A 568,013-nucleotide genomic window follows, 5' to 3' on the forward strand; every position below is an offset into this window, starting at 1 on the left:
GTTAAAAAAAAAAAAAAAATTAAAAAAATAAAAAAAATAAAAAAAAAGAATATATTTTGAAAGAAGAGCAAAGGGGAAATAAGAGATTGTTAACACTTTAATTATTCAATTCATAAAAATGTTCCAGTTATAAAATTAAACCTTAAATATATGGCTATACTCCCTTTTGACCACCATATTCAATCCTACCCACCCACCCCCCAACTCCTTAGAGGAAATGAATTCAGTTATCTTATTGATATGCACTAGCCAATTATTGTATGTTTGTGTATGTGTGTATATATATAATATATGACATATATAAAGCATACGTATCATTTTTTACTAAATTGTATCACTATATGTATGATTCACTGCTTACATTTTTTCAGTCAAGTAAATTAAAACTGACTTCTTTAAGGGGGACAAGACCCATTTACATATTTAAGTGCCGGTTCACTTCCTTTGAAAATAAGCTCTTGATGTCATAGGACTCCCATAGCCCGTCCATGGCATTTGGGAGAATTTAGAGGAGCCAGAGAAGCCAGCAGATGCACAGAAGAACTTCCCCACGGGCTAGCCCTCGAATTTATCAGCGCAGCACCTCACATGTGACAGTGGCACTGAGGAATGTGGTGGATAACATGAACTGATGTCAAACTCCAGGATTAGACATCTCCTAAGAGATTCCCTTTATCCTTCATGACCCATGATGCATCTGTCCTCCACAAAGGTATCTGGCTCCTTGAGAACATATTTCTGTTTCCAGCTTGTACCACCTTTAGGGGCTAATGAATTCAATAAATTATATCTGCATTGAGAAAGAGGTTTGCATCCCTACCATTGTCATCTGAACTAAACAGCTGGACTTTGTCTCTTCGCATATTTTCGTGGACGGCAAAAGAGGATTTTGCTTCAGGGAAATGTGGACTGAGATTCTCGTATTCCCTCTATCTAGCACAAACAGTAGAGGGTGAAATGGAAGCTGGGAGCCAGGAATAGAGTCATTATAACTCAGCTGGCTGGCATCTAGATAGACAGATCCAGTGGTTTTTCTCCAACCTCTTCCCAAGGCAGATGTCACACGTCTCAGCTAGCATCTGTAGCAGCCCCACAGTTTGGGGAGGAACAAGGAACAGAGCTGGAAATGAAATGGCTCCTGTAAGAAAAGCCTCCCTTGGGTGGTATTTTAGGACATGAGCTCAGGCTGCCTTGTCCTCAGTCATCTTGCTAGCATTTAAGCAGCCCCTTGGGTCACAGATCATGGCAGGTGCTGGGAAGGAAAGAAGGCCATGCTAAAAATAACCAGCCTCTTCTGGAACTCTGCCTGCTGCTGGGAGCTCCCTCCTCAAGCGGCAGCACCTCAGAAAAAGAGCAGAGTTTCCTCCACCTCAAGCAATAGGAAAGGCCTGGCTCTTTCCTCCTCTGCAGTCATTGATGTGGAAATGGTCCTCTGGAGAAAATACTCTCAAAGAAGCATTTCTACTGAGAAATAGCAATTTCGATTAAAGCAAGAAAACGGGCTCTCTTAAGGAGAAGCCAGGGTCCCAGTAGAAAGTGCTGACGGAGAAGGGTTTTGCTAGACCGCCAAGAAAGGGTCTTTACGAAAACAAGGACGTCCACTGCTTATTTTCAGTAACCTGGGCCCACCCATAGGCCTCCAACCCAAATAATCGCCACTGAAAATTGAGCTGTTGGCAGTGGTCTGGCAAAGTCGCAGGAACAAAGTTCTAGAAATCCCAGGTTTGCGCATGCCGAACACAGCGGTCCTCCGAGAGCCTGGATGGGTGGTAGCTAGATGTCAGCTAGAGCGTGAGGCTCAGGCTAGCCCACGTCCACGGGCATTTCTGTGTCAGGTTTCACATCTGCAGAGCAAGAGTGGGGTTCTGCCTGCCACTCAGGAGGCTTCAAAGGTCACTTTCACATATGTTCCTGTTAAGGACATCAGTGGAAACTTGAGAACCAAGTATAAAAATATAAAAATGAACAGGTGGCATCCAATGCGAAAAGAATGCGGGGTTTGCCGGGAAGTAATGATTAAAACCATTCCAAAGCTTAAATGTGGCCCCTGAGGCTGGCTCAAGTCTCTGGGCTGCAAAGTCTGTGGACGTTTTCATTTCTGCACAGTCTGGGCCTTGAGGAAGCTGCTATGCTGGCCTCATATCTTGTCTTCGTTTTCCCCCAAACATACTACCTGGATTGATTGGTGGCTCATTCTTTCGCCAACCCGACGGTTTTAGCAGGTGTAGATTTCTTTTTTTTTTTTTTTTTTTTTTTTTTTTAGCAGGTGTAGATTTCTAACATTTGCCTCAAACTCTCCCTTGAAGCTACTAGGAACAAAATTAATGTGCCTGCCTTTGTCTCTTCATGAAGATGTCCTTCTTTTCCCATCTTGAGCCATAAACATAGAGAAAGGTCTCATTGGTCCAAACATGCTTTCTCACCAGGTTATCCCAATAGCCGAGGGCGGTGGGGTTTAGGAACCAGGGTGGTAGTACAGAGATGGCCTGTACAAGGTAAGACACCCTTTCAGTCCCAGCCTCATTACTGCCACTTTTTCACCATGTTCGTATGGATAAATGACTTCTGGTGGTCCTGAGTTCTCTTCTCCTCACCTTATAATGTGTTACTTTTCAATATGAAATCAAATATTGATATAAACACGACTGCAGAAGGGTTAATGGAAAGAACACCGTTGCTGGGAGCTGGGACATCCACATTCCTATCCTTGCACTCCCACCTCCCAGCTAGGTGATCTGGAGCCAGCCACTGCCCTTGGCATTCTAATCTTGAGAGGGGGAATAACAGTCCTCATCCTGATGCTGTCACAAGTTGTAAGGAGGAGGTAATAAACTTGAAAGTGCTTTTTAAACCGTACGTCCTTAGGGACTATGGCCACTCTTGAGGCTGCTAAATTCCACAAGTCAGGCTTGATTAAACCTATATGTAGCTGCTGCTGTCGTAAGAAGAGATTTGTCAGGCAGGAAAAGCCATATGCCTCTTTTCATACTGGGAGAACCATTTTGCCCGTGCCAACCCTCCAGGTCGCAAGCACACTCGGGTGACTCGCAGCAGGATATGGGACCGGCCGTGTGTCGCTGAACAATGGAGGAAGGCATCCACATAGCCGCAAGACTTTTCTCAAGGCTCTGAACCCTTCCTGGAAACAGAGCCTATTTTCGTTGGGCCCTTGGTGGTAGCATCACAAGCCCTTGAGAAAGAAAACTCCCTTGTGTACGAGGAGAACATGCTGTATCTTGTTCCGTGAGACAGTGAGCCATGAGCATAATAACACGCTGCATTCCAAAACCCAGTGGAAGAAGCAATTGTCTCTAGGTTTAATTATAGATTCTTCACTTTCCCTTAATTGCTTGAGTCAGCACTGTTGACTCCGGGGCAGTCACCATACACAGGTAGAGCTATTGCTGTCGAACAAGGTGCGACTATCAGGTAATGAGGTTTTCGGTTGGTTTGGTTTTTTAAACAAACAAACCCTCACGTACATATTCAGGTAAGTGCTCCTGTTAAAGGTGTCACTGATGTAACATAAGCTTTGCTTATGTTAACTCTCTTTTCTAACCAAATATTGGGAAATGTAGTGTGGCCGGTATGGGTGCTCTTGTGGGAGTAAAGGGACAGTATTTTTAATACTAGAGCTCTCCTAGAAAACCTGAGATATGTGATCCTCATAGCTATAGGAGGCACAGACAGCATCTGGGACAATGATAGTAACACTGTTGGAAATACACATTAAGTGACCCCTAGAGAGAGGGTTTTATCCTCAACATACAGATTTTCCTGGAGGAAAAGATCCACGTCTCCTATTCACCATCCGTGATCCCATAAACTCTAGTTAAATGCCTTGCATACCACAAGCATTCAGTATATATTTGAAGGACGTCTGTCCTACCCTGTCACAATACTTACATTTATTCTTCAGAAAATAAACCATCGAGCCCATGTTTTCAATAGAAATAAATCTTTGGAGACTAGTTTTGATATCTTCCCTTCCCAGTCCTGTTTCTCCTGCTTACCTGTAGCCATTGAATAGTCATTCAACAAACATTGATTGAGAAATGACTGAATACTAAGCACTGGAGAAATCTGGAAATTCCACAGACATTCTTAGTGTTCACAGAGAACCTCAGGGCCAAGGTGTTGTGCAGGCTTCTGCAACGCCATGATTTGGTCAGCTTTTTACTTTCAAAGAACACAGACTCTCTCATGTTACCCCAGGAAAGAAAGGGAGTTATTATAAGGACACTCGGAACTGAAATATGATCATATTCTCCCAGTCTCTCTCTCTCAATGGTGCTGCTGTTTATCTTGATATGTCTACTCCATTCCTTCTCCATAACCAGACTTCTCTGCTTCCTCAAAATTTAGATGATGCATGACCTATTGTAGTATATTAGTCAAGAGAAGCTAGTTATGCTTCAGTAAAAACAGCCCCCATCTCAGTGACCTAAAATAGCAAAGGTTTAAGTCTCACTCGAGCACTTGCTCACCAAGGGTTAGTTGGGAGAGGGGGGAGCTCCTCTTATCACAGCCACTTGGGAACCTAGAATGACAGAGCAGCAATAATCTTGAAAAGGGAACATGAGGAGGCACGTGCTCTTAAAGTGTCCACCATACATCACTTCCACTCACATTTCCTTGGCCAAAGCAAGTCAATGACCACAACTAACTTAATTGAGTGGGGATGTGCAATCCTACCGAGGCCCTGATTGGAGAGAAAGCCAAAATATGTATAAATACCCTTAATCACCCTCGTACAAGGCGTCTTCAGCCCAAGACTGCAAACCCCTTTTGTTTCAGCAGCCACAGCTAATGATTCATCTTTTCCATGTTCCTTCATTCAAACTGCAGTGAGAGAAAAGCTGAGTGGCCCAGTCCGTCTTGGCCTGACAGGCTGCAACCTATGTCCCTGGTTAGCCCATGGATCTGTCCTTAAGTTATGGCCAATCATCTGGGGACAGGTGTATGCACTGTCTGTCCAGCCCATGCCCATGGCTGTCCAGCCCACACCTCTTAATCCTCTCCAGCCACCAGAAGATCTGTCCAGTGTGGAAGAAATTGTTGTTTGAGTTAAGTCATGATGTTTGCTTGTCCTAGCCCTTGGTGGCAGGTCATAGACGGTGCGGTCCATCAAGCTAGGTGGGGTCTGGCCATGAGGCTATTTATGGGACAAACACTCAACAGTGGTGAGATGGAAATGAGGGAGCCCAGGGACCTGCTACGTTAACCCATCGGTGTAGGATCAATGATGACGCACTAAAGGATTTAAAAAATTGGCTCTATGCAGCTCTTTTTCCACCCTTGAACACCACGATCTTCCTCCTCTGAATATGGACCTAGGTGGGAGGAGCAGAGAGGGTAACAGAACTGGATGACTTCAACCCACATGAGAAGACCTGAATGTGCGAACCTGAAATTCAAGTCCCATATTCCCCCATCTATCTTTCCAGTCTCATGTCGCAGTCTCGTGTTCACCCCCAAATAAGCCTACTATCCAACCACCATCAAACATTCCTTTTTCTTCCCTTGGCTTCTCCAATACCCTCCTCTCTGACTGCTACCCTTCCTCTAAAATCAGTCTAAAAATCACCACTTTCCAGAAAAGTGTTTTTTCTGTCTGCCATGACCTGGTCACTTCTAGGTCTTCCTCCTCTGAATTCTAAAACCTCTGCTCATGCTGAACACCCGGAGGACACGGACAGGCCGGATTCACTTTGGAATCCCAGAGCTTAGTGCCTGCCTAGTATGTAGCAGTTGCTCACCGATGGGGTGTTTAATGAACGGTCTGTAGCATTGGACATTTAAGGAAACTTTAACAAGTTCCTCTGCTATATTAGGCACAGTGGAGAAAAGTTAGTAATATATGATCTCTCCAGGAGTTTCTCTAGTTCAGTTGCCTAGTTTCACAGATGAGAACATTGAGGCCAAGAGAGGAGGAATGATTTGCCCTTTGTCACCCAAGCAGCCACTATCTACTGAGCTCTTTGCTATGTGCTAGAAAAAAAAAAAAATGCTTTTCACTCTTTATCTCATTTTCACCCTTGGAACAACCCTAGGAAGACTTTTTATACCTACTTTCCAGAAGAGAAAACTGAGGCTCAAAGAGATTGTAACCTGGCTAAGGCCACATTGCAAGAAGGTAGCCAGGCCGGGTTTGGATCCTAGAGTCTGACTCCCGAGACTCTTGCCTCCTATGCAGAGCTCCAAGGTAGGGAGTCAGCTCCTTATGGTCCATGCATCTGTATATTGCCCAGAGGCCTTGAACTTTTCTGTGTTCCAGTGGCTGGGTTGACACATGGTGATTTAAGGGTTCTGGTGCATTTCTGTGCCACACAGCTCCTATGTACACAGGTCTAACATTCTGACCATTAGGTCAGGGTATTTTTTCCTGCCTGGGCAGTTGGGCTAGTGGAAGAAACCTGATAAAATCCTGGAGAGGAACTTGATCATTCTCTGAAAGACTTACAAGTTGTTTGGCCTGCCTAATCTGCTCAGGCACTGTCTGGGGAATATTCGGTATCCATGTAGTACAGGTTGTGAATTGCTCCATGGGGACTGTTAACAAGACCCTCACCAACTCCATCACAGCCAGTCTCAGACAGGGCCCTGGGGCAGCCCCCTTTCCTCCTCACCCACCAAAGCTCTGAAAAGAACAGGCTTTTCCCCCTTGGGAGCCGGGAGGTGTAGGAGATGGAGAGGAAATCCTCCTGCCTCCAAGCAGAGATCACTCTACAGAGCTGGATCTGGTCCCTCCTCAGGGATATGGCTGTGGGTACAAGGACTTCGCTATGACACTCAGCCCACGTGTCGGCAACCTGGTGTCTGAGCACCTAAACATGGAAAGAGGCTGACACCCTAAAATCAGTGCAAGAAGAATGACAAAAAGCTAGATCTGGAGGCATCTCAGGGATCTTCTCCCCCACCCTGGATATGAAAAGATGAGGAAACTGCAGCACTGAAGCTACTTGTCAAGGTCACACAGCTGCTGGTGATGGAGAACCAAGACCAAGGTGCCCGAGTCTAAACTCAATGTTCTTTCCGCTTAAACTCCCAACCACCCACCTACACACCGACTCACGCCTTCCTACCCTTGGCCATAGCACCGCACACAGGCGCACGCACAACTAAGCCAACTGAGTCCTGTGTCCCTGAAGTCTTTGACTGCCCCTCCCCTGGGAAGAAGGACACACAGAAGACAGATTCGCAGACACCCTGACCCGCACCAGCAGGAAGTCTCGGGAGCGGCCCCCGGGCCTTCCTCTCCACTCTCCTTTTCTGTGCACCAGTTGAGTTTCCGAGAAAGGGAGCGTCCAGATAACACCTGGCGAGCTGAGAGCCGCCAGGGAAGCACGGGGCCGGCGCGGGTGCGGGGAACTCGCAGGCGGGGCCCCGCGCGGCCGCTGCTCCGGGGGCTCCCGGGGCTGGATGCTGAGAGCGCCGGGGTCTGGCGTCTCCCCGGGGCCACGCGCGCCCACTACCTGACCCACGCTCCCCCGGCCTCCTGGGGCTCTGGCGGGCCCGGCTCGGGACCCCGACGGCAGGGCACGGGCTCCGGGAGGAGGGGGCGCGGAGAGCACAGGGCACAGGTCAGGGCCCCGGCCCGGCTCGGCCCCAGCGAGGCCTGGACGCCCTCTCCCTGGCGCGCAGGTTTGGGAACAGGGCGGCCTCGCCCGGCCGCCGCCTCGGCGGCTCCGGTCCCCATATATAGTCATATCCACCGTCAACTGGGAGGCCGGCAGGCGGCAGCGAATGGGCGCGCGGCCCCCGCGGGAAGGAGCGGGGCGGGGGCAGGGGGCGGAGGGAGGAGAGGGGGAAAGGGGGCAGGAGAAAAAAGCTTTCCCAAAAAAGTATTGGCTGTCTCGAGGAATGCGGTCGCCCCCTTGGGAAAGTACATATCTGGGAGCAGCAGGCGGCTCCGCGCTCGCACTTCGGCTCGGCCGCCCCACCGCGCACTCGCCTCTCCACTCCCGCCGCAGCCCCAGGGCCCCTCGCCGCCGCCACCATGGACGCCATCAAGAAGAAGATGCAGATGCTGAAGCTCGACAAGGAGAACGCCTTGGATCGAGCGGAGCAGGCGGAGGCCGATAAGAAGGCGGCGGAGGACAGGAGCAAGCAGGTCTGCGCCTCCCTGGCCCTGCGCTGCCCCCGCCCTTCACGGCGCCCCCGGGCCCTGAGCGCCTGGCACCCCTTCCCGGCCGCTCACCCCGAGGACAAGGGGAGCCACTCCCCACCACGCCACTCCTGGGAGGCCGGGGACGCGCAGCTGAGAAGGGGGAGGGGAAGAGCAAGACTCAGGCTTACGCTAACTTTTTGGTCTCGTCCGGGGACGTTTATTTCCCTCCTCGGCTTCCCAGAGCCCGCGAGGTCTTCTCAACCCCTAGAGACACTTGACTCTCAGGATCGGGGATCAATGTTGGACCGGAGTGGGGGGACGAGTAGGTTAGGGTGAATCGAGTCCAGAAAGTGTTAGAAGTTCTTCTGGACTTTTGACTGGAAAGAATAAAACCTTCAACTGGGGTAGAGCCTGAGCAGGGGGAAGGGGCAGGGAGGTGGAGGTGGGGGCGGGGGGGGGGGGTCGAGTCATGAAGTTTTTTCCTAAGAACAAAGATGGAACAGAATGGAGAGTACGGCCCGAAAGCCAGGGAGACTGGGGCGTTTTTCTGCACCCCCAGTGGTGGACTTGAGCGCGCTGGGACCTTGGCAGGATTCTCGTCCCGCGGGAGGTGGGGGTGCAGGGTGGGCCACAGTGCGGTTCCATATTCAGGAGAGAAGAGGTTACTTAGAGACCCTTGAACCCCGAGTCGGCAGCGCCCCAAGCCGAGGGGCCGCAGCCAACCAGGCGCTCGTGTGTTGTGTGTGTCTAACACCCGGTCCGTGCCGGCCGCCCGCGCCCGCCCGCCGCTGCCCCCCAGCTGGAGGACGACATCGCGGCGAAGGAGAAGCTGCTGCGGGCGTCGGAGGACGAGCGGGACCGGGTGCTGGAGGAGCTGCACAAGGCGGAGGACAGCCTCCTGGCCGCGGATGAGGCCGCCGCCAAGGTACCCGGGGCGCGCGGCGCAGCACGGCGCACGAATGGCTAACTCTGTCTCTCTCTTTCTCTCTCCCTCCCTGTCTTTCCCTCTCTCTCTCTGCTGTCCCTGTCCTTCTGGTTCTGTGCACCCACACCCCTCCCCCGCGGGATCACGCTGCCTGCTGCACCCCACCCCCACCCCTCCCCGTCCCTCACGGCCAACTCCCAGCTGGAAGATGAGCTGGTGTCGCTGCAAAAGAAACTCAAGGGCACCGAAGATGAACTGGACAAATACTCCGAGGCTCTCAAAGATGCCCAGGAGAAGTTGGAGCTGGCGGAGAAAAAGGCCACTGACGTAAGTGCACGCACACAGTATCTCCCTCAACTCCTGCCCAGTGGCCACTCTGAGGGTCACCACAATGGCCAAGGGGCAATGGAGGAGGGTCACCTCTTCCTGCTGGACACCCGCACACAGCCCTGACATGGCCCAGAGCACTGGATGCTGCCTCAGACTTCTATTGCACACGTTCATTTATACTTCATCCACTCCTCTCTCTTTTTCTCCTTCTTTCCCCCACTCCTGGGGGTGGAGGTGGGTGGGTGAGAAGCTGGGAGTGGAGTGGCTGAAATTGGATGCTGGAGGTGAACCTTGCCTCCCTGGTGGCAGAAAACCTCTGCGGTGTCATCACCAAGGTTTGTGCAAACAGAATGCCTAGTTTACTTTCTTTCCTTTGCAGCCTCTGGTGGGTGGGAATGCCTGGTTTTCAATGGTGAGTCTAGTCAGGGTACAGAGGGCCTGGTCTCTAAATTGAAGGAATGACATGGTGCTACTTTTACTTAGAAGGCCGAGCTTGATGTTGGGGTGCAGAGACACTTGAGGCCTCCTTGCTCACTAGGGAAGCCTTAATCCAGCCCTTAAGATCTGCCTGGGAAGATGATACTTGCTTGGGTCTGCAGTCTGACAGCACTAGATCCTGAAAGTACCCTGGGAGTTATATATAGCTCAGTGCTTTATATGGTATAGTGAGCTAACTGCCCCCTGCCCCTCCTGCTTGCCCCACCCCCACCTGTCAGCCTTCTGACAACCACCACATAGTTTCAGGGGTGATGCACACACTGCAAAAACTCTACCAGCACTTTGTCCATTGCCCTTTGGAATCTTTTTAGCTGAAGAGCTTGTCTCTTCTGCTCCATAAGTCAAGCCAAGCATTAGATTTCCAAAGGAACGACTTCTTTTCACACTGTTGGATTCCATTGTAGAAGCTCATTAAGGCTAGAGGCCCAATTAGGAAAGAATTCCTTGCGAAGTTAGTAACAATTCCAAGAATGTATGAGCACCGGGGAAAGCTGTGCCCAGAAGTTGAACTACCAAGCACAATGGCAGAATTTTTTGTATGAGAGTAAAATGCAAATTGCTGGAGGGTCTTGGGCCTTGAAACCAGTAATGGCTTTTTGTGGCGTGAAAGGCTTAAAATGTAATCTCCAAGCATGCTTTGCAAATGGGAAATCCAGACATAGCACATTTAGAATCGACCAAAAAAAAAAATTCTTTTTTCAATGAACATCAAGATTACTGGAAACGGCGTTCACAGAAGCACTGACTTAGCTAAAACATTAAAGCTACAAACTACCTGGCTTTAGAAAAAGAGCCAAAAAACACATATAACTCTGTGTCTGCTTTGTATAATGTAGATCATATGTCTGCTTCGTGTAAGGCTAAATGGAGGATGTCTGTCTCCCCCAAATTCTCCAGCAGGACGTTTATTTAGCTTTTTCAAAAGAGCCGCTGATAGATCAAGGAGAGATATTCCTTATAAGGAAAAGAATGCAGAGAATTTGAAAATAGCCTAGTAAGACTGAAGGAGAAAAAAGCGACTACAATTCTTAAAGGGAAAAAAAAGATCATAATTATTGTAACTATGTAGTGCTATCATGTCTTTATTGAAAAGTCTTGTTTAAGGGAGCTTTGGAATGAAGTGGGGCAGAAGTGGATGAGGATATTTAAAGCCACCTTGGTGGAGGCGGGGTTAGCAAGGGAGGGAGCTTTTTGAAACTGTGTTTTGGTTTCCTACTGGAAAACTGTCCCTAATATGGTACTTTTTTTTTTAATAGTAGATTGATCATTGAACTTTTAAGATATTGTAGATTGTTTGGAATGTGTAGGGATGTTGAAGAAGAACATTTGCAAAGAAATGCTATATTTAAAGTGATTTCCTAACAAAAATAATCAAGAGTTAAGGAGGAAGAGACCGATATCACTAAAGAAAGCGGGAGATAGGAGGTCAGCTTCCTGAGGTAGAATCATATTACATTTGGAATTAGGACATTTCACTGTCATTACTCACCAATTTAAAAACATTTTTACATTTTCCTACTACTTAAAACCTTTTTCTACATATTTACCAATACTTTACAAATTTTATTCCAAAAGAAGGGTCTTCCTAGCTTAAAAGATTGTAATTCACAAGGTAGCAAGCATCCTGATGCTTTTCTTTTGAAACTTTTGGTGTTCCACCTAAATGAGGCTGAATGGGATCAAGGGCTCCATTTTTTCTCTGGCCCCCAACCCCTTCGCCAATATTGTGATGTATCTGATATTTGCAGCATGTGAGTCTTTATTCCTTGCAGGTCTTTGCTTCCTAAATCAGTGATTCTCAACCTTATGTAAACAGAATCTCCTAGGGAGGTTTTAAAAGCCCAAATCCAGACTGCACCCCAGGCCAATTAAATCAGAATCTCTAAATCAGAATCTCTGGGAGTGGAACCCACGCATTAGTATTTTTTAAATGTGCACCCAAGGTTGAGAACTGTCCTAAACTCTTGTATAATGACATCAGCATTAACATGAACTCACCTAAAACTGTCTTTCCCAGGTATTTGAAAAGCAGGACATTAAGTCATTAGTTGGCTGCTTTAGAGCACTTGCAAGTGTCCAGTAGTTTCCCTGGCGCCCCCTTCCTCCACCTTCAAAGTTGGAGCCCACTGTCCGGACTCCTCTGGGGGAGGCGTTGTAACCTCCCGCATGACCAGATGAACTGTGTGGAAACAAAGCGAGAGGCTCCACCTACAGGGCGTGAGGGCACATGCTGAGGTTTGTGAGAGTCTCAGCGGAGACTGTGACAAAGTCCATAGAAAATGAATCAGGAAAGCAAAGGAGGTTCCCTGTTAGGGCTTTGGAGAAGGAGGACGGGGTTGTCAAGTATGTCTTTGTTCTTCATTATTCCCACACTTAAATACATCAGGAATTGACTTGAAGGGCCTCCTGTGAGAAAGGTGAGGAAGAAAGCCATGAGATTTGGAAGGCATTTAAAAACGCAGCCCAAATGGGAGAATTGGCAGAGGACGGTTCCCAGAGACTGGGTTTTCATCCAGCTGTAGCCAAAGGCTCTCATAGTGTTCTATAGCCTTCATGGCTGTGCCTTTTAAAGGCATCTCAGTCCAGCCCAGAATTGGTCAGATTCCAGAAGATCTCTGAGGCTGATCTAAAACCAGAGAAGCTTGTAAGTTATAAGGGACCCGTGAGATGATTGTTTTTATGGAAAGGGAAGTGAGCCCCAAAGAGGTTCGTGGCCCTGAGAACACAGCCCGTGATGGACCCCCACCTGACTCTTAAGGCAGTGCCTGCATATTTATTCACTAAAGCTATCATTTGAGTTAACTATGTACAATGTGTTGTGCTAGGCACTTTGTTTTATTTCATAATCCTCACCACAGCCCCATGAGGGAAGTACTGCTATTCATTCCACTTTTATAGATGAAGCCCAGAAGAGTCAAGTTACTCGGCCAAAGTCAACAGCCAGGAGAGATTCTAGGAGCCGGATTCTAACCTACCTAGGAACGCTGCATTTAGAAAGGTTTAATCAATATGTTAGGTTTAATCGAGGTTAATGCAATATGTTAGTGGTTTTCACTTAGTGAGTTTAGTGAAAGAGGAAGGTTGTTGTGATTAGGATCTTGTGTGATGTAGTTCTTTATAACGAGGAAAGGTCCTGGGGACACACTCAGGCCCCAAACTCCTCCACTCAGCTTCTCTCTTGGGCTTGGGAATTCTGTACTCCCGAGTGCGAACTCCCGCCGCCAGTAGGCGGCACCACCGCCCTTAGCAACCAGGTCCGTTACCCGGGGTCACCACGGAGCCAAGGAGGGGCGCTAGGAATCGCAGTAAAATCCCTGGCGCGCTGGCCTCCCTCCCGGCCGGGCCCATCTCTCCAGGTGTCCCAAAGCGAGTCCACCACCTCCGACAGCCCCGGTGCCGCGAGCATGCGCAGTGTCTCACGCGGGTTGCATATTCCCGGGGTCCGCGGCGCGCGCCCCGCCCTCTGTGCCCGCCCCCGGCGCTCGCGCACCCGCCTGCGGTTCGCCTGCGCCGCCCGGGAGACCGCCACTTCCGGGCTGGTCCTGGGCCGCTGGGGGCGCCGCCGTTGCGCGGCGCGGCCTGGGCGGGGCGGCCGGGCGCTCAGGAGTGCGGCTGCGGCAGCGGTGGCTGGAGCGCAGCAGCCGGTCTCTCTCACCGCAGTCCGCCGGCCAGCCCGCCGCCGCCCCGCGCGATGGCCGGGAGCAGCTCGCTGGAGGCGGTGCGGAGGAAAATCCGAAGCCTGCAGGAGCAGGCGGACGCCGCGGAGGAGCGCGCGGGCAGCCTGCAGCGCGAGCTGGACTACGAGAGGAAGCTGAGGGAGACCGTAAGGGACCCACCCATTGCCCACCCACCCCCACCCAGAGGCGCCTCCGCCCCAGTTGGGCCCACAGAGCGGTGCAGGGCCCTCCAGAGCCCACCTACCCCTGCCCCCACGCCTCCAGGGGCGCACCTGGCGCACCTGGGGCAGCTGGCGTCGGACTCTAGGGAGGGGCCCTGCCTGTTCCTTTCAGCCTTTCCTTTCCATCTTCGCTGGTTTAAAGTAAAAGCCCCGAGGGGAAGCAGGAGTGGTGTTGAGAAGGTTCTGGAAGCAGCGCTTTCCCAGAAAGGGCTCTATTTTGGGGTTATTTGCGTTCGGCCCGGGTGTCTCGGGTCCCTCGGGATGTGCACTTTGCGCTGCTGGCATTATTTACTCGAAGGGTGGGGAGGGAAGAGGGAAATCCTTTTGGAAATCCGTTCCTTTGGAAAGGGGCGCTGACAGGGAAAGTCTGGGGCACTGCCAGACTTTAGGGCCGGGGGATGCTAAACTCCACCATCCCCGTTGACCATTGGTTTTCTTTGTGGTGGTTGAGACATTGACAGCGCCGGGCTCTGACATACATATGACATGCATAGTATGAGACCCGCTTACCTTTCCCTTTGTATTAACCATCTCTCCTCCCTAGCGGTCTTATACAGATATTCCTTTGTTATCGAGTATTGAGAAGAGTTGGCTACATGTCAACGATCATTGGGTGTATTCTCTTGCCGGCTTCCCCCTCCCCCATGTTGAATGTAATACCTGGTTTCCTTCCTTTCTCCTAAGGCAAATGTATCCAACATACAGGAACAGGATTTCAGAGGTAGCTCAGGCATTTGCTATTTGTTGATTTTTGAGTGTGTGTTTTAAATCAGGATACTCAAACACCTTGGGAGATTTATGACAAGCATAATATGGTGTCCAGCTGTGCTTAATACGGACCATTCTTCTGAGTTGAGTAAATCCTACCGGTTAGGTGTTTGTAATGGCAATATGGCTGGCTGCAGAAACTTCAATACCTGTTTTGCATAAAATACATAGAAACAAATGGGTCCTCTTAGGAGGAAGGCCTAACTAGAGGAAATTTGGTGGAAAATACAGACAGGAATCAGGAAATTAATAAGAAAGACAGTTTTCTTGAGAACAAGTCAGCAAAGATCCCATTGATGTGTCTGAATTTGACAGGGCAATCAAATGATTCCAGTTCTCTCTCTGCCTGGCTAACAGCTGTCCTTGAACCATTAGAACTAATAGAACATGATGGATAAGAATGAGAACTCTGGACCCAGACTGCCAGGATCTGAATTCTGGCTTCTGCTACTTACTCCCTGTGAGATGCTGGGCAGAATAACTTCTCGTTCTTTCAGATCCCTAACTCTAAAATGTGGATAATAATAATGCCTACCTGTTGAGGTGGCCAAAGGAGTTAGTATGTGTAAAGAAATTACAGCAGTGTTTGACACAACAGAGTAAGTGCTAAATGTCAGCTGGTATTAAAACTGCACAGCACTTGGCTTTGTTCTTTGCTCCTTTGCCTTCAGTTCACCACCTATTCAAAGGGTCTTGAAAATGGCCTACTCTTTTCACTACATGTCAAAGCACTGCATATAAACGCTTTAACCGATATTTTTTTTTGTCTTTTGGGAATTTGATGGAGAGAGGATGTGGGCAGACTGGAGGAAATGTTTGGTTGAGGTGGCATGAGTGGTGGAAGTGAGTAGATAGAACTCCCCTCACCCTCCTCAGAAAGGGAACATGTAGTCCTCTGCAGGAGAGCCTTCTATAGACTCCTGTCTTAGTGTTTGATGTTAGACACAGAAGATTAATTTTATGAAGGGCATATTGTTACTTTTATACATGTCTTCTCTTTTGTACGTCATTTTTCTAACGGTAGTCTTCCTGGGCCTGCTGGCTAAAGATGATGCTTTCATTCTTTTCAAAGCTTTGTGTTTAACGTGGTTTAAATAGTTTGAATTTTTTGGAAGTAATTTTGAAAACACTCTATCCAGGTTGATTGGACACAGAACTTTATTTATTTATTTATTTATTTTTTTGAGAGGGAGGGAGAGAAAGAGAAAGAAAGAATCTTAAGCAGACTCCACGCCCGGGGCAGAGTCTGGTGACACAAGAACTCGATCTCACAACCATGAGATCATGACCTGAGCTGAAATTAAGAGTCGGGTGCCTAATTGACTGAGCCACCCAGGCACCCCAGAACCTTTTAAGATAGCAGTTTGAGGACTGAGTCAGAAGAGACCATTGCAGATTGAGAGTTGTTCCTAACTTCTGCAACTGTAATTTAGAGGGAGTTAATTTAAGGTGGTCTCTTGGTAGTTGTCAGACATAGCTGTGAGTTAAGCTAGCAGTCAGTTTCTCTTAGCTACAAGGATACAGGTTTAGTGACAAAATCATGAGCCGCTGCAAGAAATACTTGACTGGAGAGTTGGCCCTAAGTTCTGATTCTGAAAAGTTCAGACGTACTGTAGTTAATAGGCCCTCTTAGGCTAGCACTACCTTGGAAAACTTGGTTATCCCTTATTTCCTACTGGTTTGTTTTTCCAAAGTGTGTGGGCCCTTCAAAATGTTGGAATGAGGATACTTTGCTTGATATAATGATTGACTCTAGGTCTTGTGACACACTAGGGTTTTGTGTGTTTTTGTTATTATCAAAGGAAAGAGTAGCAAGAAGGAGCCAGTCTTTCCTCCTTTCTGGGTGGTATCCAGCAAACAACGAGACTTAAAGATGTATCCTGTAGGTTCTCAACTAGTAATTTTATTAAATCGTGGGAAATAACCAATTAACAGAAATCCCCTACCCTCTCCCACTTTCAAGTTGGTAAATAGCTCTGAGACCAGGAAACTCAAGAGTGCGCTTTGTGTTCACATTGGCAACCCCAGGCTGGCAATGACTGTAATATACACTCAGGATTTCTGTCTTCATATGTAGGCAAGGCAAGGGCACTACAATGCCCTGTTCATGTCCGTTCTCCCTCATTATACAAATATGCCTCATAAATTATAGGCCTTGGCACAGATAGAGGAGGTTGTGTTTATCTATTATCCATGGGAGTGCCCCTTAATGTCATCAGTGGTTTTTTCCCCTTTCCTTACCATATAAGGGCAGAAGTTTAACTTGGCTGTAGTCACTTGGTCTTACACAGCAAGTTGGGTGAAACCTTCGCCGTATAACTACAGTTTGCATGAAATAAAAATGCCTGACCTTTGGTCATCCCACGTTCCCCTCTGGTTCAGGCAGGACTTTGAAAACATATTCCAGAGGATCATTTTTTAGGATATAATGTTACTCTCCTAGTTACTATTTTCTTGACTGTTTTAACAAGAATACTTTTTTAAAGTAAAAACCATTGCTATATATATATATATATATATACACACACATATATGTATATATATTTATTTAGTTATATTGGCCAAAACATCTGGATTTCATGAAAATGTAGGCATCATAAAAGTTTGCTGTCAAATCTGATTTGGAGTAATAGTTTGCTATGTTGAAGTGGCCCTGCTACCCTTGATTCTGTATAGTACCTTGTTGAGGTTGGGAGAGCGGTGTGCCTACCCTTGTTTTCCGTGTAGGTAGCTGGTACCTTTGGGTTGGGTGCAGGGACAGGCCAGGCCCAACTGCAAAGTGCCTGCTGGCTGTTTAACAACAGATCTGCAGGAAGATAATTGGTAGCCTTTACTAATATAGCAGTCTCTTTTCTGAGTAGCTCATTACATGTTGGGACACAATAGCACTTTTGAAGTAAAAGAAACTAGCATCCCAAACTGAAAGACTCCACCAGCAGTTATCAACACATTTTTAGAAGAAGCCAACCCAGCGCACTAAGGGTGATTTCCATGCCTGGAAATGATTTGCGTCTGGAGTCTTGACCCTTCCCACACTCCTTGTTGTTTATATGTGCTTTTTAAATAACAGATACTCATGTGGCTGGGGACTTGTACTGGCAGAGGTAACCGAAGGTTAAATCTTAAGTAGACTACCCAGGTTCTGTGATGAAGGAACCTTAGAGAATACCTAAATAAACTTCAGAACTTAGAAAACACATACCAGAAATAAAAGGCTAGTGAAGGTAAGAGCTAGAGGCCTTTTGAACAGAGCGTAATCCAAAGCACACACATATATTCATTCAATCATTCATATTCTCTCTCTCTCTCTCTCTCTCTCTCTCTCTCTCTCTCTCTCTCTCTCATATACACACACACAAGTAAAAATAAGAGTAAGAAGTTTCCTTAATTAATTTATGGACTTAAACTTGAGTTGCAGGGACCGAAACAAAATTGCGGCCATCCCAGTGTGGAACGGCCTGAGAAGCCAGTGGGAGTCCAGGTTTTTCCCAGGGAAAGCTTACGTGCAGATAGACGTACCCCAGACACTGCTCCCAGGTCCCAGCTGTAGCCTACAAGCACCTTTGCCCGTGCTGCTGTGAAAGCTCAGGGGCAGCGGGTGTTGGCTTCCCAGCTTGAGGGCAGATGCTCTGTGTCTACCTGTGAGGTGTCACCCATGAGTGCTACTTGGTGAAGTTTTCAGTGGAATACCATACCTTATCTCTGAAGGGACGGAGAGAGCTTGTTTAGTGGATGCTATGCAGTACAGTAACTGTTCTCCTAGGCCTGTCATCAAAGCCTCTCTGTCACATGGGGAGTTGTGTTGAGAGAGGCTATAGGGGACTTGCCACTCTAACATAGGAAGAGAGAAGTAAGAGGTAAGAACCACCAATTCCAGGGCTGCTGTGAGATCCCTGGAGGCAATGAGAAGTGGCCGAGCCCACACACGAGGACCCAGGCAACTGGGGTTTTAGTCTTGTCTCCCACTGATGTCTGTATGGCCCGAGCAGGGTCAGCACTGTGGGTCAAAGCTCCCTCTCTCCTTTCTTTTGAAAGGAGAGCTGGAAGAGTGGTTCCCACAGGACTTGCCAGCTTCTTTGGATGGTGGGGCCGGGAAGGTGGAGGGATGGAACATGTTGCGTATTTATGTTGCAGATGTCTGCCCTCCCCTCTGACCTCCTGAATCAGAATTTCTGGAGATGGGGCCTGGAAGTTTGCATTATTAATACGCCTCTTCTAGGGGATTCTGACAGCCAGTTGTGGGAACTGCTGGATGATGCCTAGAGACTCTTCCAGATAAACAGTTGAGACCCCATTTTGTGAACCAGCCACAGGTCTGCTGTGTGCACGGTCCTGGCTCCTAGAATGGACCTCCGTTCCCAGTTGTTGCTTGGGGGCCCTGTATGAGGCCCTATATAGTGCCAAGAAGTCGAAGGTTCTACGACACGCTCCTAGGAAAGAGTTAGTGACATTTACATATCAGGGTCCAGAGCTAAAGGAAGGAGTGGTTAGAGTGAGGGGCAATAAGAAGGAAGCTACAGATTGGCGGGGGCCGCTTAGGCAGGGAGATCTTGTGTACAGAGCAGGAATGAGCGTGGGGGCGTGGTCTCCTTACTCTCCATGCCCTGGCCACATGACAAGCTGGGGACCTAGACTGCCCTGCCACCCGGAAGGTCCTTTCCTCAGAGCATAAACCCTGTTCTTTCTGTGAGTACAAAGTCCTCAGGGTTGGGGTCCAGGTGAAACACAGAGCAGAACCTTAGAGTGTGGTGGCTACAAGAAAACATTTTGAAAATCGTGTTGACATTTCTCTGGCCATAGCACCTGTAACGAAGATACTTGCCTTCATATTCAAAATAATAACGAAAGGTGAGGAATACGTTCAAGTGTATGACCTAGACATTCTACTAAGGTATTTTTGTTTTTGCTCTTCGTTTTTGTTTTCGGCTTTCGGAGTTGCTTGTTTCCTGACAACCCCCCACCACCATGCCCCATTCATAAAAGGAATAGAATTGTGTTAGAAATGGAAAATACAAAAAAAGTGAACAAAGCTGACCTGACCTTAATGTATAGTTCCTTCCCATTTTTAAGAAATAGGGCTAGAACGACAGTTCCTTTCATGTAAGAAATGCATTGTCCCTATTACCCTCTCTCCTCCTCTAGAAAAAAAACATACTTATTAGCCGGTCAGACTTAGCAGAACCCATTACTAGCTGTGCACCCCTAAGGATTTACTTTGTGGGCCTATGTGGATGCAAATTGTCCTCCTCAGAGTCATTTCCCATTTCTCCTATTCCCTGTCTCTGTCAGCCTGTTACTACTACATAGTTAATTTTTGTTGAGATAAAAGTGTATTTGAATTTTTTATAAAGAGTCCTTCACCGTGGTTGGAGATGCCCTAATGACTTCTCTTCCCCAGACAAAACTTGGCATTTAAAATTTTACAAATCCAGAGGAGCAAAGAGCTGAACGTTCTCGTATTCATTTCATTCAAGGCCATAATCACAGCCTCTCACTACATGTGCCTTTCAGACTGTGTACATCAGGAGTCCATGAGCTAAGAAAGTTGCTTTTGTTTAAATTATGTCGGTCTTATTTATTTTATTCAGTAGACATTTACTGAGCCCATATTCTTTCTGTGCAGAGAACTATGATTCCTTACATGTAGGAAGCTTCCAACTGAGTAAAGCACACAGAAATATGGATAGAACTGGCATGCCTTAAGTATGTATGGTAATTTTTAGAAAACTCTAAAGTGGTGTCCTGAAAACCTTCTCTCTCACCCCATGATAAGCACACATTCACAGTGGCTGCAGATGAGGAAATGGTACCTGATTAGTAAGTTCTCTCTTTGACTTCCAGGCATAATATTGAAACAAACACCAATGCAAGTGTATGTAACGGATCATCATAGACTTGCAAGTGTTCTGAGGCTCACGGTAAAAAGTGCTTATGATAGCAGCTAATCATTGCATCCCCGAAAAGTAACATCTCTAATTTAGATACAGATACTAAATAAAAATAGTATCTGTACCGCTTTCTCCTAAGGAGTTTGAAACTTTTCTTGTAACAACCTTGCAAGAAATGCCAGTAAGCTTATCTCAAGAACACTTGGGAAATTTGTCTTGGCCCTGTTCCAGCATATGACCGAGTTCTCCTAAAGGGGTTACTGAAACGGGAGTGGGGGAGGGGCGGTTGTGTCTGTATGGCATATATTTTAGAACGGCTGACTTTTTAAATACTTTAGTTCCTTTTAAGACTCCTTTGAGAAAGTAGCCAGGAGGAAGGAGAATGCAGACTCCTGAGTCTGGTTTCCGGCTGGACTGCTCTTGTCCTATGTGGCGGACCCTGGGTGGGTCTTGTCTCTGCCCAGTTCTTGAGCCCCCGTGAGTGAGGTGGCCGTAATGAAGCGCCCCTTTAGCAGTCAGGGGGACCCACTGTGGAGTTCTGTGGAAGAAAGGAACCAAGTGAGAGAGCACTTGGTAACGGTCCCTCTCTCCACTGAGAATGGTGCGTGTGGACTTAACACACGCAAGTGTGGACGTTCACTATATAAATCAATGTAGCAGTGTCTTCGAGAACTCTGGACTTGACCAGGGTGTGTAATGCACTTAGAGGTAGCTCACCACACGGCCAGGCTTCCTGTCAGAAATCGGTGTTTCTGACTCAGCCACTTCCTGTAGGCAGTGCCCTCACTTTCTCTCCCAGTCTGAAATGCCTTTCACTGTCTCTGCCTAGGCTGAAGCCGATGTAGCTTCTCTGAACAGACGCATCCAGCTGGTTGAGGAAGAGTTGGATCGTGCCCAGGAGCGACTGGCAACAGCTTTGCAGAAGCTGGAGGAGGCCGAGAAGGCAGCAGATGAGAGTGAGAGGTGAGGGTGCCTCTCCCAGCCCACCTTTCTGCACAGGCCTCTCCTCCGGGTGGAACAGGAGGGCTTCTCTGATCTTTGGGGCTTCACAATTTTACAGTGCCTTGGTGGGATCATCTCCTCAGTTGATCCCAGGTATAACTTTACTAGGTTTGTTCCTTTAACGTTAGTGGAGCCCCTGTGTACAAAGCACTGTTTGAAATCCCAAGGTTACAAAGAAGAAAGAGCTCCTATTCCTGCCTTCATAGAGCTCATCGTCCAGAGAGGGAGATGGACCTTTAAATGAGAAATTCTAGGGATGACTATTGGTTCTTTCATTCTTGCTGACCGCAGAGCAGTTAGACATTTCCAAAAGATAAACTTTATTTAAAATACGCCAAGGAGACTGGGCCCAGATAAATGAACCATGGACTATCAGTTGTCAAGTAACCCAGCAAATTGGTGGAAGAGGAAGCACAGATAAAACAGAAATATTATCTGCAAAAGTAAATTGTTTTGGACTTAGTAATGTTGGTAAGATACTGGTGCACATGTAAATATAGTCGGATACTCGTGTATTCAGAACCCACTCCCTGTAACCTGGCTCCACCTGATTATTACTCCAAGATTCAGTTTTGTGGTAGTAAAGGAATACCATGGCCATATAGCCCAGCACAACTCCGTGTATTCTAGAAGTTGTTCAACTGCTCAAGTTAATGTATTCATATTGCATAGAAGCGTTCCAAGAAAGACTGAACTGGAGAGTTCTCCTGCTTGGAAGCATGACAGAGTAATGTGGTGGCTCAGAACACTGGGAGTGTGCATCGGTGCTGTGGCCTGGGCAGGTGAAGGCAATCCGTCATTCTTTCCATTTCTCCTTCTCCGATAGAAGTGAGTTTCTGTCCACTCACTCTGATAGAAGTGAGCACCCTACCACCATGGGTAAAGAGTGATTTCAGCCTTGAAGATTAAAGAAGCATTTAAGTTGAAGTTTCCAGCTCCTTGTTCACTGCTGCTTATTGTTTCTTCCCTAACCAAGAGTTTTGGAATTCCTTAAGATGACTCATCATCTTTTACCATGCACACATGCCAGTGGTTTTGTGGCTGATTCTTCCTAAAATATACTTGCCAGTAAACGTAAAAAGCAATCTGGCAATGTTAGACTTTGTAGGAAAAAAAGGAATTCAGAGATCACTTACCCACTCCCCTCTTTTTACAAATGAGAAGACGAGGGCTCAGAAGTTGATGTGGCCTGCCCAAAGTCTCACGGCGGATTTATAGACAAGCCAAGAATTTTAGTCTTCTGATACATACTGTAGTACTTCATCATCTGAACTGCCTACTTAGATTTTGGTAAACGAATCCCATTTTATTTTATTTTATTTTATTTTTATTTTTTTTAATGAATCCCATTTTAAAATGACTTATTCCATAAAACTGTAATACATCCCACAACAGTTTACATTTTCGAAAACTTAACACTGTGAGATCCAGAGACAGCACAGACGATGGCATCAATCTCTCTGTCAACACCTCTATTATGTAAGAATTCTCTTAAAGGCAAAACTCACAGTTTTTCATCTAAAGTATTAGGTCGACCCATATGAAGTTGTCATTTTTGTAGGTCTGACATAGTCAAGTGTCAGCAGCATCACATGGTTCGGTCTAATGTTTACGTTTGTGACTGATGGGGTGAGAACAGCTACCTTCTTTGTAGGAAGAAGTACGCGAAGACAGATTTGTTTTTGTTCTAACTAGGAAGAAATCTCATTATTTATATAGCAAGTAAAGCATGTTGGCTTTTCCTGTTTCCATGCTTCCCAGTTTCAAGCAGGATCCTGACGTGGTACCTTTCATTTAACGTTAGATCCCTGGATAGCTTCACCAGTATCGAAAGTGTGAGGTTTCGTTCACAACAAACAGAGAAGTGTATGTCTTTTCCTTCCTTCAGCTCTGGAAACTCTTGCTTCGTGGTTTGGAAAATAAAAGCTGCCCTGTGCTCTATTTTGGTCTGCCAGTTACACCAAGCCTCACAGACCAGTGCAGCGCAGTGTGGGTTCACGGAGGTCTCCTCTAAACCTTGGGTCTTCTGCTTGTCTTCCTTTTCAGAGGCATGAAAGTCATTGAAAGTCGAGCCCAAAAGGATGAGGAGAAAATGGAAATTCAGGAGATCCAACTGAAAGAGGCCAAGCACATTGCTGAAGATGCCGACCGCAAGTATGAAGAGGTCAGATCTTGGGGCCCAAAGCCTCACAGACTCCCCTGCATTGGCCTTGGTGGGGGCCAGGAAGCAGTGCTTACAGCCTTGCGTTCTTCAGTGAAACGATCTGCTTCCTTGGTGGACATGGGTGGTTTTGAGAAGCAGATTCCCTTTGTCTCCAGAAAACAGTTCTTATTTGATCCTGCTAAGGCATCCCAGTCTTTATCATGAAGCCGGGCTGAGAAAGCACTGAGAAAGACCAAAGCTTCCCCTGTGATATCCCAGCTGTGCAGCCCCCAGACGAGGACAAAAGACCTTTGGCCAGGAGAGAGGAGAGTTGGGCCTCACTTGTGGAAAGAACCTCTCATACTGTCACCGTGCAGGCAGCTCTTCCTGGTGTGATTCACCTAACATGATCCAGTTCAGGCAGCATAGGGACACAGTCCATGCACTAAAGTCCGCGTAGATTCAAGAGGCCCTTTTCAATGTGTCCTCTCTTTTCAAGGTGGTAGAATCCTGTTATCAAGATAGGTTCACAGGTGAATCAGATTCTGGTCATGTCTCCATGAGAACAACTTCCTGTGATAACAGAGCTAACATGACTGTTGCCTTAGTTTTATCTTAATGTGTCACGGCTGTCTTGAAATGGCATTGACACTCCTTTTTTCTATTATTGTTATTTACCACCATCGTTATTACTATTATTACTTCCAAGTTACACTATGCCTGCTACTTTTGAAATGCTTCAAAGGATCCCTTTGAAGCTCTCAGGTCCTTTCCTCTGCTAAATACAGAGTTGACTCCATTAGTCATCTTACCAGCTCATCTCAAGTTAGCTTCTCTTGGTATCCTGTTGTCATTTTTAACCTCCTCCACAAAGAGGAGGTTGAGGTACAGAGCTCTAAATTGATAGAGTTCTCAGGATTATTTTCAGTGGTTTTTGGCAGCCCCCACCTTCACAGCATCGGATGCATCTCGTCTCACCATTCTGCTATTTTCAAGATGGTGAATTTCCTCTCTCTCCCTTCCTCCACACTTGGGCTGGCTGCCCTGTAATTAAATGGACTTCACCTGAGTCAGACTTAAAATCAGACTGCCTCCCCCAAACGAGCGACTCTGAGTCTTTGTGAGCAGAAGCCTCTGGTCTGCTCTCCCCTGGCCCTCCGGGTAGCGAGTTGCTTCTCTCCCATCCACAGGAAAGAGGGTCATCTCATTTGTCGATAAGAACTTGTAGGGGCCGGTGGGGCCAGTACCCACCTCCGTGTCCTGCCCCCATACTCAAAGCTTGCTGGCCCCATGGTATGTGTGTGTGTGTGTGTGTTGTGTTTGTCCTGCTACAGGTGGCCCGTAAGCTGGTCATCATTGAGAGTGACCTGGAACGTGCGGAGGAGCGGGCTGAGCTCTCAGAAAGGTAAGCGGGCCCGGTGCCGGTCTGCTGTGTGTGGGGTGCTACAGAGCAGTGACTAAACAGCATGACCTTCTGGCAGCTGCACATTGACCTGTTTCAGCTCCAGGCTCCTCCTGTGCTCATCTGACATGGATGAGCTGTGAGCACGGAACACGGAGGACTTGTGTGGGGTGTCTGTATGAATGCGTGTATCACTGCATGCCTTACCTGCACACTGATTTTGAGAATGGCCTTGTGCATTTCCTGTGTCCACTAACAGCCAAGTTCGACAGCTGGAAGAACAATTAAGAATAATGGATCAGACCTTGAAAGCATTAATGGCTGCAGAGGATAAGGTACTGATGGCTCATGTGTGGTTTTAGGTTTAACTGCAACCCAGACGCCTTTCAGCTTCCAGTGTCTACTGGTTCGTTCGGTATAACGACACCCTCTGCTGTCTTCTGTCTTGCTTTAAGTGCTTTCTTTGGGTCCTTTAAACTCCTTTGTTTTTCCTTCAAAATGCTCTTTGGTGCAGCCAAAAAGAAGCCAAATTATCATACTCCAAAATTACTGGATTTTTGTCACCCTGCCTTTCTGCTGGTGCAAGTTTAAGGAGGCAGTGTCCTCAGCACAATTGAGTTCCTTAATACCTAATGATTTGGCTACTTTAAGGCAGCCCTTTGTTCTCTGGGACTCGGTTTTCATTTTTTCCCATCCCTCTCCTTTTTCTCTCCTCCTTCCTTGGGCTTGTCTCCCACCCTTTCTGCCTCTGATCGAAAACATTAGCAAATGTGCCGAGCTTGAAGAAGAATTGAAAACTGTGACGAACAACTTGAAGTCACTGGAGGCTCAGGCTGAGAAGGTAGGCCAGGAGCATGGTGTGGGGGAGAAGCATCTTTTAAGAGCTGCTCGAAAGACCCAAACTTTTTCTCTTCTGAGGCCCTGCTGACGAAAGCATACTGTTTAGCAAATGGCATGATTTTGAGGTGATTTCCTGATGGTTATTGGATAACAGATTCTCATTTTTAATAGAGAACATCTTTTATGTTGAGTATGTGACTCGTCTATAACAATTCAATTTAAACCAAGTGCCACATGGCTAAGTTATCTTGTTCTTATCCCATGTAAAACAATAGGCAAGAAAACAGAGAATGTATTGTAGTGTGCCATTTGATACCAGAGGCTCCGTTACCTCCTAAGGGATCCTCAACATCTGTTGGCTGGGCTGGCGCTTTCTTTGTATTAGAAGACCTGAGTATAGAGTGAGCTGTAGCCTGACATCTGGAACGCTCTTTCTAATTACAGTACTCGCAGAAGGAAGACAAATACGAGGAAGAGATCAAGGTCCTTTCTGACAAGCTGAAGGAGGTAATACTATGAGTGTTTTAGATGAAGCCAACTGGATTTTAAATGAGTCCATTTGTATAAAGCTGGTCAGGGCTTCTTCATTTCAAAAGTATGGTGATCCAAGTCAGGAATATTCAAAGGTGGTGTTGGAGTTAGTGCGCTGTGCTAGTGACTGACTGAAGTGTTCAGACCCGTTTTATGGGTGCTATGCTTGATTTTGATTCTCTAGTTTTCCCTGTATTTGTAGCTCCCAGAAATGTAAAGCCTCCCGATTTTGACTAAAATAAATGGAATCATTACAGGCTGAGACTCGGGCTGAGTTTGCGGAGAGGTCAGTAACTAAATTGGAGAAAAGCATTGATGACTTAGAAGGTAAGATCTTAAGTTTTGTTTTTAATTTAGTCCTTATGGTTGAAAACTGAGCTGGAGGAACACTTCGCCAATCCAAGTGCATCCTCCTGGATATACTTCTTTGCTCTTGCACATTCTTCCTGCCTGTCCTTTGGGGTTTCCATTCTGTGGCTCTTAAACTCTTGGACCTGAGTCCTCTGCTCTCCAGATGACTGTTAGCCACCAGATGAGGCACGTCTCTTTGTAAGGGCAGATGCCATCCAGCTTTCCTTCACACTGTGCAGAAGTGGGGCAGGTTTATTTGTTGTTGTTAGGTGAGAATGACTTAGTGTATTCTCTGCTTATTGATACCTCCTAATTGTCAGAGTGGCATGGATTCGTTTTTAGACACAACTCGTCTTCCAAGTGTGAACTCAATGTAACAGTTGGGTTCTTGTGGTTTTAAGTCCTTAATATCTTGGTAAATGCTCTATATTCTGAAAGGGGGGGTGGGGGTAATAGGACATTGTTTTTTGAGATTATGTTCAAGCCTTTCTCTCCTAAGATATTTAGGTTTTTGTTTTAGTAACACCTGCCTTTGTCTCACGGAAATCCTAAATGTTGAACTCTGAGGCTCGTGAAAGGTCAGCTATGAAAAGGAAAGAAAGGAGAATGCATAGAATATACAAGAAAGGCAGAAGGGGCTGGCGAAGGCATCCAAGCTAGTGGAGAAGAGAGAATGACAGGTGGTTGTAAAACAGTCTGCCAAAGTACAGCAAAGTGTGAAACCTTCATCACTACAAAAACTAAATTGCAGACTTGGCAAGAGCCCCACCATAAACGTGTGGCTGTCCTCGCTTTTCAAACCTCGTGGGCCAGTAACAGGGTAGCTTAGTGAGAAGACCAAAGGAGTAGCTCACAGGACACTAAGAAACCGACATCCCAGTGGTCTGATTTGGTCAGGAAGTCAGTGGCTTGAAGGCGGAGCCAGATAAGGATTACAGAGTCACAAATTGTTCTTCCAAAACACTGCCCTTGGGAATTTTTTCCACTGTTGAGAGTTGCAGATGGTTGACTACTCCAGTGGAATTAAAATATAGCTATAGAAAGGAAAGCTATTCTATTACCTACCCAGGAGACGGCCTTCTGTGGTTGTATTCAGGGTATAACATGGTTTACTGAGAAACCAATCCTGTTTGTTATGATTTTTCGTATTGAGTCTTTCTTGTTTTATTTTCTAATGGGTTTTGTTCTTTTTGTTTTTGTTTCAATTCATTTAAAAACAAAACGCACGCCTCCTGCATTGGCCACCTGCTGCGGCATCAATTCCTTCATGCATTGCCCTTTTCTTGCTGCTGTGTGGGGATGGTGTCCATGCCACCCTCGCTCACCCTCCATCTCTTGATCACTCTCCATGCCCTTGCACCTCTGCCTTCCACTTCCTGGTCATAGACGAGCTGTACGCTCAGAAACTGAAGTACAAAGCCATCAGCGAGGAGCTGGACCACGCTCTCAACGATATGACTTCCATGTAAATGTTGATCCACCCTGCCTGCTCACATCCGTGCCCTCGCGCTAATATGATAAACTCACCACTGCTGCCTTCTGTACCTCCAGAATCTCCATCTTCACACCTTTCTGTTTGCTCTCTCTGCATAATCTAGGATAGTTATTGTCTGCTCACATTCTACTAATAGAAGAGCCGAGTAGATTAAGTCAGTCTATACACATCATTTTCCCTTCAGAATGTGTTTATTTCATGATCTCTGAGCTAGATTGTCCCCACCAAGCAGTGAACTGAAATACGAATGGCTTGAGCACTACCCTTTTAGGAAATTAAACTAGGCTCAAGTAAAACTAGAAGGCTACGCAGTGGTGCAGGAGCTTCTCCGGAAATATCAAAGATCGGTTTCCCGAGATTCGATTAAATACAATAGGATCATTTTTGGTAAAAGAAATGTACACTTAAGGAACCCTCAAGTGTCTGGTTACTGAGGATCTGAGAGGAGATTGATCCAGTACAGCCTAGGGAATGGTTGAGAGATGATCTCTTCCTCACCTGTAAGAATTCTGGAGAGAAATGGTTCATCTGCTGAATAACCGAGGCTTTAATTTTCTGTGTTTAAATAAAAGGCATTGAAATATTCACAGTGAACACCACAGCTGGTGTCAAAGAATTGGGATACAAGCCACCAATTACACAGTATGAGTTAAGCAGTTAATGGCTCACCTTTAACTGTGTGAGGCAGTGAGAGAGTAGATACCTTGTTCACATGCGAACTTCGATCATACACAACTAATCCACGTATTGCTAACCCAACCTAAGCGTTACACTTCTTCTGCTTCTCTAAATTCTAACTTGGAGTGTTCCACAGAGCGTTCTCTTCGTTCTAATAATATAGCGCTGAATTCCACATGAGCTGGAAATTTCAGACCCACCCGTGTACGAACATGGTAGCGTAAAGAGTGTGGCATGTGCCTGCTGCCTTACAGGCTATAGAATTTCCACATCACCGTTAGAGACGTGACTGTCACCGTGGAAAGTAGAGAGAATTCCATCCTCTCTTCCTTCGTTTGTAAATGTGGGGGTGAATCAGAACATCTGTCTCGAGGTCTTTTCTGGTGCTAAAATGTGGTGATTCTATAGGTAAAATTTGTGGCATCAAGAATGCTCAAATATTCTGAAAGGTGAGTTAGCTTAAAACCTGTTTTTGAATTCTACGCATGGGCCTTCTTGACGATGGACCGTCACCCAGAGGGGCCTGTGCTGGCCTTGGGTCTAGACACGGGTGGGCGAGGAGGGACATCCTCCTGCAGGTGCGGCTGGCAGTGGGTTTTGCATGTCTGCTTCCTGCCTGGGTTTCAAGTGCTGCTCTCATCTGTTAGTTTGCTTTTCCTTTTTTCCATTGTGCCACTTTTTTTCTTTTTCTCCCACCTTTTCTCCTCATGCAGATAAGTTTCTTTGCTTCACTTCTCCTGAGACCCCTTCATCAAGCTGGCTGTCCCACCTCTCTGAGCTCTGCGGTTTGTCTGTTCTCCATCTGACCTGGCTCATTCTTTTAGCATCCTGCCTGAGAGCCAGGCACACTGCTTTCCATTGTACAGAAGCTCCTCATTTCAGTGTAAAATAAACACTGTGTAAGCTATTTCTGTTTGCTATTCTTTTTACTTCTTATTTATTGACATTTCAGTTTCAACAAAACTAAATAATAAATAAAACTACAAATCTGCTTCACACATAGGAGGCTTAGTTTTGGCTGCTACCCTTTTTTTTTTTTTTTCATTCTGAACATGAATGTTAAAAGTTGGTAAAGCACTAGTTCCTCACTGGACTTTTAAAAAATGCTCAAGCGTGGGTCCCTCTCAGAGTTTTGGTTTCCAAAGATTAAAGAGTGGGGTGTTTTGTTTTGTTGAGATTGTGATGGTGCTGGTGTATAGTCCTCACTGAGAACCCACACAGGGCACATTGCTTGTTGGAGTGGCAGGTGTGCCTTGAGCAGTGCCTTCCTCTGCCAGAGGTGTAGTTAGATGTGTCAGTGCTGAGTTGGCCCTGTTCGTGGGGCTGCAGCTAACTAACACAAGGCTCTGCCGAAGGCTCCACAGCCGTCCCACACTGCTGGGACTTCACATACTGGAACTTGGAGCCAATGTTATTGAGATTATTGTTGATCCTCCTTTACAGCACAAAGAACAGTTAAAGATTTTAAAAAGTATATTCATTACTTAGCCACCTTCATTTAGATCACGAGATGACATCTTAAGTTTTCTACATATGGTTACATTTAAGTCAAGATTCATTTTTGTGCCCGTAAGGACCTCTTGTATTCTTTAGGAGGTGTAGTGCATACATAATCTTTGTGATAATAGCAGTTTTTTTTTTCATTTGTAGTTGTTATTAAAGTATAACCATTAGGGTTGGTTCTTTTTTTGCCAGTGTAGTTAGTGGAAATTGTTCAGAATACAGTTTTCTTTTTTTTTTTTTAAGTTTATTTATTTTGAGAGAGTGTGAGTGGGGAATGGGGAGAGAGAGAGAGAGAGAATATCCCAAGCAGGCTCCATGCTGTTAGCACAGAGCCCAGCGCAGGGCTGGGACTCACGAACGGTGAGATCATAACCTGCGCTGAAATCAAGAGGCGCTTAACTGACTGAGCCACCCAGGTGCCCCAGAATACAGTTATATTTTATTTAGGCTTCGCTATTTTTACTTTAAAAACAATGGTTAAGTGATTAAAGTTTTTTTTTAACGTTTATTTATTATTGAGAGACAGACAAAGAGCGTGAGCAGGGGAGGCATAGAGAGAGGGGGAGAGACAGAATCTGAAGCAGGCTCCAGGCCCTGAGCTGTCAGCACAAAGCCAACACGTGGCTCAAACTCAAAAACTGAGAGATCATGACCTTAGCTGAAGTCGGTGGCCCAACCAACTGAGCCACCCAGGCGCGCCAATGGTTAAGTGATTTTAAAAGAAATTGCAAAATTAGGACTTTAAAATGATGTGGATTTTTGTTTCTTAATTCCCAACATTTCTGCAGCTCAGCAGTCTGGCTCTATTTCTCCTATGTTTTAAACGTGAGTGATCTTGATCTGTTTTTGTTAGCCTGAGAGTGTTGACATATACCACTGTACTCAAATGTAGACAAACTGAAAATATTGTCAATTGCTCCACAAAGACTTCAGAGTAGAGAAAAAATACTCTTTAAGAGGGCCATAAATTAAAGCATTTTAATACTGGTGTAGTAGACTTTTTAAAATTTGGAATCTGGAAGTCAGTGTCTCTCCCTTGAGAGTGTAAAAAAGCCTTCTATAATTTTGTGGATTTTTCCCCCCTAAAGCTCCTTGGGTCTGCTTTTGACCGTGATTGCTGTCATATATTTTTTTAACTTCCTAGTAATAGAAGGGGGCCCTTCTCTGAGTGCCCCTACTCCCTGCTATAGACAAAATGACAGGTCTCCAAGTTCTGCTGAGCAGATGTGTAGTTAATTCTGGAGGCACATCTGTTTTGGGGGGGGGGGGGACTTTGCAGAGACTTTCATACTTTGTGTAAGCACATTCTACAAGGAGAAACGGGAAAATGATGCATTGGGAAGGCAAATCTGGAGTAGCCCCAGGAGGTAGGGGTGCACGAAAGGATAAATAGCACCTTGATTCTGTCAAGAAATTGCCGGCGTCCAGGTTTCTAGTTCAAAGAGTCAGGCCATAGCTGCAGCTGCTTCAAGAGCCTGGTTGGACCAAACAGAAAGCATTCCTGAGTCTGGGCACTAGAGGCTCCAGACATCTGGGAGGTAGGACAGGAGCAGAAAATACTTGCGAATGTAAAACCACTTCTGGTTCCTGCCCCCAGTCTACCCAGGCATGGCAGCTCCATGACAGCTGAAGTGGAGCAGGCCCAGAGGGGGATGTGGAGGGACAGCTGTCATTTAAGCTGAATTTACATTGACCTTCTGGATTCTCTAGGGTTTCTCCAAAGTTCTTTTATTCCAGCTTGGCCAAACCTGCCTGCCCGTGGCGATCGCCCCCCTGCATTAGCGGTAATATTGCCAGTGGGGTTTAAATTTGCAACCCCCAAGCATGTGTCCTTTGCAGGACACTGTGGAAGGCAGCGGAGAGGTGGTGAAGAGCCGAGCCCAAAATGTTCTTTGCCCTCGATGAGCTGGCCATTTTGCTGGAAGGTAGAGGAGTGAAGAGAGCCCAAACTCCTAGATGGTGTATGTTTGGAGCTACCTGGAGGAGGTGACATTTGACCGGGGTTTTGAATATCCAGAAAATGAGGATGAGCAAAGAGGACAAAGTAGCAGACACTCTAAGCTAGAAAGCATAGTGCAACCTAGCATCTTCCCCATCTTCTGTCACTTCTCAGAGAAAGCTGATATGAGAACTGATTAATTTCCCGACACCCCTGGGGTCCAGAGGCTGGATGGGTTCATTCTCCCTGGGGTTAGGATTGTCAGCTTTTCGAGATCGGTCGGTAGAATTTCTGGGTCCAGGTTGTCACTGTCATTCGAACCAGTCGTATCTCCTCCAACTTTTCATGGTAAATGCCAGGTTCTTGTCATTTTGGGGGCATCCCCTGGGCCATCAGATACAGACTGACACCTGTAGTTGGCCTCCCTAGCGCGTGAGCAGATTAGACGCCAGTGTGTAAAACTGATGCTGTGCCGGTGGCCTGGTGGATGTTTGAGGTCTTGTCCGTGCTGTACGCCTCCATCTCGCGCCACACACGAACGCCATTCTCTTCAAGAAGTCGGCAAATGAATTTTACGTCACTTGTGCGTGGAGACACGGGTTTGTTGTTGTGCTGTTTGAGTAGTGTAGCACCCTGTGTCAAAACGACGAGAGGTCAGAGTGCACCCTGTATGGTGGTGATTGGGGGACCGACAGGGAGCTTAGTTCTGCATTTTTTTTTTTCAAACGTTTATTTATTTTTGGGACAGAGACAGAGCATGAACGGGGGAGGGGCAGAGAGAGAGGGAGACACAGAATCGGAAACCGGCTCCAGGCTCTGAGCCATCAGCCCAGAGCCTGACGCGGGGCTCGAACTCACGGACCGCGAGATCGTGACCTGGTTGAAGTCGGACGCTTAACCGACTGCGCCACCCAGGCGCCCCAAGTTCTGCATTTTAAGAGCTGAGTGCACAGGCAGCGGGGAGGGGGGAGGGCGGCCCTCCTGGTTCTGCCTGAAAGGAGAGCCAGTCCCTGGAGCGCAAGTGAAAGGGGTTCCGGAAAGAGGTGGGCAAAATGGGTGGGTTCAAGTTTCACTGTAAGATCTCCACCATGACCCCCTGCCTTGGCTCCTCAGGCTGTTGCCAGGAACTGCATTCGGCTCCGTTCACCTAGGGGTTTTAGTAAGGTGCAAGAGGAACATTCCCCCTCTCTCTTTCTTGCCCCTGTCACTCCCTTTCCCTCCCTGGCCACCAAGAGAGAAATCCTGGCTCGTCCTGAGTCTATCAGGCCTTTCCCACCCATCCTTCCTGAGCACGGGACAGACGACCACCGGGTAAGGGTGAGCTGCTCGGCAGGTGACCTGAGGGATCTCTGTTAACTCTTTCACCACGTCTGGCTAACCTGTCTTCCTTCTGCCTCTTCTCTTCTGCTAACCTGCTTGCTGACCTGTACAGATCAACTCTACCAGCAACTTGAGCAAAACCGCCGCCTAACTAACCAACTAAAGCTGGCCCTGAATGAGGATTAAACTTAAGTGGGAAAGAACTTGGGCTGAATTCTAGGAATGGAGCCCATGGGCAGGAAGTCCAGGACTGCCATGCCTTCAACTAATAGGGCCGACAGCACTTGCTCTCTGCAGAATCGTACATGGAGGGAGTTAACAGAAAGGCTGGCTTCATCTGCGTCTTTCTTCCTCTTATAATCTGGAATAATTAAGTTCTCTTTAGACCCAAAACTGCTTTTATGGTAAAGTTATGTGTATGTATATGGATCAAATATTTATAACAATCAATTCAGCAATCGCAGTTCTTCTTGTTTGAACTGATACAGAATGGGGACCAAAAATTGTTTTCTGTTTCCCACAGAGAATGAGTTCTGCCTAAGTTAGAAAGCCAAAGCCAAGGAGTGTGTAACTATATACGTATACATATTATATATGATGCAATATATAATATATATATATTGCTATTACATATTCATATTCCTAACTTCTTAATATCTGGTATAGCGTTTGATTAAATGTACCTATGCTTGGGCAAAATAGCTTTTGAAAACAGGAGCTCATGTCAGAAGTCCCTGATTGTCTAAAAGGTATGCTTTTATTCCGTCTAATGGTGTTGTTGGAATCTGGTGAGAATGTCATGCTAATAATAAATATAAGAATAGTAAGAGAATGTCCTACTGAAGTGTGCATGAAACTTGGATATTTTTTTTTAATGAGCAACAGAAATAAATCATTTTAAAAGTTGTCAGAATATCTACTTATATCATCTCTGTCTTCTGTGTTAAACACAGCTCCCAGATCTTTAACTGCCTGTAACTCAGAAATGTCTGCCATAAGTAACTTGAGTGCTGCAAGCACCGTCGCTGTCCCCGTGGCATACGGCCGGGGGACCTTCACCAAGCCCCACCCGTGCTCTGTTCAGAGTGGCCTGTTGGTGGAGGTTCCCCTGACTGCTCTGTGAGAACCTGCTGTGCCTCTAGTCCCTTTCGGTCAGAGATGTCTTCTCCCTTTGTAGGTCCTTGTCTGGAAATGAGCAGTATCTTACAAGCATGCCTTGTCCTAATCATCTCATCTTTGTTTGTGACTGATGTTTGCCTGCCTAAATGTACAAACCGCCTCTGTGTCCAAAGTGCAACTATTCATGACTTAATTTTCTAATCCCATCACAGAGAAAGTGGCTCATGCCAAAGAAGAAAACCTTAGTATGCACCAGATGCTGGATCAGACTTTACTGGAGTTAAACAACATGTGAACCCTCCTTAGCTGCGACCACACTCTTTCATGTCGTTTTGTTGTTGTTTTGTTTTGTTTTGTTTTGTTTTGAAACACCACGCTTACCATGAAACCCCTTAAACGCATTTTTATTTACTTTTACACTGTCACAGAAACATCCACAAGATACCAGCTAGGTCAGGGGGTGGGGAAAACACACACACATACACACAGACAAGGCGAGCCCATGGCAGGGCCGTAATGACTTAAATGTGCCATTTCCCTGGTTGACGTTGCCACACTTATTAGAGAGTTTTGCAACACAGTATACTCAGCCAGTCTAGGAATCCTCACTAAAGCAGAAAGATTTCCACTCAAAGTGCCAACGATGTATCAACAGGAAGGTTAATGTTGAAAACGCAATCAGGTGTGGATTGGTGCTACTTTAAACAAAAGGTCCCACTGTGGTCTTTCGTTCAATATTGTACAATTTAGAATCCTGTCCGACACTAATTTATTTTGTCTTGAGTTTTATTATGAGATGAGACTGCGGATCCGGTATGCCTGAATTCACTAACGCCAAGGGTTTGTAAGGCACGCTGCTCTTTTAAGACTTCTAGGGCCTTTTCATTGGCACACCTGCGGCTCATTACAACTTGTAGGATAGCATTCGATGTGGACTTCCACTCTCCATTTCTCCATGTTCAAGTGAAAGATTTAGGCACTACGTACAATTGGTAAAGAAAAATCATTTTCTTAAGAGTTATAACTATATGTAAACATTGTATAATGGTATGGAATAAAATGCACATTGTAGGACATTTTCTAAATTTGGTGGTCCTGTCATTTGTATGTTTTTACTTGGTGAACTTTAGATGGTGTGGTCGACCTACCTTCCCTCATGAACGGTTTCGTAAAACAGTATCCCAGAGATTGGGGGAAACCAAATTCTGAGTGTTACCCTTCCAGAAGCTCTCGAGGCAGCATCCTTTTGGTCTGTTAGAGTTAGAACCCAGCAGGAAAGACCCCATCCAGAAAAGGCTTCCTCCATGATGTGGTCATATATCTGCACATACATAAAGGCTTTTGCAGTGACTGTAGTGGTTCGGGGGGTTTTCCTCAAGTCTTAGCTAAGTCCCTAGCGATGGCACATACACCAACACATAGTGAGTGAATGCACCAAGTGTGCCCTTGTCCCCCAGCAGTGTGACTCGAAAAAGTATTGCTGTAAAGGGTCTTTGTGATTTTCTGCTTTCCCACTTGTCTTGAGCTCTAAACTCCAATACATCTTCGTCATTTTGGACTTGGAAACTGAAAATATCACAGGTTGCTCCTGAAGACTCACAGCAAACGAAAGATTACGAACACTATTAGTTGGCCAAACTTGTGCTGCAGGGCGGAAAAGGACGTTCTCTTGGAAAGCAAACATGGGAGGATGGAAATAAACGGAAACGGATTTGGATGACAGATTATATTTTCATTGAAAAGTATGAAGTGTATCTGTAGCTCTTCTTTCAAGTCCTTTGATCAGGTATTTTCTCTCCACAGAAAGGGTGTGTAAGGCAAAGAAACTCTTTGGGTCTCAAATTCCCCTCGTCTTCACCGCCCCTAGGCTCACCCCTGCCCATCCTCAGCAAGACCAAGAAGGCCTCTCTGCCTCACTGTAGTCCCAGCGGCCTTTCCTGAACCCAGCACCCTTTCACTTTGGGAGCCAGGTCTGGCTTGACCTTTCCTAGCTGCCTAGCCTCGTCAAGTCCCTAAATCTGAGATTCTTCATCAATCAAGTGGAGACGAGAGTCTCACCTAGCTCCTACGATATTACATGGGACTGGAATGCATCACCTTTGTAGTAAAGTACGTAACACAGAACGCAGGACATGCTTGATAACCATTAGCCGCTGCCGCCCTCGTCATGCCACATGTGCTCCAGGGACCACAGCAGAGCAGATTTGATACCGGACTTGGTAAGGCTGGGGCAATGCTAAACTTTGCTCCAGATGGTGATGGTTATTAATTCCTTTCTGAGATACCGCTTGCCAGAACCTGTACTAACATGCCTTCCGAGTGTTACTTCAGCTTCGCATCGGTCCCTGCTTTATTTACACAAAACCCGAGGCTCAGAGAATCCATGAAACTACACACGGTCCCATAGCTCACAAGGAGGGGGTCCTGGCTTCAGATTCGGGCCTGTGTGACTCCAGAGCCCTGTTTGGATTCTTCCACTTGTTTTAGATGCTTTAGGGCAGAAGAAGATCAGCTGCCAGACGTAGCTAGAAACAGACGAAGCCGCAAATACGGTTGGGGAAGGAGGAGACGGGGAAGGTGTATGCGGGGTCAGCTCTCTGGCCGACACGACCCCTAGTGAGTGGTTTACTGCCTAACTTCCTGGTTTTCAGGGATCAGCTGAAATAATTAATGAGGCATTAATTATTCAACTTATTCACCAATTCAAAGAATTATCACCCGATCTTTCTGATAGCGGGGAACACCCTGTCTCCACATGGCACTCACCTTGGGTCTGTTCCAATGTGATAATCCCGGAACACGCCACCCCTGTGAGGTCAGGAGAAAAATGAGGGCTCTTCAGTGTGGACACACCGAGGCTGAAAGCCAGTATGGTCACTGCTTAGAAAACCACGAAGTACAGAGAAATAGTTCAAGATTCATACCCTAAATTCCATTAACAGGCCCGGATTTCAGAATGAGAAGTTGGAAAATGTGCCTTGTTCAGGTAAAGCAAGGTGGCTCTCCACAGAAAAAGGGCTACAAGTAAGAAATAAGCATCTCCCAAAAATGTTTAAAGTTACGGTGAGAGTTGTGCAAACCGTTGCTTTCTGGACACAGTCTGAGCTTTTTGAGGCTGGCATTGAAGAGAACAATTCCTCTACTTATTACTGCTCCTGGAGATGTCCTTAGCAGAAAGAAAATCTAATTTTTGAGTATGCTGGTATGTATCCTCCAGAGTTTAATACTTTGGGCCTGATTTTTTTTTTCCCCCTCCAGGGGGGAAAAAAAGGTTTTTTAATTGAACAAACATTTGCGTGCATGTTAGCCATTTTTTCGACTTGTCAACACTATTTGTAGATGTGATTTTGTTTTAAAATCTGCAGTCAGATGTACATACAGGGGGAGGAAAAAAGTCTGAATTCTCCAATCAAAACAAAAAGTCCCGGGGTGTTCAGGGAGCCATCATTTCCAGAATTGGAGACGGGGGGTTTTGGGAAAATATTCGAGATGTCAGGCAGTGCAAGAAGTGTACCTTCCATTATGTATACTTTTTGACATTGAGGGTTTTCAGAGCTCTGTTCCTCCAACAGATGTCATAAATTTTGTGTGTCAAACAATGAATGAAGCTATGTTGAGGGCCCGCTAATAGGAATGCAACTTTTGCGGAATTTTTGACAAATGGGCATCGACCTGGAGGATAAGACCGGTGCCTGCCGCCTGTGAGAGTTTTATTTCCATCTGTTATCAAGGCCGTGGAGAACAAAGAGTCAAGTCACAGCCTTATCAGGGCCTGCCAAGGCTGATGCCCTAACCGCAATGCTGATTCAGAGCCGGAAGGAGGCCTAGAGAGGTTCATTGGCTTGGTCAAGGCCGCTCAGCTGCTTGAGTTCAATCCCATGGAGTTCAGCTCTCCCGCAGCGCCTGGAAAGCAAATGGGCAAAGCTCTGAAACCCGCCCCACCGCTCACTGTGTGAGCTCGGTTAATTTCACCATTTGAGCAGTCGTTTCTTCATCCTTAAGGGAGAGGGTTTGTTCCTTCACATGCTTCTGCACTTCCCCAGGAGCCTGGGAACTAACCAAGGTGGATTGTGATGATGCTCCCGCCACCTCCAGTCCCATCTCTGCTCCTCAGCTGGAGCCCCTTTCCTCCTTCCTTGGGGTCCTTAGGAAAACGGAAAATACCTTCTTTCCTTTTGGAGTGAAAACCTCCAGGACCATTCCCCTGGAGGCCACTCGTTGCAGTGAATCAGCACCTCACACCGAAGAGCCATTCAAAATGCGTTTCTTGACTGGACAAATGGCCAGACACAAACGCTCAAGTAACAGTTACAGAGTCATTAACCATCTATGCACAGAAGGTTAAGAATGTTTTGGTTTTTTTTAATTTTTTTGATGTTTATTTTTGGGAGAAAGAGATGCAAAGCGCTAGCACGGGAGGGGCAGAGAGACAGAAAGGGAGACACAGAATCTGAAGCAGGCTTCAGGCTCTGAGTTGTCAGCACAGAGCCTCACACAGGGCTCGAACTCAAGAGCTGTGAGACCATGACCTGAGCCGAAGTTGGACACTTAACTGACTGAGCCACCCAGGCACCCCGGTAAAAAATGCTTCAAAGCAATAAATTGAGATTTCATTTTTTAAGCAAAAACACTGGCCTTTGAAAGTCAGTTTTTTGTTGCTGGCTTCTCAAACTGCATTTGGATGTGCTAGTGAGTAGGAAAGCAGTGGGAATACTGCCCCTGGTTCGTTCTTGAGGAGCCGCTGGGCAGGACCGCTTGGGAATCCACATCTCCAGAGGAAAGCTGGTGATGGCAAAACAAGTGGTGTGTGGTGGGCGGGGCAGGGGGGGTTGCAGAGCAGGATTGTCGGTCCTGTCTCCCAAGGGGCCTCCTGGGTCTGTCTGAGCCAAAGTTCCTCTGGGTGTATGTTGCATGGGGTTGGGGGGGGGGGGGGATGGGGGGGGAAGAAGGAAGCACACTGCATCCTGGTGAGTCCTGATCTGTTTTCAACTCTGGAGGTACTCTGGATTTGCAATGCTGCCTTTCCACTGGAATTCTTATTTCTTAGACTCCTAAATCGGATATTAAACTCTCGGGTACATGCAGTAGAATAGTATAGCCCTGTGGCCTTCCAATGAGCCAGGTTTGATCGGCTGACTACATTCTGCATCAGCAGCCCCACACTCTACCCTGCCCCATGCCCACTTGCTCTGTGAAAACCATGTTTCACACTAAAACAGTTTGCCAAAGAACTGCTTGAATCATGTTGTGGTCAAGGACACCATTATCTGAAGCGAGCCCTGTCACTATCCCAAAAGGGTTTAGTACCGGTGCTAAAAAGCCCAGAGAGTGTGTTAGAAATGTGAGCCAGCACATGGGCAGTAGGGTTTTTCATTTTTGTTCTTAATTAAGGTGGGTGATGGTTTCATAGGGACTCCTATGTCGTACCTCTCAGAACCCAGCTGAGAAGTGATGAATTAGTGGTTTATTCAGCTTGAAGACTGCCTTTCCCATGATTTGTCTTCTTCCTGTTTTCACCAAGTACTCCTTTCCAGAGTACTCCAGAATTGTCTGGCTTAGCACCTTCCCAAGAAATTAAAAACGAAAAAGAACAATTTGTCTAGGAATAGAAATATAAGAAACGTAAAGAAAATGTGCCTCAGTGAAGTGTTTCTAGACTCAAATCCTGGCAAAACTGTTCAGGCAAAACATCTCTTCAGTTACTAATTCCATACTTGAAAGCTTCTGTCTGTTTCTGGCTTGTGATCTCTCTTCCCTCTCCGGTTACAATTTTTTACTACTCCAATCTCTTGTTTTGTTCACTTTCCCTTAAACACAGAAAGGACTTCCATATTGTCCTCTAGTATCTAGAGAATATATGGAAATTAAGATTATACATGATTTAGCCTATAGAACGAAGAAATTCCATTTTCACCTAAGAAGCATGCACATTATTTTAGGAACTATATAGGTTGGGGTTTGTAGGACGATAAGGAAAAAGCATAAAATAGACTTCTTGCCCTCAGTGTCTACAGAAGAAGTGCACAGACTTGGAAAAATGGGAGGATATGGGGGCACCTGGGTGGCTCAGTTGGTTAAGTGTCCGACTCTTGATTTCAGCTCAGGTCGTGGTCTCGCAGTTCCTGAGATAGAGCCCCATTCGATCTCTCTCTCTCTCTCTCTCTCTCTCTCTCACACACACACACACACACACACACACACAAACATTTAAAAATAAATAATGGGCACCTGGGTGGCTCAATTAAGCATCCAACTTCAGCTCGGGTCATGATGTCATGGTTTGTACACTTTGTGAGTTCGAGCCCTGTCAGTGCAGAACCTGCTCGTCTCCCTCCCTCTCTCTCTGCCCCTCCCCCACATGCCCACACGCGCTCTCTCTCTCTCTCTCTCAAAAATAAATAAACATTAAAAAATAAATAAAAACAGTAGGATTTGGTTGCATGGAAAATTGAGAGTAAATGTTATAGGAGTGCATTGAAAACACAGGCATCATGCCTCCTTCCTGAAAGATTGCTAACCACCTGAAACCGGTGGAAAAGGCCCTCCTGGGCGTGCTGCATCGTTTTCTCAGAAGTACTCCAGTTACAGGCAGTTCACGATTCACCCTTACCTTTCAAACCTTAGAAACGAGACCTCTGCTCCTTTATAAAATGCTTTGGTTTTGCTCTTTACTCAGGCCACCAAGTTTTTTTTCATTGTAGTTTTGTTCTGCCAGATTTTAACTGAAAAATTCTCCCTTCTTACCCACCTTCTTATTCTTTGTCTTAGGCTATTTTAACTCGTTTTAAATTATTACATTTTTGGGGTCTTACCACAGCTTTGCTTTTATCCTAGAGCATCTCTCAATCTTTGCATAGACTCTTAGAGACTATAAACTCAGCTTTCTATGCCAGTAAGGAAATTTGCAGGGAGCCTTTGATTTGTGGATAAGCAAATGGATGGGAGATGCCATGAACACTCCATTCTCCCCTGGGACCATTCCCCAGTGCTCTTTCTTGTGGCCTTTAGAGAAGATAGCAACCTGACCTGCTGGGGTTGCCAGACTTCAGCCTTCCTAATAGGTTAGGGGCCCTGGGGGTCTCCGGATAATTCATTTTCCAGCTTTCATGCAAAGATGAAAAGTGAGGTGGTGTATGTGAGAAATTTGAGTTTCACTGTGTATTGATAGGAACTCTTCTTTTGCTTTTCTAGTTTTGGTTCCTACCCCCAAACGATAAGCACTATGGATAAATATGGCATAATTAAATTTGGATGACAAAGACTCTAACCTGAAGAATTAGCCCCAATTTGTATAACAGGGATAGATACTTACTATGTAGTTAAAGGAATATGTAAATTTCATGCAGCAATTTGCAAGTTCAAATGAAAAGCTCTGCCGGATTTGGAGACCAGGTTGTGAAGTAAATAAGCCAAAATGTATTCATAAGGTCCAAACCACAATATAATTGTATACCCTGTGAGTTTTTCATTTGTTACATGTTATTAAAACTATAGAAAAAATCAGCAAAGGAAAAGTCACTCATAATCTCACCTCCATTTTTAAAAATAATATTTTCGTATGTTTTACCTGTGTATATATTTAGGGCTTTTTCTTCAAAACTTTATATTATTTATTCAAAAAATGTTGCATAGGTATCTTTCTATGTTGCTAACCTAGCCTTTATGATATTACTAATATGATTTTCCATCTGGTTAGTGTGCCATGATGTATTATTCTCCTATTTTTGATCATTTGGAATGTTTTTGATTTTTTTTTTTTTTTTTTTTTTTGCTTTCATAACTAGAACTGGTAGAGATTCATTGTGATTTGGATATTTCCCATTATCCCATTGTGATAGGATATTTCCCATATATAGGACGTGGAAACAGACACTTAAAAAAAACAACAACAAACAAAGCTATTTCTTTTTAAGTGCAGGCATACCCTAAATATAATGTTAAGCTGTTTGTTTTTTTAACTATGTAGTGATTCCTGCTCTAGCCAGGACTAGACAGCCCTTTTGAGTTCCAGCCTTTGGGTTCTTAAAAAAGAAACAAAACAAACGCTTCCCAAACTGGTTAAAATAGAGGTTTTTAAGAAATCCAGCTCTACATGTTATCTCTGTTTCTCCCCAATCTCCACAGACCAACAAAAACACAGAAACTTGGATTTTAAGCAGTGCTTTTACAGCACTTACCCTCTCCTATACCCCGGTCTAGACCCAGAATTGATAAAAGTGAATAATGGGTGTGTGGGCCCAGAGGCCCTGTCCAGGGCCATTCTTGCCTCAGTTTTAGGAAGACCCTTCATCACTGGTAATGAACAGTGACAGAGGGTAGCAGCAGCAAGAAGTTAACTTAAGCTACACTACAGAGAACCCAGCCTAGGACAGCAGTTACAATCTCAGGCTTTGGAGTTAGAGCAGAATTTGAAAGCCATCTCGGGTTGTGTGACTTTGAGTAAGCTACTTAACATCTCTATCTGCAAAATGGGGGTGACACTAACAGTAACTGCATTAAGGTGATGACTAAATATGATAATGCATGTCAAGTTTTCAGTAGAGTGCCTGATACCAAAAAACTCCATGATGGACAACTTCTTTTGTTGTATTAGTATCTCTTAAATACACCTGAGTCTTGTGTCCTTGTGGTCAGCCCTTATAGCCATTCTCCTCAGGCTTCAAAGAAAAGGCTGCCCTTGTCCCTTCCATACTTACCTATGAGGCGCCTCTGATGTTCATCAGGATGGTACAGGGCCAGATAGTTCAGTGGGATCTTCCCTCTGACATCACAAGGAGGCAAGGATTCACGTCCCTTCAGGACTCAAAGCCAGGGTTGGTAAATAGTGTAAAGAGCCCCTCTCCAGTGAGGAGGAGAAGGGCCTGAGTAGACCCTCAGTGACCAAGGGAATGACCAACCATCGCCAGCTTTCCAGGGAGTCACCTCTTCCGTGGCATCCAAAATTGTGTACCCGGTTCCTGTGTCTTCACCAGAGCATGATGGGGGTTTGCCTGCAGGGTTTGGTTTCCTGGGGACTTCCCAATAACACTGTGAAAACCCAGCTTGCCTCGTTGCTGATCTTATTCCCCCGAACACTGGAAGGTTACCTAGGCCACACGAAAGTTTTCTTCAGACCATAAAGTACTCTCATCCTCCTCTGGTGGATGTAAGGTCCACCTACATCCATGTAAGGTCCTGCTTCTTGGTGTCCTCTGTTGGGTTGTGGCTCCTGCCTTCTGTGTCTTTAGCCTTGAAAGAATGGGTTGGCAGGAGGAATAGGCTATTCTCAGTTGGAGCAGATCCTAGATACGCTGGAGGAGGCAGGAGCCCATGCTTCTTAACTGTGACTTTTGTCTAGAGAGGTGTGGGGTGTGGGGCAGGGTGCAGGGACCCAGCCAGCACCAGGAACTAAAGCCAAGCACCTGTTCTGTGCTTTTGGGTCCGGTTGGCTAGGGTATCTGACACTAGGGAACATCTTTTCTTTCACACTCCATTGTCTGGGGCTTCAGTTACATTCTTGACTCAGAGCCCAGGAATGGGGAGAACAAGTACTCCAAAATCCTTAGAGCAGTGACTCACTAAAGTTTTCGGCCTCCCCACCTCCCTAACAATGAGGCATACCACTGGTCTTCCAAGTGAAGGGTGTTACCACCACTTCCAAATAGCTGGGGGAGTGTCTCTTGGCTTCAGAGCTGGTGTTAAGATGGGTCCTATAAGCATGGGCACTGAGGGCATCAGCAAAAGAAGCGCACCCAAAAGAAAGGAAAAAAAAGGTAGAATTTAATATTTTATATCTCTCCCAAAAAAGCATTGATGCAGTCATCATTGGAAAAATTTGAATATCCTTGGTCTATTGCCACTTATTTTATTTTTAAAAAAAAATTTTTTTTCAACGTTTATTTATTTTTGGGACAGAGAGAGACAGAGCATGAACGGGGGAGGGGCAGAGAGAGAGGGAGACACAGAATCAGAAACAGGCTCCAGGCTCTGAGCCATCAGCCCAGAGCCCGACGCGGGGCTCGAACTCACAGACGGTGAGATCGTGACCTGGCTGAAGTCGGACGCTTAACCGACTGTGCCACCCAGGCGCCCCATATTGCCACTTATTTTATAGTGATATTTTATTTTGAATTATAAATGTGTGAACGGTATCTGAAGCCAACTACGTATCTCACCAATGCCATGGCCCACCATCACGAGGAGCTGGGTTCCTCTCCAAGCTTCTCACCTGTGCCTTTGACTCTCCTGAGGACCCCATCCCACCTTCCCCCAATGCACGTTCACACACACCCATACCCAGAGTCGTCATCACTACCCACATGGGGCAAATGCCAACCACAGTTACATCTTATGTGTTATGTTTCACGTGTTTTTGTGAGTCTGCACCACTGATAAAACCTGTTCTATCCCTGGAGTTCTCCCCAGCTAACAACTGGGAAATTTGAGGCAAGTTACTTGGGCTCTGTGAATTTCACTTTCCTCTTCTGTGAAAGCCTGTCCTTTGTGGTTGTGTTAAAGAATGAAAGGTCAAATTTGTCCAGGCCTGGTCCATGGCAGGCTATCAGGAAATAGTAGGGTTGTTAATGCCCTTTCTTCACCCCTGGCCCATTCTGAAAGGAAGACAGAGCAGGCCCCTTCTCTAAGAGAACCAACACCATCCACCATCCTGTGTCAGTCTCAGGGACCTTATAGGGAAACTTCACCCTTTGAAGTAGCTTCCTGAGTCTCCTGCACCCACCACCCCAAATCTTTTTTTTTAATGTTTATTTATTTTTGAGAGAGAGACAGAGTGTGGATCGGGTAGGGGCAGAGAGAGAGGGAGACACAGAATCCAAAGCAGGCTCCAGACTCTGTCAGTACGGAACCCAATGCGGGGCTCGAACTCACGAACCGTTGAGATCATGACCTGAGCCGAAGTTGGACGCTTAACCAACTGAGCCACCAAAGCCCCCCTCACCACCCCAAACTTTTAAAGGGGCAGAGCATCTCTGGAGAGAGGCTGATTCAAAGGGTGGTACTGTCACCATTTTCTGAAGTCAATGCCTATATTTTTATTTTAGTGTCAACCATCCAGTGGAGACCAGATGAGTGGGTCTAAGGAGCCCTAGGCTGAGGATTCCTCAGAGAGCAAGCCCATCTAGGAAGGGGAGAGCCAGCACTGAGCCTTCGTGAGTTTCAGCAAGCTGTGCACTTCCCAGGAAGGCCCTTTCCCAGGCCCCTGTGGCTGTGAAACCCAAGGGGAGGAAGGTGGGGGAAAGTTATACAATAGATTTCCCACTTTTAAATGAGCACAGGAATCACCTGGAATCTTGTCAAAGTGCAGATTCTGACTGTGGTCTGGGGCAGGCTAGAGGATCTGTATTTCTCACCAGCTCCAGGTGATGCCAGCATGGCTGGTCTGTGGACCACAGTTGGAAGAGCAGGGCTCCGAGGTGTGGCTTGGAATGTGACATTGGCATCACTCAGAAAGGCTGTAGATGTCATGTGGGTGGTGAGAAGAAAACAGAAAACAACTCATTCAGCTCAGAAGTCACAGTCCGGGAAGGGAGGATGCGATGCCCACACCATGCTCAGACCCTCACACCAGCCTAGGCCCCGAAGGTGAGGCTGGGGCGCAGGGTGGCGGGGGGAGGCTTCCACAAGACTACCTTGAAAAAGAAGGATTTCCTCGTGAGGAGATTGGGACATCTTAGGAAGGGGACGTGAACATGAGGTAGCCCAAACCCACCAAGGCCTATATTCCAGCCCTCCCAGGACCACAGCAGGGCTTTGAGGGAGCTAAAGCACAAGCCGGGACTAGGGTGAGGCAACTGAGAGGCCCTGGGTGCAAGATATAAGGAGGTGCTCATTCTCAAGGTCATGCAGCACTTGAGTGTGAGGCTGCCTTGACCTTTATACCCTCGAGGTCTCACTCACCTCACGCTAGTCCCAGCCCTGCTAAGGCAGGTACTAGTCACGCTCTGGTTTCCCACTTTGATATTCCATCTGGGACAGCCAGCTAGACCCTCCATGCCTCCTGCCTCTGGTTTTCCTCAAGAAAATAAGATAAGAACTAAGTGAAGTGAGGAAGAAAGTCACTTGCAATAAACATCTTTGGAATTTATTTATCTTGGAATTTCTGGCACCTAACCCAAGACCTAGCACGAAGTAGGTGTTCAACACGTGCTTTGTTCAATGAATGGTTGGATACTATTACTAAATAGAAAGGACTTATTTGATTATTTACTAGCAGTTGCCCCTTGATTATTTACTTGATTTTCTTGATTATTTATTTGATTATTTACTAGCAGTTGCCCCTTGTCAAAAGCAGGAACTGTTTTTTTCATTGTCTTTATCTGAAATATAATAGCGGTCAATCAAAGTCTATTTAACTTGATAGAGGTGAAATCCATCCTGTCTGAAGGAAAAGTCAATACTTGTTTTACAAAGTGTCAAATGAGGAACCTTCTTGAAAATACTTTTCTTCTTGAAATTCCTGTATTAATAATTTATTCCTTTAACTTTCTTTTTGCTTACCACTTGTCTTATTTTAAAATACCAGAACCATAGGGAACAGATTACATTAACCAAAAACAAAACATTACCTTCATTATATTTGTGTCCTGGGAATTTTATAAACAAGGCATAGTATCACCTATGGGCCAAATTCAACCCACCACCTATTTCTGTACAACCTGAGAACTGAGAATGTTTTTTAAATTTTTTAATGGCTGAAAAAAATTCACAGGAAGAATGATAGTTCATGATATGTGAAAAGTATATGAGATTCACATGTCGGTGTTTATAGTTTTACTGGAACACTCACATCCCTTCATTGATGTGATGTCTGGGGCCGCTTTTGTGCTACAGCTATGGAGTTGAGTAGTTGTAACAGAGACTCATGTTCCAAAAGTCTAAAATATTTACTATCTGGCTTTTTACAGGACAAGTTTGCTGCCTGTCTGCTCTAAAGGAAGGCTCTTATCCTTATCCCATCAGCTTGTTCCAATAGTTTTTATAAAAATCACTGGATATAATCTAATTTTAGTGAGGAAATGACACTCGTGTGATACGTAGATTCCTAGAAAGTTTTCTGTAAATAGAAATCTTATAAATAAAATCATATTTTTAAAGTTTATTTATTTTTGAGAGAGAGCAAGCAGGGAAGGGGCAGAGAGAGAGAGAATCGCAAGCAGGCTCTGTGCTTTCAGTGCAAAGCCCGATCCGGGGCTCGATCCCACGAATCATGAGATCATGACCTGAGCCAAAATCCAGAGCCGGACACTTAACCAACTGAGCCACCCAGGTGCCCCATAAAATCATATTTTAAAATATTTTTTTATATTTCTACTTAAAATAATTATTTAGGTTTAGAGAAGTGAAAACGTTCTCTCTCTCAGTTTTGATGGTCAGGTTTGTCTGAAGCAGGCATTGCATTACCCCAAAGGCACCTTCTCTTTATCTTGTCTTGTTCCTAATTCTTGGAGCTCAGGCAGTTGGTGCTGGTGCACTTTATCTCAGTCTCAGCTCACTGGAGGCAGACTGTTTGAATTATGATTCAAGCAAGAGAGAGACCTTTCCCGGGGATAGAGAAGGAAGTGATTTACTCCAGGTACTCCCAACAGTATGCCTGGGAAGTCATCTGTCTGCGGCTAAATGGTTTCCATGCTGCAAGGAGTGTGTGTGTGTGTGTGTGTGTGTGTGTGTGTGTGTGTGTGTGTGTGTGTGTTGGAAGGAGGAGGGAGGTGGGGAGGACAGGACAGGAACAAACAAGAATAGGAATTCTAGAATGGGTATTTCTCTCATTGTCTCCCAACCACCCCCCCTTCAAGCTTACCAGAAGAGATGGGATTGTTATTCTGGCCCCCACATCCCCACATGTACTCTCTCCCCATACTTCTATTTTGCAGCCGGTCAACCTCACGGAAAGTGAACTTGGCTTCATTTGGCAGCACAGCGATTTGCAAGTTAGACATCATCTCCCAGTTATGAAAGTTGATGAAGTTTGATCCCAGTCTGAAAGTTGTGATTTCCCCCTGGCCCTCTGGAATTCTAGATTTTCCTGGATTTGCCAGAGGGATTTCGTTGGTCTCACCAGTATGAGCCTTGAAGCTCCATTCTCCCTTCTTACCTTAGAGTGTCACAGCCAAGTACCGTATGAGAACCCACAGGGCGGTAGCAGCATGGGCGCCTTCCAGCCACACTCCGCATTGCTGGTGGGCAAGTTTAAAAGTCAGCTCCACCTTCAGGATGCGAACTGAAGAGACTTAATGGGAAACGGCTTGTTTTCATTCTGCCTGCCTCGGTAAACTTTTCCATCTCCCTGTTTTCATAGTGTAATGTGTTATATGTCGTGAAATACCCTTACACAAAGAATCCCCAATCTTTTCCTGATGTGAAGAAACTTTGAATCTGCCCAGAATCATAAAATCATCGCACTACCATGCTTGCAACACTTCTGACACAAGACGTGTGGGTTTTCCACACTTCAGGCAATTCTCCGACGCTGGCCGGGTGTCCTACAATTCAGTTCAGTTCTGACATTATCTACCTGGAGTTGGCATCAGCTCCCATAGGTGAAGGGCTCAATCCCGCGAGACTGAGCCCACTTAAAGTGCCAATCCTAAGTCCTAGGCTGTTATCTGTACTTCTGACCAACTGGCTAGAAATAGAGCTCCCATGAAAGACCCTCCCATGAAAGAGCTCCCATGAAGAGCTCACAGAAATCAGGGAAGGAGTTAGGTTTTACCAGTTTATGATAAACGACATAGTAAAGGTAATGAGTGAAGAGGCAGAGGAAGAGATGCATAAGACAAGATCCAGAGGGCTCCTGAGGAGGAAGGAGGTGGAGTAGGGCACCATCTCAGCATGTAGGTGTGTTCAACAACACAGAAGTCCCCCAAACCCCAAACCTGGTATTATAGGAATTTTTATGGAGGCTTCATCATGTAGGCATGGTTGATTATTAACTCCATTTCCAGCCCCCTGCCCTCTTCAGAGAAAGGGCTTTGAGGCTGAACGATCCAAGCTTCAGATTATCCTCAGTCTTTCTGGTGACCAGCCCTGATCCAGGATTCCACCAAGAGGTGAATACCGAATACCAAAAAATGCCAAGAGGTATTTTATAGGAGACATTGAAGGAGCTTTGTGACCGGTTTTGGTACCAGCCGAAACCAAAGCATGAGCAGCTATACAGGAGAAAGGAATCAGAAGGGTGCTAGAAATGAGGTGAGGGGCAGGCCAAAATCTTGGGAAGGCTTTTAGCAACCTCCAGCAAGGCCACCTGGTCTGCAGCCCCCATTGGTAGAGGGCCTCTGGCAGATGTACGGTTTTCAAAGGCCCGTGAAAACATATGAGAAAAACAATGAACGGGTCTAAACACAGGAGAAAAGTATAAAATTGAAAGTAAAGCATTTTATTTAAACATCTATAAAACATGTAATTATGTCAACTGCAGTTTTAAATTTCGTATTTATAAATCCTTTGTATTTGAAAGTAATACTATGGTTTGATATTCTCACCCTATAAAATTTCCTGTGCATGTCTGATGACAGCCTAGATATCATAATCATATAGTAAATGAATGACTAGTAGCTAAATAATTTCGAAACCAAAACTCATTTTGATTTTTTTTTTTTTTTTGCCTAGCAAACATTTTGTGTTTAATGTGAAATATGGATATATTCTAACGTGTTTGCTATGATGTGGAATGTGAATTCCAAAATTAATTGAAAGGGCCTGGGGCCTGTTATAGTCGAAAACTCACGCTGGTCACAGGCCTTGGAACTGGGGTTCAGGACAAGTCGAACCAGATCTCCAAGGGGTAAGATGGAGGTCCCAGCTGATACGAGATAATCACTGCAGTGAGTAACCTCAGAACCTTTCATCTGTACCGAAGTGCTTTAAACCCTGTGACCTCCAGTGTATGAGCTTTCAGATGGTGTGTGTGACGCTTTCTGGAAAGAAGTACCTTACACATATAGTGAACTGCTACATTGAGCCTATGCTAGGGCTGATACAAGTCAGGAAAGAGAAAGTAAACCAGAATGAGTGGGTGATACGTTACTGGTTGGCTGCTGGCAAGAGGCCTGCGCAAGTCAGCCGGACTGGCTGTGAGGCGAGAAGCTGCTGGAGGGCCTCTGGCCTGAACCGGCCAGCCCGCAGCCTCACTGAACGATGGTAGGTCTCCTGATGGTAGTGCCTGTGTACTGTCACCCATGCAAGCACTGAAAGCCGACCCTGGTTGCTTTTTCCCTTTGAAGAATGCCCTTCCTCTCCTTTTTCACTCTTACACTTGAGAAAAGGGAGGAGACAAGAAAACAGTGCTTTCTAGACTTCTCCCCCCACACCACCCCACTACCATTCTTTTGTCTTTGGTGTTCCCAGGCTCTCTTGGCACACCCAGCTGTGTTCTGTCCCTTCCTCGGCACTCCCCAGTGAGGTGTCCTTGACTGCAGGTTTCTTTCTGTGAGTCAGCAAAGGTGGCCGGTGGACATTAGCTCGGAACACTGACAGGCTGGCTTCAGCGCTGTGGTGAGAGGGAAAGGCCAGACCAGGGGGGCAACAGCAGCCCTTGCGGGCCCAGGAGTGACTGTGGGAGAGGCCAGGCTGCTCTCCTTACCCCTCCTGCAGTGGCTCTGCACAGACAACCTCAGCCTGAAGTGTCCAGGGGAGAGGCGCTGGTATGAGGTCGCTGCTGTCTGTCTGCTCTTCACAGGCAGGTGACCTGTGGGGGGCCGTTTAATAGGTCTATGCATCTCTCTGTCCCGGGTGTCAGTGACCAGAAGGGCAAGGCCAAAGAGCAAAGGAGAGAGCAGGCCAGGCCCTCCTTCCCCAGGAAGATCCTACCCCTTCCTCACCACACCAGTGCACTTTGGACCCTGAGGTCTAATTGCTTCACAATAACGAACTCACATCCACCTAGCACTTCCCTGCTCCCAGAGAACATTTAAATATTTCATTTGATTTTGACAGTCATGCCAGGAACAAGGGAAGGGTGCAGGCTTCAGAACTATGCCCATTTTACAGATGAGGAAACAGTTCAAGGATGAGCTGGCTGGCCAGTGTTCTGGGGCTGGCTCTGGGTGAGCCGAATGAGGTCGGAACCTGGTTCCTCTGACTCCAAGCCCACAGTGTGTGGGCTTCTACCCTGAACCACCGGGAAACACTGGTGGATGCTGAGCAACCAACCAAGGCCATCGGCATGGATTTGGAGCAGAAGTGCACACAACATGATTCTAGAACCAGAATTTCTGTCTCAGGAAACTTTCAAGGCTCTTAAAATGCTGACATCATGTAAACTCATTGAATGTGTGTGTGTGTGTGTGTGTGTGTGTGTGTGTGTGTGTGTGTGCCATTTTATTATTTTTTTATTTTCCACTTTTATTGAGAAATAATTGACATACGTCACCGTGTAAGTCTAACATGTATAGCATGTTGATTTGATTCACATGTATTGTGAAATGATCACCATAGTAGGTTCAGCTAGTGTCCATCTTCTCATATCAATACAATAAGAAAAAAAGACGAAAGGAAAAAATTTCCCCCTTGTGACAAGAACTCTTAGGCTTTATTCTCTTAACAACTTTCCTGTACATCATACAGCACTGTTAGCTCTAGTCATCGTTTTGTACGTTACGTCTCCCGTACTTGCTTATCCGATTACTGGGAGTTTGGACCTTCTGACCACCATCCTATTGTCTCTCTCCTTCTTCCACCTCTGGTGACCACAAATCTGATCTCTCTCTCTCTCTCTCTCTCTCTCTCTCTTCTAATATGAGAATAGTTGACACATAATGTTACATTAGTTTCACGTGTACAGCTTAGTGATTTGACAAATATATACATGATGCTATGTTCACCCCAAGTATAGCTACCATCTGTCCCATTACGTCACTTTTACAAGATCACTGACCATATTCCTTATGCTGTGCTTTTATTCCCAAGACGTAGTCATTCAGTAAATGGAGGCCTGTATCTCCCTCTCCCCTTTACCCATTTGGCCCAACCCCCCCAAACCCTACCCTCTAGGAACCATTAGTTTGTTATGATCCTGCTTTTTGTTTATTCATTAGGCTTTCTTTTTTACATTCCACTTATGAGTGGAATCATATGATATTTGTCTTTCTCCGTCTTACTTATTTTACTTTCTATAATACCCACTAGGTCCCTCCATATTGTCTCAGATGGCATGCTCTCATCCTCTGTATGGCTGTGTAATATTACATTGTGTGTGTGTGTGTGTGTGTGTGTGTGTCACATTTTCCCTGTCCATTCATCTGTTCATGGACTCTTCCACGTCTTGGCTATTGTAAATAATGCTGCAATAAACATAGGGGTGCATATTATCTTTTCAAGTTACTGTTTTTGTTTTCCCTGGGTAAATACCCAATAATGGAATTACTGGATCATATGGTATTCCTATTTTTAATTTTTTCAAGAACCTCCATACTGTTTTCCACAGTGACTGTACCAATTTATGTTCCTACCAACCTTTCACAAGGGTTCCTTTTTCTCCACATCTTTGCCAACATGTTATTTCTTGCCTTTTTATTGTAGCATTTTAACTGATGTAAAGTGATCTCTCATTGTGGCTTTGATTTGTATTTCCCTGATGATTAGTGATGTCGAGCATCTTTTCATGTGTCTACTGGCCACCTGTATGTCTTCTTTGGAAAAATGTCTATTCAGGTCCTCTGCTCTTTTTCATTGGATTGTTTTTTTTTTCTGTGTGTGTGTGTGCTGAGTTGTGTAAGTTCCTTATATATTTTGGATATTAACGCCTTATCATAAATATCACTAGCAAATATCTTCTCCCATTCAGTAGGTTGTCTTTTGGCTTTGTTGATGATTTCCTTTGCTGTGCAAAAGCTTTTGGTTTTGATATAGCCCCAATAGTTTATTTTAGCTTCTATTTCCTTTGCCTTAGGAGAGATATCTAGAAAAATTGCTATGGCCAGTGTCAGAGAAATTACTCCCTGTGTTCTCTTCTCTTCTAGGATTTTTACAGTATCAGGTCTCATATTTAGGTCTCTAATTCATTTTGAGTTTGTTTTTTGTGTATGGTGTTAGAAAATGGCTCAGTTTCATTCTTTTGCATGTAGGTATCCACTTTCCCCAGCACCATTTATTGAAAAGACTGTCTTTTCCCCATTGTATATTCCCCATGTATATTCTTGCCTCCTTTGTCATAGATTAACTGACTATACAGTCGTGGGTTTATTTCTGGGGTCTCTCTGTTCCATTGATCTATGTGTCTATTTTTTGTGCTAGTATCGTACTATTTTGATTACTACAGCTCTGTAGTTTATCTTGAAATCTGGGATCGTGATACCTCCAGCTTTGTTCTTCTTTCTCAAGACTGCTTTGGCTGTTCAGGATCTTTTGTGGTTCCATACAAATTTTAGTATTATTTGTTCTAGTTTTGTGAAAAATGTCATTGGTATTTTGAGAGGGATTGTATGGAATCTGTGCACTGAAAAGTCACTGCGTTTTAGAAGGGAAGATCATTTCGTTTATAGCAAGATTCAGTGCATTCATTCATTCATTCAGATGTTCGTTACTCAACAATACTACTCCATGACCGATAGATGCAAGCCAATTTGCCAAAAGTCAGTGTACCCCAAAACTCAATCTGTTGAATGATCAATTCACTCAACTTGTCAGTTTAATCAGTGTTGTCAAATGACTGCTTTATTAGTTTTACCAAATTTACTCATTGTAATTGTAACGACACAGCAGTAATATTTTAACAACATGTTGGCTAAACAGAAATATGCAGACGTTAATTTTTTTCCACATCAAACACAACTTTTCCGGGCAAAATTCTAGCCTTTAATCATATGATAGGACTGTTTTGGCTACTTCTGGCTTCTTTACGTGCTTTTGAATCTAAGTGTGTACTTTCAAACTTAAAACATTTAAACATTTTTTCATCAGTTTCTCCAAAGCCACGTAATAAGCCTTAACATCAGAGAGGCAGTGTAGAGCAGTGATTACACAGGACAGCTTGGACCTGGAGCCAGCCCAGCTCTGCCACTTGCTTAGGGACAGGTTGCATCTCCATACGTGATGTGATCTCAGCCATGTTACATATAAGCACTGAGGGGAAAAACAGCACACCGCAATAATAACAGAGTTAATTCTGGGTGATGGGATTGTGAGGGGTGCCTTCTGTATGTTTGACCCTAAGGCATAGTTCTAATAATTTTAAGTGTTCCTTATGTAAGAGGAACTACACTGGAGAACTTCACATATGTTATTTTATTTAACCCTCATAACAAACACAGAAGATAGATGATATTATCACCATTATACAGACAAAGAAACCGAGGCTCTGAAGCATTCATTAACTTGCATGTGTTCCCACACTTCAGAGGAATCTGACTTCCTCTGTCTGACTTCAAAGTTCATGCTAACTTTTACTTCCTCTGACTCAACCTGAGTCCTTCTCTGTTAAACGGACATGATATCTGCATCTCAGAGTATGGAGGGAGGATGGAATGGAATGATAAGTACGAAAGCCCTTGCAAATGAGAAAGCCATCTACAAAGAATAGTACTAATGAGCAGCATGTGTTGTATGCACTGTACTGTTCGAAAGATTTCCACATATCATATTTCTTCAATCAATGACCCTGTGAGACAGGTGGCCATTATTATCCCCATTTTTCGAACAGGATGTCAAGGATCAGAGAGGGCAACATGCCGCCATCATACAACTGTACATGACATTAATTATCTGGATGAAGCCTTTCCATTACAAATGACTTCTGGGTCATTTTCCCCAGTCTTCCTCCCCTGGTTCCTCAGGGATACACTGCAGAGAAAGGGAAACACCTTAATAGGTGTCAGACAGTCCGCTTGGCTCAGCAGGAGGTGGATGAAGGATGGGAGACAGATCAGAGAGAAGAGGTCAGGCATTAGATCCATGCCTTCCATGGTGTGCATTGACCTTGCTTTCCAAGGACTCAGAGAATAACCACAACTCCAAGGACGCTGCTGCCACCTGCTGTTCACACATTCTCCACCCGAGGGCTTCTCCCCACCTTCGTGCAGTTTCTCAGGATCTTCATTGCTGTCTTTCCCAGACCTCCTTTATAACCTGGGTAGAAGAACATCAGCCTTTGCTCAATTTCAAATGCAGGGAGAGCAAACCCTCAGCTGAAGCAGAAGGGCTCGAATAGGAGAGTAGAGGCACACTCTGAGCTGTGTGACCTCGGAGGCAAGGCCCTGCTCTTCTGTGCATCCGTGTCCTCATCTATAAAATGAAGACAATACCTGCTTCACACAGTTGTTTTTAAGGTGAAATAAGATTTTTTTCCCTCTACAATCTACCTGATGAGAAAAAAAATTAAATATGTAAAGGGCAAACCAGGGAAAAGGAAACACCTCTACATGCATGAAATCACCTCTGCTTACCTTAACATTTTTAACAATTAAAAGAATTTTTTTTTAGTAAAGTGTTCCCCTTTATATTTTGCTACTGCTTTTGAATTTATCGAAATTAAGGCTCAAGTCATTTTTTGTGTGTTTTGTGAAGAATATCTGAACCAGATGGGCACCTGGGTGGCTCAGTTCGTTAAGCATCTGACTCTTGGTTTCGGCTTAGGTCTCATGGTTCATGAGTTTGAGCCCCTCATTGGGCTCTGCACTGATGGCACGGAACCTCCTTGAGATTCTCTGTCTCTCTCTCTCTCTCTCTCTCTCTCTTTCACTTTCTGCCCTTCCCCTACTTCCTCTCTATTTCTCTCTCAAAATAAATAAAAATAAACTTAAAAAAAGAATATCTCAGCCAGCATATGAAATAGTAAAAAGGTATCTGATTTTTCTTTAATGGAGCAAGCTTTCATAATTAAAATTGTCACTTCTATCTGAGACCGTCAGAGTTATTTCCAAGATTCCATTTCACATGTTTCATAGCACTTCTCTCAAGCAATGCATTTAGCAAATGGGCAAAGTGAAACTGAGAAAACTACAGTAGGCTTTTGCCACCCCCAAGTTCTCTTGGGAATTTGTGCAAGTAGCAAAGCTAGGAGGCCTGGCTCCCTCTAAGCAGCAATAAACATCACACCAGATTCTGTTTGCCTGAAAATTCCTTCTGACTAGGTCTAGATGCCAGTATTTGGGTGATAATCAACTTTCACATTGCCAAACCTATATCCCTTCCTGGAATATTTGTAACTTGTATTTGCTGGTTTTGAAGTTCCAGGAAACTGAAACCCTCTGTTGGTGAGTTCCAGCAAGTATGTAAACTATTGCAGGACTGTTCCTTTATGACATACCGGAAGCCCAAATGTGATGTGGGTTCCAGGGCAGGCCCGGCTGTTCTCATCCTCTGAAGCAGAGGTTGGGAACCAGCTCATTTTCTCACCTTCTTGGGGTGGGCAAAGTGTTAAAGAAAGGTACTGTCTGCTTCCTGGATTTCTCTTCTTGGTACCCAAATTTTCTCCTCTAAAAAGTAGTCCTTTAATGGTGCCTAGGTGGCTCAGTCGGTTAAGCGCCTGACTTCCCCTCAGGTCATTATCTCATGGTTCATGAGTTCATGCTCCGCGTCGGGCTCTGTGCTGACAGCTCAGAGCCTGGAGCCTGCTTCTGATTCTGTGTCTCCCTCTCTCTCTGCGCCTCCCCTGTTTGTGCTCTGTCTCTCAAAAATAAATAAATGTTAAAAAAATTAAAAAGCAGTCCTTGAAAATTGTCTTTCCTTTAAATACCATGTGATTTCACTCATATGTGGAATTTAAGAAACAAAACAGATGAACATATGGGGGAGGTGAGAAAAAAGGGAAGCAAACCACAAGAGACTCTTAAAGATAGAGAAGAAACTGAAGGTTGATGGAAGGAGGTGGGTGGGAGATGGGCTAGATGGGTGATGGGTACTAAGGAGGGTACTTATGATGCGCACTGGGTGTTGTATGCAAGTGATGAATCACTGAATTCTACTCTTGAAGCCAATATTGCACTGTATGTTAACTAAAAATTTTTTTTAATTGATAAAAGTAAATCAACTCTAAGAGAGCATTTTATACCTCTTAAATTGGTAAAATTTTATAATAAATTGCTCAATCCTGAAATGTTTGCAATGAAATCAAATACATCTATTGTCATTATAAATAGGGAAATCCTTTTGGAAAGCAATAAAAATATATTTGCAAGAATCCTAAAGATTTTTCATACCCTTTGAGGAAATAGTTCTACCCGTGAGAATTTATTTTTCAATTAGGCAAAAAGCTATGTTTAAGAAGCTCTCCATTGCAGCATTATTAACAGTAGCAAAAGAAAAACCTGGAGACAATGTAAATTCTGACCCAAAGGGGATTATGATTAACTAATTTCATGGGATATTATTTTGCCATTACAGTGATAAACATGGAGGCTATGTAGAAACATGGACAAATGTTTGCTATAATGTTAAATGAAAAAGGGTAGAATACCAAATGGTGTGTACATTATAATTACAGCTATCTTAAGCTATCTGTGTTTCAGGATGACAACTGGACAGTAATGGGCAAATACACAAAAAGTTGTATTCAGATAGTAGGATTCTGGATTATTTTTATTTATTTCCAAGTTGTCTTAAATATGGTTACATTATAAGAAGAAGCCTGGCCTTTCAGGGTGCAGATGTTCTATTTTTTTTTTTTTTAACATTTATTTATTTTTGAGACAGAGAGAGACAGAGCATGAATGGGGGAGGGTCAGAGAGAGAGGGAGACACAGAATCCGAAACAGGCTCCAGGCTCTGAGCAGTCAGCACAGAGCCCGAGGCGGGGCTCGAACTCACGGACCTCGAGATCATGACCTGAGCTGAAGTTGGACGCTTAACCGACTGAGCCACCCAGGTGCCCCCAGATGTTCTATTTTTAAGTTGAAACTATTTACTCTACAGAGCACCTCTTTTTGGAACAAGGAGGCAGTTATGATCTACTTGGAGAGGCAAGTGATTTCTCATTTCCATCAGTCACAGGTTGCCAAAAAATTTCATCAAGCACCACAACATTCAAACATGATATACTGCAACTAGAAGAAGCAAACATCTTGCAGGGAAAAAAAAAAATCCTGTCTTTAAGAATCTTGTGTTCCTACATCCTCAGTATGTTAATTGGGCTGAGATGACACGCTTGTCCAGCCTCAATGGGAGGAATCATAAAGTGGCTATTAAATATGTCAATATTGGTCTTACTACCAACTTGCCTTTGTTTTATTTGTTTATTATTTAATTTACATTTATTATTTACAATTATTTAATTTACATCCAAGTTAGTTAGCAAATAGTGCAACGATGACTTCAGGAGTAGATTCCTTAATGCCCCTTACCCATTTAGCCCATCCCCCCTCCCACAACCCCTCCAGCATCCCTCTGTTTGTTCTCTGTATTTAAGAGTCTTTTATGTTTTGTCCTTATGTTTGAACGTTCCCTTGTGTTCATCTGTTCTGTGTCTTAAAGTCCTCATATGAGTGAAGTCATATGATATATGTCTTTCTCTGACTAATTTCACTTAGCATAATACCCTCCAGTTCCATCCACGTAGTTGCAAATGGCAAGATTTCATTCTTTTTGATTGCCGAGTCATACTACATTGTATATACCACATCTTCTTTATCCATTTATCTGTCGATGGACATTTGGGCTCTTTCCATACTTTGACTATTGTTGATAGCACTGCTATAAACATCGGGGTGCATGAACCCCTTTGAAACAGCACACTTGTATTCCTTGGATAAATACCTAGTAGTGCAATTGCTGGGTCCTAGGGTAGTTCTATTTTTAATTTTTTGAGGAACCTCCATACTGTTTTCCAGAGTGGCTGCACCAGCCTGCATTCCCACCAGCATGCAAAAGAGATCCTCTTTCTCTGCATCCTCACCAACATCTGTTGTTGCCTGAGTTGTTCATGTTAGCCATTCTGACAGGTGTGAGGTGGTATCTGATTGTGATTTTCCCTGATGATGAGTGATGTTGAGCATTTTTTCATGTGTTAGGTGGCCATCTGGATGTCTTCTTTGGAGAAATGTCTGTTCATGTCTTTTGCCCATTTCTTCACTGGATTATTTGTTTTTTGGGTGTTGAGTTTGGTAAATTCTCTATAGATTTTGGATACTAACCCTTTATCTGATATGTCATTTGCAAATATTTTCTCCCATTCCATCAGTTGCCTTTTAGTTTTGCTGATTGTTTCCTTCGCTGTGCAGAAGTTTTTATTTTGATGAGGTCCCAATAGTTCGTTTTTGCTTTTGTTTCTCTTGCTGCCAGAGATGTGTTGAGTAAGAAGTTGCTGCAGCCAAGGTCAAAGAGGTTTTTGCCTGCCTTCTCCTCGAGGATTTTGATGGCTTCCTGTCTTACATTGAGGTCTTTCATCCATTTTGAGTTTATTTTTGTGTATGGTGTAAGAAAGTGGTCCAGGTTCATTCTTCTGCATGTCGCTGTCCAGTTTTCCCAGCACCACTTGCTGAAGAGACTGTCTTTATTCCATTGGATATTCTTTCCTGCTTTGTCAAAGATTAGTTGGCCATACGTTTGTGGGTCCATTTCCAGGTTCTCTATTCTGTTCCATTGATCTGGGTGTCTGTTTTTGTGCCAGTACCATACTACCTTGATGATTACAGCTTTGTAATACATCTTGAAGTCCAGAATTGTGATGCCTCCAAACTAGGTTTTCTTTTTCAGGATTGCTTTGGCTATTTGGGGTCTTTTCTGGTTCCGTACAGATTTTAGGATGGTTTGTTCTAGTTCTGTGAAGAATGCTGGTGTTATTTTGATAAGGATTGCATTGAATATGTAGATTGCTTTGGGTAGTATCAACATTTTAACACTGTTCTTCCAATCCAGGAGCATGGAATATTTTTCCATTTGTGTGTGTGTGTGTGTCTTCAGTTTCTTTCATAAGCTTTCTATAGTTTTCAGTGTATAGATTTTTCACCTCTTTGTTATGTTTATTTCTAGGTATTTTATGGGTTTTGGTGCAACTGTAAATGGGAGCGATTCCTTGGTTTCTCTCTCTGTTGCTTCATTATTGGTGTATAGGAATGCAACCGATTTCTGTGCATTGATTTTATATCCTGTGACTTTGCTGACATGGATCAGTTCTTCAGCTTGCCTTTGACTAGCACTTTACAATTTTCAAAATACTTTCACATCCTTCATTATCAAAACTCCACACAACAGGCAGTGTATGGCTTATCATTACCACTTTGTGGTTGAGGACACCGAGGGTCAGAAGGTTAAGTGATTTGTCCAGTTCACACAGTTAGTAAGTGGAAGAGTGGGAACTAAATACAGAAAAACCTTGCACTGCGAGTAACTTTTTCTGCGAGGGTTCCGCAGGACCAGCAAACATTTCTAATAAATTCTAACTTGATAAATAAGTGATGTCTTGCAATACAAGTAGTACGTGATGCCAAACATCACATGATCACAACTGAGCCAAAGGTTCTCACTCTCTCCCACTGCAGAATCGTGGGTGATCGTCTCCCATGCTCAGATGTTCAGTCTCAGGCCACGGTATTTGGCAGAAATCAGTGATTTTTCAGAATGTTTGAAGGTGCCCACAATGGGCACTAGTGTATTTTTTGTCACTTCAAAGCACCTATGGACAGTCCTTTGCTTTTCCACACAAAAAGCTTAGGAATGCTTTGTTTCATCCTACGTCAGTCTGCCTGCAGATATAGACCCTTTCCTCTGCTGCCTTATTGCCAGTTTTTAATTAAATATATTATTTAAATATAGTATCTGACAAGAGTTTAATACTATTCTGCAGTTAACACCCATAGGAGCATATAAAATGGCCCGTAGCACATTTTGTGCTTAGTGCTTAGTGTGCCTGGGAAATATGCACAATGGCCTGTAGGAGAGCTTCATAGCAAAGTGGGGGAGCCAGAGCATGGAGCTGTGGAAGGAAGGTGACTCAGGACCTCTGTACCCACAACAAGGAGGCATGTGTGAGAGGGAGACAAGGCATATGACATGTCTGATGGGAACTTTAGGAGGAAGAACTAAGGGTGTACCTGGACATAGATTTTTGGTCTGTGGGTAATCAACAAGCTAAGAGGAAAACATTTCGAACTGAGTTCTGGGGCATAGAAATAAGAAGAACAACTCTTCAAATGGCATTTAGAGATAGCTTTTAAGAAACTGCTAAGTAACTATGTAATTGGTGCTGAGAACAGCAGCATTTCCAGTGTCTCTGAGGTTCATTCAACTGGCTCGGGCTTCTCGAGCCGGGAGCCGTACACTCACCTTCAGGCATCTGTGAATGCTCCATGAGGACTTTCAGGTCTTGTCATTTGATGCCTATTTAAAAATTTTTTTTTTCAACATTTATTTATTTTTTGGACAGAGAGAGAGACAGAGCATGAACGGGGGAGGGGCAGAGAGAGAGGGAGACACAGAATCGGAAACAGGCTCCAGGCTCTGAGCCATCAGCCCAGAGCCTGACGCGGGGCTCGAACCCACGGACCACGAGATCGTGACCTGGCTGAAGTCGGACGCTCAACCGACTGCGCCACCCAGGCGCCCCTTGATGCCTATTTAAAATAATACTAATGTTTGCAGATTCTGGGTCATCTAGACAGCCACTGAATACCATAACATGACTTCAGTATCTACATGGGCACTGTGTAAGATAGTATTGGGGCCAAAAAATGCTATGAGAATTGTCATAACTGGAGGAAGAAAAGAATAGAGATCTACATAACATCTAAACAACTAGAGGCCAAGGACATCACAGAACATTGTATGAAGAAAACTTGCCCAGCGGCATCTGGATTGGCTCAGTCGGTTAAATGTCCAACTTCAGCTCAGGTCATGATATCACACTTGGTGATTTTGAGCCTGCTTCGGATTCTGTGTCTCCCTCTCTCTCTCTACCCCTCCCCTGCCGGCACACTGTCTCACTCAAAAATCAAACAATCAAAAATAAAATAAAAACATTTTTTAAAATTTAAAAAAAAAGAAAAGAAAACTTTCCCAGTTGTTCAACCTGAAAACTGGTGGGTATGCCAAGTTATCACACAACTCGTTATGTATAGCCACACCAAATACATAAGAACTCTGTCAAGAGAAGATACCCAAAAAAGGTGGGCAACACGTTCCTTCCAGAGCATACAGGACTGAAGGCCTGCCCAAGGATGTTCTTTCAGGTTTCAGGATCCATTTATAATCTTCAAAATTATTGAGAATCCCATAAATCCTTTTTTTTTTTTTTAAGTTTATTTATTTTGAGAGAGAGAAAGAAAGTAAGCTGGGAAGGAGCAGAGAGAGGGGGCAGGAGAGACAGAGAATCCCAAGCAACCTCCACACTGTCAGTGCAGAGCCCAACACAGTGGGCTTAAACTCGTGAACTGTGAGATCGTGACCTGACTCAATGTCAAGAGTCAGACACTTAACTGCTGAGCCACCCAGGCTCCCCAAAAGCTTTTGTTTATATGAGTTGTATCTATCAATGTTTATGTATTAGAAATTAAAAACTGAGATTTGTTTACTAATTTATTTTTAAATGATAATAAAAAACCCATTATAGATTAACATCTAACATTATCAATGAAAATATATCTTGCAAAATAAAATTATAGCGAGAAGAGTAGCATTATTTTACATTTTTGCAAATCCATTTAATGTCTGGCTAAACAGAAGACAGCTGGATTCTCATACTTGCTTATGTATTTAGCCCATTTTGATATATTGGTTGACAGATGTGAACAAAATATGACCTCACACATATATTTTGTTGGAAAGGGAAGAGTATTTTAATAGACTTTCAGGTGGTTGTGGACATTTTCTTTGATAATACATCAAAATTGAACAAGTGGTAGTTTCTTAAACATTAACTGCAAGGTAGAATCTGGAACCATAGCAATGAACTTTTCATATTTGGTTATATTAAAATCCACTGGTTCGTGTTGCATTTTGAATTTCCTAACATCATGTTTGTATAGATCTTCCAAATGTCAGCGTATTTCATTATACGATACCAACTTCATTAATGTCTCAATGAATCTCAGGGTACTAGAAAGCTGTCAAGCTTGTGGTGTCAGATATAAGCCTACCAAAATTCTAATTTTCACTTGAAAACTCAAGATTTACCATTGGCAACAAATACTGTTATAGGATTTCTTTGAAGCGACAGGCTTACCTGGCTCATTTTTAAGAAAATGTCTGCCAAACTCCCAAGTTAGAAGAAGTTGTCCACCATCCTTTTAGGTAAAAATGGTATTTCATTAAAAAGTGACTAATTCAGCTCACAGTTCACCTCTACGAGTTTCTCTCCTCAAGGCAACTGATCATACTTCATGAACACTTCCCGTTTTGTCACACCAAATATTAAAATTGAGTTCTACTCAGTGGGCAAGGCTTAATAGAAGAAATTTCTATGGCTTCACTGAGGACATTCTTTTTTTAAAAAAATGTTTTTCAACGTTTATTTATTTTGGGGACAGAGAGAGACAGAGCATGAACGGGGGAGGGGCAGAGAGAGAGGGAGACACAGAATCGGAAACAGGCTCCAGGCTCCGAGCCATCAGCCCAGAGCCCGACGCGGGGCTCGAACTCACGGACCGCGAGATCGTGACCTGGCTGAAGTCAGACGCTTAACCGACTGCGTCACCCAGGCGCCCCATGAGGACATTCTTAAGTGAAACACTTTCTTTTCTCTAGGAGTGCGTGGTGAAGAATACACCAACTAGTTCAGTTCACTGCCACTGCCTTGATCTGTGTGACAGTGACAGCAGTGTCAGCCACCATTTCTCCTGCCCCATCAATAAAACTGTTAACACCATGAGAAAGATATATAATGTTATGATGATGATGATGATGATGATGATGAAAATAATTTTGAACACATAGATCCCTAAAAGCTTCTCTCAGACCTGGGCAGGTGGAGTCTCATGGACCAGATTTGAGAACCACTGAACTAGAGTAGTGTACTTAATTGGACTCAGTTTTTAATAAAGTTCCCAGACGGAGGGGCACCTGACTGGCTTAGTCAGCGGAGCATGTGACTCTTGATCCCTTGTACTCATGTTCAAGCCCCACATTGGGTCTAGAGGTTACTAAAAATAAAGTAAAATAATGTTCCCAGACTTTGAAAAATTACATGTTAGCTTACAGATTTTTTTTCCTAGGAGAGATGCAAATGATTTTTGCTTAGTAGAAAAGGGAACTCCAAGTGTTGTAATTTATTGCCATATGGGACATTAACCAGTCCTGTATCTAACCTAGCAATTATATCCTAACATTCTTTTATTAAATTACTGATAAATACATAGCTTCTCAAACACGTTCTAGACTGGTCTTTACATCTTCCTGTTTCCCTCATTAATTGATGAATTCAGTAAAATCTTTGACATATGTTTATTTATATTTGCATGAGTCATGATTTTAACTTTTTTCAAAATTGTCCTTTAGCAAACTCAACTTTTACCATCATCAGCATCATTATCACATTCATGTTACTAGTAGCAAATCACTTGTTTAGCAAAACATCTTTAAATTAATGTCAGGGCATGTGGGTGGCTTAGTCGGTTGAGCGTCTGACTCATGATTTCAGTTCAGGTCATGATCTTGTAATCATGAGATCAAGCGCTGAGTCCGGCTCCATACTGGGAGTGATGCTTACTTAAGATTCTCTCTCTCTCTGTCTCTCTCTGTTCTCTCCCCCTCCCTCTCCCCCATTGAATTATTTGGGGTTCAATGTTACATACATTGCAAGGGAAATATCTTGTAGACCTCTAGGCTTACCAAAATTAATTTTATTTGAATGCTACTTACATATATACTAGCATGGAATTATGTATAAACTCCTTATGCTATTACACAGCTATAAATACAAAACATATCGAATATGTACAGAGCCACAAAACCAAGATAATACATACCTGCATCTACAGCACCATGAAGAATTCCTGACCCAAGAAAGACAAGTATGAGCAGAAAATTAGCACTTACTTGTGGCTGAGAGTGGTATAATATTCACGAACCCACAGACCCCGACAATGCCATTGTTATCAGTGGAAAACCCACATGGACATGTGGCCACCTGCTGAGAAATTTTAGGTGCCTCTAGACAAGAAATTTACTTCTCTGAGCTCCTCTGCAAAATAAGAGTGTGCCTACCTATCTAATACAGATGTTCACTTGGAGAAGAATGCATGCAGCCATTTTTGATTCCTAAAAGAAGATTTTAAAAAAGCATGTCACTCTTTTCGTTCTTCTCTCTCCCCTTTCAAGAACTGTCTCATTCCCTAATTTTGTTCTCAGGGTTGGCCCTGGAGCCAAACTCTTAGTTCTACCCTTGCCTACAGATTTGACCTTAAACAAATCTTTTACTCTCTCACTTCAGAGTCCTCATCTGTAAACTGGAGGTGATTATAATCTCTACCTCATAAGAGTATTGAATGGGCAGTTTAGAATATGGGATATAAAGCACTTGAAAGTAATCAGTAAATTATTATTACTAGCATAATGCTCGGCGCCTAAGAGCTAAATAAATGTTGGTTATCATTAGTCAGATTTTAGGTGATAAGTAAGGGTATATAGTCCCTTCTACAATGATATTTTTAGAAGGAGGACAAGAAAAAAACTGGCAGTTAGTGAATGGACACCTTGTGCCAGGTACTTTTCATGCAATCCGTAATTTCATCTTCACAAAGCCCTGTGAGGCAGATATGATCATCCAGGGTGGGACTAGGGTGAGGGGAGTGAGGCATTTAAGGTTCAAAATTAAGGAAGCACATAGAACACAAAATTAAGGAGGCACTCCCTCTTAGTCTTATGCTCAGGAAAAATGAGACCCACACACGGAACTTGGCAACAAAATGGTAAGCGACAGAGAGGGGATTTACCCTCTGGTCTGCCAGCTGAAGCTGAAGTGGATCCTCTGAAAAAGAGGGACCATGGGTGGGTCTTCTCTCCTATGGGTTCTTACCCCTTTACTGCATTCAGATAGTATAGGTCTCTGAGAGATTTCCCAACCTGTTCTAGAAATTTCCCAACTGATTTTCCTAACTGTGATTGAAGTCCCTGACATACTAAAATGTTCTAACTTTTCTTTCACAGGAGTGCCCTGTTAGAGCTTCACTTAAACTTCTGGTTAAGTATCACAGCAAGGGCCTCTTAAGATTTTCTCAGTGAGTCCAGATTCTAACAGCTTCTAACAACTTAATAAGAAAAAGCCTCAGGAGAAAAATGGGAAGTTAAGATCTTTCCGAGAGAAGCTTGTCTTTGTAACCTGGAGGATGCTTTTGGAAGTCTTAACTGTCATTAGGATGAGTCCTTCAAGCCTACCCTAGGTATTGTTTTCTAACATCCTCTTTTACCTAAAAGGTTAAAATGACTCTGGAAATAAGAAAATCTGCCCTACAGTTTAGTTTTTCCCTTTCCTTAAAATAGAAAGATTGGCTGAGTGAACTTTGGAACAAAACATTGAATCCAGGTAGAAACCAGCTTCTTAGAATTTGGGGGCTTTCTCTAGGAATCCCTGATGTATTTATGTGACTAAGCAACCCAAGGGCAGGAAAAACCTTCAAAAGAAACAATTAAAGTCTGTTTGGATAACCTTTCCTGGAGCCTGAGGGTAGAATATAGACGGAAAGGTGCCCCTCCCTCCACCCTACCTCAGGAAAGGAGGCTGGGCGGAGCAATGAGTTTCGGGGAAGGAATGTGCCGGAAAAGAATGACTGTGTGTTATTTCCAAGATTTAGTGATTCCTTTAGGAGCATGCTATGAACTAAATTATTTCCCCCAAAATTTGTAAGTTGAGGCTCAAATCCCAGTGTGACTGTATTTTATGGAAGGGCCTGTAATTAAGATTAACTGAGGTCACAAGAGTAAGGATCTGATACCATGGGATTGGTGTCTTTATAAGAAGAGACACAAGAGGTCCACCATGTATGTGATCGAGCCAAGAAGAGGGTCGTCACCAGATCCTGACCTTGCTGGCACCCTGATCTCAGACTTCCAACTCCAGAATCGTGAAAAAACAAATTTCTATTGTTTAAGCCACCCAGTCTATGATATTCTGTTATGAAAGCCAGAGCTGACTAATACAAAATACTTGGGGTAATGTTTCATGCCCAGAGTTTCTTCAGTTGGTTTCCAATGACTCCAGCCGTATTTATGCTGGTTTCACTAATTTTACATCTCTATCTCTTTAATGCTTGCCACCCAATATGTGGCTAATAATTTTTTTCTGTTTTCCAGCTGAAACTTAGAATAATAGATTATTTGGCTTATAGAATCAAAAACAGTAAGGTCCAGAGCTGGGTGGTCTTATTTGGATCACTTAACCTTTCTGGGCATTAATTTCTCCAGCTGTAAAATGGGGAATATTTCTACTTCATAGATTGCTTATGAGGATCTAAGTATCTGCCCCACAATCCCCAATGGCCGCTGTAGGCACTGACCAAGCAGGTCAGAGCCAAGATCTGGTTCCTAGAAGCCAGAATTAGAGGAGGCCAGAAAGGAGAGAACCAGAGGGGTGAGTGAGTGTTCATGTTCTTAAACATGTTCTTAAACACTACAAGGTTTCAGTGCTAAGAGAGGGTATAGGGACTGGGCTCAAATAGGAAACATGTGTGTGTGCCTTACTGGGGGAAAGAGTGTCCTGGACAGGCAGAACAGATGACGGAACAGAAGTGGCCACAGCTTGCCCTATTGGCCATCAGATAAGGCGGAGGCCACAAATAGAGTGAGTTGGGATGACTTACATATTGTGTGGTAATGAATGAAATCATTACCAAAGGCATTAATTTGTTTTTTAACACCCTCATCCCACACCCCTCAACCCAACCCCCCGTGATTCAAGTACCAGTGAGAGTCACAGATGTTAATGATGAAGTATGGGGTTTGGTAGGAGTCAGGGCTCAGGTGTGCATAGATCTCAACTATGAGATTTTAGAGCCTTAGTTATGTGTTGGATGCAATAGTTACTGAGTTTTAATTTGCTTCCCTCATTTCTTACCCTTTTCGTAATGCGTAATTGGCCCTGTTTGGAGCCCACTGGCCATGTTCCCTGTTTGGGAGCCTTCAGTGTTCATGCCAGGGTGCACTCTCCCCTCCCCCACTGCCTCTCTGCTGAGCCGGGAGGCCAGGGCTCTGACCCTTAGATAGCAGAACCCGAGAGGATGTTTGTTCCAAAAGCGCCTGCTCCCTTTAACAAGTGACTTTAACTGGGACCTCCAAGTAGTGCCACCAGGATACTTAGGACCAGACACTCACATTTGAAATCTTGGAAATTCTCTCCCAATGAAGCAACCAAATGCTTTGTTATAGAAAAGCATATTGAGAAAAAAAAATGTTATGCAAATTCTCATTGCACCAGAAAATATGCTGTATTTGAAGAGGGAGAAGGGCGAGGATTCTGAGATATTTAATCTGAAACAATGAGGCAGAGATTGTTCTGGACTCCGTTGCCTTTTGCACCCCAGAGTTATTTGGTTTGAACGACTGCCAAATCCTAAAGTTCGAAAGAGAGTCACAAGTGGGGAAGGGGGCCAGAATTCTTGGGGTTGGTTTCCCAGAATGCTCCGATTTATTGTAAGCTTCTCCCTCTGAGGTCAGCCTGCTCTGTCTGGTGGTTCTGTTTTAGAGACAGCCTCTCCCGCTAGAGTGGGTCTGACAGGAAAAGCATCAACTATGTTGGCCACCCAAGGACTTGAACTTGGATATGTAAACTTCCGGAAGCCACCACCATGGTCATGTCTGAGGTTCATAAGGATGTGCAACCCTCTCACATGCAAGGCAGCTGTTCTCATCAGGCCTGTCATAAAGTACACAAGAGTGGGCATTTTGTCCTTTTAACAGTGTTTCATTGCAATTGAATGTAAACATCAGTTCAGTTAATAGGAGTTTATGTAAGCCATTAGGCTTGGTTTCACCTTTACAATCTTCCCCTCTGTGCCCTCATCTTCAAACTTCCACCATGCCCTGGTGGATTTTACCTCCAAATTTCCACACCAATCACTTTTCTCCTCCACTGCCACCCCGGTGGCCAGGTCACACTCATGGTTTGCCTTTGTTACCTTGAGAGCCTCCTAACTGTTCTGTCTGCACCAATTCTGCCCTCTCCTCACCCAGAGTCTGTTCTCCACGCTCTAACTAAATCGATGGTTTCAGCACCCAAGTCTGACCTTTTGCTCTTAGGCTGAAACTCAAAACCCTTCCCTTGGCCCCTGGCCACCTCTGCGGCCTCATCCTGACCTTCCTCCTGTCTATCCCCTTCGGCCTGAAGCCACGTTAACCTCACAGCATCTTCCTTCCCTCCCCTCACCCGCCTGATGAGCAAAGTTCAAATGGCACTTCCTGGGAAAGTTTCCCTTGAGGACCCCAATCTAGAACAAGTCTCTTTGTTTTAAGTTTTCATTAGCCATGTTTCTTTCCTTAAGAGCAATTACCTTCATTTTTAATTACACATTGATGAGTGTGATTATTTGATGAAGATCCATCTTCCCTATGGGTCTCTAGGTTTCATGAGAGCTGGGGCAAGTCTGCTCAGTGCTGTGCAGCTAGGTCCTTCCAAGGTGCCTGGCACACAAACAGCTTCTCATGGAACATTTCTGAATGAATTTCAGAGAGGTAGACACTTGAGTGGGAAACACAGACAACTGACCTCAGCTTCCCTAAGGCCCTTTCCACTGGGGAGCCCGGCCTGGCCTGCGGAACCGCTGGCTCTTCTTTGTAAAGACCACACTGGTCACTGATAGTTGCTAGTTATGTGTGGGCTATTCGGTGAGCTCTGGGAAATAGAGCAGAGACACTGGCACCAGAGAGGCCGAAGTTCAAATCCCTTCTCTACGCCACTCGATGGTCACGTGATTGTAAACAAGTTACTTAACTTCCTTCAATCATCATTTCCTAACCTGTAAAATGGAGGTGACAGCTTCCTAGTTCATAGTGTTGTTGGACAGATTGATAGAGACAATGTATGTCTAACGCTGAACCCAGAGTCAGGGCCAGAGTAGACATCCCATCAAGGTTGCTCTCTCCCACCTTCTTGCTCCCCACCACCCTGCTGTCCATGCACTTCCCCTGTGCTCACCTCTTTTCATGTGGGACTCTTCAGCTACTTTCTCTAGGGCTGTGTAAGCCATGTGGTGGCCCTGTGTTTTGTTAGCCCCAGGGCTACAAATCAATGGCCTCAGTGATCACACTTCCAGCCAGTGGCCTGATGTCTTAGTTGGGTTCCCCCAGAACTGGCACCTGAGACAAGGATTCCAGTGTAGGTGGTTTGTCTGGGAGATGATTCTAGAAGCCACAGTAGAGAAGGGAGACAGGGCGAGGAATGGCATGTGATCATGCAGGTCACCACTGTGCCCATCTGGAGCTTAACCCTCAGGGAACTCTAGAAGACAATTATTCTATCCAAGGAGCAAGGGAATTAAGGCATACAACCTGGCCCCAACAGTCTGTCTTTTCACAGGGGTGAGGGTGGCATGGCAATGACCCTCTGACACCTCCTGTGTGCCACATTCATGTGCAGGACTGAGAATGTGTGGCACCAGAGAAGCCTCACGGGCACAGAGCTGCAGGTGCTGGCATGGAAGGGGTGACATGGAAATATGGGCAAGACACCAACAGCTTCTGCCTCAACTGGTGAACAGCTCCTAAATTCATGCCTTCCTGGTCACAGCTTCCACGTTTCCTTGACCAAAGTGAGTGTAACATGCCTACTGCCTTGTTCTAGACATAACTACATTCTAGCCATAGACTCTTCCAGTTTGCAAACTGATAAATGAAGGAACTTCAGGGGCGCCTGGGTGGCCCAGTCGGTTGAGGATTCAACTCTTAACTTAATTTCAGCTCAGTTCATGATCTCACCATTCATGAGTTCAAGCCCCACGACTGGCTCTGCACTGACCGTGTCGAGCCTGCTGGAATTCTCTCTCCCTGTCTCTCTGCCCCTCTCCCCCCAAAATAAATAAATAAACATTTTTTTTTTTTTTTTTAGTGAAGGAACTTTATACCTGTCTTTTGATTTGGGACAGGAAGGAACATCATTTCCTAAACCAAAGGCTGCTTTCTCTGCTTTCTATTATACTCTCAAATATCCCACATAACTACCTTCATTTGGCAAGTTTTAAAGACACAGTCTGCATATTTAAAGCCTGTGTAAGTCCAAGAGAAAGTTTTCATCACCTTTAAAATTTCTAATTCTTTCCCCCCACCCAATCACATATGGATAGCTCAGGTTTATTGTTAACATTACCTGAGGATATTTTAAAACCTCCAGATAATCGAGAACCCTAATTAATGAATGTCTGGATAATAGGAGGGTCACTACATTAAATGCCCGTTGATAATATAGGCCAGATAAAGCACAGGGGAGGAGTTTCAGATGTGACCTGTCCTGATGAGCCAACTCTGACCCTCTGGATGCTATTCATTATTAAGCAATATGTACTAAGTTCCTACAAGGTGCAGAGTGCTGTGCTAGGCGCACAGAGAGGCTTGAGAAGGTTTCAGAAAGAAAGAACTTCCCTTCCTCAAAACAACTCTGAGCCTATTCTAATTTCCGCTATTAGAGATTTTTTTTTCTTTTTTTTTTTTTTTTTTTTTTTTAATTTTTTTTTCAACGTTTATTTATTTTGGGGACAGAGAGAGACAGAGCATGAACGGGGGAGGGTCAGAGAGAGAGGGACACACAGAATCGGAAACAGGCTCCAGGCTCTGAGCCATCAGCCCAGAGCCCGACGCGGGGCTCGAACTCACGGACCGCGAGATCGTGACCTGGCTGAAGTCGGACGCTTAACCGACTGCGCCACCCAGGCGCCCCGAGATTTTTTTTTTTTCTTTTCCAGCATCCTTTTATACAATGAATTCTCACTAGGAGGGATCAAAGTCCCAGATGATACAGCCAAGAGGGGCCTCAGTGTTCCTACTGCTGTACAGATAGAGACCCAGAAGGGAAATGATTAGTCTGAAGTGACCCAACCCACAGTGGGTAGAGCTGGGCCTGAAGTCCGTGCCTCTGTCCCTACTGTCTGCTTTCTTCACATTTTAAAACTGTTATCTGACCTTCGCATTTGAGGGTGGATTAATTAAGGGCTGGTCTCCGAGATAGCTTTCTTTCCTTTTTTTTTTTTTTTTTTAAATTTTTTATTGTTTATTATTTTTGAGAAAGCAAGCACGGAAGGGGCAGAGAGAGGGAGACACAGAATCGGAAGCAGGCTCCAGGCTCTGAGCTCTCAGAACAGAGCCCGATGCGGGGCTGGAAGTCACAGACCGCAAGATCATAACCTGAGCTATAGTCGGTTGCCCAACCGACTGAGCCACCCAGGTGCCCCTCTGAGATGGAGCATGTACTGGCAAAGTGGGTTTCACCACCTGCCCCCACTCTCAACTTTGCAGCTGATGGTCGTTTTCTCTGGCAGACCCTTTGTTGGCTAAACTCCTTTGAACACCCTTCTAGCTCACCGCTGTTTCTCCTCTGACCACTGGATCAAAATCCAATGGGAAAATCATTTTAAGTGTTCACTCTTTTTTTTTTAATGTTTATGTATTTTTGAGAGAGAGAGAGAGAGAGAGAGCAAGCACAAGCAGGGGAGGGGCAGAGAGGGGGGGACAGAGGATCCAAAGTGGGTTCCGCACTGACAGCAGAGAGCCCGATGCGGAACTCGAACTCATGAACCGTGAGATCATGACCTGAACTGAAGACAGACGTTCGACCAACTGAGGCACCCAGGTGCCCCAAGTGTTCACTCTTAAGAGCCCCCGTACTCCAGACCTACTGAGTCAGAACTCATCTCAGGGGCTTGGGCCAAGGAAACTACACTTGTAATAAGCCTTTCATGTGTCACACCAAAGTTTGAGAACCATCAGCCTACTGGCTGATGCCCAGCATCTTCAATGTGGCTTAGAAGACCTGCCTACCTTCTGGCCTCACCTCCATCAGCCAGGCTGAACCATCCTCTGTTCCAGAAACAGGCCTCAATATTGTCAAGTCCCTGCACCTTTGCTCACTCTGTTTCCCCTGCCTTGTTTGCCTTTCTTTCATCAATTCTACAGGGTGAATTCCTGTTCCTCCTGTTCTCCTCCAAGCCCCTCCTGAAATGTCCCTTCCTCTCTGTCACTCTTCTTGACTCCTTCCCTGTTTCTCCTTCCTTCTCATAGTTATCGATACCTGTATCTATTACAGCACTTATGTTCCTGTAGGAATGAGTTCTAGGCCTCTACCTCGATCCAGGGCCCCTGGGAACACACATTGCTCCTTTGTGTGTATTAGAAAAAGGCACCCCTTCCTCCAGAGCCAGACACGTGGCTTGGCAATAAGAGTAGAGGCTGGATTTCAGCCCAGGCCCCCTCCCCAGGCACCCTCGTGCAGGCCAGAGGCTGCTCAACCACGTGCAGGGGCCCTCCACCTGCCTTCTCGGCTGTGAGCTCCTGAGGGTCTCCTGGAACTTGTTCATCATTGTACATCCCCAGCCTGGAAGTGTGGCCCTGCAGTGACTGTCTATAAAAGGTTTTATGAGCTGAAGTGAACGGTACGCGGGCTGGGAGCATAGGCAGTGTTACTCCTCACATGAGTCATCAAATGCTGTGAATTGCAGGAGGCCCCCAGAGCAGCATAGGCGGGATGAATAATGTCATCTGTTCTGTTCTCCATGGATTTTGGATATTTTAACATCTGCAGCTGGAAATTGTTCAGAGCTGTGAGACTAAAATAGATGCCTGCAGCAATCTGTTAACTCATTCTTTGCCTTTTGGACCTAAAAAAAAAAAAAAAAATCCTTTCTACTTTCCCCAGACTTAATCTATCTGAGGCTAGTTGTTATTAAGGCCATGGGAGAAATCGCCTTCCTGAAAGACCCTCCACAAGATCCCTTCTGCCGCACAACTCGCCCATCAGTCAAGTGCGGTTGCCCGTCAGGCCCCCGCGGCTGAGTAGCTAAGTCGGGAAACACAGTCAGCCACAGTAACAGAACGACAGAGCGCAGCGTCAGACTCCCTGCTGCTCTGTAGAGAGGGGACATGGGTGGCAGTGCAGGGTTTGGTTCCAGTTCCCGGGCGTTTAACATTCTCATTACTCCAGTGAGAATGCATTCCCGTGTGACTTGATTCCTTTCCTTAAAAAGGTCATTATGACATTTCACGACAGGGTTGTTCGTTCGTTAACCTTCTGTCAGTACCAATCCAGGAGAGGCATAGGAATTGAATTCCTATTTTGTCTTTAATCACTGAGGCAGTGACCAAACAATGAAGTCGACAAGTGGAGGAAAAGAGATGTGAGAGCAAGACAAACCATGTAAGAATAAACTGGAAGGTTAGTTCACATGCAGCAGGAAAAGAACTGGTGACTTTAGTAGTTGACATCTTGGGTGTTTGTTTGTTTTAATTTTCACTAAAAATAATATTAGGGGCAGAATAAACAGTTCTAATTTGTACTCTTCATCATCTGGCCTCCTCACTAAAGTTTATATTTCATCATTTTTACAGGTCCAAGCACACTTAATTGTCACAACAAACAATCAGTGTCGTTATGATGAGTCCTACCTTACAGATGAAAAAACTGAAATTCAGGACTCATCACCCAAATTCAGACCCAACAGGTCATAAAACAGGTGCTGAGCTTTGTATATGAGGAACACAAACATATGTAAGACAAAGTCATGCCTTCAATGGTTTGCAAACTAAATCAGAATAAACAACATGGCCAGTGATTGGAAGACAAAAGATCAAGGTAAAAGACAGAACATTTAGCTCGGATATTAACCAGAGAAGTCTACATGCAGGAGACAGAAATCGGAAGTTGTGCAATCATCACATTCAGGAAAAGACATGAAAACATTCTGAGGGTCCTGAGGTTTGGATTTTTTTTATTATAATATACAGTTAGTACCAGAGCAGGGATTTGAACCCGCTTCAGAACTCATCACAATTTCATTTGCACCCTACATTTTCTAAAAGAGACCATTTTTCGAGCAGATTTAGGATAACAACAATATTGAGCAGAATATTCCAGAGATTTCCCATATATCTCCTGCCTCCACGCATGCATAGCCTCTCCCATTATCAACATCCTCCACCAGAGCAGTATGTATGTTACAAATGACGAACCTACCTTGACACATCATTATCATCCAAGGTCCACAGTTTATATTAGTATTCACTCTTGGTGTTGTACATTCTATAGGTTTGACCAAATTTTAATGACTTTATAGTATCAAACAGAATAGTTTCATTGTCCTAGAAATCCTCTGTTCTCCACCTTTGTATGCCTCCCTCCCCACTAATCCCTGCACTGATCTTTTCACTCTCTATAGTTTTGCCTTTCCCAGAATGTCGTGTAGTTGGATTCATACCTTATGTAGACTTTTCAAACTGGCTTCTTTCACTTAAGAATATGCATGTGAGTTTCCTCCATATCTTTTCATGGCTTAATAGCTCATTTCTTTCTTTTACTGCTGAACAATAGTCCCTTGTCTGGATGTGCTACAGTTTATTTATCCATTCACCTACTGAATAACATTTTAATTGCTTCCTAGTTGTGACCATTATGAATAAAGCTTCTATAAGTATCCATGTGCAGGTTTTTGTGTGAACATAAATTTTCAATTCCTTTGGCTAAACACCAAGGAGAGAGACTGCTGGATTATGATAAAATATGTTTAGTCTTGTAAGAAATTGTTAAACTGCCTTCCAAAGCAGCTATACTGTTATGCATGCCCACCAGCAATGAATGAGAGTTGCTCCATATCCTTGTCAACATTTGGTGTTGTCAGTTAGATCTTGACCATTCTAATAGGTGTGTAGTTGTATCTCACTGTTGTTTTACTTTGCATTTTCTTGATGATATATGATGTGGAACCCTCTTTCATATGCTTATCTGTCATCTGTGTGAGGGGTCTGCTGAGATCCTTGGCACATTTTTAATTCAGTTGTTTGTTTTCTTATTGTTGAATTCTAAGAGTTTTTTGTATATTTTTGGCTAACAATCTTTTTCAGCTTGGGGTTTGTAGGTTTTGTTTTTTGGATAACGGTCTTTTATCAGATATGTTTTTTGCAAATATTTCTCCTCCTTTGTGACTTCTCATTCTCTTGATGGTGTATTTTGCAGAGCAGAAATTTTTAATTTCAGCGAAGTCAAACTTATCCACTTTTTTCATGAATCATGCATGTCTTTAGTGTTGTATTTATGAAGTCATGGCCAGACCAAAAGTTATCTAAATTTTCTCCAATATTATTCTCTAGAAGTTATATAGTTTTGCATTCTTAATTTGTTTTTGTGATGATTTTAAGTTAATTATTGGAAGAGTGTAAGGTCTGTATCTAGATTTTTTTTTTTTTTTGCATGTAAACATCCAGTTGTTCCAGCACCATTTGTTGAAAGGCTATCTTTTCTCCATTGTATTGCCTTTGCTCCTCTGTCAAAGACCAGTTTACCATAATTATGTGGGTCTATTTATGAACTTTCTATTCTGTTCCAGTGATCTATTTGTCTGTTATTTTGCCAGTACTTGATTACTGAAGCTTTAAAGGAAGTCTTGAAATTGAGTGATGTCAATACTCCAACTTTGTTCTTCTCCTTCAATATTGTGTTGGCTATTATGGATCTTTTGCCTGTCTATATAAACTTTAGAATCAGTGTATTGGTATCCACAAAATAAATTGCCAGGATTTTAATTGGGATGGCAATTAACCTATATATCAGGTTGTGAAGAACTGACATCTTGACAATATTGAGTCCTCCTTGCCACAAACATGGAATATCTCTCTACTTATTTAGTTACTTTGATTTTATTCATCAGAGTTTTGTAGTTTTCCTCATATAGGTCTTGTACATATTTTTCCAGATTATTCCTAAGTATTTTTTTGGGGGGTGCTAATGTGAATGGTATTGTCTTTAATTTCAAATTCCACCTGTTCATTGTTAGTATATTAGGGAAGAAATTAGCTTTTATATATTAACCTTGTATCCTGAAACCTTGCTATAATGGCTGATTAGTTCCAAGAGCTTTTGGTCAATTCTTATGGATTTTCTACATAGATGATCATTTCATCAACAGACAAAAGTTTTATTTCTTCCTTTCCAGTCTGTAAATCTTTTATATGCTTTCTTGTCTTATTCCACTAGTTAGGACTTCAGTATAATGTGGAAAAGCTGTGCTGAGAGGGGACATCTTTGCCTTGCTCCTGATATTAGTGGGAAAGTTTTTCACCATCAATTATGATGTTAGATGTAGGGTTTTTTATAGATATGCTTTATCAAGTTGAGGAAATTCTCTAGTCCTCCTTAACTGAGAGGGTTTTTTTTAATCATGAATGGAAATTGATATTATCAGATATATTTTTTTGCATCTATCCATATGATCATATGATTTTTCTTCTTTAACCTGTTGATGTGATGGATTACATTAATTGATATTTGAATGTTGAACCATCCTTGCATACCTGGGATAAATCCCACTTGGCCATGGTATAAAATTCTTTTTATACATTGTTGGACTCAATTTGCTGGTATTTTGTTGAAGATTTTTGTATCTTTGCTCATGAGAGGTATTGGTCTATAGTTTCTTTTCTTGTAATAACTTTGGTTTTAGTATTAGGGTAATGCTGGCCTTATAGAATGAGTTTACAAGTATTCCCTCTTCTCTGCTTCTAATCTCTGAAAGAGATTGTAGAGAATTGGTTTAATTTCTTCCTTAAATATTTATTAGAATCCACCAGTGAACCCTTCTGAGCCTGGTGCTTTCTGTTTTAGGAAGTTATTAATTATTGATTCGGTTTCTTTAATATATAGAGGCCTACTCAGATTGTCCATTTCTTCTATGTGCATTTTAGCAGACTGTCTTTCAGGCAGTTGGTCCATTTCATCTAGGTTATCAAATTTGTAGACATAGACTTGTTCATAGTACTCCTTGATTATTCTTTTAATGTCTGTAGGATTTGTGGTGATGTTCCTCTTTCATTTCTAATATGAGTAATTAGCATCTTCTCTCTTCTCTTCTTTTCTCTTTTCTTCTCTTCTCTTCTCTTCTCATCCTAGGTAGAGACTCAACAATTTTATTGATCTTCTAATCAAAGAACTAGCTTTTAGTTTCATTGATTTTCCCTATTGATTTTCTGTTTTCAGTTTTATTGATTTCTGCTCTGACTTTCATTTCTTTTCTTCTGCTTACTTTGTATATTTAATTTGCTCTTCTTATTCTAATTTCCTAAGATTGAAATTTACATGACTGATTTTAGATTCTTTTTCTTATTTAATATATGCATTTAGTGGTATAAGTTTCCCTTTAAGCACTGCTTTTGCTGCATCCCACAAACTTTGAGAAGTTATGTTTTCATTGTCATTTAGTTCAATAGTTTCTGTGGGGATTTTTTAATGTTTATTTATTTATTTTGAGAGACAGAGCACAAGCAGAGAGGGGCAGAGAGAAAGGGAGAGAGAGAATCCCAAACATGCTCCATGCTGCCAGCACAGAGCCCGACGGGGGCATGCAATCTCATAAACCGTGAGATCATGACCTGAGCCGAAATCAAGAGTCAGTCGCTGACTTAACCAACTGAGCCACCCAGTCACCGCAACTTCAACAGTTTTTTAGTTAATTTCCCTGAGGTTCTTCATTGATCTATGTGTTATTTAGAAGTGTGTTATTTGGGGGTGCCTGGGTGGCTCAGTTGGTTAAGCATCTGACTCTGGCTCAGGTCATGATCTCGCAGTTTATGGGTTTGAGTCCCATGTCAGGCTCTGTGCTGACAGCTCAGAGCCTGGAGCTGCTTCAGATTCTGTCTCCCTCTCTCTCTGCCCCTCCCCAGCTCATGCTCTGTCTCTCTCTGTCTCTCAAAAGTGAATAAAGGTTTTTAAAAAACATTTCTTAAAGAAAATTGTGTTGTTTAGTCTCCAGATATTTTGAGATTTTTCTAGCTATTCTCTATTATTAATTTCTTAAAATTTTTTTTAATTTTTAAAATTTTTGTTCTGTTACTAATTTCTATTTTAATTCTATTAGAGTCTGAGAGCAGATGTATGATTTCTATTCTTTTAAATTTGTTGAGGTAGGGGCACCTAGGTGGCTCATTCGGTTAGACATCTGGCTCTTGATTTCAGCTCAGGTCATGATCTCTCAATTCATCGGGCTCTGCACTGACAGAATGGAGATTGCTTGGGATTCTCTCTCTCTCTCTCTCTCTCTCTCTCTGCCCCTCCCCAGCTTGTGCATGCACTCTCTCTCTCAAAATAAATGAATAAACTTTAAAGAAAAGCTTGTTGAGGTGTGTTTTGTGTTTTATGGCCAAGAATGGGGTCTGCCTTGGTGAATGTTCCATATGGGCCTGAGAAAAATATGTATTCTGCTCTTACTGGATAAAATGAACTGTAGATGTCCATTATATCCAATTTATTAATAGTGTTATTGACTTCGGCAGTGTCATCCCCAATTTTCTGCCTGCAGGATCTGTCTGTCCATTTCTGATGGAGGGGAGTTGAAGTCTCTAACTATGACAGTGGATTCATCTATTTCTCCTTGCAGTTCTGTCAGTTTCTGCCTCACATCGTTTGACTCTCTGTTGTCGGGTGCGTACATATTAAGAATTGTTATGTTTTGTTGAAGAATGAATCATGAGGATTCTTTTTAATTGCATTTTTTAAATTAAACATTTTATTTTCTGAGATAGGTGTAGATCACATGCCCTGATAAAGAATCCAGAGAAATCCCATGTGCCCTTTACCCAATTTCCCCCAATGGCAACATCTTGCAAAACCATAGAATTAATATCACAACCAGGACAAATTGATATAACTGCAATCCATCAATACAAATCAGGTTTCCCAGTTTTACTCATACTCATTTGTGCATGTCTGTGTATTTAGTTCTGTGTAATTTAATCACACACGTAGGTTCATGTGTCCACCGCAGTCAAGATAAAGAACAGTTCCATCACCACCAATATGCTTCAGGTTGCTTTTTATAAATGCTCCAACTCCCTTCTCTCCTCCTCCTGCCCCAGTCCCTAACCGCTTGTAACCACTACTCTGTTATCCATTTCCATAATTTTGTCACTTCAAGAATGTTATATAAATGGGAAAAGGATCCAAATAGACGTTTCTCCAAAGAAGAAGTACAAATGACAGATAAACTCAACATCATTAGCCTTCAGAGAAATGCAAAGCGAAGCCACATCAGATAGCACTTCACACCTGCAAGGATGGCTGTTATCAAAAAGACAGCATTGGCAGGGATATGGAGAAATTGGGACTCTCATCCAACGCTGGAGGGAAAGTAAAATGATGCAGCTGCTTTGAAAACAATCTGGCAGGTTCTCAAAAGATTAAACATAGAGTTATCATATGCCCTAGCAATTCCAGTCCTAGGTCTATGCACAATGAAAACCTATGTGCACACAAAAACTTGTATATGAAGTTTCATTGCAGCTTTACTGGTAGTAATCACAAATTGGAAATAGCTCTAATGTCCATCAACCAATAATACATAAACAAATTGTGGTATAGCCATATAATGCAATGCCACCCACCAGTAAAAGGGAATGAACTATTAATACATGAGTTGGCATGTATTAATTTCAAAATATTATGCTGAGTAAAAGAAGATATACAAAAAAAAAGAGCATATACATGCCATATTTTTTCACATACATAATATTCTAAAAAATGCAACCTAATCTCCAGTGCCAAAAAACTGTTGCTTAGGGAATGGATAGGGAAACAACTAGCAAGGCAGGAAAGGATTGTAAAGAAGATGATGGAGGGATGCCTGGTGGCTCAGTCAGTTGAGCATCCAACTTCAGCTCAAGTCATGATCCCACAGTTCATGGGTTTGGGCCCCACGTCAGGTTCTGTGCTGACAGCTCAGAGACTGGAGCCCGCTTCAGATTCTGTCTCCCTTTCTCTCTCTGCCCCTCCCTGCTCACTCTATCTCTGTCTCAAAAATAAATAAACACTTTAAAATAATTTATAAAAAATTTTTAAAAAGAGGATGATGGATATGTTCATTGTCTTGATTGTGATTGATGGTTTCACACTTAATCAAACTGTACACTTTAAATACATACAGCTTATTATATTTTAATTATATTTCAATAAAGTTTGTTTTAAGTACACCATTAAATAACATACTTCTAAAAAACACACGTAATCCTACAAATTCCTCCTCCTCTACGTTCTCATGTCTTTATACGTGTTTGTGTTTTTACTACTGCAAAGCAGAATGTCTTACTTTTTCCACTTAACACTGTTTCAATGATTATTTCTTAAATTATGATTTATTATCATTTTTTCAAGTTTTTCCTTTTTCTTCAATTTTTTTTTTTAGTGTTTATTTTTGAGAGAGAGAGACAGAGCATGAGCAGGGAAAGGCCAGGAGAAGTGAGGGAGACACAGAACCTGAAGCAGGCTCCAGGCTCTGAGCTGTTAGCACCACGTGGGGCTGGAACTCATGAACCACGAGGTCATGACCTGAGCCGAAGTCAGAGGCTTAACTGACTGAGTCACCCAGGCACCCCTCATTTTTTCAAGTTCTTATTTTGTTATACATGAACTTTTACATTAAAATATAAAATACAGGGGTACCTGGGTGGCTCAGTCGCTTAAGCATCCGACTTCAGCTCAGGTCATGATCTCACAGTTTGTGAGTTTGAGCCCAGTGTCAGGCTCTCAGCTGCCAGCACAGGGGCTGCTTCAGATACTCTTACTCCCAATCTCTCTGCCCCTCCCCCGCTCATTGCATGTTCTCTCACTCTCTCTCTCTCATAAATACACACACACATATATATAATACAGAGAGAAAAATGCGCAAATTATAAGTATACATCTCAATGAATTATCACTAAGTGAACACATCTATAGGATCTCGCTTTGAAAACAAGGATCTCTGGGGCACCTGGGTGGCTCAGTCACTTAAGCAGCCAACTTCCGCTCAGGTCCTGATCTTATGGTTCTTGGGTTCGAGTCCCACATCTGCCTCTGTGCTGACAGCTCAGAGTCTGGAGCCTGCTTCAGATTTTGTGTTTCCATCTCTTTCTGCCCCTCCCCTGCTCATGCTCTGTCTCTCTCTCTCTGTGAAAAATAAACTTTAAAAAAACATTTTAAAAAATGTATTTTTGAAAACAAGGATCTCTTTTTGAAGGATAGTATTTGGGGCTGAACAATTCACAGTGCACCGTCAAAGATAAACACGGTAGGGCATTAGTTCAAGTGGTGAAAACAGATTTTCTTCAGGAACCACTGACAGTAGAGGAAAGAGCAGAGGGCCATTCAGATTTGTACAGAGGTGCTGGAGTATTTTAAAGGAAAAATGAGGGTATAGGGAGGGGGCAGAATGAACAGGATCAGAGAAGTGAAAAATTACAAAAAGCTGAGAGAGTTTGTTTGTGTAAAAGGCATCTGAATTAACCTGCTAGTTAACCTGTTAATAACCTGCTAGTTATTGAAGTTAGGTTCCTACCCACCCATAGAAACTGGGAGACAGATGGCCTATCTTCAGGTGTTGACTGACACAAACAGTAAATGCTTTTGGCAGCCCTGATTTTTGTCAGGCAAGCACCTTAGAGGGGAGGGTCGGCCTAGAGATATGGCCTTGAGCTGTTAGAAACTGTTAGTGTCGGTTTATGGGTTTTTTTTTATAGCCAAGGTTGAGGCCTAGTCGAGAGGAGGGCTCAAAGGAGTCTGGCCAGAGTTTGGTCACGGAGAAAATCTTTGCCAGCACAACTCTCCCACAAATTGAAGGGCTTTCAAAATCATCCTGGGCCCCTTTCCACTAAATGTCAGGGGCCCCCCTCCTCCCTCCCCCAATTATGATAAGCAAAAAAAGAAAAAGACAAAATAGCTCAGTGCCTTCCTAAATGCCCCATCCCACTAAAACCACCACACTATATAATGTCTGATGTGCCTTCCAGCTTTGCAATCCTCAAGTAATACCACTGGCTATTTTGTCTCCATTTGAAGATAGAGTCAGGGGCGCCTGGGTGGCTCAGTCAGTTAAGCTTCTGACTTCGGCTCAGGTCATGATCTCTCGGTCCGTGAGTTCGAGCCCGTGCCAGGCTCTGTGCTGACAGCTAGGAGCCTGGAGCCTGCTTCGGATTCTGTGTCTCCCTCTCTCTCTGCCCCTCCCCCACTTGTGCTCTGTCTCTCTCTATCAAAAATAAATAAATCTAAACAATAAAAATAAAATAAAAAAAGAAGATAGAGTCAAAGAAGCAGGCAGAAAAGACAGTATGCAGAAATGGCAGGCAGGGAATGGAGGGTGGAGGCAGCTATCGCGGCCCTGCCTCCTCTGTAAATCTACATGGTAAATGCATACACACTCCCTTGTCTGAATCACTTTGTACAAATCCCCAGGCAGCAAAGCAAGGAAATGCGCAGACCCTGGAGCAAACCCTAATTCTAATTCCAATTCTTCCATTTGACTTTATTTCTTTGAGCAACTTAGCCTCTCTTAGCCTCTGTTCTCTTACTTGTCAGGGAGATAATACCTACTGCTCAATGTACACATGCATATCAAGTAGCCAGCACATAATAAAGTCCAATGATGGTGAGCTCTCCTCCCTCAGGGGGTGAGATGGCCCAGTGCTAGTAAGGTCTTCTCCCCGGGTAAATTCCATTTTCTAGTCCTCCAGTAGGATTCTCTCAAGCTAAAAAACAAAACCAGCAAATGAAAACCTTAGGAGATGGAACTTGAGTAGCAGACTGCAACTATTTTTCTATAAAAAGTACAATTTTACACTCATTCATATAGAGTCTTCAATATATGCTTGTTGAAAGCTCACCATGTGCCAGGCACTAGGGCTAAACCCAGATGAAATAGTCTCTGCTCTGAAGGAATTCACGGACCATTGGCAAATCCAAAAAGTTAGGTAAAAAAACAAATCCAAAGAGTTAGGTCAAATTGTACCACAGGGCTAAGTGCCGCAATGGAGGAATGTAGGGCAAGATGGAGGCAGGAAGGGAGCGTCCCACACCCTCCAGGGTGGGGTTGGCTGGGTAAACCCCAGATGTTGATGAGAACTTTCCAGGAAGAAACAAAAGCTTGTGCAAAGGCCTGGAGGCAGCCAGCAGCCTGTTCTCTGAGAACTCGAGATAAGAGCCCTGATGAGAAGTGGGAGGTGAGGGCGGGGGGGAAACTTGGGAGCATACTGTCTGCTGCAGATTACAAAGACCACTATAGCCAGGTCAAGTAGAAAAGGAGTTTATTGAAACATATTGGGTGGGATGACCATATATTTTCTCACCCCATTTGAGAGGGAAAGGGCACTATTTTTAATTATGCCTGACGGCAGATGTACAGGAAACACGCATGGAGTTGTTAATATTAGGGCACTCCCCAAAGCTGGAAAATTGAGAGCAGTGTGCAGCCTGGAACACTGCCCAGGCCTGCAGTGGGGCGGCCCTGCCGCCCAGACAGGCACTGGACGCTGGACAAGCACCCTTGATGGCATTACCAGCTTCCAAATACGGGCACCTCTGATTGGTGGAGCCTACTTCACACACCTGCCACCAAGTGAAGGAAGACTGAGAAGATAAATTCCTGACACCACCACCTACCGGCTGGGAGGCTTTGGGCCAATTACTTCACTTCCCTGTACCTCTATTTCCTCATGGAGGAAATGGCAAGGATAATAACACTAGCTGCCTTTAGAGTTGGCACGCTGCTAAAATGAAATATGTGTCAAGAGCTTAGACCTGTGCCTGGCACAGAATAGCGCTATGTAAGCATTTGCTATGATTGTCGTTTATTCCCCAAGGAGGCAGAATTCAGAAGAGAGGAAATTCTTTCAAAGAAAGGAAAAGTGTTTTTGCAGGGGCCCAACGGAATGACACATATCCACTACACCTTGATTCAGTGCTGAAATTGTAACAGAAATGAATTATTCCACTCATTTATTTACTCAATAAAAATGGCAGTGTCCATGGGGCTGAGGGTACAAATAATGCCTTATCTTTTCATTTGCATAAATCAAATCAAACATAGCAAAAGCTCCACCCATCAAGGTTGGTAAAAAGCACTAGATGGATCTTCTTTGTGGGGGTGAGACTCCTTACACCACCTTAGTATTAAACAAGAGCCCCAGAAAGTTGTGGGATTGTGTTGCTGGACCCCTGTCTATGGTTGTTGTTGCTGTGGTGCTGTGCCAGGGGCGAGGAGTCCCCAGGTCTGTGGAGGCTATTGTAGGTGGGATTCTTCTCTGGACACTTAACCTTGTCAGCCTCCAACTTAGTCTGGGAGACCTTCGCTGAGCTCTGCAAAGCCATGGGTTTTGGAAGTTCCCGCTCAATGTACACAGGCAACCGTGCCTTCTAGGGGCAGGCTCTCTAAGGCTCCGCCAGCTGCATGGCCCAGACCCAGGGCCACACCAGCCACCATTCTTACACCAACCACCATTCTCTCGTCAGCCCCCTGACTCCACAACTGCTCCTGGTGGTGAGTGTAGGCGTGAGGGACTGGAAGGAGGGGAGAGGGCGATGAAAGCAAGCAAGCCAAAGCCCCCCTTCAACCTCTGCCAGGGGCCTCCGTGCAAGAGGCAGCCTGCCCAGCTCCTGGAGAGAGGGTGTTGAACTGCACTTGGCAAAGGAAATAGTACCTAGAGCAACTGAATATTCCCTTGAAATTACACTACTTTAATAGCTAGATGTGACTGAAAACGTTTGGGACCAAACAGGGATGTCACTAAAGTTCCTTTCTACCCAGTTGGAAAGAGATTTAGCCAAGCAAAGTAGATAGCTGGGAAAAAACAAAACCTTCTCTGTTTATACTTTGGTGGGTTGAGATCTCTCAAACAACCAGTTACAGTTGTTAACTGCCCCCTGGGGGATAAGGAAAGCCTAGACCTTCAGGTTGCAGAGGCCTGGCTACCCTCTTGGCAGAGAAGGAAATGTCGTTCATTCCTTTGTGGTAAATCCAATTCTGAAAAGAAAAAAAAAAAAAAAAGTTTCTCAATAGGTTATCCTACCACGTGACGAACCACAGGAGTCTGGACTTTTCCTGTTGAGAAATAGCACTTTAAAGCATTTAAGTAGGGGATATGCATGATTACATTTCAGTTTTGGCGTATTCATCCTGGTTCACACTACATCTTGTATTTTTAAAAAAGCTTTTTAAAATTTTGGGATAATTGTAGATTCACATGCAGTTCTAGGAAATGAGACTGATCTCACATACCCTTTCCCAGTTTCCCCGTGGTAACATCTTGCAAAACTATAGGGCAGTATCCCAACCAGGATACTGACAGTTGATGCAGTCAAGATAGAGAAAAGTTCCATCACCACAAGGATCTCTTATGTTGCCCCTTATAGGATCTCTATGTAGATCCTCACCACAAGGATCTCTTATATTGCCCAACCCCCTCCTTAATCCCTGGCAACACTAATCTGTTTTTTATTTCTGCAATTTTGTCAGTTTCAGAATGTTATATGAATAGAATCATACAGATACATATATATGTTTAGACATGTACATATATATGTATGCAGATATATACGTATATGTACAGACATATACAGATACAGATATATAAGTATTATATATACTGTATTCTCACAATAAAGTAAGCTATAGAAAAGAAAATGTTAAAATCATGAGAAAGGGGCACCTGGATGGCTCAGTCAGTTAAGCGTCTTACTCTTGATTTCGGCTCAGGTCATGATTTCATGGTCCATGGATCTGAGCCCCGAGTCATGGGTTTGAGCTGTGCCGACAACACACAGCCCGCTTGGGATTCTCCCTCTCCCTCTCGTCTGCCCCTCCCCCACTCATATATGTGCACGCACTCTCTTTCTCTCTCTCAAAAGAAATAAACATTTAAAAAAGGAAATTATAAGGAAGAGAAAAATGCATTTACAGTATTGAACTCTATTTATCAAAACAAATCCACATATAAGTGGACCCATGCTATTCAAACCTGTGTTGTTTAAGGGTTAATTGTATATACTTTTAAACCTAAAAAACTTTCAAAAACATAGATGTGTACCCATCAAAAATACGTAATATTGTTTGTGTAGGTTTTAAAAATGTATACATGGTATTATTATATACAATTCGCTCGCTTCTCAGTTTTCTTTTTTCATTAAAAAAGGGGGGTTTGTCTTACATTTCTTATCGGCGACCTAGAGAGAGACCTAGCCCATTCCTTTCAATGAATACAGAGTATCCACGTGGTATGTATGTGCCACAACTTACCCATCCTTCACTGAAGGATATTTAGGTTGTTTCCAATGTTTTGCTATTACTAAAAATGCTACAGTAAACACCCTTGCATTGTTTCTGTATGCGCGTGTGTGAAAGATTGCAAAAACGGGCCATCTTCTCTGTATCCATTGTAATTTTTCACCCTCCCTGAATCCACTGCAATATGACTTTGAGGCTCTGCCCATCAGCAGTTAACGTCTGTTTCTCCTCCCTTTGAATCTAGGATGACCTTGGGCTTATTTGGCTAAGAGAATGCAGCAGACAAGACAGCATGCCAGTTCCAAGCCTAGGCCTCATGAGGCCTTGAATTCTTCTCCTTTTCTCTCTTGGGTCTTTATCCGCCACCACGTGAACAAGCTGAGGCCAACCTGTTGGTTGGAGAAAGACCACACTGAAGAGAGCTAAGCTGTCTTCTGAGGGCATCCTGTACCAACCAGACCCAGCTAACCCAGCACGAACTGCTGACAACGACTGAGGCCAGAGGAAATCAAAACTGCCTACCTGAGTCCCGACCACCTGCCAGTCTGAAGAACTGTGAGCCAAGTCATTGTTTTAACAGCAAAAGTTATCAGATACACTTGTGCAGGTATTTCTTTAGAGTGGTTTTCAAACTGTAGCATGTATCAGAATCAGCTGGTGGGCTTTTAAAATCACAGATAGCTGGGCACCCCTGTTGGAGTGTCTGATTGAGTAGGTCGATCTGGGTGAAACCTGAACATATGTGTTTCTAATGACTCGGGTCATGCTAATGATGGTCCAAGTGCCATACTTTGTAAATCATAGCTCTAGAGTGTACAACCTAAAATGGTGTTGCTGGGTGATGAGTTACAAGCATTTTTTTAAACAGCTAATAGACACTCCCAAGCTGCCATCCGAAGTCAAGTTACCCTCAACTAAATTTTAAGGGATGAAAGAACAAACTACTGAAAGAACACATTAAAACCAGATAGTATGGTACAACAAGTGTAACAAAGGAAACAGCAGCATGAAAGAGGAAATGCTCTGAAATTCTTGTGGTTGGAAGGTTGGGCAGAAAGCTGATTAACTAATAGTTATGACCCCTGATATCTACACACCAAAGCACAGAGTATGAGTGATGAAGTAATTTCGAAAGTCTCCCTAGAAAACAGATAGTATTGCGTAATACTAGATATTATAGTATAGCTTATACTGCACTGAGATACGGTGGAATAGGACTTGTGGCAAGAAGCAGCTCTAGAAGAAAATTCTTTCTTCCAAAGAATCAAAGGGGAGATAAGATCTTGAATGTCGGTGCTCAGCCTCATTTCTCACTTCTTTCCCCTTTGTTTTCCATGGCCACTTTTAATTTCTTGAATGAACCCTCCTCCCTCCTACCACAGGGTCTTTGCTGTTGCTGATTCCTCTACATGGGACACTTCCTCCTCTTTCTGTCCATGCTTGGACCAAGTTAATTCCCATTTATCCTTAAGATCTTAGATCTCATTTTGCCTCATTAGAAAAACCTTCCCTAATCTTCCAATACTAGATCAAATCTCACCATTATAACCTCTCAACACACTATGCACCCCTCCTTCACAGCTCTTGTTACAGTTGGAATTTTACATTTATTTGTGTGTTTATATGATTCATGAATATCTTACCCTCCCGCCTGTGATCTCTAGGGGGGCTGGGTATGTGTCTGTTTTGAGTAACCATTGTAACCTTAGCACCAACTTTGTCTGGTAAAGAGCAGATACCCATAAATATGTGTTGGATGATTAAGAGTAGGGTTCTGTGAAAGCCTTCAATGAACCTTAGATCAAAAGTGCAATGGGAAACATTCTGAAGAGGAAAATAGGAGAGGAAACAGAAGTACTTTCAGGACATCACACACTAGCAGGTCACAAATAGCAATGACGGGCTGCCAGCCGTTTAAACAACCACATCAAAAGTACTGGCTACTAGATCTCTGATCTCCTGGAGAAAAGTTTCTATTGGTGGACTAGTGGGTTCTGTATGAGGTCCAGTCATATTCAATATTTGAACAAGATGGAAGGCTTACCTATCTTGTTTGCAGATGATATGAAAGCCAAAAGGTTATTATAACATAGACAGTGACAGAATTTAGGTTAAAAATAATGCCAATGGAAATACTAAGCCAGGGGCGCCTGGGTGGCTCAGTCAGTTAAGCATCCAACTTCAGCTCATGTCATGATCTCATGGTTCATGGCCCTGCATCAGGTTCTGTGCTGACATCTCAGAGCCTGGAGCCTGCTTCGGATTCTGTGTCTCCCTCTCTCTCTACCCCTCTCCTGCTTGCACTCTCTCTCACAAAAATAAATAAACATTAAAAAATTACAACAACAAAAAGAAATACTAAACCAAAACAGGTAAGATAAAGGTTAATCAATCTTGCAAGTACATGCTAAAGAAGGGAAGCTAGGTTTGACTATATTGTTTATATAAATAAAACAAAACAAAACAAAAAGACTTGATTGCTGACCACATATTCATTATGAACCAGTCTTGCAATTCAACTGGTGAAAATGCCAACTGTCCAGAAGAGGGAAGATGATGGGCTCACTTTACCGTGGACCCTGAAGCACAGTGTCTGCTGGTTCTTAGAACTGGTTTGGGGCCCGGAAACCTTAAGATATGAAGAACGATTAGAGCAGCTGGAGAAGGTTAGCCTGCAAAAGTAAACATTGAGGGAAAACAAAAACTGACCTCACGTAAAGGCAGCCCACCAAATTTATACTTCCAACTTCAGAAAAGATGCTCTTTTTAAATCTCTCATGATTTTTTATTTCCACAATTTCTGATAAATTCTTTTTAATATCTTTGTTGTTTCACTTATTCCTATTTTTTCATAATTCCTTACTTGTTTTGTGAATATTAGGCATTCACTTCTCTCTTCGAGGATTCTTTGGGAAACAAACATACTTTGTTTTCTATCAACCTTTTTTTTTTTTTTTTTAACCAGGGAATGGCTTCTTTTTTCTCTTTTCCTATAGATTGTCCTACTGCTTTCATTTGTTTGAGCTATTTCACTTTTTGATTATTGCCAGTGTTTCTTAGAAATATTTTCCTTCATATGTTTAGGAAATTTGGTTTGCCGGTTTATACTTAAAGGAAATTTTCTTTCCTTCTTACTTTTCCTTCCTTTCCTTTTTCTCTATTCCTATCTTTCCCCTCCTCTTTCTGTCTTTACTTTTTAAAGTAAAAGTTTACTTTTCTTCTGTCTGGTTTCTGTGGCTCCCAGTCCAGAGCAAGCTAAAATATTGCCGTTCTGGGCTCTTGCCCCATGGTGATAGTAAAGAGGCAGCCAACACTTCTGCCAGCTGTTTGGTTAGGTTGCCTCCTAGGTACTTGGCTCTCATGGAGAACATTTATTCTCTGTTACCTTCACAGAAGCTATACTATGGGTGGCCTCGACCTGCTTCTGAACTGCTGGAAGTTCACCAGGAACTTGCTTTTTGCTCTCTGCATGGCTCTGTGCTTCTATTCCATTTTTGATCCAAGGAGAAGTACAGAAGAGTACATAAAATATATGTACAAATTTAAAAAGAATACTAAAATGAGAGCTCATTGTGACCACCACTAGCTATGTCTTTTACATTTTTGTCTTTGTATTTTTGTTCTCTTGTTGTCATGTGCTTGGAGTAGTGGGGCTTCCAGCAATACCATCTGATAGAATGCACCTGTCCATTCTAACTGCAGGTGGTGCTCTAGAGACCTCTGTGAGTTTCAGTGCCAAACCCCTGAGTCCTAGGATACCCTGATCTCTTGCTGGTAGTGGCTTTGTTAGCAGCCCCAGTGCTTTATAATTATTTAGCCCCAGTGTCTCCCTAATAAATACATATATTGAAAAGTAAATATGCATAATTGTAAAATTGAAATGGATAAATGTTTAATTATCTTTAAAATTAACATCGCCATTACTTGTTCAGCAATAATTATACACCTTTTACATGTAGCAATTAAAAAATGTTTTAATGTTTATTTATTTTTGAGAGGGAGAGAGACAGAGACAGAGACAGAGTGTGAGCAGGGGAGGGGCAGAGAGAGAGCGGGACACAGAATCCGAAGCAGGCTCCAGGCTCTGAGCTGTCAGCACAGAGTCCCATGTGGGACTGGAACTCACAGAGGGCGAGATCATGACTTGAGCCCAAGTCGGTGGCTTAACCGACTGAGCCACCGAGGCGCCCCTTTTTGTAGCAATTTGATGTTAGATTTCTTATTTCACAGTAATCTCTGATCATCTACAGATGTCAGAAATGATAGCTAATTGTAAATTATTTCAAGTGCAAAAAAACGTTTAAATGTTTGCAGCAAAAAGAAAAATTGTTTTTAATATGGGCCTGCATATAACTTAACGCTTGATGTGGTGTAACGCTGGACCTCCAAAAGTAGATTTTAAAAAGGACTCAAGTAAATGGAAGGAGCTGAAATGAGGCATAAAGAAAGGACATGGCAAGAGAGAGAGTTGGGGGGTTGGGCGCGGTGGAAGGAGGTGCCTGCAGAGTGGCTGCTGTGTACGTGGCGCTGTTCCAAGCGCTGAGAATCCAAAAGTAAAAGTCACAGCTCTCCAAAGAGGTCATAGCCTGTCTGGTAAGCAATCAGGTAAGTTCAATGAAAGCGTTAAGTATTATTAAGGAGGTGTGAGCACTGGGGGGTCAAAAACGTGTGGCGAGTACTTCCGCTGGGATGGCAACTAGGAAGGCTTCCCTGAGGAGGTGACACTTGATCTGAGGAGAGGCAGAGAAGAGAAAACTGGTGCGGGGAAAGAAGAAACATCAACAAAGAGACCAGGCAAGGAGATAAAGGGAAAAGAGGAAAGGCTCGATGCTATCGACGCTCCCGAATCCGGCGTCGACTGCTAAGGTCTGCGCGCGGTCACCGCCTCCTCATTTCCATCCAGTCCCCTCCCCTCCCCGCGCCTCTGCCGCCCGCCCGGCCTGTGCGAGCTCCGAGGCTTCGGTCTCGCAGCGGACGCCATGTACCGGCTCCTGTCAGCCGTGACGGCCCGGGCCGCGACCCCCGGAGGCTGGGCCTGGGGCCGCGGGCGGCGCGCGGCCCACCACCGCGCTGGCCTGCCGCCCCTCGGCCCCGGCTGGGTCGGGGGGCTGGGGCTGGGGCTGGGGCTAGCGCTCGGGGTGAAGCTGGCGGGCGGGCTGAGGGGCGCCGCCCCCACGCAGTCTCCAGGGGCCCCCGACCCCGAGGTGTCGCCCCAGGCGGAGCCGCTGCCGCCGCAGGAGCAGCCCTTCGCTCCGTGGTCTGCACAGACCCCGATGCTGCCCCCTACCCGGCGCTTCGCCAGAGCCATCGACAGCAGCCGCGACCTGCTGCACCGGATCAAGGTGCGGAGACGGGGGCGTAGGCTGCCGAGAACCCGGCGCCCCGCCACCGGCGTCACCCCGGAATGGGGCGTCTTGGTGGTCATCTCCCGGGCCCGAGCGGACCCCTCCCCAGGCGGTGGGATGCCTGCGGTCGGCTTCCGAGAAGGACTTCCCGTTCCCCGGCCGCCCGGCCACGGTTAGACGTTCTTGGGGGTTGCCCAAGTGGGGGCGGAGGTCACCTCGCCCGCCTCGGGGACCGCCCCTTCGCCCTCAGTGCAGACCAGGCACGCCCCTCACCGTTAGCGCCGGGCTTGGCCGAGCCGGGGTGGGCGGGGCCCGGGCGGAGGGGCGGGGCCCGGGCGGGGCCTCGGGAAGGCCCTAGAGGTGGGCGCTGGCTGGCGTGCGAGGTGTTTCCGCCTGTCTTTGAACTGTCTGTTCTTTCCCCTTCGCTCTTAGGATGAGGTGGGCGCCCCTGGCATAGTGGTTGGAGTCTCTGTAGATGGAAAAGAAGTCTGGTCAGAAGGTGGGCTCAGAAAAGTGTTATTTAGTGGTTTGTTTTGTGCCAGTTGGCGAATGAAGTTTTGATGTTTTACCGCGTGGAGTGAATCCCATGAAATGTTCAGTTTTCCTAAGACCATACGTGTTGTAGAGAAAACAGTTCTAACGGAATAAAGAATGGGGCCTTCTGTAAACAGCAAAGTTTAAACGTGATTCTTGAAGTCATAAAGACGGCTTGTGTCTAAGGACTAGATTTACCGTCCTGAAAGTTGTATATAGAACAATCTGTTACCTCCTGCATATTTGTAGATAACACTTAATGCTAGTTAAATTTTAGTTAACAGTTTATCGAGCCCCCTGTTCTGTAAAATGCACTAAGAACTAGGGGTATGCATAATTCTCTTAGTGGGTTTTACAATCTACTTTATTACTTTTGTTTTTCCAAACAAAAACTAGAGACTTTGGGAGAGAGATTTCTAATCATTTTATGATACTTTTATCAAAGCATATTTTATAATTTGATTTACTTACCCATTGCACACGAATTGGTCCAACTGGTCATTCCAGGTTTTTAAGAACCCTACTTTTAGGAAATGTGTCAGATATCATTTAAAGGAATGAGTACTTGTGGGGCGACTGGGTGGCTCAGTCAATTAATTCCTATTTTGGCTCAGGTCGTGATTTCCGGATTGATGGGCTCCGTGCTGGCAGTGCAGAGGGATTCCCTCTCTTTCTCTCTCTTCTCTCTCTCTCCTCTCTCTCTCCTCTCTCTCTCCTCTCTCTCTCCTCTCTCTCTCCTCTCTCTCTCCTCTCTCTAACATTTTTTTAAAAATAAAGGGCTGAGTGCTTTTTTAATGTTTATTTATTTTTGAGAGAGTGAGTTGGGAGGGGCAGAGAAAGACAGAGAAAGAGAGAGAATCCCAAACAGGCTTCATGCTGTCACTGCAGAGCCCAATGCTGGGGCTTGAATTCAGGAACTGTGAGATCATGACCTGAGCCAAAATCAAAAGTCCGACACAATCCACTGAGCCATCAAAAATTATGTAAATGTCAGCTTTATGGGTGAGGGCTTTATTTTTATGTAAATATTTTTCAGCATAATCTCCATTTACAATTTTAAAACAATCATTGTATCCTTTTTGTTCTTTTCAGATTTCAGTTCTTATCGCTTAGATTTTCACACTTTCAGCCTCCAGAAGATAAAAACAAACTTAAAAATTTCTCTAGGACTTTTTTCTTCTGGTTTGCAGCTGAGGTAAACTGATGGTTACCTACATTGGGTTTGCAGGACACCTTTTCATGTTTACTTTTTTTTTTAAGTTTATTTATTTATTTTGAGAGAGACTGAGTGCAAGCAGGGGAGGGGCAGAGAGAGAGGGAGAATCTCAAGCAGGCTCTGGGCTGCTGGTGCAGGGAAAGTCAGGAAACTGTGAGATCATGACCTGAGCCAAAATCAAGAGTTGGTTGCTTAACCCACTGAGCCACCCAGGTGCCCCTCACGTTTACTTTTCCTGCGTGGCTATTTTAAGGAATTTAGTGGAAACTCAAGAATCAAAAATAAATATAATCAGAGAACAAAGATGTTTTCTTTAAAGAATATAGAATAACTTATGTGAAATGTGGAATAACTGAATTGTTGAGATAAACTAAGAATAATTAGGATCTGAAGCAGATAGAAAATTGCTATCGTGCACAGTGTGTAATTTTGGCTCAGTTAGAAGATTCTTAGCCTTACTGTTGGCAGTGTTACTGAGGTTCTCTTCCCTTAAGTGTTGACTTTTTTATGAAAGTGTAATATCAGGGTGCCTGGGTGGCTCAGTCGGTTGAGCCTCCTACTTCGGCTCAGGTCATGATCTTGAGGTTCATGAATTCAAGCCCTGAGTCGGGCTCTGTGCTGACAGCTCGGAGCCTGGAGTCTGCTTCAGATTCTGTGTTTCCCTCTCTCTGTTCCTCCCCGACTCGCAGTGTCTCTCTCTCTCAAAAAATAAATAAACGTTAAAAAAAAAAATTTTTTTAATGGAATATCTTTTCCTTTAGATAAATACATGGGATGTTTTAAGATAGTATTGCGTCAGTTTCTGAAGATTCTTTTGACCATGAAGCCTGTTAATAGTGACTTTTTGCTTTTCTTTTTCTAAAGGTTTAGGTTATGCTGATGTTGAGAACCGAGTACCCTGCAAGCCAGAGACTGTTATGAGAATTGCCAGTATCAGCAAAAGCCTCACCATGGTTGCTCTTGCCAAATTGTGGGAAGCTGGGAAACTGGATCTTGATATTCCAGTACAACATTATGTTCCTGAATTCCCAGAAAAAGAATACGAAGGTGAAAAGGTGATGAAACTCATAGTTCATTTTACTGACGGCATGTTAAATGATTTAAAAGGTTTCACAAGATTCTTCAGTTTGTTTTTAATGATTGTTAATGGATTAAAGTTTTTTTTTAATGCAGATGATAAGTGATTGTGTATTTTTCTGAAACTTAAGGCTGAAGATGTGAACATGACATGTTTTTCCAGCAGCAGTTTAAAATGGAAAACAGTACTGAGGCATTATTCTAAGGCTACTAACTTTTTATTATGCAGTTTAATATTATAATTGAATTTCCATGTTTTTACAATTAGGTTTCTGTCACAACAAGATTGTTGATCTCCCATTTAAGTGGAATTCGTCATTATGAAAAGGACATGAAAAAGGTGAAAGAAGAGAAAGCTTACAAAGCCTCGAAGATGATGAAAGGGACGATGGAATCTGACCAAGAAAAAGAGTTCAAAGAAAAAGGAGGCAAAAGTAACGAAAAGAGTGACTTTGCTAAAGCTAAGATAGAGCAAGATAATGATGCCAAAGGCCGGAATTTAAAACCTGGCAAGAAAAAGAATGATTTTGAACAAGGCGAATTATATTTGAAAGAAAAGTTTGAAAATTCAATCGAATCACTAAGATTATTTAAAAATGACCCTTTGTTCTTTAAACCTGGTGAGTGTTAATTCCCTCTCTTAACAAAGTCATCATTATTGAAGTATTAATTTTCAGAAAATCTAAGATGATCTCACCCCGAGAGCACTGGATGTGGTTGATGATTGCGGCATGGGTTTCGCTGTTAGACAAGTGTGTGCCTTTTAGTCTGTAGTTCTTGACACAGCCTACCCTCCAGGTAGCGAGTTGTTTAGATTTAGCCTTATCAGTCATTTAGTGGATTTTCTGTATCAAGAGATTTTTGAAAAATTAGGGAGAAATGTTACAATGTTCTCCAAATAAACTCTGGACCAAAGAGGGCATGATAAAATATTGCCAATATGTCAGTATTTAGTGTCTAATTTAGTGTTTAAATTGCTCCACTTATTTTCTGCTTTCACTCCTTAAAGAAAATAGTTTTCAGCAACTTAATTTTATTTCCCAAAAAGCTGACTACAAAAAATTTTTGTGAACATGTTTTTTGGTATGATGCCTACCAAAACCACTTAATATCTTTGAATTTACCATAAGCGTATGTACTTCTATTCCATTTCTATTTTAAAAGTTGTTTTCTACCATGAAGACATATTATATAGGTATAATTAATAAGGACAAAGGAATAGAATTCTGGATTTTGTCTTAAAAAATCAGGTTACAATTATTAGCACAGATCATACAATCTGTGTTTCCAGAATCCCAAATGACATAAAGGTATGTATTTGAAATGTATCTGTATTTGAATATATATTTGTATTTTAATGTATATTTGAAACAAAGTCTTTCTACCTACATATGCTTTATTAAAATAAGAAAGTACACAACTAATTCATGCCTTAAACAATGAGTATTAGATATACTAAGAACAAGACCGTTAACTCAAGAAACCAAATTTGCTTTTCTTCCCCTTTCTGTTTTGTTACCAGTTTGAAGGATTTGAATTTAATTTTGAGGAAGGATAAGTTTGCTTATTCATTATCGCAGAAGGAGTAGATTCATGTGAAATGTTAAGTATTCTGATCTTCATTGAATCATGGAGTAAGCAGGGCCATTGCAAAGTTGACAAAATTTATTAACATATCACCCATTATCTTTTTCTAAATGCTGAAGTAAAATATTCCAGTTGTAAAGGTATGCCAGTTTTCAGTGGGAAACGTTTTATGATTGTAAATAATAATGAAGCATTTTCTTTTCTTCCCTCCCCCTTGCAATGATGTCTCAAGGTAGTCAGTTTTTGTATTCAACTTTTGGCTATACCCTACTGGCAGCCATAGTAGAAAGAGCTTCAGGATATAAATATTTGGACTATATGCAGAAAATATTCCATGACTTGGATATGCTGACAACTGTGCAGGAAGAAAATGAGCCAGTGATTTACAATAGAGCAAGGTAAATGATACCGTCTGGTGCGTCTAGCTGTATCACATCTTAACGTTGTGTTGTTCATTAAAAGTCAGACTTTCCTTGTCTCCGTTCCAAAATCACATGTGCCACATTTTAGAGCTTTTCCGCATGTCTGTTTTTCCATCTATAAAGTAAGAGAAATTGAATGTATTTGCAAAGTACCCCAAGTTCCTCAGATGAAAGACAGCAATAATAATTTCAACTCATTATTAATTGAACCACAATTGCACCTATCATGGGCATCTATAATATGCTCTTCCATCATCTCTTTTCTTATGTTGTAGCTAATACTTTACCTTTTATTATTTTTTAATGGTTTTTCAATTTTGAAATGATTTAATACTTAATAGAAAAGTTACAAGATGAAGTACAAAGAATTCCCATATACCTTTCACCTGGATTCCCCAAATGTTGTCTTTTTACCACATTTGCTTTATTCATTCTTTTTTTCTCAACCATTTGGAAATAAGTTGCAGACATGGTGCCCCTTTACCCGTAAATACTTAAATATATATTTTCTAAAAATAAGGACATTCAGGAAATGAATATCAACACAATACTTCTATCAGATCTACCGACCTTATTCAAATTTTGCCAGTTCTTCCAGTAATGTCCTTTATAGCAAAAGAAAAGGAAAAAATACTATTTTCTGGTTCAGGATCTAGTCTAGGTTCATACATTACATTTAGTTGTCATGTCTCTCAGAAGTCACATGAGGTCAGTCCATCCCATTGTTGGTGATAGTGACTTAATTGCTTTTTGAGGTGGCACTGATAGGTTTGTCCCCTGTAGAAGTTTGAGTCATTTAATTGAAATGTATCAAACTAAAATTTTATCATAATTTTTACTAGTGATTTGTAAAAGGGTTATTGGGAGAGAATTTTTGAGACTAATGACTATGATGAGTTGTATGGTTGTGTTTTCTTTTGCATTTCACTCATTACTATTTGGTTTGTTAGAAAGGTAACACGTTTAACAAAGCAACTGTTACTTTTATTTTGTATATTTTTCTTAGTTCATGCTTTGCAAATGGCTTAATGGTACTTTCATAGTGGGATTATTTTAGCTTTATCTTCTTATCCCTTTATTGGTTTTGTTCAGTCTTCTGTTATAGTTAAATTGCCATTTTAAAATTACCAGTTTATTGAAAAGGATTAAATGTACATTGCAAATCAGCCTAAGAGAGGTTTTTTTGGATCTAAAAGAAATTAGGTTAGCAGCAAACAATGAATTTTAATTTTAAAATGGCCTATGGTTCTCAACCTCTTCAAACAATTAGTGTATTATTTTTAGATCCCACATTACATTCTCCTGGAAAGCATAAGAAAATGCCAGAGTTTGTCAATTGAATCTAAAATGATTCTCTAGTAAAGATGGCATAGATGCATGACCTTATTTTGTTTTAGATCTAGGCATTTGATAATGCTTATACTTATATGTAAGGGGGAGAGAACATTAGGTGTAATCACTCAGCTTCTTTTCTAAACTGAAAATGAAGACTCTATGAAGGTACAGACTGCAGGGCAGTTATTTGCTGTTCGTGACTTGCACGAAAATCAAAATATGGCATATGATGCTGAGTTAATTTCAGCTTATCTCCCATTCTTAAAAAAAGAAAGAAAAGAAAAGGCCATGGGTTTCCATTTCTTTTGTTAAAGGCTCCTGTCAGCTCTGATTTGTTAGATTTTGATAGTACCCAGTGGAACTAAAGGGGTAGTTGATTCATTTTAGTTCTATTAAATGGGCTGCTGAAAAAGGGCACTAGAAGAAGGGAATATTGTTACCTGTGAAAATGGTCTGTCTGTTTGCTTTGCCTTTGTTTTACTTACTACAGTATCTATTTGGGCCTCTAAAACTCAACTCTGATTATTTTTTTGGTAATAATTATTTTAAAAGAGCTTAAAAGCACTAGCTTTTTAAGTGAATTCAGGGAGTATAAGGAAATTTCAGAGATACGGTTTTTTAAAGACAAAAAAATCTTAAAGTAAAACTTGGTAAATGCGTATGTTTCTATTTGTTTATGTTAAACAAGTTCACTGCTTTGTTAGTCTCCTGACTTCTTGATCATAATCATAAATTTAAGCATATTTATATTATCATAACAGGCTTGTTAGAGTTATTATAACCCAAGAGTAAATACGTATCATCTTTATCACTTCTCTGTGTGTATATCTGTGTGTTTAAAATAATACCTCCCAGTGTCTGTCACCTGTTTAGGGTATTTCCCTGGAATCCCATCCCAAAATACTACTTATATTTCTTTGGCCACAATTTTAGCAACAGGCCACACTTAGCTGTAAGAGATGCAGAGAAATTAGTTTTTAGCTGGATACATTGATGTCTTGAATAAAACTGGGATTTTCTTAAATGGAAGATGAGGAACATTGACTTAGTATACACAAATAGATATATTAATTCTGTATAACAAGTATATTCTGTATAGGCAAGTAAACTAAATAACCCTTTAAGCAAATACCCATGGGGGGAGTGGACTGAATATTCTTATACTGAAATACACTCAGTTTATTGATAGGGGAATCCCTAGTCAGTACATTAGCTTATTTTCATTTTATTTTTTTAAAGAATATGAAAAAAATTTTTTTAATGTTTATTTATTTTTGAGGGAGAGAGAGAGACAAACAGAATCTGAAACAGGCTTCGGGCTCTGAGCTGTCAGCACAGAGCCCTACATGGGGCTTGAATTCACAGACTGCGAGATCATGACCTGAGCCAAAATTAGATGCTTAACCCACTGAGCCACCCAGGTGCTCCGCCCTTTTTTTTTTTTTTTAAGATGTTTATTTTTAGACTCTGTTCATATTTTCTGAGTTTGGCATAATAGTTGGCAACAAAAATCTCTTTTATAATGGATGGGACCGAAAGCTAATACAATGGATGCTTTCCAAAGTGTTTGCTATAGTTTGACAGTGTAGATATGGTCTGTACCTCCAGTTATTATCTTTATGATTATTACTTATTAGCTTTGTTTGCTACAGTATCTTCCATAATTAAGCATTGTTACTTAGGTAGCTCTTTTCTGTGCCATTAGCTGATAGGCTCTCAAGTAATAGGTTCAATCCAAATGTTAATGCTAAATGTCAAAGTGTGGGATTGGTTTTTATAATATGCATTTTAAATTCTGTGGGTTTTTAAACTTCTCATAACAATATAACATGAACTGGTGCATATTGATTTCTAAAGGGATTTAAGAAGCATTGTAAAAATAAAAATATTTTCAATTTCTAAGTTGATATAGATTTCTATAGTTATATAATGCTGTTGTGCAGAATCTAGAGATTCTTAAATAAGTAGGAAGAGGCTGTTTGTCATCTGGCATTATTCCATCAGTTACTCAGTTACAAAGATGTCTCAGTAACTTACTCAAGAACTTGTGTCTATATTCCATTCTTTTTAGAGCAGAAATTCCTTAAGAATTTGAAATGGTAAACATATCTTTTAGCTGAACAAAATTATTTTCACGAAAAGTCATTAACTTGTTCTCTGTGAAAAGGAATCAAGAGATTAAAGCCTAGAATTTGTTTATTTAAAATTTGGAATTCTTGATTGGAGTCTGAAATTGTCCATATTTTTATATTTTAAAAGAGGAATGCCTGAGGAGTACTAATTTCCAGCTTTGATATAAGCAGTTTGGAATGCTTTACTGTTAAAAGAAAGTTACTCACAGCTGATTATCAGCCAAAATATACTGGTAGTTCTCCCCTAGTTTACAAATTTGTAGTTCACTGTAAAACATACATTACCCAATGAGAAAATGTATTTCTATTATGTGGTTTCATTTCGATTTCACTGGCTGGAATTAGAAGTGTTATCAGAGTTCAGGAAGAAAGTAAGGAGGCCCTAAAATATTGGAGAAGCCATAGGAATGAAGGAAGGGAAAAGGGTAAGTCACAAAGCAGAAGTTGAATCATAGAATTTAGCATCTTGATGGATGTGAGAGTTGAGGGCAAGAGAGTCAACCAGAGTTTTAATGGAGATGAGAAATATGAGAAGAAGTTTTGGAAGAGATTAATTTAATTTTGGACATGTTCATTATGAGAAATGAGAAGACCACACACATATCAAGTCATTGGTTCTCAAGAGAGCATATTAAGATTCTCTGTAGGCTTCCCCCCCCCCCCCCCCCCCCCCCCGCCACCTTCAAAGCAAATACCTTTGGCCACCCCTGCTTCTCCCAGTGTTATGCCTCAGACTTTTAGGGGACATATAAGATTCTTGAAGGAAGGCAGAAAGGAGTGATTTTTCAAATTATGTATGCCCACATATCCTCCAAAGTTATGGATTTTGAGGGAAGGGTACAATTTTGAGAGAGGGGAGGCCCACAGGTGATTCTGATAAACAACTTCCCTGCCTTTCCCCAAAACCAGATTTGAGAATTATTAATGCTAGTAGAAAATCTGATTGTAATTTGGAACAGGGGCTGTGGAACTGATGGAGATTTATAGTTACCTCTGTAGAAGAGAAGACTTGGGAAAGCGGGGCCACAGTGATTGAAGGAGATGTAGGGAATCGGGATTGAGATCTAGAAGCGGAGAGCAGACTGGCCCGAGGGGGAGTCTGGAGGAAAATCTGGTTAACATTGCTGCGGGGGCAAATAGGATACAGCCTGGATGAGGGAATTAGGAGAGCCTTGAAAACCCACAAGAGAGCTGTTGAGTGACTAAAGACCAGAAGCCAGGTTTTAAGGAGTTGAATGACTAGAGAGGGTGAGTGCGTGGAAACAGAAGGTATGGGCTGCTCTGTGTGGTTGGGAAGTAAATGAGAAGAGAGAAAGGACTGACAACTGGAAGCTGTAACGAGGATAAAAAGATAAAAGGCTTTTCCCCCCCTTAGGATACAGAAAACCAGAGCATTTTGTGAACTAAAGTGAAGGAGTCAAGGCTCCTAGCGTGACATAGAAAGTTCTTTGTGACCTGTCCCCTGGCCCATGTCTTGTCTTCCAGCATCACCTTCTGCCACTTATCCCCTCAAACTCTCTGCCTCAGCCAAAAGAACGACTTTGCTCCCCAGCCTGGCCTCTATAATCGGCCATTTCAACAAGGCTCACTCTCACTAGTGCTCAGGAGTCCTCACATCCATCTTGCTAATCACCCCACAACCTGTTTCTCAGAGTGTGGTCCAGGATCCAACAATATTGGCATCACCTGAGAGCTTGTTAGACTTGCAGAATGTTACCCCCTCCCCAGACCCACTGAAGAATCTGCATTTTAACAAAATCCCCAGGTGATTCATATAGTGCTTTGAAATTTATCCAACAAGACTGTTAGCACCTTGAAAGCAGCCGGTGTATGGTTTAACCTGTCTCTCCAGTGCCTTCCAAGGTGTCTCCATTAAATATTTGGCCAACAAGTGATGTTTTCATGTATTGAAAACTTTTTTTTTAATGTTTATTTACTTTTTTTTGAGAGAGAGAGACAGAGACAGAGGCATGAGCAAGGGAGGGGCAAAGAGAGGGAGACATAGAATCCGAAGCAGGCTCCTGGCATTGAGCTGTCAGCACAGAGCCCGACACAGGGCTCGAAGTCATGAATGGTGAGATCATGACCTGAGCTGAAGTCAGACACTTAACCGACTGAGCCACTCTATATTGAACACGTTTAATGAGCACTCAGTGGATGGCAAATACTGTTCTACATAGGGGAATCATCAAGGAGCAAGATAGGTAAGGTTCCTGCTTTTATGGGAAAAAGACAAACAGGCTAAGAATTTCAGATACTGATAGGAAGAAAATAAAAGAGAACATGGGATAAAAAGTAACATGGAGAGAGGTAGGGGATCCATTTAAAATACATTGGTTTTTTTGGGGCACCTGGGTGGCTTGGTCGGTTAAGCGTCCGACTTCGGCTCAGGTCATGATCTCACGGCCCCTGAGTTCGAGCCCCGCGTCGGGCTCTGTGCTGACCACTCAGAGCCTGGAGCCTGTTTCAGATTCTGTGTCTCCCTCTCTCTCTGCCCCTCCCCTGTTCATGCTCTGTCTCTCTCTGTCTCAAAAATAAATAAACGTTGAAGAAAAAAGTTTTTTTTAAATAAAAAAATAAAATACATTGGTTTTAGACATGACTGATAAGGAAGGCTAAATTGCCTTGTTGCAAATACAGAAATAAGTCTGGCACAAAAGAAGCAACAGAAGATGTTCTAAGTGATGAGATCAAAGAAGGAGGGACAAAATCATATTGGATGGTGAGTCTCAATGCCATTAGACCTCTGCCCCTTAATTTCACAAATATTTTATAATACTTCTTTTAATATCTTGAAATGAAAGTTGTAGATCATATTACCTATACTCACTACTCTAAAATAAAAGAAGAGAGGCACTTGGGTGGCTCAGTCAGTTGAGCATCCGACTTCAGCTCAGGTCATGATCTCAAGATTTGTGAGCTTGAGCCCCATGCCAGGCTCTGTGCTGACAGCTCAGAGCCTGGAGCCTGCTTCAGATTCTGTGTCTCCCTCTCCCTCTGTCCCTCCTCTGCTCGCACTCAGTCACCCTCTCTCCCAAAATAAATAAACATTAAATAAAGAAAAAATAAAAGAAATGTAATTTATAATACATAGTAGATATTTCAATATGTTTGTTTATTCAGAACATTAGAAGACATGATGAAGTCAGATGCAAGTTAATACATAAAAACATCGTAAATGTAACAACTGTAAATGCAGACCACCACAGGTATATTGTATTGGTGCTTCAACTCATGCCTCTGTTGGCCGCCTCTGGCTAAAGGTTTGAGCAAAATAAAGTGCAGTCTTTCTTCAGTTTTCACAATAGTTACTTTCAAGAAAAAGGCATCGTAGAATAAATACATGCAAAAAGTACTTTGTGTTTATGTACCAAATGGAGAGGTTTGAGGCTCAGCCCACTATAAATAGATTTTTTTTAATTTTTTTTATGTTTGTTTATTTTTGAGACAGAGAGAGACAGAGCATGAACAGGGGAGGGTCAGAGAGAGAGGGAGACACAGAATCCGAAATGGGCACCAGGCTCTGAGCTGTCAGCACAGAGCCCGACGCGGGGCTCGAACTCACAGACCGCGAGATCATGACCTGGGCTGAAGTCGGACGCTCAACCGACTGAGCCACCTAGGCACCCCTAAATAGATTTTTTACTTCCATGAGTGTCTGGTGGGATAGTGGAAGGTCTTACACGGTATGGGAGAATACCACTTTGTGGGACTTTTCCATACATCATAAGACGTTTAGGACGCTTGAGCCTTTATCCACTAAATGTCAGAGCCCTCTAATAATTGTGCCACCTAAACAAATGCCTCCAAAAATTTCCCTTAAGGACTTAGTACTGCCTCTGTTAAGGACCATCAATTGTGTTATAGTCCATCATAAGAAACTTGGGTTTTGTCCTCAAAGTGGTAACCATTGGAAGGTTTCAAGTGGATGGAAGAAGGGGGAGACGCAGTCTCAGGCTTCTGCATGGAGAATAGACTGCAAGGAGATAAAATGATCTCGGAAGTAGAACTGGTGGAACGAGGGTGTAGAGGCAAAAAGGCAGAGATGCAGGTAGTAGAATTAGTCTTAAAAATAATAAGACATTTTCATAAGTAACTGGAAAGGAGACAGTAACGCATGATAATGTAAATGCACTTTAAGATAAAGATGGCAGTTTGAGGCCATCTAAAGCACCTAGAGTAGGCTGGAATTTTCTCAGTAAAACAAAGGATATAGTTGTCTGCTCACTGGCCAGGGGTGGATGACCAAGGGTGGAAGAGATTGGAAGTAGCTCTTGTGAAGAACATACCAGATAATAACCAGGAAAAGAAGGAGATTTGGTAACAGCAGTGACAACCCTTAGCAAGAGTATGACTTGAGACCAGTCAGCTTTGCTGTGTATCTGCAGCCTTCCTTGGCAGATAAGGATCCAAAGAAAGGGGTGCCTAAATTTATTCAGGATTGGCGGATTGGTGAGTGAGGAACCCAAAGGTGCTGCTAGTAAGACCACAGCTGAAACAGTAGTTCAGGCTAAAACAGAAAGTCAGGTGAGATCAAGAGGAACTCCAAGACCTGGGGAGATGGGGAAGAGTACAGGGGGAATAGATGGGAGTCCAGGGGGAATAGTCACAATGAGGGCAGAGAGCAGGTTCAGTTGGAGAGTTTGGCAGGACTGGAAATCACAGTCCCAGGAAGAAATTCCCGAGTTCGAGACCTTGCTGATAAAGCAGCTGAAAGTAATGGTGAGCTTGAGTCTGACAGTGTTAGGAATAGCCAAGGTGGGAAGAAGATGAAGGTCATCACAGATGGACAGCACACTGCAAACCTGAGAGCACATTTTGTTATGCATCTTGAAAGAACGGATTCTCCTGAACCACGTTTCATTTTATGTCTAATTATTGTGTGATTTCATTCCATTTACCTAATAGGGATGGTGCAGTGTCCTCCTATTAGGGTAGAAAGCTCATGAGGTCAGGCGCTTGGTCTCTTTTGTTTAACATTTCATTCCAGCATCTAAGCAGCGCCACATGCATAGTAAGTGCTCCACCAGTAATTGTTGAGTGTGTGAGTAAATGAAAGCTAACGTTTATTAGGTAGCTACCAGAAATGTGTAAAGGGATTCATGCACGCATTCCTAACTCTGCAAAGCAGGTATTTTTGTCACCACTTCACAGATTAGGATGCTGAAGCAGAGAGGCAACAGACAGCCTGGGTTTGAATCCAACTCTGCCACTTACAAGCTTTGTGACCTGGGACCAGTAAATTTATACCGTCTGTGCCTCAGTTTTCTATCTGTAAAATAGGAATTATAGTGGTACCTACCTCCAACTGTCATTAGTTCATACTTACATAGTTCTTAGAACAATGCCTGGCACAAAATAAGAGCTGTGTAAGTGTTAGTCAAATAAAATAAGCATATTTCACTAGCTAGGAAGGGTGAGTTGGGATTCAAACAGGTTTGCAAACTCCACTTTCACTACACCAAGAAAGTACTATGTGACATCGCTACACATAGTATTCCCATGGCATTTTTAACCAGGAGATGTAGTATCCTTACAAATATTAATTTTATTCTTAAATATCCTGATGTATACACTTGTAGTTATAAAAGTTACATGTGGCACATGATTCATTGACCCCAAGGACTGGGAATATCTACCAAACAAGAAGTGTTTTTGCATATGCACAGGGTAAATGTATCATGTATAACAACCAGTACATTTTTACCAGTGTTAAAAGTATAATACACTCAGAATGGGCAAGCCATGCCAATAGGGGGGAAAAAGACACACATTCTATGCTTTAATTACTCAATTATTTATGTTTTTATCAGAATCTGAATCATACTGAAAATCAATGATTTCTGAGAATGATCGCTCCATGAAAACACATTCTGTCTCATGTACATATTTTCCTATTCATTTTCATATGTAAAGTCAGTAGTAGACTATTAAATTTTTAATGACCATTCTTATTTCATTTTAGATTTTACGTTTACAATAAAAAGAGACGTCTTGTCAACACACCTTACGTGGATAACTCCTATAAATGGGCTGGTGGTGGATTTCTGTCTACAGTGGGTGACCTTCTGAAATTTGGGAATGCAATGCTGTATGGTTACCAAGTCGGGCTGTTTAAGAACTCACATGAAAATCTTTTACCTGGATATCTCAAACCAGAAACGATGGTTATGATTTGGACACCAGTCCCTAACACAGAGATGTCTTGGGATAAAGAGGGTAAATACGCGATGGCATGGGGTGTCGTGGAAAAGAAGCAAACATATGGTTCTTGTAGGAAGCAACGGCATTATGCCTCACATACTGGAGGTGCGGTGGGTGCCAGCAGTGTCCTGCTGGTCCTTCCTGAAGAACTGGATGCGGAAGCTATAAATAACAAGGTTCCCCCAAGAGGAATAGTTGTTTCTATCATATGTAACATGCAATCGGTTGGCCTCAACAGCACTGCTTTAAAGATTGCTCTGGAATTTGATAAGGACAGATCTGACATATCTTAACATCACAGGTACAAAATGAGCTGTTTTATTCTTGTTGTTGTCTTTGGAAACATGAATCCCAAAATACATGAGGTTTTTTAAAAATAGATTTGTAATAGAGTATAATTGAATGCAGAGAATTATGTACCTCTAATTGCTTACTTTTGTAATTGTCTTTTATTGTAGGATTAGTTCTTTATACTCAGGGAAGTAACTATTATTTTTACTTTTTGAAAAAAACGTGTTAATTCTTGAATAAAATATTCTGATAAAAAATATATTTTTGAACGTGTAATATAAAGCAAATATTCTACAGGAAAGTTCAAATACTGTCATTTTAATATGACAGCAGAAACAAATTTATGAGAAACTGTATATTATCTATTGCAGTTTAAAAGAACAAAAAATTAACTCATGGTTTCTGAGGCTTAAGAATTCAGTAGCCGGGGCGCCTGGGTGGCGCAGTCGGTTAAGCGTCTGACTTCAGCCAGGTCACGATCTCTCGCTCCGTGAGTTCGAGCCCCGCGTCGGGCTCTGGGCTGATGGCTCAGAGCCTGGAGCCTGTTTCCGATTCTGTGTCTCCCTCTCTCTCTGCCCCTCCCCTGTTCATGCTCTGTCTCTCTCTGTCCCAAAAATAAATAAAAAAACGTTGAAAAAAAAAAATAAAAAATAAAATAAAAAAATAAAATAAAAAAAAAAAAAAGAATTCAGTAGCCTGGCTGGGTGAGTCTGGCACCAGTCTCTAATGAGGTTGCAGACAAGATGTAGTCATCTCAAGGCTTCTCCGGAGCTGGAGGAAATTGTTCTAAAATGGCTTACTCACTTGACTGGTGGTAAGAGGTCTCAGTTTCTCACCATGTGGGCCTCTCCGTAGGACTGCCTAAGTATCTTAGTCTCATGTTAATTGGCTTTTCCCAGAGCAAGTGATTCGAGGGACATTGAGAGAGAGGGACAGAGAAAGAGGGAGGGAAAGAGGAAGAGCCATAAGCCAGGCAGAAGTCAGTGTCTTTTATAGCCTAGCCTCAGAAATCATACCCCATCACAGATGCTATATTCTCTAGATTACACAGACCAGCCGTGATACAATCTTGGAGGGATTACACAAGGTATGAATATTAGGAAGTGGATGGAGATCATGGGGGGTCATCTACCACGGTCTGACCTCTGCTCTAAAAATCATAAGATTTTTAATGTTCTCAACCTAACAACCAACTGAGAAAAAGGCACTGATGTCTTCATACTTCTCTCATTTTGAAAAAGGCAATTCCTGTGAGCAATGAATCAGATCCTGCTTGATGCTGTGGTCCTATCCGTTCCAGCTCTAACTGTTCAGCAACTTCCTGTAAACCACCTTTGAGATTTTTGCAGCTCTTCATGAGGCACTTCACATCATATATGACAGGAAAAAATAATCAAAGGATCTCCAAGAAGTCAAGTTCTTCAGGCAAGTTAGAGTTGGTCAGGATTTTCATTAAATAGCCAAGGTCATAACCACTATGAAATGATAACCATTTGACCCCTTCACAGAGGACCACTCCTGATGTCATAAGAAGTTCTGCAAAGTACTGGGTCTCAATTCCTTCCTCCTCATGTTTTTTAAACTGGATGCCAGATGTTGTTAGTAGCTCTATAGAGTCCTGGGCATACATGTCCTTTGTCAAATTAAATTTAAAATTAAACTGCCAAGTTGAAGTTCCTGGAGGGTATTCTCCTTGCTCATTCACAAATGTCAGTCCTAGCTGAATTATCTTTAACAAGTCTACATTAATGTCCTTTCTACATACAAAATACGCTTACATCCTCCCAAGTTTTCCAGAAATTTCTTTCCATTATAGTATCCGCTCATAGCCCAGTATCTATCGTGTAAATCCGGTCTAGGTATGGGTAAGGTTCCTTGGGGGTAGTTCCTGAAGTATAGTTCCTCTGTATCTGAGATCTGTGAACTAAAGACAAGTTATTTGCTCCCCACATGTGGAACATGCAATGGCACAACATATGTACAGTTATTGCTATAGACCCTCCTCTTCAGAAAGTGGGGAAACGGAAGACATACATGAGTTCTAGCAATTCTGAAATCCAACCAGACACAGGTTGGCAGCTCCTTGATTAGTACTCAAGGCCTGGGGATAATTCTTTGTTCTTGGCTATATTCTCCAGGCCACTGGTTCTGCCCACTGAGTTATAATTTGTTCATGAAAGGTAGCATGTGTTGGTAGCTGAGTGGCTTTCTCAGCCTGCTTTCTGCTCATACAAGTTTGAGGCCCAAAGGCCTCTTTTGTGCTCTGTCCTTTCAGTCTAAGTAGTGTGCCTGCCAATGTAATTTGTTTCAACCTGGCAAGTTTCCTACAAATCTCACGGGGAGGTGGGGGGGGGGGGGCGCGGGTTCATGTTAGTAAACATTAGAAACACTTGTTTCTAATAAACCCTGTTGTTTATATAGCCCTCTGAGGCACCATCTTGGTTCTTCCAGCAGTGAAAGGATTTTATAGTCAGGACCTCAGCTTCATCTTTAGACTGTGTTTTCCAGGAAGTGCCCTAAATTTTATCTTTGCCTTGAAGCCATTTCTTAATTTTAGCTTCATTTGCCATCTGGAGAGTCTGGGAATTTTCCAAACCATCCATTATTGATTCTTTTTATCAAGTAGTCCTTCCTTTAGCTTATGTCTCTCGTGCCTTTAGTATAAGCAGCAGGAAGAAGGCAGGAGGCACATTGAACACGGGACATCTCAGCTGGATTCCCCTGTTTATTGGGCACATTTTCTACTTTCTGTGTTCCTTCAGGCCAAAAGTGTTTCTGCCACTGCAAAATTAGAATTCCTTTCCTCCGATTTCCAATAAGATTTTCCTCACTGTCCTTTAAGGCCACAGCTTCAGCCTCAAAGGCCATCATACTTCCGAAGGGTTTCTTCGAGGCTCCTGAGGTTTTCACTAACACCCTCTTCAAAGTCCATCCAACTTCCAGCCCCTGCTCTGTTCTAAATCCACTCCCACATTTTGGGTTTCTGTTATAGCCACACTCTATTTCCAGGTCACAAATCTGTAATGTGAAAAAACACATACTTCAGATACAATTCACAATTCATATACCTTAAAATTCACCCTTTTAAGGAGGTACAATTCATTGGTTTCTAGTGTATTCACAAGGGGTACACCCATTCAATTCCAGAACATCTTCACCCCAAAAAAGAAATACTCATTACCAATTGCTCCCCATTCCTTTCTCATCCGAGACCCTGGAAACCACCAACCTACTTTCTGTCTCTTTGGATTTGCCTATTATGGACATTTCACATCACTAGGATCATCCAATATGTGGCCTATTTTGTCTGCCTTCTTTCATTTTGTACAATGTGCATTAGTTATCTATTGCATTAACAAATTATCCCATCTCACAATTTCTGTGTTTCATAAATGTGGGTGCAGCTAAACTGAATGGTTGTAGCTCAGGGTCTGTCCTGTGGTTGCAGACACTATGTGAGCAAAACCTTCAGTCATCTGAAGGCTTGCCTGGGACCAGAGGATCTTATGTTAACGTGGCTTCCCCATGTGGCTATAAGCAAGAGGCCTCCATTACTTGCTACTGGCTTAAGGCAAGAGATCTCAGTTTCTCACCACATGGACCTAGCCATAGATCTGCTTGATTGTCCTATAGCATCCCCAAAGTTGAGTAATTGAAGAGAGGACGAGGTAAATGCCACAATGTCTGCTATAATCTAGCCTTGGAAGTCCTTTACCATCGCTTACGACAAATTCTTCTGATCACACAGACCAACCCTGATTCAGTGTGGGAGACTGGCTCCGCAGATGGTTTCTTAGAGCGTTGACATATTAGGAAATTTTATTGTAACAGCCATAGACGAATATATTGGGGATACACTCAATTCAGGAAAATTCAAAAAGATAGCAAAGTTTTCCTACACTCTAATAAAAGAGGGGTTTTCTATACTTCTGAGCCCTAAGCCTGTTTCTTCACTTTCCACTTTGATCTGTAAAGGTAAATACATGGATGTTTCTGAGTTGGTTGAAGTATAGAGAAAGCAGCTCTCTCTCTATAACTGATCTGTTTGATCTCCTTATTCCTTTCTGGCTTCTGATCTCTAAGTCTTGTATTCATATTTGTCAAAGTTTTCAATCCATGCTGCTTTTGATAAATGTGAAAAGGTCATGCCTTCCTTTAGTTTATTAAATTTAACGTTTAAATTTTAAAATATGTTGTGACTAAAAGCAATAAAATTATGGCAACTTATTTATTTTTAATGTTTATTTAATTTTGAGAGAGAGAGAAAGAGAGCACAAGTGGTTGAGGGTCAGAGAGACAGAGACAGAGACAGACAGAGACAGAATACACTGTCAGTGCAGAGAGCCCACTGTGGGACTCTGACTCACCAACCATCAGATGGTGACCCAACCCAAAATCAAGAGTCGGAAGCTTAACCAACGGAGCCACCCAGGCACCCCAAAATTATGGTAATTTAAGAAAATGGGGGTGCCTGGATGGCTCATTCAGTTGACTATCAGACTTTAGCTCAGGTCATGATCCCATGGTTGTTGAGTTCTAGGCCCACATCAGGCTCACTGCTGTCAGCGCAGAGTCTGCTTTGGATCCTCTGTCCCCCTCTCTCTGCCCCTCCCCTGCTTGCGTGCGCGTGCTCTCTCCCTCTCTCAAAAGTAAATAGACATTTAAAAAATAAAAATAAATCAATGTTTCTGATACTGAAAGTTACATACGCTTGCAACCTGATCATGCGATGTTATTGTATGCTTCAAACTTGTGTACAGACTGCAGAGTGAACTGCTCAGAGGCTCCAAAGTGCGGACATTTGAATTAGGGGAAAAGGATGAGGAAAGGACGTTATCTGGGCTTTGGGGAGAAGTGCCCTGTGACTGAACTATAGGTGCAGGAGGATCCACAAAGCGTGAAGAGCCTGCAAATTTAGTGAGTGTGTATTATGAACAAGGCACTTGCTTTAGATGTTTTTCATCTTCTTTAGGATTCTTAAAGCTCTGAGAAGAGCTGTGAACTTGCTCAGAAAATGAGGTGCTATGCAAATATCAGGGCTTTGCAGACCCTAGATTAAGAATTCCTGTTTTAGAAAAAGAAAAAGAAAAAGAAAGAATTCCTGTTTTAGATATTTTTGCCATGATAACTTCTTTTCTCAATATTGTTAGAAACAGTCTTGATAAATGTACATATCTCCCGGAGTGCTATCTCTGGTGTGGCGGATCCTTAATATTAGGGAAAAGAACTAAAGAGAACTTGACACAAGTTTCTTGTATTTGGGGTTGTTTTTTTTTTTTTTTTTTCCTGCAATTTACAAGTTGTCAAGGTGATCATTAGCTACAAATTGTTTTCCTTACCTTCCTGTATTAAACTGATCTTTTATTTTTATTAAACTTTTATTTTGTGAAGTCAGAAAAAAAAAGCAGAAAGCACACAAGAGTCATATGGCAATCCCAATACCCAGAATTTAAAATGTTAACATTTCATTAAATTTTCTTCATTAAAAAAAATAGTATCATAAGAGATAAAGCTGAAGACCCCTTCATGCCAAACCCAAAGTTCCAGCCCTTTTGCCCTACAGGCTACAGCTATTAGGAATTGGTATATACCCTTCCAGTTCCTTGTTTAATTCTTTCACAGCCATGTATGTATCCATATCTAATAACAGTATTAACTTGTACTATTTACATTTATATAAATAGCATCATTGTATACATGTTTTATACATTCCCTTTTTAAATTTAACATTGTTTGGTGATCTGGCCAGTTTATTTTAACTGCTGTAAAATACTACATTGCTTAACTATATCGCATAATGTTTTCTCATTGACAGATTTTTTTTTTTTAGTGGGCAGTGCTGTAAGGAACATCTTTTTCTTGGTTGGACCATATGAAATTGCTGTTTTTGTAGGTCAAAAATATTTGAATAGGGAGTTTTTTATGATTAACCATTAGCCATTTGGATTTCCTCTAATGTAAATTTCCCACTTACATTCTGTGCTATCTGGAATAAGATAAATGAATGAAGTATTTCAAGAATTTACTGTGGGGGTGCCGGAGTGGCTCAGTCGGTTAAGTGCCAACTCTTGATTTTGGCTCAGGTCATGATATCACAGTTTGTGGGATCAAGCCTGGCATCCAGCTGTATCTGATACCATGGAGCCTGCTTGGGATTCTCTCCCTCCCTCCCTCTCTGCCCCTCCCCTGTGCTTGCACACATGTGTGCACACCCTCTCTCTCAAAAATAAATAAATAAACTTTTTTAAAAATCTTAAAATAGTTAACTATACTCTAGTACGGTAATGAGGTAGGTAAATAATTTAGAGAAAAATAGAACTTGAAAGTACGTGATTTTTAATAGGATCCTTTTTAATTAAAAACATACCATTAACAAAGTGCTTATTATGTGTTAGGCATTGTGCTAAGCACTTTGTATATGTTACTTCGTTTGATCTTCAAAACAACTCTATTAAGTAGAAATTATTCTTATTTTGCCTAAGGTCACACAACCATTAGCCATTGGAACTCATTGCAAACCCAGGTATATCTGGCTGTAAAGCCTGTTCTAATCATTATCTTGCCTTCCCATAAAAAAAAAAAGTCTCTAAAAATTTACAGATCCAATAAAAGTCACACTTAGTGGCATGCAATTTTATAGATAGTAAAAATAGATAAGTAAAAACTATATTTTAGATATTTATAGTTTATAAAAAATAAATAGTAAGTTCTTAAGGTACATAAAATGAATAAAAATAAGTATATATTTGGATTTTAATTAGTAAATCTGGCTGCAAATAAAGAAAAGTACACAACTTTTACATTACTGCACAGATTAATATAAAGACAAGACAAAGGTGGCACAGTAGAGTCATGTTCTTACATTCCACCTCCTAAATACAGAGCATGACATAAAATGGGAAGTGGGAAAATGAGAAAGACATTCACGGACTGAAGAACACAAACACAAAACACTGAGCAGAGCTGGAGCTAATGTCTGGTGAACTCTGGGTCCAGAAGGCAGTGACAGCTTAAATTTCTGTTCATGTGGAATAATCAAAACTAAAACTGCTTCCATAAGGCAAGATTTGAAGGTAGGCTTTTAACTAAATCTGACAGGACTATTTTCCCTAATTCTCATTCTAAGGTGAGGTTTTGCTAAGCAAGAAAATAACAATAGACTTGGTATAGCAATGAGGGAACTGAGCTAGGATAGGTAGAAGAGATAAACTGAGAAAATTATTCCGGCCTTCCCTTAGAAACAAGATTCAAAGGCTATCTGAGCCTGGGTTTAACTTGATGTGATTATTTATGCCTATAGTTAAGAAAATGTAGCATTAAACTCCTAAGAGGTTATAAGGTAAGGTCATTATTCTATAAAAGGAATTGTTTTTCTCTATAAAATGCGGTTATAAATTCTAACCCTTCCAGACGAAGATTTAAGGTTTTTTTATATGTTTCTTTTTTTTAATGTTTATATATTTATTTTGAAGGAGAGAGAGAGAGCAAGCGTGCATGCATGCACACAGGCACCTAAGCAGAGGATGGGCAGAGAGGGAGGGAGGAGAGAATACCAAGCAGGGTCATGCTGTGAGCTCAGACCCCGACTTGGGTCTTTATCCCACAAACTGTGAGATCATGACCTGAGCCAAAACCAAGAGTCAGATCCTTAATTGACTAAGCCACCCAGGTGCCCAGATTTAAGTTTTTTTCCACTGAGAATTACAAAGACACATTTCCAGAATCTCAGTTTCCAATTCTGGGATAGAATTTTAAAGCTTTGTATTCTGTGATAGGCAGAATACGGATGCCCTAATCCCCAGAACCTGTGAATAAGTTACCTTATACAGCAAAAGGGACATTGCAGATGTTATTAAATCAAGGATCCTGGACAGGGAGATTGTCCTGGATTATCTGGGTGAGCCCAATGTAATCACAAATGTCGTTATAAGAGGAAGGTAGGAAGTAAAGGCCAGAGGAGATGTGATGACATAAGCAGAGGTAGGAAGATGTGGGGTCAGGGACCAAGGAATGCAGGCAGCCTCTGGAAGCTGGAACAGACAAGGAAACATCTCCCCCCAGAGCCTCCAGAAGGAACATGGCCCCACCAACACCTTGATTTTTGCCATTTTGGATTTCTGATCTCCAGAACTGTAAGATAATAAGTTTATGTTTTCCTTGTTTCCCTCTCTCTCCCTCTCCCTGTCTCTGGTGTGTGTGTGTGTGTGTGTGTGTGTGTGTGTGTGTGTGTGTGTGTGTGTGTTTTGTTTTATTTTTAGAGACATGGATGATCCATTAAGTTTGATGATCCATTTAAGTTTGTGCTGTTTTAAGCCACTAAATTTGTGCTAATTTGTTACAGCAGCAACAGGAAACTGCATTCCAACTCTTTTTAGACATATTTCTAATATGGAGAATTTGTTGTTGTTGTTGTTGCTGGTGTTATTAAGAAAAGGCAAGTGAGAAGGAATTCTAGGAAGATAGCAGCTTATTTTGCCTTTTTTACATTCCCACACTCCTCAGTAAGCAGATATACAAATTAGAGTAACAATGATGTATATGTAACCTTATGGTCATCAAAATGTCAAAAAATTTAGATTCCATTTATTAGTGGAAGAGATGGAGAAGGAGGAGAATGTTTTCATATATTGCTGGCGAAAAGCAATTGGTATTACCTATTAAAATGAAAAATACATTTATCTTTCTAACCAACAATCCCACTCCCAGAAATCTAACCCACAGAAATAAAAGCACCTTTACTAAAGACATATTTAAATATATTTATGGCATTTGATTACAGTGGAACAAACTAGAAACAAAGTGCCCATCAACAGGATAATACTTAATAAATTATGGCACTTCCATACCATAGAATGATATGCAACCATTAAAAAGAATTAGAGAATAAAGTTGAACCCCTGTCTCACACCATATGTAACAATTAATTCAAGTTAATTCACAATGGATCAAATCTAAATGTAAGAACTAAAACTAGAAAGTTCTTAGAAGAAAACAGGCATGAATCTCCATAACCTTGAATTAGGCAATGATTTCTTAGATATGACACCAAAAGCACAAGAAACAGCAAAAAAAAAATAGGTAAATTAGGCTTCATAAGAATTTAAGATGTTTGTATTTCTAAGGACAAAGTTGAAGACAACCCACAGAATGGGAGAAAATTGTTTATATGTGCAATATCTACAGTATATAAGAATTCTTACAATTCAACAATAAAACACAACCCAATTAAAAATGGGTAAAGGATCTGAACAGACACTTCTCCAAAGAAGAAAAACAACAAGCCAATAAGCACATGAAAAGATGGTCAACATAATTAACCATCAGGGAAATGCAAATCGAAACCACAGTGAGATAATTCTTCACACATAGTAAGATGGCCACGATCAAAAAGGCTGATAAAAACAAGTGTCGGTGAGGATGTAGAGAAATTGTAACTCTTGTACGTTACTAGTCAGAATGTAAGATGGTACAGCCTTTTTGCAACATAGGCATTTCCTCAAAAAACTAAACACAGAATTACTATAACCTAGCAATTTTCCTAGGTATATTACCCAAGAGAATCTAACTTATGTCTACACAAAAACTTGTACACACATGTTCATAGTACAATTATTCATAGTAGCAAAAAGTGAAAACAACCCACTGTCCATCAACTGATGAATAAACAGAAGGTATATTCTTACAACAGAGTATTATTCAGTCACAGAAAGGAATGATGTACTAATACATGCTACAGTGTGGATGGCCGTCTTAAACATTATGCTAAGCCAAAGAAGCCAGACACAAAAGGTCACATATTATGTGACCCCATGTACATAAAGTGTCCAGAATAGGCAAAATCATGGAGATAGAAAATATATTAGTGTTTGCAGGAACTGGGAGAAGGAAGGAATGGGGAGTGAATGCTAATGAATATGGAGTTTCTTCATGAACTAAGGAAATAGTCTGGGATTAGACTATGTGATGGCTGCACAACTTGTGGATATACTAAAAAACACTGCGTTTCATGTTGAATGAAATGTTCACTGTTCAACGTTGAGTTCTATATACATCGTATGAAGAAGAACAAGGACAAGAACAAGGATAAGAACCAGAACTTTTTTGGATGATTTGCAGGCGCCACCAGGTAAGAAACCATTTGTCATCTGATCAGGTCAGAGCCAAGAATCCATTTTATTTTGTTACCGTTCTGTAACTGGATTTTATATTTAGAGAAGAGAGGAAAGTTTTCCTTTAAAAATCTGTTTACATCTGGGGTACCTGGCTGGCTCAGGCCTTAGAGCATGTGACTCTTGATCTCAGGGTTTTAAGTTTGAGCCCCATATTCGGTGTAGATTACTTAAAACCTTTTTTAAAAAGTTTACATTTTTAAAAAATGAAGTCAATGTAAGTAAGAGTATTAAAGAAAAGCATTCAGTAAATAACAAGGTATATTGGCAGACTCTGACATTTGTAAAAGTCCTAGTGTTCTATTGCATATTTTTCAAACCCAGGAATACCGTTTGGATTAATAATGAAGTAAAAGTCAATACATCATTCACTTCCCAGTGCCAAGTATCTCCATAACTTGATCCTTGGATATGTTTTTCGAAGCACAAACCCTTTCTTTCAGTACCATTTCCAAGGAAATTTTCAGGGATTTGCCCTCTAGATTAGATATCACAGGTTTTGCTCCTTTCCATTTCAATAGGCTGCCATCCCTACTGGCTCTCCATGGGGCCAAGTTTCCTGAACTGTGCAAACTGAGGTGAGTTGAGGCACAAGAAAAGCTTTGATACTGGGTATCTTTTGGATACCATGCCAACTTGTAGTTCCAGGTAGTTAATATGTGACACCACATTCCTTTCGATGTATCAGATCTTTTTTTTTTCCATGTTTACTTTCAGAGAGAGCTGAGCATCGGAGGGACAGAGAAAGGGAGACAGAACCCCAAGCAGGCTCCACGCTGTCAGTGCAGAGCCTAACGCCCAATGTAGGGCTCGATCTCAAGAACCATGAGATCATGACCCCAGCCAAAATCAAGAGTCAGATGCTTAACCAACTGAGGTACTCAGGCACCCCTGATGATGTCATATCTTTGCGAAGCTGGGTTTTGGGTCATTGCTGTGATAAAAAGCAAGTACTACGCAAAAATCAGTGTGGAAGAAAGGAGATGGCAGTTGTCTAGTCTGATCCCAATTTTGAGAAACCGTGCAGTGCCCAAAAGGGACACCCATTCGATTACTAATGTGGTCATTTAAGAATGAGATAAAAAATACCACTTTTGTTTTTAATTTACATTAGAACCTAACTACTTAATGTTAACTGTTAGGTTTTGTTTTGTTTTGTTTTGGCCAAGGAACTCTGAAAAAATTACTGAGACTCTAAAGATACCATAAACCAAGCAAGTTTGGAAACGTTTGGGTTATTTACTTCTCCATATATTAAATACATTCCAAACTTTGGATAGTTCTTCAGTTTGTTTTTTGTTTTTTGAGAGAGAGAGAGAGAGAGGGCAAGCAGGGGAGAGCAAGCAGAGGGAGAGAAAGAGAATCTCAAGCAGGCTCCACACTCAGCATGGAGCCTAATGCAGAGGGCACTGCAGTGCTCAATCCCAAGACCCTGAGATCGTGACCTGAGCAGAAATCAAGAGTCGGACACTCAGCAGGTTGAGCCACCCAGGTGCCCCAAGTTTTTCAGTTCTTGTTCCAAATTCCTCTTGTATATGAATATGTTTAAGGATCAGCCTTCCAGATTGGGGGTGAATATATAGAAACATCTCTTGATAGCAAAGGCCCATCTTAAGTGCCTACTTTAAAGGTAACAAGTCAAATACAAGCAGTCCAATGTGGCTAGAGGGAGATACACTCCACTTTCTAGCTCCCTAGGATCACTCCATAAACAATCAAAATGACAAGGAGACACCAGAGCCACTCAACACGCATCTGTAATCAGGTGTGCTCATGTGTCTGGATCAGAGAATTCCATGCCATCTACCATTCCCAACCAGGACATCCTGGGGTAAATCATGCTACTCCTGATGTCTCCTCTCAAATTTCCTACCCCAAAAGGAGCTTCCTATAACTCAGACCCCAGCTGCAGTTATTCTACTAAATTATACAGCATGTTAGGGTCACAAAAACGCAAACCATTACATTATAATTACTCTGTAATTATACTGATTGTTACAGCATTAAATATGTACTTCTGTAAATGTGTTTCCATAGTTACAATAGCAAACTATTTTTAGAATTAACAAATAATGGACTTCTTTCCATTTTTTAATTGTTTAGCCCACTCACAGCAATTTGGAAAAGGGCTGAAAATCAAATATTTAGGGTTTCCAGTCCTGAAATGAGACAAACTAATCAGAATACACTTCTTAAAATGTTTATACCAAATTCACACAGTATACATATAAACACATAGCATATTCACACATACTTTAAAAAAAATAAAAAGGGGAATTTGCCCATAATCAAAACTTTATTGAAAAACTGACACCAAAATAGGAGATGACTGTTGTATACCTTACAAAATTAAACATAATTACATTATCTTGGTAGATTAACCGGAATTATTGAACTGATAAGGCTTTCTGCGATAGAACACAAATTCAAGAGGTTGTGTGATCATTAGTGTTGCTTTCTTCTAAATGAACACCCTGCAAAGGAATCACAAGAGCACATTAAACAAGTGTACTCTATCTCTAGTATAGTTTTAATGACAAAAAGTACTTTTTAAGTTAAAAAAAACAAAGTTTTAGGAATATTAGATTAACATTCATATATACGTTATTTATCCTTTTATACTAGAACTTTATTATAATAAATCTTGTACATTTGAATTTATTCTGATGTGACTATAACTATTATTCCTGTTTCTCAAATGCTATGTTGGAGTCTACATAAGACCATGAGCCTAAATTCAACAGTTAAAACTTTAACGCCAGCTATCAGAAAATGCAATCTTAGTTTTTAGGAATTATTTTGAATCACTTCCCAAGAAACTAATTTTGATGAGGATGCTCTTCAAGTCTGCTAGGAAAACTCTAATACCCTATTAATCATCCATCAGCACATGGGCACAAAACTCCAAGATCATGGCATGATATAAAGGTTTAAAAACTCTTTTGCAAGTATACTTTTGAGAGCAACACTACACTTAAATATTGTATGCTGACCTCATACTTAGATCTCACCAGCTCACACAAAATAGATTTTAGATTAGTTCCCAAACCACTTATAACTCTTCTGGTGAGAACAATATGGAATTCACAACTCCCCAAAATATCACAAGCAAATTTCAAATATAATTATGGAACTATAAATCTATAAGTACTACTATGGAAAACAATATTCATAATTACTCTTTTTTTTCTTGGTGCACAAAAGTGAAAGAGCAACTCAAACGGGATTTTTAGGGGCACCCAGCTGCCTCAGTCAGTAGAGCATGTGACTTGATCTCAGGGCTGTTAAGTTTGAGCCTCACACTGGAGGTAGAGATTACTTAAAAATAAAGTCTTTAAATAAGTAGATGAATAAATAAATAAAAATTTTTAAATGAGATGTTTAATTAAGCAGGTACTCACAAATCAAAACCTCTGGCATTTTAATTTATACGTTAGTTTTCTGTTGCTTAGCCAGCAACGATAAAAACTGTCTTCAGTCAAATGCGTCAACTATATATGAAACAAAATATTTATGATGGAATTTTTAAAATTCTATGGTTTTAAAAATCTGTATGTCCTATTGTATGTAGTTATTGTTTGGCTCCATTTTGACTTATGTTTAATATTCCACGTTAAACAAACTAAATGACTAACTGTAACAGAATTAGGTGTTCCAAAGTAAGAAAAATAATAGTTACATGAGTTCTTTACAAAGTCAAGAATATAAACTTAGCCATCTGAGCAGGGTACTCTTTACTGAAAGAGCATACGATGAAAGATACAACTATTTTGGTAATAATGAATTTAAGATTTCTTTTAAACTGGTTTTTAGCAAAGGAAGACATTTATAATCATAAAATCTCATCACTGGGTTAGAAACGGCCAAATGACATACCTTCTGTGAGTCTGGCCTTTCCTCCCGTTGGCTGGCACAACACTGTTGAACAGCCTACACAAAGAACCACCGTCTGAGCATGGCTGAAAACCGTGGTAATCTTGTAGCAACCTAGAAAAAGGGCAAATTGAAAGCGAAAAGCAGAAGAAAATAAAGCATATTGTTCAACATATTTCTAGCAAAGACTTCGTAAAAGATTAAGACTTTAATGTTTGCAACAGCAAGCCACATATTTAACGTCACATAAAAAATGTTTTTAAAAGCCAACAGGTGAAGTTAGTAATATATTTTATTGAACTATTTCCAAAATATTATTACCATTGCAACATGTAATCAATATGGTTTTTGTGTGTGTATGTGCTACATCTTAAAAATCAGGTGTACATTTTACACTTAAGGACTATTTCCCATTTTGGCCACATTTCCAGTGCTCAGTAGCTGCCTATGGCTAATGGCCACCGCAGTGGGCAGCACAGCTTTACACTGAAGAATCAACATACTTTTCATGATTAGTTTCAAGAAAACTAACCATCTGCATAGCTTCACACTTAGTAAGTCAAATGTCATATCCCCTTTGGAGTCTCCTCTTCACCACCCCCGCCCCCAAATCTTTCTCCTGTGGTTTGAATAGTTTACTAGGAAACTGTCCCTTTTGACATTCCAATTCTGTAATCCCACTGCTAGTCAACAAAGGGTCCTAAGGGATCTAAACATACACACCACATTAGCAATCCCTTCAGAAATTTTCCTTGAGAAAGGAATTAAGATCTGAAATTTTACCTGGGCATTTTACATCCATAAAATAAGAATTTGGGCTTTGAACTAGACGTTTCTTCTTATGTTTTTTCTTTTCCTCTTCCAAGGACGGGTGGAGTAAATCTCTAGCCAACTGAATAAAAAAAACGTATTATTATTCCCAGAATGAATCCACAATGGTGGCAGATTTAACCAGACTTAAAATACACACGCAAAAAAGAGAATAAAGTCATACTCAGCCGACGCAACATGTCAGATACTTGTTATTTTTTTAGCCTGTTAACTTTAATCCATACTTTTTATAATGCTTGTGTTCTCTACGTCCCGGTCAAGGAACTCTAGGACGATCAAGAAGCATATGGTAAGGTTAATCTCGTTCTTCTTTAGTCCGCTGAGTAAGTCTCCGATAAAAACAACACTGTGGTGCTAAGTAAGAACTTGACCCCAACCGTGCACCCGCTGAAAGTAGAAATCGCTGAGGTAGACCGGAGAGTGCCAACACGGGGGTGACTTCTGCCCCCGGGGTTCAACATCTGATCTGACAGGAACTCTGAGCGGCTGAAGCCTGACTGTCCTTGATGCAGTTAACAAGTAAGGTAACTGCGAAGACAGTTTTGAAAAAGGAAACCAGCATAAAATCGCTTCCGAGACGAGGAGAGAACCACCAAGCACAAGGAGAGCAAAAAGACTCCAAAGACTACAGTCTCGCGAGCGCCCACCCAAACACAAGAAGGCTGAGTGTTACCGAGAAGCTGTGTTCCCCTAGCTAGGGACTCGAGACCTAAGCACTGGGCGGCCCCGGGTCCACCCCGCTCCACGCCCATGCAGGGCCCGACACGCCGCGCCGTCCAGACAAGTCCCAACAAGTCCGCCACGCGCGGAGGAGCTGCGCGATCCGCGCCCCTGAAATGCGTTAGGCAGGGACCCCCGGGCCCGCGAAGCGTCGGGCTAACCCGCCCCCAGGACCCCTAGACAGAGAAGCCCGAAATAAACGGAAAGCCAGAAAGTAAACAACTCACAGGCATGTTGATCCTTTCGCAATCCTAGCCAGTCCCGATCTCTAAGGCGACACCCCTAACGAGCAGCACGCGATCTGGCGAGCTGCATCAACTTCCGGGATAGAGGCGGCTGGGCGGAGCGGAGCGTCGGGACCGGCGGGCCGGTCCGCTCTAGGCGCTCCTCTCGGTGGTGGGGGTCGGCTTCGGCCGGGTCAGCCGATCAGGGGCTGCGGGAGAGGCCCTGAGGTTCCCCTTGTGCCGAAAGCCCGAACCGCACCAGCCAGGTGCCTGGGCCAGGGCCGCCGGCCGTAGGGCTGCGCGTCGAGCCAGCGGTGCCCGGAGTGAGGCTCAGGCGGTGTGTCCGGCTGGGAAGCCTCCTGGGGCTTAGGCCGCGGAGGGGGAACGCTGACGGCCGCCTGAGCCCCGCGGCATAGGGGAACCCGGCGGGCGCGGTGGGTGGCCCCCGCCACGGTCCTGGTCGCCAGGCCCCCGGCTCTCGCCGCCGTTCTCTGTTCGTTTTTTAAAAAATAGTAGCGTCAATCGAAACCGTTAACCCGTGTTGGAGAAATTATGAAGGGTTCCTATACTTGAGCATCCACCTTCCAAGGTACCCGTTAAGTTCTTTGTGGGATGCGGCTGTGCCTTGGGTTAGCTTCGCCCTGAAGTTTTTAAGAAGCAGGATTCGCTGCCGGGCTTAGTTCACCGCATGGTTCCTTCCTGCCTCCGCGGACAACTGGGGCCTGAAAAAAATGGTGTCACTGAGAGCCAGACTTGAAATGTGGTGTGTGTTTTTTTTTTCTTTTTATTTATATTTAAGTTAGTTAATGTACAGTGTAGTCTTGGCTTCAGGAGTAGAACCAAGTGATTCATCTTTTCCATATGACACTCAGTGCTCATCCACGAAAGTGCCTGCCTTTTTTTCTTTAATTTTTTTTAGGTTTATTTATTTTGAGAGAGAGATAGTGCAGGTGGGGGAGGGGCAGAGAGAAAGGGAGACAGAGAATACCAGGCAGGCTCTGCACTGTTAGCATGGAGCCCAGCATGGGGCTTGAACTCACCAAACCTTGAGATCGTGACCAGAGCCAAAACCAAGGGTCGGATGTTTGACTGAGCCACCCAGGTGTCTCCCCACCTCCCCAGCGAAAAGTGCCCTCCTTAATGCCCATCACCCATTTAACCTCCCCCCCCGCCCCCCCCCCCCCCCCCCCCCCGCCAAACCCTCAGTTTGTTCTCAGTATTTAAAAGCCTCTTATGGTTTGCCTCCCTCTCTGTTCATCTGTTGAGTTTTTCAAAGTCCGCATATGAGGGAAATCAGGTATCTGCCTCTGTTTGACTTACCTCACTTAGCATAATACCGTCTAGTTCCATCCACTTGTTACAAATGGCAAGGTTTCATTCTTTTTCATCGCTGAGTGGTATTCCATTGTATGTATATACCACATCTTCTTTATCCATTCATCAGTCATGGACATTTGGGCTTTTTCCATATTTTGGCTATTGTTCATAGCGCTGCCATAAACATTGGGGTGCATGTGCCCCTTTGAACTGAAGTATTTTTGATGAGGATGAACTTGAGGGATGGATGTGAGCAAGTGTAATTAAAAGGATACCAAGGAGAAAAATGTGCTAGATAACATTGTCAGTCACCTTTTATTTCACACATTTTGGCAAATGGAGAAAAATTGAAGAAAATTAAAATGACCATCCAGAGATAAACACTATTGACATTTTGACCTTCCTAACATTTTTTATTTACTTGCATAGTAAATAGTAATATACTTGGGGTTTGGGTTTTACATAAATGTTATCTTGTGCATATTCTTTTGTAGACTTTATTTTCCCCCATTCATTACATAATGAACATTGCTCCGTGTTACATGTCTTCCGACAGTATGACTTTTTTTTTTAATGTTTTTATTTATTTTTGAGACAGAGAGAGACAGATCATGAGCGGGGAAGGGGCAGAGAGAGAGGGAGACACAGAATCGGAAGCAGGCTCCAGGCTCTGAGCTGTCAGTACAGAGCCTGACGCGGGGCTCGAATTTACAGACTGTGAGATCATGACCTGAGCTGAAGTCGGACACTTAACCAACTGAGCCACCCAGGCGCCCCCACATTATGACTGTTAATGCACACACAGCATTCATACTATCAATATATAGCCTCCTTTCATCCATACACTAAAGTGGACGTTGAATTTAGGTTTTTTAAATATTACAAAATACCATTTTATGAAGATAAGTATATGGAACTATAATACAGTAGTGTAGGCAGAATAATGACCCCCAAAGACTTCAGCATTAATCCCAAGGACCTATGGTTACATGACAACTGGAATTAAGCTTGCTAATTAGCTAACTAGGAGCATTGTCTGTGTAGGCCCGATGTGATCACAAGGGTCCTTAAAAGTGGAAGAGGAACACAGACGAAGAGTCAGGGAAAGAGATGCGGTGATGAAAGAAAGGTCTGAGGGATGCTGTGTTGCTGGATTTGAAGATGGAAGAAGGGGAGCCTGAGCCAAGGAATGCGGGCAGCCTCTAGAAGCTGGAAATGGACACTGCCCTGGAGTCTCCAGAAGGAACACGGTCCTGCCAGCACCTCAGTTTTAACCCAGTGAGACCCAGGTCGGACTTTGAACTACAGAACTGTGACTTAAAAAATGTACATTGTTTTAAGCCACTAACTTTACGGTTTTTTGTTCCAGTAGGAAACTAATACAATAATGAAGACCCATGTAGCTACTTCCCAGTTCTGTCAAATCTTAACATTCAGTACTCCCTCCCCAGAATTTGTCATTGTTAAAATAACACTGTCGTAAACATTCTTGTAGGTAAGTCTCTGTGCACGTCCTAGATTATCTCCTTAAGATAAATTCCTAGAGGACAAACTGCTGAGTCAAAAGTTATGCACATTTTGGGGAGCCTGGGTGGCTCACTCGGTTAAGCATCCAGCTTCAGCTCAGGTCACGATCTCACGGATCTTGAGTTCAAGCCCCCCATCAGGCTCTGTGCTGACAGCTCAGAGCCTGGAGCCTACTTCGGATTCTGTGTCTCCCTCTCTCTCTCTGCCCCTCCCCCATTCTCACTCTGTGTCTTTCCCTCTCTCTCATAAATAAATAAACATTTTTTTTTTAATTTTTTTTTCAACGTTTATTTATTTTTGGGACAGAGAGAGACAGAGCATGAACGGGGGAGGGGCAGAGAGAGAGGGAGACACAGAATCGGAAACAGGCTCCAGGCTCTGAGCCATCAGCCCAGAGCCTGACGCGGGGCTCGAACTCCTGGACCGCGAGATTGTGACCTGGCTGAAGTCGGACGCTTAACCGACTGCGCCACCCAGGCGCCCCTAAATAAACATTTAAAATAATTTTTTTAAGTTATGCACATTGTAAGGTTTACAATATAAACTACCGGGGCCCCTGAGTGCTCAGTCAACTGAGCATCCGACTTTGGCTCAGGTCATGATCTTGCAGTTCATGACTTCATGAGCCCACTTGGGGCTCAGTGCTGTCAGCACCTAAAGTGTCATCAGCACAGAGCCCGCTTGGGATCCTCTATCCCCCTGTCTCTTTGCCCCTCCCCCACTTGTGTGCACATGCTCTCTCTCTCTCAAAAGTAAATAAACATTAAAAAAAAAATAATATAAACTATCAATTACCCTCCAGAAAAATCAAACCAATTTACATTCCAGTTATAAATATTTGAGATGCCCCTTTCTTTTACCCTTGACAATACTATTATATTTTTCCCTATCTCAGTCAATCCTGAAGAACTGTATGGTATTTTATCATATTTCACTGTTATTTAATTCATATTTTCCAGTGCTTGTTGGCAGTTCACATATTTCCATTGAGGTGATCACCCATTTCTTCCTTTCTGTGTTAATGACATTAACCAGTAATCACATATGCTGCAAGTGTTTTCCCAACTCATTAGTTCCTGTTAACTTTATCCTGTTTAATTTTTTTTTTTTGGTGATTTGAAAACTATACAGAAATTTTTAATTTTGCGTGTATATGTTTATTTCAAACTATTGGTTTTTCCTTTTTTTTTTTTTTTTTTTTTTTTGCTTTTGTGTTTTCACGGGCCTTGGCCATGTTAGGATCAGCTAAACTTTCTTCTAATTCTTTTGTTGTGGTATTCATTCTTTAACTTTTTAATTAACCTGGAATTGATTTTGGCACTTGATATGCAGTAGGCCTCAGAACACTTTTTTTTTTAAGTTTATTTATTTATTTTGTGAGAGAGAGAGGGAGGGAGAGAGAGAGAACCAGCAGGGGAGGGCCAGAGAGAGGGGGACAGAGGATCTGAAATTGGCACCAGAGAGCCCGATGTGGGGCTCCTCCAACCATGAGATCATGACCTGAGCCGAAGTCAAACACTTAACCGACTGAGCCAGGAGGCGCCCCCCTCAGAACACTTTCTAATGACCACTCCTAGTTATTGCTTCCATTCCTTACTAATGCCCCGTACAGTGTCAAAACCCTCAACTTCTGAGACACAGTAATTGCATGGGAAATAAAACTCAAGGTCAGAAAGACCTGGATGCCATAACTCTGCCTCCTCCTCCAAAGCTAAGCGTCTCCTAAAATGTCCCGCTGTCTTTGCACTGCTGGCAGATTAAGGGACCCAGAGCCCCTTTGCCTTGGCAGTCTGCTCTCAGGGATCCGGCGCAAGGAGCCCCCACCTGGCTTCCCAAAGTGCCAGTTGGAATTCTGTGTACTGCTGAGAACTCCCCAGCGGTTCTACCTGGCCACGTCTGAGAAAGTGCTTCTGTTATCTCCTGTTCAGTACCAGCCTAACAAGTGCGCAGCCATCTCCGCTCCCTTCCCCCTTTGTCAACTTCAGACACTGGGAAAGCGCACAGGTGTTCCAATTAAGCCAGGAACTTAACCGGTGCTAAATTTCAGGCTAGCCAAGACCAGTTCTAAATAGGTCAGATCCCTACTTGCCCCGGAGTCGGGGCGTGCCTCTGGCTCGTGCCCTTCTTTTCCCAGAAAGATGGTGGGAGATTCATTTTGTCTTAAGAAATTCGGGGTACGAGGTGGGGCCCAAAGATAACTCTTCACACTCCTGCCTTCCTAAGTATTTTTCTGAGAAAGAGAAATCTGTGTCATCAGCAAACTGTCACAAGGTTGTATTCTTTTTCTCTTCCTCTGTGCTCCACCTGTTGTCAGGATTCAAAGCTTGAGTGGCTTACTCTCAACACATTCCTGAAATCAACAGCAACTTCTGAAAGCTCGCCTCTTCTCTGCTCACCAGTTCTCCAACAGGATCACGATCATTGTCCCAAAAGCTCCGCTGTGGGGGTTGAAGTTCACCTGTCATTCATGAGGATGTTTGACACTCTCAGGTAAGCTCCCGTCTAGAAGGGGTAAGAGTCTCAGGTGCAAACTCTGTTGTCATCTTCTCTTCCATGCCAGCTGAATTTCTGACAGAAGCTGAGCCCCACTGGGCTGTACTACGGGCTGAATGTTTGTGTCCCCCTGAAATTCATAGGTTGAATCCTAACTTCCCAGTGTGGTGGTACTGAGAGGTGAGGACTCTGAGAGGTGGTTAGGTCATCAGGATGGAGCCCTCATGAATGGAATTAGTGCCATTATTAAAGAAGCCTGAGAAAGCTCCCTCACTCCTTCTACCATGTAAGGACATAGTGAGAACACTGCCATCTATGAACTAGGAAGTGGGCTCCAAATCTGCCCACACCATTGATCTTGGACTTGCCAGCCTCCAGAATTGTGAGAAATAAATGTCTGTTATTTAAGCCACCCACTCTAGAGTATATTGTTATAGCAGCCTAAACAGGCTAAGTAGTCTGGCCTGGCAGAACATTTCACCTCATTCTTGGAGATTGTGCTAGGTTTTCCCTGAGCTGATCTGCTCTCCATCCTTCACCCTTCTCTGTGCCCAGGAAGCTGACTTTGATGGACTGTGTCTGCTGAGTTCTCTTGTCCTCTGGTTTCTACCTGAGTTGGGCCAATGGGAGGTATTAGTAGGAAATCACAAGGTGGGTGAAGAGAAATATTGGGGTATTTGCTCCCCTGGATCTATCCATGGTGGGCTATTTTCTTCATGTGGCTGTGCTTCTCGAAATTAAACAGTTGTGGGGCACCTAGGGCTCAGTGAGTTAAGTGTCTGACTCTTGATCTCAGCTCAGGTCTTTTATTTTTTTGATGTTTATTTTTGAGAGAGAAGGAGAGAGAGAGTGTGAGCAGGAGAGGGGCAGAGAGAGAGGGAGACAGAGGATTTGAAGTGGGTTCTCCACCTTCAGTGCTTTCAATGCAGGGCTCGAACTCACTAACCATATGATCATGACCTAAGCTGAAGTCAGACACTTAACCAACTGAGCCACACAGGTGTCCCTCAGCTCAGGTCTTAATCTCATGATCCTGAATTCAGGTGCCTCATTAGGCTCCGTGCTGGTGTGAGGCCTCTTAAAAAATAAAAATAAAGGGACACCTGCGTGGCTCAGTTGGTTAAGCATCCAACTCTTGATTTCAGCTCAAGTCACGATCTCATGGTTTGTGAGAAGGAGCCTGTGTCGTGCTCTGTGCTGACAGTGTGGGGACTGCTTGAGATTCTCTCTCTCCCTCTCTCTCTCTGCCCCTCCCCTAGTAAATAAATAAATAAACAAATAAAAATAAAAGAAACAGTTGTTTCAGGTGTCCCTTTCCTACAGCTTTTATGGGATTCCAGTCAATACATCCTCCTCTTTTGGTTCTTCTGCCTGAGGGATGGTATCTCACCATCTTTTGTTCATTTCTGTTAACCCTGCCTCATCCTTGTAAATAATACCTACCTGAAGCTATCTTCAGTCATCTCTTCTGAGTGGGCCATTTGTACTCTACCAGGACCCTGACATGGGGATCCCCTGCCAGGATATGCTCCTCTTTAGCCTGCCAGGCTTTGGAGATCTGTAGATGGGACTGTCTGCCCTTCAGCTCTCAATCAGACCAGGTCACAGAAGGATGTCCTTTGCCCCTGACTGTGGAACACTTCACGTTTAGCAGGTTGTGGCTTCAGATGGAAATGGGAATCTTAAGAGAGACAGCCTAGAGTCCTAGCCATGAAGATCTTTGACATGTTATGGGCAGCACTGGGATCACCTAAGAACTTTCTGGAAATGGAGACTCAGGCCCCACCCCCTACCTCTTAAGTCAGAATCTGCATTTTAACAAGATGGCCTGGCAATTTGCATGCAGATCCCAGACCTAGAAACACCGCCCTAGATTTACCAACTGGCATTCTCTCTGGAGCCTTCCTACCTCCTCTGTGGGACTCTACGAAAACCAGAACCCAGATTCCCACTACTCCAGACAACAAATCAAGGCTATTTCTCTAGATTGCAACACGGAAGTTCCCCTCTTCCCTCCTTTTCCAAGATGCTTTGTCCATTTTAGTAGATCTTATTCTCTCTTACTATGTCCAGGAACCTTTTAAGTCACTGGGACTCAAACTTGGTTGCACATTAGAATCACCAGAGGAGCATCCCAGGTCAGTTTAAGAGCATATGGGGGTGGGACCCAGGCGACAGTGTTTTTTATAACTCCCCAGGTAATTCCAGGAGGAGTCAAGGTTGAGAACTACTACTCTCCATTCTCCAGAGGGCTCAACATTTTCAAAAGCAAAGCCCAGAAGAACTACAGGCTACTCCTGCTAAAAGGTAGAAAGAAGGACAAATACAGAGGGGGAAAAAAAATCATTAATATTTGGTACATCAAGACTCGGTAGCCAGGTGAGACCTGCCAGCACCGTCTTGCCTGCCTTGATGGCCAGGTGCTTGGTCTCCATGTCTCTCCAGCTGTTGCTTCCTGCAAACCCTCTCATCGCCTGCCTGAGTCTCCAGGGGAGAAGTGAGCTACTGCGAGGCCAGGTGTTCTCTCATACTTCACTGTCTCCCCACAGCTCACAGTGAAGATATTTCATGAAGATGCTGGGGTCAGCAAAAATGTATGCAAATGTAACCTTTCCCTTTTCTGCAGCACTTACTGCCTACATTAATCCTTTCTCAATGACCGCTGCTGTCTTGTGTGGTTTTTCTCTGCAAGTTCTTGTACTGCAGGTTCACGCTCCTCATGTTCCTCTGAGTGTGTTCTCTTCCTTAGAAGTCCATAGGCTTCTTAAGATCAGGATGTGCTGTCATTCCCCCACTTGTCTAGTAGCATGACAGGCACAGGAATATGTCCAGAGTGCCATCTACTCAATGTAACTGGCTTGATCGTCTTTCTTTGAGAACTAACTCTTCTCCCTCTGGTTTATCCATAACCCTTCTTTTTCTCTCATAACTTTATAGGTCCTTCTTGATGCATGCCTTTGGTATTTCCTCTGCCTCAACTTGGTGTGATGAGAAGACCGAACGACCACAGAATTCTGGCCAAGCCCAAGTTAACTTGTTTTCTGAAACTGAAAAAGTAAGTGTGGGTCATTATAAGGTTAATGAGGTATTATAGTGATATAGTGATATGGAGATAGTATAGCCTTCCCTTGGAAGGCATGTTCAAGCAAAAATAAATGAAAATCATTTATTTAGCCATTTATAAAAGGCTAATGGGTCAGCAGGCTCAGAGTATTAAGAAGAATGGTCCTCTGTTTATTCACATTTAAAAACTTACTCAACTATTTGCAGAATGTCTATATACAGAACGGGCAGGCAATGCAGAAACTTTTTAAGCCTAATAGCCACTTAACTGTGTTGTTTCCCTATCTGTAAAATGAAAATATTTATGTCTGCTTCATAAGGTTATATGAAGACAGAATGAGGTAATGCTTGTAAAGTGCACAGTATACTAAGTGCTCAGTCAATGCCAACTGTAATTCCTAGAACTTGTTGATTACAAAGGAATCAGTTGGCTCTGTGAATCTCGGGCTGATGATGATTTCCCTCTTAGTGACTTGTAAAATTCTAGCTTTTTAGAATAGTTCTGACTTACGGAAGACCATGAATTTGTTCCAGCTGCGGAAAATCCTTGCTGGTGTCTTACCTTTCAATCAAAACCTGAGAGACTGTTCTTTCAAAGTCCAATAGGTGGCACAAGGAGCCACTTGTCATGCAGGACAAGCACTGGCCAGCAGAGAGCCTTATCTTCCCAGCTCCAGAGGGCCTTAGTCCTGGCTCTGTCTCCCTATAGACTCTTTAAATATATAGACTGGGTTATTACAAGTTTTAGGAAAAATAGATGTGACTTAGAAGGCAGTTGAGAATGAGTCTAATCTTCCCCAAATATTTCCCCCTAAATATTCCACTCATCTGAAACTAGTTAACTCTGTTAAACTACTTAAATTCCAAATCACCCTTAGGTGAAAGTTAAATACCATTGGCCCTAAGTATATCTTTCACAGAGACACATAGTCCAAAAATGTAGTAGAAGGTCTGTCGTCATTGTGAATTGTGCCAGCTCTGCAGTCACTGTGTAGCATAGACTCGAAGCAGTGGGACCCTGGAAGATGGGGGAGAGTTATGTTGCTGATCTGTAGTGTTTGCTGATTTCCCTAAATGTTTCCACAGTGGTCAATTTCAAGAACTAAAATGAAGTCACTTTACACAGAGCCGGGAAGAGGAGAGCATAATCCTCCTGACCAGGTAATGCCAAAGTCTTATTCTAGGAATATTTCTACCATCATCCAAACTGCTAATAAAATATCCATATCGACACTTTGGGGCATCCTTTTCTCTTACATCAAAAGCAGGAATCAAAAATAGGAGAAAGAATGAACTACTAGACTAACCCGCAAACTGTATGGTTGGCTTTAAATGAAGAAGGGCTGACTTGCTGGATCATTTTATCACCTGAGCACAGCATATTACACAGAGTAGGAGCTCTATAAGCCATTGCTCTCGGACTTGCTAATGATGTAGCAACGTATTAAATATGGAATTTCAGGTTAGGAAGGGCCAACCCATTCCTATTTTCAAGAGGAAATCCTTTAATGTCGAAGTTTGCTTGCTTTTAAATTCCCCTATTGATGGGGCGCCTGGTTGGCTCAGTCGGTTGTGTCTGACTTCAGCTCAGGTCATGATCTCGTGGTTTGTGGGTTCAAGCCCCATGTAGGGCTCTCTGCTGACAGCTCAGCGCCTGGAGCCTGCTTCCAATTCTGTGTCTCCCTCTCTCTCTGCCCTCCCCCACTCATGCTTTGTCTGTCTCTCTCTCAAAAATAAATAAACATAAAAAAATAAAATAAAATAAATTCACCTCTTGACTTTCAGGCCTAGGAAGGGAACACAGGAAACACATGTCATTCATTTTCCAACTGAATGCCCTGAGCTAATTAAGGACAGGGTCGCCTCCTCTTAGAATCTACTTCTCCAGGATGAATATCAGAGTATTTGCCGTTTCTCATCACCTTTTTCATGTTTCTTTGGTCATGCTCCAATTTGCCCACATCCCTCTTAAAGCGGGCCCAATGACTGAACATATTGTCAGCTCTGAATCACAGGGAACCATTGCTTGTCTTGTTCTGATCATCACATGTGTACCGACACAGTCCAATATCACATAAGCTCTCTTGGCAGCATAATAGCATTGCACCATTTATTTACCTAACCGTATAGCTGACTAACATCCTAAGTCTTTTTAAGTGTTATTAAGCCTCATATTTCTCATGCTTTAATTGCATTTTAAGAAATCTAAGTCTAGGGGCACTTGGGTGGCTCAGTCGGTTAAGCAACCAACTCTTGTTTTCAGCTCAGGTCATGATCTCATGGTTGTGAGATCGAGCCCCACGCGTTGGGGTCCGTGCTGGCCGTGGAACCTGCTTAAGATTCTCTCTCTCTGTCTCTCTCTCTCCCTCTCTCCCTCCTCCCCCTCTTTCCCCCTCTCCCCTCCCCTCAAGAAAAAAAAAAAAAGAACAACAACAACCCTAAGTCTAGCGAATATAATAAAAACCGTTGCACTGCAGTCTGTCAGTGGGTTGTATGACATGTGACTATCAATAAGGCTGTTAAAAAATATAAGTTCAGGAAAGAAAAGCAGATGTATCTTATCACATAACTACGGGATCTTGCCAGACACATTATCTCATATAATCCTCTCAACAATTCTTTTGTGTTCTAGAGGAATTAAGAACCTTGTGTAAGTGAAGGAGCGGGGATTTGAACCTAAGTGTGCTCGAGATGCCCATGCTCATTCCACCACATTGCTTCCCTGTCGCCCTGTTAAGTGCTAGGCATTGTGACCGGTGCCCAGTTGAAGTGACAGGGAGGAGGTCTTCCAGGCAAGCAGAGCTGCAGGACCATGGACCCTCAGAGAAATAACAAGCGATGTGGCAATTTAGAGAGATTCAGGTACCAAAAGAAGGTGTCCCATAAGTGAAGCCAATGTGACTATTGGCAGCGGTGAAAGTGGGGGGGGCAGATGTTGGAAAAAACAGTGTGAGTGACCCCGAGTGGCAGTGGGGGAGGGTCACACAGGATGAAGGGCAGGTAGCAAGGTCCCCAGCTTGGTCTGCATTTCGGGTGTGTTACCTACAAAGAATAGGTGTATGCAAATTACAGTCCTGATTTTGGAGGGGCCACAGTCCTGGTTTTATGGTGGCAGGGGCTGAAGCCTGAGGAATCAAGGAGTCAGGTCCTGTGACAGGGAATCTAACCAACTCAATCCCAGGGTCAAGGCTGAAGCCCAGAGGCCAGAACCAGAGAGTTTGATGAGAGAACAAGTCACAGGGTAACCTAACAGTGTCTCCTGAACTCCTGAGACAGGGCTCCTTGAAACCTTCCCTAGGGATAGGATTTGCCCCTGAATCTGGGGCAGAGCCAAAGCTGAGTGTCAAGTGGCCAGAATGGGGACAGACAGATCGTTAAAGCGACCAGTGCCCATCTGGTTTTTATTTTTCCCCTGCAAAATTCCTGACCGGTGACAGCTGCAGTTACATATACCCCTGTACAAGTATTCGGGGTTAGACGAAATTCTGGGTGTGCCATCCATAATGCCACTTTCTTCCCTATTACACAAGAAAGTACATCAGGAAGTGACTAAGAACGTTGTTTCAAGAATAGCCATGAATATGTTCCATTCAGTTTTATCGTCAGCAAAAATGATTTGTGTGCATGTCCGATTTGGGCAGGCGGTTGTGATGGGATCGCCAGGGTGGGCATCACCAGGCAGACCCTGCCTGTGCAACCAGAATCCCTGGCTGAGCCTCTCTCTCTCTCTGCCAGACCACTCCCTCAGCCAAGAGTCCTTGGGTTTCACGTAACAGATACATCTTAAGCTTGCCTGAGCTAAGGTGGAGAGTGTGTTGGACATGGGCCAGGGCAGGAAGGGCAGCTGGGCCTCAGGGGGGGTCAGAACAAAGCCCTGAGAGGCCTTGGGAATGGAGACAGCTCTTCTCTTGCCACCTCCCTTTTTCTCTCAGGAGCGACCTGGTTTCTCATCTCTACTTCTCCCTGACACTCTTTCAGCCTCCTCTCCCTACATCCCAGCTTTTCTGCCTCTCAGGGCACATCACGACAGTGGCTATGCCAGCCCCTTGTTATATGCTGTCCTACTTCCAGGGCCAATAGTGACTGACCCGAAGGCCTGTGTCCCAATTCCAGATGCCCTGGCAAGAGAATCTGGTTGTCTCAGCTTGGGTCAGGAGCGTGGACTCCAACAGTCTGTGAGCATTTGCAGTGATAGTGACTCTTGGGGCCCACCCCTGTGCAAGAGGGTCAGGGAAGCTCTGAGAAAAGGAGGCTTGGGCTGGAGAGAGACCCCAAAAGGTGCCTGTTCCCTCCAAACATTGTCGCGACTGCCTTTGGTGAGGCAGCGGATAGTCTAAATCCTCCCCTCAGGCTGCCTCGGTGTTGTTCTGTCTTTTCCCTGAAACATCGAGTATTCACTGGACATATTTGTTAACTGAAAACACCTTCTCCACAAACTTCAGCAAAGTGATAATAAATGTATGCAACAACTTTTTTTTGTTCACGGAGAACAATCAGATCTAGAGACCACATGTTGAGGAGAGATGCCATTTTCTTTTCTTTTTTTTTTTTTAATTTTTTTTTTTTTTTAACGTTTATTTATTTTTTGGGACAGAGAGAGACAGAGCATGAACGGGGGAGGGGCAGAGAGAGAGGGAGACACAGAATCGGAAACAGGCTCCAGGCTCCGAGCCATCAGCCCAGAGCCCGACGCGGGGCTCGAACTCACGGACCGCGAGATCGTGACCTGGCTGAAGTCGGACGCTTAACCGACTGCGCCACCCAGGCGCCGCTGAGATGCCATTTTCAACTAAACACTTACCAAGTGCATTGGAGCTAAGCCCATTTCCAAGGGCCCACATTGCCTAGCAATATATTTTACAACCAACAAAATGCCTTTTAAATAGCCCTTACGTTATGTCTGAATGAGAACTATCTTACTCATACTTAAAGTATCTAAAGAGTAAAATCTGAAATCAGGAGCTAGAAGCAGAAAACTTGGAATTTCTAACCTATGTGGTTTCCTATTTCATTTTTATAAGGCATATTAAGGGAACTATGGGGTAGGCTGTGAAATCTGGAGGCGATACTCTAAGGCTCTGAGAGCACCCAAGACTCCTTCTCCTCCCATTTCTCATGGTGATGACAGTGATATCATCTGAATGTTACTTCTTGCTTATTTCGTGTCAGGCATGGCACTAAGCACTTTACATGGATAATCTCATTTAATCTTTACACCATCTCCATGAGATGTTATCTGCATGTTACAGATGAGGAAACTAAGGCACAGAGCTTGTTAAGTACCATTCCCAAGAACTCATAAATGGTAATTTGAACTAAGATGTAAGCCTAGGTCTGGCTGTAGCAGAAGAATTTTTATCTTAACCAATATAATATACTTAGAGATTCCAACAAGAAATTTTTAGAAAAGATATTTGCAAATGACATATCAGACAAAGGGCTAGTATCAAAAATCTATAAAGAACTCACCAAACTCCACACCCGAAAAACAAATAATCCGGTGAAGAAATGGGCAGAAGACATGAATAGACACTTTTCCAAAGAAGACATCCAAATGGCCAACAGACACATGAAATGATACTCAAAGGCACTCCTCATCAGGGAAATACAAATCAAAATCACACTGAGATATCACCTCACACCGGTCAGAGTGGCTAAAATAAACAAATCAGGAAACCGTAGATTCTGGAGAGGATGTGGAGAAACGGGAACCCTTTCTCACTGTTGGTGGGAATGCAAACTGGGACAGCCGCTCTGGAAAACAGTGTGGAAGTTCCTCAAAAAATTAAAAATAGATCTACCCTATGACCCAGCAATAGTACTGCTAGGAATTTACCCAAGGGATACAGGAGTGCTGACACATAGGGGCACTTGTACCCCAATGTTTATAGCAGCACTTTCAATGATAGCCAAATTATGGAAAGAGCCTAAATGTCCATCAACTGATGAATGGATAAATAAATTGTGGTTTATGTACACAATGGAATACTACTTGGCAATGAGGAAGGATGAAATATGGCCTTTTGTAGCAACGTGGATGGAACTGGAGAGTGTTATGCTAAGTGAAATAAGTCATACAGAGAAAGACAGATAACACATGTTTTCACTTATGTGGATCCTGAGAAACTTAACAGAAAACCATGGGGGAGGGGAATGGAAAAAAAAAAAAGTTAGGGAGAGAGCCAAACCATAAGAGACTCTTAAAAACTGAGAATAAACTAAGTGTTGATGGGGAGTGGGAGGGAAGGGAAAGTGGGTGATGGGCATTGAGGAGGGCACTTGTTGGGAGGAGCACTGGGTGTTGTATGGAAACCAACCTGACAGTAAATTATATTAAAAATAAATTAAATTAAAAATTATTTGAAAGTGAAGCTCCCCAGACAGAATGAATGAATGAATGAATGAATGAATGAAAGAGAGAAATAGAGAAAGAAACTCTCTATGAACATTAGGCTTTCCTATCATTTTCATCACCCATTAGGTCTTTTCATTTTCAATGTATTTGATTAAGTGTATTTTTGTGTCTCCTATAAAGAAGACACTGATGTAAAGGGCAATGTAACAATGATTAAGACCCTTTTGGGGTTTTAAAGGAGCTCCAGATTATCTAATAATAAGAAGAGGCTGTATAAACATAATTACAACATACGATACACCGTCCTAGAAGCATAAAGTCTTGCAGAGATTAAGAGAAAGAGCAATCATGTTCACTTACTACGTAAAAGTTAGGATTTGTTGCATATGAATGTTGTTAGATGAGCAGTGTAAGAGACACAGCAATCCCATATTAGCCAGCGTAATCAACCATTCCAAAGTGGAATGCTTAGCAAGGCCAGTATGACTTCTGGTAAATCATATAGCCATGTGTTTAAGTGAACCATGGAATGTGACCCCTATAAATAAGACATATGACTTTAAAGGAAGAAATGCATCCTCAATAGGCTTGATTCTTGTTGCATATTTTCAGTAAACACCCTCCCTGAAGAAAATACCTCTAGTGTGAGCTGTCAGCCAGCAAACTGAGGCAGAGACAATAGGAAGAAGTGCAAGGGAGACCTTTGGGAAGAGTTCTCTACTCGATGTGATGCTTGATCGCTCAAGAATCTTTCCAGAATGGTTCCAGGAATAAGTGGATACACCTGTTTTTGAACTTTGCTTGCAGAAACCAGTCCATCATCTGCCACCAGCTAGACCCAGTGGATATTGGTGCCACCGGCCATCCAGGAATCTGAGATGGGCACTGATTACTTGCCCCAGTTCTCCCCCCAAATTACTGACCCTGCTTTCTGCCTCAGGTAATGGGAGCCCAGCTGTGCTTTTCCGCACTCTTGAAGTCTGCAGCAGTCTGTGATCAGTACTTAGAGGCTTAACTGTGGCAATGGAAAGCAGGACGAGCTCCAGACTTGGCAAAAAATAGTTGTAGTGCCCCTTTCATTTATGTATAACTTTACATTACAAAGCCCATTCACAGTCATCATTAATTAAACCTGCCACTCAATGTCCTCGGAGGTACGACTGAATTAGTCTACTCACTTGACCCCCTACAAAACAGATAGAAAGGCTTAGGGATTTGCCGAAGTGAAGTGGTTCAGTCAAGGAAGCTTGGCCCAGTTCTTTTTTTCTCATTCATTCTTTTTTGCCTGGAAGAGGCATTCAGGGCGCCCAGCTCTTAACTCCAAGCAGGTTAAAGAAGTCAACTGGGAAGAGCGTTTTGGCAGGGATACGGCAGCAGCCTAGAGCAGAGCAGCAGTGTGGGCTTGAATTATTTGAAAACAGCCAAGTCATATTCTTCTGATTCCCAGTGGATGTTAGACGTGCACACACACACACAATTTCCCCTATCAGGCCAGGGAGCAGGACCAGGACATTGGGACGTAGTTGGAACATGGCTTATGAGCATGCTACATTTGACCTGGTGACCAAGCTGCCCACCCACCACCCACATTTCAACCCTCTGTTACCAGATCCTTTGTATCCAGTTTTTTTTTTTTAATTTTTTATTTAAAAAAATTTTTTTTAATGTTTATTTAATTTTGAGAGACAGAGCACAAGCAGGGGAGGGGAAGAGAGAGGGAGACACAGAATGTGAGGCAGGCTCCAGGCTCTGAGCTGTCAGCACAGAGTCCGATGTGGGACTCGAACTCACCAACTGTGAGATCATGACCTGACCTAAAATTGGACACTCAACCAACTGAGCCACCCAGACGCCCCTGTATTAAGATTTTAAACAAACCCAAAATCAAACCTATTCTAAGAGAGGTCCTAGTCCCATAATTTGTGGGGCTTAGGGTGCAAAAAAGTGGGGAAAAAAACAACTACAACAAACAACAAAAACAAAGAAAAGAGTGAAAACAGAGGCCCATAAATCTTATGTCTAAATATTTAACAATTATAGATGAAGATAACAAGCAAGTTTCCTACCTTAACAGATGTATATTTATAATGACCTAAAAAATCGATAATGAAATTTAGAATATTTTAGCTCCACAGAGCTCCACACCAGAATGTGGTGGTTTAGGGAGAGCAGTCCTGGCCTGGACCGACGCCCCTCCTTCCCCCATCCCCAACCGCCCCAGGCAGGGCCCATATCATGAAGGCATCAAACACATGCGATGAGGATCCCAGACCATGTGTTCAAGCTCTGTCCATGTTAGCACCCCCTTTTGGCCATTGCGTATGCCTGTGGTGCCACACCAATGAAACAGTGCACCCTCAGAAGGATAGATCCGGAGATGAGGTCCATACCATTCCTGGAAGCAGGGCATTCGGCTGAGAATTCTGGGGTGTGGGTACCTGGAGTGTATTCTGAAAAGGGAGCATGACTCTGAATGAATACATCTCCTGGCCTATGGATTCCCTGCCCAATTTGGAATAGTGACCAAAAGAGGGCAAGGGTAGGGTTCTCTAAAGAGTGGGCCCCAGGGGAAGGGACCCTCTTGCTAAGACTTAAGAACAAATGCTATCTGGCCATATAACAAATAAGTCAAAAGTCTGAGTTAATACTGGAGTCTGCACAAATCTGGATACCATAAGTAATTGCTACCTTAACTATAAAACACAAAAGGCATGAGCTGTTTCAAGTGTTTTGACTGTTTGCCTCCCACAGATAATTTATTCTGGGCAGTAGGCATGGTCTCCGGCAGGTATAAGGGCCAGGAATCAAACGAATAAACTCCATAATTAAATACTTTACCAGAGAGGTTGAGCTCCCATAAAAAGCTAGATACCAAAGCTCTAGGTGGTGATCCTAGCATAGATGACCCTTTTGTTGCCTCCCCAAAATGGACCAAGTGGAAGGAAGAAGAGAAGCATGAATCCCTGGGACCCTGGGTGTGTGCTGCCCTGCTCTTTGGTCAGCCAAACTTGCAAGGAGCTGGGGGACAAAACCAATCCCTCTGTCCTCATCATGCCCCTCAGAATCAGAGTCATGATCCCAGTCCTGGCCTGACATACAAAAAAGTTAAAATTATGAGTTTCCTTGCTAACTCATATCTGTTTCATTTAATGATTTATAATATTTAATTAAAAAAAAACTATGTCCATACATGAAAAGTATTTTTAATCATCAATTTTGAAGGCAAAAGATATATATAAGGAAATGTATAAGTGTATACTTTGATGTTAATTTGTTGTATATTTAAATGATGACAGTATTGGGGTGCCTGGGTGGCTCAGTTAAGCGTCTGACTCTTGATTTCAGCTCAGGTCATGATCTTGAGGTTCATGATTTCGAGCCCTGCATCAGGCTCTGTACTGACAGCACAGAGCCTGCTTGGGAGGCTCTCTTCCCTCTCTCTCTGCCCCTCCACCCCTCATGTATGCATTTTCTCTCCCTCTCTCTCACAAATAAATAAATAAAACTTAAAAAAAAATAAGTGATTACCGTATTAAATTCTGGATTCTTGGCTCAGAGAAAGGCTTTAGACCAACTTTCTCTGACAGCATCGTTCCTAATGTATGAAAGATGTGTTTCCATAATGATCTTGGGATGTTGGATGTATAAATGAATTCCTTACCTTTTTTGCTTTTAAAATGGAGATAAAGGGGCACCTGAGTGACTCAATCGGTTGAGCGACTGACTTCGGCTCAGGTCATGATATCACGATTCGTGAGTTCAAGCCCCAAGTCGGGCTCTGTGCCTACTGGTCAGAGCCTGGAGCCTGCTTCAGATTCTGTGCCTCCCTCTCTCTGTGCCCCTCCCCCACTCATGGTCTATCTCTCTCTGTCTCAGAAATAAGTAAACATTAAAAAAATTTTTTTAAATGGAGATAAAAATATATCTCAAATCAGAAAAAAAGAGTCAACTCACATCATCAGGTAGTGGTCGCTTCTGGGGTGTGGACCGATAAATCCTCCTACTGCCCCCACAACCTTCTCCCCCACAGACCCACTCTCTGTTCAGAGGGAGCTACTTGGCGAGCCAAGGACAATTTGTGTGCCTATGTTGACCCCGTTTCTGGCTGTCACTTAACAACTTGACCCCTGTATTACTATGTTGCTACCCAAAGTACCCACCTTCCTGTCATTGTGATTCATCCTCCTCACCCATCCAGTTCAAGTGAATTGTATGTCCCAACGTCAGGGACTTAGTGCTGGTCAATAAGACCTTCCTGGGATGGCCCTGTCCTGCTATATAACAAGAAGCATGGCTCCCAGACAATGCAGATCACTGCAAATAAAACTTGATGTCACAGATGCTGCTTATCCAGAATAGTCAGGAGATGGGACATTCTAATTCACAGGGGAATCTGCTTACCTACAGACTACCAGTTTTGAAAGAAAAATAAGCTAATTTTGAAAGAACTGTAAATTAACACAACAGCACATTACCAGCATGTCATAATTTTACCCAGCATTGTGATTACTTATGTGTGTGCCCCACCTCTCCTCTAAGACCACAGGCTTCTTAAGGGATGGTCTGTATCAGTTTCTTTACTCCCCTTACAGTACCTAGTGAGTTGCTTTATATATTGTAGGGGCTAAAAAATTTGTTTTTATTAAGTGAATGAATATACAGAAAAACTGTAATTTACCAACATGACTTAATCCTTCTTTGATGACTCAGTAGGCCCTCCAGGGTCACACATTGTTTCAGGATTATTATTATGTGTGTTATCTCTGGGGATGTTTAATACAGGCCAACTGGCTGACAGGGGAATTCTACAATGACTGGAAGATAGGAGTCGGTATCTATGGACTCATTCCCCATCTAAGTCTATGTGCATGTATTCAAAAGTCAAACACGGAAGTGATCCCACTTATTATTTCCTGAAAGAAATACCGCATCACAGTACAACGTTTGTGAAATAGAAGGTTACAAATAAGGAGTGTTAACTAGCTTCTGCTTTTAAACCTTAACCAGGTCAAGGAATTTATCTTTGGGATTTTTGGAAAGATAGGATGTCCTTAGTACCATTAATGTATTATTATCATTATTAAAGTCTAATCATCAGATTGTAGTTTACTAATGAATGCAAACATATTTATTACTGTGTGCCTAATGTATGCCAAGCCCTGTGGTGGTCATTAGGGATACAATATGAATATAATTCATGCCCTCAAGAAATTTAAATAATCTATTTTTAAAAACATTTTATTATACAGACCATTTTACAGAACTTTATTTATTTATTTTTTTTTCAACGTTTATTTATTTTTGGGACAGAGAGAGACAGAGCATGAACGGGGGAGGGGCAGAGAGAGAGGGAGACACAGAATCGGAAACAGGCTCCAGGCTCTGAGCCATCAGCCCAGAGCCTGACGCGGGGCTCGAACTCACGGACCGTGAGATCGTGACCTGGCTGAAGTCGGACGCTTAACCAACTGCGCCACCCAGGCGCCCCTACAGAACTTTAGATGTCAATGTAGAAAATTAGTCTGGGTGTGATGTGACCCTTAACACATCCTATAACTCACTCAAAATAGAGAATAATACAAAAGAGAAAACCACAAATGTTAGCTTAATTACTTGGCATTAACCTTTAAAAAAAATTTTTTTAAGTCCGTTTGTTTATTTATTTAGAGCACATGCAGGGAAAGGCCAGAGAGAGAGAAAGAATCCCAAGCAGGCTCCATGCTGTCACTATGGAGCCCGAATTGGGGCTCAAACTCATGAACCGTGAGATCATGACCTGAGCCAAAATGAAGAGTCAGACGCTTAACTGACTGAGCCACCCAGGACCGCTGGCATTAGCCTTATTTCCTGAAGAAACTCAGCCTCAAGAATGTTCATTTAAGAATCTAGTTTTTTGGAGGTGCCTGGGTGGCTCAGTTGGTTAAGCGTCCGGCTTCGGCTCAGGTCATGATCTCATGGTTCATGAATTCAAGCCCAGCATCAGGCTCTGTGCTGACAGGTTGGAGCCTGGAGCCTGCTTCGGATTCTGTGCCTTCCTCTCTCTGTGCCTCTCCCCCACTCACACTGTGTGTGTCTCTCTCTCTCAAAAATAAACATTAAAAAAAAAAAAGAATCTAGTTTTTTGCACTTTTAGAATGCTGGGTAAATTTCCTTCTGCACATAAGGTGATTTTCATTTCAGTTCAGTACAATGTCCGTCCCCCAGGACTTGGGGGCAAGTCACCTGCCCCAGGTCAGGAGGAAGCAGCCATCACAGTACCCTAGACCCCTTGGCTAATCTTTCCATGGGTGTGACTGTAACAGAGGCAGCATGAGGGAGCCATGCCCTGGGATTCAGGAGAATCCTGAACAGGGACAGATGTTCTCAGTCCAGCAGGAACTCTGATAAATGGATGTTGCCTCCCTTCCTGACACCTTCCTATAAACATGCTGATTTTCTTCATGACAGTAGGACTTTACAGCTCAATCTTCATATCTAAAACTAGGGTTCAGATGAAATCACTTTCCTGACATGTATACTGAACATAGGTCCCATAAGATGCTCCATCAAAAAGGTGCCTCGGAGCACAAGTGTGGGGAAAGCCGCACTCAGCACCAGACTATGAAGAGTCACAAAGCACATCAGCATATTAAGTGTTCGGAGAAGCCCTATCATCAAAACACTGTGAAGCAGAATTTGTCAAAAGGGTTTGGCCATGAAACCCATTCTTCTAGTTTCACCTACTGATTCACTTCCTATTCTGAGATACAAACTTTGGAAACAATAAACAATCTCTATACTCATTGGTTCTATACCACCTTCAAGCAGAAAATAGTCTTAGAAAACAGAAGTCCATGAGGTTAGGATCTCATAGTCAGTAGCCAAACTAGGTCCCTTTGATTTGTCAATTTCTTACGTTCTATATATTCCAGTAATCCCAGTGAATGAAATTTACTGTGAGGGCTCCAAAGAGCATCAGTAATTGAGATCTATAGATTTCTCTAAGCTCCAGGGTTTCCACGTTGGGTTAAATTCTCAGTTGAAGTTACTCCTGATTAAGCAAAACTAATGGTGTGTATCCATTGGCTAGGAAGGTGTTACTGAGCAGAGAATTATCCACAACTCGAGAAAGTAATGAGAAAGAGGGAAAGGCAAAATGAACAGCACAGAGTCCAAAGCCCAAGTAATTATCTCCTGGGTGACCAAGAGTAAATTCCTTCTTTTTTTTTTTTTTTTATACTGAGTTCCGGGAGATCCTTTGATTTTTTTTTTTTTTTTTAAGTATTGAGTCATATATTCCTTTGGTGTCAAGATTAAGAAAAGAGAACTGATGCTTGCTATAACAACCTCAAAGTCCAGTGTCCCTAGATAGTGTCTCCTTAATGCCAACTTATAAAAGTCTCACACATCACTTCACAAGGGACTTTGCCTTGAGTTTAAAGGACAAAGATAGTTTTAGGCTTCAATTTCTTTTCATGCCGTTTGCTTGTAAAGAACTCTTTAAGTTTGGTGGCTAAGTAAACAACCGTATGCTCCTTTCAGTGAATTGGCCGTCCCACAGTCCCAGCTATAGTACAGCCTAACCCCAAAGTAATTAAAGAACCAAGCGATTTGCATTCTTTTCCTACAAAAACTACTCTTGAGTAGCAGATGGCAAACACAAATGTTTTGCTCTAGAGACATATGGAAACCTCTCTGTTTCATAAAAGCCTCAATGAATATTAAATGCTGAATGATGCCATTCATGGCAGAAATAAGATGTTGTGATAATCTCCCAAACAGGCCTAATTAGGCCATATAGCTACTTGAGTTTCAGAAAGCAGTACGTGGGAAATTACTATGTGATTGGGATTTCATTAGCAGTTTTTCTTAATCTGAATATTCATCTTGGCCCCAAAGAATCACCTCTTCAGCCTTATTTCTTTAGCATCCTATTATGTTGTCACCATCACTTATAATTGTAAATCTTAAAAATGAGTAATCAAAGAGTTCTACTTGATTTCATACTAACTGCTTCAGTTCTGTCTGGAGAGTGAGAGGCAAGGAATTTAAAGAGATAGGGTGTTTTATCCTAGGTTCTGGAACATTCAACATGCACCCTGATTAAGGGTGCCTTGCTGCTGTTAAATTAGGTGTGGGGGGGGGGAAGCCTATGTTTAAGGTTATTTGGGAAATGATTATCCATATTAAATAGGAATTGGAAGCAGGAATATAACTGGATATGGCTCAAAATACAAAGCAGAATCTCATTTTTCTCTTAACCTTCTAGATTGGCAACCTAATAAATTGCTGTTGCCATCACAGAGAGGACTGAAACTTTGCACTCCTTGGAAAGAGAGAAGTACGATAACTGAGTCATAGGGTGAATTGAATGCTGTTTGGAACAAGGAACTAGGTGTCTTGGGCTCCTTTCCCAGCACCACACCCTGACTGGCCTCCAAGACCCGCTAGGCCTTGGGGCTGTTGATAAATCCCCTTGATTCAACAGGGTGTTTGGTTGGCCTGGAAGACCAATGTCTGTAAAACCAGAATCCCCAAGGCAGGTCTTGGGTCACCTGTTACGGGGGTTTGGATTTAAGAGCTAAAGGATTTTATAGACAAAGAGGAATCATCTAAACAAACTCCCCTCATTTTACAGACGAGGAAACTGAGACACAGAAAGGTTGTTGTCCTTGTTTAAGGTCACAGAGTTAGTTAGTGGCAGAGCTGGGAACAGAACCCCAGTCACCTGATGCTTAGTCTGCTCCTCTTTCCATCACAAAACCCCAGAACTTAGAAAGTTCAAGGCTGCTAAAGTGTTTAACCTTAGCTGCTTGCTGAAGTAGGGTAGAAAGGGACCAGGTGTGTAAGTGCCGATGTTAATTCTAGCTTTGGATCACCTATCCCTTTTTTCTTAAGCAAAGTTATTTCCTTCTTGCCTCTTCTTCCCAGTTCAACATCAATCCGTTTGTATAAGAGAACAAGTCAGAATTTTCCTGGATTCAGCTCCATGACTTCTGCAGAAATTCCAACATAACTAACCACTTAGAGGTACTCAGTACAAAAACCAATATGCACTTGACACTGAAACAGGTGGTAGTATTCCTTTGTTGCTTCTGTCTCCTTGTCTCCTCTTCTTTTCTCTGTTTCTAACAGAACCCCATGATTTAGGTTGAGCTTGACCCTACACTCAGCCTTACTCCAGTTAGTGTAGGCCAGAATCTTAGACTCTAGGGATTGATTCATGGAAGGGCAATCCAGTCCCGTGGAACTCAATTTTAGGGTATTCACTTAAACTTTTGAGGAAGAGGACTGTCTACATCCTGCTTTGTTGAATCTGGAAGCAAGGAGTCTCAGGAGTTTCAGGAAGACATTTTGCAACCACATTGGGCTGGCCTGTTGAAATAAGTGTTACTTAGGAAACATTACTAAGAAAATGACAGAGAGAAAAACCAGGTACCAGGCATGTCATTTGAGCTGCTGAACTACTCACCTGTCATTAGTTTTATATCTGATTGTTTTAGTGTGTGATTAAATGTTTTTTTCTTATTCAAGCTATCTAGTGTTCTATTATTTACTGCCATAAGCATCTCAATACCTATTAGGATGCTGATTGTGAGTTTCAGCATATCTTGACTTTGCCATTGGATCAAAGTCCATTTTAAAGTTGGTACCAAAACTTTCTTTAATCACCCACGCTTATAAGAAACCCAAAAATACATAGTATTTAGTGCATATGCCTTATTTGACACAAAATCCTACATAGCAATGTCTAGGTTACTTTATTATCAGAAAAAGAAATAATATAAGAGGTAGTGGAATGGGTTCCTTCCAGTCCATCCTTTAGTAGAGTAAAATATTGATCTCAACTCTCTATGCAGGCTAAGGTTGACCTCCCCTTTCTGTGGGCTGGACAGTGCCCAGAAATGGAGCCACTCAAAATTGTTGCAACTTGGGTGGCTTCTTCTGCATTGTAGATGACTAGGTATTCACTCCTGACACCCAGGAGAGGAGTTTTGCCTTCATCTGGGCGTTGGCTGTGGTCCTTTCCCATATTCTAAGGGCCCATGCTATAGATGGCCTCCCTTTCAGTCACATTCATTAACTCAGGCCTGAACGATGCAGACTATCTTCTCATCCCCTCTACACCTTTGTTATACACCTACTGACTCTGTTCTAAAAAGCTAGGTTTATAGAAATTTGTTAATCAAGCAGATACTGTAATTTCATGCAGCAATTTTTTGTACCATATCATTTTTATTTAACTTTTGCATCTAGTTGAGATATGCAACATATTTAACCATCTGTTTGGCAAGAGCATTTGATCCATCACATTGGAAGCCTGACCAATCAGAATGTATGCCCAAATAATCAAAATGGACACCCAACCAGTCAAATGGATGCCTGACCAATCTGAATTAAAAGCCAACCAATCAGGGGCGCCTGGGTGGCGCAGTCGGTTAAGCGTCCGACTTCAGCCAGGTCACGATCTCGCGGTCCGTGAGTTCGGTCCGTGAGTTCGAGCCCCGCGTCGGGCTCTGGGCTGATGGCTCAGAGCCTGGAGCCTGTTTCCGATTCTGTGTCTCCCTCTCTCTCTGCCCCTCCCCCGTTCATGCTCTGTCTCTCTCTGTCCCAAAAAATAAATAAATGTTGAAAAAAAAAAAATTTAAAAGCCAACCAATCAGAATGAACACCTGACCCATCATAATAAATGAAGAGTATACAGCCAAATACTGGTCTCCCATTTATTATTGAACTTGTCACTTGTGGATTCTCCCCTCAATTAGATGGGAAGCAAACTGAGGGAAGGGATCATATAATAGATCCCTTTGTATTCTCCAAGTGGCCTTGCTGAGCTGGTTTCGTAGAGTGAGCTTAATGGATATTTGTTTGAATGGACATTATTCACCCTGTGATTGCTCAGGAAACATCAGTGGGTGGAAAAGGTACAGTTTGTCTCTCTGATGAAGATAATTATAGAATTGTCCCACTGGAATATCACTAAACAAATAGCATGTTTTTGGCTGACACACAGGCGATAGGAGAAATTGGTATTTTTGAGAGATTATCATTCAATATGATCTTGACAAGCTAGAGAAGTAAGATATAATCATACTGATTTCTTAAACACAACAATGAACAGTATACTTACAGAATGAATAACATATAAATATACTATAGAGTGCAACCAGAAAGGTATTTGTGAGGCCAAAAATACCCAAGCAAATAATAAACTGAAGGTGAACCAGCTGTTTGAAAAGCTAGAAAACTGGCATGATAATCAGGTGTTCATTCATTTATTTGACAGCTTAATTGAGTACCTACTGGGGTACACAGTGAGAAATTAGAAATGTTCTTTTCCTCAAAGAGCTCAAGTTGTAAGGGAGAAGACAAAGAAGTACACAAACTATTAGATAACAGAGAGAGAACTTATTCAATGGCTGAGTCATCAGCCAGTGAAAATAATCACCATGAAGGACATCTTTGTAGCCCACCGGGACAGCTGTGCTCAACAGATGGCAGAGGACCAGAACCCAAGAGTGCTTGGACAGAAACGTCAACACTGCTGGGTGCAGACAGATGATCAGAAGCTGCTTTGCCCCTAGTGTTTCAGGACCGTGTAAGCTCCTGGATTCCTATAGGATATAATTAAGAGGAGGAAAATCCTATAGGATATAATTAAGAGGAGGAAAAGCCCCAATAATGATAGATACCAGTTTTTCCAGCCCTTGACAGGTAGGGTCTCAGCGAAATTTAATTTCACTTAGGCAGTTAAGAAAGGTAACTCTTCTTACACTCAAGTGCTATAGAGCAATTCAAAACAGTTAAAGAGTGCTTGAATAAATTTGAAAATTTGCCTAGAGAACACACAGACCCTCAAGAATATGTGTAGATTCTTGGGAGCCTTTGATCCCCCATATGAATAAACTGTGACATGTGAATAATGCCCTTGGAATTGTGCAACATGGCGGTCCTGAGGAAAGCCAGTCCAAGGACATGGTGAACACGTAGAGGAGGGCAGCAACAAGAAAATACAGGAAAACGAACTAAAGCTCTGTTCAAAACCAGCCTGAAGCTCACACAGACCTCCCACCATTCAGACCTCCTTTCAGTATCATTGCCCCACCTCATCAGGAGATTCACAGGAAAGAACTCAGGTTCACCCAGCTCGGCCTTACGTCCACCTCTTTGGCTGGAGGAGTAGAGTACCCTGATTCACAGCCATCAGTGGGGGAGGAGCACTTACCAAAAGCAGGAAGAAAGAATGCTGGCCTCACAAAAACCACAGAGAGTAAACTCCTTGGACATCGAGATTTCTGTAAGTCAAGCTGCCATGTAGATGTTAACCTTATCAAAGGCTTCAGTAAATATTTACAGAATCAGATTGAATGTGCTGGTCTTCCTAGTGCTCTGCAGTGATGTAGCATTTCAAAGATGGGTCTGGGCAACTGGCAAAAAATACTGATGTGGTTTCCTCAGAGCACAGTAGCATGGGCTTTTTGAAAGGGGTCACCAATGCCACTGGGAGAAAGAAAGCAAGGTGGCAATCAGTGATCGGTTACACGTGGTACTCTCAGCTCTATAAATAAACTTATTGTCCAGTCCTTTGAGCAAAGTACCCTGATTTAAAAAAAATTTTTTTTAATGTTTATTTATTTTTGAGAGAGAGAGACAGAGTGTGAGTAGGGAGGGACAAAGAGAGAGAGGGAGACACAGAATCCAAAGCAGGCTCCAGGCTTATGAGCTGTTAAGCACAGAGTCCGACACGGAACTCAACCCCACGAACTGTGAGATCATGACCTGAGCCGAAGTTGGACGCTTAACTGACTGAACCACCCAGGTGCCTCTTGATATAATAGTACTGTGCCTATCACCAAATCTGTTCTCTAAGTAACATTGTTGTACAAATTTAAAAATTAATAATGCATCAAGAGAAAAATTTGAATTCTTCTTGAAATAGGGCCCACATATCAAAATTTGTGAATGGTTCAACAGTGATGCACAGACTAACCACCTAGAAAGTCCCAATATTATATACTTGGTAATAGAGAAAAACCAGGGAAGTGAAAATAAGACAGATTTTTTTTTTTTAATTCCCTTCAATTAAAAAAATTCCCCTAAGGAAATTTAGGGACTTTAAAACTCCTAACTCTAACTTTTTTTTCTTTTTTTTCTTTTTTCTTTTTTTTCTTTAGAGAGAGAGAGAGCAAGCAGGAGAGGGGCAGGAGAGGGAGAGGGAGAGAGAGAATCTTAAGCAGGCTCCATGGCCAGTGCAGAACTTGATCTCACCACTGTGAGATCATGACCTGAGTCAAAAATCAAGAGGCAGATGCTTTCCTAACTGAGACACCCAGGTGCCCCAACTTCTTTTCCGAACTTAAGTTCTATACCACATCTGTATGTTCTTATTCATACGGAAAAAGAATGGCAACAGTTGCATGCAGATAGTAGAACTAAAATTTATTTTAAATCAATACACATTTTATAAAAGAAAGATTTCACTGGTCTTTGAAGATTTTTTTCCTACTTCTTTCTCAGAATGAAGGTGCAGGTATAGAACTGAGCTGTTCACACTTGTTCAGCCCTGGTTGAGGCCAAATTCACAGACTTGGGCAAGAACTGACTGGGGCAAGGAGGCTCAGCCTGTGCCAGAGGACAGAGCCCTTCCCTTAACGGGGCAGAAACTGACACTGACCTCCTTAGACCTTTGTTTCCATCAGGCAGGCTCTAGGAACTAGACACTTTATTAGCAGCAACTCTCTGGGTACTGTAAATAAGTGTGAGTTAATGACACATTTCATCTTTTTTCTACATGGAAGGTGAAGGCCAATACTAAGGCCAACCAAATCTTCTGCCACAAGACTTAGAGTATCACTGACACTGTATATAAAGTCACAAGCCACTCGAGGTGTTTTAGAAAAGCCTGCTGTCGGGGAGCCTGGGTGGCTCAATCAGCTGAGCGTCCAACTTCAGCTTAGGTCATGATCTCACAGTTTGTGGGTTGGACCCCCACATCAGGCTTTGCACTGACAACTCAGAGCCTTCTTTGGATTCTCTGTCTCCCTCTCTCTCTGCCTTTCCTCCTCACCCCCCTCAAAAATAAACATTAAAAGAAAGGAAGGAAGGAAGGAAGGAAGGAAGGAAGGAAGGAAGGAAGGAAGGAAGGAAGAAAGAAAAGTCTGACATCTTGTTTACTGTCCCAAGTGTTTTCCTTATTCCACTAATGGTTGAGTCCACTGGTTTCCTTAATAACCTCCTCTAACCTTCCATAAGGTGTTTCCTTAGATCTAAGGTAAATGCCTAGGCCAGTTGTTCTCCAATATTTTGGCCTCAGGACCCCTTTATCCTCTTAAGAATTATTGAGGTGGGGGTGCCTAGGGGCTCAGTCAGTTGAGCCACCAACTCATGATTTCTGCTCAGATCATGATCCCAAGGTCATGGGATCAAGCCCTGCATCTCTCTGGGCTCCTTGCTGAGCGTGGAGCCTGCTTAAGATTGTCTCTCTCTCCCTCTGTCCCTCTCCCCGCTCTCTTTCTCTAAAATAAAAAAAAATTATTGAGTACTCTGAAGAGCTTTTGTTCATGTGGGTTTTATCTGTAGGTATTTGACATATTAGAAGTTAAAACTGGGAAGAGAGAAGAGATGGGAGATTGAACCCTGACTGGATGAAGCCTCTGGTCCTAGACCTCCTTAGCCATTCCTTGCCCTGTGGCTTTACTTGAGCCAGGAAACTTCCCTTCCAGGAGAACTTGTTCTGGTTGGGTTTCTGCCAGTAGCAAATGAAAGAGGCCTTAATGATACATCCACAAAACAATTACAGAATAGTCTAAAACAGTAAATAAAGGATTACATTGAGTATGACAATGCTGCCCCCCCCCCCTTCATTTGTCATCCATGGAGAGAGAGGGCTTAAGAAGGTAACTATCACCACAAACATTTATGTTAGGTATTTCATTTAATTTTCTTTACAACCCTATGAAATGCTTGTTTTATGCCCATTTTACAGATGAGAAAACTGGGGCGCAGAAATTGAACAGCTGAGTCGCTGAGCCAAGACAAAATCCGATTCTCATTCCCAACGTCATAGTTCGGGCCTCGCATAATGATTTTCATTTTATAGGACATAGACCTGTAGCACAAGCCTTAATATTTTCAATTTCCAGATTTTTTTTATCCATCCTCTTGCCTTGGGAGGGGAGCGGTCTGCACAACAGATCTCTAAAATACCAATTGTATTTGGCTCTGGTCTGTGTGCCGTGAAGAGAACACAGCTGAGGTTCAAGTTAGAACGGCAATCATCCTTTTGGAGATCTGTAACTGAGGAGCTGCGGGAGGGGGCTTGGGGTGGTGCTGATAAGGAACTGCAGGAGAAGCCAGATAAAGCACTCTGCAGATAATCCACAGGCTGCGCCACAGCAGCATGAAGCGAAGAAAGCATCTCTGCTCCGGGTCCGGACCGGAGACATACGGGAGTCGTGGGACTCAGATTCCGAGGTCTGGATTTGAAAGGCGCCCACACACAAAGAAAACGGTGAACTTGAGTTCCAGCGACACTACGCGCAGAGTTCGAAAGGGGACCCTCCTTCCCGGCAGGGGTGGAAACGTCTAATCCGCCAGGTCACCGAGCCCCGAGCAGATTCTCTTTTATCCCTTGGGGCTGCTCGGACAGCCCGCGCTGGGCACGCCCGAGACTCCTCAAAGGAACTACAAATCCCATCAAGCCTTGGGACGCGGGCGGTGATGACGAAGCCCCCTCGGATTGGCCGCGTGGGGCGGGGCGCGCAGGCCTTCTCCAAGGGAAGGGGCGGGTCTCAGGGCGGGGCGAGCGGTGGCGGCTCGGCGGACACGCCCCCTCGCCCGCGGCCCCCTCCCCGCCTCTCTCCGCCGCTTCTCTAGCTCCCCGGTCAGAGGGCCGGAGCGAGAAGATGGCGAAGACATACGATTATCTGTTCAAGCTGCTGCTGATCGGCGACTCGGGGGTGGGCAAGACTTGCCTCCTATTCCGCTTCTCCGAGGACGCCTTCAACACCACCTTCATCTCCACCATCGGTGAGGGAGGGGCCGCGGCCGGGGACAGGGAGTGAGATGTGGGGGGCGGGTGCAAGGCGGCGGGGGAGAGGGCTGGAGGAGGACTTGGGAGCCCCAGGGAGGGGACCCCGGGGACGGCAGGGTGGCGAGGGCAGTGGGAGAGGGTGAAGGCGTGAGGGAGAGGGGCGGGCGGGGACGTGAGGCTGGGGAGGGGGGAGGTGAAGAGGGAACTTGGGGGCAAAGGAAGGGGAACCAGAGGAACAAGGACTGGGGGTATTGGGGGAAATTAGAGGGTTGGGGGAGTGACAGGGAAGGGTCTTAGCAGGACAAAGTGATTGGAGCGGGGGGGGGGGGGGACACACGAAATCTCATGGAGAAAGAGAAGGGGATAGTGGGTGTGAAATGGATTAAAAGACAGGAAAGAGGAAGGAAATGTGAAGGGGGAAATGAAGCTTTGGGGGGAGTAGGAGGGACGTGAAGTAAAAGAAGAGAGGACATCAGGGACAAGAGAGGTGAGAACCCGACAATCGGAAGGGAATTCAGGGGAATGAGTGATGAGGAGGTGAGGGATTGGGGGCACTGGCCGCAAGAGGTCTGGATCCCTCCTCCTGGGAGGGGCAGAACAAAATTGCAGGATGGGGAGCACAGTTCAGGGGGCCAGAGTGAGGATAGGTGGTGGAGAAAGTAAAAGAGAGCTGGGTGTGAGACAGGAGGCAAAAGGGGAAGCGGAATATACAGTTGAGAGGGTGTACAGAGAAGACGGAGAAAATGGGAAAGGGAGGGGAAATGGAAAGTGTGGGGCACAGGACTTTCTGCAGTAACCGAAAACACTGCTTACCATTTTCTCCCTCTTCTTCCTTCGGATCAAGTGCCAGAGAAAGAGCAAAAAGTGACTAAGGGTGGAATAATGTCTACAGGATATTAAATTGTTGTGTGAGTGTTAACGGGTGTTAAGAGAATTGGTGACTCTTGGGAATGGTGTGGTCAGGAAAATATGGTTCACTCCTTTACTACCATCGCCTAAGAAGCAACACTTCCCAACTTTTTAAATTCTTGGGCTTGAATGTTTAATAACTTCTCAGCAGAGGAATTGATCTTACATTCTGCCTGCCTCCCTATGCATTTTGCTTTGGTTTTAATTGTTACTTGCTAAATGAATCACAACATGCACTGTGCCCCCCCCCCCCCCCCCCCCCCACAGTTGCTTTCAATTGATTCAGTTTTTCCTGATCTTGGCTGGGAGCTGTCCTTTCTACTTTTGTACTGGCAAGACTTTGTGTTCAGGTAAAGAGATCTCTAACTTACCATAAGCTGAAGAGCAAATCAAACTGGTGTTTTTTCTTTTTTAAATTTTATTTATGTATTTTGAGAGAAAGAGCACAGGAGTGGCAGACAGAGAGGGAGAGAGAATCTCAAGCAGGCTCCGCACTGTCGTGTGCAGCCCAGTGTGGGGCTTAAAACCCATCACCCATGAGATTATGACCCGAGCCAAAATCAAGAGTCACACGCTTAACTGACTGAGCTACCCAGGCGCCCCAAAACTGGTTGTAAGCTGCCTATACAAGTGACCTTAACACCATTTCCTTTATTAAATAGCTGCAGTTAATTAAGTACCTTAAGAATCTTAGCTTTTGGTTGGGTGATGTCTGTGGTTTCTAATAGTAGCTCACTTAAGCACCTTTCACATGGTTCTTACAGCATATTTTGAACTTCTGGGGTTATTACGGGGCTAGTGCTATGGTAATAATTGTATGTGAGTATTGTATGTTTTAAGGATTATTTACCATTAAAAAAAGAATATTTAGATATAGAGTGCTCTTAAAATTAAGAGCTGGAAAATTCTTTGGTTTGTTTGTTTGTTTGTTTGTTCTGGCCTCTTTCATATGGATTGAGTGCTCTGATTCCGCCCCCCCCCCCCCCCCCCCCCCCCCCCCCCCCCGCCCCGATGTTATGATGTCTGGGCTTAGGGAAGTTTGAGTTGCAAGTTCTTGGCAGTCATTCTTGAGTGGGACTTTTTCTTTTCTGAGGAAGCAGATTTTAAATGTCATGTCTCAAGTATATTCCCAAGAGATTTGGTGGGAGCTGTCACAGCAACCAAAGGACAGTAGTTTTTGATGCTGGTACTAATTTCAAAACCCCAGATAAACCTTTTTCACTGTTGAATGCATATTGCAGTCCAGATGGTAAAGGACAATTTCTAACAAGTGGAGTGGGTAGCCTTTTGTCCATTCTCTATGGGACCCTCCCAGAAGCATTCTCTGTGTCGAAAGTGAATGAGTCTCGCTGATGCTGTTTCTGGTAAGCTCCTTGGATGACTTTTGCTCATTTGTAATAGCTTTATTAGTAACCCCCCCTTTTTTTTTTTGCCCTAATTTTCATTGCACATTTCCTCTAAGAGTATCTGCTTCCTTTTGTGATAGTAGCTTTTAAAAATTACTTTTCATGTTGTGGCTTAGAATCTTTCTTGTGTGGATTTTTTTTTTTTTATTATTGCAATTGTTTCGGTGAAGGGTTGCAGCCATGAAGGCAGGAATACCAGTATGCTGAAACTGTGTAGAACAGAAGGGAGACGTTAAATGGGGTGAGTCTCATATGTGATCTTGCTCTTTATATTTTCTGTGGGGTGGATGTGGTTAAAAGAGGCTCTGAGCTGTGTCTTCAGTTGACGTGGAGGAGGGGAAATCCATGCCTCTTACTTAGCCCCAGAACCCGACAGGAAGTGGTATCACACTGCCTTCAAACAGCAGGAAAACTTGTATACCTGAAACCTAATGCTTTGCACTTGAAATTAAGCTGGGAAAAGAAGGTGAATGTTAACACCATTCTAGTGAAAAAAGTTCCACACATTCTTCACTAACCACAAACGTAGGCTTGGAGTGTCCACATCTCTAACAGCCATATCCACTCCCCCTCCCCACCTCCTCCCCCATCCCCAGGTGATCTGAAGTTGTTGAGGTAAGAGTTGGTGGTCTATCTCCTTCCAGTCATAATTGTTTTTTGAGGTACCCAATTGTGTAAGTTCCTGGGTTTCTCCTAGGTTCTGCTACAGCCTTGCTGACAAAACTTGATAAGGTCAACGTCACAGGAAAGAGTCATTTCTTAATGCCTGAGGGGTGTGTGTGCGCGTATGTGCGCGCGCTCGTGCTTTGGTACCTACGTATGTGTGCTTGTTTCTCCCCATGAGGATACACATTAAGTCTTAATTTTGCTCTGTCAAAGTGGAAGTCATTTTTTAAAAAAGGCATCTGCCATCCGTAGACCCTGTTTGATAGTGGTTTGGCCATCACGACAGGAAGGAGACAGTCATTTTGATTACAGATACTGTTGTCTCACACACACAAGAACTTTCTTCTTACTTCTCTAAGGTCCTGCTACCTTCTCTGATACCCTGGCTTCCCTCATTTCCTTTCTGCTCTTGGGGGTAGTGGAGGGTACATTTTCTCTCACCTGACCTATTGGGGATCTTTCAGTGTATCAGTCAGATAATATTTGTTGACTATTGAGTAGGGATGTTTTATCCGCTTGAAATTATAGGCCCGGTGCCTAGGACCAAGCAGCCTTTCAGTTCAGATGTTTGAGAACTGAACAAAGTTTTTCGATTAGCTCCCCCAAACCTCTTATGTAATCATAATTAATGTTTAATTAAATGTCTGTAAAATGTGACATTGAGACACTTAGGAAACAGTAGTACGGCTCTGCATCCTGATTCCTATGGGATGTGGGTGCAGTTTATTATCCGTATGAGGCCATACTGACACCTTGGAAAGGCCTGTCCTGAGCAAGGTACTGATGGAACAGAAAGAGAAAACCTAGCCCTGTCCTTTGACTGGACAGCGTGAGCGTCTTCCCCTGGCTGTCTCTCCCCTGCCCTCCCCCCTTCTTCCTGTTAGGGTATTTCCTGAGTGGTTTCGTTATTTAGTTTAGTCATAGTTTGACAGCAGAAAGAGTTAGAAATTATCTACTTTATACCCTTGCCCCAATCTTGTAAATAGGAGCACGAAGGTGAAGTTGACAGCGTCAAGATCACGCAGCCGGGAGCAGCAGAGCTTCTGGTGAAGCCCCGAGTTCAAGTCTGTGTCACTTTTCACAGTTGAGCTGCTGCTAGTTTTGATCAGTCTGATCATCTCCATAAATCCAAGTCACTGCCTTTCCCAGGGAGGAATTAGATTTTGCACATGCGTTTTTCTGTGAGGAATTTCTGCTGGGATAACTCAGCACATTATAGCTGTCCTTTGCCCTTTCTTTTGTGTCCATAGTTTCAGATTGGGAGATCAAAGTGCATCCTGTCATTAAAGTTCCTTCCATGTGCAAAATAACTAATGAAATCATGTTAATGGCAGTGTGCTGGTTAATTGTCGCTGCCTGGTCTCATCAGAGCACTTTTCCATGTTTTATTCTGTAACAGTGCATTTTTTTTTCTTGGATTTGCTTTTCCTAAAATCAGGGCTTGGCAAACTGTGGCCCCCAGGCCAAATGTGGCTTGCAGATTTTGTGCCATCAGTAAGCAAAGAATGCTTGTTAACGTTTCTAAAGAGTTATTAAAAAATAAAACAAAGAAGAATATGCAACAGAGACCATATGTGTTCTACAAAGCTTAAAAATATTTACTCACTGTTCCTTTATAGAAAAAGTGTGTCGACCCCAGCTTCAAATTAAAAACTGTTTTTGGTTGGTAGCAATTCAAGGCTTTTATCAAGACTTATTGACTGAAAAACAAACTTTGTCATATTTACATTTTTATCCAAGATGTTATCAACATTTGGCCGAGCATAATCCAGATATGTAGAGCAAGTTGATTTTAATTTTCATAGTTGTTTTCCTTGGTTTCAGACTCTCAAACAAAACTATGCAAGGAACATGCAACTTCAAATTGAACATTTTGTACATAAAGCTTTATTTTAATGTCATTGTGTTCTTTCAAAGCTGTCAGTAGGTTTTCCATCTAAGTGATAGTTTTGATAACCATACTATTTCAGAAAAAGTAGAACTTAATGCTTGATAATAAAGGGTTAAATTTACCTCCTCAATCAGTGTTTTAGTGCATGAGAAAAGCCATCCAACATATTAAGAATGGGTGTGGGGAAACTGAGTCTTGGATACAATATGGATATGTCCTAAGAATAAGTGTACTTTAAAAAGAGTTTTGCCAACTGTTCTATGTGGCTGCAAATCAGGGAGGAGGTTCTCTGGGCAACAGCACTGGCATTGTCTGGACCCACTGAGAAAGCTGGAGGGAAACAGGTTTGGATATTGTCTTAGGGGGAAATAAGTCTAGCCTTTGAAGACCAGGACAAATTTAGCAGTTGATCTGTGAATTAAATCCCATAACTGAATCTGAAAAGAACCATGGAGCCAGAAGTGGAAGACCAGGGGGCTGCTGGCGTGGCCTGAGGCTGGCTCTAGTCTCGGTCTGCCTGCCTGCACACACAGCCATCTGGGGCCCAGCTCTCTTGGGTGTAGTAGAATTGGGAATATTTTGCGGGAAAGAGATTTCATACAGGATGAGGGGAGGGTTGGAGTGGGGATGGAGAAGTAGATTTTCAGGGGTGAGTAATATTGTGGAACATAACATAATAGGGAGTTTGTGAAATGCAAGTAGCCGATCAAGTGGACTGGTTCATGTTTGGTGTTAGGGAGATATACGGCGAATTAGGAGGAGCAGTGGGGTCTGCAATCCGTTCGTGTCCTGGCATCTGCCGTTCCTAGTGTTCTGGCCTTGGTGAGTCACTTGTCCTTCTAGGCCTTAGTTCTTTCATCTCTAATAGAGTCTAATAATATTATACCAACTTTTCAGGGTTGCTGTGAATTGCCTAGGGGCAGGAATCAAGCCTTTATTCACCTTTTAAATCTCCAAGGCCTGTCTGTATTAAATGACTCATCAACTGAACGAATGAATGGCTGGATGGATGAATTGTGAAAGCACTGTGTGAGCTCTACAGCATTGCTTGAGTTTTGGTTATTATTCCCTTCCATAGTATTATAATTACAGTATGTCTGAGATAAGATCAAAAGGGCTTAATCTGAATTCTTAACTCAAGAATGCCAGTAGAAAACGTAAAGAGACGTTTTAGACTAGGTACGATATCACTTATCTTTCAGTCTCCATCATAAGCTGTTTAACACCCCGCTTCCCACCCCCCACTGACATAAATACCAAATGGAAAATGAGTGGCATCACTGGGTTTGCTTCAGAAGAGCTTTCAGCTTTGTCTCTGCCCATTAGCTTCACACAATGCAACAGATGCCTGTTAACAGTTTCATGCCCAGTCTTAATTAGCAGATGGAGCTCTGTTTGTGTCTGTATCCTGCCTAGCGCTTGTTTGAATGACAAGGTAGCGAGTGGATTGGAACCAGGCTGGGCATTTGGGTTGAATAAAGCCAAATTCTGTTTTGCAAAAGATGAATATAAATATTTATTGTATAGAACTTCTTGTGTATCTCACCAGAGTGGCATAGCGTCTAGAGTAAAACTAATGTTTGCAGTTACGTTTTCCGCTCTTATTGCCACTTTAAAATGACATCAGGTAGAAAAAAATTACCATTTTTACGGCTTCAGTGAAGGCTTTACTGTCATCAAGTGGCTTTCTTTGAAGACCCATTTCAATATCTTGGCATGGTGTGTTGAGGCATATGCAGAGCCGGGCTGAAATAGACTTCAGCACAAATGCCAGGGCTGGCTGGTTGGTAGTGGCCCCCCGGCATGCTGCCGGGTGTGGAGTTCTGAGCTCCTCACTAAGCTCACCAAGACCAAGGGCCCGATGGATTCCTGACCTCTGCGGTGGTGACTAAGGGAGAGAATGGGTGGCGTTGCCCTACACATTTGCCGTCTCTGTTCTCAAGTGAATAGGTAGCTATTTGTGGTCCATCCTGTTAGGGCTAAATTTCAGTAGTGAAAATGTTATCCTGGAATGATAATTGGATATACTGTATGTAGAAATGTGTCCTTTTCCTCTGCTCGGTTTTGTGTTTGGGGATTTGTCTCATTTTGAGTTGAATTAATAAGAACCTGAATGGAAGGTGCCTGATTGTCTTTAGAGGAAGAAGTGTTGCAAAGCAACGTAAAGCGGTGGAAACAATTGGAAACTGTTCTCTGCAGCCGACCTGTTACTTGGCTGCAATGAAACACCTATTTTCTTGCTGTGTTGACTGTAGCATTCTGCATCACTTTAATTAGGCACTCTGGTACTTACCTGTAGCTGAACCTTGGGACATTTTCCAAGTAGCTCTCCTTCCTCAGCCCAGAATTTTAATTCTTCGTACCCAGGAAAAAATGCTAAAGCTGTCTATGTCCTCATGTCCATCAAATTTAGTCTTGCTATCATTAAGAGACAGGCTATGGCAGTGCTAGTCGCAGCCCTGTGACAGCATTACAGGACTGAAGAGCACTTTGCAAATGCCGGGTTAGGTATGAAATCCCGCCTCATCACGATAAACACAACCACAAAGCAGTTAAGCAACGTGTAGTGTTGCATAGCTTTCTGCTGGCAGAGCTGAGACTGGCATGACTTCCCCACATTTTGCATATTTTGGCAAAGAACTTGGCAGTAATTATTTTAATAACTTATAGATGTTTTCCTGATATATAATGTAGAGGGACAATCTCTAAAATATAATATCAAGTTTTGACGTGAGATTTAGGATGATCTATTTAAAAGTTGAATTATAAGGGGTGCCTGGGTGGCTCAATCAGTTGAGCGTCCGACTTCGGCTCAGGTCATGATCTCACGATTTGTGGGCTTAAGCCCCACACTGGGCTCCGTGCTGACACCTTAGAGCCTGGAGCCTGCTTTGGATTCTGTGTCTTTCTCTCTCTTTGCCCCTCCCCCCCACTTGTACTCTGTCGCGCGCTCTCTCTCTCTCAATATAAATCAACATAATAAAAAATAAATAAATAAATAAATAAAGGTTGAATGATAAGAGTTTGTTTCTTACGGCCTTGTGCAAAATTTGTCTGGAATAGGTATTACACAATATTGTAATCTCATATACACAAAAACACAAAGTCCATCACAAAAAAGAAAAAAAAAAGTTTGCATTGTGAGCTCTCTGTGACTAACTCTACTGTAATTTGTTTGCTGCCTATGAATTTGGATGGGGTAGCTGTTTATGGTTTTCAACAAAGAATTTTTTACTTTTTCTTTTCTAAAGGTCTCTGAATAAAATCTTCAGATGGCATGGAAAATAATTTTTTATTGAGAGTCAACTCTTTCAGTTTTGGAATGATTCAGACCACTGTCTCAGTACAGTCTCCGTTAACACCTCACCCTTACCAGGGTTTGGGGACAGGGGTTGGATTGGGAGAGGGAAGAGAATGAAAACAACCTTCTACCCTCCTCCCTCTGTCAGTTTCTCTGGCTACTCCTTTAGTCTCCTTTGGTTTTGTTAGTAGTTGGAGAAACTATTGGGTAAGGAGTTAGAAACTTCTGCCGGTAAGAGTGTGAGGACTGGGGGGTTCCTGGGTGGCCCGGTAGATTGAGCGTCCGACTTTGGCTCAGGACCTGATCGCGTGGTTCGTTAGTTCCAGTTGCGCGTCCAGCTCTGCCCTGACAGTGCGGAGCCTGCTTGAGATTCGCTCTCTCGGCCCCTCTTCTGCTAACTTTCTTTCTTTCTCTCTCTCTCAAGATAAACTTTAAAAAAGAAAGTGTGAGGATTGGGGCGCCTGGCTGGGTTGTTGGTTAAGTGTGCGACTCTTGATCCTGGGGTTGTAAGCTCGAGCCCCACGTTGAGTGTAGATTATTTAAAAATAAAATCTTTAAAAAAGGAAATAGAGGCGCTTGGATGGCTCAGTTGGTTGCGTATCTGACTCTTGATTTCAGCTCAGGTCATGATCTCATGGTTGCTGAGTTCGAGCCCCATGTTGGGCTCTGCCCTGACAGCACAGCCTGCTTGGTATTCTCTCTTCCCCTCTCTCTTTTCCCCATTGCTCGCATTCTGTCTCTCCCTCTAAATAAGTAAATAAACTCTGAAAAAAACAAATAAAAGAGTGTGAGGATTAATAGTGACTTTTGACTTCATTGCTCCCTTACATTGTTTCGAACTCATTAGTAAAAAATTGGTGCTTGTCTCAGTCATAGCCGGTAACGAACAGTGACAGATGAGGTGTCATCCACAAACAAAATAATTTGAGCGAGTGTGTTTCCCATTTTGTCTACTTACTTTTGTTTTGAAAATTTCAAATCATACAAAAGCATGAAAAATTGGTGGGACAAGCAAAATAATTTCTTTCACTTCCAGAAAATTCTATTATAATCAAATTTTAAGACATGCATGTATATAATATCAGAGGGGTGTCTCTATCTTGGCCCTTCAGCCTTCAACTTTGATAAATACCATTACATTTTAAATTTGTTTTTTTTTTTTTCAGTACACGAAATTTATTGTCAGATTGGTTTCCATACAACACCCAGTGCTCATCCCAAAAGGTGCCCTCCTCAATACATTTTAAATTTGTGTTGCGATCTCAGTATATGATTTATCACAGTTTTTATTCCAATTATCTGTTATTGCAGAATGTATAGTACTCTGAAAAACAATTGGTGCATGTTTCCAATCAGCCCTGCTTAAGCCCCTCCCCAAGGACAGTTAGACTGGGCCTGTTTTCTCATTGTGAAAGGCAGATACAGGCTTCGATGGTTTTCATAGTCTCTTCTGGCTGCATCATCCTGTGAGTCTATGAAATCAAGTAGTGTCTGTAAAGAAAAAAGGGTTTGTCCTTTCAGTGAATGACTGTGGACGAGGGTTCTTCTTGCAGGTGGACACTAGTGTCTTGATGACTTGAAGACAGAAGGAAGAAATAATGGCACTAGTTAATTCAAGCCACGCCTGTGTTGATGTTGTAAATCGGTTAAACTTGTTGTAGTCCTAAGGAGACTGCTGAAAGAATTTGAACCCTGTCTTTAAAAAATGCTTTTGCTTTGAATAATAAAGCTAAATGTCACCAGAAAAATAACCATGTGAAGGTTGTAAAGAATATTTCTGTGAGAAGAGACGCATAAAGTATTCAAATTCTCTCATTTTCTTCACATAAAACTTGGTCAAGTAGGTGAAAAATAATCTAAAAAGGTAGGAAGCTTTTTGCTGCTTAGGTATGTTGGTGCTAAATTTCCATTTGACGCTTGGGGGGCCTGAGGCCGTGGGCGTGGGGATGGCTCCAGGTCACCCAGAGCCAGGCCTTGGGTATCAGTTTTCTGACGTCAAGTCTCTTTTCTCTTGCATATCATCTGCCTTCAGTTCCCTTGCTATGAAAAGACACCAGTGGTATAGCATAACATTTGGACATTGTCAACATTCTGTAGTAAAAAATTCAGTGTTTGAACCAGGAGATGTAGGGGCCAAACACATCTCTGCCCTTGATTAGCCATTTGCTTTTGGTCAAGTCTTTTAACTTCTTCTCATGATCTTTGCTTTCTCGCCAGTAAAAAGGAGAGACCGCGGGTGGGGAGGTTGCTTACAAAGCTTAGGGTGAGAACTGCAGAGATTTTGTTAGTCATTTACTACTGTCAGAAACGAAGTCATTTTCATTTTCACTACATTCACTCCTTCAGCAACTTTATTTAGTCCCCCAATTTTGAGAGGGGGAAAGAGTAACAAGTATTCGGGCAGTTTAACACAATGATGAAGACGGCTCCAAAGTAAACATAAGAGGTTGTGAAAGCGCAGAAGAGAAAGCTTCTAGGAGGAAATGGCATCTAAGCTAAAATCAGAACCCGAAGGAGTACTTAGTTGGGTAGAATGGGAGAGTGTTGGGAAGGAGGGCTCCCCCGCTGCAGGTGTACCAGACAACTTCTGGAAGAACTCAGGACATCCGGTCTGGCTGAAGCCTCAAGTGAGGTGGGAGGTAAAGTTGAACAGAAATTAGAGGACATGTTGTGATGGGCCTTTAAACCCGCTCAAGGGTCTGTCCTGAGAACAGCGGGGGGTCCCTGAGGGTTTTATGCAAGAGACCAGTTAGATTAGCAGACAGTATCAGTTGCCTGTACCTCACTGGGACCCTCATGTTCAACTCCTCAATAATCACCTCTATGGACAGAAATTGCTATCTCCCTGTTCTAGACAAGGAAGCTAAAGTTCTGAGACAGTAATTGACTTGATCAATCACATGAGTCTTAGACGGGCCATGAGCACACTCTGTCCACAACAACCTGCTCTTCTCAGAAAGGGTCCCGGAGTTTTCCATGGGGCCAAGTGTGTTGGCACTTAGGCTGGAGTAGCAGGGCCTTTCAACGGTCTGTCACAACTGTGTAAACTGACTTGAGAAGTTTATTGCACGGAAAGACGAAATCAGCCTCTCCCTCGACAAGCTCCCACGCGGCTAACGCAGACATGCGTTGCATTGCCTCTTGGCCCTGGGAGGTCAGTGGACTTGCGGTTTTGGGTTGTCTCCTGGCCTCTAACCCAATCCCTTAGGAAGCAGGCAAACATGTGCACAGCAGAACGGGGGCAGGAAGGGACAGAGTTTAATTATGAATCCAACTCTCTTGTGAAAAGGGAACTAATTATACCAGCATCTCAGCACTGTCTCTCCACATGGGGCCGTTGGTTGTTATGCTTGTATGTTGTTGGCCTTAGATAGATGGCGATGTGCTAGGAAGAGCTGCTTTCATTGTGAGCTTCTTTCCTTTGACAAATTAAGTTTAGACTTCGTGCTAGCCTGTCCCTTTCTTTTTTTCAGGGTGAAATCGTCTCTGCTTTGGGTTCTGTTTGTAAAGCCCTGCTTGGCAGCTTTCCTCAGAATCACGGTGACATTGTAGGCCAGACTAACACCTGATTTGTTTGCTAGCCCTCAGTCTGCAGCATGCTGCTGTGGGCCAAAAAGCAGAAAGGCCCAAGCAGCTAAACTTGATAAAGTCCATTTGCTAAAACCCATAAGTTGCCTGCTGGGGAGTCCCTAGGTCTCTCATTTAGCCTTTGCATTCTTGATTTTTACAGTGGTCCTTTGTTTCTCTGAGCCCTTAAAAGCTCAGGAGCAGAGCTGAGATCCTCCTAGAGGCAGGCCACCAACATCAGAGAGAAAAAAGTGGCCTTGTGCTACTGTAGCAGTGGCTTTCAGTATATGACTGTGGGCAAGTCAGTAGTCAACTTCCTTGGCCTTCCCATTTCTTCAGAAGCAAAAAGGGCGTGTTGTGTTCAGTACACTCAAACGACTCTTCCAAAACTCTGATCCTAAGTGATAACCAAAGGATTCACTGACAAAGGGGAAAAATAGACTTAAGAACACGAAATAACATTGTGTAGATAAAAGAACTTGGGCTGCTGAGACAAACTCTCAAGTGAAGTCCTGTTTGAGAGCCTTGGGCAAATTATTTAAGCATTTTCTTTATTGATCAAGGAAGGATGGGAACGCCCTTTTAGGTTTTTTGTTTCATTTTTTATTTTGAGAATGAAATGCATTATAGTGTGTATATTATCTTTGGTACATGGGACACACACAAAAGAGGAGTGCGTGTGAGGGAACTCAGTCCCAGTTCACTGAGGGTAGACCCAGACAGCTGTGAGGGAGGACGCTGGCAATCCCTCAGGCTTCCTTGTTATAGCACTTGCTTTCAATAAGAGCGAACATTTATTGAGTGTCTGCTGTATACTAGGCACAGTTCTAGGCATTTTACGTGGATTAACATTTTTCATGATCGATCCATGTAATTCTCAAAACAACCTCTTAGATGCGTTCTGTTATTATTTCCATTTTCTAAAAGAGGTAGTGGAGAAACAAAATAGTTGAATAACTTCTCTGGGGCACATAGGCCGGTTAGTAGTAAAACTGACCCAGATTTGAATCCAGGCAGTCTGGTTCCAGAGTCTGTGTTTTTAACCACTGTGCCTTTCTGTGCCACCAGCAACTCAGAAATATTAAAAAAAAAAAAAAAAAGGTTAGTTATCTTCAAGGAAGCGGTGTCAACGTGGCACCACTTCTGACCAGTGACCAAGTGGTGACATCACCAAGTCTTTTGACCTCCTTGGTATCAGTTTTCCTTTGTTGCAGAGGATTGTTGCGAGGTGGTTTAATGACGGTACTATAGTAAAGCAGTTAGCATAGGGTCTAGCATGCAGTCAGTCTCAGTAATTACTGAAGGGTTTTGTTTTTTTCCAGGTAATTTAGGAAGCCCTTGTTGGAATGAGTTCCATAAAAATTATGAACGGGAACATTTTGGTTACTTAATGAGGTGTGCTTCAGTTTTCTAGAGAATTAGTTCTTACGGTTGAGGCCCACATGCATTTTATGAAGCTAGAATTAGAAATATTTGTCTTTAGCCTCATAGTCACAGTGGAGGTGATTGTCCCTGGCCTTAGCTGGCGTTAAAGGAGTTGTCCAAGAACAGCCCCTGACCCCAGGGGCAGCATGTCAGTGTAATGTAAGGAGCAAATTCTCTGCAGCCTCTGGCTGCTGCAGACTCCCAGGGCATCTTGAATTCTTCCTTTGGGTGAGAACAAAAACAAAAACAAAAAACAGTGCAAAATACCCTGTCTCGGAGGGACAAATGTTTCAATTTAAATATTCCAGCTCAGTGTCCTCTGTTAGGGCCCTGAATTTTAAGTGGAGCGAGTTTCTGAGTGAAGTCTCCTGAATTTTAATGAGTTTGTTTGCATACATGAATTTGAACAACACATTAAATCTTGAAACACCCTCGCTGATTCTAATGGAGTAAATTACCCAACTTGAAAGTTAGTTGATAGGTTTTTCTTTACCAAATAATCAAGATGATGATGCTTTAATCTGAAAAAAGTCATTAATCACATTTTTACAATATCGATACATGCTATTAATTTCTTTTTAATCATTAAACTGTCTTATCAAGAGAACTAGGGGAGTAAATGTGTCAGTATGAGCGTGAAGCACAATTTTCCCCCTTGTGATATTTAGTACTTAATGAATGATAACATGAACATGGTAAGCATAAAACTGAAATTGGGTTTGGTTTTGTACAGTACTTGCTTTGGACCACGAGGATGAGGTGAGATGCTCTTCACTTGTTTCAGTTTTTTTAAACATTAAAAAAATATGTATAAGAGGTGACAGGGACCAGGTCATGAAGGGCCTCGAGGGCCAGTGTAAGGAGGATAGATTTTATTGTGACTCTAGTTGAAATAACATATGCAGAGTTATGTGTAGGGAAGGGACACATACATGATTTGTAATTTTATTTTGTTTTTTTCTTAATGTTTATTTTATTTTTGAGAGAGAGAATGCAAGCTTGAGCGGGGGAGGGGCAGAGAGAAAGGGGGACAGAGGATCCTAAGCAGGTTCTGCACTGACAGCAGAGAGCCCGACGCAGGACTCAAACGCAGGAGCCTCAAGATCATGACCTGAGCCGAAGTCAGATGCTCAACTGACTGAACCACCTAGGCGCCTCTATGATTTGTAATTTTAAAAGCTGCAGTGGTTTTAAGAAAGTTCATTTTGGGGCACCTTGCTGGCTCAGTTGTAGAGTGTGTGACTCTTGATCTTGGGGTTGTGAGCTTGAGCCCCACATTGGGTTTATTAGAGATTACTTAAAATCTTTTTTTTTTTTTTTTAAGTTCATTTTGAGGTTTAATGGCACTGAAAAACCGTGCCATGGAACTCTCTGGTCCAGTCCATTCCCCAAAGTTATGTTGCATCCAGAAAAGTATCTTGTTAACAACCTTCAGGTGGCCAGAGTCTTCCCTTCTAATAAAACATAAAGATTGTGATGGTGGGTTCAGTTAATGCTCCAAACAGTGAAATATGCCAAAATGGGGGAAAGAGCAGAAGCTTTCAGAACATCACTTCTGATTGTGACCTTCTGGCGGACAGGAACCATGACTCGTCTCTTCAGAGGTGGTTTATGTGATGCTCAGGCCCACGGTATCTGTGGGATAAGTAAACTAACACCATCTATTTCCTTCTGAGGAATGGATCTTGGGCTCCTGAGTAGTGACACCTCATCCATTAGCACATACGTAAGCTTCAAAGGATGTGTAAGTATCACCTGTTATTGCTTATGGTCTTTTTCTAGATGCAAGAGCGACAAAATCAGTCTGTTTCTTTTTTTACCCAGAGAACAAATGCCTGCTAACTTCATTTATGCTCAGCCATAAATGCACAGTTTGTGGAACATGGAAGGCCCTCAGTGAATGTTTGTTGAATGGATAGAGTTGGCAGCAGATGCCATCTTCTCAAGTCCCAGCTGTACGTGTGGCTCACTCACATCTCTTCCCAATCGTTTCCAAAAAAGACCCCACGACCTCCTGACCAGAGCTTCCTCAACGTTTTTTCTTACCATCTCTGATTTCTTTCCCAACTTTCCTTTCCCCTTCTCTCCAAGGAGGCAGGTGCTGACCTGTTGGTTGATGTTCCTGTGAACACCTTCCCTTTCTCTTGCGACGGGGCCCTGGCTGTCGTCCCCTTCTCTCTTGCATCTTCTGTTTTTTTCTTTCTCTTCCTCTGCTGGCCCTTTCTGCTCTGCTTTCAATCCTGTTGAAATTATCCCCAGTCTAACAGGGAGACCCCATAAATGTATTGTTTCCTCAATCCCCCCCCCATCTCTCCCTTTCCTTTCCTTTGTTGTTTTAGTCCCTGAAAGAGAAGTCTTGTCACCTGCACTTTTCTGTGTCTTCACGCCTTAACCCCTTGAAATCCTGCTCCACCTGCTTCACCGCTGCGTCCAGGTCATCCTGTCCTCCTCACTGAACAGGCCAGCGGCCCTTTCTCCGTCCTTGTCCCCCTTGGCCTCTCAGCAGCGTTTGGCACTGTCCACCCCTTGCTTCTTGAAACTCATTCTCCTGCCAGCTTCCAGGAATTGTCTGCTCCAATTTGCTTCCTACTCTTCTAACTGTGCCTTCTGTCTCCATTGGTAGCCTCATTTCACCTTTTAATTGAAGTCATTTTCCAAGTGTCTATTCTCGATTTTTTCCTTTTTTCTCTCTTGGAAACTAGACACTCTACTACACTTTGTAATCACATTCATCTGTGTCATTACTGCGTGAAGGTCTGTCTCCCGTCTAGGTTGGCGCTCTGGGAGCACAGGTGCCGGATCTGTTGTGCTTCGTCGTATCCCTAGCACCTAGTCCAGTGCTTGCAGTGTAGAAAGGATTAGAAAATCCCCAAGTGATGAAGAAGGTAGGCTTGCCCCCTTCCAAGGCCTTCCATGTGGGACTCCCCAGCTTTCTATCTCATTATATCCCCAGCCTTTCCCAAACTCCTGCCCTGCATGTCCCACCCCCAAATGAGTTCATTTCCTCTCTTATCTCATACCCTTTCATGAATTTTCGTGTATCTTTTAATACTATCGTCAGCTTCGTTTTGTTTACTTTTTCATTTATCTAGGCTTAAGACCTGGAAGTCATCTTAGGCTCCTTCCTTTTCCTCAAATTCTGCATATGATTCGTTGCTGAGTCCCTTCCTTTCTGTCTTCCACCGCCCTGATACAGGCCCTGCACACCTTTCACCTGGACTTCGCAGCGTCCCCTAGGTGGCCTAGGCACTTCCGTCATCACTTAGGCAACACCCCTGCCCCCATTCCTTTCTGTCCACTTTGCTCAAATTCACAATAGAGCATAGCTCTAGGTAGTAATCATGTCAACTCCTTACCCCTCCTCTTAAAAGGCTTATTTTTTACTTTGCCTAGTTGAGTATAATTTTCTCAGTGTATCCTTCCAAACTCCCTACAGTGAGGCATCAGCTGTATTTCCTACTGTTTCTTAAAGGAGTCCTACATCCAAACCCAGGGCCTTCTAAACAGGTGTACCCAGCAGGCTGTGGCCACGCTTTTGCCTGACCAGTGTAAGGTTACTAGCTGCCCTTTTGTGAGAAGAAATGCCATTTTTAAGTTCCCGAGTTTATGTGCTTCCTACATTTTTGGAATTCAAATGCTGTTTTATTTGTAAAATGATGGTGATGATAGATGGCCATTATAGATCTGACTAACATCTGAAAAATTAAAAAATAAATTGCAATAGAATTCTTGCTGTTTTGCTTCTCTGGGGGAGAAAAGCCTATTTCCAGCCCAGCAAATTTTATGGAATAACAGTTCCTAGGTTAGAATATTCCTTCTTTCAACTTCTTCCCTTCTCCCTACCACTATCTTCCCCCCCCACCCCCCCACCCCCCCGCCCCGGAAACTTTACCAGTTCACAAAATTAAACTTTCTAGGAATCACTGCTCTACCCAGAATGGGTGGTTTCATGAACACACTTCGTATCTGCCTATAGACATCCTACCTTTCATTCCTGATGCTCCTCGGATGTTCCTTTTTTGTGTCACCATGTCACAGCCTTTTCCCAGCCCTCCACCACTGGAAGGTGCTTCCTGTTTCTTCAGTGGTACTTGGTACCCTGTAGTACTTTGGACTTGTGCACGACATCTCCCATGTTCTTCCTGTGTTCAAGTAGAATGGGCTTCCTTCTCTGCGTCCCCACCTCCCCACCCCCATGATAACTTTCTTTAGGACAGAAGCTTGTTTCTTCTTTGTGTTCTTTGCATTACCAGACATTGTACTTGGCACTATAATTGTTGCTCAAAAAAATTGTCATGGAACTGAAATCTTCGCCTGGTGCTGATGAAGTAGTTAGGTAAAGCTCTCATCTTTGGAGGAAAGGGTCTTTTAAAAGTATTCGTTTAGACTCTTTTTTTTTTTTTTTTTTGATGATTCTGAAAGTAAAATTACAGTTGCTTATTAAAATGTGCTGAGAATAATCGCCCATTTATCTTTTAAAGACACACTCATCTTAGACTGTAGCAGCTCCAGATATCTGAGTCTTGGATTAAGGTCTGCTGTGTTTGCGATGTCATTTGACATCTTTTGTGAAACCTGTGAAATCGTTGTTGGCACGTTGATTTTGATTTCATTTCGACAGAGGAGGCCCTGAAAATGTTCTTTCCCCCAGGTGGTCGGTTACGATTTCTTTGCTTCTGGCCTTCTCTAGCGTTGTCAGCACCCTGTGAACATTGGCCTGATCAAGACCATGAGGCTTTTCTCTGTGTCTATATACAGGCCTATCACTTCTTCCCACTTTGTCTATTTCTACTGTCTCTCCCCACTCCTCCCCCCCCAAATCTTTGGTTACTGCGTTTGAATTCTGCAAAAGTACACCCGGATGAGAAATACATATAAAACAGCTCAGCCTCCTAGGATATGTTTGAGGCACTCTTCAGTGCCAAATACCTTCTTCTCTGGGTTCCTGACCATCCGCAGTGGGGCCATGTTTCCCCATTTCCCACTGAAGTGCCGAGATCATTTTAGACATGGAGAAAATGGCAGGGTTTCTGACACGGAAGCCCCTGGCAGGAGAAGGAAGGGTGTGCTACGCCTTCTTCCGTCCTGCCTTTCCTCCTCAAAAAAGGATGGGGAAGTGAGTGGCACTGGCCATGGTGGCAGCCACAGCTGTGGGCACTGACCACTGGGCCAGCTCTTGGCCTCCTTTTTTTAAACTGTAGACTTGTTTTCTATTACGAGTGACAGGTATGTAAATAAAAGATGAGAAATTGAGTTGTCTCTCGGGGAGAATGAACGTTTAGCATCATACCACAGGCATTTTCTAGCAGCATACTGACAAGATATGTGGTATGGTTCTAATTAACTTTGAAGAGCCAGGCCTTAACTCAACCTAGAGAAACTTCTTTTGCCAAAAGATACTACTGCGCGGTGACCCATGGGAGCCCTTGCCGTATTGAAGGATAAAAGCAAGGCTAGAGTTTGGGGGAGGATTCTTTGGTGTGTTGGGGATGTGGAGGGCTTATCTGCAAAAGCCCAAGTAAAAATGAATGATCAACTCTGCTTTCATTGGCTTAAGTGTTTTTGCATTAAAATCTCTTTTGACTTCTCTGGCCTTACTTTTCTTTTTTAACAGGGGAACAAATAATAGAACATCCTTTGTACATCAGAAGTATAGAAATTGCTGAGATTATGGGGAAATTCAGGAACAGATGTTCCTGAAACTCTAGCAAAATTCTTGCCTCTTTACACGTTGGGAGGTTGGGAGATTATTGTCTCACTGGGATGTTATAACTGTCCTCTGTTCTAGGCTGTATACACTCGGTATATCTCTTATTGACTGGCTTATTTAATCTTATCGTATTTTAACTATGTTGGTCATTCGAACAAAAAAGAATATGTAAGACCTTAGAGAGAGCCTGAATTTGAAATTTGCTTTAAAGCTTCTTGGTAATGGGGAGCCTGGGTGGCTCAGTCAGTTAAGCATCCAACTTTGGCTCAGGCCATGATCTCTCCACCTGTGAGTTCGAACCCCACGTTGGGCTCTGTGCTGACAGCTCAGAGCCTGGAGCCTGCTACAGATTCTGTCTCTCCCTCTCTCTCTCTGCCTCTCCCCTGCTCATGCTCTGTCTCTCTCTCTCTCTCTCTCTCAAAATAATAAACATTAAAAAAAATTTTTTAAAGGCTTCTTGGTACTGCATTTGGCAAATACTTCCTTTAAATATATCTTGTTAAAAGTAAAAGTAAGTGTGGTAGAATTCAAAATTAGCCCCCAGTTAAATCCAGTTATGGTTTTGGTGGATTTTTGTTTTTGTTTTTGTTTTTGCCAAGCACCACGTTTTCCTTCATATTGTCCCATATTGACTGACCAGTATCTCTCATATGTATCCTATCTGAAGGTGAAATGCCCCTAATTAATTGTTCAACATCACTAGGAGCCCCGTCTTCCCAGCACAATGCATTGTGGTCCTGCCTGAGTTGGTATAAAAGCATCCTTGGTGCATAACAAACGAAGCATGCAAAACTAGTTCACAGCAAAAAACAAAATAAAACAAAACCAAAAAACAAAAAGCAACAAAAACTTGATACCTAAGTTGCTGTTGGATAGGTCACCGTGTTTGTCATTTTTAAACCACTGGCATTGTGAGATAAAGTTGTTAAGGGAGGGATTTTCATCAGCACCTTTTCTGTTTCGGTTTATGTTCACCTGTGACTCATATTTATTCTAGTCTAACCCCATTTTGCTTGGAAATTTTTTGTATTAGAAAATGTCACTTTCAACTAGGGGAAGGGAAATTCTGCTGGAGTCTCAGAAGAGTCAAGATATTGTAGTGATAATTTGGCATTGCTTTTGACTCAAGGGAAAAAAAAAAGAATCCTCACAAAGAAAAGTGTTGTAAAGTACAAAGTGATTCTTATACATAGACACGGAAAGGAAATGTCATCTCTGAGCTTTACTGTGGGAAGGAGGAGGGTGGAGATCAGGGAAATTATTATAAAAATTTTATACATGGTGGGGAGATCGCCTCTGGACTTCCTCACGTTTCCCTATTCACTAAAACCGCTCTAGTGAATTGCCTCCCGATTGGTATATGAATAGGAAGAAAGACACTAGAACTCTTAAACTTGATCTTGAAAGGCCCGTCTTCGCATATAATCATCCACAGATGTCTGTATGTGATTATATATTCCCGTAGAGAGGGAATGATAAATGTAAATGAGAACCATGATACAATTTTGCCTTGCTTGCTTGCACATTTTCAGAATATAATTAAAAGCACATGCCACTGTCAGTAGTTAACTATGAGGTTTGTGTTAGGTTTTTGTAAGACTCTGGCAGAAACCTAAAGCATGTTTTAGTATCTAAGTCTTCCCTCTCTCCTGCTTGCCTCCCTCCCCACTCTTCCTGTGTCCCTTCCTTTTTCTTCCCATTCTCCCCTTTGAAATCAAAAGGAAACTCTCTAGGTTCTAACTAATATCTCTTCAGAACTAGGGATAATTTAACCTTTAATACACAGATTAAAATAATTTTCAGTTTTCTACTTCCTAGCTGGTACCTGCAATTGTAACTAAGTTTTACAAGATAGTTGCTTTCTGACTTCTTTCTTCAAATAAAATCCAGTGAGAATAAATGTCTTCCAGGCACTATTTCACTACCCAGAACAAGTGAATGTGTAGGGAGGTGGCATGTGGGAAGGGAGGCAGAGGTTAGATTAGGGGAGCAATTGTAGATTGGGTCAGTGGATTGGTGTTTGGTAAATCATGGTCCTCCAAATAGTGCCAAATGCCCAGAAAAGCCCCGGTACTGCCTAAGGAATTTATTCACTTGGTCACTCAATCTATGCTCAAAACTGTAATGTGTGCCTCTTCTGAATTCAGCAGGCTGTGCATTTATGACTTTAGATGATGCAGCTTTCATTTAAAAAATAATAATGGGGCGCCTGGGTGGCTCAGTCAGTTAAACATCTGACTTCGGTTCAGGCCATGGTCTCACCATTCCTGAGTTCGACCCCCTGTGTAGGGTTTGCTGCTGTAGGCACGGAGCTTGCATCAGATCCTCTGTCCCCATCTCGCTCTCTGCCCCTCCCCCGCTCACTCTCCCTCCCTCTCTCTCTCTCAAAAATTAACATTTAAAAATGATAAAAGCTTAAGTTGTGAATTTAAATTGTAATATGGACACTAAAAAAAAAAACATGAAAAGATAAAACAGCCCTCCTCTGGTTAAGGGCAATTCTTACATGAGTTCTTTCCACCTGCTTTGTTTTGAGTGTTGAAACTTAAAATGAGTAAATTTGGGTAACTTTCTACGGTTTCCACTTATTCTTATATGTCTGTCATATCTGCTCTTGAGAACAAAACAAAAGTGGCCTCCTTCTCTGCACCAACTTTATAAAATGTAGAAATTTCCAGTGCTGAAAAATCCAAACTGGTCATTCTTCTCAAGGTATTACAGCGTGGGAGATAAAGAGTCTGTCTAATGTAACTATCCAAGAGCTTGATTTCAGTTTGAGAAAAGAATTCTGCAGTGGTGTTGAATTCCTTAGAAATGGGTGTGCTCCACTTGTGACTTCATCCAGAGCTTGCACATCTGACAATGGATGTGACCAGGGCGGGCTCTCTTGCCTCCGATTTCAGTTCAACAGTTCATTTCTCTTTTCTTGTGTAACCCTTGTGATTCGAGTTTCTGCTTTTGAGAATTCACATTTCTGGTTTTTCCCTTCTAACTTAACCACATGTAGTGGTGTATTTTTTTTTTTCCTAAAGAAAAAATATTTTCTATGGAATATAAATATAGTATTTATATTACTTTTCTTGTTTAATAATTAAGGTCTTTAAAATTGAACAGGATATCTAAAGCTCGTCTGTCCTTGTGACTTCTATCTCTTGTCAGATGTCTGCATTCTCTACAGGATTCTTGGCTGCTTCCCGATTCCAAACAGGGCAGGTACCTACTGTTGGTGGTTATGACCAAATACCACGTTTGCCCCAAACCACCAGCCAGGGCCCAGGAATCTGGACGTTGAAGACTGGTGTCTGCATAACTTAGTTCCAGGACCTTCCTCTCTCATACACTTCCCTCTTCCACGCTGTGATTTGGACTTTTGCCTTTCTCCACCTGGACCTCAGTTTCTACTTGTGTGAAAGGGGCTTAATAGCCCCTGTGCAGGTTTGTTATGAGAATAGTGATAAAGTATAGTAAGTACCTAGCACAGTGCCTGGCACTCAGTGGGCCCTTGAGAAGTGATAGCTATTTCTATTAATGATGGTCTGTGTCATAGCTGTCAGCATCGTTCTGTGCTGAGTGGGTGAGCCATCGTCTCAGGAGAGTATCTCGAAGGATTTTATCTGATTCCATTATACAGAATTATCTGACGCTCATTGTGATTTACTGCCTCTTGTTCTTTGGTACAGTTTGCGCTGTAGCCATTCTGGATTCATTTAAATGGGGATCCTTGATTTTTCAGGCAATCATTTCCTCATTTAAAAGGTATAGTCCTGGGGCGCCTGGGTGGCGCAGTCGGTTGAGCGTCCGACTTCAGCCAGGTCACGATCTCGCGGTCCGTGAGTTCGAGCCCCGCGTCAGGCTCTGGGCTGATGGCTCAGAGCCTGGAGCCTGTTTCCGATTCTGTGTCTCCCTCTCTCTCTGCCCCTCCCCCGTTCATGCTCTGTCTCTCTCTGTCCCAAAAATAAATAAACGTTGAAAAAAAAAATTAAAAAAAATAAATAAATAAAAGGTATAGTCCTATTTCATTCGTTTGGAGTATGGTCAGTTACCAAACCATGCTGACCCCTTCTGCCTTTTTGTGATGGGCCTTTCTCTCTTTTTCTTCTTGGCCTTAGGCCGATGGATCAAAGCATCTCAGGTGATACAGGAAGCAAAACCTCTGGCAATGTTATGCTCAAAAAAAATTGGGCATGTTGCCCAGGCAGTATTTCCATTATTAGAATTCTCCTTTTTCTCCTTTAAGACTTAGTTCCCTGCTCCTTTCTATGTTACTTTAACCACAAAACAGAAACAACAGCAACACACACACTATCTTTTTAATGGCTTATTAAATTTAACAAATATTTTAGTGCTTGCTAGGCCCTGAAGTTGTCTTTGTTTTTTCTTTCTTTGTCATTAAAAAGTGAAGCTAGAGGGGCCTCTTCTTATCAGCAATGGATTTTCTAAAAAGAAAGAGCATATGACCTTTGGTTGACTTCCACCATGTTCTTTAAGCCAATGTTTTTCAGTATGGGTTGCAACCTATTATTGAGTCATGAAGTCAATTTAGAGTGTCCAGACCAACTTTTTTTTTTTAGTGGAGGGAGAGAGAATAGACTAGCACATAAGAGAATAGAAAAGAAAACAGAGTCCATTGCATGTAGAAAAGTAACAAGGGGGAAAAGTCAACTGCTATTTTGTGAAACTTTTGTTTCAGTTATATAACATGTATAACATGCACACATATGTGTATGTGTGTAATGTGGTGTGATATAAAAAGTATTTCTTAGCTGTGGGTCACAAAAGCTGGGAAGTCACTTCTGTGGCTGCATTTGGCCATGAAGAGTTAAAAAACAATTTTTTTTTTTAAAGCAATTATCTGGAGGCTGTATTTAATCGGATAAAACCCTTTTTTCCCCCTGAAAGAAAACTGGGCCTTTTAACTGTCGAGCCTTTTATTGATGGAGGGCTTCGGCTGCTGGTTTGACTTGCTCTGTTTTTGTTAGGGTCTTTTGGGTAATGAGCCCATTGTCTCTCTCCTTTTTTCGTTTCCTGCTTTCTCTTCTCTAAGTGGGGGCCCTGGAAGCCACTCTGGCTGTTGGAGCATTGGCAGCAGTTTTTATGCAGCAGAGACATCTGCAACATATGGTTGTGATTGTTGCCAGAGTTTTAAGAAAACTGTGGTTTGGGAAGAAAGTAAAACTCTCTAACCAACACGAAATACCCAATTCTTTTTCCCCCCTAGTGGTAGCACTTATGTTATTGGTCCTCCTGATATAATTACCGAAGTGGTATTTATTTACTCGTGTGTAGATTTTTCTTGTTTTTAATTTTTAAAGTTTATTTATTTATTTGGTGAGAGAGACAGAGCGAGTGAGAGAGGGGTAGAGAGAGAAGGAGAAAAAGAATTCCAAGCAAGCTCCACCCTGTCAGCACAGAGCCTAACGCTGGGCTCGAACTCACAAACTGCAAGTTCATGACCTGAGCCGAAATCAAGAGTCAGACAGTTAACCAACTGAGTCACCCAGGTGCCCCAAGATTTTTAAAAATCACTTCCACTCCTAAGCCTATCTAAATTAACAGGTTACTATTTAAGGATTGGAGTTGAGACAATGGTAACAGAACCTTTCATTCAATCCCTTATCTCTAGAAGAGACTGCACTGTTGTCTTTTTTCCATTCTAAAATAAAAAGACGTCTATTTTATGTGTGCTTAATACTGTCTTTTGTGATTTGCTCTGTTCTCAATTATGTAAATGTTTTAGTGTTCGTGTATCTGTGTGTTTGTTTCTTTTTATCACCTAAAATTATCCAAATTTGTAACGTAATTTGTCAGTCATTAAGATGCATTCCAGTAGGATCAATTTGGAGATATGTGAACCTGGTTGTATCCAGAAGTAATTAATCAATGTCAAGAAGTATTTATTGAGTGCCTGTGATGTGCTTAGCAAACAAGAAGGAGTTTCCAAGGCTCCTGCTTCTAAAGGACTTCTCTTTCATTCATCCCCGTAAACATTAATTGAGTACCTACTCATTCACCTGCATACTGTGCTAGGTTGTCTGCCTAAATCTAATTGGGAAGGCAAAACTTATCATATGAAATAACAAGCATAATTAAATGCCATCTCTAATGATACTTATTCTAAATTTTGTAGAAATTTAGGGTAGAGAGTGAGCAGAATCGGCTAGGATATCTGGAAGAAAGAGGAGGTGGAGTTACTGAGTCTTGAGTTATTGTCAGCATTCCAGTGGGAAGGATGGAGAATATTCCCGACAGTGGAGGAATCCTGACAAATGCTCAGAGGCAGGGAATATCAGAGTGGAGCATGAAGGAGACATTGCTGAGGGTGTGTTCTGAGGAATTGTGAAAGGTAAGGCTGGCTTTGTTGGGTGGGACCATGTATTTTAAGATGTATGGATAATTGTAGAGTTTCATAAACTGAGAGGGTACCCCACATGCTGCGTGTGCTTACAGTCTACTTTGGGAGAAGGGAGGGATCATAAATAACTGTGAGACTGCCCTGTAAAGACTGTGCTGGAAGCCAGTCGTATGATGGAAGTATTATAAGCAAAAAGCTTGGAGTCACCATTGTCAGTGGTTACCCTTGAGCTATATTGGGACTGCTTGGGCTCAGGGCTTGGCAACATCGCTGACTCAGTGACAGACTTCCTTTTTGGAAGGCCTGGCTCCTGACTTGCCAGCATATGACACTCCCAGTTCACCAGGTCATCCTGTCCCAAACTGCCCAGTTGATTGTGAAGCTGCAAGATCATAATGGCCAGGGCTGATCATAATGGCCTCGCACCTCCAGCTGGGGGTTCTGCTGCATTCCTACACAGGTTCCCCAAGTGCTTCTCTTTCAGCACCAGGGCACAGTTGGAGAGCTGTACGGGTGCTTGCCCTCTGCCCCAGGCTCACAAATTAATGGTGGAAAAGTTTTCTTCAAAGCAGTTGTTGAAAATAACTATTAATATCATTTCATGTTTTTAAAAAAGTGTTGTAAATGTTTATTTATATCTGAGACAGAGCGAGAGACAACGCAGGCAGCGGAGGGGCAGACAGAGGGAGACACAGAATCTGAAGTGGGCTCCAGGCTCTGAGCTGTCGGCACAGAGCCCGACGCAGGGCTCGAACTCACGAACCGTGAGATCATGACCTGAGCTGAAGTCGGACACTTAACCGACTGAGCCACTCGGGCACCCCAATATTATTTCATGTTAATGGAGAACCGTGTTTGCTTATCATTCAGCTTTTGTTGTTACACAGCCCCAGATCTCTGGCTTACAACAGTAATACACATTTCATTCTTGCAGCGAAGGGTTAACCGTATTCTTGGTTAGTTTTCCCTCATCTATATTCCTCCCTCTTTTTCTGCCCAGGCTCCTGGGTTAGCTGACGGGTCAGACAGAGACACTGGCAGGTGATTTGAAGGGAGGAGAAAAAGAGACACCAGGGTATTTCTCCTTTTCCCTTTCTGCTGTGGGTAGCTTCTTCAAAGAGGTTTTTTTTCTCTGGGACCACAGTTTTCACCTCTTACTGGGTGACTCTGAACCTTCAGCTCTAGTAACACCATCTCCTCCTTTTGTCTCTCTAGCTTAGGGGTGGTCGTGGCTTCCTGCTGTTGCCAAACTATTCATCATCTCTTAGTTGGCTCTCAGCAACTTCATGGCTTAAGTGATCATTTCCCTGTATTAAATTCCTTCTGTTACAGATACTTGCAGGAGGTTCTTTTTCCCACAATCAGACTCTGACTGATATACTTTGCTAAAAGAAAAGTTTTTCTTTTGTCTTTTATGGTGTTTTTTCCCTGTGGTGCAGCCTAAGAAATAGGTATAAAATAGCCCGTATGATTATCCTATTAAATGTCTCCTAATGAAGCAATGAGATGTAGTGAAAAGAGGACTGGTTTTGGAGCTTCAGAACAGTCTACCAGCTGGTCATATTTGAATTTTTTTTATGAGCATTTGTAGTTATTTCCAACATAGTTTCTTTCTCATTATAAACTCAGAATTAGAAGATGCAACTACAATTAGCTAGAGGCAAGTTATGTAAAGCATTCATCTCATGTTGGGAGAAATTAATGTGCATTTCAAAGTTACCCTCCAAGTGGCTAAGAAGTACATATGACCACTGATGATCCCCAGTATCCCACACTTTTTTGGTTCTTCCTTGCTTTCCTACAGAACCAAGAGCATGTTCCCTGGGGCAGCATAAGTGTCCCAATCCCTGTTTTGTAGACTAACATGAAATGGATTTCAGTCATAAGAATAGACAATTGCCTCTTCTCCCTTCTCCTGAACTTCCTTTATTTGGGGCCTTGCCTTGGAGGAGAGATTCACTTTGATTCAAAATAAACTTGCAATGATAGAGTCTTTTCCAGTTTGAAAGATGTCAGGATGATCTGATCTATTTCAGATTAATCCAGAAAAAGAATTCTTTATGCAGTGGTTATACGAAGCATACTCAAAGGACTCAAAGAATGAATACCTAATATTCAGGTCCATTCAGAGCAGACCTATTCTTTTGTGACACAGAGATGATCTGGAACTAGGTTCAGCTTCCAGTGCTGCGTTGGAAGCTGGCTCCTCCCCAATATTTTGCAATGTGAGTTAGTACCACGTGGTGGGGAAGGGCTCTGAAAGGGATTCCCCTCTTAGTACCATGTGAGTCACAGAATTCTCATCCTTAGCATAGTGGACAGCCCAAGGAAGGGAGCTAGGCAGACTTAGCTGAGCACATAGCCCAGCTCTGCCAGCCACCAGCTTGTCGTCTTAGACACCTCATTGGGCCTCAGCTTCTTTGTTGGTGAAATGGGGGAGAATGTTAGCTATTTCCTTGGGGTATACCTGGCATGTAGTTAGTTCATAGTAAATGGTAACTCTTCAGTATAATTTCATCATGCTTATCAGATGAAGGACTTTGGAGTCAGGAACTCAAGATTGCAGCTGAGCTGCAGAGGTTTGCCGAGCCCCTTTGCCTTTGCCAATATAGGTTTAAACTGACCGAGTTTTTAATACATCATTCCTTGTGAATATTGTATTTGCTCATTTTGATTTTCAGCTAGTCACCAAAGTTCTTAGAATACGGAGAAAATTTCAAATTTGACCAAGACTGTAGTAGGATCACTGGAGGAGGGAATGTGAAGGTGATAGTATAGTACCTTTTTGTTTCTTTTAAAGTTTACGTACTTATTTTTTTTTAAGTAATCTCTGTTACTTAAAACACAACCCCAAGATCAAGAGTAGCATGCTCTTCTGACTGAGCCAGTCAGTTGCCTCCCCTTCCTTTTTTTTTTTTTTTTTTTAACTGCCCTAAACCTTCAGTCAAATTGGTTTCTAAACAACAGTGAAAAATTGCTATTACCATGTTTGCCGTTTGTGATAGACAAATGCCACTTGTTTACTTTCAGCCTTTGGGGAGATAATTACACGCTTGCTGGTGGAAATGACAGAATTAAAGCAGCCAGTTTCGCATCTTAGGAAATCATGTTTTCTGTTGGTTCATCATCTGTCATTAGTTCCTGCTCCTGAGGCGCAGACCTTAGAATATTATCTTTAACAAAAGACACAAGTGAGGCATAGGATTTTCACAGTAAGACATTTTACTGATCGGTCGTAGCCCAGGAGCTCCTTGGGGCCCGTAACGTTTCGTCTTTGTGTTCCTCGGTGCCTAGCACAGAGTCAGGCTCAGGTCAGGCTCAAGACTTCCTATCAAATTAAATACTAAAATTTGCCCTTTCATTAGTTGATTTGATTTACATTTGACTAAGCTGAACCTTGCTGTGCGTGTCGTATGTGGTTGAGCGCTCCTTAGCAGATCTCCTATGTGGCCAGTCAGGCAGTGTATAATTCGTCGCAGGTCGGCTGGGGAATTGGTTACAGAGTTGAAAAAGGTCCGAGTCTGCTCCTTCTTTGCCCTCAGTAATCTCCAAATGTGGACTGCAGCCTTGAGGCCCACAGTGGTTGGTCTGAAGTCGATTAAATACCAGTTTTTTCTGAACGTGCAGTTGTCTTGCTTTCTTCTTTTACTTTCAGAAATTCATGCAAAGAACTGCAGTCCAGTGGTGATGATCTCTTCTTTTCCCAGAATGGCCAGTGACATTTTCCTTCAGGTTCCTCATTCTGCTGACAGCCCATTTGGGTTAGAAATACACAGTCATTGTGTATCGTGTTTCTTAAGCCCTTTGCCTCGCTGTCGTACGCATTTCCTGACCTAATGGCAGCGCTGTCCAAACTGGGAGCGCTAACACTGTGACCACCAGATGTGGAAATCCTGCCCCAGGCTTGCCTGAGGACATCCTCGAAATGACGCTGTGTCTGTAAAGTGATCATGTGAGTGGATAGTTCTGTTTTTGCTGTTCATGTTAATAACTGAGGGTTCCACACTTAACAGGGCTGCCAGTGTTCGTTTGGATCAGCCAAAAACTGGGTAGATGAATTTGACATTGTAAAATACCATCTTTTCAATTGCAGAGGTAGAATTTTTACCTCAATGGTCAAGTTCGTTTTGTTTAATTTTTCTCAACTCTTTATATATGGTAACACTCTGACTTGATCCACCTGCTGCACACCAAAGGCCAGATTTCTCTACCCTCTGTACCCCTGAGTTGACTTTAAAATAATCTGGATAGACCTCCTGTTTCTTTTTTCTAAACCATATTGTAATATGGGTCCTTATGAGTAGAAAAATGAGTTGAAAATGTATAAAGCAGATGGTTCACCAAGGCCAATTTTGCCCTTTGTATGTGTGGGATTTCACCATGAGCCTCAGCTGAGCGGCTTTTGAAGTCCAGTGAGCTCAGTTTATTAGAGCTTGCTCTGTTGCCCTCTCCTGTTTTACAGCTGATTAGATTAATTGAATATGATTAATAAATTATAGTATGGCGAACTCAGAATTATCTGTGTTAATTAGGGGCAGGGAGAGCATGGAAAAAATGAAATCTTCAGATGTTGTCTTTCCTCTTGGGTTTGTTTCTGCAGAAGCCACAAAGATGCATCATGTTAAAAGTAAGCCTCCATTTCTTTATCCCTTTCTTTGTCTTCCATACATTCTGTTGCAGGTGATAGCAAGTAAACTGGAACTGAAGGAATTAGGGAAAGAGGGATAGATTTGTCTAGTCTGTTTGGTAGGTGATGGTTGCAGTCTTAAGACCCTTTCAGATGGAGTGTGTGAATTGGTTATTTTGTGTGCTTTTTAAATGCTTGCCCAACTCCCCCTCCCCAAAAAAAGAAATGACATTATACTCAATGGTAAGATTTTGTAAGGGCAGCCCCTGAAAGCTTCTTTAATCTAGAATTTGAAGTTTAGTTGTAGTGAGTACTGCTTCAACTATATATAGCATGTATAATATTTTTTCAATGTTAAAGACATAGTGCATTTTATATTTTGCTCCTTTTATAATACATACAAGTTTATGTATAATCTTTTTTTTTTTTTTTTACATTTATTTATTTTTGAGAGACAGAGACAGAGCGCGAGTTGGAGAGGGACAGAGAGAGAATGAGACACAGAATCTGAAGCAAGTGCCAGGCTCTGAGCTGTCAGCACAGAGCCCATCACAGGGCTCGAACCCACAAACCATGAGATCATGACCTGAGCCAAAGTCAGACGCTTAACCGACCCAGCCACCCAGGTGCCCCTAGTCTCTGTATAACCTTGATAATCACCAAGGATTGCTTTTAATAGCTTCAGAATATTCCTTCATGGTGAAAAAGACACAAAGCCTTCAGTGGCTACTCTAGCATTGGGAAGTCAAGGGTGGGGATGTTGAAGGGGTGTGTGTTATTTTCAAGGAAGTGTGTGCGTACCTGCCTAAAAGAAGACGTAGCTCACTGCTAGGTATTCTGTTGTGGGAAATACAGGTCATTGCCCTCCAGGACCCAAGATCAGACTAGAGACCTCCAAATGAGTCCTTTGTATCTTACATGCTTGTCATTTGGAGCAACCTCCTGCTTGTGACCTGTTTAAAAAACATACTTTATATTTACAACTTTGAAAACCTTACCTGAGAAAGACAAGTGCTAACATTCAGTGATCCTTAATGCATTTCTCCAGGATTTGGGAAGAACGGTCTATTTTGAAAGAAGTGGGTAAAGGGAAACATAAAGTGAATAATTCTTTTATCCAAGATTGAGGACCAGTCATTGGAAACTGTGCAGTTAGTTTTCTTGCTCTGATGCCTGAGGGTCAGATGGGGAGGGTGGGGATGGGGAGCCTTGAATGGGGTGTTCCACTTTGATGTTGGTTTAATAAAAACAAGTTGATAAAATATAATTTGAAATGTGTTTTGTCAATTTTAGAAAAATTATGTTATGTGCTGCTGGATGATTCTCTGAGCCATTCAAATATCAGGATGGCTTTTTAGAAATGGTCTCTTGTCAATATTGTTCAGGTTTTCTTTCCTCCTAACCCCAAACACTTTCCTCCTAACCCCAAGTCCCCAAACACTGGGATTTGGAAGTAGGGAGCATAATGATCAAACGTAAACTCTGAAGTAGCATGTTTTGGCAACTCACTCATTTTATGCTTTGCCTGAGTTATTATTCATTCCTTGTATTTGAAGATTAAAGTGGCAATTAGCTGGGGACAAGGGGTACAAAAGGAAATGGGAATCATTCTAGTCCTTTGTTAGTCCAGACTGCATCTGTAGATCTGAAATGTGAGTGAGAGAAGATCTTGGATTTACCAACTCAGTTGGTATTGGGTATTGGCCTCACTGTGTTCGGTTAAAAGTCAAGCCAAAGAAGTAGTAGGTGACAGAATCCTTTATCACCCTCTGAAGTTAGTAAAATGAAGTACGTAGAGGTGGATGGCCATATATATTTATATGTACACACACGCACACACACACACACACACACACACACACACACACGATAGCCCCATGGAAGTGTTTCCTTCCTCTGCATGAAGCTCATGGTGCTGTTAATTGTTTACTTTTATATCACGAGGGAGTATATTTACAAATCAGGATGATGTAATCATCTGCAGAAGCTTTTCATTCTGATTGGGAAAAACTCTACTCTGTTCACGCCATTTGTATTGATCTTCGTGTCATCCTTTTACTTGCATATACTCCATCTGTTTGTTTTAACCTTACTCATTAGCAATAGCTTATTATAATTACCCATCTGTCACCCTGGCTACCGTGAGCTGTAAATGCTGCTTAATTTTACTCCACTTCTGTGGCATTGATGTTGGTTTTGATCAAGAAAAGCCTTTTTTTGCTAACTAGATTCAGAGCACTGTGAGTTTGCAGTTATGTTTGTTGATTTTATAATCTCTGATCACTTTCCTTTTATCCAGTGAAAAATCAGTGGGAGAAGATGGGAAGGGGTGAGGTAGGTATTACAGGAAAGAGATGATGACTTTTGATGATTCTTCTCTTCAGCTTGAAGTTATTTGGTACAGACCCCTACCCCTTTCCCTCCATAAAAAAAAAAAAAAAAAAAAAAAAAAAAAAAAAAGTTGATTTGTATTAACTTGGTGAGGGAGATGACTAAATTTTGCCTTTTATACCAATATAAGCTGAAATCTTTCTTAAACAAGTGATTTGGAAATTTTCCTGAAAAATGCTAACATTATAGCCAAACTTTATTTCAGTCCTAGTTGCTAACTGATATATTACATCTATAACAATCTTTTTTGTGTTTACTCTTTTAAGAACTCAGTTCCCAAAGGGGAAAAAAATACATCATTTGTTTCTAGATAGTTGCACCATGGCATGTTGTTACTTAGTTATATTATTTTATATGTATTTTTTCTTTTTAGCTTTCATTTGCCTCCAAATGAATGGAAAATATGATACATGGTCAATACTTAAATCTAAAGGATCAGTTTTACTGCATTTTTGGTGCAACATCATTGGAATGTAGTTGTAATTTTTTCCAGTGATAATTCCAGTGATTTGGCAGAAGGTTTTCCCATAGCAACAGTGTGTCAAATCAGGGAATTGCTTTTTTATTTTCATTTTCTGAATAACCACTGTATTCCCTTCACCCTTAAATGAAATGGACCTGACCCTGAGTTGTCAAAATACAAACAAGGAAATTCCAGGTTTAGGAAAGTGATAGTGACTCATACTGGGGGGTGGGTGGGGGGAAGGGTGGGGGGTTGTGTTTGCCTACTGCAAAGGGACACTTTCTCAGAAACGGTGGATGGAGCAGAGGTGATGCAGGTGGTTTCATTTGAGAGCAGTATGGTTCTTGACATGGTCATGAATTAATAATGGGGAAAGGGGTGGAAATCTCAGACATTCTGCACTTGTATTCTTCAAGAAAAGTTTAATTCATATATTTGGCTCTTTCTGAAAAAAGATTTTATTGAAGGTAAAACATCTGTTCATTCAAAACTTTTAAAGTTTACATTTTAACTACTTCAAGCACGTAGCTACTTCCAGATTGAGTAATACTTAAAACACATTTCCTTTCGAAAACGCAAGATTTGCAAAAGAGACTTGTCACGTATTCATTTGGCCATTCTCAAATGCTGATAATGCTGGATAATCTCTGCTGGCCCCTTAATCAGATTTAAAATTCTCAATCTTGTCTAGGTGTTTCTGCCTACTTTTTCTGAGTTGTAGCTGTGTTATTGCACCTTATTTGCTATTTTTGTTGTGTTTTTCCCCCTCTTATGTGATTCAACACACAGCTCGTTTAGCAGTTATCACTTGGTATATATAATAATTTGTTATTTTGCCCTATAATTTCCCAAAGACATGTTAAGAGTTAATTAAATCATTATAATTTAATCTATGAAGCCCTTTGAGACTCTCAAATACAGACCTTACATAAAACTATTCCTATCTGCACAATTTTTGTATCTGTTGCACATATGTATATGGCTCAAAAAAGTAAATTCTTCCTAATTTCTAGAATTAGTTTACGAGTTTATCTTTTGTTGGTATGATCAAATTGTATGGGTACAGCTGTCTTATGCCAAGAATGCCAAGAGTTGAGTTTAATTCAGTAACAAGTAGAAAATTTTAAAACAGTGTAAAGATGTGCATGCACCTTTTTCAGCAAAAAGGAGTAATATGTGTCACTATTTACACCATAAAAGAGTTTTACTTTACTGCTTCCTATTCACAGAATAGAAGAACCAAAGAAATCTGAACACCTCTGTCTTCTTTTGGCATATTAGTTGTCTTTTCTAAGAGCAGATTATATTTGCAGACCCCTGTAAGTCCATGTTTGAAAAAAAAAAATCCTCTTTTTCCTATGTTGGATATAACAAAGGTAACATATTTGGCTGCCAGTGATCATTTGAAACTGTTGTTAAATGCCTTCTCAGCTTACTTTTCAATGTTTTTTTTTCCTCCTAAATTTTAGACTTTCTGATTTTCAAAAAAGAAACCAGATTGTAAATTTGAATATAAACAAAATAAAAAATTAAATGATTCTGGGGCGCCTGGGTGGCGCAGTCGGTTAAGCGTCCGACTTCAGCCAGGTCACGATCTTGCGGTCCGTGCATTCGAGCCCCGCGTCGGGCTCTGGGCTGATGGCTCGGAGCCTGGAGCCTGTTTCCGATTCTGTGTCTCCCTCTCTCTCTGCCCCTCCCCCGTTCATGCTCTGTCTCTCTCTGTCCCAAAAATAAATAAAAAACGTTGAAAAAAAAAAAGTTTAAAAAAAATTAAAAAAAAAATTAAATGATTCTAAATATATGCAGCAAAATTGGTCCTTGGTGAAAATACTTCTGTGAACTTACAGAATGTGTATTTAGAAAAAACAATGCCTTGAACTCCTCTCGTTCCATCTAAGTAACATTCTTAACTTCATTTTTACTTTTACTCATTTTCTCCAAGTCCTTTTTATTTTGGAAAAAAAAGTATCTTAAAGCTTCCATCTATGACTCTTATTTTTTCCTATTTCAGTAATCTATTTTCCTAATTAGAGATTTTAGCTATTTGTCCTAAAGTCAGCTACTCTAAAATCTCATTAATCTCCATGTTTGAAAGTCCACACAAAAAAAGCATAAGCAAAATGAGGTTGTCAAAGTTTCAAAACTGGCACTATCTGTCTACACTGCATCTTTATCATTAATAATAACAATCTCAAGTGAGGAAGTGGATGTAGCCTTTCTTTAAAGTGGATTTCAATATTTGGGAAACTTTCTTCTATTTCTGGAATATCTCTGAAATGTAAATAGACCAACCACATAACCCATATTCCGGTAGCCTGGGATCACAGATGTTTCCAGATGTACTTTTGAAACAAAGTACTTTTTTCCCCCGTTTCATTGTGAAAGTGCAGTATTGGACTTCTGCTTCTTAAAGTGGGCCAAAGGGGATAGATACCCCGTTGTTTTTTGGCTGTTGATATATGTATGTATGTGTGGCGCTGTGAGTAAACTCAGCTTTGGAATCTTGCGTTGCTGTCATTCATTGAAAGACTCAATGTCCCAGAAATAGGACTTCTGTTTTTTCATGGATCTCTTGGCTGCAGCCAGAGTGGACTTTTTATAAAAGAACTTGAGTGGGAACCGGGTGTGGAACACATCAGTTGAAGGTCCCTGCTGCTTCTCCATCCCTGATTTTCCTGGGTGAGCTGACTTCCCCAAGTAACCCAAGACGGTTCCAAGGTAGAAGAGAGAGCTATGTGTGTACTTCTTTTTTCTTTTTTTTTTTTTCTTTAACAAATTACTCCAGGTTTCTGCCCCCCAGAATTTCAGATTGCATGGGTTGGGGGAATTTGCATTTTTTTTAATGTTTATTTATTTTTGAGAGAGAGAGAGAGAGAGAGAGAGGTAGGGAGGAGCAGAGAAAGAGGGAGACACAGATTCTGAAGCAGGCTCCAGACTCTGAGCTGTCAGCACAGAGCCCAACGTGGGGCTGGAACTCATGGACCGTGAGATCATGACCTGAGCTGAAGTCGGTCACTCAATCAGCTGAGCCACCCAGGTGCCCCTAGAGCTTATTTATCAGCACAGAGCCTGACACGGGGCTGGAAGTCACAGACCGCAAGATCATGACCTGAGCCCAAGTCGGAGGTTTAACCGACTGAACCACCCAGGCACCCCTAGCTGTGTGTGTTCTAAGCTACAGTACCCACAGGGCAAAAATGCATCCGATCACAGCGATGCTGAGGGTCAGGACAACTGGCTGGCCCTGGCGTTCCAAAGGCCAGGAATGGTCCTTCTTCATACCCTTTCCACACCCCAGCATAGGGTGTCCTTCCACCCTTTCACAAACCCAGGGCAACCTCCCTGTTCTCTTCAAGCAGAAAAAGGTTATGATAGTAAATAAAACATCTGTTGGCTGACTAGTTTGACATTGTGTAAAATAATTTTGTCAATCTGTTCCTCTCCATGTTAAATTAGACCTAATTCGTGGAATGAAGGGTGGCCTAGGACTGCTCATTCCAAGCTCCTTGCCCTGCTAGGTCTATTAACTGCGGGCTTGGGTCGAGTTCAAAGGTTCCTTCCCTCTGTTCTGCTGGCCAGGCCCTCCCTCCAACTGCCTCCAACTGTACTACTGGTTTCTGAGAAATATCTGATAAGCAGTGCTTTAGGCCAGGTGCTCACACCATATCCCTACCTAGAGCCTCACTGCCAGGTCTCTGCCAGCTCTTATTCCTGTGGGTCGCCCTGGACAATGCAGAGACCTCAAGTACAACTTTATCTTCTCTTCAGAGGTGCAGGGCATAGCCCCTTCCCCCATCCTGAGCCGGGAGGGAGGCTGTCCTCTTCCTTCTCCCACTGGAATGGAAACTCAGAACTCCTTCCTTTGTCCCTCTCCTGGAGTGCCACTCCCAACAGAGACCAAATGTGTATTCTTTCATTATTCTTAGCCGAAAGAGAATCTTTTTTTTTCCCCTCCAGGCAGGGAAGGAAATGCTCCTGAACCCCTGCCTGAAATCTGAGTGGCTAGCACTCCTTGCTGCCCCAAGGCCCTGATCTGCCCCCTCACTTTCTGACCGTGGTCTAATCTTGCTATCACTCGCGTTTGGTCACCAAGGGCTCCCAGGCCCTCTGTATATTGAGCAGTGTGGGGTGGGGTAACACCTGCTTCCCCCACACCCCTGCCACCTCCCACGAAGATTTTTAAGTTGCCTTTCATCTCTAAATTTGGCTTGATTTTTCTGCTATTATTAATGAATGAGAGTCTCCAGATGTCATTTTTTTAAATAACTACTCCTTATTAAAAATTATGAACAATTTCAGGCATACAAAAGTACCCCTAATATAAAACACTTCCGCATCCAGGTAGCACTACTGAGTTTTAGAAATAATAAATGACAGAGTTGAAGTCCCTCTGAACCTCTCCTTAATCCCTCCTCTTCCATTTCTCTCCAGAGGTAACAGCGATACTGATTTTGTTGATAGTCATTCTCATGTATGTGTTTTATACTTTAATTACACATAGATGTGTATACAAATGATACATAGTACAGTTTTTGGTGTTTTTGAAATTTTGTAGGCATCGTTTGACTGTGAGAAATTTCTGCAGTCGCTTTTTTCACTTCATATTATGTTTTTAGATTCACTCATGTTGATTCGTGTGACTCTTGTTTACTGCTCCTGGATGGCCCTTCTGTACCAAGGGATTCTCCCCCTGCTGGACACCGCCGTTGTCACTAGTGTTATGCCATAGACCCTTAAAGAGCAGGCCTCCCCAGGGAGACATGGCCATTCTCGTACACATCTCTTTGGGAAGGCCTGATCTTTAAATGCCAGGTTTGATTTTAACCCCTTTTCAATTAGTCTTTGCCAATCTGGATAAGTTGCTATATCTCCCTGGGCCTCAGTTTTCTTAGGCACACAGGGAGGACTGACTAATCCATCTCTGAGATTCTTTCCAAGCCTAGAATTCTATGGTTCCTTTCATGCTAGTTTTCCTGGTTCCTTATAATGTATATATCAGTTATGAGTAACTGTTTAGCATGAGAATCAATTCAGAAAAAAAAAATGTGTGTGTGTGTGTTTGTGTGTGTGTGAATTCAAAACAAAGGGGCGCCTGGGTGACTCAGTCGTTTGAGCATCTGACTTTGGCTCAGCTCGTGAGTTCAAGCCCCATGTGCAGCTCTGTGCTGACAGCTCGGAACCTGCAGCCCTGCTTCGGATTCTGTGCCTCTGTCTCTGCCCCAACCCAGTCGCATTCTGTCTCTGTCCCTCTCAAAAATAAACAAACATCAAAAAAAAAAAAAAAAAAAAATTAAATAAATAAATAAATAAATAAATTCAAAATAAAAATGGCTTTGAGTCCTTTGGGAATGTTTTCTTATAATGTAGATTTCCTATTTTATTGACTAGATAAATATTAATGACAAAAACTGGCACTGCTTTAAAGCCATCAGAAAATTACTGTTGGGGCATATTCTAGTACACGTGGAGATAGTGTTGGAGTCTTGTCTCCTGAACGTAGGTGTTGGGCTGTGTGGCCAGCTGGGCAGGCTGCACGAAGCCTGGTGGCTGATGGATTGCTCATGAGTTGGGATGACTCAGGGTCATCATTTTGAACATGAGTTATCGTATTATGTACTGCCAAGAAATGATGCTTTCTAAAAGGCTATTGAAATGTGAAGGGCTTTTTTTTACCCTAAACATAATGCTCTTCAGAAGCTATGTTTTTTAGATTGTATAGTTCTTTAAAAAAAAAAAAAAAGTTGCTCCCTTCCTGCCAGAATGAGCTGTGGTGGTTATTGCTACTGTTGATATGACAGACAGCCCCCTCCTTCTTTGTGGTCTCGAATCATCTGGGCCTGGTGCACAGGCCAGTCCTTTGGAGCTGGGACTCGCGGATGGCGAAGCTCATGGTCTAGTGCAGAGAGGTCATAGCAGCTGCTTGGTTTGCTCATTGTATTTTTATTTCCTTCATATTTTCTGCTTGTGGCTGAACACCGGATGAAGTCCTAGACTTATCATTAATCTTAATAACATTCATGACAGGGTTGTAGTGATAGTGATATTCATATAGCTATGAATATAAAGTTCTACTGATTGGTAGATCTGAGTATTATTCTGACAGATACAATGACCAATCAACAGCTTTTCCACTCTCTCCTGTTTTCAGCAGTCTTGTGGGTCAAAGAAGTGACCAGCTCCAGGGATGGGTTTTGATTAGTCTAAATTTAGGGATGAGTTTAGATTAATTCAATCTTGGTAACTGCCCATGGCAGTGATTGGTTTCTGAACTCAGCATTAGTCCCGAGAACATGACATTCTCATGGTTGTAATTCCAGAAGTGAAACATGACGGAAAGGTCGCTGGAGGCTTTGGGAAAACATTTCCTCACTTGGAAGTGAGAGGCACAAGATGATCTCTTTTCTTCTCAGTATTGCTGTGGTGGTCAGGAACGGTTATCAGTCAGGGGATGAAACTGATACTCCCAGGAGGGCAGAGCCCAAGGAGGTACAGAGAAATGAGCCGGAACTACTGAATTGAGTCATCCCTGAACCCCAACTCATCGCTGGGCTTGTTATATGAGTCAACAAATTACTTTAAGCTAGTTTGATTTGGGCTTTCTGTTATTTGCAGCCAAAGCATCCTGATTGATATAATTGTATCCCTGTATTATGACTGGTTATTCTAATTCTGGAGTAGTCTCAGGAACTTATCTTTCCTTTAAATGTCAAAGTGAGTGTTAATCCACCATATAGTCTACTGATGTTATTATCAAACTAATTGTAATGTAAAGACCTTGATTTTCATATTGTAATAGATTTCTTAGCATCCTTACTATTGTTACTATGGCATGCTAAGAAAACTTGGAACTTCCAAGGTTTTCTTAATTCTCTTCACACTTAGCAGAATGTAACCTTTCCTCTCATAAGAGTATTTAACCTTTTATTATCTATGCTTGTTTCTGCATGCAACCTAACTAGCAAAGAGAGGCTGGAGCCCTTGTTTGATTTGAGAGCAGTTCAGAGGAGTGTGTTAACAAAACCAAATAACACAGGATTAAGCCAGGACTTGCTATGTAAGGGATGGACATGGCCAAGTAGAGAGCTGAGGGGGGAAGGAGGGGAAGGACCCACAGGTGGCATCCTCAGGGAAGGCTGCGGGCATGAGGTGGCCCTGCACGTGCGGAGGGGAGGAGGTGTGGGGCGGAGAGATAGAAGGCGGCAGGTGGAGGGAGGCTCTGAGGGTTGTCGAGTCAGGGGAGCAGTGCCTCTGGTGGCAAAGGCCGTATTGCCAGGCAGAGGGAGTTGGGCCCATAGCTTCTTAAAGATTGAGGTGACATTACCACGGAGATTGTTGACAGTTATTCTTGCAGTGGCATGCAGGGGAGATAGAACCAGGAGAGATGTTGGCACAGAGTCCTGGGACGCTTTTACCGTAATTCACATGTGAAGCGACAAGATCTGTAGGATCATAGCATCTGAGTATGTAATATTGTACATTTATCTGGAATTTCAGAGTTTCTAAATCACATTCAGACACATTATCTAGTTTATCTAATTAGGTCCCCTCACCTTTTCCTACCTCCAGTCTAGGTCTTTTGGCTTTCAGGGCCAGTGCTTTCCAATAATAATATAAACGACATTTTGCATCTTTAGTGAAATTCAAGTTGAGCTAATTTGACCGTGTTCTATGCACGTGTCTCTCAGCTGGCTCCTGACAGCGGCGTGAACAAAAGCTAACCCCCACAGCTCACGACTCTTCCAAACGCTGAAAACCTCTGAATTGTGAAAAGCTGGTTAAGTTTCACAGATAATGTTAGAACCGCCTCAAATAACAGAAAGATAGTCCTTCTACAGAAAACAAAAGGCGGAGTCCATAGAAAACTCCCTAAATGTTTTAAATGACTGGAGAGTGACTGAGACTTTAATGAGCCTCAAAATGGCAGCCTTTTTGTGTGTTCTCAACGTTTATATGTAGAAACATTGTAGTAATTTAGCCGTTGAAGACTCTTCTCCCGGCAAATAACTGCATTTGATGGTTAAGTCAATATAGTGGATAATTGACATATTTTCTTGAAATGTCTTGGAGGCTGCTTCTAAGGGATTCTGTACAGGATGCAAAAGAATAGGGAAATCTAAAAGCTCAGTGGCCAGATGAAGGATTTAGCAAATTGCGTTCGAATTGTTTTCATTAACTTGTCCTGTCAGAGGGTAGCAGCTTATTTCTGGTAAAAGGATAGAGCATTCTGATATTTGCCAAAGACTTTGTGGTTCTTTGTAGTTGAAATTGCTAAATAAGTTTTGAGCTACATAGTGGGGGGGAAATGGGTGAGGGTGGCGTTGAACGTTTAAGTGCCAGAGCCCCAAATGACTTTCGCAAACTACCTCACAGTCCCGCTTGAGTGCTATTTACAGGTTAGAATCACCTGGAGAGCTTTTAAAATTACTAGTGCACAGATCCCACCCTTACCAACTAAGTCAGAATCTCAGAATTTGGGGAAAGGAGCAGACCTAGCCATTAGTAGTTTTTTAAAGTTCTCTGGGTAATTTCTAAAGTTCAGTCAGGGCTAAAAACCATTCTAGCTATGTCAGGCCCAGTCAGTAAGATGCGAGAAACATTTATTAAAATGTGCATAAGATACTTGCCAGCCATGTAAAATAAATATGCGAGCTTTTCCATCTCTGAGCTCAAACAGGCAGGTTTGGGAGCCTGGGGTTTTGTTTTTTCCCTTAGCCAGTGGCCGATCCCAAAGAACAAATGGAAGGAGACGGAGGAAGACATTGTAAAGAGGTCCCACGGTGTTTCTTAGGGAAAGATGGGCCAGAGGGGTAGGAATCATTGTTTATATGTATATCAGGAAGTGGAAAATATGGCATATTCTCAGTCTATCTAAATTATATAACTTTGAGGGATGTGATCCATTTGTATCAAAATAATGAGGCATATAATACGTTCCATTTAACATGTGTGGGAATTCTTTGCAGAGTAATTAGCATTCCTTTCTTCAGCCTGCATTCAGAGGAAACATACCATTCACACCCTCTCTGTGTTCACATTTTCCAGTGCGTTGGAGAGACTTTTTTTTTTTTCTTTTCAATAGAAATCTTTGTCCTTTTCCTAATAAGACTTGGATTATATTTGGAGAAATTTAGCGTTTCTTTCTTTCTTTTTCTGGCAGGAATTGATTTTAAAATCAGAACGATAGAACTAGATGGAAAGAAAATTAAGCTTCAGATATGGTAAGTAAAACAAAAATTATATACACAGTTTCTACCTTAAGTGGGAATTGAAAGTGGGAATTGAAATGTGAAAAATGTGAATTGTGGTAAGTTAGAGGTAACTTGTGATCACTAAAACGTCTTTTCTTTATCAGAACCAAGGGGAAGTGGGTAAATATTCAAAGGTGTCGCCACTGAGAATGAGAAGGTAAAGAATGAAGCCACTAACCCTTACAGCCGGAGGAGATCTGAGAACTCATTCTACACAAACACTAATTTTGTAGGGAAGAAAACTAAAATCTAAAGAGCGCATACACTTTATCATTGTAGTTGTTGCAGCTTTGAAATCAGATAAGGCAAAAGTATTCAGGCGGTAAGAAGCCTTAATGGCTTCTTCTGTGGGAAGTACAGATCTAGGTTCTAGGTTCTGCCTCTAATCTGAGGATTTGGACCTGTGCCTTCCCTTCTTAGGGCCTGTTTTTCATCATTTATAAATCGTTTGGTTGGACTGAAGACATTGGAGTTCCCCTCCCGATCTGATACTTTATAATCTGTTTTCATATTTCTCCTCTTTAAATAAAAAAATGAGGAACACTGGACTGATCTAATGTGTGATGATGACAAGAGTAGACAAAGCTTAGAAATTTAGAGCAGTATAGATTAAGAAGGAGGCAGGGCAAAATAGTCAAGTAATATGTATCAGCTTTTTCCTTAGGCTGTTTTTCTTCCTTGAATCTCAGAACAAGACTAGAACTAGAGCATCATGTTGAAACCCACTAGTCCTTCTTTTACAGAGGAGGAACCTAGGACTTCGAGCAGTTAAGTCCATCTGAGGGCATTTGTCTGGGTTAATGTTAAAGCTGGGACAGCTACCCAAATCTGAAGCAGGATGTTAAGCTTCATATATTAGCCTAGTATAGTGAGTGGTTCCCAGTATATTTGTTGGGAAACATTGTGAAGGTTGCCACAGGTTGCCCTTTTCATCTATTGATGTTTAGTAGGCCAAATATTTTAAAGATAGTTTTAAAAATTTTAGGGGGGGGGGGCGCCTGGGTGGCGCAGTCGGTTAAGCGTCCGACTTCAGCCAGGTCACGATCTCACCGTCTGTGAGTTCGAGCCCCGCGTCGGGCTCTGGGCTGATGGCTCAGAGCCTGGAGCCTGTTTCTGATTCTGTGTCTCCCTCTCTCTCTGCCCCTCCCCCGTTCATGCTCTGTCTCTCTCTGTCCCAAAAATAAATAAACGTTGAAAAAAAAAAAAAAAAAATTTTAGGGGGAAGCCAAGAGAATTTCTGACTCTGTGCCGAACAGTCCTGACCATAGCAATAAGAAGCCTTTCTAGGAGCCTGCAGTCCGTCAGCTAATTAGAACATCATGTAACATCATAGCACTATTTATCAATACTCTCAGCAGCAAAATAGTCTCCATTCAGTCTTCACAACCAACATTGAGTATGGCAGGGCTTCTCCTCCGTCCTCACGGCAGAGCTGGTTCCAAATGCAGCGGTGTGTTAGATCAAAATACGGTTAGTTGGCTCAAAGGTGCTTGGCTTGTTTTCCCCCTGATTTCTTTGCCATATACCAAACCAGTGCCGTGTGTATCTAGGCCTGATCAGTGAGAGAACAGCAGGATAAGGGGACTGTGGTGTGATGCCTGGCCCTGCACTAAACAACTGAGACCTGGATGCTCCAGTGTCATTCAAGGCGACGAGCTGCTTAGTGGCTTAGTGGTAGACCCTAGCCTACCTGAGCCTGTTGCCTCTCGTGCACAGTGAGGATGGTGGTCGTCCTACCACTGCACTGGGTGGTGGGGGGCATCATGGGAGCACCAGAGGAAAGTATTTGGAAAGGTGTGTATAAATGTTAAGGTATTTATTGTTTCTAATTTATGGTATTTCCCTCGGGCCTTCGTCTCTTGTTTGGGTTTGGTATGCATTCGATTTCTAGTATATTTCCACAAATGCCTCGCTCTCCCCTGCAATTAAATTCTACAATTTAACTTGCCTTAGTCGCACAGGGAGTGAATTAGTTCTGGGGCTCATGGCAAATTTAGAAATACTGATTTTCCCAGATATCAAGTCAATGTGACTCCCTTTGTAGGGATTGCTTCAATAAGCATAATGAGAAATTTGAAAAAAATTTTTCAGGATGTGTTTTCATAGAATGCCATCAGCTAAAAAGCAAGAATATATTCAAGTTTATGTAATTTTGAAGCGTTGTCCATATTTTCAAGTCTTTGGAAGCATCGTCACCCGCTATGTGTTAAACTCCAGGCACCCATTTAATCTCAGGCTCTATAGCTGAAAAAGTGCTCGAGGAGATCCATTTTAGTGTGTTCCGCTGAGCAGAATTTCCACAGTAGTAAGTCTAGCCCAATTGCTTGCGTTGTACGGAAATCAGACTTTCGGTCAAGAGAGCTAGATGCCTTAGTCATTAGGCGTTTATAGAAAGGATTATAACTACCTCCAGGGGTCCCAGAATTTAGAACCATTCTCTGTTCTCTCCCATGTGTGTTTGACTAACATGCCAGTTCCTAGCCGGGCCGTGTATTTTCCTTTTGCTGCTTTTATCATCAAGGACCAAGTTTCCCACCAAAGTCATTGTGAGCTCCTGACAGGCTCCCGTGGCCACCACCGCCTCCAGCTCACAGGCAGCAGGCTCCCGCTGCGTCTCGTTCCCCTTTCCCTTGAAACCACTGCCTTTGTGAGCAGACCAGAATTATACCCACAGCTTAAGGTCTCTCCTCGGTGATGCCGGCGATAACTTTTAAAACCTCTCTCTCCTTTGTTTCAAATTTTAGGGACACAGCGGGTCAGGAAAGATTTCGAACCATCACAACCGCATACTATAGAGGAGCCATGGTGAGTGTGTTTTAGGGTTTTGTAACTGTTCCGGTGAAAGTAAAACATGAATATTCATTTGTCAAGTTGAGAGGATCCAAGCTAGAGTCTAGTACAATGGGGGAGATACATTTTTGGATGTAAAAACAAGACATTTAAAGGTTTTGTTTTTGTTTTTGTTTTTGTTTTTTATGTTCTGTGTTTAGTAACTGCATGCTTTGCCGTTGGTCTTCATAATATTAATCAGGTCAATAGCCTGTAGATGTTTAAGAACTCCTCCACACATTCTGAGCAATTGTAGATTTTTGTGAAAGCTGGGAGACCAGTTAAAGACAAGGCCAGCGATTCAGGTAAAGCCTAATAGATGAGAATATGAATAAGGCCGTGCGTGCGAGTCAGGGGTCAGAATCGGGAGATATTGCGGTTGTTGGGCCTATAGGATTTAGTGACTGACTGGCTGTGAGGAGGTTACTCGCAGGGGTCTGCTTGGGCGGCCTGGCAGGGTTATATTGCTCTTTATCAAAACGAGTACAAAGAGGAAGAGAAGATTTGGAGGGGACAAAGACAACCTGGTGGTTCACTTGTTGGTTTTTGGTGATGACAGGGGATATTTGGGAGCTGATATCCAGTCGTTGGTCTCCAAAGCATGCCTGACCCTGTCTGTCGCTTTGGCCTCCCATTGGATCTGTTCACTCTTACCAAGATGGCTTTCTTTTAGTCAGTCCATTGGGTTCTGGGCCTTTCTGGTCAGCAAGATATTTATAATGTTTCTACTGTGTGTTGGGCACTGTGGGTTTTTTCTCCACCCCTGCCTCAACCCCATTGCCCAATTCAAGTTTGATACTCAGTCCTCAGGTCTTGGCTTTAATGTCATTCTCTCCGGGAAGCCTTCTCTGACCACCCCTATCTCCTCAGCCAGATTAGATTAGCATTTATATTCAAAACTCTCCATGGTGGGGAGCCTGGGTGGCTCCTTCCGTTCAGCCTCCGACTTTGGCTGGGCTCATGATCTCGTGGTTTGTGGGTTCGAGCCCCATGTTGAGCTCTGTGCTGGCAGCTCAGAGCCTGGAGCCTGCTTCGAATTCTGTGTCTCCCTCTCTCTCTGCCCCTCTCCCTGCTCCCGCTCTGTCATTCTCTCAAAATAAATAAACATTAAAAAGTATATATATATATTAAATATTAATATATATATTAAATATATATATATATATAAAACTCCGCATGCTTCTTCATAGCAATGGTGAGTTATAATTACTAGTATAATTATTGTTTATTGTTTTCTTTGCTAGCCGTGCTTGAAAGGAAGGGGCCTTGTCTATCTTGTTCACTGCTGGTAGCACTAAGTATGTTATCATACACATAGTGGGTGCTTGCTAAATATTTGTTGAATGGATGGATAGATGGGTAGATCTAGCACTTAGTATAGGAGTGTGGTCTGGTGATACAGATTTTACAAGCGTCGGTTGATACATTTAGAAGATAAGCCTTTTAGAAATACCAGATGTGAGGGTCTTTAAAGATACGATGACATTGCCTTTCATTAAACCTGTATAACAAATGTATTCTGTTTTAAGTGTCTGTGATTGACGTAGTGATAGTGACATTTTGATTAGCTCATATAAAAAGAAATAATTTTATTGTATTTATTTATTGTCAAAGATTTTATTTTTAAGTAATCTCTACATCCAGCGTGGGCCTCAAACTCACAATCCCGAGATCAAGAGTCTTTACCAATTGAGCCAGCCAGGTGCCCCTAAAAATTATCTTTTTGGGGCACCTGGCTAGCTCAGTGAGTTAAGCGTCTGGCTTTTGGCCCAGGTCGTGATCTCGTGGTTCTCAAGTTTGAGCCCTGTACCAGGCTTTGTGCTGACAGTGCGGAGCCTGCTTGGGCCTCTCTCTCTCTCCTGCTCTCTCCGTTCCCCCCTCCCCCTACCCCCAAATAAATAAATAAATAAACTTTAAAAAAAAAGAAATAATTTTATTTTTATTTACTTTTTAAATTTTTTTTAACTGTTCATTTTTGAGAGAGAGAGAGAGAAACAGAGCACGAGCAAGGGAGGGGCAAGAGAGAGGGAGACACAGAATCTGAAGCAAGCTCCAGGCTCTGAGCTGTCAGCACAGAGGCTGATGTGGAGCTCAAACTCATGAACTGTGAGATTATGACATGAGCTGAAGTAGGATGCTTAACTGACTGAGCCACCCAGACGTCCCAGGAAATAATTTGAAAGTAGTATGGTTACAATCTTAGTACAGGGGTAAGAAGCAAGACATTTCTACTTGTAATAAACAAATAGACAACAGAAATGATTATCTCTTTCTTTCACTGCTATTATCTCTGTTTTAACTTAAATACTCTTTTAGCTCCAGTTAGTGCTGATTCTTATCACATGAAGTCTGGTAGAAAGGGTGTATCACCTTTACTGCAATCACTAATTCATTAAAGGTTAAGAGTAAAAATGTTTACAGACTATCTATTTACATGGTGAGACAATGGAAGTATTTATTTATTTATTTTTGCTTCTCTGTACTTTAAATTTTTTATTGTATTTCATTAAAAAGGACACAGGACAAAAAATGGTTTCTGGAGGGTAGGGGTACACTGCCATTATATTCTATTACTTTAAGTATATGAAGTACTAAATAAAGATGTTATTTTCTTGTCACAGGGAATTATGCTGGTCTATGACATCACAAATGAAAAGTCCTTCGACAATATTAAAAACTGGATAAGAAACATTGAAGAGGTATGTATGGAAAGAGAATGGTGATGCTATGGAGGAGCCCTGCTGAGTACTTTAAAGGGCTCCTTCTGTTTCTGGAAGAGGCGGCTGAGCTGCCACGAAGTAGGGCACGGCCAGGTCAGGCCCCCTCACTCTGAGGAGCACCACAGAGGGAGAGATCTCTGGTGCTGCCAACCTGGTGACCCTGTCAGACGGCGGGGGGGGGGGGGGGGGGGGGGGTAACAGCCAGGACAGCAGTTTCACAGAATTCTAAACCTGGGCCGGATCTTGAAAATAATTTCATCCGGGGCGCCTGGGTGGCGCAGTCGGTTGGGCGTCCGACGTCAGCCAGGTCACGATCTCACGGTCCGTGAGTTCGAGCCCCGCGTCGGGCTCTGGGCTGATGGCTCAGAGCCTGGAGCCTGTTTCAGATTCTGTGTCTCCCTCTCTCTCTGCCCCTCCCCCGTTCACGCTCTGTCTCTCTCTGTCCCAAAAATAAATAAACGTTGAAAAAAAAAATTAAAAAAAAAAAAAAAAGAAAATAATTTCATCCAAGTCTCCCGTTTCACACATGAGAAAACAGAAGAGACTTGCTTGCGCTCCTTCCGAGAGCTTTAACATCTGACCCCCAGGTTCTTGCCGTTGGACTGGCAAAGATACCTCTCTATTCCAACATCTTATCAGTTTTCCCTTCTAACATTTTCTCCATCTTAACGTATTTGAAATCTGGTTTAATTCCAGATTGACTGGTATTAAGATGTGTTTTTATGTCTTTGACATTTCAGAAAGCAATCTGACTTTGAAATCATTTTGTACACATTTATATTAACCTACGTGAATTTATATTTTAAGTATTTCAGAAGCCAGAGTCCCTTCCTCATTGGCCCACTCAGTACTGGGTTTTTTTTTCCCCCCTACTTTACTAATATTTGGTAATCCTTCTAAATCCTTTAGTTTCCTTCTAAACTAATATTTGGAAGTTTTGTTGTTGGACTAACCGTCCGTTTTATTTCTGTTCATGTACAAAAAAAAAAGGCATGAGAATGACCGCAAGCCTTTGAGGGAAAAGTTAGCACGGACTCTTAAGCTGTAGTTCTTCCCTCCTCCCATCTTTTACATTTTCCTCTGAATCAGACCCTGTGTTGAGTAAAAGCTTGTCTTATTATTAAATTTATGGATATGTTTCTGACAGGTTAGGATTTGTCTATTGAATACCTGTGTTTTTCTCAGGCTGTTTTTATAACGTACTATTTTCTCCCTGCAGCATGCCTCTTCAGACGTTGAAAGAATGATCCTGGGTAACAAGTGTGATATGAATGACAAAAGACAAGTGTCAAAAGAAAGAGGAGAGAAGGTAAATTTGAACTGAATGCATCAAGATTGGAATCTATTCACACTAAGCGTTTATTTTCTTAGTATTATTTAATTATTGGTTTCAGTTTGAAAAGTATCTGTGATTTTAATCCTTTAAAAAACAACAAAGAGATGTAATCCATACTTGAATGTTGTGAATTAGTATTCGAGATCCATCCCCATATAATGTGTAGTCGTGACTCATTCCTGAAGAATTTGCTGTTTTCTGGGAGATACAAATTGGTCCTTTTTCAGATTCCTACAGCTTCGAGTTCAGCTATTTCTTCCATATCTGTGTGAAAATGCAGTTTTAAAGGTCAAGTAAATCATTCTCTTCAAGTAAAAGTAATAGAATAAGTGTAGTTTAAATAGTAATCATAGTCCAGTTCCTTTTTTTTTCCTAAGAATATTTTACTTTACTACACATTAGGTTTAGGTCATTATGAATAAACTGCTTGTAACTCATCAAAGCTATGGATCTCATTTACAGGGATTTCTCTATTTTGCATCCTGCAAAAAAAGCAAAAACGTTTATTATATGTACATATTTACTTCTAAATTTTCTAAATTAACATTTTCTAAATTAACTTAGAGGCTTCAATTTTTAAGTCTTGGAATTTTGCTGTGCCTTTTTTTAGTGATACGTACAAAATACATTTTGTTTTTAAATCTGACTGCAAACTTTTCCCCTATGAACATTCATTTATTCTTTGTATTTTAAATGAACTGGGAGCTTTTTGGGAGTAGATGGAAATAGAAACCAAATAAAAACGAAAGCATTGAGTACCTCGTATTTTAAACTTTCATTATCTCATGCACCAATTTATTAAAAAAAATGAAAAGTCCGTATAGTGACTGTTGGGAGAGTTGTACTTTGGGAGCAGATAAAAGACGTCAATGAATCCCAAATTAATGGTAGGAGCGAGTGTCTGTTTCATAGTTTTTCTTTTCTTCTTCTTCGTCTTCTTCTTCCTCTTCTTCCTCTTCTTTTATTCATTCATTCATTCATTCATTCTGAGAGAGAGAGAGAGAGAGTGTATGCATGCATAGGGGAGGGGCAGAGAGAGAGGGAGAGGGAGAGAGAGAGAATCCCAGGCAGGCTCCATGCTATCAGTGCAGAGCTCTATGCAGGGCTTGATCTCACAAACCATGAGATCATGACCTGGGCTGAAACCAAGAGTCGGACGCTTAACTGACTGAGCCACCCAGTTGCCCATCACAGTTTTTCTTGTAACTATATTAGAGAACTGAAGTATAATAGAAAAAAAGAAGTACTCAAATGGTGTTTTGAGTGGAAGCAGTGCCATTTTACTTATGATGAATGAGTTAGATGTCTACATTTCAAAAAATAGAAGAAAGCAAAGAAATTTGAGAACCACAAGAGTTCTCAACTATATACTGTACCTTTGGGACTTTGAGAAACCTAGAAAATGGAAATGCTTTATATGTTGAAGCAAATTGAACTGAATTTAAATGTTTCTGTTTGCCTTTCAGTTAGCAATTGACTATGGGATTAAATTCTTGGAGACAAGTGCAAAATCCAGTACAAATGTAGAAGAGGTAAGAAAGAAATGTTTGATGACTTCTCTGGGGTAGCATTAGAGCTTAGGTACCTGTGTTCAAACAACTCTCCAAGACTTGTTATTTTCTTTTTTTTTTTCTTTTTAATTTTGTTAAATGTTTTATTATTTATTTTTGAGAGAGAGAGAGAGAGAGAGAGAGAGAGAGAGAGTATGAGCAGGGGAGGGGCAGAGAGAGAGAGGAGACACAGAATCTGAAGCAGGCTCCAGGCTCTGAGCTGTCAGCACAGAGCTGGATGTGGGGCTTTAACACCTAAACTGTGAGATCGTGACCTGAGGTGAAGTCAGACGCTTAACCGACTGAGCCACCCAGGCACGCCGTCTTGTCATTTTCTTAGTAAATGTCTTGTGGGAACTCCACCTCCATCTTGTGAACTTCTGTGCTTCTCACTTTATGCGGACTCAGGTTGTTAAATGCACCCAGCCTCCACGTGGGCTATAATGAGATTGCTCAGTTAAGATTCACCGAACAGAAGGTAAAAGTTCCGTTTAAGTGCACCTTTGCCCTTTGTTTGGGAAGCTGGAAATCCTGCACTCGCTGACCAAGCATAGTGTCCTCTGCTCATTTGTCATGGTTCCTGTCATACTATGGTAGCCTGTAGCAGGAGAGTCTTAATTACTTTCATGTCGGTACTCTCTCAAGAGATGAAACCGTATATTGAACAGGTTCCCTTAGATTAAGCATGATACATTGTAACACAGCAGTATTTAGTAGAAATGAGTGTGTCTATCAGAGAGTAGTTTTAATACATTTTCAGTAAGTTAACTGTTAAAGACAACCAAATCATCTAAAGACTTCTAAGAATAGATTTTATTTATCACCGGCAGAGTTGTTGATAATATTTTCTTTTTTAAAAGCATTGTTTAAACTGATCACAAAAATGATATATGTGCGTTAATACATGTAACTCAATAAACAATAATGTTGATGGTTTTGTAGACATTTAATTTCTTAGGCTACTCGCCACTCACCATAACATTATGGCTAAAAATCGAGATTGAAATGACTTTATTGGCTAGTGAACACTGATCAGAACTTTTTCTTTGTTTTCAATAAAACTAATTTTTTTCCGGGTTGGCTAATGGGTGTTAGGAAACAGGAAGCTTCTTTTGATTTATTTACATAAGCATAGATAAGCAGAAAAATGCTTCTGTCCGCTTGCCACAAAAAAGCAGAAAAAGGGGAGCCTCTTTGGTAGAGACAGGAGAAAATGTGTTCACTGAGATGGCCCAGATAGGATTGCTCTCACAGAATGAACTCCATACCCTGGCTTACTGGAGCAGGTGTAGGTCTCTTTTTGTGCACCCTACTCACACCTGTGGCTTAGAGCAAGCTTTGAGTTATGGAAACACAGAGCTGGGGAGTTGCCTGAGCTGCTTATTCTGACCAGGTGTTCTACAGAAATTAGCAGTTTGCCCAGAGCTTTAACTTAGTGCGGTTGGCTTGTCATAAGAACTAGGATGGGCTTCTTTAGAAACTTAGACCCACAGGTGACCAGTGTGACAGTGCCACACTGATAATGAGTGATGATAGCGGTTATCACGTTGTTTCTATTTGGCTTGATTGGGCATAATCCTGCTGAACATCTTTGGGGGTATCAGGAGTTGTTTGGGAACAAAGAAAGTGACAACAGTGGGTTTAGCATGGAGACAACTGAAGGTGCTTTAAGAGTCTTGGCTCTGTAGAGGGGTGCCTGGCTGGCTTAGTCAGTGGAGCGTGCGAAATCTTGATCTCAGGGTTGTTTGTAAGTTCAAGCCCCACATTGGGTGTGGAGATTACTTAAAAATAAAATCTTAAAAAAGAAAAAGTCCTGGCTCTGTAGAAACAAAGTAGAGATGATAGAGTTAAAAAATGTGTGGTTTGGGTCAAGAGACACTAGGCACAAAGTGAGATTAGTCAGATTCGTCCTGCTTCCATTTGAACTGATTTCCATGGTGGGGAATTTAGCTGAGATAAGACATGGAAGATGATATATTCTCGGTACAAGAGTGAAAGTAGTTTGAAAGGGAGGAGATTGGAGATAAAAGGTAGAGGTTTTTGGGAAAACAGATTCTAGAGCTCTAGGTATTCATTCAGTGATTAAACAGATATTCAGCATCTCCTAAACCAGGTGCTGTGTCCCTCTCTGAGGATGTGGCGGGACTTAGAGCCTCCACCCCACTAGGTGCTCTTGCTGCACCGAGAAAGCTACCCATAACTCAGCCAGTGTCACATTAGAAACTTGTGCCGGATATTATGTGCAGAAAATATTTGGTGAGTGAATGCATGACGGTTTTATAACACTGGAAAGTGTTTACGATATCATTGAAAAATAAGAGGCTATTCAAGTGTGTGCTATGATTGTAGTTATGTCCTTTTCTCGATTAAAAGGTGTCAAATAATATATTTCATAATGAATTAATGAAAATTCCACATTTCTATTTTAAAATATGCTATAAACATATAATAATAAAATGTTTGGTTTACCTTTAGGCATTTTTTACACTTGCACGGGATATAATGACAAAACTCAACAGAAAAATGGTTTGTATCACTTATCATTTTTATTTTCCTTATGCTATTTGTTAAATTTGTGGTCTTATTCATGCTGTTTAATTTGATTCGTGCTTTTATTTGATTAAAAGGATAGGCCTGATTATGATATATTCACGTTGACTCCTTTTTTTCTGGACTCACGTATTCACCTGGTTGAGCTTTGATTCTTATTTCTGTTTCTTCACGTTTCTTACTTCTGAACCACAGCTGCCTCAGTTCTTTCATCTGACTCTTAAAGGTGGTCTTTAATGGAATTTTGACCAGAATAATTAAAATATTAATGACACAAATTAAATTTTTGCCATAAAATTATGTAGCTTAGTTTTCATGTGACAGATACTTATATGTAATTATGATCTTAAAGTTGTTAACGTTTGCTTAAATTAGACATGATCTCAGTGATGAATCATTAGGACCACATTGGAGGTTTGTTTTAACCTGAAGCCTGAATATAATTGTATACCTTATGTCACCAACTCTTCCTACATCTAACAAGAGGATTGCCTATACCAATATCTGAACATCGTTTCCCTCATTACCCTTGAAATTTTACAGTCCTTTGGCTATAATTTCTCTGAACTGGAAATAGGAGCTTCCTGTCTAATATATTGTTAACATAAAAGGTGCTATCCTAAAGATATTTTCCCCGTTTGAATCCACCATTTCCAAAGAAACAATGTCAGAGCCTAACGAGTTACTTTCTAATAAAAAAACTCTACTGAATACACATTTATGGTTTTATTTGATATTTGTGTTTTTTAGATAATTGGATCCAAACCATGAAACTTCAATTTGCATGGTAACTTTATTATCTTCCCTTTTTTAGAATGACAGCAATTCATCAGGGGCAGGTGGACCAGTGAAAATAACAGAAAACCGATCAAAGAAGACCAGTTTCTTCCGTTGCTCGCTACTTTGATGAACTCTTTCTGAGAGACTGCAGCACACCTAAAGGACCCTTTCCGGCTTCTCTGAAAGCACAGGTCAGCCAGCCTCAGAACCACACCGCCCGGCTGCTGCGGAGAACACCACTGAACCTAGACTTCTCGACACAGAACGCCACGTGGGTTCCAGCCTCGTGGCCTAGAAAGATAACAGGCTCCTTTTTTCAAACATGGAAGCAATGAAGTGGAGACATACGCAGGACTTAACTTGTTTTTTCTTTGGTTTGTCCCAGAAGCTGCTATCTTTCTTTTTCACTTTGCACATCAGTGTTAGCCTGTCCCTGCTACAGCACAGTCTCAGACTTGTATCTGCACACTTTTGCCTTGTGAAGTTCTAGACAAACTTGTGCACTTGGGGGTGTTTGAAAAAAGTAAAACATTTAACGCAGAGATTAATATGCTAAAACTAAAAGATGTTGGGTCTGGTTCATGTGGCCAAATGTTATTGCATTGATAGAATTTCTTTAAGGGCTCTAGTTTGTGATTTCCTTCAATAAGAATCATTAAATTCTGCTAAAATTCATCTTAAAAGTTCATAAAAATGTCCATCTATTCATCAGAGGCCGCAATTTATTTCTCCAGATTGTTGAGAATTTTGCTTCATTCCTGGCCTTTTGGTCAGAGAGTTTGGGTAGCTGAAGAAATCACTTTTTCAGTTGATTACCTCTGCCTCATCTGTAGAAGCTACATTTGGAAATCACCTTAAGCTCACTTTTCCTGGGGTTTGTATTCACTGTTCTTTCCTATTTTTGACCTGTTGTAACTGCTCAGTTATCTAAAACATAACATATTTGAACATTGTTGTCTGTTTCTAATTGTGAACTTCTTGAGCTGAATTTTGTACAGGCAGAGAGACGTACCATTTGGGTTTTATTTCAGCGTCCTATTGTTCTGTCACATCAGCATATGTGATATATTTTTTTCTTAGGTTCACTCCCTTGCTTGCTGGTTTCGTTTGTAATACCCAGTTCCTACTGTAATCCCTGTCTGCAAAGAGTTAACAAGAATTGTATTTAGACCTTTGTTCGTAGAAAGCTTACCTACAGGGAGAGAGATTAACTTGTTGATATAAATTTAATAGAGATAGCTCTTGGTGATGGTAAACATAATGATTTTTTATTCTGGTTTTATTTGGGCTTCTTTTTTTTTTTTCTTTTAAATAAAGATAATTAGACCTAGACCTAGTGCAGCCTCTAGGAAAAGTCTTGCCCTTTTGTTAGAGAAAATATGAGTAAGGTTTCCATTCTAAAACAGCTGTTGTTGAATGCGTAGAACCCAGTTCCATCTGTTCAGGTTCATTGTTACAGAACTTGGTCCAGTCATTTGGGTCAACGCCAACCAAGAGCTTAGCTGCCTTTCTCACCAAACACTGGTACTGATATACCTTTTGTAGATGAAACCTTCACTTAAGAAAAAAAAAAGTATTTAGTGTTAACTTATGTGCCAAATTCAGATAATTTTGACATTGCTTTTATCCTAGCCTTCAGTGACAAAACACAGAAGGGAGTAATAAATCGGTGATTAGGGAAATGAACTCTCTTAATAATCACTCTTCCTGTTAGGTCCTTTTTGTTTCATGGAGGGTACCACCATGCTTGATAGTTTAGAGTGGAGGGGAAAATGGGAATGGATTGCTTGTTACCACAGAGCATTGTGCTTCAAATTAAGACCTAGCATTAGAATGCTTGGACCAGTCAACCTTTATTTAGTACTTGTTTGAAAACTTACGTCCAGTTTAGCAGCAGCAAATATACCAGAGCTATTTTTGATGGATACGCTAAACTTAATGTTGACAAATTTCAGCCTTCTTGATTTTTTTTTTTTTTTTATTTACCTATCGGTTTAGAGGCACCTGCTGGTGTCCCAGCATAATCACTAATTGCTCGATTGAAAGCTGATTGTACATCTTCCGTCTTAAAATTAGATACATTTTTGGAAAGAAAAAATAATTTCTTAGAAACATCTTGTCTTTGCTAATTTTCTGAAAAAATATCCAAGCAGTTAAGCTTTCTGAATGGTAACAAAGTACTTTCTAAAAGGCAAGTGCTATGACACCATGTATGAATGTAATTCTAGTAATTTACCTCTGACTATTTGGTGTCTTAACACTTTGGTTTATATCTCAGGGGTTGTCTGCAAACCAAAACTGACATTTTCTGTGGTTAGACTTTTTTTTTTTTTTAACAGAATGCTTTGCTTCTGATTTATTCCTTCTCTCTTCTTTTGTCTTATATGGGTTAATAATTAGTCTCCATGAATTTCCCTTTGAAAGAGCCTGTAAAAGTGATGAGTCTAAAAGTGCTCTTTGAAGTAGCAGCAATTTGGGGATATATGCTCTGTTATATAGAAATAAATTGTCCTTGCTATTTTCTTACATGTAGCTTTGCTGAATTGTATATAATTTGAGCTAAGACCATAGGAAATTCCCTTTCTGCATGGTAAAATGCCCCAATAAATACTCCACTTTGCTTCATAATGTACCTACAGTGCATTATTTTTTCTATTTGTAGATGAATTTAGTGACAGATAATTGTCTGTTCCCTGCTGAAACTGAAGAAATCTAGTTTTGCGTGAACATGTTTGTGGTCTTAGGGGAAAGGTACACGCAGACTTTGGCAGCAGTTAGTGGTTCGGTGGCTGCACTTTATTGTCATTGTGCGAATTTTTGACAATGATTGGACTAGACCTTTTCAAATAGAGTCTGAGGATGTCAGACCATGAAAATGTGCTGTAACTAAGTTAGCATGTAAACCAGTTGATTGTAAGACGTTTCGCTGGGAATTTATTTTCGCTATGTTTTACTTCATACAGATTATGAGAAAATAACCACCTGTGCGTCGGTTAGGAGGCGCCACAGGGTTTCTTACTATTTACGTGAGCATTTTGTGCAGTCTTTGTTATAAATGTTCCGAAGAATATACTCTTTACTCTGAAGGACTATTTTTTAATTATACCTCATTTAGCTAACTAGTATTCTAATACCTGGTAGAAAAACAGTGAGCCAGCCTTTAAGCATCCGGCACCATTTAGATTTTATGTTTTGTTTTGGACTAAAGACATCATTGGAAGAGGTAGGAGATAGTTTACTTTAGAATAGAACATACATGTCATATCCACTTAGTGCAAAAAAAGGTATTCTCGCCCTGTCTACATTAAGAAATTTAGCTGTGCAATATAGATAAATGTTTGCAGAAATTTCTAAGTAAGAGATTATAACTCCATTTTACGGATTCTGAATGCTGAGAATCTGTATTAAGACTTATAAAGTTTTTCCTGTGAACAGTAAGTGATACATTTAAGGAGACTTTCTTTTCTAGTTCATGACTTAGATTTCTTTATAAATTTAGTACTTAATCTTTAAAGATGGACTTCTGAGCTTCAAATTTTAAAACAGCATTTCATTACGTTGATTTACTTAGCTCAGATTTTAAGCACTCATTTCTGCTGTCGGGTTTTTAGAATTTTTCTTTTAACAGAAAGGACCATTCCTTTTCCTTCTTGTGATATCCAAAGAAGGGAGGAAAAAGGAATGTCTAAAAATGAAATTCCTTGTCCTAGAGGTACAGGATATGCTAATAAAAATTTAAATCCCAGCACAATTTTACAGGAGAATCAGTGTTTTTTTTTTTTTTTTTTTTTAGACTAATAATATTAATGGGAGTCATGGTCAATATGAAAAAATTCTAAATGACTGAAATTTACAGAAGTGAAAATTAGCAAACAGTTATTTTAGGGATATTTTCAAATTTTCCTTTGTTTTTTGCAATGCTTGTGCCATATGCAATTGCATTTCTTATTGCCAAGAACTAATAGAAACTTCTTGTTTCATTTTCTTACCTTTTTTAAAATGTGAATTTAATTATTATAATTCATTCCTATGGCCTTACAGATGGGTTTTATTTTGTTTGTTTGCAGCTGACACTGTAGTTCCTTTAATGCAAAACGCCATAAACGATTTGACTAAAATCATGCCCTTAGTGGGAAATATCTAGTCTTTCCATAGAATTGTCCTACTGTGTATTTTTCGGCATTTTTTTTTTTTTTTTTTTTTTTTTTGCTTCAACGGCTTATTGTGAAAAGCTTCTGCAGATAAAGTGAACCTGTCATGTGGTTAATCTTGTTTAAGCCAATTCATTAACTGTATACTGATAACTGATGCTGTGTTTTTTTTTTAATGGACTTTATTCCAGGTGAACTTTTTTTTACAATAACGTTCGTCTAAAATAAAAACTACATAATGAAAACACCCCCGACTCTGAAGTGGACTGCACGTTTAAAAAATGTTTCTTCAAATTTGCTAAGCGTGTGTGATTCAAACCGTGGTAGACTTAAGATACGTTAGCAAACATATCTGGCTTGAAGTTGTTTAAAACTTAGAAAAATGGCCACATCTGCTCATACCTACATCAGCATACATTGAGGTTGTTCTATTCTAGAACTGTAGCCTTCCCTTCTTAGTCCTCACTCACAAGTGTAGTTTCTGTTGTTTTGTGTGCTTGTGCACATTCCTGGCCATAGCCTTTTGCATTCAGCCCCACCACCATTTTGAACGTTCACGGTTCTCGAGCTTCCTACTTCTCTCCCTTCACTCATAGTAGATAGGTCTTCCACCTCCTGCCTCACAGAGAAAAGCATCAATCAAACACGAGGTTCTTAGCCACCTCTTCCTCCCCGACCGATAGCTTCCTATGGGCTGGCTGCCCATCGCCAACCCTCATCCCCACTCCTTCCTTTTGGAATAGAGGCAGCTTTTCCATTCTGTGCACTTTGCACCACTGTCTCTTCTCTGAACTCTTCCTCCCCCCCACCCTTCAGAGAACTCGCAGCTCTTTCTCTTCTACCTTTGCACCCTTCTCCTGTGTCACCCCTGTCCCTTCAGCATCTAAGCAGCCCTGATGTTTGATGTACCTGCAGCAGATCCCAGGGGAGATGTCTAGTAGGCAGATCAACTTGGAAGTTGATCCAGCCTTTGGCCTCGTCTCTGTCTCACCTATTGCCCTTTTTCCTCTTCTGTTGTAGCTAAGCTTCTTCAAAGAGTCGACTACAGTTACTGTCTTCAGTTTTTCAGTTTTCATTTATCCCTCAGCTCTCCTCCAGTTTGGCTTCCACCCCTGCCACTTCACTGACATTGTATTTACAGTTGCCTAGTTGCTAAAGTAGCTGACAATTTTCAGTCCTTATCTGGGTTAACCTCTTGGCAGCATTTGAGCAGTATATCTCTTCTTCCTAGAATTGTTCTCGTGACGGCTTCTGTGACAGTGTTCTCCTGGTTTTCCACGTTTTCCAAAAATAATTTCATCCCTTTTCATGGCTTTTAAATGTTCATAACTTCTGTGGTCAGCTGAATAATGGCCCCCAAGGATGTTCATGTCCTAATCTCTGAAACCTGTGATTGTTACTCTATACAGGGAAAGGGACTTCGCAGATATGATCAAGTTAAGGATCTTGAAATGGGGGGTTGTCCTGCATTATTGGAGGGTGGGGAGCATGTAATCTCAAGAGTCTTTATGGGAGGGACACAGGAAGAGTTGGAATCAAACAGAAACTATGTGATGACAGAAACAGAGGGAGAAAAGGTGTGATCGTGAAGGGCTGTGAGCCAAGGAATGTAGGTAGCCTCCGGGGTCGGGAAAAGGTGAGGGAAGAGATTTTCTCCTAAAGTCTCCAAAAGGAACCAACCTGGCCCTAACAGGTTGGTAAGGTGTATTTCATAATTCTGCCCTCCAGAACTCTTAAGAGAATAGATTTGTGTTGCTTTAAAGCCACTAAATTGTGATTATTTGTCACAGCAATGATAGGAAACTAATACAGCTTTCAAGTTTATATCTCTAGCCCCAACCTCTTTGCAGATGGGCAGACTTCCAAGTCGATCTGCCCACCGGACATCTCTCCTGGGATCTGCTACAGGTACCTCAAACATCAAATACAGTCTGAAACTCATACTCAGCTCTCCATCTTTCCTCCTCCCCAGCAGTTCCCACCAACAGCCCTTAAACCTAAGAGGAAAAAGCTCTTCTGTCTCCTTTTTTTCTTCCTTGTGATAGATAGCATCATCACCTACCTAGATCTGTACACAGGTCACTAGCCTCCAAGTCTTGTTTATTTATTTATTTTAATTTTAACTAAGTAGGCTTCACGCCCAACGTGAAGCTTAAACTCACAACCCTGACATCAAGAGTTGCGCGCTCTGCTGACTGAGCCAGCCAGGTTCCCCTTTGGAGCATTCTTTTTTTTTTTAAAGATTTTATTTTTAAGTAATCTCTCTGCCCAACACGGGTCCCAAATTTATGACCCCGCGATCAAGAGTTGCATGCTCAGTAGCCTCCAAGTCTTATAGATCAAACACCTTAATCTCTTTCTAATCTGTCCACTTGTTCATTGTTTCTGCCTCTGTCTTTGTTCAGGCCTCGTCATCTTTCGCCTAGATGTCTGCAACCTCTCCCAACCAGTCGCCCAGTGTCGAATCTTCTTTTCCTCCAAGCCGGTTTTCACAGTGCCAACAGGCTTTTAAAACTGTAATCTTCAGGGGCGCCTGGGTGGCTCAGTCAGTTAAGCCTTTGACTTTGGCTCAGGTCATGACCTCCCGGCTCGTGAGTGTGAGCCCCGCGTCAGGCTCTGTGCTGAGATCTCAGAGCCTGGAGCCTGCTTTGGATTCTGTGTCTCCCTCTCTCTGCCCCTTCCCCCACTCTCTCTCTTTCTCTCTCTCTCTTTCTCTAAAAAATAAATAAGAATTAAAAAAAAAAAAAACTGGAATCTTCTATCACTGCCAAATTTAATCCTTCAGTGATACCTCATACCTTGGGGTATAAAAAGCTAAACTCTTTAGCCTGGCAAACAAAGCCATTTACCACCCCCACATCTTTCTCTCCAGCCTTGGATCTTGTCATACCCTAACTCATACCCGTTTTAAATGTCACCAGTAATACACCACGTTTTGTCATTCCTTTTCTTATGGTACTCCTTCTGCTGACTCCCTACCCCTTTTCTGGCTAACTCTTCCTTATCTTTCAAGACTTACTAAGGGTTTTTCTGGGAAGACTTCCTGCACAACCCATCCAGGTTAGGAGCCCCCTCCTCTGTAGGCCCAGAGTGTCACTGTACCGGATTCAAATTGTCTGCTTATTTCCTTCCCACTAGACTCTAAGCTCCCAGGAGCTTGAATCTACGGTATCCAGTAAGGAGCCTGGCACATAGTAGGTGTTTAATAAGCGTTGAAGGAATCAGTGAACTTCATCAAAATTAACATGTTGTTGAAGAAAGCTAAGTAATTTAGGAGTTTTTTTCCCCCATTTACTTCTTAGAGAAAAATTTAAAGTAAATTCATCAATGCCTCAGTAAGTATAGCAAGAAAAAGAGGAGCTTCATTATCTGGTTTTTATTCTAGCCCTTACCTTACATTATTTTAGTCTTTATTAAATACAGAAGAATTTCCTTTTAATAAAATAAATCACCCAGAATGCTACCTATGTATTGATAAATTGAGTAAACTTTTTCTCTCCTTTTCTTCATGTGTCCTACCTTCAAAATTTGGGTTTTCCAATATTGGTTCCGGGAATATATAAGAATTCCCCCATAGCAAATAAAATTAATATCTGTCCTTCAGAAATGCCCTGCTTTCTTTCACTTTGAGGCCTTTCCACTTGTCCATCCATTTCTCCCCTGCTTCTCATCTTTGCTAACTCCTAAACAGAGACCTGAGTGAGTGCATGTTCTTTTTATTTATTTATTTTTTTCAACGTTTATTTATTTTTGGGACAGAGAGAGACAGAGCATGAACAGGGGAGGGGCAGAGAGAGAGGGAGACACAGAATCGGAAACAGGCTCCCGGCTCTGAGCCATCAGCCCAGAGCCCGACGCGGGGCTCGAACTCACGGACCGCGAGATCGTGACCTGATTGAAGTCGGACGCTTAACCGACTGCGCCACCCAGGCGCCCCGTGCATGTTCTCTTTAGCAAAACCTCACACATCTGGACTGGGTGCCCTTCCCTCTTCCTATACATTCTCACAGCACCCTATACCTGCCTATCCGGCTTCCCACTAGACTGTAATCTTCACGGAGACAGGAGCACATCTGGCTCCTGGTGGATTCCCTTTGCCCAGCCTTGTGCCTGATAACTTCATCGCTATTCAGCATGCATTTTGAATGAATGAATAGATGGTTGAGTAACTGAATCTCTCAGCACTACCAGAAACAAAGCTCAAGTGAGTTCATTAGTATCTTGTGAGTTACAGTAGGTATCTCAAAGCCTTATCTGATAAATTGCTAAAATGTGGTATTACTTTTGTACCCCCCCCCCCACAACCTCCCTGCCCACACCCAGCTTCCCACATGCACCCAATTCTGAGGAATTCCCAGCAGTCTATATCCAGAGCCATACCATGTGCCAGCCTCTTTCTGCCAGTCACCTCTTAGGGATTTAACCATCATCACTTAGTACCTTATGTTTTCAAGTTTTCAGGGGACGTTGATAGTGCATAAAAGCTTGAGGAGTCAATAGCACTGCTACTTAGCCTCAAACTCCTCTCTTGTAAACAGAATTGTTGAAGTCAGTGTAAAAGTGTTCTTCAAATAACAATGCATTATATAAATGTAAGGTGCTATTATTCAGAGAAAACTTGAAATCAGTTTTTCCAGTAAATAACCGTGAATGCTGAAGATGACTATTTTCTTGGTGATTTTTCCAATTTGGTCTCGTTGCTTTCTTTTCTCTTCCAAAAGACATCAGTTAAAGATGTCTTTACTGATGGGGGGGGGAGGGGGCAGACCCATTACATTTTACATTACCTTCCCGTTGTTTTTAAGTGGATTTGAGGACTAAGATTGAACTGAAATATGGTCAAGACACTATGAATACAAATTGCCCCAACTTACAGTTCTGCCTGTTGAGTTGCCTACTACAAGATATTTGAGGCAGCTTTAACCAAGACACAAGATCTTAGTTACAATTAGGGTAATCAAATCATTAAAATAGGGATAAAAGAATACGTCGTTTTCTGAGGTCATGGCAGTAATTATAATGCTAAAAAAAACCAGAATAGTTGCTATAACCGACTATTAAATTTAGCTCGAAGCTTCCTGAAAGTGCAATGAAGCCTGAATATGATGAGTTAGCTCTCAAAGCTGAGCATGTGTATCTATTGGGAGAAACAAAACTTTTTTCTAGCCCTGAACTCAAGTAGTAAAGTAGGGATCTACTAAAGATATTGAACAATGATAAAGTTTTATAAAATATGCAGGAAAAATGTAGATGGCCATTTGTGGTATAAAAATCTTAATTTATGCTAAGGACATGAGTCCATTATGCTTCGTGAAGACATTTCTGCATGGAGCTGAAGTAATGGAATTGCATCTGATAACTTTGATTCAGGATAGAACTAAAAGAATATGTAATGGTGAGTCACTCCATCATTTTGAACTGTGGTCTCAACCTGAGTTTCAGTAGGTACTATATAAGACATTTCAAAATGAACTATATTGTGGAGTAAATGGAAAGTATATATGTCTGTTTTCAGTGAGCAAAGGTGACGTTTTATCATAATTAAATACTTGTAGGGATGCCCAGGTGTCTCAGTCTGTTAAGCTTTTGACTCTTGATTTCAGCTCAGGTCATGGTCTCACATTTTGTGATATCTAGCCCTGCATCAGACTTTGTACTGCATCAGACTTTGCATCAGACAGTGTGGAGTCTGCTTAAGATTCTCTCTCTCTCTCTCTCTCTCTCTCTCTCTCTCTCTCTCTCCCTCTGCCCTTACCTCTCTCTTTCTCTGTCAAGATAAAGAAAATAAACTTTAAAAAAAGGAAGTAAATACTTGTAGTTGTATTATTTGAAAGCCCATTATCAGAGACGAGATGCAAAATATTTTCAGTCGGGTCCTGGCTACCAGTGTTTCTCTTTTCAGTGTTCATTTCCAAGAGCTTTATTCATGATATTAAAGAATGAGTAGGAATGGCTAACACTTATATACCACTTACTGTGCAGGCACAATCCTCAAAATAACACATAAGGTATTATTATCATTATTATTCCCTTTAAACATGGAGAAAAATCTTAGATGTGAAATCCAGGAACTTAACCTTCTGATTTTAATTCTTAAACCTCTCAGAAGTTGTTCCATTAATATAAAGTAGCAAATGTTTATAAGTTCCATCTTTTAAATTGTTTAGTTCACTTAGCAGATATTTAGTCAGCACCTTCTAGGTGTGTGGAAACAGCAAAACAAAACAAAACAAAGCCCCTACCCCCTAAAAATTTACATTTTAATCGGGGACACAAAGGAGTAAGTGAAAACAGAGCAGGGAGATTTTACTGTTCGTATAGAGTCGGGGGTAACCGGAGAATGTCTTCAAAAACATCTTTTCGAAGACCTGGGAGTGAGGGGACAACATAAATAGAAACAACCCTGAGGACAGCTTCGTCCACCACTATTTCGTATGTGTGAGTTATCACCTAGGTTACCGCTATTCCGGCTTGGGTTTTATATACGATGGGGCACGAAGTTCCCGCAACTGTGCAAATGGCAAAATGTGCTTTAAAAAGACACATTTAACTTTTACTTAAAAAGTTAAAATTCACAACTTTATTTAGAAATGGAATCCTGCTTCTGTCCGGCGCTATATTTCTTTAGGGGATCTGGAATCTTCCCCCGTTCAGGCTCCAAAGCGGGAGCGGCACCGGCGGCCTGATGTAAGTGTAGGAGTGGTGATGGTGGTTTCGGGGGCTCAGGGCCCCAGGCTAACGTCGCCAGGTACCCAGGGAACGGTACCTCGGAATCCGGTCGGCCCTAAACGCCCAATTCGGGGGGTGGGGCGGGAGCTTGGCGATGAGGCCCGGCCTCCGCCCCGCGTTCCAGCATCAGCGCTTCACCCCCTTCGGCCCGCCCCAACATCCCTCCGGCCCGCCCCAACATCCCTCCGCCCCGCTCCAACCTGCCACCAACCCTCTATGCTAAAACCCGTCCCGCCGGCCCCAGTTCCCTCCGCCGGCCCCAGTTCCCTCCGCCGGCCCCAGTTCCCTCCGCCGCACCCAAACACCCTCCGCCCCGCCCCCAGCTCCCCCGCACCGCCCTCTCTCTCCGCCGCGCTCCGCCCCTCCCCCTTCTCCGTGTCCCGCCTCATCCCCCCTGCTGCGCCCCGCCCCCGCCCCGTCTCCAGCCCCCTCCGCCGAGCCCCGCCCCACCACCCACCCCGCTTCCAGCCCCCTCCGCTGCACCCCGCCCCCTTCCAGCCCCCTCCGCCGCTCCCCGCCCCGCCTCCACTCCCCTCCGCCACGCCACGCCCCGCCTCCAGCCCCCTCCGTCGCGTCCCGCCCCTCCGCCCCGCCTCCAGCCCCCGCCGTCGCGCCCTGCTCCCGCCCCGCCTCCAGCCCCTTCCGCCGCGCCCCACCTCCAGCCCCTCCGCCGCGCCCCGCCCCCGTCCCGCCTCCAGCCCCCCTCCGTTGCGCCCTGCTCCCGCCCCTCCTCCAGCCCCCTCCGCCGCACCCCGCCTCGAGCCCCCGCGGTCTCGCCTTGCTCCCGCCCCGCCTCCAGCCCCCTCCGCCGCGCCTCGCCTCGAGCCCCCTCCGTCGCGCCCTGCTCCCGCCCCGCCTCCAGCCCCCCTCCGCCGCGCCCCGCCCCCGTCCCGCCTCCAGCCCCCCTCCGCCGCGCCCCGCCCCCGTCCCGCCTCCAGCCCCCTCCGCCGCGCCCCGCTCCCTCCCCGCCTCCAGCCCCCTCCGCAGCGCCCCGCCTCCGTCCCGCCTCCAGCCCCCTCGGCCGCGCCCCGCCTCCAGCCCCCGCCGTCGCGCCCTGCTCCCGCCCCCGCGCGGCGCTGAGCTCTGTCGGCGCCTGGCGTACTTCGAGTCCCCGCCAGGCCTCCGGGCCGGCTTCCGCGGTCGCCATGACGGCGGCCGTGTTCTTCGGCTGCGCCTTCATTGCCTTCGGGCCTGCGCTGGCCCTCTACATCTTCACCATCGCCACTGAGCCGTTGCGCGTCATCTTCCTCATCATCGGGTGAGGCGGTTGCGCCGGGAAACCCAGGCCCGGGGCTCCCCTCCCCCGCCGGAGATACCGGCGACCCCCGGCGTCCGCACCAAACGGCTCGATCTTGTTGGGCTTGGAAGGGAGAAAGGTTGGGAGGGTTGAGCCGGGACCCCGGTCCCCTAGTACTCCTCGTCCTCCGAGGGTCGGCGGGAAAAGAACAGGAGCCCCGGGACCCCACAGTGGGGGCTCTGGGGAAGGAGCTCACACTGGGTCTCAGAAAACCCTGATGCTTGGCTCCTGAGTTTTTGCCGAGGGTCCATGGGTGGGCTTTAGTGAGTCGTGAACCCATTAAAATTGCATGAAAAAATTGTGGGTAAGTTCACATATTCACCTTTTATATTTCTTGAGGGGGGGGTCTCTAGTTTCCCTCAGATTCTCACAGGCATCTGTAATCCCGAAGGGGTTAAGAGCACATTAGCACCTGGGGCTTAGGTGCTTTTAAAACATACGCATGCCTACCCCCTACCCCGGATCAGCCACTTCGGAATGTCTTGGCGGGGGGGGGGGGGGGGGGGGGGGGAATTCGGGCTACGGATTTTCTTCCTTAATGCTCCCCAGAAGGACAGCCAAAGGCTGGAAACCTGTGAAAACACCGACGCACCTGTCAGTGCATCTCCTGGCAGGAGCTTGGTAAATACTGAACTCTGGTGGCGAAGGTGGTCATAATCCCGGTTCTCACCTGTCCTGCAGCCTTCCCGGGGCTCCCCACGTCCCCCTCCTCCCTTGAGTCTCAGTACCAGGAGAAACAGCCTTGGTAGGCCAGTGATTCCCACCTTCTCTGAGCTGTTTCACCTCTCGCAGCTGTAGTGAAAGTGCTGCATCACAGGTGTCATTTTAAACACAATAGACATTTGGGCAAAAGGTTTGTAAAGCTGGTTATAATCATTTAAAATCCACAGGTATGTTGCAAAAGCGGGACTGGAAAACTGATTTAGATTTTCAACCATCAGCGATTTCCAACCTCTGAATTTTATACTAATCACTGTGTTAATAGAGATGTAGACGTTTTTCTCGAAAAGGCTCATACTTACACATCACTGGGCAAAGCCTTAATTAGGAAGAGTAGCAAATAACCAAGTTTCTAGCTAAACGGCCCTTGGCAGGTAGTCTGCAGATGTACTTAGAAATAGCAGAGTCACTGAAAAAAAAAATGTTAGGAAAAATCTCACATTCCTCTTGGAGGGCATGTTCGTCTCCCTGGGGAAAACGAACCAGTGATGAAGAACAGTTGATCCAAGCATCACTTTATGAGGACTCCCCCCGCCTCCTTGTTAAGGAGTCAGGAAATCTGTTCCTTTTCAAGTAGGGTTTTTTTTTTTTTCACTTTTAAGTCTTTATTAATCCTGTTCACTTAACCTTTTTCCCCCCTCTAATTTTCAGAGCTTTTTTCTGGTTGGTATCTCTGCTGTTTTCGTCCCTTTTTTGGTTCATGGCGAGAACCATAACTGACAACAAAGATGGACCAATACAGAAATATCTGCTGATCTTGGGAGTGTTAGTCTCCGTCCTTGTCCAAGAAATGTTTCGATTTGCATATTATAAACTTTTGAAGTAAGTTAAATGTTTGTTTTACCTTTCTTTGCATTTATACTTGAATTATGATTTAGTAGTTTGAAAATGTTAATATAGTGTGGTGTTTGAGGGTCCGTGTCTTCCTAACAGAGTTGAAAGTCAAGGAATTGTACATGTTCAGCCTGAAAATACTGAGTATTTTAACTGAGTATTTTAACTCTCTTCATTCATTCACTCATTCCAAAAATACTTCTTCAGAATTTACTTACTGCCAGGCACTATCCTGTGCACTGGGAATGATACATCCTGATTAAAAGACAGTTTCTGTCTTCACAGAGGTTATTTTATAGTGGAAAGAGATGACAAATGAATGAACAGGAAGATACATTGTATGTTAGAAGATAATAAGTGTCTTAGAGAAAAATAAGCCAGAGAAAGAGTTATTGAAACAACAAGAAAAACTGTTCCAGGTTAGAATTTCTGTGTGCTTCTTTTTGCTGCCACTTAAAATAAATAATTCTTGTGGAGATTATGCCTACCACTGTTTTAAATGCATTAGGGGAAAACTGGGGTTTATTTTGTGATATTTCATGGCATTTCATATCTATAATAGAAAAATAGATTTAAAAAGAAGCTATTGTCTTGAGTTTCATTTTTTGGTCATAGGTTGTCTGTAGGACCCATGAAGACCTCACATGAAACCACTGATTTGAAACACAGCTTGATCTTGGGACCATGTTTTCTTTCAGGCAGTCATGAGGTTGACTTTGATTATGTAGTAAGAATTAATAAAGTGATGTGTGCTCTTTTTATTTCTGCAAATGAGATGATTAAGGCATTCCACGAATTTCATAGATGAAACCAAGACAGAGCCTCAACGACATCTCTTGTAATAGGCTTCTGATAATTTGTTCTTGCCACTATGCCAGGCCTTCTCTATTTTTTTTACTTGTTGCTTTTAATAACAGATATTGAAATTTAACACTGAAGCTGTTTTAATTACAAATAACAAACCCAGGAAGCTACTGCTTAAAAGCAAAAGTTCTATCTTAGAACAGGTTTAAAAATGATATTTCCCCTAGTTTCTGGAAATATTAAAGAGCAAAAACAAAATACCGACAATTACTTTTCAGTTTCCACAGGAGTACAGTACCCTTAACAGATGGACCATCTATTCACCTGTGGATGTTTCTGGTATGCAGCAGTTACTTTCATTCAAAAATTTAATTTTAACTTTAGAATATATTAAGGTAGACAAAGTCTCCCTCTTTCTGACCTCTGCCCCACATGGCCAAATGAAATCTTTGTTACATGGTTGTCGTCTTGTCTCTTACAAGGCTACCCATACCTCATTTCTTCACCTGGCCCTCAGAAGACGTAGATATGGCTTCCAAACCTATTCCATCTCTGTTCTTTACGTCACTAGACACCCCCGTTTTTAGTGCCTGGAATTTACCTGTGCTTAAGACCAGCACAGCACTCTGCTGTGGTCGAAGTGGTACCGAGCAGTGGCCCTTCCCACCCTTGACTGGGCACTGTCCTCTGAACAACTCAGCCTCAGATTGCACTGTTTTTTTCCTGTCAGCAACATCATTGGCTCATGTTAGTTTTACATTCTCCACATGATGATCCTGATTTTGAAATAGGTTAATTTTGAACGATTTTACAGTGTAGGGATATGGGCTTAATAACCCCTTAGGGCTTTAGGTCTGTAACCCAACTTGCCTGGAGTGGCTAAATCTGCCGTTCGTTACCACCTTCGTTCTTCATGGTGTCTACCTGGAATGCAACCTTTTATTTTGCACTGTCCTATGTTTCTAAAGGACCGCAGGCTGAACATTACCATTTTTAATAAGGGTAGTGAGGGAGTGGGGCCATATGTGGAAGGAATTACAGGTCAGTCTGATGGCTCTCAGGCCCCCAAGTTCAGTAAAGCCTCTTTGGCTTTCTGGGGAAACCATGTTTACTCCTCTGAAAGGGCCTTTGAAAATTAGCAACCAGGTAACACGGCAAACCTGTATTAATAGGTTCCTTTAAGGACACCTGAGTGGCTCAGTTGGTTGAATTAGGCTCAGGTCATGATCTCACGGTTCTTGGGTTCGAGTCCCATGTTGGGCTCTATGCTGACAGCTCAGAGCCTGGGGCCTGCTTCAGATTCTCTGTCTCCTTCTCTCTTTGCCCCTCTCCCACTCACACTCTGTCTCTCAAAAATGAATAAACGTTTAAAAAATAATAGGTGGCTTTATTTGCCATTGCAAAATGCATCTTTGCTGAAACTTTGGATTATTGTACCATATCTTCCTAGCACATTTTAGACATATTGGCTGTCATGTAGTTATGTGTTAAAACAAGTTTGAGAATGATTATGATACTTTATTCATGACTAACATATAAATACATTTAAGTTGTTGTCTTATGCTATGCTGTATTTAAATATAGGAACTTTGGTTCAGTCGATATTTTAACTATCTTCACTGTTAAAGTGGGTTGTCAACTTTAAAGTACTGCCTTAATCACATATTTGCTATCGGAATTTGGTGCCAAGATTAAAATGTGAACATTTTGCACTGTTTTTTTTTTACATATGTGAAATTGAATCAAAATAATTATTGTAATCTCATAGTTTTATTTCATGGGTCAGGCTTTAGGAAAAGTACTTCATCTTGAATAATGAATAATAACTTTCACCCTAGCAAAGAGTTGTACCCTGAGAAACTGGCATGTGGCCACAAGTGATAGCTCTTCCTATATTAATTTTTTAAAAAATCCAAATTATGGGCCTATACATTACCTAAAATATACATTTAAAAAATGTTGGCTTGGGTTAACCTTTTGCAATTTAATCCAATTCTGTCTTACAGTGCTGATACCATAAATATTTCCTAATTTTAGAAAATCTTCTATTTATAGAAAAGAGATAATCTTTATTATAGTTTCTTAAAAGGCATAATCTATTTTTAAAAATTTCTAAAATGGAATGTTTATATGCATATTTTTTGATACTGTTTGTCTCTTACTACACATACACAAAAGAAGACAAAGAAAACATGATTTATCAGTAGTTTTTCAAAGTTTGTATTTTAAAAATTGGACTTTTTCTTTTATGTTCTTGAAAATAGTAATAAATGCAAACAAAGAATTTTCCACTTCAGTAAAACTGTCGAAAACGCTGTCCATCAGGAATATGGAAACTACTTTTTCATTTCCTAATGTTAGCATTGAGAACTGTTAATGCCATTGACCTTTCCTCTCACAAATTTGTAATGTGGAATGAGGAAGTTTATTAAACTTTTGAAATTATATATTTAATATATTTGTGATAGCAGTACTTTGCTATACCAGATAGCAAAAATCTTTTATTCATTATTGAGCAATTTAAACAGATCCTCCAAAATTTAATGATACTGTTGTATTCTTACGTCCATTTGTTGATAGAGATTATTACTATCATATATGTCTCTAAACATTTTTTTCTAAGCTTTATTATTTTTTTAAGTTTATTTATTTATTTTGAGAGAGAGAAAGCATGAGTCAGGGAGGGACAGAAAGGGGGAGAGAGAGAATGAATGCCAGGCAGGCTCCATGCAATCAGCACAGAACCCAACTCAGGGCTCAAACCCATGAACTGTTGAGATCATGACCTGAGCTGAAGTCAGATGCTTAACCTACTGAGCCACCCAGGTGCCCCTTTTTCTAAGCTTTAATTAGCCTTTAATAACATTCTTGTGACAGGTTATTTTATTTTATTTAAAAAAATTTTTTTTTAACATTTATTTATTTTTGAGACAGAGAGAGACAGAGCATGAATGGGGGGAGGGCCAGAGAGAGAGGGAGACACAGAATCTGAAGCAGGCTCCAGGCTCTGAGCTGTCGGCACAGAGCCCGATGCGGGGTTCGAACTCACGGACCGTGAGATCATGACCTGAGCGAAGTCGGAGGCTCAACCGACTGAGCCACCCAGGCGCCCCTATTTTATTTAGAAAAATTGAACATTTTAGTTGGTTACTGCTCCAGAGAAAGATGATGACAGGCACTTAATGTCAATGTCCTTGCTACCAACTAATGCTTCTAAATGGAGTACCCTGAAATCGCATATTGTTTGTCTTGAGTCTGGAAAAGCAAAAGGCCTTTTTCATTATGCTTATTGCTATTTTGGTTGAATTCTGCATTGCCTTAATTTACTTTTTTTTAAAAATTTTTTTTTATGTTTATTTATATTAGAGAGAGAAACAGAGTGTGAGCAGGCAAGGGGCAGAGAGAGAGGGAGACACAGAATTGAAGCAGGCTCCAGGCTCTGAGGCTGTCCGCAAAAGAGCCCAACGCGGGGCTTGAACTCACAATCCGTGAGATCATGACCTGAGCTGAAGTCAGACGCTTAATCGACTGAGCCACCCAGGCGTCCCTGCATTGCCTTAATTTAAAGAAATCCGTGATATTTATATTTATGTAATGAATAAGCCAGCTGTACTGAATATGTGTACCTTGAAATTTAAATTAACACAATGCCCAGAATATAAGTATGTTTTGGTTAATTTAAATTTTCTATTTTTAGAGTTAACCCAACTCATTTTGTTTCCGCATTTGCTAAGAAATCAGTCTAAAACGTTGTTTCTTTATTGCTTTAACAAATATACTTTATAGTAAATATAATGTAGATATCCTTGGAGTCAGGATCATTGTTGCAGAGTTTCTAGCCAACAAATGTTAGTAATAGTGACAGTAGTGGAACAGACCAGCCACATCTTGCATTCCTACATACATCTGCATGGGAGCAGGGACTCATGGTAAGTTTCTGAATTGTTCACAGCACAGATATGATCACTCTGAATATCATTTCTCATTGAGCAGTATTTTAATGTTTCGTTTAGGTATTCATTTATCTCCTTTTCTGAGGGCAGCATTTTATTCTCCTCTGATTATTTCTTATCTGAAGCCTGATTGGGATATGAAACAAATATGTTCAATACTTTTATCATCCGAAGACCAGGTTAAGTACTCATATAAGAGTTCAGACCATGGGTATTCTAGGATTTAAGAATAAGAAACTAGAGCACCTTAGGGACCCAGATCCCTTACTCAGTGGCTCAGTGAGTGGAGTGTCTAACTTTGGCTCAAGGCATTATCTCACGGTTCGTGAGTTCAAACCCCATGTAGGGCTTTGTGCTGACAGCTGGACCCTGCTTCAGATTATCTGTCTTCCTCTCTGCCCCTCCCCCACTCACACTGTCTCTCAAAAATAAGCACTAAAAAAAGGGAGTAAGGAGATAATAGCAATTACCAGTCACTGGCAAAGGTGGTTTCTTTTAGACACTGCTGAGTAAGTGAGACTTTGGAGGATGAGTATAATTTAGGTCCTATGAAGTGGAAGGTAGAAGGGAGGGTAGCAACATAACTATAACCCAGGCAGGAGATAGTATAAAGTACCACTAAACTGGGATTGAAGATACAGTACTTTTGAAAGAGAAAACAATTCAGAGTGATAGATGCCATAGGATATTGAATTAAATATTTACTGAGCTCAGAAAGTAGAACCATACTTTTTTTCTTACTAAACCCAATCCTTGATGGCTTGTTTACTTACATTTTTCTTATTTTTTTCTCTTCTACATGAAAGTCAGATAAAAGGCAAAATGTTGGTTGTAAATTTCGATTGATTTAAGTTAATTGAAAATTTTCTGAGTTTTGTTTAAATGGATTTTAGACTTAGAGTACAACCTGATTAGAAACCTCAATAAGCATCTAGATTTTGAAATATCTTGTGTATTTTCCTGATATACTATTTTCCTTTTAAAAAATTGTATGGTTTTATTTTAGAAAAGCCAATGAGGGTTTGAGGAGTATAAACCCAGATGAGACAGCACCCTCTATGCGATTGCTGGCCTATGGTAAGTTGGGACTGCATGTTGTCATTAAGAGAAAAAACCAGGGGCGCCTGGGTGGCGCAGTCGGTTAAGCGTCCGACTTCAGCCAGGTCACGATCTCGCGGTCCGTGAGTTCGAGCCCCGCGTCAGGCTCTGGGCTGATGGCTCAGAGCCTGGAGCCTGTTTCCGATTCTGTGTCTCCCTCTCTCTCTGCCCCTCCCCCATTCATGCTCTGTCTCCCTCTGTCCCACAAATAAATAAACGTTGAAAAAAAAAAATTAAAAAAAAGAGAAAAAACCATACCTGGCATAAGAGCCATCTTTACTTTTATGTCTTTGTAGATTTTAAATAGTATTTTATTACTGCCTTGGCCTGTTGGTGTACATTGTGTCTTTTTCTAGCTTTTCAGGACCATTATATAAAGAGAAATAATTAGGGGCGCCTGGGTGGCGCAGTCGGTTAAGCGTCCGACTTCAGCCAGGTCACGATCTGCGGTCCGTGAGTTCGAGCCCCGCGTCAGGCTCTGGGCTGATGGCTCAGAGCCTGGAGCCTGTTTCCGATTCTGTGTCTCCCTCTCTCTCTGCCCCTCCCCCATTCATGCTCTGTCTCTCTCTGTCCCAAAAATAAATAAACGTTGAAAAAAAAAAAATAAAGAGAAATAATTACAGGTGATCTGTGTGTCCATTAAATATTAACTAGATTTGAAACTTGGGTTTCTAATATGTATACACTCTAACAGTTTTTAAGTGATGTTTCTCTTCTCTGGATGGTTACCGTGACTTTGGCTATAGTAGGAGGACTTTGCATATTAAATAATTAATACCCTTGTATAGTCTTCTTTCAGAATTATGTTTTAAAGACTGGATCTAGGTCCCTAAGTTGAATCACCTTTGTTTGACCCAGGAATTACTTTCTATAATCCAGTCATCCCTCAAGATCAGTTCCAGTTTTGAACCCTCAGACTTCTTTTTTTTTTTTTTTCATTTTATTTAGCTTTATTTAATTTTACCTTATTAATTTTTGGAGAGCTGACTATATACATTATGACGTAGGTGTGCAAAGATGAATACAGTTATAGACTTTAAGATGTGAAACATTAACCAAAACAAGAGAAGTATTAACTCCCTTACTCTATGCCTGGCAGACCAAATCTAGACACTGTTTCATTCCAGGCATCCCGTTTTAAAAATGATATTGTTGGGGCGCCTGGGTGGCGCAGTCGGTTAAGCGTCCGACTTCAGCCAGGTCACGATCTCGCGGTCCGTGAGTTCGAGCCCCGCGTCAGGCTCTGGGCTGATGGCTCGGAGCCTGGAGCCTGTTTCCGATTCTGTGTCTCCCTCTCTCTCTGCCCCTCCCCCATTCATGCTCTGTCTCTCTCTGTCCCCCCCAAAAAAAAAAAAGTTGAAAAAAAAAAATAAAAATGATATTGATAAAGTAATGACAGCGCAACATTTTGACCTCTTAGTTTTTGACCTTTTCATCTTCAAAGACCTACCTCCACCTTTCCTTAGCCTCCCCCTCCCACGAATGGTAGGAGGCAGAGTTAGGAGGAATCTGTACATAGTTTATCCGTGTTGATTCCCTTGTCCCAAGCTCCCAGTTCCCAACCCTGACTGCACATTAGTGTTACTGGGGAGGCATTAAAATATATTCATGTTTAAAACCCACTCTGGAATAATTAAACAGAATTGGCATGAGGAAAGGGAAGAAATCTGTTCAATTTTAAAAGTTGCACAGGTGTTTGTAATGTGTGGTCAAGGTTGAGAATTAGTTCTACAGACTGTTAACATAAACCAAAGCCAGAACTTCAGCATAGTGTCTTTCTCTGTCTTGCCTATTGTTTCTGTGCCTTTCTAGATCTTTTTCTCTCCTTTTCATATCTCTGCTACATTCCACTGTTTATTTCCCTTCCTTTTACACCATTCTTGCTCTATTTATCATTTAGCCAAGCACTCATCTTTTCTGAGCCAGCTTTCTCCACAGCTTCTCCAATAGCATGTGTCCTTTTTCTCCTTTAAAAAATAATATTCTCTAATCCTTGGAAAGTTGATTTGAAGAGAAATCATAACATAAAAAGGGTCTAACAGTGTGTTTCTTCCTCTTTAGTTTCTGGCTTGGGTTTTGGAATCATGAGTGGAGTATTTTCCTTTGTAAATACCCTTTCTGACTCCTTGGGACCAGGCACAGTGGGCATTCATGGAGACTCTCCTCAGTTCTTCCTAAATTCAGGTATGTGCCTACCAGTTGTGAATGTCAAGTCTTCTGGTCTAAATGATCATCCTTATTGAAGTTACCTGGCTTAGGAATTCAAGTGAATATAAATTTATGTGATACCTTTTAAAGGCAAAATACTGTTAGACATCAGAAGGAAAGGACCTAGGAGGGGCGCCTGGGTGGCTCAGCCAGTTAAGTGTCTGACTTTGGCTTAGATCATGATTTCACAGTTGGTGGGTTCTGCCCTGCGTCGGGCTCTGTGTTGATAGCACAGGAGCCTGGAGCCTGCTTCACATTCTGTGTCTCCCTCTCTCTTTGCCCCTCCTCCACTCATATGTGTGTGTGCTCTCTCTTTCTCTCAAAAATAAACAAACATTAAAAAAAAAGAAGTAAAGGACCTAGGAAAATAAAAATTTGGTTAGGGTATTTAGGATTTTAGGGTGGAATTTAGCATACATAAAATTTTTTTTTATTTTTGTGTACTAATAATGTTGCTGTGTAGTTGATATATTGTAAGTGAATTTTTATAGGATATATGCTTTTTGATTTTTATTAGTTTGTATTTATTTTCAGTATAAGCAGTAGTCTTTAATTAGTCATCCTGGCCCCTTTTTGGAATAGGCAGTATAACTGGATTTTGAAATTGAGAGGGGAAAATGGTTGTTTAATGTGATGTTTATGCGTCTACAATGTATATTTAAACATACCTGTATCATTTAGAGATTAACAACACATCTTCCCTTTTCCTTAAGAACTAGAACACTAATAGGACCTTACAATCCCTTGTTTTTCATTGTTTCTTCCCCACAGGTAACTATTGCCTTGACTTTGTGTTATTAATTCCCTAGGTTAACCGGGTTTGAAAGCTAGGGTTTTGTTTTTTTTTTTAACTTATATACGTATTTTGTTTTGAAGGTAAAACATGAAAGTTTTACCTTCATGTATGTATCTGAAAAGAAATTAATCGTTTTCCTGCTTCTGAATATTTAAAAATAAATCATGTGACATTCTTTGAAAAAAGAAATTGAGAGGAAAAAATGATAGTAGAGAAGTTCTTTTTTTTTTTTTTATTGCTTTTCAGATTTTTATTTAAATTTCAGTTAACATAAAGTGCAGTATTGGTTCCAAGTGCAATATTGGTTCAGTGATTCACCACTTACATACAACACCCAGTGCTCATCACAGCAAGTGCCCTCCTTAGTTCCAGTCAACCATCTAGCTCATCCCTCACCCACCTCCATCCATCAACCCTCAATTTGTTCTCTATCATTAAGAGTCTCTTATGGTTTGTTCCCATCTCTCTTTTTTCTTTTATTTTTCCCCCTTCCATTTGTTCATCTGTTTTTTTCTTAAATTCCACATATGAGCGAGCTAATTGTCCTTCTCTTTTTTCGCTAAGCATAATACATTCTAGCTCCATCCGTATTGTTGCAAATGGCAAGATTTCATTCCTTCCGGTGGTTCAGTTATATTCCATTGTATATACATACCACATTTTCTTTATCCATTTATCAGCCGATGAACATTTGGCCTGTTTACACAGTTTGGCTGTTGTTGATAGCGCTGCTATGAACATTGGGGTGCATGTGTGCTTTTGAATCAGAATTTTTTTTTTATGAAATTTATTGTTAGCTTGGTTTCCGTACAACACCCAGTGCTCATCCCAAAAGGTGCCCTCCTCAATGCCCATCACCCACTTTCCCTTCCCTCCCACTCCCCATCAACGCTTAGTTCATTCTCAGTTTTTTTTTTTTTTTTTTTTTTTTTTTTTTTTTATTCTCAGTTTTTAAGAGTCTCTTATGGTTTGGCTCTCTCCCTCTCTGACTTTTTTTTTCCCTTCCCCTCCCCCATGGTCTTCTGTCAAGTTTCTCAGGATCCACATAAGAGTGAAAACATGTGTTATCTGTCTTTCTCTGTGTGACTTATTTCACTTAGCATAACACTCTCCATTTCCATCCACATTGCTACAAAAGGCCATATTTCATCCTTTCTCATTGCCAAGTAGTATTCCATTATGTATATAAACCACAATTTCTTTGTCCATTCATCAGTTGATGGACATTTAGGCTCTTTCCATAATTTGGCTGTTGTTGAAAGTGCTGCTATAAACATTGGGGTACAAGTGCCCCTATGCATCAGCACTCCTGTATCCCTTGGGTAAATTCCTAGCAGTGCTATTGCTGGGTCATAGGGTAGATCTATTGCTAATTTTTTGAGGAACCTCCACACTGTTTTCCAGAGTGGCTGCAACAGTTTGCATTCCTACCAACGGTGCTGGAATGTTCGTTCCCCTTTCTCCACATCCTCGTCAATATCTGTTGTTTCTTGTATTGTTAATTTTAGCCATTCTCACGAGTGGGAGGTGGTATCATCACGGTTTTGATTTGTATTTCCCTGATGATGAGTAATGTTGAGCATCTTTTCATGTGTCTTTTAGCCATCTGGCTGCCTTCTTTGGAAAAATGTCTATTCATGTCTTCTGCCCATTTCTTAACTGGATTATTTGTTTTTTGAATATTGAGTTTGATAAGTTCTTTATAGATTTTGGATACTAACCCTTCATCAGATATGTCATTTGCAAATATCTATCCTTTCCTATTGCGTTGGTTGCCTTTTAGTTTTGATTGTTTCCTTGGCTGTGCAGAAGCTTTTTATCTTGATGAGGTCCCAATAGTTCATTTTTGCTTTTGTTTCCCTTGCCTCGGATGACATGTCTCATAAAAAGTGGGTCAGAGGGGTTGCTGCCTGTGTTCTCCTCTAGGGTTTTGATGGTTTCCTGTCTTACATGTAGGTCTTTTATCCATTTTGAATTTTTGTGTATGGTATAAGAAATTGGTCCAGTTTCATTCTTCATGTTGCTGTCTAGTTTTTGCAACATCATTTGTTGAAGAGACTGTCTTTTCTCCATTGGATATTATTTCCTGCTTTGTTGAAGATTAATTGCCCATATAGTTTTGGTCCATTTCTGGGTTTTCTATTCTGTTCCATTGATCTGTGTGTGTTTTTGTGCCAGAACCATGCTGTCTTGATGACTACAGCTTTGTAGCATAGCTTGAAGTCCAAAATCGTGATGCCTCCAGCTTTGCTTTTCTTTTTCAGGATTACTTTAGCTATTCAGGGTGTTTGTGGTTCCATACAAATTTGAGGATTGTTTGTTCTAGCTCTGTGAAAAATGCTTGTGGTATTTTGATAGGGATTGCATTTAATGTGTAGATTGCTTTGGGGTAGTATAGACGTTTTAAAAATGTTTGTTCTTCCGATCCATAAGCATGGAATGTTTTTCCATTTCTTTGTGTTCTCTTCAGTTTCTTTCATAAGTGTTCTATAGTTTACAGAGTACAGATCCTTTACCTCTTTGGTTAGTTTATTCTTAGTTATCTTATGGTTTTTGGTGCAACTGCAAATGGGATTGTTTCTTTGATATCTTTTTCTGCTGCTTCATTGTTGGTGTATAGAAATGCAACAGATTTCTGTACGTGGATGTTATATCTGCAACTTTGCTGAATTCATTTATTAGTTGTAGCAGTTTTTTGGTAGGATCTTTCAGGATTTCTACAGAGTATGAAGTCATCTGCAGGTTTGGCTTCTTCCTTGCCAATTTGGATGTCTTTCATTTCTTTTGGCTGAGGCTAAGACTTCCAATACTTTGTTAAATAGTGTTGGTGAAAGTGGACATCCCTGTCTTATTCATGACCATAGAGGAAAAACTCTCAGTTTTTCCCCATTGAGGATATTAGCTGTGGGTTTTTTGTATATGACCTTATGATGTTGACATATGTTCTGTATATCCCTACCTTGTTGAGGGTTTTTATCAAGAATGGATGCTATATTTTGTCACATGCTTTTTCTGCATCTGTTGAGAAGATAGATCATATGGTTCTTATCCTTTTATTAATGTGATGTATCACATTGATTGGTTTGCAAATATTGAGCCACCCTTGCAGCCCAGGAATAAATCCCAGTTGATTGTGGTGAATAAATCTTTTAATGTACTACTTGATTTGATTTCCTAGTATCTTGTTGAGGTGAGTTGACCTTTTTATTCAAAGATACAGTATAAAAGGACCACCTCATTTCAAATTGCTTTTTCATCCACCAGGTAAAAATTGTCATGCTGCCATGATCATAAATTTAGAGTTGATAATGTACATAATATAAAATTTATCTTAAATGTTCAAGAAGAATCTTTTAAAAATAGTTTTAAGAAAATTCCATTGTATTTTTTTCTCCACAAGTTATATCATTAAAATAAGTGTCCCCCATAAACATGTTCTATTAATTAAAAATTATTTAACATCTAATGGGGTTCCTGGATGGCTCTGTTGGTTAAGTGTTGAATTCTTGGTTTCAGCTCAGGTCATGATCTCATGGTTCGTGGAATGAGCCCCGTATTGGCCTTTGCATTGACAGCACAGAGCCTGTTTGGGATTCTCTCTCTCCTCTTTCTGCCCCTCCCCCCTCAAAATAAATAAACATTAAAAAAAATATTTAACATCTTATACTAAAGGAATTTCTGTCCTCAAGGATCTTACCCTCTGGCAGGGAAAATGAGACTAAAAAAAAAAAAAAAAAAAAAGGAATAACTGTTTTGATATAATTTAAGGTAGCAGTAGAACCAGATATTGGAAGGTATGCCCAAATTTTAAAAACTGCCACAGGTATGGAGGTTCCTCAAAAAAACTAAAAATAGAACTACCCTACAATCCAGCAATCACACTACTAGGTATTTACCCAAAGGATATAAAAATACAGATTCAATGTAGCACATGCACCCCAGTGTTATAGCAGCATTAACAACAATAGCCAAACTATGGAGAGAGCCCACATTCCTTACACAGAGGAATATTACTCAGCCATCAAAAAGAATGAAATCTTGCCATTTGCAGCAATGTGGATGGAGCTAGAATGTATTGTGCTAAGCGAAACAAGTTAGAGAAAGACAAATACCATATATTTCACTCATGTGGAATTTAAGAAACAAAACAGATGAACATATGGGAAGGAGGAAAAGAGAGGAGAGAGGGAAACAAACCACAAGGGACTCTTAACAATAGAGAACAAACTGAGGGTTGCCTGAGGGAGGTGGATATGAGATGGGCTAGATGGGTGATGGGTACTAAGGAGGGCACTTGTGATGAGCACTGGGTGTTGTATGTAAGTGATGAATCCCTGAATTCTCCTGAAACTATGATTGCACTGTATGTTAACTGAAATTTAAATAAAAACAAGCTGCTGAGGTAATTTAGTCATCCTGACTATTTTAGTGATCCCCAAACCCGGTAGACTCTTGTTCTTCATTTTAGTCCAGGCCTTGGTATCTCCTGTCTAGATTACTACCATCAACTCCCAACTGCTTAGTCTTTCCTCAGCACACATTTCATATGAATCTGTCTTTTATGCAGGCAGCCACCAAACTGATCTTCCTTATACAAACATGTATGACTTGCTAGGGTCTCTTCTTTCCAGGGATTAAGTCAGGGCCCATTACATCTGGCTACAAGTTCATGGGTTGGACTTATTTAGAGGCACCTCCACCAAATCTAATTTTCTTCATCGTAAGCATTCCATAATTACAGCATTTCTGGCAGTTTTTGAAAGGAATTATAATGAACATTAGGTTTTTAGAATAAATGTAATGTTAATAGCTAAAGTCTGTTAGAGTCTAGTATAAATGAACAAAACATAATCAGGAGGGAGTATTACTGCTACACTTTTCTGTATTTTCTGAAATTGGCCTATTATACTGCTACCTAAGCAGTTTTCTTTTGGTTCACGTAGCATTCTCCTAATGGAGTTTCTTTTTCTGCCAGCTTCTTTCACTAGATGGTGCTAATTCCCTTTCATAAGACTAGCTGAAGATGATTCTTTTGGAAGAAAGTGAAAGAAAGATGTGCTAGCTGTTTGGGGATTGTATTTGCAATTTCTATAAATGCAAGAGAAAATGCAATATTCCAAAGAAAATAAAGTATTTTAATGTCTCTGGCTGTTAGGATGGCAGGTTGACCATGCTGTGAATATGACCTATAGAAATAAAGAGCAGCTGTCATTTTATTATATGCAAGAGTTTCTTATTTGTTACAGCATCATTATTTGGAACATAAACTCTGAATTATGCATTGAAGACATTTTCATTGCATTTTTTTTTCAATATATGAAGTTTATTGTCAAATTGGTTTCCATACAATACCCAGTGCTCATCCCAAAAGATGCCCTCCTCAATACCCATCACCCACCCTCCCCTCCCTCCCACCCCCCCATCAACCCTCAGTTTGTTCTCAGTTTTTAAGAGTCTGTTATGCTTTGGTTCTCTTCCACTCTAACCTCTTTTTTTTTTTTTCCTTTCCCCTCCCCCATGGGTTTCTGTTAAGTTTCTCAGGATCCACATAAGAGTGAAACCATATGGTATCTGTCTTTCTCTGTATGGCTTATTTCACTTAGCATAATAACACTTTCCAGTTCCATCCATGTTGCTACAAGGGGCCATATTTCATTCTTTCTCGTTGCCATGTAGTACTCCATTGTGTATATAAACCACAATTTTTTTTATCCATTCATCAGCTGATGGACATTTAGGCTCTTTCCATAATTTGGCTATTGTTGAGAGTGCTGCTATAAACATTGGGGTACAAGTGCCCCTATGCATCAGTACTCCTGTATCCCTTGGGTAAATTCCTAGCAGTGCTATTGCTGGGTCATAGGGTAGGTCTGTTTTTAATTTTCTGAGGAACCTCCACACTGTTTTCCAGATAGACTCCACCAGAAGTCTGCTAGAACTGATACATGAATTTAGCAAAGTTGCAGGATACAAAATCAATGTACAGAAATCAGTTGCATTCTTATACACTAATAATGAAGCAACAGAAAGACAAATAAAGAAACTGATCCCGTTCACAATTGCACCAAGAAGCATAAAATACCTAGGGATAATTTATTGCATTTTAAAATAATAACCTCAAGTTTGTATATATTTTGTGTTTGTTGTATATGTTATTTATAATTGCTATCATAACCACTTATTTAGGCATAAGCTCATTTTTTTTAAGTTTATTTATTTTTGAAAGAGAGTGAAAACATGTGCGAGCGGGAGATGGGCAGAAACAGAGGGAGAGAGAGAATCCCCAACGGGCTCCGCGCTGAGCATGGAGCTCAGTCCCACGAACATGAGATCATGACCTGAGCGAAAACCAAGAGTCAGTTTTTTAACTGACTGAGCCACGCAGGCACCCTGCCATGAGCTCATTTTTAATTTGTTAGTTAAATCTGTAAGTTTATATGTTAGTTTAACATATGTCATTACACATGCCTAAGTAGTAATCAGAATAGGGCCTATGGGGTCACTATGTTAGTGTCAGAGATACACTGTATAATACCTGTCTGTACATAAATTTTTGTATTACAAGTAGGCATAGTTTATAAATGATATGTATTTCTAAGTTAATTATTTTTATTTATAGTTGTGTAGCAGGCGAGCATTAAATTTCATTAGAGTCATTACCATCTTAGTAACGCTGTATAGAGGCAAAAATATGGAAATTGGAGTCCTAAGTTCAAGTCTTTTTCTGGCTCATTAATTTAGTATTTTGGGCAAGTCCATTTGATCATTTAATCACTCATTCCACACAGGAATATTAAGTATTTTTATCAAACAGAAGTTATACCAAGCTATGAAAATACAGCTTAATTGGTGTCTGTGCCTTCCACTCTTAGTGGGGGATGAAGACAAACAGCTGATTATAGTAAAGTGTGATAAATGTTACGATGAGGAAGAGCCATGAGCACACAAAAGTCAAGCCCTGACCCATGCTCAGTTGACCTTGTGCTTGTCTTTTTAGTACTTTCTGCAGTTGTTATTAAGTGGTCACGTGTATAGTTATTTATGTCTTTCTCTGCAGCTGGATGCAAAGCCTTTTAAGCGCAAGGACTATATCTGTTTTGTTCACACCAGCACCTTGTGGAGTCCTGTATTTCTCAAATATTGATGGAAAAAATGAAAGCTGGGCACAGCTTATGGAGAAAGTGCTATTTGAGTAGAAACTGAAAGATGAATAATAGCTAGGCAGGCAAAAGAAGGAGGTTGTCAGGGAAGAATGTACCAGGTGGAGGGAAGAGGTCTTTTCCCTACTGTCCTGGAGGTAAGAAAGACATTGTTCATTGGGTAAAGGAAGTACTGGACTTCTGTCTAACCCTCAATTTCCTCATCTTTCTTTTTTTTTCTTTTATATTTGGCTTTTTTAAATTTATTTATTTATTTATTTATTTATTTTAAATACGATATTTATTGTTTAATTGGTTTCCATACAACACCCTATGCTTATCCCAACAGGTGCCCTCCTCAGTACCCATCACCCACCCTTCCCCCCTCCCATCCCCCAAACAAAATTTCCTCATATTTCAAGAAGAACAAAAATGATGCCTAGCTTCGAGTTGTAATGAATTAAATGAAATTAATTTAGAGAGTAAATAATTGAATAAACTGTAAAATGGCATAAAGGTAGAAAAAGTCGTTCTTATCAGGGTAGAGAATTTGGTTCTTGAAATTAAAAAACAGGATTTGGAGGATAATTTCTCTAATTTATGTGGAATCTGGGTTTATTACTCTGAATTGTCTCTCATGCTTTAGAAGAAAAATGTCTTTAACTGGTACTCAGTAAGAAGGGCAGCTAATATTTTATTCTTAAAACTTCCCCAAATCATTTCATTTATATTTTCTTGGCAGTGCTCCTATCTAGGTAAGGTCTTAAACTTTGTACCCACTCACTAGGAGAAATCAGCACAGGTCAGATCATCATGTTCAGTTCTGAGCATTGTGATTTAACAGGAATACTAAAGAACTAAAATTGGTACAGAAGAACATTGTGAGTATGGTGAAAGACCTAGAAGCTGTGTCTAATGGGGACTGATTGAAGGAAGAGGAACGTTGAGCCTGAAGGAAAATAAAAGTAAGAGGAACACAGGAGATTCGATATTTGTCCCAATTTGTCATTCCCGTTATAGAATTACGCATCCACATCCTTGCATGGCCTGTCGTGGCCAGGATGTACTTCTCTGCGCTTGAGGTTACACGCAGTAATGTGACTTGAGTTGGTTAATTAGTGGATGTAAGGTAAGTCAGAGGCCAAAAAAGCACTTTATGGTTGGGCCTGCCTCTTTGGACTCTGGTCATGTGCCATGAGAACGTGTCCCGCATAGACTTGCATGCAGCTGTAGCAGCCTGTAGCAGTGCTGCCCGGCTGAGCGCAACCTTAATCAGCCAGAGCATTGTCAGTGAGACCTTTAGACCAATGAACATGACTCTTATAACCCAGTGAGTTTCCTTTTTTTCCTATAATATTTTAAGTATAATCCTTATAATGTGTCAGTTTGTTACATGTTTAGGCTTTTATTATTTTTGTTAATGTTTGTTTATTTTTGAGAGAGAGAGAGAGCGTGAACAGGGGAGGAGCAGAGAGAGGTAGACACAAATCTGAAGCAGGCTCCAGGCTCTGAGCTGTCAGCACAGAGCCCGATGTGGGGCTCAAACTCATAAACTGTGAGATCATGACCTGAGCTGAAGTCGGACGCTTAACCAACTCAGCTACCCAGATGCCCCAGGTGTTTAGACTTTTAAATGAAAGCTCTTTGTAAGCAACATTATCTCAAATGACTGTCTTACCAATTACAAAGTGGTAGACTAATAGATTAACATCTATTAATGATACAGAGAAAGTTTTTAACAATGGAGATTAATCTGCAATTCCTACTCTTTTCTGAATGTATTAGAATCTTAATTTCTTAGAATAAATTATCAGAGCTAACTGCCACTGCTTATGATGCAGTAACATGTCATCAGTGTTGTCATCACATATATTTTTTCGTTATGTTTTCATTATATCAGTAGCATAATAGTCTTTCCTTCAAGCTGTCCATGTAACAGAGAATGGGAAACTCTACTGTTGGAATGTCCTTGGCTTGTTAGAGACTAGCAGCTTGTGATACGTTATGATGGATGCAGAGCACCGACAACCGTCTTTAGGCAGTATGCAAACAGGGAGCTCAGGAGGCTGCTTCACAGTTTGGCTGAAACAACGACGCAGGCTGTGGCTCTAAGACTTGGTGGCTCTTTCAGATATGTTCCAGGCTACTTTCTGAGACACTGATGTCTTTTCTGTCACATGGCTGAGTGGCTGGCCCCTGCTGACCCCTATGCAGCTCAGGCAGTCTACTGGCTTCTGCTGCTCATTTTTCTTCAGGCCATGTTTCTTCTTCTTTGCATGTGAACAAGTCCTTATTTTCTTCATCCACTACTGCCTTTAATTTTTGGTGTTTTTGTGTTTAGTTTCTTTTTCTTCCTAGAGAAATTCCCAGAGAATTTTTTCATAGCAATGATGAGCAGGATATTACTCTGCAGATGACTTGCGCTGGATAAAAGTAACATTTTTGGAATATCATCTGACATAGTATCTTTTTTTCCTTCAGTCCCATAGGAACATATATTTTTTCTACTACCTCACTATTTACAAGTTTGAAAGGGGGGGAAAAATCCCACCCTGTTTCCAGCTTTATTGACCAGTCTGGCCTTTCTCAGTCACCTCAGCGTGATCCTGTGAGCTCCGTTGCTGTGTTGGGAGCATGTTCTGGGAGTCCTGACATTTGCTGATCTGTTCTGTGCCTACTTCTCGTCACCAACGATGCTCTTCACTGCTGGGATCAGTGGTGCCAGTTTGCTCCCCTGCCTCTCCATGGTTCTTCTAAAGAGAACTAGAATGTTCACATCAGGGCCGCTGCATTGCATCATTTCTGGGGAAATCATTCATATTGTAATATGTTTCACTGGTGTACTCTGAGGTTTTCCTCAGTACTCTGAGTGCTATTACTGGAGCAAGTCTTAGCCAAATTTCCTGGAACCAGACTTTTTGTATTTTATGCATAAATGTTTAGAAATCTTTGTGGTTCTTTTTTAAGGAATTAATCAACCTTGAGGTTTATTTTAAGGGATAGATCTATTTGATTTTATCAGCTTTTTCATTATTCGCAGTTCTTCACCAAAGAAGATATATTTTATTTCATCAAAATACCAAAAATATTTTGATATACAAAGATTTTGATTTACAAAGGTTTACTCAAATATTAACTTTGAATATTTACTTGAATATTTTTTTCAATTTTTTAATGTTTTTTATTTTTGAGAGAGAGAGAGTGAGCGAGTGTGAGTGGGCAGGTACAGAGAGGGAGAGGGAGACACAGAATGTGAAACAGGCTCCAGGCTCTGAGCTGTCAGCACAGACCCTGATACGGGGCTTGAACTCGGAAATGGCGAGATCATGACCTGAACTGAAGTCAGATGCTTAGACTGAGCCACCCAGGTGCCCCTTTACTTGAATATATCAATCTTGAGATTGAATTCCCAGTTTCAGATGTTGATTTTCCATCTTTGGGGGATTTTTTTCTTCTTACATTGAATGGAACAATGATTTGAAAATCTGACTTCTCATCAGTAATTCTGGAGGACAGAAAACAGTGCAACAACATCTTTAAAGTGATGTTCTTAAGAAGTCTTCCTCATTTCAATTGATGCCCTCCATCCTTCCTCTTGCTCAGGCAAAAGCCTTGGCACAATTCCTTTCTTGGCACAATTTTTCCTTTTTTCTTATAACTCACATCCAGTCCAGCTACACATCTTACCTCCAACTTTCATTTAAATCTCCATCCAAGTTCTTTTGGCCAACTACACATCTTATCTCCAACTTTCATTTAAATATCCATCCAAGTTCTTTTGTGCTTAGTTTTGCTTTATATATAGCATTAGGAACGAACGGTTTGAGAGCTGGTTTGGAGCAAACACTTAAAGGTAAATCTTGGGATGCCTAAGTGGCTCAGTCAGTTAAGCATCTGACTCTTGATTTAGGCTCAGGTCATGACCTCATGGTTTGTGAGCTCAAACCCTATGTTGGGCTCTGCGCTGACAGTGTGGAGCCTGCTTGGGATTCTGTCTCATTCTCTGCCCTTTCCCTGCTTGCTCACTCTCTGTCTCTCTCAAAATAAATAAATAAATAAACAAACAAACAAACAATTAAAAAAAAAAAAAAGGTAAATCTGATGATGCTGAAACTATTCCAGGCCAGAGACAAACATGGAAAGGCCCTAGTTAATGTCGTAAAGCCAACACAGCATTAATACAAAGCAGTAGAATCCGGAGAACCCACACTCCCGGCCCACTGCCAGAGGATGGGTTTCCCATTAGGGAGTTGTACCGTAGGTTCCCATGAACACTGCCTTAGGCCACTCATGCTCCCAGTGGCAGCTGTAGCCAATAACTTTTGGCATAGTTATCCAGCATTTTTGTGACAATAGCTGAGTAATAGAGTTTCAGTTTTTTTTAAGTGTGCTACATATGGGAAATAAAAGAGTTGACTCATTTTTCTTCAAAAAGCCTTCCTAAGATCAACAAGCAGCATTTGGAGCAGAGTTTCTCAATGGCACTATTGACATTTGGGCTCAAATAATTCTTCGTTAGCGGGAGATGGAGGGCTGTCTTGTGTATTGTAGGGTGTTCAACAGCATCCCTGGCCTCTGTCTACTAAATGCCAAAAGTACCCCATCCTCAGTCGTGGCACCCAAAAATGTCTACAGATATTGACAAATGCTCTCTGGGGGCAAAATTGCCTCACTTGTGAATCACTGAGTTAGAAGGCAGATTTGGGTTCAGTTGGAGAAGAAATTTTCCCACCGTGACTGCTTTAATGAAGTAAGCTTCTAGACTGGATTTGAAGTGGACCCTGTGGGATTTACTTTTTCATTGCACAGAGATTAGTTCATAAAACGTCTAAGAAGTTTCCCAATGCTGACTCCCCACTCTGATGAACTAATCTGGAGAGGATTTCATCATTTTTTAACATTTGTTAGGGAGACTTTAAACAAAATCATATCTTTGACAGTCTGTTCAGTTCATGAGAATATTTCAGAAGCATTTTCATAAATATGAAATGATAAATGCTGTTTAAACACCAGTAGTTAATTCAGATTGCTTTCAGGACATCTCTTTTATGATCTGTTTGGTATTAAGGGATAGTACTACCCCTTTCTTATTGCTATGTAATATAAGATAGTTTTCAATATGTCTTTTTTAAATCTTGGAGAATGTTATTTGATCAGCAATGTATATATTTCTATATTATAATAATTAGGTCACAGGAATGTCATGTTTTTTAAAGCTAAATTTTAAGTTAAATCACTCTTACAGGAAAAGCATTTTCAAAAATATTCAGTTCTGTGGCTTGACTTCTACTTTGGCTAGGTCAATGGAGATCGCTCAAGAATCCAGAGAGTTTCTGTAACCAAGAGGGATGGAGAACAGTCCCTCACTTCACAGAACCTTGACACCCCAGACTCTTTTCTTACTTAGAGAAGGAAGCCAGAAGCTCATTAGTAACTACATTCTGTCTCTAGGCAGTTGAGGCTAACCCTTGGCTTTGCTAAGTCCTCCTCTGCATGTTGCTGCCACCACCCAGCAGCAGCCTTTGGCTCTCTCTGGCATAGTTGGAGATACTCTGAAGTTGTCGAGGGAAGCCAGATGATAGCAGTGTCTGTGCTGGTAGGATCTAGTATTAGAATCAGTCGCTATTTTAAGCTGCTATCTTTGCAGGGACAGAAAAGTAGATACCAGGAATAAGGGAGAGAGGGACAAGCATGAAAATGAGGATATTTGTGAATCTGTGTGCTGAAACATTTAGAGTATATTCAGGAAGAACAAAAGAGCCAAATAGTAAATGTGGCCTCTTAAAGATAACACTGAAACATTTTGCTTAAAAATGGGTTAGATTAAAACATTCTTTACCAAGGGAATTTGACTTAAAAGATATTTGGAAGAGGAAGTCCATTATCAAACTAGCAGCTACAGTTTCACAAACAGATGTACAAAATTTGTTAGAATGTTAATCAGGTTTCTGATTAATGTTCCAAAACACTAGAAATTATAGAACTTCCTTTGATCAGTCTGTATTATAAAGAAGTTGTGAAATTTATATGATTAAGTTAGAGAAGTTTTTTTTCTATTTTTAAGAATATTAGAACAAAGCACACTTAGGGTTAGATTCACTGAAGGAATTGTTGAATTTTATAGTTAGGAGCATGAAATGAGAAAGTTTTACTAACGAAAAGATAATATCCTAGAATAGCAAATCCTCTAGTTGGAATTCTGTTTACTAGAGACAAGTATCAACATAGTATGTATGTACCTCTAGCTACATGTACATGGCAGGATACTCAGGTCTCCATTTCTCTTGGACCTCTAACCAGTTGCAGAGGGAATAAACAATGAATCGCAGTATTCTAAAGAGCACATTGTAATAGGAAAGGCTTGTGATGACATGGAAGCCAGCCAGAAATTAATGCCAGCCAAGTAAATAAGCAGTCAGGTAAGAATATGCAGTGTTTTCACAAATGTCCGAGAGGTCCCCTTTGGATACTGTTAATAAAACAGGCAACTGAAAGGATGAGGCAGAGTCCCATGGGATTGTGTTTTGTGCACCGTGATAGCCCCAGTGCCTGGAACAGTGCCTGCCCATAATGGACATTGAATAAGTATGGGGAGGAAGAAGACAAATGTAAAAGTAATACCAGGTCAGAGGAAGAAATAAATGTCCAAGAGTGAAGAAGAGTGCATTTTAAAACATAGCTCAGTACCTAGGAAACTTGGATAAATGTGGTAACCGCTTGCTGCTTTGCCTCGCTTTCTTTCCCAATGACAGTACAACTCATTAAAGGCTCTGCCCTACTCATCTTTGAACCTGGAGACGATAGCAGATGATAGTATCATTTATTGAAAAGCTGTGGTTTATATTAAAGCACTGTTCTTCCCTGGAACAGTCCTATGAGGTATTATTGGCCCCATTTCTGAAATAAAGGAAACAGAAGGGGAGGGAGGTTAAATAATCTGGCCAAAGCCATATTGTGGAGCTCGCATTCCATCTCAGGATTGTGTGACTCCTGAGCTCCTATACAGAATTTTTAGGCCACACTATCCAGGTGCTCAGTAAATGTGTGCTCAATGTTTTTTAAAAATGAAGATTAGGTGTCCTAAAGAATTCACCAAGGAGATGGCATCAAGCTAGATCTTAAGTAAAAGTAAGATTTGGATGTGGTGAAATGTTGCCATCATCCCAAAGGTACATATTTTAAAACTCCTCCTCTACTTTAAAGTATTTGTCATCATTTCACTAAATGATGTCATTATATATAAAAACTTGCCTTCTAGGGGAGCCTAGATGGCTCCCTTGGTTAAGCTCCCGACTTAGGCTCAGGTCGTGATCTCACAGCTTGTGGGTTCAATCCCTGCGTCAGGCTCTATGCGGACAGCTCAGAGCCTGGAGCCTACTTTGGATCTCTCACTGTCTCTCTGCCCCTCCCCCGCTCACGCTCTGTCTCTCCCTCTCTGTAAAGTAAACAAACATTAAAAAAAAATTAAAACTTGCCTTCTTCTAATCACAACAATTATATCCTTTTAATGTATAACAGTTTTGTCCTTTTAATATAGTTTTTGGATGTTTTTAACTTTGTATAAATAGTGTTTGGTGTCCCACAATATACTTTTGTCCCCACTAGCATTATATTATTGAGATCATTTATATTATAGAGCATATAGTATTCCATTGTGTGAATACACCACAGTTTATCCATTCTGATAATGATGGAAATTTTTTGTTAATATAACCAATGATAGTATAAATATTCTTGTATGTGTCACTTGGTGCACATATATTAGAGTTTTCCAGGGTAGTGGTTCTCACATTTGAGCATACATCAGAACCACCTGAAGGGCTGTTTAAACACAGGTTGCAAGGCTCATTGATTCAGGAAGTCTGGGGTAAGTCCCAAGAATGTGCATTTCTAATAACGTCTCAGGTACTAATGATCTATTGATCCAAGAACTAACTGCTTCAGATATATATCTAACTGTGGAATTGTTGGAGTGAAATAGAGAGTACATACTTTCAATTTTACTAGGTAATGCTAGATTGTTTTCCTATCAGCAATGTGAAAGCAAATTGTCAGACTTGAATTTTTGCCAGACTGGTGGGTGTTAATGGTATCTTATTATGTGGCTGAAAGGGGAAATCGATATGCTTTGTTTTCTTCATATTAAAACTTTCAGAATAGACCTTAGAAGCAGCTTCTTGGCTCCTTCTCGAACCTCAGGCAGGTTCAGCCTACTTGCCTCCACTCCAACTTCCACACTGGCCTCCACCATGTCTATCAGGGTGACCCAGAAGTCCTACAAGGTGTCCTCCTCTGGCCCCCGGGCTTTCAGCAGCCTCTCCTTCACTCACGCGCCTGGCTCCCGCATCAGCTCTGCCCTGTCCTGGGTGGAAAGCGGCAGCAGCTTCCAGCGTGGCCTGGGCGGCAGCATGAGTGTAGTTGGGGGCTACGGCAGGCCTGGGAGTATGGGGGGCTTCAAGGCTGTCTCAGTGAACCAGAGCCTGCTGAGCCCTCTTAAGCTGGAGGTGGACCCCAACATCCAGGCCGTGCGCAGCCAGGGGAAGGAGCAGATCAAGACCCTCAACAACAGGTTTGCCTCCTTCATCGACAAGGTGTGGCATCTGGAGCAGCAGAACAAAATTCTGGAGACCAAGTGGAACCTCTTGCAGCAGCAGAAAACCTCTCGCAGCAACATGGACAACACGTTTGAGAGTTACGTCGACAACCTTCGGCGGCAGCTGGAAACCCTAGGCCAGGAGAAGCTGAAGCTGGAGGTGGAGCTTGGCAACATGCAGGGCCTGGTGGAGGACTTCAATAAATATGAGGAGATCAAAGAACGTGCAGACATGGAGAATGAATCTGTCCTCATCAAGAAGGATGTGGACGAAGCTTACATGAACTAGGTGGAGCTGGAGTCCCGCTTGGAAGGGCTGACTGATGAGATCAACTTCTTAAGGCAGTTGTATGAAGAGGAGATCCGTGAGCTGCAGTCCCAGATCTCGGACACGACTGTGGTGCTGTCCATGGGCACCTGGATCTGGTGCCCTGGATCTGGATGGCATCATTGCCAAGGTCAAGGCCCAGCATGAGGAGATCGCCAACAGCAGCCAGGCTGAGGCTGAGACCATGTACCAGATCAAGTATGAGCAGCTGCAGACATTGGCCGGGAAGCATGGGGATGACCTCCATCGCACAAAGACGGAGATTTCCAAGATGAACCAGAACACTAACTGACACCAGGCTGAGATTGAGGGCCTGAAAAACCAGAGGGCTTCCCTGGAGGCCACCATAGCTGATACCAAGCAGCGTGGGGAGCTGGCCGTGAAGGACTCCAATGCTAAGGTGGCCGAGCTGGAGGCCGCTCTGCAGCGAGCCAAGCAGGACATGGCCCGGTAGCTGCAGGAGTACCAGGAGCTCATGAACATCAAGCTGGCCCTGGACATCAAGATCACCACCTACTGCAAGCTGCTGGAGGGCGAGGAAAGCAGGCTGGAGTTTGGGATGCAGAACATGAGCATCCACACTAAGACCTCCACCGGCTACTTGGGTGGGCTGGTCTCAGCCTACAGGGGCCACATGAGCTCTGGCGTCAGCTATGCCTTCCAGTCCGGCTTCAGCTCTGGCCAGAGCTCTGCTTCCTCTGGCCATGTCAGCTCCTCCAAGGCTGTGGTGGTGAAGAAGATCGAGACCCGTGATGGGAAGCTGGTGTCCCAGTTGTCTGACGTCCTGTCCAAGCGAACAACCACTGTGGTCCCTCCCAGCCTCCCCGCTCCCGTGGCTGCTGTAGAGCCTGTGGGGGAAGGAGCCGTGCAGGGGAGCGTCGGGAATGGGAGGCCCACCTAAGCCTCACCTCAGTCCTTGGCCTACCCTTAGGGGGAGTCCACCACCCTGGGTACCCCCCTCTTGCCCATGTCCCCAGCTAAAAGCCAATTCAAGAGTTTTTTTTCCCAAATAAAGCCTCAGATGGCTCTGCCAATACCCCCCTTCCCCCCTAAAAAACCTTTCAGAATATGCGGAATTGATTCATTTTAAATAATATTTTCAGGGCACAGGAAACACACTCTTTTCCACAGAAAAATCTGATCAAATTCAGTTTTGGTTGCCTAAGAAGAATCTTAGATAATTGTTGTAATTTTTAATTTTTTTATTCTTCCATTGGCCTTTTTAAAAAGGAAAGAACACGGGAGAAATTCCACTTTAGTGAGACTTGTGTAAACTGAATGTACTCCGTTTAGTTGAGGATGGTGCAAAAGGCTAATTTGGAAAGAGTTGATTAGATACCACGCTAGTTTTATTGCGTTCCTCAGAGATACTCCTTGAAAGCCAGGTCCAAGCTGACTTTAGGTTTAACAGGTTTAACAGGTTCACATTCTGCGTGAGAAGCTACTGCAGACCTGGCGCCTCCTTCAGAAATGTTGCTTTCCAGGGGCGCCTGGGTGGCTCAGTCGGTTGAGCATCCAACTTCAGCTGAGGTCGTGATCTTGGGGTTCGTGAGCTCGAGCCCTGCATTGGGCTCTTTGTTGACACCTCAGAGCCTGGAGCCTGCTTCGGAACCTGTGACTCCCTCTCTCTCTGCCCCTCACGCGCTCTCTCTCTCTCTCTCTCTCTCTCTCTGTCTCTCAAAAAATAAACATTAAAAAAAAAAAAGTGTTGCTTTCCAGTTTACTATTTGAGCAAATGTGTGTCAAAGTCCTGCTTCTGGCAGGTGGTAGTTAAACTCTCAAGGTGGTGTACCGCACCCCAAGAGCCTGTTGTATCATGACCAAGTGTGACTGGGCTTTGGCATCCATGTCTGTATGACTGGACACTAATTGATAACTGTCTTTCAGCTTTCATGACGCTGGTTATCATATTGCTGCACGTGTTCTGGGGCATCATATTTTTTGATGGCTGTGAGAAGAAAAAGTGGTCTGCCCTTCTTGTAGTTCTTCTGACCCATCTGCTGGTGTCAGCCCTGGTGAGTATTGATTGTCACCATGCTCACAGTATTTTTTGGATCATAAGTCCACATATGGTAGATTCCACTCTCAATGAAATACATGCTCATGAGAAGATGAAGCTCTTTAATGAGTGAATGGTAGATAGATAGATAAATCATCTATTCCTACAGAAAAAAGCCACTATTAATTTGTTGGTTGATTTCATTAAAGATTTTATTCTATGTATCTATCTTTCTTTTATGGGTATAGTCAAGCCTGAAATAGTCTTGCATTAGGCTTACATTATGTAACACATCTTAAATAAGTACCATGTTATTAGAAATCCTTTTCATATATACATTTTAATAGCCTTATATCATTACATAGAATTATATTATAGTTTGCTTAACTGATTGATCACATCTATTTCAAAATTTTGTTTCTTACAATGCTGTCTTGAACATCTTTGTACATGAAATTTTTTCAATATGATGTTTAGATTTCATAGAATGAAAATATGAAATTAAATGGTACAAATATTTTTAAAGCCCTTGATATAAATTGGTAAAGTCCTCTCCACAAGGATTGTACCATTTCTACTCACTCTGATAAATAACAAGGGTGCCCATTTTATTCCCTCCTCACTGAAATTATAATTATTATGCCAGTTTTCTAAATAACTAAAATTTAAAAAGAAAGCTTGACTAGCTATATTTCTTAAGAATATTTAATGGTTTGGGTTTGACTTTCATGGTAATTTGCCATGTATTTACATCAGAATTATCCCCACCACTGCCTTGTCCAGACCCTTATCATTTCTCATCTCTTAGTATTAGAAGGGTTCTTTCTGATGGTGTCCTACCTCATGTTTCTCTCTTCTCCATCCACTTAGAATTTATATCAAGTTTTCTCATACTGGGCTCCTTGACCTCTGATGCATCTAAAATGAAGTCTTGCAGGGGTGCCTGGCTGGCTTAGTTGCTAAAGCACGTGACTCTTGATCTCTGGGTCGTGAGTTCAGGCCACCAGTTATAGGCACAGAAATTACTTAAAAGATAGATAGATAGATAGATAAAAATGCAGTCTTATTGCTTCCCCTTCCTAAAACCTTTCAGCGGTGCAGGATACTAAAGTTAGTGTGATGGCAACTATGTGAAGCCAAATCTTCATGGAAAAAAAAGACTGGAAAGAGAAAGTATTAAAATACTAATAGTATTTATCTCTGAGTGGATTCTTTTCTTCTTTATAGTTTTTGGCATGTTCCAAATTTTCTGTAATGTACGCTTCTATAATCAGAAAAGAAAATTAAATGAAAAAACAAATGTCCTTTTCATGGATCCATTTGGCTAATTCATTCATTCGACAAATATTTACTGAGTACCTTCTATGTTCCAGGCACTGTTTTAGGTAAACAAAACAGTTTAGTGAACAAAACAAAGATCCCTGCTTTTACAGTTTAGTGGTGAGAGAAAGGCAGCAAGCAGCAGGCATAATAAATAAGAAATTTTATCGTGATAGGTGCTATGGAAAGTAGAGCAGAGTTAAAAGGAATCCAGAGTGTGGGGAGGCAGAGGATGTCCAATTTTTTAATTAGGTGGTCAGAGTAGGCTTCGTTGTGAAGGTGACCTTTGAGCAAAGAAGTGAAGTAGATTGGTCATGCGGCTCTCTGGGGAAGAGCATCCTGGACTGCACAGCCAGTAGCAAAGTCTAAGATCAAAGAAATTGCTTGGCGTATTTTTGGAAGTGAGGGTGGCCAGAACAGAGTGAGCTAGGGTAAAGGTAATAGATATTGTCACGGAGTTGAAGGTGGGGAGGGAAGTAGAGGTTAGAAGTGAGAACCACATCTAGATAATGCAAGATGTTGACATTTACTGTCCGTGAAATGGGAGTCGTTGCAGGGTGTTAGGGCCGTGATCTGACTCACATTTTTAAAAGATCACTTGGCCGTGTTAGGAGTGAACTGTAGCAGGGAAAGATTATAGTCATCAGGAGAAGGATGGTGATAACTTGGGTGAAAAAACAGTGGATATAATGAGAAATGATCAGATTGAGGATATATTTTTGAAAGTAGAGCCAGCAGTATTTCCTTACAGATTGGGTAAGGCATAGAGTGAAAGAAGAGGAGCCAAGGATGTCTCCAAGGTTTGGGCCTGGACAATTAGAAGGATGAAGTTACCATCAGCTGGGACGGGGGAGCTTGTGAGGGTGGATCAAGGAGTTCATCTGGACACATTATAAACGTAGTAGAGGTGCCTATTGGACATCCTAGTGAAAATACCCATTAGGCAGTTGGATGAGAAAGTACGGAGTTGGGGAGAGAAATCCAGGCCAGAAATCCAAAGACTGAGCTCTGGGACGCTCCCACATGGAGACTGGGGAAAGAGAAGGTGCCAGCAAAAGAGACCGAGAAAGAGCCACTAGTGAGGTTGGAAGAAAACCAGGAGCCAGATGTCCTGGAAGCCAGATGTGTTAAGGAGAGAATGATCAGCTGTAGTAGATGCCTGTGGAATAAAACCCAGACTTCTTTGTTTGACATAAGCCTCTTAGCAGCCTTACTGGTACAGAACTTAACCTCCTGCTGCTCCCCACAGTTCACATCATATGCTCCATCTAAATTAATCCATTGTGGCTTCCCAGTAGGTGTGCCTTGTCCATGCTGTTTTATCTGCAGTGACGCGTCTCCCCCTAACCTAAGTCAGTTTGGAAAAGTACTCGTTCCATGTGAAGCCTCCCTGGAAAAGGTGCATATTCCAGACTGAGCACGATCACCGGCCCTTATTCATAGCTGTGTTATAACACTTATCCACAGATAACACTGTTTTATTTAATATAGTTATTTATTCATTTATTATTATTTTTTAAAATTTACATCCAAGTTGCATATAGTGCAATAATGATTTCAGGAGTAGAATCCAGTGATACATACAACACCCAGTGGTCATCCCAGCAAGTGTCCTCCTTGATACCCCTTGCCCATGTAGCCCATCCCCCCATCCCAAACCCCTCCAGCAATCCTCAGTTCTCTGTATTTAAGAGTCTGCAGCTACTTTCGAGGGAGTGCTTTTCCTGTACTCTCACGATGTGCTGCACGCTTCTCCCCTTTCTCTGTCCTCTCTCTGCAAAAACAGCTCCCTACCCTCCACAGCCTCTCTGTCTCTCCCCCACTTCACCTCTCCGCACCATGTACCTGCCAAGTTCTGTGGTTCAAGTTATGCAGATTGTTGTGTTAATCCTCAGATCAATTTCCTAGGTGTGCAAAATAATATGGTGCTGATCTAGCTGCATTTCAGGGATGAGAGAATCTGAGAACTTGAGTGCTGTGCTGCTCTCCCATCTTGGCCTCACCATCTTATTTAATGTCGTTTTTGTATATCTCTCTCCAACTAGAGTTTGATCATCAGGGATGATCTTATCTTGTCAATCTTTGTATCCTCAATCCTATAAATGTTGTAGAATATTGAATAGTTGATATTCTCTTTAATGATTAAAGAGAACCCAGGAAAACAAACTAAAATAAAAAAGAATTCGGGAAATTTGGAAGATTATCTACCAAAATTTTAATAGTAGTTATCTCTGAATAGCAGAGGGGGGAGGGGAACGGGGTAGTGCTTGGTGGCTCAGTCGGTTAAACATCTGACTCTTGATACCCGCTCAGGTCTTGATCTCCTGGTTGTGAGTTTAAGCCCCCTGTGGGGCTCCATGCTAGACATGAAGCCTACTTAAGAAAAATAACACACACACAGAAACATATACAGATCAAAAGTGTACATCTTGTAACCTATGTAACTCCAACCTACATGAAAACTAACACATCAGATCCCATGAGCCTCCTACCACGGTCCTGACTTCTAACACCATGGCTTGCCTTGCCTTTTGGTAGTTTATGTAAACAGAACTATACGGTATTTACTCTTGTGTCTGACTTCTTTCGCTTAACATTAACTTTGTGAGATTCATCTATATATATTGCTCATTTATTGCACTCTAGTATTCTACTTTGTGACTGTACTATGATTTATCCATTCTACTGCAGAAATGGTATCTCTAGTTTTTGACTTTTGTGACTAATTATAATGCTTTGAGCATTCTAGAATGTATCTCTTTTGAATATATGTGTACATTTCTTTTGGATGTATGCCTAGGAGCGGAATTGCTGATCTTGGGGTGTGCATATGTCAGCTGTTCATACCACTCAGCTTTTCAGAGTCGTTGTATTGACTTACATTCCCATTAATTTGTGAGTGGCGGTTCCTCCACCTCCTCACCAATGGTTGGTATGTCACTGTCTTGTTACTGATCCCCCTGGGTATGTGATGGTATCACATTATGGTCTTAATTAGCATTTCACTAATGATTAATGAGATTAAGCAGATCTTCATATATTTATTGGCCATTTGGATCATTCTTTTTTTTTTTTTTTGAGTTGTAAGAGTTGTTTATTTTTTAAATTTTTTATATGAAATTTATTCTCAAATTGGTTTCCATACAATACCCAGTGCTCATCCCAACAGGTGCCCTCCTTAATGCCCATCACCCACTTTCCTCTCCCCTCCCACCCCCCATCAACCTTCAGTTTATTCTCAGTATTTAAGAGTGTCTTATGGTTTGCCTCCTTCCCTCTCTGTAACTTTTTAACCCTCCCTTCTCCTCCTCCCTGGTCTTCTGTTGAGTTTTTCAGGATCCACATATGAGTGAAAACATATGGTATCTGTCTTTCTCTGCCTGACTTACTTCACTTAGCATAACACTCTCCAGTTCCATCCATGTTGCTACAAATGGCCAGATTTCAGTCATTCTCATTGCCAAGTAGTGTTCCATTATATATATAAACCACATCTTTTTTTTTTTAATTTTGTTTTTAACGTTTATTTGTTTTTTTGAGACAGAGAGAGACAGAGCATGAACGGGGGGAGGGTCAGAGAGAGAGGGAGAGACAGAATCTGAAACGGGCTCCAGGCTCTGAGTTGTCAGCACAGAGCCCGACGTGGGGCTCAAACTCACGGACTGCGAGATCATGACCTGAGCCGAAGTTGGTCGCTCAACCGACTGAGCCACCCAGGTGGCCCAAAACCACATCTTCTTTATCCATTCATCAGTTGATGGACATTTAGGCTCTTTCCATAATTTGGCTATTTGTTGAAAGTGCTGCTGTAAACATTGGGGTGTAAGTACCCTTATGCGTCAGCACTCCTGTATCCCTTCGGTAAATTCCTAGCAGTGCTATTGCTGCATCATAGGGTAGATCTATTTTTAATTTTTGAGGAACCTCCACACTGTTTTCCAGAGCAGCTGTACCAGTTTGCATTCTCACCAACATTGCAAGAGGGTTCCTGTTTCTCAACATCCTCGCCAGCATCTATAGTCCCCTGATTTGTTCATTTTAGCCACTCTGACTGGCATGAGGTGGTATCTCAGTGTGGTTTTGATTTGTATTTCCCTAATGAGGAGTGACGTTGAGCATCTCTTCATATGCCTCTTGGCCATCTGGATGTCTTCTTTAGAGAAGTGTCTATTCATGTCTTCTGCCCATTTCTTCACTGGATTATTTATTTTTGGGGTGTGGAGTTTGGTGAGCTCTTTATAGATTTTGGATACTAGCCCTTTGTTGGATATGTCATTTGCAAATATCTTTCCCCATTCCATCGATTGCCTTTTAGTTTTATTGATTGTTTCCTTTTCAGTGCAGAGCTTTTTATCTTGGTGAGGTCCCAATTCATTTTTTGCTTTTAATTCCCTTGCCTTTGGAGATGTGTCAAGTAAGAAATTGCTGCAGCTGAGGTCAGAAAGGTTTTTTCCTGCTTTCTCCTCTAGGGTTTTGATGGTTTCCTGTCTCACATTCAGGTCCTTCATCTATTTTGAGTTTATTTTTGTGAATGGTGTAAGAAAGTGGTCTAGTTTCATTCTTCTGCACGTTGCTGTCCAGCTCTCCCAGCACCATTCGTTAAAGAGACTGTCTTTTTTCCATCGGATAATTCTGTTTTTTTGAGAGCAAGAGAAAGAACAGGCATACACACGTGAGTGGGGGAGGGGGAGAGAGAGAGAGAGAGAGAGAGAGAGAGAGAGAGAGAGAGAGAGAGAGCATGTGAGCAAGGGAGGGGCAGAGAGAGAGAGGGGGAGATAGAAAATCCCAAGCAGGCTCCATGCTGTCAGCGCAGAGCCCAACTCAGGGTTCGATCCCACAAATTGTGAGATTATGACCTGAGCTGAAATCAAGTCAGACGCTCAACTGACTGAGTCACCCAGGCGCCCCTGGATAATTCTTTTGTGAAGTGCCTATTCAAATCTTTTGCCTATAAATCATTTTGATTTTTAGAAGGTCTCTTTATGTTCTCTGACAAAACGTCTTTGTCAGATATACATATTGTAAATAACTTCTCCTGTACTATGGTTTATCTTTATCTCCTCATACTGTTGTCTTTTTTTATAAGCAAAGTTCCACATTCTAATGTAGTTTAATCAGTTTTTCTTTATGGTTTGCAGTTTTTGTGTTCTGTTCAATAAATACTAACCTATCTGAATTTCAAGTTTTAAAATTTGATTATTTTACTCATTTGTGTATTCTAATTTTTTGCAACAATCACAGCTGCTTTTGTAATTGTTTAAAAGAGAAAAAAATTTAAAGAAACTAAAGAGAAATACAAAAGAGCTTAGCACCCTGTAAAATAAATTAAAATTCAGTGGATTTGAGGTAAAGAATTATTCTGAAGAATCCAGAAAATGCTCAATGCCTGTCATACCCACCAATGCCTCTTGAGAAAAGCACTTTTTCTGCATAAGTAGCTACCTGCAAAATCAGCCCATTTTCCTGGCCAGAGCTGAGAGGTGGGGTCACGTACAGGCATGGTGAGGGTAAGGACAGTGAGGAGCCGTGGAGGCACTTCCCCTGAAGCCCCTTTTTGGCAAAGGTGTATGGTGGCAAGTTGACCCAATCAGATTCTCTCCTTTGGTACGTGTAAGTGCTGGCTTACGTGGGAACCCATCTCCTTATCTTACCCTGGCCCAGTAAAGGAAGTATCCCTCTTTCTGTCAAAGGCCAGTCCATCCTCCTGGCCACCAGATCCAGTTCTCGTTTAAGGACTTCGCTCCTCTGATTGTGCCCTTTATCCCATACCACCAGCTTTTCCCTCTTTTCATCAACATACAGACATATCTTTTTGCTTTTTTTTTTTTTAGAGAGCATAAGCAGGGGAGTGAGGTGGGGGGGTGGAGAAAGAGAGAGAGAGAGAGAGAGAGAGAGACAATATCTTAGGTAGGTTCCATGCTTAGCTCAGAGCCCAGTGCAGGGTTCCATCCCATAACTCTGGAATCATGACCTGACCCGAAATCAAAAGTCGGACGCTCAACCACTTGAGCTACCCAAATGCCCCCATATAGTCCTATCTTTAAAAAAAAAAAAATCTCTCCTCTTGCCTTTCCCCCTCCTAGCCTTCACTCCTTTTTTTTCTCTTCCACATCACAGCCAAATTTCTCAGAGTTATGTCCACTAATTTTGTCTCCACTTCTTCACCTCTCCTGCTTCTAATCCAGTCTGGCTTCTGCTCAACCACCTTCTTTGTTGTTGTTGTTGTTGTTCTTAAATTTTTTTTTTAACATTTATTTACTTTTGAGAGAGAGAGAGTGAGCACAAGTAGGGGAGGGGCAGAGAGAGGGAGACAGAGGATCTGAAGCAGGCTCTGTGCTGTGAGCACAGAGAATGATGCTGGGCTGGAACTCATCCAGCATCCCAGCTGGAGCCACCCAGGTGCTCCTCAGCCACTCTTCCAAGATTGCACTTGTCAAGCAAGGTCAAAACAGACTTTCGTTTCTCCAAATCTGATGGACATTGGTTTTTGTTTTGTTTTGTTTTCATTTCAGCAGCCTTTAAAAGAGTTCACCCCCTGTGAAACATTTTCCTCTTTTGACTGCTATATCACACTGTCCTGATTTTTCTTTTACCTCACTGTTTGCTCTACCTCACTGTTTGCTCTTCTCAGACCCCTTTGATGACTCTCTCAGTACGGAGTCAAGCTAACAGATTGGGGTACCTGGGTGGCTCAGTCGGTTGAATGTCCGACTTTGGCTCAGGTCATGATCCCGTGCTTCATGGGTTCGAGCCCCGTGTCGGGCTCTGTGCTGATGGCTCAGAGCCTGGAGCGTGCTTCAGATTCTGTCTCCCTCTCTGTCTGCCCCTCTCCTGCTTGCACTCTGTGTCTCTGTCTCCCAAAAATAAATAAACATTAAAAAAATGTAAACAAACAAAAAAAGTCAAGCTAATAGAAAGGTGTTGACACTTTTAATTTGCTCCTATAATACTAAGCAGCACAAACAATCTATAAATGTTCTCAGGGCTTATTCTTCTCCTTTCCCTTCTTTCTGCAGTAGCTCCCTGGGTAGAGACATGGCTTTAAATACCATCTATGGGGGTGCCTGGATGGCTCAGTCAGTTGAGTATCTGACTCTTGATGTCAGCTCAGGTTATGATCCCAGGGTCATGGAATTGAGCCCCATATTGGGCGCTGCACTGGGTATGGGTCCTGCTTAAGATTCTCTCTCTCTCTCTCTCTCTCTCTCTCTCTCTCTCTCTCTCTCTCTCACACACACACACACACACACACACACACACACACACACACATTCTCTCTCTGTCTCTTTTTTAGAGAGAACTCTAAAAAATAATAATAAAATAAAAATAAGTTAAAATTTTTAAAATTTTTAAATTTTATGCTTATGGACTGTGCTTTTGTATTCCTCTTTCTAGCCTAGGCCTCTCCTCTGAGCCCCATGCTCATATACCTAATGTTTACCTGACATTCCATCCTTTGAAATCTCACAGGCATTTCACTCTTAGCGTGTCCTTATTGGACTTGATTCTTACCCATCATTTCGAGCCTGGTCTTCCTCATGTCTTTGTCATCTCCTTAAATAGCACCATCATTTACCAAGAGCCAGAAACCTGGAAGTCATTTTGGCCTCCCCCTTTCCCTCACATTGCATCCATCAGCAAGTCCTGTCAGTTCATACTGCCCACTCTCTCCATCTCTACTGCCACCACCCTGATTTCATCAACCAGTGCAGAATCTTCCCAATGAGTCTCCCTGCTTTCACAATTGCCTCCTTTAATCCATTCTCTGCAGTTTTAAACATCTAAGCCAAGTCTTTCAGCCCCTCCATGTAAGCCTGTTCTGTGACCCTCTGTTGCACTGAGGATAAAATTTACACTCCTACATAGCTGGTCCCTGCCTTCCTCTCTGATGCCTCATCTCTTGTGCTGCCTCTCCATCCCTACGCATCAGTCATAGCCCTCTCTCAGGTTCTCAGCTGCCCCAAACTCTTCGCTTTACTGTCATTCCCTCCCTCAGTCTACATGAGGCTGGCTCTCTCTTCCCAACTATGTGTCTCACTTTACGTGCCACTTACTCAGGACCTCCCCTGAGCAACCTCAATAGACCACCTTATTCTTACTTATCCTGGCACCATCACAATTAGAATTATTCTGTCTAGCATTCATCACAATGTGTAATTATTTAATTCATTTATTTGTTCTTTCATTACTTGTCTCTCTTCCTAGCATATAAGCTCCAGTAGGTAGATACTTTGGTCTTCACTGTTGTGTAACAGAGTACCTCTTGGCTTTTCATCATTGTTTTTTAAATAAACTTTTGGAAGGCTCAGCAATTATGCAGCTGAAAAAGAAATGCTGTGCCCTCTTGTTCCCTTAAATACTAAAGGTTCATACTAAAGTAACGTGGACGTGTCCTACTTTCTTGCAAATATTAAGAGCCAGCTAACACAGAAATTATAAACTGGGCCCAGATTATATAGCATGTATCTTCTCTTGGGTATTCCATTAGATGCTGACTTCTAATTACCCTCTAGGTTTGGCATTTGAATATTGCAAAGCGCACACCTATGGGTTAGCGTCTGTTGACTAGGTTAGTTCTGTTTGTCTTTGTGGAACTCCGCAATACATGACCTACATCATATGTCTCTTGAAACACACCCCAGCTGTTGAAAGTATCCTAGATTTTCCTTTATCTTTGGTTACTCTACATGTTTAATCAGCTTGCTGTTATTACCCAAACTGCTTTATTTTCCTTTTGCAGACCTTCATAAGTCCTCATTATGGAATAAATTTGGTGTCAACATATATAATTGTGGTACTCATGGGCATTTGGGCATTCTTTGTTGCTGGCGGCAGCTGCCGAAGCCTGAAACTGTGCCTACTCTGCCAAGACAAGGACTTCCTCCTTTTCAATCAGCGTTCCAGATAACCTCTGACAACCAGCACCTGCCAAACAGTAAGCTGCATCTTTAGAGGAAGCACAACTGTGCCTTTTTCTAAAAGTTCCTTTTCCTGGTGGGATTTAGAAAAAACAAAACCCTCTAGATAAATAAAATATGACTTCATGCAGCATCTCTGGAAGGATACAGCAGTGGATGTACACATCCTGGCTATACATTAGAATCGAATCCCTTGGGGAAGTGTAAAGAATATTGACATCTGGGCTTCACCCTCCACATATAATTGGTCTGGGCATTTGGTCATTTTTAAAAGCTTTTCCCAGATGACTCTGATGTGTAGCCAGGTTGATAATCATCAGTGTCCACATAGGAACTTTCTGAGAACACCATAAATGAATAAAAGTCTGATGTTTAGCCGTCTCTCAACTCAGCTTGTGCTGAGCAGGTAAATCTCTGACTGTCAGATCCTGCTTAGCCTTTGTCTTTTTAAGTTAGGAAGTCACAAAACGCTAAAGGGCTCTCACCCCTGTGAACTTTTCATGTTCTTTATTATACCCTAAATTTATGAGAACATGGTAGGTTGTGCTTCTAAATGCAATAGTAAATCGCACTGACTTACTATGATAATTTAGCCAAAGTAAGCTAGTGATTAACAAGCTGCATTTTTTCCTGTAGTTTTACATTCTGGATTCTGCTTTTTGAGGCATTACTTTGTTCGTGAGCGTAGATTCAGTTTCTTTACCTAAAAATCAATTATTTTCTGATTTCTGGGAAGGTATTATAAACCAAGAATTTTTGTGCAACTTCCGTAAATCTTTCCTGGGTTTAAGGCTTTTCGTGCGCTGTGCCCCGAGGCAGTGTTTACCAGCTGAGTGCTAGCAACCAGCTGGGCTAGTTGGGGTGAAGTCCATTGTTCTATCTCTGAGCAGTTCTGCAGGTTGCTGAGTGATGTACCCTGGGACACGCTTCACTAGAGCTGGTGAAAGTTCAAAAGCATGAGGAAAATAAGCCAGTAGAATGATGTTGACACTTTAAATTTGCTCCTGTGATACTAGCCAGTACTTCCTCCTCCTCACCAAGTGATGTAGTGCAGAATTAGAAATATGTCTTAAACTGCCACATCGATGCTTTTACAGAATCCGTATAATCTTTAGAGCTAGCAAATGTCTCTGGGTTTTAGTAGCAGATACAACACTCCCTTTATAGGAATACCCAAGGTGTTCAGCTTCTGAGCAGCCCTTTTGATTTCCTTTATAAAGAGGAAATGCCAGTGAATTGTGCCTTTACTAACTAGAAATTGCTCCCAGTTAATGGCTTTTAGAGAGTGGATGGTGTGAAATGAAAATTCCCTACACATTAAAGTGATAAGCTCAATGGATCCCATATGTGCAGTAGAACACCCAAAAGAAATGGGAGCAGCAGTGAGAGAGAGCTCACCAGGGCCATGACAGATGGAAGAATTGAACGGTACTGTGATGGGAAAGAATAATGAACATGTCTAAAGTGGAAATGTGGCCAGTGTTTTGGGCTAGCCACACATCATTCCAGGGGCCAGACCTTTCACATGAACTAGATCTTTATCGGTGAAATCTTCCCCCATGTTTAAATTATGAGAATTTCTCAATCTAGGGCTTCAAGAGAAATAGGATTTCTAGCAAGGCTGTAAACAGTCCCATAACAATTACAGTTATTACCCTAAAGTTCACTTCACAACACTAATACCGACGCTTCCACTGGAGTTTGCAGTTTTCCCCCTTTATACAAAGTTTTCCTTAGATGAAAAGAGCCACAGGAAGAGTCAAAGGCATAGAGACTGAGCAGTGAAATTTACTGTGCAGAGTTATGGGAAACAGGATACCCACTGAACTGCCCTTTATTCCTATAGGAATGTGGTGTTCTTTGATGAACAGAATAAGAAAAATACATAGTTGGTTATTAGTATTGACTTACACATCTCTTAAATGGATAGTCTGATAAAATATTTGATCTGTAAAGTATTGAAAAATCCGAGAATATTAGTCGTACACCTTCCTGCCCTCTGAGGATATCTTCTGTGCTTTAATAGTTTAATATTAAGTAAAGAAGCTGGGATATGGTACAATCTTATTTATAAAAATTTCTCAGGCCAGAGGAAAATTTTCTTTGATGCTAAGACTTGTCTGAGGAAATTATTTTTGACTCCCTATGAATAAAGGAACTTTGTAATCCTGATTTCTCTTAAAATGTGAGCATTGCCATAGTCAGCTTAGGCACTGTTGTCATAAATAGCCCTGATTTGCCTGATGCCAAGGACACCCAGAAGGAGAGGAGAGGATAGTATTCCTCTGTTGCTGTGTATATATCGAGGTGCCTTTTTTTTTTTAACATTTGTTATCTATGGTGAGCCTTCTGAGCCCTGATAGTATTTGTAGAGGAGGTGGTATTGATATTTTGTTGATATTGATATTGATATTGATGTTTTCCTCTGCACAAAGCTTTCTCAGTTTGGAAGGAAATGTGGGTTATAGAGTTAAAGTTGACCTTGGAATATGAATATTGTTGCAGTGCTTGAATATTTTGCCATGTGATTAATAGAGATTGGTTTTGTTGCTCTCTAATAAATTTGTATTTATTTTGTATTCATTTAAGTCAGTAGTTGTAACTGCAGAAGTTTTGTTACCTCAATCCTGGCCCACCTGGCTGGTCATATAGTAAGTAGCAGTTTCTTTTAGAGCATCTAATGAAAACATGGCTGAAAGGAAGAAATGATGATTAATGGCAGATTGTCTAGAAAATGGTTTTTGTTCTCAATGTTAATTTTTTATTTTAAATCACACTTCGGTGTTTGCTGAGAGTGGTAGATTCACGTCAAAAATATTAGGTGTTCTTATCCATAGAGTTGGTGCAGTATAAGCAGTTGTTGACAGAAGTTTCCTCTTTCCTGCTACTCCTCCCCCTTCCCAGTCACCTCATACTAGCGCCAAGACAGGGATTAGCTGTCATTATGGGCCTGAGGGCTCCAGGGAGGCCAGGGTGGCGGCCTGTCTTGGGGCAGCGGCAGCCTGATCCCCAGGAAGAGCTCCTTGAAGGTGCTAGCTTTCGTTAGCTAACTGTTTCTTAGGCCCTGCTATTCCTAACTCTGGGTGGACCAAGTAGGTATCACAACAAACCAATTTTAAAGTGCTTTGCTTAGAGCATTTTGTGTATGATTGCAATGTTTACAGTTCTCATTTAATACAAGGCTTTACTTCTATTAAATTCTAGTGTTTAGAGAGGTGGGGTACTGTATGTATCATTTTATGTAAGTATGCAATATGTATCATTTTATGTAAGTTACGCCGTTATGTCATGTATCCTTGTAATGTCAGGCCTTGCGTTCAGTACACAATGCAATAGACTCTTTGCAGACCTGTATTTTTCAGTGAACAATAAAAATATTGTTTGGCACTATTCATTTCCCATGTTTCCTCTTTTTGGAGTAGTGTATCCTTCAGTATGTGTTGTTACAGTTTTTGTCTCTTATAAAACTTGGCTGTATATTCTGTTGTTTATGACTGGTCAGCTCTGAGACTTTTTAAAGAGAAATCTTTGTTACCTTAAAATTCCTAAGGCCTATTTCATTTCTGTGTGTTCAGAAACAGTTTGGTGCAGAGAAGTTCTTTGAGGTGTTCTAAACCAAGTGGAAGATTATTCTTGAAGATCCTAGAATCACCTTGAAAAATCTCCTCTAAGTAATTTTTTTAAAAAAGTTTATTTTGAGAGAGAGAGAGAGAGGGAGAGCATGAGCAGGGGAGGGACAGAGAGAGAAGGAGAGAGAGAGAATCCCAAGTAGGCTCTGCACTGTCAGCGTGGAACCCGATGTGGGGCTTGAACTCACCAAACTGTGAGATCATGACCTGAGCCTAAGTTGGACACTCAACCGACTAAGCCACCCAGGCATCCATCTTTCTAAGTAATTGTAAAACAATGAATTTATAAAACAGCATGTAATAGTAGCTAAAGATGGGAATTGGTTGACAAAGAGAGTATAGTTTACTTTCTACCCAGTGACCCTGAGCAGCCTATAGAGTCCTTATGTTTTTTTCTCTCCTTGATGTGGAGGCAGGGCAGCTGAGGGGTTGAGCTTGGCTTTCACCATCAGACAGGCTGTGAAGAGAATTGTTATGGCCTGAAACGCAAACCATGTGATACCTGTTCACTCTGGTTTGAAATGAGGCTGCTCAGGTTTATGTTGACTGTGTTACTCTGTGAAATAACCTCAGAGACCAAGAGCCTTTTGGTTGTAACTTGTAAGCCAGTGGAAGAGATGTACATTCTGTAGGTAACAGCCCAGATTTGTGTACAATTTTTTGGCCCCTTCCCACTGAAACTGTGGCTCTAATTTAATTGTTTGATATTTAGTTGGAACAAGGATTTCTCTGTGACCAGCCTCAACACATGAGAAACCTCCAATGGAAAGAAGTACATATTTTATCTTCATCTCATTGAAAATGTTGAATAGAAGGAGCTACTTAACTGGCTTTTGGATTTAGTCTTAGTAAAAGAATTGGGGACTTGACACATTCTAAGGCGACTGTAATTATGAGCCCTGAGCAGGTCCTGGCTTTAAGACTCAATAATACAAGGTACGTGTTGCATGAGTGTGGATCACTATAAACCTTTCTTCGATTTTGTAGTAAACCATTCTTTTTTCAGTGCTTGAGCAAAATCAGAGATGGAGTTTGTAGTGTTTAATCAGGGCCTAGCATGCACAGAACACTGTATTAGATACTTTAAAAAGATGGAAAAGAACAAGATGGTGGAGATCTGTGTTCTCTGGGAACTTATAATTGCACCGCACAGATTAAAACACATAAATATTACTTTAAGGCAACTAAAAATGTACTACCAATTATGAAATAATACAGAATAGCTTGAGTGCATGATACTTGCAATTTTAGTGGTAGATGAAAGGCACCTGGGTAATGGATGTAGATCCAGAGGAGAAGGTGTGACTGAGGACTGAACCCTGGGAAACTCCCAACTGAGAGGTTGGAAAGGGGAAGTGGAATTGTGCCCTGAAGGAGGGAGGAAAACCGGGAGGTGGCCAGAGAGGGGAAAGTATGTCACATACTGTTGGATAATGAGTAAGATGAGAAGTGAGAATTGATCATTGCATATGAAGAGATGGAATTTCATTGTATGGATGAACACCTAAATGGAGTGGGTTATAAATATTGGGGGATAAGGACGTAGACACAGCATATTGGGTACAGACAACCATTATAATTGTAGTAGGGGAATGGGATGATAGCCTGAGGAGTATGAGGGGGCAACAGAGGGTGTCTTTCTTCCCCCCCCACCCCCATAATTTATCATTATAACAACATGTTTGTATGAAGATGGGAATTTAGTGGAAAGGGAAAATCGATTGATGCAGGAGATGGGGAGGATAGTTGCCAAAGCAAAGTACCTGAGGGAAGAGTAGAGTGAAATTTTTAGTATTAAATGCTTATATTGGGTAAGTCAGAATGCTTAAAATAGATGACTTCAAGCTTTTTCTTAAGAAACTAGAAAAAGAGCAAACTAAAGTTTACAAAATAAGCAGAAGAAAGGAAATAATGAAAAGAATAGCAAAAATCACATAGCAGAAAAACAATGGAGGATTTCAATAAAACAAAAATCTAGCTCTTTGAGAAAATCACTACAATTGATAAAGCTCTGGCCAGATTGGTGAGGGAAAAAAAGAGGGTAAAAATTATGACTATCACTGCAGATCCTACGTTTATTGAATAAAAATAGAATATTATAAACAACTTAATGCCAATAAATTAAAAACTTAGGTGAAATGGACAAATAGCTCTAACAACTCACCCAAGAAGAAATTGAAAATCTGAATAACTCTTTAGACTATGATAATTATTTATTAAACCTGCACACCATATATTGAGTAACAGGAACTGAAATAGGCTTTTAGTGTAAATTTTAATCTGAGCAGAAGCTGGATTGTATTAAATGTTTGTTGCAGATCTAAGTACCAGAGGCTTCAGATTCCTCTAGTGTCCTGTTTTGGTCTCCCCTCTTGACTTTGGGCTTCTCTATATGCTCCTTGTCAAAGAAAGTCTAAGTCTTACAGCTCTTTCAGCTATAATCCACTGTTATTTTGTTGGAAACCTATTGGTGTGACAGTAAAAGACATAAGAGAAAGAAGGTGTCCTATAATCTTAAGAATAAATTTCAATTTTGTAGTGGGCCTGCATCCTTAAACTAAGCGTCTCTTAACTTTTTACCCCCCTGGGTAAGACAGGAAAGCCAAAGAGGGCTAGAGTGGGAAGAATGCCTTCCCCCCAGGTAGGATAAGGCTCTTATAAGGTCTTTTTCTGTGGAGAGTAAGTCTTTGTTATGGATAACACTGGGCATAATTTACAATATTTGATCTTACCCTTTCCCTGCCTGAGCCATAGGGGGTGGTCCATGAGATTGTGGTCATGTTCCTAGAGGTAAAACCTAGAAAAATGTGAGCCTCTTAAGACTGTGTGCTAGTCTTAGGGATTTCTCACTGTTAGGCTACTACACACTCAGACTGCAGCAGTTTGTTAAAATTAGCCTGTAAGTGTCCCTATCTATTTATGACTCTGGTGGCTTCTGCCCTAGGCAAGCAAATCTCAGTTGTGACTCTGCAGATTCCCCTGTCTTTCAAGATTTCAGGGTGGTGGCGTGTCCTGAGACTCAGTTCTCTAAGAAGTGCAAAGCATTATTGATTGTTAATTGGTTTAGTGTTTTCTTGTAAGGATGGGAGCGACAGCTTCCAAACTTTTTACTTATTGGAGCTAACCAGAATTCCCCTGTCTCTATTAAAGAAATTGAATTTGTAGTTTTCATGAGGCCAATTCCTAGAAGGCTTCATTGGAGAATTCTACCACACAGAAAGAAAAAAGGAGAAGGAAACAATACTGATTCTACACAAACTGTTCTACAAAATAGAAGGATGGCACACTGTCCAGTTCATTCTATGAGCATTACCAATGATAACAAGACCAGACAAAGATATTATAAAGGAAAACAAAAATAAAAGCTACAGATCAGTATCTATCATGTATAAACATGTAAAAATCTTCAACAGTCTTTTGGCAAATTGAATCCAGTAATATAAAAAAGATAAAATGCATGTGACCAAATGGAGTTTATCCCAATAATAAAAAATTAGTTTAACATATAAATACCATTCAGTTCACCATGTTAACAGACTAAAACAAACAAACATGATCATATCAACAGATCCAAAAAAGCTTTTGACAAAATCTAAATTCCATTTTTTTAAATTAAACAACTCTCAGCAAACTAGGAATAGAAAGGGATTTCTCTGACCTGAAAAGAAGACATCTATGTAAAACCTGTGTCTAAGGCCATGCCTAATGATAAAGTACTGAATGCTGTCTCCACTAAGATTGAAAACAAGGCAAGAATGTCCACATTCACCACTTTGATTCAACATTGTACTGGAGGTACAAAAAGACAAAAGGAAATAAGTCATCGATCAAACAGGAAGAAATGAAATTTTCTTTTTTCAGATAATATGAATTATTAGTGTAGAAAATCCTAAGGAAGCTACAGAAAGGTGATTACAACTAATTAGTGAACTTAGTAGGGTCATAGGATATAAGACCAACATAGAAAAATCAATCATGTTTCTCTATACAAGCAGCAAACAATTGGAAATTGAAATTGGTTGGCTCTCTGGAACTAGTTTGCTTCTCAGACTGTAGTGAAGGGCCATTTTAAAAAAACCTTCTAATTCATTGCAGATCAATACTTTTGTAAAATACAACAAAAATGAATTATTATAAAAATGTAATAAAACATTCAAATTACAAACCCAAAATTGTTGTTGTTAGAGTCAACAGATATAAACTTACATTCAGTAAATAAACCAAAGCAAACACAGAGGAAAAAAAGAAGTACAAAAATGTATACGTTTTATTGACCATGTGCTTATAGGCAGTTAATATGGAACCAATATTATACTCAAAACTTTCTGTTCTATAATAACTGAACAAAATGTCATAATGAAAAGGATATTCTCCATGTTGAATGCCTATTTAACACACATGAAGCTTTTTTATGTGATAAATAATCTTGTATCCTGTTTCTTAATTTACCTGGTCTATTCAAAGAATAAAGCATATTTATAGTATTTCTGTGTTTATCATACTAGTTACCAAAATATACCATAAATCTACAGTAATGGATATGGATAGAAGATTCAGGAGCAGGCCAATGTGTATATGAAAATCTAGTATATAATAAAATCAGCATTTTAAATTAACAGGGGAAGAATCAGCTATTCAATAATTGGGCTATTTAATAATTTGATTATATTCGGGGGGAAAATGTACAGCCAGGTCTTTCACTTTTACTGTAAAACAAAATCTAAACATTAAAAATTCAAATGCAAGAAGTAAAACTAGAAAAGAACTAGAAAAAAAATTAGACTACAGTTGATCCTTGAAAAATGTGGGGGGGGTAGTGGTGTTGACTCCCCCGCCCCCTGCATGCAGTTGAAAAATCTGTGCATGACTTTTGACTCCCTAAAAACTCAACTAGCACTAGCCTTACTGTTGACTGGAAGCCTTACTGATGACATAAATAGCCAATTATCACATTGTATGTGTTATATGTATTACATACTGTTTTCTTAAAGTAAGCTACAGAAAAGAAAATGTTATTCAAAAATTATAAGAGAATGGGAATGCAAGCTGGTGCAGCCACTCTGGAAAACTGTATGGAGGTTCCTCAAAAAACTAAAAACAGAACTACCCTACAACCCAGCAATTGCACTACCAGGCATTTATCCACGGGATACAGGTGTGCTGTTTTGAAGGGACACATGCACCCCCGTGTTTATAACAATACTATAGACAATAGCCAAAGTATGGAAAGAGCCCAAATGTCCATCGATGGGTGAATGGATAAAGACGATTTGGTGTATATATATATACAATGGAGTATTACTCGACAATCAAAACGAATGAAATCTTGCCATTTGCAACTGCATGGATGGAACTGGAGGGTATTAGGCTAAGTGAAATTAGAGAAAGGCAAAAATCATATGCCTTCACTCATATGAGGACTTTAAGAGACAAAATAGATGAACATAAGGAAAGGGAAACAAAAATAATATAAAAACAGGGAGGGGGACAAAACAGAAGAGACTCATAAATATGGAGAACAAACTGGAGGGGTGGTGGGAGGGAGGATGGGCTAAATGGGTAAGGGGAATTAAGGAATCTATTTCTGAAATCATTGTTGCACTATATGCTAACTAATTTGGATGTAAATTTTAAAAAATAAAAAAAATTGAAAAAAATTATAAGAGAAAATACATTTATAGTACTGTACCGTAAGTTTACATTGTAAGTTTACATCATCTGTTTACAAGATGAATTGTCAGTACCTACATCAATATTGCCTTAAATGATACAAAACACTGTAAATGTTATATGTATTACTAACACTAGACATCAAAAATGAAAAGATAATGTGAAAAAGAAACTCATTTATTTACAGGTATAAGAACTCATGCATTGAGAAGCAGCAATATGATTGCTTTATGGTAACCATATTTTTATGTAATCAATAAGATTGCTTCATGGTAGCCTAGCCTACACTCTGATGAATTAATTGTTATAAGATTATTATGGCTTACAGTATTACAGTCATATTCATAATACAGTATTGGAAATATTGTTGCTAAAAAAAAAAAACGCTTGTGATGATAGGCTGATATGCAGTTTCTCTAATTATAAGAAGCATACTGTAATTCCTGAAAGCAAAATTATAAAACAGAAAACTAACACATTATTAACTTCTATGTTAAATATCACTCACCTTATGCCTATGTGAGGATAGGCTCTCCACTCCCATACAGGCTTCACATGCAGTGTTCTACATGATGAACACTTAGGCAATGATGGTAATGGTGACACAAAATGTCTCACACAATTATTGTACAGTTGTTAGATTTTCATATGAAGACACTCACATATATACATAACACGTAAGTTTGTTGGCTGTACAGCATGATTGATTATTTTTTTTTTATTTATTTTTATTTATTTTTTTATTAAATTTTTGTTTCAACGTTTATTTATTTTTGGGACAGAGAGAGACAGAGCATGAACGGGAGAGGGGCAGAGAGAGAGGGAGACACAGAATCGGAAACAGGCTCCAGGCTCCGAGCCATCAGCCCAGAGCCTGACGTGGGGCTCGAACTCACGGACTGCGAGATCGTGACCTGGCTGAAGTCGGACGCTTAACCGACTGCGCCACCCAGGCACCCCAGCATGATTGATTATTAAGTGGAAGTGAATCACCATAAAGGTCTTCATCCTCGTCATCTTCACATTGAGTAGGCTGAGGAGGTGGAGAAAGGAAGGATCGGTCTTGCTATCTCAGGGCTGGCAGAGGTGGAAGAGGTCAAAGGGGAGGCAGGAGAGGCAGGCACACTCAGTGTAACTTTATAGAAATGCATCGCAATTTCTGACTTTTTGTATTTTCATTTCTCTAAAAATGTTTCTATCCAGTATCAATTGTTTTTCCACCGTTTGTTTTAGTTTCAGTGCCTGTATCGTAGAAGGGTCCATGTTGTAGAAGTCACAAGCAGTCTTGAATAATCAGAACCCTTCTGCCAGATTGTCTAACATCCACTTGTTTTCTGGCTTCTGTGACTCCTTCTTTGTCTCCTTCCTCATCATCTGGCACTAGTTCCAAAGCATTCATTTCCATCAAGTTGTCTTCTGTTCATTTTTCTGGTGTGGTGTCTATTAGCTCTTGAATTTCTCTAAGATCCTTGAAACTCTCACCCTCCACCTTTTTTTTGCCATATATAATCTCTAGGACTGGCCCTGTTGTAAATCCTTTGAAGTCATGTTTAACATCTGAGCACAGCTTTCTCCAGCAGGAATTTATTGTTCCTGGCTTGATGCTTTCATGGCTTTTTCTATAACAATGATTGAATCTTCGATGATGTGACCCTTCCAGACTTTCATAATGTTTTCCCTTTCAGGGTTCTTTTCCATAGTGTTGACAATCCTTTCCATAGAGTATTATGTATAATGAACCCTAAAGGTCTTAATGACCCCCTGATCTAGAGACTGAATTAGAGATAATTGTGTTTGTGGGTAAGTAAACCACTTTGATGCCTTCTGTGTTGAGCTCATGGAGTTCTGGGTGAGTAGGGACATTGTCCAGTATCATAAGAACTTTAAAAGGCAGTCACTTACTAGAGATCCTGTCTGGCTCAGTAGGAACAGCATGCAGTTCTTGATCTTGGGGTGGTGAGTTCAAGCCCCACATTGGGTGTAGAGATTACAAAAAAAAATAAACATTTAAAAAAAAAAAGCCTGGCTGTCACTTACTGGCAGGGTGCTCCCTAACTTCAGGAACATTGATGGAACCAATCCAGAAAAAGAGTTCTGTTGTCCTTGTGTCGTATAACCAAAAGATTGGCACCTGGTCTTTTTTTCCCTTAAAGGCTCTGAGCTGAGTAGCATTACAGATAAGGACAACCCTGACTGCATCTGCACAGAACAGTAGAGGTAGCCTATTCCTTCCTGCCTTAAATCCCGTTGCTTAATTCTTTATTAAGAAATGCCCTTTGTGGCTTTTTCTTCCCCCCTAGAATAGGGCACTTTTGTCTGTATTAAAAACCTGTTCAGGCAGATAATTCTTTTTTCAACAGTGATTTTCTTAACAGTGACTAGGAGCTCATCTGTTGCCTCTTGGTTGGCAGAAGCTGTTTCTCTTGTTATCTTGACACTTTTTAAGCCAAACCTCTTTCTAAAAGTATCAAACCACTCTGCTGGCATTAAATTTTCCAGCTTTCGATCCTTCACCTTCCTTTTGCTCTGAGTTGTCACATAATCACTTTTCTTTTTCTCAAATCATGATTAGAGTATATAGGAATGCCTTTCTTATAGCAAGCCTGCACTCACATTAAGGGTGCATTTTCAGTACAAGATAAAGGTGTTTTGCAAAAAAGTGCAAGATTTTTTGCACCTGCTGGCATAGCTGCAGTGACAGCTTTGTGAATTTTGGTTTTGTTGTTGTTGTTGTTTCCCACAATGGTCCTTACACTGGATTAATTTGCCTTGAAAAAGCAGGCAACCGCAGCTGCAGACCTCAAAGTATGGTGCAATTCCACTTTTTCTTGTAATGTCGTGACTTCTGTTTCTTGGCAATGTTTCCAGCATTACTTAGTGGTATTTCAGAAGGGTCCTGTAGTGGTATTCCAGGTTTATAGTATTGCACTAAACATAATGAAAACTATGTGAGACCTGAGAGAGATCACTTTTTACTGTGATACGCAAAAATACTGGAGAGGTAAATTGGTCATGCAGAGACGATTAGCGTCACACAGCGTTTTAAGCAGATGCTTGCGAAGCTTGAGTCCACCTCAATAGCAACAGGAGGTGGCTGTGAACTATTACAGTAGTACGTTATGTATTGCAGTTAATTTTATGCAGTTAAGATTTAATGCTGCATTTTTGTGTGTTTACATTTCTCCTGACTAATGGCGCCATGTAGGTAAACTTTAACTTTTTATGATAGATTTGTGTATTTTTCATGGAAATAAATGATAAAGTAGACCATTATCTACATCTTTTGTATGCATGACATACCTAACATTTTCTTAATTTTTTTTATATTTCTAGGCTATGCAGTTGTCTAAGTTTTTTTTAATTGTTGCAAGTCTCCAAAATTTTTTCAATAAATTTATGGAAAAAAATCTGCCTGTAAGTGGACCAGCACAGTTCAAACTTGTGCTGTTCACGGGTCAACTGTGGTTTCATAATCTTAAGGTAGATAGAGTATTTCTCAGCACTTTACTATAAATCACAAAGGGGGAAAAATGGATGGATTTAACTGCATAAATTTAAAACAGCAAAAGATACCCTAAAGAAGAAGACTGGGAGAAATATCTTTGGCATATATTACAAAGAATTGCCACCTATAATATATAAGAAGCTTCTATAAATAAAAAGATGACTGATTTAGTGAAGTGATCAAAGGAGGTCAACAGATAATTCACAGTATGTAAATGTAATAGCCAACAAACATAAAATAAAATGCTAAACTATTAATAATAAAAAAATAACACAATTTTTAGATTTATCAGATTGTGAAAGGTGCAAAAGATTGATAATATCAAGGGTGGTTGAACATATGGTGGAAACAGCATGTTGTGAGATAGCAAATGAGTACAACCTTTTGGGTGGTAATTTAGCAAAATTTATTGTATCTATAAAATGTTGAGATATGCATATTTTGAGCCAGCAGTTCCTTTTCTGGGAATTTATCCTATTAAAATATATCCAAGTGCAAAAGGATCTTGCATTAGTATTGGAAGGTAAGGAATTTGCAATGTCTGTCAGTACAGCTTTGCCTCAAGGAGCAGAATACTTTATAGCCATTAAAAAGAATGAGGATGTTCTTTGTTTTATTAGGAAACAAAAGCAAGGTATAGACCATTCTTCCATTCAGCACATATTTCTTTTTTTTTTTTTTTTTTTTTAATTTTTTTTTTCAACGTTTATTTATTTTTGGGACAGAGAGAGACAGAGCATGAAGGGGGGAGGGGCAGAGAGAGAGGGAGTCACAGAATCGGAAGCAGGCTCCAGGCTCTGAGCCATCAGCCCAGAGCCTGATGCGGGGCTCGAACTCACGGACCGCGAGATCGTGACCTGGCTGAAGTCGGACGCTTAACCGACTGCGCCACCCAGGCGCCCCTCAGCACATATTTCTTAGGCTAGGCATTGTGCTAGATACTGAGAATACAAGAGTGAAAGTAGACAGGTATGATCCTAGCCCTTGTAAAGCATGCAATATGTATCCTATTAGTCCATTTTATTAAAAATTTAAAATAAATATTAAAATGTGCACACACTTACATAAAAGCCAGAAAGATAAAACTAAATTACTAGCAATTTTTATTTTAGGAGTTAGGATTATGGGGGACTTTTGGTTTTATACATATATGATTTGTATTTTTTAATTAGCATATATTGTTTTTGTAATCAGACAAAATGATAAGCCCTTTCGTGATTTTTGTTGTTCTTATTAGAAAGTGGATATCATTCGAGGCCTTTCACAATCTGATCCCAACCACTTTTTCCCTATCTTTGTTTCTCAGATGTTCTCAAACACATCCCTGAGAGCTCTTATTATCCACTGTGGACTTTCACACCTCTACCTTTTTGCTTTTGTTTTCATTTTCAACCAGAAAGCATCCTATTCCTCCTTCAAGGTCCTGCTCAAATTTTACCCTTTGTGAAGTCCTTCCTGATTAGACTCAAAACAAATGGCTTTCTCCACTGTTATCCTTCAGCATGTATTTTCTTAAATCAAGGAATAATTTACATATGATAAAATGCACAGATTTAGAGTATACAATTGGATGAGTTTTGACAAACGGATACACCTATTTGGTGAACATCACATCTATCAAGATATAGAACATTGCCTTTCCCCAGGTGGTTTCCTCATGCTCCTTTCTAGTCTATTCACCCCAGAGGTAATTGCCAGTTACAACTTCTATCGCCATAGATTAGTTTCACTTGTTTTGAACTTCATATAAATGGAATAACACTAAATGTACTCTTTTGTGTCTGACTTCTTTCATCCAACATAATTTTCTGAAACTGATCCATGTTTTTGTGTATATCAGTAATTTACAACTTTTTGCTAAATACCATTCCATCTTTTGGATATACAATTTGTTTATCCATTCTTCTGTTGATAGGTACATAGTATTCTTTTCATATTACTCTTCTTTATATTATGTTTAGTGTTTTCTGCTTGCTTCCCCAGAAGAGACTGTGATACCAATTATCACTGAATATAGGAACTCTATCTAAATCATGTTTGAATCTCCATCACTTAATCTATGCGTAGCAGACAGTAGTTATTCATTAAATTTTTGCTTTTGAATAAGGAGGTGTGAGAAAGGAAGGCAGTTGGAAATTACTTTGAATGATAGAGGAGAGATCAAGGAAAATGCTGTTCTGACAAAATGTGTGAGGTTTTCCACACCAAGCAATTCTACAGTTCTCAGTGGATACTGTGTACATGTTCTATAATTTAACTCATTTCTAACTAACTCCCCAGACCCACAGGTTAAAGGCTCAATCCCACAAGACTGCCCCCACTTCAAACACCAGTTTGTCTGACACCAGTTTGTCCCAGATTGTCACTTGTACTTCTGACCAGGTATAAGTTGTAAGTTTCCATGGCTCTCTTCTCAGGTCTGATGATTTGCTGGAACAGCTCACAAAATTCAGGGAAACATTTACTTATATTGACTGCCTAATTATAAAGGATATTACAAAGAATACAGATGAACAGCCAGATAGAGAGGTACATAGGTCAAGGTATGGGGAAGGGGCACAGAGCTTCCGTGTCCTCACTGGGTGTACCACCTTCCCAGCACCTCCAGGTGTTGGAAGCTCTCTGCACCCCATGGTTTAGAGTTTCTGTGGAGGTCCCATTATATAGGTATGATTGATTAAGTCATTGGCTATTGGTGATTGAACTCAATTCCCAGTACTCCCCTGGAGGTCAGAGGATAGGGCTGAAAGTTCCAACCTTCTAATCACATGGCTGGTTCCTCCGGCAACCAGTATCCCATCCTCCAAGCATCACCTCTTTAGCATAAATTTAGGTATGGCTTAAAGGGACTTATTATGAATAACATTTGGGATCTCTGTACCAGGAACTGGGAACAAAGACCAAACACGTATTTATTATTATATTACAGTATCACAGGAGATTAATCCAGATTTCACCCAGTGGCTAAGAGAAGGTGATAAGCTCCAAAGCATGCTTGTCCAACTCCATGAAAGATTGTACGTTATTTAGGAAAACTTTTTTCTTAATTTTTTAAAATGTTTATTTTTGAGAGAGTGACAGAGCGTAAGCAGGGGAGGGCAGAGAAAGAGAGGGAGACAGAGAAGCCAAAGCAGGCTCAAGGCTCTGCACTGTCAGCACAGAGCCGGACACGGGGCTCAAAACCACGAACCATGAGATCACGACCTGAGCCAAAGTTGGACACTTAACCAACTGAGCCACCCAGGCGTCCCAGGAAAACTTTTCAAATGGTTATGTGTTGGGTGGCTGGGAAGGAAGGAAACTAAGGTGCATGAGATCTCTTGTTGCATGTCTAGGTATCTTGGGAAACTAGTTTCAGCAGACGAATGAACTGGTTATATTACCTGACTCACCAGGAGAGTCTTTGCTTCTTGTAGAGAAGGTAGTAGACCCTGTCATCACTGACACAAAGTTCCTATAGAGGTCTGCATCTGTCCTTGAACCTGTAGCCCTGTGTTTGTTGTCTTCATTGCAGGTAATTAAAAGTTAATATTTGATACTAGTGAAGTCAAGCAGAAACAATGACTTTGACTTCCAGTATCAAGAGGTCATAGCTGATCATGTGAATAGAGAGCACACTTCTTCCTGGGCTCCCACCCACAGGGTGGGTCCCAGGGAAGGTGCCAGTCCTGGGCAGGCTTCTTCTAGATGGACCAGGAGGATAAGCTCTCAATGGAAACTCCAGGACAGGGCAGGGTGTCATTTGGCTGTGTGTGGGCGCACATTTAAAGTGTAAAATTTGACCAGTTTTGACCTATGCGGAGAAACCATCACCGCAAACAGGATAATGAACGTATCCATCACCTCACCAGTTTCTGGTACCCCTTTGTAATCCCTTCCTCCCCCACCTTCCACCCCCACCTCATCCCTAGGCGACAACTGATCTGCTATCACTATAGTTTATTTTGCACTTTTTAGAATTTTATACAAATGGAATTAAAGTGTGTGTGTGTATGTGTGTGTGTGCATGTGCACACGTGTGTATTTATTCCTTCTCTCCAGTTCAGCCGTCAGATAGAGAAAGTTCAATGAATGTATCCTTGGGACACATTTGGTTTGCAGAAGTAAGAGGTGAGGGTTACATCCCAGGAGCTGTGCTGACTCCTTTTTCTACTTGCAGTTGGCAACCTTTGGACCGACTTTTCCTGAACAGAGGCCAGGGGTTAATATGACCAAGCAGAGTGGAGGCAGGAGGTGGTTGTTGACTTCCCAGAAATTGTTGGCACAAATGCCTTTATTGCCTTTAGCCTTTGGGGCTTTATGAGGTTGTGGCATGATTGAGATAAGCATAGTACGTTCTATTATAAGAAGGTGTTTTCATGTCACTGGAGCTGCGAAGGGCAGACCATACTGTCACTGCAGATCCTAGAGCCGCAGGAGCTGTGTCAACTTAGCCCAGAGCAAGAGCCCTGGTTTGGTTTCCTACTTACAAGGGCAGTGTTTCCTCTTTCCCTGGGTTGTGAGATAATGGAGTGAAGGTAGGTTCAGTCTAGGATATACAGGTGGGAGACTTACTGAAGCCTCCCTGGTTGACTTGCAGTCATAACAATATGCTGACCTGGTTGCAATGATTTGTTTATGGTGAATAATTCTATTACAAGGCACTGTGGCCCTTATCCCTACCCATTCAATATAAAATGAAAAGGCACAGGTAGAGCATGGGGCCCCTCCTCTCCAGCACTGTCTGGGCCTTATGCCTTCTCTCCCACCCTCTCGTAGTGGAGTCTGAGCCAGATGACCATAGAGGATCATGCACTCCTGCCAGGCTGTGTACAATGTAGACATAGATGGCAATGCCAGAATGTGCGGTGGGCACCTCTGCTTCCCAGCAGGCCTCTCCAGAGGTCTCCTTTCCTCTTGTCTCAAGACTTCTCCCCACACCTGAATGGAAGGCAACTTATAGCCCCTTCCAATATGAGGGGCCAGGCCCAGCTGACAGTTCAAGGAACTCGGGTTTCAGGCATTTGCTCTCTTCAGGCTGGCCAGGACTGGAAGAGTGGACACAAAGCAGCAATGTTGGGACTCTGAGATCAGGAAGAGGATGTTGTCGGGGAGGTGGGGGGGGCGGGGGTGGGAAGAGGGGAGTTAGCACCTGGAACTTGGCCAGGGAAGTGCAGCAAGGTCCCCTAACAGGTTAACCAGGCATCCTTGTGCCTTTAGCTCAAACTCCTGCAAAGTCACCAGAATGCCCTAGTTGGAGTCACTACTGAGCACCTGGACCCCAGGGCCTGGCCAGGGGACATTGCCAGGGTGAGGAGGGCTGGGAGCCCCCATGGAGCTACAAGAAGAGGTGTGAGGGAAAGAAGATCTATGCCTAAGGTCTGCTGCTCTGTTCACCTTGTCCTGATTTTCTGTCTGCCCTCTTTTCTTCTGTCGTCCATATCCACCCACCTGGATTCCCCCATTTTCTTTCTCTCATCCCCCATCCCTTGTCCCTCAAAACTTTGTTCTTAGGTTGATTTTGCATGAAAGTTCTCTAGGTCTAACTCTCACAAAGGGTATGTCCCAGGAGGTGAGCGGTCCATATCTGCACAGTGGTTGTGCTGGCCTCTGGCCATATGTGGCTACTGAGCACTTAGGATGTGTCTAATGAAACTGAGAAAAAACTTGATGTATTTTCCTTTTTTTTTTTTTTTAATGTGTATTTTTGAGAGAGAGAAAGAAAGAGAACAAGTGGAGGAGGGAGAGAGGGGAACAGAGGATCTGAAGCTGGCTCTGTGCTGACAGCAGAGAGCCTGATACAGGACCTGAACTCTCAAACCATGAGATGACCTTAGCCAAAGACACTTAACCAGCTGAGCCACCGAGGTGCCCCTGATTTATTTTACTTTAATCACTGTAAATTTAAAAGCTGATAATTGATTCAGTTATTTGGAAAACTTTTAAGTGTGTTTGGAGCAACTCCTGGCATGTGAATCTGCTTTTTAACTGTAATTTTGTCAAATCTAAATACAGATCAAATATTTTCAATGAAAGTTCAGCATCTGAATCAAGATGTGGTGTAAATGTAAAAATACACTCTAGGTTTCAAAGACTTACTACAGGAAAAAAGAATGAAAATAACCTCATATCAAAATATTGATTACAAAGTGTAGTGTTTTGGACCCACTTTTTTCCTTTTGGGAGGTGTGGCTACTGTGAATGTTCATGTGTCTTGCATTATGTTGTCTTGTATTCTGTTGGGCTTTGTGCTCCAGAATGTCCATATAGCTGGATTTACAAGAGGAGGTAATGGCCAACCTGAAGAAGGACTTGAGTGTCACCTGGCATCCCATGGCTCTTGCCACCTCACATCCCTGATCATCAACCCTGATGAATCTTGAGTTCAGGGAATGGGGAGAGAGGCTATGGAGAGACGAGGGAGATGATTTCTGTTGCTCGCCCCAGCCTCCCCTCCCCTGTCGCCCCAGCCCCAATGGGAATGAGAGTCACAGGCACTCTGTGTATGCCTCGCTTCACCTGTCCTCACCCCAGAAGGATGCTAAAGGGGGCAAACTGAAGAATCCCTGTGTTCTGACCAAGAGACCGTCAGAACCTGGAGGGGTTTATAGTGTTTCTATTCGAAAGCTGGGTCCACTGTTTTTTTATCACCTACTGGAGCAAAATTATCCTTGGACAGTTCATCTATTTCCATCGTTGGACAACTAAAGTGAAGACTGGAAGCTTTTCTAAATAACTCAAACAATTTTGTAACCGGTACAAGACTGCCTCTTTTAGCAAACCAGAATATGAAATCTGGAATTAGATAAAAATTATATGGAAGGCGATAGCATGTTTTGAAAAAAAAAACCAAAATAGGTAGCAGGCAAGCTAAAGCGGCTACCAACCTACTAAGTGCAATAGCTACTAAGACCCATTCTCTATATTCATGTCACTTTGGTTAGGAATGCCTCCCTCTTTCCATCCATCTGTTCAAATGTGACGTATTCTTTAAGGCACAGCTCAGATACCCGCTTCTCTCTGAGCGTTTCCCTGATTATTCTAAACTTCCCAGCTGTACTCCCTAAGCAGCTGTGTGATCCTAGGACTTTACTGCACATACCATAGGCCTCCTTCCTTAGTAAAATGATTAAATGCATCGGTGTATTTTCCTTTGGAGCCGGGTTCTAAGACCTGGATGCAGGTGACATCATTATGATCAGTTACGTGTCACCATAGACCAGGAACTACAAAGTGCTTTGCCAACAGTAATGCTTAGCCTCACCTCCAAAAAATCAGCCTGATGTGAAAAACATTTTATTTATAATTTCTCGTATTTATAGTATAGGTCTTCATTACAATCATTCTTACAATAAATACAGAAGTGCTAAACGTCATCATCACAGTGGCCCATGATCCATCCATGGCACAGGAATGGAGGGGTGCTGCAGACCCCACTGCTCCCCAGCGGTGCTCAGGAGGACTTCAGAGAGTTTAGCAAAGGGGAGAAGAATCTAAGGTCTGAACTTGAAATAGGGTTAATAGTCAATGCAGCAAAATCCTAGAATGTCTATTAAAGAAACAAGTATAAGTTACTGTTTTTACCAGATGGCACTAAAGAAACAGAATACAGAAACTCAGGTTATCCGTTGGTGAAGCAAAGAAGCCAGGGCCTTCCGTGTGTCCCTTTCCCAGTCTGTGCCTGGTTTTTGTGATCTCTGCCTGCTGTGCACCCAGCACAGCACCGGGGCCCTCCACCAGGTGCATGGGAGACAGAAGAGCGTCACACACCACAGTCTGGGTTCCTGTAGTGGCCACTGGTGTCAGTGGAAGGAGGGAGAATCTGAAGAAAGGCTTCCCAATTCCAAAGCTGCTGGGTCCTCAGAGGTCCCATAATGATTCACATGGAAGTTGACAGTGTTGATTCTTGGAGCCTTCTGCCTGCCTCCCTAGTGTTGCTTTATCTCAGCCACAGGGCAGGAAAAATGCCAGTTTTCATGGCTCAGTAGATCTCCCTTTCGTTGAGCAGCTGTCATGCCAGGTATGATGATCTCTTTGTTCTCTTACAAAATTTGTTCATAAAAGGTATAGAGAGACATTCCCATGGCTCTGGAGTGGTTTATGTTGGTTTCTGATAGACAACTTTGGGCCAAGGCCAAGAAAGCATCCCCTAAGTCACATTGCTCTGTCATGAGGGCTGTCCCTACTGTCATTTGATCAGCATCAGGCATGCTAATGGCAAGGTTGGGATGCTGCTCCAGGCTCCAAAGCTGTCAGAGTTCTCATCCACACACATCTGAGTGTCCATTAGGTCTTTCATAACTTTGTTTAGCAAACTAGCTACAAAGCCACGGGGCTTGCCATCGCTACAAAAAGTCATGACAGTAGAAAAGGGAAAAGACTTCTCAGAGTCAGAGAGAGGAGTAGAAGGAAAAAGATGTTATAAAGAAATCTGTGCTTTGATAGGACATTCCATGCTGTCAAAATGAGACCAGGAATCAGAAAGCTGTCTGTGAACTGCAAGGTGCTGGCCATGAGAGGTTGGTGCTGGAAGCTCCTTCTCAGTCATGGAACTAACTGATCTCCATGGGGCTCTTAACATCTAGGAAAGAGTTAAGTCTTTTCAGAAACTGCGACTTGAGTGGAAGACCATGAAGAATCTTTGTAACATTCCATTATTATTGGTCCCTAAATACCGTGGTGCCCCCACCCTGCACAGATAACTTCCCGCTTTCATAGCTCGAAAACAGATTTTAACCAAGCCCTCCCCCCGATTTTAACTCAATATCCCCCAAGTCAGAGAAGTAAGAAGTCCCCATTCCATCCAGCTAGGCACTAGAGATACCACAGAAGTGGCAGAAATGAAATTTGGGCAAACGAGATGAAGCTCTTCAATCGTTTTGCATCTGCCTGTTTCCTGTAGAGTCAAAAGCAGTTTGGGTCATCTCAGAACTCATGTCTAGGAGAGAGAAAGCAACAACACATTTTCAAGGAATAGCCTAATCATGTATAAAGTGTGTGGAGTACAAAGCATAACTGCCCCACTGACAGGAGTCTGGGCTTGACCTTAATATTCTGTCCTTCTCACACTTAACGGCTTGACAGACAACTTCTGACTCCAAAGTGAGGTTCCTCCAGACCTTAGCTGTCTTCTCATTCTCTCCCTCTCAGGTCCCTTCGCTACATTTGAACCAAAGTACAGGACTTTGGAAATGCCTCTACTGTGTTTCAAAGAATCTCTCTTGTTTTCTTTTGTCTCTGATACCTTGACCCTTCCTGAATCATTCTTCCTTCCAATTGTAAGGTCAGACCAAAGCTTTTGTCATAGCAGGAGGAAATCAGAGGAGAACAACAACCCCTTCCCTGAGGAAAGAAACTGAGTCTCAAAAGCAAATCCTAAGCAGAGAGTGCACATCCAGGTCTGAAAGCTTCGACAAGAAGCAGGATTTCCAGGATCCTTGAAATCACACTCAGGTGAATCCCTGGGTCAGAATGTTTTACAGTCACTAACAGCCCCCAGTGAGTGACCTGGCTTGTGCCCCCAGAATCCAGACAACTTAATGGTCCACACAGCTGAAGCAGACTCAGAGTTTCTGCCTCCTTGGTGAGTTATTCCCATCCATGCATCGCACTGGCCGGTGGCCGTGGCATCAGGATGGCAGGGCACCCACCAAGAAGCTCCCCCATGGGTCTGGAGTGTTTGTGGGTTGAGCGTCAGAGAACCTCAGGTATTTCAAGTGTCTAGGGAGCCACATTGTGTAGAGTCCAAACCAGAGTCCTTCCTTGGACGTGCCTGGGAGTTCTGGGGCCTCAGGCATGAGCTTCGGTCTCCTTCTTGATGGCCGGTTTGTAAATGACTCCTTTGTTGTCACCTTTTTTACTACTGGAACAGGAAGAACACACGTTTAGTCTCAGTTAAAGAGAAGAAACAGGCAGAGAGTAGCCTGACTCAGCTATGAAATAAGATGAATTTTAGGGGTCAGATTCCTTTCTTAGGGACCTTTCCCCAGTTCTGTCACTCTTGGGAGGAATGCCCCCAAATAAAGCATCAACCAAAAAGGAACCTCATCTGAAGAGCTTGTTTAAACGTAGACTTTTTTTGAGCCCAACCATCAGAGACTGATTCAGTCTGGAGTGGGGCCCAGGAATCTGCAACTGTTCTCTTTTAACAGCTGACAATACTAGACCTGCATTTTGAAGAAGGTCTCATGACTACCCTGACTTCAAACCTTTGATTGTGTGTAACAAAGCTCCTGGAAACTTTTGTTACAAATGCCAGAAGAAATAGATTTTATAAAAACCAAACATGACAATAAAAACATGAGCAACGGGCATTAATAGCTAATGTGAGTGATGAATCAGGTTTTCCTTCTTTTTTCTTTTGGGGTTCAGAGAAGAAAAATCAGATTTAGAACGGAGACAGCCTTGCAGCTTGTATTTAGCCAAATGGGGCCTCCCGCGCCCCAGTCGAGAGACTTGTCTCTTGTCTGAGGTATTAGCTGGTGCAGCAAGGCTGGCAGACACACCTCCAGCTCTGAGCATAAGGATCCTTAAATGACCAGCATCTCCTGCAGAGGATGCGAGGGGCAATTGTGTTCTGGAAACAGCACCCGTAGGATAAGTGTTGGAACGGGTGACAGGGGCCCTTCGTTCTGCAGGCTGCCTTTCCAGACAGATCAGTCCTCATGGACAAATAAGCTACCCACTGTCATTTAGAACCAAAACCAGCTCCTACCTCTTCTTTCTTCTGAAAAGCCAAATGGACACTGCCAGGACAACGCAGATGCCAAGAACGCCAGCCAGGGCCACTGAAAGGATGATGCCTGGTGAAGAGGCAATGAACACAAATTACCTTCCTCCCTTCCCCTGCGTCTCATCCCATGGCACATGGATGTGAAGTCATGTGACAGCTGTATAATCTGCCACAGAAAGGTGTCATTTCCCTATTTCTGTTCTCAGGTTCTGGTCTTTGGCTCAGCAGAACTGGCTGGAGTACTTGGGGGCGGGGGGCGGCATTTGCAAACTGTAGTGACTCTTCAAGGGTTCTCAAACTTATACCAGGATCATCTGAAGAGCTTGTTTAAATGTAGACTTTTTTTGAGCCCAACCATCAGAGACTGATTCAGTCTGGAGTGGGGCCCAGGAATCTGCATTTTTACCAAACAAACAGCTCTAGCTGATGCTGATGTAAATGGTTCATGAACCATACTTTGAGAAAACCTGAGCTACAGAATAAGAACTTACTCTGTCTTTGTTTGCTGGATTTAAGGCCCATTGGATGCCTCTATTGGCTTTTCCCCCAAGCTCCATTGCACAGTCCTAAGCAGTCCAAGACAACCAGGGGTCCATTGCCAAGATCACTTAGCCAGTCACCCAACCTCCACACTGGTCTCGGGCATGTTTTTTTTCAGACAATGGCTTCCCACCATGGCCAGCAGGTCTTGGATAGCTCGTTGAATGTACACATGCTATAGAGTGATTAGGTCTTTCATTAGGGAAGCATTTGATTGGTGGTTCATCTTTGAATCACAGAGTGACCTGAAGGTAAGACCCACAGCAAGGAGAGGACCGGGAGCCAGAGCAACAGCACAGAGAAGCAGGGAGATTGGGCTGGAAGTATCACAGGCCCAGATCACACCAAGAATCACAGAGATCACCCAGCTGCAGCATGCAAGGCCGGCAGGCCACATACCCAGACTCAGTCCTGTGTAGGTAAGGTCTTGCACTTCAAAGGGGAGAGGAAAAGGTTGAAAATTAACCAAGTCAAACCATGGTGGATTTGACCAGTGTGCTGAACATTTGGTTGGAAGTACAGGACTCATACAGACTTTCTGAGAGTATTCATTCTTGACTCAGGTGCCTGATGTATAGAGGGAATTGCCCACCTTGGGAGTTCACACTGTGATCCTCCTTTCCAATTTTTGTCACAGCAGTCTTTTTGCTAGGGCAAGACTTCAGTTTTTAGTCCAACATGGCTAGAGTGGAACATAAGGAAGGGTAAGGATCAGAGTCTCCTTGGGCAGGCTATTATCTGCTGCTTGGATACCTATCCCTCTTCATCTGTAAGGAATCTTCCAGGTTCTGGCTGTCTGGGGCTGGCAGGGCTTAGCTGGAGCCTGTGGCTAGACTTCTGCTCCATCCCTGTCTAGTCCTGTTACCATGATTTGGTTTTGTTTTTGCTTTGGCCCCACTGGGCAAACTGGAGATACCCCTCCCTGATACTAGCCTCCCTTCTCTGATGTGGAACAAGAAGATTATGGCTTCTCTTAGTGAGTTCCTTTGGGGGTAAGTTAGGAGTCTTCAATGGGGCTGAAATAGTGCCCAGCTATCTAAAATAAAATCCCATAGTCAGCCTCCTAGGGACCTCCCTGGGGGAGGGTAATGGGTGAGCCCATCTTTTTGAGTAAGACAGTGGTGCCCAGTCATGAAGCTCCCCTGGGTAACCCCAGCATGCTCCTTCCAGGTTCTTAGAATTACTCCCCATTCTCCCAATCAGGTCCTGCATCTAAAGAAAGTCTCTGTTACACATACCCTCTTGTCTGGTGGTTTTCTGACCTTAGCAGAAACTTCTAGCATATGTGTGTATGTGCGTGTGGGTGCTTGTTCCAGTTCACATTGGAAGCCAGAGTTGTGCTCGGAGTTGTGGCCACCCAGCATGACACTCAGGAGAGCCTGTGCCCACGGAGCCCACTCTGAGACTCAGACCTTGGGAGAGCCCTGGCCAGTTGTGAGGTGTCAGCAGAGGGCCAGGGACTCAGACTTGGGGGCACTTGACACCCTGGGGAACCAGACCCGAGACTGCAGGATGAGGGTTTTTTTGTTCACTCCCTTCTCCTGTTATGTGGCCAGAGTCTGGTTGATTCCCCCGGAGCCATCAGCCCTGTGTCTTTTCCCGGCTGTCCTCTTCCACAGTCTCACACTGACCCTGCAGCCTCCCTCATCCAAGGCTGGCCCCTAGGAGTCTCTGGTCTGGCCGCCCCAGGTGGCCCGAGGCTGTTGTCAGAATAAGCAGAGCCGGTATAGAGAGGAGCTATCCACAAAGTACAGGGTGGCCTGTTCTCTTGGCTCTTGCTAGCCATCAGCAGCCCATGGCCTCCCAAGTGGCAGAGAGAGTGTGGCTACGATGGCCTGATTCCCTGCTCCAAGTCTCTTCTTGTAACCTGAATACAAGGACCAGTCTGTGGCTTAGGGAGACACTCAGGATATGAGTCTCCCCTGAGGAGAGTGTCCAGATGTCTGTGGTACCAAACTAGTTCTCGCCACATAAGACCATCACTAGTAAGCCTAACCACTGGCTAAGCCGCCCCAACTGAACAGTTTCTAAAGTCGTTGCTTTCACAGTCACCTCAAACATCCTTGGGAAACACACAGGGCCCCGGACAGCTGAGCAGCCCCACTCCAGACTGTAGGGGGCACCCCCAGGGAGCTTGGGGAGCAGAGCCAAGTCTACAGAAGCAAGGCCCCCAGAGATGGGACTTTTCTCAAGAGTCCATGGCCCAAGTTGATGTCTTATCTGGAAGGAAATCTGGCTGCCCTTGGCTGTATTAGGCCCTGTAAACAACAGCCTAATTTAATCCAGGGCTCTAACCAGGGTTCCTTGCTCCTGGATGACCACTTGTGAGGGCCTAAATTGCCTTTCTGTGGAAATAATGAAATGAGCAAGCAGCCACAAAGGCAAAGTAAGCCCCGGAGACTGGGACAGATGCTTTTCAGCCAAGACTTTGATGCAGCAAAGACAAAGCGGCTTGACTGAGCAAGTGAAAAGTGTAAGCCACTATGGAAGAGGAATGGTAGTGAGGGTGTCACCCCCCAAGAATTCCACCCCCAGGGGAGTCCAGGGCAGGAAGATGTTGTTGGGATGCTACCCCCTGCCAGTTGAGACAGCACCAACCATCCAGGAAGCGGGACTTCTCTGCAGAGCCAGATGAAGTCCACAGGGCTTGGGGCCTCCTGGAAGCAGCTGCTAAAGCATCTGCTAATTAACAGGAGAGGGGAAAGTCAGGGAGACTTTGGGGGCACAGGGAAAATTCTTGGGGCAACTGAAGTAGAGCCCAGAGAGAAAAGCCAAAGCCTGCATCAAGCAGAGCCTGTGCGATGGTGTAGAGAATAGGGAACACAGTTGATGATGGGAGGGACACAGCCAGAGAAGTTCATCTGCCGATTAAACAAAGAAATGGATTGGTTTCTATATGGCGACTAACACAGGCAGTTCCCACTGAAGCACAGTGAGACAGGAGAAACAGAGACAGGCTGCTTGACGGAGATGGCCCACAAGAGCTACTGCATGAGAACACGACGAAGGGGCTTCCGAGCTGGTTGGTTAAGAGGGTGCATGCCATACAGATGTGAGAGCTATCTGCTATCTAGAAAGTGCTCTGGTACGGATCAGGGTGAGCAAAGATAGGGCAGTATGACACAGAGAATGAAATCACACAGATACAGAAGAATCCGGTTGTCACATGCCTCCCCCAGGAGGGTACAGATCCCAGAGAAGGCAGACAAGCTGATTGCCACAGGGGCGCTGCTACCTGTTGTTGCTGGCTCAGGAGCTGGATCTTCCACTGGTATCTCGCTGGACCGAGGGATGCTGGTTAACTGCTTTTGAGGTCTTCTGAAGCCTCAAGTGCAGACACAGAAAAGCCCAGCAGAAGGAACAAGCCCCTCGTTCACACAGCTTGCCGTTCCTGGAACAACTCTAACATTTTCGAGATCTATTTGCAATTCTGTTTATTCAAACAGAATTTTAAATAAAGAGGAATACAATCCTTATTGTTATTCCTTTCAAAATGTTATTTTAGGGGCGCCCGGGTGGCTCAATCGGTTGAGCATGCAACTCTTGATTTCGGCTCAGGTCATGATCTCACAGTTTGTGGGATCGAGCCCCGTGTCAGGCTCTGTGCTGATAGCATGGAGCCTGCTTGGGATTCTCTCTCCCCCACTCTCACTGCCTCTCCCTCGGTCATGCTTGTTCTCTCTCTCAAAATAAATAAACATTAAAAAAATATTAAAGTATAGCCTATTTTGGTAAGTGACATTTTACATAGTTACATACACGTGTATACATATGTATATGCCTCTTTAGCAGTCTCCAGTCTTATAAAAGAGACAAGAAGAGCTTTGGCTTAGCAGGGATTTGATAGTTTAAATACATAAAATCCAGTTTGAGATGATAAAAGCTCTTATTATTATGCTTAATACAGGTCATAGAGTGAAGTAACTGAAATGCTAGTCCTCTCTTTGGATGATGCTTTGGTAAGACAAGCAAGGAAGATGCCCTCAGTGACTACAGAACATAGCTATCTTTGGAGAACATATTTAACTGGAGGACTTTTTTATTGACACTATGGAACCCCAAAAAGAAATAATTTCTACAGATCTGCCAAAAGGATGCCACCACATTACATCAGGGTGCTGGTTTTCTACAACCATGATAGGGACTGAGGGCTTTGCCCTCCAGATGGCAGGATTGTAGGCCCAGGACAGAAAGCCACACATTGCTCTGAGGGGCCTGAATCCCGGGGCAGTAGGCGTGGCTTCCAATCCCAGCACTGGGGGTTTAGTGCGCTCCGCTCCCATCAGTGGCCAGGCACAGGCTGTCTGTGCTGAAGGAATGGTAGGTGGTGGCACAGGGGCGTCTTACTCCTTTCAGGCCAGAGCAACAGAAAAAGCCTGACAGCATCCCTAGGCGACTCTCTCCTAAGACTTTGAAACTTGCCGGCTAAGTTCTGATCTTTAAGGCTTCTTAAACCAATGGATTGATTTGAATGCCTGTTGGCAACCTGAAACAAAGCAAAAGAAGACTTGAAACTAAAAGGTGACCCCTGGCCAGGCTTATGTTCAAATCATTCTGCAGAGAAAAGCCTGGGGAGGGGAGCGGAAGGGAGCTGGCTTGGTTATATCCTCTCAAACTTGTAATGAGCACCAGGCACGATGCCTGCCACAAAAGTGAGTCCCTGTCCTTAGGGTCTTGGAGTGTGTGGATAATCTAGACATTGTTTTTCTTTTTCTGTACAGCAGTAAATCATTATCCTGCGCTATGCTAAGAACCATAACAGAGATGAACGGGTTGTTCCAGCCGCATTGAAAGAGACTGTAAGTCACCTTCAGGGGAACAGGGAAGATTTCTGGCATGACATTAGAGTGGGGTCGTGAAAGAATTTTCCAGGTGGAAAGCTGAGGGGCATCGCCGGCAAAGGGAGTCGTGTGCAAAAGTAAATCATGTGCACATGTAAAAGCAGTGCCTTGCTAAGGGAGGCCCCGCAGGGCGTGGACGGGTGCCAGGGGGAGAAATGCCGGAAAGATAGCTGGGGCCACCTTGCCGTGGGTGGGTCCAGCTTTCTGACTTTCCACCTGGTCTGCCCTGTGCCAGAGGCTTGTTTTTAAGGAGCAAGAGAACATCCACAGTGAGGTTTTTGTTCTCCATAATGCTCGGCTTGGGGTATGCTGAGGAAACATGTGGTGTGTTGAATTGCACTAGATGAAGGGACTAGGGACTTTGTAGCACATTTGACAATTACTCCTGACTGTTCAGCCCCCTGGATCCAGGGGAATTGGAAGGTGGGAACCCCTCTGTCTTTCATTTGGATGTCTCAGTAGACTTGATACTTTCCATCTAATAGTTTTTATTTAAAAATAGGAACTTTTAGAAACAAGAGGTCAATAACCACAAAGCATACAGTCTAGTCTCAAAAAGTAGATAATTAGCCATCTTAGCTTTGTAAGAGTTTTTCCTCTTTTTAAAGGTTTTATAAAACTCCCCAGGTCTCTAAGGGTCAAGTGGATTCTAATCGTGCGACTCCACAGATTTAGCACGGGTCAAAGCCCTGCCCCACTACTGTCCAGCGCTCTTGTCTAAGAGTGCCTCAGCTGGCTCTGGGCTCTGCAGTGGGGAACATGCAGTTGCTCAGCGAAAGCCCACTAACGCATGATTATAGAAACTCTTTGGCTTCCCCTTGTCCCTCAAGTGTCCCTGGCCCTGGTATATTAAAAATAGGACTAGATAACATTAGCATTTGGGTTCTATAGGCTCTTGCTTTATTACCCACCACCGTCAGGACCCAGTGTTGCTATCTTTAGCTTGGAAGAGGTCAACGTGAAGGAACTAAGAATCAGGCGCCTGGGCTATAAATCTGCCCATGCCATCTTTCTCCTTCTTCACAGAGGGCATCTGACTCCTGTGAGATCTGGTCTGGCCACAGGATGTCTCCCCCCTCTCTGGGGTCCCACCTTGAGGGCAATGACTCTTGTCTCCCCTCTTCAGCTCAAGTCCTCCATTTGTACCCCTTGGAAGAGGCACTTTCACAAGAGCTTAAAAAAAAAGTGCCTGACATGACTTTCACCTCTCCATAAAGAGTGGTCATTTTAACTAAAGGCAACAAGAAACACAACACACATGAGAGAAAAAATGGTATAAAAGCGAGGGAGAAAAATGATAACGAGTTTCCGAAGCAAATTGCTGCCTCGGAGGCATCTGGAGCCCTGATAAAGGGGTTTGTATGCTTCTCTTAAGGGTGGATAGTTCTCGCCTGTCCACTTCTCTTGGCCTTGGACATAGCCAATTATACAAAAAGCAAGTATATTCAAATTCTAAAGGAAGGTAGGGAAGAGGGTTTCTCTTGAGTTTGGTTGTTCTACCTTAGTAACCCAACAACCTTTCGGTTTCAAGGGTAGCCATCACCAGTTTGAAAATGTCATGCTGTAATAGAGGAAAGACCAGGGCATATGATAGAAAACTCCAGAATCCTGTCATATAAGTGAAAAAAAAAAAAAATCAGCATGGGCCTAGGAAATTCATCATGTAATTCCTGGGTACTGGTTCTCAATTTTGCCCCTCATGCCCTGGAGACATTTGGCAATGTCTGGAGACATTTTTGGCATTCAAAAGTGGGGGGATGCTATAGGCATCTAGTGGGGAGAGGGCAATGCAATGCACAGGACAGCCCCCAGTGAGAATTATCCAGACCAAAATGTCAATAGCACCAAGGTTAAGAAACCCTGCCCTAGGGCTAAATCATAGACTACCCCTTAAGGACAGATTACTACCTCTTAAGGACAGAAATTAAGTTCTTTATTCCTTTTCTAAGCACAGTTGAGGAAGCATGGTAAAGTTAAATGATTTAGTCCCAGTTGTTCCAATTTGGTTAAACCTCAGAGCCTACTCTCAAAGTCCTTGCACTTTCTCTCCTAGAGGATTTCCTTAACATCACTTTTCTCCTGGCTCAATGTTCCAACTCCATAGTTCCTGTTAACTTCCAGAGAAAGCTCTGAATAAATCAGGCCCTAATTACAAGTTTGCCTTAATGGAAGTTTACAGATAATTCAGCACAATTGCTAAAGGTTCACACTGACACACACTCACTCCATAAACCTGAAATGGCATGTTATGGTCTGAGGCCCCTCCAAGTTGGTGTGAGAGCCCTTCATAAATGCAGGTGCCCCCGGGGGGGTGAGGTTTGGGGCGTCTCTCCTTTGTGGCCGCCCTCCCCATTGTTCCTTGGGAAACAGCCCCAGTAGCTTCCTGTGTCTTCGAGAAGTGGGAGGGGACAATTCTAGCCAAGTTTCTATAATCAGCCTCCAAATGAACAGGTTTGCCTTGGACTGCCAGGGTTTCTCACTCCAAGGGGAGAGCTGGGCACAGCCTGGGCTCTTGGAAGCAACAGTTCTGGGTGAGCCGTGCAGGAATGGCAGTGGCAAAGATGCATTTGGGCTTTGATCTTGATGCCCTGAGCTTGGAGTTTGTCTCCAGGCTTCTGCTAAGAGGCCCCTCAAGCTCCCCAGCCAGACTGGGAGAGTCTACTGAAGCGCTCTGCTACAAGCCTGACTGCACTGCCCACTCTGTGAGGGCCAACTTAGACCTGAGCTGGTCTAAGAAGATGGCTAATTATTCCCAGTGCCATAGTCCATTGTTACAAGTGGAGGTTACTTTGGGATGTCAGACTCAAGTTCCTGTGTGGTTTCTTCTGATCCTTTGTAACTGCCCTCAAACACTGTCCCTGCAACGTAAAGTCAGGATGGGCAGTTGTTAGTATCCACTTCGAATCCTATAGCATGTTAACGTTGAAAGGACATTAGCTCACCTTGTCCAACCTATCATTTTATGGCTAAGGAAACCAAGGCCAAAGAAAGGACATGATTTGCTTACATCATACAGCAGGGAGGAAACAAATTGAGGCCTTGAACCTAGGTCTTCTGACTGCAGGGGGAGTCTTTATGACCGTATCCCCTGTGACTTATATAGACCAATCCAGAGAAGAGATCTGATTATTATCTTGAATCACAAATAAGATCTACCTTATCTACGTGGGCCAAGTCCCTTATCTCCAGGTAGTTTTTTTGTTTTGTATTTTATTGAAGAGTTGAAGTATTTTCCATTTACCCTTGACTACTACTCCATTTAGAGGAATGGGAAAAGAGAAATTTATATCCAAACTAGATCACAAAGGGATGATCTGTACATTTGAGGCGTTTTCCTAGAAAAGAAGTTGACAGTCATCATCATATATGTTCTCTGTGTTTAAGAAGGACTATTGTTCACAGATGACGTTTTCAGACCAGGAAACTGAGAAAAAGAGAGAAACTACCTTAACCAGTGGTGTGTGGCAAGGAGCGCACAAAAGATAAATTCTTGGGCAGGTCTGATTAAGTGATTGACAGGACATAATTCTGATCATATATATGGGTCAGTGCAAAAGGGCGTGTTTCTAAAGCTTTCTGGCAAGGGCCCTGAAATACTATCTTCCTATGTTTAAGCTTAGTCAGTGGTAGTTATAATCTCACACAATAACAAAGGAACAAGAAGGTGAGACAAGGAGAACTGAGTCTCGGACAAGTGGGTTAATGGGGTCATCTTTAGATATGAACACCTGGCCCAGTTCCATCACAAGTGACATAAGGAGAAAAAGTGGAACTTGCACAGACCTACCTGTTTCTGACCATGAGATTCCCGTGTTGGGAGTGGCCCAAGAGTCTACGGCGAGAAAGTGAACTTGGAGGTTTGAAGAAGGTTGTGGACCCCCAGGGTGCTCTCTTACCTGTTTCCCTGAACCCCCAGCTTCCAACAGTATTGACAGGGGTATTGAACAAGTAAAGATGTTAAATGTCCTTCTGGGGAGTTATGGTTACAGATTTAAGAGGAAGAACGGAGCCTTCATAGCATTAGGAATAAACCAAACTATTCAGCTTCATTCAGTATAGCTCCTGTGTGTGTGTGCTTAGGCAAGCTTAAGGAGATGAGACAAAAAGGCAGTGAATGCAGACGCTTTCTTGCCTGATGGGTCCTGCTACATCAGACCATGAGCTACTTATGCCCACAAATGTGGATTATGCCCACGCTCTGAAAGCTTAACGAAGGAGCATCCCTGGACGTTGGTGATGGTGATGGTGCTATGAATCACCTGGTGAGGCTGAAGATGGGCCTTGATGCCAAGAAAGCCTACGGCAAGAAGTTAGGAGTTTGTCTTGTGAAAACAGTCCTACCATGTGTCTTAGGAGACGTAGTTCTCTGACAGAGAGGACCCCAGAACATCCTCTCTTCCCCATCTGTGAGAGACTCCCAGACTTAATGGGGGCTCCGGTCCAGGCACCTAGAAGCCCTGGCTGGTGCTTCCCTGCAAAGGCTCAGGGAAGTCAAGAGCAGTGGAGGGAGACCTCAGTAAACCCACACACAATAGCTTCTTGCATACTTGGTTCCCTTGGCAGCCAGAGTGCTCTGAACCCACCCCCTAAGGGTATCAGTGACAAAGCCCGAGGGTAGGGCACCCGACTGCAGATAAAATGGGTGTCCTGGCACCATACGCCCCCACACACCGCGTCTTCTCACCTTGTCGGAAAGAGATATACACCAGTCTCTCATCAAAGTTCTGGACCCGCCGGAAATTGTTGACCATCTCTCTGGGGGATGGGTCATCCACATGTGTGCAGTACAGAGCAGTCTCCAAAGCTAGCAGCTGCAAGGCAGGAACACACCCCATGGGCAAAGTGATGCTCCCTTGCCTGACCTCAGTGGGGAGGAGAACTCTGGGGCTTGGCAGGAGGCACGTCAGAAAGCAGTGGGAAAGCCAGATAACTGTTTCCCCTCCCTCGCAGGCGTCTGGTTGCCTGGACACCGGGTGAGCTGGTCTGTCACCATCTCCCAAGGCTTGGGGGGAGGTTACAGCTCTTAGCTGCTGGGTGGTGGAGGGGCTCCTCAGCCTCTCACAGGCCTGATTTGCAACCCGACTCTAAATCAGAGGGGCTTGGGGCTTATTCTGGTGGTCCCATCACAAGGAACAAAAAGAGGGAGGCAAGAGTTTCTCAGTTCCTCTGACCACTGGTTCCATGGAATTTTCGTACACCCACATAGATTATATAATCTGTTTCCAAGGCAGCTTCTAGGTTACTGCTTCCCTGAACATTTCATCTCTTGATTCATCACATCTCTATTCCTGTCCGCCCACCTGCTGCCATTTATCTACATTACTCAGATCAGTAGCTCATAGTAAAAAGAACGACCAACAGTGAGGGCCTTACTGGTCAGGAAGAGGGGTTGGGGGTGGGACGGGCCATGAGCCAGTGTGCAGCACTGCCCCTGGCCCTGTCTCCTGGACAGTCACTTTTCTTCTTGATGAATTTCAACTGTGGAGTAGGGGATGGGCAGCGACTAGCAACCCCAATCTGACTTTGGGGCTTTGTCTCCAACCAGCAGGCGATCCCACAAGCTCCCTCAACTGTCTATCCCTCACTTTCATCATCTGTAAGATGAGAAGGTTGGAGATGATTGCTGAGGCTTCTGTCCCCTAGTTTTGCACTAGACTTTGAGCTTCTTGAGAACAGAGACCATTGCCTACTCACTGCCGCAGTCCCAGCGCTCTGGTTGGTTAGACCATCGAAACTGGGTCTGTCCTTATTCTGCCCTGTAAAGGAACCATGCTCGCTCCACCATGGAGGCAAATACTATGCAGCCACTGAGGGGTATATTAGGAAATGCAGCCTAACGACTTGCTTGTAAGGAATTGTGGAGATGGGTCCATTTTTCAAGCTTGACTTGATAACTCTGTTTTTGAAGCTCGGCCTGTAATTTTTGCAGTGCGTCCAGGAACCTGCACTATTTGGAGAGGTTTTGCACAGCTGTCAGTGAAACTCTAAGTGAGGAAATCAAGTTGTTATGATATTGGGTGATGGTAGAGACAGAGGTGCCACATGGCCTCTGACTCAGAAGAGCACGACAGTTACCTGCTCCTGGGAAATTTGCACAGGGTTCCGGAAAACCGTCCAGAGCACTGTGGGGTGGCAAGGAGGTGTGGTCAGGGAGCCTTTGTAGCGGTAGTATTCGTCAGGCCTCTCAGGAAGCAGCTCTTCAATGCTGAAACCCGGAATGAGCACTTCTTGGCCTGGAGAGACATATTGGGGAGATGGTGTCCGCCTTTCTCCCCATGGCAGAGGTGCTGCTGGGCATGCGACTGAGCCTAGAAATGTGAACAGCACCTGCCCCCTGCATTCATTTTTCTTCAGGTCACATGGGGGTGACTGTATTCTCCTCTCTAGGGGTAGATAAGCATCCAAGAACCCCTTACCTTTGTATTTGACATCTTGAAGGTGCCTGAAGATCTTGTCATAAGATGGATTGAAGGAACCCATCTGCAACATAGATGGGGCAGGTTGAACTAGGACAGAATTATATAGGCTGAGCCTGGTGTAACAGTTGCTAATGGAAGGACTCGACTAGGGTATATAGTCACCACTGCCAAGGTCCTCCCTGAAGGATTCACTTTACTAGGACAATTATGAAGGATCGCTAGCCTGTTACAGAATGAGGGTGATGGTCCTGTCCTCTTGCATCTCAGGACGCGAGGCACTGAGCCCTCAGGGCACTGGGGCTTGAGCGTAGCGAGGCAAAGAATATAGCCTGTGCTCCTGGCGATCAGGCTTTGAGTCTGAAAGCCACAACTAGCATGTTTTCTAACCAGAACTCAAGGGAGATGTAGTACGTACAAGCCAAGTCAGGCAAGTAAGCATGTCGAAAAACGAGGTACTTGTCTTATTAGGGAAATACATGCAAGCGAATCAGGAAACATTCCCATTTGGGGGATTAAGGAAAGAGCTCACTCCAGGGTCTATAGAAAGACTGCAACTTGGATGTTAGGAGTTGTGTAAGGGATTCGACACCTGATGAGGCAGTGCTGAATGATCCCCACCCCCCAACCCCATACACACAGGGCCTGCCTCGCTGGACAATTCCAAGCTTTATACATTAGGGCTAGCAACTAGGGCTCATTTTCTCCAGTCTTCCAAAGGACATGCCCATTTCTGCTGCCCAGCTACACAAAGTGCTGCCTCCTGGCCAAAAGACAAGGTCCCTTATGGGGGCATTCCTCTGGTTCTAGAGGCAAGACACAGCCAAAATGAGAGTGAGCCACACACATCCAACGGACAGGCAATTCAGGGACCAAATGCCGAGTGTGATACCATCCTGGCTTCAAATTTCATGTAAAACCCCTTTCAACATCTCTTACCTCTATGAGAACAGCTAGGACGGCGAGGCCTTCTGACTTGTTACTGGCGGTGCTGGCGTTGGCATACAGGTCCGAGTTATAATGGACAATATGCAGCTGCAGTGGAAGGAAAGCTGCTCACCACGGGTGGGCGACTCATGGGAACCTTTTGCTTTTGCAGGGGGTGGACACATGTTTATCCCTCCGGTGGAAAAAGAAATCACAGCCCGGCTTTTATACGGGTTTAATCAGCCATATTTCAAGAGGCCAAAAAAACAAGGATGTTACTCTCTGAATGTAGATTCTTAGCATTCACAAAAAAATTCTAAGCTCATTTTATCAAAGCAGGAATTACTTGTGATTATTAAAGTGAGGGAAAGAGAACGTTCTGAGAAATCTTGGGTTTCAAAAGTCTAGGTAACTGGGACGCCCAGGTGGCTCAGTCGGTTAAGCATTCGACTTGATTTCGGCTAAGGTCTCATGGTTGTGAGATTGAGCCTCGAGTCCAGCTCTGTACTGAGTGAGGAGCCTGCTTGAGATTCTTTCTCCCTCTCCCTCTGCGCTCCCCCCCCCACAACATTGCATGCACACATGCTCTTTCTCTCTCTCTCTCAAAAAAAATAAATAAATGTCTAGGTAAGCATTAAGGTATTGTTATGATAAATTCTGACAATAGGTTGGACCTAGTTTTTAATCCAAAATGTGGTGTCTGTCACTTGTCCTCCAAAAAACTATATTAGTAGATACATCTATATATGTGACATGCATTTTTGTTGAGTCTTTGCCTCTTAAGACTGTGACACGCTGAGATTTTTTCTTTGTTCATCTCTTTCTCCGTCTTACATGGTCATAAATGGAATTCAAGCAGATTTTACTGAATACGGCTTAATGTTCCCCACCTTTCAAGTGGCCCTTTCTAATTTTCACAAGCGACATGACATCATTTCTTTTTGTAAGTAGTCCTCGCTATGAAGGATGTAGCCCGCCGCCTTGCCCCCCACCACGTTAGCTTGGCACAGCCTTGAGAAATGGGGGATTCTGTGTGGCTGACACCCTGCAGGTCCTAGATCCGTATTTCTTTTTACAGCTGCCCTTTGAACATGCGGTCTGCTTCAGCACTTTTCTTACTGTGTTCAGATTAAACGGAGAGGAACAGAATTCCCTGCTGAAGAGATGAAGAGACTCTTCTCTATAGGACCCAGTCCAGAAGAACTGTGCACTTTCAAGGGCCCTCCACAGGGAATCTGCCACTTTCGGGTCACCTTGAAGTATTTTCTCTATTAGAGACATTTATGGCGCATCTTCACCAGGCCCTTGGTGATGATGTGGCTTCATAGCAGAAAATATAATAATGAGAAATCCATTTAAATGCCCACACTCTCCCAGCCTACACCCTAACTGCTTCTTTATTCCCCGTGTGTAGGTAGAAGTCTCCACATTGCAATTAGCCGGAAAGAAATTGCAGTCCTGGGGTTTCAGAGATGGGCCTGGTTTGAAATGCGTGCCCCTCCAAGAGTGCCGTCCTATTGGGCCAGAAATATAGGCCCTCCACACGTGTAACTCTACCTATAATTAGCCTGAGACATTAAGCAGTTCAGCAGTTAAGAACAGAGGAGAGTGGTCATGTCATTATTTACCTTGGGCTCCACTGGCTGATCAGTAGCGTTTATCTCCTTGTATTTATTGCCCTGTAAACAGTCAGAGCCACACCCCCAAGTTCTGTCCTCTGGGAGCTCTTAAGTGGAGCATCTCAAGCACGCCCACCGTACCCCCTGCACACCTATAGTGCAGGAACAATGCTCCACTCCTTCCGTTTCCTCTGGGCATTTTGGGGTAGTGCCTCAGAACGACACAACACAATGTTGTGCCGACATCCCAGACTATCTTCTTTGACTCTCTCATTGCCGTGATGTCCCGTGAATTATAATGCCAGTCTTCCCTTGGCTTGTGGCCCTGGGCCCCAAGGTTCCAAGCACAAGCCATGCCCAGGAAAAGGAAAGCTGGAGTGGGAAAGGCCTGTGCAAACAGCACGGCTTGTGAAGAAAGATGAAGAAGTTGGGGGAAGCAATTAGCCCAGTAGGATTCAGCAGCGAGATACGATACGTCAGCCAGACAAGCCGGTGGGATCCCGATCTGTGCAGGCAGAAGAGCGATGCAAAAGGGGCATGTATGCCCCACTGTGCCACCCCGGGAGCATTGCCTTCTGAGCGGTGCCACTCAGTAAAGACAGAGACAAACTCCGTACGTTCAGGAGGAAGGGGACCAGGACACCGCGGAAGAACCGCGGGGGGGATGGGAGCGGCTCTGCCTTCCCTGAGTGCGTGTGTGGAGCCCGAAGGCAGCCCTTGCTTGCGCTCTGATCTTCGCTGCACACCAGCCAGGTGGAAGGGTGCCAGACCACCCACCGCCAGGCAGCCTCTGCCGGCCTGCCCGCTCCACTCACCTCAGCAGCAAAGTGCTTCCCACCGACAGTGTGCTCGGAGCCGTGAGGGTCATTCTGGTTCCCCCAGTGCAGGTGCAGCTGGGCGGCACTGTAGCGGGACCGGAGGCCCTGGATGTGCATGTCCGAGGGCAGGTTCAGCCTCACTGTGGGGAGTGGAGCCTTCAGAGCCCTGGCCAGCTGAGCACTGCCTGAGAGCAGTTAGCGATGCGACACCAGCCCGGGGCCCAGACAGGAGGCAGGTGGATGCAGTGAGTGGAGACACAGCCTGGGGCTCAGAAACCTGGGCTCTTCTCCTGAAAATGTCCCCATTTCCCTAAAGAAATTCTAGTCGCACCAGCCCCTTCTAAGCTCCCCTGGGAAAAGGATGGCAAGAGCACTAATACTAGATGGGTGGGTGTGTTTTTACATATCCACGTATTACACACCCAGCTATCAAGATAGAACCTTTAATGAAGTATCTTCCAAGCCGTAGAATAATATAACAGCAACAATAATAATTGCTATTTATGAAGCATCTTCTGTATTCCAGATCCCCAACATACATAATCTCTAGTCTTTCCGCAGTACCCATCAATATGCCCATTTTCCACATGAAAGCTCAAGGAGGTTAATATTCTTACCCAGAGTCTCATGACTCATAAGTAGTCAAGCCAGGATTCAAATCCAGGTTTGTCTGACTCCAAAGCCTGGGCGACCCCACAGTGAGTTGCGTGCCTCCTGGAGTGTTTGCGCCAGGGAGCCCAAGGGCTCAAGCCTGTCCCCCACCTCCCCCCCCCACCCCCCCCCCCCGCCCCTTCCCAAGAAATGTGCTTCTTATGCGAGGCGCTGCCCTGGAAGAACTGCCTCCAGCATCCCCCCCAGTGAGTGGTCCAGGCATCTCTCATCCCTCCCCCCTCCCACCGCCCCGTCTCCTGGGGGCTGTATTTCAGTGCAGCCCCCTCCCTGCCAGGGGCAAGAGAGCAGGCCAAGGAGCTGAGGGGAGCTCAGACATCCCCTTGCAGTCCTCAGAGGTCTCTCTCACCTGAATGGCCATCGTTGGTCAGGAGAAACTGCTCATTGGCAGAAACATTGTAGCCTTGGAACCCAAGGGGCACAAGGCTGGCGTCGTACTGGAGGATGTCACTGTGCAGGTCTATTGGGGACTGCAGCACGCCCCCACATGATGGGTACTTCTTGGACCAGCTCTTCTCCCCATCTGGACCTGAAAGGGGAGATTCAGGCCCTAAAGTGAGTCCATTTCCCACAAAACTGTTTTCCTCACTTTCTAATTCTGTGTCCAATACAATCACTCCTTTTCTCCTCTTAATCCCCAGAGGTATATTCTTCGAGGCCCAGAAATCTCAGCCTCCTGCCATTTGTCCTTGAAGGGAGATGGGGATAGAAGGACGAGAGCAGCCCCATGCCACGGAATAGGGCCCACCAAGCTCCGTTTTCATTGCTCATATTTTGGCACAGTACACATCCTTTCCATGTGAGGACCTGTTGATATTCAGCAATTTAGCCTCTGTTTATGGAGCACCTATTACGAGCAGGAATTACTCAGGGTCTTGGGGCCACCAGGTTGAACACAACCATAGGGCCCCTGCTTGCCCAAGTTTGCATCCTCTGGGATGCTCCAGGCTGGAAAAAGTGGTGTCTTACTGACCACAGCTCCAGGGAAGTCTTCAGGGCTCGTGGATTTATAGATATGATCTTCCTGATGGGAAACTGTTGAGGACATTGACTCTTGTCAGGGCTCGTGGATTTATAGATATGATCTTCCTGATGGGAAACCTTTGAGGACATTGACTCTTGATAGCCACATCCAGAGCAAGTGTAAAACCCCATCTGATAGGGATGCTTGAAAAATTCCAAGTAATTAGGGGATCACAGAGCTAAGTGCACAGTGTACCCTGAGAGAGTGTGACAACACTACAAACTAATGACAAACGATCAGTGAGGAGGAAGAGACTTAAAAATAAATCCTCCAGGGCTCAGGCTTCTTGGTAACTACCAGGTGATTGTCCTTCCTCTGGAAATGGAAATAAACAATCCAATCCCATGTTCAGATAAACTTTCTTACTCCCACAGGGAAAAATCTTTAAAGAATGTAAAGCTGTGTTTAAAAGATTATCTCCCGTGGTAATTAAATGGATTTTCAGGCTGAGGTTTCTCCAGAAAAGCGAATAATTGGCATGTCATGGCTCGTTAGGGTAAAACCATTGTGCCCTGTGGGCTCTGTCTGAGTTGGGGACCACGCTTTGCCATCTGGGGTCCATTCATCAGTATTTTGGCACCAGGAATGATGTTAACTGGAGCAGAGGGGAACGGAACTCCGCTTCCAGGAAGCCTTCCATAGACAGTGGCACCATTTCCCAAGAGTGTACGTGTGTATTCTGGTTCCCTACCCCTTGTTCTCTAACTAGGGGACTTCATCTGAGAGTAAGGAGAGTCTAAAGAAAAACTTGGGTGCCCGTGTTCATTTAAAATACTATGAGGAATTGATCCGAGGTCTGGACACGCAGTGGAACCCTGCTAATTTTTCCGACCGTTAACCTTTGGATATACCTTTTGGGAAATGTTAGGGCTTGAAGGGATTTCACCAACTCCTGTCCAACCTTCCAACAGACACCAGTTTCCTCACTTGCACAAGCCAGTCAGAGTCTTCACTGAGATATATTTTAATTTCCCAGACCTCAGAGCCCTGGACTCAGAAGCAACTCACACCAAGATGGCAGAGGGAGAGGGAGGCCGGAGGACATCAAAGCTGTCACTCCATGGGGCAAACCGGAGTAAAAGTAAGACCGTTGCTCAGCTGAGGGCAAATCCAAATTCCTTAGGGACAGTCGGAAGCATAGATGAAGCAATCATGGGGACCCTTCGAAACCCTCGGGTCAGGAAGAGGTACAGCTACCGGGTGGCAAGCCTTCTGGAGTGAGGCCGCCAGCCTTTTCTCTGATCACAACATCGTCTGGACCCACAGCCAGCGTGGCAGAAGCTGCCAGCCAGGCACGAATGGAAAAACTCAGTGAGTAAAGAGGCGTAGCGATGAGACGATTTCTCCTTGCCCACATGACTAAAGGGAACTGGGTCAGAAGGACTTTCTCTTCCCAGAGCAGAGGTTCCAAAAGGTGTCATGAAGAGAGCCTTCTAGTGATAACTAAACCAAGAGCTCCTGGGGGACAGGGACATCTCTTGTTCGTCTCTGTGAACTCATGCTGTGATTAGGGTCCCATGCATAACAGGCATTTAGTAAACAGCTTCCCAAAGAATAAAAGACCCCAAAGAACAGAGAGCTTGGGAAAAGGTTGTCAGGAGGAACTTTTCCTTTTCATTGCACCCTAAATACTCTTTGTTGGAAGTCACACTGAATTAGGTATTTGGGGGCAGAAAGACTAGGGATATAAAAGGCAACAGAGTCTGTGTTGGCAAAACCTCCCGAGGAAAGAAAAGCAACTGCACAGGACCAGAAGAGTCCAGAAAACAAGATTTCAGCGCCAGCTGTCCCAGCACCTCAGTGAGTGACCTTGAGCAAGTCACATGCGCTGCCTGAGTCTCCTTTACCCTCATGCAAATGAGAGGATTGAACGCTGCGTTCTGGAAGTTCCATTCTGGCTCTCAGCTCCGAGACTGATTGAGATTACTAGGACTAAGCACCTCCACCCTCGGTGTCAGGCAGGTTTGAATGGGTTGGAGACGGTTGCTCATGCCAAGGCAGCTCCTGGGCATGTGACAAGGTGCCCAGTGGGGAGCGGGGCTGAGGCTGAGCGCAGGGCGCTGCTGCTCCGAGGTCTGGCTGGAAAGCCATCTGCATCAGGAACTTGCCACAGGTGTTGGCTGCCGTCCACAGGGGGCCTCGTCTTTGAGCCCCACTCACAGGCGCTTTTAGGGGCAACAGGGTCTAGTAGAAAAGGCTACTCTTCCTGCCTTGTTATTATTTTTAGTAGTTGTGGTTGTTACATCTCTAAACTCTATAGGATCCAAAAGGCAAGAATTGCCCCATTTTACAGATGAAGAATTGACATTGAATGATTTGCCCTAAGTTAGACTTGGGCTCAGTAACAGAATTACCTTGCTGGGTGCCAGGACCTCCATGCTCTTCCGTTTTAGTATGTACCCAGGAGATTTGGTGCATGCCTGTTTCCCCCCTCTCCTGTGCTCGCCATGCAGGTAAGCATCATGTCATGTTCACCTGGCATGGAGCAGGCCCTTACTTGTTTACTGAGCTGGATTCTGATGCTAATTTTGTGCTTGTTCCTCTCCAGGGAAGCATGCACCTATGAATGCCCCTGGCTTCCCTTTTACCCCCTATAATTTTTTTTTTCCCATTAAAAAGAAAAGAAGAAACTTCTGTCCTTTGCTCAGGTTCAAAATTTACCCTCCTAGCTTCCTCGTTTACCTGCCTGAGGGTTCGTTCTGTTTGGGGGCCACTCACTGAGAACAAAATCTGGTTGCTGCCCTGGAGCCTGGGAGATGGTCTGTCAAGTATGGGGCTTCACCACAGTTCATAGGACCCTCCACCAGCACGTGGCAGCCAGTGTCCCCTTCTTACACATCTGGGGACACTGTCCGAGCGGCCTCCCATCGTTGTGGCTTGTGAGTGAGACAGGTGTGAGGTGCTGTGTGGGTGGACACCAGGGCAGCCGGTATCAGGGCTGGGGGTGTTGTCAGTAGACCTCTCTCTGCCCCCCACCCCTCGCCTCCGCCTGGGCAGTTTGTGACTTGTTGCAGAGGCAATGCTGGCTTTTTACAGGCAGCTCCAGCCCGGGCTGTGGTTTTTCAACTTGGCCACGATTTTCACACTCATGCCAAGTGCTCTGGTGCCAGAAAACCGCCCTTGGGATGGACTCTTCCAAAAGAAGCATTTATTTCCAGCTATCAGAAAAATGCCACTTTTCTCATCTGAGTTTTGACTTTGCCTTTTCAGTTAGTTGGATTCCTCGCATGATCCTGATAAAGGAGATCGTGTGTATCTCCCAGTTTGTTTTTCCAAATAAAGTCCCGGCATTATTTCTTTTCCAGCACATGTTTTTCTGCTTTAGGCAAAACAGAAGTGGACCTCATTTTTGTTTTGAAATGTGACAAGAGATTAACATAGCACAGCTCAGAATGCCTCTCGTGATCTCTGAGTGGGAATTATGAAGCCCGGGGTCCAAGATTTGATGCCCAAGGATCAGAATTTTTTTCCATGGAGAATTTCAAATACATACAACGGGGGAGAGGGGAGCACAGTGAAACTCCGTGTCCCCCAGCTTCGACAACTAACAATTTGCAGAAACAAATCGCACCCACTCCCCCCATCACTGGATAATTTTGAAACAAATCCAAATGTATTTTTTCTGCACATATTTCAGTATGTGTCTCTAAAACACAATGACTCAAAACCACAAGACCGTTACCACACTTCCAGAGTGAACGACTCCTTAATGTTATCAAATCTAGTCAGAACTCAGTTTTCCAGTTATCTCCTGACTGTTGAATGGTTTATTTGTAAGCTTCGGGGTTGAAGTACGGTCCACAAACTGCAGTTAATCAACCTGTGATGGCCTGGATCTCAATTCGATGGTGTGATGCCTCATCAGAGAACAACTGGCCCCACTCTTCCAAGGCTCCAGATCTCAGAGCCAAGCTGGCTGTGTCCATCCTGTGCCCTCACTTGGTCATGGAATCAAACAGAAACTGTTACCACCACCATCTCCACCACCCTGGGGTAAGCCCTCATCATGTCCACCGTCAAGGCTTCCTGCAGAGTTCCGTGCCTCAGCCTCTCCTGTTAGCTGCCAGGCTCCTTTCTCTCGTAACCGAGTTTAACCAGACTAACCAGACGTTGCCCTGCCTCTGTGGCGCCGCCCTCCACCCCACCCCCCTTCTCCAGAGCACACCCACTCCACCCAACAGATCAGAGCAGAGCCATAGCCATCTTTCAAGGCCTGTCGAGGCCTTCGGTGGCCCTCATACCCTCCCCTGCCAGCCCCTATGGTCAGGCTGGCTTCCCCATCCTCAGAACAAGCTATGAACTAACTCAACCTTCCCATATGTTCTTATGCTAAAAAATGTGCTTAAAATGCCACCTTCTTTCCTCCTTGCCTTTCTGAATCCTGTTCACTCTTCCAAGTCCAGCTCAAGTCCTGCCAAAACTACTTCCAGGGCTTTCTCCCTGCCCCGGGACTCCTTGGCCAGCCTGCTGGGGGTTCACATGGTGGTACAGTGATATGAATACTCACTAAAGTCTCATGTGTGACTGCTGTCTCCAGACTAGCACATGAACCTGCTCCAGACTAGAACTCTGTCTACAAATTTCACAGTCCTTTTGAAGACTAGAGCTTTTTGTCACGTCCCTCCCCCATGTCTGATATAGCAACACTTACTAAACACTTAATAAATTGATTTGGGGGATTTCTTAAGCTCATTTCAGAAATCTAGCCATAAAGAGTTGAGAGAAGACTGTGTGTGTGTGTGTGTGTGTGTGTGTACATGGGCATGCGCACATGGTTATAGGAAGATGAGGATAACAAGAAGGGTTTTGTTCTTAATAGACTTAAGCATACTTCCATACAGAATGGAAAGGGGAGTAGAGAAGGAGAGTTGGATCCAGGAGAGTTGGATCCAGAAAGAGGAACCTATGGATGGAATGTGGCTCTGAGAAGACAGCGGGTTGGGGAGGGTCCAGCAGAGCACAAATTGACTCCAGGCTGAAGGAGGCACTCAGTAAGTATTCAGCAGATCAATCAGAGCAGGACACTGAAGGCTGCCTGGAAGTGAAACCCATAGACTGAAAACCTAGGCAGAAATCCAGGAGCTCAGCGGGCCCACAATGCTGATCAGAGGGGATTGGCTATGGGAAGACAAACTTTCTCCACATTCTGCAGTATATGCAACCAAAGTGCGCCAGTGAGCCTAAACAAGTTAGTGTGATTTTTTTTAATGCACTTATATTTTGATATTTTCTTAATACGTCTTGTGTCTTGTTTTAAAACTTAATTACAGAGAACTTCAAAGCAGGTGCAAAGGTACCATATAATGTACCCATCTGTCAATCCATGATTAGTTTAGTTTTTGTCTGTCCCCCCACCACTGGATTACTTTGAAGAAAATCTGTGGATGCTTATCTAAAGATAAGGAGTCTTGGGGCGCCTGGATGGCTTGGTCGGTTAAGCGTCCGACTTCAGCTCAGGTCATGATCTCACGGTCCGTGAGTTCGAGCCCCGCGTCGGGCTCTGTGCTGACCGTTCACAGCCTGGAGCCTGTTTCAGATTCTGTGTCTCCCTCTCTGTCTGCCCCTCCCCTGTTCATGCTCTGTCTCTCTCTGTCTCAAAAATAAATAAACGCTAAAAAAAAAAAATAAATAAAGATAAGGAGTCTTAAAAAATAACCACAATATTGTTTTCACATCCAAAAACTGTTGGCAGTAATGCCTTAATGTCATCAGATATCCAGAGACTGTTCTGGTTTCCCCAATTGTCACATAAGTTCATTGAACAGTTTGTTTGAGTCAGGGTCCAGGTAAGGTTCATGGATTATGACTGGTTAATATGGCTCTAGGTTTCTGTTTAATGGCTTTAGGTCTCTCTTTCCTGCCCCCGCTTCATCTCTCCCCAATATGGGTGTATTTACTCTGTACATATATGAGGTATGTCTTTGCCTCAAGCAAATAATAATTTATGCAAGTCAATGGAGGATGATTTTATTATTTTATAACCTGTTTGCAGACGTGGTATGGGGTAAGTAAAAACTTTATGGGTTGAGTAATTTCTTATATTTTTATGCCTGGTACATATACTGTAATAATAAAAGCACGGAGAGCGCCTTCAAAGATGAGAACTATGTAGTTACTGCTACAATCGGATTCCGGTTTCTCACCGATTATTCTCTCTCCCTGACTGTACATCCTATGTGCTCAAGAATAATAAAAATTTTAATAAAAACATTGTCTGTAACTTGCACTGTATCCGATGAGTCTGGACAAAAACCAAAATGCATTCATTGTCATCCTATTTTGAGGTTTCTCTTTGAGCCTCTCTTAAGTCGGTCCCTCAGATCCACCTGCTGCCCCTGACCTTTCTTCATGGTCATCCTCTCTGAGGTAGACTCATCTCCGTGTCTCTGTGAACCCTTGTGCAGGCAGCTGCCTGGGAAGCCAGTCCTGTGCCACAGGCTCCAGGGCGTGTCTCTTCAGCGTGGCCGCCGAAACACAAAGTCAGATCAAAACTTGTGCCAACAGATAAAACCATAGTGGGAAGGTTTACAAGGTCTACATATTATGGATATTGACATGCCTTTTTTTCAACCAATAGTCAAAGTTTCAGTGCAATAAAAGCTTTCGGTCAGTCCCCCAAAGGATCTGACTATATAATGAAAATGGACCTAGTCCCAGCATGTATATACTTAAGTGATCACAGATTGTGTATCAAGTTTGAATACATTTAATGAGATTGATCATGTTTGCAATTAAAAATGGGTATTCAAATGTTGAATAGAGGAGGGAATTGCTACTCTCCTTGGAATGCTACTCAATTTTGAAGTTCATTCATTCATTTCTCCAACAAATGTGCCTACTATGTGCCTGACACTGTATTGGGTACTGAAGATGCAATGGAGAACAAAACAGATGTGGTCTCTGTCCTCATGGAGCATCCATTCCAGAGGAAGAGTCTGATAATAAACTGCAAATAGGCAAACCAATACGTAAATATAATAATTACAGTCTGCAGTCAGTGCTATGAAGGAAATCAGCAAGGACTAGGATGGAGAAAATGGAGGGATCACTGTGGACCAGGTGCTACAGGAAGGCTTCTCAGAAGAGGTGCCATTAAAATTGAGATGTAAAGGATGGATCTGAGCCAACCATGAGCAAAAACAGAGGAATGGCATTCCAGAGAGAGGGCACCACAAGCTCAGAGGACTTGCTGCAGCAGAGAGCCTATGTATTTTGTATGCATGTGACGTATCAACTCGGAAAGAACCTAGGATACATCTGGCTTGCCCATGCCCAAGATGGGCATCGCCCTACGACAACACTGCGAATCTTTCGGCACCTGCTCATGTACACTCCTCTGTTAGAAAGGTCCCCCTTTCAGGGAGCTGGTACCCACCTTTCCCTGAGGGCCATCAGTCATGGTCCTGTGGCTAGAGACATACGGAACATGGCTAGGCCATAGGACCCCATTCAGAGGAGAAGGCAGACTTTGGGGCCCCCTCTAAATCCATCTTGAAACCACACATCCTGAAGATGTCATTAGGACATGGGAGCCACGTTTTAAAACTATTTAATATATACTTTATAGGTCCTGCAGTTTACTTCCAAAGTTGATTAAAAGATATACAGCTTCTCATAGAAGTCCAGTGGGCTCAGCCTATGGGGAGTAGGGAGTTCCCACAGAGTCCGCCCTAGCTGGGTTCTGGCCCCCTGCAGAAGGCCATGTTCTGCCGATTCTGCCTGTTTTCCTGTCAGTCAAGTGGAGAGGCATGGCCACAATAACCAAGATCCTGCCCGGAAGGAAAGGAGGCTAGCAGGGCTGTGGGTTAATGATTGGTGGATGAGGTCTTAGGATTTTATTATAAACAAGAGGAGGCCAAGGAATCAAACTGGCATTTTCCTTTGTTAATGTTACAAATGAGTCGGAGACAGGGCAGTGAGCAAGGGCTGGAGAGTCAGGGTTACTTATTATTTATACAGCCTAAAGCTGGATTGCCGAAGGAGGCCCATTCTTCTTCCTTGGATTTTATGTTATGGGTTAATAAAAAGGGAAAAGTTTTTTTTTAAGTTTATTTATTTTTGAGGGAGATAGACAGAATGAGAGGGGGGAAAGGCAGAGAGAGAGGGGGACGGAGGACCTGACAATGTAGGCCTTGAGCTCACAAACCTTGAGCTCATGACCTGAGCTGAAGGCAGATGCTTAACCGACTGAGCCACCCAGGCGCCCTGAAAAGGGAAAAGTTTTCTAAAGATGCCTTAATCTGTACTTTATCTCAAACTTTCCTCTTTGTTATTTCCATTAGTATTTGGGCCAGCTTGAGAGGGAGAGCTGATGCTGGCGTCAGCTGGGCCAGTTTGAGAGGATCAAGCCTTGCTTGGTGTCATTTCTGGCTTAGCTGTGGCAGTAGGGGGAGAAGAGGTGAGCTGTAAGACTGACCGCCAACTCAACTCTCTGCTAGCCCTCAGAAGCCCCTCCCCTCTGCTTGCCATATCTAGAGGTACCCCCACAGTAGCACTGGGGTTGTTGGGGGGGGGGGTGGAGGTACGAGGGTAGATATCTCTCCCTGCCTCTCTCTCCCCCTAACACAGGACAGAGTGTTTCCCCCTCCTCTGTGCTCCTGTAGAGCCCTTGGCATTTCTCTTTCCTAGTAACACATACACTTTTCAAAATAGTATTTTCTATCTTTCTATCCCAGTAGACCAGTGGTTCAGTCTAGTCTCAGAACAGCTGTTGTCAAGCTTGAGTGACCACCAGAATTCCCTGGAGGGCTTTTTATTTTTTTTTTCAATGTTTTTTTTTTTTTTTTTTTTTTTTTTTGGGACAGAGAGAGACAGAGCATGAATGGGGGAGGGGCAGAGAGAGAGGGAGACACAGAATCGGAAACAGGCTCCAGGCTCCGAGCCATCAGCCCAGAGCCTGACGCGGGGCTCGAACTCACGGACCGCGAGATCGTGACCTGGCTGAAGTCGGATGCTTAACCGACTGCGCCACCCAGGCGCCCCCCTGGAGGGCTTTTTAAAACACAGATTGCTGAGCCCCACCTGCAGAGTTTCTGATTCAGCTACCAGGTGATGCTGATGCTGCTTGTCTGGGGACCACACTTTGAGAACCACTGTCTACAGCAGTGTTTCTTAACCCTGGATTTACACTGGCATCTCTGAGAGCTTCTAAGTGTGCCCCTGGCCCCAGCCCCTGACATCTGGTTTAACTGGTCTTGGGTGGGATGCAGACACAGGAAGCCTTAAAAAGCTTCCCAGGTGATTCTAATGTGCAGCCAAATTTGAGAAGAGCTGATGAAAAGTTCTTCCCAGATCAAAGGCCTTGAAGTTGGAGCCCCGGCTTTTACTCCCCATCGTCAGGGTAAGATTGCTTTTTTTTTTTTTTAAATTATTGTTTCATTGTGGTAAAATATATATAACATAAGTTTGCCATTAGTGACACTTGGTATATTCACAGTGTGGTGCAACATCGTCACTCTTTAGCTCCAGAACATTTTCATCACCCCAAAAGGAAACCCCATCCTCATTCCCCATTTCCCATCCCCACCCCCAACCCCTGGTAACCACTAATCTACTTTCTGTCTCAATGGATTTGCCTATTCCGTATGTTTCATCTAAGCGGATAGTACAACATGCGGCTTTTCTGTCTGGCATCTTTCACATCGTAGAGTGTTTTCATGGTGCATCCATATTGTAGCATATATCCGTACTTCCTTTTTATAGCTGAATTCTATCGCTTTGTATGGATATACCTTCATTTATTCATTCGTATTGTTGCTTTTTATTGTAGTTTAAATATCTGACTCTGGTTAAATTGCTATTCTGTTGTGTAATAAAGCATCAGTGCCTCTCCTGTGAGGGTTTTAGAAGAAGTGTGACTAGAGTCAGCAGAAAAGGAAGATGGAGAAAATGCAGGCTGCTTTCCCGGGAACAAGAGTCTAGGGGTCAACGAGGCTCTTACTTGAATGAAAAGGGGAACCTTCCATCATCGTGCTAACAAAGGCATGTTCCATACAAGGTGGTGTAGCCGTGTGCCCTCCCACAAGAAGGAAGTTGGTGGGAGGGCAAATTAAGTGGGCAGAGGCTGCCTTTGTGACAGGCTCTTTGGCGAAGAGAGATGTGAAAATGTCTCAGGTGCTCTGAATCATTGGTACAGCCGTCTCCTCTAGCTGACAAGAAGCTGCTCGTCTCCAACGCCACCCCCACCCCTTTGTTAAAAGGGTGAACCTGGGGGTGACAAACCGTGACTGCATTCAGGGTTAGACAGTAGGTGAGGGACAAAAGCGGATATCTAAGTTGAATGTGGCTTTGGCAAAATACTCGGTTGTGGACCTTGGATGTCTGTTTACTAGAACGAGTACTTCCCCTTTAGCTTTTACTGTGATATCTTTCCTCCACTCCTCAGCCAAGCATCTCACAAGAGTTGTCTAAGCTGCTGGCTTCTGCGTCTTCACTTCCCATTCAGACTCCCTGCCCTGCGACTCTGACTTCTGGGTCCATGTGCCACTGAATTCAAATAGACTCTTCAGCCCTCGTTTTTCTTGCAGCCCTTGATCCCAATGCCTCCACCCCCGTTTCTGAAACCTCTCCTCTTCCACTATCTGTAACTCACTGCCCCCTTAATGACAGCTGTCTTATGGTTTTGTTCTTGGCTCTTTCTTTACTTTCACACACGCCTCCGGACTGAGGCCATCCCCTCCCACGGTTTCAACACCACCTCTGCCCTACGCAGTTTCCTCCTGAGCTCCAGACCAGCTGCCTACTGGATGCCCCCTTTCGATGTCCATGGCTCCCTGAAACCAGACATGGCTGGAGAGGAAGGCAGACAGACAAACCATCAAAAAAGAATAACCAAACTTGCCATATTTTCCTCTCTGACCCTCCTCCTTCCAAAACCTCCCTTACTTCCTTCAAGGTTCTCTGTCTCAGCTGATGGTACCACCCACCACACCAAAGCCTGGAATCCCAATCTACCTCTTCCTGTCCTCTCCTTTGGCCCCATTGCTAGGCACAGAGACATAATGATTTTATTTTCAGGTATCTTTTTTAAAGATTTTTTTATTTTGAAAAATCTTAAATGTATGGAAAATTGAAGGTACCACAATGAATTCCTATGTACTCTTCACCTAGAGTCACTAGTTGTTAACATTTTGCCACACCTGCTTTATTACTCGCTCTCTATATACATATATATGCACATTATTATTGTTATGACAGTTCCTCCTCAACCTGTGACAGGATTATGTCCCAGTACACCCATTGTAAGTTGAAAATATCATGTAATTTGAAAATGCACCTAACCTCTCGAACATCTTAGCTCAGCCTCGCCTACCTTTAAAAAAATTTTTTTTTTAACATTTATTTATTTTTGAGACAGAGACAGAGCATGAACGGGGGAGGGTCAGAAAGAGGGAGACACAGAATCTGAAACAGGCTCCAGGCTCTGAGCTGTCAGCACAGAGCCTGACACGGGGCTCAAACTCACAGACCGTGAGATCATGACCTGAGCCGAAGTCGGCCGCCCAACCGACTGAGCCACCCAGGCACCCCACAGCCTCACCTCCCTTAAACATGCTTAAATTAGCCTACAAATGGGCAAAGCATCTAACACAAAGCCTAGTTTATGAGAGAGTGTTGACTATCTCATGTAATTTGTAGAGTGCTGGGCTGAAAGTCAAAGTCAGAGTGCTTGTCTGGATACAGGATGGTTGTAAGTCCCTCAGGTGTGTACCCTCGTGGTGGTGTGACTGCCTGGGAGCTGTAGCCGCCCTACCTGGTGTCACCGAACGGAATCACACCAGGTATCCCTAGCCAAGGAAGAGATCCAAATTCACCATCCCAAGTATGGTTTCTACTAAATGCGTATCACTTTCACACCGTCCTAAAGTGGAAAAATTGTAAGTTGAACCATCACCAGTTGGGGCTATCTTTTGAGAGAAAGTTTTAGACCTCACGCCTTCCTGTACTTAAATACATGTACTTAAATACATGTCTGTCTCCTGAGAACAAGGGCATTGTCCAACATAATCACAATATAACGATCCCAGTCACGAAACTTAACAATTAGTACAGTTACCTAATATACAATCAACATTCAAATTTTTTGTACCCAGTCTCAAAGGATCTTCCCATAGATTGCCTATGGTAACATTAAAATGGAAAGCTACAGGCATTATCTTAACCATGTGATCAAAATTATCACCAGTCGAGAGCCTCCTGATGAAATACATAGATATTCAAGGACACATTATTTCTACGGTATTCATGCCAAAATGGACAACATAATCTCATCAGAAACCCTCAGACAAACTCAAATTGAGAGACCTTCTAGGAGATAACCAGTCTATATGCTTCAGAAATGTCAGAGCATGAAAGGTCTAAAGAGGCATGCAATGAGTTACCTGGATTGACTCCTGTATCAGTAAAAGTGCTATCAAGGACCACATTAAGTTTTTTTTAAACTTGGCCTTCATGTGTTCCCACTGGCACAGCCTTTGTTCAGACCCACAGCTCCATATCTGTCCGCCTCACTGGCCTTGTCTCTCCAGGCTTACCCCACAGCCCTCGCCTCTCCACACTAATTCACACCATTTCTGAACATTACTTTGCTGAAAATTCTTCAGTGGCTCTTCAAGCTTTTAGGATTAATCCCAAGGCCTATACTGCAGCCCTCAAGACCTTTGTGATCCCCCCTTCTCCAGCCTTTGCTTTCCCCACTGCCACCTGTCAAAAATCTGAGGTCCGTGGAGGGGGGACCAAAATTTCAACCAGATTAACAAGTTAGGCTACCACAGTTTCATGGCAAAGACACGAGACTCTTGAGTCAGAGACAAAAGACAGTTTAATACTCAGAGCAGTAGCAGAGTGACATTTGTGTCTGTTTCCCAAGCCCCAATTCCACAGGGTACTACAACGAGGGCCAGGTGACACCTGCACATGCCAACTACTCTGCATCATGGCCAAGCAACTCCAAGTTGGGAAAACCTGCCCAACTTCACCCCCAAGGGAGATACTGTCTTTATCTTACTGGATAGCAAACAAACCTCTCTGCCCTGGAGGGAGACACTGTCTCTGTCTTCTAAAACTATTTGCTACATACACATCCTTGAAATGATTGTCCAGAACAAAAGCCATCAGTGCCTCTGCCCACAGATTTCCTGAAACACAAGAGACCTAGGGAGAACAAGCTCCCAACACCACTCCTCAAACGCTAGTCTGCTGCCACCCTGATTCTCTAACCACGCCACACACTCTTACCTGCTTTTTGGACCTCTCTTGCCTTCAATGGAAAGCCATCCTCATCCCTAAAACACACACCACCCATGCACATAAACATTCACATGCTCTTCTTGCTGTGCTCCTTTGTCTTTCAAGAAACAGCTCCTCAGGCAGCCCTGACAGTCACTCTGCCTCCAAATTGAGGCTTGTTGTCATCCCTCCGTGTCCACAGCTCCAGCACACATTGTCATAGCACTTAATTTGCTCCACTCTAATTGCCTGTTTACATGTCTGCGGGTCCCTTGGCTGTCAACCCATTGAAGGCAAGGGTTGTGTCATGCTTGTCTCTAATCCCAGGACCAGCCCAAAAAGGAATCATTAAGGACTGCTGGCAAGAATAAGTGACTCTGTGAATGAACTGTTATTTTATAGCAGCCAGCAGTTTCTTCCTGTCACTTGAGGTAGAGTAACATCTTGACTCTACCTCAAGAGTCAGATGTACAAACCCTTGAAGCTGGAAGATTGGCATGGGACAAGGGGTGGGGCAGGTGTGGGGTTCATAAGCACCTTCCACATTCTGGGGGAGGAGCCAGAAATTTGTCCACGGGGAGGCCCTCCCCGTGTTGTAGGATGGAGCACTTGGATAAGTCTTCTTAGCTATACACACCTGAGGCCTGGAACTACCCAATGTTGCTATGAAAACGTAACCCTGCTGTAGCCATCCAAATGCTCGTGTTTCAGGCTGAGATGCTAAGCGTTCTGTTTAGTGACCCAATGATACAAACTGGGTGCATCTTTAACAGGTCTCTGTCCTTGCAAAAAACACTGTTTTTCTAAATATGAATTTAGGTGTCCTGAACAGGAACATTGTTGTCCCACTTGTGATGTTATTTCCAAAGTTCAAGTCATTGTGGTCAAAAGGAGTGATATTACCCCTCAGGGGACATTGGCAATGACTAGAGACATTTTTGGAATCCCAACTGGCAGGTGCTACTGACATCTAATGGGTAGAGGCCAGGGATGCTGCTAAATATCCTACAATGCACAGGACAGCCCCGCATGGCAAAGAATTATCCTGCCCAGAATGTCAGCAGTGCAGAGGCTGAGAAGCCCCGGGCTAGTCTATTGTGACTTCCTCTTCTGGGCGGTATGGAAGAAGGACCAGGTCATACAGCGCGGAGGAGGTTTTTCTTGAAGGAATTGAGTGCTCTCACTGTGAATCATCCTGGGGCCACAAAGAGGAATAGAGACCTGGTGTCAGGGAAGAGGGAACACAGTCAGGAGGACTCCAGGCCAGGAGAGCAAGGCCGGTGCCTACCTGGTGGTAGGGGACCCATGGCAAAGGGATGTTTGTTGCCCTCAGGGAGATCTGTAGACTGTAATTGCCTGTGTCATCCCAGGGCCTGAACCAATTTTTTTTTTTTTTTGCTAAATTCCAAGGCCTAATGAATTGTTTTTTAGTGTTAGTGTTTTTTGTTTTTGTTTTTGTTTTTTTATACCATCATATAATGAGCGCTTACTATGTACCAGGTATCACTCTGTATCTGAGGTTGGCCAATATTTTCTGCAAAAGACCAGAGAGTAAAATATCTTAGGATTTGCAGGCTGTACTGTTTCTGTCACAACTACCCGGTCCTTTTGCTCTAGTGCAAAAGCAGTCCTAGCAACTGCGTCAGTGGATGCATGGAGCCGCATGCCAAGAAAGTTTCGGCTACAAAAACAGGCTGCCTTTGGCCCACGGGGCATAGTCTGCCAATCCCCATTCTGTATGCGTAACATCTGTTAATTTAATCTGCGTACGAGCCCTATGACATAGGTACTATACTCTCATTTAATAGAGGAGGTGACTGGTGCACAGAAGTTTGAATAATATGCCCAAAGTCATACTGCCATTGAGTAGCAAGGCTGGGCTCTGACCTTGGCAGTTCATACTGGCCACCATGGCAGCTCCCAGCGCGCTTTATAGGGTACAGAGCCCGGGCATCGGCATTGGTTCCAGGGTGGTTAAGAGGTGACCAGCAGGTAGGCCCTGGGTAACCGTCCAGAGCTAGAGAGGAAGAGCAGCCATGGAGGCATTTGTGACCTTGTAAACATTCCCCAGGGAGTCTGGGAATCATGAAAAGAAGGGATCTGGTAAAAGACAGACTTTCTGCAGTTACCCTGGGTGGAAGCTGAACTAAAGTGAAGGGTGACTGGCCTCGAAACACCGGCCTGATGTTAGCTCAGTCCTTCACTTACCAGCTTTCACAATGAGGAAGTTCTTTCTGATAGCTAACCTACAGCACTCTTGCTGTTACTTAAAGCTACTCCCTCAGTTTTCCTGTCTAGTGAGAAAAGCTGCTTTTTCATGGGTCTCTCCCACCTGAAGACCTCATCCCAGCTACTTCTTACTATCCCCTTTCTGGAGAGGCATGAGGTGCAGCAGGAGGGCTTTGGAGCCCTCAGGCTGAGCTGCCAAGCACAGCTCAGCCACTTACAAGCTGTGTGACCTTGGGCACATGTCATCGATGCCCTGAGCTTCACTCAGAAAATGGAAGTGACAGCACCTCCTCCCATCCCTGTCATGAGGAATAAATGTGGTAGCGTAAGATCAGTGCCTAGATGTGACAGACTCCCAAGACAGGCTGGGCCCTGGGCCATTCTGAGCTAAATTGTCTCAATCCTTTCTCTTGCGGGCCATTTGCCAACCTTTTCAAGCAAGGTCTCCCTTTCGCCTCGCTGGAAAATAAATCCAGGGTTCCCTGTGTGTCTCCGTTTACTTCTAATGAGATATGCATGGTGATGTGGCATTTCGTTTCAGACTGGCTTTTACCTCTGAAATCCTATCATCCCAGATCAAGTGTCACCTTCTCCCTGGTGACTTCTCCAACTCCCAAAGCCAAAAATAAGCAGAGAAATAAACCATTCTTTCCTCCTTCGCTCAACCGATGTTTCCCAAGCATCTTGCCTGGGCTGGGGTCTGTGCATCTGTCCAGGCAGCCCCTATGGGGAGGGTGTCGCTCCCCACAGGCTGTGCAGTTATGTGCTCCTTCTGGGTGACCCTCCTTGAGGCTGGAAATGGCTCCTTGCTCAGCCCCGTACCCTGCAGAGGCCCTAGAACACTGCCCTGCTTGCAGTAGGCTTATGCTAAAAAAAAAAAAAAAAAAAAACTTCTCCAGTGATAATCTTCACGTTAATCTTCACTGGAAAACAAGCGCTTGGCTATTATTACCAACCCAAGAGGCACCTGTGCTTCGGGGGACAGTTATGTGAAAGGAGAACACTAAGTTCCTGCAGTTCTCCATTTCTCTCCAGGGTGTAGTAAGTTTTCGGACCAGGCAGCTTTGCATACTCAGTGTTACTTGCACACCTTCCATACTCAGGGTTGGGACACTCCCTCCTTCATCCTTGCTGACGGACACATTGAAGCATCGCACCCAAAGGTTTATCAAGAGCCGGAGAGGTTCTTGGGTGACTGCCAGAAGGAGGCACAGAGGAGTCACTTGTAAGATTGCACCTGAGGGTCCCTCCAAGCTGAGTGTTTAAACAGACCATGCCTCAGAAACCAGCCTAGAGGCTACGCCAGCTCACAGGCTAGGGGATGGAATTGTGAGCGTGTGTGAGTACAGACGCATCTCAGAAAGCAGATACTCACATGAATATGGATGTGGGCGTGCACGTGTATATGTGCATGTGGGTGCATAGGCACGCCCTCCTTCCTGAGGAACCAGGACAGAGCACAATGGTCAGGCATTCCTCTTCAGTCTTGCCGGCTGCCTCTAGCCCTGCAGTGTGCCGTGCTCACACGACACTTGCTCACCAGGTGCTCCTTCTGCCCCTGCCACCCAGCCCTCTCACTTGATCTGCTTTTCTGACCTGCTTCCTCACCTCAATTCGTCCTCTACTCCCTACTCTTCCTCCCAACGCTGATCCTTCTGATTCCAATGACCACATTCCTTTAGCTGCCCTTCCTCTTCCTAAGAATCTGAGAAGGGTATTGATTCAGGAATGCCCCCAGAGGAACCCCGACAACAGTAACAGCCGTGTGTTGCCAATGGTAACGATGGCGGGTAGGGGGGATCTATTGATTTTTTTTCCTACCAACCACACTGGTCCTTGATCTACTTTACCATGAGTGTGGCACATGGAACCTTATCAGATATTTATCTCTGTCAAAACGTATTGTGTTTTCTTTAACCACTAAGCCTTTTATCCTGACGAGGGGAAGAAAAGCACGTTAATTTGGCATAATTTGTTCCTGGCAAATCTACATTATTTACTTTAAAAAAAAAAATCACTGCCTTTCCTCAAGGGCTTTTACACAATGTCATGATGTGCAGTGTAGGGCATGCAACACCTGGTATAAAATAAACATCCGCAAAATGACCGGGAAAGTGCATGCAACGGGAACCGGGAGACACAAGTTCTGGTCCTCGCTCGGTGCCTCCTGCTCTGTTTGGGCCACTGTGGAACGGTGAGTTTCCCCTGCCTCATTTGTAAGTGGGGGTGGGGTTTGGCTACATCAGTGTCCTATGCACACACACACACACCCCAGGGTCCCACGTAGGCAATATGGCAGTCTGCATGCCAATTTGAACAGAGACAGGCACTCATCCACAATCAGACTTCACCGTGTCTACATTTCTGTTAGGTGTCTACATTTCCAGCTGATTTATATCAACAGGTCATTACCCCTATTCCCCCTCCCTTGGTTCAGACCCCTAAGCCCCTCTCCCACATCCCTCTGGCCTCCCTTTCTCCAGTGTTCGCACTCCATTCACTCTCTACCCTGCAGCTGAGATGATCCTTCTAAACTGCTCATCTGATCACCTCAGGTTTGTACTTGGAATGCTCCAGCAGTCCCTGCTGCCTCCAGAATGAGGTCCTAACTCCTCAGCTGGCTCACACTCGTCACACTCTGGCCCTGGCCTGCCTCCCCAGCCCCAGTCCCCCTCATCAAGGTTCTTGGGTGGTCCCCAGAACATACCAGCCTAGGTGGTCATTGCATAGTTTGTCCCTTGGCCCCCAGTGCCCTTTCATGCCCTGCCCTTTGTCTGGCTTGCTCTTATCTGTCCTCCAGATCTCAGATTAGATATCACCTCCTCTAGGAAAGCTTTCTCTAGTCCTTTCCCCCAAACCCTAGGTGAGGTCTCTTCCATGCTTCATCTCTCTGTATTGTAAGGCCCTGTCTAATTCACTGTCTCCTCCCAGATTCATAGTTCCACAGTGGTAGAGACCATGCCTTACTCGTCATTCTTTAGCATCTAGTCCAATACTCGGCACTTAGTATTCACTCAATATTTGTGGAGTGAATATGAACCAATTATCTTGGGCTAACTGAAAACTCTGATTGGTTTTTATGTGCATCTTTGATTAATAACAAAGGAGAAAGATTATTTCATTAATGTATTAATTTGTTAAAACAAATCTTTTAAGCAGTGGTGTCCATGGAGGGGGCAGAATAAAAAAGAGTGGTAGAAATCTAGAGTATCTCTACTATAAGGTCCCTTCTAGCTAAAAATTCCAGAAAGCTATTTGTTGTAACCTTTTGGCTCAGGACCAGGAAAAATATCTAGAAACCAGAAGGGTAATATAAGGAAGAATCTTTAGATTTGCAGGTCATAGAAGAATAGACAGTTACTCAAGTCGGAGCCACCAATTTGCCTCTGGGCTTCCTGGTGGCCAAAGCCAAAAGGGAAACAGTCATTTGCATGACTGCTACAAAATGTCTTTGGGGGGGAAAAAAGTTTTTGTTCAACAACCTTCAGAGTCACCTTTTCTCACTTCTCCACTCCTCGTCCACCTCCCAGAAGGTGGAACACCCAGGAATGGCCGCTGCTACGACAGCACTAGGCACCATTTGCCAATGTCCTTGTTCCCTGCTTTAAGTAAATCTCACTTTGAACATAAGGAGCCTTTCCAGAGTGATCAGCCCCTGGAAGGTGGGGGCTGCCTGAACCTTGCCCTGACTGTGCTGGTGTCTGGACGGGTCTCATCCAGTTCACCCAGGAGTCACCCAACTGATCTAGTCACCAGTTAATGATTGCAAAACCATTTAAAAAGTTAAGATGATTTAAACAAACCATTCCGAATTACACCAGTTCTGAGTCAGCCTTTATAGGCAGAAGGAGGTGCAGCTGGCGTTTCTTCCTTCCTGGTTGGCATAAAATCGAGTGCTTGTGAGGAAATCGGGGAGCTTGCTTCTTAAAGAAACACTTTGGTAAAAAAAAAAAAAAAAAGCTCCTAAATTACTTTGTTTATGAGTACGTGTAATATTATCAAACAGAAAGCATACATGAACCGAAAATTGGAAAACGTTATAGTTTAAAGTCAAATATGATGACCCATCATTCCCGTATGCTGTGTTGGGCAGTGTGCGTACCAGCCATTATTTTTACACTTTTTTGCCCCCACTGTTTTCACTATTGAGTTATCAAAAGTAGTCATTTCAGCTCCTTTCCTCGTGTTCTTAGCATGTAACAGGGTGCTTCTCAGTGAGTGTTTGTGGAACAACTAGCATATTTCATTGCTTCCAGACACCATTGATGGTATGTCCCTATTTCAGAGATGCTAAAATGTGGGGGAAATGTGCATCTGAGAGTCAAGCCATTATGGTCTTTGTCCAAGGCAGGCACTTGGCCACATGGGGTGGCCCCTGGAAGTCTGGCTGTGCTTCTGGGCTTCTGTACCCTTCACCCCTGTGGGTGCCGCTGCATAGGACGGTAACAGAGCAGGAAGGAAGGCCCTCCCGCCCAGGGGATTGCAGAAACGGTCCCGGATCCATTCTCTTCCTCCCGGAAAACCAGACTTTCCAGTCCCTGCCTAGAGCCTCCTTTACACACCTGCTTTGAATTCAGCCTTGTTTTTGCTTTAAATCTTCCTTTGAGCCAGTTTACCCCAGAGGTTCCTCTCCGTTCAGTGCTGAGGCTGGGCTGCCAAGGGCTTTCACCAGCTCTGGGGGGCCCTGTTCTGCCCTCACCAGGAGGCCTGGGGCACAGGGCAGGAGGCGCAAGTCTGAGCACCGCAGGAGGCCTGATGGGGCCCCTGAGGAGACCTGCTCCTAGCTCCAGTCAGTCAGCCAGCTCTCACCCTGCAGTCCCAAAGCTTGACTCTGCCTCAGGTGGGTGAGGGTTTCTGCCTGGGGCTGGGCTTACTTAGCTCACAATCCTCACAGCCCAGCCTCAGGTTTCTGCCCAGGTTCAGACCTCCACCCTGGCATCCTAAATCGAGGATCAGCCTTGGCGCTTCCCAGGGGCTGGGTCGGGAGGCCAAGGAAGCTGCAGTGACTTCAGCTGTCTGGCTGAGGTGGCTGAGGTGGCTATGGCTGTGGAGCCAGGTATCTGGTCCCTAGAGGCCAGAAAAGCACCGGGGAGATGACGTCTGACTTCTCCCTGGCCTAATGGACAGAGCTAGAAGGAACATTCTGGCCTGTGAGGAGCTTGTGTTTTTTGCCCGGTCCCTTTCTTTCTCACAAAGGAAATGTCCATTTGCTCATACAAAAGGAGTACCTCCTTGCTATTAAAAGCTCAGGCAATTCAGAAAAGCACGGAAGAAGCAACCCCCTCCCAACCCACTTCACGTCTGTTTGGTGCGATAGGGTTTACAAGGCATTTTCCCACATATTAGCCAATGTAATTCCACTCTGTGGGGTGGAGGGAAAGAAAATGGTGATTAGCTGTATTAGGGGCTCACTATGTGCCAGGCTCCACTAGGCTCTTTCCACACGTGATCTTACTCAGTCCTCCATGAAGCAGACCCGTGCTTCTCAGACACCAGTGGGCCTCAGGATCCTCGGGTGGGCTTCCCCAAATAGATGGCTGGGTCCAGCCCCAGTTTTTTAATTTGTAGGCAGATCTGGGACGGGCCTGAGGTTTTGCGTTTCTAACAAAATCAAACACGGTGCTTTTGTTACTGCCACAGAACCGGAGCTGAAGAGGTTGCTGTTTCCTCCCAGCCTCCTTCATGTGTTCCTCTTCTAGTTCTTTCTTAGTGTTGGGAAGGGCATCGCGAGTCCCAGGTGACGGTGATGCTACTGATCTGAGAACCACGGAGTAGACGCTATTACTCCCATTCGGTAGTTGAAAAAAACTGAAGTTCAGAGAGGTTAAGTTCCTTCCCTAAGGCCATTCAGCCAGAAAGCGGCCCAGCAGATATTCATGGAGGTCTGCCTGGGTCTGGGTTCCATACACTTTCCACTTCTTCCTCCTGGTTTTCTGCCTCCCCCACTCCCGAGCCACTACACCTGCCTTTAGGAACTAATCCTGGCTTCTCTATGGTACTACCCAGCTGGTAAGGCCAGCCATGAACACTAAAATGCAGGCATTTTGGTAGCTACAGGCCAGGATCCCTCCGAACACACAAACCTCAATTCCACAGCTCAGAAGAGATGAGAAATAAGTATGAGTAGGCAGACCATACCACATCCTAACAGACCCTGGATGTCACAACCTCAGTTCGAAGTAACTGGAACAACAGCACAGATTTCATAAATGATAGTGGGTTGGATTGCTAGCCTCAAGGGAAATCCCTAAGGCGTAGGGCTGGGGATTCAGTTCCCTGGTATGAGAAACATGTTCCAGCCTTTTCCTGCTGTCTCTCCTCACAGTGCTCTGTGCCTCTTGGCATTCACCCTCAGGACAGCAAATGGAATCGGGGGCGGGGCGGGGGGGGGAGTCACTGGGGTGTTTGGAGTTGGTTGGGCCTCTTACCTTTGGTAAAGACAAGAGCTATTTTTTTTTTTTTTTAGTTTATTCATTTATTTTGAGAGAGAGGGAGACAGAAAGAGCAGAGGAGGGGCAGGGAGAAAGGGAGAGGGAGAGAATCCCAAGCAGGCTCCAAGCTCAGCACAGAGCCCAACATGGGGCTTGAACTCATGAGCACGAGCTCATGACCTGAGCCAAAACCAAGAGTCAGACGCTTAACCAACGGAGCCACCCAGGAGTCCTAAGACAAGATCTGTTCTTAACTAATTGCACGTGCTTCCTACCTGTGTTTTAAGTTCTCCCTTTAGCTCTTAGTCTGCTTCCCATACTACATTTGAGAGTGAGGTCACAAGTTGCCTTTATCTGTACTAAAGAATAGAAAGTGAAGAGTTTTTCCCCCAACCTCCCCCTTGTTTCGTATCTAGCCTGTAGAGTTTGGGAAGGCCTTGGGAAGGATGTCATGTGTCAGGGAAAGCTTGTTTGTGGCAATTTAGTGTTCCAGAAGATTCGGGACAGAAGGTGGGTGGAGCCCAGAGTCGGGAAAACCAGAGAGGTTTGCCCCGTGAAGGATCCCTGCCTGATTCCCAAGGAAAATCCTTTAAGACAGGGTATCTATTGTCTGGGACCAAGGGGAGCAGCATGAGGAATGCAGTGACAGGGCCTGGATCACACGGAGTCCTGCCAGAGTCCAGGGCCTTCTGGCCACATGGCAGAGACGCTGGGCAGGAGGGCCTGTGAGGGGCTGCAGCCCACTGCCCGGTGCCCCCAGGCCACGCCACCGTCGTTCCAGAGTTCCCTGCACCAGGATGGTGGGGCTGACCCGGCGGATGTCCTGCAGGGCCCCGACTCCGGGAGAGTGGAACACCCGCCCCATGTTCCCCATCCAGCCCATCTCCTTTGAAGGCTTATCTTTTATCTCCCAAATCTCTAGCAGATGATGGTATCTGTTTCTGAGCCAGCTCACATCTAAGGAGCACCGTAGCAATGACTGCTATGCTCAGGGATGGGGCACGGCACCCGTTCTCTGCTCATCTGACGTGTCCTTAGGTCATTAGTTCCAACACACTCATCCTTTTTGGCTGCTCTGTCGTTTTGAACACACTAAGGGGTCTGGGGGGCGTTTTTGTGGGGGGAGAAGTAAAAAAAAAACTTCCAGGGTAAGGATGACTCTTCCAGCCAGCTGGAATTGGTTGACTCTTTTATTGAATATAACACACGTACAGAACAGTGCATGGAGCATCCGTGAACAGCTTGATGAATTCTCCCCCCTCTGAGCACAGCACCCACACCAAGGAACTAACCGTGACCAGCACCCTCCTGGTGCCTCCTTCCAGTCACCTCCACCCCATGAGGGCCCCGGCTACCCTGACCTCCGTCAGCAGACAGTGACTTGAGCGGGCTGGCGTTTATCTCCCGCTCACAGGACAACCTGACTGGAAGTGCCCTCCAGTCCAGAGTCGGCGGAGCTTCCCGGGCTCAGCAGGATTGATCTGGGACTGACGAGCGGTGGGGAGGGCCTGCTCGGCAGCTCCAAACCCCGCTGACGCACCCAGCTGCTGCCCCAGCCACCCCAGAGGGGTGCACAGGACCGGGGGCGGGGGGGCCATCTTGCCTATCAGAGGGTTCTCCTGTCTCCAGGCGGGCCGTCCAGGAGCTCAGCCTGGTGACTTTGTGGAGGGGGAGGGGGGAAGAGCTCTCTTTCCATGTGCTTCTAGAAGTCCTACCCTGTGTTCCAGGCCTTGGGAGGTCCCTGGTTCAGGATGACTCACCCGCATTTACGTGCAGAGTAGCTGAGGTCTGCAGCCTGGGAAAACTAGCACGTGGCATTTGGTTGGACTCGCCTCATTCAGGGCAGCCCTCACTGTTTGGAAACCATTTCCCCCGAGCGCCTGTGCCAGGCCCTCTGTTTCGCCAGGTGACGCTGAGCACAGGTGCCCGCTGCCAGCCTGGACCTGTCCCTAGCCATCCTTCATTCGTCCTCCTTCACTGGCCCCCACTGAGGGCTGACTCCACATCACGTGTACTCATGTCACTAACAGGAAGCCAGATCTGTCTTTGTGCTCACCCCACGAATGTCACGCACCATTAGACTCTGCCCTCTGCTTCCTCAGCAGGGGGCTGCTACAGAGGTGCCGGCCAGAGCCCGTGGTCAGGAAGAAACGCTTCTGCACCACTCCTGACGCCCCCCCCCACCCCACACTGACCCTCCCGAGGAGCCCTGGGGCCCAGACTCTGTGGGTTCTTCCTTTGTCACGTCCCTTGCCCTGCCCTTTCCTTCCCTCTTCAGCCCCTACCACCACATGACTCTCCCTAAAACACAGACTACTCCCGGCCCTGCCCCTCCATCTATGGAAAAAGTGGGAAAGCTTCGCCCTGCCCCTGCCTGTCTCCCCTGTTCAATCCAACCTATCTTTCCAAACTTAGAGTTAATCACTCCCCTATAACTCTTTTTTTTTAAATATTTGTTTATTTATTTTGAGAGAGAGAGAGAGAGAGAGAGAGAGAGTGTGTGTGTGTGTGTGCGCGCAAGAGGCAGAGAGACAGAGGGAGACAGAGAATCCCAAGCAGGCTCCTTACTGTCAGTGCAGAGCCCAGGGTGGGCGGGGCCTGGATCCCCTGAACCATGAGCTCATGACCTGAGCCGAAATCCAGTCAGATGCTTAACCAACTGAGCCACAGATGCCCCAACTCTTTCTGTACTTGTTGCCCCTCAAATACCACCTTATTTCTTGCCTCCACTCATGTGATCCCATCATCATCTTGGCCAACACCACTTCTCTGAATCCACCACCACACTGAATCCTCTCCATCCTCCACGGCCCAGGTGAAAGCCCTTCTCCTCCAGGAAGCCTTCCTTGACCATCCAGCCCTAACCCTCTCTATCCTCCTCTGAACCATCAGAGCACCGAGCCATTTATTACCTGTCATTATCTATTTAGCTTTGAACTGTGAGCTTAAAGTATTTCCAGGTACAGACCACAGCCCACCCTTCTGATCACCCACGCACTCCGCAGTGTGCCTTGCACACAGCAGATACATAAGGGATGTTAGTAATGATGGAGCCATGCAGTGCTAGGACCAAGGGGACCTTGACCTGTAGGATCATTGGTTAATTAGCTCAGTGACTTTGCTGTGCCTCCTGGGTTAACAAACATCCAGAGGCTAGCTTTTGCAAATCTAAGGCAGACCTTTTTTGGATTCTGCTTACGCTGTCGAGATCAACTCCTCTGCCTGTCACCACTCCTCCTGTGCCAGTGAGGCAGTCCCAGCCTCCTCACTATAACAGTCCATCTTCCCCATTGCTTGTGACCGTCCCTAACAAGACATTATTAACATTCCTGTGCTTGTCAGTGGACCTGCTACTTGGCCTCCATTCCCACCCCAGCTGACGACCAAATTTCCAGTTCATTGCGACACAGCAGCTGGGCTGATTTCAGGCTGCTAACCTTGCAGGCCCGCCAGAAGTGGCTAATGTCATTCTTGAGCCAATCCCACAGAAACCCCATTGCTTACTCGATGTCCCTCTCTCTCCTCATGCACGAGGCAGGCATCCCTCTTCACGAAGGACTGTCACTACCCCTGAACTATGCTTGTTTACAAACATGGCAACAAGAAGTTAATCCTAGGCACACTGACAGCTTAACTCCTGGGGCCTGAGCCAAACTTCCAGAAAGGAGCCCTTTGTTCTTTGTTTTTTGGAGAATAAATGTCCTCCAGAGGAGAAGGTCTCTCTCCTAGCCAAGGCCCTTGCAGTCTGGAGGTAACCCGGGCACATTCACCTGGGAGGTTTGGTAGAAATCCTTGCAGGAAGCTGGAAACCTTAACGCTGGGATTCACAGTTTACGTGCACAGAGCAGGCTCCTGGGCTTGGAGAAAGTGCTGCGTGGAACCTGGGTGGAACCGTCCTTTACAGAAGCCTGGGTACCCCCTTTTAATGATAGCAGAGTTGCTCTTCTCAACCCCCACCGTCACCTCCACAGATCGTGGAGTTTCTGGCTTTCTCATTAAATACAGCCATCTCCTCAAAAATAAAAAAGTATGCAAGATCTCTACTTACCAAAATAGCTCCACTTGGATCCTGCAAAGAACAAAACAAGGCAAAGTAAGTGCAACTGAACTTGAGCAAGCTAGAGAAAACTACAGATTTTATTTTGAAATGGGTGCGGTCACAAAGGAGGTGGACACCCAGGCGTAAAACGTCATTGGAGTCGGTGTCAGAACAACCGGTTCCCAGAGTCACCGTGCTCCAGAGGGAGGCACAAGGCCATGGGTTCGGGCTGGGGCTCCAGGATCAGGGAGGGGGCTTCTTGATTAGAAGCCTCCCAGATCTTAAGCCAAATTTTATTTTTCGGAATACGTAATAAAATTCACAAGGCTCAAAACCCAAAAGCTCCCGAAAGGTACCAGTGAAAGTTCCTCCTCCCACCCGCTCTCCCTGCTTCCATTAGAGACAGCCAGTTTTATAGTTGATGAGAACATTTTCACGGTCTGACTACGCACACACATGTAATCACATTCTTTCTCCCCCTTTGCACACAAACGTCCGCATACTGGAAACGGGGGTCTGCATCTTGCTCCTTCCCACTGAACAGCATACCCTGGAGAGCAGTTCACCTCCGTGCATAAAGAGGAGAAAAGTCATCTCAAAAGGCATGTTCTTCGTGGAGGAAGCTGCCACCCTCACCTGCGTTAGAAGGCCAGGGGCGGTAAGAACGTGGAGAAGTTCTGCCGGGAATATAATGGAAGCCGCCTACCCCCTCCCGCTCCACGCCCTTCACAGGTAGAAGTCCTCTGTTCCCACGTCAAAACACAGTTTGGGAAAAGAGGCTGCTGGGCGGCACTTTTAGTACCCCGCCTGACACCTCCCTCGTCACCTCCAGAAGGACACAGAGACCCTGAATCGAGACTCAGGGTGTCTCAGGGGACACCGCCAGGGAGAGGGACTCTCTAAATCCTAAGTGCCTCTCCTGGCTTCTCTGGAGGCCTCCATCATTCTGGGCCCACGGGGTACAGTCGGAAGAAGTTCTCACGTCTCCTTTTTCTCCTGGGAATTGATTTGCAGTAAAGCTTTAACTGACCAGCAATCTGCTCACTTAGCACAAGTGGGCATTTTCTACTCAAGCCAATGGTGATTTTGAAAAGCTAAAAGAGTTTTTTAAAAAAGGGAGGGTGCGCTTGGGTGGCACATTTGGTTAAATGTCCGACTCTTGAGCTCGGCTCAGGGCACGACTTCACAGTTTGTGAGTTCGAGTCCCGCATCAGGCTCTCTGCTGTCGGCACGGAGCCTGCTTTGGATGCTTTGTCTCCCCCTCTCTCTGTCCCTCTCTTGTTCATTCTCTCCCTTCCCCCTCTCTCAAAATAAATAAACTTAAAAAAAACTTTGGAAATCATTGAGTCTCCTTCTCAATCTGTAGTGTGGGAAAGAAGGGGGTGTTCAGATCTCTTAGACTATCTGATGAGTACCTAAGGACCTCTTCCCCAAAAAATGCCTGTAGGCTTGGACACACAAGATTTCACATACAGGTAATTTCCAGAGGTCCACAGACCCTCTAAAACCTGCTCTGGACCCCATAGGAGTTAACAGTCCCAAGATTAACCTTCCCTGAATTAGCAGTTAGATGAAGACATTCAGAACCATGGGGAAACCGAACTTGTACACTACCCCAAAGTGTACCGCTGGACCTTTTACTGAAACAACACTGCAAAGGAACAAAGGAGGCATTGCCGTGGAACCAAGCTACAGAAGACCTCAACCCTCTTTGCTGAATATTCTCCTTCAGCGGTTTTGCCTGAGGGGTTCATTATTAAAATGCAATCATGGATTTCAGAGACAGAAGAAATCAGACTGCCACTTAGGCTGGGCAGCGCACTTGGAAGCTCAGGATCTAGAAGCTCACAAGTCATCGGGGAGTTTATCCTCGCCACTAACCCGGAGAGACGGGCCACTGCGGTGAGCCTGGAGACCACCAGAAACACAGCTGCTGCCCGTGAGCAGTCCTGCCTTGTCCACAAGTTGAATTGCACCTGCCCCAAATCAAATCATAGCCTCAGTCTTCCGCACCTTCCGCTGTCCTCCCCAAAGCCGGCCACGCTGGGGTTTTCCCTACTGTTGTAGCTCTTCTTCTGATGAGGCATCTGTGTGATACTTTGGAAAGCTCAGGGACCAGTGGTATAGAGTGGACATCTGGGACCGTAAAGCCTCGCAGGACCAAGGACTCGGTCTTTAAAAAGCAGCGGCATCCAGAGTGTGTGTGTGTGTGTGTGTGTATGTTTGCTTTATCTGCAAGTAGCACCTCCTGGTTCCTCGCCTCTAGCTTTAGGGGCAGGAGTCTTTTTTTTTTTTTTTTTTAATGTTTATTTTTTTTGAGAGAGAGAGAGACAGAGTACTAGCTGGGGGTGGGGGGGAGGGGGTGGGGGTGCCGAGAGAGAGGAAGACACAGAATCCGAAGCAGGCTCCAGGCTCCGAGCTGTCAGCACAGAGCCTGACTCGGGCCTCAAACTCACGAACCACGAGATTATGACCTGAGTTGAAGTTGGACGCTTAACCAACTTAGCCACCGAGGTACCCCTAGAGGCAGGAGTCTTTTTTTTTTTTTTTTTTTAATTTTTTTTTTCAATGTTTATTTATTTTTTGGGACAGAGAGAGACAGAGCATGAATGGGGGAGGGGCAGAGAGAGAGGGAGACACAGAATCGGAAACAGGCTCCAGGCTCTGAGCCATCAGCCCAGAGCCTGACGCGGGGCTCGAACTCACGGACCGCGAGGTCGTGACCTGGCTGAAGTCGGACGCTTAACCGACTGCGCCACCCAGGCGCCCCTAAGGCAGGAGTCTTAACAGACTCACCTGACCATACACAGGAGGCAGGCCAGGCCAAGGCTCCTTCAGCCACATTTCAGAGGCTTCCTGAGGGAGCAGGCTCTTCCAGAAGGAAAATTTTCCCCTTCCTGGAAAGGTGATCTTTTCTGTTAGATGTTGGAGGCTCAGCTCAGTGCCTGTTAGAACCTGCAGGCCTACTCTGTACTGGGCAGGGAGAATGCCCTGAGGGCTCACTGAGGAAGTAGTGTGGATAAGGATCCAGGCCAAGGGTTCAGGGCCCGCCTGCTCCCTGTCCTGGGTGTTAGAACCTTCTCTGAGTAACTGTTGTCGGGGAGGCCAGAGACTGTCTAGCTCTCCATACCAGGTTCAGACAGAGCAGGCTCTGCAGAATTCATTGAAATGGTCCCCCACAGCAACTAAAAATTCCAAGGTTTTCTCCAGAAGACACTTGACCTCACTTTATTACATTCCCTCCTTCCCGACTCAAGTCATTTTTTTCAGACATTCACCAGTGCCAAATGCTGGAAGTTTAAGTGCTCCAGGGGGAGGGCAGACCACACTCCGACCTCTTTACCTAGCTTCACCCCCCTCCATTCCCAACCTTGGGTTAATACTGACACTCTACATCTCAGTGACGTTTGCTTTGACCTTGTCCCCCACGACAGTTAAACAGCCAAGAAACCTGCATGAGGAATAGCAGAATAAAACCCGTGTTCTTCAACTCTGGGGGGTAGGCAGGCCGGCTACTCAGTGTGGGGTGAAAGTGAATTTTTTTACTGCAAGCTTCCCCCGCCCCAACTTGGAGAATGGGGAGGGAAGCAAGGCAAAGGAGGAGGGAAAGGAAAGGAAGAGGGAGGGCAGGGAGACAGGGGAAGAGACAGCAGGGAGGAGGAGCTGCCCCAGAGTGAGGGGAGTAACAGGCTTTCTGGAAGGCGAGCCAATAAATGACTGGTTCTCTCCCGTCTTGAGCAGCTTGGAACTACAAGGGAGATTTCTAGCAAAACTTCAGGTCTTGGTGCAGCTTTCTTGAGAGAGGAATACATGTCAAAGTCTGCAACTGTAAAAATTAATTTCCACTTTTAAATAACCCCTTTCTCCCACCCACCTTCTATTTCTCCTGGGCCAGATAGGGGAAATAATATCAAGCCTATCTTGCCAGCCAGCGGATTTGAGTTGAATTAAGAGTAATGCCAAAGCTGCAACAGGTCAGCTCCCTAGACCTTCCTCCTGCCCTGCCCCACGGGTACAGTGACCTCCAGGAGAGGAGGAGGGTTGGAGCTTGCACACTACAGAGGAGGTCCAATGTCCCACGACCACTGGCTAGTAGGGGAGGATCCATTTCCAGCCATCATAGTCACTTTCAGGCCTCCTACAAATGTTTCACCCTAATCTCGGTCCAGGAACCAGACACTTACAGATGCCCCTACAACTTGGGACAGACTCTGTCAAGGGCAGGAGCCACCATCAGTTAGTCCACCCAGAAGTTTCCACAAATGTCACCATCTACCCTCAAGAAAAGTGCTCACCCGGCAACTGGAGAGGCAGGGGACAGGTTGGAGTCCTGCTGTTTGTTCCTAAGGATGAACTAACCTTGACCTTGGCTGCTCACCCAAACTCACTGCCTTGACCTGAGCCTGCAGTTCAGGTCCTCCCCATCTCCTGTCATCCCATTGGGCACCCTCAGCCTCCAGCCCTTCGGGGTTAAGGGCCCTAATTACACTCAGAAATGAGGTGTGTATGCTCTCCTGAGTGCACACACACTTCCGTTCAGGATAGTGGAGCCCTTCTGGAGAAAAACAGTGATTAAGGATGGGATGCATCATCCCTTAGACTTGGAGGTAAAACGTCATGGTAGAGAGTCTCTCCTCCAAAGAAAAGCATCCTCCACTGTGGAAGGTTCTGCAACTGGGGCGCGGCAAACCCCTCCCGGTAACCACGCAGCCCAGAAGGCCACACTCACTTCTCTGCCATCTACACGTGCACCGAGGCACAGTACCTTAAATCCCGGTTCCCTTCCTCCTCCCTTCAGCAAGTTCCCAAGCCGCCCCTGCCGAGCTGGCGGGAGCTCAAAGAACACACAAAACATCTTTCAATCCGAAGACGACGTGCTTCCCTCAACCGCAACAGGTCGTGCCTCCCAGAAGAAAACGAATTTCCCAAAACGCATTTTCTAGATTGTCTAAAAAAACACGCGTTTGAAAGTATGCGTGACCTTCCCGGCTCCCCGGAATGATTTTGCTTTAGCATGAGAGAGAGAGAGAGCCCCGCAGGAAACCCTCCGTCCAGGTGTAGCTGAGCTCCTGGACCGGGAGGAAAGAAGAGGCAGGCGCTTTACCGTGGAGCGGGGCCGAGGCGGCTGGCTGTTCGTTTAAGCACAGGAGCAGGAGGACGGCGGCGGCGTGCAGGCTGCGGGGCATCGCTGGCTGTCGGGGCGCGGCGGGGGCGCAGCCTGGGCTCCCGCTCCGTCCCCTCCCGGGCTCTCCGCGCTGGGAACCGCGTGCGCGAAGCCCCGCCGCCTTGCGAGCACGTCTGCTCTTCGGGCTTCGGGCTCCGGGCTCCCCGCGGGCTGCTTTTAAGGAGCGACTCAGCCCCAAACACATGATGTCATCGTGCGGGGGGGGGGGGGGGGGGATGGGAGAACGCCCTGCCTACGGGAGGTCTGGTGCCCGGGGCTGCGAGGTGAGTTGTAGCCTGACTCGAGCCGCTCTCCGCGGGGCAGCGCTGACCCGCGAATCCAGGGCTCGTTGGGAGCAGCGGGCAGGTGTGGGTCGAGAGCCGCCTGCCTCGGCCCCGCCAGGACGGGTGCGGCTGGGGACTGGCTCCACTGGTCACCGCCTTGATCTGTGGCTGCCCTTAAGTGAGAAGCGCCTTGAGTATAATGCCATAAAGACAAGTGCCTCCTTCGGGACGCCCAGTTGCGTGCCTGCCTGGACCGGGCACACATCAGAGACTGGAAAGGACAGCAAAGGGGCTGCACTCCAATTCAGAATTTCCGCAGGTTGTGCAGTGCAGCCTTGCTTTTGAATTTGCACACAAAGAAATTAATTAATTAAGAATAGGTAAATAGGGGAGGCAGTGAACAGCTTTAGGAAGCAATTAGACTTTCCCTAGTAACGTGTTAAGTAGACAAGGCTCATATTCGTGTTCGTAGTACCAATCCGTTCTCTACGAAGCTGGGGGGCGGGGTGTCCCTTCTGTGGGGTAGAAAAAGACTTCGATTATTTATTGAGTACCTTCTATGTGTCAGGCACTGTACTAGGCATTTTGCATCATGCATCAATGTCTGAGTTCTGCTTCCAATGCATATTATCATCACCTGTTGCTCATTTCTGCCCATTTTTCTCACATATCTGTATTCTTTTCTTTTCTTTCCTTTTTTTTTTTTTTTTTGAGAGAGAGAGAGAGAGAAAGCTCAAGCAGGAGAGGGGCAGAGGGAGGAGAGAGAGAGAAGCTTCAGCAGGCTTCATGCCCAGCGCTAGCTGGACATGGGGCTCAGTCTCATGACTGGAGATCATGACCTGAACTGAAATCAAGAGTCCCGTGCTTCACTGACTGAGCCACGCAGGCACCCCTGTATTCTTTTAAGTACGTGTATACATACATCTAGTCACGTACACGTGGTTCTGATTCCCCTTTGTATTTAGTCCATGTTCATTTGTTAAGTCAAAAGTCTTACTAACCTGCTGCCTCGGTACATCTTCCTCCTGCTGTTACTGCCACTTGCCGTTCCCACATCCTTGTCGTTTGTTCTTTAGGCTTCCCCGGGCCGTCTCCATGTCTGCACTGCTCCCCGTGCTGGGCTCAATTTCCTTCCTGCTCTGCGACCTTGCCTGTTCTCTTGGCTCCAGCTGCCTATAGACGCTGTACAGACCACATGGTCTGCTGAAGGGCACCCACCGGCCCTGGTACACGACCCCTGCTTTTGTGACTTGGCCCATCCTGCCCTCTTCTCTTGGCCACAGCAGCCTGACCAGCCTCCCATCTCTCCGGTCTGTGCTGACTCTCAAGCCTATGCGGACTCTCAGGCTGGCCTCAGTGACCAGTGAAACCACTTGTCCATGCAGGTTTTGGAGGGAAAGAGGAGCGTCTGTGCCGACAGTCACCAGCAAGCACATGCCACCCACATTAGAAGGGGTGCTACTGTTCTATCCCCAGCAGCTCAGCTACTGTTTGCATTAATCAAGAGCCCTGAAGTCTTTTTAAGGAAGTAGCTACAAAGACAATCTTGTTACCGGCACTTCCAGACCACAGCAGGCTTAAGGATGACCTTTTCTGCCTCCAAATCTTGATAAAGAGCCTTGACTAAGCTCCAGAGCAGCGAGTGAACAGTTCACTTACAGTTCTTAAGACATTCCTGCCTCCGATTTGTCATCAAGGGCTTTAGAAGATTAAATGTACTTGAAGGACACAAGAGATAGGGAAGAGCTGTTGCAGGTTCAGAGATGCACACACTGAACCTGTGCAGATGAAATCATTCACCCCACGTCTCACAACGACTTAAAGGTACCCTGGGCCATGCACACACATTTCGTTACTCTCAGTTCAGGTGTTTTCCCATTATGTCTGGCTAAACATTAAGTTCAATTTCTCCTTGAACATGCATCTCTAAGTCTTCTCCAAGGATCCTCCGAGATCGAGGTGGACGGGTTTAGAAAAGAGGGGGGATTTAATAGAAGAGTAAGGCAAGATTGTGAAGTGGGTTTGGTGGAGAGAAAGGAGAGGGCTGGGATGTTCACTGCGTGTCTAGAACAGAGATGTGGTTAATTAGTAAAGAATGGATAGCAATCCAAAGAGAATTGAGAATATCAACTAAGACCCAATTGCCCTGCTTTGAGTGATTTTTTTTTTTAAGTTTAGGGGATCAGAAAGGGGGAAAAGCAAGCAGGAATGGATGGAGTGACCAAATTTCTAAAGTATTAAAGCTGAACATCAAGCACCCCCTCGCTCCCCAACAAACAGCACAAACCTAACCAGCTTACGTTCCCAACTCTGGGAGCCTTCCCTGTCGGAGGCTCCCTGAAGCCTGCGTAACTGGACATGCACGGGCTCGCTTTGCCATCATCAGATGGGGCTGTCATCCGCCAATAAATAATCCATTACTCAATGGGTTAAGGTGGAAAACGGACCTGTGGCACACAAAAGGTGGCAGCTGGCCACCAAACAACATGCCCAGGCAGAAGGCTCCAGGGTGAGGAGCTCCTGTATAATGTCGCCATCTGAATTGATGAGAGGGCGAGGCTGCTGAGTCAAAGGGCAGAGAAGTGTGGGGCAAAGGAGCTCGAGATTTGGTGTCGGGGGGTCTGGGCTGAAGTGCCTGCCCCATCACTACTTACCGAATGGCCTTGACAGTGGTACAACCTCTTAAAACTTCAGTTTCCTCCTCTGTATAGTGCAGGTTGTAATCCTGGTCCCTGGGTGACTAACAGAAATGATATATGGCTGGAATGAGGGTGAGTGGAAACTTTTCTGTTCATTCATTCACCCTCTGTGTGCCAGGCGCTGTGCTAGGTGTTCTCCTTGCTCTTGGAGAGTGTGGAAACGTAAAACAACCCCATAAACAACTATATCAGATTGGAATAAGTGTGATGGAAGGTTGATGTATAACCAGACGGGAACCACTCTGCCTGGGGCAATGAGGGAAGACATCATCCATGTAAGAATTAGATTCTGTGACTTCATAAAACCTCTGAAGCACACTGCTAATGCCAATCTCTTCTTTCCCAGAGCTGGCATCGTTTGTCCATACATAAGCTAATGTGTAGCTATAAGCATTCCAGTATAAAGAGTTTGATTTCCTGGGGCACCTGGGTGGCTCAGTCGGTGAAGCGTCTGACTTCGGCTCAGGTCACGATCTCACAGTTTGTGAGTTCAAGCCCCGCGTCGGACTCTGTGCTGACAGCTCAGAGCCTGGAGCCTGCTTTGGATTCTGTGTCTCCCTCTCTCTCTGCCCTTCCCCCATTTGTACTTTGACTCTCTCTCTCTCTCTCTCTCTCTAAATAAGTAAACATTAAAAAAAATTTTTTTAAGGAGAAAAAAAGAATTTTATTTCCTAAGGTATGAACTAACTTTTCACATAGTGTCACTCAGGGTTGCCCAGGTGGCTCAGTCGGTTAGGCATCTGACTCTTGATCTCAGGTCAGGTCTTGATCTCAGGGTCCTTGAGTTCAAGGCCTGTGCTGGGCCCCAGGCTGAGCGTGAAGCCTACTTAAAAACAAACAAACAAACAAACAAACAAACAAACAAACAAACAGTGTCACTCAGTTGGGAATGACTTGTTTATGGGGCTAACGAAAGGACTAGTGGGCGGAGGACTAACATTTAGTGAGTACCCACTGTTTGGCACCGTGCATGGCACTTTATTCTTACAACAGCTTGTGGGGATAGTGTTAGGATTGCCATTTCACAGATAAGGAATCTGAGGCTTGGCAAGGTTAACTCCTTTCCTTGAACGAGGCTGTTGGGTGGCAGAAACTGAATCCTCAACCAGACGACTCTCTGTCTCCAAGACCCAGGCAGGCTCTTTTCACGGCTCCCCTAACAAATACCTTAGATGGGGATACTTTATATCCTTGTAGGATGAGGATTCTTTCATTTTTTAGATGCTTTGATCATTTATTTGTGGATTAGGGGCACAATGTGCCAGAATGCCCAGCATGGGCCGTGGCTGTGTCCTCCCTGACCCCCATGGGGTTACTGAGAGCCCCTGCACTCTGATCAACGCATAGCACATCTGCCAAAATGTGATACGAGGAACCTGAGACCACAGAGCTTTGATATGACACGTCTCTCCAGCAAATGAGAATATGAGCCCGACTGCCTAGTTACTTGTTATATTAATGGACTTGTTATATAATGAACCAAGGAAAGGGAGTATGGAGGAAGGCAGAGGGAAAGGAAGGAAGGAAGGGAGGAAGGAAGGGAGGGAGGAAGGAAGGGAGGGAGGGAGGAAGGAAGGAAAAGGAAGGACAAGGAAGGAAAAGGAAGGAAAAGGAAGGAAGGAAAGGAGGAAGGGAGGAAGGAAGGGGAGGGAGGAAAGGAAAGGAAGAAGGAAGGAAAAAGCCACAGGTTTTCCTTTGACTGGGTAATAGCTGAGGAGACCTCTGGGCCAAGACTTGCACAGACCCCTTGATCCTGGTGCAAGTGTCTAGGACTTTGAAAACGCAGTCACTTTTGTAGCTTTATTCACATGGGCTTCTTCACTTGTGAAGCTGTGGCTTGGAGTCATAGCCTCTGTGTGAACCCTAGCTACCCTGCTCACTTTCAAGCAGGATCGTCACAGGGTAGAGTGACCCACAGGAAAGAATGCTGGACTCATGGCTTTGCCACGAATGAGCTCTGGGCTTATAGCAGATCTCTTGTCCAGGATAGGCCTCAGTTTTCTGATCTGTAAGTTGAAGTAAGAATGTCTAGCCACACACAGGGTTGAGAGTGTGGGATGAGACCATAGATGTGAAAGTACGTCGGAAAACCAAGTGAAAGTACTCGACAAACACGATATTCCTAAGAGAGGGCTTGAAACAAAAGATATTGTTTTGATCTCGGCCTTGGTTTACCAAAGAAAATGAAAACTGGATTCCAACAAGGGACCATAAGTTCTCATTCAGCCCCTGCCACCAGTTACCATGGCAACTTGTGACTCTGGTCCAGCTACTTGTCCGCTGAATCCTTCAGCTGTTGCTTCTGTCAAGTGGGAAATAATGGCTTGTCATCAGGACTTTTATAAAGCACTCTGCGTGATTAATAACAAAATGACAGTAATTTAAAATTCTATGCGCAAGGAAAGTACGCATTGTCAGTGAAAATAAACCTTGGTGCAATATGTTTCCTCTTTCAAGGCAAACGATTCTGAAAACCATGGTTAGCCGACAACAGACTGCTTAGGAGATATAATTAGACTACAGTAGCTTAAGGTTTCTCACATCCATCTCCTTTCACCCCTGCTGGTTGGATCCACTCTTCTCTAACCTCGGGGGTTTGGTCCAGATCCTGGACTATTCACCGAAAGTGAATAGTCCTCATATCAATTCTGACAACTTCCGCCCGGGGTTAGGAAGGCCGAATGGTATAAGGGAAAGAGTTCGGCATCACATGAACCTGGGTTTTGAAAGTCAGCAACACCATTCACTACCCATGGGAACTTGGGCAAGTCACTTAACCTCTCTGAGTTTCAGTTTCCTATTTTTCTTTTCTTTTCTTTTCTTTTTTTTCTTTTCTTTTCTTTTCTTTTCTTTTCTTTTCTTTTCTTTCTTTCTTTTTCTTTCTTTTTTTTTTTGAGAGATAGAGGGAGTGAGAAGGGAAGAGGGGCAAAGAGAGAGAGAGAGAGAGAGAGAGAGAGAGAGCCTCAAGCAGGCTCCATGCTCAGCACCGAGCTCAACATAGGGCTCAATCTCACAACTGTGAGATCATGACCTGAGCCAAAATCAAGAGTCAGATGCTTAACTAACTGAGATACCCAGGCACCCCTCCTGTTTTCCTTTTTAAAGAGATGAGGGCCATAGAGTAAGAATACCCCAAAGAGCAATAAGGAGGAATAAACAAAATAAGATAGGCCTGTAAAGAACTTAGCCCAGTGGCATATAATGAGCACCATATAATGGTAGTTCTCTGCTATAGAAAGGCCTTGAATGGCTGATGGGGGACTATTTCACCCATTGTTCCTGGTTTAGGCAACCCCACCAACTTCCCTGGTTTGGGCAACCATACCAACTTTCATGAACCCTAAGAGAAGAATGAGTGAAGATCTCAAGACATCTCTTTTCCCCTAATTTTACACATTGGCCTCTCAAAGAATGTCACTTTTGTCATAACACACCAGCCTTCCTACAGAAGCAATGATACCTTTTAATCAAGGAGACTCAGAACTACTTTATCACGGGAAATGCCTGATCACTAGAATCTCGGAGCTGGGAGGTACTCCTGAGCTCAGAGATGCCACATGCTATTAGAATAAGCTGGTAATTTCCTCTTGCTTCGATACCCTTGTTTTTTACAATTGCAGGAATTTATAATCTGATCCCTCATTTCCTTTCCTTTCAGAGAAAACTGGCAAGCAACTCCCACCTTCCTTTGGCCCCAGTGCCAGGCAGAGACTCAGTAGGCTGGAAGCCTGGTGCAGTTAACATTGCTGGTTTCATGGCATGGACAGGTGAGGGCCACTGAGCATCTCAACAGACCATCCAAGTTGAGTTGGCTCTCGGGTCAGGTGCCCGCCCCTGGCAAGGACCCAGCTCCATCTCAAGCCCTGAGAAAGGGCTCAGGTGTACCCAGTGACCAAGGACAGCAGATAGGCAGCCAAGGCTTCATTGTTCTCTCACCCAAGACAGTATGGCCAGTGAACTAGAGATACCTCCCTGAGGAAAGGCTGCACGGTGAGCTCACTGAGATGAGTAAAGAAATCTTACCTATGGAACTAACTTCTTTATGCCCACCCCATCCCCCAATCCTTGAAATCAAGAGTCTGAGGCTCAGGGAAGAGGAGAGGGGCCGGAGGTTGAATCAGTCACCAACGGCCAATGATTTCCTCAGTCATGCTGTTGTAATGAAGCCTCCAGAAAAAAACAAAAGAACTTCTGGGTTGGTGAGCACATGGAGATGTGGGGAGGGTGGGCCCTGAAGAGGCATGGAAGCTCCATACCCCTTCCCCAGACCTCATCCCATGCAGCTCTGCCATCTGTTCCTGAGTTGCACCCTTTAAATGTGTGGGGTTTTCTTTTTAATGTTTATTTATTTATTTTGAGAGAGAGAAATATATGCGTGCATGCACACAAAGGGGCAGGGCAGAGAGAGAGGGAGAGAGAGAATCCCAAGTGGGCTCCACGCTGTCAGCACAGAGCCCGACGCAGGACTCGATCCCATGAACCGTGAGACTGGCAAGATCAAGAGTTAGACACTTAACCAACTGAGCCACCCAAGTACCCCTGTTTGTTGCTGTTGTTGTTGTTGTTGTTGTTGTTGTTGTTGTTGTTGTTTTGAGAGAGAGTGGAGAGTGGGCACAGGGAGAGAGACAGAATCTCAAGCAGGCTCCAGGCCCAGTGCAGGGCCCAACACAGGGCTCAGTCTCACAACCACGAGATCATGATATGAGCCGAGATAAGAGTCTGATGCTTAACTGACTGAGCCACCCAGGCACCCCGAGTTATATCCTTTGATTATAAACTGGTGATCCAGAAAAAAAAAAAAATGAGAGTTTGAGGCTCACTTTACAGTGGAATAAATTATAACTAGGTTACTTACATCTTCGAATTCTGTTTCTCTTGGGGAGGATGGGAAGGAGAAATGCCTCAGATACCTCAGTCATTCCATTTTTGTAACAGAAACTGTGCCAATTAATTCCAGTGAGAATTTGTAAAATTCTTTTGAAACATTTAGGAAGGATTCCATACTCCATAATTACAAAGTGTACTGATGCTTGTTACTATTGAGTTGTTCATCTTTAGTGAAGGCATCTGATCCCCCTGTGATAAGAAGGATCTCAGAGTCATTACCCCTCTGAGACAAAAAACATGTTAACACAGGCGCAGTTCATAGTAAAGAAATCACTTCAGAGCTAGTGAATAAGAGAAATCCCGTCACGGGGTGCCTGCCTGGCTCAGTCAGTAGAGCATGCAACTCTTGATCTCGAGGTTGTGAGTTCAAGCCCCATGTCGGATGTAGAGGTTACTGAAAAAATAAAATCTTTGAAAAAATAAAAAAGAGAAATCTCATCGTAATAGTTCGTATGTAACGAGCTGCCAGCAGAAGGGAGATGGTAAAAACTGGGGAAGAAGGCAGAGAAAAGTTATGGAAGGAACAGTGCTAACTTGTAGCCATTGTCCAGACTAAAGGGGAAGAAGCCTGGGGAAGTCAAGGATAATTCTGTGGTCTTCCACCTGAGGGATGAGCAACATGTGATTTTGTGAAAATTCAGGAGTCTGATGCTGGACAAAGCATTCCTGGCCAAGACTGGAAACACAACTTTTTTTTGTTGTTGTTTCTTTTTTTTTAATGTTTATTTATTTATTTTGAGAGACAGTGTGAGCAGGGGAGGGGCAGAGAGAGAGGAAGAGAGACAATCCTAAGTAGACTCTGTGCTGTGAGCACAGAGCCCGACATGGGGCTCGATCTCATGAACCATGAGATCATGACCTGAGCTGAGATCAGGAGTGGGACGCTCAACGTACTGAGCCTCCCAGGCGCCCCTGGAAACAGAACTTTAAATGCTCAACTATAACCGGGAAACATCTCAAATGATTTTTATAAACAAAGTTATTTAGAGGGAATTCATAAAAGGAAAAGAAATCTCATATGAATGCATCCTAGTTGACAATAACTTCTTGCATGTTCCATTCTTATTCTTGTTCATGTGAACAAAAAATATTTATCCACTTACTGTCAAGTAAATATACCATAATGTGCATACAACTTTTAATAAAAAAAAAATGACAGTGGATCATAAGCACTTTTGTACTTTTCTACGTAATCTTAATAATTTTTACATTGACAAATCTCAGTCATGCTGATGTAATGAAGCCTCCAGAAAAAGTCATGAAGCCTCAAGAAGTCATGAAACCTGGGAAGAGTAGCGATTTAAAACAGGGAATCAAATTTCTTGAGGGAGTTCCTCAAGAAGGTCAGGAAACTCCTAGAAGAACAATGGAAGATACAATTTGACGGATTTAGATAAATATGACACTGGGTAGATTGTAAGTCAGTGGCTTGATGGCTTTGGGAACAAGGGGAAGTGATTGCATATACAGCACTGGCTGCACAGGGGAAGTGAGCCCACAAGGATGAGTCCAAGTTCACAGCCCAGAGCAGGAGCAGCCATAGTGTATGACAATGAGTCTTCCTTCGAAGTTCACATGCTGCACAGTGTTTCACCAGTAGGCACTCTAAAGAAGCTTCTAGGCTTCAGAGCTCCTAAAAGAGCCCAAGACCAAGACCAAGAACCAAGGACACTCAATGAAAGGAAAAGTTTGGGGAATCATCAGAACCACACATCCAGGACATCCAGAGCTGGGCGTTTTATTCCTTGTCCCACTTCTAGGTTGCCAGCCGCCCTCCTCCCACTCGCTTGTCATGCTTTTCCTTTCTTCTTCTCTATTTCATTTATTCCTCCCCCGTGAACGTTCTCCATCTTTCAGTCTGAAGAATCAACGGGCTAGGGCGCCTGGGTGTCTCAGTCAGTGAGTGTCCGACTTCAGCCCAGGTCATGATCTCGTGGTTTGTGAGTTCAAGCCCTGCATCGGGCTCTGTGCTGACAGCTTGGACGGAGCCTGGAGCCTACTTTGAATTGATGTCTCTGTGAAGAGGGATTAGCTAGGGCAGTAGGCGGAAGACCCTGTCCCAGGAAACAAAGTGACAGTTTTACTTGTTACACTTCTGTATTGTTTGAAGTTTTGGGGTTGTTGTTGTTGTTGTTGTTTGTTTTAAGCAAATCTGTTACACATTGAAACAGTCACACAAGTCAAATTTTAAAACCATTGAAACAGGCAAATGTTTTCTTTTTTGAAGTAAAAAGAAGCAACAGACAACTGTTAAAGAACAAAAGTGCAACTGAGTACATTTGAAGCTCTGATTGGCTTTATGAAGCGATTCAAGAATCTCACAAGTGGAAGTGAGCTTCCGGGAGAGGAATTCGACCACATGGAAGGTTTTTATAGGAAAGACAGTGGGACAAAGACGTCATTAGCAAAAGAAATGATTGTTCCAGGAGAGGGCGCTTTCTCTTTGGGAAAAGGGCGGGGGAGGGGGGGGGGTCTCATCATGCAGATTACTTCATCTCCCCTTGGGTGGGGTGGAGAGGACCCTCGGGACAGGTTGCCTCATTGGTGCTGGCTGGCCTGCATTTGTAGGGAAGGTTGAAACTATAGTTAGGTTAGGTATAAAGCCCCTGTTTCAAGACTTGGCCTCAGTAACGCCGTGTTGAGCTGCTGGTTCTTTTTCACACTACTTAAGGAGAGTCTACAGTGCCAATAAGCAGGGGCAAGATCCCAAATAGCAAATGCAGAGGAAAGGTCTCAGATGACAGGCAGTCAGTGCCTCCGAGAAATCCCGTTCTGCAAACACACAGAGTGAGCCTCGAGAAAGAACCCTGATAGGAGGGAAATGGCAACTGATAAGAGATGGGTCATTTAAAAACGTCAGCAGGGAGGACAAGGAGACAAGGCAAGAGCAGCAGGAGTCTCAAAGATTTGGAAAGCTTGAGGCAAACACAGAGAATAAAAGGAGCTGCCATTTCCGAAGCCAGGAGGGAACATTCCAGACAGAGGAGAGCTGGAGAAAAAGGGACCAAGAGGAGCGAGGAGAGAGCAGTTAGGGCTTGCACTGCAGGAAAAAAAAATGGTTCCAATTTTTTAAAACGTTGTACTAGGGAAAGCTTCCAAACACATATAAAAACAGAATACAGGGGCACCTGGCCGGTTCAGTTGGTGGAGTATGTGACTCTTGATCTCAGGGTTGTGGATGCAGGCCCCACACTGAATGTAGAGATTACTTAAAAACAAAATCCTGGGGCACCTGGGTGTCCGACTCTTGGTTTCGGCTCATGACATGATCTTGTGGCTCCTGGATTGAGCCCCGAGTCAGGCTCTGTGCTGAGTGTGGGCCTGCTTGGGATTCTCTCTCTCTCTCTCTCTCTCTCTCTCTCTCTCTTTCTCTCTGCCTGCCCCTTCCCCCCATGTGTGTGTCCCTCTCTCTCAAAATAAATAAACTTTAAAAAAATCTTAAAAAAAAAAACAAAACAGTGTAGTTACAATGAATCCCTGTGTACCCATCACCCAGCTTCAACAATTGGCAGCTCATGACCAACCTTGCCTCCTCTATACGCTCACCAACTCATTACCCCTTCCCTGGGCTGGCTTGAAACAAATTCAAGATTCAACATCCTTTCAGTGGTTCTCAGACTCGACTGAGCATCAGAACCCCGTAGAGGGCTTGTTCAAACATGGATTGCTGGACCCCACCCTGGGTTTCTGATTCTGCAGGTCTGGAGGGGGACTGAGAATTTGCATTTCTATTTATTTACTTTTTTTAATGTTTATTTATTTTTGAGAGAGAGACAGACAGACAGAGTGCAAGCAGGGGAGGAACAGAGAGAGAGGGAGACACAGAATCTGAATCAGGCTCCAGGCTCTGAGCTGTCAGCACAGAGCCCAACATGGGGCTCAAACTCACAGACCTCAAGATCATGACCTGAACCGAAGTCGGACGCTTCACTGACTGAGCCACCCAGGTGCCCCGAGAATTTGCATTTCTAACAAGTTCCCAGATAATACCAGTGCTGCGGATCCAGGGGCCACACTTCGACAACCACTGTATTATTTCATCTGTACATATTTCTCTTTTAAACACGACCCCCTTATTTAAAACATAATCACAATGTTGCCACCACTCACAAAAATCTATCGTAATTCCTTACTATCATGTTTTCCCAGGTGTCCTCTCAGTGGTCTTACCAACCACTTGTTGATCTGTGCTCCGGACAAGATCGGGGCCTTGCCGTTGGTTAGTCTATTTTCTACTCCTCTGGTCTAAGGGGTGGGGTTTGATTGAGTAGCATGCGGGTCGTTTGGGCAGTAGCACTGAGAGATGTGCCGCTGTGTATTGTGAATAGAGCACAGCCTTTGGGTCTGAATCGCGCTCTGCCACTTGCAACTGACAGAGGTCGGACCCGCCACCGGAGTGCTCTGAGGCTCATTTGCGTCATCTCTGAAATGAAGAGAATAAGCCTATCGCATGGAAGACTTGCGAGAACTGCATGGACATCAAGCCTGTGGCATGGTGTCTGGTCACCTGTTGGGCTAAGGAACCAGAAGACATGGTCGGTAGCAGCTCTGTGACCTTGGGACCTCAGGTAGGTGCTTCCCCTAAGCTCCAGCTTCCTAATCAATAAAATGGAGATGATAATAATAGTACTTTCGTGGGGTGTGAACGAGCTAATGGGCACAAACAGCTGAAGCATGGCATCTAATGTGCAGTAAGCTCTCAGATTTGTTGTTGCTCTTAGGAAAATACCAGTTATTATTAGGAGCACAACGAATGTCACTTCTCTTTCACCTGAGTAGGAACGCCTTCTTAGAATCTTGGTTTTCAGAGTGATGGGCTGGGAGATCCCAGGCCGTGAATGTTCATGTTCCCCATCTCACTTATTTCTTCGTTTGGTTAATGGCACCACCATCCTCCCGGGTGCCTGAGTTAGAAACTGGGGGTCGCCTCGACTCCACGCCACATTCAAGTGCATCATCCGTTATGAGGGTTTCCCCCTTTAGGTTGCCGCTGGGATCCCAAACTGAATGAAAGAACCTAATAGCGCCCGGTACACAGCAGGTCCTTAATCAACACTGATAGTTTATTTTTACTTCCATTGCCTCTGCTCTCCTTCTGACCACTGGCCTCCCCCCACCCACACTGCCCAGCAACTCCCCTCCCCAACCTCCCTTGCCCCCCGCCCCCCCGCCAGCCTCTCATTCTTCAGATGACAGCCTTTCTCCCTGTTTCTCCCCCTCCCCCACCCTGTCTGCAGTGCAGTCTCCCTCATTCTCCAGCTGTGTAAGGAGCCACTTTCCTTTTGTTGTGCTTCTCTCCCTTTGTCCCTGATACTTCCGGCTGCCTCCTTCCCATAGGCCTTCACTCTCGTGGGTTTTTTTAAATGTTTATTTATTTTGAGAGAGAGAGAGAGCATGCACAAGCAGGGGAAGGGCAGAGAGAGAGAGAGAGAGAGAGAGAATAGCAAGCAGACCCTGCGCTGTCAGCAGGGAGCCCGAGGTGGGGCTCAGTCTCGTGAACCCTGAGATCATGACCTGAGCCGATGTCAAGAGTTGGACCCTTAACCGACTGAGCCACCCAGGTGCCTGGCATGTTTTTGATAACGTATGTGAACTTAAAAAATATATTATGTTTTTTTTGTGTACATTCTGTTCTTAAACCCACCTACCACATCTACTTCTCCGGTCCCCTGGCAAATACCCTCAACTCCCCGCGGCCAGTACTACAGTGAGACGAATGTCTTTGTTGATGATCCTTTAGGACCCGAGCAAGAGTTTCTCTGAAGCATATGCCAGGAGGGGAGTCACTGAATCATAATATCTATGCCAATTTCCTTTGACAAAGTACTGCCGGGTCGTCCCTGAGAACTGCAGAACTCTCGGCAGCTGAAGACTCCGTTGTCCAAACCCTTCCACTAACAGACTTGATGAAACTCTAGCATGGCTTCAGTCGCTTAAGGTCATCCCTGGGATGATCCTAGCCCCCTGGAAGGGCCCGCCCGGGATGAAAGTTCAGTGCCGCCAGGACAATTTGCTGTTCGTTCCGCAGATGGGCCCCCGAGCCCCTCAAAGGGCAGTTACTTTAGAAAGCTTGCAATTATGAATTCTTTCTCTGCCCTTCGAAACGCAAATCTACCACCTCAAACTGTTTCCTAAAAGACCTAAGAGGAAACATTCAGGGAGATAACCCTCCTCTCCCGCCTATCCCTGTGGGAGGACAAAGACCTAACTTGAGCGGGCGCCTCGTTGCATCTCACACCACTGCCTCCTTCACAAAGACGGGAGAATTTGTTCCTCCTCAAATAAGCACCAATTAACGAATCCAGGTAGCCTCGTCACATAGGCTGAGCCCTCTTAACCCCCATCTCAGTATCTTTCCCCTTGCACAACCTTGTTGAAACGTTTCCAGCCTTTTGTTTTGAGGACGTTGAGTCCCATTCCCCCTGGACTCATTTTCCCTGTTGCAACATAGTTACTGAATAAAACTTGTCCTCGCTGCTTAAACTCGTGTCCAGCTTTATTTGTGACACGCGCTAGAAAAATCCTAGCAGTGTACTTTCTTCCCAGCAGGCGACCAGAAGAGTTTCAGACCTTGCGAGAATTTCATATTACCCAGTCCCCTCATTCTTGCCAGCCTCCTGGGTAAAAAGAGATCTCTTTTCCTATTGTTTGGATTTTCATTTACCTGTAACGGGTGGGATTGAGCAGAACTACTGGACTTTCTTGTGTGAGTCACATATTCGTATTCTTTGTCCATTTTCCTACTGGGTTCTCCATCTTTTTCTGATTGATTTGTAGGACTCTCTTATACATTCTAGGTAATAATCCCTGTTGGTTTTTGAAGTCTCAAATATTTTTTCTCAGTCTATCACCTGTCAGTTAATTTTGGTAACAATATCCATCATTATCATTAATTTTGACATAGATCTCTCCATTTTTTTGGCCTATGATTGTACTTTTTAGGTCTTGGTTTTAAAAGAATCCTTCCCCACTTTAAAATCATAACTCTATTCTCCTACATATATTTCTGTGTCTTTTTTCGTAGGGATGGTTTTCACAGTCAGTCTTTAGTGTATCTGAAATTCACCTTTGTTTATGTGTGTTGAGGCTTCAACTTAATTTTTCCCCATGTAGTGAGTCAGTTTCCCTGTCCTATCAACTCAGCAACTTATCCTGTCCCCATTGATTGTGGTACTTTTTTTCCTGTACATCAGGTACACTCACACCCAAAAGCATATACGTTTCTGGGCACTTTATGGCCCTTGGTCTCCTCACACGTTTCTGCACCATAGTGTTTTATGCCATGACCCTGGAGTATCGTGAGGTAAGTCCCTCCTCTTTGCTCTTTTCTCAGAATTATGGATTTTGATTTTATTCTTCTAGATAAATTTCTGAATATGCTTTTCCTTTCCACTCAAAAAATTATTAGATGTCTATTGAAATTGCCTTACATTTTTAGATTCACTTTGGGAGAATTGGGATCTTTACATGTTAGGGAGTCTTGTCTACCAACATGGCATATGTCTCTGCTCATTCAAGTCTTGTATTGTGCCCTTTAATAGTTTTACATTTGGCTTCCAAAAATGATTTTGAACTTTTCATTAATTTTTAGGTACTTTATAATTTTGTTGCTCTCATAAAAGGTATCTTATTTTCTATTATATGTTCTGGTAAAATATTGCTAATACAGAAGAATGCTACTGATTTCTGAAAGCAGACCTTGTTCCTGACATCCTTGCCAGGATTATATTAATTCTGGGGTGATTTTCTATATGGATAATCAAATCACCTGTCAATAGTGACAGTTTTGTCACTTCCTTTCCTTTTTTTTAAATTTGAGAGACAGAGAGAGAGAGAGAGCAAGCATGCAAGCATGGGAGGGGGCAGAGGGAGAGAGAGAGAATCTTTTCTTTATTAATTAAAAAATTTTTTTAATGTTTTATTTATTTTTGAAAGACAGAGAGAGACAGAACAGGGTAGGGGCAGAGAGAGAGAGAGAGACACAGAATCCCAAGCAGGCTCCAAGCTCTGAGCTGTCAGCACAGAACCTGACACGGGGCTCGAACCCACAGACCGTGAGATCATGACCTGAGCCAAAGTCGACGCTTAACGGACTAAGCCACCCAGGCACCCCAGAGAGAGAGAGAGAGAGAGAGAGAGAGAGAGAGAGAGAGAGAATGAACCTTAAGCAGGCTCCATGCTCAGTGTGGAGCCTGAAGTGGGGCTCAATCTAATGACCCTGGGATCAAGACCTGAGCCAAAATCAAGAGTCAGATGCTTAACCAACTGAGCCATCCAGGCACCGCCCCCCCCCCTTTTTAAAATTTAAATCCATGTTAGTTAACATATGGTGTAATAATGATTTTTGGGAATAGAATTTAGTGATTCATCACTTAAAACACCCAGTGGTCATCCCAACAAGTGTCCTCCTTAATGCCCCTTGCCCATTTAGCCCATCCCCCCCCACCCAACACCCCTACAGCAACCCTCAATTTGTTCTCTGTATTTAAGAGTCTCTTGGGGTTTGTCTCCCTCTCTGTTTTTATATTATTTTTGCTTCCCTTCCTTTATGTTCATCTGCTTTGTATCTTAAATTCCACATATGAGTGAAGTCATATGATATTTGTCTTTCTTTGACTAATTTCGCTTAGCATAATACCCTCTAGTTCCATCCACGTAGTTGCAAATGGCAAGATTTTATTCTTTTTGACTGCTGAGTAATATTCCATTATATATATATATATATATATATATATATATATATATATATATCACATATTCTTTATCTATTCATCTGCCAATGGACATTTGGACTCTTTCCATACTTTGACTATTGTTGATAGTGCTGCTATAAAGATGGGGGTGCCTGTGCCCCTTCGAAACAGCACACCTGTATCCCTTGGATAAATGCCTAGTAGTGCAATTGCTGGGTCGTAGGGCAGTTCTATTTTTAGTTTTTTGAGGAACCTCCATACTGTTTTCCAGAGTGGCTGCACCAGCTTGCATTCCCACCGGCAGTGCAGAAAGGTTCCTCTTTCTCCACATCCTTGCCTACATCTGTTGTTGTCCAGGTGTCCCTTGATTTTTTTTTTTTTTTTAAGTAGGCTCTACACCCAACGTGGGGCTTGAACTCACGACCCTAATAAGATCAAGGGTCACATGCTCTACCAACTGAGCCAGCCAGGCACCCATCACTTCATTTCAAATCCTTATACCTCTTACTTCTTTTTCATGTCTTAACATGTTGGCCAAGACCTCCAGTACTCTGTTGAGAAGTAGCAGTTCCTGTTCTTAGAGGGAATGTGGATCTACCTGAACCTCTTATCTCCTTCCTATCCCCAGGGGCTAAGCCTGCCTTCATGTAGCCACAAGCTCTATTTCCTACTCGTGCAAGACTGGTGATTCTGTTTTGCCATGTAGTAGAGTTGGGATAAACCCTAATCTGTCCATGGAAATATGGGGGAGATGTAAGTCCCCCCCCCCCCCCCCGTGGCACCTTTCCTCTTCCCCTATAGACTGTAGTCACATACACATATACCCTGGGACCCAACTATTTGCTGTCTCTCTAGAAGCTTCTCACAGTTATTACATTAGATACTCAGATTCACCACTGCTCCATTTCTGAGGCGTTCATTCCCAGAACTGGGTTGAGGAAGGTAGCCAGTAGCCTAAAATGGGTTGCCATTTTGTCAAGATCCAGAAGCCAGAGTGACATTTCTAAAATAATTCCCATCATGAGAGTGCTTTAATCATAGACCATTGAAGGCCCTCACTGTAAATTAATAAGAGCATTCAAGGACTTGACAAGGTGGCCTCACCTCCTTTTCTGCTTACCACAGCATACCCCACACTCAGACCATCCTGGGTGATCTCCTTTTCCTGAATGTGTGTCCATTCAACCTTATCTGCTTACCATTCAGTTCCCTCTGCAAGGGATTCTCTCGCCGTTTCTCCACACTGAGAAAGCCTAATCATTCATCAAGGCTCAAAACAAAAGTCATCAGTCTTATGCTGTCTTCCCAAGTTTATCTCATTGGTGTAAACCACTCCTTCCACCGTGCTCTCCAGAGCACTTGGCTATCAGATTTGCCTTACAGTTTGTTGTTACTTATCTAACTGTTCCATTAGATAGCGACGTCCAGAAGGTCAAGGACTGTGTTCTATTCATCTCTGTCTCTGCAACAATTCCTCGCACACAACAAATGCTCAATAAATGCTTGTTCATCAAATGAAAGGGTAGAGATCATAAATTACTCAAAAAAGAAGTCGTGGGGGCGCCTGGGTGGCGCAGTCGGTTAAGCGTCCGACTTCAGCCAGGTCACGATCTCGCGGTCCGTGAGTTCGAGCCCCGCGTCGGGCTCTGGGCTGATGGCTCAGAGCCTGGAGCCTGTTTCTGATTCTGTGTCTCCCTCTCTCTCTGCCCCTCGCCCGTTCATGCTCTGTCTCTCTCTGTCCCAAAAATAAATAAACGTTGAAAAAAAAAAAAGAAGTCGTGAATAAAGATGAAGTAATGCCGATCGAAATTTGCAGAGGTGTTGTTACCTGCAGTAATAGTCAGCAACACGCAGATAGGAGCGAGAACAGACCCCGTACGTGCCTAGTCATTCTCGTTATTCTGTGATAAACCTTGCGGGTGCTATAGGGACAGGTGTTCAACCTGTGCAGTGCGCAGCAACCCTGGGGGCAATTGTGGAAGTTAGCGTGTGGGTAGACATCCCTGGGTCTCTCCTTCTGAACGATACTTCTACTTATGCTGTATGCTACAAAGGCCCTTGAACTGTGCCACTTTACAGGTCAAGATTATAAGATACCTGGAAAGGGCTTTTGAAATATTACCTTTGGAGCACCTGGCTGGTTCAGGTCACGATCTCACGGTTCTCGAGTTTGAGCCCCACGTTAGCCTCTGTGCTCTCAGCACGGAGCCCGCTTCAGATTCTCTGTACCCCTCACCCCGTCTCTCTGCCCCTTCCTGCTTGCACTCTGTCTCTCTCTCTCTCAAAAATAAATAGAAACATTTTTAAGCACCTTTACTTTTGATAGGAATTTTCAATAAGTGGGAGAGATTGGTCATGTGGTAGAGGAAACATGGAAAAAGTAAATGAACAAACTGAAGTAAAATTAATCACGTTTGTATTGCTGCTTTTCTTTGAATGATGGTTTCTTCTGTGCATTTATTCTTTTTGGTTTTGCCTGTCTAGGCAATAAGTAAAGAAGATAATATATATATATATATATTTACACACACACATATATAATTAATATATAATGATATAAATATATCATTATCATATAATAGCTGAGATAAGGAGGAATTAAATTCCTTTTCTTCCATAGATTGTTGCAGCAGTGGCCCTCAAATCGTTCACACCTCCCTGTATGTACATCCTTGGGTAATACCTTTCACACTGACTCCAGGCATGGCCATGTAACTTGCTTTGGCCAGCGATAAGAGCAAACATGACATTAGCAGAAATTTTATTTTTTTTAACATTTATTTATTTTTGAGAGACAGAGAGAGAGCACGAGTTGCGGGGGGTGGGGGCAGAGAGAGAGGGAGACACAGAATCCGAAGCAGGCTCCAGGCTCTGAGCTGTCAGCACAGAGCCCTATGCGGGGCTCTAACGCACAACTGTGAGATCATGACCTGAGCCCAAGTCAGACAATTAACTTACTGAGCCACCCGGGCACCCCTGACTCTAGCAGAAATTTTGAAGGGCTTGCATATTGACCTTGCCATCTCCTACTGCTCTCTGGTCCCCTGAGACTGCCATGGTGCGATCACCACGTGAAGCCTGGGCTTGAGGATGAGAGAACATATAGAGTAGAGACAAGCCATCACAGCAGAGTCCCCAAGAAAGGAGCTTATCAATCTTCGGGTATGTGAGTGAGGCCAGCCAACCCCAGAGGAGCCACCTACCGACCTCAGAGATCCATCACATCAACTAGATCAGAAGAACTGTCCAGATGACTCACAGAAGCCTGAGAAAAACTAAATGTCTGTTGTTTTAAGCCATTAAGTTTTGAGATGGTTTGTGACACAGCAAAACCTAACTAATACATTCCTCAAGAAAGCCTACTCGGGCTAGAATCTAGAGGTCCTGGTCTCCAGGTTCATGTTCAATTGCTGTTACTCCTTTTCTAGTCAACGCTCAGGTTGAGATATGCAAAACTTATGTATCTTAGGTATGATCAGGCCTCTTGAATTCCTCGAGGGCAAAGGTCACGACTTTATTTTTCCAGTTGGCTTAGTACATCACTTTATTCATAAAATATGTTCAGTACAGAGTATTACTTTTTCTGAAAGGGAATGAAAGTTTAATTCTTACGAGGATAAAGGTAAATTACATGTGATATGTATAACCCTCAAACTTTATATAGGACGGAGGTATTTCTAGTTACAAAGAAGGTTTTAGACTAGCAATCTATCCTAAGAGAGAAAACAGAAAGGAAGGAAAAAGCAAAGGCCATGTTTTTGTCCCCATGATACAGAAGAGAGTCTTGCAGAGTCACTGGCCTGAACAACTTCAGGGAGCAACCATTCACATTGAGGTCTATACTAATCGTCCCCCAACCCAGTTGTGCAGTGCGCAATGTACACAACTGTACACGAGGCCCCTGCCTGGCACCTAGTAAATGTTGAATGAATGAATGAGCAAATGAGTGAGTGAGCGTGTGTGCGTGCCTACACATCATGTTTGTGGCATTTAGCAGAGTTTTAACTGGAAAGAGAAATAAGCCAAATTAGAAGGAGTATCCCTGTTTAGTGGGCTCCAACCACTGTTTAGTGAGCACAAACCACTTTGCTTTTGGTGTGGAAAAGTGAGAAAATAGCCAAAGCAGCTATAGATTCAAAGAAAAAACTTTCACCAAATGTTTGGTTAATGATGACACCTAGTGGTGGTATCCAAGGTGTGGGTTTTCCTTGGAGTAATAAACTATTTTATTTTACACGTTAGGGTAGTGGAGTCCTTGGGAAGGTCGATTCCTGCTCCCCTAACAGATTGGGCAGTTAAGGCCGATAGGCTTCCCACGGTCAGCACAGCTGGGACATTTGTTGTTCTGGAGTTTAGCACTGGAGAGGGCATTCCCTTGCTGCTGCCACAGAGACCTCGGAATAAATGCCAGAGGTGGTAGGAAACTCCCTTCCTTCCAGTGGCACAGGGTCACTCACTGTCACTTAAGACAACTGTCCTCAGCTTTTCCACGTATGTCTTAATCTTTTTCCCTCTCCTTCCTTTGCTTCTTCTATTTGTCCATTGCCCAAATCGCCAACCCATGTGGCCATTTAGAATGAAATGAATTAGGGGCACCTGGGTGGCTCAGTCGGTTGGGCGTCCGACTTTGGCTCAGGTCACGATCTCGCAGTCCGTGAGTTCGAGCCCCGCGTTGGGCTCTGTGCTGACAGCTCAGAGCCTGGAGCCTGTTTCAGATTCTGTGTCTCCCTCTCTCTCTGCCCCTCCCCCATTCATGCTCTGTCTCTCTCTGTCCCAAAAATAAATAAACGTTGAAAAAAAAAATTTTTTTTTTAAATTAAAAAAAAAAAATTTTTAGAATGAAATGAATTAAAACTAAATGAACTGAAAAATTCAGCCCCTCACGTTTCAAGTGCTCCACAGCACTGGTGGCCACTGAAGTCAGTGCAGAACATGATCATTTCCATCATTGCAGAAAACCCTCCAGGAAAGCGCCAGCCTGGAGTTTGGTTACCTACCTCTCCAGCCTTCCCTCTCTTTTCCTTCTCAACACCTCTTCTCTAAGGGGTGATTCTGACCCCTCCCTCCCTCCCTGCTCACTCCAGTTTATTTGGTGGCTTTCCGTGTTCTGTATATTATTATGTAAACTCGTTGAGGTGACCTTACCAAGTGAACACAAAAATATATAATCATATTGGACAGTTTATTCAGGACAGTCAATGATTCATAGCATCTTGTTTTCCATGCATTGGAACACATCAAAATATTTTTAAACTCAACACATCAACACATCATTTAAAACAATTATAGCTCAGGCTTTCTGTCTCTCTCTCTCTCTCTCTCTCTCTCTCTCTCTCTCTCTCTCCTGCTTTTTAAATCCACAGGTTTCTGCCCTTCTACTTTGTCTTGAGTTAAAGTGGCTTTAAAATTAAACAGTATATCTTTTTTAATGTCTGAAAAAATATTTTTTAAGGTTTTATTTTTAAGTAATCTCTACACCCAAAGTGGGGCTCAGACTTACAACCCCAAGATAGATCGGGAGTCGCATGCTCTACTGACTGAGCCAGCCAGGTGCTCCAGAAAAAATATTTTTTATGCATAGAATAGCTTTGAAGTAATATACCAGAAACTTTTGGTTGAATACTCTTTTATAATATCTTAGTTTTTACCAGATTTTTATGCATGTGTATATTTGTATCTGTGTATGTATTTATCTCTATGTATAACTTTTTATTACTTTTTAGACTTTTTTTAAGTTTATTTATTTTGAGAGAGACAGACAGTGCCTGTTCAAGAGGGGCAGAGAGACAGGGAGAGAATCCCAGGCAGGCTCCTCACTGTCAGCACGGAGCCCGACGTGGGCCTCGAACCCACGAAACTGTGAGCTCATGACCTGAGCTGAAACCAAGAGTCAGATGCTTAACCAATTGAGCCACTCAGGCGCCCCTGTATGTATAACTTTTTAAATTAAATTGAATTCTAAATCACTTTTACAACTTAAATCCTTTCTGAAAATAAATGTCGCAACCCTGAGAGGATCCAACCAGAGGCTTTGCAGGATACATGAGCTCTCGGAGGGAGGGTAATTTCTGAATGAGCCTGCAAAGTTTGGGTGGTGACCCATCTCTTTAAAGAGATCAGGCGGGACGTGGCGCGGTGGGGGTGGATGTGGCACTGCATGAACTTCAGATTTATGTCTAACGACAATTTGCCAAGAATCGGAATGCACTGACAAGTGGCCCTCTTGACTGTTGATAGGAAGTTACATTGGCTGGAGAGTCTTCCTTTTCCTTCCCACCCATGATTAGAGAAGAGTGACTGAGAGCTTGTCCCCTTGGTGCCCATCTCGAAAGGGACCTTGGAAGGTGCTAACAGCTTGGATCCTCCCTTTCAGGGGCACACTGACCCCCCCATGTCTCTCTAAGGGCTTGATGAACAGGGTGAAAGTTACCATCTCTTGGGGCACTTGGGTGTCTCTGATGGTTAAGACTATGACTCTTGGTTTCGGCTCAGGTCATGGTCTCACTGTTCGTGGGTTTGAGCCCCTCTGTGCTGACAGTGCAGAGCCTGCCTGAGATCCTCTCTCTCTCCCTCTCTCTCTCCCTCCCCACCCCCTCAAAATAAATAAATGAACATTTAAAAAAAAAAAAAAAAGAACATGGGCTCAGGGCATGATCTCACGGCTTGTGAGTTCAAACCCCATGTCCGGCTGTGTGCTGACAGCTCAGAGCCTGGAGCCTGCTTCGGATTCTGTGTCTCTTCCCCTCTCTCTGCCCCTCCCCCTCTCACGCTCTGTCTCTCTCTCTCTCTCTCCTTCAAAAATAAATAAATATTAAAAAAATTCTTTTAAACAAAAAAGGAACAAAGGTTACCATCTTTCTTCCTTTTCCTCTGATCCCTCAGCTAGTCATGGCCACCTACCCTCCGTAGAACCACCGGCTTTCAAAGAAGAAAACCGGATAAACCCTGAGATCTCTCCTGACTTCAAATCTGGTTTCAGCTCAAAGTTACTTCAGAACTTGGATTTATGCAGCATTTATGTAAAGACATGTATCTTTTTGAAAAGAGATTTGGGGACCAGGACAGAATCACCATACTTCCATGATAAATAACGGCTCTACTGCCAGTATGAGAAAAAGGGAAACTGAGGCAGGGCACAGTAACTGTGGTGTGTGCTGGGATTTGCAGCCACTACTTTTGACTTCCCATAAGCCAGTTTGCATCAAAACCATATAATCATATGCCCAGACCAAACTGTAGCATCTCTGTGTGGATTCCTCTAAATAAAGTGCCGCCCGGACCATGCCACCCAGGGGAGTTGGTTTGTGGTTCTTTCTGACCGTGGACGCCTGTGGTGCCAGCCTGGCTCGGGCAGAATCATGGTCCTTCTGAAAGAACAGGCGTTTATGTGTCAGCTCCGTGGGACATGCAGGAGTCCGTTTTTAATGGTGCTCTGTGATGGGAAGACAAATAACATCCCATCCCTTCCGCGGAGGACCAGCATGGTCCTTATCCCAAGGCAGACTGGCCATGGGAAATGGAAAACTCAGGATCATCAGTGCTACGAAGGCCCATGAAACACTCCTAGTCCATCCCCAATTTTATGGAGAGGGAAACTGAGGCCCCAAAAGGTTAGGGGGTCAAGAGACCTTCCTAAGATTATATAAAGGGAGTACAGGGCTGCAGCACAACCCCGGCCCCTGCCAGGCCTCCCAAACCATTTGGTGCTGCCTTGTCTGCACCATCCCAGCGGCCCCGAAGCCCCCCGTGCAAAGACTTCCTCTAGCCTCGTGGAAAGATGCAAACACCTTCATAGTGTCCATTCGTTAATATGAAGATTCACATACTGAGGATTACTCGGTGAGTGTTTTCAGGTCAGATTTCTTTTGTTTTTTAATTTTGAAAGAGAGTGCGTGCGAGCAAGGGAGGAGCAGAGAGAGATACGGAGAGAGAATCCCAAGCAGGCTCTGGGCTGATGGCGGGGCTCGAACCCAGAATTAGGCATATAACTGATGGAGCCACCCAGGCACCCCTCAGGTCAGATTTTAAATGTAGATCTGTGCTAATAAATTAGCTACTAGCCACATGTGGCTACTGAGCTCTTGAAATGCAACCACTATAAACATACTATAACTGTAAAATACACATCAGAGTTTGAACAGTTGTTATGAGAAAAACAAACTTTAATCATTTTCATACTGAGTAAATATTGAAATAATATTTTAGATATATTCGGTATTATTTAACGTATTATTAAAATATGGGTGTATTTCTTTTTACATTAAAAATTTTTTTAATGTTTATTTATTTTGAGTGAGAGAGAGAGAGGGAGAGAGCATGAGTGGGGGAGGGGGAGAGAGAGAGGGAGACACAGAATCCGAAGCAGCCTCCAGGCTCTGATCTGTCAGCAGAGCCCGCAGCTAGGCTCGAACTCACAAACTATGAGATCGTGACTTGAGCCGAAGTCAGACTCTTAACTGACTAAGCCGCCCAGGCGCCCCAGACGGGCTTCTTTTTAGCAGTCTCAGGGCATTCTGAGTGATAAGGGCAGAAGCTGCAAGCCCTTTTGGGTTCTAGGCCCTGAACTCACGGGATGCCCGCTTAGCCATCTAATATCGGTCAAGGCAAGTCACAAAGCCAGCCCCGCTTGAAAGAGTAGGAAAATAAACTCTGCCTCTTGGTGGGAGGAGCTGCAAAGAATCGATGGCTGGATTTCATTCACCACACACATGTACTAAAATATTCATTTACTCTTTTGAAATCTACATAATGCACGGCAAACCTAGAAAGCATTGTCTCAATTTCCACCATCTCCCTTAACTGGTTAAAAGGAAAAGCAACTATCGCGAAACTATCCAAACGCAGAAGGTTTAATTCTATTTAAACCTAGATAAATGTGTGCGTGTTTTTTAATGGAAGAATAAAAGGGGGGCGGGGAATGGACTTTTAAAGAGAATGATGAAATGCAGGCCTGGAAATGGAGTCCCCAGCAGGAACATCTGCTACCACTTAATATTTAACTGTGTGAGCCCCAGACGATGAGAATGGGTGGGATTTTAGTGTTTGGAACTTACTAAGCACCATCTATTTGCTACACTAATTTTTAGTTGATGTGGAATTCTGTATTTTAGGAAGACAATTTGAAGGGCACAAAATAAAGCTAAAATGAATATAAGTGAGCAAAGTGGGGGGAGCCCCGCAGGACAGCAGGTGAAGGGGGTTAGCAGGAGTGTAGCTGGGTATTCATTAGATGTGATTGTTACATTAAGTATCAGTTTTGCACTCAGACAAAATGCATGGAAGAGAAAAAAGGAAAGGGGAAACAGCGAGAGGAGGAGAATCTTAAATGTTAAAAAGTGCAATTTGTGAAAAAGCTTTACTTCCAAAAGAAAAGAAAATTCATTTAATTTTGGAAGAAACTCTTTCTCAAACAACTGCCGTTTTCATCTCCAAACCCAATCCACCATATGTGAGATTGTGTTCAGTTAAAGAGAACATGTTCTGGAAATGATTTACACACTCAGGCATCAGGAAAAGTCACTGATAAAAGCGAATGTGCAATTTTCTTGGGGAGAAATGACCAATGACCACAGGGATTCAGAGAGTATGGAGTGGAATCAAGGGCTGGGGGAGCCAGGCTGAAAACAAGAGAGAAAATGTAAGCCAGGTGAGAATGATCTGGATACGAGAATTGCAGGCTACGAGAAAGGGAGATAACTGGGCAAGAATCTGCTCGCTTCCTCCCTACCGGGATCCTGCAAAAGCATTAACTGGCCTTTTAAAAATGAGAAAAAGGAGAAAGAGAAACAAAACGAAAAGGAAGACCCTGAGACATCACCAGCCTGGACCAAAAGCCAAAATGGGGCGTTTAGAGAGAGTTGCAAGGCCTGTGGCAGCTGTGGGGTCCTGACCCACCCCTCGCCAGCCATTTGACCTTGGGTGAGTAATATGATATCTTTGAACTTCAAGTTCTTAGTCTGTAAAATGGGAGCTGAAAGTGATGCACATAGCATGCCAGGCACGCAGTAAATTCCTATTATTCTCTCGGGGCGAGCTAAGCTCCTGCCATTTTGTCACGCTTCCTGTCTCCTCCTCAGCCCTGACATTTAAGCTCATTCAAGACAGGCCCCGACTCAGGCACAGCAGCTTTGGGGGTCCCAGCAGAAGCGGTGAATAGTTTTCCTTCTGGTTGGGATCTAGTGGGGCCCAAAGGGGCAAACCTCAGCACGGCTCTAATTTTTAAACATTTTGTTGCCTTAAGAGGCCAATGTAAATACTTCCCAAGAGCCTCAGTAGATTTCCAAGCGTTGCCTGTGTTGCGGCATCTGCATCACCCCAGAGGTAAAATGCTTAACGTTTTTAATGTGGATTTTCCTTCTCCCGAAGCCTTTAAAAAAGATCTATTTCTCGGAGTACCTTTTGCCAAGAGACAAGAGAGTAGAGAACATGCCTCTGTTGAGTTTTACTTCTAAGCATAATGTAATCCTTTGCATTAGCTGAATTCACTTTAAAAAATACTTATTGAACATTTACTATGTGCCAGGCAAATAGAGGAGCTCAGGTGAAACAAAGAAAAGTGAAACATAGTTCTTGCCCGTGAAGAGTTTCTGGTCCAGAGGGAGCTAAACCGAATACACACTCAGGGACCCCCAATCAGGTAGGAACAAGGTAAACCGGGGGTTTTGAAGGAAGGGTAGCATTTTCTCTAGATTTTTATCACATCAACAACATTCTAATAAAAATAATGCCCTAATAAATAGTGATTTTCTGTTCTCTGTGCTCCCTTACACAATCTTATTCAAGCATCTATGTGATTTTTATAGTATGTTCACAGTACAGTTTTGTGCTCTCCTAAGCATCAAGTTATAAGCATTTCCTTCTGCTAAATACTTTCCATCATAATTTCCCTCTGTTGGTGAATATAATTGCCTTTACGGTCCCTCATTGTAGCATGGTTGGGCTATTTCCGGTTTTTTCATAGTTACAATTTATGATGTAAAGGGTATCTTTACGCATGTAGCTTTTTTTCTTCTTTAGTGTAATCTTATTTAGGTTAGGTCTGCAAAGTAGGATGGATAGGGGTCGAAGGGCATGAACATTTCTGTATCTCTTGAAATATATTGCTCTGTTGTTTCCAACACCCTCCCTCAAAACTTGGACCCATTTACGATGTCACCAGCAACCTGTTTCTTCAAAACAATGTCAGCATTGGGTGATTTTTTTTTTTTTTTGGCTCTTTGTTTTTTTAATCTGATGTCATAGCTATGCCATGATGCCTCACTGCTGTCTTAATTGACATTTCTGCGATAACTTTTTCCATATCCTTCCTGGTTGTACCTCTTAGTGAGTTCCTGTTCAGGTCAAGGGGGCAGAATTCTACAGGCAGAGAGCCGGTGAACAGGCCCGTTGGGGAGAACAAATGGCTCAAGCAGGTGTCGGGATGGAAGAGAAACGCAGACTTTTTGGTTGGGGGATAGGGTATACCAAAAAGAGAAATGGTGGCAGTGAGGCTAGAAAGGGAAGGGGAGACCAGCTTGTGCAAAAGTTTGCCTTGAATCCTATGGGTTTTTAGTGTAACTGGTACAAAATGCCTCATAGGAGTGAACAGTGAGATGGCCTGAGTCTCTTTACCTTGATGAATCTATGTGACCAACACCCAGAACAGCCAGCTTCACGACCCCCTATTGCTTCTGCCCAAATAAGCTCCTGCTGCTCCCTTCTTTTGCACCCGGGGCCTGCTGATTCCCTGACTCTTGCCCACCTGCCTCACCTCCAGTCGCACACTCGGGGAACCCTGGCCCGCCTCCTCAGCGGTGTCCCGCACTCACCCTCAGCATGTGGCATGGGTCATGCTACGTGGGCTCTCTCCACCTGACCCAGCCCAGGACCCAGCATCAGTCCTGAGCGTTGGATCCCCAGTCCTGCACTCCTCCTGCGCCCACCCCGGCCCCCTTGGGGATGTGTTCTCTCTGTCCTGCAAGAGGGTTGAAAACCACCAGACTGGGAAGGAGGCATCCACAGTGTCTTTCCTCACCTACTGGGAAAACCGGGCAGCCTGAAACAGCTGTAGAGGAGTGTGTTGTCCTTTGAGAAAGCACCTAGGCCTTGGTTCCTAAGCTTGGTGGGATCTTACACAATAGTGTTGGCAAATATGAGAATCTCAGATGTGAAATAAGGCTCCCAAGACAATGGCCTGGGAGCACTCTCTGACCCAAGGGTTGCCCTTGTGACTTTCTGTAAGCAGACCTTCTGATAGAAAGCCCTGGATTCCCAAAACATGCCTGTGGGAAATTTCATCCCCCCCACTAAGCCTCAGTCTCCTTATCTGTGAAGTGGGAAGAATAAAACCCATGCAAGGTGTTGTGAGGATTAAACAAAATAATGTATACAGAGGACTCAGTGCCCGGAGACACTCCATAAATGGTGGTCACGATAATTTGGGTTGATTTGGTCAGCTTCCTGCCTCTGTGCCTCTTCTGAGTGCACCAGCCTGAACACCCACGATGAGATTATTGAGCATCTGGCCCCAAGCCCTCAGGTATACCACAGGCTGGGGCCATTCCCTCCAACCAGATCTGTAGACCAGAGCTTCCTTTGAGACATCTGTGGTGGGTCCAAATGCGGGTCTCCCGATGCCCACCCATGTTAGTAACAACTGTTCCTCCAGGGCAGGGAGGGGAGAGCCAAAACCAAATCCATGCTGGACCTTGATGGGAGGGGCTGCACCCAGGGGCCTGAGGTGGACGGGTTCCCTCAAGGCATCGTGGCTTCCACGCTGGTTAGGGGCCTTGCAGCACGTGGCACCGCCCAATCTCAGGGGCCACTGGTGGGCCACTTACTGAGCTCCCGGTGCTCTGCTCAACCCACAAAACCAATGTCATTCTCTCCCAGTGCTCTCCAAATAGGAGGGGGAGAACGCTGAGGGTTCTGTCCCTGGGTTCTCTGTGTGGACAAGCACTACTCTGTCTCCACAGGAGGAAGGTGTGAAATCATGTCTGTGGCAGCCCCGTGGAAACAACAAAGAGCTACACAGTGTCAGGCTCCCAACTGTGAGTTTTGGTGTGAGCCCCGCCCCTACGATTTACTGACCCCTGGAGACCAACTGCAGGTAGCGTGTTGTGATATTTGAGCAGATTGCATGGTTCGCCAGCATGGTTTTTCAGACAAGGCAGATGAAATCACACCCTCGTCAAACTGGATAGACGCCCCCAGCTGGGGTCTGGCATAAGCTGTGTTGATGATATCATCCAGATTCCAAGCTTGTCCCCACACTTACCTGGTGCACACCCCGAAGGGAATTCTGGCAGCTCCAAAAAGTAGAAAAACAGTTGCTTTTGATCCTGGACTACACTCTGCTCTCATATTGTGGGAGAGCAATTATTAACTTGTCTTAACTTGACATTCAAAACCATCTCAGTGTCTGTGTTTTATTAACTATATCCCACCAGACAGCCTAAGACAAGTGAAGGAAAAGGTAAAGCTTTGAACGTTATCTTAGAGACCAGCTGGAGGAAAATTTAAAAAAGAACAGTCATATTAGCCTGTATTCAGTGCTGCCCTCCGCTAAATCCTGCCTGCGTTCTCCCTTTATCTTGACAATGACGTGGGAATCTATTATCGCCATTTGCCAAACAAATGGATCTCAGCTATTGGAATAATCAATATTTGGTTTTGGTTTTTACAATGAAAAATAAATTGAGCTTTATGTCCACATGTAGTAAAGCAATGGGGATGCTTTTCTCTCTACACCAAAACACAAGTTGTGGTAAATGTGTTGGTTGCATGACTTTTGTACGTTCTTTGACTAATTCCATCTGTTCTTCCTGGGGTAAGCTCACTACTTATATTTGCAGAGGCTAAAGCATGCATTTAAAGGGGGGCTCCCTGGCCACAGCTCATGTTGCTGCTCTGTGCACACGCTGTTCTGTTCCTCACTGCAGAGGGCCCTGCATGCACGTAGGCCAACTTCGTCCTCATGCTCCCACCAGAGCGCCCTTGGCTACCTCTTGGGCCCCTTGGTGTGCACGTCAGAAACACTACCCGCCTTGGGGAGGACGGATCTGGGGAAAAGTTCATCAAAGGGTCTGGGGCTCATTTCAACAGAGAATTCCAGGGCCCCAGGCACCACAGCCTGATCTGGAAGGTGCTTCTTGTCCCCGGCCCCCTTGGCTCCATCTTGCTCCGTGGGGGAAGAGCCCAGGGATAGGAAGGCCTAAGCACGTGGTCCTGTAGTGCTGAGTGTATAGGGCAGGAACCCTGACTGCCTGATCCAAGGGTGACATTTAATGGTGTGTGACAATGCCAGCCCAGATGGGAAACCAAGTGGAGAAGCATCGGCTATTCTGGCCCCACAGGGCCAATAAGCATATCCCTGGACCCAGTGGAGGTCTCCAGAGTGGAGCTCACAAGGACTGGATGCCCTCTCCACCTAGATATCATGTGGGTTTTTTTTTTTTAAGTTTATTTATTTATTTTCAGAGAGAGAGAGTTAGCACATGTGCATGCAGGGTTGGGACAGAGAGAGAATCCCAAGCAGGCTCCGCACTGTCAGTGCAGAGCTCAACACAGAGCTCGAACTCATGAAACCCGTGAGATCATGACCTGAGCCACAGTCAAGAGTCAGACACTTAACCAACTGAGCCACCCAGGTGCCCCTATGTCAAAAGTCTCCTTAGCCTGGCCTCAACCCGTTCCTCCCAACTTAGTCCCAGCATGTTTCCAATTAAAGGTTAACCTCCTCCCCCCAGTAAAAGAAAGGATCTAGGCCTAAAGCAGCTACTTCAGGAGGCTTAAGCCATGAGGCCCCCCCAAGCATGCAGAACCGACTAGGTGAAGTAACCAGAGAGAAGATTGGCTCAAAGGCTAGACAGAAGAACAGATGAGAAAAATGAGTCCTGCTTCTATTCCTGAGTATAGTACCTGGAGAAAGGGGTTTACAGACCTAGGATTTAGTGGGTAAAGGCATCATACAAAAGCAGGACTTGAAACCTTCCACTTAAGGCAATAAGAGCTCTGAGCCTCAGTTTCTTCACTACAAAACAAAAATCTACCTCCTTGCAGGGATATCGTGATGCGTATGTGGAGATAATGCAAATGAAGTGTTTCATGCTATCGAGTGCTTCACGTATGTAAGGGCGTGCTACTGGGTAATCTTGGAGGTCTTTTCAAGTCACTTGGAAAAAATAGTTTTGATGAGGTATACTTTGTGTACCATGAAATTCACCCATTTTAAGTGTACAACGCAGTGATTTATTTTTGCACAGTAACAGAGTCGTGCAACCCTCGCCCCGATCCAGTTTTAGAACATTTCCATCGCCCCAAAGGGACCCCTGATGCCCATGTGCTGTAGAGTTCCATTCGCACCACCCCCCAGTCTGAGGCAACCATTGATCTGGTTTCTGTACCTTTGGATATGTCCTTTCTGGACATTTCACATAAATAGAGTCATACAATACATAGTCATTTACATTCAAGTTACTTTTTACAACATTATATATGTTGTCTTTTCCTTTTTCGCTCTGTAATTCCCAACTCACCAGACGATTTTATTCTAAAAGTTTATGTCTTGCATTGGTCTTTAAACCTCACTTATGCTTCCCCAAAGAAACACTGTTGTAAGTCATGGTTAAGTTCCCAGGCCAACTCCCAATGCCTACTTAACCCTGAACAGAGCCGAACTAGAGTGTAAACACTTCCAGCCTAAGCTTTGAGTCCTGAGAGGAGGGGGCCACGGGATACAGAAGGGACATAGGTTTTCTCCTGCTTTCCCTTATACAGGGTGCTTCTCGTAACATCCTTGGAGTGGGCAAAACTTCCTACTGCACCTCTCTCTAGATCCAAATGGGATCCTTGGATTACTCGCATTAGAATTCATTCATTGGGGCACCTGGGTGGCTCAATCAGTTGAGCCTCTGACTTTGGCTCAGGTATGATCTCATGGTTCATGAGTTCAAGCTCTGCATCGGGCTCACTGGTGTCAGTGCAGAGCCTGCTTGGGATCCTCTGTCCCCCGCCCCCACTCTCTCTCTGCCCCTCCCACACTTGCACTTTCTCTCTCAAAGATAAATAAAAATCTTATTTTAAAAAATTCATTCATTCATTCAACAGAAGCATTTCAAGAGCTCTATGAACTATGCATCAATTCCCCTATCCCATATTTGGAAACAGAGTATCTGGGAGTAGACCACAAGAATCTATCCTATTTCACAAGCTCTCCAAGAGATCAGAATGCACAAGACAGTGTGCCTCTTCTATGCTGGACTGGCTGTCCCTGAATTTAGGGTGTCCTAAGCCATTCAGGCCTAGGCTAGCCACAAAGTATCGATTACCTATCTCCCCTCCAATTAATAAATTCCCTTCCCTCAGTGTAGCTCTTCTCTGCTAGATAATAAAAGAGGATCCAGCACTGCCCTGCATGTTTCTGTATTTCCAAGTTTTCTTGTCTAACAGTTTAAAATTAAAAAGAAAATATAGATAACAACAGAGGCAAAACTGGATTCTGTAGCCCCTTGTCCTTCCCTGCTCAGAGCCCTATAAAAACTGCACTTAACAGCTTGATTATTGTCTCCCTCCCTCCTGCTGGGGCACAAGCTTTGGGGAGGGGGGCGGCAGGGAAGGGGGCTGGGGGCGCTGCCTTTGTCTGGTATATTCCTACTGCCTTGCCCAGTGGCTGCCAAATAGTAGGTGCTCAATAAGAATTTGCTGAAGATTGTGAAAGATATTGGAAATCTGATTGAACAGCTCAATACTTTGAGGAGGGGGCACCTGGGTGGCTCAGTCGGTTAAGCATCCAACGCCGGATTGCTGCTCAGGTCATGATCTCACGGTTTGTGGAATCGAGTCCCGCATCAGGCTCTGTGCGGACAGTGAGGAGCCTGTTTGGGATTCTCTCTCTCCCTCTCTCTCTCTGCCCCTCTCCTGCTCACGCCTTCAAAATAAATAAACATTTAAAAAAAAACCCAACAACTCAATTCTTGGGGTTAATATTTCCATTCATTCAAAGGTAGTTAAATTTTTCAGAGACTGTCTCTAAGAGCAGGAGGGGTACCTGATGATTCCCTGCAGTTTCTGACAGAGAAATTAAGGGAAAATAAGAGTCCAGGCTTTTGGAAGAAAGAGGATTTGGGGCCCAGAGACCATCACATGCAGGCTCTTGCTTTTAACTCCGCCTTCCCAGTTTGTGGGACTCTGTTACAGAGGCCTGAAGAAATCAGTACACTGTCTCACCTCACTTCCATTTTTCCTTCACTTTTGCTGTGCCGTGGGATTACGTCCTTCCATAAAGTGTTTGCCTTAGGCTCTGTTGTCAAAGGCAGTTAAAAATATTATATATATATGTATATATATAATATACATATAATTTTTATATATTACATATTATTATATTATATGTTCTTTTATTATATATTATATATATTTTACAATATATACATATAATATATATATTATATATTATATATTATATATTATATATATTTTACAATATATAATATAATTATATATATTATATGTATATATTGTAAAATATATATAATATATATTTTATAATAAAATATAATTTATAATGTAATATATAATATCTATAAAATTTTAAGTATTATGTATATATTTATTATGTGTATATAAAAATGATGGTAATATTACATATTATGTATATACACATTTGTGTATATAAATATATATTTGTGTGTATTATGTATACCTGAGGTGGAATTCGACCCATGATAGATAGGAGATGATTATATATATATATATATACATATATATATATATATATATATATATAATATACATTATATGATTATAGGAGATGATTTTAGGAGGGTTATGTTTATAAAGGCATGAACTATTATTTTTGAGAGAACACATAAGAAACTGGTAAAAATCATTGCCTCTACAGAGGAGGAGTGTCTCGGGACAGGGATGAAGAGAGAATTTTCTGGTTTTCTTTTTGCACCCTTTGCATGTCGAACAATGTGGATTTATTGTGTTTTGGTTTTTTTAAGGTAAATTTAAAATGGTTCAAAGACAGTGAGCCTAAGAAGGCCAGAGGCCCTGAAAAGGACACAGCGAGTACAGAGTAGAATGGCCTTGATGTAGAATGTAGAATGGCCTTGATGACCAGATAACAGATGAGGTACGTGATGTCCCAGAAGCCAGCACATTCTGCGCCAAAGCCTAGTCAAGATGAATCACGGTTCAGGGAGTAAACATGGGCAGGTGTCTTCCTCCACTATGGTGATGACACGTAAGCCCCCAGGATGAAGGAGGACAGTCACCCTAGGGAAAAGAAAAGAGAGGAACAAATACAGACTCCACTGAGCTTAAAACTAAAATGACCAAGAAAACCCTCAAGTGTCTGAATTTTCCTGGAATTGACTATCGTCTGACTGTTACTGTGTCTGCATTTAACCAGAAGGCAGGATGGGAGCTCGTGATAGTATTTAAAGCTAAATTTCAGAAAAAATTTGGTATTTTAATTGGTATTTCCCTCATGTTACAGATGGGAAAACCAAGACTTAATCACGGTTAGGCAACATCTACGTGTTAGAGCTGGGTGTTAGTGTCAAACCTAGGTGCTTCTAGCCCCCGAAGCTGATGCTTTCTTCAGGACTCCACATTCCATGTTAAGTAGGGTTTATTTGGTCACTTTTCTAAGAGAGGTCCGCACATCTGCCAATTAAGTGGCCAATTGGCTCTTAACCAAATGATGCTTTGGGGTCGGGAGTAGGAAAGACTGAAACTGGAGAGGAATGGAAAAAATAGAGGGAAAGAAGTGAAGCCCCACTCCCACTCATCTTTGTTTCTCTTTCTGGAGAAGGTACATCTTGTCCAACAGGTTACTTCTCCCTTCAGTACAGTCTGATCCAGGTGTAGCTCCCACTTGGCCTGAATTCTTGGTGACCTGCTGTTTTGGGGGACTGATTTGAGAAGGTTTGAGTTGACAAGCTATGGTGTCATGTCATAGGATGTCTGTTATTGCCAGAGTGTTCCCCAAGGGGCAATGATAATCTGGGTCAGTCATAGACTGTTCTCTTGGTCTGACTTCATAAAATTCGAAGAATTCTGCTCCCAACTGGTTCTTGTGATTAAAGAGCAACAATATTCCTGTGGCAAAACTTATAGATTATTTATATAAAAATAAAAAGAATGCCTGAAACTATGGAAACTGGAATCTTCTGACCTAACTATGGTTAGCAATAGGAGAGCTTCTTGTTTACCAAACACTTCCTTTCCTTTGGGCCCCAGAGTTACTGAGTTCATCTTCTATCAATCTACTTATTCTAACAATTATTGGGAGAGAGGTTTTAAAATCTCAGACGGTTGGGGCACCTGGATGGCTCAGCTGGTTAGGCATCTGACTCTTGATCTCAGCTCAGGTCTTGGTCTCAGGGTTGTGAGTTCCAGCCCTGTGTTGGGCTCCACACTGGGCATGAAGCCTACTTAAGAAAAAAAAAAAAAATCTCAAACAGTAATTGTGGTTTTGTTTATAACTCCTTGTAGTTCTATCAGTTTTTCCTTCATGTATTTCATGAAGCTCTATTATAAGGTATACAAGTGGTTAAGATTGAATTGAATTGACTTCTTTGTCATTATTTCATTACTCTCTTTATTCCTGGTAATATTCTTTCTCTGAAATCTACATTGTCTGATATTTGTATAACCACTCCAGTTTTCCTTTGACTAGTGTTAGCATGGTATTATTTTTTCTATCCTTTTACTTTTAACCTATTTGTGTTTTTATATTTAAAGTGAGTTTCTTGGGGCACCTGGATGGCTTGGTCGGTTGAGTGTCTGACTTCGGCTCAGGTCATGATCTCACAGTCTGTGAGTTTGAGCCCCGCGTCGGGCTCTGTGCTGACAGCTCAGAGCCTGGAGCCTGTTTCAGATTCTGGGTCTCCCTCTCTCTCTGCCCCTCCCCTGTTTATGCTCTGTCTCTCTCTGTCTCAAAAATAAATAAATGTTAAAAAAAAATTTTTTTAAGTGAGTTTCTTATCGATAGCATATAGTTGAGTCTACTTTCTTATCTTTGTTTTAATTTGGATATTTAGTTCATTTACATTTACTGTGATGATTTTTATGATTGGCTTCAATTTTCTCTCTTGTTCTGCCTTTTTCCAGCTAATTAGATATTTTTCGTGATTCCATTTTTCTCGATTTATTGGCTATAGCTCTTTGTTGTGCTACTTTAGTGACTGCTTTAGGGTTTATAGTATGCATCTTTAACATCACAGTTTAACTTCAATTGACATTATACCACTTCATGTATGATGTAAGAATGTTATAATTATATACCTATGTATAATATAAAAACCTTATAACTGTATATCCTTCTGGCCTTTGGGTTATTGTTCTCATACATTTACTTCTAAATAATGGCATTATTATCTTTGCTTTAAATAGTCAATTATCTTATTTTTTAAGTGTTTATTTATTTATTTTGAGAGAGAGAGCGCACAAGCACGAGCTGGGGAGAGGCAGAGAGAGAGGGAGAGAGAGAATCCCAAGCAGCCTCCACACTATCAGTTCATGGAGGCCGATGTGGGGCTCGAACTCACAAACCATGACATCGTGACCTGAGCCAAAGTCAGACCCCCAAACAACTGAGCCACCCAGCCGCCCCATAAATAGTCAATTATCTTATAAGGAGATTTAGCTAAGAAGGAAAAAGCCTTTAAATTGCTGATGCAATTGTCATTTCTGATGCTCTTTATTCTTTTATGTGGATCTAGGTTTCCCTTTGGTATCATTTTCCTTCTGCTTATTAGACTTTCAATAACATTTCTTGTAGAATATGTCTGCTACTGATGAATTTTTCCAGCTTTTGTATTTCTGAAAAAGTATTTTACCTATCTTTCTTTTTCCTTCTTACAAAACTTTTTTTAAAGATTTTATTTTTTTAGAGCAGTTTTAGGTTCACAGCAAAATTGAGAAGGAAGTATACAGATTTCTCATATATCACCTACCCCCATACATGCATAGCCTCTCCCCTTATAAACATCCTCCACCAGAATAGTACATTTGTTGCAATTGATGAACCTACATTGACCCATCACAGTCATCCAAAGCCCAGTTTATCTTAGGGTTCATTCTTTGTATCATACATTCTGTGGGTTTAAGGCAAATGTGTAGTAACGTGTATTCAATATTGTAGTATCATACAGAGTGTTTTTACTGCCCAAACAATCCTCCCTGCTCTGCCTGTTCATTCCTCGCACTCCAACTCCTGGCAACTACTGATCTTTTTACTGTCTCCACAGTTTTGCCTTTTCCGGAATGTCATACAGTTGAAATCATACAGTATATAGCCTTTTCAGATTGACTTCTTTAACTTAGTAATACGCATGTCTTTTCATGCCTTGATAGATCATTTCTTTTTAGCATAGAATAATATTCCATCGTGTGGTTGTACCACAATTTAGCCATTCATCTATTGGAGGACATCTTGGTTGCTTACAAGTTCTGGTAATTATGAATAAAGCTGCTAAAAACTAAGGAGTGCAATTTCTGAATCATACGGTAAGAATATATTTAGGTTTTTTTTTTTTAATGTTTATTTATTTTTGAAAGAAAGAGAGGGAGAGGGAGAGAGAGAGACAGCGCGTGAGCAGGGAAGTGGCATAGAGAGAAGGAGACACAGAATCTGAAGCAGGCTCCAGGCTCTGAGCTGCCTGTCAGCACAGAGCTGAACGCAGGACTTGAACCCACAAACCACAAGACCATGACCTCAGTTGAAGCCGGACGCTTAACCGACGGACACCCAGGCGCCCCAAGGATATGTTTAGTTTAATAAGAAACCTCCAAAATGTCTTCCAAAATGCTCATGCGATTTTGCACTCTCACTAGTGGTGAGTGAGAGTTCCTGTTACTCTGAGTCCTCACCAGCAGTTGTCATAGTTGACAGTGTACCAGATTTGGCCGTTCTAATAGGCATGTAGTGATACCTCATTGTTTTAATTGGCATTTCCCTGATGACATAGAGTGTGGATTACCCTTTCATATGCTTATACACCATCTGCATATCTTCTTTAGTGACATGTCTGTTAAAGTTTGGCCCACTCTTTATTTGGGTCTTTTGTTTGTGGGTTTAAAAAAATTTTTTTTTAATGTTTATTTATTTTTGAGTGAGAGACAGACAGACAGAGTGTGAGCAGGGGAGGGCCAGAGAGAGAGGGAGACACAGAATCCAAAGCAGGCTCCGGGCTCTGAGCTGCCAGCACAGAGCCCAGTAAGGGGCTTGATCTCACGAACCATGAGATCATGACCTGAGCTGAAGTCAGATGTTCAATCGACCTAGCTACCCAGGTGCCCCTAGTTGTTTGTTTGTTTGTTTGTTTGTTTGTTTGTTTAATTACATCTCTTTGTTTTCTTATTGCTATCTTATTGTTGAGTTTTAAGAGTTTTGTGTATGTTTTGGATAACAATCCTTTATCACGTGTGTCTTTTGCAAATATTTTCTCCCTGTCTCTGGCTTGACTTCTCATTCTCTTGATCATCTTTATTTTTTAAAGATATTTTCATTGAGTACAGAATTCTAGTTTGACAGATTTTTTTTCTTTTTAGCACTTTATTTAATTTTTTGGTAAAGTTTATTTATTTTGAGCTAGAGTGTGAGCAAGCACAAGCAGGGGAGGGGCAGAGAGAGGGAGAGAGAGAATCCCAAGCAGGCTCTGTGCTGTCAGTGCAGAGCCCAGGGCAGGGCTCGATCCCACAAACTGTGACATCATGACCTGAGCTGAAGTCAAGAGTCAGATGCTCAACTGACGGAGCCACCCGGGCGCCCCTCTTTTTAGTACTATAAAGATGTCATTCTACTATCTTCCAACTTGCTTCGTTTCTGACCAAAATAATCTGTCATCTTTATTTTTGTTTCTCTGTAATGTGTCTTTTTTCCTCCACTGCTTTTTATTCTCTCTTTATTACTCGTTTTAAGCAATTTGATTATGATGTGCCTCGAAGTTTTCTTCTTCATGTTTTTGTGCTTAGGGTTTGTTGAGCTTCTTGGATCTGTGGGTCTGTAGTTTTTGTCAAATTTAGAATATTTTTGGCCATTATTCCCTCAAATATTCTTTTTGACCCCTGGACCCCCATTTCTGGGACTCTAATTTCTAAATTACACGTATGTTAGGCCACTTAAAGCTATTCTTCATTTTACTGATGCTGTAACTTTTCTTCAGTCTTTTTTCTAAGTTTCATTTGGGATAGTTTCTATTGCTATGTCTTCAAGTTCACTCTTCTTTTTTTCTATAATGTACAATCTATTTATCCTAGCTCGTGCATTTTTCATCTTGGACATCATAGTTCTCATCTCTCAAAGTTCACTTTGGGCCTATTTTATATCTTCCATGTCTCCACTTATTATGGCCATTCTTTCTTCTAGTTTCTCAAGATATTGAATACAGTCCTAATAACTTGAAAAATACATTGTTGTACATGAATTATAGCATCTGTATTCTTCCTGGGTCAGTTTTAACTCACTGACATTTGTCTTCATTCTGGATTATATTTTCCTGAATGTACGCATGCCTGGTACATTTTGTTTGGATGCCAAACATCGTGAATTTTACTTTGATGGATGTGAATACTTTTGTATTTATATAAATATTCTTGAGCTTTGTTCTTGAATGCAGTTAAGTTACTTGGCAATAGTTTGATCATTTCAGGTCTTATTTTAAAATTTTGTGAGACTAGATCAGAGCTGCATTTCATTTACAGTTATTTTTTCCCCCAAGACAAGACCCTCCTTAGTACTCTAGTCAGTGCCTCCTGGATTGCGATGTTTCCACTCTGGCTGTTGGGAAAAGGAATTACTTTTGGCCCAGTGTGAGCTCTGAGTACTGTTCCCTCAGATCCTTTTAGGTGGCTCTTTTCCTTGTCTCAGCAAGATTCTTCACATGCATGGGCTGACCAGTATCCAAATGTGTACTCAGGGGGCCTCCTTTGCAGATCTTCAGTATTCTCTCTCTGTGCAGCTCTCTCCTCTCTGCTACTCTGCCCTGTGAGCTCTAGCTGCCATGGCTTCCCTGGACCCCACCTCTGTTTATTCAACTCAGAGAATCTCTCCTTCCGAGAGAAGCCTCACCTGAGATCAGGCCCTCCCCAGGGCAGCTCACATCTGGAGACTTAGAGTGGCAGACGTTTTGCATCACTGTGGGACACTCTGAAGGCCACTACTCATCCCCGAGCTCCCTGTGGGTTGACTGAAGCTTTGTCAGTCCGGCATAGCAGTTCTTCTCCCGATGCCCAATCCTGGTTTCTCTGCCTGCCTTTTGCAGGCATTAATTCCTAACAAATGCCTTGTGCCCAGGCTCTGGCTCAACATCTGCTTCTGGAGAAGCCCGCTTGAGATGATTATCAAGCCAGTGACTACTGTGGGCAATTAAGTGGAGCTTAACCTCCAGGGACCTCTAGGAGACAGTGCAGGGCGTGTGCCTCAGAGTTATTCTGTCTGAGGATCGAGGGAGCTGGAGAATGTATCTACCAGCTCCCCTCAAGCATGGACTGAGGGCTGCTCTGGGAGCTGTTAAATCCTGGCCCTCTGGTCTGCCCCGCGGGCAGTACAGCAGGCTCCAGCAGCCAGAGAAAGCCCTCCGGCAATAATGTGGGATGCTGGAGCGGGGCCAGGCCTAAGTGCTGGATCCAGGCAGGCGAGATTCCTGGTTGGTACAGGGACCGCTACATTCATACAAAGGAAGAGTAAATAGCAGGAAAAATGAACGAAATATTTGTATCGATATGAATAAGTCTCACAAAAATAATATTGAGTGAAACCAGCAGGTTGCAGGAGGAGATATGTAATAGAATATAATTTATGGAAATGTTTCAAACATGCAAAACAAGAGCAAATATTTTTGCGACGTAGGTGTTCGTAGTAAAAGTAGAAAATGTGATGAACAGCGAATTCAGGTGAGTCATGACCACAGACAGGGAGGGAGGGATGGGATTAGAGGGCGCACACAGGAGGCCTTAAAATAAAAGTGTATTTTAAGTGTTTTGTTTTTTATGCTGGGCAGTAGGTATACCTATGACCATGGCATTATAGTCTAAAGTTTTTCTAGGTCTGAAATTTTTTAAACGAAAAAGTAGTATTAACCAAAGTAAAATCTTATTGAAAGAATCCAAATGGTTTTAAGGATTAAGGATCTTTTTAAGTTGAAAAATGCATCTGTGAGAAGAGCACCAGAGAATGTAATAGAAATCGCCATTGGAAAGTAGAAATACTTCCAACTTCATACTTTCCCTGTCTGAACTTTTTTTAACATGAGCAGAAACTGCCTTTTAAAAGTTTTTTTTTTTTTTTAATATTTATTTTTGAGAGAGAGAGCATAAGTGGGGTAGGGGCAGAGAGAGAGGGAGACGGAGGCACTGAGACGGAGGCACACACTGGGGTATGTGGTGTATGGGGATACAACCCTATTACCATACCATTGCCGGGATTCCCTCCGTTGCACCTTCATTCCCCTGACTTATTCATTCCCAAACTGGACACCCGTATCACCCTCTCCCTGCCCTCTCCCCTTCACCCATTTTGCCTAGGCCCTCACCCCTTCCCCTTGGGCAACCAGTTTGTTCTTTCTATTTGTAGGTCTGTTCTGCTTTTTTTCTTTTTCTTAGATTCCACATCTAAGTTAAGTCATAATGGTATCTGTCTTTCTCTCACTTATTTCACTTTGCATTATACCCTCCAGGTCTATCCATATTGCCCCAAGTGGCAAGATCATTCTTTTTTTTTTTTTATGGCTGAGAAATATTTCATTGTGTGTATCTATCTACCTACCTACCTATCTCTTTATCTGTGTCATATCATCTTTATCCATTCATCAAGTAATGGACATTCGGGCTGCTTCCATATCTTGGCTATTATAAATAGGGTTGCAATAAACATAGAGATGCACACATCTTTTTTAATTAGTGTTTTCATTTTTTTTTGGGGGGGGGTAAATAACCCAATAGTGGAATTAACTGGATCATATGGTATTTCTATTTTTAAGTTTTTGAGGAAACGCCATACTGTTTTCCCCAAGAGCTGCACCAGTTTGCATTCCCAGCAACAGTGCATGAGGGTTCCTTTTATTCCACATCCTTGTCAACACTCGTTACTTTTTGTCTTTTTGATACTAGCCATTCTGACAGTGTGAGGTGATATGTCATTGTGGTGTTGATTTGCATTTCGCTGATGGTTAGTGAGGCTGAACATCTTTTCATGTGTCTGTTGGCCATCTGGATGTCTTCTTTGGGAAAATGTCTATTCAGGTCCTCTGTCCATTTTTTAATCAGATTATTTGGGTTTTGTTTTGTTTTATTTTGTTTTGTTGGTGTTGAGTTGTAAAAGTTCTTTATAGATTTTGGATAGTAAACCCTTATCAGATATGTTATATGCAAATACCTTTTCCCATTCAGTAGATTGCCTTTTTATGTTGTTGATGGTTTCCTTCACTGTGCTAAAGCTCTAACACCACTATTTTAATTTCCATTAATCCTTTTCCAGGTTTGCCCACACACATACATAGTGCTGAACTGCAATCATATTGCACATGTATTCTATACTCTACTTTTCTCACCTAATCATACATGGTATGTCCATAAATGTTTCTCCATTTCTATATAGTCTAAAGAATCATCCTTTTAAATGGCTGCACGATGTTTCGTTGTGTTGATGCATTCATCCAGTCCTCTATTTTGGACATTTATATTGCTTCTCAATTTTAGATATTGAAATAACTTTATGATAAATATACTCATAGAGGTTTTTGTTTATGTTAAATATAACCTTAGCAGAATCCCAGGGGTACAATTACTAAGTCAGGGGGTGTGACTGTCTGTGTGGAATTTTGCCACGACACACATAAAGCTTTCCCTCTGACAATGGCTGTTTACTTAAAGCCCTGGCCCTCCCAAATGCCTAGGAATCTTCATTTTAGAAATAATCTATTTTGGGCTTGTTTTTGTTTTACTAGTTTGTGGGGAGGCTAAAGAAGACAGCTGGGAGGAGATGGGCAAACCCCAGTTTGCCCAAAGAAATGTCTATTTTCTTTTTTTTTTTTTTAAGTTTATTTCGAGAGAGACAGAGACAGCACAAGCAGTGGGGGAGAGGTGCAGGGAGAGAGGGAGAGAGAGCATCCTAAGCAGGCTTCGCACTGCCAGCACAGAGCCTGATGCGGGGCTCGAACTCAAGAAACTGTGAGATCATGACCTGAGCTGAAACCAAGAGTCAGATGCTTAACCGACTGAGCCACCCAGGCACCCCAGAAATGTCTATTTTCTAAGGGCCATGAAGAATTTAGGGGGAAGGCAGTCCTCACTTCTAATCCTGACTACTACTGCTGAGTTGTGCAGCCTTAAGAAAGTGGTTCCCTCTAAGACTCAGTTTGCTCATCTGTGAAATAGATATCAACTATATCTACCTCACGGGTGTGTTCTGAGGATGAAGTGAGAAAACGCACTGAAATACCGGATGCAGAGCTTGGCCCCTAGCAGGTGCTCCCCAGATGTGGACTGATACTACGATCGGCAGAAATACTCCCCCACAGACCAGTGCATCAAAGGCAGAGCCCAGCCCTGCTGATGCAAAGGGTGCAGAAGCTGGACCCACAAATCTGCCTGGCCGCAAAGTCGCTTCCTACGTGAAAGGCTGGTATTTCTCAAGGGTTCTGATGCTGGTGATAGTTAAATGATTGAAGGAAGGGGAGGGAAAGAATCTTCTCTGAACTTGGGAACCTGTACTTTCCATATTAGCCCAGAAATGAGAGGAGACTGGTGTTCCTCGGACAACTATGATGTCCTAGGTGTTTCCCGGGCACTTGTTGCCCCACGGTCTCTGTGCAGTGTGAGGAAAACTTGGAGTCGTCTAGGTAACCCATGTTTGCACCCTGACCCCCCACAGCTTGGGAATTGCACAACTGTATATAATGTTTCCTTGTGTGTAAAATGGGGGTGATCAATCATCCTCGTGGGAAGAAACCATGCCTCTAAAGCGCCTGGTACATAGTAGGCACCCAGTGGCAGCTGTAATGGAAACTTGCCCCAGCGCTGAGCCTGGGGTGGGGTCTCCTGCCTCCAAAATCCACATTCTTTCCACCACCATTCTTCCTCTCTATGCACATACCACGGTCTGTGTGACACAGAACACTGAAGGAAGACTTTCATGTTGATTCAAGGAAAGGATTCTTCTGGGCGTCTATGTTCAGAGCATTCTATAATCATGAAATTCACCTCTCCACTCACTTCTGAAAGTTTCCCTTCTTATTCAGGACCTCAAAAGGGATGGAGACCCCAAAATGTAGATTTTCCCCAGATCAGAACAGCCACTGGGAACAGAAGCCCTGATACCCTCGTGTAGAGCAGTCCCTGCCTCTTCTTGGATGACGGCTTTCCCTGGAATAACTGGACATTCATTCGTTCACACAAGGGGAAGCAAGCTCAGAGAAAAGCAAACCCGCGTTTTAAAGCCTTGGGGATATTTACCACACCTTGTTGAACCTGTTTGGTTAACAGGTAAGGAAACTGAGGCCCAGTCAGTCACGTTGGTCACAACTGCTCCACGCTTTCGTGTCTGAAACAAAATTACTAACCACCCTGTGCTTCTGGTAAACAGTGTTTGAGGTTTCACATCAATACGAGCGATCATATATGAGAGCGTCTCTGGCTGTGCCGTTAAATTACCACCTTTCTAGAGTAATCTCTGCCCGAAATACGCTGCGGCTGGAATGGCCTCTTGCGCGTGAAATGACCGCGGGCCCCGTGGGCATGCAGAGGTCTGAATCAGGAGAAAGGTGACCCCCTTGGCAAGATGGGAGGAAACCTCACGTGTTTCAACTTGCTGGTGCCAGACTCCACACAGGGCCTGCTTCTGTCAAACAGTCCCTCTCTGCAGCCATCCTCATGTGACGGGGTGGAGCCACCACGCTCGCTTATTTTCAGCGGGAGCAAGCAGGGGCTGCTTCATAAAGGAAAGAGCTAAGAACGCACTCTGCCTACAGCGGGTACTGCGTTTTGCTGTTCTTAGCCTCGGTTTCCTTATCTAGAAGGTGGGGACAGTAACCTTTCCCGCATCCAGTCCTATGCATGACCAGCAATACCGTCGGTAGACCGATGCCTCCCACATTCGAAAATCTCCATCCCCAGTGGCTCTCCTGAGCTCTAGATTCATGCATGTGACTGTCCCCTGTACCTCTGCTTTGTCATCCAATAATCAACACGCCTCTTTTCTGTAACCCATCAGTCTTCATCCACCTGCTCAGGCCAAAGACCCGGGGGCCCCAACTCCTCTTCCTCCCCTCCCCATACTTAATCCACCAACTGGCTCTGCCAGCTTCACCCACAGGATGCATCCAGAACCTATTTGTTACCACATACCCTATTCCCACTAGTGCCGGCATTTTCTTCATTTTCTTGCCAGGAACTGAAGGATCCCAGTATCAGAATAGTGTTTTTTCAGTACCTAGAACGCTGGGGATTACAAAGAAAACCAACCATACTGAAATATAGCTACCAAAACATTTTAAATAACAGACTTGTGGTATATTAATATATGTGCTTCACTGGTTAAGTGAAAAGACCTAGTGGCAAGTCTAATAATTATTATAATTACAAAGTGACAAGGATAAGCAGTATTTGTAGACACCTGCAGAGACTGTATGTAACGTGATGTAAAACCATCTGTGATTTCTAGCGGTGACAAAGTCACGGGCACTGCCCATACCGTGATCGTTGCCTACATTTATCATCGCGGGCAATGCTAACGTTTGGTTAGAGGTTAATAAAAATAAAGCGAAGTCCCATCTAAGGGCATGAACTCCCCGAATTCTGCAGGCGAACACCTGGAGTTTTACAGGAAGCCTCCAGGCTTGCAACCCGGCCTCCCTCCGTCCATTGTCCACACCACAGTCCCCCTGACTGCTTCCTATATATGTCCTATCATATCACTGCCCTGCTTCAAGCCCTCCAACAGTGTCCCATCACCAAAAATAAAATACTAAGGGACCACAACAACAGGGCCCCACCTGATCCGGGCTCTGGCTGCCTCCCCGCCCTCATCCTACCACTTTTCCCTCCCTCGTGACACCTGGTGGGCCCACAGGGTCTTGGCCCAGTGACACTCCTTTCCCCAGTACCCACACGGCTCCCTCACTTCCCGGGGGCTTCTGCTCACATGGTGCCTCCTCAAGACACTTCCCGCGGTCCCCTCCCCACCTACCCTGTCTCAAAAAGACCAGCCCCTCTTCTCAGTCACCTTCTATCCTCATGCTCCACTCTGTGTCCTTTCTAGTGCGTATTCCTACCTGAAACGTGTTATATGTGTCTGGTTTTTTCTTGCCTGTCTTCCCCACTAGAGCGTAAGGCTTTATTCACTGTTCTTGGGGAAAACAATGCCGGCCCTATAGAGAGAACTCTAGACGGAATGAATGGAGAGATGTAAGCTTCAGACTCATCAGCCTTGAGAGCACCGGCCAGGAGAGGCCAGTCAGGGTAATTCCTGGAGAAACTGGAAGGCGAGCAGGGCCCCTGCCAGTTGAAGTTGTCCTCTGCTTCAGTGCCTCACTTCATATGCTCCGGTCCCCACGTCACTCATGTTGCCAGCGGACAGCCTATCTCAGAACCTACAGAGAGCCCAGAGGAGAGCGGGGCACCAGGCAAAAGGAAGTCCCGCAGTAGCCGAGCCCAGCCTGGGAGGGCACTGAGTGAGCTCTTGATGTTACCAGTGCAGCCCCGAGGCTCTCAGCCCCTGCCCCAGGCTGAGGTCCCCTTCCCCAACCTCATCGTGCTCTCCATGAGGCGTGTTGAGAAACACAATTCCGGAGGGGAACCGTCTTAGTCCATCTGGGCGGCTGTCTCAAAATGCTATAGGCTTCGTGCCTTATAAACAGCAGAAATTTATTTCAAACAGTTCAGAAGGCTGGAAGCTCAAGATCAACATGCCAGCATGTTCTGGTTGAAGCCCCTCCTCCTGGTTCATAGCCAGTGCCTTCTCCCTGTGTCTTCCTATGGCAGAAGGACAAGCAAACTCCCTGGGTCTCTTTTATAAGGCGCTGATCCCATTCATGAAGGCTCCACCCACCGTGACCTAATCACAATCCCAAAGGCCTACTTCCTAATACCATAGGCTTGGGGGTTAGGATTTCAACATATAAATTTCAGGGGGACACAGACATTCAGACTATAGCAGGTACTACTGTCTTTATTGGTCAGTGCTCCGCCGATGCCCCTGCAATCGACTGTAGTGGGCTTTTCAGCCTCACGGTCTTGTCCTGGACAAGGACTGGGACCCGGACAAGGACAAGGATCTGGACTTCCCTCTCTCCTGGCCTGGCCTACCTGATCTCTCAATTTCAGGTTTTGGCAGAGCCCCAGTAACCTTCAGCTCCCTCCAACCATCATGCTGCCTGTGCCCCAGATCCATGGTGGACCTGCCTGAAGAGTCAGCCCGTCAGCCACAGAAGAAAGGGGCTGCCCTCCCCTTTAATGGCCTGTCACGTCTTGAAGCAAACAAAAGCAATAATCTAGCTTAAGTCCCAGCCCGATTCACCAGATTTGATTCCCAATCGTTGAAATTTCCTTCCCAGGCCTCTCAGGACCCAAGGCCGGGCGGAGGAGCTGGGTTGAGCTGGCCCCTGGGCCACGCGGCATGACACCACGGGGGAGCTATAAATCAGGATCTTGGGTGAAGTTGGGGCCTTCCAATGGAGCCATGCCGAGAGGCCGACACCAGCCCAGAGCAACAGGCCTGCCAGCTTGGGTCTCCTTAACATATACAGGCTAAGTGTTCAGAGGTCACAGACCATATACATTAGTATTTTAAAATTATAAATCAAGGGGTACCTGGGTGGCTCAGTTGGTAAGCCTCCGACTCTTGATCTTGGCTCAGGTCATGGGATCGAGCCCTGTGTCTGGCTCTGTGCTGACAGTGCAGAGCCTGCTTGGGATTCTCTCTCTCCCTCTCTCTCTCTCTCCCTACCCTGTCTGTCTCTCTCTGTCTCTCTGTCTCTCTCTCTCTCTCAAGAGAAATAAACATTAAAAATACACAAATAAAATAAAATTACAAATCAAGCTAACAACAGCATGAAATAAATATGTTCTATCCTCCTACCTTGGCAAATACACCTTTATACCATACCTTCATTCCACAGGATGGAATCCCAGGTTCAGATGTAGAATTTTCACATTCCTCAAAGTTCCAAGCCCAAATACGATAGCAGAGGAAAGCCCCCAACCCCCAACCTGTCGGTCCCCCTGCCCAGTTTTCTTTCCATTGCCAACTCTATGTCATACCACGAGGGGACTTAGGTGAATGCATCTCGGCACCCCAACTCCCCATACAAACTTCATACTCACAAACAGCTGTCCTTGATATCTCCTCAGCCGAGGATAAGCACAGCAGCAGTGTAATCTAAGAGGGAGGTCATGCAGCTTAGAGGCTCTTGGGTAGGGAATGTGGGAGCTCCTGGTACCCTAAGGATGGTCCAGTAGTGAGGGCATAGCGTGAACCATGAACTCCTGACCCCATGGGGAAGGCCAGGGCTAGAGAAGGGCCAGAGCACCCGTATGAAGTGTGAGGCCCAGGTCAAGTGTCCCCCTTCCCCCAGGTCTAAGGGTGCTACCTCCCCAGACCTCACAGCTGAGCTGGTTGTGACATGGGACATGGGAGGGTACTGGGGAATGGAGCGTAGAGCACTTGCCTGAGGTGGGAAAAAGGAGTGAAACTCTGTTTAGACGGTGCTAAGGATAGACCCATTATAGCATCAGAGGCAAATCCAAACCCATCTTCGGCTGTTTCTAAAAATCTTCCCTTAAAGGACGATTTTGTTCTCATTGAGGATTTAAAAAAGAATCCCCTACAAATAGTTCCAAAACATTCTGTTGTAAAAATTCTAGTATGTGGGCAAAAAATAAGCTTTTCTGCTTGATGGCTTCACCATTCATAAAATATTCGATCCATCCAATTCAAAAATTGGAACAGGATATTTAAACTTTCAATACATATAGGTAAGGACAATGAACCTTGAATTGTGGTTTTTAACCTTGTTTTTTAGTCATGACCAGTTTAGGGGAGAAATACCAGGGGAAATGGGAATAAAAAGGTAAAGTAATTTTTTTAATGTAATTTATTGTCAAGTTGACTAACATACAGTGTATACAGTGTGCTCTTGGCTTTGGGGGTAGATTCCCGTGATTCATCGCTTACATGCAACACCCAGTTCTCATCCCAACAGGTGTCCCCCTCAATAAGGCAAAGTAATTTTTAAAAAATAAACGAAGTTGGGGGGCACTGGGCAGCTCAGTCTGTTAAGTGTTAGACTCTTAATTTCAGCTCAGGTCATGATCTCACAGTCATAGGCTCAAGCCCCACGTCCAGCTCCGTGCTGAACGTCGAGCCTACTTGGGATTCTCTCTCTCTCCCTCTGCCCCTCACCCCCAACTCGTGCTCTCTTTCTCTCTCTCTCAAATTAAAATAAAATAAATGAAGTGGAATAGGTATAGGAAGAAACAGAAATGTGTGCACAATGAGAAAAAGAAGCATAAAAGACCTACCCACACTGATGAATATTCTTATACTGGTGCCTTTTAAGACACTAAGTATTTTGAAACCATGTGGCATTTTTACAACCATAGGCACCAACATCGATATCATCTCTAAGTACTTGCCATATGAGTTGTATGAACTTGTGTGACAGACTTCTGGTTTCTCAACTTTTTCTAAAACTGTCTGGGCATGAATCACAGAGGGCGGTTTATCTTAAAAGCATTAAGCAAGTGGCAGGGGTCAGATATCTGAATCAGCAGGACTCTCTTTTGTCCCTATAGCAACCAGTCATCCATAATAACTAATTTTTAGATAGGACTGGTACCTTTTAGCATGTGATGTCATATTGCCTCTAGTGGTCCCATTATAGCCACGGGTGGGTGCCTATCCTTGAGATACAGATAAAGAAACTGGAGAAAGGGGAAAGCACTTGCCTAGGGTTTGAGAGCAAGCGAGTTACTAGAGATCTAGGACAAGAATGAGCAAGCACCTAGGTCTCCTGCCTTCTAGTGCTAAGTGCTCGCCATTTTGCTGACACTCAGCCTCCCCTCCCCCACCTTCCCCACCCACTCAGTGGAGAAGAGCTTGGGACACCCATGTTCCCAACAGCCAGGTGACTCAGGCACGGATGCCTGACAATGGCAGCAGGGAGGCATCATTCTGGGCTCTTCTGATGAGAGGTTGTAGGTGTAACCAGCTGTATGTGGTAGGGGAGGACCCAAGAGGCAGCTCTAGGGTGCCTTGTTTCTAAGAAGCCAAGAAAAAACAGGGTCTAATGGTGCCTTGAAATTAAATGCATGACCTCCAGGTGGGCCAAATATAGAAACAAAATAATAGACGTGCTTTGGGAAATCACCATCCTTGCCACGTCTGAGGACACTGGCCCAGATTAAAAGGGAAGGAAGGAGGGAAGGGGCAAACCAGGGAGGCCAAGCTGCGGCTTTGAGCCAAGTTTGCCCCTTGAAGAGAGGTGCCAGGGCCACTGTTCCTGGCTACAGCTAACTGTGACCACTGGGCGAGCCATAAGTAACTCAAGAGGTGGCCCTAAGAGTCAGAGCTTAATAAATACACGTGGGATGAAAGAATGACTGCGTGGACAGACTGAAGGATGGATGGAGGAACAGAATGAGTAATCAGTGCCTTGCTATCAAAGTTTCCGTGGGCACAGGGTTCAGGTTACATTTACTGCTCTGTATTTCTGGAGCTGTTTTTCAGGTTGGAATATTGGATTCTGCCTTTAACCAAATTTTTTAATTTTCAGAGTGACTTGGCCACTCCACAAAGCTGCAGACATTGGAGTGGGGAACCCATCACTCAAAAGTCACATCTAAAACTTGGCTTGATTTTGTCTAGCCCTTGACAAGAATTTCCAAAAACATTGACCTATGACTTGACTCTAATGGGCTTTTGTTGTTTAGTTTTAAGAATACTTTTGGGGGCGCCTGGGTGGCTCAGTCAATTGATCGGCTCAGGTCATGATCTCATGGTTCATGAGCTCAAGCTCTGCATCGGGCTCGGTGCTGACAGCTCAGAGCCTGAAACCTGCTTCAGATTCTGGGTCTCCCTCTCTCTCTGTCCCTCCCCAGCTCATGCTCTCTCTCTCTCTCTCTCAAAAATGAATCAACACTAAAAAAAAAAAAAAAAAAAAGAGTACTTTTGTCCATGTGGCAGAAAACAATAGAAAGAGCACTGGTGTTGGAGTCAGAAAACTGGCCTCTGTCCTCAGATGAGATGTGTCATCATGTGAATCTGAGTTTCCTTATTTGTAAATGGATAGGATTCTCTGCCCGTCATAGGATGTTGTAGGAATCAAACGCAAATGAGATGATGCCTCTGAACATTCTCCACACATGGAAACTGCTAGTTATAATAGTTATCGAGTGCCTTTTGATGCGAGGCGTTAGTTCTAAGAACTTCACATGAATCAACTCATTTCATCTTTATCACAACACTGTGAGATACTGTGAGATACCTGTGGCACTGTTAGTACCCTCACTTCTAGATGAGGCAACCAAGATACCAGCCCAAGACCACTCAGCCAGGAACCGGAAGCCCTCAGATACAAGCCAGTCTGGCTATTGCTGAGCCTACACTGCAGCGACTGCCCATGTGCTCCCGAGCGTCGCTGGCATACCACTAAATGCAACGTACTCAAGCCTGTCAGTGTTGGGGTGGACTGTGGGGTGCTATTGGCATTGACGTCAGACCAAAGGCTGATTTCAAAACTTGTACCAGGCCCGCGATTATTGCTTATGTTTGTCTGAAGCCATTGGTAGGAATGTTTCTTCAGATTTGTGACCCATGACGCTGTCACAGAAGGGGAAACTAAGGCTGAGAGGTGAAGAGCCTTAGACCGTGGTCACCTAGCTAGGAAGTAAAGTAGCATGGGTGGGATTTGAACCAAGTCCCCAGAACCCACGTATTTGCCCTCACAGCAGGCCACCTCTTCTTGTCTGTGCATCCTGCTTAGAGCCTGGGACAGGGCAGGCTGGACACTGGGACAACGTGAAGAACATATTTTTCTCTTGCCACTCGAGGTTCCACATGAAGAAAAAGCAATCATTTTTGTTTTGTTTTTATTTACTCTGAGAAAGAGATAGAGAGTAAGTGGGGGAAGGGCAGAGAGAGAGGAAGAGACAGAATTCCAAACACCAGTGCTGACAGCACAGAGCCTGATGTGGCGCTCAAACTCACAAACCGCGAGATCACGACCTGAGCCGAAATCGAGAGTCAGATGCTCAACCGACTGAGCCCCCCGGGTGCCCCAAAAGTAGTAGTTGAATGATATGGTTATGGCAAGGCAAACAGACCATTTTGGAGGACAGGTTACTGTCCTGGAAAGGAAGACACAGACAGGACTCAACAGTGGGGGCCGGGTCAAGGGGGCATGCAGTGATCAGAGGGCATCAGAGGACACGGGAGGCGAACTTGGCCTATTCCTCAGGCCAGCCTGGTGTTGAGAAGAGGTTTGAAATGAGTGTGTTTACCTTGCCACGGCCCTTCCTGCAAGGCAGCGTGGCCCTGGTGAACATAGCAGTGTGGCTCCTCAGATGGGATCTGGTCTCTGGGCTCACCTCGGTATGTCTACAAGTCCCATACACTGTGGCTCAGAAGGATGGAAACACGTTTTTCTCTGAATGGACAGGTCCACACCCCACCCATGCTATTTAAAACCAGAGTGGGCCAAAACAGCACACTGGGATCCCAAACCCCAGTGGTTTTCATTCTGGCCCCCGAATCCAGGGGAATGATTTCCAAAACCTCTTTGAGTTGCCCAAACATGGCGTCCACCTTAAACCATCTAAAGATGTTCAGAATAGCCCCAGACGGGAGCCCAGAGCATTTTGGGCAACTTGGGAGCTCAACTGAGTCACAGCTTTGACTTCTTTTAGGTCAAGACTATTCATCTAAATAAGGCGCAAGAGAAGCTGGTGTTTTAAGCTGTCAGGACAGACGAAAATAGCTCCACAGCCTCCCTGGAGTCTGCTTTTCCACCTCAGCACCTGACACAGAAGTCACCAGGCCTGCGGCCAGAGATCTGTAATCCAAACTGTGGTGAAGGGGAATAACCGCCAAGGAGGCTCCTCTGTTAGCTTTGGATCGCCAAGTGAGGACGGGCCTCTGGCCGCCGGACTCTGGCTTGGCCCACAGACCTCAAATGTCTGAGACGGGAATGATGACATGTGTGGGGCTCTGATCACCAGCCTCGGAGGGCACTCGCTGACCAAACGGGATGGCATGCCATGAGCCGTGGGCGTGGGGGAGGCCTGGATCTGGCTGGTGAACAACAGTAGCTGCCTTTTCTGGAGCACCTGCCTGGTAGAGATTTACATTAGAGACTCCTTGCTAAGGTCAGGTTGGACAGAGGAACCATCCTGAGCAGAGGAACAAATTGGAGACCGAGAGTGGCTCTCCTGATTCAGCTCCGTGAGGACAGCACTAAGTCTGTCCCCTTCACTGTCCTTCCCGACACTCAAACAGTGCCCAGCCCAGGGTAGAAATAGCACATCGTTACTGAGTGGACTCGACCTCTCCTCGTGGGGCTACTGGCGTCAGAGTACTTTCTTGGAAATACCGGACATGTCAGCCCCTGTTCTGTGGAGAAACGTTAGTTCTTTAGTTTCTCTATCTGTAAAATGGGCGTAAGGCTCCCCTGCCTTTTTCCCATGGTTGCTGCAATGAATGCGGGAAATATTTGAAGTCTGAAAACATCTTATAAGCGTAAGGGGTTAGGACCGTTGCCGATGAGGGAATCTCTGCTCAGATCTGTTGTCCCCGACGTTGAAAGCAGTCAGAACCTGAAAGCATGTCAGAGATTCGAGATGCCCTTTCGATTGTGAAAGATGGTATACTAAAGGACTTTCTCATCTTCGGGTTTCCATTATAGCACTGCACTGTGGCCACCCCTGTGATGACAATGTTGGATTCACATCCACCAGAGGGACAACCAACCACCACTGTAAGTGGCTAACTGTGAACTCAGCATTCACATCTGAGCGGTGAAGAGTAAAGAAGTGGGAATTCTTCACCTTTCTTAGGCACATTAAAATAGGCCTGACCAACACAGTATCCTCTTTAAAAATCAATTCTCTGAAGGGGCACCTGGGTGGTTCAGTCAGCTGAGCGTCTGACTTCGGCTCAGATCATGATTTTGTGGTTCGTGAGTTTGAGCCCTGCATCAGGCGCTCTGCTGTCACCGCAGAGCCTGCTTTGGATCCTCTGTCTCCCTCTCCCTCCCTCCCTCTCTCTCTCAAAAATAATAAATAAAAATCAATAAATAAATAAACTCTTTGGGTGTTTTGTATTAGAATGAAGATCCGGGCAACTCAGTGAATATAAACATTAGCTACTATTCAGTGAGTGCCTTCACCCGGGCCAGGTGTTTAACCAACACAATTTCCTTTTACTCCTTCCTTTGATGCTCTGAGGCCAGTATTATTCCCATTTTATAGATGAAGAAATCCAAGCCCAGAGACTTCAAGTAACTTTCCCAAGATCACCAGCAGACACTGGGGATTTCTCCAGCAGCAAAGAGGAAGAAGCAAAGAGAGTAACGGTTTTGGACCAAACAGTGGAGTGACGAATGACAGCAAGATCCTTCCGGTTTGTTACAGACCATTTTTTCCTTTTCCACTTCAAAGTGTGTAACAGGCTGGAGGCATCTATAAGCTGCTGTCCGGGACATCAGCTGCATCTGAAGTAAATGAGATCAATGAAAGGAACCGAGGTGTGCCCACTGCCAGGGATAAACCGGAATGACCAAGTGGTTAAGGTTAGTTTGCAGCAATCACACAGGAGCTAAGCCCTCCAAACCACTGCTGTGCTTTTCAAAGGAAGCACCTTGGAGGACTCCACTTCCTGCACTGGGCTTCGCAACCTGGCACATCGGAACCACTGGGAAGCTTTAATACACTGATGCCGGGCCCGACCTGCCAAGATTCAAGTGAGTTGGGCAGGCAGATCCGAGGCATGGGGATTTTTCACATCTCACCGGGCGGTTCTAACATGCAGAGGGTTGAGAATCACCGCCCTGGGCCGAGCCTTTTGGGAACTCTTCCTGTAGAAATGCCTTCAAAGTCTGTGGCACTTCCTTCGAATCTTATCAATAGTAACCAGTCTTCTTCCTTTAAAGATAGATTGGGGTTTTTGAAAAACAGGCGAAGTCATTCAGAGCTGAACCTGTGGAGTAAGAACGAGATACTCTTCTTTGTCCCAAATAAGATGAGAAACCTCAAAAATGCACCTGGATCCCATGTGTGGCTCTGCAGGGGGTTTCAAAGGCAATAATGCACTAAGCACCTGCCATACGCCAGGGGCGGGGCTGGGGCCAAAGCTGTCAAGATCAGAGCTGGTCCTCCGGGTGAGTGGGAACCAGGACCCAGGCCTTGGATTCCCTGTCACTAGGGCTTGCTCACACTGGCCTCCCTTTGAGGGACTTTGCCAAATGCCCCATCCCTCTCCTGCCACATGGAGTTGTGGCATCTAAACGCTTCTGGTTTCTGGGGCAAAGATGCTCTGCAACCAACATCTCACCAAGCTACATTTGATCCTGAGCTGTGGCCTGAGGTTGAGGGTGGGAGACTTCCCATCCCTTCCTCTGTGCCCACCCATAGATGCCACAGGCCCTGCCCATCTTGCCTCATCCCTTGATGGAGTTTTCCCAGAAGTAGATTCCAGAATGGGAATCAAGGTGTCAGGAATAAAACTCTGGGACACAATGACAAGGGGAAAGGGAGGACCTGACTTAGCCTTTCTTAGTAATGCCGTGGTCTTTTTTTTTTTTTTTTTAAAGAATTGTGGGTTTTGTTTGTTTGTTTGTTTTAATGTTTATTTATTTTTGAGAGAGAGAGAGCACAAGCAGGGGAGGGGCAGAGGGGGGGGGGATACAGAATCCAAAGCAGGCTCCAGGCTCCGAGTTGTCAGCATAGAGCGCGACGCAGGGCTCGAACCCACAAACCATGAGATCATGACCTGAGCCGAAGTCGGATGCTTAACTGACTGAGCCACCCAGGCACCCCAGTAATGCCGTGTTCTGGACAGTAATTTCACAGTGTAACCTCAGCAGTGTCTACACAGCTTGAGATCCCAGTTTCCCCAACTGTACATAAAGGAGATTTATTTTTTGTTGTTGTTGTTTGCTCTTTTTTATTTATTTTATTTTTTATTTTTTCAATATATGAAATTTATTGTCAAATTGGTTTCCATACAACACCCAGTGCTCATCCCAACATAAAGGAGATTTAAATCATTAATCTTTAAGATCCTTTCCAGCTCTAAAATGCTATGAATCTAAAACTCTATGGGCCTGATTTTTTTTTTTAAGTTTACTTATTTATTTTGAGAGAGACACACACACAGAAGCCCAATCAGGCTCCGTGCTGTCATCAAGAAACCTGGTGAGGGGCTCAAACTCACTAACTCTGAGATCATGACCCAAGCCAAGATCATGAGTCAGACAATCTACTGAGCCACCCAGATGCCCCTATGGACCTGAATTTTTTAAATCAAGACTGGATTTTAAGACAAATTCATTACAACTCTGCTTTGCTGCCCAGAGGGACTAGGAGAGGATGGGCACAAAAGCAGAGTGGACACCTTGGGTGTGAAATCCGGAGACAAGTCTTGATGGCTTGTGGTGTATTCTAGATGTGTCCATAAAATGAGCTTTCCAGATAAGGTTGGGAACAGTCCCCTGCTGCCAGAGTGAGAGAAATGCCTTTCCTTGCTGCCTCTTAACACAATTATTGTCACGTCTGCGTGGTGGTGGTCATAGAGGCAAGACAAAACCAGTCCGGAAGGAGAGCAGGACTTCTGCAAGTACTGCTTGTTGGCTTGATTATTTTGTGGAGGGGCAAGCCTTGCTTATGAACCCTCGTATTTCTGTAAACCAGAGGAGCTGGTGGAGCTGGATCATTTGGGCTTCGTGGACTCACGTAGCTGAACATTGAAAGTGGAGTCTGCCAATCACCCTTGTGGGTTAAGGCCCGTTTATCCCTGGCCGCTTTCAGAATTCTCTCTTTATCCTTGTATTTTGCCAGTTTCACTATGATTCGTCGTGCAGAAGATCGATTCAAGTTACGTCTGAAGGGAGTTCTCTCTGTGCCTCCTGGATTTCAATGTCTGTTTCCTTCTCCAAATTGAGGAAGTTCTCAGCTGTGATTTGTTCAAGCACAACCTTCAGCCCCTTTCTCTCTCTTCTTCTTCTTCTGGAACTCCTATGATACAGATATTGTTCTGTTTCATTGAGTCACTTAGTTCTCTAATTCTCCCCTCGTGATGTTTTTATCTCTCTTTTTCTCAGCTTCATCTTTTTCCATAAGTTTATCTTCTAATTCACCTATGCTCCCCTCTGCCTCTTCAATTCTGGCTGTCACTGCCTCTAGTTTATTTTGCGCCTCATTTACATTTTTTAATTCCTCATGACTATTTTTTATTTCCTTGATCTCTGTAGCAATAGATTCTCTGCTGTCTTCCGTGCTTTTTTCAAGTCCAGCAATTAATCTTATGACTGTTATTCTAAACTCTTGTCTAGTTATATTGTTTATAACTGTTTTGAGCAATTCTTTAGCTGTCATTTCTTCCTGGAATTTCTTTTGAGGTGAATTCTTCCATTTCATCATTTTGGTTAGTTTTCTGTCCCATATGTGTTTCAAAAGCTTGTTATGTGTCCTGCACCTGTGAGCACTACTGTATTAAAGAGGGGTCATGCACTGTCCAGGGCCTGGCCCTTCAGGAGGTGTTTTTTGGAGAGTTTTACTTGCTCTCTGTTGTTGTGAGTTTGGTTACTTCATCTCCCTACTCGTGGTGATGTTTTGAACCCTCCACTAGGTGTGCTTTGATTTGTTCCTTGAAGTAGTCCTATGGCCTGTCAGGTTGTCCCGGCGGGTCCCTGGGAGCGCGACCGCCTCTTTTCTTCCTGGGCTCTCGGAGTTCAAAGTCCTTTAGCTTCGACACTGCTTTGTTTGTGAGACTAGGAAACTTCGGATCCCCTTATTTCTCCGCCATGTTGGCTCCTCCCCCCTGGAGTCTGCCAATCAGACTTGGTTTCCAAGCTTGGTCTTGCCACTTACTAGCTGTGTGACTTTGGACAACTTTGTCACCTCTCTGAGCATTGGTTTTTATCACTGGAAAATACGTAGGGATATATCCAGCTTGCAGGGTATAGGTCCGATTAGACACAATAATGCACATGAAGCAACTGGCAATAGAAGGTCAATGCTCAGTAGCTGAAACCTCCCTGTAACCTCTGGGTGTTTACCACCTAAACAGTTTGAGAACCACCTGCACTATTTATTGCAAGATCTGCGCAGTAAGGGAAAGATCTCAAGGAAGCAAAGACCTCTGCTCAAGGGAGGAAGGTTGGACCTTAGCAGCCAAGACTCCTGGGTATTTCCCTTTCTCTTCCGTCACCCCTCTGACAGTGCAAGGGGACACCGCCCTCCATCTCTGGCAGTAGAGGCACTAAATTATAGCAGCTCCAAAACCGTGCTAGCAAAAACATAATATAAACACAAAGCTTCATTGTAATTCCCAAGCCAAAATTATTCAAACCTGGGCCGGGGACCAGCCCGACACTGAAGGGTCTGGCTGGAGGGCACCCACGTGGTTTCCTGGAAACCTCTCCCCGACAGCACAACATATGGTCAAGATGACAAGCCTCTGTGTAACCCCAGGTTAAATGCATAATGTGCTTATTACACATTTAAGTATGTTGTTGATGTTTTGAACAGGCAGCTTCAACATTTCAGTATATACCTATCATTAAGGAGAGTTTTAAAAATAAGATCCTATGTACCTAGGGTGGGGGTGATGAGAGACAGAGGCATCAGCATGATGTCACTTAACTTCAACCTCAGGGAGCCTGGGTGGCTCAGTCGGTTAAGCGTGTAACTCTTGATACTGGCTCAGGTCAGGTTCTCACAGTAGTGAGATCGAGCCCGGGTAGGACTCTGTGCTGACAGCCCAGAGCCTGCCTGGAATTCTCTTTCTCCCCCTCTCTCTGCTCCTCCCCTGCTGACATTCCTTCTCTCTCTCTCAAAATAAATAAATAAACTTTAAAAAAAAAACAAAAACCTTCAACCTAAATACACTCAGCAAAGAGGCAGTCTCTGAAAGGCTTGCCCATATAGAAGTGCCCTCCTTGGGGCGCCTGGGTGGCACAGTCGGTTAAGCGTCCGACTTCAGCCAGGTCACGATCTCGCGGTCCGTGAGTTCGAGCCCCGCGTCGGGCTCTGGGCTGATGGCTCAGAGCCTGGAGCCTGTTTCCGATTCTGTGTCTCCCTCTCTCTGCCCCTCCCCCGTTCATGCTCTGTCTCTCTCTGTCCCAAAAATAAATAAACGTTGAAAAAAAAAAAATTAAAAAAAAAAAAAAAAAAAAGAAGTGCCCTCCTCATCACCTTGCCTCCAGGCCTAGGGGTGCCACCATTAGTCTGGGTCTTTGTCCCAAAGGGAGAGAGGAGAAAGGTCCACAGGAGTTAGGTTTATTAACTCACTTAACATTGGAGTCACCTGGAGAGTTTAAAGTAGTGATGTCACCCCAACCCTCAAGCCTCTCCTCCCCTCCCCTTCCCACTCCAGTCCTGGTCAGTCTAGAAAGCCTGGGGCTCAGCAGACACCCAGTAACAAACTACAGGTAGGTATTGTGTTCCCATTTTATAGATGAAGAAATTGAGGCCCAGAGAGTTTAAGTGATTTTTTCCCCAAGGGCACCCAAGTAATTAATGGCAGACTGGATTTCTCTGGCTTCAAAGAGATTCCCGGCTCATCAGGCTGCCTTGATAACCCAGGAGCATTAACTCCTTAAGCTATTAATACATCAGAAGATTTAATTTATAGTAGTAATGACCTCTTACATTTTTATGGAGGTGTTATGGTTCACAAAGCACTTTCACGGTAATTTGTTTTTTGATAGTAAGGATAAGAAAGATAAGAAAGTTTAAAGATAAGAAAACTGAGGCCCAGGAACATTAATACATAGTTACACAGGTAGAGGAATCACAATTTGAGTGCAAATCTTCATATTCCTATTTCCAAAGCCTGGAGCACTTGGGAGAGGTGGGGGGGGGGGGGGAGGTACCTTTTTGGATCTAGGGAACTGGAAAGTTTCAGAGCAGGACAAGCTCTCGGGTTCACTAAAGGCAGGAACCTGAGAGACTTCAATACCCAGGAGGCAGCAAAAGAGGGCAGGAGGCCATAAAGAAGGCTCCATCCTTTCTGCAATTGGGTTTCTGGCAGCCAGCCCAGCTCAGAGAAGCACGTGTTGCTAAGTGTAAGGCCACTAATGCCCAAGTGCCCTCCCAGGAAAGACAAGAAAGGAGAAGGCCTTTTGTCTGGTTCCCTGTGCAACTGCCCCTGCATAACGTGCTGAGTTCTGTTTTATTTTTCTAAAATGCATTCTATATCACATTCAGCACCCAAATATTGGTTTCCAAACACCATTGTCCAGTAAAAGCACCAAGGGCTCCTTAGAGAAATAGTTGATTCCAGGACTTGGGCAGGGAAGTAGAAGGTGAGTCTGGAACATCTTGCAGGACCAGAAAATGAGGGGGTTTTGAAATTTTTTAGTAGATGGGAAATACCCCAATTAATTTTAAAAAGCTGATAGGGACATTAAAAAAAAAAAAAAAACAGCGGGAAAAGGTTACCTACTGGACAAACCAGAGACAATTTGGGCATCAAAATAAATAATAACTGTAAAAGATTATAAGATGTTATCCATCCAAAGACTCTATTAGCCCATATTGATACTTACAAACACAAACAGATATACAAATAGATAAATAATTAATTAAGGGATAGGAAACAGTAAGGAGAAAGAAAGCTCTTCCTGTCAAATAATAAATGTAGAAGAAATGATGAGTAAGAAAATCATCATTTTCTAACTATTATACTAATAAATGATTGTGTATTTAAAAAATTTTTTTTAATATTTTGTTTTTAAGTAATCTCTACACCTGGGCTGGACCTCACCACCCTGAGATCAAGAGTTGCACGCTCAAAAAAAAAAAGAAAAAAAAAAATCACATGCTCTAATGACCGTAGCCAGCCAGGCACCCCAATGATTTGTGTATTTTTTTTATTATTGTGTATTTATTTATTATTTCTTAACGTTTATTTGTTTTTGAGAGAGAGACAGAGAGACAGAGCATGAGTGGGTGAGGGGCAGAGAGAGGAGACACGGAATCTGAAGCAGGCTCCAGGCTCCAAGCCATCAGCACAGAGCCCGACACGGGACTCGAACTCACAGACCGTGAGATCATGACCTGAGCCGAAGTTGGTCACTCAATCTACTGAGCCACCCAGGCACCCCTGGTTTGTGTATTTTTAGTTACAAAGTGAAAAGAGTCCCTTTACAGTTGAAAGATCTAGAAACACACCTTAACCAACTGATCAAAGTTAACATCACCATTAATGAGACAACCAACATCATGTGCCTCCTGGTATGATGCACTGAGGAGGACACACTGTTTCTGCCAAAAACTCGTAAGCTGGACCTAATCATGACAAAACAGCCAGACAAATCCAAATTAAGGGACATGCTACAAAACCTGTGCCCATGATCTTCCAAAATGTCAATATATAGAATATATATAATGCACTAAAATGTTAAAGCTAGCGGATCTCATTGAAGAGTAAGCAAGTGTTGTATTATTTGCCACTCTTCCATAGATTTAATTTTTTTTTAAATAAGAACAGGAAGTACAGGTAGCTTTAGAAATAGCCACACAATATTCAAAGTGAGTTGTGAAGAACCAGGGAAAATACTTTTATTCTGAAACTCGGTTACTGTTTCCAACAGCAAGAAAATACTGAATCATTTACCTGTGTCACTGCAAGGTGGGAAAATCCTGTATGCCGTATAAGCACAGCTCTGTGTCAGTAGTTTCTAGGTGAAGCTCTTCAAAACAAAGTTATTTTTTTAATGGAAAATGAAATTTTAAAAAATGTTTTTCTAGGGGCGACTGGGTGGTTCGTTTGGTTAAGTGTCCACCTCTTGATTTCGGCTCAGGTCATGATCTCATGGTTCATGAGTTTGTGAGTTCGAGCCTTACGTAGGGCTCTGTGCAGACAGTGCAGAGCCTGCTTGGGATTCTCTCTCTCCCTCTCTCTCTGCCTCTCCCTCACTCACACTGTCTTCTCTCTCCGAATAAATAAATAAACTTTAAAAAAATAAAATAAAAAATGGTTTTCTATAGAATTTTATTTTTTTATAGACTTGGCAGTTTTGCTCAGACTTCATAGTTATTTAGCAGGGCTTATAATTCAGTAGAAATGAAAATATATACTATGTCTCTATATTAAAATAGCTACACAAAGAATGTATTTACTTTTAATTATTAGTTATAAATAAATACTAGTTTTATATAAATTAAATAAATTTTATATAAATAAAATCCTATGGGAATTTTCATTCTGGGATATTGATGTATATCCTATGACTTTAGAAACATGTTAGAAGTAGAAACTTTATATAGTTCATTGTAATAGTCTTTATCATAAGGAGACAGTACACAAAAAATACCATGGTGTTACTCTCCTACTTGAAGATTCTTGGACTGTCCCACTAAGCCAACAGAAGCCCATGCTCCTTATGTGGACCCCCATAGCCTTCATAACTGGCTGCAACCCACTTGCTAGAATCATCTCTCTTCCCTGCCCGGGCACTCCCAGGCTCTTTCCTGAACAGGCCCTATCCTTTCAAGCCAAAGTCTTAGCAAACATTCTTCCCTGGCTGGAAGGCTCCTTCCTGCCCCCCAGCAGGTGTCTCCTTCAAATAGCAGCCCTACCTCAGCCCCACCCCTAACCCCTGCCCCTCTTTCTGCTCATTAATGTCCCCGGGGTAGCACTGCCTCACTATATTTGGACAACATATCATGACGGTGGGATCTTTCCTCTTTTCCAGAATTGCCTATGAGAGCCCATAGCTGGAAACCTCACATTTTTAGAACAACTCCACCAGCTACCCCTGTACAAATTTTCTAACATGCAAAACATCATTTCTAGAGAATCAGCACCCCATTTCTCCCACCCGAGCCCCATGATTCCACCCTGGGTCCCTGCAAGATGCACTGGGGGAGGGGGATTGATGATTAACTTTGAGGGGTGAGCACGTTTGTAAATTGAGATGACTTTTTTGCCATCTCCTGCCATTGTGAGGGGGTCCCCTGATTGGTCCCATGCATAAAGGCCAACAGTAGAAGTACCAAGATAATGACCCTGAGACAATCTTTTGTAGGGCCTCAGAGCTTGCTGGCCTGAGCAGAGCTGGAGGAGGTGAAGAGGAGGCTCACTAGGGTGAGTTAGCTAGAAGGGACCAGGGCCACTTCTCTGCTGGGGAATATCATCACATAGACATGACCTCAGATTGATTTATAAGCCAGACCCAGGCACTGGGAGGCTCCTCACTCCTCCCCTGTCCTGGGAAAGTGAGTTCTGCTGGCTTTTCCTGCTCCCAGAGGCAGCACCAAGGACCTGGCCTTGAGACAGTGATGTGTTGAGAACATCTGCTTTGTAGGCGTGACTAATCCCAATTAAATCCTCTTTGTAAAGTTTTAAGGGTTTGGAGGGCGGCTGCAGGGACCTATTGGTCTTGCTGCAGCCAGACGAGCCTCATATGTAAGTTCCCTTTGCTTATTAAAATTGCCAGGACCAACCTGGAGTGGCTGCCTCTTCCTTCGGTCTCTCTGAACTCTCTGTGCACCGACCCTTCTCAGGTTACACCAGGGGAGTTCCTAAGAGGGTTTCAAACCAACATCCTCTAATCCCATTTCTGGAAAGGTACGGCTGGGGGCTCCAGAGCTGGAAAGTAAAGAGACAGGGAGAGCAAGCTGCAGCGTGGTACCGCCAGTGGGGGATGCACACGAGGTGGGGCGGAGTGAGGCAGCCGGAAGTTGGGAGCCTGATCAATTTTGCGCCGACCGATGTCAAAGGGATTGCGTGAGCTTGATTCCTGTCACACTGGGGCTGGATGGAGCTTCTACTCTACCCATCCACACGGAACCTCTTGACAATGAGGTAGCTCAGGGACCAAGGTCCCCTGGCCATCCCAAAGATCAGCAATTAGAGCAACCAGGGGGACCTCCTCCCCATCACAGTCAGTCAGTTGTGGGAGAAGACTGGTTTCCCTCTCGGGTTTCCAAGCCTGGAAGGGCAGGAACAGGGAGAGAAGAGGGGCTGGAAAAGGACATTCCCCCAGGGATACACTGCGGGAGCTGTGAAGCTGGGGAGGGGACCCAGAACCCTATGAAAGAGAAAATAGGAGTTTGCTGCAAGAAGTGCATATTTGTAGATGTTGGCACTGATTTTTTTTAATGTTTATTTATTTTTGAGAGAGACAGAGCACAAGTTGGGGAGGAGCAAAGAGAGAGGGAGACAGAATCTGAAGCAGACTCCGGGCTCTGACCTGTCAGCGCAGAGCCCGACACGGGGCTCGAACCCACAGACTGTGAGATCATGACCTGAGCTGAAGTCAGACGCTCAACCGACTGAGCCACCCAGGCACCCCTGCACTGAAAAATTTTAAAACAATTTAAAGGCCATGTATTAAGTGTATTCCCATTTTATTTTTTATTTTTTTTTTCAACGTTTATTTATTTTTGGGACAGAGAGAGACAGAGCATGAACGGGGGAGGGGCAGAGAGAGAGGGAGACACAGAATCGGAAACAGGCTCCAGGCTCTGAGCCATCAGCCCAGAGCCCGACGCGGGGCTCGAACTCACGGACCGCGAGATCGTGACCTGGCTGAAGTCGGACACTTAACCGACTGCGCCACCCAGGCGCCCCTATTCCCATTTTAAAGTATGCATTTGGGGGAGCCTGGGTGACTCCGTCCGTTGAGCATCAGACTCTTGATGTCGGCTCAGGTCATGATCCAGGTCTTGGGATCAAGCCCCAACTCAGACTCTGTGCTGAATGTGGAGCCTGCTTAAGAGTTTCTCTCTCTCAAAATTAAAAAAAAATTTTTTTTTCTCTCTCTCTCCTCCTCTCCCACTCACATGTTCTCTCTCTCTCTCAAAAAATAATAAATAAATGAAGTATGCGCTTGAATGGCTTCCTACTGTAAAAATGTGGAGCACATAACTGTAATACACAAACTCCTTACCTGTGAGGAGCCCAGGCGCTTTATCATTGGGTAGTGAAACCGCTGTATGCTGAACTTCAATTGTATTAAAGTGATGGCATTTCTTTAGTTATTTCAAAGTTGTGTTTATTTTGTATGATGGGATTTTCTCCTGATGGCATGGCATAATACTTACTTTAGATTGTCCAAATTTCCCCTCTTTGTGTGTCTATATGTGTCCTATGTTATTTTAAGAACATGTAAAATGCTAACAACTTTTCTGAAAGTTTCAAATGATATAAAAATAGGGGCACCTGGGTGGCTCCGACTGACTTGGGCTCACGTCATGATCTTACAGCTCACGAGTTCGAGCCCCACGTCGGGCTCTGTGCTGACAGCTCAGAGCCTGGAGCCTGCTTCCGATTCTGTGTCTCCCTCTCTCTCTGCCCCTCCTCTGCTTGTGAGGTCTCTCTCTCTCTCTCTGTCTCTCAAAAGTAAACAACCATTAAAAAATTAAAAATAAACAAACAAAATAAATAAAACATTACCCCAAAGAAGTTATTGTAAATGTTGTGATAACTACCACTGATGTTTATACATGGGTGATCACACATGGGTCCCTTTTATTAATGAAGTTGAAATGATTTAGACATCAGGTCACTTTTTAAGAAACGTAAATGCCAATGGAAAACAACATTTTCTTAATGGAAATAATAGCCCTTTCTACTTTTTTTAACAGCTTTATTGAGATATAATTCACTTACCATACAATTCACCCATTTAAAGTATATAACTTAAGGCTTTTGATATATTATTAAATTTTAAATCGTGGTAAAAAATATATAACATAAAATGTGCCATTGTACCCATTTTTAAGTGTATAATTCAGCGGCATTAATTATATTCACAATCCCTGATATCACACTATTTTTCTTACTGGGGAAAAAAAAAGTTGATTTTTCACGTGAAGTGCTTTTAATTCTCTCCAGGGAGGATGAAATCTTTATGTTCTGATACCACTTGTGAAAGATGAAGAATAAATTAGAAGGGAGGCCTGAAAGCAAATTTAAAGACCTCACATCTGCTGACCAGGCCTGTGCCTTGCGACTTTAAAAAAAAAAAAAAAAAAAAAAGATTATTTGTAATTCCTACATACTACGAAAATACATGCTTTTAAAATGTTTCATCCATGGGGCGCCTGGGTGGCGCAGTCGGTTAAGCGTCTGACTTCAGCCAGGTCACGATCTCGCGGTCCGTGAGTTCGAGCCCCGCGTCAGGCTCTGGGCTGATGGCTCGGAGCCTGGAGCCTGTTTCCGATTCTGTGTCTCCCTCTCTCTCTGCCCCTCCCCCGTTCATGCTCTGTCTCTCTCTATCCCAAAAATAAATAAACGTTGAAAAAAAAAATTAAAAAAAAAAATGTTTCATCCTTCTGGGGAAAATGTGTTTTCAAAAGGAGAAAAATCCCTCTTTGGGCTACAAGAAAAGTCACCTGTGTGAGCAAGTATATCCACATGGTAACCTGGGATGAGCACTGGGTGTTGTGTGTAAGCGATGAACCACGGGAATCTACCCCCAAAACCAAGAGCACACTGTATACACTGTATGTTAACCTGTTTGACAAGAAATTAGATTAAAAAAAAAAAAGATAATCTGCTGATATAATAAAGTGGATTAATTGTTACTTCTCAGGGGAGAAAAGAACAATCTGTCACACTGCACAGACATACACGTTCAGAAGTGAAATACAAATGTAGTTGCATTTTTATGAAGGTCCTCGATATCTTACTCAACCCAAAGAGACAGCTGAACAGTGGGAATCTGAGTTAAGGTGGCAAACTCCAAGGAGGGAACGATGGTGAGCGAGGGGCATGAGGCATAGTGGAGGCAGCCTTGGACCTGAACTCAGGTACAGCTGGGACTGGGACCCTTTTCTGCGGTTTACCAGCTACTCGGCCCGCGCAAGTCATTTCCCTTCTGATGCCTCAATTTGTTCTCACCCATGAGAAGGAGCGTGTCGAGCGGAATGCTTTCAGCTGCAAAGAACAGAAAACCCAACTCACAACAGCTGAGACAATCAAGAGTCTCGCAGGGAGAAGTGGGAGGGAGGAGGGTCAGGATGGGCTCTCTCAGCTCCAGGCTGTTCTCCAGCCCCCAGGTTCCTTCCGTCTCCCTGCTCTGCCCGTGTCTGCTCAGGATAACTGCTCCTCCTCCAGGCCTCAAGCTCAGACGCAACACCGTCTAGCAGCCAAGGAGCAGAACGGCAGCTCTGTGAAGAGCGAGAAGAATCATTCCTCGAAGCCCTTCACCAGACTTGCTCCTGCATCCCTCTAGAACTGTGCCAGGTGCCTAACTGGCGACTAGCAAAGGGAGTGCCCCCACCCTGCCCTGTGCTGCTCCGAGATCTGGGAATCGGGGAGCAGCGCCCACCCCCTCTGAGGCCCAGGAAGAAGGAACAAAGCCGAGGCCCAATATTCACACGGAAAAGGAGACAGATGGGGACCCCCGGAATAACTGGTGAGTGGGCAACCAACTCTGCCGCCTGCGGTTAAAAGTAAGACCTATTCTAAAGTCTTGCTATGAAGGGGCACCCGGGTGGCTCAGTCGGTTGTCAGACTCTTGATTTCAGCTCAGGTCATGATATCGTGGTTCGTGGGTTCAAGCCTTGTGTCGGGCTCTGCACTGACAGTGTGGGGTGTGGGGCCTGCTTGGGATTCACTCTTCCTCTCTCTTTGCCCCTCCCCTGCTCCTGCATTCTCTCTCTCTCAAAAATAAATAAACATTGAAAAAACCAGAGGCGCCTGAGTAGCTCAGTTGGTTAAGCGTCTGACTTCAGCTCAGGTCATGATCTCGAGGTTTGTGGGTTCGAGCCCCGTGTTGGGCTCTGTGCTGACAGCTCAGAGCCTGGAGCCTGCCTGGGATTCTGGGTTTCCCTCTTTCTCTGCCCCTTCCCTGCTCGCGCTGTCTCTCTCTCTCAAAAATAAATAAACATTAGAAAAAAGCCTTAATATGAAGATTAAATAAGATAAACATGTGTAATCTATTTGTAAATGTTAGAACGCTGGGCATGTGTTAATTACTGAAATTACAAAGTGTTGAGCACAAAGGAGGGAGTAATTTTTGCTTCTCCATTTTCATATGCGAAATCAGATGAGTGGACAACCAAACTTTCCTTCCTTCCTTGTTTCCTTTTCTTTCTCCTTCGCTCCCTCACTCCCTTCCTTCCTTCCTATCTTCCTCAAACAGTCCCGGGAGCTATGCTAAGTGATAGAAACAGAGATATGAATTAGTGTCGTCTTCCAGGTGCTCCCAGTCTGTCAGGGAGCCCTTAAAACTTGTCTTACGCTGTAAATGCCGTAAGGCGGGCAGAAAAAGCCCCAGCGAGCAAAGAGCCCAACTCTGCCTGAGCGGTGAAGGGCAGGTGGTGGCGCGGCCAAATAACACTACGCCTGATCTGATTTATTTCCAGTTTAAACTTGAACATAGCATGGACATACTGATGCTAAAATAATTGCTCCCTGATTATCTAAACTGGGCCCCCTGCGTGTTTGTGGTCATTGAATCTGACAATTCTGGGAGTTGGGGGATGTTAGAAGAATTGAACTGAGTGAAATTAAGTTGCTGTGGCCAGTTCGGAAAGCTGCAGGAGTTGGGTGGGGTGGAGAGGAGGGATGGAATTGGGTTGTTGACCTGAGTTAAATAGAAAGGAATGGAATTTCACTTGTTAGGGTGGAATAAAACAATTTGGAATCGGCTGAGTTGAGAGGCGCGTAGTAGACCCACCTCTTGGCTCCTGCTCACCATTTATTGAGTGCTTGGCTTACACCTGACACGATGCTAAGCACTGAGCATGTGCTATCTCCTTGCACCCACTCAGAGCAAGGACCGAGGTGAGGCAAGTGAGGTGCCTAGGATGCAAACCTTACAGGGACCCCCATGCTCAGGGCCAGACAAGTATGCCCTCTTCCCAGCCCTGCATCCCTTCTACAAAACACAGCCCCATGTCACAGATAAGAAAGCTGAGGCTTGGGAAGGATTTAGCAGTGTGTTGAATTCATCAGCAGTGGAGTTGGGAGGCAAACCCAAAGGTCTGTGCCCATAACACACTCATGGGCTGTCTGAGAGGGGCAAGTGGCAGAACCACGAAATGAACCAGTCTCCCTTCCAGCCTGCACTTCCTACACACAACTTAATTTGTGTGGAATGAAATTCATGTAACATGTTTAATCTAGGGTGAGCAAAGTCTCTCTACGTGGGACAGAATGGAGAGAAGTAACCTGTCTTTGGGGTTGGGGAATCCACAAATCCTTCCCACTCTGGCTACCCATTAGCATGCCTGGAAAACTTGAAGAAATGCGAGCCCCACCACAAATCTCCAGGGGTGGAGACCCAGCATGGAAATTAAAACATTAAGGTTGAAAATCACACCTACCCTTAAGACTTGCGAATGCCTGGCTGATGAATTATCAGACATAAACTCCAACTCTGAAGAGAGATTGTTTCTGCCTTCCCACTGGGCCCCTCGCCAAAGGCCTGAGAGGTTTCAGGGGCCAAGTCGGATAGGCCATGGTAGGCTGTGTGAAAGGGAGTCTGGGGACACGCTGAAGGCGGGGGACCTTTGGCCTTCCTGTGTCCTATAAACAATGAGAGCAAGAAGATAGCAACATGGGTGTTTTGATCCCAAACAGGCGTGTTTTAGTGTAGGCAAGACTGACATTTTTTAGTTCTGATAGGGGTCGGGGGGGCAAAGAGAAGGGTAGGACTATTACTAGCTCTATTATCTTAGACCTCTGCCGATACTCTTTGCTAGAGGTTCTCTCTCTTGCCTCTTTATCCCTGAAGCTGCCTAGTTTGTCCACCCACCAGAGGGAAGATGTGGAGTTGCACAGAATCCTGTGTCATGTCCTCAGAAGGGGAGGGGAGGGGAGGGGACCCAGGTGCTGGGAGGAGGGGCCTTCCATATGCCTGGCTCAGCCACTGACCGTCCAGGTGCCCTTCACAGGCCCCTTAACCTGCTTGAACCTCAACTTTGGCATCTACAAAATAAGGACAATTGTTCCTCTTCTACCTACTTCCTAGACTTGGTCTAAGCAGATTGAAGGAGATACTAGTTTAAAGCTGTGCTTGGAAAGCCTGGACACGTCATGCAACTCTGGATATTTATGGTTCTAATTAGAATTTCGTATGTCATCTCTGGGCTCTCGTGGAAGGCTCTAGATATTTCTGTGAATACCTGAAAGGACTTGCAAAAAATCTTGATAGTATTTCTGACGCTATCTCTGTAAGCCTCTTAAAGAACCCATATTAATTTATTTTATCTCTATGGACCTTATACTGGCACTCGAAGTTTGCTACATGCTCAGGGGTCCATCAGTGATTCTAACTTAACATTTCCAGGGACTTCATACCATACTTCGCAGGTGTTTGCAAGGATGAGAAACAATAGCACAACCTGGGAGATGTTTAGAAATGCAGACTCTCGGGTTCCACCCCAGACTTGTGACTCAGAAATTCAGAATCTACACTTTAAGATTCCCCAAGCGATTCAATGTACATTTTGGTGTGAGAAGCCTTGTTCTAGTCACCAACTACAGAGTTAGAGAAAAGCTATGGGAAAGAAACGATGCCTGTGCCTGTGATACTTGAGAAGCCCTCACTCAGAAAAGCTTCCAGACCCCTGTGTCAGGAGGTCGTCTTGCACCTGCTAAGGAGGGCAAACACCCCCAATATTGCACAGCTCCCGAGACAGGAGAAGAGGTGAGAAAGGGAAGCCAAAGGCAACCAGGTGATGAGTGTGAGGCTCTGTACGTGCAACTACCTGCTAGACAGACTTCATTGCCCCATTTCACAGATGAAGAAACAGAGGTTGATCAAGAGTGAGCAACTTGACTAAGGCCTTGCATCTGGCTAGTGGAGGAACTAGGATTCTAATTAGTATCTCATTAGCTACCTCATAAGGCAGAATGCATTCCACCACTCCACTTGGAGCAGAAGACCTGCATATAAATGCTCTGTTAGGCTCACGCATCTAGCTTCTAAATGTAGATCGTTGTATTACAAAACTCTCATTGTGGTTTTCCTCCACTATCTCCTTACAGAACATTTTTATCATTCGGTAAAGAAATGCCATATTCGTTAGCAGTTACTACCATTCATCTTCCCCCAGCCTCTGGAAACCACGAATCTATGCTGTCTCTATGGAGATGCCCATTCTGGAAATTGCATACAAATGGAACCATACAACATGTCTTTGGTGACTGGCTTCTTTCACTTAGCAAACGTTCTTAAGGTGCATCCATGCTTGAGCATGTATCAGCACTTCATTCCTTCTTAATTGCCATATAAGGTGCCATTGTATGGTTATAGGATGGTTTGCTTATCCATTTATCAGTTGGTGGGCATGGAGGTTTCCACTTTTTGGCTATCATGGATAATGCTGCTATGAACATGGGTGTGTGATTTTAAGTGGACCTGTGCTTACAGTCTCTTGGGTATATATGTAGGAATGGCTTTTGCTGGGTCTTACAGTAACTCTGTGTTTACAAACATTTTTCAGAAACTGCCAAACTGTTTTCAGAGAATCTTTTCACTATTTTGGTACTATATTGGAATTAAACAAGATCAGCGTGCATTTAAAGAGACTTGAATAAACTGAATAGACAAGAAATAGAAACGATTCAGTGAACTTCAACCTACCCTACATCTGAAAAGCGGGCAAAAAAAAAAATGAATTTGACCAGAACCTAGAAAAGCCAGTTGTCTACAGGCCTGTGACTCATTTGTTTTGTTTAAAAATTTTTTTTAATTGTTTTTTTAATGTTTATTTACTTTTGAGAGAGACAGATCTTGAGCAGGGGAGGGGCAGAGAGAGAGAGAGGAGGACACACAGAACCCAAAGCAGGCTCCAGGCTCCAGGCTCCGAGCTGTCAGCACAGAGCCCAACAAGGGGCTTGAACCCAGAAACCACCATATCATGGCCTGAGCCAAAGTCAGACGCTTAACCAATCTAGCCACCCAGGTGCCCCTACAGGCCCGTGACTATTAATGACAGCACAGGATGCTGGAGACCTGGGCCCAAGTCCCCACTTGCCACTAACTGTGTAATCTTGAGCGGGAGCCTTCCTCTTGCTGGCCTCATTTTTGTCATCTATACATTGAGAAGTTCTGTCTGAATGTGATCTCACTCCCTGTAGTTCTATGGCCATCTTCCGCCTTCCCACATCTCGGAGCTCCTACTCCCAGTGATCAGGTGCTTTCCTGATCTAGATATTCACCCTGGAGCTCCAGAAGCCTCAGGAAATGGCTAAAATTACAGGTGCCCTGGAAGACCTTTCAAGAATGATGACAAGTCAGGAGGGTTTTCCAGTCATATGCACAGTGGCAAGCGAAGTCTCATACCACAGGCACGGATGGCACTCAGCCACTGTGAACTGAACGATGTGGGTGAACAGATCCTGCATGCTGTGGATATGAAGATAGGATCCACCTGCACTGAAAGAATAAAACAGAAACAGCAACCACCTGACCAAACTCCACGTGTTTAAGCTTTGCATTTGAAAAAGAATATTTATTACATGTTAGTCACTCTAAAAATTCTATGTACTCATTACAGAAAGTTAAAATACAAAAAATCATGAAAAGAAAAATCAAGCATCCTACTACCATCAAAAATAACCATAATTTACAGTTTAATGTTTATTCTTAATATCTTTATAGTTTTAATTATTGGTATTCTACTTGATAGTTTCCTATTTTTCTCTTATTCCATGTCATCAATGAGTCATCAGGAACTTGATTTTCTTTTTTAAATTTTTTTTTTCAACGTTTATTTATTTTTGGGACAGAGAGAGAGCATGAATGGGGCAGGGGCAGAGAGAGAGGGAGACACAGAATCGGAAACAGGCTCCAGGCTCTGAGCCATCAGCCCAGGGCCTGACGCGGGGCTCAAACTCACAGACCGCGAGATCGTGACCTGGTTGAAGTCGGAAGGAACTTGATTTTCAATGATTACAGGCTATTCCATTGTATAGATAGACTATTGTTTTTTTTAACCATTCATTCATTATTAGATGTTTATGGGGGGGGGGGTCCTAAGTTTTGTCTCTGAAAATAAACGATGTTCATCTTTGGGAATCCCAAGCACCTGGGTGTTTAAAGCCCTTCACAATTTGTGGTGCCTTGGTGGCTCAGTTGGTTAAGCATCTGACTTCAGCTCAGGTTGTGGTCTCACGGTTCCTGAGTTCAAGTCCGGCATTGGGCTTTGTGCTGACAGCTCAGAGCCTGAAGCCTGCTTTGGATTCTGTGTCTCCCTCTCTGTCTTCCCCTCCCCTGCTCATGCTCTCTGTCTCTCAAAACCTGAATAAATGTTAAAAAAAATTTTTTTGGTGGGGGGGGGGGGGCGCCTGGGTGGCTCAGTCGGTTGAACATCCAACTTCTGTTCCACTCATGATCTCGCGGTTTGTGAGTTCGAGCCCCGCATCCAGCTCTGTGTTGACTGGAGCCTGGAGCCTGCTTTGGATTCTGTGTCTCCCTCTCTCTCTGCCCCTCCCCCACTCGCTCTCTCTCCTTCAAAAATAAATAAAAACATTAAAAATTTTAAAAAAATTTTTTAAAGATTGTTTCTCTCTCCCCCTCCCCTTCCTCCTCCTCCTCCCCCTCTCCCCCCACTGCCCCTTTCCCCTGATTGTGCTCTCTCTCTCTCTCAAATAAATAAAATGAAAAAAAAAGTTAAAGCCCTTCACAACTTAACTCCAACGTGACTTTACAGCCTCAGCTGCCATTAGTCTCCAATGCAGGGCAGATGTTTAGCCAGCAGGCACTGATAGAGCCATCCTGGGTGTTCAAAGACGAATAACATCCTTCGGCAGGGTGGTTAAATCGATCGGAAGTCATCTCTAACTGCTGTCCTGAGCACCCACGCACACACACACCTCAGGGTCCCGGCCCTAGGAACCTCTCCCAGACCCAACAACTGAGACTCACCTGGCCAGTAATCATCAGGACTGGTTAGCGCGTGCACTTTACCGAGTGTTAACTCGGGACTTTGCCACCTTCTCCAGGGTGACCCTTTTGTTGATGCTGCTTCCCCCTTCCTCTGCCTCTGGCTACATTTCACCAGTCCTTCAAGACCTAATTCAAGTCGCCTTCTCCATGAAACTTTATCCAACTACTCCAGATCAGTTCGATCTCTTGGTTCTGTGAACTCTTACAGTCTTTTGTTATCGTATAGTTACTGATACAGTCAGCACCTATACTGCGAATGCCATGGTTGACACGGTGTTTGCAATTGTACTGTCACTCACATTTCCATACATGCTCACTTTTCTCCCCAGCCAGATCCTGGGCTCCTCTGACACAGGCACGTGTCTTAAAGTCCTCTTTACTCTCTGCCACAGACAGTGCTATAATGTATTTATCAAGCTGTTGCCTCTTCCTAGACATACTGGAAAGTGATTTCCTCATATCCCTTGCGGTTCTGTTGGGACCGTTTGAATTCTAACCAAGAACATGTGTGCAGAAGCAATGTGCCTCTTCAAAGATCTCAGGCAAGCCTTCAACCCTCTTTTCTCCTTTCGCAGGATGGCAGAGATGGTGGCCTCACAAGATGGAGGTGGCCTGGGTCCCTGAAGTACCACACGGAGCCTAGCTGCTCAGGAGATCACTGAGGCTGCCTGGGACAGTAAGTGAGCAAGTCTAAACCTTCAATGTGCTAAGCCACTTAGGTCGGGAGATTGTTAGTGCCCCCAGTCTGTTTTTATTGGGAATACAAGTTAAGAAAGGTGTTTGCGTTTTCAAAGGGGTATAAACAGAATGCAAGAGCTGTATGTGGCCTGCCAAGCCTGAACTATTTGCTCTCTAGCCTTCTACAGAAAATTCTTGCTGAGCCCTGGAATAACCGATGATGCTAACGTAACTCTGCATAGCATTCAGTGGCCATACGAAGTTCACTCCACTGGTCCTTCCCCAATAGACTATCTGCACAGTGCATGAAGTCATGTGCTTGATGCGTGCTTCATTCATCTCTGCACCCTTATGGGTACTGTGCAAATAAATGTCGAATGAGTTAAGGAATATGGACATACCTACGTCCATGTGGATGCGCTGTTCTAGGAAGCAGAGGTCACGTAAACCTAAGAGTGAAAGATGTACCAGATCCAGTTTATATGCTCCCTATTATGTCTCCTTGGCCCTCAAACATTCCTTGTCCCAGGCCTTGACCCCTCTCCTTAATTCTTGGCCCAAGTGGTCCTGGCAGAGCTCATACTATTTGTGAGCTCATAAGGTCCTAGCAGCTACCACCATCACCCCCTCTCCCAGTGCCACTGGTTGCCTCCACGTCCTCTAAGGACAAGGGCCAGAGTACTAGGTGCTTCCATCCTGCCCACCACAGCAAGAATCACAGTAGCTCAGACCCCCAGACCTGAGCTCACCTGACTCATAGAGGCCTTGGCTTCTCCAGAGGTTGCCTGAAGTCTCAGGGGGGTGGGCTTGTAGGGGCGTGCAGAAATGCAAGGGCTAAGTACCCCGTAGGGCAAACTTTGATTAGCCAGAGACAGGAAATAGGAAGGTGCTGGCAAGTAAGGTGTTCTTCTCTCCTCCAAGGCTCCAGACGGTCTCTTCAGAGAAATCCCACATAACCCGCCATGCCAGCTCAGTACCACCATCCAGTATTTGCTCTTCCTTCCTCCCTCTCTTCTCTTTTCCCCCTCACTCTTGTTGCCCTGGGTGGAGCCAGCCAATAAAGCATCAGTGCATAAGCCCGGCTACAGGCTCTGTTTTCTGGGGAACTCAAGCTAAGACAACAGGAAACAAATACTTATGGATTCCTATTAAGTGCCAAGCACAGTGAGCCTTCCCTGTGTTGTCTCGTTTCATCTGTAATACTACGATTATTTTTTTATTTAAAAAATTTTTTATTACATTTATTTATTTTTGAGAGACAGAGTGAGACAGAGCATGAGATGGGGAGGGGCAGAAAGAGAAGGAGACACAGAATCCGAAGCAGGCTCCAGGCTCTGAGCAAGAGTTCAGCACAGAGCCCAACGCGGGGCTCGAACCCACAAATCGTGAGATCATGATCTGAGCCGAAGTCAGACACTTAACCGACTAAGCCACCCAGGCACCCCTATAATACTGTGATTATTAACTGGGTCTTCCAGATAAGAAGACCGAGGTAAAAGGAAATAGGCAACTATTAACTGGTGAAAATAAAATGGAGTATTCAGACAGGCAAAGGGCACCATGCCTCACCCTCAGTATGTTACACTTTTTGTGATCTCCTAAGAGTTTTGGTCCTTTGAGGAGCCTGTAGTTCATTCAGTTACGTGCCAAAGAGGTTTGGGGCAGAATTAAACCATAGATAGCAGCATCTGACCTAATAACAAACTGTTGTAAGGGGTCCTCCAAATGACCATACAGAATCAGGAGGAATTCCAGGAAAGGAGACAAAGCAAGAGGGAGGAGGACGGGTTTGAAAGACTGGTGAGGAAGCTTTCATGTGGTTCTTTCCAAACCAAGGAGAGGCCTGAGCCCCAGAGGCTCAGGCCCAGTGTGAAGCTGGGTGACGGCAGGAGGATGTTAGCTGACGCAAAGGTGCTACCGTTGCGGGCTGCTGGGAGGTGAGAGCATGGGGGCAGGAGCTGGGCACAGCTGAGCAGGGCCTAGGGACAGGCTTCACCACCTCTGAGCCGAGCAGATTGTGGGGTAGGGAGCTCCATATCTGGTGTGGAGGCGCCTCCTAGGGGCTTTGGAGCAGCTGAAGGATGCAGGACACAGGGCCTTTGAGAGCCAAGCCTGCAGCCCCCAATGAAGTCTTTCTCTTGGCACCTGTCAGAACTCAAAGCCCTCTGTGCTGAGAGGAGACATACTAGAATAGAAATAACCTCTGGCTTACATTTTATGGAAAGATGCAGGAGCTCGGAAGACAGAACAGTCCTAAGAAAGGCATTTGGAATTTTGTAACTTACAGCAGGAAATGTGGGAGATTATCTGTGTGATCTCAGGTGAAAAATAATTTCCTAAACAAGATGCCAAAAGTGAAGGAAATGATGAAGGGAAAGATGGACTGTGCATTAAAATAAGAACTTCTATTCATTGGGGGAAAAAAATCACAGAGCGTGACAAGACAAGCCAGAGACTGGGAGAAGATCACTATCACACATACAACTGGCAAAGAATTCGTGTCCAGAATCTATAAAAGGCAGCTACACCTCAATAGGAAAAAACTTAATTTTTTAAATGGGCAAAAGACATGAACAGGCATTTCAGACATGAAAACCAAAAGGCCACAAGTACATGAAAAGATGCTCAACGTCCTTATTAATAAAGAAATGCAAACTAAAACCAAAATGAGCAAATACTGGATGGTGCTACGGAGCTGGCTGTAGCTAGTCACAGGATCAGGTGGGATTTCTTCTCTGGTGAGTCAGTCTCGAGCCCTGGCTGACAGACAAGTGCCTTCCTACTTCCTATCTGTTGTTAATCAAGATTTGTCTTGTCCACAGTAACCAGAAATTTAGAAGCAATCAAGCATGAACAGGAATGCAGAACAGTGCGAATTCTCATATACTGTTGGTGTGAGTGTTAAGTTGCATAACCTGTTGGAAGAGTTTGGCCTTATCTTAAAAATTAAGACCTACATGCTAAATGACCCAGCACTTCCACTTGTAGATACATACAAGCTCTTACCCATACGCTACAGGAGACCTAGAAAAGTATTGTTTATAATATTCTCAAACAGGAAACAACCCAATGTCCATTTGCTGTAGGACAGGTAAGTGAATGATAGCACATCCCCATCGTGGAATACTATATACCAGTGAAAAATGAACGAGCTGCAGCTGTATCGATCACCACAGGGACATCACAGATGCAAGAAGTAAGTTATAGAAACATACTTATAGTACAATCCTCTTTATAAAAGTTCAGAGACATGGGGTGCCTGGGTGGTTCAGTCAGTTAAGCATCCAACTCTTGATTTCGGCTCTGGTCCTAATCCTGGTTTGTGAGTTCAAGCCTTGCATTGGGCTCTACACTGACACTGGAGAGCCTGCTTGGGATATTCTCTCTCTCCCTCTCTCTCTCCCCCCCCCCTTTCTCTGTCCCTTTGCCTCTCTCTCTCTCTCTCTCTCTCTCTCTCTCTCTCTCTCTCTCTCAAAATAAAATAACTTTAAAAGTTCAGATACAGGCGCCTGGGTGGCTTAGTCTTTTAAGCATCTGACTTCGGCTCAGGTCATGAATTCACGGTTCATAGGTTTGAGCCCCACATCGGGCTCTGTGCTAACAGCTCAGAGCCTGGAGCCTGCTTCAGAGTCTATGTCTCCCTTTCTCTCTGCCCCTCCCCTGCTTGTGTTCTGTCTCTCTCTGTCTCTCAAAATTAAGTAAACATTAGGGGTGCCTGAGTGGCTCAGTTAGTTAAGCATCCGACTTCAGCTCAGGTCATGATCTCATGGTTCGTGGGTTGGAGCCCTGTGTCGGGCTCTGTGCTGACAACTCAGAGCCTGGAGCGTGTTTAGGATTCTGTGTCTGCCTCTCTCTCTGCCCCTCCCCCATTCACACTCTGTCCCTCTCTCCCTTTATTTTATTCTCAAAAATAAAAATAAACGTTTAAAAAAAAACTTTGAAAAAAGAAGTTCAGAAACGGAAAAAACCGAATACATTTCTTAGGGATATCAAATATGGAATGAAGTTATTTTTCAAAAGGACAAGAAAGATCAACACAGAGTGAGGCTAGCAGAGTGAAGGGGCAGCATCTGGGAAGGACAAGTAAGGGCTTCACAGGAGATTTGGGGGATATTTTTTCTTAAGGTCAGTATGTGTTTTGTTGTATGAATGAACTTTTCACTAAAAACTCTTTAAAGATCAAGAGCTGTTTTTTTTAACTTTACGTATGTATGTATGTATGTATGTATGTATGTATTTTACATCCAAGTTAGTTAGCATATAGTGCTATAATGATGTCAGGAGTAGATTCCAGTGACTCATCCCCTATGTATAACACCCAGTGCCCATCCCAACAAATGTCTTCGTTAATGTCCCTTACCCACTTAGCCCATCCCTTCCAGCCACCCTCAGTTTATTCTCTGTATTTTTTTTTTAATTTTTTTTTTCAACGTTTATTTATTTTTGGGACAGAGAGAGACAGAGCATGAACGGGGGAGGGGCAGAGAGAGAGGGAGACACAGAATCGGAAACAGGCTCCAGGCTCTGAGCCATCAGCCCAGAGCCTGACGCGGGGCTCGAACTCACGGACCGCGAGATCGTGACCTGGCTGAAGTCGGACGCTCAACCGACTGCGCCACCCAGGCACCCCCTTATTCTCTGTATTTAAGAGTCTCTTATGTTTTGTTCCCTTCCTTGTTTTTATATTAGTTTTGCTTCCCTTCCCTTACGTTCATCTGTTTTGTATCTTAAATTCCTCATATGAGTGAAGTCATATGACATTTGTCTTTCTCTGGATTATATCGCTTAGCATAATACCCTCTACCCTCTAGTTCCATCCACGTAGTCGCAAATGGCAAGATTTCATTCTTTTTGATTGTCAAGTAATATTCCATTGTTTGTATGTATGTATGTATATGTATATATGTATACATATATATGTGTGTGTATATACACATATGTGTGTGTGTGTGTATACACACCCACCACATTTTCTTTATCCATTCATCTGTCAATGGACATGTGAGCTCTTTCCATACTTTGGCTATTGTCTATAGTGCTGCTATAAACACTGGGGTGGGCACGTGTCCCTTTGAAACAGCACACCTGTATTCCTTGGATAAATACCTAGTAGTGCAATTGCTGGATCGTAGGGTAGTTCTATTTTTAATTCTTTGAGGAACCTCCACACTGATTTCCAGAGTGGCTGCATCAGCTTGCATTCCCACCAACAGTGCAAAAGAGATCCTCTCTCTCCGCATCCTCGCCAACATCTGTTGTTGCCTGAGTTGTTCATGTTAGCCATTCTGACAGGTGTGAGGAGGTATCTCATTCTGGTTTTGATTTGTATTTCCCTGACGATGGGTGATGTTCAAGGAGCTGGATTTTTTTAAAGGTCAGTCAGATAAGGGGCGCCTGGGTGGCTCAGTCGGTTAGGCGTCCGACTTCAGCTCAGGTCACAATCTCACGGTCCGTGAGTTCGAGCCCCACGTCAGGCTCTGGGCTGATGGCTCAGAGTCTGGAGCCTGTTTCCGGTTCTGTGTCTCCCTCTCTCTCTGCCCCTCCCCCGTTCATGCTCTGTCTCTTGCTGTCTCAAAAATAAATAAACGTTAAAAAAAAAAAAAAAAAGGTCAGTCAGATAAGTCTCAGAGGGTACTTTCTATGTAGCTGATCCATCTGGATTGGCTCAGGACAGAACATCAGGGCTGGGGGAAGGGAGGGCATTCACACTAACAGGGGGCTTACCCTATGCCAGGGTCTAGTAGGCATGCACACTCTCAGTGGGCATCAAATGCTACCTTGCCAGTAAAGCAAACCACAAACAAACTGAGGGGCTGAAATTCTGAATGACAGCGAATTAGAACTTACTGCCGTACCCAGTAGTCTGTGTGGAACATTTGCACAGTGTTTCACAATTTACAAAACCCTTTCATATGAGTTAACCGGTTGGTTCCCATGATCTCTCTGAGAAGTAGCCAGAGAAGGTTATTTTTAGGCCGCTTGTAAAGGAGAAGAAGTCAAGTCCAAGAGAGGTGATGTGACTTGATTGAGGCCACACAGCCAGCACTAGGTCTTAGAACCTCTGGTCAAGTGCTCTATGGTAATAGCTGCTGCCTCTCTGTTCTAAGTGTGGTAGAGAGAGATTCTACCACAAATCTTCCACCCACCCACCCCTGCCAAGCCTGCACCATGCCCCTCTTCCCTCCAGCCACATCCTTCCTGGGAATGGGTCAGCCTGCTCCCCACCCCACCTCACCCCCCCCCCGCACTCTCCCACCCACTGGGACTACTTCTCTTCTCTGGTCTTGAGTTATATTTCCCTGTGTCCCAATCCTTAGGAGTCTTCTATTTCTTTTTCCCTGAGGAATTTCTTCAGATGCTTCTTTTCCTTCCCGTCATTATAGCCCCTCTACATAGATTTCAATCTGCCTCTTACTATATACATCACCAGTTTACTGACACCTGTCCAGACTAGAATATCCCGGGGGTGGCACCCTGGCACACAAATCTTATAGATGGCTCTGTACAGTGCAGTCATTGTCAATGGAAAACATAGCAAGATGGTTTGGAAAAGCTCCCCGGAGACTCTGATTGGCCATTCCAGGTCCCCACCATACCCCCACTTGAGGATCAGTGAGTAACACATCTTAGCTGCGGGAGCTGATGGAGTTACCTGACCTCTCTGAGCCTCCATTTCCAAATCTGTTACTCTATAGGTGTTTTTAAGAAACTAAATGAGGCGGTGTCTAATGCATAGTATGTGTTAATCAAACATTTGTTCCTTCTTCATCCAATCATCCCAGAAAATAGTAGTGGGGTGGGTTATGAAACCCAAAGCCTTTCTGACAGAGTTAAAATCGCTCACCCTCACACAGGCCCAGTTTCTAACATTTCCAGTCTTCTTTCAGGAAAAGAACTTGTGCTTAAGCCAAGTATTTGAGCTCCTGCTTGGATCCCTGGGTGGTGGGGCACTTGGAGTTCCCAGAGAGGAAAGGCCCAGAGTTCTTGTTGGAGGCTAGGTAGGAAAAGGAAACCAACTCCCACAACACAGAAAGTGTTCCCAGAACCGTGTTCTGGAAGCCATCCAGGCAGGCAAGAGGTGGACAATGGGGGGCAGGGGCCTGGAAGGAGAGAATCACAGGTTCATTTAGATTCAAATCTAGGACAGATGAGAACCAGGAGCTAGAGGTTCTAGCTCTCTCTGTAAGCTTGGGCAAGTCACTTGACTGCTCTGGGCCAGGGCTCTGGGCCATAGCAGAAAGACCTTTCCAACAGAGACATTCAACGATGCTTTGTATCCTTCAGAGTCACTAGGAAACGAATTAACTCTCCAATCACATAATTTTCATTTGCGTTATTGTAACCTGGGCTGATGTCCAACTCTTTAATAAACACTGGGCAATTATGTCCCTTCCGTTAGTGAGACAAGCCCAGCCAAGGGTGTCACAGAATCCCTTTCCTCACTTAGTAGTTCTGGGCAGCAGAACAGAGTTGCACTCTAGATTTTGAAACAGCTGAGCTTTCTTAGGAAGATTCCAGAAGGACTTATTAACCCAGTGAATAATGCAGTAAGTGCCATTCTGACTCCCTGGGCTGCAATACTGCAGTCCTTCTGGTGCTTTTCTGTCTTCACAGGAAAGACTCAAATGTTTAATTGCAATGAGAACAGCCGTTTCACAAAGGAGCAATTATACAGGCAAAAAAAGAACCTGTGCACTGATATCCACAGAAATGCAGATTAAAGCAAATTTGGGACCCTCTTTTAAAATATTAATTCTCAAAAATGTGTTAAAGTCACAACATTCAACGTACCCGATGTTGCAGCAAAATCGACTCACTTATATAATATAAATTATGCCATTATAAATAGTAATAGCTCTTTGGGGAAGCAATATGGCAACACATGGGATCCTAGAACCATATTCATGATTACTAAACAGTAATGCAATAAAAAGTCCGCATGAAGAAGTCAACATCAGCAACTTCTCTTATAGAAAAAGAAAAGGGAAAAAAAATGTGTCTAAGCTTAAGGGAATTGCTACATGGATTTTGATAGGCCACACATTTACCTCCTACGTAGCTATAAGGATAATTATGCAGATTAAGTAGCAACATAGAGAGGAGTGTTCATTATGATTGAACTATAACAAACTTCAGGGTAACATGCATTTTGATTATAGCTTTTTAAAATGTGCATACATGTGTAAAACAGCTGGAAGGTGTTGAAATACAAGTCGCTGCAGCGTTCAGTTTTTCTGTTCAGATGACATCTTGTCTTCAGTTAAGGTATATCAGTTAAAAAAGAATTCATCTTATCACCAAACTTTCCCACTAGACAATGAGACCAGGAACTTGGCTTGTTTTGTTCAAACTTATTTACCAAAGCACTTGTCTGGTACGTATGAAGTGCTCTGTAAATAATTGTGGACGGACTGACCACTGCTGTCTCTACACAGGGTCTAATAAATCCCTGACAAAGACCTCCTGTCTGTGCAAAGACGCCCTTGCCAGCACCTTCCCAGTCTCTAAAAACAAGAGCACTGTCACTTAGAAACAGCTTTTCAAAACTCAGTATCTTCTCTTTCTCAGAGTTTCACTGGCAGAAGGAGGACATCACCCTAAAGCCACCACCGGCCCCGGGGTCACCTCGGCTTCCTCCTGCAGCTTCACCCAAAGGGCAGATCTTGACAGGGACACAAGGGGGAGCACTGGATCTGGATACTAATTCTTTACACCAGAAGGTGGCAGTCTATACACTTTGTTAGGGCACAGAACCAACACCTTCCAGGACCTTTTTGATCATCAGATCACTCAGTGGTGGACCATAGTGAGCATGTGACAAGGGTCACCAGGGCCTCAGGCCGAAGTCAATCGAGGAGGCAATCGATGGAGGCAATCGATGCCTACTGTGCCTGGTACTAGGAGAGATGGCATCTCCTTCGTTTTACAGTTGGGGAAACCAAACTTGATAGAGGCCAAGAGACTGCCAAGTCCCCAGTCTCTAGTAGATGAGTATTGGCCAGACCTGAGCTCAGCTCTCCTTACTCCCATCCCTACCCTCCTCTACCACATCCTGTGACTCCCAGCTCCCCAGCAGCAGCAGCAGTCTGTGAAAAAGTGGGCAAGGATATTTCTAAACCATGATTTAAATGCTTTTTACATCAACTTAGATCATACCCTTTGATCATACTCTTAATATTACAGTTAAAACTGGAGGCAGCCTGAATGCCTGACCCTGGTAGGAGCTGGGGATACTGTACTATGGTCACTATACTGACACTGGGAAGATCAGAGCTGATGTCCAGCTTGTCACGTGGGTACTGTCATACTGGTTGTTCCATTACTGAAATAAATATTCCCATGCCAGTTGGTAAATAGTATGACCTGAGTGTCCCCCACCCCCACTTGCCAACCTCCCTGGCTCCTCCCCTAGGATCCTCCTGGATCTCCCCATCCAGCCACTAAATGGTGAATGCCTGGCCCAGAAGGATGCTCCAGGGCCCTCCCCTGTCAGTGGTCAATGCATATCCTAGGAACAGTTCTTAAATATTTTCTAAACCTCCTCTGGCTAAGATTCCCTACAGTCACGTAAAGGGGACCTTGTTTTAGAAGGAGATCAGAGATACGGAGATCGATAAAGGCAGAGACATCATATGACTTAGTAAAAAGAGGCAGATCTTGATGTAATGAATATAAGGGATAGCAATGAGGCAAATTTTTATTTACATAAAGAAGAGTTTCTAAGAAGCCACAGAGTTTGTAAATATTTGGTAATTTCATGAATGGGAAAAGTGGCAAATATTGTCAGTTGCCTACTCAACAGCCTTTCCCCCTCATTCCTTCTTAAAAGAAAATTGCAATTTTGTTCATTTTCCTCCTACTCTTCTGACAACCAAGTGCTTTGGGGAAGGTTGAGCCTGGAGGTCTGGAAAAGGGGGGGGGGTGGTACAAATCTAAATTGCCCAAGGCCCACGTGGCAGCCCATTTCTCTTGCCAAGAGGTTAATTTAGATGTGGGCTGGTCATGCCGTTCTGGCCAGTGAGGTAGAAGGGAAGGTAGGTGGGAGATTCTAGCAAGACTTTCTTTGCCCGTATAAAGGGTTCATGGCAGGAATGCCCCCTTTGTTTCCTTTGAGGATGTCTTGCTTAAAACTAAGGCAAATATCTTGTATCCCTAAAGGGAGAGCTAAGAGAATTCCAGAGAACAGGAGTCTTAGTCATGACATCTTTGAGCTGCTAAATTAATCAACCCTGGAACTGCTCTATAGCTAACCTTCTTGTTATTGTTCAAGCCACTTTAGTTGGATTTGTTGGTATTTGCAGAGTCCCACTAGAACGTAAGCTATTTGTTCACTGCTATATCTCCATTATCTATAATACTGTCTGGTACACAGTAGACCCACCATCAATATTTGTTGAAAGGATAAATGATAGAAAGCACCCTCATTGATGTAGGAGGGTGTTAAGTTTTTTGATAGTCTTGGTGTTAGACTTTTCCATTTAATGAATCTCATTGACCGTCTATTGTGTCTAAGGCATTAGTGTTATAGAAAGTGGCAGACAGAACCAGATTTGAATCTGGCCCTGGTACTTACCACTCAAGTACCCTTAGGCAAATTGCTCATCTTCACTGAGCACACATGCAAAATGAGCACAAACGACTAAATTATAGGGGGGTTATGAGGCTTAGATGAAAAACAGCCACAGAATCAGACACAAGGGAGGGGCTCAGCTGGTGTTTGTTCCTCACTTCTCTGGATTTCCACATCCTCAGGTACCAGGACACCAGGATGAATCAGGCCAATTCCCTCCTTAACCTTGCAAAGGGCCTCACTGGCCAGGGGAAGAATCAGACACATCAACAAATCAACCAAGTGATCAATGTTAACATGACCAGAAATGAGACAGTGACCTCATGGACATCTTGATAGTGACACCTCAGGGTGAACACAGGTGAACACAGCATAGCCCATGGGATACTCCAGCCAAATCTGTACACCATGAACCCATCACGAGGAAACAACCGACCAACCTAAAATGAGATGCTTTGTATAAAATAACTGGCCTAGACACTTCAAAAATGTCATGGAAGACCAAAAAAAAAAAAAAAAAAAAAAAAGGTAACTCTTCTAGATTAAAGAATACAAAAGAGACATAACTAAACGCAATGTATGAATCATGATCTGGACTTTCCTTTCCTTTGTGATAAAGGACTGCATTGGGGTACTTTGAAATCTGAGGAAAGTCTGTATGTTAGATAATAATCAATATCAAAGTTAATTGCCTAATTTTGATAATTGTTCTATGATTAGCTAAGAGGATGAGAAAACATACACGTTGAAGGAATAGAGGGGTAGAAAGTCTGCAAGCAACTCACCAACAGTTGGGAAAAAATAAAATTATACATCCAGATAAATAGACGGACAGATCTAGAGAGATGAAGGCAAATGTGGCAAAACAGTAACATTTAGGGAATCTGGGTGAACAATGTACATGAATTCTTTGTATACTATTCCTGCAGTCTCCCTTTAAGTCTTAAATTATGTCAAATAACATTTTAAGAAAACATTTTTAAGCAATAGCAGAGCCACATCTGGAAGGAAACTAGGAATTCTGAGGTTGGGAAGGAGGAAAAAGGAACCCCGGGGCCAAGTAAAGACTGAGGAAAGCATTCAAGAACCCACTGGATGCTGGTGGGCCCATTTCACAGAAAGCTACATTTGAGCAGGTTCTGCAAAGAGGAGTCAGGGCGCTCCAACCAGGCAACAGGAGGAAGGGCCTTTCAGTAAGTGGCCAGGAAGTATGAAAGAATAGGGCACTGGCAGGCAGGAGTCACATGTGGGCAGGCACTGGCTGTGGGCAGGAAAGCCAGACTGTACGTTGGGGTTGAACTGTAAGGGAACGAACGCCCTGCACAGGTGATGGGACTTTATCCTGTAAGCAGGGAGTGGGCAGGGAATAAGAAGATATATATCATACACGGTGGGGAGATGAACGTAGAAGAGCAGGACAGGAGCTAGGGAGACCCAGGACTACTGCAGCATTTGGAGGCTAAAGACGTTGAGGGCTTGAATGTTGGTCTCCCCACCTACCCAAAAGTAGAGTGTTACTATGAAAACTTTTGTAAGCCACAATAGTGTAAAGTGAAGCAGGAATCCCTGTTAATTTATGTGGAAAAATTTTTTGAGCATTCCCAGAGCCAAAAAAATTGCCTCTCTTAGGCCTTTCTTAGGACACATCTTGCTAACAGAAGCACACCATAAGTCAAGAAAAGGCTGGGATGCTCACAGACACTTTTCAGGGCTGTGAGGGCTGGATGCTGCCATGCTGAGTGTAGTTCATGCGGAAGGAGCTTGGTGGCGCCGCTGTTGCGGCTGGGGTGTGTGCTTGATAGTGGCTGACTGTAAAACAAACACTAAATGCTATTCTCAATTTTCACATCTAAAAAAAAAAATTCTTTTTTAATGTTTATTTTTGAGAGACCGAGCATGAACGGGGGAGGGGCAGACACACACACACACACACACACACACACACACACACACACACACACACACAGAGAATCCGAAGCAGGCTCCAGATTCTGAGCTGTCAGCACAAAGCCCGATGCCAAGCTTGAACCCACCAACCACGAGATCATGACCTGAGCGGAAGTCAGCCGCCTAACTAACTGAGCCACCCAGGGGCCCCAATTTGTGCATTGTTTTTTCAATCATAAAAGTGAAAATCCTCTTTAGATCTCTTTTGGCTAGTGAAAATAGACACTAATGTAGGGTTTTTTTGTTTTGTTTTGTTTTTTTACATTTTTTTATGTTTATATTTTTTTGAGAGAGAGACAGGCAAAGTGAGAGTGGGGGAGGGGCACAAAGCGAGAGGGAGACACAGAATCCAAAGTAGGTTCCAGGCTCTGAGCTGTCAGCACAGAGCCCTATGTGGGGCTCAAACTCACGAACCACGAGATCATGACCTGAGCTGAAGTCGGACGCTCAACTGAGCTACCCAGGCGCCCCTGTAGGCCTTTCTGAAAAGCAAAGTGATGTAACATGAACTTTTGATAATTAGGGGATACCTGTAATGCCTTTCAGCGAGAACTAGAATGGTAATATTTACATTTATTGTCTCCAGGGGGAAAACTGGAATCCCATTTTGGTGCTCTAATTTGCAGAGGCCATGGTGCAACTGCTTTGCTGGCAAGGGCGAGTTCCTCTCCAGGCTTAGAGGGTGGAGCAGACATGGACACGTACGTGGACAGCCAGGGATAGAGGGCCACTAGCCATTGCATCATAAAAGGCCTTTGCAAAAAAAAAAAAAGCCTTTGCTAAATGCAGAAAACCACCTACATTCCCTGTCTTAGTCAGCTCAGTCTCTGATAAACCCCACAGTGCCTGCCTGATTTGCCAAGATTTCAATGTGCTCCCCATGTGGGTGCTATGGCCACTCCTGCCACATTTCCACCCAGGATCCTAAAGACCTGGCCACAGACTTGACTCCTTTTATTGCACAACAGTTGGGCATTTTCAAATCAAATAGAGTCAATCCATTCACTTAACACTCAGCAAATATTTGCCCAGTGCTACTGTTTGCTTAAGGGACTTAACTAAAAGGAAAAGGGAAAGCGGGCAGGGTGAGAAAATGACTAGGTTATATTAGGATAAGAGTGGTTTTTCCTGTCGGGTTTTCACTTGGTATACCCAAGTGAGATAGGGATTTGGAATTTGGATTTCAAACTTGAAAGGAATTGTCGTTGCTGGCTGAATGAGAAGTGGCATTCTGAGCAGCATGTTAAACGCTCATGGAACAAGACGATCCATATTCAACCTGAAGATTTTCCTTAGATGCATCTAGAATTCTTACTCGACCAGGGAGTTGTTCGTAGTCACGGTGGGTAGGATGATGATGATGAGCACCTTCTCTGTGCCAGGCACTCTGCTAAATGCTTTCTGCATATTCTCTCCACACCTAACCACCTAATCCTACAAACAGGTATTGTACACTTGAGGAGGTCAGGCTTCAGAGAGGCTGATGCACTTGTCCAAGGCCACGTAGGGGCATGTAGGGGCAGAGCCAGGATCTGAATTGAGGTCTTCTTGTCTCCAAAAATTACGACCATTCACCCTCATGCCATGTCCCACCACTTCAGAACGGGAGGGGACTTTCAGGTAAATTAACAAAAGTGTGTGCTAATCAGGGGTCCTCAAACTTTCGCATGCACCAGAGTCACTGGGAGGGCTTATTACAATCAGGTAGTTGGGGGGGAGGGGGGCGCCTGGGTGGCTCAGTCGGTTAAGTGTCTGACTTCGACCCAGGTCCTGATCTCACCATTTGGTGTGTGAGTTCAAGCCCCCACACCAGGCTCCCTGCTCTCAGCACAAAGCCTGCCTTGGAGGCTCTGTTCCTGTAGCTCTCTGCCCCTCCCCCGCTCTCATTCTGTGTCTCCCAAATAAATTAACATCATATATGTAGATATATAGTACAGATAGTTGGGGGCCACCCCTAGAGCTTCCGATTCAGTAGGTCTGGAGAGGGGCCTGACAAACCCAGGTGCTCCTGGTGCTGCTACTCAGAACCACCGCTCTAAGAGACAGACTCCATTAACTTTCCCACCTCCAGGTCAGTTTGGCCCCTCCAAAGTCTACCCACTTTACCCGCCTGAAGAGAAGAGGGAGGGCAAGTGCTGCCCCAGATCTTCCCCTCTGTTTTCATGGGAGCCCGTGTTAGAGACCGCAGGCTCCGTGCCGACAGAGCGGGGCCGCCCTCCCCCTGCACCCCGGCGTCAATCCCAGGCCCCCCTGGACTTTCGCTCACTTGCTGCTGCTTGGTGGACCGAATCCGCTTTCACCTACTCGGTCGAGTATGGTTTGCGAACTCTGCCTGCCTGCAACACCCTCTTCCCATCCGCGGGACTTTAGACTGGGAGTAAGAGATCTGATTCAGGTGACATGGGCCATAGGTTATCTGCCACCTGAGATCCTTGTTCCTCTGGAAAGATAAACTTTCTGGCAGCTGGGTGACCTTCCCGACTTACAGGTTAATATGGGAATATGTGTTTCAAAGGCTCATGAACTTTTAGACTTGGAAGAGATCTTAGCCGAAGAGGAAAGGAAGGAAACTCATACTTAGAATATGCCACGTATCAGGCACAAGGCCAGAGGCTTAGGATGTGTCATCGTATTTACTCTTCAGAGCAACTCTATGCGTTAGGGTGTGTGTGTCTTTTGATCCCATGTACAGATGAGAAAACTCAGATTATAAGAAGTTCGGCAACCGGCCACTCTGACACAGCTAGTAAAGAACTCCTCCACGATCTGCCCCCAGGTCTGCCCCTGCTCTCTCCACTAATGCTGGCCCGTCAGTTCACAACACTGATATCCTCTCCACTTTCAACATAAAGTTATTGAGCTTTGGGCCACCCACGAGGTCCAAAGCCTGCCTTAGTAAGACAAAACCTGAGTCAGTCACGTAGTAGTCAGTGCTAGGGAAGCAATAACAGGTCCAGTTTGAGATGCAGCCGTGGTGGGCAGGAAAGAGGCCATGGTCAAGTGCTGGGGGAGCAAGTGGGAGGTCCTAGGATTCTAGAAGAGTGGGTTGCAAGAGCTGCTCGGGGCAGGCAAAGACAAACAGGGTCGCACGGGTCTCAGGGGAAGATGTGACAGCCAGTCTGGGGCCTTAAGTTAGAAGTAACTGCTGTGCTCCTCCAAAGAGTCAGGTGCCAGCCTTCCTGGCCAGGCTGCAGGCCTTTGTGAAGGCAGCTCCCATGCCCAGAGGCATGTCTGTCAAGTGCCTACCTTTGTGCCCCAACATTGTGCAAAATGATGAGGCTACACCTTTAAAAAAAAAAAAGTCATCAAAGAGTACCTGTTTAGGAACAGGTACAAGCAACTAACTAAACCCAGGCAGATAAATTAATTTGAATATAGTGCCTTATAGTTTGGAAAGCCTGTTCACATACACACACAGTGTCCAGTGACCCTCACGAGGACCCTACCACAGGGGCGAAGAGGAAGGTTGCTGTGCTAGGCATTCTGTCCTTCCACACCTGATGTCTCACGGACACTTGGCACACCCCAGGGGACTCACAGCGGAGGGGTGGGTGAGCCTTCCTGGAAGTGTAGCAGTTGAGTTGGGCTTGGAAGGACAGGTTAGGAGTTCTACGTGCAGAAAAGAGGAAAAGGAGGTTCCTGCAGGTGGAGGGAATGCTGCCATTTGTTTCACTGTGACTTCGGGGTTGTAGGCACTGTAGCCTTAGCTGAGGGGAGGGAGGCTTGAGACAGCCTCTGAGCCTCTTCCCTTCCCATTTGAAAGGCTGTAGCTTTTTTACATCTGCCCTCCTGTGACAGCTCCCTCCGGAAGAGCCAGTATGTCTCAAATGCTGGCTAATAGGCATCTCAGGGGCTGGGGACACGTGCTTTCAGCTGACAAGGGCTGGCTTGGGGATAAAAGTTAAGATCTATTATTTTCTCTCTCTGCCATCCATTTTTCCTCAATGACTGTTTTCCTAGAGTCCATCATGTAGTGATCGTGACAGACCAGGAACAAATGAGGGAGGAGCCATCAACCATGGGTGTCATCTGTCCTTGTTGAGTCACTGAAAGAAAATGTTAGCCCAGGGGTGCCTGGATGGCTCAGTCGGTGAAGCACCTGACTTCGGCTCAGATCATGATCTCACAGCTTATGAGTTCGAGCCCTGTGTTGGGCTCTGTACTGACAGGTCAAAGTCCGGAGCCTGCTTCAGATCTGTGTCTCCCTTTCTCTCCGCCCCTCCCCACTCATGCTCGCGTGCGCGCGCATGCTCTCTCTTTCTCTCTCTCTCAAAAATAAGTAAACATTAAAAAATCAGAAAAAAAAAAGAAAATGTCAGCCTGGAATCAATGAAAAGTTGAGCATGAAGCCAGAAGGGGAGGAGATTTAAATGTGTCTCTGAACCAGGGCAAGTAAGAAAGCAAGTCTTGGACTGGAATTTAGCAGAATGGCTTCACCTTAGCAGCTGGGGAAACGGGGGCCGGGAGGACCTGGGAAAGGACTCTCACAAGGAAGCACAGACATTAGTGAGATTGAGGGAGGAACGGGGAGAACCGTCAGGCAGCCTGAGTGGTCGCCCAGCCCAGCTAGCACCAAGAGGAAAGACCATTCCTCCACCCCAAACAGATGTGGCCACCCCTCTGGGGTGCTCTTTGGTGGGGCCAGACTGAATACTCCCCAAGGGAACCTTGTACAGCACTCACACTGAGACTGTCTCTTCAGTGGACCCTGGACTGAGCAGGTGGAGAACCTGGCCCTGCCAACCCCAGCAGCACCTGGATGAGGCCGTGGCCAGGAGCCAGATAGTATGACTCAGGCAAGGGAAGTCCCAGGAAAATCACTGTGAATTACTGTGAACTCCTACTGCCATCAACAGGCCCTCATTTGTTTCCTCTCAACACTACCCCCTTCCTCAGGACCAGGAGGAGGAAGGATATTGAAATCGTAAACTGCACAGTGACTGAGATTTTAATAACTAGTTGGAACTACAAGCCTGTAAAACCTTCGAGGGACCTAAATAAATTGCTTGCTCTAAGCCTATGGAGGGATCCAGGCCAAGAAGGGTTAACGCCATTATGGGAATAAAGCTAGTTTCATGTTTGCCCATGTAAAAGTGATGATAAAAACAAATCCACCAGACTCAATCCCCCCACAACAACCCTTGGGGATATTTTGTTTGTGTTTTTTTTGTTTTGTTTTATTTTGAGTGTTTATTTAGTTGTTTTTGACAGAAGTGAGCAAGTGGGGGAGGGACAGAGAGAGAGGGAGACACAGACTCCAAAGCAGGCTCCAGGCTCTGAGCTGTCAGCACAGAGCCCAGTGTGGGGCTTAAACTCATGAGCCATGAGATCATGACCTGAGCTGAAATCGGATGCTCAACTGGCTAAGCCACCCAGGTGCCTGTTTGTTTTCTGATTGAGGTGAAATTCACATAACATAAAATTAACTATTATAATGTGTACGATTCAACTGGCATTAGTAGATTCACAATGTTGTGCGACCACCACCTTTAGCAAGTTCCAAAGCATTTTCATCACTCCTTGGGGTTGTTTTTATGCCCTTTTTATGGGTGAGCTATTAAGGCTCAGGAAAGAAAAGTGACTGATTCAAGTTCATCAGTGGTAGAGGCCACACTTGAACCCAGATCCTCTCGCTCCCTTGAAAGGAGGGAACGTTTGTCTTCAGACTTTAGTAACAGCCTCTGAACCCACTTCCTGTCCTCTTGTTTCCCCTCCCTCCAGTTCTCTTAGACACAATTAGTAGATTGATCTCCTACAGCAAGGCTCCAACAGCATCATTCCCCTCCTCAGCCTTCCAAAGAGTCTTCTTAGCATCGAAATAATGTCTGAGCTCCTTTACGGCTTTAACCTGTATGTGATGGAATCACCCCGCACCTTGCAAATGCTCACTCGTTGGTGGGAACTCTGGGACTGGAGGCTGATCCCGGCCCTGCCCCTTCCTTTATCCTGTCCATCAGCTGCCAGCCAGCCTGCATTTGCCCTTTAGATTTCTTAGTTTTGGACACCAACATTGGCTCTGAGAACAATAAGAAACCCTTATTAAGTTCTTTGAGTGTTCCCATCAGAGCCCCTTGCCTTGACTTGAGGGGAAGGACAGGAACCTCCTCTCCCTCCACTTTGGCTGGCTAAATTATTTTAAGGTCAAATAATGGATGCAAGGTAGATATTAAATATGTTGATGGCAGCATATATGTGTTAGTTGAAAAGATGTTCGTGGTGTATTGTAAGATGCCAAAGGGTAAAATCATATATATATAATTGTTCCAAAAAATATCAGTCTATAGAAAGAGTGCATATATATGTCTTGAACTGATGCACATATTTGCATGAGAAAAAAGTGTGAAAAGATATACTCCAAAATATGAATGATGCTTCTCTCTGGGTGGTGTAATATGGAGTGATTTTAATTTTTTCCTTTTGCTTATTTTCACATTTAGTAAGATTTTTTCCTAGAAAAACATGGCTTGCATAAGAAAAAGAATACCGAAGGGGAAAAGCGTTCCTGTAATACTTTGGTTGCCCACCTCAGTGTGGTTTATCTCACAGCTCATTCATATATGCGCCTGCTTTCCCTTTACCTTGGGGACATGGATCTCCTCTTACTCATTTTATCTTCTCCATGACAACCCCATGACCTGCTCAAGAATGAATTAGCTGGCTAACGAGTGGACTCAGGCTCTCCTCTCTCTAACCCCTCTGATCCTAGCCCCTCAGGCAGGCCACCAGGAGATAAAGCTCCTGACACTTCCCAGTCTTGAGTACCTGAAGTTTCCTGCCAGGCAGGGGTGCCAATGAGCAAAAGGGGCAAAGGGGCAGCCACAGGCATACACAACTACCTCATCTGTGTCCTGTATTCACTAGACGAACATCAGAGGGAGAAACAGCAAGACTGTAGACCCAGCAAACTCTTGTGCGTGTGGGTTTCTTCTCCATATGCTTTCATTACTGTAAGGCAGATGTTCCATTGCCAGGGCAACCAGACCGGGGAGTATGCACAGAGCAGTCTTCACCTCAACCTTAATTCTATTTTGTTAAACTCCCACTGGGTTTAGAGCTCACTTCACATTTGTGGTTGCAATAATGTAAACATTCTTCAGTTCTCCTGGTTGGGTGGTAGTTGTGCGGGGCGGGGGGGGGGGGGCAGTCTTCATCTTGTCTTGTCTCTCTTTATAAGGTCTGCCTGACATGTATTATTTCTTCTACAAATGACCTACGAAACTCATTTTATTTTTACCAGCTCACTTTGATATCTTTCACTCCTCCCCTACTGTGTTGTGATCAGTATTGCTCACTCAAAATAGATGAATATATATATATATATATATAAAATATATATTTTCAATACATTAAAAACTAACAAGAATATCAGAATTGGAAACTTCCAGTGGAGAGAATGCTAGAGAAAACAGCTTTTAACTATGTTTTTCCCCCCTTGATTTGCACACCCCCCCCCCCCCCGCTTGGTTTTCCTTCTCCAGTTCCACAGTAGCACAAACACGCATGTTTCTAAACTACATTGGAGAAGCAGCTCTCTGTGGCATGGCCTGATTAGGGTGAGCCATGATTCTGCCTCTCCCTGGTAAAATCAGAGGTCTCAGCATGACAGGCTGAGAACTAGACTCCTCAGTAATAATGAAACTCATGTGCCCTCCATTTCCCTCTCATTCCATCTCTTGTCCCAGTTAAATTATTTGTGAAGTAGACTCCATTCCTGGAATTGTGTCCCAAACAAAGTGGTTTTCTGGGGAGTTGAGCTTCAGTCATCTAAACACACTAGGCTTGCCCACCACCTGAAGTTTAATTGTTAAAAGGAGTTAAACCTAATTAAATAGAATCAAACCAGATCGAACTGATAGGCCAAAACCTAGCCTTGCCCATAAGGGCCACTGGCCCCTTAAATGTAGCCCAGCTGAAACCACAGTGTCTAAGAGGAGGCACGCACACTCCTAGCACCCATTCTGGTAGTTTGGGAAGGTTCTCTTCTTACTTAGCTCATTGCTCTGTGGTTCAACTCTGGTTTCTCAGTTACTGCCTGTGGTAAACGACTGGCTTTGAATCAAGTCAAGAGCGTGAAGTCTCTGAGAGAATCCGGGTATGAGCTCAGCCAGGGTGTGAATGAGCATAAACGGGGTGGGGGAGGAAGAGAGGCCCCACCTACAGTCAGTGAGGGGAAAATGTAACTCAGAAACATAAGAGAATTATGAGGTGAAATGGTCCCGCCCTCTCTGGATAGGTCCCAGCCATGAAGGTATCTGAGAACAGCCAAGCCAGGAGAGGTACACAGGGGCAACTTCAGGCTGCAGCCTGATCCTGCACCCGGAACTTGAAGGGAAAGAAGAAAGGTCAACCACTGTGCTAGGTTAAGCAGTTAGTTTTCATGACAAATCTGGGACGTAGATCTTATTCCCATTTTACAGAAGGGGAATCTAGCCCAGAAGACTTAAGCTGTATAATGAGCAGGTCATCACCTTTAGAGACGAACTGGGTATCTAATATCACTGCTTCACCTCCCTGACCCTCAAACTCCTCATCTGTGAATGGGAGATATTAATGCCCGCCTCCCAGAGTTGTGAGGATTCCGTCCAATCAAGGACAACAATGCACAGAAAACAAGGCCCTGACACACAGGAGGTAGGTTTTCAGGGAACGTGGCTCCTCTTGCTCCTTGCCCAAAGTCAAGGTCACCCATCCCCCTGGGGGGTAAGTCGGGGACCTCACTTTAGTGCAGTATCTCCATGCCTCCTCTGGTCTCCCTGTGTGCGCTCAGGAATCAGCAGCTGAAAGGAGAGAGAGAGGGGGTTCTCCAAGCACCCAGTCAGCTCTTCCTCACACTTGTCCCTCCTCCAGCCCACTTCGTTGCCCAACCTGGTGCTGGACTTGCTTGCTTTCAAGTGACATCCCTTAATGTCCACAGAAGAGCCAGTTCTGCCATGTGGAGCTCATAGTAGCCCCAACTCAGACCTCTACCCACTGACCATTCTGGCTCCTTCAACCTCTGTATTAATACCCCCTATTTCCCCCCTTTACCCCTCAGGGCCCACCATCTTTCTTTCATGTGGAGGCACAATGTTTGTGGCCTCCCCTGGGAAGCCTCCCATCACACTCTTAGCTGCAAATAACTCTGTCTTGCTCTGCTCACTTACTCTTGACCAAACAATTGTCACCTACTGCCCTGCGTCCCAGTAGTTAGCTTGAGACTCATCCGGGGAACTACAACTCCACTCCCCAGGAAGGAGGGCCCCTGTCTCTTTTTCCCTTCAGTGGTTTCTGTCCTGCCTCCTCCCCCAGGGAGGCCCTGCCACTTGAGGAGAGGTCAGCAGGGGAACTTTCAGTTTGCACTGACCAGCTGAATCAGGTGAGAAAGAGGAAACCATGTGCCATCCACTTTCTCTAATCCAGTTTTGCCAACCATTAAGACCCTTAGCCCTGGGTCAGTTTCTCAGCTGGTTGAAACCCACATGGAAGGAGGAGCAGGATTTCTGCTCAGACCTCAGTGGCAGACAGGGACCCCTGTGGGGTCAGAAACTCTTTCTTGTTTTCAGTAAATTAAAAAAAAAAAAAAAAAAAAAACCCTACTACATATAAAAGAAAAATACAGCATATCTGTAAATTATAAAGCACAATAATAAACACTCCACTTAAAAACTAATCCAAACGGTCTCCTCCCATATATCCTGTCTCTTCTCAAAAGGTAACCACTGTCCTGTATTTTGAGCTTAAAATTGCCTTCCATTTTTTTGTTTTCAGTTTTAGCCAATATGTATGCACTTCTGAGTTCTATATACTTTACCTGCTCTGGGTTTTGAGGATGCGGTTCTCTATAAACAATCTCAAACTGAATTTAAACTCCAGTGGTCATGAGATTTACCATTTAAGGATGGATATGTACCTACCCTGTCACTCAGCAATTCCACTCCTCAGTATGTACCCTAATGCAGAGCTTCTTAAACTTTTTGGTTTTAGGATTCTTCTGTGCTCTTAACAATTATTAAAAGATCCCATCCCAAAGAATTTTTGTTTATGTGGGGTTGTGTTTATTGATATTTACTGTATGAGAAATTAAAACTGGGACGCCTGGGTGGCTCAGTTGGTTAAGCATTCAACGTGGGCTCAGGCCATGATCTCCTAGTTCGTGAATTCGAGCCCCATATCAGGCTCTGATCTCAGCACAGAGCCTGCTTCTGATCCTCTGTTTCCCTCTCTCAGCCCCTCCCTTGCTTGCATGCACACACTCTCTCAAAAATAAATAGATATTTAAAAAATTAAAACTGAAAATTTAATTTATTTTATTTTTTTAATGTTTATTATTATTGAAAGAGAGACAGAGACAGAGTGTGAGCAGGGGAGGGGCAGAGAGAGAGGGAGACACAGAATCTGAAGCAGGGCTCAAACTCACGAACTGCGAGATTATGACCTGAGCCCAGGTTGGACACTTAACCGACTGAGCCACCCAGGCACCCCTAAATTAATTTATTAATTTTAAAATAAACTCATTACATGTTAACACAACATATTTTATGAGAAAGAATTATATATACTTTAAAATTTGGGGAGATGAGTGGCATATTTTTACATTTTACCAATCTCTTTATTGTCTGGCTTAATAAAAGACAATCTCACACAGATACATAGTTGGAAAAGACAGGAGTATTTTAATTTTTTTTTAATGTTTATTTTTGAGACAGAGAGAGACAGAGCATGAACAGGGGAGGGTCAGAGAGAGAGGGAGACACAGAATCCGAAGCAGGCTCCAGGCTCTGAGCGGTCAGCACAGAGCCCGACGCAGGGCTCGAACTCACGGACCGCGAGATCATGACCGGAGCCGAGGTCAGACACTTAACTGACTGAGCCACCCAGGCGCCCCAAGACAGGAGTATTTTAAATAGCCTTTTCTGATCATGATGCATATATCCTACAACCTCTGGAAAACTGCACTGCATATGCCTGACATAATAAGAGGGAAAAATTATTGTGAAAATAGTTTTGACCTCATGGTCCCCCAAAAAGGACATAGGGACCCCTAGGGTCCTTGGATCACACTTTGAGAAATGTGGTCTCAGTGAAACTTAAACATGTGTGCTGGGAGGAATGTGCTAGATTGTCCATTGCAGTATTGTTTGTAATAGAAAACACTGGAAACATTCCAAGTATCACCCATCAGCAGGAGAATGAATAAATGAATTGTAGTTCATTCACACAATGGAATATTTTATAACAGTAAAAATAAAGCCTCTTTCCCCCATCTTTGTATATGGGAAGTCTATGTATTAGCAGAGTTCTTGCATTTTGATTGAGTAGCTCAATTGATAGGTAGACTAGAGTGTTAAATGAGGCCTTGCACAGAGTAGATATTTAAGAAATGGACAAATGAAAGAACATGCCCATAGGCTGTGACTGAAGAAGCAAAGCCAGAGTCACCTAACTTCCTGCCGTGACTTTTGTCATGTTAAATTCTCAGGCTGAAGCCTTCTTATTTTCTGAAGCACTTGATTTCAGACAGATGATTAAAAGCTAACTTCCTGTTTTAAAATGATGTTTATGTCGCTGCAAAATACTTTGCAAACAGTGGGACTTGATAAACTGTGAGCTCACAGAGAATTCAGCACATTTATAAAAGATCTTCCCTCTGGAAGCTGGAGAGCCCATAGCTAAAACAAGTACATTCTGTGTTTAAAACGGAGTCTTCTTGCTGGAATAAAAACATTTCAAAGCAAAATCTTCCCACACATCTGATCCCCAGTTAAAAGGGAAGAAGGAACAATTGAGAGCTTTATAGAGGCCAAACAGGCCACTGAAATAATCCTCATCAGCACAAACTCCTAAAGGTTGTAGGGAAGTAGACCCAAGATTCCTATGAATGGAATTGTTTCCCAAAGGGCTCCCTTCTCCACCATCCCCATCACTCCTGCTCCTCCCCCCCCCCCCCCAACCATGGGCAGTGTATGGTACATTCTTTCAACTACAGGTGCAGGTGGTAGCATTACAGTGGCCACAGACTAAGGAAGTAGTAAAGGATACGTGTTACATCTGTCCTTCAAACGCACTTATATTAGTAGTTATGAATACGGTGACACTTCATGTATCCAGAGGCTCTTACCCAGCAAACTTACTGGTTTCCAACATAGATTCTCCACATATTAGTATTTTAATATTGTTTTGAGATATCAAATATCAAATTTTTTCCCAAAAGATTTTTCCATTCTGTACTGTCCCTATGTTGCCAATGCCACCTCCCCCACACCCCCCAATACACACACACACTTCCCTAGCTTAACTCCCAAAGAGCAGGCAGCCAGATATACACCCACTAAGCAGGAGACTGGAGGCCCCAAGGGAAAAAGGCTTAAGAGATTGACAGTTGAAGGTCACCTAAATAAACAGTGGGCTCTCTGCCTAGTTGTCCTGCCTGAAGCCTTTTTATCAAACAACCTTATTCTCCCTCTTAGACACACACACACACACACATTTTCCAGTCAGTTTTTCTGATGCTCCGCTCTTAAATAAGGATAAATAAGCAAAAATCATATAATTAAGGCAAAGTCTCTAATTTAAAAGCAGCTAAAACAAAACAATGAACTCAGAGAAAAGAGAGATATACAGAAAAGAGGAGGGAAAAAATTCTATATTTAATCTTCAGGAAGGGAAGAGAAAATAATGTATCCATGAAACAAAAAAGGAGCACTTGGAAAACAATAAAACACTCTTGGACTTGAAAATATGATAGCAGAGTGGGGTCTGGGTGGCTCAGTCAGTTAAGCTTCTGACTCTTGGTTTCGGCTCAGGTCATGATCTCCTGGTTCATAGGATGGAGCCCTGCGTCCCACTCTGTGCTGATAGTGCAGGGCCTGCTTGGGAGTCTCTCTCTCCTTTCTCTCTTCCCCTCTTCTCTCTCTTTTTCTCACTCTCTCTGTCTCTCGAAATAAACATTAAAAAATTTTTTTAAAATATGAGAGCAGAAATGACAGCTCAGTAAAAGAGTCACAAGATAGAATTTAAAAAATCTCCCAGACCAGAAAGTAAACAAAAAAAACCCTGCATAACTTTTTGTTGAAACCAGAAACTTAAGATGCATTTGCTTTATCAACCAAAAAGTATTCAAGAAGCCTTGGTTTAGGAAATCAACTTTTCTATATTTCCTGTTGCGTCAACATCTGGCTTCTTAGACATGATTGGATCCCACCCTCTTTATCTTGTGTTTTGACTTCTAAGAGTTACTTACTTCAAATGTAGAGGTATTTGTATGGATGATTCCATAAAACCAAATGCTGATTTCTGGTTAACAAATAAAGTGTTACCGACTGAGAAATAGACAAACCAATAAAAAAAAAAAAAAACTGTCCAGAAATAGACCCAAGTATATATATGAACATAACACTTAATAAAACTAGCATTTTAAAGGAGAAAGGAAGTACTATTCAAGTGTGTGGGTATTGAGACAATTGACTAAACACCATTTTCCATTTGGGAAAACTGTTTAAATTATATTGCTACTTCACTCCTTACTCCAAAATAAATTCCAGATGAATAAAAAACTCAGTGTAAACCATGAAGCCATAAAAGTATAAGAAGAAAGGGGCACCTGGCTGACTTAGTGGGTAAAGCATGCAACTCTTGATTTTGAGGCTGTGAGTTCAAGCCCCACATTGAGTGTAGAGATTACTTAAAAAATAAAATCTTAAAAAAAAGGAATATGTTTATAATCTTGAAATTAAGAAAGGATGCCATGAAATATAGAAGCTCTAAAGGCAAACGTTGATAAATTTGAGTATATGAAGTTTTTAAATTTCTGAACAAGAATAAACATAGAAACAAAGGCAAAAACAAACTAATAAAATCATTACATATATGATAATTGGCTAATTTCCTTATACAAAGAGTTCTTACAAATGAATAAGGAAAAAATCACCCAAGTGTATCAGTCAAGATCCAGTCAGGAAGACAGAAACTCATGCTAAGTCATTCCAGCAGGGATAATTAATGCATCTGATTACACAGATGCTGGAGAGTTAAAAGACAACGGAGTAACACATTTAGAATGCATATCATACATAGAGAGCTAATAGTGTTAATTTAAAAAAGTGCCTGAGACCAAAAAGAAAAACCAACAACTCCACATCAGGCAAAATACATGAAAATTCACATAAAAGAAAATAAAAATGGGTCTTTTTAAAAAAATGTTTGTTTATTTATTTATTTATTTTGAGAGAGAGAGAGAGTGCACAAGCAGGAGGGGGCAGAGAGAGAATCCCAAGCAGTCTCCAAGCTGATGGCACAGAGCCTGATGTGGGGTTTGATGCCACGACTGTGAGATCATGACCCCAGCCAAAATCAAGTCGGACACTTCACTGACTGAGCCACCCAGACACTCCTAAAAATGAGTCTGAAATGCATGAAAAGATGCTCAATCTCATTCATAAGAAAATAAATAAAAATTATAAATGAGATAATATTTTTCATTTATCATTTTAGAAAGATCAAAAGCCATTTAAAAAAAAAAAAAGTACAGACTTAGAACCATCCAAAACAATTTAAGCAGAAAAACAATGCTGCAGAATGGTATGACCATTTGCTGTTCAAAAAATGAGAAAAATAATATATATATAAGCATATACAGTAATATTAATATTACATAAATATATATCCACATGCACATACATACATACAATAATAATTTCTGGAAAGAGAAGAGTTCTAACAGTTGTTTTTGTCTTCAGGAATGGAACCTAAATAAACCTTGTGTATTTGTATTATGGTAAAATAAAGTCATCACTTTATTTTAAAGTGTACAATTCAGTGGCATTTAGTACACTCACGATGTTGTGCAACCATCACCACTATCTAGTTCCAGAACCTTTTCATTGCCCAAAAAGAGACCCCATACCATTAGGAGTCACTTGCCATTCCAACGTTCCCCCAGACCCTGGCATCCACTAACTTGCAGAGAAGAAAATCTCTGTGGATTTGCCCCTTCTGGATATTTCATATAAATGGAATGATATAATATGTGGCCATTTGTATCTGGCTTCTTTCAGTTAGCATAATGTTTTCAAGGTCATCCAAGCAGTGGCATGTATCAGTACTTCATTTCCTTTTATGGCTGAATAATATTCCATTGTACAGATACACCATGTTGTGTTTATCTTTTGTCAGTTGACGACATTTGGGTTGTTTACACTTTTTGGCTATTGTAAATAGTGCTGCTCTAAACATTTGCATGCAAGTTTTTGTTTGAACACCTGTTTTCCATTTAGGTGAATATATACCCAAGAGTGGAATTGCTAGGTCATAGGATAATTACTGAAAACTCTGTAGTGACTTTGGAATGTTATCCCATGTGCATATATTACCGAACCAAAAATGGACTAGTGTAATAAAAATAACGAGAGACAGATATTTTGTTTTACAATCACTGTTGGGCAGCGCTGCAAAATCAGCATTGGATCAATAACTGGCCTTGTGAAAGAAAGAAACTAAAAGAAACTGAGGTGTAGGAAGTAAAATATCCAATTTTAAAACATGACTCATAGAACCAGTAGGTCTTCAGGCTACAAATGCTCCCCATCATTAAATGTTCCAGTAGCATTGCCCTGGTGAGCGTGGGAAGGGCTGTGAGAATGTTTTCTAAATCCATTTTTTAAAAAAAGTTAAAGCGGTAATTAAAGTTGACTTGGGCCGCGTGATTACGTTGGTTTGTCAGTTGCGTGTACTCTCAGCGGGAGCCCTGGCTCCCTCAACACCACGGATGTCCTCTAGGGGGCGATCCCAGGAGACACGCAAGAGCCCCTGAGTTGCTCTGCACAAGCGGCCAGGGAGAATTCGTCTAGCGGAGCTTTTACAAAGGCGAGAAGAAACATTGTACAAAGAATCCAGTGTGGGAAGGACACTTCGAAAACATATTTCTCAAGTCCTTTATTTTTATAAAGGAGGATGAAACCCGGAGTGGTTGCTGATGGTCACACAGACCTTAAACATCAAGTCTGGAAAATGCCGCCTTGCTGCAGTGCGAGGTGTGTGGAGAGTGACTTTTCAAGCCCCATCTAGCTGAGTTCGGATCCCTCTTCCTTCCCGCTTGCGTCCCCCTCGGCCCCCTGCCACCCAGTTTTCACCACTTACTTAAATGTGTGACCTTGGGCCAGTTACTTAAGCTTCCTGAGCCCTTTTCATTATCTGTTTAAAGAACGGAAGAAACGCTATCATGTACCTTTAGGACCTTCCTCACGTCTCGTGCATTGTTGGTTCTCAGTAAGTTTCTGTAGCCTGAATGAATAGGTCCTTCCTCTAGCCCTCTAAAAGGCAATGGTTGCGCTGCTGGAATAAGTCTCTACTGATGACATTTTAGGCAGTATCTTAAGGGCTTTCTCATACTGGGAAAGCATACTGTGGGAAGGGAAGGAAAGGAGAGTTTGGGGTGGTAGCCCCACTCCAGTTGGAGTGAAAAGCTCCTCTGTGAAGCAGGAGCAGCCCCGGTGACCACCTTGCTCCCCTGCCAACATCTGGGCGCCTGCATATCTGTCAGCCAGAGGTCCTCAGAGCTCCCAGGTCCTGACATGCTTTGCCGGAAAAGCGGGGGCCCTTGTGAGGGAGTGTCCCATTCCCCTTGGCCCAGTTCCTGCCTCCTCTCCCCCGGTGCTCTGACAAATGGCCCTGTCTGGTTGTTTCAAGTAATACTGATCAAAGCATTTTATGAGAAGTGCTGTTTATGCCCAGCTACACAATGATTATGCATATCATCAAACACACCAGAATAACATGGTGATAAAGCTTATTTTGGTTGCATTATGAAACTGAGGTCGTGTTTTCTCAGTCTTTATAATGTATATGGCACAAATTTGTTTAAAAAATTAGGTGGTAGGTTATTCTCACAATTCTTTCCTTGGGGGAGAAGCAAGGCAGGGATGGGGTTAAAATATGCTTTTTTCATTAAAAAATATTGCTACAATACACAAAACATGGAAAATCATTCTTACATCATTCAGTTGCTGTTAATATGTTTCAGTGGGTTTTTAAAGCACTTTTAAAATGAGCTTTTTAAAAATTTTTTCTTTGATTTTTTCAATGTTTATTTATTTTTGAGAGAGAGAGTGAGACAGAGACAGAGCGCAAGCCGGGGAGCGGCAATGAGAGGGAGACACAGAATTCCAAGCAGGCTCTAGGCTCTGAGCTGTTAGCACAGAGCCTTACGCTGGGGCTCGAACTCAAGAACCATGAGGTCATGACCTGAGCCAAAGTTGGATGCCTAACTGACTGAGCCACTCAGGAACCCCTCAATGTACTTTTATCAACGTTGTAGTTATGGTAACATTTCTGATTTTAAAAATTTGGCCTCCTCCAGAAAAAAAAAGGGGGTGCCTGAGTGGCTCAGTCAGTTAAGCTGCCAACTCTTGATCTCAGCTCTGGTCATGATCTCATGGCTTGTGGGTTCAAGTCCTGCGTCTCTCTCAAAATAAATAAAAATTTGGCCTCCTCAGTGCCTAGCAGTGATCACTCATCAAACATTTCCCAAATGCCTACTATGTGCCTGGCAGTGGGGCACAAAAATGAATTACACAGGGTCCTTGCTAGGATATTGTTCCATCTCCTCTCACAGTATCTTCAGCTTGTTAATGTATCTGCTAAATGGTCCTATTCATAGAGGGTGGGGACTCTGGGAAGGAGAGCACACTGATGGATTAAAGGCAGGTAGGGGAATGTATGTGGTAATAGCAAGGAACAGCAAAGAGCCTGGTGTGGCCAGAGAAATAGGTGCTCCAGTCAGCACTTGCTAAGTGAAGGACTTATCCCAGCATGCAGTGCACACACTTAAGTTTAGTCCTTGGAGTTCAAAGTGGCTCTCAAATCACAACTCCTTCTGCCTCCTTTATTCCAGGTTTTAAAAAATGTTATCTGTGCAGATGTTATCCTCTTCAAAATAAAACCAGTTTTTTAAGAACTCATTCCTCCCACCATCCTCTATGCTTGCTTTCCATTTCACTGAGAACCTGTCTGTGACCTTGAGTTTTCCTCTTCTGGGTCACTTACATGGGTCTCTTCTTGGTCTGATTTCCCCAGTGCCTAGAATTGTACCTGGTTTAATTCAGTGTTCAATCAAAATCTCTTGAATGACTGAATGTCCCTTTGTGAGTTTCATCAATCCTTTTGACATCCCCCCCTTCCTTTAGCCTTTCCATCTGTCATACCCATGCCAGTTTTATTTACTTGTTTTTTAAAATTTTATTTATTTTTGAGAGAGACAGAGACAGACAGAATGTAAGCGGGGGAGGGACAGAGAGAAAGGGAGAGAGAAAATCCCAAGCAGACTCCCTGCTGTTAGCGCAGAGCCTGATGTGGGGCTGGAGCAGGTGAACCCGTGAGCTCATGACCTGAGCTGAAACCAAGAGTTGGACGCTTAACTGACTGAGCCACCCAGGCACCTCCAGTTTCATTTACTTGTGTGTGGGGTGTGTGTGTGTGTGTGTTAACCCACATGAGTTACTGTCAGTTTTTCATTTACTCTGTTCCTTTCCCTGGGAGAGGTGCCAGGTGCTACCTCCCAGGGGTGTCTCATTACACACCAGCCTCCTTTGGACTTTAAGAGGCTGGAGATCTTTTAGGGAAGGAGGGAGAGAATGACTGCCTGCCTACCTACCACTCAAAAAAGCAAGCTGATCCAGCCAAAACTCTCATGCCTTGGACCTTCCCCAACTTCACCCCAAGATTCCATCTGAGGATGAATCTAGATACCATTTGCACGTCACCAATAGGAATGAGAAGCTGCAAGTCAAGCGAGAAGTAAATAAGGGTTCCAATTTGAGAATAGAACAAGCAAGATTCGTACTTTCTAGTCAAATCCAGATTTGGTGGTGACACCTTCATCATACCACACCAAAATGCCTTAATGAGGCTATTATAGAGAAACAGGATAAAAACCCTGAACTAGGGGTGAAGAGACCTGGGCTCTCCTTCTGATGATATGATATCCTACACATTGTACACACTCTTGGACTCTTTAGGTCTCATTTCCTCATCTGTAAAAGGGTGGGTTGGATTAGATGATCTCCAAAAGTCATTCAGGTGCCAAATCCCAGTCCAAGATTGTAACTCCAAGGGAAAGGCTGCCACATGACATTCAATTCCTCCAACAATGAGTGTTTTGCAAACTAGTGTCACCACCACCCCCAATCCCACAACACTGCCCTGTCACAGGGACCTAGATTTTATACAGGCTGGTGGAGGTGGTGCCTGGAAGGAAACAGATCACCTCATTCAAGGGAGCTCAGCCCTGGGAAAAGCTGATGGCCCTGCCCAAATTCTCAGGAGACTGAAATGCATCAGAACGCCCACTTAATGTGTACTGAGAACCACAGCTGCCAAGCAGAGAATATTGCTCTGTTCCCACTCTACCCTTTCCACCCTACACTATACCCTGTCCCCCCATCACCCTTTCCAGGATGCTGCTCTTAGAAGCCAGGGTAAGATCAGAAGGCTGTTGGGCAAGGTGAATGTCTCCATGATAGCATAGGCTCTCTGGTACTCTAGAGTCTTGCTCTCCTGGGCCTCTGTTCCCCACACCCCAGTGCCAGGGACACACTGGCCAAGATCCTTTGAAAATGCTCTTTCTCCATGCTCCAAGCTGTCATTCCTATTCTCCAGTTACCCAGGCTCACATGAAGGTATGGAGATGGCTTTGGGAAGGGTCTCTTGTAGGTGCTCATGTATCATAAATGAGACTGGAGGGGCTCATTTCCTGGGCAGTGTATGACCTCTTGGGTTGGGAAGGGAGTGGAACACCTCCTCCAGGGCCTGGAGTCAGCTTCAGGCCACAGGCCTTTCTTTAGAATCATTTGGTCTTTGCCATCCCCTCTGTAACCAGACCTAGTTTGCAACCAACTTATCTTTATCTTCCAGTGCAAATATTCTAGTAGCCTTCTTCCCAGATATCCACTCCAGGGGGTCCCTGGCAAAAGTTAGGGCTTGAAAAATGTGCAGAGGATGAAGTTGGTGACTCATGTCAAAGCCAAGGCTCTATCCATCAAGTCGCTGTACTCAAGGGCTAAACATTTATTGAGAACCTACTATATGCAACCCCCCAGGGCCATGATAAATGTGCAGATGAATGAGGAAGGGGTAGTTCTTGCATCCCAGGAATGCAGTTTCTAATTGTGATCTGGGGCGAACATAAAGGATTCTATTCCAAAGCAGACTGAAATAAGTGAGATCTCTAAAGTACAAGCAGTGTCCATGGGAACTGGATGGAGAGAGATCAATTCACACTGTGTGTGTGAGAGAGGGAGGGGTGGGGGAGGGGAAAAGGGAGAAAGGAAGAAGAGAAGGGACGACAGAAAGAGAAAAAATATGACTAAGATGGGTACTGGGAAGAATTTTTCTAGAAGATGGGCTTTGTGTTGTGTCTTAGATCTCCCACAGGCTGCAGTAACATGGGCAGAGGAGGCAGCTTGAGTGAGAAGCCAGGGCGAGAGTGCTCAGAATCTCATTAGCAATCAGGCCAGTGTGGGGGTGTAGAGAGAAGCCAGGCAGGTGAATCAGGACCTTGATGCCAGAGGAGGGTCTAGCTTGCTTCTGGGAGCAGTGGGGGAGCTGCTGGAAGCTTCTGACAGAGCACAGGCAGGAAGAGATGACCAAAGTTTGCAGTGAGAACTGGCCGTGGGAGGTAGAGATGAGGCCATTGTGGTTCCTCCCTTCTTTGGCCACCGCCTGCTGCTAGGCCGGGCACTCAGTGCGGGATAGAAAAAGGAGGATTGCTTCCAGCAGTGGGAGCTCCCTATCTTAGCACAGGCTGAGCATAAGGCCCCTAAAGGCCTGTGGGAGAGATTCAGAGGAGGAAGTGGCCTGATTTGGGGGCGTGGGGTGGCTGTAGGAAACTCAGAAGGTCCCGAGGCAGGAGGAGATGGTGGACATGGGCAGGGGGAATGGAAAGGAAACACATCTGGAACATGGTGAAGAAGTCTTTTCAACTCAGCCAAAGCAAAATAATAGCCTTCACCCCCTAAAAAATCAGGCTCATTTCTGGCTTTGAAAATCTTGCTTTTTTAAAAGTTTATTTATTTATTTTGAGAGAGAGAGAACAATCACAAGTGGGGGAGGGGCAGAGAGAGGAGAAGGAGAGAATCCCAAGCAGGATCCGCACTGTCAGCAAAGAACCTGACATGGGGCTAGAACCCTCGAACCTCGAGATTATGACCTGCACCGAAATCAGGTGTTCAACGGACTGAGCCACCCAGGTGACCCTGAAAATCTTTTTTAAGGAAGTGCAGATGAATTTTTCTTCTAAGTGCAATAAAAACTCAGTGAAATTAAGAACACAATTGCCTGGGTGTTCAATCCACTGAGAGAGAATTATTATTTGATTGAATTATAAGAAAAAGAGGTAAATGACCACAGACAAGTTAATATCAGAATATTAGTCATAAAAACACCTACTATGGATACCGCAAGCAGATGACTCAGCCTGGGGCCCATTTGAAGGGTGTGGGAGAAGTAACCCCACCTAAAAGTTTGCTCCACCCTATTAATGTTTTTAGAGTCCTTAAGTTCTGAAGAACTTCTGGTGTCCTCCTCTATAATGTATAAAAGAGAAAAATTACACATATGCTACAATTTAACTTCATTCTCTGATTGCACATTTTTTACTTCATTGGAACCGATTTTGTGTGTGTACGTGTGTGTGCATGCGTGCACTTTTCTTTTTACCTGCTTTGCTGATTCCTTAACCAGGACCGCCCTTACTAGCCTGTCACCATATCCAACAGCCTACCATTATAAAGACATTTGGGGGGGCTCTTGAAAATGTTTATATTTTAAGGGTTCCCTATTGAAAAGGAGAAGATGGAACATTACAAGGCAGCAGAGTGGAGGTGGGAAGAGCCAGGCTGGGGAGGTAGCCTGCCTGGCTGCGAGACTCTGAACAATTTTCTCAGTCCCTCTGGGCCTCAGTTTCTTCATCTACAAGATAAGGATGGGGGTGCCTGGGTGGCTCAGTTGGTTAAGCATCCGACTTCGGCTCAGCTCATGATCTCACGGTCTGTGAGTTCGAGCCCCACGTCAGGCTCTGTGCTGACAGCTCAGAGCCTGGAGCCTGCTTCGGAGTGTCTCCCTCTCTCTCTGCCCCTCCCCTGCTCATACTCTGTCTCTCTCTGTCTCTCAAAATTGAATAAATGTTAAAAAAAAATTAAAAAAAAATATATAAGGAGGAACCAAAGAATAGTAGTATCCCTCAGGGTTGTCCTGAGGGTGAAATGAATCAATACACAGACAGTAGCTTCAGAAGGGTATCTGGTCCATGGTGAGGCTCTAGAAGTGTTGATAGGTTATCTCATTTACCTTCACAACAGTCCAGTCGAGGATCATTGTCCTCGTTGTGGTTAGATGAGGCCCAGAGTGAGGCTCAGAGAGGGTAGATAACCTGCTTTAGGATACACAGCTCAGAAGTAGCAGGATTAGCTGAAAGTCAAAGCCAAGGTGATTTGACTCCAAAGACCCAGCTCTCCCTCTTATTGTGGTGCACGGTTCTCTGAGTGGGGAATTGCCTTAGCCTTACATTTTTTTTCTTTAAATGTAAGTTACCTTTTTGATAACCAGTAGTACACAACTCAAAAGAAATAAAAGGGTGTACAGTGAAAAAGAAATTTCCCTTTCTCCCTCCTCTTCACTCAGCCTTCCTCTCCAGAGCCAACAGCTGTTACCAATTTCTTGTATGTCTTTCCAGAGTAAGCTTTAGACTGAGCTGCTCACTGCTTAACACACACTTATTTACCAGAGTAATGTAATTCCCTGAGTGCCTCATATGCACCAGGGACTTTTTTCTGGGCTACTGCTGCCTTCAGAGGGCTCACTGGCTTGAGTCTAGAAGTTATTTATGGAGGAACTTGCTGTACTGAGTGCTGCACCCAGTATTTTTCCCTCTCTGGCCATCTTTTCCCCCAGTACAACCAACATCCTGCGCACAGGAAAAGGCCGAAAGAAGTGCACAAAAAAACTCTTCTCTAACTTGGCTTTGCACAGACTCTGGCAAGCGAGGAACACTCTGGTGTCAGAAGCCAACCAGAGGACTCTGGGGGGTGCTGGACAAATGTGACATCTCTCTGGGACCAGCTTCCTCCTCTGTGAAACTCCTGACCCTTCCAGCTCGTTAATCGTTTTGCCCGAAGGACTCTTGAGAAGGGTCATTTTCTGTGAAGCCTTGTTGCTTCTGGTCTCACTTCCAGCCCAAAAGGGCCAGCTACTCCACTGGTGACTGAGAATGGCCAAGAGGGCTGGAATGCCTTTTCCCTACTTTCCCACCATTGTTCTGTAGATGATAATGTCAAATACCTTTTTTCCCCATGCTTCTGCCAGTTTATAACCGGGTCAGCCACATCACTGCTTTCTATAACGTAATTATAAAATATGTTTATAGATGTGCCTGGGTGGCTCAGTCATTTAAGCGTCTGACTTGGGCTCAGGTCATGATCTCGCGGTTTGTGAGTTCCAGCCCTGCGTCGGGCTCTGTGCTGACAGCTCGGAGCCTGGAACCTGCTTCGGATTCTGTGTGTGTGTCTCTCTCTGCCCCTCCCCTGCTCACACTCTGACTCTGTCTTTCAATAATAAAATAAACGTTAAAAATAAATTTAAAAATTAAAAAATATATATGCTTATAACCTTTGAGGTATAATTACATAAATGCAGAAGTTATGGGTGTTGGTGACTTCAGAAAATGGTTCCAATCATGACATGTGAATCCCTGTTCTCTCTTTCCAAATAGTAAGTATATGGCTAAGGGAGAGTGAGCATTAAGTAGGGAAGTCACCATTTTGGAAGCAACTATTATTATTCCCATTTCATAGACAGAGGCTCAGAGAGGTCAGGATGCTGGCCTAAGGTCACACAGCAGGCCAGTGGCAGAAGCAGGATCCTAGTCTGATTGGCACCAAAGCTCTATTTCTTTCCAATGCACCAGGCACCTCACAGAAAGGCCTGGGACTATGTTCTGCATTTTGAGAAATTCATTTTCTGGTGAGCTGAATATTCCAGAGAGCTGAACTGTCAGGTCAGGTTAAGGTTAGGAAAGGACAGGGGAAGGTAGAGACGGAGGTTCTCCAAGCCTAGGATTCTTTCCCCATCAAAATTCCATGAGCCTCTCCTTTTCAGTGGGTTGGAAGCTCCTCCCATCATGACACAGTCAGGACACAGTCTCCCATCACGATGAGGGGTAAAGGGGAGTCACATCTGCATTCTAATCCCTGCCTCTTTGTTTCTAGGTAGGTATACACTGTGGTTTTAGTTTGCATTTTCCGGGTGGCTAAGGCAATTCAACATCATATAGGTGTTTAATAATTGTTGGTGCCTTTCTTTACTCCGTCATATCTCTTATTCTTCTGTATCTTTGCACCCTTATCCCCTTTCCCAGGACCTGGCAAAGTGCAACCCCGAAAGATGCCCGAGTCTTGGGGCCCCAGATTTCTCTGTGTTGGCAGTTCTCTGCTTTGGGGAGTCAGTAGCCCTACGTTGTCTGTCTTCTGCCTACCTCCCAGCTCATCTTTCAGCTTTCCATCTCCTTCTACATGACTCTCCAGCCAGACTGGCAGGTTCAGATCCTCTCCAAGCCTCTGAGCATTTGCAGATACAATTCCCTCTGCCTTGGACACTATGTTCCCTTCCCACCACCATACTTTACCTGGCTAACTCTTAGGTATCAATCAAGTCCCACAGCATATCTCACTTCCTCCGGGAAGCCCTGCATGATGCTTTCCCTCACCCCCACCCACCAGTTTGGGTTAGTTGCCCCTTATTTGTGGCTAAGCAACATCCTGTACTTCCCCTCCTAGCACTTATCACACTGTGTTGCAATTGCCTGCTTGCTGGTCTGCTTCTCTTGCCCCTTCCTCATCCCTTTGAGATGAGACTTTTTGTATCCCATGATCCTTGAGCATCTGTGTTATTTATTGAATGGTCTGGCCCAGACGCCTTTAAACGAACAAAAATCTAACCTTCTGGGCCAGCTATACTAGAATCAAGGATTTCGAGCCATCATCCTCCATTTCCCACATCAATCCTCCTGTTTGACAAGGTATCGAGAAATCGAACACTTCTTGAGGATCTACTGTATGCCAAGCACCAAGACAGGCCCTTTACATGTAAAGCCATTTTCACAATTAGAAGGCTGGAAGCTCCACGTCTAGATAGCACTTTGAAACTCAAAGGCTCTGATGTGCAGTCATGCAGCGAACAAGGAGAAAGGAGTGATACCACAACACTTTCCATCTTGTTAGTGGCAAAGAGATGTTAGTAGAGGGGGACCCCCACATAGCACCAGGCTCTGAGTCCCTGAATCTTCAGTGCCTCGCATATGGCAGCAGCACAGACAAGATTTGTCAAACAAATGAATGAACGGTTGAAGAGAGAACGCAGAAAGAGCAGATTGGAAGCCTAGGAAACCCATCTTTCTTTCCAGATCTGACCTAAAATATTCTCCCCACTTCCTCCATGTGTTGATACACAAAACTGGACGCTGAAGTATTTTTGTCTTGGGCAGCTGTCCACAGTGCCGGCCAAGGCTGATCCTTGCGATTTCTGCTCAGTCTCCATTGACTAAAAATGGCTACACCTAGTCACAAGGGAAGCTGAGAGATTGCTGGTTGTGAACCCAGGAGGAAAAGAGACAGATTTGGGGTAAACAGCTAGCAGTCTCTGCCACAGGACAGAAGGATCATCCTGGCTCTGCCAGTGTCACTGGCTGGCCATGAGTTATCACAGGATCACTGGATGCTCACTCTGGAAAGGCCCTTGGGGATAATTTAATTCCACCCCCTAATTTTACAAATGGAACACTAAGGCCTAGTGAGAGAAGTATTTCCTTCACTGTCAGAGTTGTTTGGTGCTAGGGTAATGCTGTTTTGCTTAATCAGTCAGTGCTTTATCTGCAAAGGGGATCTTTTTAAATTTTAGTTTAGTTTTAGTTTAAGTTTATTTATTTTGAGAGGGAGGGCACGAGCAGGGGAGGGGCAGGGAGAGAGGGAGAGAGAATCCCAAGCAGGCTCTGCACTGTTAGCTAGGAGCCTGATGTGTGGCTCGAACTTAGGAACCGCAAGATCATTACCTGAGCCAAAACCAAGAGTCAGACGTTTAACCTACTGAGATACTCAGGTGCCCCATTATTATTATTATTATCATTATTATTGTTTATTTATTTATTTTGAGAGAGAGAGACAGAGAGCGTAAGCAGGGGAGGGACAGAGAGAGACACACAGAATCCGAAGCAGGCTCCAGGCTCTGAGCTGCCAGCACAGAGCCCGATGAGGGATTTGAACCCACCAAATGGAAGATGATAACCTGGGCCAAAGTTGGACGCTCAACAGACTGAGCCACCCAGGCACTCCTATTATTTTTTTTAAGTAGTTTTCACTCCCAGCGAGGAATGTGGAGCCCAACGCAGGGATTGAACTTATGACCCTGAGATCAAGACATGAGCTGAGATCAAGAATTGGAAAGTTGGATGCTTAAATAACTGAACCACCCAAGCGCCCTTGAAAAGTGGGTCTTTAAACAAGAGAACCTTCTCATCTCCTTCCTGAAAGCACTGTGAAGTTTACATTTCAACGATAAAGAAAAAAGCATTAAAAGCAATACAAATTAAGATGTTGATGAAATAATGATTATTACAAGGGGAGTAAATGATTCTTTAGTTACTTAGAAGGCTCTTCTGTGTCCTGTGGTCCTTAAGAGTCTTCATTATTAGGAACATCAGCTACCCACCCTCCCCCCCACACACATATAATACTGCAAAATCCTTTAGCTGACCATGTGTATGAGGGGTGAAACTCTACCACATTGGATAAAAGACCAAGTACCAATTGTGTAAATTTGTGCAATTATTTCACCTTTGAGCTTTAGTTCTTTCACCAATAAAATGGAAATGATAATATCTACCTCTCAGGTTTGTTGTGGGGATTAAACAAGAAATGAAAACCACTTGATGTAATATTTGGCACCTAGTTGGGACCCAATAAACGTTAAGTTTCTGTTGTTATATAACTGCAATTCTTTCTGTGAATACCTAGGGGACCAATACATAATGATTGATATAATCACTCTCGAAAGGGGCACTTTCAACATTTAATCAACTAATAGGATGTTTTCTTAATATCTGCAATCGCTGAACTAGGTACCTAATATCCATTGAGAAAAAGATAAGCAACTCTACCCAAGGGAGACTGAACCCTAAACAGAAAGTAACAGCACTATATGACAAGCTTAGGGGACAGAATGGGTGGGGGGGGGGGCAGGGGGGGGCTAGGAAGTCTGCTTACCTGAGTGATGGAGGACTTTCTTGAGGAGGTTATATGCTTCATGGGGAAGAAGTAGGAGCTGTCAGATAGAAGGGAAACAGGTAGGGGAGGACACAGATGTGTAAGGAAGCACATTTTCTAAAATGAGGGAGCTATTTCAGTACTGCTGGAACAGTAAAATAAATAAATAAAAAGCTTTAGCAAAAGAGAAGGGACAGGTGATTGACAGCAGTGGGTTTCTGATTGATTTTATCTTGCCGGAGATGGGGAGCCACTGGAGAATTGAGGGCAGGGAGATAATGCGAAAGGGGTAAATGGAAGAAGTGGGAAAATTACACCGCAGGTAAGTATTCGTGACTACGAAAGAGAACACTGGCTGGCTCAAGGCCACACCCACCTTCCTTCAGTTTTTCAAATAGTTACCCAGGACCTGCAGAGAACCAGGCTCAATTCCAGGAGTTGGAAATCAGGCAGTGAACAGTACTGGAAAGGTCTCTGTTCTCATGGAAGAGACTGATACTAGATAAACAAGTAAACAAGCAAGGAAGTATCAGATAAGAGCCTCTTGGAAAATCAAACCAGGTGATAAAAGAGTCCCGAGGGGCTGTTCCTACCTGCCCCCTCACTTCTGAATCTTCGCCAAGCCTTCTCTAGATCTAAGTTTGGTTTCCCAAGGAGGCTTTGCTCTTAGAAAAAAAAAAATCTCTATGGTAAATAATTAACTCAGCTCTCTGTGCACTTCCAATAAGCCTGCGTGGAGATAGCTAGTCTTCTCCAGGGCCTGGTCAGTTTGTAATCCTTGCTTCGGGGCCACCCACTTCTGGTACAAATCTCAAGTGTAAGGCTAGGGGAAGGTCACAGCAACCTTGAGACCTTTCCTGATCATTGTTCCCATGGCAACGTATGACATCCCCTCTCAGCAGGCCCCTCCTTTATATATATGTATATGTGTGTGTGTGTGTGTGTGTATATATATATATATATATATATATATATATATATATATATCCTTTATAAGAGAAACCGTTTGATAGCATGGTTGAAATTGTGTATTCCTGTCCTCTGAAAAGTGCAAACTTTTAAAATACTCCCGCTGCTCCTGGCAGGAGCTCCCCCCACATCCCTGCCCCGCCCCAGTTCCCCGGTCTCTAGAGGGCTGGTCGGGGAATCCCCACTGATGCCTTCCCTACTGCCCGAGCTGGAGGCTGGCTTGTCACCACCAGGGCTCTATGTATGTCAGGGCTCCCAGGAGCCAAAGGGATGTGGGCTAAGAACAAAAAAGCAAACATTGTTATAGGTAGCCAGGAGAGATCAGGAACTGAGAAAGTTGATTTCTCAGCGTGCATGGCCATGGTCTTCCCCCTTTTGACACATTTACTCACCGTGAAGGTTCCCCCCCCCAAAAAAAATGTGTGTATGTGTATGTGTGTATACACATGCATATGTATGTATGTACATGTATACATATGTATGTATATATGTGCATATATATGTGTGTGTATATATACATATACATATATATATATGTATATATATATATATATATATATATATAAAATGAAAGCTGAGACACAGGAAAGTTCTCTGTGTTTTAGGGAAATTTAGTGAAAGCCCCAGGAGGGCCAGCTTCTCTGGACTGTTTGACTGTTTGAAAGTCATAGTTTGCCCTTTGGGAACTTTAGCAGTCAGTGATGACTAAATTAGGGCCCCTACTCACAGGAGTTTTTAATTCTACTTGGGAGGAAGAAGACGCTAATAAAAACCTTCTTTTCCTTTTCTTTCTTCTTCTTCTTCTTCTTCTTCTTCTTCTTCTTCTTCTTCTTCTTCTTTTTTTGTTTTTGTTTTTAGCAGTTTACACTTTAGGTGCTTGAGCATTCCTAATGTCATTAAAATGATAAACTCAGAGCCCAAAGGAAATTTAGAGATCAACTGGGAAGGGCAGGGGAGTGGCAAATACCTGCCCTAATACCAGCCACTTCCTCAGCTCCTGCCCCTGGTAGACATTGCTAATCAATCACATTCATTCATTCATTCATTCATTCATTCATTCATTCATTCATTCATTATTGAACACTTACTTATTGGACATCGTCCATGTTCCATATGTTAGGAATACAGAAGGAAACCAGAAAGACTTGCTTGCTACTCTTATGGACCTCCAAGGGGGAGACAGACATTAAATAAATAATTACACGCATGAAGACTGTTTCGAATAGGCAGAGTATGGGGGCAGACAAGGGCATCACATAGGCATCACCTGGAAATAACCTAGGGGTGGAGAGGGGTCAGGAAAGGCCTTTCTGAGGAAGTAATGTTTAAGCTGAGGTCTAGAGGATGAGGAAACTGAGTCTCTTGGAGGGTGAAAAAAGCAGTACATACTGAAATGAAGAGGACATGGGTCAGCGCCTGCTCCATGGCTAAATGAGAGGGTATGGATACTAAATGGGGGGTAGTTGTTTAGAGAGAAACAGAGGTTGCTCTAGCCAGGCATTGGAAGAAGGACTGGAGAGGACTGGAAGGTCAGATTGAGCAAAGGTCCGATTTATTGTTTATCCACCCCCTTCCTGGGGAATTATGTCCTCACAGGCTATTAAAAAAAAGCTATAAATTATGGGCTATCTACTAAGTAGTGGCAATTCTTATGAAGTCTTCCATCTTCCTTGTGAGAGAAGTATTATTTTTCCACTTTTACAGATTAGAAAAAAAAGGGTTGGGAGGACTAGAGAGACATTTGCTTGCTAAAGTTGGCCATCAAGTAGGCAACAGAGCTAGTATTTGAGCAGCTACACTTTCCACACTCCTCACTGCCATAAAATCCCCAGACCGGGGCATGCTCTAAAAGCAATCAAATAAAACTTGGAAAGCAACAGAAGAGCTTTAATTCCAAAGTACTGCTGGGAGAAAAGGGTCGGCAGAGATGCCCCAGGTGACTGACTAAACATCATGAGGCAGAAGAATGAGAGGAAGAAACTGAGTCCTGGTGGAGGGTGGGGGGAGGGGGGCCGGGGGAGGGAGCGGGGCGTAGGAGGGGTAGGAATGGGAAGGCGTGACAAGTGACCAGGAGGGCGTCCTGGGCTGCTTCAGGACTGCGCTGCTGCGGGGAGTTGCCCAGCTCTAACCACTACCCGGCCCTGCCCGGTTAATCATTTCCTGACCTTCCTTCCCCCTTTCGCCCTGCCCGCAGGATTGCCACATCAGCCCCCACCCCCACCCCGCCCCCGCTCGCCTCCTGGCCCTGCAGCTCCTTCGCCGGGTTTTACAAGAAGCTCCAACTTTGAGGCAATATTTGTAATAGCCCCGGACGTCCTCAAGGCCATTCCCCAGAGAGATCGCGGGCTAGCTCGGGTGTAATGACTGCCCAAGCGGCCGGTTGAGGATTGCCCTGGCCCCTTTTTCTACAGAGCGGTCTGAGAGCTAGGTATCCAGTCCTCGCGTGGATTAACCAATTCCCCCAGGCCAAAAAGGGTAGGGTAACGGCAGCTAGCAGAGCGGTGCGAGGTTTAAATGAGATATTGTGTGTCAAGTGCCTGGCTAGTAGGTGTCTAACGAAAAAAGTAGTAGGATCTAACAAATGTTAGATCCCTTCCCTTTTTATCACATAGTAATTGAGACCTCGCACGCAGCAAACCCAGGTTACATCTCGGTTAAACCCACACTGGGGTTAGGGATGAAAGTCCAACCACGTGTTCCAGGCAAAGCAGATGGTGAGTCACAGTGACAAGATCTGAAGCCAGGTTCGTGGGCGCCCCCGCGGTCCCAGCCATACAGCACCCAGGTGACTGGCTAAAGGCCACGTGTTCAGAACCTAGAACCAGGTCAATATCGAACCTGTCGCAGGGAGCGTAACACTAAATCGGGACTGTTCTGGGATGTATGCAGCCCGCTGGGCCACCGGGAGCCAGTACCTAAACCTCTCTGCGCTTGTGTCTTCGTGTGTAAAATGGGGGCTCCAGTCCCCGTCTGCCCAGGTTTTTATTTTCTTCACACTTTTCTGAGTGGCCAGATGTTCTACCACAGAGTAGTCAGACCACCACACAACACGCCGGATCAGTCTTCTCTGTGAGCACTCGCTCCTCCGCGGTAAACGCAGCGGACCTGCCCGGCGTGTGGGGGCTTGGCGCCCCACCGTTACCGGTAAGAGGGGGAAGCCACAGCCGCTCCGCGCTGCAAAGTTGGGAAGTCACTCGCGAACGCAACGGGATTCTCAGCGCCACCCGCCCGCGCGCTTTGGAACCCCACCCGGAGCGAGAGGACGGGGGCGGGGCCGGGTCTGGGGGCGGGGCCTGGCTAGGGGCGGGGCGGGGCCGGCCTGGGAAGACGGAAGCCCTGAGCCTATGGGTGGCGGTAGAACACGGATCGCGGAATTCCACGTTCTTGGGAGCGGGGCTTCTGGAGACGGCGGGTGGGAAAACCCGGCGCCCGGAAGCCTTTGCTTTCTTTGACGCAAGGGCTCGGGACGCAGCCGCCGTCGGCCGAGCGCCCGGCGAGGAGCGACCCCAGACGGAGCCTTCGCAGCCGCGCCGCCCCCCGCCCCGTCTCCCAGTCTCCGAGCCTTAGTCTTCCTCGTCGCCCTCCTCGTGGCAATGGAGTGTCCACACCTCAGCTCAAGCGTCTGCATCACTCCGGACTCAGCCAAGTTCCCCAACGGCTCCCCGTCGTCTTGGTGTTGCAGCGGTGAGTGCGGCCCCGGGGCGGCCCTGCCGCGCACCCGAGGCCCCGGTCTCGCCCGGCCTGCCGTCTAGGGGCCGCGGGCGGCCGGCGCGCGGACCCAGGGTGGGGTGAGGGCGAGCCGGGCCCGGCGGCTGGGGAGGGGTACTCGGTGAGGCGGGCTCGGGCGGGCGCCGCGGGTGGAGCGGCGGCGGCTCCTTTGTTTCCCGCGGCCCGACGGCCCGGCCCGCTGAGGAGAGGCCCGAGAGGGGCGGGAGCCCGCGGGGGCCACGAGCGCGTGGGGGCAGCGGCGGGCGGGGGCCCGGGCCCGCGCGGCTCGCCCCCCGCCCCGCCCTGCCGGGGGGCTGTACTCACCCGTGTCGCCGGGTCCGGGGCTGTGGGGGCGGGTGTCCGGCCCCCACGCGGCGGCCGCACGTGTGGTGGGGCCCGGGTTGCGTCCCTCCTCAACCGCACGAGAAAAGCGCAGCTCACCGGGCGCAGCTTTGTTTGGGCTGCGGGGCGCGCAGGGGCCCTTCGCCGCTTCCTCCGCCCGGCTTCCTTTCGCTTCCCGGCAGGCTCGGGCAACTCGATCCACGCCAGGTGGGAGCCCTCAGCCCCGAGAGGCGCTCGGAACTCGGGCGGCGGAGGTTGGAGTCTTTCATCAAACGTGAAGGGTGAAGTTTGAAGACAGGCTGCGGGCTAAAAAGCTCCGGAGGCTGAGCCAGCAGCTGGTTTGGAAGGGCGGCTCGAGTTGCCTTTCATATCTTTTGGGTTGTCTGAAATTGCGTTAGGATTCCCGAATTCATGTGCTGTAAGACCGTTATTAGGTTTATGTACTGCTTTTGCGTTACTTAAGCATCTTAACTCCTTCTGTTGGGCTCTTTGGAAGCCCCAGTGCCCTCTTATTGTCTGCTCTAGCGACTTAGGATCGCACCAGCCACACTGCTTTGATTACTTCCTGGTAGGGCCCTGGTACCGCCGCTAGAGTCTTTGTTTATTAGCTTTGAGATGATCAATGGTAGCTTGAGGTGTAGTGTAAAATTTGAATTGTGCATTTCAAAACCCTTAAGTTCATTTGAAGAAATATAGGAAAATGGCAATGGTACAGTTTGGATGTGTGACATTTATCATTGTGGTTCGGAACTGGGAAGGTAGTTGAGAGAACGCTTTAACACTTTTGACAGGTTACTTCTTAAATGGTGATTATGTCCTTGGAGAAATACATAGGCAACGCCACAAAGAAAAAGGTACTCTAGGGTAAGGACTAGAAATAACTGCGGTTTCTTGGAGCTTTCAGAGGTTTGATGCTTTTTCGTGCCTTTGTAAAGTCAGATGATCTTTTTCTGCATGATGCCTTTAAAGATTAACTGGTTAAATTGGTTTTACAGTGCAGTATTGCAGTTTTTTTATGAAGGTGCAGAAACTTGTACAAATTAGCTTTCACCTACAAATTTCTCTTCCACAGTGAATGTTGAGTATGGAAAAATAAATACGGTGTAGCAAATCGTTTTACAAATTGGTTGGGGGTGCATTAGCTATAATTGTAGCTATAGCTGTCGTGCTATAACCTAACTTTTAATCCTCCCCCCAACCCGCCCCAGAGATTGAAAAACAAAGGACCAAAGTAAACACTAGGAAAAGCTTATCACTTGAGGAATGGGGCTCTTGCTCATCTGTAGTAAACTTCAGGGGTACAAAGTGGACAGCACACTTCTGTTTTTTTCGAGGTAAAATCACATCGAATTTAAAGATGGCCTCGCCGAGCATATGCATCTAAAAAAGAGGGACGCCTGGGTGGCTCAGTTGTTGAAGTGTCTGACTCTTGGTTCCAGCTCAGGTCATGAACGGTTCATGGGATCAAGCCCTGTGTTGGCCTCTGTGCTGACAGCACGAAGCCTGCTTGGGATTCTCACTCTCTCTCACTCTCTCTGCTCCAGTCACCCATCCCTGCCCCCCCCTCCCCTGTGCTTGTGGGCGTGCTCTCTATATCTCAAAATAAATAAACATTAAAGAAATTATAAAGAGGAAAGAGCTTATGCAAGTGGCAGATAGCCTGTTGTGAGTCAGTCTTGGCCTTTGTCAGTCAGGGAGTCCACTTGACTGTGGAAGTAAGTGCAGAAAAATGAGTATCTCTTGAGGAACTGAAGTTAAAATGGAGCATAACTAACAGACTTGTGCTGATAACAAGAACAAAGTATTATGTGTAGCCTTAAATGTGGGGTGATTTCTCTCCCACGAGGAGGATGGCGGTCTTTGCATCTTGAAACAAAATTTGTCTCTGACATTGCTTCACAAGGGTGGTTCTAGTCACATGCTTGGATTTCTAGAATCAATAAAGCTAGATTCACAACTTTATGTTTTTTTTCCTTCTGTTCATGTTTTGTGAATTGAACCCGTTTTGTATGGGCCTCCCATTTTAACCTGTTGTCATCCATTTGTTGATATAATCTTCTGTTACTGTATTGAGCTTGATCTTGTTCTTGCCTGCCTGTTTCAGTGATTAAATGATTAGTAAATCTGTGAGTCCTTAACTAATTCATCATCTTGGAGTGTTATGTATTCTGGTATTTATTCTCTAACTCTGGAATTTATTTTCTTTCTTTCTTTTTTTTTTTTTTTTGTTTTTTTTTTTTTTTGGTAGGGGACCAAAAGGGTAGCCAGTGTGTTGAATAATGCTGTGACTGAGTATTGAGTCCGATTACATTCTTATTAAGGAGGGAAAAAAAATCCCTGTTTTGGCACTGGGACAATAAAAGTAATGCCCTCGCCTTGTTTTCTTTGGGAGCTTGCAATTACACCACAGTGAAACAGCCTTAAGGCAGCCAAGCAAATTGCAAAAGGCCAACATCCTAGGCTCTGTTAGCTAGCAGTACATCCTTGGACAAGTAGTTCTTTTTCTTTTGAGCATCACTTTGATTATTTCATCTGTAAAAAAAAAAGGGGGGGGTAATACTTCACATCTACTTCACAGGTTGCTGCTAGGATGAACAAGATAATTTTTCATGAAAGTGTTGGGAAACTCCTGTACACTAGGCAAGTAATAGGTGGTATTACAGCCAGAACATCTTTATAAATAGGAGTCTGCATACTTAAATATCTAAAGCCCCTTAAATAGGGCCTAGGACAGACTGGCTTTATGCTGAATTACGCTTTGCAAGGAGATATCTTACTCAACAAGATTAGGGTGTGTAAGAAGTAATTATATTTCAGCATTAACTTGAGCTTCTTATTTATGGAATAAGGCACTGTATGTTAGGTTATATAATTGTATACTACAGTGGTTCTCAAACTTTTTCTTCTTGGGACCCCTATATACTTAAAAACTACTGAAACCTCAGCTTTTGTATGGCTTGTATCTATTGATATTTTCTGTACTAGATATTAAAACAAAATTTAAATATATTTTAGTAAGTCATTTACAAATAACAGTAATAAACCCATTACCTGTTAATAGAAACAATAGTTTACATAAAATAACTGTACTTTTCAAAACAAAGATTTAATAAGGAGAGTGGCATTATTTTACATTTCTGCAGCTCTTATTATTGTCTAGCATAATAGGAGACAGCTGCATTTTCGTATCTGCTTCTGCATTCAGTCTCCTGAGATACCACACATCATATAGCCTCTGGAAAACTCCACTGTATGCTCGTGAGAGAATGAGGGTAAACAATAAAAGTAACATCTTATTATTATTTATGAAAATGGTTTGACTTCACTATACCCCTGACAGGGTTTTGGAAACTCTCAGGGGTCCAGGACCACACTTTGAGAATGCACTAGTAATATAACTATACTAACCGTGAAGGACAATTGCTCTAATAAAAAGCTTTAAAATATTAGATAAATCCTTAAGGCTAGCCACATTTATGTCTTTGTGGAGACTTACAGGGTTTTTCAAATATATTTGCTGGGAACGGATCCAGTTCTGTTGGGGTCCAGTTGTCCTGTCCTCTCAAAAAAGTTACAGTCTAATCTAGTTGGTGAGAGACAGGAAGCTAACAGGTTAGAAGATAAATCCATGTTGTGGTTTAAGGTAAATGTTGAAAATAGCAATTTCCTAATAAGGTAAAGGCTGATTTATGTCTAATCTTTGCTAAGGGCATTTCATTTTAAGTGAAAAAGTTTTAAATAAAAACTAGGACATTCTCTCAAGATCTTTGTTACGTGCACATACCAGATGTTATTTTCAGAAGCTGGAGGCTTGGGCATTTCTTACTTTTGTGGGTAAAATGACTGAACAAGTGGTAAAATACAGGAGAGAAAACACAAATTGTTTAAAAAGGTGCCCTAAACACAACTGTTTTAATAACTAAAGCCAAAGAATAAGCATTTGGACCTAAGGCGTTTGGATTAAATAAAATAGCCAGGTAAATTGGAGAAATTTTAATAGCATAGTCATGAGAATTTTCCCTGATTAATTCTTCAAAGAGCTGAGAATACCTCTTTAAGTTTCCAGTACACAGTTGCCCTCACATTATTCTACCCAAGAAAACTAAGTGTAAATGAAGTGAGTGTTCTCCAATTGGGGGTGGACATTAGAGATACCCCCACCCGTTTTGAAGATCCGTTTAGTAAGAATAGGCACTAATTATTGAGTCCTTGACAGTGGTAATAAATTTGTGATTTTTAGTAAAGCTTGTGATAAATGTGAGAAATTACCTTGATCTGGTGATGGGTTATCTTGTGTCATATTTCTCTTACAACCTTCATTTAAAGAAGACTCTTGGATGCCCAGTAGACTAAATTTTCTAGATAGGATCAGTCATTTGTTCATACTTGAGTCGAATGTATTGTCTGCTTTTGGTAACACTGTTTGAAGTACTTATTAGGTGCTTAGCATGTATATAAGACGCTCAGTAAATATTTGCTTAATGAATGAAGGAATTTCTTCAACTTAAGATCATGGCTGGAATGGCCTTAAACTTTATGTTGAAAATAAATGCAGAGTGAACTTCTCCCCAGAATGCTTTCACCAGACCTCACTCCCAATATTTTAGTTTGTAAGGTATACTTTGTCTGGGTTATGAGCAAATGGCCTTCTGCAATGTTGTTGCCACAATGAATTTGTATTCTTTTGGCATTCTGTGTTTATAGATGGGCAGGTGGACATTTTAGTGTCAGTGTGGTTGGGGCAGTTCAAAATCAGTGGACAGGTGATGCTTTTCACATTAATTCTAGAGGCTAACATTTGAATTTTATTTATTTTTTTTTATTTTTTTTTTCAACGTTTATTTATTTTTGGGACAGAGAGAGACAGAGCATGAACGGGGGAGGGGCAGAGAGAGAGGGAGACACAGAATCGGAAACAGGCTCCAGGCTCTGAGCCATCAGCCCAGAGCCCGACGCGGGGCTCGAACTCACGGACCGCGAGATCGTGACCTGGCTGAAGTCGGACGCTTAACCGACTGCGCCACCCAGGCGCCCTAACATTTGAATTTTATATACTTCTCTGAAGAACTTAAACTTTGTTGGTAATATTTGTAAGCTTAAGTCAAATGTAATTGTCTTTCGAGTTTTTCTAGCAGGATTGCCCCTCACCCCCAGAACCTTAAACCAGCCTTAGCAAAGTCTCTAAACAATTGGTAGTAGATGTGAAATACCTAGAATCTAGAGTGTGCTTTGTGTATTTGCTTGGAGAGGCTGCAGTCTGGGCATTGAGCCTAACGTTTTGCTGTTGTGAAGTTTTGACACATTGATCAGAAGTTATTTTCTAAATAGTATTCTTAGTAGTATACAAAGAATATCCTTCATGTCCTAAGCAGAAGAAAGGATAGGGTTAAGAGGAGAATGTGAACTCTTTGTTTCGGTTTCCCGTTATTCCTTTATTCTCAAAATAATTCCTTCTCATCATTATTTGCTTTTACAGCATTAGCCTTAGGCCTTTATAACATCCTACTTTTTAAATCATTTTAATATATGCAATTTCCTTCTTTACTGGAATTTAATAGATTCATTTTTGGATTGTTGAAACTAGATTTAAAAATACTTACATTTGTAGTATTTGTAGCTCAGTAAGCAGGAGAGTAAGTAGTTTAGTTTGAGCTCAGTGAGTAATTTAAATTCCTGTTTTAAAAATTTAATTGAGTCTCTCTTCTATCAGGGAGTAATTTACATGTACATTTCCCCCAACTTTGTTTTTTTTCTTTCTTTTAGATTTTTTCTCTCTTTCTTGAGCTATTTTATGTATTTTTTCTTCTTCTTTTTTTTTTTTTTTTAATATTTTTGAGAGACAGGGACAGAGCGTGAGCAGGGGAGGGGCAGAGAGAGAGAGAGAGACAGACAGACAGACCTATAATCTGAAGCAGGCTCCAGGCTCCAAGTTCTCAGCACAGAACCCCACATGGTGGCTTGACCCCACAAATGACGAGATTATGACCTGAGCTGAAGTCTGATGCTTAACCGACTGAGCCACCCAGGCACCCCTATTTTTCTCCTTTAAAAAAAAAATATTGGGGCGCCTGGGTGGCGCAGTCAGTTAAGCGTCCGACTTCGGCCATGTCACGATCTCGCGGTCCGTGAGTTCGAGCCCCGCGTCAGGCTCTGGGCTGATGGCTCGGAGCATGGAGCCTGTTTCCAATTCTGTGTCGCCCTCTCTCTCTGCCCCTCCCCCGTTCATGCTCTGTCTCTCTCTGTCCCAAAAAAACAAACAAACAAAAAAAAAAAACGTTGAAAAAAAAAATATTATCCTTCGATTAACTGCAGTTTCCCACCTCCCTCCTTATGGGTTTGGTGTTCAGCCTAGGCATTGGAATAGAGTTGGGTAGGTAGTTTATCAGTGCTTGAAGTGGAAAATATATACGGTTTAATATATTTTAGTGTTTCATGTTTATTCATAGCTCCTTTAGACATGAGAGCAATTGCATTCTGGGTGTTTTAACAGAGCTTTCCTGGACAGATGGCTTAGAAGGAAGTACTTAGATTCTCAGCAGGGGCTAGTACTTTTTGGATGGTATATTTGTGATGAAGCTTACCTTGATTGACAGTTTAGAATGGTGAGAATAGCATTGATATTAGTAACAGCTTGTTCATCTTACCTAGAATTATTTTGTGCCAAGACCTCTCAAGATGCTCTGTGATTCATAGTAAGTCTAAGTTGAGAATGTAGGTAAGAGTAGGTGTCTTTTAGATTGAAAGAAAATTTACCTAAAACTTGTTCATTGCAGTTGTATCCTGGAATCTTTTGGGGTTTGAATGCTTTTTAATTTAGAAACTTGTATGTAGAGATCATCTTTTAGCTGCTGTGAGTCTGCAGATGTTAGTATCTATAGTAATTCCAGATGTTTTCTCATCTATTAGTTTTACTGAGTAGGAGGAGAATGGAGAACAACATAAAGTAACTTCAAAGAAGATTGCTAGCGTTTAATCCTGACTAATTTAATTAACTGCCCATCCTTGTAGTTTTTCCTGTTTTATGGATTGTGAAACTGAGACAAAGATTAAGAGAGTTGCTTAAGATGCTTGGGGGTATTAGAGATAGCCCAAAGCTTAGATTCAAATACCATTCAAACCATACTTTCAACTTGCCTTTTAAAAAGCAGGGTCTTTATTTTGTCATCCAGTAACGTAGTGCTTAATAATTTAAAGGATTTAAAGTGTTTGGAAACATACTGGAAATAATTCCTTTGAAGATTTTTGGCAGAAATATGTTTTAAATTCCACATTTTGAAAATAATTTATTTTAAAATTCTGTATTTGATTAGCCTTTCCTCTCCCTGTTTATTGATTAAAGTGCAGACAAGTTGGAACAAGATTGGTAATGTGGTTGGAAGAAACTGCTGTTTTTGAATGTCTTAACTTCATTACAGTTCAGCTCTAATTTTTTTTTTGTTGTCTGAAATTCATATTACTTTAGTTCAGATATAATAAATCAGCCTTCTCAACATAGCAATGGATAAAATGCAGTTAGCCTTTGGTTATTTTTAAAATGAGCTTCTGTTCTTCCGGCACCTAGGTGGCTGGGTGAGCATCTGACTTCAGCTCAGATCATGATCTCACATTGTGTTCGTGAATTTGAGCCCCACATTGGGCTCATTGGCTCACTGCTGTCAGCTCAGAGCCCACTTCAAATCCTGGTCTCTCTTTCTTTGCCCCTCCTCTGCTTGTGCTGTCTCAAAAATAAAAATAAGGGGCACCTGGGTGGCGCAGTCGGTTAAGCGTCCGACTTCAGCCAGGTCACGATCTTGCGGTCCGTGAGTTCGAGCCCCGCGTCAGGCTCTGGGCTGATGGCTCAGAGCCTGGAGCCTGTTTCCGATTCTGTGTCTCCCTCTCTCTCTGCCCCTCCCCCGTTCATGCTCTGTCTCTCTCTGTCCCAAAAATAAAAATAAAACATTAAGACAAAATAAATGTGCTTCTGCTCTTGAAGTTGTCCATCTCATTTTTAATTTTTTTTTAATGTTTATTTATTTTTAAGAGACAGAGAGAGAGAGCACAAGTGGGGAAGGAGCGGAGAGAGAGGGAGACAGAATCCACAGCAGGCTCCAGGCTCTGAGCTGTCAGTGCAGAGCCTGACATGGGGCTCGAACTCATGAACTGCAAGAGCATGACCTGAGCTGAAGTCGGCGGTTAACCACCTGAGCCACCCAGGTGCTCCAAGTCCCTTCTCATTTTTAAATTTTGTTTCTGGTAGAGGAGATTCTTCTTGGAGGTGGTTTTCATATGGGGTAGGGGAGATAGGGAATTCTTAAGATATGAAATTTTGCTTTTGCTTCTGGTAGCTCAGAGGTTTTTTGAATTTTTGCTTTTAGGCCAGTGTACTTTGTAGATTCCACTTAGTTATGGTCTAAGATTTTCCAGTTGTATTTCTTATAAAGGTTAATTATAGTTTTTAGACTACAAAGATTAAAACAGATTTCCCTCTCTTAAATATTGAAAAGTATGTATGTGTGTTATTTACAGATGTATAAAATGCAGATGAACTTAGGCCATTTCAGATTTTGAAAACTACGGTTGAAATTAAACTTAGACATTGAAGTTTATAGTTGTCTTAGTGTTTGTGTTAGCTAAATGCTTCATGATTAATAAATACAAGGTGGGAATTCAAAGTTTATTTTTACAATATGAACTAGCTTGTATCTTTGAAAAGATATAACCAACTGGTTTTTATGTGAAGACTTTGTACTGTGCTTTAGGATTGAATAGTTCTATCAGTGGGCCGTTTTCCATCTTGAGTAGACATTCAGTCCTGATATTTTTTCTAGTTAGGTTTAAGACAGCTTTGTAAACATCTGTTTGCCTGTTTATCCTTGACCTACCCTGAAGACTCTTCATTTTATAGACTGTTCTTGTACTGTCTCATCATCAGAAAGAGCAGGCTGGTGATTAACTGTCATATTCCTACAGGTTTAATTTAACTGCTTGTAAGATACTACACTTATTGTATAATAATAGATTATTGTTCATTCCTTTGTTTTGAACATTTGTTGCACAATATTGGGATGGTAATGTTTTGGTCAAAGTTTTTGAAGATCATACTGAAATTTCAAGGAAACCGTTTTTGCTCTAGAATGTTTTGGAAAAATTGATAGATAACATGTTAGAGAAATGCTTTAATGTAATATTTTTTAAAAAAAGAACTTCTATTTAAAACTTAGAGTTAGTTGCTGGTGTGGCTGGGTGGCTCAGTCGGTTATGTGTCTGACTGGCTCAGGTCATGATCTCACAGTTCATGGGTTTGAGCCCTGTGTCAGGCTCTGTGCTAACAGCTCAGAGCCTGGAGCCTACTTTGGATTCTGTGTTTCCTACTCTCTGCCCCTACCCCCCTCACAGTCTGTCTGTTTCTCTCTCAAAAATAAATAAACATCCATCAATCAATCTGTCAATCATTCTTAGAGTTCTTGGGTCCAGTACTTAGGTTATTGATTGATCTTTTAATTTTAATGCCACACTGTTAAACGTCCTTTGATTTATTTGAGATTAACTCCAGCTTCCACTTAAATTATTTTGAATGTTAGGGGAGCCTGGGTGGCTCAGTTGGTTGAGCCTCTGACTTCTGCTCAGGTCATGATCTCATGGTTTGAGGGTTTGAGCCCCATGTTGGGCTCTGTGCTGACAGCTCAGAGCCTGGAGCCTGCTTCAGACTCTGTGCCTCCCTCTCTCTCTTCCCCCTCCAACTTGTGCTCTGTCTCTCTCAAAAATAATAAATAAATATTAAAAAATTTTAAAGTTATTTTGAATGTTAATTGTGAGATGTGTTAACATTGGAGAAATTGCTCTGCCCCAACTAAGGACTCAAGTTTTACCTTATGGGTGTGCAGTAGTTGCCAGACGTCAACATTCATGACATTAGAGTTTAACTTGAGAGCTTTACTACATCAGTTACATTCAGTTATTTTGTTTTGTTTGTTTGTAGTCTTTTTAGAGCCTCATTTAAAAACATTTTTTAGGCTTTTGTGGGTTTTTCTTCTTTGAACAACTAATAGATATTTTGGGGAAATGTGGGTCAGATTTTAGATTTGGATCTACTATTTTTTTAAAAATTCCAACTCTTGTTTTTTGTTAAACAATTAGAACAGCTGTTGGAGTTTGCAGGTGCCTATTTTCTGTAATATTTGGTATCTAGCCCCTTAGGCAGAATATAAGTATGTGCCCATTTTATAGTTTTTCTTTCCATTTTTTCATAAATAGTCACACTGATTTTTGGAGAATGAAGAGATTCCCAGCATACCAGTAAATACAAGTGTGGTGTTCCCCACCCCCACCCCTTTGTGCTTTACTGCTTTCCTTTATTATGTAACCACAGAAAACTAGGAAGAGAATTATACAATGCAGATATTAAACCTGTTCTCTGAGTAAAGTCTTTGACAATGGGAGGTTCTTAAACTTCTTACTTATTTTATTTATTTATAAATATAAATTATAAATATTCATATATGTACACACGTATATATATGAGTCTTGTATTGCATATACTTGCTCTTTTGAAATAATAGTTGTGTGGTGTTTATATTTATGACCTGATTGTTTTCTTTTGAAGATCTCACTACCATTGGATTTGCTTACTGAGTTTATTGGCAAAAGCATGGAATAGATTAGATCTTGCTATGTGAAATAAATGGAAAAATTGGATGTCAGAATTATTCTTTTTTTTTTAAATGTTTATTTATTTTTGAGAGAGAGAGACAGAGCACAAGCGGGGGAGGGCAGAGAGAGAGGGAGACATGGAATCTGAAGCAGGCTCCAGGCTCTGAGCTGTCAGCACAGAGCCCGACGCAGGGCTCGAACTCACAAACTGTGAGATCATGACCTGAGCCGAAGTCAGACACTTAACTGACTGAGCCACCCAGGTGCCCCATCAGAATTATTCTTAAGTGATGCATGGCTTTTGTTCTCATTCTGCATAATCTGCTTCATAGGGGAAGTTATTTTTGAAACGATATAAATATAAACTCTTGGTAATTTTTCTGTAGTTATTTGTGTCTGGTCTTCCAAAGGCAAGAGTGGCCCATTTTGACTCTAGATTTGGTAATCTGCTTTGGCTTTAGTAGTTTTAATCCTCCTCCCCACTACCCTTTCCCCTCATTTGGAGGTAGGGGCACAGTTCCAGCAGTTAGCTGAAGGCTGGTAGGGTAGATGTAGCATACATAATAGCTTCATTAGGTTTTTCACCAAAATAGGTCTGAAGAAGTCAGAGTTTGTGATAGAATGACTAATAACAATTTTATTTAATGCATTACTGTTTGGGGGCTTATATAGTTTCACATACATTATTTCCATATGTTGTTTGCATTTGATGTTGAAAACTGATTACAGAAATTTCAAAATAGATTAAAATGCTTGAGCATTTAATCTCAGGTGAGGGGACCAGCCTTATGGATCAAAATTTGCCTCTATGTGGGAAGTCAGCAAGACCAGATGCCCTCTCTTTTCTAGCTCTGTAGGTAACTGGATCTGCTAACATATAGATGACACGTTTTGGCCAGTTTTGAAATTATATTCTCTAGTAAAAAACACATACAATTAGCTCTGCAAATTCTACTTGTAGTATATAGGGAATTCACTGTGTGCCTAACACACCTCATATGATAAGTTGCTATTGTAAATGTTATGTCATGTAAGAGATTTAAAAAAATTTTTAATTCCAGTATAGTTAACATACAGTTTTATATTAGTTTCAAGTGTACAGTATAGTGATTCAGCAATTCCATACATCAGTAAGTGCCATGTAATAACTTTTAGACATGCTTTTTCTTAAAGTTGAAAAAATGGTTTGGGCAGTTACATGAATTGATAGGACTTTATCAATTTACCTTTTAAAGATTAATTCATGTTTTCAAAAAGTAATACATGTACATAATTAAGTCATAGTAGCCAAAGGTTTAAAACACAGCAGCAATTTCCCTCCCCTCTGCCCTCAATTTTACTGCCATAGACAACCACTTTAAGGTCCATTTAGTTTTCTCTCTCATGCAGGTAAATACTTGTATACTTCTAAGTAATACATTGTTATTTCTTAATTTATTGCTTTTAGGCTTTATCTCTTGACATCTTGCTCTGGTAAATGGGGACACTAGTGTTTGTTCCACTCTCTTTTCTGCCCATTTTTGCATTTCTCAATGTAGTTAGAGTACAAGTTTTGGTTAATATGGAGAGTACTTTTTCTTTCTTGTCCAGAATTTTATTTTTCCTTGAGTTAATAATTGCCTTTCTTAAAAAATTTGCCTTCTACAAAATTTCTCCCAGATTTACTTCTAAATTTGTCAAATGTCTATGAATATTGTTTTTCAAGCACTTAAGCAGACAATCTCTTAGTATTATTATTTTTTTTCTGAAGACCTCTTTTCCAGGGCCTTCTTGCTCCTATTTGAACAGATTGTTCTCTAGGCCTACTGTGCACTTTTTATCCTATTTTATCCTATTATTCCCTTGCTGTTCTCTTGTCACTGAGATCTCCCATTTCCTGGATCCCATTTCTTTTTCTTTCTTGGTTTATTAGACTTTTGTTGGAGTATGTTATACAGCCCCCTCCTCATAGAAGGCAGATTTTTGACGCCATGCAAGCCTGACATTTTTATTCCACCTTCATACTTGATTGCTTGACTGACTATAGACTATTAGTTAGAAAAGATTTTTCTCTGAGAAATAGGAAAGTGTTGTTTCTTTGTTTTTAGGCTTCCAGTGTTGCTGTTGAGAAACCTGATGCCTTTCTGATTATTAAGACTTCACATAGTGTATATCCTTTTATTCTTTTTCTGGATGCTTTTGGGATATTCTTTTTATCCTTAGTGTTCTGAAATCTCAGAGTGATATGTGTTGGTATGGGTAGTTTTTCTTTTATTGTGATGGGTACTGAAGGGGCCTTTCAGTGTCCGTGTTTGATAGCATACTTATCTTCCCATACTCATATCTCTCAATTTGTTCTTTTTTCTTTCTGGAACTCCTATTAATTGAATGTTGGTTGTCCTGGATAGAACTTGCAATTTTCTTATCTTTTTATTTCTTTGCCCTTTGGCTCCAGTTCCTGAAATATTTCCTTAATTTTTTCTTCTATCCTTTTTATTGAATTTTGATAATCATATTTTTAATTTTCAAGAGCTTTTTCTCGTTTTTCTGACCATTGCCTCTTCATATATCCTTTTGCTTTCCTGCAGTATCTTCTATTACTCCAGAGTTTTAGAATTTGTTTTAAAGTTTTTCTGTGCTTCTGTGCTACAACATTATTTGTTTCCTCTGGATTCCTCTTGTTCGTTCGTTCTTCCTTCCTTCTCTTTCTTTCTTCCTTTCTTCCTTCTTTTCTTTTCTTTTCTTTTCTTTTCTTTTCAGTAATTTCTGTGCCTAACATGGGGCTTGAACTCATGACCCTGAGGTCCAGAGTTGCATGCTCTACCGTCTGAGCCAGCCAGGTGTCCCTTTCTTTTAAAACGATTCAGACTAGGGGTTTTTTCAAGGATTTGTTTAATCTTTGTCTGTCTGTCTTCATACAAGAGTGAGGCACTAAAAAGCTTTGTGAGTTGATGGGGCTTGTTTATATTTGGCTTTGCTATGAGGTAAGGGGAACTTTTTTCATTGGAGGTGACACTGAAGATGTCTCTATGAGAACTTTTTTTTAGCTCTATTCAGTTTTTCAGTTTTCCAGTTTTCCCAGGCTATACACCTGGCCACGAATGTTCTGCCATCAGGGTGTAGGAAGTTTCATGATTCAGTTGTTCCTTACAGCCCTTAGATCCATTGTTTTCAATCCTGTCCTTCTCCTGCTGTCTGCTGTGCCTAGTGTCCCTGAGCCCAGGGCCACCTCCTGTCTGCATTCTTTTCTGCTGGCAGTTAGGTTGTAGCTTCCTTTGCACTACTAAGATTCTTAAAGCTCCTCTGACTTCTTCCTGACTTCCAAAAACATGTTGAAATCTTTTGTGTGCTTTGGTTGCCTCACATGTTCTCTTTATCCTTGTGAATTATTATCAGTTTAATTCCTTTTTTGTCATTTTAGTGGGATGTTAGGAACAGGAGATTAGAGAGAAGTTGGTCTGCCATGTTTAATTTGGTGTCTATTTTTAAATGAAATATTTTAAATCTGTTTTTAGGGCAAGATCTTTGTCCTATCAAAAATGGATCTTACTAATTATCATTCAGATAGTTAAATCACTGAGACTGAACTTTTGCCTTACTCTATTTGAGTAAAAATTCAAACTCAGATTTACCTTCTCTGATGGACAGAGCAAGATATTGTTTCTATTAGAGTCAGCAGAAAAACTAGGTAGACCAGAGGGGTTTTTTGACTCTGCTTAGGAAACCAAATCGCACGCCAGACTTTGAATATGTAAAAGAAAGTTGTAAGGTCCTTTGGGCTACTACATTTAATATGTTGTAATATTTTTACTGGATTAGTTCATCATCAATATAGTGGAGTTAATGCTGGGTTCATAAAACTCTTTGGCTCTGCGCATTGGTAATTTAGCCTTGTTCCTTGTGTTTTGGTATTTTAAAAAAAGTGTGTTCTTTTTAAATTAATTAACTTTTTAAAAGTTTATTTATTTATTTTGAGAGAGAGAGAGAGAGGGAGCAGCAGAGAGAGAGGGGGGAGGACAGAGGATCTGAAGCCAGCGGACTCCTTGCTGACAGCAGAGAGCACAATGTGGGGCTCGAACCCACAAACCATGAGATCATGACCTAAGCCGAAGTCGGATGCTTAACTGACTGAACCATCTAGGTGCCCCAAAAAGTGTGTCCTGAATTGGAAGTAAAGAATAAAATTGTTTTAATCTCCCAAAACTTGTATTTTGATATAATTCCACACTTAAAGACACATTGCTAAGAATAGTACAAAGAACTCCCATGTACTTTTTTTCCCCCAAGGTTTTATTTAAATTCCAGTTGGTTAACATACAGTGTAATACTGGTTTCAGGTTTAGAATTTAATGATTCCACACTTTCAAACAACACCCAGTGCTCATTACAACAAGTGCCCTCCTTAATCCCCATCACTTATTTAACCCATTCCCTCCCCTCTTTGGTAACCATCAGTTCTCTATGGTTAAGAGTCTTTGCCTAGACTCACCAATCATTAACATTTTACCCCATTTGTGTTATCATTTATGTATGCACCCTCTGTTTGTATATTTCCCCCCTGAGTAATTTGCAGATAAAATGCTTCTTTGTCAATAAATACTTTAGTTTGTGTTTTTTCTAAGAACAAGGAGTTTCTTTTCAGTAAGTGTAGGATATTGGTGAAAACAGGACATTAATACTGATAGAATATTAATAGCATGCACATTCCATATTCGGATTTCTCCATTTGTCCCAATAATGTCCCTTATGTATGTCCTTTACAGCACTTTTCCTTTGTGTTACACCTACCTAGCTACCTCAGAGCTAATCCAGGATCATGCATTTCATTTTGTTGTCATAACTCTTTAGTTTTCTTTAATCTGGAACCGTTTCTTGGCTTTTATCTTTCAGATCATGGTATTTTTAAAGAATACAGGCCAATTATTTTATAAAATGTACTTCAATTTGAGTTTTTCTGATATTTTCTCATGATTAGATTCAGGTCATGCACTTTTTTCATAGGACTACTACAAAAGTAATGTGTCTTCTCAGGACATCCTATCAAGAGGTATATGATGTTGGTTTGTCTCATTTTTGGTAATGTTAACTTCCAGTATTAAGGTCATATTTACAACGTTATTCCACTGTAAAGTTATTATTTTTCCTTTTGCTATTAGTATCTTTTTCGGAGGTCCTTTAGAATTTGTGTGTATATGCTGTTCCAAGCTTTCACCCAACAATTTAGCATCCATTGATGATTCTTGACTGAATCACTTATTAGTAGGATGGTTGCGAGATGTTGAAATTTTTTTTACGATGTTGAATTTTTAATTTGTATTTCTTCTAAATATATTAGTATTCTGTAAAGAAGAGCTTTCCTTTCTCTCCCACCTATTTATTTATTCATTTATTGTATTAGTATGGACTCATAGATTTTTTTAATTTTATTCTGTGATACTGTTATAATTTGAGGCTCATATTAGCATATATGACTAGTGGGGGCAACTTAAGCTATAGTTTTGACATGTCCCTAATTGTTCTTTGAGCTCTTTCTTACTTTCTGACACAGCAGGATACTCCAGTCTCGTCTTATACTCCGCCTTCCCCAGCCTTGGAGTCAGCCATTTTTCCAAGTATTCCTTATTCTGTTTAGTGGGAGTGATGTTTGTAAACTAGGATCTCTCAGCAGATAAGAGCTAAGAAATATAAATAAATGCACATGCACATGTCTATATGTGTGTGTGTGTGTGTATGTGTGTGTGAGTTCATATTAATCCTTATAATTCCAATTCAACAACACAGGTCTGGTCTTGCCCAGTATTTCCCTTCAACAGCCTTTTCATATTTGCAATGCTCTTCTCTGACATTGAAAATCTGGTTCTCATTTTCCTCAGTATATGTACTTATTTGTTCTGTGTGCCATAATCAGAGAAAGTAGTTCCAGAACTGCTAACCCATACCATTGTAAAGAAAACCCCTTTTAACTAGAGTTCAATATTTGTTTATAGTTATGTTTATCTGTATACTGACAATATATAAAGTATTATGCTCAAAAGCCCCTTAGGTTACTTTCTGTCTTTTAATAAACTTATTTATTTGATTTACATTTGGGTTCATTTGCATTTGATTCCCATTTTGGATTTTTTTTCACTTTTCTTTCAAGGCTGATTTTTATTTTACTTTTTGAATGTATAAAACATTAGCATGGTTCCAAAAGTTAAAGCTATACTGGTTGGGGGGCGGGGGTGCCTGGGTAGCTCAGTTGGGTAAGTGGGACTCTTGGTTTTGGCTCAGGTCATGATCTCGCGGTTCATGGGTTCAAGCCCCATGTAGGGCTCTGCACTGGCAGCACAGACTGCGCTGGACTTTGCCTCTTTTATTTAACCGTATACCCTGTATATCATTTTATGTTTGTAAGAATTTTGTTTAATGTTTGTTTATTTTTGATAGAGTGAGCGAGCACAAGCTGGGAAGGGCAGAGAGAGAGAAGGAGACACAGAATCTGAAGCAGGCGTCAGGCTCTGAGCTGTCAACACAGAGCCTGATATGGCGCTCAGACTCATGAGCTGTGAGATCATGACCTGAGCTGAAGTCGGATGCTCAACAGACTGAGCCACCCAGGCGCCCCTGTATTATTATTATATAATATATAATTATATATATTGTATTATTTTTTAACAGCTTCATAGTACTCCATCTTTGGATGGGTCACAGTGAATTCAACAATTCTCCTGTGTTTTGGCTCCTATATTTAGGTTGTTTCCAATGTTTTACAATTACAAATAATGTTTCAATTAATAACCTTGTACAAATATGCTTTTGTATCAAGCATATTGGAAATTTTAACTTTTAAGTTGGGTGAGCAGTAATGTGTAAGTCATTTTATAATTATATCTCAACCTATTTGCCTGCCTGCTCATGTCTTCCCATCTGCTTTGGCCTTACAAGTGTATTTAAGGCTGTTGAAGGGAAATACTGTGTTGTAATTATTTTTCTGTTTGAGAAACCTTGAAATCAGAGAGCTCTAAGTGGCCTTGGAAACATTTTTAGTCAGTACATAATAGCTAATCATATGTGTTCTGGGCCCAGTTTCATTTTAAGCAGTTGACTGCTCCTTGTGCATGCTAATCAATGCTATTTTACCACCTGAGTACGCAGACTGACCTGTTTCTGGGACTTCTTTCTTTCTTTTAATTCGTGTTAGTTTCCTTCAAGTTGTACTGCTGACTGGCCCCTCCCTGGGGTTATAAAATTGCATTGGATGAGACAGAAGTGGATATTTGGGCATCTGTTTTCTCTGATGGTCTCAGAGCATTAGTCAACATTATAAACTGCAGATTTTCAAAGGAATGGCTTCTTGGATTCCCAGATAATGCTGCTGGCCCTCTCAGGTGGCTGAGGACTACCAGTCTTTTGTTCCAATACGTGGGCATTGCAGCAGGAGGAAGACTTCTTCCTACATTAGTAGATAACCATGTAAAACATTGGCTAGTACAGTTTCCCATCACAGGGACCATGAATGAATTATACATGTGTTGAGGTAATGATTCCCTCAGCCTAAGGGTGGCTGTAGCCTCCCAATAGATCACTTTTGGTTAAGAGAAGCCTTTTGAGTTTATGTGCATGTGCCATACAGATATTGATCATTTTCTGTGCATGTCCTGACATGGAAAAGGTTGGAAAAGTAGGTTAGAGCACAGTCTCAAAATTAGCGTCAAAGAGCCAAAGACTTGGCTTTTTTTTTTTTTTTAATGTTTGTTTAGTTTTGAGACAGAGAGAGAGGGAGAGAGAACTTGAGCTGGGGAAGGGCAAAGAGAGGGGGACAGAGGATCCGAAGCGGGCTCTGTGTTGACAGCAGAGAGCCTGATGCAGGGCTCAAACTCATGAACCGTGAGATCATGAACTGAGCTGAAATCAAGAGTTGGACGCTTAACTGACTGAGCCACCCAGGCGCCCCAGGGACACTGCTTCTTAAAGAGAATCTGCTAATAAGGTGGATAAAGAGGAATTAAATTTTAGCCTACTGGTTCATAAAAATAGGCTGAACACCATATATTTAATTTGGTGTGATTTAAAATCATTCCTATTTTCTTCTTTGCTAAAAAGAAATTTGCTAAAAAAGAATTGGAAACTTAAAAAAAAATATTTTTGTTTACCCAAAGAAAATGAAAACACTAATTCAGAAAAGATATATATACCCCCGTGTTTATTGCAGTGTTACTTAGAGTAGCCAAAATAAGGAAGCCACTCAAGTGTGGACTGATAGATGAATGGATAAAAAAGATGTTTTATACACACACCTTCTCTCTCTCTCTCTCTCTCTCTCTCTCTCTCTCTCTCTCTGGAATATTACTCAGCCATCAAAAATAATGAGATCTTGGCATTTGCAGCAACATGATGGACCTAGAAGGTATAATGCTAAGTGAAATAAGTCAGAAAGACAAGTACCATATGATTTCACTTATATGTGGAATCTAAAAAGCAAAACAAACAAGCAAAGCAGAAACAGACCCCATAAACAGAGAACAGATTAGTGGTTGCCAGAGGGGAGGGGTGGAGAGACAGGGAAATGGGTGAAAGGGAGTGGGAGGTACAGGTTTCTAGTTACGGAATGTTTAAGTCATGGGGATGAAAGGTAAAGCATAGGGCATGTACAATGGTATTGTAATAGTGTTGTATGATGACAGATGGTAGCTATACTTGTGGTGATATAGTATAGAGTTGTCGAATCACTGTTGTATACCTTAAACTAATGTAACATTGTGTGTCAACTAAACTTCATTAAAAATAAATACATTAAAAAAAATTTTTTTTTTCATTTTTTTTTTTCAACGTTTATTTATCTTTGGGACAGAGAGAGACAGAGCATGAACGGGGGAGGGGCAGAGAGAGAGGGAGACACAGAATCGGAAACAGGCTCCAGGCTCTGAGCCATCAGCCCAGAGCCCGACGCGGGGCTCGAACTCACGGACCGTGAGATCGTGACCTGGCTGAAGTTGGACGCTTAACCGACTGCGCCACCCAGGTGCCCCAAATTAAAAAATTTTTTAAATCACTTGGCTTAGTGCATTGTATTGGATATTGGAATACCCAAGGTATATTTTGCTTGATTAGATTGGTGAGCCATCATATAATCTCTGTTCTAAATACCTTTGAGTTGAGTGTATTTCAGTGTGGTTTTGACACTTAAGTTGTTTCTGTACTTAAATATTTTATCTGTGTCATTAAGTTATTTAAACCTCTTTGCACATCTCTCAAAATGTACATCTAAAATGCATTTGCTTTCTAAATACAGTATATTTCTTTTACATTGGATATATAAAATTTAATGATTCTGACATTAAGGTGGTTATCATACTTCAATCAATTTTGAAATAAACTTCTTAAAATTGACTATTTTACCTCTTTCATTTGATGTTTTGAATATTATAATTTTAGGTCAGATATAGGAGGGGTTTCTGAGGGATTTTTGCTGACTTTAATGTGACTTATGTATTTGAATTTTTTTATGAAAAAGAATTGTCAGCTGCAATTCCTTTTAGTGAGTGTAAACTAAGGGAAAAAATTCTGAGAATTGGTACTCATGGTATATGTGGACATATGTTAACTGTATTATATATAATAGCAGCCACCAGAATTAACCCCTGGCAGCCATTTTATTCTTTTTAATACATTTTTGAGGGAAATAAAACTGACAGTCACTGGTGCTGTCTCTTTGTTAGGTCCTTTGCTGTGCACTTTGTATCTTTTGTCTTAAGAAATCTTTACCATAGCCATGTGAGGTTGAGGTGGTGTTTGTCCTTTATTCCAGATGAAGAAGCTAGCTCTGGAACCAGCCTCTTAAGGTCACAGAATAAAACAATGGTAAAGCTAGAAGGTAAACGTAAAACTGCTGGTTATGAAGCCCATGCTTGCTTCATTATGTCACATGACCTCTTAACATGTTTATTTTGAGTCTTTAGAATAACAGCTACATTCCTATAAGGGTTAACCTAATCATTTGGTGTATTTTTTGTGTTAAAGAAGGAAGATTTCTTTTGGCAGGGTTGAGTCAAGGGCAGATGATCAAGGCCTCTGCCTAGGTTCAACCCAAATGATATAGAAAAGAGTTCTGGCCATTGTGCCCGTCCTTTTCCTCCTCCTTCTTCTAGGCTGGCCATGCAGCAATTTTCTCAGAAATCCAAGAGAAAAAAGTGTGAGTACTTCCTCAGAAATCTTGGCATTCTAGATAGGATGGGGGGGACTCTTGATCCCAGATAGAAAGGCCTGGGATCAGACATTGCTGAGTAAGATAGGGATCAAGTCAGGCTGGCTGAGGAGTATGTTAGAACTCTTAGAGCAAAGATAGAATTGGAAACAGAGATAGAGTATTCATAACTATTCAGTTTTTCCAATCGAACCTTCAGTAAAATCTGAGGTTACCCAGAATGCTTATTAAAGAACATATTCATGGGGATGCCCGGCTGGCTCAGTTGGTTAAGCTTCCCATCTTGGCTTCAGCTCAGGTCATGATCTCATGGTTTGTGAGTTTGAGCCCCGCTTTGGTCCCAGCACAGAACCTGTTTGGGACCTTCTCTTTCCCTCTCTGTCTGCCCTCCCCTGCTTGCTTGCTCACTCTCTCTCTCAAAATAAATAGATACACTTAAAAAAAATAATCCAGAGAGACCAAAAAAAAAAAAAAAAAAAGAAGGATAAGCTCTTGGGGCGCCTGGGCGGCTCAATCAGGTAAGCCTCCAACTTCGGCTCGTGTCATGATCTCACAGTTCGTGGCTTCGAGCCCTGCGTTGGGTTCTGTGCTGGCAGCTGGAGCCTGTGCCCTGGTTCAGATTCTGTATCTGCCTCTCTCTCTGCCCCTCCCCTGCTTATGCTCTGTCTCGCTCTCTCTCAAAAATAAGTAAACATTTAAAAACAACAAAAAAAAAAAAAAAAAGAAAGTTGGACCCTTAACTGACCAAGCTTCCCAGGTGCCCCGAGGCTTTGTAGTTTTAAAGGAGAGAAAAGGAATTCTTGCAAGTGTCCGTAACACTTCCATAAGAATCTTTATTCAGAATTTGGGGTTGCTATGGGAATAGTGTTTTTGAAATTTGAAGTTTGTTTTTATAATATAGGGCAACATTAGAAGTGATTTTTGTGCTCAAATAAGAGTTAGGTTGTCTTATGGTAGTGACAGCACATCTGGATTTGAGTTATTAAAATATTGAGAGGATATAGAAAGAGCCAGTCCCAGAGATGATGGCAGTTTAGTTGATGATAGACCACCATGTCTTTACTCTCTTACTACCTCTATTGCAGAGAGGATAGTCTAGCCTTTATATAATTTTGATTCCTATGGGTAGAACCTTTTGAAGGTTCCCATCCTCGCTTCTCTTAAACAATGTCAATCATTGGGGCGCCTGGGTGGCGCAGTCGGTTAAGCGTCCGACTTCAGCCAGGTCACGATACCGCGGTCCGTGAGTTCGAGCCCCGCGTCAGGCTCTGGGCTGATGGCTCAGAGCCTGGAGCCCGTTTCCGATTCTGTGTCTCCCTCTCTCTCTGCCCCTCCCCCGTTCATGCTCTGTCTCTCTCCATCCCAAAAATAAATAAAAAACGTTGGAAAAAAAAAAAAAAAAACAATGTCAATCATTCCAGTGAGTTTGGTAGGTGTGAGTGATGGATGCTATATCACTGATAGCTCTCTTTCTAGATGTGGTTTTCTGGTTATCTACTGCTGCATAACAAAGCTACATGTTAATAGCTTAAAGCAGCCATTTTATGTTGCTTATGATTTTGTGAATCAGGAATTCAGGAGGAACTTGGCTTGTGTTGCATCTTATGGAGTACCTAGGGCTGGAGCCGTCTTCTTCCAAGATGGCTTCTTAATTCACATGTCTGGTGCTTCTGTGCTCCGTAGTCTCTCTCCTTTTCCCAACCCCTGATCCCATGGTATCATATTCTCCAATATCTCTCCATGTGGTGTGGGTTTCTCATAGTACGTTGGTCTCAGGATGATCAGACTCCTTAGATGGTGGCTGGCTTTTCTAAGAGTGAGCATTCCAAGTAATATCAAGAGTAAGCTGTCAGTTTCTTAAGGTCTGGACTTGTAAATGGATACAGAGTCTCTTCTCTTATATTCAGTTGATCAGGGCAGTTACAGAGCCTGCCAAATTCAAAGAATGAGGACATAGACCTACCTCTCGATGGAAGGAATGTGAAAGTATTTGTGGCTATCTTTAATCTATCACAGGGCCATTAAACAGGAGAGAAGGATTATGAGAAATACTGAACCGTGACTTTACCAGAAAACAATTTACTTATTTAATGATTCAGGAGAGATTAATGGATTGCTAGTCTTGAATAAGAATGGGAGTGAGCAGGAGAGAGCTGCCAGAAGGAGGAAGGTAGAAAAGGTTCTTATGGGGCAAAGTGGAAAGGCGACCAAGGTACGCTTTGCTTCATAATTGCTTTCCCTGCCTTGGCCCTGAACTCTTTGTTCTGTGATCTTGGCCTTGAGTCCCTCCCTGCCACTTCTTTCCCCTTTGGATTTGATGCTCATGCTTGGTGGTCATCGTCGTCACCATCATCATCTTCTCCTCCTCCTCTGCACCCTCCTTCCTCCCTCCTCCTCCTCTCCCTCTAGTATTTGGACCTCTGCCTAGTCTCCCAGACTCTGCATTGGCTTACTCCTTTGGCCCTTGGCACCTCCCATTGCTTTTTAAGAGAACTCTCCTATTTCTCTGTTCCTTGGGAACCCGATGCCCACTCCCAGAATGAGCAGAATTGGGTGATGGGGTGTGACAGACCATGATTTTGGCTGTGTTCAAACTGCTCTGGCACCTTTGGCATTTGATTAGTATAGCTGGATTTCTTCTTTTCTGGACTACATTGTGGCCCAGTTCCTGCTGTCTTTATGTGACTTTACCAACTCTTTTCCCCCAGTGATTTCAGAGGATTCGAGTTGAAGATAGGAGAGACTTCAGAACTTGTAGCATAGAATAGGCTTGTGAACATATGGTTCAAATAATATTTATGGTATAAAGAAGATTATATGCCTTGCTCTTAAATATCTAAAAATACATTAGTTAGAGGGTAAGCTGGTTTAGTCCTAGAATATTGTTCTACTTATATTTACTGGAATACTCACAGAATTTTTATGATAATACTGCTCTGTTCTTCAGTTTCACAGGGAATAACACTTTTACTATTGACACTTTTGTGTAATGTGTATGTGTGTGTGTTTTGAATAACAGCTGCAAAAATTTTGTTTTCACTGATTATATTTTTACAAACCCGTAAGTTGTAGTCTTGGATTTTGATTTAACTTACCACTCATGCTTAATAATTTAGAATTAAGTCTGTTTCATTAGGACAACTTTATATTATCAGCATCTTTAAATTTAAGCCATTTAAAAATTTTACTATACAAGTAGTAATGGTTTCTGAAAAACTTCAAACACTGTAGTAGAAAATAGGCCCATGTGGCTCCAATCCCCCATCCCGTTTGTTTTACATAACCACTAACAGTTATATACTACATATCTTTTCAGACTTTAAAAATTCCGTAAACAGGTATATAATATACACACGGAAACACATAGTATAAAATCTTTCCAAAAATATGACAACCTTCTGGACTTACTGCTTTATAGCCATCCATGCCTTCAAACAGAGTTTGATTTCCAGTTCTGTCACTTACTAACTTAGCAAGTTACATAACTTGTCTATGCCTTAGTTTGCTTATCTGTACAAAGAATAATATATTCCTTATTGGATTTTAGAGGATTAGATTAAGTAATATTCATAAAGTGGTTGCCATGGTGCCTGATACATAGTATGTCCTAGATAAATATGAATTAGATAAAAGTGAACTTGCTTTTTTTTTTTTAATTTTTTTTTTTAACATTTATTTATTTTTGAGACAGAGAGAGAGCATGAACAGGGGAGGGTCAGAGAAAGAGGGAGACACAGAATCTGAAACAGGCTCCAGGCTCTGAGCTGTCAGCACAGAGCCCGACACAGGGCTTGAACCCACGGACCGTGAGATCATGACCTGAGCCGAAGTCGGACGCCTAACCGACTGAGCCACCCACACACCCCTGAACTTGCTTTTTAAAAAACCCGTATTGTGGATGTTTTCTTATGGCCTGGTAATATTTTTAGAGTGCTACACTTAAAAAATTTTGTGTGTCTTTGGGGGGAGTAGTGTTCTGAGTTTTACTGTCATAGCAGCGTGTTTGTCTATAACAGTTTTATACAGTGATTCCATACACTTACAGTTCCTACCCCTTACTGTTGAAGTGAGTTGCTGTTACTGATGGGCGATGTGGTGGGAATGTGTTCGCCTCTCAAGTGGTGGGAGGCAGGAAAAAAAGCTGAAAACCATTGGTTTAGAATTTTATACTACATTAGCAATTAATCCTTGTGTTAAGCCTTCAGATTAGGTGGAGAGTAGAGTTGGGAGACTTCTGCCTATATGGGAAGATGACATTGTTTCATTTTTTTCCTTATAGTCTTTGACTAATTTTATGATTAGAGAGGACATGCCTATCGCCTAGTCTTCATTTTACAATGAAGAAATAGACCCAGAATAGTAGTGATGGTCTCAAAAAATTTTTTTAAGTAGGCTCCATTCCCAGCACTGAGCCCAATGAGGGTCTTGAATTTATGGCCCTGAGATCAGGAGTCAGACACATAACCGATTGAGCCACCCAGACACTCCTGATATTCTCAGGAGTTCTCTGGTTCTAGTAATGGTAGAACCAGGACTAGAATCTTGGTCATTGGATCCTCACCTTTCTGAATTCTTAAGAAGGTAAAGAGCCTCACTTTGAGTTGAAGCAACTAGTGAGTAATGGATGCACTATAGGTGGCTTGCCTGTCAGTGCTGTATGCTTGAACTATTTTGTGGGTAGAAACAGTGACTAAGTTGTATCATAAGCATTGGTGCATGATGTTTTATTAAAAACATTTTTAGAATTTCATGAGAGTTGTTGATAGGCTTTGAATATCAAATGTACTGTATATTATTAGGTTCTAGGTAGTGAATACTAAGGATATTGGAGATCAGTGGTTATGTGGAAAGAACGTTGTATTCAGTGTGGATGCCATCTTGTCTTGTGAACGAACTCCTTGTCTTCAGAACACAAGCTGAAAACATTTGTGTGTAAATGACCCTTTAAGCACAAAATGGGCCCCTAGTTTTCTGCCTTTCTTTGTCTCTTGATAAAGGAGCACACTACCATTCCTTTTGCAAAAGTAGTTAAGAAATAATATCATTTTGGTCATAGATCACTTGGATGCCTTTCCTCTGCCTGTGTGCCCTATTAGTTCTCACCTCCTGGTTTCCGGGAGAGTTAAAACTTTGGGGCTTTTAGGAAGAAGATCTGGCATGAGCATGTTTTAGAGGCTGGTGCTCCTTCACCCCTCTCAGCATATGTGTTATAGCTTCTACCTTCTGGAGACTGGCTCTAGCCAGGAGAAGATCAAGACTCTCTACCTCCAAAAAGGCCCTTTTGCCAAACTGTAGAGTTTGTGGCTGAGGTGAGAACAGGGCCAGAGGAAGGTTGTGACGCCATAGTTGAAGGAGGAGAGTAGAGGGAGCCTAGTTAGTACCAACCTCTGAGCTGAGATGCCCAAGCTTAGCTTACAGTTGGAAGAATCCAAATAAATTGGAGAGATTGGTGAAAGAAAGAGTAACTTTAAGGACATTTTATAATCTGAGTAAAGGCAAAACTCCATTTATGAGATCCAGTGACTCTGTCGTGGCCGAGTGTAACTGAGAAATACACCACCTGACTTCCTTGCCTTGATATCACCTTTAAGTATAATTAGGTGTAATAAAAAGAGCTCTAATAAGTTCTTAGATTTATCTTTTTAAACTTCTATAAGTTTCTATCCTTATAACTGTTTCTGTCAAGTTCTAGCATTTAAGATTTAAAAAAATAAAACCTTCAGTTTAATATTTTTATTTTTCACTGAATAGATAATATGAATATTCATAGCTTACAAACATTTTTATCGACTCTGTGGGGTTGTGTTTTTTAAAAAAAAACCATATATATATGTATATATATGGTCGACCCTTGATCAACACAGGTTTGAACTATGTGGGTCTACTTATATGTGGATTTTTTCAGTAAATATAGTGTAGTACTGTAAATGTGCTTTCTCATGATTTTCTTAATATTTTCTTTAGCTTACTCTTATATAACATACAAAATATATGTTAATGGACTGTTTATGTTATCACTAACACTTACAGTCAACTATAGGCTATTAGTAGTTAAGTTTTTGGGGAGTCAAAAGTTATATATGGATTTTTGACTGTGTGGGGTTGGGACCCTAAACCCTCCCTGCATTGTTCAAGGGTCAACTGTATATTATTTCAGTTACATTATGGTTCATCTAGCATTTTATAGAAGAGCCTGGGAAACTTCTAATACTGGTTCCATGGAAAATATGTTCATCCTACAGATAAACTTTTGAAACTCATCTGCCTATAAATTGAGACTACCTTTTATAATAAGATAGTGCCCCTTGAGGTGATAAAATAAATAATTTTAAAATTATTTGTAGTGTTCTTTTATTCATGCTACGTCTTGTTCTCAACAACAATTGAAAGTTAGTTTAATGTACCCCTACAATGGGGTACATTAAAGGTTCCTTGTTTGGGAATGCCTGGGTGACTCAGTCAGTTAAATGTCCGACTTCGGCTCACGCTATGATCTCATGGCTCGTGAGTTTGAACCCCGTGTTGAGCTCTGCTGACAGCTCAGAGCCTGGAGCCTGCTTTGGATTCTGTGTCTCCTCTCTCTGCTCCTCCCCTGCTCATGCTCTCTCTCTCTTTCTCTTTGTCTTTGTCTCTATCAAAAAGAAATGAACATAAAATTTTTTTTAAAAAAGGTTTTTAATTTGGATAAGGTATGTATAAATGGTGACTGTTCCCCAACACAGTGCAATAAGTGGCTTCAGAATGTCTCATCATACCCTATTCTCTATAGTTTTTTAGCTTTCAGATATTTTTTTGGTGTTAAAGTATTAAGCCCTCAGAAAGCACTGTCATTTAAATAGCCAAGACCAACCTTCTTGCTGTAAAGATTCATGTTAGAAGAAGTCAGGTTTCTTAACTTAGGAAGTGAAGTCTTTTTTGAGTTTTATTAAAAGGCACAGTCACTTTTTGCAGTATTTCTGAAAGTCAGTACTTTATTTTCTTTTATTCTCTTTCTTCATCCCTGTGTAACATACCTGTTTATTTACCTACTTACTTATTTTATTGAGGTACAATTCACATAACAAAAGTAACCATTTTAAAGTGAAAAATTCAGTGGCATTTAGTACATCTACAGCCATGACCTCTATCTAGTTCTGAGACATTTTCATCATCTCAAAATAAACTTCTATACCCATTAAGTAGTTACCCCCATTTCTTTTTGCCCTAGCCTCAGGGCAAAATTTGCTATTTTAAAATTTGATATTGAGAAATTAAAAAGCTAATAAAACTTTTTGAGTTAATTGAGATGTTATAACACAAGATGTAGAATATGTTGTTCTAAATTCAACAGCATGCAGAAATGCATTTAATATGCTGACAGTGGAGAAATTAGTTTATAAAGTTGTATGTGCTGTGTGTATATTTCCAACTATAAGGAGGAAAAAGGAATACTTCGTAGAAAACACACCAAAGTGATAGTGATATTACTCTAGATTTTTTTCTCATTTAAAAGAGGAAAAAAAGTTTCCATAATTAAAATGAAAACAAACTCTAGATAGTTAAAAACTTGGGCCTAAACTTACTGTTGTAACATAATTACTTATTTCAGGTTAATACTAAACTTCAGCAGCTCCCCCCACCCCCGATTGAGTTATGTGTTTCTTAGTATTTAATAAGAGAAAAAGATTTGCTGGAGGAACAAAGTTATAGTATTCATGGTTTTTCAGTCCTCCAGTTATATCTCAAACCATGAATACCTGTTTTGAGTAAGCTGTGTTCTAATTTATTTTCCTTTAAAAAATATATACTTTAGAACTTTCTTTTCAAACTATAAAAACATCATATTCCTGTTGATATAAATCAAATACCATGGGGGTGTACAAATGAAAAGCTAACAGTCTCCCCTCAAATATAGTCTTCTCATGTACCTGCCTATAATAATTGCTGTTAGTAGTTTGGCTAGAATTCTTCATGGCCTTTTGGTCATGTGGCTTACATGCCACGTATAATAAAATTGGACCCAATCAAGTAAAAACCTCAAATGCCTTCAGGATGGCCCTGGCAGTTACTGTAAAGGTGTGAATGCATTAAGGAAAGGTAGGAACCTTGCCTGCTGGAAGGAAATTTTACCACACAAAGCTTTCATATTCAAGAAAGGTTAGAGCCCTGTGCTGGCCAGACAAGCAGAATCCCTTGGGCAGTGTATCACTGTGCTTTCCTATTCCTTGCCCACCTCTTCCCTCCCATACAAATATAGAATGAATGTATGTCAGAGATTTATTTAACTCATTAATGAAGGAAACAGCAGGTGATAAAGCTGATTTTAAGAGCATTTGAGGAATTGAGTGCATGTAGATGTTGAAGAAAGAACATTGAAATAAATTGTTAAACTTGATGTAAAATTGGTTAATGTCCTATATAGTAGTAAAACCATTACTTTTGGAGTGTGCTGGACAGATACATCTCAAAAATCTACCTGTTTACCTCTAACTTCATAGAATTTGGGTCCTAATCAACAATAAACAGTAGTCAAACAGTAGTACTATAATTAAAATCTTTGGGAGGACCTCTTAATGCTTCATTACATGTTGAAAAGGCCAGTGGTTCTTGATTAACCTCATTTCAAGTTTTGGTCAGTTTTTCTTACCAGCCAGAAAGGCCTGTTGTAATGTGTAAGGCAAGAATAGTACAGTAAGGACCAGGATTTGGAGGAGCTTAAACTAGGAAATTTGAACTTTCAACAGATGTTTATTGAGTACACACTGTGTGCCAGGCAATGGATTTATTATACTCCTGAGTGTGTGGTTGTGCCATGATGCCCCTCCCATACCCCTAGGAGGTGGACTTATGGTTCTCAAGGGGTTGTATTACAGAGTCACCTGAGAAGCTACTTTTCTCAAAATACACGTGTTCTTTGTCCTCTTTCCCCACCCCAATGTAGATATCTTTGCCTGAGTAAAACATAGGAGTTTTGAAATAGCTTTGCACGTGATTTTTGTGTCTCTTCTTTTTGAAAATCATTGTTATGTTTATTGGGCTTTTTTTTTAATTGAATAGGTAAACAGTAGGCAAAATTATAAGCAGTATTTTAAAAGTTTTCATCCTTTTCTTGCCTGTCCCATCCTTATAATACTTAAACTAAAATAATGTCCTGATTTACCCTCAGCAAGAATTATATGCAGTTGTCCTATTTAGAATTGAATTTCATGCAACCAAGACATACATCTGGGAAGAGCTGGGTTTAGTCTTCCTAATTGTATCTTTAGGCTTTGTCTCTAACTAAGTAAACTGAAAGAATTGTCATTTATATTAGTATATAATCTGCCTGGCAAAGACATGTGATTAAAAAATTAGACTTAAAAAATGTTTTTAAGAGAAAATAGACTGTCATTAGCTTGTTGGAGACTGGTAAAAGTGAATAAGTAATAAAGGAAAAATGTGTATGTTCTTAACTTGTGATTGAACTGTTTGAGTCAACAATTAAAATGAGCAGCTGCTGTGGACATGCATTTCAGTTCTTTTCAGTGTAACTTTAATTAGGCAGCCATTCTGTGTACATGCACTCACAAAGCAAGGATTTAGGATTTCAGTACACCTAAGCAGCCATGGAATTTATAACTTAATCACAGGATATGCTATTACAGATTAGGGGAGAAACTGGGAAATAACATGATACAATTGGTATATTGTGTATTTTTCTTTTTATTAGTGTGCCGGTCCAACAAAAGCCCCTGGGTCTGTTTGACTTGTTCAAGTGTCCACTGTGGAAGGTAGGTGACATACTTATTACCTCACTACCCTACTTGATTTTTTCAATTTGCCTTTAAGCTTTATGTCAAAGTTTTATTGATTTGGATTATCAACACCATTGCTTAATCATAGTCTGTAATTTCTCTGTATGGCTTCCCTCTCCTAATACAGTCTATTTGCTCAGTGATAAAACTGAGGAAAATCTAGGGGGAAAAACCTTTGTATTGATACTCAGAAGAATTAATTTGATGATCAGATAATCTAGTAATATTTGATTAAAAAGATGACATGAGAGAACTTCAAAATCTTTAAATACAAGTTTACCTTATGGTTGTTTCTTAAACCTTTTAATAGGGTAAATTCAAGCATACACAAAAGTAGAGAGATAATATAATTGAACCCCATTACTTTCATCACCCAATTTCAACAGCTGTCAATACGTTGCCTGTCTTATTTCTTCTATTCCCTATACCATGCCCGGCTTTACTAACTTTTGAATCAAATTCCAGTTATCACATCATTCTTCTGAAAACAAAATAACAAAATGTTTACAGATAAAGAGTTCCCTTTATTACAGATAAAGGAATCCTCTTGAAAATGATCTCACTGTGGAGTTCATTATTAATTGGTGTCTAAGATGTACCAACTGTTTCATTGTTCCATTAATACATTTTTTGTTTTACGAAAAATTCCCACCCCCACCCCCCAATTCTGGTTCAAGCCTAGCTTTTCCTCCCCATTCTTGGCTTCAAAATGATGTTACTTAAATACTTTGATAACTCTTTTCTTCAAACTCAAATAAATACCAACCTTTGTGTTCTTTTACCTTGGCAGTAGCTCATTTATTCCTATTGCTCTTTTAACTTAGAAAATCCACTTTGAATTTACTTAGAACGGGAAATCATACTGTCACACAGGTCGAAATATACTTTGTATTTATTAGGACTATTTCCCCATTGTTATTTTTAAATCTTCATTGCATGAAGAAAGCATCTATGTTCAGTTCACTTTTGATTTTTTACATTTTGAGTCGTGGAATTGAGTATTTTTTCCATGTACACTTAAAAGTACGTTTGGAAAATGTTAACTGCATATCTTAATTGTGGCTGTTGTGGTTTTGAAATCTCTAGGATTTGGGGAACCTGAAAATACTTTGTACAGATAACATTTTTTTTAAAAAAAGAAGAAAAGTACAAGCACTTAAATTCTGCACTTGAAGAGACAGATTCCTCTCCTAGATTTTGAGAGGTGAGAATTATAATGCACTAAAATTTATGTAGTTCTGTTCTCCAGTTGTCTCATAGTGCTCTACGACCTAAATCTTGAAGGTCATATGCCAGCAAAAAGACCTAACAAACTCGCAAAAATTGGAGAGATTAATATTCTTAATAGCAAGCAACAAACAATTCTCTTAAGTAGGTTTTGGAAAAACAAAATGAAAAATTTCTAGACTCTGCAGGTAGTCTGTTTCTAATTGCAAGCAGTCTTAAATTTAGAAATTTTACATAGTTTCGGAGAAATATGATTAAATAGATTAAACAGATAATGAGAGTAGCTTGTGTTTGGTTCTTCATTTTACATAGCTGATTGGTTAATTTTCTTTTATGTAATCCTGGGTATTGATTGCCAAGGGTTCTGATTTTCAGTAATTTTAGGCCAGTTGTCTGCAGAAAGTCTTAAATTGAATATTCCTTCAACTAGAAAACATAGTTTGTCAGTAGCATATTTGATTTATGTAATTTAGTTGGCCTTCACGACATCATCCTGTTTATTTTTCAAATTTTTGTGATTGTTAGAAGTCTGTGATATATACATTGATGCTTTTCCTTCTTAGACCAAATTGTCCAGTTAAAATCTAATCTAAATGAGGGAAATACTTGTTTTTTTATGTTATTCATCTTATACGTAACTGTTAACTTCTGAGTGATATATTTGAATATTACCCAAAACATTGCTAATCTTAATGTCAGCAGTAATACACTTCCTACTTTTCAGTGATGTTTTACAGTAACCATTGAAACCTCTAGTACATTGAAAGACTATAGTGTGGTGGCTAAGTGAAGTATATGTACTATGTACAGATGACCAGTTTTCACAGACTTAAAGTAATGCCTTATTATCATCATTCAGTACTGCTTTTTCTTTGATTTGGAAGGTGCTCATTATAAATAGTAGTTGTGTTTCTCGACAGTATAAATTATATAAGCATAGGAAATTGAGGTAATTAGATGTTGAACCTTTATGATGCCTTGGATTTTAAATATTGGGTGTTTCTTGACCTTTGCAACGTATGTGCGTAATATGACCACTTTCTAAGCACAGAGGTTAAGTAACTCGTCTAAGTTCACGATGTCTAGCATGTGACAAGGTTACTTTTGAAGCCAGGAAGTCTAGTTTTTGAGCTTATACTCTTAATCATTATTTTATTTTAAAATTGCTTTATACCTTTGTGGACAGAGGACTCATATACACACAAGTTTTGGTTATGTTTACTATGATGAAAAAAACAGGGGAAAAAAAACATCAAAGTTTAAGGTGAGGTTGTAGTGCCTCTGATGCTTCCAGCTTTCCTAGGGTAGAGGCTGGACCTGAAGTTCATCCTCCCTATTTACCCCAACTGTCCTACTTTCCCCAAGGTGAGTGTTGCTCCTAGTATAATTGAGATGCCTCATGACAAAATGTTACTTTAATTCTCTGAGTATGTTTATTTTGGTACCATTTAAACATTTGTTTTGACTGAGTTTTCAATTAGGCCTTGCCTTCTATAAATCGACTACTGTCTAGGGACTGGGAAATTTTGTTTTATAAGGTCTTCACAGTACTGGTCAGTTACAACATAGTACAATATTTAGGCGGAGGTTGAGAGGAATTTGGGTGTACACCATACGCATTATTTCAGTTTCATTCTGCCTTCTGTAATACATTGATTTATTAAATCTGAGTTGGAAAGTATTAGGAGATTTTTATGAATATAGTTGACCTTTGATTGTCTTTGTCCATGTAAAGAAATAAGTTTATGTAGGTTTAAGATGATTTGTACTTTCTGTTGTTTCCAAACAAACGTGTTTCCATATGAGTGGAACTAATTATTTAGGCATTCGAATACAAGATCTGAAGCCATATTGATGAGAAAGAGACAGAAGATGATCTTGTTTCCATATCTAACTTTCACCTTTTATATTAAGCAGCAGTCCAGGCATAACCTATGGTCCTTTGGGAAGTGGTTGAATGATTTAGTTTACAGAGTTCACCTTTGAGAACAACCTGAGTTGGGGGTTAGCAGTCTGAGAAAAGCTTAAACAAAGAAAAAAGCTACAGCAAAAGCATTAGCAAAGGGGTTGATAAGTGATAATGTCAATGGTACTGAAACTGATTTGCATAGATGATGCTTTTCCTTGCCTCACCCTAATCTGTGTCTAATTAAAAGTTGACTGTCATGTTTGATTGTAAAAAAGCATATTTTAAGCACTCAGCTTAATAAATCACTATCCACTTGAATGCTTTTATAGGACTGAGTACTCTTAAAAGGAGGAATTCTTTCTCATTCTAGTTTGATTATCATCTGATTTTATTGTCATCTGCTACTATTTTAACTTCCACAGTAATATTTGGGTTAAAATGAATTTTTATTTGGTTTTTATAAGGTATGTGAATGGCCATGCAAAAAAACATTATGAAGATGCACAAGTACCCTTAGCTAATCATAAGAAATCAGAAAAGCAAGATAAACCTCAGCACACAGTGTGTATGGATTGCAGTAGCTACAGTACATACTGGTAAGTATTAGTATTTTCTGGAAATGATATTCCTTACTCAGTGTGCAAATGTCTCATTTTCCTTGCTCTCACCTCTTCCCCGTCGATCTCTAAACCAGTGCTGCTGCCATTACCTCCTTTTTGTTCTGTTAGGACTCAGAGGGGATTGGAGCCATTAGGAATGCCTGTCCTTATTCATTCAGTTTTTACTCTGCATCATTGTTCCCTTCAACTTCTGGGCCTCCTTCTCTTTCCCACCCCCTCTGTTCCTTGTTCATCTCAGTAAACTGCAGGGCAATGAAAAGCATTTGTTTGTGGTTCTTTATAATTCTTTTTCTTGTTTTGTTTTTAATTGAAGAATATTATGATACAAACTTCTGTTAAAAACAAACAAACAAACCAAAAAAACAAAACAAAACAAAAACCCAAGCGTATCCTTTTACTGTCTGGGTAACATTTTGTTATGTAATCTTAAAAATGTAACTTCTTTTTAAAAAAACTGTTCTGACACTCTCTCTTCTCCCAGCACAGATCCATTCTCTTCTCCTCCTCTGTAGATAAATGTTAAGGATTTCATGTGTAGCCTTTCAGGCTGTGTTTTGTTTTGTTTTGTTTTGTTTTGTTTTGTAAATATCACATCCTTTAAAATATTAGAGTCCCTGTTCTCTCTTTGTAACATAGTATACGTATATGTTTCATATAAATGGCAATGAAAGAAGTATCGATTTTTGTGACTACTTAGAACTAGGTTATTTAGTTTACAGTAACGTTTAACAATTCATATCCATTTGTTATACTCAGAAGGTCACTGTTTTTGCAGTTTTAACTTCAGTGTTAAGCAAATGTTTGTCGTTGACTAGTAAATTATGATGAGTAATTCTTTACTTGTTTTCATCAGTTTACTCTCAGTTCAAAAGGTTTTTGACATTGAAGGGGGGAAAAAAAGCCATTTGAAGGATCCCTTTGGAGATTTTTTTTTTTGGCCATACAGCCCTTGAATGTCACATGAAAGCAGTACTGGGCGCGGATGGGGATTTAAAGTCTAAATACCACTTTTGATTCCCACTCTACTGAAGTTTTGTGCTAATCTTTTCTATATCATCCTTAGTTGGTTATTGTAGAAAAATGTCCATTAAAAGGAGGAAAGAATGGCTTCCCATCCTTAAAATTTTTACAGGTTGAACATTATTAAATTGTGGCTACTGAATAAATATCTTAAGATTTAGTCATTTAGACTACTACTGTTTCGGTGGAAGATGTCCAGACCTGGAAGAGAGAGAAGCTGGAGGTAGATAAAAATAAAAAGTTTCAATAAAAATGAAAATCTTGCCGAGATTTTGACACATGGGCTAGTGCTCAGTTTATTGTTATTTGCTGTTGTAAAACACTGCTTCCTATGAAAGTTAAGCATTAGCCAGGCTTTTAAAGTGTTCTCATTAGTTTTTCCTCTTTTCCTTCAGGACACTTACATACTAGAATGAGGTAGCTACCTAATTGACAGAACCATATTTCTTTAAGACTATTTCTTTTAGGGGCGCCTGGGTGGCGCAGTCGGTTAAGCGTCCAACTTCAGCCAGGTCACGATCTCGCGGTCCGTGAGTTCGAGCCCCGCGTCGGGCTCTGGGCTGATGGCTCGGAGCCTGGAGCCTGTTTCCGATTCTGTGTCTCCCTCTCTCTCTGGCCCTCCCCCGTTCATGCTCTGTCTCTCTCTGTCCCAAAAATAAATAAAAACGTTGGAAAAAAAAATTAAAAAAAAAAAAAAAGACTATTTCTTTTAGTGAGTGGAAATTAAGATCATTCTTTAGGTATAATATCACAATCATTGTTGTGAGTCAGATCAATCTATACATACCAGATATTGAAAACACACATTTTTCTTCATTTTCATTTAGCAATGTGCATGAAATGTTAAATGGGGAAGTTTGGAAATACAATTCAATCTCTGTGTACTATGTAAAAAGTTTTCAGTGGGTTTTCTTGCAGCTGGTAAGATTATGTGGAAACAGTAACTCTTTGAGGAAATTTAAAAAATTATCATAATGGAGTGGAATTAATATTCATAGGTCTATTTAAAAATATGTTGTATACTTCAGTGTCTTTATTTGTAAAAATACATTTGAGACTTTATGAATTTTGAAGGAATGCCTTTATTAACCAGAATTGCAATTTGATTTGTTTTATGTTGGTATAATATGCTAAAGTACGTGTGGTTTCATGGCTGAATTGGAATTAAATGGCAGATGTTTAAAAAAAAATTTTTTTTTTAATGTTTTTTACTTTTGAGAGAGAGAGAGACACACGAGCATGAGTTGAGGAGGGGCAGAGAGAGAGAGGGAGACACAGAATCTGAAGCAGGCTCCAGGCTCTGAACTGTCAGCACAGAGCCCAACACAGGGCTTGAACTCACGAACCATGAGATCATGACCTGAGCTGAAGTCGGACACTTAACTGACTGAGCCACCCAGGTGCCCCTTAAATGGCAGATCTTGGGGAATATACACCATGCAGAGCCTTCTTGGCCAATTGCCAGTCTTTTGTGTGAAGTTATACAGAGCTGCAAGTGTATGGACGCTCAGAGCTTCTGAAATGTAGGAAGGGAACTGCATCTGGTCACATTACTGTATCATTTGGGGGTTTAAAAACAAAATGCCAGGGACTCACCCTGTAGCAGGATTACATTGATGCCTTAAAAGAAATCTGTGATAGTTGCAAACTGAGAAAGCTGTACTCTAAATTAAGTTTCCTCATACCTCAGTGTGATTAAGAAATGAAAAAGGATTTCTTCTTTCTGTATGAACGTGTGTGTGTTATTTTCTAGTACACTTCAGTAATTTCACTTCAGTTTATAAATTTTCCTTGCCCATAAGTTTCTTGTGGTTAGACTGAATGATTTGCTTCATTGGTAAAATATTGGTGCATTAGTTTTAACTTTATTATTATTACCGTGGTCAAAATCTTTTTACTTTAGTTAATGTTAAAGCTCCTTTTCCATGTGCTCTGTACTCTAAAGAAGTTGAAACATGCTCTTGAGAAACATGCCATATCTTTATTTCCCCTTTCCAAGAGTCCCTGCCCTGTCTTATCTTTGCATATCCTTCAGTGAAGTTAACCACTGAACTCTCCCCAGTCCCTCCTCCCAGCTTCTATTGTAGCTAGATGTAATCGCTCTTAAACTCATAGTTCTTGGGATACTTGTAATTTCCTGCTGTGCATTAGGTTATTTGTAAATGTCCTTGGTGACTGCAGGAACCATATGTCAGATAATCTCTTCCACACTACTCAGTGTCCGGTGCAGAGAGGGCAGTATATGTTTGAAGGTTTGTATTTTGTTACGTATCTTCCAAAAATGGGGAAGGTTACATCACATCTATAATATCGTGTCCTTTGGTCATTTTGGAGGACTGAATAGCCATGGAAAATCTTTCTCCAAGAAGACCTAAATCATGGCAAGTGTGAGCTATTTTATTTACCTCCCAAGAGGGACACCTTGCTACAGCTCCCTTCACTTCTCACATAAACAGGACATCCGGAAGAAGTTCATATCATCCAAACAGAACAACATAAAATGGGTCACTGTTTCCAAAGAGGGAAAGCGACACCAAAAGGAGTAATTTTGATTTGACACAGACCTACTCATTTAGGAGATCAGTCAGCTAAACTGAGCTTTGAAGTCAAGTGAAGATTTCTATAAAAATGAAAATCTCCCCCAAAATGAAAATCACTCCCACAAGGGCTAGTGTTCACTTTTATTATTTAAGTAATTTATTTTTTTCCTCACACCCCATCTTCTCTCTCCAGTCAGTAAAAATGGAATTGTATGTGGTATACGTTCTTTTATCACAAAGAAACTAAGATTAAAATTAGGAACTTTGATTTCTTATGTAGATATTTGGAGTTAATAGTTTTTAAACACTGAACAAATAGCTTTTGACATCTGACATAGTCTTGCCGATTCCGATCCTTATCAACAGTAACTGAATTTCTGAGGATACAAAAATGTAAAAGGAATATTAAAACTAAGTTACTAGAATTTTTCTTTTCTGGCAGGTAATGTTTTAAGACACTCTTTCACACAAGGAAATATTATGAAATGTTAAGCAATTCATTTGTTTAGAAAAAAGACTTGTATTTCAGATTTTAAACACTTGTAACAAATAGTTTTAACTAAAACTAGTAAAAATAAAGCTCTTATTTGTGGACTTAAATTGATACCGAATTGTTCTCAAAGAAAATTGTGATTGACTATTAAAAAGGGGAACATCTTTTGACTATCTTTATAAACAATTTTAGTACAAATTTTCAGTGATGTAAAGATTAGAGAACAGGAAGAGTTTTGTTTATTTAAAAACAGCATTTTGAAGTTTATTTATTTATTTTAATATGAAATACATTGTCAAATTGGTTTCCATACAACACCCAGTGCTCATCCCAACAGGTGCCCTCCTCAGTACCCCTCACTCACCCTCCCCTCCCTCCCACCCCCCATCAGCCCTCAGATTGTTCTCAGTTTTTAAGAGTCTCTGATGTTTTGGCTCCCTCCCTCTCTAACCTTTTTTTTTTTTTTTCCCTTCCCCTCCCCCATGGTCTTCTATTAAGTTTCTCAGGATCCACATAGGAGTGAAAACATACGGTATCTGTCTTTCTCTTTATGGCTTATTTCAGTTAGCATAACACTCTCCAATTCCATCCATGTTGCTACAAAAGGCCGTATTTCATTCTTTCTCATTGCCGTGTAGTATTCCATTGTGTATGTAATCATTTTGAAGTTCAAAAAGAACTTTTTTAATAGAGGTGTTCTGAAAACATAAAGGGTTCTTTCCTAATAAGCTAGTACTTGTTTGCTTTTAACAAAGGATATAGATTTTCTCTGCAGGTATTGTTCTAATTTTCCAAAATTGGCCTATTTGATGGCAGTACATTAGAATTTAATAAAAGAATTTAAAAATAAGCTTGCTATGTAAATGAGTTCTTTTGAGTTTTAACTTTTCTTGGTTTGAAAAGATGAATCTTCTGTATCCATATCTAGTATTTATAATAAAACCAGAGATCAAATTTGCCTCCAAATATCACAATACTATACAAGGAAATGAAAAGGAATTTAAAATTTATTGCTGGATCCCCTGCTACTCTTTTTGAGGGGTACTTTTTGCATAGAAGTTTTTGTTTTATTTTGAGGGGATTTTTTGGTATTAGTATTATACACAACTTACCGTTTAAAGATCACTTTGTAGGGGCACCTGGGTGGCTCAGTCGATTAACCATCCAACTCTTGATTTCAGCTCAGTTCATGATCTCACACTTCATGAGTCTGAGCTCCATAGCAGGCTCTGCGTTGACGGTTGCCTGCTTGAGATTCTCTCTCCCTCTCTCTCTGCCCCCTCCCCTGCTCGTACATGTGCGTGTGCTCTCTTTCTCTAAAAATAGCATTAAAAAAAAATCACTTTGTAGCTGTAGGTTAAAAGATTGTTTCTTTACTGTTGCATAAAAAATCAGGTTCATTTGTATGATGGTTGCTTCTTGTTTCCGATTGGTGGAGAGTCTTGTGGCTTGGGAGTATTTTCTAAGTTCTTCAAGGATGGCATACGGATCTTTGTAACTTTAATAGCACTTAATAGGAATGGAAAAACAACCTTAGAGTTTTAAAGTTAAGAAAGAGAAAGTTTTCTCTGTTTTGGGTGTGATATATGTGCCATAAAATATGGTAGCATTTGAGCAATTAAAAGTGGCTAGTACAGGGGCACCTGGATGGCTCAGTACGTTAAGCGTCCAACTTCAGCTCAGGTTGCAATCTCATGGCTCATGAGTTTGAGCCCCGCATTGGGCTCTGTGTGGACAGCTCAGAGCCTGGAGCCTGCTTCAGATTCTGTGTCTCCCTCTCTCTCTGTCCCTCTCCTGCTCTGTCTCTCTCTCTCTCTCTCTCTCTCTCTCTCTCTCTCTCTCTCTCTCTCTCTGTGTCTCTGTCTCAAGAATAAATAAACATTAAAAAATATATAAAAATTAAAAGTGGCTAGTACAGGGCACCTGGGTGGCTCAGTGGGTTAAGCGTCCAACTTTTGATTTTGACTCAGGTCTTGATCTCACATTTTGTGAGATAGAGCCCCACATCAAGCTTTATGCTGACAGTGCAGAGCCTGCTTAGGATTCTCTCACTTTCCTTCTGCTCCTCCCCTGCTCTCACGCATGTGTGCATTCTCTCTCTCAAAAATAAATAAACTTGGGGCACCTGGGTGGCGCAGTCGGTTAAGCGGCCGACTTCGGCTCAGGTCATGATCTCGCGGTCCGTGAGTTCGAGCCCCGCGTCAGGCTCTGCTGACTGCTCAGAGCCTGGAGCCTGTTTCAGATTCTGTGTCTCCCTGTCTCTGACCCTTCCCCGTTCATGCCCTGTCTCTCTCTGTCTCAAAAATAAATAAACGTTAAAAAAAAATTTTTTTTTTAAATAAACTTAAAAAAAAGTAGCCAGTGGGACTGAGGAATGTTTTGTTTTGTTTTATTTTAATTAATATAATTTTAAATCACCACATGTGGCTGGCAGCTATTATCTTGGACAGTTCAGCCTCAAACTATTACAATTTAACATTGATATATTTTAATGTTATAAATCTTTCAAAGCATTTAGACAAAAATCTGACAGAAACTCCAAAAAGAAAATAAGTCAGTTTCACAAATTAAAATAGTTGCAGATGATTAAAACTTAAAGCAAATATAACCCAGCAAGATGTACCAAAAAGAAAAATTATACAATTAGTTAATTTCATGTGAAGTCTGTGGACATATTCATTATTTGTATCAACGTATTTCATAAAGAACCCCCAGTTATTATATCATTACAAGCAAAAAGACATTTATAAATAGCCATTTCTGAATTTAAAAATCCTAATAACATTGAAACAAAAGGAAATTATTAAAATATCACAGTCTTCTAAAAACTAAAGAAAAAAAGGAAGCATCATGTACTAAAGCCATTTCCATTAAATCAGAAACAAGACAAATACCTTTTAAAATCATTTACATGCGGGCTGCCAGGGTAGCTCAGTCCTTTGAACATCCGACTTCAGCTCAGGTCATGATCTCGCAGTTCTGTGAGTTCAAACCCCACTTGGACTCACCTGCTGTCACCTCAGAGCTCTGTCCTTGTCTCTCTCTGCCCCTCCCCCTCTCATTCTTTCTCTCTCTCTCTCTCTCTCTCTCACACACACACACACACACACACACACACACACACACAAATTTTAAAAACCGTTAAAAAATGAAAAAAAAAAAAGATCAGGGCACCTGAGTGCCTCAGTCGGTTTATCATCCAACTTCAGCTCAGGTCATGATCTTAAGATTCCTGAGTTCAAGCCCCATGTTGGACTCTGTGCTAATGGCTCAGAGCCTGGAGCCTGCTTCGGATTCTGTGTCTCCCTCTCTGTCTGCACTGTACCCCCCCATCCCCCTCTGCCTGTGTGTGCGTGCTCTCTCTCTCTCTCTCTCAAAAATAAATAAATATTTAAAAATCACTTACATGATTGTCAGTATTATTTAGCATTGTTTTGGCAGTTCTAGCCTTTGAAGTAAGACAGTAAGTAAATGAGATAATTAGTATTAATATTGGAAAACGGGAAAAATTTTTTTGTTTTCAAATTACATAATAGAATGCCCAGAAAATTCACGGAAACTTTAGTAAAAAACAACTAGAATTAGTTAAGAAATTTTGAAATGGTGATATATCATATACAAATAATAATAGCTTCATTAGCAGTTATCAATCAAAAATGGAAATACCCAGGGACAGCTGGGTGACTCAGTTAGTTTTGGCACAGGTCATGATCTCATGGTTCGTAGGTTCAAGCCCCGCAGCCGGCTCTGCACTGGCAGTGTGGAGCCTTCTTGTCTCTCCTTCTCTCTCTGTCCCTCCCCCATTTGTGCTGTCTCTGTCTCTCTCAAAATAAATAAATAAACTTAAAAAAAAAAAAAGGAAATAAAGAAACAAACAAAACCCCAGCGTAATGGCAAAAACTATAAACTATATGTAGGAATAAACGTATTAAAGACACAAAGCAAAGACATAGATCCTTTGTGAATAAAATTCAGTGTTATAAGCAGTCCTTTCCTCCCCAAATTTTTACCTTCAAAATTTTTACTTGAGAGTCTAATTTGCCTAATGATTTTCAAACATATGTGAACAGGAGTGTCTGGGTGCCTCAGTTGTTTGAGTGTCTGACTTTGGCTCAGGTCATGATCTCACGTGAGTTTGAGCCCTGCTTTGGGCTCTGTGCTGACAGCTGAGAGCCTGGAGCCTGCTTCAGATCTCAGATCCTCTGTCTCCACACCCCCACACCCCCTCCCCCCCTTCCCTTGCTCACGCTCTCTCTCTCTCTCTCTTTCTCAAAAATAAATAAACATTAAAAAATAAAAACATAATGTGAACAGCATCCAGAAAAAATCACAAGAGCAGATGTGTTGCTCTTATTCAGTAAATATCCATTGAGAACCTACTCTGTGCTAGGAACCTAGTTTTTTTAGTGCCAGCAGTCACCAAAATAATGCCCTTGAGGGGATGAAAGAAAATATAGGACTTCTATTAAATGTTTTTATTGGGGTTCCTGGGTGGCTCAGTTGATTATCGGACTCTTGATTTTGGCTCAGGTCATGATCTCACAGTTTGTGGATTTGAGCCCTGAGTTGGGCTCCGTGTTGATGGGCTCTCTCCCTCTCTCTCTTCCCCTTCCTCATTCATTTGCATGTTCTCTCTTTCTCTCTCAAAAATAAATAAACCTTTTAAAAAAAGTTTATTAGGGGCGCCTGGGTGGCTTGGTCGGTTAGGCGTCTGACTTCGGCTCAGGTCATGATCTCACAGTCCGTGAGTTTGAGCCCCGCGTCGGGCTCTGTGCTGACAGCTCAGAGCCTGGAGCCTGTTTCAGATTCTGTGTCTCCCTCTCCCTCTCTGCCCCTCCCCTGTTCATGCTCTGTCTGTCTCTGTCTCAAAAATAAATAAACGTTAAAAAAAAAAATAAAAAAAAAGTTTATTAAAAAAAAAAGCTCTGGCCAGCATTTCATATACCTGCTGCTGGTAGTCTTTAGATTAAGTGGTCATGTGTCATGAACTGTACACAGAATGTCTTGAATCAGAGCTTCTTGTGTGGAGTCCTCACCCTTGTTCACCTTTAGCATTTTGCAGTTTATTGCAGTCTGCTTAGTTACATGGATTTACTTAGTTTTTCCAAGTCAACCCTCATCACATGATACACTGTTTAAATGATTTTTACCAAATGGGGCACTTGGCTGGCTCAGTTGGTAGAGCATGCAACTCTTGATCTCAGGATTGTGAGTTCGAGCCCCACATTGGGTGTGGAGGCTACTTAAAATAAAAAAATAATACAAGAGTTTTTTACCAAATAAGCCCTGCAAGATAATAATGCAAATACTAGTGAACAAGAAAAGGGAAAGCTAACAGACTTTCCCACTCTGAGCTCATCAAACACAGGAGAAGATAAAAATATTGGCTATCTAATAAAAACACAGACTAATCAGATCCGATAAGTTTGGACAGAAAGCTTAAGCTATAAGAAGTATGAATTTGTATCTATTATCATTAATGTCAACTTTCACCCTGTGTATATTATACTTTGAGATATTAGTTTAATCATAGTGTGAAGATATCATGAATAACAAGACATTTTCAAATAGTTTATTTTACCTCCAGCTTATTTTAAGATGTTTCTTTTTTATATTATGCACATTAATTTAGATTTACTTACATATATGTGATTTCTTAATACAGACATATAAATATATTGGGGGTAGTTTTGTGGTTTACTTTTTAACTTGATTAGGTGCTGATGAAACTAATTTGGAGATTTCTTCTTAATAGATGAGGGTTTTGCCTTTTAGAATTAGAGGGGGCATGTAATGCAGGAGTGAAAATAGGGAAGAAAGAAGTGTTTCTAAAGTTAGAATTGGGGCGCCTGGGTGGCTCAGTCGGTTAAGCGTCCGACTTCGGCTCAGGTCATGATCTCGCGGTTCGTGAGTTCAAGCCCCGCGTCGGGCTCTGTGCTGACAGCTCAGAGCCTGGAGCCTGTTTCAGATTCTGTGTCTCCCTCTCTCTCTCTGACCCTCCCCCGTTCATGGCTCTGTCTCTCTCTGTCTCAAAAATAAATAAACGTTAAAATAAAAAAAAAATTTTTTTTAAGTTAGAATTAAAAAAAAAAAAAAAGCCAGGGAAAGAAAGCACATACGGAGATGACCAAAAGTGAGGAATATTTTTGTCATTAAACAAGTGAATGGTGCTACATGGAAGATACTAAAGAAAGATAAGGGAGTTGATATATATGGGATGAAAGCTTAAATCTAAATGCAAAGCATGTAACACTGAAGTGAAAGGGAAGATTGGGAGGGAAAGGTGAGAGAGAAGAGAATGAAGGTAAGGCTAACATTGTGGGACCATCAAATACTATAGCTTAATTTGGCTGTAGTTATCTGTGGATTTGAAAGTCACTGTATAAGGGGGTGGGGTGGGAAAGATCATACCAGAGGAAATAACCAAAGTAGAGAATAGAATGTTAGTTGAAATAGAGGAGAAAAAAGATCGATTTGGGGGAGATTTTATAAACAGAAAAGTAGAAAGGATTAGATATGATTAGATGTTAGAAATTAGAAATAAATGAAAATCTAAAAGTATACACATAAGGAATCAATGTAATCAAGAAATTGGACAGTTTTATTTTGCTCTTTATTAGAGTAAGCAGAATGTGAAATAAACCTCTGATTTTATCCATTTTTTACCTCCCTAATTATATAGTAGTATAAATAACATATTTTTTTATGAAAATTTAGCTGCTACTTGTATATTCTTTCAGTGCAAGGTAGTAAAGTTAATTATTATCTTAACATCAGTGTACATGTAATTCCATACTATATGCTTAATTTCTTTATTAACTATTGGCTTAAAGTAATTTGAAACTATTTAGAGATCATTTTTGGCTGAGGGAATTTGGATTTGAGAAGAGTCTTTACATAGCCAAGATGATAGTGTGGTTTGTCTTAAGGTGTTAGAAATAAAGAAAGATACCAATCCCCTTCCTGCCTTGTTTTTTTATATCCTATTTCTTTATCTAACATCACTAATATGTTGCCTGATATGATTTCTAAGTGTTATTTTTTATCTTTAATGCTCAAGTTACTTACATTTTCTTAAAAAGTTCCTTTTTCTAAATACAAAAGTGGACCTTTTCCTTATCTGACAAATAGTCTATTAGAAGTAGAACTCATAGCCATCTTTGTACTTTCTTGGAAGTTCTTCTCTAAGCCTGAAATAGTCATGTGATGCTTTGATGAATCAAAAAAAAAAAAAAAGAAGAAGAAGTAGAGCTTATCTTTACTTGAAAAATCACCTAAAATCACTAAATAAGAACTTTCTTAATTGTAAATTTAATAACCTAAAAATTGGTCATGTAATATTGGTGGTTCTTGACTTGTGTTTGTTACATACTTGAAGTCCTATGTGTATGAGGAGATGCTGAACCCAGGCCCTCTTCGAGAGAAGTACTCATCAAGTTAGTTACCTGAACTCTGACCAGCTTTCTCCTTTCACAGTTTCTCAGTGACAGCAGTATAGAAAGAAGAAAAAGAGGAATACAACTCTTTATAGTATTATTTCAACTACATTTTGTGAGCCAGGTGTATGTTCACCTTATGACATTTAATCATATTTTATAACATTTATTTCAAAATGGGAAAAGCATTCCGAGTTTCAGAGGACCAATCTACAAGCTTTTGAAACCCATCCTACAAGTTAAGTACTTTTTTGTACTTCTTTTTCTGACATAATCTTCTTGAAGGGAAAACCAAGGAGAGTGGCTGGTTTTTTTTGTTTTTGTTTTTGTTTTTTTTAGGTGTTTGAGGTAAGTATAATTCTGACCGATTGGCTTCAACACAGTTGTAAACCAGAAGAGATGTTTAAATTTTATTTTTTTTAATATATTTTTTCATGTTTATTTATTTTTGAGAGAGAGAGAGCACGCAGGCAGGGAAGGAGCAGGGGTGGGGGATGGCGGAGAGAGGATCCAAAGTGGGCTCTGCGCTGACACTGTAGAGCCTGATGCAGGGCTTGAACCCACAAACTTTGAGATCATGACCTGACTGCTTAACAGACTGAGCTGCCCAGGCGCCTCCAGAAGAGATGTTTAGAACTTGTTTACTTTTTTTTGTTTTAAGCTTATTTATTTGGGGGGAGAGGAGTAGAGAGAGGGAGAGAAGAATCCCAAGCAGGCTCCGCACTGTCAGCGCAGAGCCCAACACAGGGCTGGAACTCACAAACCATGAGGTCATGACCTGAACCAAGATCAAGAGTTGGATGCTTAACTGACTGAGCCACCCAGGCACCCCAGAACTTGTTTACTTTAAATCCTTCTGTTTGCCTTGGGACTTTTTAATACCAATATTAGTGGGATAGTTTCCAGTTTGAAATCAGTGTCTTCAGCTAGGACTAAGGCAACCAGACAACATTTAAATTCTCATTTATATCCTACTTTTGCTACTTGTTATCTTTCGACCTCTGGGCCAGGGAGGAAGAAGAAATCAAAAGGAGTTGGGGCAGGTAGAGAAGCCTGTGCTGTGAGGCAGCTCTTGGTTACACAGAGGAAGGAAACTAACAATTCTTGATCTCTGCCACATGCCAGGCACTCTTAGAAGTTTTGACCTATAGAAGTAGGTGCTTTCCTTTCAAAATGTCGTCATCATCATCATCATCATCATCAAATAATAGTGGTAAATTATTTCAGTTATCAAATCATGTGGTAAATTCAGAGAGTATAAAAATTATAATCTTAAAGGTAAGTGTCCTTAGCGACTGTAAGAAAACCTAAAATTGGCTCTTGAGAAATAGGGGCCGTTGTGAAAACATTAAAAAAAGTTTCAAACCAGTGAAAACAACACCAGACAAAACAAAAATGATTTCTTATAGTTCAATAAAGTTAAATTTGTTACCCCTTTATGATATTGGGTAGTAATATAGAGTATTAGAGCGGGTAATATCCTAGATACCCTTTAGATTAGCAGTGCTACCACCAGAAATAATACAAGTCATACATGTAATTTAAACTTTCCTAATAGTCACATTAAAGCAGAAGAAATAGGTGAATTGATTTTAATTGTATATTTTATGTAACCCACTTGTTCAAATAATGTGTCAACTTGTAATCACCATAAAATTAGAGATCGTTTGTATTCTTATTTTTACATGAAACCTTCCAAATCCAGTGTATATCTTACACTTACAGCACATCTCCATTCAGATGCTAAATTTTCATTAGAAATGCTTGACTTCTATAAAAATTGCAGTTAAAAAAAGTAGATTCTAGGGGTGCCTGTGGCTCAGTTGGTTGAGTGTCCATCTTCAGCTCAGGTTATAATCTTACAGTTCATGAGTTCGAGCCTGCATCCGACTCTGTGCAGACAGCTCAGAACCTGGAGCCTGCTTTGGATTCTGTCTCCCTCTCTCTCTGCCCCTCCCCCACTTGTGCTCTGTCTCTTTCTCTCTCAAAAATAAACATTAAAAAATTTTTTTAGGGGCGCCTGGGTGGCGCAGTCGGTTAAGCGTCCGACTTCAGCCAGGTCACGATCTCGCGGTCCGTGAGTTCGAGCCCCGCGTCGGGCTCTGGGCTGATGGCTCAGAGCCTGGAGCCTGTTTCCGATTCTGTGTCTCCCTCTCTCTCTGCTCCTCCCCCGTTCATGCTCTGTCCCAAAAATAAATAAACGTTGAAAAAAAAAAAAAATTTAAAAAAAAAAAATTTTTTTAAAAACCGATTTCATAAATTGGTGATGATTCATAGCATTTGCACATATATACTGAACAATTTTAATAACCACATCCATGATACAGTCTCCTTCAGAACACAGATATTTTCAATATGTATCATACAGTGGAATAAATACAAGGGAATTTTAGTAAATTTTTTATAGTAAAAAAAATTTTTTTAAGTTTACTGTTTTGAGAGAGACAGAGTGTGAGTGGGGTAGGGGCAGATAGAGAGGGAAGAGAGAATCCCAAGCAGGCTCTGCACCATCACTGCAGAGCCTGATGCGAGGCTCAAACCCACGAACCATGAGATCATGACCTGAGCCAAGATCAAGAAAAGGACGCTTAACCAACCGAGCCACCCAGGTGCCCCATAAATTCAGATTTTTGATCTCACATAGCTGGCCCATTGTCTGTCTTGATAGAAACTTTTTCCTATCTACAGTCGTTTGAGACAAAACATACCCACAGTATTAATTGGTCAGTATCTCTTGTGAAACTCATGTAAAGCTAAAAATAAAAGTACTTGCAATTTTTCAAATGTTGAATTGATTGAGTTTAATTGTTAGAAAAGTCCTTTATTCACTGACACTTGCTTGGTGGGTCAATTTAAGATCTTTTACATTTTGGGGGTGCCTGGGTGGCTCAATTGGTTAAGTGTCCAACTCTTGATTTTGGCTCAGGTCATGATCCCAGGATTGTGGAATTGAGCCCTACATCAGGTTCTGTGCCACGCGTGGACGTGGAGGCTGCTTAAGATTATTTCTCTTTTAGAAAAAAAAAAATTTCACATTTTGTAAAATCTCTTTTTAATCTTTTCCTCAAATTTTAAATCCTAATTCCCTTAATGAAATGCTAATTTTTTTTATCTCTTCTTCTAAAAATGGTTTTCTTTCTTGAGCAAGAATCTAGGCCATTTTATAGTTGGCCAAAATTATAAGCTCAGATCCTTTACTAATCATTGAGACATTTTTTTGTTGTATGTTTAATTCTGATTTCATGAACTGCTTTAAGTTTTGTCTGTTGAGAGGCAACTTCTTATTAAATGAATATGCATTTGCTGAAGGTGACTCTTAATATTGTCTACTCCATTATCTTGAAACCTTTTTAATATAACATTCATTTTGCTCTGCTGTAACAAATTGTAATTGCCATCCTTTGTAAAATTTGTGACATAACTTCTCTACTTGATACTGCCTCATTAGTGTGCCTTCATGTGAAAGTTAAAATTTTTTTCATAATTTTTAAGCTAGAAAAAAATTTTTATTATAGTTAAAATAAGTATTTCAACTTAACTATCAATTACTGTTTACATAACAGTAACTCTGCTGTCTGTATAAAATATTCACATAAACATTGCAGTGCTGCATTGTCGCATAGAAAAATAACGAACTCAACCATTCTGTTGACATAAACCAGATTGGTAATATGCTAATGTGTAATACTAGAAATGACACATGCACCCATCATGTGATGTAATAATAAAAATGAAACATAGTTTTACCAAAACCATAAAATTGTGTTTAGTGGAAAAGTATTTTGTAAAAATACTTTAGATGTTAAGTGAAATTTTGTATCAGTTAGAATTTTTTAAAAATTAAAATTCAATTATTCAGTTGCATCAGTCACATTAGCACAGCTGTAGAATCTTGAGCAACTTATTTAATTTTTTTTAATGTTTATTTTTGAGAGAGAGACAGTACGAGCGGGGGCGGGGGGGCCAGAAAAGGGGAGACAAAATCTGAAGAAGGCTCCAGGTTCTGAGCCATCAGCATAGAACCCGACACGGGGCTCGAACTCAACCAACTGGGAGATCATGACCTGAGCTGAAGTCGGATGCTTAATGGACTGAGCCACCCAGGCACCCAGCACCTTACTTACTTTAAGGATGAAAGTTCAGAGAGATGAAGCAACTATATCCAGTTAAGCCAGATTTATTTAGAATGGAGCAAAAGCATAAGTAAATCTATATTTCAGTATATGAAAGTGTTACTTTAACAAATGTTATTTTATATTCTAGGCTAAATCCATATTACACCAAAAAGAATTACTTTAATAAGAAAAAAAACCCAGTTATTTAGTTTAACTGGACATAGTTTGTTTAAACAGAACAACAACTTTTTTGTAGAGGTTAGAGTTTCCAGTTAGATATTATTAGATATTATGGCTTAGGGTAAATGTATGAAAAGTGATCTAAATTTACTCTTAGACGTTGCTCCCCAGTTGAACACTAGCATTTAATATTGTTTTTGTTCTGAATACTGAGTATTTTATTTGTAATACATGCATAAATTTATGTAAACATAAAATGAAAATGTAAGGAAGAATGTAGCAGTGCAATTTGATTCTTCAGTCAATGCTTAAGCTTCATGGAGGAACCAAGTGATTTAAGCCCAGATTCATAGAGTAGACCTTAACCCTCTTAACCTTTATGCTGAGAAGAAGCAAGGAATTAAACCTTTTCACTAATTTAACTTTGTATGTTTTTATCATAAAACTGATAAAGAATTATTCTCCTGCCATTGCTGGTTCTTTGGCCATAGAAAAACACTCCAGGATGTAAAAGGTAGCTTTTGCTGTTTGTGTACATGTTAGGAAACTTGGAGAATACATTAGAGACTCATGATTGACAGCATAGGTAGTCAGTTAATGGGGGAAGGGGTGTTAAATAATTACATATATGTTATTATTTTAGAGTTTTCAAAAGCATCACTTGAAATTTTAACTTCTGTAAATAAGAGACACAAGCCATGCTTTTGTGTGTGTAATCTTTTTTTTTTCATTACTCTCCCCCTTTTCTTCTCATTTTTTTTTTATAGACTGATTACAGACATGTAAGAAATGTTTTTTGGATTCTGCTGAAATGACCTAATTTTTAGTAGTTGCTATGCATTCAAAGTTTAATTCGCTCAGAATGGCAGCATTATTGTCATTATTCTTTGGTAGTTAAAATAGTGGTTTTATACAAAGCTGCTATTCAAAAGAACATATTGGTATTAGCTTGTAAGGTTTTTTGTTGTTGTTGTTAAAATTGACTTTATTCCAGGAAAAAAATTGAATGCTAATGTACAAGGTAATGTCTATTACATGAGTCCTTGTAATTGCTTACTGACTTGCTAAAAACACACAAAATATCTGTTTTGCTTCTTAATTTTTTTTTTTTTTTTAAATATTTTTTTTTAATTTTTTTTCAACGTTTTTTTATTTATTTTTGGGACAGAGAGAGACAGAGCATGAACGGGGGAGGGGCAGAGAGAGAGGGAGACACAGAATCGGAAACAGGCTCCAGGCTCCGAGCCATCAGCCCAGAGCCTGACGCGGGGCTCGAACTCACGGACCGCGAGATTGTGACCTGGCTGAAGTCGGACGCTTAACCGACTGCGCCACCCAGGCGCCCCGCTTCTTAATTTTTAACAGTGTTGATTTTTTTTTTTTTGAGAGAGAAAGTGCATGTGGGGGAGGGGCAGAAGAGAGGGAAGGAGAAAATCCCAAGCAGGTTCCATACTCAGTGTGGAGCCCAACGTGGGGCTCGAACTCATGACTATGAGATCATGACCTGAGCTGAAATAGAGTTGGATGTTCAACTAGTTAAGCCACCCAGGTGCCCCTCACAGTATCAGTTTTAAAGAACACCTTAACATCTTTCTTCAAAGCAGTTATCAGTTTCCTAAAAGGTGTAGCTGCTGTTTATTTTTGTTTTCTAGCACCTCAGAATGAAGATTCTTCTCAACCATCTGAATTCAGTTTATTTTAGTTAAATTGTTTTAAATATATATCTTTTAGTTTAGTTTTTTTTGTTTTTAATTTATCCCTACCTTTTCCCTATTCTTCACTTAAATCTTTCCTCCCTGCAAATTCCCATTATTTTGAGTTGGGAAATATCACCTGAAAGCTTTAGGCTTGAGGCTATGTGAATCGACTTGGTGCTTTTTATTTTCTGTGTATTATGCACCACTAAAAAGAATGTAACACCTGTAGCAGCTTATTTTGTTTTTGAAGGAGAAATTGAAGAGTAAAATTTGAGTAAAAATGTGAAAAGAAGCTAGTGATCATTGCCTGCATGGCTTTTTTTAAAAGGCTTTTAAAAAACATTCCATTGTGGATTCCAAGTTCTCTTTAAACTTACCACTGACAGTAACTGCCTGCAGAGCCATGTGATCATCTTGGCAGCAGCCAGGCCTTTTAGTGATTTCATTACTGTGGTTTCCTCAAGCTCTTTACACACATTGATTAATATTTTTCTTGCAGTTATCGCTGTGATGATTTTGTGGTTAATGACACCAAGCTGGGACTGGTACAGAAAGTCAGAGAACACTTACAGAACTTGGAAAAGTAAGTAATAGGCTTTGGGAAAGGAAGGGAGATAGAATGGGGTTGAGGGGTTGTTTAGAATTTTTGAGTGGGATTTTTCTTAATGAGTTCCATAACTTCCATCATGTTTTTAGTGTGATTGAAATGTTAGTGAAGTAAACTTTGGGTTTACTTTGGATATCTGAAACTGTGCCCATAGTTAATGGTCATAACTGAGCATTTATTTCATTTAATATTTATCATAAGTTATAGCCAAGAGTCGATGAGCCTTTTTTTTAAGTTATTACCCATCAGTGTATGTCCACACATATATACATATATACATATATACATACACACAATGGAGTATTACTCGGCAGTCAAAAAGAATGAAATCTTGCCATTTGCAACTACGTGGATGGAACTGGAGGGTATTATGCTAAGCAAAATTAGTCAGAGAAAGGCAAATATCATATGACTTCACTCATATGAGGACTTTAAGACACAGAACAGTTGAACATAAGGGAAGGGAAGCAAAAATAATATAAAAACAGGGAGGGGGACAAAACAGAAGAGACTCATAAATGTGGAGAACAAACAGGGTTACTGGAGGGATTGTGGGAGGGAGGATGGGCTAAATGGGTAAGGGGCATCAAGGAATCTACTCCTGAAATCATTGTTGCACTGTATGCTAACTAATTTGGATGTAAATTTTAAAAAATAAAATTAAAAAAAAAGTTATTACCCATCAATTTATAAGCTACTCAATTTATTTGCAAGGGGAATTTTGGAGGTGTAAGGAAAGGACATAAAATGATAGAAAATCATTATAGAGTTACCTTTGATATTCGAAAATCCTTGTCAAATGTTTTATGAGGTCTTCTTAGAAGCACTAAAATTTATGCATTATTTTTAAGGGAAATTAGGTTTGTTATATTATTGTCCCTTTGCACCTGTATGATAGCACAAGATCTTATTTTCTTCTTTTCCTCTTTTTTTAAAAATTTTTTTTAATGTTTATTTATTTTTGAGAGACAAAGAGAGGGACAGAGCACGAGCAGGGGAAGGACAGAGAGAGAGGGAGACACAGAATACGAAGCAAGCTCCAGGCTCTGAACTGTCAGCACAGAGCCTGATGCGGGGCTCAAACTCACGGACAGTGAGACCATGACCTGAGCCGAAGTCGGATGCTCAACCAGCTGAGCCACCCAGGCGCCCCTCTTCTTTTCCTCTTTTGTGAGGGGCTGTGTCACTTGAAATTACAGTAACTTGTGAAATGCTTTGCCATCATAAAGAAATTACAGTACTTATGTGAATAGAATTTTTTAGCTCTAGCAAGATAGGTTGTTATTCAGATAAAACTCCCTGAATCCAAAATTGAAGCAATAAATAGAAATCTAAACAGTGATGGCTTTGAAGCTGTACGAATAGAAATGGCTCTGGAATGGCTGCTGATACTAGTGAAATTTGTACAAATCACCCCTAGTCATCAGGTACCATTTATTTTATTTTGGCAGTTGATATTAAAAGCTGTTGTATGAACATACCAAAACTAGGTGTCCCTTAGGAAACTTAAATGTAAAGGCAATACAATATTTTTAAATCATATAATGAGAGAAAATAGCCTGAGGTCTTTGAGTAAAACATGGTATAGTTTTTATTAACTGAAGTCTTTATGCATGTCTTACTGACTAAATAGATTATAAAGCTGATAAGGGAAGAATTGATTTCTTTAAAATCTCAACTAGTTAAAATACTTAGAGTTTAAGTACTCTTTGGCCCCTCTCATTTCAAGGGCTTCCTCCCTTCTTGTAATCTGAATAGAGCAACAGAAGCCCTGTCTAGGATTAGAGGCAGAAGTACAGGCTGTGTAGTATGTGTGCGTCAATGTCTTTTTTACTATCTGTTTTTGTTTTAATAGCTCCGCTTTCACGGCTGACAGGCATAGGAAAAGAAAACTTTTGGAAAATTCATCACTAAACACCAAGTTATTAAAAGTAAATGTAAGTAATTAAAATTTATGCAAATGTAGGAATTGGTTTAGACCTAGTCGCTGTTTTTGTTACATCTCTAACACTAATGTTGGTCCTTATGAACTTTCATAAATGTATGCCTTGGATTTGGAATATTTTGCGAAATGTTTGCCACTTGTACTAATGATTCTTGATGTGACTGAATACCCCAGTGAGTCCATCTGTCAGTGCCTTCCTTCCATCAGGATTACTACTGTGTTCCTCTCCCTTAGCAAGTGTTCATTCTGAAAGCCTAGTCATGTATCTTATTACTCTGTTCCTGAAGATCCCACAGTTCTTTGCTTCCTTCTGTTAAAGGTCCTAAGTGCAAATTCTATGGGTCTGAGGTTTTGGTAAGTTTTGTTTCTTAGGACTTCATTAATAAAAGTCTATCATGAAAGAATATGCTTCCTCATTTTGGTAACCATCTGTTACCAGATGTATGAGCCATGAATAAATTAAAAAAATTTAACGGTCGCTAAATACTTATAAATACATCAGTAATTTTGCCCTACACCTGCCTCTCTGCTGTCATGCTAGTTATGTTTAGACATGCACTTAATTGAAGTGTTATGATTTTGTGTGATAAAGAGCTTAAAGTGTTCCCTGGCCATCTGAGTTATGGGCAGAGAGGTTTTGTGTTGGATTGGTAGATTCACTTCTAAGGTGTAATATTTAGATGTCATGGTGCATTTGTAGAGTTAATCAGAAAACAAAGCCTTGGTCTTTAAGGGAAATTCAGGTAGCGTTTTAAAGACTGATATCCTGTTGCTAGGAATACATGTATTGGTCTTTTATGCATGGCTTAGAGTTAAAAGTTTGGGGACAGATTTATTTGAGGTGTATATGTTTATATTTTTCAATTTGTAGTAGTTTTAATAAAATCTTGTAAAAGCATTCCGTCTTAAAACTTTATTTCATTTAAGGATCTTCCTGGTTTTTATATCGTGTACTCCATGGTATTTATTAATGCTGATTTCCATATAAGCTTCCACGGGGTACTTCCATTGAGAACAATCCCAGGATCAAAAGTAGGCTTTTAAAAATATCTGGATACTTAGAGAGTAGAACGAGAGTTTGAAATATTCATTGGACAAAAAAGGACCAATTCCAAATTGGTTTGATGCTAGAGTTTCAAATATAGGCCTTTGCTTTGATGTCTGACACAGCCTTCTCTTGGTATTGCTGATGGCCTTTTCTTATCCCATTTTACAGGGAAGCACCACTGGCATTTGTGCCACAGGCCTTCGGAATTTGGGGAACACATGTTTCATGAATGCCATCCTTCAGTCACTCAGGTAATGTTCAGATCAGAGTTAGTTTCTAGCAAAACGGTTAGGAGCAAAGGCTCAGGCTTCAGATTTTATCTCTGCCACTAACTCTAGTCATGTGGCATGTTATCTCATTTCCCTGTGCCTTAGTTGCCTCATCAGTAAAATTGAGGTTAATAGTTCTGCCTCATAGGATGGTTGGGAAGATTAAATAATATAATTTCTATAAAGTGTTTAGAACAGTGTCTAGCAGTAAGTAACTGTTAGTTGTCATTATTTATATCCTGTTGCTTCTTGAATGAACTAGAGCAGAGGTCAGAAAACTTTCTCAGTAAATGGCCAGATAGTAAATACTTTAGTCTTTGCATCCCACACACAGTGTCTCATATCTTCTTCTCTTCCCCCTCTCTTCTACCCCAACCCTTTATAAACATCTCTTTAAAAATGTAAAAGCTTGGTGGGGAGCCTGGATGGTTCAGTCTGTTAACCGTCAGACTTCAGCTGAAGTCATGATCTCACAGTTCATGAGTTCAAGCCCTGCATCAGGCTCTATGCTGATGGCTCAGAGCCTGGAGCCTGTTTCAGATTTGTGTCTCCCTCTCTCTCTGCTCCTCCCCGCCATTTCCTCCCTTCCTCCCTGGCTGCCTCCTTTTCCCTCCCTCCCTCCCTCACTCCCTCCCTCCCTCTCTCCCTCCCTCTCTCTCTCTCTCTCTCTCTCAAAAATAAATAAACATTAAAGAAAATTTTTTTAAATGTAAAAGGTCACTGGCCCAGGATCAGATTTGGCCTGTGGGCTGTAGTATGCAGACCCCAGGATTATAGGGAACCTTGTTCAGAGTTGAATCTGATTATAGTTGAGTCTTTTTTTTTTTTTTTTTTTTTTTTTAGAGAGAGTGCATGAGCAGGAGAGAGGGGCAGAGGGAAAGAGACAGAATCCTAAGCTCAATCCCATGACCCTGGGATCATGACCCGAACTAAAGTCAAGAGTTGGAGGCTCAACCAGCTGAGCCACCTAGGGGAGTCTTATGCTATTTATTTATTTAATTAATTATTTAACTTTTTTTTTACACTTATTCATTTTTTGAGAGACAGTGTGAGCGGAGGAGGGGCAGAGAGAGAGAGAGAGAGAGACAGAGAGAGAGAATCGGTAGCAGGCTCCAGGCTCTGAGCTTGTTAGCACAGAGTTGGACGTGGGGCTTGAACTCACCAGCTGTGTGATCATGATCTGAGCTGAAGTTGGACGCTTAACCAACTGAGCCACCCAGATGCCCCTATTTATTTATTTTTGAGAGAAAAGGAGACCGAGCACGCGCGGGGGAGGGGCAGAGAGAGAAGGAGACAGAGAATCTGAAACAGGCTCTGAGCTGTCAGCACAGAGCCCAACGCAGGGCTTGAACTCACGGACCGCAAGATCATGCCCTGAGCCAAAGTCAGATGCCTAACCGACTGAGCCATCCAGGTACCCTGCCCCCCCATTAGTTGAGTCTTAAATATGATCATAAGATCAGATGTTTAGAAGATCTTTAAAATGTAAGATAAGTAGTAAAAATAAAATACCCAACAAGGTTGACCTCAGTTATATAGAAGAAATTATTTTGAAAGCCATATACTTGTAGATTTTAATGCGCCATCAAAGGCCAGAATAAATTATCGTCTTAAGGCCACCTTGCTAATAAGGAACAGAAATCATACTTGGTCCCACCTTAAAGATACTATCTCTTGACTTATCTAGTTTTTTTCAAACAAGAAACTCAAATCACTGCAGAATTCTCCTTATTACTCTGTACTGTATATCTAAACAATATGGTTGGTTTCATGGTTTGTTTTTATTTGAGGAAATTATTGAATACCTGGAAACAGGCACCCCCCCCCCAAAAAAAATGGTGACAACCTTTGGGGGAGGGGAATTGAGGATATAATGAAACATTTTTTAAAGTTTTATTTATATGAGTAATGTCTGCACCCAATGTGGGCTTGAACTCACAGCCCTGAGATTAAGAGTCACATGCTGTTCCAACTGAGCCAGCCAGGCACCCCAGAAGTGAGGAATTTTTTTTTAAAGAGATTTTGCTTTAAGCTCTTTGTTCATTTCTACAAAGTCATCTGTTAATACTGTTTTCTTAGAGTAAATGAAGAAACTTAATGAGGAAACTCAAAGCAATTTCTTGAGAAAGTGAAATCACATTTTCAAAATTCACATGTGGGTTTTATACAACTTTCTTTACAGTCCTAGTAAATTCTTTTTTTTCTTTTCTTTTTTTTTTTTTTTTAAATAATTTTCTTCCCTTCCTTTTAAAATAGTAACATTGAGCAGTTTTGCTGTTATTTCAAAGAACTGCCCGCTGTGGAGTTAAGGAATGGGAAAACAGCAGGAAGGCGAACATACCACACCAGGAGCCAAGGGGATAACAATGTGTGAGTTCTAAGAATATGTCCTTTCTGGCTTTGAGCTACAAAACAAGTGACTCTTACTGGTGATTTCCATTTCATTATGTGAGTTAATAGGCACATACATTTTAAAACACTCTTCTAAAAATTGTGTTTAAGTATGTAGCTGGTAATCTTAATAATTGTTGGAATTCTTTTATTTCTGTTTACCTAATGGGAGGATAAATTTAGCTCTCTACTTATTAAGTCTTTGTGGATTTGAGCTCTCAAATTGACATCTATATATGAAACACAGTTCTAGGTTTAGACCAGCATGAATATCATTAGCCTTTGTGAGTTGATTTGTCTTATAATAGTAGATAAACCTCTTTTGGCTAATAAAATTAATTTGTAGTCCTCACATTAATTATGGGGCAATGCAATCAATTTTTAGTTGACACGGAGAAGGGAAAATTGACAAATGATTATTGAGAACCGATATGTATGCAAATTCAGTGCAGCTGTGCTCTATTTGGGGTTCAGATAATCTCTATTATCTATTATCAGTGGGCACATTTTTTCATATTTTAACATTACTGAAATAAGGCTATGTTTTATAATTGGTATATATTTTAACGTAATATTCTTTCCGCCTGCCCATTCCTGCTCCCACACACCCCATCCCCACACATTCTGAAAAACCATTTTACGATCTGACATTATTCTGCTTAAGACGCTCAGGGAAATTACAATAGAACATGTTAGAATAGTGTACAGTTTGCATAGAGCCAAAATACCAGGGAACTTTAGAGCCAGGCATTGGAGTAGGGAGTAGTCATACCACTGTAAGTGATGTCTTCAGAGTTTACTTTGCTAGCAGCATATAGAATGAACTGGAAAAATGCCTGCATTCAAGGAGACTTCACACTTTATAGTATTTGGGTTGGAGGGGATAGCAGTGAAATAAGGAGGAAAAAATACATTTTTAGAAAAATTAAGGGATGTATGAGTAGTACTTGATGCATTAGTGTCATTTAGGGTTTAGTTATAAATTGCAGAAATTATCTCTGGCCATCTTAGGCAGAAAAAGAATTTATTAAAAGTCTGTTGGTAAGCTATTACTGGATGGGTGGAAAATCAGGTCTGGCATCTAGACATCCAGAACCATAGCCACAATCACCCCATGGAACTATCCCATAAGGATATTACTGTCCTCTAACACACTTCCCATTGTGACACCAGAGTTCCTGTTGCCAGCACTGCTGGAGTTGAGTGCTGGGTGAATGCTGCGGTTTCTGCTATTATTGCTGCCTCTGTACTCCAGGTGATGTTCTTTGTCATCAGAAGGAATTTGCCACTGCCCCAGCTTCTTCGCCTCACTAACTTCTGCTTCAAATAGGCAGGACCCAGGCCATGTACCTGAGTGCTGGCTGCAAGGTGGTTTGAGAAAGCAAGTATCTGGGCTTTCCAACCTCCATAGTGGGAAGCAGGCTCTGACTCTTACCCAGACTCTTAACGTGGGGAATTCCTCAAATACAGGAAGAAGGTTCAGGTACTAGGAAGCAAAAAATATGATTTGTGAGCACACTACTTACTGGATGACAAAGGTTGAGCTATTAGTGAGATTCTCTGAGAAACCAGTCAGGTATCTGTGAGGATGGTAGGTGTATTGACAGACACAGGTGTTGAAGTTGTTTGGTGATGTTTCAGTTTAACTGGTTATTGGAGGTGTTTCATTCTAGCTACCTACATAGGAAAACAAAATTAATAGTGACTTAAACAACCGTTGTTTATTTTCTCGTGTAAAAGTTAGAGATTATCCCTCTAGGGCTGTTTGACACCATCATCATGCTCCTTCTAGCTTTCTGTTCCACCAACCCTAGGGTAGGGCTGTCATCCACATAGTTCAGAGTGGTGCTGGATCGCCACCATTTTGTCCTTTCAGCTAGAAGGAAGAAGGAAGGGATTAATGACGACTACTCTTTCTCTTTAAGGAAATTTCTCAGAAGTTGAACACACTCAAAGTTTTTTATTCCAGGAGTTCTTACACCAAGCAAAAAATGGAAGTTCTGTTCCTATGAGAGAAGACAATGGTTATTGGGCGGTAGTAGGGAGAGTATAGAGAGCAGCTTTAGTGTACATTGGGTTTGAAGTGACAAAGGACATTCAGAAGAAAATTCCCCTTGGAAACTGGAAAAACCTGACTGAAATGTGGTCATGAGAGAATCTGGCTTTTAGATTTGGATTTGGGAGTCATGATGTAGAGCTGAGTGTCGAAGCTTTGTGGTCAGATGAATTGTCTCAGACAGAAATGAGCCGATTCTCACACACTGAGGTCTGGGAAGTGCTCCTTGTAAGTGGTAAGAAGGAAAACTACAGGAAATGGAGAAAGAGATTCTGTTACTTAAAAAGTTTTCTAAAAATGTACATTTTGAAGTAATTTGTAACTTCTCTATTGCTTTATTGTACAAGTATGCCATTACTCTGGCACACTCAATGTTCGTTGTGGGGTTAAAAAAACCTAGTTTTGTCTATAATTGCTGCTCTTTATGTGGGTTTTTGAGATGCTCTTACTTAACTGTCAGAATTAGGTTAGAAGAAACCAAACCCTTTTTATGTTTTCATTTTTTAAAATATATTTATTTTTTTAAATTTACATCCAAGTTAAGCATATATGTTTTCACTTTTTTTTATTATGAGTTGTAGCCAGTTGGACATTATGCATTGAAATAGTAGCCTCTCACTTTCTTCTTTTCCAGGTCTTTGGTCGAAGAGTTTAGAAAGACACTCTGTGCTTTATGGCAAGGTAGCCAGACTGCATTTAGCCCAGAGTCCTTATTTTATGTTGTTTGGAAGATCATGCCAAATTTTAGGTAAGTATTACTTAATGAAGCATATTTTAAAAATCAATATTAGTCTTCATACTATTCCTGGAACAATTTCCTATGAAGCGGTGGTATTCTAAATAATAAAGACTGGCTTTTATTTTGTTTTGTTATTAAAATGAGAAGAACAAGAGTTGGATCATTTGACTAGACAAATGTGTATGTTTAATATATAGACATTAAAAATGACTTTAACAAAGGGTAGGGGCAGTGCCTGGGTGGCTAATTCCGTTAAGTGTCTGACTGTTGGTTTTGGCTCAAGTCATGATCTCACGGTTCACGAGATCAAGCCCTGGGTCGGGCTCTGCACTAACATGACATTGACACCACAGAGCCTGCTTGGGATTCTCTTTCTCCCTCTCTCTCTCTGCCCCTCTCCTGCTGGTGCACACATGTTCTCATGCACTCTTTTTCTCACACACACACACACACACACAAACACAGGGAGTAGGATATTTTGTTCTGAAAACAAAGCCCTTATAAATAACTTAGGTGCTCTAGGAAAACATACTAGACAAAATTTCCTTGATTCTTTCAAAAAAATTTTTTTTAATTTAAATTTTTGTTAACCAACTTACAGTGAAGTATTGGCTTTGGAGTAGAAGTCAGTGATTCATCACTTACATACAGTACTCAGTATTCCTCACAGCAGGTGCCCTCCTTAGTACCCATCACCCATCTAGCCTGTCTCCCACCCTCCTCCATCAACCCATAGTTCGTTCGCTATCATTAAGAGTCCTTTGTGGTTTGTTTCCCTCTCTTCTCTTACTGCCTCCCTCCCATATGTTCATCTGCTTTGTTTCTTAAATTCCAAATATGAGTGAAATCATATGGTATTTGTCTTTCTCTGATTAATTTCACTTAGCATAACACATTCTTCATCCACATCATTGCAAATGGTAAGATTTCATTCTTTTTGGTGGCTGAATCCATTGTATATATTGTATACATACAATACATTGTGTGTGTGTGTATATATATATAATATATATATTATAATATAATATATATATACCACATCTTCTTTTAAGAAAATTTTTTAAATGTTTATTTGTTTTTGAGAGAGAGAGAGAAAGAGAGAGCGAGAGTGCTCAAGTAGGGGAGGGGCAGAGAGAGGGAGACACAGAATCCGAAGCAGGCTCCAGGCTCCAAGCTGACAGCACAGAGCCTGATGCGGGGCTCAGCTTTAGTAACCGTGAGATCATGACCTGAGCTGAAGTTGGACCCTTAACTAACTGAGCCACCCAGACGCCCCATAGCACATCTTCTTTATCCATTCATCAGTCAGTGGACATTTGGGCTCTCTCCATAATTTGACTATTATTGATAATGCTGTGTAAACATTGGGGTGCATGTACCCCTTTGAATCTGTGTTTTTGTATCCTTTGAGTAAATACCTAATAATGCAATTACTGAATCACAAGGAAGTTCTATTTTTAGTTTCTTTTTTTTAATGTCATTTATTTATTTAATTTTTTTATTTTTTAAAATTTACATCCAAATTAGTTAGCATATAGTGCAACAATGATTTCAGGAGTAGATTCCTCAGTGCCCCTTACCCATTTAGCCCCTCCCCCTTCCCACAACCCCTCCAGTAACTCTCAGTGTGTTCTCCATATTTATGAGTCTCTTCTGTTTTGCCCTCCTCCCTGTTTTTATATTATTTTTGTTTCCCTTCTCTTATGTTCATCTGTTTTGTCTCTTAAAGTCCTCATATGAGTAAAGTCATATGATTTTTGTCTGTCTCTGAGTAATTTCACTTAGCCTAATACCCTCCAGTTCCATCCACGTACTTGCAAATGGCAAGATTTCATTCTTTTTCATTGCCAAGTAATACTCCATTGCATGTATGTGTGTATATATATATATACACCACATCTTCTTTATCCATTCATCTATCGATGGACATTTAGGCTCTTTCCATACTTCGGCTATTGTTGATAGTGCTGCTATAAACGTGGTTCATGTGTCCCTTCGAAAAAGCACATCTGTATCCTGTGGATAAATGCCTAGTAGTGCGATTGCTAGGTTGTAGGGTTCTGTTTTTAGTTTGTTGAGGAGCCTTCATACTGTTTTCTAGAATGGCTGCACCAGTTTGCATTCCCACTAACAGTGTAAGACTGTTCCCCTTTCTCTGCATCCTTGCTAGTAGCTTTTGTTTCTTGTGCTAATTTTAGCCATTCTGACAGGTGTGAGGTGGTATCTTATTGTGGTTTTGATTTATATTTCCCTGATGATAAGTGATGTTGAGCATCTTTTCATGTGTCTGTTAGTCATCTGGATGTCTTCTTTGGAAAAGTGTTCGTATCTTCTTTACGTTTCTTAACTAAGTTATTTGTTTTTTGGGTGTTGAGTTTGATAAGTTCGTTATAGCTTTTAGATATTAGATACTTTCAAACTTTTATGAAGAATAATTACCATATACACCATCTTGTTATTTCAACTAAAAAAAAATTCAAATGCAACTGCAGAAATATGTGCCTTACATTTCACTGTTAGGGCTGGGTTCTAAAGGTGTTAGAAGACTAGTCAAGGCTAGTCCATCGGGATTCAGTTTTCAGAAGGTAAGTGGGCCACATCCTAATGTGCCTGTGGAGTCACTGTGTTTTCCTTGCTGTCTCTGGCCTCACTTGAGAAGGGAAACAGCCTTGCTGTCAGAGGAATCTGCCTCTTCTCCTTGGTTAGTCATCTCTGTAGGGATTCAGGTAGTGGCAGATTTGAGGCACTGCAGGTGTTTGACAACAGTCTTTGCTACCTTCTGCTGATTTTATCCTCCTGAAGCGTGTCTGTACTCTTGCTAGTCAGGATGTGGGCATCTAATGTATATTCCTCTCCTTTAAAAACAAACAAACAAAAAACACAACAGCCTGCTTTAGTAAAAGTTAGCTATTTTTCTTGCTCTATTGCCTAATAGTAGTTTAGATATATTAGTAATATAAAGAAATGTTTAAAAGGTAATAAACAGAACTGTCATTCTTGAAAGGCTTGAAAAGTCTAGCCTTGAGGATCTGAGGTGATGGACTGTTGTTCCCCTGGTCTTTGTTTTGAAGGAAATTTCTTTTATATATCATGCCACTTAAATCCCCTTCCAGAGGAGATAAATTTTGTAAGGATTTTAAAGTTTCTTTTGTTTTTTTTAATTTTAAAAAATCTTTAATGTTTATTTTTTAAGAGAGCATAAGTGGGGGAGGGGGAGAGGGACGGGGGACAGAGGATCCGAAGCAGGCTCCACACTAATAGAAGTGAGACCAATGTGGGTCTCACAAACTGCGAGATCATGACCTGAGCTGAAGTCAGATGCTCAACCGACTGAGCCACCCAGGTGCCCCAGGATTTTAAAGTTTCTTGACTCTAAGTAGGAAAGGTGGAAATGACGGTTTCATTTACCACTAACCAAGTTTGGACTTAATATTAACATTTCTAACACAGTCTCCTAGTTAGACTCTTGGTAGGGACTTAGTCTTTGTGTTTTGTAAACTATATATTTATAAATACATACATATTTTTATATGTTTTTATATAGCTTATATGTTTTATAAACTATATAAAAATAGTTTCTATTTATTGAATGCTATGTGCCCAGTACTTTACGTCTTTTATGTCTGACTTTAATTAAAAAACCCAACAATAAAATTTGTCAAGGTAGGAAGGGTTAGCCCCATTTTAAAAAAGATAAAACTGAGAGGAGGTAAACTTGTTCAGTCTTAAGCATCTAGTAAGTGTAGGACCAGAATTAGAACCCAGGTCTTTGTGGAGTTGGTAAATGATAGATGTGTGAGCAGTAATTTGTCTACATGCCTGAATAAAGCTCACCAACTAACTTTATACTATTCTGCTTGGTCCCCATGGTGACTCAGGTCCTTTATTTTTCTTTCTTTCTTTTTTTTTTTTTTTTAAACTTATTTTTTTATTTTGGGAGAGAAAAAGAGCACGAGTAGGGGAGGGGCCAAAATCAAGGGTTGGATGCTTAACCGACTGAGCCACCCAGGTGCCCCTCAGGTCCTTTATTCTTAATCAGTTTAGAAACAGTATGAAACTTGTATTCAATAGAATTGTACTTTTCTTCTAAGTCTGCCCACATCTCTGCCCTTTGTATAAAGTTTCTGTAGCCTGTGAGCATGATTTTATTTTTAGCTGCTTAATTTTGCACATCCTGTTCCCTTACCGATGAAAGGAAAGGACTCTTGGAAAAGGTAACCAAGTTTCTGTTTATTTAAGGATGGACGGCACCCTAGATCTGAGAGGGGTGGCCCCATTCCCTAGAGAATAAATTGGATTATTTTCTTAAAAAAAAAAAAAAAGTTGAGAAATGGAGTGACTCCTAATACACATGAACTCTTAGATTTCCTTACTGACTGATGAGAGTAGAATGTGTGTTGTTCGCAGGGCTTTCATTTAGTTCTGCAGTAATTGAGATTGTTCCCCATTGTATTTTAATCAAAGAATAATTTTCTCTTGGTTAGATCTAGATCTTGAGATTATATCCAGGATAAAGCTTAAGTGTAAGGTTACTGTACAACACCCAGGTGTGAGGGAGGTGTGGGGCTTTCTTCTTAAAGCTGTTACTCCTTTTAGGTATGCAGGGTAAAGTTCCTATAGTGTGCCTATGTAGAAGTGTAGGGAGTCTTGAACTATGTTTTTGTTATATTTATGGTCCCCAAATAAATGTTTTAAAAACGTTATGAAGTGGGGCGCCTGGGTGGCTCAGTCTGTTAAGTGTCTGACTTCGGCTCAGGTCATGATCTCATGGTTCCTGAGTTTGAGCCCTGCATCAGGTTCTCTGCTGTCAGCACAGAGCCTGTTTCAGATCCTCTGTCCCCCTCTTCCCCTGCCCCTCCGTCACTTGTGTGTGCTCGCTCAAAAATAAATAATAAAACATTAAAAAAAAATGTTAGGAAGCCCATTTTCCTGATTAAAACCTATGACAGTGTCTCGGGAATTTGATCCCTTGGAATGAAATAAAAACATGCATCTGGAAGTAGGAACAGCTTTCATTCATTAAATAAATGCAGAAAAAAAATACACTGTAAATGTAATCAGCACCTTTGGGTATAGAAACCACCAAAGCTATTCTTTCTTTTTCCCTACTCAGACCAAAAGCCAGCAGGTAAACAATTGCCAAAGTTTGACCTTCTCAACATGCATATCTACTTACCACACTTCTTACTGCTACCTAGTATGTCCTGCTTTTCCTGTCCTTTTCCTTTTCATAAAAGTACCTTTAAGTTTATGTTTTTTAAATAGATAAAATACAAATGGCTCCAAATTTCCAAAGATGAAAAAAGGAATATACAATGAAAGTTTTTTCTTTTACTCTATTTACCAGCCATTCATTTTGTTTTCTGGAAGCATTCATAGTTACTAGATTTTTTTGTATCCTTTTGGTGATACTCTGTGTATATACAAGTGTGGGGTGTGTGTGTATAATTTTTAACAAGTGGTAACAAAATTTTTTTCCTACTTTGAAGTGATTCATATTAGTATCAATAACTTTCTTTCTCTGTTCATTTTATGGCCACATAGTGTTCTACTTTATGGTCATATCATAATTTATATACAGTCCCCTACCAGTGGTTATATAGACCATTTCTTTTGCTGTTGGAGACAGTGCTGCAGTGGATAGTCTCATACGTGTATGGGCAAGGTTCTAAGAGAGCAGTTGCTGGTTCAAGAGACAATTGCTGGGTCAAAAGATACTGGCTTTGGGGTGCTTGGCTGGCTCAGTTGGTAGAGCATGTGACTCTTGATTTGACTCTTGATCTCAGGCTTGTGAGTTTGAGCCCCACATTGGGCATAGAAATTACTTAAAAGAAAGATACTTGCTTTTAATTTCGATAGGCCTTTTTTTTTTTTTTTTAACTCCTTGCTTTCCTTAACATGATGTTTGTTGTCTCATTGCCTCTGTATCTTTGTTATGTTTGTCCTATGGGATTTGCTTTATGATGCCCAGTTTCTTCTTTAAGGTCAAGTTTAATGCTACCTCTCCAGGAGAGCCTCTTGATAATTCAGATCAGGTCCTGGTATTTATTCCCTTGCTTCTTATATCATTTTTGTACTGTCTCTGATTTCAGATAAACTTGACTTAATATGTATTGGCCTTGACTTCTCAAAATCGAGTTTTCTGTAGTTTTGTTTTTATCAGTTCTTGTTGTAATTAATGTTTAAAAATGATGGGTGAATAAAGTACTGAAACATTATTTTTATATTTGCTAGCTAACTTGGCTTTGTAGAGAATATAAAAAATATCTTTGTGGATAACAAATAAGTCTCTGCATGTGAGATCTTAATTTAATGGTAATCTTTCTAGGTATGCTGTTAGCAATTTATAAATAAGTAGTACTATTTCTTCTGAGTAGGAGTTTTGCTTTTGTATGTTTTTGTGTGTTTTGTAAATAAAATCAATCATGTTTGTTATTTTCACTTTTTGGTATTTTTATCTCCGAGAAACTCAGCCATGGTTGATTCCACAAAATGGATAGGAATAGATAAATGTAATTGATTTTGGTATTTAGATAATTTGGAAAAAATAGTAACAATTATTTTATGAATGTTAAAAAATATGAATTTTAATTTTATGAATGTTATTTAAAAAATAAGAACACGACCTAAAATTAGAGTATGTCCTAGGTATTTTCGAAGAAGTTTTCTCTGGAATGATAAAATTTGATTCTGTATAGGCATATTCTGTTCCCTATTGGACTTTGCATTTTATGCATTACGTACTGGTACTGCCAAAACAGAGCATAGTCAATAATGTACAGGTGTATGTCACGACTGTGTGTGTTTTGGCTTCATACAGGAAGTACTTGCATCTGTTTGTATTCTGTGGTATCTGTTTCATTACTTGGAATGTCTGCTTTTCACACTTAAGCTCAGGTACAAAGTAGCATTTTCTTTTACTATTCTTCATTGGAACTTTTCTTTATTTGTACGATGTGAGTAAATATAGCTTGTCTTGGGGCACCTGGATGGCTCAGTCAGTTATACTCCTGACTCTTGATTTTGGTCTCACGGTTCGTGGGTTCGAGCCCCACGTTGGGCTCCATGTTGACAGTGCGTTGCTTGCTTAGGATTCTCTCTCTCTCCCTCTCTCTCTGCCCTTTGCACTCTCTCTCAAAATAAACTTTTAAAAAAATTTTAAAAAACATAGCTTGTCTTATCATGCCAAAAATTGTTGTGAAGAAACAGTTGCCCCTGTATTCTTATACGTGGTGCTTCAGCAGTGCCCCTCTTTCTCGTCTCCTTCACTCAGAAGGGATGCTTCATGATATTTGCATTGTGGTCGCCAACCATTATTTCTCACAGCATCTTTATGACACAGATTTTCTGTAAGCATTAAGGAGGTAATCTTTATCTAAGGTTACAAACAAATGGAGATAAGGAACAGTGTTAAAACTGGAGCCACTGTTTTTTCCCCTCGGTCTTTACTTTCTTAATTCTGGTCTGTCAGAGAGATACCAGTTGGCTTTTTTTTTTTTTAATGTTTATTTATTTTTGAGAGAGAGAGACAGAGAATGAGTGGGGGAGGGGCACAGAGAGAGGGAGACACAGAATCTGAAGCAGGCTTCAGGCTCTGAGCTGTCAGCACAGTTGACAGCGGGGCTTGAACTCATGAACTGTGGGATCGTGACCCGAGCCGAAGTCAGACACTTAACCAACTCAGCCACCCAGTTTTTTTATAAATCTATTTCCTCACTAATTCACAAGCACTTGTTTGGGTGACGTCACTGAAATGATTTGTATACAAAACAAACATTGCATCCAATGTGAGGAGTGTTTCCTTTAAACATGATTACCAACCAAGAGAGACATAAGTTGAATGCAAAGGAAATTTTGAAGCTCCAGATTGTATAATTGGGAAATAATTGAAAAGCTAACTGAAGTTTGTTGGTTGTAACTTACTAAATAGTATTTTTTAAGACTTTCAGATAAGTCAGTGAAAGTGTTTAAAAATGGAGTTGTAAATGTCTGTTTAGTCAATCAGAAAAATTTCCTAGTCTTAAATTTTTTTTTAATGTTTATTTTTGAGAGAGAGGGAGAGAGAGACATGGTGTGAGCCAGGGAGGGGCAGAGAGAGAGGGACACAGAATCCGAAGCAGGCTCCAGGCTCCAAGCTTCCAGCGCAGAGCCTGATGCGGGGCTCGAACTCACAAACTGCGAGATCATGACCTGAGCCAAAGTTGGACACTCAACCGACTGAGCCACCCAGGGGCCCCAAAATTTCCTAGTCTTAGAAGAAAAGAAGCAGAGCTGGTGGGTTTTTTTTTTTTTTTTTTTTTTTTTTTTTTTTTTTTTTGGTAAAGATCACAAATTGGAACAAAAATATAAGTTATACCTTTATAGAGTGTTCCATGATCACATGAAGGTTAAAAAAAATGTTCCTCATGGTAAGGGAAGTGTTTGAAAATGCTGTGCTTTTATATAAGAAAAGAGAATCATGGTGTGTTGGGAAGCATTCATGAATGTACATTAGGAAGATTGTTTTTTAAAAAGGAATGGATATGTGTTTGATGAAAGAACAAATCAACATAACTACAAAGTACTGGTTTTCATGACCCATTTGAGAAAAATGATTAGAGATTAGTTTATTTTGGTGAGAGAATAAAACTGTTTTATATGTGATAGAATTTCACATATGATCTGAGATACTAATCTTAACTTTGAGTCATAAAAAAAATTGGATGTTATGATGAAAAAGTTTAAAGCACCTCCATAGATATGTAAAAGAACTACCAACTTGGAATACTTTTGACTGAATTTTAACATTTTTGTTTATAGAAGTCTTAGAAGAAATCCTTGTACATATATTGATACTTAGTTGCTGAACAGATCAGTTAAAGCTATAGTGGTCAAGTGACTTCTGACTTACGTTGCATTGGTTGGGTAGATGTTTTCAATAATTTATGATTTTCAGGAGAAATTTTAGGGAAAGGAGGAAAATATATATTGAAGGAAACTCTGCTTGAAAGAAATTTGTTTGTGGAACCACTGCCTAGAAGAGTGGTGGAAGTTTTGACTCAAGACCAAGCCAGAAAAACTTGTGATTTAAAAGATAAAAAGAACCTCCATGCTAGCAAACTGTAGTCAGAAATGTTTTCTACCCATAGTGTTTTAAAGTACTTTGTACGTGTATCATTGCTTGATTATTTTATGTACGTTAACCTCTATAATCTTCAACTATACCAGCTTCATTTTCTGTCTGCCTTCATTACTGTTCACTTGTCATGGTCTATATTAGTATCAGAATTCCATACAATTTCCTGTCTGAATATAGTACAAGAAATAAGTTAAGAATATGTTGCTGCTTATATTCAAGTTTTAGGCTAGAGCATAATTGTATATGAGTCAATGCATTTTTTAGAGTATTTATTTTAAAAATGTCTTTTGAATCAGAGATTAGGAACCAAGTATAGACTCTTTAGAAAGTTAAAAAAAATTAGTATCTTTCAATCTAAAAAAATAGTTTTAAATTCCTTATCTCTTATAACGGTAGTTTAGACCTAGTTTTCTGGTGAGGGCAACATGTGACACTTTTAACATTTGAGCATCTTCTAGAGAGGCCATGTGTGATAGTGGGAAAGCTCGGAGTCCATCTAGGAGACATGGGTTAGAGTTCGTCCCATCTCTGTAAGTCCTTTGTTATAGAACTTAGGCACGTCATACACCCCTTTTCTTGCCCCCTCAGTTTTCATCTCTAAAGTGAGTTCAGTTGAGATCACTGCAAGCCCAGTTAGCTCTAATGTTCTGTGTTTTCACACTTGTTTTAGGAGAATTGTTCCTCATAGAGAAATTTTAGAAATTCTCCCTGAAGAGAAGTAAAACCTGGGGCAAGTGGGGGGACTGTGCTCTGAGGTGGGACTGCAGCCCTTCACAACGCTTTGCCTTCCTGAATGTTTGGCTGGGCAGGTGGAGCCTCCCCAGTGACGGTTGTTTCTTTTTGCTTTAGGGGCTATCAGCAACAGGATGCCCATGAATTCATGCGATACCTTTTGGACCACCTGCACCTGGAACTCCAGGGTGGTTTCAATGGCGTTTCCCGCTCAGCAATTCTGCAGGAGAATTCTGCTCTGTCTGGAAGTAACAAATGTTGCATGTAAGATGTAGTTTTCTTCTTTTGTTTTTAGGAGGACCTCAAACATTTCTGTTGGTGTTACTATTTATTAGCTTTGTAATGGAAGGTGGAGAGTTTTCCTGGATCTTTGGTGAAATTTTTGGGCACTTGAATTTAGTAACAAGTGGGTGAGCATGTGCCTCCTGCTTCCATACCAGAGGCATTCTGTACTTGCTTCTTGGTGTAGTACCGATTGTTTTTGGTATATTTTAAAATATGAAAAAGAACAGAAAATATTTTGTACAATTTAGCATTTAAAAATTCCTTGCCAAATGTATTGAATAATGTTTGGGAGACTTAATTTTCTTTACTAAAATAATTATATTTATTCAGTAGAAACAAAGGCTTAAAATATTTTGAATGTAAATTTTCCTTACATTTGTTCTTGAATGAAATTGAGGCCTTTGTAAGTTCTCAGAATTTTTCTTGCCTGTCAGTAGGAATAAAACAAACCTTTTAGATTGTTTTCCCGGGTACTAAAACCCCAAAATATACATTGAGATTAGAAAGTTTATTTTGCTTGAGGTTGGGATGATTTGCTGTTATTTCAGGCTGATTTTGTTTAAGTGTAGTCTCCTTTTGTTCAAATTTTTTTGAATTGACCTGTGTCAGAAAGGGATTTACAAGACAAATTTTTTGTATTGACCTGTGCAGGAAAGGGATTTACAAGACAAACTCCCTAGAGACAGAAAGAAAAGAGTAAGTAACATATGGGGGTCACTATAGTATTGCCTTGCAGTTCACAAATCTGATTTAATTTGGAGTTAGGGTCCTTACAATGACAGAGCAGCCTCATAGCTAATCTGGCCGTATCAGAGAAGGGCAACCATTTGAATTGCCATGCTTTTCAAAATGTTTGGCTCTCTGGGGCCTACTGGTTATGATTCCAGTTAGAATCCAGTACAGAAAGGGAGGGATCTGTGACCTGGTAGAACTCTTCTTGATGCTAGCACCAAGTTGACAGTAGTATTAAGTGAAAACTTCTGCTTTGTATTTTATGATGGAATTTCATACACTAAGAATATTGAACTGGGCCTTTATCAAGGGTAGTCTGTGTGAGGTGAGAGGGTATATGTTTTTATTTTATTTGATGCCCAAGGCACCCTCATGGGAGTCACAATGTGTAATAGTCCTAGGATGATCTAGTAACTGATGAGTTTTCAGCATTAGCTCAATCTTTTCTTGATATTTTAAAGAGTAGTAATTGTAAGTTCCATTAGTGAGTTAGGAACAAAAAGAAGAAAATTATCATTTCAGGATCTAAGCATCATATTTGCTAAAACTGCAAAAAAGGTCTCCTCTGCACTGTTTACTTGTGTAAACACATCCAGCCCTGCTGAAGGTGGGGATGGTAGAAATAAATGACAGACGTGTTCTTTTTAGTACACAGAAAATCGTTACTGCCAATATAAAGGACCCTAGCGGCGTGAGGCTGTCCAAGTAGCTAATATTTAAACACTCTTATAACACAGTTATAATAAATGGGAAAGCAGTTTTGAAATTATTTATGAATCTCGTTTTAAATCATTTAATGCCATACACATCGCATAGTCAAGACTTGATTAGTATCCTTTTCTCAGTGGAAGAAATAAAGCAGTTTCCATTTTAACTAAGGGTGTCATTGTATGAGAACATCAGTATGAAAAGGTCATAGTCCTTTATGACATAGATATTCCACCTGAAACCTGAAGTGGCTTTATGTCACATAGTTCCAATGTATCTTCCCTTTTTTAATTTACTAAATCTAGATATCTTATGAAAAACTTTAAAAAAGGTGAAGCAACAGTGTATTTCTTTGCCAGTAAGGAACAGAAGCCTTTCTGTGGAAAAGGAAGCAAACATTTAAAATAATATAATTGCTCAAGTAGGTTTTGTCTGTCTCACCGTTGCAGTGGGTTTAATTTTGGAGCAAATCAGAAAGTACGGTTACGTATGTTAGAAGTATTACTGCTTGCAAGTGACAGAAACCACCTAAAATTGCTATCAGCAGAAAAGGAGCATTTACTGACTTAACTGCATACGTAAGTGCACAAAGGTTAATAATACACAAGTGTTTGTGGTAGGTACTATCAATGATAGCAAATAGTTGAAACCACCTGAAAAGCCATCACATTATATTGGTTAAATTAAGAAAAGGAGCATAGTGTTAAGAGCATCTGCTCACACCAGATCAGCTGTGTGACCCTGGGCCAAGTTGGACCTCAGCTTCCCGGTCTCTGAAGTGGGAATAATTGTATCTACTTCATAGAGTTGTTTTGCAGATGAATTGATTTAATACATGGAAAGTATTTTGAATGTAGTTCAGCATAGATTAAGTGCTCTCTAAGTGTTTGCTAATCCTGCTTTCATGGTGTACTTTCTTGGTGGTTCTTGCGTCTATTACGTGTTGGTACTGTGGCATGCCATACTGCTGTCAAAGAGAGTGAGGTATGTGTTCAAGACATATATTTTGAAAAAAAAAAAAGCAAAATGCAGGTATGAGCCTAATTATTATGCTAGTAGAAAAGCCTTGAAATAATTTGAAGGCTTTCCTTTTGGTAAGCTCTTGTCTGAAAGCACTGTGTAGACTCCCATTTCATCTTCACACCAGGCCTCTGAGGTAGGTAGATGTTATTCCTGTGGGACATGTGATGAAGCTGAAGCACAAAAAGTTAAGTACTTTAGGGCTATTGGTTTTGGTTTTTTGTTTAATCATTCTCAACCTATATTCTTGATCTCAGCAAGGAAATTACAGTATTATTTTAAGTGAGCTTTTTAAAAGGCTTGTTGATGGTAACATCTAGCCTTCAACTGTGAAGTCATACCTCCATCAGTAATTACTATGTATTAAATTTCTTTACCTTTTTTTCCTCAGCCTGACAGTTGACCATGTAAAAAATCTAAAACTATCCCTGAGTGAAGTTATTCAAAGTAATTGAGAGAGCTCCATATGAGAGACTTTGCAAAAATTTGAATATAAGGTGGTTTCCCTTTTTTCTGAGGGATATATTTGTGGGTAAAGGGGTCCTCTTGTCCTGAGTATAGGCATGTGCGTGATCTGTTAGTAATGACAAATGTCCAGGGTTAGTGACTTTTGGAGAAATCAATGGAATTGGAAGTGATAGTGGGGGAAGGGGGGGCAGTGGCTTAAACCTTTTATTTGGTAGATATCTCTATAGCGTTAAAGTTTTTGTATTTCATAATTTAAATAAAATATTTAATATCTGTTAAATAAATGACGTATTTCACCAAAGGGGAGCTTTGTACATATTTTCCATTTTTTACTGAGGTATTTTCCTCTGTGGTGATTTTCTTTAGAAATGGAGCATCTACGGTTGTCACAGCTATATTCGGAGGTATTCTCCAGAATGAGGTTAACTGCCTCATATGTGGGACAGAATCTAGAAAGTTTGATCCATTCCTAGGTAAGACATACTTGGCATGTAGAGATAAAATAATGTATTAAAATGACTGTAAAGAGATAAATGTACAAATATGCCAGTTTTTGAAATTCTTTTTTGAGTGTGGTATGTACCTTTAACAGCTGTTTTCCTATTTCCTTTTAAGACCTTTCATTAGATATTCCAAGTCAGTTCAGAAATAAGCGCTCTAAGAATCAAGAAAATGGACCAGTTTGTTCATTACGAGGTAAAGATACTTTAATGTTGTAGAATTGTTTTTCCACCTGAATAGACTCATAAACTCCATCTACATGTGCTATGATGTTAATTGCTTTAATGAACTTGTGTTATAACAAAAGTCAAACCTGAATGTCTTTTTCTATCAAACAAAAGAATGTGTGCCAGAGATACTAAATCAGACATAAGGTATTTCTCACCTTTTTCTTTAATACTGATTTAAAATTGAGAGTCTGTAACAGTTTCTGACCTAATGAAATAGAATTCATTTTGTGGATATACCACTAGTATCCATAGAAGGAAAGAACACTCAGCTAAATTTTTTTAAGTTAGGGTGTTATTCTTTTCTGTGACTAAGTTTTAGAAATCTATTGATGCTACATCTGTTGGTTAAGCCTGAGGCCTTGATTTTAAAAGCAGGACTATGAGATTTGGAACAGATTTTTTCTTTGATGAGTGTTAACTACTTTAGTCAAGGCCAAAGACTGATTTCTGACCATTTACTAAAGTGACTAGTTGTTCTCACTGATCATGAAAAGAAACTAAGATAGGAGAAAGAGGGCCTAGTGTGTGTTCTTTGATTACCTCTACACTGAAGGCAAATAACAATTTATACCCTGAATTGTCTGTTCACTGAAAGTAATTCTTTTTTCTTTCAGCTGTTCTAGGGAGTGTTGTCATAAGGATTTTTATATATTTTATATGTTTAGTATTTTATATATTATATATATCCACTTATATATATACACACACATATACACACACAGTTTTCCTACAGAAAATTCTAATTGGTCTATAACTACAGTGTCCACTGTGGTGAAGTCATACCACATAGGTGGTTGGTAAAAATGTAAATTAAAATTAAAAATTCATTTGCTTAGGTGATCAATAACCACATGTGACTAGTGGCTACTGTATTAGCATAGATGGAGAATATTTCCATTATTGCGTGAAGTTCTACTGGGCAGTACTGCTCTAGAATCAAATTATCCAAGTAGAAAAGAGTAAAACCACCACCACCATCACCTAGTAAAAATAACTGTTGGGGGAGGAGCAGGCTTGTCTGTGTCAGGTACATTGGGTAGCATCTAGTTTTGTTAAAAAAGGAGCAGCCTAGGTGCTTGTAGCGCTGTTCCTCAGGTAGTATGTTGAAGTCTCTCAGGGTGGCTGTCCAAGACACTGGACTCCTGTAAGACAGGGAAGAAACTGGGTATGAAAACATTTTGTAGATGCTTTCAGTTCCTCACCTTTGCAACAGTATTGATGGTCTCTTTTGAACAGAAGAAATTTAAGCAAATCCCATCTGCTCCTCTTCCCTGTAAAAGACATGGTTACAGGTTTCAAAAATACCACAGTGTACTTGGTATCAAATGTCAGATTATTTTCTCTTTATATTGATGGCATGTGAGCACAAGCTAACTTAATCATAAGACAAACATTTGACCATTTAGCGAGGAAAGCAGTGAGAAATTATTAGTTGTTGTCAAAGTCTGGTTATCTAAACTGGACATGGCTTCATTTTATAACTCCTTCAGTGAGAACAGTAATAATGCTGACATTAGTTAAGAAAAACCCACAAATGTTCTTTAGTACAAATATGTGAATATATATTTGAACAGTATTTCCTAATGTTTAACAAAACCCAGTAAGTCCAGATGATCTTGGAAACCCAAAGACCCTGGTTTGTTCAGGCTTCTTACCTTCCTTCTGCACTGTGTGCCCCCCTCCTGAATTGGTTGTATACGTGGTTATTATAGTCCCCTCTGGCATTTCACTTACTACCTATTCCAGAATGCTGTAATACTCAAAGACCTTACTCTCTGGAGACTGTCCAGGAGGGGAGAGTGTATGACATAGCTTAAGTGGTTGATTGGTACTATAAACAAGTGGCAAATGGCATCTGCCTTGCTTCCCAAGTGGTATTTTTCTTGGCATAGACTCCCTGAAATCTGATTTGATTGGGATTTAGCTTCAGGGGGCCCAGACCATCCTGAGGGGTTTAGGGTTTGGCTGGAAACAGGTTTCCTGTATTCTCAGCTGGTTTTCCTTTGAATTTTCAGACTTGATTTTTATTTTATTAAAGAGCTTACTGTTGACTTAAAAAACTAGACGGTAGAGTTGGGTATCTCCTCATTCTTTCTGTTTACCACTGTTATCAATTAAAGGTACTACTTTTCTTGGGACATCCAGAATGTGATGAATTTTAGTCGATATGCATTTCTTTATTAAACAGATGGAGATGTGATTACCTTTCACACGCTTTTACATGCTTTATGCAAGGATTCCTTGTGTGGTTTCTGGAATGTTAATTGATAAGATTAGTTTTCATAGAAAGGAAAAATATGGTGAGAAAGATCCCTGGAATTTGAAATTATGTAACTGAAAGCATGCATATTATGAGAAGCTAAAATAACCCCAGTTCTAAAATCTCACAAAGATGGCATCAAAAAGGAAAGATATTATTATAGACCAAAGAATCCTACATAAAATATTAGCTAATAGAATTTAGTACTGTAGTACAATAACATAAAGAGATCAAGTAGGATTTTTCCAGCAGTGCAGGACTGATATATTGGGAAGGAAGCATTTCTTCTGGCCACCAAAGTCCTAGGTGGACTAAAAACCAAATTGACATGAGACAGATTAGCAGGAGAAAACCAAATTTAATATCTTATGTATGGGGAATGCACACAGCCATGAAATTCTGAACACAAGCAACATGAGGTAAGGAGAGGGGTAGGAGGGTAAGGAATATTAGCAGGAAGGTGAGAGGAAATGTTTGGAAAATAAAGGTGGTCCTGTTACGTAGGGAAGTTTCTTCAGTAAAGATGTATCTCTTGTTCATGGTACAGGCTCGCCTTTCCAATGTAAATTTAGGCAGTTGAGGGAAAGGTTAAGAGCTTTTCCTGAATTTTAACTTCAACAACGAATGTTCATGCCAAAGTGGCCTGTCTTTGGGGCTGCCTGCCCTGGGCCCCTGCAGTTTCCTCCTCTGAAACTTCCCTCAAGTTTCACACATTAAAATTGAGCCGGTTGATTGTTCTGTCTGGTTGAACCAGTCCTGGGCAGTAGATCAGTTCAGTTAAACTCATTTTGGGGGGCATGATGCAAGTGTGTTCTCAGAGTTAGGCCTTGAACTATAGTTCAAGCAATCAGGTATTAAATAAGAGGCATTTCTGTGGAAACACAAAGAGCAGTTAGTGATTAGATCAAATTTTAAGCTGGTGTCTGAGTTTTGAGGGTAGCCAGTTGAGAAGATTTCTAGATGTCAAGCTTAAAGCGTCTTCAGTGCAGTGGCAGTCTGACAGATTTTCTCTGGTTTGTAGTTTGAATGTCTCTGGTGATCTTTTGGAATGGCCCACAGAGCAAAAGGCATGAAGAGTGCCTGTATATGCTGATGTGTTTATTTCTCTGAGGTTTACATAAATTTATTCCTATTTAATTTGGAGGGCTTCAGGGGAAAGGGCAGTTTTAGTTCTCAGATGAACTCAATGTAGAAGGTTGGGACAAAAATAAAAAATGTTTGTGGAGAGTTATATAGCTAGGCATCGTAGGAAACTAGAAGAAATCAGGATCTAGTCTAGATTATAATGAACAGTATTAGAATCTAATAGGTATGTTACTGAAACCTATTTATTCTATAATCACCTTTCGTAGAGAGCCAAATTAATAACTCATTTGTTTGTAAAATCTAGTTTCAAAAAAACGTGGCCTGATCACTTATATAAGTGCAGCAGGAATAGCAATAAAACCTGCTTTGCCTGGAGCTTTTTCTAGGTTGAAGCTTTAACAGCCTCTTGAGACCAGATCCCCAACAAAACATCATCACAACTTCTGCAATACCTATAGATTTGGGTGAATTCCTCTCTTCCCGAGGTCCCCAAAATATCCTGAGGTTCCTGTACTTGTCAGGAATTAACAACATTTACTCACCTGGTAAGGCTGCTGGGAACTCTGTAAGCAAGGTACTAAACTGATATCTCTGAGGGGCTTTATTGGCTCCTTAAAGCTGTCTGGTCATATCTGAATTTATGCATGTATCAAATGTGACATTCCAGTCAAAGCCTTGGTTATATAACCAGTGTTTCCAATTGTGTCCTGTTACAAGGAGAACAGAATTGAACTTGTGAAAATAATTATAAGAATACTTACGGAGGGTTCAGGTAGAAAAAAGATGCAAGTTTCAATTTGTTCCAGTGGTAGTATTCTATCAAATTGCTCTAAGTCATTTAAGAGAAAAAGTTTGTTTTTTTTTTTAATCTAGAAAAACAAAGCATTTTAGAAAGTCAGCAATGTGGTAAATAAAAAGTCATAAAATTTCAAATTACCCTTTTCAGTTCTTTCATTTCCATGTCATTAATTCTTGTTTTGGGTTGAATCCAGTTTTTCTCCTAGTTCAGAAATTCTTACCAGTTTCATGGTAAGAATTCAGTTTTATGATCTTAAGCTTATCAGAAACCTATGCTTAGAGTTCTTTATGGGAGTCTCACTGAAGATAAGGCACATCTACAGTACCATCAGAGTAAAACAGTGACTGTATCAGAGTTCATTACACTGTAGAGGACAAGGAAATTTGGTTACTTCTGTGACACACAACACATAATAACATACCTGATTAGTTTAATTTGTCACAAAAACTTTGAAATATTCTAGGACCTCTCTCGAACACCTTACATTGTGGTCAAAAGACTTCATATTAGGATCACAGATCGTTATGAAACAATAATTATCTATTTACCCAAAGTGACAGTAAAAGATTTCAAAGGCAAATATAGAAGAACCTCACATAGTTGTGAGCAAAATTTAGCTTTTTTAACACTAACTAGACTCCCGTTTTCTTAAATAATCAAAGACTTGATAAATAAGCATTCTGTGATCATTTCCTCTTTTCTAGGCAGATTACCTTTAAAGATTAAAAAAAAACATTTGTTTATAGTTTATGTTTAAGAAAACCTTGGTCTTTTAGCAAAGAGAAAAACTAAAACTTAAGTTTATCCTAATCTTAGCCAGTACCGATCATATATAAAATTCCTTTCCCATAAACCTTCTGAAACCTCTTTTATATTCACTTCTTAAGTTTTCCCCTTTTTAAAAAACCAGTCTCCCTTTACGACAAAATTTTCTTTTCCCTAAACAAAAAAATGTATTCCTATCCCTCATACTTTTTTCTACCAAAACCACATATCTTTCTTTCCTTCCATATGGAATGGTTTCTCTTATTGTTTCTAGTAGTCTTAATTACATTTATTAGTTTCTAGTGAAAACTAAGTGGTAAGCAACTATGAAGTTATACAGTATTTTTTAGAATGGCGAATTTGTGAATACATTTCATAATTTCTGAAAACATAGTTTTTCAGTAAAAAACTAGGTTTGCTAACAGACTTCTGTTTTAGTTTCTCTATAAGAAGACAAAAATAAATTAACCTATGTTTAGTACTTATGGTTTTATTTTACTTTATTTGGAAATGACCTAGATATTCAATAAATTTCACTTAACCGATCATTTAACTTAGTTTCAGGGATTTGGGAAACTAAAAGTTTACCTACGAATCTTTTTATCTTATTTACATCTGTTTGCTTGTTCTTAACAATTCCCAGAAAACTTCATGAAGCATTAGACAAAAATCAATATTTTTTTTTTCCTGATAAATTTTCAGAGGTGAACTTACTTGACTTTCAGTAAACACAGGTAGGATGACAGTCTTACATTTCATGCTAACTCTAAAGGCATGTTTTTTAGTTAAACCAACTTTAAATTAGCTTTCGTACTGAGAATTTCCCAGATCATGCGAATTTGGAAAACATTTGGGTTAGTTTCTGTCTTTCTGAGTTTTGGAATTCCCAGTACTTACAAGTGCTTGGCTTCAAACCAACTAAAAAGAACTCTTTTACAAATTAATTTTGGTGATAACTTCTGGAGATAGAGAAAATATCTTACATTTATAACATATATGAACATACACAGTCAAGAGACAAAATATTACAGCTTTTGTTTTTACTAGTAATTTGTTGAGAGGACATTTAAGGCCCAATTGCCCTTTATTTACAAACTTCCCTAAAGTTTGTATTTCAAAGGAATGGCTTTTAGGTCCTAGAGAAGATGCAGACAGAAAACATAGATCACAAAGAATCCCAAGTTTTCTCCAAAATGGAAATCTGGAGCATATCTGCCTATTACCAGAGGTGCTGGAATCTGGGCACAAGACATTTTAGCAGTATGCATTTTAAAAAGGTCTTTTATTTTTTCTTCAGTCTCAGGTGACTGTGAACTGTGTTTAAAGACATGATGAAATTTATAATTTTAGGGGTGCCTGGGTAGTTGGCTAAGTGTCCAACTCTTGATTTTGGCTCAGGTCATGATATCACAGTTTGTGAGATAGAGCCCCGCACTGGGCTCTGTGCTGACAGCGAGGAGCCTGCTTGGGTTTCTTTCTCCCCCTCTCCTGCTCATGTTCTCTCAAAGTAAATAAATAAACATTAAAAAAAATAATATAAAGAAAAAAATTTGTTTAGAGTTTCAGGGCAGTTGCGATTTAAAACTTACTATTATTGTTTTAAGTATAGGACAATTTTGTTCCAGTATCCTGATCTTTTATAATAAATAGCTACCAACATTTTGAGGGGAATAGGCGAGCTTTAGGGATTGGTAAAAATAGCTGGGATTTGACTTGATACTAGAGTTGCATTTCTGGTTTTGTAGAGGTTTGTAAGCCAACTGTTTCTAATTCCCAAAGGACTAGATTACAGTCAGAATATCAAGGGATTGGCTTGCCTTTTTAAATTAACCCCCCTCTCCCTTTTTTTATTTTTTTAACTAAAATGGGAATCGACAGATGTAGTAAAGTCCATATCAAGCAATTTAACAAAAGCCTTCTTGCAGCATACATAATTCAGTCTTGGCTTCTGTTCGCCCCTGAATGCTGGTCTTGCGCAGATCATTTGTGTGAGGGCCTGGGAGAAAGTTTGGTCTTCTTTTCTTTGTGAAGGGGGTCTAGGATACATCTGCAAAGTGTATTGCAAAGGAATGTCTCAAGCTAACAGAGCGTGCTTACACAGCCCTGGAAGGTAGGAGCAAAGCAAGCCTTATTGCCAGTCTCAAGTGCTTTTGTCAAATTTATTACCTGGCTTTCAGCCTCTACATTAGCAACATGTATTCTTTGAACCCAGAGATTTAGCTGCCTGTAATTCTTGGTAGGAAAAGGAGGTTAAAACAGGTAGATGAGGCCAGATTTTAAGGGGATTTTACATTGGATGTGGACATTTATTTATAAGTCTTAGGCCTGATTTCTGTTCAGCTTGTCAAGGGAGTCCCTAAGCCTCACTGTTCTCTAATAAGACCATTGAGATCTCTCTATACAGAGTGTCTTTCCTTTAAATATAACCAATTTAAAGACCATCTATGAGTAGGATCTATTAACAGTGACTCCAATTAACCTTTTAATGGCTGAACCAAAGAAGCAAGAAGCATCCAAAAAGGGCATAGATGATACAGCCCCCATGATCTAACAATCTGCTCCCAAAATTAGTCTAAGAAAGCAAAGACATTCATTTCACAGGTGGTAAGGATAGTAAAAACAGGTTCTCTGGTCTCCCAGGAAAACACAAGATTCCTCCAGTCACAGCCTGCTAATCTGTGACACTGGGCAGGTGCTGATGGACTGGGACTTGCCAGCATAAACAGGCAATGGTGACTGAGATGACAATCACTTTTTTTTTTTTTTTTGAGAGAGAGAGAGAGAATCCCAGGAAGGGCAGAGACAGAGAGAGATAGAGAGAGAAGTGGGGCTCATCTGAAGCAGAGCAGGAGCTTACCCAAAGCACAACTCAAAGTCATGAACTGTGAGATCATAACCTGAGCCAAAGTCAGATGCTTAATGACTGAGCCACCCAGGTGCCCGAGATGACAAAGATTATAAGGTGGGACCTCCCATGACAAACACCCCTGAGAGCTGGCTTGGCCAGAGGGAGAGGCCAATCCCCAGTCTATTCCACTGGCCATGAGGCTACCCTTTTAGGATATAGAATGAGATGAAAGAAAAAATATCTTCTATACATGTTAACAGCTTTGGCTAAACCTTGGGTTTCTTGGAGCCACATGAATACCTAGAAGGGATGTGCTGTAGGTTTGGGGACTGTGTGTTGTATTGCAATGTACCTTGTTGCAAGGAAGTTTGCTTGAGGCTAGTGGGTAAACCTAGTGTCAATCTAACCTGCTCTGTGATCAACTTACCTATCACAAGAGTCTTCTTGAGACAGCACTCTAATTAATAGCTTTTAAGTGCTTGATCTGTGCCCACCAGTTTTGGGGCTTTAGCTTCCAAGATGTCCCTTAGCAACAGTCTTTACCTTATGTGCATATTCAAAGTTCATATGACAAATGACTTAAAACACAAACAGAAAATCCCAACAACTTTTTTTTGGAGGAAATGGATCAGTAACCAAAAGAGGACTCTACCAAATTGAACCAGAGTTGCTTAGCCTAAGGAACTAGGTTCCACCAATATTTTCTACTGCTAATTTAACTTAGCAAGAGTGAGGAGGACTCTCACCACTCTTGGTGTACTGGACTCTGCAGATAGAGATTTTGGGAGGTTGACAGGGTAAGAAATCTTACCTTCTGCCGGGTATATGTCAGATGTCCCAAGGATCTCCGTTGCAGTGGTGTCTAGTGAGTCAAAGTATCCTACTGACTATGTCAACTGTTGAAGAAGAATTTCCTCTGCCCTTCAAAGTCCTCTCTGGGCAAAGAACCAAACTGACTCAAGATAGATTAACTGGGGAAAATCAAATTTAGGTATGTACAGGGAATCCACACAGACTTGAAATCCTGAGGACCAACATGAGGCTTCCACGAGCTAAGGAGAGGGGTGGGGGTCTGAGGATCAAAGGGGAGAAGAGATGTTTGTAAAACAAAGATTGTCCTGTTATTTAGGCACATAAGTTTCTTAGTTAAAGAGGAATCTCTTCCTGGTGAGCAGGCAGTTGAGGGGGAGGTAAAGAGCTTTTCCTGAGCCTGCTGAACCTGCTGGGTTTTGTTTGCTTAACTCAAAATAATGTTCATGTTAAAGTGGCCCATCTTAAAAAAAAAAAAAAAAAAATTGGGGCACCTGGGTGGCTCAGTCATTTGTGTCAGACTCTTGATTTTGGCTCAGGTCATGATCCCAGGGTCATGGGAATCAAGCCCCATGTTGGACTCTGCACTGAGTGTGGAGCCTGCTTAAGATTCTCTCCCTCCCCCTCTCTCTTCCCCTCTGCCCTTCCCCTCCACTTGCACTCTCAAAAAAAAAAAAAAAAAAAAATTCAAAGTGGCCTATCTTGGGGCAGCCTGCTCTGGCCAGCCTGCCTTATACCCCTGCAGATGAAATATTGGAAAATATAATTTAATGGGAGAAGATAAAAACGCCCAAATAGGTTTTGATACAGTTCCAAATACATCGCTGATTAAAGAAGGAAAAAAACCTTTTACTGACTCTTAGTAAGCTAGGAATAAAAATGTTAATTTGATGGAGATTATCAAAAGCTGTCAGTGATCTTCATAGTTAACAGTGAAGCACTAAGGATTTTCCATTACAGTGTGGAAGCAGCCAGGAGTCCTGCCACTGAGGGACAAGGCATTAGACAAGAAAAATAAAAATAAGGACGAGGAAAGACCAAATTGTCAACATTTGCAGATGAACTGGTTAGACGCTGCAAACATTTCAAGAAAATTAGTTGGAAATTATGAGAGAATGTTTAATAGCTATCCCTGAAGAGCAGCCCTGGGTAGGAGACTTGTTTTTCTAAAACTGTCCATTTTTTAAAAAAACAGGTATTATTTTGGTAAGTTCTAAACATGGAGCTAAAAAGTTTAATAAGGCAGCCAAATAATAAATAGGCAAGGGGTCCCTGGGTGTTTCAGTTGGATTTCGGCTCAAATCATGTTCTCACGATTCAGATAATGGAGACTGAGCTCCGCCCATGTCAGGCACAGAGACTATTTGGGATTCTCTCTCTCCCATTCCCCCACTCAAGAATGAGTTTGTGCTCTCTCAAAATAAATATTTAAAAAGTAGGCAAAAAAAAAACAATTGCTTTACTATACATAGCAGAAGATCCTATTCACAGTAGCAGTAAAATCTTTATTGAAAAATATTTAAGACCTAGGTGAAGAACATTATAAAACTTTATACAAGAAAAGATTAAAAGTCTTAATAAACAGAGCCATGTCCTATTCTTGGATGGGAAGACCCAATATGAAATGGTAGAGATGTCAGTTATCCCCCAAATTATTCCCTAAAATTATTCTAATTTGCCCAAAAGTTCTCCTGTAAGCAGAAAAATTCTTAAGAGGTGCTTAAAAAGTTTTTTAAGTGAAGATGAGAAAACAGGTTAGAGATGAGGTAGAAAATGTCCTAGATGTACTAATTTAGCAGGTACTAGTGCAGAAATGCTTATATATGGGAATTTATTATATAGCAAAGAAAAAATTTCAAATCAGTGCAGAAAAGATATTAGTCAATAGATAGTGTGAGTGAAAATGAAAATTAAAACATTAATTTCATCCCTAATTCCTGTGTTTTCTCAAATTAATACAAGGTTTCAAGATTTAGTATGAGGGGCACCTGGGTGGCTCTGTTGGTTAAGTGTCCAACACATGATTTCAGTTCAGGTCATGATTTCATGGTTGAGTTTGAATCCATTCGGCTCTGTACTGACACCGCGAAGCATGCTTGGGCTTTCTTTCTCTCCTTCTCTCTGCCCCTCCCCTGGTCTCTCTCTCAAATAATAAAAAAACTTAAAAAATTTATTATGAAAAATAAAACCACAGGACTCTATCGGCAAGTTTTTTTTGGATCTTGTTGTAAGGGAGAGCTTTCACCAAGGCCAGAACCCATAAAGGAAAATATTCATAAATTCAACTGCGTAATGGTGAAAGACACCATAAACAAAGTGGAAAAGGAGATGACCTGTGAGAAAGAGTACTTGAGTAAAGTATACGAATAGGAAGAGAATTGCAAACAGTTGATTTAACATATGAAAATGCATTGTCTTACATATTCAAGAAAGTGTACATATCGGGGCGCCTGGGTGGCTCAGTCGGTTAAGCGGCCGACTTCGGCCTAGGTCATGATCTCGCAGTCCGTGAGTTCGAGCCCCGCGTCGGGCTCTGTGCTGACAGCTCAGAGCCTGGAGCCTGTTTCAGATTCTGTGTCTCCCTCTCTCTGACCCTCCCCCGTTCATGCTTTGTCTCTCTCTGTCTCAAAAATAAATAAACGCTAAAAAAAATTAAAAAAAAAAAAAAAGAAAGTGTACATAAAGCAGAATTGTTCAAAATGACAAAGATAGGTAATATTAATTGTTAGTAAAGGTTTTGGAGAGTGGACACTCTCACATATTGGGGTCAATGTAAATTGCTGGTTTGGGAGGACAGTGATCATTTTCAGTGAGCATTTCCTTAAAAAGTAATTTTACTTGTCAATGTGGACAATGATACCTGTAAAAAGATGTCCTTGAAGCATTCTTTGTTATTGGAGAGATCAGAAACAGTTTTATGTGTCCACTAGTTTAATAAATTGTAAATTTAATAAATAATGCTATGTAGTAATTAAGAAAGATATAAAGTTGATCAGTAGCCAGGCCACAGAAAGATAGCTACAAAGTACTGTGGAATACTATCTATGGAAGTATGTTTATAGAATGATTCCATTTGTATAAAATAAAAAACATTCAGGTGTGCATTAAAATTCTTGAGCAGCATATCCATCTGTTCACAGTGATTTCTTAGGGACAGGCATTCCAGAAGAAAGTGAACTAGGACTTCCTTTTTCATGCTCTTTTATGTTGTTTGGATTTTTTTAACCTATTCTATCACCTTCATAATTATACATTTGCTTTGGGGGAGTAAAAAAAAAAAATGTGGATTAATTTAAACATACTTCCCAATTACTGTTTTGCTAAATTAAATTTATATAGTGGATAAAGGGGATCTAATAACGTCAACAAATCAGTTTTATTCCCTGCTCTCCATAGGGATGTATTTAACAGTTTAAATAATGTGGAAGACTGACACTTGTGAAATATATGCCCTGAAACCTTTGAGAATCTTAGGAGTTTCAAAAACCACCATGGCATATATTTTTTTTTGCTCATGAAATGCAGTAATGTACAAATGAAAAAAGTTTAAGCAGCTTCCTCAGATGGGAGGTGTGAAGGTAAGTAGAGAACAAAGCTTTGCTGAGATGTGAATGCTGGGTAGCTAGTAGACTGTTCACTGGCCATGTGATTCACTTCCACATACAAGCTTTGAGAAGTGAAATTTATATTCATGCTGCTGCAAAATAGTAAACTGTAGTCATTTCAGGGTCATTCAGACTTTCCAGATAATTAAAACGGCAGGCATCAAATCTGTGAATGTCAGGGGTAGGCTGTGCCTAAGCAGTCTTTTTCTTTGAGAAATAATGACTGTATGCATGTATGTTTCAATAAAAGTTGAAGGACATTAAGAAAAGTGTCATATTCATTGTAGAATTTAGCAAAGATTCAAAAGAATACAAAGGGGAAAATAAGCGACCCTTATAATTCTGTCCAGCAGTACCATGGTTAAGAGAATTTTTTATTTAAAAACTGATATAAAAGCTGTTTTATAAAAAGGCAGCAGTTGGAAATTTAGAATTATTGTGGATTGTTACTGTTTTAACCCATAGAAGCCATTACAAATAGGCATTAGTTTTAAGGAGAGCTAAAAACAAGCTTTTAAAACCCATATGGAGAGGACTATGTGGGTAGTTCTTTACTAATCCAACGAGGGTTTATAATGTTCCTTCTTTATTAAAACTGGAGGCTGCCCACGGACACGACAGTCTTCTGACTTTCTGATGCAGCTGTGACAGTCAGCAAAGCTGCCTCAATGTCTGAGGGGTATAGCAGCAGGTGTGGGCTGTTGAGCTTGTAGCAAGAAAGGGGTGTGAGAACACAAGATGGCTTTGAGAGACAGTTGGGGCTACCATTTTAAAAACCGAATGTTTGAAAAACCAGATTCAGCTTGTATGGCTTACTAATGAATTGTTTAATGAGCCTTTTCTGTCTTCTGTTGTATTTTGGTTTATCATAAACCAGTTATGCATAAATCAGTTATGGGACCACTTACTTAGGTCACCCTTTAAGTTTAAGCCTCTCAAAAGCAATGGAGCAAAACCTGGTCTTCTGTGCCCCTGTAGCTGTGGCACAGAGGCTAATTGCAAGCAGCTAGGCTGAATGTGGACTTCACCCAACAACAAGCCCAACCAAGGTGGCCTGAGGCATATAAAGGGCATGGGACCAAACTGTGCAGCATACCCACAGCAGGCAAAGTAGGTCATTGCAGCTCCCTGTGCTGAAGGCATATGCGGCTTACCCACAATAGTAGGTCACATGTAACCCACACAAAGGGCACCCCTGGAGGACCTGGTTTTGGTGACCTGAGGGGGCTGTTCTCTCCTACACAAGGCCACCACTTTAAAGACCAGGAGATGTAGCTGACCTACCTAATACATAGAAACAAAAACACAGTTATAAAACATGAGTAGAGAGAGGAATATGTCCCAAATGAAAGAGCAAGACAAAATCACAGCTAAATGAAATGGTAATAGGCAATATGCCTAATAAAGAATTGAAAGTAGTGGCATAAATATACTCACTGGACTTAAGAGTGGATGAACTCAGAACTTAAAAATATAAAAACCAGTCAGAGGTAAAGAATTCAATAACTGAAATAAAAAATACATTAGAGGCCATCAACAGCAGATTAGAGGATTCAAAAGAATATAGTCATCTGGAAGAGAGGGTAATCAAACGCAACCAATCTAAATGGGGAAGAAAAAAAAATGAGAATAGGTTAAGGGACCTCAGTGACATCATCAAGCATAGTGACATTCACTTTATAGAGATCTCAGAGGGAGCAAAGAGAGAAGGAAACAGAAAACTTACTCTAGGGCAGAAGGAAATGGCAAGATGTATTCAAAGTACTGAAAGGAAAAAACCCTGCAAACCAAGAATACTCAATCCAGCAAGGTAGTCATTCAGAATAGGAGAGATAAAGAGTTTCCCAGACAAAAGTTAAAGGAATTCATCACCATGAAACAAGACTTTTAAGAAATGTTTAAGGAATTTTTTTAAGTGGAAAGAAGAAGCCATAACTAAAAGGAAATTACAAATGGAAAAAATTTGACAGGTAAAAACAAATATATAGTAAATGTAGTAGATTAATCACTTAATGGAGGTTAACACACAAAAGTAGCAAAATAGATTATATCTACAAAAATCAGTCTAGGGATCAATAAAAAAAGATGCAAAATCTATCATATACATAATATGGAGGGGGAGTAAAAATGTAGTCCTTTTAGAACTTAAGGGACCATCAACTTAATACAGACTGCTAAACACATAAGATGTTATATATGAACCCAAGTGTTACCATAAATAAAAAACCTACAGTAGATACAGATACACAAAAAATAAGGGAATCCAAGCATAACACTAAATAAAGCCATCAAACTACCAAGGAAGAGAGCAAGAGAACAAGAAAGGAACAGAAAAACTACAAAACAACCAGAAAACAGTTCAAAGAATCATGCTTACTTTAAATGTAAATGGACTAAATGCTCCAGTCAAAAGATATAGGGTGATGAAATGGATTTTAAAAAATCCAACTGTATGCTTCCAAGAGACTCACTTCAGACCTAAAGAAACATACAGACTGAAACTGAAGGGATGCAAACACATATACCATGCAAATAGAAGCAAACAAAACACAACACACACACCTGAGGTAGCCACAGTTATATCAGACAAAATAGACTTTAAAACAAAGACTGTAGCATGAGACAAAGAAGGGGACTACATAAAGGGATTGATCCTACATGAAAATACAATTGTAAATATCTGTGTGCCCCAAATAGCATCTCAACACATAAAGCAAATATTCACAGACCTAAAGGGAGTAATTGACAATAGTAATATCAGGGGACTTTAATACCCTACTTACATCAATGAATGGATAGGTTATCTAGACAGCAAGTCAATAAAGAAACAATGCTTTTCAATGATACATTGGACCAGATTGGCCTAACAGGTATATTCAGAGCATTATACTCAAAAACCAGTAAAATACGCATTATTTTCAAGTGCACATGGAACATTCTCCAGCATAGATCATGGTAAGCCACAAAACAAGTATATTAAAATCATATTAAGTATCTTTTCCGAACATAATGAAACTACAAATTCATTACAAAAAAAAATCTTGAAAAACACAAAACAGATGGAGAAACAACATACTACTAAACAACCATTGGGTCAGTGAAGAAATCAAAGCAGAAATAAAAAAATACATAGACACAAGTGAAAATGACATTAAGGTCCAAAATCTTCAGGACAGAGCAAAAGCAGCTTTAAGAGGGAAGGTAATACTGATACAGGCATACCTCAAGAAACAAAATTCTCAACCTAACTTACACCTAAAGGGGCCCGAAAAGAATAAATGAAGCCCAAAACTAGAACGAAGGAAATAAAAAAAAAAAGCAGATCGCTCAAACTAAGAGCAGGTTCTTTGAAAAGGTAATTGATAAACCTTTAGCCAGACTTATCAAGAAGAAGAGAGGACTCCCAGTAAATAAAATCAGAAATGAAGGAGACACAACAAATACAAAGGATATAAGAGAATATTATGCAAAGTTATATGCAACAAATTGAAAAACCTAGAAGAAAGGGGTAAATTCCTGGAAACTTACAATCTTTCAAAACTGAACCAGGAAGAAATAGAAAATTTGAACAGATCAATTACTAGTAATATAATTGAATCAACAATTAAAAAGAAAAACTAACACAAGTCCATGACTAGATGACTTAACATATGAATTCTATCAAGCATTTAAAGAAGAGTTAATACCTGTTTTTCTCAAACTATCCTCAAAAATAGAATAGGGAGGAAAACTTCCAAATTCATTCTACAAGGCCAGCATTAACCTGATAACAAAACCAGACAAAGATACAAAAACAAAGATACAAAAAACAAAAACAAAACACCAACTATAGGCCAGTATCTCTGATGAACACAGATCCAAAAATAATAAAGTAGTAGCAAACCAAATTCAACAATACATTTAAAAAAAAAAAAAAAAAAACAACACTCAACATAATTAAGTAGGATTTATTCCAGGGATGCAAGGGTGGTTTACTACTTGCGAGTCAATCAGTGTGATAGATCACATTAACAAGAGAAAGGACAAAAACCATATGATTATCTCAAAAGATGCAGAAAACGCATTTAACAAAATACAACATCCATTCATGATAAAAACTTTCAACTAAGTAGGTTTAGAGGGAATATACCTCAACATAATAAAGGTCATATATACAAACCCACAGCTAACATAGTACTCAATAGTGAAAAAGTGAGTACCTTTCCTCTAATATCACGAACAAGACAAGGATATCCACTCACCATTTTTATTCAATATAGTACTTGAAGTCCTAACTGTAGCAGTTGGACAAGAAAAAGAAAAGGCATTCAAATTGGTAAGGAAGAAGTAAAATTGTCATTATTTGTAGATGACATGATAGCATATATAGAAAACCCTAAAGACTCCACCAAAAAACTCGTAATGAAGAAGCAGAAAGAAAATCCTGCAGCAAAAAGATACATACCTAGGAATAAATTTAACCAAGTGAAAGATATATACTCTGAAAACTGTAAGACATTGATGAAAGAGATGAAACATGATACAAAGAAATGGAATGATATACCATGCTCATGGGTTGAAAGAGTATTGTTAAAATGTCCATACCACCCAAAGCAATCTACAGATTGAATGTAAATCCTATCAAAATACCACTGGTATTTTTTATAGAAGTAGAACAATCCTACAATTTGTATGAAATCACAAAAGATTGCCAAAGCCATCATGATAAAGAATAAAACTGGAGGTATCACAATCCCACACTTCAAAATATACTACGAAGCTACACTAATCAAAACAGTGTGGAACTAGCACAAATAGACTTGGAGATAATGGAACAGACTCAAGAGCCCAGAAATAAATTCACAACTATATGGTCAGGTAATCAACAACAAAGGAGGCAAGAATATACACTGAGGAAAAGACAGTCTTTTCCATAAATAGTGTTGGGAAAATTGGACAGCTACTTGCAAAAAAGTGAAACTGGACCACTTTCTTACACTATACACAAAAATAAACTCTAAATGGATTAAAGACCTAAATGTAAGACCTGAAACCATAAAACTCCTGAAAGAAAATACAGGCAGTTATCTCTTAGACATCACCCTTAGCAGCATATTTATGGATAGGTCTCCTCAGGCAAGGGAAACTGAAGCAAAAATATACTAATAGGACTACACCAAGATAAAAAGGTTCTGTACAGCAAAGGAACCAACAGAACAAGAAAGCAGCCTACTGAATGGGAGGAGATATTTGCAAATGATAAATCCCATAAGCGGTTAATAGCCAATACACATACACACACACACACACAAACTTGACACCAAAAAAATCCAAGTAAAAAATCAAGATGAATAGACATTTTTTCAAAGACATACAGATGGCTAGACATGAAAAGATGCTCAACGTCACTAGTCAAGGAAATGCTAATCAAAACCACAATGCGGTATTACTTTATACCTGTCAGAATGGCTAGTAGCAAACAGAAAAGAAATATCAAGTGTTGGCAAAGATGTGGAGAAAAGGGAATCCTAGTGCACTGTAGGCAGGAATGTAAATTGGTGCAACCTACTGGGGTAAGCAGCATGGAAATTCCTCAAAAAAAAATTAAAAATAGAAATACCATATGATCCAGTAGTTCCACTGCTGGGTATTTATCCAAAGAAAATGAAAACACTAATTCCAAAAGATGTATCCACCCCTGTGTTTACTGCAGCATTATTTACAATAGCCAAGATGTAGAAGCAACCCAAGTATCCATCAGTAGATGAATGGATAAAGAACGTGGGATAGATAGATATACATGATGTATATTAGTCATAAAAAAGAATGAGATCTTGCCATTTGGGACAACACAGATGGACTCAATAAGGAAACATTGGCCTTAAATGACACATTAGACCAGATGGACTTAACAGATATGTACAGAACATTTCATCCAAAAGCAAAAGGATGTACATTCTTCTCAAGTGCACATGGAACATTCTCCAAGATAGATCATCTGTTAGGCCACAAAAGAAGTCTTAATAAATTTAAGAGGATTAAAATCGTATCAAACATCTTTTCTCACCATAGGAGTATGAAACTGGACATCAATTAGGAGAAGAAAACTGGAAAATCCACAAATATTTGGAGATTAAATGACATGCTACTGAACAACCAATAGGTCAAATAAATTAAAAGAGAAATTTAAAAAATGCCTTATGACAAATGAAACTGGAAACAAAACATACTAAAACTTAAGGGCAAAAGCAGTTCTAGGAGGGAAGTTCATAGTGATAAATACCTACCTCGAGAAACAAGAAAAATCTCGAATAAACAAAATAACTTTACACTTAAAGGAATGAGAAAAAGAACAAAGCCCCAAGTTAGTAGAAGGAAGGAAATAACAGAGATTGGAGTGGAAATAGATGAGACTTTAGACAATAGAAAAAAATCAATGAAATAGCTGGTTCTTTGAAAATATAAAATTGACCGACCTTTTGCCAGACTCATGGAGACAAAGACAGGACTCAAAATCTGAAAGGAAAGAGGAGACCTTACAACTGATACCACAGAAATGCAAAGGATCCTAAGAGACTATTACGAACAGTTACACACACTGGACAACCTAGAAGAACTGGAAAAATTCCTAGAAACCCACAACCTACCAAGACTGAACTATGAAGAAACAGAAAATGTGAACAGACATTACTAGTAAGGAGATTGAATCAGTAATTGAGAAACTCCCAACAGACAGAAGCCAGGGACTATATACAACTTCAGTGATGAATCCTTTTGAACATTTAGAGAATTCATACCAATCCTTCTCCAACTTTTCCAAACAATAGAAAATGAAAGAACACTTTTTTTTAATGTTTATTTGTTTTTGAGACAGAGCAATAGAGCAAGCAGCAGAGGAGCAGAGAGAGGGAGACAGAATCCTAAGCAGTCTCCATGCCTTCAGCACAGAGCCCAATGCGGGGCTTGAATATTCGAACCATGAGATCATGACCTGAGCTGAAACCCAAAGTCAGACGCTTAAGTGATTGAGCTGCCCTGTCGCCCCAAGGAGAGAACACTTTTAAATTCATTTTACAAGGCCATGTTACAATGGCCTTGATACCAAAGACAAGGGCACCATAAGAAAAGCTGATGTTCCTGATTAACATAGGTGCAGAAATCTTCAACAAATCATTAAAAAAGTGAATTCAACAATACTGTTGACCCTGGAATAACATGGGTTTGAACTACACAGGTCCGCTTATATGCGAATTGTTTCAATTAATACAGTATAGTACTATAAACGTATTTTCTCTTCCTTGTGATTATTTTTAAAGCTTATTTATTTTGAGAGACCAAGCGTGTGTGTCCAAGTGGGGGAGGGGCAGAGAGAGGGAGAGAGAGAATTCCAAGCAGGCTCCTTCCTGTTAGCACAGAGCCCATCATGGGGCTTGATCCCACAAACCCTAAGATCATGACCTGAGCTGAAATCAAAAGTTGGACACTTAACAAGCCCAGGAGCCCCTTGTCATTTTTTAAAATAACATTTTCCTTTTTCTTACTTTACTGTAAGAGTACCGTATATAATATATATAACATACAAAATATGTGTCGATTGTGTTATTAGGATTCTGGTTAACAATAGCCTATCAGTAGTTAAGTTTTGAGGGAGTCAAAAGCCATATATGGATTTTTTTTAATACATGGATTTTCAGCTGCACAGGGGATCAATGCCCTGAATCTCTGTGTTGTTCAAGGGTCAACTGTACACTAAAGGTTCATATACCATAATCAGGTAGGATTTGTTCCAGGGATGCAGGGAAGGTTTAACATCTGCAAGGTAGTCAGTGTTATACAACACATTACAAAATGAAGGATAACAATTCTATGGTTATCTCAGTAGATGCATAAAAAGCATTTGGCAAAATTCAACACCCATTTATGATAAAAATTCTTAAAGTGGATATAGAGGGTACTTTCCTCAACATAGTAAAGGCCATATAGGACAAGCCCACAGCCTAACATAATACTGAATGGTGAAAGCTGCAAGCCTTTCCCCAGAGCAGAGAATAAAACAGGGATGTCCATTTTCACCACTTCTATTCAATATAGTATTGAAAATCCTCACCAGAGCAATTAGGCAAGGGAAAAAAAAGGCATCCTATTTCAAAGATGACACAGAATTATATATAGAAAAACCCTTAAGATTCCACCAAAAAGCATATTCAAGTTTTAACATCAAAATCATTATAGCAAAAAACTATTGCACTTTATACACTAATAATGAACTGTCAGAAAGATAAAATAGTCCCTTTACAGTTGCATCAGAAAGAATACCTAAGAATAAATTTAACTGAGGTAAAAGACCTGTACAATGAAAACTGTAAGAATGAAGAAAGAAATTAAAGGATACAAATAAATGGAAAGATATACCATGCCCATGGATTGGGATAATTAATGTTGTTAAAGTGTTCATATTACCCTAAGCAATCCCCAGATTCACTGCAACCCCATAAAAATTCCAATGGTATTTTTCACAGTAGAATAAATAATCCTAATATTTGTGTGGAACCACAAAAGACCCCAGATAGCCAAAGAAATCCCGAGAAAGAAGAAGAAGGCAGGAGGCATCACACTCCTTGATTTTTTTTTTTTTTTTTTTTTTTTTTTTTAGGTTTAGTCATTTGTTTTGACAGACAGAGAGTGGGAGAGCAGGAGAATCCCAAGCAGGCTCCACAGTGCCATCATGGAGCCCAATGCGGGGCTCAAACTCACAAACTATGATATCATGACTTGAGCTGAAACCAAGAGTCATATGCTCAACCAACTGAGCCACCCAGGTGCCCCACACTCCTTGCTTTTAAACTAAATTACAAAACTATAGCAGATCAAAACAGTATGGTTTTGGCATAGAAACAGACATCTTTATCAGTGGGACAGAATAGAGAATCCAAAAATAAGTCCATACATACATGGTCAGTTTACAACAAAGGAGCCAAGAATATACAAGGGAAAGGATGGTCTCTTCAATAAATGATGTTGGGAAAACTGGACAGTCACATGCAAAAGAGTGAAAATGGAATACTTTTTTTTTAACTCAAAATGGTTTGAAGACTGGAGCCTAGGACCTGAAACCATGAAGATCCTAGAAGAAAACATAGGAGGTAAGTTCCTTGACATAGGTTTTGGCAGTGACTTTTTTAATCTGTCTCCATAAGCAAAGGCAACAAAAGGAAAAATAAGTAAGAGGGATTACTTCAGAGGTGCCTGGGTGGCTCAGATGGTTAAGCATTTGAGTCTCGATCTTATCTTAGGTCTTCATCTCAGGGTCATGAGTTCAAGCCCTGCATTGGGCTCCACACTGGGCTTGAAGCTTACTTAGAAGAAGAGGAATAACTTCAAACCAAAAAGCTTCTGGACAGTAAAGGAAATAAGATAAGAAGGCAACCTACTGAATGGGAGAAAATGTTTGCAAATAATATTTGCTAAGGGGTTAATATCCAGAATATATAAAGAACTCATATAATTCAATAGCAAAACAACAAAACAACAACCAGTTCCATTTAAAAAATGGGCAGAAGATCCTAATAGACATTTTTCCAAAGATAACCTACAGATGGCCAACAGGTATATGAAAAGATGCTCTATGTCACTAATAATCAGAGAAATGCAGATGAAAACCACAATGAAGTATCACCTCACAACTGTCAGAATGGCTGTTATCAAAAATATAAGAAATAACGTGTCGGCAGAGATGTGGAGTACACTCTGGTCAAAATGTGTATTGGTGTAGCCACTATGGAAAACAGTATGGAGGTTCCTCAAAAAATTAAAGTACAACTACCAGATGACGCAGCAATTCCACTTCTGGGTATTTTCCCAAAGAAAATGAATATACTAACTTGAAAAGATATAAATGATCCCCATGTTCATTGCAGCATTATTTACAATAATCAAGATATAGAAGCAACTGTTACATGAATGGATAAAGACAACATATTTATACAATGGAATATTTCAGCCATAAAGAATGAAATCTTGCTTGCCATTTACAACAACATGGATGGAACTCAAGGGCATTATGCTAAGTTAAACAAGTCAGAGAAAGACAAATACCTTATGATCTCACTTCTATGTGAAATCTAAAAAAAACAAAACAAAACAACAAACCAAACCAACAACAAAAAATCCAAGCTCATAGATAACAGAAAAGAAATTGGTAGTTACCAGAGGTGAGGGATGGGGGGGTGGGCAAAAAGGGTGAAGGGGATCAAAAAGTAGAAACTTGCAGTTAGTAAGTCATTGGGATACAATTTGAGCATGTTGACTACAGTTAATAATACTGTATTGTATGTTTAAAAGTTGCTAAGAGAAATCAGAAGTTCTCACCACAGGAAAAAAAAAATTAAACTATGTTACTACGTATGGTGATGGATATTAATTAGACTTATTGTGGTGATCATTTCACAGTACAAATATTGAATTATGTTGTGCAGCTGAAAATAATATGTGCCAGTTATACCTCAAAAAAAATCCCACAAAGAATGCATGGTCCCCTTTTCCACACATTGGCCCGTGCACTCCCAGGCTCTTCCTTATACTGTCTCATGGAAGCCCGCATTGACTATGACCTGAAAACTCTTGAGTACAGAGACCAGTGTCCCTTTTCCTTATATAGATAGGTTTGTGCTTGCTACCCAACTTTTCAAACATTATATTGTTTAAAGATGCATATGTGCATATATGTGGTCTAGAGAGGCAAGCAAAAAGACAGTACAGAATTCAGGATAATGGCTATTTCTAGGGGGAAATACGGGGTTTGTGAGTGGGAAGATACAGGAAACTCCTAGCAGGGCTCCCACACATGGCCGTTTAGGTCGTTCACTGCAGAACTCTAGGGGAAGCCGTATATATACATAAAGTCTGGCTCCTCCAGTACTAGAGAGAATCCATTTTTTTTACCTGAGGGCTGGGTACAGGCATTCATATTCTTCTCTAAAAAGAGTATTATTTCTCTACAGAACAATACATACCTTACTGATTACAATAGGAGTTGGCAAACTTTTCCTATAAAAGGCCAGATATAAATATGTTAGGCATTATTGCACAGAAGTTCTGCATCCCAACTACTTAACTCTGCTGTTAAGTGTACAAGCAGTTACAGATGATATATAAATGAGTGGGTGTGTCTGTGTTCCAAGAAAACTTTATTTACAAAACCAACTAGCTGGATTTGGCTTGGGGCTGCAGTACGCCAAACCCCAGATTACACAGTTAAACCTTTAAAAGAAAAAAAAAAAAAAAAACAACTATCTGTGGTTTGTCTAGTGGATTCAGAGTAGAGCCTGGAACAAAGGATTCACTGGAGGTATAGTAGGAAGGTCAGTAATGTCGTTTCCTGCAATCCATGTTTTTAAGTAAGTTATGACTCAAAATGTTGGATCTGACTTTGTCCAACTATAATGTAAGACATTGAGAGAAAGTTGCGGCTCAAACTTGGATTTAAGGAAACCATTTTCATCAAAATGATCCAGACTAATTCTTCATTAAAAGCAACAAACCCAATAACCGTATCACCTGTCGTTAACTGATCACTACCAGATGTCAGACATAATGGCCAGGAACTTCACACGTTATTTTCCTCACAGCAGTTCTTCAAAGTGGGTTTGTTTGGGGTTTTTTGGTATCCATTTTGCAACCAAGAAAGGCTGACTTTTCCAAGGTCACAAAGCTAATAAAGCTGAGATTTGAGCCATAGTTGTCCAGCTTCAAAGTTCAGTCTGTTTTCTACAGCACACTGTCTCTATAGAAGGCTTTCTGTTTTAATGTCGCCAAAATCAATTTGGTTTTAGATTGTCTTCGCAGTTTTACTGACTTAGAAGAACTCGATGAGACAGAGTTATATATGTGCCACAAATGCAAAAAGAAACAAAAATCCACTAAAAAGTTTTGGATTCAGAAACTACCCAAGGTAAGCATGGAGTTTCAAATTATGCAATTTTGAGGGGAAAAATGTTTATGATTGATGAGAAGACAAATTATTTTTGTAACTTTAGCCTATGTGATCTATTCTGTATTGGTCTCTAGAGTTTTCAGCAAGAGGTAAATAAACCCTTTGAGAATGTATAATTAATGTGTCCTGATCACAATTTCCAGTATGTGGAGAGGATGGTTTCCTATCACACCACTGCTAAGCAGCCAGCTGGGTGTCCTACAATTCAGTGCAACTCTGACACTGTCAAAGCCGGTGATAGTGATCAGATTCCACAGGTTCAGGGCTCAGTCCCATAAGACTACCTCTGCTTCAGAAGCCCAGCAAATGCAGCTTGTTATTTTATGCTTCTGCCCAACAGGCTAGACATGTATATGAGGAGATGCATAGGGCAGGGTCCTGAACAGAGGAGCTTCTGTCCTTGTGGAGTTTGGGCCTGGCACCAGTAGCACTTTGAAGTGTTCTGGTTCCCCATCTGAAAGCTCTCCAAACCTCTCCTTTACGATTTTTATGGAGCCTTCATTACATAGGCATGGCTGATTAAGTCATTGGCTGTTGGCAGTTGTTCAACTTTCAGCCCCTCTGCCCTACCTGGAGAGTTGGGTTGGGGAGACTGAAAGTTCCAATTCTGTAATCACATGGTTGGACCCCTGGCAACCACGCCCAATCCTTTGAGGCAGTCAACAAGTTACCTTATTGGCATAACAAAGACACCTATATGGCCATCCCTTTGGAAATTCTAACAGTTTAGGAGCTGTGTGGAAATACATATATAATATATATACTATATAAGTCTAATTAAATATATAACATTATATAAAGTATATATAATTATTTTAGAAAATACAGTGTATATATAATATATATGTATATAATATATATATATATATATATATATATTAGGTCTTAACCCCCTTTCCATACAGCTCCTAAACCCTTAGCATATATATTTTCTAGTTTTTGTTTCCAGTCAGTTAACTACAGTGTTGTATTAATTTCAGGTGTTATATTTATTATAAATCACAATATCATAATAAGGTATGTGGAAGAATGTACTATCAAGGTTAAAAAAAAAAAAAAGAACTGATAGGCCACCTAAAATATTACTGAGAGGTATTAGTACCAAGTAGCTAATTTTACTGAAAGGGAAATTAGGTGTTTTTGGTTTTTTTTTTTTTACAATCTTTGTCCTTATCTCTCATCCAGGTACTATGCTTACATCTGAAACGATTTCACTGGACTGCATATTTAAGAAACAAAGTTGATACCTATGTAGAATTTCCATTGAGAGGCCTAGACATGAAATGCTACTTACTAGAGGTATGGTAAATTAATTACCTTTGCTAGGAGGTGCTAAGATGGCTTTTCAGTAAAATTAAGTCTTCACATTGATAGGAGCTGGGGTGTCATTGACCCCTGCTCCTAACTCAGTCCTGGATGTCTTCTCCCTTGTTCTATAGCCTGAGAACAGTGGCCCGGAGAGCTGCCTGTATGACCTTGCTGCTGTGGTGGTGCACCATGGTTCTGGGTAAGTGTGTCAGTGGCTTTTCTTATGATTGGTTTTCGAAAAGCACAGCAAAGGGGCACCTTGGTGGCTCAGTCAGTTAAGCTTCCACCCTCAGCTCAGGTCATGATCTCACAGTTTGTGGGTTCGAGCCCCGCGTCAGGGTGTATGCTGACAGCTCAGAGCCTGGAGCCTGCTTCTGATTCTGTGTCTCCCTTTCTCTCTGCCCCTTCCCCACTCACACTCTGTCTCTGTCTCAAAAAATAAGTAAACGCTAAAAAAAATAAATAAAAAGCACAGCGAAGACCTGCAATTTTGCACCACTCTTGATCATTCCCCGTCAACTCCTTAAAAATGGTTTCAGATACATAACACAGGTGAGGTAGAACTTTCTTTCAGTCGTGGTGTCAAAGAATGTTCTGGAGAGGATGTTGTAAAGTTAGAAGAAAAGGCACATGAAAGCAAAATGGAGAAGGGTTCATTTGAGCTCAGCATTGAGAACCTGTTTGTCCACAAAATCCTCAGTAGACTTTACTCCAAAGTTGTTTATTTCCTTTGCCATTTGACTTTTAAATTGGGGTAAAATGGGAAATTATTTGGAGTAACTTACTTCATATCATCTGTTTAAAGATTTTTTTATTTTATTGAATAATTTTTTTCTGGTAATTTTGTTATTAGTTTATGCTTTCTGATTCCTTGAGAATGGCTATTTTACTTTTAAACATGAACAAACCCCTATCCGCGTTGAGAACCCTTTTCCCTCAGAACTTTGTAGACATTGCTCCCTTGACTTCATCATTCCAGGGCCAAGTCCACTACAGGTCTGATTCTCATCTCTTTATAGGCAACTTTTTTTTACTTACTGGAAGGTTGTAGGATCCTCTCTCTTCGGATTTAAGAAATTATAGTAGCTGTATTCCTGGCTTAGTAGTTGATAGGGACAGTCTTTGGTGTCCTCAGCTCATGGAAATATTGTTTGTTCCACCCCATTCTCTCCCTGTTACATGTGTGGCAATCCCTCCGTATCTGCAGAGATACATTCCAAGACTCCCAAGTGGATGCTTACAATCATAGTAACAAATCCTATATATACACTTTATTTTTTCATGTACATACAGACATACCTATGATAGCTTAATTTATAAACAATTATAATATTAATTATAATTGTGACAGTGTTAGGCTTCTTTTGACCTTTGGACAATATATTAGAAAGCATCATCTCTTGGACCGCAGCTGACTGTGGTAAACTGAACCGTGGAAAGGGAAACTGAGGACAAGGGGTGATTATTATATAGTGAATTTTCTGGTTCTTTTCCACATTTTAACCGTTGTTTAATGATTTCCATCTCTGTTTCTTAAGACTGCCATGGCCTATTTTTCCAAATCACCAATTTGGATTTCATCTGTACCCAAATTGAAGATGACATTTTTGATACCATGGCAATCCCATTTTTCTGGTAACTCCTTTTCCTAACAAACATTTTTGTTTTATGGTTGCGCTATCTTTTTTAAACCATTGGTATTAATAAGAATTTTTAAAGCTCTTTGGTTTTCTGCATTAAATTTGTTAGTGGTTAATTGCTTGTTCTTCCCAGTACTTTTCTTTCATACTGTGTCCCCACCGCTGCCCCCCCCCCAAGGGTTTGATGATTTGGGGCTATTTAGAATCCTAATAGATGATGAGATTATTATTGATAAATGGTAAGGGTTTGTCTAGCATTTACGAAAAGTGTCTGTTCTACCTGAGGCTTTTCTCTCACCTGGGAGGGCTGACTATAGGGCTGACTGTATGGCTGAGTGGGTGGGTCATGCTGAAAGAGAAAAGCCCTTTCCTGGAGGCAGATTACTTTCTTAAGCTCAGGTTTTTTCCAAGGCTGTGATGGAAATCTGTTCCTCACTTTTCCATGTGTCCGTAAGCCTAGACCCATGCTTGTTAGGTTGAGCTCCTTGGCCCCTTTGGTGTTTCCATTAACCCAGTGCTATGTGAACACTGCTTTTAGGTGATGTAGAACATCTTCAGTTCCTGCTCATTCAATGGCCCTCTTCCCTCTATTTCCAATGCCTGCACATTCATTGTTACTTCCGTGAGTTTTGAGGAACATACACACGAGTTTAGTCCGCCATCTTAAACCACAAGTCCCTAGGGCTTATTCTTTATTACAGTATTTATAATTTATTGCATATCTAACAGATTATATGATTGCGCAGATCCTTCTGTTATTTCTGTAGTCCTTTTCTTTCATTTTTTTACGTTTCCTTATAGGGTCGGTTCTGGACATTACACAGCATATGCAACTCATGAAGGTCGCTGGTTCCATTTCAATGACAGTACTGTAACGCTGACTGATGAAGACACCGTTGTGAAGGCAAAGGCCTACATCCTTTTTTATGTGGAACGCCAGGCCAAAGCTGGATCAGATAAACTTTAATACCTCCTTTAAATCATTATTTGTCAACTATACCGGACAAACATTTCCAGTTTTCCGTAAATACTTGATCCGAGATTTAATTTCATTATGCACTTTTCAATTTCCTATTTTTGGTTTAGTTTTGTCAATGGTAGTGACATATTAAACATGGGCACCAACTAATTTTTTTTTTAGTTCTACCAGAAAACCTCGGCAGATACTTTGATTTGCTGCTTTAGTTGTAATAATTGTTTTTATATGTAGTTTCAAGAACTTAGTTCTATTTGACTTTTTTTATATTAATGTTTTCAATTCTCACTTTGAGGCACATTTACATCAATGCTTTGTTACTGTCACATGCTGAAAGCAAGATATGTTCCTGATTGCGAAGAGCAGAACTGCCTGCTGCCTTTCACAGCTGTAATGGGAGATCAGGTGGACTCGAAATCCAGGATCATGTGCGCACATCATTTGTGGCCCACAAGATTTCAGTGACTGTCAGTAATCGTTCTTTTCGATTGTAAGAGGTAACTGGGAGAGCATCATTAAGTAGACCAGGTGATTGCTGCTCTTGGTATCTCTCAAGGCTGCTGCTTATCAGCACTGATTAAATAAATTTGTTGGATCACTTGTACCTATACTGCAAATTCAAGAATTAGTCCTTTGAAGTTTTATTTTGTTTCGGGGTTATTTTTTGCTTGCGTGTGTTTTCATGGAGAGAAGAGTACAGAAAAGTCCAGATAAGACCAGATACATTTAGTGTTTAAAAATGTCTGTGACTCAGCTACACGGTATAGATACTGTCAGGTGAGGAGACCACAGCTTGTTTGCCTTTAGAACCAGACTCTAGTTCCCCCACTGTCTGTGGTGCTGGATGGAAGGAACTACCTGTCCACTTTTGCCTTATTTCTTGCTTGGCCATCTCAAGTTGAGATGCTGACCTCCAGAGCTGATTTGACCATCACCTACACTTCCCAGAAGGAAATTTGAGTCTTTGCTACTTTGGGTTTTAACAACTCCCACTGGCCTATCCTGATAGCAGAGCAAGCTGAAAATATTCTCACTGTGAACAGAGAGTTTCTATTCTTGAGTTTAGCAGTCTTGGTTTTAAAACTGTGTTCAAGAAACATAGGTACAGGCTCCATTAAGATTTAACTCAAATTGAAATTTGGAACCAGAATTCCATCTAAGGTAATTGTGATTTCTGCAAGTGTTCCAGGTTTGTTGATTTGGGGGTGGGGTGGGGGGCAGTGGCAGCACTGATGAAGGAATCAGAGAAAGGGACTCCCAGAGAGGGTTGCACCTTAGGACTAGGCACAGTTTTCAGGTTCATCTCTCATTCCAGCCTTTATTTTCTTCTCAAGTGTCTACAAGTCACAAGGGGCAGAATGTATTTCATATTAAGCCAACCTACCAGACTTTTTGGTAATCTTGTTTTTTTCTATTAAAAGAAAAAACTGTCAAGTTTTAAGTGCATGAATGTAAAATAAAGTCTAACAGCTGTCCTCAGGGTGGATATTTGAAGTTGCAAGAGAAGATGTGGCTCCATTTCAGTATTAGCTAGGTATATCTCCTATTCTCTCAGAGCAAAAATCAGCTGCTCAACACTTTAACATAGCCAGGAGAAAACTGCAATTGTGTCTAAACTTGTACTATCCACTATGGTGGTCACCAGTTATATGTGGTTAAATTTTAAGTAAAATTAAATTTAGGGGCGTGTGAGTGGCTCAGAAGGTTAAATGTTCAACTTTGGCTCAGGTCATGATCTCTTGGTTCCTGAGTTCGAGCCCCACATTAGATTCTGTGCTGACAGCTCAGAGCCTGGAGCCTGCTTCGGATTATGTATCTCCTCTCTCTCTGCCCCTCCCTTCCCCCCCCCTCAAAAATAAACATTATATATTTTTTTCAATTAAATTTCAAACTCACTTCTTTGGTCACACAAACCACATTCCAAGTGCTCAGCAGCCATGTGTGGCATAGGACTGCTTAGGTCTAGGGCAGTTCTCTTAGATAGCAGTGGTCTAAATTTTCACTCCAGAGAAAAAAGCTTTGCCTTTATGTTTAGGTCTGACACCTTAGAAACAGAGTCTAGGAAGATAATTAAGAGGGCAACATATATTTTAAATAGTTTACACTTCTAAATTACATTAGGTTGAACCATAGGAAGTTTGTGGTATTTGCTTTTTTGATCTACAAAAGTGAAAGTTTCACATAATTTGACCTATTAATATATTAACACCACATGTAATTGAACTTGGAATGTGCATCTTCTTTGATTTTTGTTCAGTATCCCCTATGAATTCAGGCTCTTTTACTGAGATGGTATATAGCTGTGACTTCTAACATTTGCACTTAGATTATTCCCTCTTAATGGGCAGCTGCTATGACTTCAACAATAAAGGCTTGGGCAGTGTTGATATTGGTGGAGAAAAACTGTCTTTTCATACCAAAAGGAACTTAGTGACAGCCAGACTGCTTTGCTGGGGGAAGGTGGTCCTTAGACAGGTAACATCATTGGCTTAAGAGATGGACACATTTCCTCTTTGAATTTTTAGAGTATTTTTAGTGCTTGATTTTACTTAAGCAGAATGTTTGAATGGTGTTATGAAGGAAGGCTGTTTGGAAAAGTGATTGGATCCATTTGAACTGTGCATTTGAACACCAGTGATGTAAATGTGCCTATTCGTATTTACAAAATTTAACTGTGTAGCCTTATCACACCTATTTTAAAAGCTGATCTTTGTGTGCTCTTCAGGGCTTTCCCCTTGTGCCATGTCGTCTGTGTGTGTGTGGCTTCTCGCGCAGAGAGCTTATGCTGAGGTGGTGCCTCATGCTGTCACACCTCTCCCCTGGAACAAGAAAACTTCCTCAGAAGTCCTCCCACACAGGTGGGTGATAGAAACAGTTTGTGGCAACACAAATCTCTCTCCATGGTGGAGAAACCTTTGCTTATCCACTGTATTCTACTCAGTGTCTAGTGATGACAAATGTAATAGAATTAAACCAGTGAAGTGTACAGGCCCTGGTCAAGTGTTAAATGTGTATCTCACCTGGGGAACCTACTCAGCAGCTTGGTTCTGCAGTTGGGGACATCTTTATTTCTTAACAGCCAAACCTCTTTCATTGGTTTAGTGTACATAAGTCTATTTAGATACGCTTCTCCCACTTCGGCCCCCAGCGTCCCCTAAACTCCCTCATGTACCCTGTGGCTCAAGTGGCCTCTTCACTGGGCCCTGAAAAGGCTCGTGAGCAGTCTGTTTCTGCGGCCAGGGCACCGGTCCCAGGGGACTGGGGTGTAGCCACAGGAACGGGCTGCGGTGCAGGAAGAGGCAGCCACGTGGTGGGTCATGCTGGAGGGCAAGGTCTCCGCATCGCCTCGCGGGTCTGAGCATGATGGACTCCAGAGCGCCCTGCCCTCCGCCGGTGCTGGTTGTGTCTGATGTGACCGTTTGCCGCGAAAGCCTCGTTTGTGTGATGCGAGCGGATTAACTGTGCAAGTGACTAATTTCACTTATGTTGTAATCACATCCCTTTTCTGCTTCACCAGCCTGAACTGTTTTATGGATGAACGTATCATTAAATTTCTGGTCTCTTTCCTCTTGGCTATTATTTCTGAGCTCCTTTCATGGGAGCCAAGGAAGTAATGGTGCACTTGCTCCAGCCATGGGCCTTGTCAGTCAGTCAGCAGTTTGCTTCTCAACCCTCCCTATCTGGGGCCGCCAGAGTACAGAGGCCGGGATGGAGTGACTTGCAGGGACAGGTAGTGGCGGGAAGGGACACCCTGGCACCTGCAGTCAGGTGCTGGAGGAGCAGCCTGTGTGCACCAGAGCCAAGTGAGATCACCCTGCCTCTCCTGGCACAGCTCGTCCTATCAAGTGCCGTCTGCTTGCCTCCTTCAGAGCTAGACCCCACCCTGAGGAACTGGCTTTTGGGCTCTGAGCAAAGGATGTTTCTTGGTCACCTTTTAAATAAAGTAAGACAGGCAAATAAAGTGCCACTGTTAAGAAATAAACATTCTGGTTTTCAGTAAGCTCCTATATATATATATATATATATATATACAAACACACATATATATACACACGACCCCTCTGCCCCCATGGTCCCTGGAGAATGAAAACACAAGAACCATCCCCCTCTCCCCCGTCCACATCCCTCCTTTTTCCCTCTTACGTATTGGCCTGCTCCTGTCAGTCTTCCACCTTTGGAGACAGAGGTGCCAGAAGCGCACATGGTTTTGCCTCCAGCTCCCATAGGCAGCTGTGCTGGTCAGAGGCTCACAGGCCAACTGGGAGCAGCAGTTGTCAACAGCACCCTGGCGGTCCAGACCCTCCCTGCAGGCGCGCCTGCCTCCATGGACCCACCCCCTGTTCTGGGATATTCCTCCCCTCCCCCAGGCTCTGAACGTTGGCCCTGCCAGCCTGGAACTGTTCCAGCAGGGCCTCAGGACTCTGTGGACGCCACAACAGACCACAAGGACTTGCCAGTGGCCAACCTTTTAAGAAGTTCAAAGAACCACCTATTTCTAAGAGGTCAGCCCTCTGAAAAGTACTGGTTTGGAAAGGAATTGGGAGGGAAAGTGGAGATCGTAAGGCTTTCTATTAAAACCCAGCCGAGCATACCGTTAGACTGGCTAAGTGCAACCAGAGCCAAAGAGGGGCCGTGGCTGTCAGCTGTACTTGTGAACCATTAAAATGGTTAGTCTGGAACATTAGCTGTGACTAGTGACCCTTTCCTTGAGAAATGCTTCTTTTAGCGGTCTCTTGGTGTATGTTTTTAAGAAAAGTCACCCTTTCCACTTCGCCTTGGCCGTGCTGGGGTAACTAAGCACATGGGACCGCTAAGTCTGGTGTCTCAGAGGTTTCCTTAGCTGAATTATGGTTTGTTTTGTTTGGGGTTTATTTCCCAGAGAGAGTGGTGGGCTCCAGGGGGGGCAGAGAGAAGGGGACAGAGGATCCGAAGTGGGCTCTGTGCCAACAGCAGCGAGCCTAGTGCAGGGCTCGAACTCAAACTGCGAGATCATGACCTGAGCCGAAGTCAGACAGTCAACTGACTGAGCCACCCAGGCACCCCTGCATCATGCTTATTTCAAAGGCAGAGCTGCACCAGGAATGACTAAGCCTTAGTCTGCATTCATCTGCATTATAGCCACACAACTGGACACCTAGTATCCCCTTATGTCCAATTCCAATCAAATGGGAGAATGAACAAAGCTAACTTACTTAGATGGTGTTCCCTGGAGCAGAGAAATAGCTGGTCCATGCCTCATGAGGCAGCATGCAGCCTTTGGCCTCTTTCCCCAAACAAACTAACAGAGGGGCATACAATGCCGGTAATTCACAATAGCAGAATACAGTAGGATCCGGGATGGTAGAATCCGGGATGGGAGTGGGAGTGGAGTATTAGAAAATAGATCCACGTACTGAGAAATCTAAATTACGTCAGGAAAGGAGAACTTAAGGGATGATGCCTCCAGGCAGCCTGCCTAGGCTCAGGGGCCCGGTTATGAAGGCATTCACAAAGAGGATGGTGTGTGGCTGGCTTAAAGGGCAAGCTTAGGCTAAAATACTTAGAATTGTTTCAGGCAGTTTTGTACTAAGAGCTACCTCATCCATCCTGACATTTTGGGAAATACAGACGAAATACAGCAGGGCTCTTAGCCGGAAAAATAGTAAGATGTAAAGCCAAGTAAACTGAAGCTTAAAAGGTTCCACAAATACACACAGAAGAACCTTGACAGCTAAGCTACTTGAGGGGAAGCTTTGCGAAACAACTCAAGGTAAAAACAGCCAGCTGGGAGGCCAAGGCAGTCCAGTCGCCTGGTGGAGGGTAGCAGGATTTGAAGGTGGTCCAGCCTGGCCTGCAAAACTCACAGGAAAGGGGGCATTACCCATGGCTTCACCTTCCCCCTCTGCACACAGAACTGTCACCCTTAGCTCTCTAGACAACAGGCTGCTTCCTACTAAGTCAAACAGAATACTCCTATTGATACACTAGAAAATGAAAACATACAATTTATAATTAGGGTCTCTCCCAGTGAGCGGAGACTGCAGGCCTAGACAGGTGGTCTGGCCGTCCACCCTCCAATGAAAGTGCCTTGGGAAGAGCCAAGAGAGCTCTCTGCTAAGCACCACTGTCAGCTAAAAGGGAAAGAAATCCCTTTTAAGGAAGCTATTTAACTTCAATAGCCTGCTTTTCTGCCAGGATTTTCAATTCCTCTGAACATAAGCCGAACCACAGACTGCTACACGTATGTCTGGATCTTGGCTTCCCCCCCCCCCCCCCCGCCCCGTTCTCAGAGCTTCAGCACCAGTTGTTAGCCAAAAATAAACACCATTCCTCAACCATATATGTCCACCAGCCCAGAGCGGGGGAGGAGGAGCAGGAGGTAGGGCAGGTCCCCAGGCTCCGGCCACACACTGTGGCTGCTGCACGCCATGCATCTCACCCAGCTCAACCGGGAGTGCCTGCTGCACCTCTTCTCCTTCCTGGACAAGGACAGCAGGAAGAACCTTGCCAGGACCTGCCCCCAGCTCCAGGACGTGTTTGAGGACCCCACACTCTGGCCCCTGCTGCACTTTCACTCCCTCGTAGAACTCAAGAAGGACAACTTCCTGCTGAGCCCAGCCCTCAGGAGCCTCTCCATCTGCTGGTACTCTAGTCGCGTGCAGGTGTGCAGTATTGAGGACTGGCTCAAGAGCGCCTTCCAGAGGACCATCTGCAGCCGGCATGAGAGTCTGGTCAATGATTTCCTCTTCCAGGTGTGCGACAGGTAGGCCACCTCCTGAGCAGAGCTGGCTTTGGTGGGGTCTGGATTCTAGAGCTCTAGGAGACTTCTGGGGGACAGGGAAGAACAAACCACAAGACCAAGATAGCTCCATTTGGGGGAGAATCTAACTAGGCCCAAGGCAGAATGTCCCGGCCTGTCCACAGCACAGTCCCCAGACGATGATGAGTACAGTCGTGGGGATTCTCTTCCTCTTAGCCTCACAGGTCCTGGAGCTGCTTCCGCCACAAGGAGGAAGCATTCGGGCAGCTGTCCGCCCTGGCAGCCATTAAGACCTCAGGGGGTCTGGCTGGGCCTCTGTTTTCAAGGTCAGGCCCTGGGAAAGGTTCTTAGACTCAGCTATTAGCTTCCACCTCCACTCTTCCCCTAGCAAACAAACTCCAAGGTTTGTGACATGCAACTAAGGAAGGAGAGCAAGGGTGCTCTGGGTTAGTCGAACCAAGCCAGACTGCAGGGGGAGGAGGGGTGGTGGTATTGAAGAATGGTTTCCTCATTAGAAATTTACTAATCTCACTGTACCCCTAGGGAAGGGTGTTTTGGCCTATTTTTACAAATGAGCAAATCAAAGCTCTGAGACATCATGTGATTTGCCCATAGCCTAGGATTACTGGATTTTAGGGAAAAAAAAAAAAAAAAATGCAAGACATCCAGTTAAATTTGAATTTTAGACGAAATTAATTTGTTTAAATGTTTATTCATTTTTTTGAGAGAGCGAGCTAGCGAGCATGAATGGGGGACGGGCAGAGAGACAGGAAGACACAGAATGCGAAGCAGGCTCCAGGCTCTGAGCTGTGAGCACAGAGCCCGAGGTGGGGCTGGAACTCAGGAACCACGAGATCATGACCTGAGCCAGTCGGAAGCTCAGCTGACTGAGCCACCCAGGCTGCCCCTAATTTTCTGATGTAAGTATGTCCCAAATACATCCTGTACTCATCCGTCAGGCCTACCATGGGTAGAGGCTGAGCCACAGGCAACCCTCCATGGTCTCACCCTCCTAAGGTAGCCCACACAAGCAGACTTCCGCTGCCAGCCTCTCTCTCAGCCTGTATTTACCAGTCCTGTCCTGACTTTGAGGAAGAGCACTCTTGGTTGGTAACACACTAGGCTCCGCCAGTTTGCTGCCACCCAGGTTTAAAAGCTGCTGTTTACTGGCAGCATGACAGGAATGAAAGCAAACAGTGTGGTGGCCCCGCCCTGCCTTTTTTTTAAGGCAGCAGGAAGAAAAGCCCATCTTGGCTAGGCCCTGCCGGGATGAGGCCATCTTGATGGGTTTAACAAGGCCCGGAAATCAGACTGGAGCGACATATACGGGAGGGTCACGCCTGCTCTCAAGTTGTTCCATTCTTGCTGTAAGAGAGCTGACAAGGTACGGATTAGGCCCCTCGTGGCACCATGTGGGTGCAGCAAGGGGCCCCAGTGACACAAAAAGAACAAAGGGCTTGGTGGTCAGGGTTCAGTGCGGAGTCTCCCAGCTCTGCTCCTGTCCAACCATGGGAGCCCAGCCCAAACATTTACACTCTTTCAACCTACTTTCTTGATCTTTAAAATGGGATAAGTCACCTTTCTCACAGGCTAAGAGGATTAAATGACACAGTAGCACTGGCACACAGTGGATACTAATATCCACCAAATCCGGTTCTTTAAGCAATCGGCTCTTGGCAGGGAGAGACGGGAAAACAGGGAAGGATGGCAGGGAAGGAGTCTGTTTTCTCTGTTTTGTTCCTACAAGCAAGATTATTCTAAAGGTTCTTACAACAAAAGGGACCACTCACCATCTTTGTGGCTTAAACACTTAATCATCATAACCACCCTGAAGGTAATAATTTCTCCCGCTTGACAGATAAGGAGGACTAGCACAGCTCAGGCATTTGTCCTTGGTCAGAGCGCAATTAAGTTGCAGGCAAGTTACCTGAGCCCTCATTCACACAACAGGGTGTAGACAGAGGACTGGATATGAAGACTAAAGAAGCCATGTGAACTTGGGGAGGTGGAATGGGCTCAGCACCTGAAATGAGGTGGTGCCCAGTCTGGTACAGTCAGGGGGTTAAGGGAGAAGCTTATCGGGAAAGGGAAAGCCCCAGTCTAGACGCCAGCTCCTTCTGGCTACAGGGAGCCAAGGCCCCTGCCCACGAGACCGGTCCTTCTTGACTGCAAAGCTGTCTGGTTCTGTGTGCTCCCAGAAAAAGTGAGTTACAATTGCCTACAAAAGGCCCTAAGGCTCTTTACACCCCCCATCTCAATCTTCACTACAACCCCACCGGTAGGCATTATTCCCTCCCTGCTGTGCTGGCCCCACTTCCCCCAAGAAACTAAAGCTCAGTGAGTGGTTTAGCAAAGGTCACACCGCAAATAAGCCAAATCTAACTTCTGCTCAAGATTCTTCTCAGCAGCAGGTGCTGGTTAGGTTGGGGCAGAGGAGCCTCCAAACTGTGTAGAAGTGGCCCTGACTATACCCACTTCACTCTGGTTCCTGACCTTTTCTAGGCTGGCATCCCAGTGGGCATGCAATAACTGTCTCAGTTAACTGAGCTGAAACCCGGGCTCTAGAACCCAGAGCCAGGCATACTGGAAGAAATGTCCCGACCCCAGATTCACGGGTTGAATGTGCCTGTCTCTAAGCCACCCTACAGGAAACCCTTGTTCCCACCTGACCATCCTCCCAGGAGCATCAAGGCCTAAGTTTGAAGCTAGACTCGATTGGTCACCCAGCATCTCTTCTCTCACCCCAAAGCAAACAAGTCCGGAGAGAGCCCAAGAACATCCAGAGTTGTCCACCTACAGCAGGACCAGGGGCGGCTCACGAGGCTGAAAGCCACACAGATTAAAGTTTGGTGGAATGGAGAGGCAGAAAGTAGGGGAAATGGGACAGAAGCCTTGGTTTTGATCCTGGCCGCGGCATCGCAGGCCAAGTTCCTTAAACTTGCTGAGTCCCTTTCCCCGTTTCCGTGCCCACAATATGCAGAGAGTCCCAGCGTTGTTAGGGGGCAACCTGGCCTGGGAGCTCCAGGACCGGGCGCGGCCCAGGGCAGACGCAAATCGCGACCCCGCGGGCCCCTCCCGGGGTCACTACGATCTCTCCGCAGGTGCCCCAACCTCGAGTCCGTCACGCTTTCAGGATGCGGCCATGTCACCGACGACTGCCTCGTGCGCCTACTGCGCTGCTGCCAGCACTTGCGTGCGCTGCGCCTGGAGAACTGCGCGCGCGTCACCAACCGCACGCTTGCTGCTGTGGCGACGCACGGGCGCGCGCTGCAGACCCTGCACGTGGACTTTTGCCGCAACGTGAGCGCGGCCGGCCTGCGCCGCCTGAGCGCCGCGTGCCCGCGCCTGGCGCTGCGAGCCGAGCACAGCGCGACAATGATCCCCGACCAGCTCCCCAGGGCGCCCGGCACTGCCCTTCGTAAGCTACTGCCGCGCTAGGCAGACGGCGCCGAAGCACGACACGCGGCCAAGGGCCGCCGGGCGGAAGGAGCAACCTGGTTTCCAACCACAGCCCCTCCACCTCCCAGAGCGTTGTCACACCTCTGAAGCTCAGTTTCCCTGTCTGCAAAATTGGGACACTAATGCCTACCTCACATTAATGGCGGTTTTACGCACAGGAGTGCAAGATTAACCGGATGCTGGGAAAACACTCGGATAGTTCTCACTAAACACCAGCACATTTCCCGACGCCCTTCTGCCCCAGGTCCTCAACCACACACTGCCTGCAGCAGCGGGACAGGCCTGCACCACGCATGGACTACAATCCCCGGCGGGGGCCGAAATACCCGCACGGGAAGGCGTGGCCACCGGGAGCTCTCCGGCATCGCGCAAGCGCCCTAGGAACGGGGGTGGGGCGACCTCCGCAGCCGGCCTCTCGTCCCGCACTACGTCTGCGGCTCCGGCCTCCCAGGAGCGTGGCCTCCGTGCAGCGCGAGCGGGCGGGAGAAGCGGGGGACCCGGGACTCACAGCCGGAGAGAGCCACCGAACCCGCCACCGCGGCCCTGTCGCCCGCACCTTTGCTCGGTGGCCGGGCGAGCCCGCTTGCCTTTCCTCAGCAGAGACCGCACACAGAATTCTAGAAAATGCGCTGGTAGATGTGATTCTTTCATAAATAGCATATCCTTATTTTCTATGGTTATCTTATCACAAAGGCAGAAGAAATCGTTTGAAAAACCCTAAGTAAAGATTTGAAAACAAGAGCAGCAGCCCCGGTTAAGTCTCTTGATAAGGAAACCAATTAGAAGCTGATACAAAGTTAGATTTTTACATGCTGGACTTGCTCAACATGGGCACACGCCTTGACTTAACAATTTCAGGGCTTTAGTCACTGATGTCTCACCTTTAGCCACAAAGTATAGGCTCTCGTCCAGGCAGCAGCCTCCGGGTCCCAGGTACGCGGTGAAAACTTGGGTTAAGAGAGGAAGGCAGGGAGCCATGGGCCGGCGGGCAGGCGACGCTCACGCTCTGGCTCCGCCCACCACCAGCGGTTACCTATGGCCTTTAGGCACTTGAGGCCAGGTGTTACTTTTCTGGGAAAGAGGCTCTCCATCCCTACTCACGGTTGCCCAATATTGGGGAACCAGCGAGGAAATTCCATTCTCACGGAGTTTACCTTCTAGTAGAAGGGACACTAATTGGTATATAAAATGACAATAAAGCTACGGTGGCGGAAGGTGGGGAGGAAGCACCAGGGAAGGGGATGTCTGGCAACTGCTGGCGAAGGTTTGGGGAGAGGGAAGCTACTTAAAAGGGGTTGATCAATATAAGCCTGAGTGGCAGCATCTGAAACAAGAAGTGAGGGAGGGGGCCAAGCAATATCTGGCAGGAAAATATTCCAGGTGGAGGGAATAGCCGGTGCAAGGCTCCAGACCAAGAGCAGAGCCCGTGACTTAGGGGAGGCCCGGTGGTTAGCGTGGGCGAAGCAGAGTGAGTGAGGAGGAAAGGTGAGCAGAAAAGGAGATCAGAGAAATAGGGATGTGGGCGGCCGTTGGGGCCTCAGGGGTTATTGTGAACAGGAAATGAGAGCTGGAGGTCCCCCACCCAACCTACCCGCAGGAGCCAGGGCCCCAAGCACAGATGATATACATGTAGGTGACTCCCAGGAGCTGAAATTTCTCCAGGCAGAACCTGTGGGCAGGCAAGCAGCAACCCAGCCCATCCCAACCCCTCCAGGGACTGCCAAAAAGGCCTCAGCTGCGCCCAGGCCCCCTTGTCTCGCCAGCGCTTAGCCCAGAAACAGGTGGGTAATTGCACTGAGGCCACACCTGGCATAGTTCCTTCACACCCTTGTGTAGGGAGAGCCCGCTGCCTCAGGCCGCCAGCTACTCTGGAATGGGAGGGCCCCACTCCTCCGGGTGGGTAATTTTCCAGTTTACCCACCATAGCTCCGGACTCTAGAAGGAGGCCTTGCCGGCCTTTCCCCCACTCCTGCAAACAATGTTTAAAGAAAGCTCAGGCTTCCATGGGGTTAAATGTTTGTTTAAAATAGCACCACTTAAACCCTGGGCTTTGCTTTTATTATCTCTGATAAGCCTGAATTCTCAGCAGGTTCTGTTTGCCCTGAGTTGGGGGGTTTAGTCTGGGGAACAACAGAATCCTAGTTTCTGGCTCTCCTCTGACTGAGAGCAGTCAGCCTTCTCCAGACCTCACCTTTTTTTTTTTTTTTTAAGTTTATTTATTTTGAGAGAGAGAGAGAGAGACAGCTTGCATGAGCGAGGGAGGGGCGGGGTGGGGTGGGGTGGGAGAGACAATCCCAAGCAGGCTCTGAGATGTTGGCACAGAGTCCTACTCGGGCTCGATCTCATGAACTGTGAGACCATGACCTGAGCCAAATCAAGAGTTGGACGCTTAACTGACTGAGCCAGGCGGGTGCCCCTGGCCCTCAGCTTTTTAATCTGTGGATTGGGATTGCTAGAGAATCTTGCTTGCAGGGCTCTTCTAAGGATTAAGACATTATGTGTGTAAAGCAGAAGTCACTGCAAGTTCAGCTGGAATAGGGTAACCTGAGGCCCCCTTTCCCTCTCCCTATGGAAGCTCTTTTACAAATGAGGGTTAAATCCCCTGGCTAAGCTTGTGGTGCCCAGTAATCCCCCACATACTGAGGCTGTAGTGACCACAGAACTGAAGCCGTGCTGACAGCTGCATCCAACACTATTTCTCCAGCTTGAATCGGGCCCCGCCCCCTCCCCGGGCGTGAGGGCTACCTGAGGTACTGCCAGAAGGCAGGCACTGATGAGATGGCTCTCCAATCTGCCTTCTAACAGGTGCTGTTCACATCAGTGGGCACTGAGCAAAAAGCCCTTGACAGAACAGTCAGTCCCCTGCTTGATCAGTAACAATGTTCCAGGTCTTCTCTCAGATTTGCATAGAACAAGGGACTTCACATGCCTAATTAACCCACAGACTCAATCATCTGGGGTTGCGGGGAGTGTTGAGTGATCTGCAGCTCTGCCATCCATCACTTCTGACAAGTTATGACCTCTCTGAGCCTGTTTATCTCTACAATAGGACCAGTACCCTCTCTGTGACGCTCTGATGAGATCAGGTCTAAATGTGCAGTTGCCTGGAGGGCTGGGGTAGGGAGAGGCGTCCTCACATCCACATCTGTGGGGGCCTGGAAAAGCCAAGTGCCTGGCAGAACCCACAAGGCCTGGGCACCAGGAAGAAGCAAGCAGGGTCTATATAGGGGTGATCCAGGAACACTTGATGGAGGACATCACTTGATTTGAGCCACGCTGGAAGATTGACCCCAGCTCCCACGGGGTCTGTGTTCCATCAGCAGGCACAGTTCAGCAAGGGTGCAGCCAGAAAGCCCAAGGCATCCCCACAGATGCCAGGGGAGACGTGAGCCTGTGTTCCAAAGCCACTTGAAAATAGCTTGGAGGTTACGAGTGTCCTCACGGCTTCCATTAGAGCAGACTACAAACTCTCCAGCTCCTGAACGCACTCTTGACTCAGTTTTGGCCAAGGCAGCCAATGGCTACACAGAGGAAAAGCTAGGGGGAGGGCGCACAGCCTTGGCACGGGCACCCGGGCAGGACGGTGCTCCCCGGTGGAAGGCTGATGCCAGTCACCACACGGTGCCAGCTGGTCTGCACGGGAACCTCAGTACTAGCAGAACCTGGAGCCGCACGCTCTTAGGTCAGGGGCTCCAGGATGCTCCTTGGCAGGTGGAGGCTCCCGGTGGGGGTGCCATGAGGTTTGTGTTACAGGAACACACGGGCCCATTTCTGCACAGGTGGGATGACTGGCGAGAACTAAGCTCTCTGGGTTCTACCATCATCGGTGGGTGCGCTCACAGGAAGCCAGGGCTCCCAGCTCTAGCCTGTACACACTTGTGATCCAGCACTTTCCCTCTCCAGACCTCAGGTTATGGTCTGTAAAAGGAGAGGTCCCCTGACCCCTTAGCTCTAGGATTCCTCCAGCTGTAGGATACAATGCCCAAGACGTTTTTTCGGCTAAAAACCAAGTTCAACACATCTGACTAGCAGGGCTGGGCAAGGGCCACAGAGCTGGGAGGCCCAGAACAAAGCTGCCCTTTGAAAGGCCTCTGGGGAAATCTTAATTTTTAAAACTTTTTTTTTTTTTAACGTTTATTTATTCGTGAGAGGGAGACAGAGTGTGAGCAAGGGAGGGGCAGAGATAGCGAGAGACACAGAATCCGAAGCAGGCTCCAGGCTCCGAGCTGTCAGCGCAGAGTGAACACAGGGCTCAAACCCACAAACCGTGAGATCATGACCTGAGCCTAAGTCGGTTGCTTCAACGACTGAGCCACCCAGGCACCCCAGGGGAAAATCTTAAATTTTAAAAGCTGGGGGTCCAAATTCTCTGGAGACTATGTCA

At 42.7% G+C, this 568,013-nt stretch overlaps 9 protein-coding genes, 1 long non-coding RNA gene and 3 pseudogenes across 62 annotated transcripts; 9 read left to right on the forward strand and 4 right to left on the reverse strand.

Moving 5' to 3' along the window:
- The first annotated feature begins 7,885 nt into the window (after nucleotides 1–7,885).
- On the forward strand, nucleotides 7,886–35,825 carry TPM1 (tropomyosin 1). Of its 27 annotated transcripts, none has more exons than XM_086710859.1 (10): nucleotides 7,894–8,113; nucleotides 8,910–9,035; nucleotides 9,237–9,362; nucleotides 21,247–21,380; nucleotides 23,466–23,583; nucleotides 24,897–24,967; nucleotides 25,224–25,299; nucleotides 26,249–26,311; nucleotides 26,593–26,662; nucleotides 28,073–28,155. In XM_086710859.1, exons 1-10 carry the CDS (start codon nucleotides 8,000–8,002, stop codon nucleotides 28,153–28,155), a joined length of 981 nt encoding a protein of 326 aa, XP_086566985.1. In that variant the 5' UTR covers nucleotides 7,894–7,999. The 27 variants fall into 27 exon arrangements, with proteins under 27 accessions (XP_025774305.1, XP_086566982.1, XP_086566978.1 ...); XM_025918517.2 differs by lacking the exons at nucleotides 25,224–25,299; nucleotides 28,073–28,155 and adding exons at nucleotides 25,730–25,805; nucleotides 34,953–35,825 and having other exon boundaries at nucleotides 7,898–8,113; XM_086710851.1 differs by lacking the exon at nucleotides 8,910–9,035 and adding an exon at nucleotides 29,573–29,764 and having other exon boundaries at nucleotides 7,904–8,113; nucleotides 28,073–28,151.
- A 56,884-nt stretch (nucleotides 35,826–92,709) lies between these two features.
- Nucleotides 92,710–108,231, forward strand: LACTB (lactamase beta). 2 transcript variants are annotated; one of them, XR_015252701.1, is made up of 6 exons: nucleotides 92,710–93,142; nucleotides 93,578–93,644; nucleotides 95,760–95,950; nucleotides 96,241–96,592; nucleotides 97,796–97,957; nucleotides 107,414–107,454. XR_015252701.1 is itself a non-coding variant. In XM_025918844.2 (6 exons), exons 1-6 carry the CDS (start codon nucleotides 92,780–92,782, stop codon nucleotides 107,943–107,945), a joined length of 1,671 nt encoding a protein of 556 aa, XP_025774629.2. In that variant the 5' UTR covers nucleotides 92,712–92,779; the 3' UTR covers nucleotides 107,946–108,231. The 2 variants fall into 2 exon arrangements, 1 of the variants encoding a protein (XP_025774629.2); XM_025918844.2 differs by having other exon boundaries at nucleotides 92,712–93,142; nucleotides 97,792–97,957; nucleotides 107,414–108,231.
- A 581-nt stretch (nucleotides 108,232–108,812) lies between these two features.
- Nucleotides 108,813–115,784, reverse strand: LOC112855556 (CCR4-NOT transcription complex subunit 7 pseudogene; annotated as a pseudogene).
- A 4,605-nt stretch (nucleotides 115,785–120,389) lies between these two features.
- Nucleotides 120,390–123,907, reverse strand: RPS27L (ribosomal protein S27 like). 4 transcript variants are annotated; one of them, XM_025919803.2, is made up of 4 exons: nucleotides 123,764–123,907; nucleotides 122,769–122,877; nucleotides 121,989–122,099; nucleotides 120,390–120,586 (listed from the first exon to the last, which is right to left on the reverse strand). In XM_025919803.2, the coding sequence occupies exons 1-4, from the start codon at nucleotides 123,767–123,769 to the stop codon at nucleotides 120,558–120,560; spliced, it is 255 nt and encodes an 84-aa protein (XP_025775588.1). In that variant the 5' UTR covers nucleotides 123,770–123,907; the 3' UTR covers nucleotides 120,390–120,557. The 4 variants fall into 4 exon arrangements, with proteins under 4 accessions (XP_025775588.1, XP_086566995.1, XP_086566993.1 ...); XM_086710869.1 differs by lacking the exon at nucleotides 123,764–123,907 and adding an exon at nucleotides 123,490–123,632; XM_086710867.1 differs by lacking the exon at nucleotides 123,764–123,907 and adding an exon at nucleotides 123,041–123,182.
- A 21-nt stretch (nucleotides 123,908–123,928) lies between these two features.
- On the forward strand, nucleotides 123,929–154,222 carry LOC147580263 (uncharacterized). 4 transcript variants are annotated; one of them, XM_086710863.1, is made up of 6 exons: nucleotides 123,929–124,523; nucleotides 126,122–126,403; nucleotides 128,919–129,094; nucleotides 132,035–132,152; nucleotides 133,247–133,321; nucleotides 146,764–148,029. In XM_086710863.1, the coding sequence occupies exons 2-6, from the start codon at nucleotides 126,293–126,295 to the stop codon at nucleotides 146,806–146,808; spliced, it is 525 nt and encodes a 174-aa protein (XP_086566989.1). In that variant the 5' UTR covers nucleotides 123,929–124,523; nucleotides 126,122–126,292; the 3' UTR covers nucleotides 146,809–148,029. The 4 variants fall into 4 exon arrangements, with proteins under 4 accessions (XP_086566989.1, XP_086566988.1, XP_086566991.1 ...); XM_086710862.1 differs by lacking the exon at nucleotides 146,764–148,029 and adding an exon at nucleotides 139,456–139,668 and having other exon boundaries at nucleotides 123,930–124,523; XM_086710865.1 differs by lacking the exon at nucleotides 146,764–148,029 and adding an exon at nucleotides 134,429–134,762 and having other exon boundaries at nucleotides 123,930–124,523.
- Nucleotides 154,223–154,329: 107 nt separating this feature from the next.
- Nucleotides 154,330–210,880, forward strand: RAB8B (RAB8B, member RAS oncogene family). Its single transcript, XM_086710861.1, has 8 exons — nucleotides 154,330–154,523; nucleotides 196,393–196,453; nucleotides 199,228–199,288; nucleotides 201,934–202,011; nucleotides 203,252–203,341; nucleotides 204,835–204,900; nucleotides 207,394–207,444; nucleotides 208,283–210,880. Exons 1-8 carry the CDS (start codon nucleotides 154,400–154,402, stop codon nucleotides 208,373–208,375), a joined length of 624 nt encoding a protein of 207 aa, XP_086566987.1. The 5' UTR covers nucleotides 154,330–154,399; the 3' UTR covers nucleotides 208,376–210,880.
- A 9,294-nt stretch (nucleotides 210,881–220,174) lies between these two features.
- Nucleotides 220,175–360,547, forward strand: APH1B (aph-1B gamma-secretase subunit). Of its 7 annotated transcripts, none has more exons than XM_086710882.1 (7): nucleotides 220,175–220,386; nucleotides 221,797–221,967; nucleotides 227,743–227,813; nucleotides 229,896–230,018; nucleotides 248,786–248,913; nucleotides 258,958–259,152; nucleotides 360,111–360,547. In XM_086710882.1, the coding sequence occupies exons 1-6, from the start codon at nucleotides 220,274–220,276 to the stop codon at nucleotides 259,123–259,125; spliced, it is 774 nt and encodes a 257-aa protein (XP_086567008.1). In that variant the 5' UTR covers nucleotides 220,175–220,273; the 3' UTR covers nucleotides 259,126–259,152; nucleotides 360,111–360,547. The 7 variants fall into 7 exon arrangements, with proteins under 7 accessions (XP_086567008.1, XP_086567005.1, XP_086567004.1 ...); XM_086710879.1 differs by lacking the exon at nucleotides 360,111–360,547 and adding an exon at nucleotides 303,283–303,301; XM_086710878.1 differs by lacking the exon at nucleotides 360,111–360,547 and adding an exon at nucleotides 283,430–299,010.
- LOC147580265 (keratin, type II cytoskeletal 8 pseudogene) lies at nucleotides 241,742–247,190 on the forward strand (annotated as a pseudogene).
- On the forward strand, nucleotides 247,374–247,799 carry LOC112855022 (keratin, type II cytoskeletal 8 pseudogene; annotated as a pseudogene).
- CA12 (carbonic anhydrase 12) lies at nucleotides 279,199–330,748 on the reverse strand. 6 transcript variants are annotated; one of them, XM_086710871.1, is made up of 11 exons: nucleotides 330,535–330,748; nucleotides 325,440–325,460; nucleotides 298,830–299,009; nucleotides 297,809–297,951; nucleotides 295,387–295,482; nucleotides 294,448–294,511; nucleotides 294,107–294,264; nucleotides 292,716–292,842; nucleotides 283,590–283,622; nucleotides 282,633–282,720; nucleotides 279,199–281,777 (listed from the first exon to the last, which is right to left on the reverse strand). In XM_086710871.1, the coding sequence occupies exons 1-11, from the start codon at nucleotides 330,614–330,616 to the stop codon at nucleotides 281,708–281,710; spliced, it is 1,062 nt and encodes a 353-aa protein (XP_086566997.1). In that variant the 5' UTR covers nucleotides 330,617–330,748; the 3' UTR covers nucleotides 279,199–281,707. The 6 variants fall into 6 exon arrangements, with proteins under 6 accessions (XP_086566997.1, XP_086566996.1, XP_086567000.1 ...); XM_086710870.1 differs by having other exon boundaries at nucleotides 279,199–281,780; XM_086710874.1 differs by lacking the exon at nucleotides 295,387–295,482 and having other exon boundaries at nucleotides 279,199–281,780.
- An 83,411-nt stretch (nucleotides 360,548–443,958) lies between the features above and the next one.
- LOC147580266 (uncharacterized) lies at nucleotides 443,959–446,592 on the reverse strand. Its single transcript, XR_015252702.1, has 2 exons — nucleotides 446,285–446,592; nucleotides 443,959–446,189 (listed from the first exon to the last, which is right to left on the reverse strand). It is a non-coding gene; the product is annotated as an uncharacterized LOC147580266 (long non-coding RNA).
- Nucleotides 446,593–449,391: 2,799 nt separating this feature from the next.
- USP3 (ubiquitin specific peptidase 3) lies at nucleotides 449,392–556,996 on the forward strand. Of its 9 annotated transcripts, XM_086710886.1 has the most exons (19): nucleotides 449,392–449,804; nucleotides 450,133–450,344; nucleotides 471,109–471,174; nucleotides 471,449–471,490; nucleotides 481,193–481,253; nucleotides 484,878–485,009; nucleotides 503,014–503,097; nucleotides 504,977–505,058; nucleotides 506,283–506,365; nucleotides 508,640–508,753; nucleotides 511,465–511,578; nucleotides 521,537–521,683; nucleotides 522,356–522,400; nucleotides 524,999–525,105; nucleotides 525,248–525,328; nucleotides 549,347–549,465; nucleotides 550,693–550,806; nucleotides 550,947–551,014; nucleotides 553,257–556,996. In XM_086710886.1, exons 2-19 carry the CDS (start codon nucleotides 450,254–450,256, stop codon nucleotides 553,420–553,422), a joined length of 1,716 nt encoding a protein of 571 aa, XP_086567012.1. In that variant the 5' UTR covers nucleotides 449,392–449,804; nucleotides 450,133–450,253; the 3' UTR covers nucleotides 553,423–556,996. The 9 variants fall into 9 exon arrangements, with proteins under 9 accessions (XP_086567012.1, XP_086567011.1, XP_086567013.1 ...); XM_086710885.1 differs by lacking the exon at nucleotides 449,392–449,804 and having other exon boundaries at nucleotides 450,010–450,344; XM_086710887.1 differs by lacking the exons at nucleotides 449,392–449,804; nucleotides 471,449–471,490 and having other exon boundaries at nucleotides 450,011–450,344.
- Nucleotides 556,997–559,756: 2,760 nt separating this feature from the next.
- FBXL22 (F-box and leucine rich repeat protein 22) lies at nucleotides 559,757–564,366 on the forward strand. Its single transcript, XM_025919993.2, has 2 exons — nucleotides 559,757–560,173; nucleotides 563,272–564,366. Exons 1-2 carry the CDS (start codon nucleotides 559,839–559,841, stop codon nucleotides 563,606–563,608), a joined length of 672 nt encoding a protein of 223 aa, XP_025775778.1. The 5' UTR covers nucleotides 559,757–559,838; the 3' UTR covers nucleotides 563,609–564,366.
- The last annotated feature ends 3,647 nt before the right edge of the window (nucleotides 564,367–568,013 follow it).

Source organism: Puma concolor, chromosome B3 (assembly GCF_028749965.1).
Source record: "Puma concolor isolate L17-30 chromosome B3, mPumCon1.1.hap2, whole genome shotgun sequence".
Lineage (NCBI taxonomy): Eukaryota > Metazoa > Chordata > Mammalia > Carnivora > Felidae > Puma > Puma concolor.

Bases quoted from the DNA above. Each gene is read 5' to 3' on its own strand.
- FBXL22 (XM_025919993.2), top strand. From the start codon at position 559,839: ATGCATCTCACCCAGCTCAACCGGGAGTGCCTGCTGCACCTCTTCTCC. The intron at 560,174-563,271 runs GTAGGCCACCTC...ATCTCTCCGCAG, and splicing joins CTCTTCCAGGTGTGCGACAG to GTGCCCCAACCTCGAGTCCG.
- APH1B (XM_086710882.1), top strand. From the start codon at position 220,274: ATGACGGCGGCCGTGTTCTTCGGCTGCGCCTTCATTGCCTTCGGGCCT. The intron at 227,814-229,895 runs GTAAGTTGGGAC...CTTCCTCTTTAG, and splicing joins TATGCGATTGCTGGCCTATG to TTTCTGGCTTGGGTTTTGGA. The intron at 248,914-258,957 runs GTGAGTATTGAT...TTCCTTTTGCAG, and splicing joins ATCTGCTGGTGTCAGCCCTG to ACCTTCATAAGTCCTCATTA.
- LACTB (XM_025918844.2), top strand. From the start codon at position 92,780: ATGTACCGGCTCCTGTCAGCCGTGACGGCCCGGGCCGCGACCCCCGGA. The intron at 93,143-93,577 runs GTGCGGAGACGG...CTTCGCTCTTAG, and splicing joins ACCTGCTGCACCGGATCAAG to GATGAGGTGGGCGCCCCTGG. The intron at 96,593-97,791 runs GTGAGTGTTAAT...TGATGTCTCAAG, and splicing joins CCCTTTGTTCTTTAAACCTG to GTAGTCAGTTTTTGTATTCA.
- LOC147580263 (XM_086710862.1), top strand. From the start codon at position 126,293: ATGGACACTGCCCTGGAGTCTCCAGAAGGAACACGGTCCTGCCAGCAC. The intron at 129,095-132,034 runs GTAAGCTCCCGT...ATAACTTTATAG, and splicing joins AGGATGTTTGACACTCTCAG to GTCCTTCTTGATGCATGCCT. The intron at 132,153-133,246 runs GTAAGTGTGGGT...ATGTTTCCACAG, and splicing joins TGTTTTCTGAAACTGAAAAA to TGGTCAATTTCAAGAACTAA.
- RAB8B (XM_086710861.1), top strand. From the start codon at position 154,400: ATGGCGAAGACATACGATTATCTGTTCAAGCTGCTGCTGATCGGCGAC. The intron at 154,524-196,392 runs GTGAGGGAGGGG...TTTTTCTGGCAG, and splicing joins CACCTTCATCTCCACCATCG to GAATTGATTTTAAAATCAGA. The intron at 207,445-208,282 runs GTTTGTATCACT...TCCCTTTTTTAG, and splicing joins CAAAACTCAACAGAAAAATG to AATGACAGCAATTCATCAGG.
- TPM1 (XM_086710859.1), top strand. From the start codon at position 8,000: ATGGACGCCATCAAGAAGAAGATGCAGATGCTGAAGCTCGACAAGGAG. The intron at 8,114-8,909 runs GTCTGCGCCTCC...GCTGCCCCCCAG, and splicing joins CGGAGGACAGGAGCAAGCAG to CTGGAGGACGACATCGCGGC. The intron at 25,300-26,248 runs GTACTGATGGCT...TTCTAATTACAG, and splicing joins TAATGGCTGCAGAGGATAAG to TACTCGCAGAAGGAAGACAA.
- RPS27L (XM_025919803.2), bottom strand. The intron at 122,100-122,768 runs GTAAAATTTCAG...CCCTTTTTCTAG, and splicing joins TATGGATGTAAAATGCCCAG to GTTGCTACAAGATTACCACG. The intron at 120,587-121,988 runs GTATGTCATTTG...ATTCCTTTGCAG, and splicing joins AAAGGCCAGACTCACAGAAG to GGTGTTCATTTAGAAGAAAG.
- USP3 (XM_086710886.1), top strand. From the start codon at position 450,254: ATGGAGTGTCCACACCTCAGCTCAAGCGTCTGCATCACTCCGGACTCA. The intron at 508,754-511,464 runs GTGAGTTCTAAG...CTTCTTTTCCAG, and splicing joins AGCCAAGGGGATAACAATGT to GTCTTTGGTCGAAGAGTTTA. The intron at 551,015-553,256 runs GTAAGTGTGTCA...GTTTCCTTATAG, and splicing joins GTGGTGCACCATGGTTCTGG to GGTCGGTTCTGGACATTACA.
- CA12 (XM_086710870.1), bottom strand. From the start codon at position 330,616: ATGCCCCGCAGCCTGCACGCCGCCGCCGTCCTCCTGCTCCTGTGCTTA. The intron at 297,952-298,829 runs GTGAGAGAGACC...CACTCCCCACAG, and splicing joins GACCAACGATGGCCATTCAG to TGAGGCTGAACCTGCCCTCG. The intron at 282,721-283,589 runs GTATGTGGCCTG...CCTCTTCACCAG, and splicing joins CTACACAGGACTGAGTCTGG to GCATCATCCTTTCAGTGGCC.